The sequence below is a fragment of the Sciurus carolinensis genome, chromosome X (assembly GCF_902686445.1).
Source record: "Sciurus carolinensis chromosome X, mSciCar1.2, whole genome shotgun sequence".
NCBI classification, from domain to species: Eukaryota; Metazoa; Chordata; class Mammalia; order Rodentia; family Sciuridae; genus Sciurus; species Sciurus carolinensis.
This window is the reverse complement of record NC_062232.1, coordinates 12946225-13522940: the sequence shown is the minus strand read 5'-3', so window position 1 is coordinate 13522940 and position 576716 is coordinate 12946225. Positions and strand designations below refer to the sequence as shown.

At 40.2% G+C, this 576716-nt stretch overlaps 4 protein-coding genes, 1 non-coding gene and 2 pseudogenes across 10 annotated transcripts; 3 read left to right on the top strand and 4 right to left on the bottom strand.

Annotated features, from left to right (window-relative positions):
- Positions 1–12578: 12578 nt before the first annotated feature.
- Trnav-uac (transfer RNA valine (anticodon UAC)) lies at positions 12579–12656 on the bottom strand. The gene has a single exon. It is a non-coding gene; the product is annotated as a tRNA-Val (tRNA).
- Positions 12657–32821: 20165 nt separating this feature from the next.
- Rai2 (retinoic acid induced 2) lies at positions 32822–93623 on the top strand. 5 transcript variants are annotated; one of them, XM_047536996.1, is made up of 3 exons: positions 32822–33022; positions 79414–79620; positions 91642–93623. In XM_047536996.1, the coding sequence occupies exon 3, from the start codon at positions 91666–91668 to the stop codon at positions 93253–93255; it is 1590 nt and encodes a 529-aa protein (XP_047392952.1). In that variant the 5' UTR covers positions 32822–33022; positions 79414–79620; positions 91642–91665; the 3' UTR covers positions 93256–93623. The 5 variants fall into 5 exon arrangements, with proteins under 5 accessions (XP_047392952.1, XP_047392949.1, XP_047392948.1 ...); XM_047536992.1 differs by lacking the exon at positions 32822–33022 and adding an exon at positions 33197–33610; XM_047536993.1 differs by lacking the exon at positions 79414–79620.
- Positions 93624–116996: 23373 nt separating this feature from the next.
- Scml1 (Scm polycomb group protein like 1) lies at positions 116997–134295 on the bottom strand. The gene is made up of 8 exons (XM_047535069.1): positions 133933–134295; positions 128476–128625; positions 127140–127232; positions 126612–126689; positions 122852–122956; positions 121507–122044; positions 120054–120196; positions 116997–118702 (listed from the first exon to the last, which is right to left on the bottom strand). The coding sequence occupies exons 2-8, from the start codon at positions 128506–128508 to the stop codon at positions 118568–118570; spliced, it is 1125 nt and encodes a 374-aa protein (XP_047391025.1). The 5' UTR covers positions 128509–128625; positions 133933–134295; the 3' UTR covers positions 116997–118567.
- Positions 134296–137522: 3227 nt separating this feature from the next.
- Positions 137523–469546, bottom strand: Nhs (NHS actin remodeling regulator). Of its 2 annotated transcripts, XM_047535950.1 has the most exons (8): positions 468812–469546; positions 189642–189794; positions 184075–184208; positions 150740–150932; positions 147414–147545; positions 143309–146284; positions 142901–143027; positions 137523–139462 (listed from the first exon to the last, which is right to left on the bottom strand). In XM_047535950.1, exons 1-8 carry the CDS (start codon positions 469365–469367, stop codon positions 138856–138858), a joined length of 4878 nt encoding a protein of 1625 aa, XP_047391906.1. In that variant the 5' UTR covers positions 469368–469546; the 3' UTR covers positions 137523–138855. The 2 variants fall into 2 exon arrangements, with proteins under 2 accessions (XP_047391906.1, XP_047391905.1); XM_047535949.1 differs by lacking the exons at positions 184075–184208; positions 189642–189794; positions 468812–469546 and adding an exon at positions 152148–152260.
- Positions 171275–171856, top strand: LOC124972186 (calcineurin B homologous protein 1-like). The gene has a single exon (XM_047536460.1). It carries the CDS (start codon positions 171275–171277, stop codon positions 171854–171856), a length of 582 nt encoding a protein of 193 aa, XP_047392416.1.
- A 42074-nt stretch (positions 469547–511620) lies between the features above and the next one.
- LOC124972269 (poly(rC)-binding protein 2-like) lies at positions 511621–512442 on the top strand (annotated as a pseudogene).
- Positions 512443–514385: 1943 nt separating this feature from the next.
- On the bottom strand, positions 514386–515064 carry LOC124972344 (glutathione S-transferase Mu 5-like; annotated as a pseudogene).
- Between the last annotated feature and the right edge of the window lie 61652 nt (positions 515065–576716).

The window sequence follows — 576716 nt, the reverse complement described above, 5'->3', positions numbered from 1 at the left end:
TCTCTTTTCTTTTCTTACTCTTTCTTTATCATGAATGTCTAGTTGCTCTAGCACCATTTGTTGAAATGGATATCCTTTTTCTTTTGATTGTTTTTTTTTTGCCTATTGAAAATCAGTTGGGTATATTTATGTGTGGGTCTCATATAGATTCTATATTCTGTTCCCTAGGTCTATGTATCTATCTCTCCAACAAACCATACCATTCTGACTACAGTAGCTACTTAGCAAGCATCAGTATCAGGCAAAGTTAATCTTCCCACTTTAATCTTCTTTTCCCAAATGTTTTAGTGAGTCTGCTTCTTTTTTCTCCCCCTATAGGTTGTAGAATAATCTTGTCTACAGCTGCAAAAAATATCCTGCTGGGATTTTGATAGGAATTGCATTAAACCTGCGAATTGATTTGCTGAGAGTGGACATGTTTTCTATATCAACTCTTTCAATCCATAGGCATGGTATGGCTCTCCATTTAGGCCTATCTCGTTTCTTATTTTATCAGTGTTTTGTATTTTTGAGGATACAAGTAAAATACATGTTTCATTAGATTTACACATGAGCACTTAAGTTTTCTAGTGATCATAAATGGTATTATATTTTTAATTTTGAAGTTCATTGCTATCATGGAGAAATGAGGTTGACTTATTTTTGTTTTGCCTCGTATCCTGTCACCTTGCTGAAATCTCAAAAATACTCTTAGAATGAATAAGTGAGTTCAGCAAGGTGGTAGGATATTCACTTCTTCCTTTCCAGAGTCTATGCTGTTTATTTATTTTTGCAGAACAGGGGATGGAACCTGGGGCTTCACACATGCCAGGCAAGTACTTTTCTACTGAGCTACACCTTCAGCCCTTATGCCTTTTCTTTCTTTTTCTTTTCTTGTTACACTAGCTAGAACATCTGGTACTATTTTGACTAAAAATGGTGAGAACAAACATATTCGCCTTCTTCTAAATTTTAGGGGGAAAGCAGCCAATCTTTCATCACTGACTATGTTACCTGTAGTTTTGTTAGATGTTCTTTATCAGGTTGAAGAAATTTCTCCTATATTACTAGCTTTGAGACTTTTCTTTTTATCATGAATAGGCGAACTGTCAGATATTTTTTCTATATCAAAGACTATGACCCATGATTTTTCTTCTTTAGCCTTTTATATGTTGGATTACATTGTTTGATTTTGAATTTGAACCAGCCTTGCATCTGTGGAATGAGCCCTGCCTGGTCAATGTATATAATTCTTTTTATATAGTGGTTGAGTTCTATGCTCAAATAGTGTTAAGGATTTAAAAATCTTTATTTCTAAGAAAGAATTTTCTTTTGGTGCTTTCTTCACCTGGTTTGCTCTCAGGATAATACTAGCTTAATAAAATTATTTGAGAAGTATTTCTTTCTCTTAGAGATTGTGTGGAATTAGTGTTGATTCTTGAAATATTTGGTAGAACTCTCAATGGAAACCATCTAGGCTCAAAGATTTCTTTTGGAGGAGTTTCAAAATTACAAATTCAATTTCTTCAGTAGTTATAGGGCTATTCAAATTATCTATTTCTTATTGGGATACTCATGGTAGTTTGCAGTTTTTGAAGACTTGTTCCATTTCATCTAAGTAATCACATTTACATGTGTAGCCTTTTCATAGTCTTTCCTTATTATCCTTTTGATACCTGAGGGTCTGTTGTGATAACCCCTGTTTAACTCCTGATATTGGCAATTCATGTCTTCATTCTTTTTTATATATCAGTCTTGAGGTTTGTCAATTTTATTGATTTCTTTTTTCAAAATGCCAGCTTTTGGTTCATTGATTTTCTCTATTGTTTTTCTATTGTCAATTTTCTTGATTTTTGTTCTTATTTGCTACTTTTTGCTTGCTTTGAGTGTATTTTCTCTTCTTTTTCTAAGTTCTTGAAGTGGGGACTTATTCATTTGAGACTCTTCTTCTTTTCTAATGTAAACATTTTGTGTTATAAATTTCACTTTCAGCTTTAGTTGGGGCTCATGTATTTTGATAAGTATTTTTTCATTTTTATTCTATTCAGTGTTTTGTTTTTATTTTCCTTAAAACTTCCTCTTTGACACATTTTGTTAAAAAGTGTGTTGTCAAACTTCCAATTTTTCTGTTATCTTATAGTTATTGATTTCTAGTTTGAAATCATTGGGTTTAGAGAACATGTCATGTATTATTTCAATTACTTTAAATTAGTTGAGGTTTGTTTTATGGCCATAATATGGTGTATCTTGGTATATGATCTGTGTGGACTATATGTATTCTTTTGTTGGGTGGGGGAGTGTTGCATAAATGTTTATTAGGTCCTGTCAATTGGTGGGTTTTGACTCTTTTATATTCTTGCTCATTTTTTGAGTAGATGATCTATCAATCGTTAAGAGAGGGATATTGTAGTTTCTAAATGTGATTGTAGATTTGTCTATTTCTCCTTTTAGTTGTGTTTGTGTGTGTGTGTGTGTGTGTGTGTGTGTGTGTATGGCTCTTTTGCTTCACATATTTTGTGGCTCAGTCATGTGATGCATACACATTTAAGATTGCTAAGTCTATTTGGTGGGTTGACCCTTTTATCATTATGGAAAATTATGTCTCTGGTGATTTTCTTCACACTGAAGTTTACTTTTTAATATTAAGAAAGTTATTTCTGCTTCCTTTTAACTGATGGTTGCCTGATATATTTTTTCTATCTTTTTACTTTCAACCTACATATATCATTATATTTGAAGGTAGTTTCTTATGAACATTATATGTTTCATGTTTTAATACACTAAGCCAACTTCTGCCTTTGATTAGTGCTTTTAGACTAGTTTTATTTTATGTAATGCTTTTAGACTAGTTTTATTTTATGTAGTGATTGATACACTAGGGATTAAGTCTGCCATTTTATAATTTTGTTTTCTATTTGTCCTCTATCATTTCTATTTTTTCTGCCTTCCTGTTACTTGAACATTTTTTTAGGATTCAGTTTTGGTTTATTTACAGTATTTCTGAGGGTCTCTCCTTGTATAGTTTTTTTTCCAGTGATTATTCTCAGTGTTACACACACACACACACACACACACACACACACATATATACATACATAATACATGTATGTATATATTTATTATAGTTCACTAGACATTTTACCAGTTCAAGTTAATATAGAAATTTTACCTCCCTGTCTCCTTACCTTCCTCAGTTTATAATTGTCTTATATATTTTCTATGTATACATTTAGAAACACATCAGACATTGCTATAATTTTTACTTCAAATTTTAAACAATTTAGAAGACTAGAAATACCTGTATCTGTTTTTTACTCTTTTTGTTCGTCTTCCTTCTTGTTTTAAGATTCCTTCTTTCATCATTTCCTTTCTGTTTAAAGAACTTCCTTTATCCATTCTTTTAGGATAAGTCTGCTGGTGACAGATTCTCTTACTTTTCTTCATCAGAGATTGTTTGGATTTCTTCTTCATTGTTCGTGGATATGTTCGCTAGATGTAGAATTCTGGGTTGACTGTTCTTTTTCTTCAGCACTTGAAAATTGTGCTGTTTCCTTCTGACCTATGGTCTGATGGGAAATTCAATGTCATTTTGAATTGTTTTTATTCTATAGCTAATATGTTATTTTACTCTCTCTACCTTCAAGATTTATCTTTGGCTTTAGTTTTCAAAAGTTTGAGTATTATGTGATTTGTTGTGTATTGCATTGGGTTTTTTGTGTTTAAGGTTTGATCAATTTAAGAGAGTAGATGGGAAAAATGATCAAAAAATAGCAAAAATCCTAACATTTGGGTCATAAAAATTTTAGAATGATAAGAGAGAGAGAATGGGACTGGTAAAGTGCTCAAAGAAGTAATGGATGAAAACTTTCCAAATATGGTAAAATATGTTAATGTAGAGATTCCATAAATTTTTTGTTCTTTCTTTAGGTCCACTAGTTATGTCTTCTGTCCTTTCAATTCTGTTATTAAGTCTATCTATTGAGTTTATTACTTTGGTTATTATATTTTCAGCTCTATAATTTCCATTTGTTTCTTCTTTACATCTTTTCTTTCTTTGCTGAGATGTTCTACTTTTTCATTTGTTTCAAATATATTTGTAATTGCTCACTGAGGCATTTTTATCATAGCTGTTTTTAAGTCTTTGCCATATAATCCCTTCTCTACCATCTCAGTGTTGGCATCTATTAATTTTATTTTTCAATCAATTTGAGATTTTCCTGATTTTAAAATTGAAACCTGGACACTTATGCCATGATACTCTGGATCTTATTTAAACCTGCTTTAACTGGCTTCCTCTGTTTCTGCTCTGGTAGGTAAAATAGGAGTGCCACCTGTCCCTTCCATGTAAGCATAGAAGTCCAGGAGCCCCATTAAGACTCTGTTGACATCTGAAGGGAGTTCCAACTTCTCATGTAGTCTCCAGCCTCCTGGATGAGTTGCTTCATTACCACTGGGTCTGGTAAATCTCCTGACTCTCCAGTAGGCCTCCTCTGACACCAGTGAGAGGAGGGCCTTGTTACTGCTCTGCTTAGTGGAAATCTAGAGTCCTCGTTTGACTTTTTCTGGTGTTCCCTGGGTAAGGGAGTGTGAAGTCACAGTTCTTTCTGTGATATTTGGTTGGAGTAGAGGGGTCATTTCTTTTTCTCCCACATTTTTTATTTGTGCATTTATAGTTGTACATGTTGATGGGATTTAGTTTTACATATCCACACATGGACACAATATAACAATATAATTTGGTCAATATCACTTCCCAGTATTCCCTAGAATGGTTATTTCTAATAATTCTTATTAGGAACTTTCTTAGTACTTTGGTTGGAGAAAGCAGGCTTTAGTTTGTTTATTTGTTTGTTTTGTTTACACCTGTTGGTGTTCCCAAATTGCATCTCTTCAGATCCAAGTCGAGATTTATGAGACAAAAAGAAAACCCAAAGAATTCACCAATTTACCACCATGTTCTTACTCAGGTCCTGAGGTTCCTAGCTGGTGTCTTCTTCTCTCTACCTTTCAGAGTATTCTTATGTTATATATATGCACATACACACACACACACACACACACACACACACACACATATATATATATATACATATACATATATATGTATATATTTCAATCTATGGCATTAAGTTGTACTTAGCAGGGTTATAGGAAAAAAATGTGTCTACTCTACTACTCCATCTTCCTGAAAGTTAAAGTTCAGGAGGGTTTTTTTTAATGTGCTAGGGATTAAACCCAGGAGTTCTTTACCACTGAGCTATATCCCTAGTTCTGTTTATTGTTTTATTGTGAGACAGGGTCTTGCTAAGTCACTGAGGATCTCACTAAGTTGCTGAAGATGGACTTGCAATCCTTCTGCCTCAGCCTCCCAAGTTGCTGGGATTATAGGCATGAGTCACCACACCTGGCTATATAAATGTGAAAGAACTAAAGTTTGGAGGAAGGACAGGTGGATGATGATGACAATCTCTATGAAACCCAGTAGAATACATACTATCTGTCCAAGACAACTTTAGAAAGTAGAGCTCCATGGGAGATCCAGATGTGAATGAACACTCCATGATGGGGAAGTGGGAGTACACAAAATTTCTTGCTATGGTAGGGGACACAAGAGTTTCAGGGAACACTGTGAAAAGGTTTTGGGAGCAACAGGAAGAGCCAGAGAGGCAAAGAACAAAAATTGTTGTCTGAGAGTATAGAAGGGGAGAGATGACATGAGGAGTTTATATTTGGGTGGTGACACAGGTGTGACAAGCAGTACTGACTGCCATAGCAGTCACAGACAAATTTGAATATCACATCAGGGCCTGATTACAGGGTATACTCTTGGCTTCCCTAGTGGCTGAGAGATTACTTCAGCTGCAATAGGGTACAGGTAGGTAGTAGAAAGAATGACATCTACAACATTTGGATTTCATTTCCTCAGAGGTATACCCAGCCTTAATACAAATAACCTCAAAGTGTTCTGGGAGAGCAGCGGACAACTCATTCACTCAATCTACACCCCTTATTTTGTCATTCTGATAAGGTTTTCAGGCAAATTGGTATAATTATTTTCAATCTAGGCATTGTGGGGTATACATTTTTGGAATATTTGAATACTGAGGTTGTAAACTTAAGACAAATTGTTGTTACTATAATTATCATCATCATAAGTTTATTGAGTGCTTATTAGATGCCATATACTGTTCTAAGTGCTCAACATGTCTTAAATCATTTAATCCTCACAACGACCTTACAAGGTAGTTACTAATTATTATATTAGCTACATTTTATGCATGAGAAAACTGTGGATGTGGCAAAGGAATTAGAAATATGTTCAAAACCTCCATTGAATTAAAAACTGGCAATAGCCATCTTCTCTGTTACCACATTCATTACAAGAGAATCAGAAAGAATGATGCTTTCCAATTCTTTCCCAAATAATTACTACAATCCAGCTCTTGTATTTATTTCAGTTGCCAGGGTAAAAAGTAATGAGTGCTAATCTCATTCCTTTCATCTTGGGCAATTCACTTGATCCATTATCACTATTTTTCCTGCTTCTAAAATTGGGGCAGTCATACCACACCACCACCCCTGTAGCCACAGAGAACAAAAGCAATAAGACATTATTGCAAAACATTTTGAAAAAAAGTTGAACTTGCACTAAATTATTATTCAATCCATAGGGAGCTGAATGGTAGCCAAAGGAGAAGGAGAAAAGCAGGAAATGGGAAAACCACAGAGGAAAAGAGGGGTTGCCTAGTGAGGCAGAACTGAAGAGAACAAAGGCCCAGGGAGATTTGGACATGCCAGAGGTTTATTTTCAACCTGACCTACCTGCTGGTTGGCTCTAGGCCCCTTCAGGCAGGGCTTCTGGGATTTCCTTGGTGTCTCACAGATGGTTACATCAATGTCAAATAATGACTTGGGTTATCAAAAGAACTTCTTTGGACCATGTCTCAAGATGTCACCCTTGTCTCTCATCTCCTTTTCCCTCTAGTTTTCTAAAGGTTTCCTGCTGATGGTTTCCAGGTTTATCCACATTGATTTTGGTTCATGCAGAAATATGCCCAAAAAGTAGTCTCCTCAGAGAGCCCTAGGCCTCAGCTCAGTGGTGTGGGTGTGTGCGCATGCTCCCACACTTACAGCAGACTGTTTTGCCTGATGTAGAATCAGTGTTATACAGATCGCATTTATCTTCACAGAGGGAAAAAAGAAGAAAATTCAATGAGATCTTATTATAAACCATTTTTAAACATTGAAAATTCCCCCTTAATGATGTACTTCCAGGGTGGGGCAAATTTGGATCCTTTTTGAGTCAAAACTATAAACAGAAAATTCCTCACTCCTGGGCCATCATGGATCAACTTACTGCCTGAAAATCTGCAGATTCTCCCCCATCAAATTGGCACAGACTCTGAGCAGACTTGAGGATTTCCATGCTGTCACTTTTTAGGAAAACTTGAATAATGGCAGTCCAAAGTGCAGACTCCGTTTGTTTGCCTCTGTCTTCTTTCCTGAGAGGAATGCTGGCCCATGTGTCTCACCAAAATATAACCCTTTAAGAGCACTTATTTCCTCACCTCTGTTTGGGAAGAATGACATAAAAATTGACTTTTAAACAACTTAAATTCACAATCTCTTATATGCCCTTTCTGCATTCTTCTCTTTTTCTTTCCTGTACAACACTATGGAACATACTACTGCAGATTAAACAGTCCTAAAATAAAGTATCCATCATGCTCTGTCACCATTCAAATGCAATCAATGACTCCCATTTGCCCACAGGATAAATCCAAATTCTTTACATTCTTATCTCTCACTCTTCTATTATATAATCCCTTCACTTCAGAATCCTCTGAAACATGTCTTCCTCTTTCTTCTGCCTTATTTCTCTTAACATCTTCCTCATCTCAACCTTTTATAGCCTCTTCCCTTCTACATATCTAAAATTATTCAGAGGTATAGTTTTCAAGGTCTGGCCTCCAGATCACCTGGGAACTGGTTAGAAATGAAAATTCTTGGACCCTGCCCTATACCTGCTTACTCAGAATCTCTGGTGGTAGGAACCCACAATCTATTTGAACAGTCCTTCCATATTTGGGGGTTGGGGTACAGGGGCACTTAACCACTGAGCTACATCTCCAGTCCTTTCTTTTTAATCTTGAGACAAGGTCTCACTAAATTGCTGAGGTTGGCCTCAAACTTGGGATCCTCCTTTCTCAGCCTCCTGAGTTGCTGAGAGTACAATATGCACCATTGCACCTGGCCAGTCTGTCAATTTTTGAGAATCCTTTTGATCTTGGAGCTTACTGCTTCCTGGATGCTTTTCTGATCACCAGAGCATTTGCCTAAGCTCCTGACATGGTTCCATGTTTGCCTCCCTCATTTGGGTATCCCCGTATGCAGGCTCATTTGCAGTTAGCTACCTTTTAAGAAGAAAACAAGGATGATTTCTACCCCCTTCTTTCTTTTCTTTTTTCTTTCCCTCTTTTGTATTTACTTCCCTTCCTCCTCCCCATGCTTGCTTGCTCGCTTCCTTCCTTTCTTTCCAATGCAGACTCTGGCACAGACACTCATCTAGAAATTATTGGTTGGTTATGGCAAAGTGGCTGAGCACAGTGCAGATGTCTTGGTACTGTCTTTCTGGTTGTGAGGTCTGCAAGAAAGAAATGGCCTTCCCTAACTTGTCCTTAATTCTGATACCAAGCAAAGGTTTCCTCAGTTCTTGTCTTCCCAAAAGAAAGATTTAAGTCCAGAGACACAGTTAAACATGCATAAGGGGATTATTTAGTGAAATGGAAGTAATGCTCCAAGGTGGGTGGAGCAGGTCACCTCCAAGAAAGGAACCAGCCTCCTGTCTTTTGCATTGTGGACTTTGATGGCCTGCTTAGGATCCTCCCACTCGATGAATTATTTATTTGAACTGCTACAGCTGTTTCCCTCCTAAATTTAGTGTGCCTGTACCAATTTTGCCTTGTTGAAATTTCCCATCAATTCCTAAGCAAAACCCAAGGGGAAGGGGGAGGGGTTTAAACATAAGGTTCTGTCACCTAAGGCAGAGTGGTCTTTTGTCACCGAGATGGAGGGAGCCCTCTTCTCCCTGACCCATCCCCATGCTCACTTTTATCTACCTACTTTAACATTCCCCCTTCAAGGCTCGGAAACCCTTCAGATTTGGGGCATTTGATCACGTCTTTGACTGCTTTTGCTGGATGGGGTGATGAGTTCTCAGATTCTAAGTCGTTAGGCACCGTTAAGGCATTGCAATAGGAAGTTACAGGGTTCCTTCCTTTAGCCTAAGAGGAGGTTTCTGATGGCAGGCGAACTGTTAGAAATACCTGGGTGCCACAAGGAATCAAACAAATGCTCGGAAGTAGCTCAGCAAGGCGAACTTTACTTCTGCAGAAGGTTATGCTGCCAAGGAAAATCTGGCAAGCAAGCGCACTTGGGCAGGCAGACTGCCTGTTTTTGTCCCTAATGCAGTACAGACCCTAGCTCTGATAGGAGGAGCTCAGGGTTACATTCTATGCAAATGGCTAATTTTAAAATTGGAGTGAGCAAAGGGAAGGGCTATAGTTAAAAATGCCTGCGATTGGATCCCAAAAGGGCTACGATTATATCTTATATCCCAATTAAGGCTAAATTCTATATTTTGAAAATGGACACCAAAATTCCTATTTCTCACAGAGGACTGTGGAATCTTTGTCCCACTTGATCTAATAGAGATGATGATGGCAGCAGGGCCTCAGGTAAAATAGGTTGAAACACTCCCAGGACACCCCCAGGAATATCTGGATATTGGTGGCCTGTAGGGGGAAGAGAGAAACTTACTGAGGAGGTTCAGCAAACAGAGTGGGATGAACAGATGTAGGATGGAGGTTAATGATCCTATAAGGAGGAGAGGGCAGGAGAACCATGACCAAGCCTCTTTCTAAGACAACCAGCCATGGACTACATTCTCCCTAAATTCTGATGCCTGGTTGTTTGGTTGATGGATATGATTCAATGGCCTGTTTCAAAAAGGTTTGCTTGAAAACTCAAATTAGCTCAGGACAAACTTATGACTTGGGTAGTCTCTTTTGATAGTCACTATCACACACTTATGCATACGGCCCTATTTTACTTCTCATAGGGCTAACACGAGTGTGCATCTCAAGTTACATTCAAAAGGAACATAGTCTTTCCCTTTTAAATGTCCATGCATGACTGTTCCTTGGCTTTTCTTTGACCCTCACCTTGGTACCTTTGTCTCTGTTCATACCTTCCTGCTGGGTGTTTAAGATCACGTAGGTGACCTGACCCCTATGTTGACCAAAAATTAACCTTTTTTCTTTCTAGTATCCAGGTCAGTTGAGACTCCTGAGAAGTTAATTTTTGGAACTTGTGAGAAGCCCTCTTGGTCTTGCAGACCACATGTAGCTTCCCTCAAAGGCATTGGGGACATTGCCTGCTCCTCTTTGCAGAATGTACACTGGTTGTCTTCCTGTTCTCCAGGGTCATCACGATCCCCCTGATGGAGAGGTCAGGTGACTCATCAGAGTTTCAGGACACTTAGAGGGGTCCCATCATTCCCTGGTCAACCTTGGAAGGCAAGAGCAAAATACTGGCTGTTTTTCCTTAGCCATTTTGTTTTTCTCAGCTTTGTTCTCCAAGTCTCTACTGCTGCACATCCAGAAGGTCAGTTCCACCAGTCTCGAAATGGGAGTAGTGGGTTTCGGTTTTAACTTTTGTGATTTTACAGTTACCCCTTCCATTTAACTGGGCTCAGTATTAGTATTCGGAATCCTATCTACCCTGTAGTTGATGACTTATTATCTGAAATCAACACAGGTTATTCCGTTAGAAGTTGGATTTCTGCAAAACACTAACAGGCAACAGTTACAGTTTTACAAGGAAAATAAAAAATGCAATTCACAAGAGCAGAAATATATTCAATTTGTAATGACCAGAATGGCACAGTTTGGAATGCCAAGCACCGGGACACATGGAACCATCTTTGCTGTCCTAACACAATTAGGAGCACACAAACATGTACCTAGAAAAGGCTGTCCCTATAAGCAATTTCAGCTGGGAGGACACCAGCCTGGTACAGGACTTTCCTGAGATTTGCATTTGGAAGGTTTATACATTTGGTTGGGGAACATAAACATGTTTAATGTGGCTCCATAGGACAAGTATAATCATGTGGATCTGCCTGGAACGGGTTTGCACAGGTTAGTATCACTGACCAAAATCAAAGACCAGCTTTGGACCTCTTCTTAGTTTAGGAAACAGTGCTATTGTTCCCCAGTATACATTTTACCTGCTGTACAAGAGCATCTCATAAATACAGTAACAAAACCCTTTATGCTGTAGAAGGAGAGCACTTACCAGTTACCTTGCATGTATGAATCCTCTGGAGATACCTTTAACTTTACAAGCTCTTGTATAACACTTAGATAAAGCTCACATACACCTCATCCTTAGCCCTCAGATGTATGCACACCTCTAGTCACAGACATGTAGACTGCCAAATCTATCATTGTAGCCTAAAGTAAGAGTTGTTCATTTAGTTAGTATTATAAAGTGATCATTTAATAGACATTAAAAAATAGGTACTCAAAGTCTAATTCTTTAGAGACTTAGATTTTTTAAAGTAATGAAAACGTAGGATACATAAGTAGTTATCTTGATAAAACACAAAATCTTTGTTTTTTAAAACTAGTTCTTTGTAAATGTTTTTAGAGTTGATTAATGTTTTAAAAACACCTTGTTGTTTTAAATTGAGAATTAGGTCCTGGTTCCATACCAGTACATTAAATTTTGAAATTAAAAACTAGTTAAATATCCTTTAGAGTGTAGGCAACTTAGTCACACATACAATTTTTCTAAGATTTATCTTCCACAACCCAATTTACTTCGGCACTCTAGAACTGGTTTATATACTTTGTTTTGTTCTCTTTTTTCCACCTTGGATTTCAGGACCAAAATATCACTTTACCACACGAAGTCTTTTTTCCTCCAAAAGCATTCCTTGTTCCTTTTACCTTTCCTTACTAAAATAAATCCTCACATATGTAACTTCCTTATATCTCTTTCTGCTACTTCCTGATTTCTTTTGACTGTTTTCCTTCCTTTTGTTTATGATTTGAAACAAACATTATGAAATTTCTGAATTTAGACAAATTACTCCTTCTTCGTATTTAGATAAAAATACATTCCCTTTTACAGTATTTTAAAATCAAAACACAACTTAAATTCTTTGTATTTTTTGTGTATAAAATTATACCTGGCCAGGTGTAGTCATGCACACTATAATGTCAGTGATTTGGGAGACTGAAGCAGGAGGATTTGAAGTTCAATGCCAGCCTCAGCAACTTAGCAAGACCAGGTAAATAAAGAAACAAATAGATCTGGAGATGTAGCTCTGTGGTAAAGCACCTCTGAGTTCAGTTCTCAGTACCAGAAAAAATAATCTGCTAATTAGAAGTTTAATTTAGTAACCTTGCTTTTAATGAAGGCCCAGAAAAAAGCAATCTTTTTTTAAAAAAATTATTGGTTCTTTTTAGTTGTATATGATAGCAGAATCCATTTTGATATAATTACACAAACATGGAATATATCTTTTTTTTTGTTGCGGTGCTGGGGATCGAACCCAGGGCCTTGTGCTTGTAAGGCAAGCGCTTTACCAACTGAGCTATCTCCCCAGCCCTGGAATATATCTTATTCTAGTTAAAATCCCATTCTTATGGATGTACATGATGGTGGGATTCACTGTGTTGTTTTCCTTTTTTTTCCCATATACCAACAATTTGTAAACACACACGCGCACACACACACACACACACACACACAGAATTTAAAAGGCCAAAAGTACTTGAATTTATATTTAGCAATTGGTGTTTTAGTATTTTAATTTCAAAGTGACTCATGTTTTCTCTAACCAATACATTTAGAAATGTTTATCCCATTTGTGTCAAACCTAATTTACGTAGTTTAAATAGCTATTTTCAGATTACGCATGAAAACCAAGAAATCGGACAAGCATAGTTAACACTTTAAGCCTTTTTTTCCTGCCAGTGAAAACCCTAAAAGCAAAGTCTATGTACTTTAAACATCTTAATAAGAACAAATACAGTCCCTATTGATTAGTAACCTAGGCAAAATATCTGTTAGTAATTTTAAAGACATTTTTACCTTACCAACAAATTAAAATTAACATATTTCTTAAGAATTTACTTAAGTCACATGAACTAAAAGGCATTTGGGTTTATTTCTTCTTACATTTATAAGCACTTATTCATTTATAGGCCATTTTGGTACCATGTAGACCCAATATACAATGCACACTTGTTCATGAACATACATAAAAATGTAGACAGAAAACATATTTTATTGCTTTCATTTAGATTTGTCTTTTGCCATTTTTAAAAATTAAACTATTGATATGATTATCACATCTCTAAGCAATCCTTAATCTTTGTGTGTGTGTATGTGTGTGTGTGTGTACTGGGGATTGAACTCAGGGGCACTCAACCACTGAACCACATCCCCAGCCCTATTTTGTATTTTATTTAGAGACAGGGTCTCACTGAGTTGCTTAGCACCTGACTTTTTCTGAGGCTGCTTTGAATTCACAATCCTCCTGCCTCAGGCTCCCAAGCTGCTGGGATTACAGGTGTGCACCACCATGCCTGGCTACAATCCTTAATCTTAAATCTGCATTTCCAAATGTATGACTTAGTGGGAACAAAGTAGAAATTTATATCTCAAAGACACAGCACTTAGTCTAAATATCCCTAAGAAGGGCAAAAGTTTAAGGGTAAGGCGTGTTATGCAAACCTAAGTTAATGTCTTTTCCTATTTTAAAAGCTACTCAATAGAGGGAGACACCCATACAAATGAAAAGTTCTTTCATAAAGGGTTGGGATAATCTTATTTTAGGAAACTATCTAGTTGATAAGTCCTTTTAACCTAATTTGTTTTTAATCGGATATATCCCTTCAGTGATAGGGCAAAGGGTGCTTTCTATACTTATCCAACCTGAGAAAGCCATCTTTGAACTTTCCAAAGTTTTGTAAATAAAATTTCTGTGATAATTTGTTTTAAGAATTCTTTGTTAGAGGCACATCTGTTGACAGGAGCAAGAGTCAATGTTAGGGTTTACAGGATATCTTTTCAGAGAGTCACCCATGGGCCAGAAATCTTTAACCAAGAAGCAAAAAAAAAAAAAAAGTGTTTCGTATGACAGAAAAAGGGAAAGAGACAGAGCCTCTTTTTACAATTTATATAGATCAGGTTGGAGACAATGAAGTTACAGGTGCTCACTAAACAGAGCACAGGTCAGATTTAGAATTCCGGAACCCAAACCAGCCTGTCACAGATGTGTATCATGTGACACAGTGAACATACAAACATGGAGAAGATCCGTACACTTGTAGAGGCCTAGGCAGAATCTACCAATCACAGTTATGCTGAAATCAAAGGTTCAGGTAGCCACTCATCACTGTGAGGTAGATCCTTGTCAATCATTACCACTGTTTATCCCCCTCTTTAGGAACCTACGAAAGGGAAGATTCCCTTTTTTGAAAAGACATCAAAGAGGTGAAAAGCCTGATAGTCAGGTCACTTTCTATTTTTCTTCATATTTATAGTACAAGTCTCTATTCTCTAATTTATATTGGGACCAAGCTGTGTTCAATTTTTTTCTTTTCTTTAATTTTTGGCCTTAAAATAATCCCAATTACTTAAGGTGTAGCTGAGGGGCAAATCTCAGGGAAAGGACATCCAGTTATTTATTTGGAGAGAAGATAGAATATGTGAAAGCATGAGATATCCCAGCATCCCTCTCAGCATATGACTTGGTTGAGTCCTCCCCTACCCTGGGGATTTCCCACCTTAAGCATTGTTACTAGGACTCCATCTTCCATTGAGTTTTCTAAACCTGGAGATTCCCATCTTCTGTCAGTTCATCTGAACCCAGAGATTCTCATCTTTCATTGGGTTGTATAGACCTGGGGAATCCTTTTTCTATTGTCTTCCTCACCTCTGGTTATTCTAACTATTGGGCCTCCATACACCTAATTTTCCTGATGAGACTCTCTTAAACACTCAGACACCATTAAGGACAAATTGGATCATGCTACCAAACAATGGCAGCTATGAAAACCCCATCCTGAGAGCACCCAATTTTCTCCCACCATTTAAAATTTTGGAATCCAGTACAAATACTCAGAGGAATGAATAAATTTTCAGTTGACTAATAGGGTCCTGGGGCAGCTAGAAGAAGAGACGAAGGAAAAGACAAAATAAGCTTTGAGTAAAGAGGGGTAAATCTCACTCAAGTTTGATGTACCTGTACTAATTTTCCCATCCCTGTGGCACACAAGTAACACCCCTCTGGCCCTAGAAATGTTTGGGTAATGGATTCAATGAAAGTTAGAAATCTGAAGTCAGCTTTGGGAAGGGTTTTAAAATTCAGAGAAAGAAATGCCCCCATCCCATAATCTAGGGAAGTTGGAGAGAGAGGGAGGAGAGAGAGAAAGAGAGAGAGCGAGAGAGCCAGAGATTTTAGGGGTCCTAGGGCTATAATGTGAATAAGGCAGGCAATCTAGGTGAGGGTGAGAGCCATCCATGAGGCCTATAGAGAAGTAAGGTATAGGAGAAAATAACTAAAGAAGGATTTGGAGCCTGGGGCCTCTCCATGGATAGAGAGAACAGTGGGAAAAACAGGGGAAAGGGCAAAGATCCTGATGACAAGGGGGACAAAAATAGGACAAGCCTATTGGAGAACACAAAAGGGGTCTATATGACAGTGCAGTTTCACAAACACAACATCCACCAAGGTGGAAGACACAGCAAAGGAAAGCAGGCTGGGTTAGCAGTAAGAGTTTTTGAGGGGAGGCAGCTGAGGACAGAAGTTGAGCAGCTTTGAGTCTGGCTAAGCCTATCCAAGCTGCCTGGCTTATACTTCGTGTTCCTGCAGCAATCTGAGCCAGATTCGAGTCACATCACCAGTATGTTACAGGGTGGAGGTTTCCTTAGTTCTTGTCTTCCCAAAAGAAAGATTTCCATCAAGAGACACAGTTCAAAAAAGTTTAAAGGGTTTATTTAATGAAATGAAAGTAATGCTCCTAGGTACATGGAGCAGGCTGCCTCCAACAGAGGAAATGATCCCATGTCTTTTGCTTTGTGGGCTTTTATAGCCTGCTTGAGATCTTCCCACCCCATGAATTATTTATTTGGGCATTCTAACTGTTTCCCACTCAAGTTTAATGTACCTGTACCAATTTTGCCTTGTTGGAAAATTTCCCATTAGTCCTGAGTAGGGAGAGGGGATTCATGGGTGGGGTTCTCTGTCACCCATGGTGGGATGGTATTTTGTCACTTGAGATGGAGTGAGCCCATTCTCCCTCCACCCATTTCCCTGCTCATGTCTACATAGCTATCTACTCTAACAGTTCCCGTGGCAGAAACCGAATACCTGGGCTGATGGCTCATGGCCCTGAGTCTTCTAGCACTTGCTGAAGTTCAATGTTCTGGAGACATATAAGTGATTGATACACATTAATTACCAATAACTAAAACAGATCCCATAAAGATCTTGATTTAGTAAACTTTGTTGGCTAAGTTAGGCTATTTAAGACAAACAGCCCCTAAATGGCACATAAGAAAGATGAATCTGATCAACCAGTAAGTCTCTGTTGCTCCCCACCTGCTCCACTCCTCAAGGACTTGACCCTTTTCAACATGTAGAGCCTCACAGCCAAACATGAGTGAGCAAAATGAGGCCCACAAATGGGCCTCACCATTTCAATATCATCTTCTTTTATTATTTTCTCCCCTCTCTGCTTACCATGAGCCCCATATTTTGACATTTTCATCTACAAGACAACCTGCTCTTAAATGTCGTGACAGCTAAAAAGAACAGAAGCTGAAGTCTTTTGCAAGCAGAGAGAGAGGGTCCTTTGTATGACACCTCTGCAGAAAAAGAAAGTGGCTTATCGCTTTTATTCTATAACTCTACTCTGGTCTGGGGTGTTTTATAGGATTTGTTAGTAGTGCTCCTAAATCATTCTGATATTCTAACCCCATTTAGAAGAGTGAACACCAAAATTTTGTTGATTCAGACATCCATTTAAGAAAAATAGTTTGAATATAAACCATTAATTCAGATACATTTTTTTATAAATTACATTTGTGTCCTGTTGCTCTAATGTATTTACGTAATGAGGTACAGACACAAAAATACATGTTGAAAGTATGGGAAAAGGATAAAATTAATAATATTTTTAAAGGGCTTTCCAATTGTGATGTTTTCCTACTATCATTCCTGATAGTTCAAGAGATAATACACAGTCACAGAAAGGGTCATTGCACTGGCAGGCACTGACAGAGTATAGCCTATATCCCTTTGGCCCACACTAGCAGTCATTTGCAGGTTTCTGTACAAGTAACCACATCTATGCCTCCCTGTCTGGAAACATTCTGTGACTATTAAAATGTGATCAGTAGGCACCGGAAAGGCCTGAAATGCTGGGGACTGAACATCCCAGGAATGACTGCCAACCAATAAGGAATGGGATGGAAGTCAGTGGATAAATACCCTCACTTTCTTAAACCTCAAGGGGACAATTTGGTTCCACACAGTCTCTCAGAAGGTCCTCAGCAGGAGAGAGTCCTGGATGCACAAGATGATAACCCATTCATCAACATATTCTTCATTGACTTTCTGGCCTCTTTGTATGATACCTCCCTACTCTTACAAGGTACTTCCTGGATTCACCTCCCAAATAAGATACTTGCATATAAATCTTCATTTTAGGGCCTGTTTTGGGATACCCAAAACAGATAATTGTTCATAGCATTAAATGGTCTCATAATTTCTATTTTTTAGTAATCTGATTAGAATGTCATTATTTTATGCAACATGGCTGATGCTGAGCTACTACTAGGGTAGGAGATTTGACAGACTGTCATTTTTTTCTAATTTGGTATGCTTGCATGAATGACAGTATCTTGATTTATGGTTCCTTTGCAGGGATATTTTAAGTTACCTATTTTTAGAGGGTTATTAGTTACAACTGGATAACATGATTTGTAACACAACCTAGCCAGGAACATGTAAACTGTAGTACTTTGCAATATGCTGAAGGAACAATTGTATGAGGGCTCCACTGTCAACTCTTCCTAGTGTGAAATACTCCCTCTTTCCCCAGGATACCTCAAAAACCATATGGGACATATGGCCCTGTCATACAGACAGAGGAAGGGCCCTGGTGGCAATTTATACATTAAATAGTAGTAAAACTGAATCTGTCTAGCTATCTTTTCATTCTAACATTTGCTCCACATACCATAATGTATTTTCTGATTCACTCCTGAGATTTGATCATTCCATTTTGGAGACCACTGCTCTGGAGAATCTAAGGCTTTGTCTAAACAGCCAAAGCCAAGTGGAGAACTGAAGCCAATAAAGAATGTGCTAGTTCACAGGGAATCACTTACTACTGGGGTTACAGGGGGTGTTGTAGGCTGAGCAGTATTTACATGAATTGATGTCCATGAGTTCTTGAGTTCTGTGTCTGAAGGAAGAAAGAAGAGTCAGATACATAAAGTGTGGAGATGGAGAAAGCTGGAGAAATTAGAAATGAGAACAAGAGGGAAGGCAAGATTTTTGTTCTTTCCTGGTTTCAGTGGAGCAAGGTAATTAAATTGAACATGGAATGGGCCATTTTATGAGATATGCTGGTGAGACTGAGTGTAAGTATTTTTGCTTTGGGACTCAGGAGACAAAGAATATCACACAGTGGAGATGAGAGACATTCTCTGGATGGCTTCCCAAAACAGAATGTCTCTCTGCTATTGCATCATGGACTATTTAGAGACCATGGCAAGAGAATGAACCTGGTGGGGAAGCTGGAATTGTCACCATTGGCAGCAGCACAGGGCAGAAGCCTTCACTCTGTTTCTGAGTAGATGACACTAACGAGGGCAAGTCATTGCAGGAGAGGAGGAAATTTTGATCATGGTGGATGTGTAGACCCTGTAGCCGCCATACTGGTTAATAAGTTCCCTGTGAAATCCTGTCAGGGACATCCAGGAATTCTCATTTGGAAGCAGGAGGCCTTTTCCAGAAAGTTAGTGACTCTGAATAAGCAAGTGAAATCATGAGTCAGGAAGTTTAGATTTATTTGACCTCATTCATATCCCCAAGGAGAACATTTGGATTACAGTAATAATTTGGGTTCTTTTACTATCAAATAAGCAAATGATTATTTAATATCAATTCCTGTACTGCAAATCTGGCCACACCACAGAGAAAATAACAATGGTTTTTCTAATCTGTTCACATCAGGGTAGTATTTGGTGCAGGAAAGTATTCTGAAGCATCGCTTGATGGTACAATTTAGAAAAACAAATGAGGGGAACTAATAAGCACAGTGCTTCTTCTAAGCAGATCTGTAAGGACAGACTGCTTCCTGCTGCCCTGTGTTGCAGAATTATAGATGCTAAAGCCTGCCCTGTAAATGAGTGCATTGCTCCTCATGGTAAATCATTTGTACATCACTTGAATGAAATTTGGTGGACCTGACCCTTAGATTCTTCCAAGATGAGTAATAATTTATACTAACACACTAATTCTTACACCTGTAATTTATAAATCTGATCATTCCTATCCAAATCCTTGCCATCTAACCTCCTCATCCAGTCATGATTTAAGAACTCAGTTGCAAAATGAGGTCTCAAATTATCAAAGCATCATAACTTTTACCAGGAATACTAAAAGACAAGCAGGCAAAAACTAAGACCCCTGAAACCTCGGGCAGAAGCATGAGCTAACTATAAGAGAAACACTTTTTGAAAACTTGGTTCACATTTTCAGGACGCTAGGAAGTCATTTATTATACCAAAGGGATTCGGTAGTGGGAGATACACCATCCCAACATATTGAAAGTGTCAATAGGTTTTCCAAAAATACCTTAATCTATCTCCAGTGGGTTGTTTCCTATGGTTCAATATAACAAATAAACATAGCCTAATTGTCAAAATACATAGGCTTTTAGTCTGGAATAGCTAACCAGGTCTAATTTCTTCTGGGATAGTATCTGTAATTTGGCTTCATTTGGGGGTAGTTTCTCTGGAGGGTGCTTTGTTCCTTTTTTGGAGAGGAAAGGAGGAGGAAGTCTGTTGTCTTGAGTTTCTTTAAAAAGAGTCTAAGTCACACACACACACACACACACATTGTTTTTCAGGGTCAAGTTTTAAAGAAATCTAATCAAAGACTCAAACACATTTAATCAGAAAATAGTCAACTTTTATCTGAAATTCTATATGAACTATTGAGAATAAATATTTAGCTTGCATGGACTGTGGACAAATGAAACTTAGAGAAATATGACTTATTCAAAATTGGATAAATTCTAGGAGTCAGAATCTTAAAAGAAGACATAATGACTTCACAAACTTATCCAAATGCCAATAACAATTTAATATTTTCCCTCTAAGAGTAAGCACTCCACTTGGTAATTATCATCTGAAGATGAATTTATGAACATTAATTAAGTGCCCTCCAAGCAGCATGATTAAGAGGCAATTAATAACAGACATTTAATACTAGTCAAATTTAGTAAACATTTGTTTCTATTGAATCTTTTTGGTCATTTGCCAGATAGGCGAAAGGTTTACTTCACTGTTGCAGTATATCTTCTAGCAAATGTTGTGTTTAGAGTTTGAGAGCAGTGCCCTGGGAAACAGCATGCTGTTACCATGGTCTTGGAATGTCATAATCCTGAATTCTGCAACCATCCTGCAGCCAAATGCCCAGGCAATTTTGGGCAGGCAATCTAATGCTTCAGATCCTCTGGTTTCTAATCCCATCATAAAACAAATATAATAATAACCACTCTCAGCTTCTTAACGCTCTTTTTACCCCTGGCTTCAAAGCTGTTCTTCACAATCTTTCTAATTTCTCCTTCATTTTGTGCACTACCAGTGGCAAAGCTAATATATTTGACACCCAAAGTAGATCATTTTAAAAAATATCCTTCTTTTTTCTGCCAAAATTATTTTAGTGTCAATCACATAGTAATCAAAATTTAATCATGATCTTGCATTGTTCTGTAGTTTTAAAATAAGCAACAACAAAATGAGGGGTGGGGAGGGGGCGGGAGAAGGAAAGATAATGAATGAGACAAACATCATTACCCTATGTATATGTATGATCACGCAAATGGTGTGACTCTACTATGTGTACAACCAGAGAAATGAAAAGTTGTACCCTATTTGTGTACAATAAATCAAAAAATGAATAAAATAAAATAAAATAAGCAACTACAATTAAAATGAAGTTCTGATCTGGACGAGTTGTCTTAGACTCATTTCTCCCCACTCCTCCCTGCTAAATACAACTATAAACCTTGGATAAAAAAACTTAAGAGGCAATCAAAGGAGCACATTGAAAGGTGATAGAGGAAGGTGATCTGGTTTGGGATCCTAGAACTGGAGGAACAACACAGAAGCAGGGTCTCTAGTACCCAACCTTCCCAACAGAAGAAGGCAACTCAGGCTTGGTATTTCCAGGCCCCCAACCTGGCAACACAAGTCAGCCCAGTTAGGCTCATTCAGATCAAATGGTAGTAGTCCCTCCGACAATGCCAAGTGAGCCTGCAATGCTGGCAAAAGGGAAGGACCAGGAGCTCTCATTAAAAGTAAAGAGCTAAAGCAAGTTATCCCCTCCCCCACCAGACCTGAGACACCTATCTCCTGCTGAGAGATACTGAGTGGCAAGTTGGCACTGACAAAAGGGATTCTGCCACATACAATAGCATGTCTGGCTTAGAAAGCATTCTTTGTCCCTGTGGGCAAGACTCCCTTTCTCTACCTTCAGATACTAGGTAGCCTTGCCTGGGGAAATCCCCTCGATCTCCTCAGGCAGCATTATCAGGGACTGGGAGAGGGGGAGCGTCAGCATCATCAAATAAACCATACACACCAAGAAGTACTTAAAAGGCTCTGAGACTTAGCTGGTCGTGGTGGTGTACACCTGTAATTCCAGTGGCTCCAGAGGCTGAGGTAGGAGGATCTCAAGTTCAAAGCCAGTCTCAGCAACTTATTGAGGCCCTGTCTTTAAACAAAATATTTTTTAAAGGGCTACAGAAATGACTCAGAGGTTAAGTACCCCTGGTTTCAATCCCTGGTACAAAAAGGGCGGGGGAAGGTCGAAGCTTAAACTATCATTGAAACCACAGTCCCCAAGAGTAGAACAGTACCTGCATGCTAAACCTAAACAAAGTGACTGCCTACTAAAATAAAATACTTAAATAGGGCCTAGAGTCTCCTAACATGATAGCAAAAATGTCTAGGATACAATAAAAAAAAATCACCTAACATATCAAGAGCCAAGGAAATCATGACTTGAATCAAAAAAAGAGAACTACTGATGCCAACAAAGAGATGAATATGATGCTAGAATTATCTGACAAGTAATTTAAAGCAGCCATAATAAAAAAGTTTGAAATAAATTAAAAAATAGAAAAAGCTCAGAACTACAAGTTTTATATAAAAAGATTGAAATGGAAATTTAATAAATGAAAAGTACAATATCAAAAATTTTTAACTGGTTGAATAGACTTTATGGTACAGCAAATATTTCAGTCAATAGAGTCAGTGAACTTGAGGACAAATTAATAAAACAATCTGAAAAATAGAGAAAATAGTTTGGGAAAAAATAAATAGACTCTGTGAGATGTGTGGGACAATAATAAAAGATCTGACATGCATATCATCAGAGTTCCAGAAGAATAGGAGAAAGATCACAGGGTTAATAGAATATTGTGACTAAAAACACACATTTGACCAAAGATAACACACAGATTCAAGAAGTTGAGCAAACTTAGAACAGAATAAATCCAAAGAAATCCATATCGAGACACATTATAGTTAAACTTCTGAAAACTAAGAACAGAGATAAGATCTTGAAAACAAGAAAGAAATGAAGCATTATCTATCAGGGAACACCAATTAGAATTACTATAGATTATTTCACATCTGAAACTAGGGAGGCCAGAAGGAAATGGTACAATATTTTTCAAGTTCATAAAGAAAAGAAAAGAACAGTCAACCTAGAATCTCCTTCAGGAATTAGAAAGAGATCAAGGCATGTGCTGATGAAGGAAAACTAAGAAAATTTGTTGCTATCAGACCTAAACTTAAATATTGGATAAGGAAAATTAATTCTTCAAACAAAAAGGAAATTATAAAAGAAAGAATAATACAGCATCAAGAAGGAGAAAATAACAGCAGAAAGAGAAGACACATGGTATATACAATAGACTATCCTCCTCAAATTTTACAAATTATAGTCAATGATTAAAAATAAAAAGTCACAACACCACCTGATACTCAAGGCAATGATTTTTTTTGTGTGGTGCTGGGGATTGAACCCAGGGCCTTGTGCATGCAAGGCAAACACTCTACCAACTGAGCTATATCCCCAGCCCAAGACAAAGATATTTTAAAGCAACGAGATTAAAGGGACCTAAATGGAAATAAACTTTCTTTCTACACTTTACTCGAAGTGGTCAAATTTTGATACCAGTAGTCTGTGATGAATAAAATAAGCCCAAAGTAAGCAGAAGGAAGAAAACAATAAAAAGCAGAAATCAATAAAAGTAAACCTAATGAAATAATGGTAAAAAATGAATGAAATAAAAATCTGGGTCATAAAAAATAAAATGTACAACATTTTAGTACAACTGATAAAAATTAAAACAGAGAAGAAATAATTCACCAATATCAGGAATGATATGGGGAATATCATTACAGATTTCATAGCCATTGAAAGGATAATAAAGGAATACCACAAATGATTTACACTAATACATTTAACAACCTGGAAGAAATGGACCAATTTCTCCAAAACCACAAATTACCAAAATTCAACCAACATGAAATAGATAATCTGGAAAGTCTATAAGCACTAAAGAAATTGAATGTGTAATTTTTAAGCTCCCTTGAAATATTCAGCCCAGTTTCACTGCAGAATCTACAGATATTTAAAGAAAAATTAACACCAATTATACAAAATTTTTTCCAGAAAATAAGAGGCAAAATTTCCAACTTACATTATGAGGCAAATATTATCTTGAGTCCAAACCTAGACAATAGTACAAAAAAGAAAAACTATATACCTATATTGTTCATGAATTTAGGCACAAAAATTCTCAATAAAATAGCAAATGGAATCCAATAATATATAAAAAGAATACACCATGACCAATTGGGATTTATCTCAGATGTGAAAGGCTGATTCAACATCAAAAAATAAATCAATATATCTATATACATGCATATATATGATGTACATTGTAACAACAAATTAAAGAAGAAAGAATAGATAATGTGTTAACTGATTTGAAAAATGCATTTGACAAAATTCAATACTCATTCATGATTTTAAAAATCTCTCAGCAAGTTAGGAATAGAGGGAAATTATCTCCCATTGACAAAATATCTGTAGTAAACCTATAGATGATATCATGCTTAAATGTGAAAAACTGAATGCTTTCTCCCTAAGCTCAAGAACAAGATAAGGATGTCTATTCTCACCACTTGTACTCTACATAGTACTGAAAATTCTAGTCACTGCAATAAAGCAAGAAAAGGAAATAGTCATCCATGTTGAAAAGAAAGAAATTTATTCCTATTTGCAGATGTCTGCTGCCTATATAGAAAATATCAAGGAATCTCTATTTTTCAAAAAGGACTCTTAGAACTAATAAATATAATAATCAAGTTCAGGAAGGTCACAGAAAACAAGATGAACAAAATATATCAATCTTATTTCTATATACTCTCAACTATTATATGGAAACACACATTTAAAACATAATACCATTTAGCTATTCCAAGGAAAATAAAACACTTAGGGTTAAACTTAGCAACATATGTACAGGCTTTGAGTACTGAAAATTACACAGTGCTGATTAAAGAAATAAAAGAATGCATTAATAAATGGTGATATATTCCATGTTCATGAATTGGAAGACTCAACATAAAAAAGTTACTTCTCCCGAAGTTGATCTACAGAGTTAAAGCAATTCCTATCAAAATATCAGCAAAAATTTCTGTAGATGTAGAGAGGGTTATTCTAAAATTTATATGGAAAGGCAAGGAAAGTAGAATAGCTGAAATTATTTGGAAAAAGAAAAGGAAAGTGGAAGGAATCACTCTGTCATGTTACTGCTTACTATATAGCTTTAGTAATCAAGAAGTGTTTGTGGGAATAGAATAAAGAATCCAGAAATAGACCCACACAAATATGACCAACTGATATTTTACAAAGGTACAAAAGTCACACACAAAAAAAGATAGGTAGCCTTTTCAATACCACTGAAGCATTTGGACTTCCATGGGCAAAAAAATAAATAAATAAAACAAAATACTTGCTCTATGAAAGGCATCGTTAAGAAGACGAAAGGAGCTGGGCATGGTGGCACATGCAGATAATCCCAGCTATTTGGGAGGCTGAGGCAGGAGGATCATAAGTGAGGCCTAAGCAATTTAGTGTGGCCCTGTCTCAAAATAAAAAATAAAAAGGGCTGGGGACTTGGCTCAGTGGTAAAGCACCCCTGGGTTAAATTCCAGTAGGGGAAAGGTGAAAGGACAAGATTCAGACTGAGAGAAAATATTTGCAAACCACATATCTGGCAAAGGATTAATATCTAGAATTTATAAAGAACTCTCAAACAGTAAAAAACAGATAACTATAAAATGGGCAAAAGACATGAACAGATATTTCACTGAAGAGGACATAGATACAAGCATATGAAAAGATGTTCAACATCACTAGCTATTATGGAAATACAAACTAAAATCACAAAAAACTATCCCTATACACCTATTAGAAAGACTAAAATAAAAATGGTTCTAACACCAAATACTGGCCAGCATGTAGAGAAACTAGATCACTCATACATTTCTGGTTTCTTAAAAAATAAGCATACAATTACCTTATGACTCAGCAATTGAGCTTTTGAGCATCTATCCTAGAGAAACAAAAACTATGTTCACATAAAAACCTGTATGTAAATGTTCATAGCAGCTACATCTATAATAATCTCAAACTGAAAACAGTTCATATGTATTCCAACATGACTAATAAAACTATGGCATGTACATCCTCTGGAATATTACTCAGCAATTGCAAGGAATAAATTATTGCTAAACAGTAATGTGGATGAATTCCCAGTATAGTATGCTGAATGAAAAAAGCCAATCTCCAAAAGTTACATAATGTATAAAGATTCCATCTATATAACCCTTTTTTTCCTTTTCTTTTCTGTTTTTTTTTTTTTTTTTTTTTTGTTACCCGAATTGAACTCAGGGGCACTGGACAACTAAGCCACATTACCAGTCCTATTTTTTCTCTAATTAGAGACAGGGTCTCACTGAGTTGCTTAGCACCTCATTTTTGCTGACTTTGAACTCGAGATCCTCCTGCTTCAGCTTCAGCTTCCCAAGCCATTGGGATTACAGGCATGTGCCAGCGTGCCCACCTATAAAAACTTTTTGAAATAACCACATTGTAGAGATGGAGAAGAGAGTGGTAGTTGCCATTTAGGGATAGGGTGGAAGAGAAGTGGGTGTGGTCATAAAAGGATAATAGGAGAGATCCTTGTGGGAATGGAAATGCTAAGTATCTTGATTGATTATTGTATGGATACACAAACCTGTTCCTGGAATAAAAAATTTTAGAACCAAACATGCACACACAGGGTAGGAGTAAAACGAGATATCTGAATAAGATTTGTGAATTCTATCAATGTTAATATTCTGATTGTGATATCACACTATAATTTTGCAAGACATTACTATTGGGGGAAACTGGGCAAAGGGTACAAGGGACCTCTATGTATTATTTCTTACAGCTTCATGTGAATGTAAATATCTCAAAACACTTTATAAAATGCGAGAGACAGGGCCACAAAACATAACTGACAACCCAGAATCCATTAAATATTAGCGAATTATTTGCTAAAATATCAAGCAGAAATCAATGAAGAAGGGAGTTCAAATTAAGTCGTTTCGAGACAACTGGCAACTACTTGGGGGAAATGATACAATTCAACATCTTACCACAAATACCCCAAATTTCTAAATGAATATAAATGGAATTATTTAGGGTACACTATTTTTTACCCAAATAATGGGACACATCACAACACAAGATGGATAGATGAAACTTTACAAAGATTAAAAACTTATCAATATAGTAGCCAAAACTCATGGAATGAAAATAAAATGGGGAATATATTTGTTACCATTGTGGAATACAGTTATTGTGTATTAAATACAGGATGCATGCATACTAATAAGATGCAAACACTATGATTTAACTAAAAACTGAATGAAGGCAATAAACTGATAATTCCCTTTGATATACAAGTAGTGAGCACACAAAGATGGCCCACCTCCCTAGTAATCAGAGAAATACATTTTAAAAATGAGACAAGTAGTACCCATGAGGCATCTACTGTCTCAGATCCCATATTTGGAGTGGTAAGTGGAATATCCTTTTTCAAATCAGTTTGTCAACATGTGAATGTTTCTGTGTCTGCCCCAGAAATATAGCTGTGTATTTATTCTGAGAAGTAATTATTAATGGAGAACATTTATATACACAAAGATACTAATTAGAAGTGTTCTTTCTAACAGCAGAATGTGGAAATATTCTACACTTTCAATAGTAGAGGAAAATTAAGTATATGATAATTCACTTAATAAAATTGTATACAACTATTAAAATATTTATTGTGATTAGGTGATATTATTAGAATGCTGTGGGAAATACTTCTTATTTAAAGATATTAAGAGACAAAAGCAGGACTAAAATTGTATGTGATTTATTTCAGTTGAGTATAGTATCTATAAAGAGAAACATTTGAACAAGATATACAGACCATTGAAGGTGGTTATGATTGAATGTTTACAGTGAAGCCAGAATAGCCTTTTATGCCTATAATTTCTAAATGAGCATTATAATGAACAATTTATTTTAAAAGCATAAATTACATGTATTCTGCAGTACTTGTACATTAATTGAAAATTTTTCTAGAGCAGCAAGGTATTTTTCAAAAGGTCATTTCTATCTCATTGAAAATTTCTCTTCTTCAAAACACAAGAATCCTTGTAATAGAAGGTGTGAGAGAGATAATCCAGGATAGGGATGGTCCACAGTTTATGCTACATTCCTGCCAAGTTTTCGGATATTCCATTTGAGGCAGGATGTCAGTGAATGAGAAACCAACTCTATCCCATGTGCACAGCAATGTGGACATTAGAAAGTAGTGGGGACATTTTAGTGGTTGGTTTGCTTACTGGAGCTACTTGTTCAATGGAAAACTTAAGAACTCCACAATCAGCCCCAGAAGCCCAGTTCAATGGCTGGGCCAATGTGGGAAGAGGTTATAGAGATGATGACTGGAACATTCTGTGGCTTTGTGGTACCCTAAGGAACATGAGAAGTTTAAATGAGAGAAGTCAACCCGATCTCAGACCCAGTACATTGGTGGTCTGACTCAGAAACTGGACAAGGATAATCCTAGGGGTGAAGAGCATTAGAGTTCATCTGAGAGAGGCCAAGGTGAGCAGGGGTAGCTGGAGGCCACCATTAAGCCCTGTTGATTCTATGTCCTGAGTATCATTTGACTCAAGTTCCTACCCTTCATCCCTGCCACTACTACCTTGACTCAAGAGTTCATTACTGCAACAGCCTATTTTATCTGGTCTCTATTCTGCCTATCTCACCTCCCTCTACATGGACCGAGAGAGTTCCTCAATCAATTCTTCCCTTGTCACTCCATTGTTTAACATCCTCCAATGGTTCCCATTAACTAAAAGTAAAACTGTGCTGCTATAAATATTGGAATGCAAATATCACTATAATACATAGATTTCAACGCTATGGGATAATTACCAAGGAGTAGAATAGCAGGGTCATACAGTGGTCCCATTCCTAGTCCTTTTTGATTTGTTTTGTTTTGTTTTAGAGGAGCCTCCATACTCATTTCCATAATGGTGGTACTAATTTGCGGCCTTATCAACAATGTATAAGTGTTCAGTTCTCCCCACATGCTTTGTCATCACTGATTGTTTTTTATATCCTCGATGCTTGCCTTCTAACCTGGGTGAAGTGAAATCTCAGTGTAGTTTTGATTTCCATTTTCCTGATTTCCAAGGATGCTGAACATTTTTTCATGTATTTCTTTTACATTTGCATTTCTTCTTTTAAGAAAAGTTTAGTTCATTTGTTCATTTATTGATTGGGTTATTGGGTTTTTTTGTGTTAAGTTTTGAGTTCTTTATGTATTCTGGATATTAATCCTCTGTGAGAAGAGTAGCTGGCAAAGATTTTCTCCCATTCTGTAGACTCGCTTTTCATGCTCTTCATTGTTTCCTTTGCTGTGCAGAAGCATTTTAGTTTGCTGTCCCATTTACTGATTCTAGGTGACTGTCAACAGATGAATGGATAAAGAAAATGTGGTCTATACACACAGTGGAGTTCTACTCAAAGATTTTCATTTGCTGGTAAATAGATGGAACTGGAGAACATCATGCTAAGTGAAATAAGCCAGACTCAGAAAGTCAAGTGCTGAATGTCTTCTCTCATGTGGAAACTAAAAAGAAAAAAGGAATAAAAAGGAGAATCTCATGAAAATAGCAATATACTCAATAGAGTATAAGAGGGGGGCAGGAATAAAATCGAGCAAATTATATGCATTTATGAATATGTTGCAATGAACCCCACTATTATGTATAATTATAGTGCACCAATTTAAAAATAAATAGAAGGAAGATAAGCAGAGTAGAAGAAGGGTGTTAGTGAGAGGAAGGAGAAGAGGGAAAGGGGAAGTACTGAGAATCAGAAGGAGCAAATTATGTTACATGCATTTATGAATGTGTCCAATGAACCTACTATTATATATAATTATAATGCACTAATAAATATATATATATATATATAAAGAAAAGCTCCTTTCCAGAGCAGACTAGGGATCTCATGTGACCTCCAGCTTCCTTTTTCCTTCTCCCCTGTCTCTACTACAGATTCACACAATATTTGCAACTTCTAGAACACTCTGCCTGCTGTTCCCCTCACTTACAATGGCTTTTCCTTACATAGGAAAACTCCTGTTCATCTCCTAGCACTCAGTAACTGTCACATCTCTGTGAAACCTTTCCTGACTTTTCTGCCCCCATGCCATTCCCCACCCTTCCCACGTAGCAAAAGGCCCACTCATTAGGTATTCACCTAGTTCATTTCAAAATTCATTGTATACAACATAGTATCACAGTGTATTATTAACAGTTTATTTACTCATATGTCAGCAACCATATATTAACCATCTCTAACTGAAGCCTTTTGCTCAGTGACCAGGTAACCAGTAGGTGCTGAGTAGATGTTTTTTGGATAAATGAAAGAATCACCCATCTGATAACCATGCAAAAACTAGATTATGAAGAGATGCTGTGTTAGAGAAGAGGATATAGATAAAAGAATCTAGGGGCTGGGGAGATAGCTTAGTCGGTAGAGTGCTTGCCTTGCAAGCACAAGGCCCTGGGTTCGATCCCCAGCACCCAAAAAAAAAAGAAAAAAAAGAATCAGACCTGAGATGGGAAATTTCCTGGGTCATTATTTAAAATCACCAAATATTAGAATCACAGATCTCAAAAAATCACCCTGAACCACCATGGTACGTTTTGTTGTTGGTCTTTCCTGCTATTTGTACATGTCCTTTCTTCCCTCCATCTCACTAGGTACCCCTTTAACCGTATGAACATAATCCTTCCACATTAATTTTAGTTCCAAAGCAACCTCTGTCCCCCTTCCTGGGTCCACTCTTGCCCTTCATGAACTCCTCTTTATTCCTTCCCTCCACAAGAGCAGCCACTATGGAAATGCAAAAGGGTGCCACTGTGCATTTCTTTGGGAATGGGAGCCACAGTGCCTGTTTATTTTGTATTAATCTGAATCAATATAATCTTTCCTGAGAACCTAAGCACCTCAAAGGGCAGCAAATATGAATCACAACTGCCATCAAGGATCAAACATTAACCCAGGGTTGTGATGAGGCCAACAAAAGAAATAGGCTAGTAATTGCCTTTCAGGATATCAATTCCTACCTTATACACACATACACTCAACACACACAACCTTTATGGATCTTTCATCCATGAACTTGCCCAATTATAATTGCCCAGCTGTGTCTTTAGTTGTAGTCAGGCTAGATCCTGGCAACTGAGACCTCACATACCTGATCCAAGAACTCTGACCAGTTATGATATTTATAGAGAAAGTCTTTGTTACTGAAATGGTTGAAGACACATTCATAGACAAATATTTCCACAGGTACCATTACTTACTCAGGGCTCATTTAAAACCTCCAAAGCCTGAGTGAAACAAGCAGGAACTGGTACATGCTGTTGATAATCATTATTATCAGTTCTCAAACTTGAGATGTGTATCTTTTGGTCCCTGTGTTGATTGGATTCTTAATTTATCTTTTCTTTTTCGTAAGAGGAAATTCAGTAGGAAGGACTAGGACTACCAGGGCTGACTTGCAGGAGATGCAGTAGACAGAATGCCAAGGGGCCCATGGTACTTTAAGAGGTTCATATAAATTTTTAAAATCTTTTAAAATCAGAAGGAAAAAAAAATCTTTTAGATTGAAGAAACTATCTTAACACATAATACTAGTATATTCATCTTTTTGCCAATGCAATTGTAAATGTAACTTTTCATATCTTTTTTTGGAGGAAGGAGTCCCCAAAGGTGAAAGTGCCCACAAAAGTCATAATTTGGCCCTGGTTGCCAACACATTAGGCTTGCCTCACATCGTGGTTAGAATGCAGCGTTTCAAATACAAGTTTAAATTTCCATACTAGTTATAAGCCATGCAGGAGGCTCCCTAGGTATCTCACACTCTTGTGGTCACCCCAAATTCTACAAGAGGGAAGTCATGATGAATAAACAGAACACTGGGAATTGAGGGGATTTAAACATACAAAGAACAGACAGATTCAAAGGTTCTCTGTTCTGATGAAAGGAATTCCTGCTCTACCATTCTCTCTGAAATATCTTCATCCTCCTTTGATTAATAGAAAAAAATCTTTACATCTTTAGGGATTCATTAAATCAACATAGTTGCTTCCTTTGCTTTTGTAAAACATTTTAAAGATTTAGTTTTTTAATGATCAATAATACTATTGATACATATATTTATTTACTGGTCAGCAACCATATATTCACCATCTCTTCAATTCCTAGCCCAGTCTGGCAAACACTAGGTGCTTAATAAATGTTAGACCAATAAGTGAATCATTCCTTGGATAGAAATTAGACTCTGTCCGTGGACTAATTTTGTCTTAACTAATCTCCCACTTTGTGAGAACAATCTTGGACCAGTATCACAATTGGCATTTTAGGGTGATCGCCTGGCCCTTCCCACCTCCCTCGCCTCCATCCACCAGCCACTTCCTCCCTCCTGGGCTCTGTTCCTCTCTCTTCTTCATCCAGGGGTCTGGAACCGTCCCCAGCCCGCGGGAGGCAGCAGGGTCCCCGATCCTCAGATCCTCCCGGGTGCGTCCTCCAGCCCCCAGCCCGGGGCTCCCCTTCCTCCTGCCACCCCGCACCGCCCACAGCCACGCCCTCCCCGTGGGCGAGATCACCTGTCCCTCCTCCGCCGCCGCCTCCTCGGGTACCCTTTCGCCCCCCTCCGGCTCCCCCTCCTCCGCCACCTCCCCCAAGCCCTCCCCTTCCCCGCCTCCTCCCACCCCTTGGTGTATATAGTAAAGGCCGGGCGCCGCACGCAGACACACACTCGCCCGGACACAGGCGCACACACGCTCACGCACAACCGGCAGCAGCGGCGGCGACAGCGGCTGGTGACAGCGGCGGCGGAGGCTCCCACCGCTGTGCACCCACTTCAGGTGGCCGGCGGCGAGACCAGATCGGAGACTTCCCGCACCCGCGACCACCCCGCGGCTTCCTGGAGGCGGCGGCCCGGATTGCGAGGTAGCGGCCGCGGCGCCCCCGTGCGGGCCAGGGTCACCCCCGCCCTCCCCAGGCAGACCTGCCACCGGGACCCAGGGGGCGCGTCGGGCTGGGCGCGTCTGGCGGGGCCCGGCGCCCGGGGAGGGGCCTGCTCCCGGGGGCAGGACGGCGCCCAGAGGCCCGGGCCAGCGGGGAGGGCCGGGCGGGGGCGGGGACGCGGGCCAAGGCCGCCACCCGTAAGGCGCGCCGGGGCCCCGCTCCTGCTCCCGGCGCCGCGCACTGGCCGGCGGGGCCGGGGACGGCCGGGGAGGCGGCGCCGGCCCGCGGGGCGGGGGCCCCGAAGTGGGTTTCGGGCAGCCACCCGCGCTGGCACCGGGCGCAGAGGGCGGCGCGCGGCGGACTCAGTGCCCGGGCACCGCACCGGGCCGCCTCCGGATCTGCCATTCTACCCCGGCCCGGAAAACCCGGCGCCTTCCAGGCCCTTCGAAAGATGGATTCTGTTGACGTATTTGGCGGCCCTGGCGAGCCGGGTGGAAAGTTGGGTTTTGCCAGATCGTGCTGGGCTCCTCTTTGTGACACTCAGCCAGCACCGCATCCCCCTGGAATCGGGTGAGTGTGCGTCGGCGCTCGGGAAGCCTGGTGCCCCCCAATGCCCAGTCCTGGGGTGGCCGCACCAGCTCGGGCTTTCTGCCATGTTAGGCACTGAGCAATGTCCTCGGTGCATTTTTTTTTTTTTTTTTTTTTTTTTTTTGCGTGCGTTTCAGTGGCGCCTTTTGCTGCGGAGGGAGTTATTGCGTCTCTCCCCGTTGGCTTTTTCGGGGTTGGGGTTGTGCTCTGTGTGTTTGCTTGTTTGCCGTTTAAAGCCCGACTATTGTTCAGGATAAGCTCCGCCTGGGTGGGGAAATGGCATCCCACCACAGTTGCTGGCGAGGGGTAGAAATGTTGCCAAACAGCTGCTGCTTTGTGTTTCCCTATCAGAAGTCCCTGGAGTAGGTTTGGGGCACGACGGATGGATGGAGAGAGGGATGGGGTACGAAGGAAGGTGGCTTTGGAGGAGCGGATTGTCACCCACCCCCCTGGCATGCAGTCAGCCTTCCTTTCTGCCTGCCAAACTTTTATGAATATTCCTTTTGTGGCGGGGGGAAGCTTAATTGAATTTAGCCTATTTTCTAAGGAACTGCAACCCGGCTTTAACAATGGTTTGGGAACTTAATCAATGTGAAAGGCATGGGAGGAGGAGGAGACGCTGACACCATATGGGGATGTGGCTGCTTCTTGCAGAGTCAGGTAGAGGAGAGGTGGGCAGGGCAGGGCGTAGCGCCCGGGTGGCCGCGTTCCCGGAACTGTTGGTAGCTCTTACCTGTGCCCACTGGTGCCACCCGCCCTCGTGCCCCCACCTTCTGGGCTGCCCAGAAACTGGCGATCAGGCTTGAGTGGCGGTTTGCGGCAGCGAGCCCCCCTCATCTGGCGTTTTTAAGGATGTGTAAATATTTTGCTGAGGATAAGTGACATCAACAGAATGATATTCCGCAGAGCCCGGGTGTACAGCGATGATAAATAGATACGGCCAAACAAAGTTTTGATAACCGCGTATTCTCATGGCTCGCTCTGTTTCATTTGGGTCTTTGTTTTTGTTGGTTTAGCATTATCTCGCATCCTCTGGTGTGATCCCTTTATTTAGCCGATTCTTGGACGCTTCTCTTTAGAACAGAGAGAAAAGCAGCCAGCAGGGAGAAAACAATTCTTAGCCTTAGCGTACATCAGACAAGGTTTTCTGTGCTTTTCCCAGGGGCTCTTTCCCACCGTTTTCTAGATGTCTCTCTTCCTCCTTTTGAGTCATCAGAATTGTTTGTTGGTAGACCAAGAGACTTCTGCTAACTTTGCAAACGCTGTGCGGCAGTACCTTTTGTTACAGTGGAGGAGTGGTGGTGTGGGACGGTAAGGAGGCTAGTGGGTGGCAGAGCCCCTCCCCAGTGCCACACTGCACGCCCACCCCCAGGTTTTCCATCACCTTTTCTCCTCAGAGGGCAACATGAGGAGCTGTGCCACTTGAAGAAGCCAGGGGTGGGTTGGAAGGCATAGCATGGTGAGTCTGGTGGCATCCATTTCTATGCGGGTTAGAAGCCCAGAGACCCTCCTCCATCCCAGACACCCCACCCGCTCCACATACACACAGTATCCTGCAAATGGATTCTCATCCTGACAAATGCCCACTAGAGGTATGTCCAAGGTGGACTTGGCACTGTGAACCAAGTCAGACTGGAACTTGGGAGACTGTTTTGGCACCAGCGGGTGGACCATTCAGCCACCCAGGGGATGCTTTTATTTGTCAAGTCAGGAACAAGTGAGAACAGTTTTCCAGGTGATGCCAGTTGCCGGCATGAGAATTTGGTTGGTGGGCAGCTGGGGCAAGAATTGTAAAAATAATTGTAAAATCGTGTATCCAGATGACAGAGGTACTGAGATGGGGCCATGTGAGCAGCAAGAAAGAAAAAGCAAAGGCTGGGAGGTCAGATGGCCAGGTGTTACCAGGAAGTCTCCTGCGTCAGTAGCCAGAGAGCTCTGCCTATAATGACCCAGAAACTGAGGATAGGATTGGCCTCTCAAGTCCCTTGACCCAGAATGGTGATATTCCGTGTGTACAGACAGCCATACACAGTGTGCTCCAAATCCACAATAAGAAAATACCAAGTGTCTGTTCTCTGGCTCCTCCTCTAACCTTAGATTTGGGGGGAGGAGGGAGGGAATTGGAGGAAAATAAATTGGGAAGGGAGCTAGCATTTATTGTTGCCCTCTGTCTGCCAGGCACTTCACATGTGGGAAACCTTTGCAGTGACCCTGTGACCCCTAAGCAGCATTATTTTACAGATAATGCTCAGAAATTTCCAGGCATGAGTCTGATTCCCGACTTTGGTGGTTATGATTTAAAGGGGCAATATGTCCTTAAGTCTTTTATTTATTTCTCCCAACAGGCCAGAATCCTCAGTCCATCCCCCTTCATAAAACATACTACCTAATTGGTGGGTTGGATGGGGGAGGAAGCCCACCGTGAGGCAGCCCAGTTACCCATGACACACATTTATGTGTCAGGTGGATAGATCCAAAATGGTGCTTTTCATCCAGGAATCCCCAACACCCTATGGTTGCTAAATAAACGAGAGTTGAGTGACCAAATGATGAAGCTGTTGGAGTGAATGGTGATGAGGAGAGAGCTGTCGATCATTGTCAGGAGAAATCCAGGGGTTTGTATGTTTATTGGGGACTCAGAGTTCCTGGTGTTGTGCTGAAGTCTTTGGTGACTTCATGCTGACAAGCCCCAATTTGATCCTTACAACATCCGTGTGAGATGGGCATTATCAATTGTAACTTTCTAGATGAGGAAACAGGTTCAGACAGGTTAAGTGATTAGCCCAAGGTCTGCTGTGGGACCAAAGGGAGAGATGAGGTATTTTTGATTTGTTACTGTGTCAAGTAAAAAAACACTAAATAAAAATGAGGAGGGGACTTGCTATGCAGATGCGTCATCAACACAAATCCCTCAGCCTCCTTCCAAACAGATGGTATGGTAGCCTTTAACCCCTAGAAATTCTGCAGCTATTGGAGAGCCAGGATTTGAATCCCTATATGAGGGGCTTCTGACTCTGCTGCCTCTCTGATGAGAATATGAGGGGTACTCCAGAAAACAAGGCTCTTCTGGAAGGGGGGAAATGGCTAATTACACTTTTCCCATGCACAAAAGCCTGTGTGGGATTCTGAATTCAGCTTGATTTGGGGATCAGGGTAATATCCTTGCTGTAGAGTTGGCAGCTCTTGTCTTTGGAGAATGCCTCTGATTACCACTTCTCCCTCCCACCTGACCGTCTGCCTGGGTGCCTGTCATCTTGTTGCTTCCGAATTCGAGACCTCTCCTTCATGGCTCACAATTTTTGATGAGCCTCTCGAGTCCACTGCTCCCCAGTGTTCTGATGGCAGCTGGTGAGGAGGGGATTTTGGCAGCCACATTACTACTTCTGGATTTCACACATGACCCTCCTCTCTCTGGCCCAGAACACACACAAACACACATGCATGCTCAGACACAGGCACATATAATTTGATCATGTTCTGTATCTGCTTCAACAAATTAGATTGCAGACCCAGAATTGTTACTGAGAGTTCATGACTTTGGTGATATGTCCTAGCCCCTGTCCTGAACAAACCATAAGAGCTAAGATGGAGGTGACACATCCAGCAGATTCAATGTTCATACCTTTGTTGGCCTTCTCACAGCTGTGGGACAACTCCCCCACAATGTAGGTATAGTCTGTCATAGCCTATTTGGGCTGCTGTAACAAAAGAGCATAAACTAGATGGCATGTGAGCAAAGGAAATTTATTTTTCACAGTTCTAGGAGCTGGGAAATCCAAGATCAAGTTGTTAGCAGAGTTACTGTTTAGAAAAGGGCAGTTTCCTGGTTCATAGATGGTGACTTCTCATTGTGGCCTCAAATGGCAGAAAGGGCAAACAAACTCCCTGGGGTCTCTTTTATAAGAGCATTAATCCCATTGATAAGGGCTCTGCTCTCATGATCTAATCACATCCCATAGTCCCTACTTCTTAATACCATCACCTTGAGGATTAAACTTTCAACATATGAATTCGAGGGGGGACACAAACATTTAGACCATGCATGGTTCCAGGGCCTTTCATAAAGCTCATTTGAATCTCCATTTAGACGTAGAGCTGGGATTCTAGAACATCCCAGTCTTGGTAGTTGCAATTTCTGCTGTCATCATTAGCTCTAACAATTTAATAATTATAGAGAATTTTGGAGCATGCCCTACTTAAACCTGTCACTCCCCTTCCCATGGCCTTTTGGTCTTTCAGCTTAACACTGGCTAATAGAAGTTCATATGTTGATGGAAATGTCTTATAACTGCACTATCCTATCCAGTAGCCTTTAGTTGCATGTAGCTATGGAGCACCTGAAAGGAACCTAATCCAAATTAGGGTGCGCTATAAATGAAACATAAGCAACGGATTTCTAAGGCTTGGTACAAAAAAACTTGCTGATAATTTTTGTCTTGATTACATGGTGAAATGATATTGGAATATATTGCTAAAGAGATATAGTATTAAAATTAATATTGCCTGTTTATGTTAATTTTTAATGTGCCTACTGGAACATTCTGACTTACATAGTTATTTCTATCAGACAGCACTGCTCTGGAGCACACTAGCCACCAACCTTGTGATGTCATAGCTCCTCCAGATGTGCTGGGGGCATAAATGCCCTCTGTCTTGATGGTAGATGGGAGGCCCGGGGCTGACTCGGTAGCCACAACAGCCTGGTATCAGATGATTTTGATTTTCAGCAGCTGGGATGGCATTTTGGGGGTCCCCCATCAGGCCTACCCATGAGCATGTTTGTTTAGTAGTGTTTTGTGAAGAATGTGGGTCCCAGAAACCTAATGGAGAGAGCAAGGCCAGGCTGGCTTGAACAAAATGGCCTCTTGTCTTTCTTTTTCCACCACCCAGCCCACCCCAGGCTGGTTGGCGTTCTTGTCCTTTGGAGAGTTGTGTCCTGCCTGGGCCAGTAATTTCCTTGACACCTGCCCTCTTAGCAGCTTAAAGTAATATCCTTCTCAGGGATTTGTGCTTGGAGAATAATGTCCCAGGGAGACACCCTCATGCTGAGAATGGATTACTTGGGACTGGGGTCAACCTTTATGAAGAGAAAGAAGAAAAGAGAATATACACAGTCATTTCCTGACAGCTTCATGAGAGCAAGAGCAAGGACATAAATACAGTTTCTGTGAGGATGACAGAATGCATGCAGAGAAGCCCAGTGTCACATACCCAAAAGTGTAGCACATGAGGATACCTGACTAAAGGAAGACTTGGGGAGAGGGGAGATGATTTTGGTTGGCAGTGTGGTATCATCTCAGTCATGGCCATGCATTCCTGGCCCTTCCCTGGGTTCTGGGCATGGCATGAATAGACAGAAAGGGATGGAATAATGAACTTGGGACTGTGGTGATTTATAGGTCAGGCGCCTGTGGCTGTGGCTCCTGAGGGGGCTGGCCCCACAGGGAACCCTTGGCTGACCTCCTTGGGCTCCTCAGAAGGAGCTGGTTTTGTTTCCCATGGCAGAAGCAGACTGTTTACTGGAGCACAGGAAGAATCCGACATTCTGGCGAAAAATAATTCATTAACAGCCAGGGTATTACCAGTTCCCTGGAAAAGCTCCTCCAGCTGCACTAGAGCAACTGTTCTTTTTCAGCGGCAGAAGCAAGCCTCGCTGGCAGCCAAGGCTGGGTGTGTTGGGGCATTTTTGTTGTTGTTGTTATTTTTGCCTTTGTATGTACGGCCACTTTTGCCTTGTAATTCAGAGGAAAGAATGGAGGCCTGGAAGGGTCAAAATGGTGTCAGCTATCTTTCCTTCATGATTTAAGCCTGGATGCTCTAGGCTGACTCTAAGAACATAGGTTTTTCCTGACCACAGCTCACCCCCAAGCTGGGGGCATTGCAGTCACACAGAATGTTCCAGAACTAAAGGAATTTTAGGGAATGGCAGCACCTGCTCTTAAGATCCTCTGAAAGCAATTGGCTGGAGGATTCCGCCCCCGCCCCCCACCACACACACCAGGCGGAAAGTCCTATCTTGGCAGTGTGGAATTCTTTTGCTTACTATTAATTGGCACAGTGGGGCCAAAGTATGTGATTCATCATCCCAGTTTTGAGGGCATTTGGAAAGCCAGGCAAGCATAACCAAGAGAATGGGCTGCATGTTTTGCTCACTAAAGAATGATTGAATCTACAGTAAATAAAATGGAAAGATTCAGGAAGCTTTTTATGCTCTGGAAAAATCTGCTTTTAAAAAAGGTTTTTGTCTTCTTGTTTGTTTTTTAATAGCTGGTGCTCAGAAGGGTGGACCCAGCTAGCAAGAAATGGGAAAGAATGACATTTCCTTGTTTTAGTTTTTTTTTAACTCTAATTGCAGATTAAGATACAATGTATTGATTTTGGTTTTGTATGGAACATAACTAGATAATCGCTTTATTTTATGAGATATTAATTTCCATCCATTTAGGCTGATGAAATATGCATTTAAAGTGCCCCACCATCATCATGATATTTCTTTAGTGTTCCTAGATTTTGATTGAGAACCTCTTTGATTTATGTGATGAAGCAGGGATTATGTCCTTGTTCTACACATGTGTAAACCCACCTTAGGTTTTGAGGAAAATGAGGTCTTTTTCCCTTTGGTGACAGCCAAGATGTGCATGTTAAAGGATAAGCATATTTGGTTTTATCTGGAGCACTGTTTCTCTGCCTTGGCCCTGTTGACATTTTCGGCCAGACTGTTCTTTGCTATAGGGGACTGTCCTGTGCACTGCAGGATGTTCAGCAGATGCTCCCTAGATACCACTAGCATCACCCCACCCCAATCCCGGACCCTGCCAAATGTCCCCTCTGGGACAAAATCACCAGTCTAGAACGATTGATCTAGACCAAAATTTAATAAGTAATTTGTGGCTTTCAGAAAATTTTAACTTGAATTAATAAAAGACACAATTTCTCTCTCTGACTTTTATATATACAGTTCATGGGGGTGATTAATTAACAGTTGGAAGTGGGTCATGTGCCTGATTTAATTCTAATGTTGGTGGAAGGGTCCATATGATTGTATAAGCACAGAGTTCTTTTTTTTTTTTAAGACAGGCAATTGAATAAGTCATAGGTAATTGGGGTGCACATTGTAAGAACTAGCAGCTTCTCTGGTTTTTCATAAAGAGAACAGGTTTATTCCTCCCTAATTTCTTTTTCATATGCACCTGATTCCAGGCATGACTTCAAAGCCACCAGGCGTCTTCCTCCACCCCCGCCCCTCCCCACTGTCATTTTTCCTGTAGCATCTTAAGCCAGAGCCAATTAATTTAGCCCTTTAGTGTACTTGGGAGAGCTCTGCTCATAACATTGTAGGGGACTTATTTCAGACTGTGGCAACCCTTTTACCCACCACTAAATTCCATGTTTTCTAGTACTGCTTGAGAAAGTCAGTGGTGGATAGAGGGTGCATTTTGCACAATTATCAGACATTCTGATTCAGGCAGTTCCCCTACCCTTCCAATCTTGTTTCCTCTTCACACATTACTTCTTTGCAGCAGCAGTTCTGCTGGGGAACTCTGCCCAGAAAGACATGGACAGAGCTCCTTCCAACAGCTAGAACCTGGTAATGCCTGTAGGCAGTAGGAGGAGAGGACATGTTGCCACCAGAGCAAGACCTCAGCCATCTTCTTTCTGGTCACTTGAAAGGCTAGAAAGGAGGATCATGCATACACAGGGAAAGTGTCATGAGGGTAAACCGTGCCCTGTCCATGTGTGGAAATGGAATGTGCATGGAAGGGGCAGGAGGAAGACAGCGACATGGATCCCTCATCACACAGGGATATTGTCCCCAGATCACTCCTGTCCTGCCTGTCTCTCAGAGTGGGATGGGTGTCAGGGGATACTGGTAGGAGTAGGGACAGGTCCCAGTGCAAAAATCATCAGAGGCTGCTTCACCTTGCAGCCATTTGAGATAGGCAGGCCTTTCCCAAAATGTGTCTGAGGAGGTCAGAGTGTCACGCGCAGAGGGATTCCCGGGCAGGCTTAGCCAGTGAGGAAAGGTGAGCATTTAGGAGTGCGCCATGCCAGCAGTATACCCTCCTTGGTGAGTTTAAGAGTAGTTTGAGTCCTTGTCATCCTGAAGAAGAGGCAGGGAGCTGGCAGGGATCCACAGTGTGCAGATAAATAATTGATTTGCAGCACGTGACACTTGGTCATTCTAGTTGCCAGCCCCTTGCAGGCCAGGGTTTGGGTGATGGTTACAACACTGAAAGAGGAAACAGGATCATAAATCTGGGCTTTAGAGGCCAGTCTTGTGGTGCAGAGGCCACTGGGGCCACCGCTGTGTGCTGTAGAAGCCAACAGACAGGTCCGAGTGGTATGTTGTTCCTCAAAATAATGGCAATGGAAATGGCTGTGAAAAACATTTAGACCCTTGTCATAAAAATGCAAACAGTCTTCCTGCTATAGGGAAAAGCTAAATAAACTCTATTGCAGCTGTATTAAGTAGAAACAGATTTGAAAATCGGGTGTTTTTTTTTTTTTTTCCTAGACACTTATTTATAGCAGGTTGGGCAAAGGCTGCCACTATCTTTTGCGACTCCGGAAGAGTGTTTTCCAGATGGTCCTTGCTGTTTTTCTCTTTATTAAGCTTAGCTGAACACGGCCTCCCTTGGAAAGGGTCATAGAAACCAGTGTTATTTTTTTCAGATTACAACGGCCATTGATTGGCTAACAAATCAATGGATGGGAATGGATTGAGCATGTGCCGATGAATTTCCTTTTGCATTTTATAAATAAGAAAAATGTCAAGGAAAGCTGAAAATGGGGGTGCTCTTTGCCTATATACAGCAAAGCTTTGAAGACAATACAGGGCTGCATTTCCTACTAATTTACATTTAATTTCGTCTTTTTGCTAAAACTCTGCAACATTACTGTTTCCTTTCCAACATCTAAACAATGTCCAGATATATTTCAGATTGAGCAATTAGCTCTGGCTGCAATTTCCTTTTATGAAAAAAATCACTAGCCCTTTAGACTGAATATGAAATTATTGAATGTGAAAATATCAGTGTGAGACCATTTGTTGTAAGATCCTTTGTGGCTTATTCTACCAGGTTGGATGCACCCACACCAGAAATCTCGAGCTCGTTTGTGCTTGTAGGAGCTGGGCAGCCCGATTTGAGGTCTTTGGGGCTGAAGCATACAGCCTAAACCACCTGGGGAAACATCTTGGAACATCACAGAAACCTGTGGTCCCCACAGGCTGGGCTTGCGGACGACTGCTTTCACGGAATAAGATCTCTGCTCATTCATAGTGAAATGGAAGAAAAGTGAAAATTGATTTTTTTTAAGCTGAGCCTTTTCCATGTTACAGAACTGCCCTTTATTCTAAAATGGTCTTTTCTACTTTTCTTGGTGTATCAGCATCTCTTTTATGACAGATAAAGATAGTGGGTGACATTTGTATTTTAATATCTATATTTGACAAAGTCAAAGTTGTCTAACTTTTGTATCCTGCATTTTTGGAAATAGTACTTATCCATGGCATTAAGAAGTTTGGGACTCACCCAGGGAGTCTTGAGTAGATCAGGAAGGCAAGCCTTTGTTATGATTCCTAAAGTGGGAATCAACAACATGAGCAAGGGTCCTGGGGCTGCTGCCCTAAGTACCTTATCAACTCTTCAGATCCCTGAGCCATAGAGAGCTAGCTCCGTCCAAAGGCCAGATGAAGAATGAACTTGCATCTTTTTTTTTTTTCCGGTGCTGGGGATTGAACCCAGGGCCTTGTGCTTGAGAGGCAGGCACTCTACCAACTGAGCCATATCCCCAGCTCTGAACTTGCATCTTCAGAGGAGTTTGAAGGGCAAAACTGGCCCATTGGATGCTAATATGAAAGCATGCAGCCTCAACCCTTTATCCATGGCTTTCAGTGTCAACACTACTGCCAGTTCTCATGGTTTTGAACCCCCTTTATCCTCTCCTTAGCCCTACCCACTGCTATCATGAATGCAGATCTCAAAAGGCCCTCCTGGTGTGGCCCCAGCCTCTTCCCTCCTCTACTGGTTCCTGCTGTTGTTCCCTTAGCTGCCTGCATCAGCTTCCTCTCACTAAAGCACCTCTCTAATCTTACCACCCTAGCTCAAGAATATTCAATGACTCCCTATTTCCACATTTGAAGTACTCTCTCCATTTTCCTAGCCCATTCTTCCCCTCGTGGAACACAGACAGACTTTTAGTAGTGCATGATGGGAGGGTGTCTCTGGGTTGTACAACTACTCTGGGTTGGGTTATGTTGGTTTTTTTTAAAATATGGTCAGTGGGTAGAAGGGAAACCTAAAAGAAGGTTACACAATCTCTGGGCATCTTTGTAGATGAAGAAAGCTGAAGCCTTAGGTCTAATGAAATAGATGGTCCTAGGATTGTGGCATTAGTGGTTAAAACAAAAAATAAAAGAAGGAAAAAAGAAACCCTCTCACAAAATGAGGCTTTCTGGTTTCAAGAATTATAGCCTTACTGTAAGCCTCTTACTTCTCTGGGTTAGGATGCCACCTTTCTGGCCTGCTAGCAATTAGGTGTTGCTTCAAAATGCACTACTGGCTTGTCCTGTCAAATACAGAGCCGCTTACACAAGCTCTGAAATTTGCAATTGAAACATAGTAGCAGGAGTCCTTCATAGCCAATGCATACCATCCATTTTCTTTGGAAACATCTCTAATAACTACTCATGAAATCCTAAAAGCAACAATATTGCCTATCATTTATCAAGTTCCTGGACAGTTATACCAGGTGATTTATATCTAATCTCATCTCTGGCTCCATAGCAATCTTGAGTAGATGGGTATTTTGAGCTTCCTTTCACAGAAGCTGAATGGGGGCTCAGAGAGGGTTAGTAACTTATACAAGGTCACACAGTTTATGGGTCGTGGAACTCCAATTTTATACATCCCCTCAATAGAACTTTCTTCAATAATGGAAACTTCCTCCCCTGTCCAATATTGTAGTCACTAGCTAAGAGTAGCTATTGAGCACTGGAAATGTGGCTACTATGACTGAGGCCTGAAGTTTTAATTCTGTTAATTTTACATTTAAGTCACCTCATGTAGCAACTGTATCGGACAGTGCAACTCTACGATGTGCTTGTTTCGGGGCTGATTTCTGCCCCTGCTTTCTGTTTTATGTACTTCTGTTCCAGGGTGTCCATGAACTTCACCTCTCTCTTCCTCCCCCATGGTCCAACACAACTTGTCCTTTTCTCAGTGGTTCTCCAGCTGTAGCGTGCATTAGACTTGCCTCCAGCTGGCTCACATCAGCTGGCAAAAGCTTCCTTCCTGCTGCTGTCCCAGGGAGCTGACCTTCTCCCAGCCCCACCTTTATTTGGGTGACAGTCGGGTTTTTCTCTCCCTTGGCGGTTGTTCTTGAAGGCATCAATTTTAACGTGGAACTCCTTGGGAAGTGATGGAGGGGCAGGTATGGGGTGAAGGAGGAAAATGGTCTCTGGGAATTGCCTGGCCACCATGGTGATTTAGGGCAAGGCCTGGCAGAGATGCCTATTTGCTGTCCCATCTGCTGGTCTCTGTGATTTAACAGAGACAGCAAAGTTAACTAGAAAGAAAACAGATGTAGCAAGTGAGAAAAGCAGATAATGAAGCTGGGTCCCCCCTTATTTCTTCACCCCAATTAAAGTCTTTGTCCTTTTTTGGACAGGCAAAAACCAGCTGCCCTGGGGCAAGACTGGAGGCTGGGAAAGTCTGGAAAAGTCTCTGGAAATGGGTCTAAGATGCTGAGGTTTTTCTTGTTTAAGAAAATACAAGTGGAAAGAAGTAGCTGAGGCTACTCATGATATAGCCACTTACACAATATTTAGGAATATTTGTAGAATAAGAGTAACTTAGAATTGTTTTTTTTTCTTTTTTTTTTTAATGTTTTTTAGATATTGATAGACCTTTATTTATTCATTTATTTATATGTGGTGCTGAGAATCGAACCCAGGGCCTCACACATGCTAGGCAAGTGCTCTACCACTGAGCCACAACTCCAGCCCTTGTTTTTTTTTCTAAGTGACAAATCTGTGTTTTCCCCAGAGAACCTATGCTCTCCCTTATTCTCTGTCTCGTCCTCTTATTTTATTTTTTGAGGGAGGAATCAAGTGTCTCTTTTTGTGGCTTGGTCTCAAACTGACATGCATTCTCTTGAGCCAGGCAGCTCTTCCTAAAGCCTACCTTAATTGTAGTCTCTGACAATCCTGCCTCCCTTGGCCCCTGCCAATGTGCTCCCTAGCACTTAGATGTGCATGACCCATTGAATAAAAAGTGCACACAGGTTTTCCCCAATTTGTCTGTTTCCAAAAGCAAGTCTTCAAAGACATGAACTCAAGGCCTCATTTCTGCTATCATAGAGGTTCTGTCCCGTTGGTGGCAAAACTTCAAATTCTTATGCTTCGAGTACTTGCATCTTCCTACCACTCGACTCCGGGCCACCTACCCACTCTATAGCCTATCAAACCTATGAGTCCCCAAGCCTAGCTCTCTCTCATTTTTGTCACCATCACTCACCAGGGAATGTCTCTCTAGTTAACTCCACCTGTTCTCGGCTCCCTGGTGGAGATTTGGAGCAGGGAGCTCTTCACCCCCTATCCATATGGGATACTACTGCATTGCCTTCAGATCTGTCACTTGCCCCTTTCTTTCTGAAGAGGACAACACCCAGTACTCCATTCTTATCCTTCATCTTTTTTCACCACTTCTATGGTTGGGGGCCAAGGACTCCATGTCCTCAGTGTCCAAGATGGAGTTGAATTCATCTGGCCAAGAATTGAATATGGGTGCTTCCACTTGAACCACACAGTACATTTTAGAAACAGCTATTTCCATTTGTAGATGAGGAAACTGAGGTGGCAAAAGGGCCGGTTCTGAGTCATGCACCAAAAAGATGGGCACACCCAGATCCTAAGAGTCTTATGAAGCTTGATAAAGAACTTGGACATCATCCTGAACTGTTTCAAAGAAGCCAGTGAAATCATCTGATGTAGGTGTTTGGTCTTTTTCCCAGTGGAGAGTGAACTGGGGTGGGGGTTGGGGAAGGAGAACAATTAGGCCCCATTGCAGTGACCCAGGGAGGGACAAGAGGTTGAAATGAAGCAGGATAACAACCCTGGATGAGGAGGTGAGCAGCTGGACCTGAAAATATTTAGAAAGCTGACTTTGCGGGACTTGAAAACACTGGTAGGTAGGCCAAATCGTCAGGACACCCTGGTTTCTGTCTTGTAGTCCCCTCCCTTTGCAATCAAGAGTAGTGACAGCTGAAGCCTAGAGGAGTGGCCAGAAAATCTTGGGGTGGCTCAGGTAACCCTCTGAGCTCCCAATTCTGAAGAAAATGTGATTGGAAACAATTGGTGAAAAGAGCTTTTTCAAACCACTGTCAGGAAAAACAAAACCTGACCGAGCCATAGCCAGGAGTACCTTCCTCAGCAGCTTTGAATACACTTGAAAAATCCATACAATAGGGGCTGAGTAGTTCCAGCCTCAGGACCACAAGAAAATAAATAAATAAAATAAAGGTATAAACATACAATAACACTTTTAAAAATCCATACAATAGGTCAGAATCTTGAAGCAGTGTGTGTGGAGTTTGATCCTGCCTACCTGGGAAGAGAGGGTTGGCTGGTGGCCAGCCATCTATCTTGCTTTGCCTTGGATTGAGAGGGTTCCTGGCACATGAGATTTTTCAGTTTTAAAACCCAGTTTGTCTTGGGCAAACCAGGGTAAGTTGGTCACCTCCCTGCCAGGAGAGGCACTGAAACATGGACAGATGATCTGGGCAGGGGCCAAAGCAGTGCAGACAGTTCAGCCCGGGGACTTGGCATAGGGATGCCACCATGAAGCAGAAAGCAGCTTGTGCATAGAAAAAGCAAGAACATATCCCAAACCCTTTCAAAGAGCTCTGGTTCCATATGAAATGCTTCTCTTAAAATAGGAGCCCGAGGGGACTGGGGCTGTAGCTCAGTGGTAGAGCACTTGCCTAGCACTTGGGAGGCACTGGGTTCGATCCTCAACACTCATAAAAATAAATAAATTGTGTCCATCTATAACAATAACAAAATGACTAGCCTGGACAAGTTAGTGAGTCTTTGTTTTAAGATAAAATAAAAAGGTCCAGGATGTAGCTCAGTGGTAAAGTACCCCTGTAAAGTGTCCCCAGTACTCAAAATAAATGAATAAATAAATAAACAAAGTCATCAAAAAAAATTAGGAGCCCAAGAACACCATTCTGCTTCCCTGAGAACTAGACTATGCCATGTCCTCCTTGTTATCCCACCTGCCTCTTGAGGTCTTGTCTGGACATTTCATATGAATTTCAGGTGAATGAACAAATCCTTTGGTCCTGCCAGAATCTGTGACTTGAAGATCCTTAACTGGACATAGAAATATTTCATACTGGGCCCGGGATGAGAAAAACAGTTTATATAATGTGTTTCTACATCCTTGAAATCATGATTAGAAAAGATCTTTTTTTGGAGGAGCGAAATACAGAATCATTGGTAGCGGTGGACCACTCAGATCTTAATTTCCACAGTGACTGTAGCCCTCCATTATTCATAACTCTTTTGAAACCAAATTACAATTTTTTAAGTCATCAAAAGCTTCCCTTCCCCACCCCCATTGCAACCATTTTCTCTTGCAAAATAAACCTCAGTAAATAAACAGACAACATGTTGTAAAGGGTAGGGACAAAGGAGTGCTTGAAATAGGAAGCTAATGAAAGGGATTTTTCCCATCCAGGCCTGGTGCAAGGCTTCATCTACATTACAAAATGCAGCAGGACAAGCTAGAAGAAAGCACTTTGAATATTTTCACCATAGAGAAGATCATTGTTGGAACGGATAGATATGTTTACCCTAGTTTGAATACTACACAATGTATACATGTGTCGAAACGTCTCATGGCACCCCATAAATGTCATTTTTGGGTATCCATTAAAAAGAGAAAATAAATGTGACAAAGGGAGGGGACAAACTCATCTTAGGATACCAGTTCATTCTCTTGGTGGCATCTGAACCTACCGCGGTAGGAATAGGGAGGAGGGCAGGCAATTAAAGAGCAATTCAGTTCCAAGGAATAAAAGAGAAGGAAAAAATAGAAGGTGTGAAAAACCAAGAATGAGATTCATCTGGCCGCCTCGCTTGGATAGTGGAGGAGTGAAAAAGGACCACAATGGCTTGGGTCTTTGGAAAGACCCTACCCTTTAAGGACCCTATCTAATTCTAAAATGAGTCTCTGGGTAAAAATGAGCTCTGTTATTTGTTCATGTTGTTCCTTCTGTTTTCTGGGTTTCTTATTTATTTTTATTTTTGGTATTGGGGATTGGACCCAGTGGTTCTTTACCACTGAGCAGCATCCCCAACTCTTTTTATTTTTGATTTTGAGATAGGGTGTTGCTAGACTGCTGCAGCTGGCCCCAAATTTGTGATCCTCCTTCCTCAGCCCCCAAAGTCACTAGGATGTAATCTGCCACTGTGCCTGACATCCTTCTATACTATATTAGGACGGGATATTCGTCAGAGCAATATTGTCTATGGTATGTTCTTCCCCAAGCATAAAGGGAATGGTAAGTGAAAGTTTAAATGATGGTATCATCCTTTTAAAACAGGTTTTCTATTTCAAATCCACCTTTAAGAGGTCAGAATTTTTAAGCAGTGGGGGCGACATGGCTTACTCTTCTCTGGGTAATATTTGTTTTTTAAAGTCAGCTGTATGAATGGGAGAAACCCATGCTAGATTTTTATTTTCAGATTTTTGTCTAAAATCCTAACATACCTATAGAAAAGTACACATATTATTCAGTGTACAACTGGAAGAATTTCCTCCAACAGCATGCCTAGGTCACCAGCATCCCAGTGGAGACAAAGGCCACCTCGGGAGGTCCCCCTGTGCCCTCTTCATTACCCTCACCACCATCTTCCATGAGCCTGTGTTAGCTGTGTCTCATAGAGATTTTTAAACTATACTTTTGTGTATGAGTGTCAAAGAAAACAATCTTCATAATTTCTTATAAAAGGTGGAGGACAAATGATATCACTAATAAGTGGATGATGACACATAATGGGGGGTGGGAGGGGTTAGTGTTGGGGTTGGAGTTGGGTTTAGGGAGGGGGGCAAGAATGGAGGAAGGAAGGACTGTATAGAGGGAGGGGAGGGGTGGGAGGGGTGGGGGGGAAGGGAAAAAATAACAGAATGAATCAAACAACATTACCCTATGTAAATTTATGATTACACAAATGGTATGCCTTTACGCCATGTACAAACAGAGAAACATCATGTATCCCATTTGTTTACAATAAAAAAAAAAAAGGTGGAGGGGACAGAAATTTTGTAATGGTTTCCTTTCTCTGGCTGCTCTGGGTTAAGCCTATTAAGCTGGAGTTTCCAAGCTGGGTTCTTGCTGATGTAAGGTCTGGGGTTGCTGATCTCTGCTGCCCAGGAAGATGCCCAGACTGTAAGCTAGTCACCTGCTCTCAGCAGCACCTCTGCCAAAGGCAACCATCAAGCTTGCCTTATCAAAGCTTCTGTTAGATCTTGCAAAGACCAGAAGCACTGAGGACAGGACAACAAAATGGCTGGGAGCTCCCTGAATGGATGGGCCAGGCCCAACCACTAAAACAGCGCATCTGACCTGGATGTTTTTCTGCAACTTCCAAATGAGAGTGTGATTGATTAATTTCACTTCCTCATAGGTCTCGGTGTATTTCTCCATGTGCTTTCTGCCCCTTTTTCTTTTTGTAGCAGGAGGCAAATAGTGCGAAGGCGGGAATAAAGCTATGGAACATACATTGTAATGTGTCTGGAGCGGCATCAGAAAAGGACTTATTTGTTCTCCTGGGCTGTGGAGTGCCGAGTGATTGAATGCTCGCCAAGCTGTCAGTTTTATGAAACAAATTCCCTAACCCCCTTGGCCCAGAGCTTTGCTCAGCCTGAGATGGAAAAGAAATAACTTTTAATAGAAAACTCATTGCTAAAATCTAAGATAAGATTTCAGAGTTACTTCTCTCCTAAGAATAAAATGAATTATTGAAGCAAGCACTTCATGGGGTACTCTTAGGGAACCTTATTTCTCAGTTCTTGGTTAACAAACTATGTTAATAAAAATATTTAGACTTTCGTGATGCATAATGCATTTTCATTCCTAGTGAGCTGGCCTGTTTGTATACACAGATGTTTCCTGCACTCCTTCTATCATTGCTTCTATTTTGTCTGAAACAATATTTCCAGCAGGAAGCAGAATCTTATGTTAAGAACATAGGCCCCTCACAGACCCTGTTAGTTTGAGTGGGGATATTTTCATTTCTAGATTTAATACTTGAGTGGGTGGGGTGGAAATCTCCTTTTATTCAAGAATGTGAAAAATAATTTGAATAAAAAGCTAATGCAAGGAATGCACTATACTGAGACATGAGACCATTCTTCCTTGGCTTCTAGATGAGACCTGACCGATTCATCTAGGCACCTTCATTGCTGAAGGACTGCACAGCTCTTCTGTCTCCTTTCTCACTGTCAAAGTAGCTGTGAGTAATGCCTGCCCTTTCATACAAACCCTAGGTGTGTTCTACTGGGTTTCACAGATTTTTCCAGAGCATTGTTCATACAGAGCTGCCGTTTCCTTTCTAGCACCCGGAGCACTGTGGCAACACAGCTCACCAGCTCGGTTTTTCTGCCACTCTTAGGAGCACATGGAAATAAATTAAAAATAAAATCCACAGGCGTGTGTGCTAAGGAAGGAAATGAGGTTTTACACATCAGCACTTTTCAAAAAAAAAAAAAAGATGAACCTGTCTTAATTGAAAAGTGGCACAATGCCCTAATGAAAAATCAAGCTCAGGATTCAGTCCCTGATATCTCAGTGACGAGTGTATATTTCCTCCTGTGGCTACCCCAAGAGTGAATTCTGAAATAATCAGGCAGTGTGTTGAAATAAGATATCATTCAGAATTACTATAGGGATGAAACACAGGGAAGCCGCCTGCTCTGATTCTTTGGGGTTTTATTTTCTTTACCTTCTTAGTCAGTTTTGTTTTTCTATGATCATAAAATTAAGACATACTTATTTTTTGAAAATTATATATATGGAAAGATGACAAGAAGAGAATAAATATCATTTATAATCCTGCTACCTAGAGACTGTGGCTGTCAACATTTTTGGTTCATGTCCTCAGAATTGGCTTTTCCCTCTGGGTTTATCCTTTATCTTCTCCTGGAGTTTGCAAAGTATATTTCACAATTCCAGATTTCTTGTGCTTGAACTGATTTCTTTCTAAACTCTGTTAATGTATTTTTCTCTAATCATCCACATCAGGAATGAAAAGATCTCTATTTTATTACCTCTCATGTGTGACAAAAATTGTTAGCATACGTAATCCCCTTCTTCTACCACCTGCCTCCCCAAGTCTTGTTTACTGCCATAGCCCCCCCAACATCTAGAACCGGGCATGGCACCTTGCAGTTGCTTAATAGACGTTGTTGAATCAATGAATGGATGATGACAGTTTATCCTCCCTTTGCTCCCAGGAGGCAAGCATTGGTCCCTGAGACCAGCCTCTTCCCATCATCCTTTGCTACCTCTCCCCAGAAGTACCCACTGCTACCCATTTGGCCTGCTTTCCCTGATTTTCCATGTTGGTGGTGGGCAGTAAGAGGAGGCAATGGAAAGGGCCCAGTCTGTGAAGTTGAATAGGTCAAATCCTCAGGTCTCTGATTACTACATAATGAGACAAGTGTCTTACATTCTCTGGGACTCAGCAGTGTCTCAGTACAATGGGCAGTGGTGACACCTGCCTGGCAAGATTACTGACAAGTATGCACAGTGCCTGGTATAGAGGAAGGATCCAACATCTGCAGCTTCTAGTGTTTTTCCTACTCTCTTTCCAATGAAAGCATAAATAAAAAGTCCTTGGGGTCATGGAGCAGTCTTTCTCTTCACATGTCCAGCCATTTCATCTACTGAGCATAGGAGGGTTCTGATGAATTACTTTCTGCTTCTGTGCCAGGTAACTCAGAGAAGTAGCGAAGACTTGAGTAGCCTCTCTAATAATCTGTTTCTTGTGCTTCCACTGCCATTGCACACACCTCCTCTCCAACAGAACACCTTCTGCCTTGTAGCCATGCATTCCCATGGCTGATTCTGCCATCAGATGGTAAGTATGTCTTTCATCATGGTCTCCTCAGCCTGGGACCCACAGTGCTAATAATTGAGGACTCATTCATTATATATTGATTGAATGGGCGAATGAATGAATGAGTGAATAGTATCATATTATGCACATCTTGTCCCTATCTCAACCACACATGGACTTTCTACAGTCTCCTGGATGATAAAAGCAAACCCAAGTGTAGAATTAAATTTCCAGCCTTCTGAATCTGTAATGTAAGTCTCTAGCAGACAGACACATAAGTATTGGTTCTGCAAAGTGCCAGCTTAAGGGGAAAAAGTGACGCTTCCTATTAGTTGCCATGATTTAGTCCATGAATTCACTGGCTAGCATTAAAGGTTCTTTAGGGGAGGAGGACAATGTATGTACAGTACAGCTTCTTGTCCGCAGCTTTTAGTTTGAGTTATATGTGTGTTGGCATCTCTTTCACACCAAATCTGATGAGCTGGCATTTATTTTTGACAGCATCTCAAATCTTGTGAAAGTCAGAGCTGGGGACTGGCATTGCTTTTTAGGTGGTGGCAGGACAACCTTGGTAATAAAGAAAGAGAGCCTTAAAAATGTGTCTTCTAGAGTTCTTCCAAAAAACTAAAGTATCAGCAAAAAAAAAAAAAAAAAGCTTCTCAAAGCCAAGGCTTCCTTGAGCATCAGCTTTTTGCACACTGGACATAAACACACAGAAACCCACAGAGTCATTGAGATGTGTTTCCATCTCTAATTTACTGTGGCAGTGATTGCTCCTTAGACCCCAAAACCTATTTTATTCATCTGTGCACCTAGCTAGACTACATTTACCAGCCTCCCTTGCAATTTTATGTATGGCCATGCCCCTGAGTTCTGGCCAATGGGATGGGAGTAGAAATCATGTGTGCACCTCTGGTCCAACCATAAAGCTTTCCATGTTTTTTTCCAAGCTCTATCCTTTCCCAGTGGCTATCTGAGATGGAACAAAGCCCCAGGGTCACCTTGGAAGCCATGGTTAAAAATGGAAAGGCCTCCTCGGCCTAGAGAGTATCATTGCATAGATCAGAACTGCCTGATCTAGAGTGTTTAACCTGGACTGTTACATAAACAAGAAATAATGAGCCATTTCTAGCCATTGTAGTCACTACAAGTTTGGAGCTATCTGTTAGGCAGCTTTATCCTTCCTTAACTAAGTCATGATCCCTGGATTTATTTTAAGTAGCCAACAGTTTCAAAGGCCTTTTATGTATCTGACAGTGTTATCATAGTAAGAATCCTTCCAATAACCCTGCAGAGGTACCTTCATTTTACAGTTATAGGTATAACACCAAGTAGGAAGGGGGTGAGTACTTTGTCTACCATGGTTTCCCCAGAGTTGGCACAGGAGTGGCATTAAAGAGGCCCTCAGTGAGGTTTGTTAATGGTGGAGGACAGAAGACAATAAGACAAAGGGCCTTGTCACATGCCCAAGACTCACAGCTAGAATATGCTGCATCAACTATTTAATCCTTGTCTGCGTGGCTTCAAGGTTCAGCTGCCTCAGTACCAGTAACCCAAGACTTTGAAAAGAATGGGTGGGAGCCAGTGATGGGCACTTAGAAAATATGTTTTAGTCTCTTATCCTGTATTTCTTTTTTTTTTTTTTGCGGTGCTGGGGATCGAACCCAGGGCCTTGTGCTTACAAGGCAAGCACTCTACCAACTGAGCTATCTCCCCAGCCCCTGTATTTCTTATTGAAGAAAGTAACACATTGAAAAATGCAAACATTGTGGACATTTAAAGCAAAGAAACCTTCTATACAACCTTCTATAATCTTATCAGAGAAAACTGGTACATGCTTTGTTTTATTCTTTAAGTCCTTACATACACACTTAGCAAAAATTAATTCACATTATGTGTAAAAATATCTAGGGCTGAGGATGTAGCTCAGTGGTATAGCACCTGCCTAGCACGTGCAAGGCCCTTGGTTCAGTTCTCACCTGCCATGTGACTTTTCACTTATTTTTGCTTTAAATAATTTCCTTGGACATTTTTTCCATGTCAAGACCATACCAGTCTGTCATCCTTTGTTATGACTGGGTAATATTCCGTATAATACTCTGTGATAATTACCTTAACCAGTTCCCTCCTGATTGACAGTTCCAGCCTTTCTAAAACAAAAGGACTGTGATGAACTTGACTGTGCATTTATCTTTGGGGTAGACTCCTTAGAGGGAAATTGTGAGAACACTCATGGACCTTTTTCACTGTCCTCCACATGTTCAGAACCATTTGTGCTGAGTTCTCAAATGGTTAGCAACTACAGAAATGGACTCAATGGATTTAGTTCTTCAAGTTAAGGTAACTAAGAACAGCAGAAGAAAGGGTTTCCAGAGTATCAAAAGTCTGCAGCTATGCTCTGAACCCATGGCAAAGAGTAACAGTGAGGAGATGCTAGCATACTAAAGGGAGAGGGTAGCACCTTCTGGATGCTGGATGATTTCTCTGCAGCCTCCTGGCAATGATGTCAGCATTGTTTGAAAGGTCAGTGTTGATCTGGGCCCAGGAAAATGAAGCAAGAGAGAGAGGATGAGGGTGTCTAGACTAGATGTCACTGCAAGGTTGCTGCTGGAGCTGAAGCTGAAGGTTGCAGGACACTCACTTCTTAGAACCAGGTGTAAACCTGATGTGCCTGGACAGCTTTCAGGGTGAGCAGGTGGCTCCAGGCAGATGTCTTTGTCTGTGGTCACAGCTGTGTGCACTCTGATATGTCCCTGTCCACAAGGGATGTTCCTTGAACGATGATGATGATAATGATGATGACAGTGACCGTGGTTGGCAGTGGCAGGAAGGAGAGATTACCCAGACAGTACTGAGACAGCTAAGAGTTGGCCCTGTGAGGAGAGATGCTTGCCTCTGTGTGTGTGTGCGTGTGTAGCATGATGGGGCTGTGTACGTGTATGTACATGATGTGCACAGGGCTGTGTATGTGAGCCTGTAGGGTGTGCTGCAGTGGTGGTGTTGGGTGTGTGTGTGGTGTTGCAGGTAGTATGGGGCCTGGGGTGGGTGTGGACATGATGTGATGTGTGAATACATGTGCATATTTTTTGGGGGGTGCTAATTCAATCCCCCAAGCTATTCATGTTGCCTACCAGAGGCTCCATGCTCCCTTTTAGGTTTTCCTTCTGTCTTCTGTTTCCTCTGGCAAAAATGCTAACTTTACAAGAAAGTACTCTCAGCCATTTTCTCCCTCAGGAGACAAAGCTCGAGGAATGAGCTTAAGTTTCCACTGGTCACAGTTAGAGAGAGGGAGGCAGTATCCTCTAGAGTGGTCTTATTGTATTTAGATATTATTTTCCACTTATTATTCTAGTTTACCTTCTTATCGAGGTTTATTTCACCAACACAGTAAGGTGTGCAGAATACACAAATCTTGAATGCTGATTGGGTTGTAAGCGCATGTGTGTTCACCCATTTAACCACCCCCAGATCAAAACAGAAAACCGTTCCAGCTCCCCTCCCTACTCAGTATCCCACAAAGGCAAACACTGTTCTGACTTCTGTCTCCATAGATGACTGTAGTTTTGTCTGTTCTTGATTTTCATATAAATGGAATCATGCAGTACATAGCTTTTTGTGTCTGGCTACTTTCACTTAGATTATGCTTATGAGATTCATCCATATTGTTGCTTTTATCAGTAGTTCCTTCCTCTTTATTGCTGCATAGTATCTTATTGTATGGATGTATCACAGTTTGTTTATCCATTCTCCTGCTGACGGACATCTGGGTGGTTTCCAGTTTGGGGCTATTGCAAATAAAGCTGCTATGAATATTCCTGAACATGTCTTTTGGTGGCCATATGTAGAGCTGTCTTAATGTTGCTCGTGATAGCATTTGACAAAGATAGAGCTTGCAAAAAATAAATCCTGGCCAAAAATCAAACAGCAACAACAACAAAACCCCCCAACTTACCCCAGCAGGCTTCCCAGGAAGAATGAAGCAGTTAGTTGCATGAGGCCCATCTTGAATTCAACTACTTCTCTCCCTTGGGGAATAAGGCATTACATTGGGAATGGTGGCAGGCTCTCTGGACACAAAGCTCTGATGTAAAACAGACATCGTCTACGAGGAGTTCACTATTTATGGAGCCAAGAGTCGCAGTGATTAAATTGCTCCTTGGGGGTACATTGGGGTCTTTGGAAGGGCCACTGGCTGCTTCAGGCTCTGTGGGTTGTGATATGGGCTCTGATGCCAAGACTTGCTTATTGGGTGCAGAAGACTTCTAAGACACCCAATTTACTTTGTGGGACCTCGGATCTTGGGAAAATCCAGCTTGTTGCTGGTTCAGGGGCTCCAGGAAGGATTCTAGGGAGTGAAGAAAGAGGAACCAGTAGGACTACACCTGCATAGTGGTGGCTTTCAGGCTGCAGCACCTAACCCCTTGCCCACCCTTCTCTAGGGTAGAAGCTCTTTGGCTGACCCCCATGTCCCTGGGGCTCACCTTTGCCCACCAGTGTGCTTACCATGTACTCCTGAAGCTCCATTCTACAATTTGGGGACTGGCCCTAGGGACATGCTTGGCCCAGGCATGGGGCAAGCAAGAGGCTTGGATGCTTCCCTTAGAAGCAGTCCTCAACTGGTGTCGCAGTGACATTAAAAGACAGAAACTCCAGCTTATTCCCCTCAATAGAGAGTTCCCTGAGTTTAATTCCCAGTGGGCTGGAGCCTCCATTACCCACAGCAGTCAGCTGTTCATTAACTCACCTGGACTGGCTGCCTTTTCTTCCTGGCAGTGTTCCCCACACTTGCTGCCTGGGATCCCTTCTTATATATGCTGCTTGCACTTGGATGTAGGTCTCAGAATCTGCTTTTAGTTGATCCCCAATTCAGCCATTCTCCTCTGCAATGAAAAGTGCTCTCTGTCACGTGCATTCATTTTATTTGGGAATTTTGCAAATTTCATGGCATCCTTTATATCATCTACGCTGGGGTTTAGCCAAACCACCACTAGGTATCTTTTGTATGGAGAAGTTCATGTTTAGGGGCTGGCCCAAGGGAGGACAACAATAAATAGTATTTAATTTCCAAGCTGCAATGAAGGCAGACAGCCTTAGTCCCATTGCTCCCTGTCACTGTCGCTCCCAATACTGTGCACAATGGATATATAACTGTAGAAAGGTGTGGGAAAATGGACTCATTTAAGACCTAGGGGAGGGGAAGGAGGTAGAGGTGTGGGGGCTGGGGTGGGCTTTGCTCTTTAAGAGGATTCTAAGTCACTGTCTAGCCCTGAGGAAAATGGCTTTGAAAACACAGAGTAAAAAGGAAAAGACAAAATTTATATCTCTATTAGGATAGGTTGTTTCCATTTTAAAAAATGAAATAAAATATAGCTTTGATTTTTTGGGGGCGGAAGATTCTTGAATGAAATTCTTTTCCAAAATGCGGTTAAAATGTAGGTGTGAACATTTAAAAAAGAATTCCAAAGTGGATCCTTTTGGGGAGAAAAATTATAATGCACAAAGCAGTTTGTCCAGCTCCTTTTTAATCTTTCCTTGGAGGATTATTTTTCCACCTTATTTAAGAAAGGCGGGGCTCAGGACAGAGGGATATAATTAGCTACAACATTGAGGACTGAACCCAGGGGTACCACTGAGCTACATCCTCAGGTTTTTTTTTTTGTTGTTTATTTTTTTTTATTTTGAGACAGGGTCTCGCTAAGTTGCTGAGGTCTGGTTAAGTTGCTGAGGCTGGCCTCAAACTTGCTATCCTCCTGCCTGGGTCTCTTGAGTCTCTGGGATTACATGTGTGCGCCACCATCCCCAGCCAAGTTGGAGTTTGCGGTTCTGGAAGGATCAACATGTGGACCTATTTCAGTGGGGCTGGTGATCTGGAGGCCTACAGTGTTCAAAGAGGACGAAGATGTCAATCTGCAGATAGAGCTGGGCTCATCTGTTTGGAGGACACAATTGGAACAGGAAGGGCTGTGAGGGGGAAACGGAGGGTACAGATAAACTCGGGCTATAGAAGGGTTGGGAATGGTGGAGAGAGATCACGTTTGGGGTTTTGAAGGACTCCCGTTTGCCTGGCGCCCCTCACCACCAGGGTCAGATTTAGAAGCACACAAGCTGTTTAAGTTACATTCTATTAACCTTTTCCCTGTGGCTATACTTGGCCTGGCCTGATCCGCCACAATGCCACACACATTTTCTAATCGTTTTTGCTGTTTCACTGATTGCGGAATTAGAAACATCCACTGTCTGGTAAAAGTAGGTCACGGGAGTTCCTGACTCTGCTATGTTGCTAATAGATTTCTGAATGGCAGCATATGGGCTCCTGAATGTGACATTTGAGCAGAAGAACAATGGTGATCACTCACTGATGATTTTGCACTTGAATCATTCTTTTTTCCAACAGGAACACGTGTGGGGGAGAGCCCACAGATTACAGGTGCTGGAGAGAAGTCAATGAAGCACGAAGACGTTCATTTGAAAGCAAATAAGTGCTTTTATCAGGGCCTTATTTCTGCAGACCCCTCTGCTACTGGCCTTTCTCATTGCTACTCTCCCTGCTGGACCACCACTGCAGGAACCTTGTCTATAACTCTTGCCAGCCTTATGCACAGCATATTCTTCCAGCAATGCCCCCCCAAGCTTCCCTGGAATCACCATCTCACCTGTTCTCCTGACTCTCCTTTCTCCATTCTTTGGTCCTGTGTTCTATATCCTTTTTCCATGTTATTCCAGCTTTAGAATACTGTTGACCTCAAAGACCCCATAGAAAATGAAACTGCTTTGCCTTATAATAAAATAGTGGGGCTGGGGAGATAGCTCAGCTGGTAGAGTGCTTGCCTTGCAAACATGAGGCCCTGAGTTCGATCCCCAGTACCACAAATAAATAAATAAATAAATAAATAAATAAATAAATAAATAAATAAAATAGTGAAGTCTTTAGGTTTCCTGGGGGGGTGAGGATTTCAAGTCAAATGATAAAGGCCTAGACCTTGTCAGATTAACCATATGGGCATTGCTATTGTCAAATAAATACTTAGTGTATGTTGTGGGTGTCACTCTTAGTTGCTCTCTTCTTTGTAAAAATATGAACAATTTTTGTTTAAACCACTTCTTTCTTCAGCTCCAGACAATGGCAATCATAATCATCATCATTTCCTACCCAAACCTATTGCTTGTGTGTGTTCATGTTTAAGCGTGATTTCTTTGAGGTCTCATGCTCACCCAGAGCTATCCCTTCATTGGTTGCTCTTGAATCCAGAATTTCCTAGAGGAGGTGAGAGAATAAATCAACATAAAATGATGTAATAAAATCCTCTTAAATAACAACCAGGTAGTAAATTAACATATACACGACCTTTGAAATGATCATGTACATGGGAAGTCGAATCCAGCAAACAGCTGGCTGGGTGCCTGCCCTTGACTAATAGGCTGAGAGATACAGCTGCTAGAAAGATATTTGAGAGTGAATCCTAAATGCAGGAATCTGTCTTTTATAAACACACATACACACACACACACACACACATCAGTTCCTTCATTTGACAAACCCTAATTTCATTGGGATTGACAGCATTGCCTTTGTCGAGCATACATTTAACAAATGAGATTGAACAAGCACCCCACTCAGTTTCATCTAATTTAATTTGACAGCCAAAGCAGGTAGGTAGAATAATGTACTTGCAGAGGAGGTAAGAATGCTTTCCCTGGGGTTAAATGACATGGCTTGCTGGATCGGGATGAAAGCAAGTATCTTCTCTCTTGCTTTTGTTTTTGTTTTGTTTTGCCTTTTAAATTGAGGTATAAAGTAAATAAAATGAGATCATCTTAAGTGTCCAAGTTAATAAAGTTTTGCCAGTTTGTCCGTTGCTGTAAGCACCACCAACATTAAGATACATAATATTCCCATCCCTGCAAAAAGCTGACTTCCCAGTCAATATATCTTCCTTCTCACATTCTCAAGGTAACTACAACCCTAACTTCGAACAGAGAAGATTGGTTTTACTTGGTTTTGAACTTCATATAAGTGTACAGTATGTACCTCTATGTCTGCTTTCTTTCATTCAGCATAATGTATTTGAGATTCATTCATGTTATTGTATGTGTCAGTATCCATTCTCTGTTATTGCTATTTAATATTCCATTACATAAATATAGCACAGTTTATTACCAGTGGACATTTGGTTTTTCTTCTAGTTTTTCTCTTAACTTCAATTTTAACTTACATTTTCTAGACAATCTATGGAAGGGCATCCAAGAAATAAGCAAGAATGTTATGCTCATGGGTGAACTTGTTCCAAATTGGTGACAGAATCCACTCCCCACTGCATAAACAAGCACTGTGGATCTGGAGTGGCAGGACTGGCTTGGGTTATCTTTCCTGAGACTCAAGCCAACTCCAAGTTATCATGTCCCCGACAAATGTAGGGTGAGGATGGGCTTCAGCGTCTCGTCTCTTTTAATCTTGACATGGGGGAAGGGCAGGTAGCTTAGGAAACAGATGGGCATATTGGACCTGGAGAGATTTTGCAGGTATCCAGAAAGGGAGCGGAGCAGCTTCTCATCTGGAGTGCACAGGTATCTGGCACCATGCCTGCCTTTGGGCAATCTCAGGGACACAGCTTCAATTTGGGTATCTTTCCTGATTATTCTGACACCTTCTCATTTTCTGAGTCTGGGAAATAAATAAGCCATTATTGCCTCTCATAAAGAAGCTGACCAGGCAGTTTGACTAGGGTAGTCATTTGTCATTGGACAGAAATGGGGTACAAAGGAATGTCACCTTAGAAGGTTGCCCCTCCCTTCAGCTGATGGTTGAGGAGAGCAGCTGTATGTACAGGTGCATCAGGGTTGGAGCTCCTGAGAGCGGGCGGGGGGGGGGGTGCCTCTGTGAGCTGGTTCTGGTAATGTGGCATCAAAGGAGAAGGTAAGTTGTCCTACTTTGCTGGGACTGTCCTGGTTTGAGCATTGAAAGTCCCAGGGAATGGGAAACCTCTCAGTCCCAGGCAAACCGAGACAGTTGGTCACCCTAGAATAGGGAGCCCTTTTTACTCACCCATCTGTACATTCAGTTAACAAATATTACTGAGCTTCTACTACCAATCTTGCACCTTGCAAAGTTTCAGGGATAGAGTGGTAACTGATAAAGCCAGAGTGATCCCTGCCCCAGCTTCCGGAGTACCTCCTCTAGAGAAAACAGTAGGATTTAAAGAAGTGATTACAACACAGCTCAATGCTTGCTTGGATGGGGATAATAAGTCAATGAGGGCTTTAATTGGGAATATGCAGAAGCCTCTGGAAGCAGGTGGGGAAGCGAATCCAGTACCAGTCCTTCATCTCCACAGAGTTCTAGAGTTTCTCAAAAAAGCAATTTGCAGGGAACTCTGATGCACTCACACTGGCTGTGGGACACATAGATGGGGTGATAAGGTAGTAGACAGATTTAAGTCTATGAATGTCACCCCTTTGTGATGCTTAGATCCCCAGTTGCATAGCCACATTTCTTCTTCCACTTGGAAAGCTCCTATTGGGTGGTGCAAAGCGGTCAGCATGTAGTAAACAGGAGTCCTTGGCGTTATCCATGCCCATAAATCCAGACTGAAAAGCATGCCCTGGCAAACCTTCTGCATCTTTTCAGGTCACGTAGATAAAATGGAGTGGGGCAAGGATGATGTACTGGGGTTAATAATTCAGTATGTTTGTAAACAGGGCTCCAGGGTCGAAAAACTAGTGCCAGATTTTCTGCGTGTTGTGTTACAACAGAACAGTGTGTACTTCTAAGTATCTAAAACTAATGGACATGTACTCTTGCCTAAGAGGCCCAGTTATTGTTAGTTTTTTTTTCTTAAAAGAAGCCTTTTTAATGCACTAGAAATATATGGCAGCTGTTGTTAGAGCTGAAAGGCCAGTCCTGCGCAGATTGACAGATACAGATACACACATGTGTACATGTGTACACACACGCATGTGTGCAGCAATTATACAACAAAACAAATCCCCTAAAACTAAAGCCCTTTCCTCCATGGAACAGTCCAAACATTTAGTCCAGTGTTGGAGACACAGCCAAGCCATATGAGTCTTGAATTTTCGAATCTCTTTTGTCTTCCTCAGCCCAGAGGAAGACAAGAATGATGTTCCTGTAAGGTGTGCCCTTTTATTGACATCTGTAGAAAAGATAGGGATGGATGGTTTTCCTAAAGGGGAGTTTTTGTTGTTTCCATCAAGCATTAGAAACAGTGCAGATATATTGGCTCAATTTCTTTTTCTTCTTTCCCTACCTTGGCCATCATGCAATTAAAACAGATATCCTCCCGAACTCTTCGTTTTCTGTCACGTGGGAAGCAATGCCATACTCGCCTGCCCTGAGTACTGACCCTTTGGGGGTTCCCAACTATCATGCAGCTCTCTCCAGTCTAGCTTGTGGCAGGTGGAGGAGGGATGACACCACACTCCCCTGGGTGACCTCTGAGCTTTCCTTTGCAAGGAAGCAATAATGGAGACTTATCCATGAGGAACGAAGTGCCTCTTCCCTTTACAGTTTGATGATGGCTTCCTTTGTAGCTTGTTCAGCACGGCTTGGCCTGATTTATGATTTTTTGCCATCTGGTTTATTTCTCTTGTTGTTTTGTATTGTTTTAATTCTGCTCGAGGCCATCTTTAACTGAGTCTTTTTTAAAAAAATAGTAGAAATTATATAAAGCAAATCATAGGAGTGTCATTTGAAGGTTAGGGATGAAAGAGAAGTTTAAATAGGATTCGGGTCTTCCCTATGAAGTCCAGTAGCTAAAAATAAAGTTCCTTTAACTTTGTAGATTATGTAATAGGATGCGACCTCAGATGAGAACGCCATGGAATGTCGCAGTTGTTCAGAGAATTCTCATTTGAGTTTTCTTAAAGGGAGGCACAGGAGATCCAAATTCATTCAGTTAGCGATTGGGTACCTACTGGGTGCAAGCCATATAGCTGGACACTGTTGTGGACATTTTGCAATGTTGGTGAGTTTTAACCAGAGCCAAGACTTGCTTTTCATTTAGTCTAACCTTTCACTCTAGTAAGCCATGTTACTCTTTCTGAAGGCAAAGTGGTGTGAGGGGCGTGAGGAGGCATCCTTCTGTAAGAGGCAAGGATGGAGTTGGGTGGGAGCAGACTTGGTTTTAAAAAGAGAAGATTGTCTCTGGGTACTGGGTGCTGTTTGTGTTCTGGGAAGCCACGAAATATCAGTGACCTGGATAACTATGTGTAAACCATGTTCTTATTAAAACCAGCAGTCCTGGCTTTCCCAGACAAAGAAATTCTGAAAAACTTTTGGAAATACATTCACAAGAGTGGAATTCATAAATGGAACTGTACAACCATCAGCTGCACTGTTTAGACATAAAGTTGGATGAGCAAAGGGGAATTTTACAAGTATGGTTTCAAAGCTTTTAAATGAACTTGCCTAATTGGTAGTAATGAGGTAGAGCATCTTGCTGAGAGGAACACAAATCTCATATCTAAAAATATTCTCCTAGATGTAAAGGCAAAGGCAGCTTTAAACAATACTTTCAAAACATCTTGGTTGAGATTTTGGAAGAGATTTAAGGATCATGGGTTAGTGCCTGGGACTTGGGTAAACTGCTCCACACAATTTAGAAACCTCCTCAAGAGGTTCCTAAATCTAATTGGGAGTGGTGGTTCACGCCTTTAATCCCAGAGGCTGGGGAGGCTGAGGCAGGAGGATCTCAGCAATGACGAGGAACTAAGCAACTCATTGAGACCCTGTCTCCAAATAAAATACAAAAATGGGCTGGGGATGTGGCTCAGTGGTTGAGTGCCTCTCCCTGGGTTCAATCCCCAGTACCCCCCACCAAAAAAAAAAGGTTCCTAAATCTACCTGCCCTTAGAATCCCCTTCAGGGAGCTTTGAACCTGCATATTCATGGACCCCATCAGATGTATTTGGTCAGGCTTTGTAGGGGTCCCATGGAGAATCTGTGCACTCAGAGAACTCCCCAGGAGATTCCGAGTTTGAAAACTGCTGGCCTGGTCTGTTTCTCTGGACAGGATCCTATCCATACCATCCTAGATAATTCTTTGGTCACACAGATGACCATAATGATCTTGGCACATGCCATTGACTCTGTATTGTACATTTAATCATTAGCTGAAGCCCAATTTTAAATCCCAGTCAACTATATGATTCCTTCGAATGACTGCAAATTAAGTCACATCCAGTGCATCTCAAGGTTTGTGTTCATTATTATTCTATTGAGTGCTCAGGACATCTGACTCCTCCTGGGTTGGTAAGCTAAAGACATAAGTAGCTTTTGGCTCTCTTGAGTTTTGAGATAGTTAAAAGGATAACTAGTGATAAGCAAATAAAAGGATGAATATTGGTGAGTGAGCAAACAAAAATTCAATAAAGCTCTACTGTGATCTACATGCAGGGTGAGACCCTTTTACAGCCTCCCAGTTGACCCTCACAGCATCTTTATGGGGGTGTCTCAAGCCCCATTTCACAGGGGAGTGATGATTCCAGGTCATAGAGTTTGGGGATAGAGCCAGAAGTCAAGTCCAGGTCTTAATTTTTCCTCATTCTCTTTCACCCTGAATCTGATCCTAACTTTTCTTCTTTTTTATCATCCACATAGAACATTCTAAATTTTCTTGGGTTCCGCCATGGGGTCCAGGTTGGAGATGTGGTTTGGCTCTGGCTGGGCTCATCCAGGTCCAGTCTTCTTCAGAGACCTCTGTAATCTGGAGGAACTGCACAGTTCTACTTTGATTTGGTGTGTTTGAGAGGAATCCAAGGTAGGACCATTCATTTCTGAATTATACATAGGTTTCCCTTCATTTCTAGAATGTAATTAAGAAAAAGGGCTCGAGGAATACCAAATTCTAAGCCAAGAGCATTAAGAAGCTGCCAAAGGAAGTGGGTATTAGCAGCCTCCGCTCTGTGCCATGTGGGCCAAGGCTGCTCTCAGCTTCTCAGCGGGAGGGGGTGGCTGTGGTTCCAGGAATCAGAAGAAAGAGGGAGGCAGGCAGGAGTGTCCTTGCCTTTTCTCTGCAGCTTTTCTAGAGGGGTAGCAGGATCCAGGCCAGTATTGATTAGGGTTCACAGATGGGCCTTCCTTTGATGGTCTGACAAACATTTTCTTTAATTTTCTGAAAGGTAGTCTCTGGGCAAAGACCAGGGTGACTCACTCTTAGCACTGTTGACATTAGGAACTCAGTCATTTTTTGCTGTGTATATGTGGGGGAACTGTCATGAGCATTGTAGGATGCTTGGTGGCATCCCTGGCCTCCTATACCCACTACGTGCCTGCAGACCCCTTTGCTCCCAGTTATGACAATAAAAAATGTCCCCTTGGTTGCAAGGACACTGTTGCACCAGGCTGACAACTGCTAGCTTAGAACTACAGTAAAAACAGAAAGGGAGAAAGAGATATGCTGTGGGTGTCAGGCACTAGGCTGGCAATGCTGGCAAGAGCCTCAGGGTTTCAACCTCTTAGCCAGCAGAGATGGCACCAGGAAGTAGTGTACAAAGTGTGTAGGGCTTCACCCACCAGGGTTCCCTTAAAGAGTGTGTACCCAGCTTCCCTATTTTCCCTTTCCTTGCTGTGCTTCCTCCAACCTATCCTGGATACAAGTATCCCTAGATACCCTCAATAGCATAGGCTAGTGGCTAAGAGCATAGATGGTAGATCCAAGGCTACGATAAGACTCAGCTCTGCCACTAGGTAGCAAGCTCCTTATTCTTTTCATGACTCAGTTTCCTCACCTGTAAAGTAGTGAAAATAATGGTATCTCTTTTGTCGAGTTGTTTGTGGAGATTTGACTATAAACATTTAGTAGAGTACCTGGCATATAATAAGCATTTTGTATAAGCGTTTTGTAAATAAAATACAAATAATCTGGATGTAAAACCTTTGTTAAATTCAACCGTTCAACCAGTGTTTTTTGAGTGCTGAATGAGGCCCCCATCCAGGTCTTCCAGGAGCTCAGAGTTTGGCCATGGTCATTCTGTGTCCAACCAGGGGATCACAGGGTTCACTCTCACACTCTCGGCACTAGGGGGTGCTGTGGGAACAGAACACACTGCCCCACAATGTTCTGTAGTCTCAAAGTCATGTCCCCTATGTTCCAATGGACACACCATTTGGCCTTAGGGCCCTATGCAGTGCCTCTTACTCAAGGTGTATGCTACTTTACCCTACATCTGCTCAGCATCCCATGGGATACCTCAGCTCTATTTCAGCTATAGCCATAATCAATTGAACCCATTATTCCATGTTTCATAGCACCTTGAGGGAATTGAGGCATACCAACCTTTGAAAAGTACACTAGTTGGGAACATTGTCATCCCTCTTTCTCTTCCTCCTCCCTTCCTTCCTCTAAATAAATATTCATTGAGCATTATCTATGAACTAGGTGTTATTCTAGGTTAAGGGAATATACCAATGAACATGGTACATGAGGTCTTTACCCCCAAAGAACCCCCATTCTATCTGGGGTAGAGAAGATGGAACATAAACAGTAAACAAAGAAACAACAGATAGTTTATGAATGTGATAAGTGCCAAAGGAAAGACACATAAGATATTGATATGAGAAAGAATCACTGACATGGAGATGGGGGCATAGAATCTTCTCAAACCAGGACTATTTTAATTTGAGACTTAAAGACTGAGAAGACCCAGCTGTTTGAAGGACATTCCAAGCTGAGGATACAGCCAGTGTAAAGGCCCTGAGGCAGGAAAAGAGCTTGGTGTTATTCTGATCAATGAGGAAAGTGATAGATGAGATTTGTAAACTATGAGACGGGAAAGAGTTAAAGTGGGGCCAGATCAAATAGGGCTTTGTAGGACTTGGCTTTTGTTTTCAAGTACAATGAGATGCCATTGGACAGTTTTATGCAAATGAGTAAAACAATCTGATTTATGTTTTAAAAGAAGGAGGGGATGGTCAATTGTGTCGAACACTGCTGAGTAGGATGAAGGCCAAGAGAATCTCTCAGTGGATCTGACCACATACAGGTCAACATGACCTTAGCAAGAGCAGTTTCAATGGAGAAGTGGAGAGCAGCTACACCCCTGCCTTTTGGTTTTAGAACATACAATTTCATCAAGGAATATGCTTTTGCATGTGAAGGAAGGAATCAGTAATTCGATGACATGTCTTCATATTACTTTGGTCAGTCTTCAGGGAATTACTTGATTGTATTCCTTTTTCAGCAAAAGACGTATTCTAATGATCAGAATGCTGGTGGTGATGTCATCCTTGGTATTTAAGACATCACTATTTGCCAACCATCCAACCTTTTGGTGGTTTGATAATGTGGCACAGTACCAGCCCAACCACACACATGCGTGTGCATGCATACATACACACAAATACCCTTGGGACACTGTGTGATCCATGACCCGTATGTTCATTGCAGATTGGCTGACCCTCGCTGGTCTTGTTGTGACTTGGGAAAACTACCAAGACCCCTTAGAAATGGGGGCTATGCTGGGCACAGAAGGGTGACCTCCGCCTCCTTAGTGCCATGTTCTGGTGACTATTGTCTTATGTGGCCTTTCTCTTCCAAAATCCACCCAGCCCCTTAACCTTTCCTGAACTTTAAAGCTCAAGAGTAGTAGGAAATCCCTCACAATAAATCATTAAAGAGGCATTTGACAAAGCATATATAAACTTATACTTGGTGAAAAGTAACAGTAGAAAAAAGTATGTTTAGCACAAGCTTAAATATTACCGTGCTTTCTCTGCGGTCTCCCGCAGCATTTTGGAACCCAGACATTTTTCCTGACTGATCATTCCCTTTGATATTTTTTCCTCCACTGCTTTGATTTTGTAACACAAGAATAATATTTTTTCTGGACTAAACTTCTTATAAGTGGTCTTACCCAGGGAATGTTTTTTGAATTTAAAGATGATTCTATTTTCTCTTAAGGACCAAGAAGTACATAACACATATAAACACATCTAATAGCTTTGGATGGGGTAGTTGGACTTTTTAAAGGCATATTTGGAATTTTTTTCCTTTTGATTCCAGCCCCTAATTCAAATTCCCATCATTCAAATGCTGTTGTACATATAGTGGAGAAGGTCCCTCATCACCTGCATGGTGGATGGAGATCCCAGCCCTGGTTCTTGACAAATGGGTTCACCCCAGTGTATCATGCCTTCAAGATATACTCAAAGGCAAATCCATCCTGTTGTCAACAAGGGAAGGGTTTTAACTCCCCTAAACTAAATACCTATCTTCAATGTATTGGACAAGGCTGCAAAATATTGACGCCTTTGTTTTTACCAGTTGGCAAGACGGGTCACATCATTAACTACACAGGGACACATTTTGCATCAGCTCCTCCTAGCGGGCTGAGAGAGGAATGCTCTACTCAGAATCAGACATCAGGCCCCGCCTGTGTGTGTGCGCGCACGCGCGTGCACATTTATGAGACTTAAGTGACTAACTGGCAGAACCTTCCCATAAGCTTTCTCCTATCCAGAAGAGTCTTGAGCTTAGGGCATTGAACTTTCAGTCTACATTGAGTTCTTGTCTGAAAGTCTGTGCAAAATTCATACCCTAATGAAAGCAAAGCAATTATGATTCTTGACTGAGCACTTCCTTCTCTCCCCTTTCCATGGAAGTAAGACAGCAAGAGCACGGTCACCCTGAACTGACCACTCTTCTCTTCCATAGCCCAGGGATCTCTCTTGAATCAGGACTGTAGGCTTTTTGGAGAAAAGCCATCCTGGGAATGTATTTACTTGGGGTCATTCCAAGAAGATGATTTTCTGGGTCAGTAGGTATGAATGCTTTCAAATTGCCCTCCAGAAAGTTTTTAAACAAATTCCTTCCTTATCAGAAGACATTTTCAGTGGTTCTATATTCGTTCATCCACTTATCTATTCATTCACTTATTGATGCAGTACCAAAACTGTAAACCAGGTACTCTGGACCCATAAATAGATATTAATCACTTCCTTCCCTGGATGGAGCTTGGTGGGTTTTCTCTGTCTCTGTGAAGAGAATTGAGAGTGTGCCTAGTCTCCTGAGGACTGACCAGGATAAACTCACCTTTCTTGTGCTGGGAAAAGAGGGAATAGACTCGAGAAGGGATCCTTACTCCTGGCTGCACATGGGAATCAATCAAGGAGCTCTAACAAATCCTGATGCCTATGTCCAACTCAAGAAGATTCTGATTTCATTGGTCTGGGTGTGGCCTGAGTATGCAGATCTTTCAAAGCTCCCTAGTCAAGTCTCCTGTGTAGCCAGGGTTGACTGTTCTACACTGTCTATCCAAGGGGGTCTGGCTTAATGAAAACCCTCCATTAGCCCCCACAAGTAGACCTCGTACTTGTCACTTTTAAACTTGATGTTATTTACTGCTCCCCCACCCATATCTTGCCTATTATGGACCACAGGAGGCCAGAACCTTACCAGGCTTATGTTCGAGTAGAGTAACCATTGCCACAGAAAAACTGCCAAGAAGAAAAATCACCTTCTTTCATTTTATTTATTGCTTATTTGTAGTTTCAAATATAATTCTTATTTATTTAGCATTCCATGGTGAGGATCTTTGCCTCCCTATCTTTAATTATAACAATAGCTGACCCTTTTGAGTTATGACCTGTGTGCCAGAAATAGTTCTAAGTGTTTTAAGAGATTTTTTAATGCCTTTATTTTATTTATTTATTTATATGTGGTGTTGAGGATCAAACCCAATGCCTCATATTGTGCGTTGGGCTAGGCAAGTGCTCTACCACTGAGCAGCAACCCCAGCCCCTAGTTCTAAGTGTTTTGCATGTGTTAAGTCACTTCCCTTAACAACCCTGCAGCATCTATATACTGTTATTCCCCCAACATTGTACGATGAGGAAACTGAGGCTCACACAGCCAATCAGCGGCTGAGCTGGACATCTCTATTTCATTTCATTAAGTAGGGTCTCTTTTCCACAAATTGGATTTGTCTTGGACTTGTTATGCCTTTGAATTGTATTTTCTTTCTCAAATTAGAACTAAAGGGAATGAGTGAGTATACCCCCATGAGATCTCCCAGTGCCCCTAAGTTTCACCATGGCAGAACACTTAGAGCACAGAGCTTAGGAAGAGAATCATTCAGTGGCTTATTGGCCAACAGTTTAAGTCACTTTAGTTGCATCCACTGGACTGAGTTGTCTTGGTCTTGTGGAGACATAGCTGAGGTAACTAAAAGCAGATGGTTCTTACCTGTGCCAAGGGATGTCAGGCCCCTCTGCCATCAGCACTGTCACATCTGCATACTTTCAGAATTGTCCTCAGAAAAATGAGAGGCAGAGAAAAGCCCCGGTGTGATTGAGAAACAGCCTGAATTCGTCTGCCTTTTAAAATACATAGAACTTCTCATCTGCTTATCCTCCTGGGAGAAATCAGAGGCGCTCGGAAGTCAGTAATTGTGATCTCTTGAGTCATAATTTCTGAAGTTGTATCAGAGCCCAGCGTGGGGACGCAAGATGGAAACAGCACGTGGGTCTGTTGCCATAGACGAGCCAGTGGGGGGGGGGGGGTGGCGCTGAAATCTCCTCCTGGAAGGAAGGGATTAGCCAGCCAAAGAAGAAAACAGATTTGAAAAATCCCTTTACCCTGAAGGTTTAATAGGGAGTACAGGTCAGACTTACTCAAACGTGTTTAGTCACGGGTCTCTCTCCTGTTTTTATCTTGTACCCAGCTCAGAGTTTCAAAAGAAAGGGTGAAGGTGAACTTTTATACCCCTGACCTTAATATTTCCATCCACATGATTAGAAGTAAGAATTCTTGTCATCTATTGAACTGAAGAGATGCTACTAAAATACATGTAAAATCATTCTTCTACTACTTGTATATTTCTTGATTATTTGTAGGTTATTAAGGCAAATTTTTGCGTCTGCTTGTGTAATTATAGCACTCAACTCAAATTTCAAAGACTGTCACTAGCGTATCTTTGATTTTTCTCCTGAGAATAAATATCACCTATACTGAGAAAATAATTTGGAAATATTCACATGGATTTTGACATGGCCCTAAGGAGTTAGTCATTAAAGAATGTCAGAATCCTAATTAGTCTTCAAATAATCTTTTTGTGTGTGTGGTAAAGAACTTCTGCTTGGAAGAACAGCATTTCAATATACTAGTTGTCACCTCATTACCTGAAAACTGCTTGGAGGCATTTTGTGGAATTCAAATCATTTGAGAGCACAGAGGGGCCATGTGGTATCACAGAAGATGAACAGAGCCTTGAATTCTACCCAGAGCCCTGCCCCTGACTAAATATGTGGCCTGGAGCAGATCACTGCTTCTGAGCCTTTGTTTTCTCATCTATAAAATGGGTTATACTTGATAATTTTTGTAAAATGAAAACTAGAAGACTGAATGTGATCTAAACCCTAGCTTTGCAGGAGAAGGGGGAGCACTCTACCACTGAGCTATATCCCCAGCCCTTTTAAATTTTATTTTGAGACAGAGTCTCACTAAGTCACTAAGGCTGGCCACAAACTTACAACCCTCCTGCCTCAGTCTCCCCAGTCACTTGGATTATAGGTGTAGGCCACTGTGCCTGCCTAGCCCCTTGCTTTCTTTACTGTCACTCTGGTATTTTCTTATCTCCTTCTCTCTCTCTCTCAGACACACATGCTCATATTTCTTTCCATCCCTCTTTCATGTCTCTTTGGGGCATTGGAATGCCTTTATGCCACGGTGCCCCTTTTCTTCTTTCAGGTCTTCGCTCAAATGCCACCACCTCAGAGAGGCCTTCCTTGATCACCCTCCCTGAAGTGATCCTTTCCCCATTCCCTGCTCCCTGTCACTCTCAATCCACTTCCCCCATTTCTCCTTAGTTCCTAGCACCATTCATTAGAAAGTATAATAAGATGAAGACAAAGGAACTGATGGAATAGAACAGAAAGTTCCAGAGCTAGACCCACCTTTTGTTGAGTTGGGGGATGACTTCGCTAATGTTCTTTCAATTTTATAATGTTACAAGTAAAACAGTTTTTAAATAAAACAATGAAAAAACGGGACAGTTTCATGAACTGTGGATTATGCAAATTATGTACATGGGAGACTCAAAAGTGAAAACAGAATGCTAATTTGTCCAGAGGGGATTCCTTCTCCTGCTGCAAGGTTGGCATAGACAGTCTGGAAAGATCCTTGGAATGCAGACATGACTTTATGTTGAACATTTACTGGCATTAGGCATTTGCTACTTCACCAGCAGATATCTTTCCCCCTACTTTTCGGACAAGGAAACTTGTCTCAGAAAGGCCAAGTCACTCCACCAAAGCCACACAGTTCTCATGGTGTCAGAGCCAGGGTTTGTGTGCAGGCCTGACCCACAAGCTTTGTTTGTTATTTGAGGGCTGAACACAGTGAATGTATGTGACTGTGCCTAGGCTTATGCTATGGAAATAGAAGATTCCTCTCCACCATGCAAAAGAGAAGACTTTTGTCTATAAGGAACCTCTGCCATTTCACTCCAGTAGGGCTTTACTGGGTTCCATGTCCTAGAGATCCATGGAGGAGGTCCCAGTAGCAGCACTTTGAAGTCCCTCGCACAGGGTCTACTCAGTGGATCAGCAATTGTTGTTCAAAGAGGATGTATTTTGCCTTTGGCTTTCCTTAATCCTCCTCCTCTTCCAAATACGAAACTATTGGCATTTCTTGGAAAGTGATTTTGGCCCGGAGCCTGCTATATATTCCACACTCTCAGGGCAGCTTTCCTTGGGCCCTTTGCTATTTTATTTCATTGAGAATTTGTGTTTGGGGGCCAATGTTGCTGCCTTCTTTGTACTTGAGGTAAAGGGACCTTGGCAGGTGCCTTGGGTGGTATCTTTGCCCCCTTGTTACCAGCAGCCTCTGTTCCATCTTCCCTCCCCACACTGGGCTTGGGAGTGGTCAAAACTCAACTGCAAGCTACAAAACCACTGAGAGCTTTTTTCCTTTCTGCAGTCCTTCCATTGTATTTTAAATGTCTCTTTGCTTAAATCAAGAGATAATTAGCATAAAATAAAGCAATTTGTAAGTGGTCAGATGGATCAATTTTGACAATGCTATGTACCTATGTAACCACCACCTCAGAGAGTCTAGAAAACACTCCCAGCATGCAATAAAGGTATTTCAGGCCTTATTTTAATCTGTTCTCCCTCCTGCCTCCCCAGAGCAACAACACTCTGATTTCTAGCATCATGGTATAAATATTTTTGCCTGTTTTTCCACTTCATATTAGTGAAATCCTATAGTATGTACACTTTGTACCTGGCTTCTCTCACTAAGCATGATGTCTTTGGGCTGCATCTATGCCATTGTGTTTGTGGCTGTTGTTTGTTGCTTTTTTATTTCTGCATAGTATTCCATTGTGTGGATGTGGTGCAACCTAGTTATCCATTCACCTGTTGACAAACATTTGGGTTTGTTTCTGGTTTGTGGCTTTTATGAATAGAACTTCTATGAACATCTGTGAACAAATATTTTTGTGAATATGTATTTCCATCTGGGGGGATGGGGAGATACCCAGGAGTAGAATTGCCAAGCATAGGGTAGGCAATCATTGAACTTTGTTAGAAACTACCAGACAGTTCTCCAAAGTAGTGGTACCATTTTACCAGCGGTGTACACGTGATTCCATTTCTCCATATCCTCACCAACATTTTGTTTATAATATCCTTCAATTGTAGTCATTCTGATGAATGATGTATGGTCATTTGGGGTTTTCTTTTTTTTTTTTTTCCTAGAACATTTTGAAGAATTTTCAAGCATGTCAGTCAGTGCTGACTCAGACACTGAAAATGTCCTGTGGGAGGGACACTGGTGTTAAAAGTTTTATGGACAAGAGGTTTCCACTCATCATCGCGATCCCTAAAGCAGCCTTTCCCGCCCTGAGGGCTGTCTGTGGGCTGCCGCAGGGCAAGCTCAAGGCCAAAACCCTGAGCTGGGAACTAGGAAAAGAGAAGGAGGCAGGCTAGAGAGTCAGAGTAGAGAAGAGACTCCCCTGCGTGAGGAGCTCAGAATCATGTGAGCCACAGGACAAGTCTCAGGGCAAATGGTGCCCCCCCACAGACACTGATAATATAACAAGTTAGTGGCCAGCGGGCACAGACCAGTTCATAAGGCTGTTCAGGGAGTCCCCGCAGGCTGTCGTCTCAGCTGCTGTGAGCACTCAAGACAGATATGATAACATTTCCAAGGTAGAATTTTGTCACCTTCTAGTTGGCATAGGCAAATGGAAATCCTCTAAAACTGGTTGCCAGGCATGGAACCAGTTATGTTGCCAGCATCAGAACCTTCCCTACGGGGGCTGGCTCCCAACTTTCCTGGATTCAACAACCCTGTCTGTAACAAAATTGGGGACTGCCTCTAAAATATTTCAGCCAATCCACATCCTATGTCTTGAATATCCCTAGTTTTACCCTTTCCCTTCAATCACCATCATGCTAATTAGCAAGCCCCAGTTTCCCCAGTAAGGAAAATAGTTGGAACATTCCAGGTGCTCTTTAGCTAGGCCTCAAGTATTGGTAGAGATGAAGAGGTGACTTGGATTTCAGTAGCAGCCATGGGGTGGGGGCTTCCTGACTAGAACTTGAGCTGCTGTGCCCTGGGTGTGTCCTCTTGGCACTCGATCAGAGTAGTGGCTGTCCACTGACCAGGTTAGGGCTTCACCTGAGTCACAGACTGAGGCCAATCTCCCTGGAGGCGCTGGTGCCTTTTAAGGTAAATTCCAGATATCACAGCTGTCAAATAGCTTTGGAGATGGGGAGCTTAGGCCTAGGGAGTATTTTATCAGTCTTGGTTTGGAGGGCAGAGAGTGCTATTTCAAGTCTTCTCTGATATTTATTGCAGGGTTTGAGGTGAGTCTGAGATCTCCCATCTATAAAATGGGGATGATCCCTGTTTGTTTTTTGAGGTGATAGTGAAGATATTTGGTTGGGTCCTTTGTACCTGAGAGCCCGAATTATATGGAAAATGTTTTGATCAGTTCCGTCTAATATGGTGAGGATGCAGTGTCTCTGAAAGAGGTGGTATTTTTGGAGAAGAACCCCAAAAGAGCAATGATGTTGAAAATAAGGCAGAAGCTCACTAGTGGTGGCACTTCAGTGGTCAGTGGAGAGAGAGGACATTTTTCAATGGGCAGCCTTTGCCCAGAAAATCAACTATGCAGAGCAATAAGGAAAAGAATCTGGTGTGGGGAAAGGGCAGAGATCCCAGGCCTCCCTGCTCTACAAACCAGCAAACTAGCAAAGGCTCCAAGGAGGAAGTGGGTGTTGTGGTCCCAGTAGTTTCCTCTGGCAAGAAGCCAAGCATGACTGCTACCCAGGTCTGTGTGCCTCTTGTGTGCCAGGGTCCTGCTGCTTCGCCCACTGACATGGATTAGGCCACCCGAGGAGCTGTAGGATTGTGGGGAACAGGGCTGCTGACAGCCCTGCCTCTCCTTGCTCCTTGGAGGCAGCTCCCTCACCCGCATCAGCTCTGTGAAAAAATCTGACTCTTCCAGTGGATATGTATGCAGTTACCAAGCAAATAGTCCTGAACCCACATTAATAAATTGATTCCAATCAGGAAGAACAGGCAAGATGCTCAGTGCCATAGCAGCAGGAAAGTTAGCATGTGAAAGCTTGGAATTGGGTGGTGGGCACTTAGACTGCTTCTGCAGTTCTGGTTTTCAGCCAGTGAGTTTGGAGGGCTCCAAACACAGAGGAAGCAATAGAGGACAGAGTCGGTTGCTGTCCCAAGCACAGTGCACAGGGTGAGTCCCAGGAAGCCCTCTGCTAGGTAAGGTGGCTTCTGTTCCTAACAAATTAAAAGTATACTGAGACTGAAACACAATAGAAGTTGATTCCTCACTCCCGTAAAGCTCCACATGGATGTTCCTGGTGGCAGATGGCCTGCTTTCAGGCCGTGTCAAGTGTGCATACCCTCCCATCTTGTTACTCCACTGCCTTCATCAGGTGGCTTCCAATAGGTCCTTGTGCATCAAGCTAAAGCAAAGAAAGAAATTGGACATCACATATGCAGGGAAGGATTGTAGGGGCCAGACTCAGAAGTGGTGACTGTCACTTCCACTCACACTCTGTCGGCAGTGGTCAGGCACATGATCACACTAATTGCAAGGGAGATTGGAAACTATAGTCCATCTAGGAAGAAGAGGAAATGAATTTTTGCTAGACAGCCACTCAGCCACAGATTAAATATTCCTGGGGAAGATGAGAATGAGCTCCTATCTGGGTCCAGAGACCTAGTGTGTTAATCAGCTTTTCATTGCCATTACAGATATTTGAGATAAGTATTATCTTGAGACAAGGATTATTCAGCTCTCAGTTTTGGAGGTTTCAGTCCATGGTCTGTTGGTCCTGTTGCATTGGGGACTGTGGTAAGGTAGCACATTAGGGCACAGAGAGCATGGAGGAGGAAAACCATTCACCTCATGGCCAGGGAATGCAAAAGAGAAGACAAGAGGCTACAATACCATTATCCTCTTCAAGGGCACACCCCCAGGGACTGATGGCCTCCTGCTAAGGCCTCATCTCCTAAAGGTTTCACCACTTCCAACAGCAGCAAGGTGGAGACTAAGCCTTAAACACGTGGGCCTTTGGAGGACAGTGAGAACTGAGCTCAGAAAAGAAAGGGGAGCACCTGACCCAGGATGTGTGTTTCAGAGCCCAGTCGTCACTAGTAGTAATGGAATGGTAGAGGAAGGAACTTAGGCAAGGCTAGGTCAGAAAAGGAAAGCAAAGCAGGCCTGTCTGAGCCACAGGAGAAGGTAAAAAAATTGTATCTGAGATAGGAAACACTTCCCACTTTCTGTCCTTTCTTACCCCACACCTACCTTTCCTACATTAAATGTTGTTCATGTTCTAGAAAACTCTGTCCCTCCCTTCCATGAAAACAACGATTTCCTGGGGGATTCACAGCTCAGATCCTGGGGGCAGGAGGAAGAGGGAAGCAACGGTCCAACAAATCAACTCACACTAAGGTGGTACCACTCTGCTGGGGTTGCTGAGAAAATGAGATGAGAAAATGACTGTAAAATACCTAGCAGGGTGCCTGGCACATGATAAATCAGTACTTAGTAAATGGTTTATTATTATCATCTCGTGAGTGTGTGAGAGAGAAGCTAGCAGAACCCTGAAAACTAAATTACTTCTTCCTTTCTCCTCAACCTAATGATCTTGCTATTGAATTGAGGCCTCCTGCTCATTGGGGCCTGTAAAGACATCAAAGTTGTATTGGTTGAGTTGGCAGTCCTTTAGGACACAGGGTTAATTGCTAAGGGGCAACTCTGAACACCCTTGGAAGAGCTGGCACCCTTCTAAGGTTTCTTGCCTCTAAGCCCTCACCAGCCCTGGGCTCCAGCTGCCCACCCAGGCAGCCTGTTCTGGACACGTCTGCCCTCTTATGCCCTTCCTCAAGTCCTACCCTTCTGGAAAATTCTTCTCCATTCCCCCATCTTCTCCTCAGAAATCCTACAAATGTGGCAAGGTCTAGTTCACATATCACCTGTAGTCATAAAAGCTTGGTAACTGGAATTCAGAGGGAAGATACCAGAGGTGGAGCAGCTGAGGAAGAGGAGGAATGGACAGGAATCCTGGTTTGGGGGTCCCCTTGGACTGTTACAGAGAAACAGGTGGCTTTGTTCCCACTTGACCACCGTGTGTGTGTGTGTGTGTGTGTGTGTGTGTGTGTGTGTGTGTATAAACACATGCATTCCCAAGGAAGTCTTCCCCTAAAGAAAATAGGAAATAACACCTTTAACCTTCATTGCCAAGTAGCCAGATGTTAGGCAGCCAATCTGTTTCCTTTCCCCACTTCGACTTTGTATTGTTTATGCTGTATTAACTCTAACCATGATACTTGCTTTAAGATAAATATAGTGATTTCTTAAGGACTTCAAAAGATTCACCAGCCCCAAGATTCTGCAGAGCATGTTGTTCTGCTCTTAAGAGAGCTTGCCTCCAGGCAGAGGGGTGTTTTTGACCAAACCGAATTCCAGAAAGTCTTCCTGTTTAAAAGATGAGCATTCCCCACCCCCTTCTTCCTGCATTGTCTGCGTACTTCTTGGGTCAGGGTTGTTATTATTATTATTATTATTAGGCAGTATGCAGCTGATGAAGTGAAGTAGTGTTTGTTTATTTATTGTTTTTTGGTCCCTGAGTTGGAACACAGGATCACTAGAAAAGAAACTCCCTCTGTGACTCATCCCAGGAACATCTTGCATTCCAGCCAGCACAAATATGATTAAAAGAACTTTCTGGAGGGCCCCAGTTAAATTTTAGCAAAGAAGCACATCAGCCAAGCTGACCATCTCTTGAACATTTTGCTTTTGGAAAGATAGTCATCTCTGGCTTCCTTGTATGTCTTATTCTTTATGAAATCTTAAGGCACACTCCTCGTGAGCTGATTCCTCTGTGGTGTGGACATTATTAAAATAACAGAGTGTCATCCTCACAGGGTCATAGAAGGTGCCACCCACGGGGAAAACACCTGGTCATGGTGGCCTAAATGAACAACATATAAGTATTCACATAATATGCACTGGAACTTTCCAGGGCCTGGTTTATATAGCAGATACTATTGGTGCCCTGCCATGTCTCCTCAGACTCGCCTTTATACATCAAAAGTTGCTTATTGCACATACCTGTGACTCTCCCTGAAGGTTTGTTTTTTGGTTTTTGTCTCAGGCGCACACTAGGCCTGCATGCTCGGCTATCTGGAAGTGCCAAGGAATGAACGTATCCTCCAGAAGCAACCCCTGACCAGTGATGGATGGAAGTTGGTGACTAAACACCCTGACTTCCTGGTCTCTCAGTTGACATAACCCTGAGGAATGTATTCTACACAGTCTCCCAGAATTCCCCAGTGGAACTGAGCTCCAGTTGCCTGCAGTGGTAACTTGCTTGATAAATTAGTGTCCTTCCTTTCCTGTCTTGCTGCTTTACTCCTCTTCTGGTGTTTTCTGGGATCTTCTCCCAAATAAACTATTTTCAGTCAAATCTTTGCTTTAGGATCTTTCCATGAGTGAACCCAAGCTAACATAACTAGCCAGTTGGGTTCACCAAAAACCAACAGCATTCTGTCTTCACCTTCCTCACCAAGTTCATTGTCATTGATAATGGTCACTGAGTTTTCATGTGACCGTAGCCCTGCAGTAGCATGTTGTCCTCTGAGAACCTCTAGTTTCTGCATGGAAACCTGGTAAGGCAGAAAGCAGAGTTTCGGGAGGTAGCCAGTTCAGTAAAAAGAGGTAAAGACAACTCTAGATACTGCTGAAATCTCTGCACCTGGGAGGCACATACTCAGGAAGCTTCTTTTAGGTGAGCACTAAGTGTTTGCTGATTAAGTCTATAAAGGAATAAATAACTGACTCACATTCCCATCCTTTCATTGCTCTAAGTGCATGATGGCTAGGGCCATGTCCCACTCAGATACCTTTTAAAAGAGCCAGTGAACTTGGTCCTAGTTGTAGGCCCTTGAATCTGTGGAAAGAAGTCAAGAAAGTTAAGAAACTTCTTTCCCATGATTAGCATCTGAAATTCCTCAATTAGACTTCCTCTTCTTTGTCCATAGCTCCATCGCTGACTAGATGCTATTTATTATACCAATAAAGGAAACATAATACTTGAGCCTTATCAGTTGTGTACCTAACTGAGAATGAGTTCATCATGTTTTTTCTGCAAATTCCATTTTTGAGGGGGAGAACCCAATTCTGATTGCCCAAGGAAGACCAGAGGTTGGGGGTAGGCAAAATGAAAATCAGACACCAAAAGAAGATAAGCTTATATAGTTTTTCCCTAGGACTGACAGCACAGCCAAGTACCAAGTTAATATGCTTGGTGATTTTAAATGCATGTGAGTTCTGCCAGAGTTTGGACCAGCTTCCTTATACACCAGGAGTACTTGTACTTGTGAACAATGTGCTGTTTTTCAACATGTCCTCACGTGCTGAGAAACTCTACCTCTCCCTCCATCACATGGCACAGCGACCAAGCTGTTGCAGCTTGATGGTGCTCCTTGTGGCCAGTTGGAGATCTCATTCTGTTTTCTCACAGCTTCCCTGTGGATGATCAATCTTGTGACTGAGCAATCTCTTTCTTCCGTATTTGGACCTCTACATACTTTTTAATTTTCTCCCCTTCCACTTCTACCTGGTTAGCTCAGAACATCTCTTTGCTTTCTCTCTCCCTGTTATCCTTGCCCTCTTCCTCTCCTGCTCCACTCCTTTTTTCATGAGAAAATGATTCTAATCACTACTGATAAGTAGGAGAGGAGAGATACTTAGGCCCCGTGCAAAGGAGAAGAAAATCTGAAGGATCTGAAGTGAAATTACACTTAGCCAAAGGGCAGTAACTTCAGAACCCTTGAAAATGCTCAGGAGTTCATATGCAAGATATGTAAGAATCTGGCTCTCCCTATTTCTCCCCCAACCTGAATGAGGAATAGATTTTTGTATTTCTTTCGTTGTTTTCCTGCCATCTTTAGTTTCTGGTGTTGTAATAGCATTGTCTTCTTTTTTGACCACAAATGTTCAGTATCTTAACTCTGTTGGGGGTGAAGTGTTTTTGGGGTGCTGACCTGGAAACCTCCCTATCAGGTATAACACTGATTCTATGGAAAGTGCCTTCCCAGTTCCTAGCAGCTGATTTTCAAGTGAACCCTTAAACACACAGGGTTATGGATGTGTGAACCCATTCAGATGCCAAGGGAGTATTTGTGATGCTACTCAAGATGTGCAGAGAAAACATAGCCAGAGGGTCTAATGAGGAAGGAGATGAAGCCAATGTGACAACAGGATGATGAAGATGAAGACAGTGTTAATGGTGTGATGACAATCATGATGATAACAGTGACAGTGAAACCAATGATGATGGCAAGGATAATGACGTTGGCCTTGATTTACTGAGCACTTTCCATGTGCCAGGCGCTGTGCCAAGTATTTTTACTTACATTATGTCCCTTAATCATTATGACCACTCTGTGTGATGGGGATTTTTTAAAATCCTCATTTTATACAGAGGGAAATTGAGGTTTAGAACTAACTTGTCCAAGGTCACAAGCAAAGTTTGTGACCTTGCTGATATTTGAACCTAGGTCTGAGTTCAAAGCTTTCCAATCTAACCAGTCTCACAGGGGGCCCAGTACCCAGGATACGCTGGCACTGTCCCCATGCTAACGGTTGGTAAGGGGCTCACTGGCATCAGGAAAAGGGGAAAATCTGAACTCCAGTCCTTAGTACTTTAGATTTCTGCACCCCTTCCTTCAAGTGACCCCTCAGAGGGTCTATTTCTGTCACACTGGTCTCTGGAAAATGTCCTGCTAATGACACAGGATTATAAACAGTCTTTTTCCCAGAACAAAAATTTAACCTTTGTATCTCAATCTAATTAGAAGTATTTTCTCTTTCAGAGGCAGGTTTTCGCCCCCCTCTTTGTTCCAAATTGAAGAGGTTTCTTTGTTGCCAGAAAAATCACCCCAAACCATAGTTGTTCAAGAGGCTAGACCCTGGCCTGAGACCTTAAACATGACTTATGCTCCTGCATACTATGGCCCCTGTAGCTCCAGTACCTGATAGTGTCTGAGGCCTGGTATGTGGTGGAAAGCTGTAGGGCCTTGGCCAAATGCAAAGACAGCCACTTGCTGACCTGCACATTCCACTCTCCATTTTGTATATAATGCTTCTTATCCATCCCTTTATTTTCTCATTTGATGGTCCTACATTGCTGTTTAAAGGTTGTGTTGAGGAGTCTGATATACGTAGAAATATATAATATGTGATTTAACCATGGGACAAGCTGGCGTTGGTGACCAGAATTCAAAGGTGACCATTACCTGGCATCTCAGAGGCCCCCAAGAATGCCCAGGCCTCAGAGCACACAAATGAATGGATTTGTGTCAGAGAGGTTTCAGCCACATGCACTCACCAGCCAACACTCAGGCCCTCTACCACGGAACTCCTGATCCAAATTGCTTCCTGGAAGCCAGCTTATGGGCACACCCTTCCCCCCAACTTCCTCTCTAATTCCATCAACCGTCCCAGCTACATAAGTGATGGTGATGCTCACCAAAAGCAGTTCTTCCTGAGAGCCTCCTGTAATGCTGTGGTGGCCTCTCACCTTCCACTGAGGTTCACCAAGAATACTTCTTTCCTCTTAGTATCAGAGGCTGCCCTCTCTGGGAAAATAAACATTTACCATTCTCTACCTTAGAGAGGTCCTTGTACTGACATCGCCTTCTACATCTGTCTAGGGACTGACAAGTTTTTCTTTAGAGGCTTATTTCTTTACCTCTGCAAGAACTATGGGCCTTGAAGGAACCCCGATCAAACTAGATAACCATAGAATATGAATTTGGTTAGTGTCCTGAGAAATGAGCCAAGAGAAAGGCTACATGCCTTTGGAGAAAGTGGTACCAGGTTGGAGGAATAGAAAATGTATGCCAGCACACAGTAGGTTCCCAGGTCATTTTTTAAAGGATGAATAAATGAATTGGCATGAATCAAGTCCAGCCCCACATGCAGGCCTGCATGTCCCCAAGGGTCACCACAGATCCTTTAAGCAGGCTACAGATATTCAGGAGTAGGAAGTGAAATCATAAGCACAGATATCTGACATCATCTACAGAGAAAGAAGGGAGGCAGAGTGCTCTCCCCACCAAATAGTCCAGATTTCTCTTGAGGCCTGGTTCAAACCCAGCAAAGACTTGGAAAATCAGGACTTTGAGCTATTTGTTTCCTCCCTCCAGTTCTGCTTGACAGCTCACACCTGCTCACCCTTTGGGGCCCACAGCAGTTCCTCCTCCAGCCACTCTGGGAAGCCTAGGCTTGACTCCTTCCCAGCAAGCACCACTCACTCCTGGGAGGTCCGAGTAGGTTGGCAGTGCCAATACTGCAGAAGATGAACCTGAGTCCCTGGGGAGTAAAATGACTTTCCTACAGTTATGAAAAGCATTGAACCTCTGATTTCTATTTCAATGACTTGTCTATTAGGTATCTCTGGCTCAAGCGGGTATTTCTTCTTAATCAAGCTCCTTGTTCACCAGACTCCTTTTCACATTTTGATGGTTGACTGAAACTATCCCACATACTTTGGTGTCAGGTGCTGGTTACAATAGAGATGTTCTAATCCAGGCTGGCTGACTCTGGCCAGTGTGTTAGACTCAAGTGCCCCTCAATGCCCTTGGGAATTTGAAACAAAGGCAATGGGTCGGGTAATGTGCCTCTGAGGAAGCAGCACAGGTCTGGGAGTTAGCGTATTCTATGCTGTGTGGACTTGAGCAAGTCACTTGACCTCTGAGCCTCAGCTTCCTGCTCTGCAAAACAGGAGCAGTGGACTGGCCAGTGAATGAAAGACTTGTTCACTTGGAGGTAGACCTTGGAAGTCTCACTGGGCACTGAGAGCTTCATTCCTCCTGCTTAATGGCAATGTTTTCATTCTTTCTCTTCACTGGAAAAATCTTGAACACCCCCACAACACACACACACATTCATACACACACGTATACATACCATTATATGTCTTTTTGTATTTACTTATTACATACATCATAAAATAGAAAAGTGAGAATAAAAAGGATGAGATAATTAAATGAACATGAATAACTTTTATGGCACCTCAGAGCATGACCTCACTTCCTTTTCCTGGGAAGATCTTTTTTTTTTTGGTACTGGGGATTGAACTCAGGGGCACTTAACCACTGAGCCACATTCCCAGCCCTTTTTATGTTTTATTTAGAGACAGGGTCTCACTGAGTTGCTTAGGGCCTCACTAAGTTGCTGAGGCTGGCTTTGAACTCATAATCCTCCTGTCTCAGCCTCCAGAGCTGCTGGGATTACAGGCGTGCACCACCACGCCCGGCTCCTGGGAAGATCTTAAAGTTCTCATGTTGATGGCCGGTCAGTGATGCTGGACCCCACCTCTGTCATTTTTCATCAATATCATATCAAACCTAATATTTGCACTGTGTTCTGACAGGACTTCCCCATAGCCAATGCCCATCCTCATGTAGATTTGTCTCAGTTGAAATCTGTGTGGTCACCACTGTTTTAATAAATTAAGTAGCATGTTGGGGGACTTAGATCCAAAGCTAATTTGGGTACTCATATTCCTTTTGGAGAGCTGTGTAGATCTCTGGATGCAGAAGGCAATCAACCATAAGGCGAGTGACTATGTTGTATATTCTTCGTATTTTAACCAATTTGGGAATACATTCATGTGGTAATTATGTTCACAGCTTTGGTAAAAAGGCCCTGTGCTGATGTTTAAAGCTCAGAAAATTTAATCACTGGGGCACGTAATTGACAATTATTACACCCTATGGGGAGAGAAAATCATTTTTACCCAGTTGGAATTACTTCTTAGATATTTAGTGCAGCCTAGGTCCTGAATGGTAAAACCATATGTGCATTGTATTAAAAGACAAAATTTATGCTTTTCTCATTTGGCTCATAGTGAGTGACGGGTGGTTTTTATACAGAATTAGGTCAGTCATTGAGGGTGTGGTTTAAGAACTGGACCAAAGTAGAAAATAGACTCTACACAGAGTGTGTGTGGAGCAGGGCAGGATTCTGGCAGAGGTGTCTAGGAAGTCAGCCTTGTAAGAGGGAGGGATAGCTCATCTCTTCCTGATGCGGGGGGCATGTGGAAGACACTTTGAGGACTGGGGGGAAGTTGAGGGAGTTTGAAGGTTGGTACTTTGAATCTTTTTTGTGAAGTAAACAGGAAGATCAGCCACTGAGAAGAAAGTTGGATCACAAACTGCCTTGTGCCCTGACCATTAGATTAAGGGTTCCTAGGACTTGGGATGTGGCTCATTGGTGCAAAGCCCTGGGTTAGATCCTCAGTACCACACAAAAAAAGTAGACTAAGGGTTTCCAGCTTCACTGTATATTATAACCTCCTGGAAAAACTCCAGTGCCCAAGCTGCATTTCAAAACAATTAAATTGCAAGCACAAGGCCCTGGGTTCAATCCCCAGCATTGCAAAAAAAAACCCAGAAAACAAAAACACAAAAACAATTAAATTGGTCTTGGGAGTGGGATCAACATGTTGATATTTTTTAAAGCTCCCAGACAATCTCAATATACGGCCAACTTTGAGAACCAGTAGAAGACCAGTGCTTCTCAGACCTTAATGTGCACACAAATCACCCAGGAATCTTATTGAAATGAAGATTCTGATTCAGTGGATCTGGGTTGTGGCCTGAGATTCTGAATTTCTAACAATTTCCTGGGTGATGCTGCTGCTACTGCTCCAAGGACCCCACTTTCAGCAAGAAAGACATAGATAATCCGTTGTTGATCTAGAATAATTGATAGCTGCCTACATATGCCATGAAAACAGAAGCTGTCAATATTTTACAGATGGAAAAGTCATATCTTGAGAAAGCTGAATTTCATAATATGCAATCCTGTGTCACACAGTGATGCACCAGTCAAAAAATGATGGACCACATATTCAATGGCGGTCCCATAAGATTATATCACCAAGTAATGTCATAACCATCTTAGTTTGCATAAGCATGCTGAATGGTGTTCACAAAATGACGAAATCAGCCATCACTGTGGTTCTTAAAATATGCCCTATTATTAAGCAACACGTGGCAATCATTAAAGAATGATTGTTTTAGTGGAAGAAGCTTGTCTTATAGAAAAATCCAGATGAGATTAGTCTCAGTGGAAGAGGAGAGCAGGTCACATCTACATCCTGAAGCTAAGTGTGCCTTCTGAGTGACCTCACTCAGGTAATCCCTGGGGTCTCACAAGGTCTTCAAGAAAAATGGCCCCTGACGTGAGTTGCTATGAGATAAACCCCTCTCTGATGCCCACCACACTGAGGTAGTCACTCCTAAGGCATTTGCATAATGGTTTTTGGCACTTTAGACCAGGGGCCTGATAGTCATATTTATAGTCATTTCTATGTTGAAAATGTTTACAGTTCACAAAATGTGATCTGGGCATTTAAGAGGGGCTCCCAGCATGCTTAGGGCATTAGGAGTGAGGATTGTATGTGTGGTGTGTGTGTGTGAGAGAGATTTACATCGTGTTAAATGCCCACAACCAGATAATAGATGAGCTTTAGGACCTGGAGAATAGTCTAAATTATATGAATGGTCAAGTATTTTTGCTTTTTAAAGTAATCCATAAATAAGACCACATTATGAAAACACCAATGTGTTCAGAAGCCCATAGGACAAATAAGGTCCTTGTATAAAACTCTGGAAGAAAAAGCCTAAGAGGCAGGCATGGCTGCGTGGGCACCCCATGGGTGCAGCTGTGGGACACGTTACTGACTGACCGCTGGGGAGTTAGGCCTGAGGTCAGCTTCTTCGTGAATGTCGCTCCTTAGAAGGAAAGCAGTTACTTTGATTTTGTTTTCTGGGTGCAGCAGAGAAACACAGAATGAATTCATTCACACGTCAGCCCCCTCAGGCTCTTCCCTGGCCACAAAGTGCTTTCACATCAAATGTCTCATCTACAAGTCCCTCATTGGCTGATGAGGTGGGTGGCCACCTCAGTGTGCCTCCATGGCACCTGTGGGCCTGACTCTCTGCTCTTCCCACTGCAGGTCCAAGCCAGTCCCTTGGAGTGAATAGGCAATTCCAGTATGGGTGGTAGGGTCAGGACTAGGGAAGGTTAAATTTGGGTTCTGTGGGAGTTCAATGAGGTGGGGCAAATCTCAGAGGAGGTGGGGCTCAACCCCAAAGTCTGAGATGAGCAGGAGTTGACTGTTGACGGTGAAGGTAGAGGCTAGTGAGGACTCCAGACTGAGGGACTGGAGGACCAAGGAAGACCCAGCCTCTGTAATAATTAGTTAGATCTTCGCAGTAATTAGGCTAAGGGGTTTCAGATGACAGTTCTGTGGCCCCTCAAGTCTCCAAGCTCAGCTACTTATCCCAGACTTTTCTCCCCACCCCATCTGCCCTAGGATCTGAGGTTTTTCCTCAGCCTATGTGGGGGGCACATGGGCTGCACTGGGTGAGGTCCTAGCAACTGGCTAAAGGCCAAGAGAATGACAATCTCCAGTGACCTGCAGATCCAGATTGCCCACTTTCCACTGGTTTAAATGAGGTCACCGATCCATTCTGCCTGTGCCCATTATTATCCCTTAGTATGTGTGCATTGCCATCATTTACTGAGCCCTCCCCCCACATACCCAGTGATAATGGGCACAGGCGGAATGGATGGGTGACCTCATTTAAACCTGTTTGAAAATGATGTTTTGCAAAACCCAAACAAAACGTTCCTTGTCACTTCTAAGAAATTCACGCCCACTCTGCTTGAGCATTAGTCAGTGGTTTCTGCAATGCTGCTGGATTTGAAGAGGTCCCCAGCCCACCCTCTGCCCACGCTAATCAGTAGCTTGGCTGAGCAGGGAGGATGGGCTTCTGCCTTTCTCTCCAGTCATTAACTGGCTTCTCTGCTCCTCCTTAGGACAGAGACTTGCCCTTTGAACCCTCAATTCATGAGCTGGCTTTTATTCTTAAAGCAGAGTCGGAGCATTCAGCACCAGCTCTTGAAGCAGCAATGCCTATGCCATCTACTCTGGGTACACCTAGACTCTCTGGAAGGACACGTGATGGAAACAGCTCATATTTCCTTTTCCTAGGTATCTCTGGGAATAGCATACCAGGTGGGGACTGAGTGGAAGAACATAAGCCTGTCTCAGTGGGCTGGAGGTGCTCATGGGTCACCTTTGGCTGAGGGCTGTTACGGTCAGAGGAAGGGAAAGGGAAGTTTTGGCCAGGGGCTTCCTTTCCCTTTGCCCTGAGATACTGCGTACTGCCCACCTCCACCTGAACCCTGGCCTGGCCTATAATCCATCAGGCCTCAGCCTTTTCCCCAGAGATGTGGAGTTCCCAGCAGGGGATCTGAAGGCCTCCCCATTACTCATGTGACTTCTGTCTCTGGAAAGCAGGCTGGGGACAGCTTGCTGGGTAACTGGAAGTAGGTTGAGAGGATACTCACTTCCCAGCACTCCAGGAACACAACCATAGTCACTTCAGGCTACACTCCTCAAAGACAGGGATGCCAGTGATGAGGGGGACAGGGGAGGTCGCTGGTAGAGAAAATGAAGAGTTCCACGAATTTACTGGAAAGGACCTGGCCTCTACTTTGAAGTAATCTTATGTTCAAACATTCTTTCTTGCAAGCCCCCACAGGCACATGCCCTCCTTGTTGAAGAGGAGGCTGTGGGAATGACACAGGAGAGGTACAGCACTCACAGTTCCCATAGGAGAAAGGGAGCCTGGGATTGGCCCTGAATCCCAGCCTCAGTGTACTCCTAAACTCGTTATTGAACTTCCCTATGGAATCGGTTTCCTCATCAACAAAATGGGCATAATTCTAGGACCCTTCTGGCAGGATCAGTCTGAGGATTGAATGAGGTAATTCCTGAGAAGTTCTCAGCAGAGGGCCTGGCACATAGCAAACCCTCAACGCATTTCAGTTCTTGCCATCCATGAGAGGAGCAGGGGCGTATGGGAGGCACCCCATCCTGGCAAGATCCCCTCCTCATACTCTGAGCAGGAGGGTCTGGAAGAGTTAGCAGGCCAAGAAGGGAGGGGAAGGAGGTTTCCCAGGAAACCATGGGACTTGGCACCTGAGTTGAGGGTGTGTGCAAGGAGGCAGGTGGAGGAGGCATCCAGAAGTTTGCCCTCTCTCTCGGGAGGGTGTTGAAAGAAGCAGACAGGTAGCAAGGGAGGTTGCCATTTCTTGAAGGGCACACAGATGCAACCATTGTGAGAAAGCAGCCTCACAGCTGGATAATCCTAACCCCACAGGAAGCCCAACTTGACTCCTGCAGAGTTGCCTCTTACCATCAAAATTCACCTAAGGTGGGTGGCCACAGGTGAATTATCTGACATTTCTGTCCTTGTTCTCATCTGTCGCACTCCAGCTTCCTTCCAGCTTTTCTTCCCCACTCCCTGAGGGTTCTGGCCACTGTGAGGGACAGGTCCAACCCTTCTGGAAGAAACCTTAGGTTCTCGGTGCCTTTACAGGACTATGTGTAAGTGCAACAAATATTTCTCCTGCTGCCATTGCTGCCAATCCTGGCATATCTTTGAAGCCATTTCATGCTAGCAAATCTCTGATCAAAGACATGTGCCTTCAACATGCTATAATCTTTATGAAATCACGGAACTTGTCTCTCCTGCTCATGACTTCAACTCTAGCCCTCAGCAGTGGGCATCTAGCAAATGAATTGGTTGGATGAGTGAATGCACGCATGCGTACATGTGGGGATGATTGGTGAACGGAGGCACGACATTGTCTGGGCTGAATCATGGACTCATCTCATGTAGAACCAGGCCCTTCAGCTGGGGCAAGCCCCCTCAGCCTCTCTGGGGGCAGGCTGCCTCCTAACTCTGCCCTATGGGGATTACTGGTCACCATGCCAAGTCACTTTGTGGTGTCCAGAGGATATATTGCCCATAGGGAGTTGGCTCTGGAGTCCTCCCTCCAAGGCACTGCAGTGTGCCTTGCCAGAGGCAGGGCCCACCAGCCCCTCTCCACAAAGTTGTTTACACAGCATCCCTCCCTTGCCCTCCTCTCCCCCAGCCTCACAGAAACTCCTTGTTGTGTGCATTTCATGTGTTTTGATTGCCTGGCAATATTGTGGATTTGTTCATTTGTTATAGCTGCCTTCCTGTAGTGAGACATTGTTTGTTTATTTCTAATCCCATGGTGTGCTGGGTCACCTCTCCTCCTTGTTTGTGAGGTTGTGTTGGCAATTTGGGGTAGAAGAGAGGAGGACAAGATGACCAAGAACTAAAGTCTACACAGCTGAGCCAGGTGAGGTCAAGAATCTGAGTTGCCCCAGGCCTGCCCAGTGAAACTGAGGATTATTGAATTATTATTGAGCCCAACCAGACTCCAGGGCTGCACAGATCCCTGAGCTAGACATGGTGCCTGCCTTCTCCATGGCAACCAGGCTAAATATGGACGCGTTTCCATGGAGAGCCATATCACAGCTGCAGCGCTGCTTCCTCCAGGAAGCACACGCACTGGGCTTCTTGGGCCTCTCAGGAGGTGGCCAGGGTCTTTGGGAGGTGCGTTGGACATTGAGAAAACATTTCTCACCTTGGGAGACTTTTGTTGCCAACAAGGGCTCCATTTCCCCAACTCTAGACTCATCAATATCCCCTCCTCTTGGCAGCTAGATGTTAGGAGAGACCACAGGTTATACAGATGAGCCAGTTGGGAAGGTGACACTGGACCTGATGACCATTCATGCAAGCCATCCCATCTTTGCCTTGCTCCAGGGAGTGGATTTTCCTGTTATCAGGAAGAAAGATAATGTCATTGGTTGGAGTGCAGCAGTGAGAAAACTGTAACGACCCTCATGTAAAGGCGCTGCTCTTCCATTCCTGAGACCTCTTCAGGAAGAATTATTCCTACAAAGGGTTTTTGAAATGCTTTCTGAAAATGTCCACAATTTTCAAATAATTCCATCATTATTTTTACAAAGAGTTTTAAAATGCCTCCTTCCATATTCATAGAATATTCAAATGTGACAAGGTTTTATTTTCCCTTAAGGGCAAGAAAGTCTTTGCTGCTTGTTTGAGTCTGAACAAGTCAAAATCTCTGAACGTCCTAACTGTCTGACATAGCAATGTGGAATGAAACTTTGTTTTTGGTGAAGGCTAAACGTATAAGCTGAGTATTAGGCTTAAGACTACCCTGTTTAACATCACTTGGCTATTTAGTGATTACATCATCTTTGTTTATAGTTTGTCTGTTAAATTTGGGCCTTCCAAGCCCAGCTGATCATTTGGGTATGTTCCCGTATATTAGGAAACTGGGCTTTTCTTCCCAGTTAACTAAGATAGGGAAACTGAAAGTTGTGGAGAGAGCTCTTAAGGCAAATATAAATAGTCTCAAAGAAGAGTCACATCATGTGTTCTGTGTGTTGCAGGCCAAGTGGCATCAGAGCCCAGTGATGGACGACCTGCAGTCCCAGAACCTCTCCATGGACATGACCGACTCCCCTCCCACCTTGGCCAATAACAGACTGGAGAACGGCATGGCCCAGCTGATCACCACCGAGGCCTGGAACATCAACTCTACTGACCTGGTCAAGAAGGCCCTTGTGACTGTGCCGGCCCCATCCATTCTGAACCCACCTGCTGAGTCCCAGAGTGGCATGGCTCTGAAGGTGGCAGCCACTGTGTTGCAGCCTCTGTGCCTTGGGGAGAGCCCAGTGGTGATGCCCATTCACATGCAGGTGGAGGGAAGCTCTGCACCCGAGCTCAACCCCAATGGCAATGCCACCTACGTCATGACCACACAGGGCCCTGTGCAGCTGCCCGTAGTGCTGGAGCAGCACGTCTTCCAGCACCTCAACTCCCCTCTGGTCCTGCCACAGGAGGCCCCATGCTCCTCCAATGCCATCCACAATAACCTCTTCCAGGGGGCTGAGGACCCCGAGGCCCAGCCCCAGCTCCTGGACCTGAGGATCCCCAGCCAACCACAGGAGCCCACATTGCCATTTGAAGCTGTGCTTCAGAATTTGTTCCCCTCCCAGGGTTCTCTCGGGCCCCCACCCTGTCAGCCTCCTCCAGGCTATGCTCCAGTGCCCCCACAGCCCTTTAACTCCCCCTTGTCCCCCCTGGTCCCACCGGCCACCCTTTTGGTTCCCTACCCTGTGATTGTTCCCTTGCCTGTGCCAGTCCCCATTCCCATCCCCATCCCAGTGCCTCAGAGTTCTGAATCCAAGTTCAGCCCCAGTTTCCCCAAGCCACCATCTTCTTTCAGCCTGCACTCCTTTAAAGGCACTCAGACCCCTCTGGAAAAGGATGAACTGAAGCCCTTAGACATCCTCCAGCCGAAGGAGTACTTCCAGCTTAGCCGCCACACAGTCATCAAGATGGGAAGTGAGAATGAGGCCCTGGATCTCTCCATGAAGTCAGTGCCCTGGCTCAAGCCTGGCGAAGTCAGTCCCCCAGTCTTCCAGGAGGACGCAGCCCTCGACCTGTCACTGGCAGCCCACCGGAAGTCTGAGCCTGCCCCTGAGACCCCATATGACAGCAGTGGGTCAGTGGACAGCCCAGGCCATACTGTGATGGAGAAACTTCCCAGTGGCATGGACATGCCCTTTGCTCCTGCCACATCCCACGAGGCCTCAGCCATGATGGATAGCCACATTGGCAGCAGCAATGCCACTGAGATGGTCAGCCAGCCTAGCCACCCTAGTGGTGAGGTCAAGGCTGAAAATAACATTGATATTGTAAGCGAGTCCCAGGCAGCCAAGGTCATCGTCTCGGTTGAAGACGCTGTGCCTACCATCTTCTGTGGCAAGATCAAAGGCCTCTCAGGGGTGTCCACCAAAAACTTCTCCTTCAAAAGAGAAGACTCTGTGCTTCAGGGCTATGACATCAACAGCCCAGGAGAAGAATCCCTGGGAAATGCGGAGCCCCTTAGGAAACCGGTCAAAAACCGGAGCATAAAGTTAAAGAAAATGAACTCCCAGGAAATACACATGCTCCCAATCAAAAAACAACGGCTGGCCACCTTTTTTCCAAGAAAGTGAATAATTGCTTTTTAAAATTTTTATGATTATAACATGGGGAAAGGTGCATTGGTTTTTTAAAAAGGCATTTAAAACAAATTATCTTTGTTAATTATTTTGGGGAGTAGATGGGATGTGGAAAGGTGAATTGGCTCTAGAGGCCCTGTAAGCTAGTATCATTTTCTTTTTTAATTTTTGACTTTTCACAAATGAGTAAATAAGAGCAACCTATTTTTCAAGCAGATTGCACATTTTTTGCAGCTTTAATGGAATATTGGGTGAATCAGAGGGGTAAAAAAGCTATTTTCATTGCCACAAAGTGCTTTGATGATGTAATACCTAATAAAGGGTAGGATGACTATTTCACAATAAATGTTTGTTTGCACTAATTGGTTGCAGTATTCTGTCATTTATAAAATTCACATTCCTTAACTGGCATGATTGGGCCAGAACTCTTGCTTGTAAAGAGCTGTAAGTTATCTGTGTTTAGAGACCTAAGCTCTTCAGGCATACTGGGAAATATTGCCCTGTGCCCCCATAAAAGGAGGATTAGGAATTTGTATGGCCTTGAGTGAGTCATTTCCCCCTCTAGGCCTTGGTGGGGTTTTTTCCCTGTAAAAATGTGGCAAAGAAAGGGGGCAGGGAGGTGAATTGCCAGTACTCCAGGCCCCTTCCAGTTCATGTAGTTCTACGCCTGGACTTGCAACAGACTAAAACAAGTGTCTCTAAAAGAAAAATGACTTGTTTCCTTCCCCCACCCGAGATTAGCTGGAAAGGGCCTTCTTTCCAAGGGAAATGAGAGCATTGTTTTCAATGATTGAAAGTCTTGCAAGTCTAAAAGGATTACTGCAGGCCATTCAGAATGAGAGTCACTTGCTGGTAGATTTAGATATCTCCCAAATTTTCTCAGCCTTGGATAGGCATCTTTGGAATGGGGGAAGGAAGAGAAAGTCATTCTTTGTCAGTTTTAGTCCAGCGTTTCTCAAACGAGGGTGATTGGGCCCCCCAGAGGACATCTGGCAATGCCTGGAGACACTTTGGGTTGTCATATCTGGGGGAGGCAATTCTACTGGCATCTAGTGGATAGAGACCAAGGATGCTGCTAAAGCACATGACAGACCCCAAAACAAAGAATTAATCTGACCTGAAATGTCAATAGTGCTGAGGCTGAGAAGCCCTGCTTGAGCCATTTCTTGATGGGTGGAAGCAATGCACTTGGAAGGAGAGAATAGTATGTTGCTCTTCTGACAATATACAGCCACCCACACAAATGAGGAACTGTGAGCGTGCATTTAAAATAGACCTGCTAGGTGGCACATCGCACTTGTGTCTGAAACTGTGCTGGCGAGAGACTGATTAGTGCATGCCTGCTTTTAAACTTCCAGCTCTTTCTTTCACTTCTTGCAATTAGTATGTATCCAGCTGTTACTGTGAACATGAATAGGAGGAAAAGCAGTCGCAAGACTGTTCTTTTATTACCCTTTGTGTATAGGGTTACAGTTTTAGCTGGTCCAGTATCAGACAGTCAGAGTGGATTTTGTCTTTCCTGCTCTTTTCTCTGTGTTGTTAAAATTTCTTCCTCAAAGTGTGACCATTTTCTTTTTCAAAGTATAACCAAATAGCTTTTCCACATCGGGCTAACTAGTCTCATTCTACAGCATCAGCTGGACTCCAGCCTTTCAGATTCTACATGGTTCAGTCATTTTTTTCTTCATTTTTATTCTCCATGTGGGTTTCTGGCCATGTTTCCTGAGCGTGGCACATGCATTCTAGTTTCAAATCAAATACAAATGTGCTAGTGACTAGCATCCCCCATTCATCTGCTATCTCTTCTCCCCATGCTTGCAGTAGTTTCTGTTGCCACGCAGCGCTGGACAGCTTTTCTGTCCCAGCCAATGGGACCCATGTCTTCACAATGTGTCAGGACTGCTTATCTGGATTTAGGGGGAAAAACTTGCAATTTACCCTTTAGAAGTGAGTGCTTAAAGCTGAGTGACATACAAGTGGAAAGGCAGACAATTGTAGCCTATAATTACCTTATAAACCTCAAACCACAAATTTTTCTTTGTTGTATTGGGGATGCCCTTCTGCCTTCAGATGGCAGCTCTGGTGGGGTGAGAAAGGTTGGCCCCACAGTCAACCTTAGGTGTTGAGGCAGTGCGGGCCAAACCCTAGGCCCCCAATGGATTCCTGAGCAGGACTCCCCACCAATCCCAGCCATGCCTATTGTGGTCCTTGCCATTCATCAGTGGGAGCTTTGGGGAAAAAGGCTATAGTGAGTGTGACTGTAGCTCAGAAGACTTGCCCTTGAATCTGTGAAGTCTGCACACTATTGTGTTGGGGCCAGGGTTGTGCTACTAAAGTGGCCACACCCTCTGCCTGCCCTCTTTCCTGGCCTTCGATGGAAACTGGAATCCAATCTGCTTAGCTATATGCAGGCCAAGGAATCAGGAGAAGAGAAAGGGCCATCTCTATGGCCAGAGTAAGGCTGGGGTTCACGATGGCTTAATTCCACATCCCTTCCCCAGTCAGAAGTTTGCAGCCTTTCACATCAGTCTTTAGAGCTAGCATCCTGGAACTGTGGTTCTTAGCCTGAGGAATATGATCCCCATGGGGCTCACCAAGTAGCAAACTCTGAAGCCTCATCATTTTTCTTCTTGATTTGGCCAGCTGTTATCTCCCCACCCCTCACAACTGTCGCCAGAGAACCTACTTTTAGGTTTTGGCCATGCAGAATTTCCTTCAGGCTTTTATTCGTGACTTAATTTCCCCTATCTTCTATAGATATTTTGGGTCAAGCAGCCTAAAGGTCAACCTTTCAGGTTTTTTTTTTTTTTTTAAGAAACATGATTAGTCCCCAGGAATGTGGATATTTGCTTAGACTTGTCAAGATGGCTTCAACTGGCTTCAGTACAGATATGATAAAAAAATTGGAGCAAGTCAGGAAGATCCACATTTGTGGGTAGTGATCCTCTGGTAGAGTAAAAACTAATTAATCTAGAGGGGAAAAAAAGATTTAAAGAGGATACACTTAACCATCCTAACTAAGGGAGTCCTAAAGAGCAGAAAATTGCACATTTGTTTAGATTCAAAGGTAGAGCTGTCATATTGTTAAGCATGAAAAAAATGCCTGTAATGGTAAAAACTCCAAACAAAAAGAGAAAAGGAAGGAAGAAGGAAGGAAAGGGAGGGAAGGAGAGAGAGAGCATTCTAGGTGACAAGTCAATAGACTCATTATCTTCATAAAGGGTATAATTAATAAGACAGCAGGAAAGGACTTAGATTCCATTTTATAGGGAGGAAATCAAGGCTCGGAAGAGTTTTCTGCTTTCAGTTGTTAAGCGTCAACAACTCAAAAAATATGTACTTTGCAATATTTGTAAATACGGGGTCTGAAACCCAATGAACCCACAGGAATTTGGATCCTTTGGGGAAAAAAACAGTATGAATTAGTGAAGAGTCTGAATTTCAGATTTTTTTCAATTATTTTAAAGACCATTCCAGTTAACTGGAACGCCCAGAGCACTTGGCACAATGGGAGAGAGGAGATTTCAAGCTGAAGGGTGGAGATGCCAAGCCTCTAAAAGCCACACTTAAAAGCTGCTAAGCTGAAAACTTTAACAGCAGGGAAAAAAGTGTTAGAGGTCATTCTGGCAGACTTTACTCCTCATTAAATAAAAAAGCAGTTTTCCACAACAGCTCACTTCCACCAGGTCAAATAACTGACCTCCCACATCAGCGAGACAAAACAGGATGTATTCAAGGCTCTTAGGGTGCTGTTTGAATAAATCGATCATTTATTTTAATTAAGTTTGGTTGATTTGATACTAAGTGGTACATGTAAGTGCTTGGAAGAATTTGTTCCAAATATTGCAAATAATCCACCTGCAACTGTTATTAGACCAGGGTGTTTCTAAGCCAAGTGAGATTTTAGCTATGCTCTGGTGAAGTTCTGAACAACTCCAAGCTAACGGAGATGGACTGCTGAGGTTTACTATGTTAATTCGACTTGTAGGTTATTTTTCCATCCACTGTCTCCCATATATGCACTCAGATAAAACTGTAGGCTCACTCTGTTGATAAAAATTACAGTGGTCACCTGGAAGCAGTCCCTACTCTGCTAAATGACGTTTTAAATCTAAGATTTGACAAACCAGGCAATTAATAAGAATGTAATGAGTCCTTATTACATCCGTAGTACCATGCTGTCATTCCTGAGTTGATAGTGGGTCTGTGGTTTTATTCGTGATCATTTCAAATAAAGAACTTGATTTTCTTCAATGCAGCCATTTTTACTCAAACATATTTCAAATGACATTAAGAAATACCACACTGAACAGACAAGTCTTTGAGAGCAAGGACTGAGTCTTATTTCTCTCAAGGTCTCTCAACCTTAGCATTGTTGACATCTGGGGCTGGATGATTCTGATTCTCTGTCATGGAGGGGTATCTCATGCACTGCAGGATGTTCAGAAGCATCCTTGGCCTCTTTCTATGAGATGATAAAAATTTCTCCAGACATTGCCAAGTGTCCCTCAAGGGGTGGGGGCAAAATCATTCCAGATCCAGAACCACTGCTTTATCTCTGGAGCCTGTCTGACACCTAGCCCAGAGCAGAGGCTCAAAAGTTCCTTGATAAATGAACATAATCAACCAATCAGGAAGAGGAATCTAGAGCTGTGGTCTCTGACATCCCACTCATATTTTCTGCTTTATTTCTATATGGCTGATCTGGCCAGGAAACTATTATTTGGTACCCCTGTTCACCTATCCAAAGGGTTGTTATTTATCTATCATGTCATGTGCCCTCTAGAACCTTCCCTCTAGTTAAAGAGCTTCAGCAGGACTACCCCACCTCAAAGAAAGAGCAGGCACTCTGCCAGTCCTGACAGGATGCCTCATTATTTTACTAGCACCATGAAACTGGAAGGATCCGTTATTCAAAACTCACCCTGTGATGACTGTTCATTGGTCTTATTTCCAAGGGCAGCATAACCCAGGAATTCACAAGCATTGCCAGAAAGTTGGGGTTTTTTTCCCCTCATGTTTTACCTAAATCCTTTTTGCTGTAATTGAGCCCAGAGTTTTGTCTTTAATGGAAACAAAAGCCAAAGCTCCTCTTGTAGTCATTGTGTATGTAAGCACCAGATCTTTTTGCAGCCTCCTTCCCTTGGACTCAAGAGTCCCATCTCCTCTCACTTTCTTGGAGTTCCTACTTTATAATCCTGTCGTCATCTTGGTTGCTCTTTCCCCAATTTCTCCATCTACTTTGTAGAGTCAAGAACTCCAGGTAGGTGATGAAAATGTTCTAAAGTTGATTGTGGTGATGGTTGTACAACTCTGTGAATATACTTCTAAAAACTTTGAATTGTACGCTTTTAAATGGGTGAATTGTATGGTATGTGAATTATATCTCAATAAAGTTGTTATCTTTTAAAAAATAATAAAAGAACCCCAGATAGAAATTGGGAACTGATTATGGGTTCCAGCAAAGCCTCCTAGAACTGAATAGTTACTTTCTATCTTTGATCAGTTACATCCATGTTAACTCGTTTCCTCGTTCCATGGGGCCCTGCCATCTTCGATTGGTTATATGCCTGTTAACACTGCCTCACTTCTCACTAAGCCCCACCTATCTGGCTTTCCCAGATTTTCCTTTACTGTCAGAACTTCACTTGGAACATCATCCCCCATGTCTCATTTCTTAGAATCCGGAATCCCCAAGCTCAGTTGGTTTGTCCTGAACAAGTCTTTCCCAGACCTTCAACTTGGTCCTCACCATTTCTCCATTAGGATTCAAATTATTTGACCACAAGCTTTTCTCTATATTTTTATTGATGCATTATAATTATACATAACGGTGGGATTTATTCATACATGCACACAATATGTCACAGGCTTCTTAAATAAACACACATTCAGAAGACTACTGTATTAAAAAAAATCAAAACACAGCAGCCACTCTGGTCTGGAATATTACTTGTCCCTTTGCCTTGTTGGGTCTGTACACATGGTTGAATAAAGCTAGTATGCAGTGGTGGCACTGTGTAACCGGTGGCCCCAGCACTGAAGTTTCAGACCATACCCTCAGTACCACCTCTGTCAGAGGTCTGGGCACCAAAGCAAAGTGTATTCTACTAACTAGTTCATCTCATATTCTATGCAAGGATAGAGGAAACATTTAGAGTATGTGTGGTCTAATGACCTGTGGGCTGAGAATTAGGAGACCAGGTTCCCAACCATCAGGGCTGCACCCCAGAATAACAGTCAGGATCCAAACACTGTCAACACAAAACCAAGACTCAGCCCCCCCATTACAGGATGTCAACAGGTGTCAGTCTGGAAAGTGGTCACAATAGCAATGGCCATTGAAGTGACTTAAAATGTACTCAGGCACTTGGTGTTGGGGTAGGGATTGGGGATAGGGCCAGCATAAAGAGCTAACAGCAGAGTTTTGTTAGCAAGTGATGTTTTTTCAATGCGGCTTTAGGATTTCAAGTACTGTTGGAAACCAGCTAACAAGGTCTTGCCTGGCAGAAGTCCTTGGGGGAATCATGTTAACACATGGATAACATTATTTGGAAAGAGGGTATCAACTATTTGTGAGTGAATGGGTGCTCCTGAGGTACTTGAGGATGGATGAGAACAGTCTCTTTTCTTTGTGTGGCTGGGGAATGCTCGGCAGGCAGTGGGAGAGCCAGATAATGGAGGGCTAATTCTTTAAGCTCTGAAACCTTTTATTGCAACTGTTTTCAATGGGAATCCTTTCAAAACGCATTAAGCATCTTGGCATAGGAAGCCTTTCCTTGACTCAGTCATTGTTATGAGCATTGGCGACTGGCCTGGGCTGGGATGACATGGCGCCCTCCAGGCCATCCAGGGAAGGGGGTGCTGTTTGTCTCCAGCCACTATTGGCTCTCCTGACCCCAGTGCCCACTCCCCACTCCTGCCTCTCTCTTTTTTTCTAATGTTTGGGTTTGTGTGTGTGTGTTTTGTTTTTGTTTTAAAAATGTCTTGCCCTTCTGTCCCTTCTGTGCTTCCATGACAGCAGAGCATGCCTTGAAAGCCATCACTAGCTCTCATCCATAAACTGACCCAGAGCATGAACTGGTCCTCGTTTCCCTGGCAAGTGCCTCCTCACTCTGCAAGGTCCAGCCCTAGGGCTGCCTCTGGAGAGGTCTTCCAGCTCCTCTCTTCCCCATGCTTTCCTGAGGCCCATCGCAGGGGAGGGACATAGCAAAGGAAGGCAAGCGAGTCTCTGTCCCTTGGGTAGTAAGCTCCCTGAGGGTAGGTCTATGTGATAGGGCTGAGCATGGTGTCCTCAGTGCACAGTAGCTGGTAAAATCTCAAACATGCTCATGGAATCGAAACATGTAGTGCCTTCTCTGCTTTCATATGTGTCACTTGGCTCTATTGGCCCCTGTCCCCCACCCCTGGGCTCTGGTACTATCAGACCATTCTAATTCTGGCCTATTCTGGATCCTGGTCAAAGGTGACTTGTGCAAGCACCAGATGAACATGACACTGTTAGACATTTCACTCAGAGCCCACCTGTTCTGTGTATGTACCTTTAGGCCCTTCCCTTATTGAGACCACAAAGGCTGAAATCCAGTAGAGCCCATTTGAGCAATCATAAATTTCCAAATTATTGAAGTTTCAGTTAATGTTTCACTAAAGCTTCTCTCTCTCTCCCTCCTTTTCTCCCTCTCTTTACTTCCTTTCATCTCTCTTCCTTTTTTTCTTTTTAAATTCCCAGAAGTGCACAGGGAGCTATGACTTTTTCCTCAAGCCTCATCTTCCTCTGCCTGACCTCTCAGAAGGATGAAGCATTTGAATCCCTCTCTTCTTCCTTAGTTTCCCTGCCCCTCCCATCTCTTCCTTAGCCTTCTTCAGACAATGATGCGGATGGTCTACCTTTCCCTGTTCTTTCTCCTCTCTCTCCCTCATAGGATGCAGCCCAGGCCCACAGTCCTCAAGCCACATGCTCTCCTATAGTGACTTTATACATTCTCTTAGTTGTTTCTGACATTTTTATTGTGTTTATTCCCCTTGATCTCCAGCCCTGACTTTTCTGCCACCCTTTCTCCAAGGGTGGAGATTCATGCTCATCATCTCTAAAACTAAATTTAGTCTCTCCCTTCCTCATCCCACTCCCAGATCCCATGTACATTTTCTGCTGCTTCCATATTCCTGTTTCCCCAAGCGAAAAAGGTGGAGCTGTCCTCCATGACTTCTCCTTTGCCTTGACCTCTCAGGTCCCTATCTTCCTGACTCTGCCTCTCAGTCCTCCTCAAATTCATCATTCATTTCCTCCATACTTACTATTCTTGATTCAGCCCACATCATCCTTAAAGTGGCCTTAGTACTGGGTAGGGGCAATATCTCCATTCTAAGCTCCCCAAATCTTTCCTCTATGCTGCCACATGAGTCATTTTGGCAATAGGGATGTCTTACCATGTGGTTGTCTCCCGATATCCTGTGGCCTCACATGTCAGCAAGCCTTCTGAGGTCAGACCCCAGCACAACTTTTTGATTGGAACCCTTCCCTCCCACCATGTATAAGATCAAGGAATACAGAAGGGTTAGTTGTTCCCAGCACATGCTTCTGTGCTTCCCTCTTGAGCACCCCTTCCTCCAGACACCCCCTTCCCAATTCCTTAGTCTGATTAATCCTTCAAGATTCAACTCAAAACAACTTCTCCAGAAAGCTCTCCAGAACTACTCCAGCATAAGCTGAACCCCCCTGACCTCCCCAAACTCCTCCAGGGTCAAGGTCATAGTACTGTATCTTACATGCCCAGCACAGTGTTTGGCATCTAGGGGACCCTCAGTAAATCTGTGTGGACTGAGCTGAACCCACAGGGGAAGTGTAAGTATGCTCCTCACAGCCAAACCAATACAGCACACAGAAACCCAGACATACAGAACAGAAATGTCTGGAATCTATAATTCACTTTGCAAAAAAAGATGCACTGCTCAATTCTTTTAAATCATATGGTTCACTGTGCTTTCAAAACAAGGCAGATTCTTCAAAAGTGGCTTCTATACTTTCGTAGAAATATACTCAGAACATAAAATAAGCAATAGTCAAAATCTCATCACTGGCACACAAAGAAAATGTCTGAGCATTTGCCTCCCCAGAGTTTGCAGATTTATTCATAAATTACATGCATGGACTACTGAACAAATATGTACATTATAAAATATGTGCAAAACTTGAAATTTTGAAGGAATGAAACCAGTATAAATAGGTTCAATATTTTCTTTCTACACCCCAATTCATCATCTTATGTATCCCGCTGGGTTGTAATGAAATGAGAATATTCTAAATCTCTCGACTGGCTGAATGAACCCTTAAATCCTCCTATAGATCCAAGTATCCCTCTGTTTTGAAATATGGAAAATACTCAAGCATAAGATGTTTCTGTATCAGAAATAGGAACCATTTGTGTTACTACACCTAACCAAGGGGGTGGCTGGGGGCCCTGAGTAGAAGTTAGGAGTGCTGTCTTTACAGCCACAGAATCTGGATTCAGTTACCACTTCTGTTCCTTTCTAGTTGTGAGACATTGGGAAAGTCACTTAATGTCTCTGCCCCCATTTCCTCATCTGTAAAATGGAAGTAAGAAAATATCTTTGAGTATGTGATTTAGTGTATTGGAGGCACCAAGGACCGAGTGTTCGATAAATGAGCACCCAAGGAGTGCTCAATAAATTTGTTCACATTATACCTTGTTTACAGATCATAATAAAAGGCAAGGCCAGAAATAACTAAAAAGAACCAATAAATAAAAAATAAAATAGCAGAAAAAAGAACCCCTCACCACACACACACACAGGCCACTGAAATTCCTGAATCTAAAAAAGCCTTGTTAGATTCCACTTCGCTCCACAAAGGTGGCTTTCAAGTCAGGCACTTTCGTGCCTTCCTTCAGATTACTGACTAATAGTTGAGCTAAGGTAAATGTCATTTTCCCCCCTTCCTTTTGGCCTGAGAGAGGGATTGATCACTTGGCTGTGAGAAAAAAAAAAAAACCTGGACTAGTTGGAAAAGAAGGAAGAGACACCGGCTGGGAGAAAGAAACCCAGAGCCAAGATTGGCCTTGGAATCAAAGTGGCACATGTTCTTAGATTGCCCTCTGCTTTAGGTTCCTCGATGTAAAACTATGACTCAGCAGCCCTTCCCATGGGGACTAATGAGCTAACACCCAGGCCCTGAACCTCCAGGAGAAGGCCTCACAGGGGCTGCCTTCCCTTCCTTTCTTGCAGTAAATAGGCCCCAGGCAGGAATGGTGTTTTGGGACCACCCTGAGAGGATCCTGTCCAAGAGGTGGCTGACCAATCCTAGGGCCCATTTCAATGCCTTCTAGGGGAGCTCAGTAGTGGTTCCATGAGGTTGTGCAGACTCAGAAGCCTGTAGCCTGAGGCCTGGGGGCTTCCTCAGAAGCAAACTAGCACTGAACCCATTTTACCAAACCCTCCTTGGAAGAATCCAAGATCATGGAATGGGTAAATCATTATTTGAATTAGAAATCTAGAGTTTGCTTTATAAGAGACAACAGCAGTTTCTTTTTAAAATGAGGATGATTTCTTGAGTGCATTTTAAACACACTCTAACATATGGGCAACGTTGCAGGAACACATCTGCTACGTAAATTGGGGACAGTCCTATCTGAAATAACCACAGCAAAGGGTTTGTGAGCTAAGTGTAGAAAAGGAATCCCTTGCTTATAGTATTTAAGAGCCGCTGACCTCTTTGTCACAGGAAAAGTATCCTTTGCAGCAAAGGAATTTTCAAAAAGTCGGAACAGCCATTGCTTCTCTGCCCACCTGCTGGGAAGAAACCATCCTCTGTCCACTTATTCTATACTGTGAGACATCACCCTCTGCTGGCAGAATCCAGCAACAACCAGAGAAACTTCTGACCTGTTGATCCTAATGCAGCCACCTATCTAGCAACCCCGGTCCCCTAAAGGAAGCTAGTCTTAGGACAACCATGGGTAGGGCCCCAATTAAAAATCCCAGAGAGTCCAAGTTTTCAGAAAGAAGCCCCCTCACCCTTCATCAACAGGAACCATGGTGCCAAAAAGCCTGGAGAGAGACTCCCTGGCCTATGACTCAGCAGTGTCCCTTCCTGGCTGAAACAAGAGCCAGAGGACAGCATGCACTGCAGTGTGTGGAGCTGCAGAGATAGCCCCAACATTTCTTGGGGACAAGGGGTACTAAGCTGGGAAAGGTTGTTGGAGAACTTGGAATCAGCAGAGGGAAGGAAGGGGCATGTGACCCCCAGGAGGACAAAAGGAGGCCACTGCAGCACAAGCCCAGTCTGGCACCACTGCCCTGGAGTGGGGAGTGGGCAAGGGGTCGCCTATGTTGCAGCTGGAATTTGTCACTGTGCCAGATGCTTGCTTCTGCATCCTGGCTGTACCCAGGATCACCAAGGGAACTATTGAGACTCCTGATGCCCAGGCCATGGCCCACATACTCTCCCATACCTAGCCAGAGAGGCACTGAGGCTCAAAATCACAGGTAAATCACTGTCACAGGCAGCCAGGCCAGGACACACTGCTCTCTGCTCTGCAGGGTATCTGTCCAGGATCATGACATCCAATCTGCACACCAGCACACCTGTTGCATTGGGCAGGTTTAGATCATCAGCAGTTGGTGCTCCATCAGCAGTTGGTGCCCCTTGTGCTGGCAAGAAGAGGGAATGAAGTGATGTTTAACTGTAACTTACAGCATCCCAACCCACTGTGCTCACAGGGCATACAACTGATACCACATATTCTTTTTTGGCGGGGTGGGGTGCGGGAGATTGAATGAACCCAGGGTTGCTTAACCACTGAGCCGTATCCCAGCCCTTTAATTTTTTTTTTAATTTTAAGACAGAATCCTGTTAAGTTGCTTAGGGCCTTGCTAAATTGCTGAGGCTGGCTTTGAACTTGTGATCCTCATGCCTCAACTTCCCAAGCTATTGGAATTTACAGTCATGCAGCAGATGATATGATATGGCTTTTCACAAAGCGATGTTCTCCCTATGGCATGCTCTGTACTTCAATCATTCCCATTATGCTTTGTTAAAAATACTGCAACCTGGGGATCGGTTGTACAATGCACAAAGGAGTGCCATCTAAGGCGTGCAGCCCTGAACACAGCTTGAGGTGGCCACGACGGTGTGAAACACATGGTTGGACTGAGCCCCAGTGTCCTTGCTGCTTTGCATCCTCCTCTGTGTCCAAATGAGGCTCCAAGGGCCTTAGGAAGACCTCTCAGAGTGGGATGGGAAAGGATGGTGGTGGGTCAGAAGGAGTGAGCACATAAGGCAAAATGGTTTTCTTTGTAAAGACAGAAAAGTCCAGAAGAGCTACAGCACACCATGAGGCTACATTCCTGTGGTTGCGAAATTGGATCCCACGGGTTCATTATGAGGGGTGCTGGGAGTGGGAGAGAACCTGAGAGCAGGACAGAGGGACAGGCTATCACCTCCCCATTTTTGTTTTACCTACAAAAAGGCTACCTCAGGAGTACAGTCTGACTGAGAACTGCAGTCTGCCTCCCAAGCTGGGTCGAGGATTGACCCTGGGGTGGGGTGGGGGTGCAGGAGGCAGTGACTGGAGGAGGCCTTGTGGTGAGGGGTGACCTCAGCTACTGCCTCCTCCTCCCACACTGGCAGGACATGCTGATTGCTGCCTGGTGCCAACTCCAGGACCTGCTCCTCACTTGCCTTGTTGCTGGAGGTGAAGAAGACCCCACCTGGGTGCCTGACCTCTGCCATGTCTGCCTCTGTTTGGGTCCTTATCATTCCTCCTTTCATGTATCCAAGAGGGTGGGCCTCAGAGCACTCAACCCTCCCACCCAGCCCAGAACTTTCTGCCCCTGAGGCCAGTTCAACACAAAGTCTGCAGTCCAGAATCCAGATGGCAAAGCAGTCTAGGCTTCTGGCTGCCTTTCTGGATTCTTAACCTTGATATTTCAATTCTGAGAAAGCAAATGGGAAAGCACTCATTAAAAAGCTCTACTCAAAGGTTCCACTAAGGTCATTGCAAAAGATAAGCTTGTCAGACCTCAGGCAATCATATTTCTTCTCACATTTTGAAGAGAAAGGCCATGTTCAATGTTCACTCACCAGAATCAGGCCAGCAACCTAGGTTACCTTCAGAGGGACTCCTACTCTTCTGAGAGTAGCCCAGAAAAGGGAGACAGGATAAAATCACTGGAGGTGACCCCAAGGAAATACACGGATGTGATGTACATCCAAGGTATTGCACCCAGAGGAAGATCAACTCCTATCTGCTGAGAGTTCCCATCGTCACCCCCAACAGCTTCCAGAATGATCTGCCTAGCATGCAGCTCTGACTGTGACCTTCCCTATTTGTAATCCTTTGCTTCCCACAGTGCATCCAATGTGGAGCCAAGACTGCTCTGTTCCAGGTGTTGTTAATCAAGTTCATCAATGACTCCTCGATACCCATCCTATGATCCAGTCACTCTCAACAGCTTGCAGTTTCCCAAATGTTTCTAAATTGCACAGCCTGGCAATGATCTGCAATGAAGAGAATCTGTGTTGAACTTCAAGTGTGGCCCCAAGTGCTCCAGTGGTGAGCTGGGAATTGGATAATGTGAGAATTAAAGACTTGAACCTGAACCAAGATGGATTGGGGGAATGTTCACAGGCAGAGCCAAGATTCTTCTGAGAAATTTGTGATTTATTTTATCTCACAGATAAATAAAAGGCCATTCAAGACCCCAAGTTCCTATACCAAAGAGCTAAGAGCTTACATAGGAGCACTTAAGTCAAATTAGTCTTACAATCACATTTCGTTTGGCCTGTATTATCATATATGTAAGTCTGCATTTTAAAATTGAGGCTTTCACATTAAAATCTGCATTTTTACTTCTTTTATAAAAATTGGAAGACATGTAACATAAAACTAAAAATCTTGCATGGCAAAAAGTGAAAGGATTACTACCCTCTTTAGGAGCAACAGGTGGTCTCCAGCCAGACACAGCCCTCTCACATCACCTGTGCCCACCTATATATAACACCTAGCCAACTTCACTCAAGTTGCCAACCTGGTCCAGCTCAAAAGTGTGTCTGCAATCATTTTAGCCTGAAAAGAGTTTCAAGATGTGTCAGAAATAATGCATGTCTATCACCAAATCTTTCATTTTCCTCTTCTTCTTAGGAAGACCACTCTTCCATCTCTCCTTCACTTAAGCAGGATCATGTGAGTAGTTCTACCAGTGGGCTCTGAATAGGAGTCTTATATGTCATCTCTGGGCCGAGGCAACAAAATGATCCTAAGTTATTTTCCAACTTCTCTCTTCCCTTGATGTGATGATCTTGGAGGCCTATGTTGTGGAGCCACAGAAAAGAAGTTGCCTTTATAGAGAACTAGATTTTACCTGAGAGAATGAGCAAAGCCATTGAGATTTCATAGTTTGTTACTGCAGCATAGCATAGCTTATCCTGACCAAATCAACACATATGGACCAAAATCATATCTTAATCAGTCTACTTATTATCACATAATAATAAGGCTTAAAGTTATTAACGTGTTGATTTATCAGGTAATACAAATATTTGGCAATATTTGGAGTGGAACTCAATGGTTGCCACCGTTCTCCACCTTGGTCAATGATGGTGGGATGCTCATATGTCACTGACTGCCTCAAGTATCTCAGGAAAGGGTAATAGTAGGGTATTCTTTTCTGGCCACAGTCATTTGTGTATCTGAACTTTTTCTAACAGAAGCATTGCTATTGATTTTTTAAGCAACTAAGCAAGAGGCAATGCTAAATACCAGTAATCATCAATGAATATTTCTAACTAATACTCATATGCTGATTATACCTTGTGGCTAGATTTCCCACACAGAAATGAGATACATAGTCATTGGTACAAAAAGCAAACAGTAACAAAATATTTTTAAAAGAATAAAAGGGAGAAAAGCAAAAGGAAAAAATAAATCTACATGTACACATACAACTGTCCCCTAAAGCATATGCGGCAACTCTTTATTCTTCCTTGGAATTGGCCTCATTCAGTCATATACAAACATTGAAAGACAAGTGAAAACAAGACCCAGGCATTCCACAACAGAGAAGATCTAAAAATAACTGCCAGAGCAGGTTGCACATATCAAATGTTTCATGCACCATAAAGAAACTGTACATATTTTTCTTTTCAAGGAAGTGCATTCACTCCTTCAAAATCTCACTGAGACTTTAGGCAAAGATTTCCAAAGTTCAGATTTGAGAAATCAGGACTTTAAACTGAATCTAGTCATTAAGGATTTCCTATCCCCCTTAGGCAACAGACAGCTTTCCTCCAGATTCTGTGGTTGTTATCAGTGAAGAGAGGGAAACAGGGAGAATGAGTTGGCAGTGACGTTTGGAGCAAATAGAATAATAAACACAATTTTTGCTTTTATGAACAAGGCAGAAAACCCGGAAGCCATTGTTTTAGTTATGTATTATGGGGTAACAATAAAGAGTCATTATCTCAGCTTCTGCAAGTCAGGAATCTAACTCAAACTTAACTGGGTGAATCTGGCTCAAGATCTCTCATGGCATTGCAGTCAAGCAGGTTGTGATCTCATCTGAAGGCTCAGTGGATGGTGGAGTAGGAATGTACTTCCAATCTCATTCCCAAAACTGTAGGCTGACTAAGGACCTGGAATATGCAACTCTTTAAGGGCTGCCTTATGATACGACTGCTGACTTTTCACAGAGCAATGGGAGAGACTACCTAAAACAGCCTTTGAGCCTCTGAAATCTAATTCCAAAATTGACTCATCAATTCTGCCATTTAGAGGAGTAAGTTCAGCTCACACTCAACGGGAGGCAATTACAAAAGGGTACAGATACAAGGGAGCAGAAATTTAAATCAGGGACATATTTACTAGTCAGGAGAAAAGACCTGCCATAAATATTTTGAAGGCTTTGAGGTGAGAGGAAGGTCTGAATTTAGGAAATGGCAACAGTGTAAAGATAAGTTGGAGGGCTGGGATTGTAGCTCAGTGGTTAGAGTGCTTTCCTCGCATGAGTAAGGCACTGGATTTGATCCTCAGCACCACATAAAAACAAATAAATAAAATAAAGGTTAAATTCTTTAAAAAAAAAAAAAGGTAAGTTGGATAAGAGTGTATAGGGCCAGGACATAGCAGGAAATGATATTAGCCAGGTAGAGGAGAGTTGTCTTAGAATTCTGAGCCCACTACTGTGAATATGTATTCACGCAACATAAAAGTTGTTTTCAATTCATGGTACATAATATCCTGGAGGAGTCGTCCATTGTAGACAACAAACACAGATAGCTAATGTCTATAAAATGAGGCAGCAGAAGAGGCCAAAAGGAATAGACAGAATCAACTATGTCCCAGAGAAGGAAGCAATGGAACCTGACAACTGACTCTGTGTGGGGTGTGTGGGGTGGGGGAGGGAGAGGGAGAGGGAGAGAGAGAAGTGGGGAGGGAATGGGGAGGGGAGAAAGAGAAGTGGAGAAGACATATATCAACAGTTGGATGCATAGACCTGGAACTCAAGGAGAAAGTTCAGGAAAGTGTGACCACAAAAGGTAGTAATGGTGATTGTTGATCTGTTGTTAGAGCTTCAAAACAGTCTCATTAACTTCCAATTTTATGTTCCAGACTGTAGCTTATACTGTGATTTTTATAGTTCAGAGTGTCCTTTATAATGTAGCAGGTACTCGATTTTGTTTGTGGCAGGTCTACAGATTCCTGAAAAGAGTCTATTCTTGAATCTGATGTCTATTAGTAATGCTTTTTCAATTATATCAATATCTGTTATTTACTTTTACTTCTTTCAGAGACTGAAAGATACTTTCTTTCATTTCCATTGCATTTCTATTAAATTATCCATATGGTATGTCTGGTTTTGCTTTCTATTTTTTGATTGTATATAATCCATCACCCACAAGTTCATGATCTGTATTTGTACCTCTTACCATGTAATGAGTTATGATGCACTGACTGTTTTCTACCTATAATTCTACCTTGCCTGAATCAGTATTATTACTGTGGCCTACTTTGTTTGCTTGCTGATCAATTTTTGTTGAGCCCTTTCTTTTTAATGTTTAAGGTAAATGACAGAGTACATAAAAGCATATGATTGTTTTTAAAAATCAACCCTTGCATTTTTTTAATGTAAACTTAATCCATTTATAAATAATATCATTAAACTAGAGTTCTGACATATGTCACGCTTTTTTCCTTATGCTTTTGCTGCCTGCTAAATGGCCATGTTTTATTTTCTTTTTATCTTCCACAGTGATTTGGACATGATATGGCCTGTGTTCTTATAATGAAACAATTATTGTAACAGCAATTCACTGTAGAGAAATCAGAAATGAAAGATACGCAAAATCAAGTGAAATGTACCCAGAATTCCACCTACCCCAAGACACCCACTATAAATAGGTTTTTGCATATCTTCCCAATTGTCTTCTAGGTGTGTAACTATATCTGTGTATAAACACATGATGGAATTTTCCAGAGAAATAACAGTACACACCAGAATCTGTGGCCTGCTTTGATCATTATATCATATGAATATCTTTCTACATGAATAAATAACTTCCCCCTATATAATTTATTTAATGCCTGGAATGTACCCCATTGAATGTATATAAAATAATATAAACAATTCCCCTGTTGTACACTCTCTTATTCACTATTTGTTATTACTAACAATATTGTGATGAATAGGTCTGTTATGACCTTAATCTTAGACCAGATGGTTACTTCCTCAGGATAAATTCGAAATAGCAAAATTACTAAGTCAGTAGTCAATTTTTTAGGCTTTTCGTATGTAACACCAAACTGCCTTCTGGATGTGTTACATCAAATTTATATCCCATTAATATTGTTTTTGACATTTGCTAAGCTTTTAAAAGGTGAAGAATCATAAACATTGGGTTCTACTTTGAATTTCTTTAATTACTGGTTAAGTTCAACATTTTTCATGTGTGATATCAGCCTCCAAATTAATTCCCAATTCTGCCTCCTGGTATTCACACTCTGTGTGATCTTCTCCTACTGTGTATTATGGCTAATCTGCCTGACCAATAGAATATAGCAGAAATGATCATCCATCACTACTTACTCCAGGCTAGAGAAAACTTCTTTTGTGTAAGTCACATTTTCTTTGTTCTTTATAGCTCAACATGCTTGTTTTATGAAAAATCCATTGGATCTCTTTTGATACTCTTCGGCCTCCATTTTGGATTGCTTGTGCCAGAGGAAATTAGTTGCCACACTGTGAGCAGTCCTATGCAAAGAACTGAGGCTTCCTGCCACAAGTAGTGGAATGCTCAGTCAACATGCATGTGAGTAGCGTGATCAACCTCCTGGGACCTTCCATGCTAAAACCAGTGGAATTCCAGGCAAACCAGGATGAGTGGGCCATTTCACATGTGAGTATGCCATCTTGAAAGCACATCATCTAGTCCTAGCCAAGTCTTCAAATGATTGCAGTTAAGGGTCAACATCTTAACATGTGACCTCCTGTAAAGACCTTGAACTAGAACCACCATCTAAGCCTCTTCCAGATTTCTGACCATCAGAAACTATAGGATCATAAATATTTGTGGTTTTAAGTTTCTAAGTTCAGGAATTATTTTGTTCCACTTAAATAATAAGTACATTTTGTTATAAAACATCTTACAAGGGTTTAACATATGATAAAGGTATTCATTTTACCATTTGGGAAGATGATTATTCGATAAATGGTGTTGTAAAAATTGGTTAGCCTTTTGGAGAAAAAGATAAAAGCTGTATAATTGTAAAATGATTACTGGGTATATTTATGACATTTTAAAAAAGAAACCTACACTCCTTCTAGAGGAGATACAGGTGTGTATTGATAGTCCCTGCCCCCTTGCTCAGTGGCCTTGGCATGCCAGGCACACTTCCTTTCATCCCTGCCCCTACCATCCTTCAGGTCTTGGTGGAAATGCTTCCTCAGACAAGCCATTCATGATCATCTCCACCTGGTGCATCTTCATGGCTGTTTCCCTGTTGCCACATTTTATACACTTATAAATTACCTAGGTATTTATATTTTTAATGCTGTCTTCCCAGGCAGATTGTAAGCTTCCTGAGGTGTTACCTAACTTGTCTACACTATTTAGTACACTTATGGGCGCATTTGCTCCTACCCCACTTCCTAGTTTTTTTATCGTTTTTTTTCCTTCACATTTTTTATTGCTAAATTATAGTTGTACATAATCGTGGGATTTGTTGTTACACACATGCACACAATGTAACAATATAACTTGGTCAATATCATTTCCCAGTATTTCCCCTTTCCCTTCCCCTCCTTTTCCTCCTTGGTCCCTTTCCTCTACTCTACTGATCTCCCTTTGGTTTTCATAAGATTCCTCCTTCACCTTTCTTTTCCTTTTTCCTCTCCAGCTTCCGCATACAAGAGAAAACATGCTACCTTTGGCCTTCTGAGTGGCTTATTTTGCCTAACACAATAGTCTCTAATTCCATCCATTTTCCTAGGCAATGATCATACATTCTTGTCGACTGTTTTGACCACTGTCAGGGATGAAACAGTCTTTTTAAAAATAGGAAGTGCCGCCTTTTCTCCTGCCAGGGCTCTTCTTGCTTCAGCTTTTACATACAATGTGTTGCCTCTGAAGACTAGATGCACCACCCCATGCTCCACCTCCAAAAATCGCATCAGTCTCCTCTGCCTACTTGGCTAGGGTTTGCTGGCCCTTTTGGATTCCATGTAACCTGAAGGAAAAAGCACAAAATGAAGCACAGCCAAGTCACTGTAATGACCATACGTTATGGAATCTGAAGATGCTGCAGATTATAAAACAGAAATCAAATGTGTACATTTGTGAAGGGAGAGGGGGACATCTTAGAATTGAGGGAGTATGTATTTTTTTCAATCCAGCATCAACAACCTGGGAGTAGTAGAAATATGTCCCAGATTAGCTAAAGCTTGCTTGCCCATATTTTCAGGGCTATCATGCTTTTTCACCATTTTTGTTTTCTTATAGATATTTAGTTAGAAGGCAAGAGTTACAGGGTTAGGTGATATGGAGAAAATAAAGCAGGGAAAAAGGATGGGGGGTCAGGTTTAGGAGTGCAGTGCATGTAGATAGATGCGACAGGGACATTGATAGGCTTTTTAAATGAGGTGTTTATGGGTTATGTTTTGCTATTAAGATCATTGATGTGGGCTGGGGAGATAGCTCAGTAGATAGAGTGCTTACGTTGCAAGCACAAGGCCCTGGGTTCAATCCCCAACACCGCAAAAAAAAAAATCAAAATCATTGATGTATGCAGCCCACCTGTAATTCCAGTGGCTCAGGAGGCTGAGGCAGGAGGATCCCGAGTTCAAAGCCAGCCTCAGCAAAAGTGACATGCTAAGCAACTCAGTGAGACCCTGTCTCTAAATAAAATACAAAATATGGCTGGGGATGTGATTCAGTGGTCAAGTGCCCCTGAGTTAATACCTGGTACCAAAACCAAAAAGTCAGTATGTATGGTTGAGACTCCTAGCTATTTACCACAGACCCATTTCTTCATCTTCATGGGCACCCACTTTCCCAGTCACTGCTACAGTGAGGAATGGTCATGTGACTGAATTCCAGGCAATGTCATGGGAACAGAAGAGTTGCGTGTGATGCCGCATCAAAGAACCCCAAGCCCTAGGCGGTGGTGGAGCCACAAGCTGGAAGGAGCCAGGGTTCCCAACTGCCACAGGGGAAACAGATAGCTGTTTAGGATTGTGAATAAGAAATAAGCTGATAGTGTACTTTGGACATACTGCACTTTGAGTCTATCACTAATGGAAGCCTAGAGTGTTTTAATATATCATGTTCCCTCCAAAAATAGCCTCACCTGGCAGATTCTTTATTTGCAGAACTTTAACAAAAGGAAAACTTGGGATGGCTTGGAGGGATATGCTCAGGATTTCCAATTCCCAAACTGTCCAGCTTCTCATATAACAGTGACACAACTGCTAAAAATGGGTCTAGGGCTGATGAGGACAGTTAGGTCTAAGGCCATGCTCTTACAAAGTGGGTGAAGTGCCACAGTGAAGATCATGATTTTATGATATGTAGAAACTTACCTGGTAGCAACATCATTTACAGTGATGTTGATTTTACTGGATTCTTCCAGGAGAAAGAGACGTGTGGACACAGCAACAGGGTATATTGGCAAATAAGAAATATCAGGGGCATTTTGAGGTCTGAGTAAGATGACTATATATGGGGGAAATAAGAATGAAAAAGGGAAATAAATCCCCTTGTCTGAAAAGCAAACATAAATAGGGAGTTAACAACTAGAAAAGCCAAATGGAGCGTGGTGATAACTTTGAAACAACCAGGCCTTGGACTTACAGGAATTTACTGGGAGATGTGAGAGGTGAAGCGGCACCTTTGGAGTGAGTAGAGTGTGGATGGGTGGTGCTGAAGATAAGGGTCTTTCCCTTCTGACAATTTCTCCTTCCAGAAAGACACCCTCAGATTCCACCATAAGATGATGTGGTTTTGTAAACATCTGTATTTTCATTCAACAGTGTTATGGTTTGGATGTGGTGTCCCCCAGACCCTGTGTATGAGACAATGCAGGAAGGTTCAGAGGAGAAATGATTGGGTTGTGAGAGCCTTAACCCAATCAGTGAATTAATCCCCGAATAGGGATTAAATGAGTGGTAACTGGAGGCACATGGGGTGTGGCTGGAGGGGGTGGGTCACTGGGGTGTGGCTTTGTATCTGGAGAGTGGAGTCTCTCTCTCCTTTCTGATCATCATGTGAGCTGCTTCCCTCTGCCACACTCTTCTGCATGTTAAGCCTTAACCTCAAGGAATGGAGCCTGCTGTCTGTGGATTAAAACCTCTGAAACTGTGAGCCCCCAAATAAACTTTTCCTCCTCTACAATTGTTCTGGTCAAGTCTTTTAGTTGCAGCATTGAAAAAACTGACTAGGGGCTGGGGATGTAGCTCAGTTGGCAGAGTGCTTGCCTTGCAAGCATGAGGTCCTGGGTTCGATCCCCCAATCCCCAGCACTACAAAAAGGTAAATAAATAAATAAACCTAAAACAAATAGGATGGCAACTTACCCTAGTATTTGTTTCTCTAACTCTTTGTGATGCTTTGTATATGATTCCTGATAGTATTTGCTTACAAGGGAATGTATTTACACTTACACCATATGGTTTGACACCTATTACTTCAACCTTACTTCCTTTTTTAACCACATAATGAAGAACAGGTATTTCTCAGCACTAAACAGCATAACTGTTAGGAAATCTCTAGGAAGGTATCTGAATGTTTATCATTACTGGGTACTGGAATTCTGAATAACAGGAAAGTAGAGGAAAGAAAACTGTGTACCATGCATTCTCAAGGCAGACCCTTGTCTGCACATCCTGTGTGCCCTACAGCTACCCTCATTGCTTTGACCAATCTCAGAGGACTTCATGAGCACATCCTAGAATGAGACCATAGTAAGAGCCCCACACAGTTCAAACTACTTCATTTAACCAGTCAAGTGCAAGTAGAATCCAATCCATAGACTGGAAACATGTTTTACCTCCAATTTACATTGCTTATAGTGATTTTTAAATTTCAAATATTACAGAAGGGCATGACATTTTTATGCCTGCTGCAGAAGACCTGAGTTTAAATGTTTGTGAAATCACACTCTAGAACATTCCACTTCTAGAACATTCCTAGAAGACATTCCAGTGATGGGAAGTCACACAGATAAAGACCAAAACCAATGCAGGATGTGCTTAAAAAGCCTGAGAGCTCAGGTCGCAGAATTCTGTGGGCTACAGAGGGTCAAAAGGTAGACTGAGGGGCTGCGGTTGTGGATCAGTGGTAGAGCACTTGCCTAGCACATGTAAGGCACTGGGTTCGATTCTCAGCACTGCATACAAATAAATAAAATAAAGGTACTGTGTCCATCTACAACTAAAAATATTTTTTAAAAAGGTGGACTGAGAGGAAAAACTAGAGGAAAGATCCTTTTTAAAACCTGAAAATAAGTCACAAGATAGATAATATGCAAGATAGCCTCTGCATTAAAATTTTCCACACAGGATAGGGAAGGAAAGGTGTGCTGAATCACTCCAATCTCAGGTCACTGGTCAACCCCATTCCAACCTGTAGAGCACCATCCCTGCAGCCTTGGTCAGGGCCCCTCTGTTTCCAAAGACACACTGCCACAGGCCACACTGCTAGGAAGCAGCAGCAGTGAGTCCTTCTTGGGTCCTCAATGGGGTGAGCACAGGGGCCGATTAATTAAGGCTACTTGGTTGTCACTTATATTCTCCAAGGGGGACTTGCCATGGAAGCTGGGCCATCTGAAGGTAGAGGGAACACAACAGAGAGGCAGCTTCTGTCCCTAAAGGTTAAAGAGCAGCCAGAGTTGCCAGATAGACATACAAACTCAGACTGGAAGAGGCATTGGAAGGCACTTTCCAGCATGCTCCCATAACCCATTACAATCATCAGCAACAAGGATTTTGAGTACAAATAAAACTCACTAAGTTAATTTTCTTCTGGGTCCCCTGGGGTCTCCTTTAAAGGTTATTGCCCTTTGCTGCTAGGTATCTATTTAACAAGAGAACCAGGGCATATTTTAAAACTCAAGTAATTGGACATGTAAAACCACAAAACTTACCAGAATGGCCCTTTTTCACCTTTAACAAATGCATGCATTAATGTGATATGATGAAAGCAAGAGAAATCAAATCTGAGGCTTTGGCATTAATTGTTGCCGTTATTTAACTTTATTATAGTTTAAGATCTGAAAACAGCAAAACATAGTATTTTTCAAACACCTGAGGAATGTTCAACTGGGCACAGCATCTTCATACAAACAATTTGACCAAAGACCAAGTTTAAGTTAGAATCTTGCTTCACACCACATACAGAATAACACAGATAAAGTCATCCTTTAAATTGCATGTGCCCAATGAATAGTTGCATTTGTACATACAGTTGGTTTTCTAAGAACAAAGTGTGCATTCTTGCCCCTGGTGAATGTTTACTTTTTTATTTATTACCATTTATAACAAGTGGCTAATAACAATTATTAGCACCAATTCTCATAGCTTAAAGATGTACCAAAGTTAAACAATTTAACAAGAGAATAATAATGATGAACATGTTTCTCTTAAAAGTTTTAAATTATAAAATAAAGCCAAATCAGTAAGTCAGAACTAATGTTATCATTCAAAGTTCAGCAGGATAAATGGCTCAAAGCCAGGCAAAAGAATGAGAAACAGTACACAAGACAGAGAACTTCCCTGAATGGAAACCAACCTATGGGTTGTTTGTGACTCCCTAGAGAGTAAACTGAGAGATACTGGTGATGGGAAGTATGGCATATTGTAACAGAATAAATAAAAACATCTCATTAAAATAAAGCTTGTCATTCCCTCTGCAGCAGTGCAAAGTGCCATTTTAAATTTAAAAAGATTGACTTGTGTATATACTTCAGGTATAGATTAAAATAGAATTATGAAATAGCACCCACATGAGGAATAAGTACATATGACAAAATAGGATTCCTTTGAAAACTTGGATATAGGTATCTTCATAGAGAAATGTAGACAATTAATTCCTATTTCTATGTCTAACTATAGCTGAAACATGTAAGCTTTAAAATAACAGGTCTTTTTGCCAAACAAAATATAGTAACTCCATCTACACCACTCTTGCAGTAAAATATCTTTTGCTTAAAATGATCATTCTATCTTATAACTTATTCGAAAACTGGTAAGAATATTTCAAGAAAGTCTATAAACTTGTTTTTTTCCTCTTAATCTGAACAAGTATAATATGTAAAAACAAAAACAGAGAGTAAAATACTTTATATAGCTATTTCTTTTCTAGAAACTGGTAAAACATATCAGATAAAATAATTGAAAAAGAGATGATGGCTACAGATTCACCTTAAAATTCTCTTTTGAGGAAAAATTCTCCATTATGGGTTTCACTATAGAGGTTGAGGTTGTATTTCCTCTTAAGCTGTTGTGGTTCTATATATAAAGATGCACATAAATTGAAGGGTTGTTTTCTATTTCTTACATGAAGTATATTTGTAAAGTATATGATGAAAAATAACAAAAAGGCATAAAGAATGAACTTTCAATTTGAATATACTAATACTAACATGTTAAATGGTTTTTAAATTAAGTAGATTTGACTATGCTATAGTTCTACAATTCTAACATATTTTTTGAGGAACCTTCTAGAAAACAAACTACTAAGGACAGAATAATGACTACACTAAGAAGAAATTGGTAAATCCAATCTCAACTTCTGCAGGCATTCAATTGTTGAGGCCTTTTTCTTCTTTAAGCTTTTCAATGTAGTGGCACAGCTTCAAGACGGTTCCAAGCTTCAACCCCATATACTTGATCATGGTGTCACTAGTGAGTAGCAGCAGGGCCTTCCCATCAATTTCCTACAAAGGGAAGGGAATTCCAATAATTAATAAGCTTTCATATTTGATCAAATTGTTTCTTTATATATAAGAATATGTGCAACAAACCAGAAAGCAGATCTTTCCAGTCCCTGAATATGTATCTACTCTATAAAGACTATTAAAAAAGTAATTTGGGCTGGGGAGATAGCTCAGTCAGTAGAGTGCTTGCCTTGCAAGCACAGGACCCTGGGTTTGATCCACAGTGCTGCAAAAAAAAAAAAAAAAAAAGTAATTTGCACAGTGAAGAATCATTTGGTAAAAATTTAGCCTAATATTTAAAAAAAATAAACTATGTCAAAATACCTAATTAACTACTGTATGTTGAATTAAATACCACTTATCTATGACAAACTGAGTAAAACTATGAGTGGCAGAAATAAATTTCAGATGTTCATCAGCTTCCTGACAAGGGCTGGAAACATGAGCATGCCAAACATGAGCATGCAAACTGTAAACATGCTATACAGTGTTGTCTTTTTGATAAAAATAAATCAGTTAGTTGTTAGAAGCTAATCAGATGTGAAACTATTGGTTTTCTTACCACATTAGATACGTGGCCACTAATTGTATTCATTAGGACACAGTAAAAATATTATTTGATAGTTGCAAGGCACTCTCCTAAAATTCCTTATTATCTTAACTGACCAACTTACATTGCTAAGGCATATTATTTAGTTTTTACACATTCCAATTTAAAGATAAAATTTTACCTAATCAGGTATCACTGTCTGAAAAGACCTGAAATCTCTTATAGTACTACCTTTGCCAGGCATCTTCTATACACTTTTTACTAAGTGAAACTAGAAATGGAAGAAATGAGAACTTATAAAAATTTAGCCCATGGTGTTGCTTTGTAAAGGGTCTGGTATGGCCTGAGGGCAACAGCATCACAAGACATCACAAACCATATAAGGTTAGCAGAACTGAGTCAATTGGAATCAGTTGCTGGATTTATCGGGTATCATAATAAGAAGGCCGCCCTGTTACAGATTGTAGTCTATAATCTAACCCCTCCTACTCATGGTCCTAGGGCTGAGCAGGGAACAGGTTGGGGGGTGGGGAGGATCCTTGCATCTGTCATTACAATAAGGGACATGCACCTCAAAGTGGCAATGCTGAATCATCCTCTCTTGAGAACATGAGGCTGTTTAGAATATTAGGTACTTGGATACCCATTTAAAGAAAGACCATTAACCTACCATTAAGGATCTAATGCTGGGCAAAATAACCTTTCTCTTAAATGGCAAAAATAGTTGATAGGGTTCCCCCACCATCCACACAACTCAGCATCCAACTGAAAGGCCTGCACAGAGGTCAAAAAATACATTACATGTTGTTCAATGAGGCTGGAGAGAGGGCCTGACATCTGAGGGTCTGTCTGGTTCAGAAACAGGATCACTTCATCCACGGACCAGGTTGAAGGATCTTCAGGGCAGCCTTGGTCCAGTTCAGCTTGAATTGGTGAACTTGTAACTTCACATGGGGGAAAAAAAACACAAATCACACTTGACCTGATCATTATACTGAAAGAAGAGATGTTAGGTAGGGAGTAATGGTCTCATTCCTGGAACCTTCACTTTCGTACCCAAGCAAGGACTCAAGACTCCAAGTGTAAAATCTAGTAAAAGCCTACACAAAGATGATCTCAAGACAGCTGCACAAGAGCATCCCATCTGACCTCCCCCAAACAGAAGTAGCTTCAGAAAAGCTTCAAAAATCATAAAACAGACCAAGCAATCCAAGGCCTCTTTGGCCACAGGCCAATACAGCAAAAGATCTGTTACGTGGGTTAAATTAGGTTAATCTAACCTAACCCATCACGTTCTTAAGTGTTTCAATAAATTTCTCCCAATCTCTCAATCTATCTAAATCAGGTTTATTTTACAGTAAATAAAATTGTATTTTAAATACAATGCAAACTCCCCAAATTTACCATATTATAATTGCTTAAACTTGTTTACTTTAATCAAGGTATTTTCAGCAACCCCATTATCTTGGAGGACCAAATTAGTTCTTTTGCCAAATCTCTCCCATAGTTTCACTATGGATATTTTTAGCATCACTTTAACTCCTTATAGATTCCTGTCTCTTGTGGCTTAAATGTTAATCTGAATTTTAACAGGATTATTTTCTGCTGAGCTAAGTCAGAAGTAACTTTAACATTTTATTTGATTCCTCTTTCATGTTTAACTGCACAGCAATAGATGTTTTGGTTGAAGGTTTACTTGTTCAATGAAGAAATCACAGACACGAAACAATTTAGGTACTTGCATCTCAGCATGTTTTAGCTGTGCTGTTCATTAAATTGTGTTGACATTCCTTTGTGTCCTGACAAGTATTCATTCACTCAAGGAAAGCACTTGACTCCCTAAAGATAGTGCGTGATGATAAGTGAAGAGGGTTTTGAAATTTGTAAGAACCAAGGGTGCTCAAAACAAATTTGATCTTTTGGGGTGTGGAGTAGCCAATGGCATACCCTTTCTTTCCTATCATCTGGTCTTTGGCCATTTTAGGAGTATTTTGAGATATTCATCCAGGGAGAGGGGTAAGAAAAACAACATTAAAAACTTAAGGCTATCAGTGGAGAAGAGCAGAGTGATTAGTTGATGAACACAGTGCCTTGCACATAATACAAATTCAACAAACATTAGTCACCATTAATACTACCACCTACAACCAGCTCTCAAAATAGGAAACAGCTTCCACTCTAGTGCTCACATGGAGGGTGTTGAAGAATACAGGTTAAATAATGATACTTGTACCATGTATCATTCCAAACTTACCAAAACCAGATGGCATCTGGTGAGATGACAGAGTATGCATATTATCCAGCAAGGCTGGATAATTCATAATATCAGGGTTGGACTCTCCTCGGGCCAGCGTTGCTGTAGATACTGGCATGGAAGCTCCATTTGCAGATGCTGTTTCGAAAACCCCAGCAGAAGAGATGCTGCTGGTGCTGCGAGCCCTAGGGCTGGCAAAGCAGGACACAATTGAAGGACCATGTGTGTTGTCATCAGATCTGAGGTATGTCTGGAACGAGCGCCCAGGGAAGAGTGGTGGGACAGGTGGACTATCTCTGAGGGATAACTCCTGATCCCTGATCAGAGACTCCTGCTCCATATCCTGGGATTCCTCCGAATGAAAAGATGAGATCACAAGATTGCTGTCATCATTTTCTTGTCTGCGAACTGGTAGAGTTGGGCTGTAGCTTTCAGGGTAAGAGAATGAATTGAGACGTTCCTTCTTTTTTGCTTTTTGGACCTTAACTCTTTTAGAAAGCAGAGAATTATGATTCTTGTGTGCAAATCCAAGTGGCTTCTGAAATGACACAAGCCCAACATAAATCAAGAATAAATCAAAAAGAGAAATAAGGTCGGCATGGTGGCACGTGCCTGTAATCACAGTGACTGGGGAGACTGAGGCAGGAAGATCACACGTTAGAGGCTAGCCTCAGTGACTTAGTGAGGCCCTAAAGAACTTAGCTGGACACTGTCTCAAAGTAAAATATGAAAAGGACTGGCAATGTAGCTCTGTTGTAAAGTCCCCTTGGGTTCGATCCCCAGTGCAAAAAAGAAATAAATAAAAAATGAGAAGTCAAAATATTAATATTTATTGTCCACACAACACTATTTTTACATTACTAAAATAAATGCTCTCTCTTCTTTTTTTTCTTTTTGCGGTGCTGGGGATTGAACCCAGGGCCTTGTGCTTGCAAGGCAAGCACTCTACCAACTGAGCTATCTTCCCAGCCCAATAAATGCTCTCTTGATTGCATGATTGATTTGTATTCCTCTTCTCGCCTACCATTTAATTGTGTCTCATAGACTTTCTTCCTGTGCTGGGGATAGAACCCAGGGCCTCACACACACAAGGCAAGCACTCTACCATTGAGCCACACCCTCAGTCCTTTAACCATGTTTATATATTATGGGTACAAACATGCAAATACTCACTACCATACATTTTCTGAACTTGTTGCCATGACACCTGCATTCTTCCTACAGAGTGTCAATGTCCCCACCTGCTTTTACAGTGAGTACAGACCAGCCTTGCCACAGCTACTGGTTCTCTAGCCCTCCTAGCTGACGGGCAGCTTTAGATTTATCATAGTTACAGAACACTTACACGATAGTTCCAAAAGGATCTTGCACGCACACGTTGGATTTTTGACAATTTTCCATCAATGACATCAAATTTCTTATCCAGGTTTTGGATAGCATCATATATAACCTATTAAAAGAAAATGTATTAGTAGTTCCTATTTGAAAAGCCAAATGAAATGTGTGCAAATGCCATGAAGCCAAGTTTTAACTGCTATGCACAAATGCCATGAAGCCAAGTTTTAACTGCTAGGCACAATGAAACAGACATGTCTGTTCTGACTTGAGGCCTGTTGGTGACACAGAGCCCGCTTGGCTCAGTCAAGAAGCCTCGACTGCTCTTACACTACTTGAAGCCGCATGAACTTTGGAAGGATGCAGCCATTTCACATCAAGGAAGTTGCTGTTTTAGGAAAGAAGTGTTCAAATCTGCTAAAAGGCCAAAGAGTCACCTACCATATAAGAACTAAAAGACAGCAAGCATTCCACACTCTATACAGAGCCAAATCTTACAGATGTGGCTTTTGGTTTCAAGGTATTTTAAAATCACGCAGTCAACAATTAACTTTATGAAACCACTGAGTCATGTCACCTATGTGCCCATCAGTATGTGAATGATACAAATCTGGGATTGTTGAAATACACAGAAATGTTAGGCAAAACCACACTTAAATAAAAGGCCAGAAACATTTCTTCAATCAAATAAACATTTACTAAAGCCAGGAACGTGGCACATGCCTGTGGCACAGCAACTCAGGAGGCTGAGGCAGGAGGACTGCAAGTTCAAAGTCAGCCTCAGCAACTTAGCAAGGTCCTAAGCAACTTAGTAAGACTATCTCAAAATGAAAATAAAAGAGTTGGGGATGTAGCCCAGTGATAAAACACCCTGGGTTCAATCCCTGGTACCAAAATTTTTTTTTTTTTTTTTTTACTAAGGGTCTCCCACCAATTGGAACCACTTCACTAGATGCTAGAACATTAAAAACACAAACAAAACCAAAAAAATCTCCTGTCTTGGGGGAACTCCCATCTCAGCTATGGAGAGAAGTAAAGAGACAATTTTAATAGAGCCTAGGGCTGAAGAGATAGCTCAGTCAGTAGAGTAATTGCCTTGCAAGCACAAGGCCCTGGGTTCGATCCCCAGCACCGCAAAAAAACAACAACAAAAACAAAACAACAACAAAAAAATAGAGCCTATAACACAGTTCTCAAAAAATGTGTTCCCTGGACCAGCAGCATCAACATCACCTGCAAGCTTGTGGGAAATGCAAAATCTCAAACCTGAGTAGAGGTGCCAGGCTTTTTCAACAAGCCCCCCAGATGACCCTGACACAACTCAAGTAGGAAAACCACTGGCCTACAGCATTGGGACAAACAATGCAGGCTCTAGGGAATATGGTTGGCTTTAATAGTAGAGAAGTTCTAACACTTATTAGCTGTGTGACCTTCAGTAAGTTACTTGACCTCTCTGTGCTTCAATTTCCTTATGTACAGAATTTGGGATGAAAATATCTCTTAGGCATTCTACTGAGGGACAAGAACTTTGCTATAGCATTGGGTTGACACTAATGATAACACTACTATACAATGACTGGTCCAACATCCCTTAGCATCTATTAGCATTCTTATTGTTTTTATTATCACCAGCAGCATGGCATAGGCTAAGCATGCCCAGAAGATCAGCACTGAACCTGGGCTGGCAGTCAGGGAGGATTTTCGGAGGAGGTGACGTCTGAGCTGAGAAGTGAAAGGTAAGAAGGCAGCAGCCAGGTGAAGGTACATGGAAGGGCATCAAGGGCAGAAGAAACAGCATATTCAAAAAGTCCCAAAAGAGAGAGAACAGGAAGTCAGACATTTAGCTAGCAAGTATAAAGGACATTCAAGGGGCTGGGTTGTCAAGGAGGGTGAGAGTGAGGGCAGAAGCCAGGAGGGGTGTTTTAGAGCTGGGGGAGAATACGTGGAGGGAAGGAGTGACAGAGACAGGGCTGGAGACACTGGGAGGGAGGGTTCTCCCCGCAGGGAGGTCTCTGAGCACAGGGAGGCGGGCCCGCTAGAAACCAGGAAGGTACCAGCCTGGGCAGTGAAGGACACTGTTCTTACCCCATGGTCTTGGGAGGGGTCAGAATAAGAATGGCTCAGCTCCAGCAGGTGTGCTGGCTGTGGGGACAGGAATCAGGGCCTGGAGGGATGGCTGCTGGGGCCCTCTAGTCTCCTGAAGAAGAGGCCATAACAAGTATGTGGTGCTGGCTCTCCCAGTGGACAGTTGACTGGGGCTAGGGAAAGGAGGTGCCAGGCAAGGCCAGGGGAGCTGGGGGAGGGAACTGGGAGGAAGGAAACAGAAGGGTAAAGGGCTGCACCAGGTCTTGGAGAATGGTAAGGACAAAGGCGGAGGACGGAGGCAGAAGACAGCAAGAGCCGGTGCAGTCAAACGAATGCCCCGGGCAGAGCTGGGCACCTGTGCACTTCTGACCCAAGATGCCATATCCTATCCCAGCTTGCACAACTGCTCAGGGACCCCTTGGCTGAGCAGTGTGGAGGCCTAGGAGGCTGCTCAGGCAAGGGACGCAGCAGGTTCAAGAGCCTGGCCCCCAATCCCAGCTCCTCATCTCACCAACCCCTCTGCACAGCCCTGCCTACCCTGGGCCCAGTCCTGTGGGCACCAGTAAGAACCATAAAGGCACACAGGGTCATTTACTTTTCAAAAGATGCTAGTCATGCTATTCAAGAAACTTTATAGGTGAACATTTTTTTCTTTATAAACTTTCATCGCCTCTGGGGCACACAGATTACAAAATCCTTGATAATTACATACTTCTCTCAATCTCTACCAACAAGCTAACTTGAAAAAAAAAAAACACCTCAAAACTATGTAAGATGAGCCAGGTGTGGTGGCACACGCCTGTATTCCAGCGACTCAGGAAGCTGAGGCAGGAAGACCGTGAGTTCAAAGCCAGTCTCAGCAACTTAGCGAGGCCCTAATAAAATACAAAGTAGGGCTGGGGATGTGTCTCAGGTTAAGCATCCCTGGGTTCAATCCCTGGTACCAAAAAAAAAAAAAAAAAAAAGAAAAAGAAAACCAATATAAGATGTACTCTTAAAAACACTTAGAGGCTGTCATTTTGTTTCAATGGAGATAAATTAATATGCAGTGAGGCACATACTAAATTCCACTCAAAGTTCTCTAAAGATATTTTTAGGGAAATTAATTTAACATTGAGCAATCTAGATGAAAGAGACACAACTACATTTGGTTAGTAATGTTTTATTTTAAAGCTCCTAAGATCCAAATATTTTGCTTCAAAAATTTTACCTGCAAATCTTATTCAAACTAGACACTGTTTAAAATCATCACAATGGGGTGGTAATCAAAAATACTTTGATAAGGTTGATAAGGCAAAATTTTAATGAATTGTACACTTTCTCTTTATATGAGATAAAGAGAACTTTCACTGATATTTCAGAAACCACAGAATGAATCTGACATAAACTCCTATGTTCATGTATAAATACACAACCAGTGTGACTCTACATCATGTAGAACCTCAAGAATAGGAACCTATGGGCTGGGGATGTAGCTCAGTTGGTAGAATGCTTGACTTGCACGCACAAGGCCCTGGGTTCAATCCCCAGCACCGCAAAAAAAAAAAAAAAAGAAAAAAAAAGAAAGAAAGAATAGGAAGTTATGCTCCATGTATATATAATATGTCAAAATATGTATATCTAAGAAGAACAAATAAAAATGAAAAAAAATTAGAAAACCATACAGAAGAGACAGAACTTCATACCTGACAATGGGTCAGAATATCCAAAACTGTTTTCTGCTCCTCATCATTGTAGGATGTGTCAGATAGGACATTTTCCTGCTATAATATTGTAAAAGTAAGCAATTAATGCTTTGTTTCAGTAAGAATCCTGTTGAATGCTAGGCGAGAAAAAGGACTTGATATTTATTTCTTTAAAATTGTTTTTATTTTCCATCAACCCTGCAAAAGACAATCTAAAGCAGAGATAAAAATTCACATTAATCCAATGGAAATGATAATGGCCCATTAAGAAAGGGGCCAGGGAAAGAATTTATCAGAAGATCCGGGTTGGGATTCCCAGTACAGACTGCTCTGAATCTCCTAGGACAAGGGGGAAGCAAAATGGTTAAGAGCTCATCGTCTAATGAAAGAAAGCAGGCAAATTCAGCACAGAAATAGTTTCTTGAGTGTGAGTTTAGAGAACCTCCAATGTATATAAAGAATTGAAATCTTTTTACTTCAAATGGTGCATTTTAACATACTTGGCAACTGGCAATTAATATCACTTACGTTGTTGAAAAATGTAGTGCTTGGCTCATATGCATAAAGAACAGTGTTATCATCATCATCTTCCTCTTCATAAGTTGGTATCCGTGTTTTAATCTGAGGAAGATTATTTAATAACTTAAAAGGAAAGATGAAATGTAAAACTAAAAGAGAGGTTGGGAACTTTAACTTCACTTTGAAGAAGCTTCAAAAGCCTATTGCTGATATCAAAGGACCTTTGCTTACTGTAAACACTGACTACACAAAGATGTGCCTGCAGAACTGTGTTCTCATTAACTCGACTACACTACTGCACCACCTCCAGAGAGCTGAACCCCTTCTGTATTTCAGGCTGGGAAGACTAGTCTTCCACACTAAAACTACTTTAAAGGCAAACATTTTAACCATGAACAAAAGATTAAATGTTCCATGGCTTCTGATGACTTGATTTTTAAACAGTCCAACAGTGCCCCTCTGTGGACAAGACAGAACACATTTAGGCACTTATTTTTCTTGGTAAATGAATCTCTAAAATTACCTTAAGACATTCTTGGAATAAGACAAGGTAAAAATAAGTAAAGGGACTGTAAATAATGACTACATTTTGGTATAAGTGTTTACTCCAAGAATAACTCTGGAAAGAATTTTAAAATAAACACACATGGTAGCTAGGTATGTCTCTGTTTCAAAATATATCATACAAATTATCTGAATTTGTCTTGCACTGATTAGGTAACCAAAATAATATGGAACTGGGCTATATAGATTATGGCATATAAAATATACTATGTCTTGTGCAGTGCCTTATGCTTTTCAAAGTGCTTTCATATAATTATTTTTAAAATGACTCTTAGTGGGTATCTAATATTATTTCCAAAGCTGAAAAACATTAGGGCTGATGCAAGTTAAGAGTCACACAGACTCTTTACGTGGCATTAATAGTGATGTCCTTATGTGACTAAATAAATGTGTTTTCTGTTAGGCCTAATTATGTATGCCTTAATATATTTTGGTTACACTTATGAGGATTAAGAAACACAGCAGAATGTACTAGAACTGCAAAATTAGCACAATCACTTTGAAAAACCGTTTGGCAGACTCTCATAAAGTTAAATTTGCATCAACTCTATGACCTTGTAATTCCACTTCTGAGTATTTACCCAGAAGAAATGTGAGTGGAAGCTCATAAGGAAACTTGTACACCAATGTTCATAACAAGTATTACACCTTACAGTCAAAACTCATGCCAAAAAAATTCACTTAGGATCTATACATTACACAATATGAAATTAAACTCAATTAAGAAAATAATGATAGCACAAGAAAAAGAATAAAGACATTTTCAATTTGAAATACAAACCACATCCATCTCACTGGAACCATTAGACATCATTTTTGTGTAACAGCAGATGGTCCACTTCTAGTGAGTTGAGCCTAATTAATTTTAAACTTGCTGGAGGGTTTATTTGTGAAACTGCTTAGTCATATAAGACTGGCAAACCTTCTACTCCTGAAAAGCAATGCATAAAAAAGTTACTTTAATATTTACTACCTAAATAACCTTAATGAGGATATGTTCTGAAAGTGAAGTTCTGATTGAATTTTAGAGAGTGACAAATAAGAATTCTTCTGTAAGCAATTTAGAATAGGTCTTTAAAAACTAAAGTGCTACACTGCCCAGGATTAGGAATAAAAATCAAAGTTAAACCAGGCGCAGTGGTAATCCCCAGCTTGGGAGGCTGAGGCAGGAGGATGAAGAGTTCAAAGCCAGCCTCAGCAAAAAGTGAGGCACTAAGCAACTCAGTGAGACCCTGTCTCTACATAAAGTATAAAATAGGGCTGGGGTTGTGGCTCAGTGGTTGAGTGCCCTTGAGTTCTATCCCTGGTATAACCACCGCCCCCCGCAAAAAAAAAAAATCAAAGTACAATTCCAAATTGCTTAACAACTTAAAGCCCCCAGAGTGAGTGCTGGGAACAAGTGAACAACAGAGCACCACCGCTAACTGCTTTTGTAAAGGAGTTCAAAAGGGCTCTTTACTTGGGGAGGCAGCACGTCTCTAAAGGGAGCTCCAGAGTCAGCTCTGGATTGGGCCCCACCACTGCCACCGTGTGGAGTGGAGAGACCCCTACAGACACTGCCTCCTCACCTGCAGGTGCAAATCTGTTCAGAGTAGCTCTAAGGTACACTTCAGCTCTAAAATTATGATTGCCTTATTAGACTGTACATTAAACCTAAGTAAATGGACGTGAAATACAAGCCAAAAAGTCTAGAATTCCAGCCCAAACAAAACACTGACCATGACAACATTGATCTTGTACTAGAAATTCTATTTGAGCACCTATGTCACAGCTCCTGGGAGGAACACATTCATAAAAAAGCTAATTCACTTTAAACCATCCTGAGCCAGAGCAGCAATGAGAGGACAATTCAGAGTTCAGGTTTCATCTCCTTCCTGCTTCCTCTTCCTTTTACTGTGGTGACACTAATGACCAAAGACCCAAAGGAGAGAAACTGAATGGAGATGAAGAAGATGGGAAAGTTAATCCCGGGTTAGAAAAATGCAGACTAATGTGTAATGATTCCAAGTTATAAACACCAGTTTGAGCTGTAACTGCCACCGACTTTTATTTTTTAATAAACTTTTTTTCTAACTAGAAGGTTAATTTGAGCTCTGAATAATTAAAGTTATGAAACTGTGCTGTATTCACAGCAATGACAATAAACCAACTACTGCTGCTCCCAGCAATGATGAACTTTGCAACCATAGCCTTGAGTAGAAGGTAGAAGACGATGCAAGAGAACACAGTACATGCTTCAATTAATAGAAAGCTCAAAACCCAGCAAAAGTAATCTGATGGGAGAAGTCATTCCAAACCAGTCCTTTAAGATGCACCACAGTCACTTTAATGACATTTTAGCATGCTATCTTATAAATATACCATGATTTATTTAACTAATCCCCAGTTATGGATATTCAAGTTACTTCTAAAGATTTACTCTTACATGGAATACTGCACCACAGTCTTGCACTGTTGCAAGTAGTTCTATGTAACAAATCCCTAGAAGTAAAACCAGTGTGTCAAAGTAGCCACATTTGAAAATTTAAACCACATACTGAAAATTTAAGCCACATATCCACATCTGAAAATTTAAACCAGAACAAATAATATTACCAAGGAACTTTTTGACACCAGATGATTAAATGACTTTTTTCCTTTGATCTACTAATGCAGCATATTAAATACATTTCCTAATATGCTTAGGGTGAGGGATGCAGCTGAACATGGAAAACAGCATTCAATTTGTTGGTATTTTATTTAGAAACTGCATGTCTAAGATCTTACATTAGTAAGAAGTACATTTCTCACAATTAATGAACCAATATTGGTACATTATTATTAACTGTTGGTATCAAAAAATGCTCTGCAAAATTAATTGCGAAGCCTTCCATCTCTTTCTACATGCTAAAAACGTTTACATCACACCAGAAAGGTGTGCCTTAAAGGCTTGAAAGAGTTTAAAGAAACTTCTGTGCCCAGATTTTATAACATTTTCTATGTTCTTCCATGATAACTGATCCACTTAAATTATTCTACCTTTTCTTTGACACATTACTTTATCCAGAGGATGATAATTGGATCATAATTTCAGAATTGTTGACAAAAATCACAATTTAAAATCACTGATTATTTCTAATTTAATTTGGATTTTCTTTTTTTCTTGGTTAGGTAGTCTATCTTGTTACTTTACTGACAATCCTATGGGGTAGATTCTACTGTTATCCCCATTTTCCTTATGAGAAAACTGAGGCAAAGAACAACAAAGTCTCACAGTTAGTAAGGGCTGCAGCCTGCTTCCACACTCAAGGTCCTTTTCTTCTCTATTAGTAAAACCACCTGCAATCCTATCCATAACAATGCACAATAAAATCCAAACTCCTACTAGCACCTCCCTACAAAGTCCTTACATAACCTGGACCCTGACCACCTGTCAGGTCACCTCTTACCACTTGCCCCCTTACTCTAAGCTTAAAATATTTAAAACCTGGCCTTCTACAGCCAAAGCATGCCTACTACTATTATAAGCTCTTATATTCAGACAATTCCCTACTTGCATTAATTACAATGCTGCCAAAACCTGGCCACAGATAGGACACAGGAGCAGTGTGCACTGAGCCTGTCACTGCCATTTTGACATTTTTACTTCTGTGGCACATTTACAAATCAACACTGATCTTGCATTCTTTGAACCTCTCACTCCTTTCATACCCTCTGCCCACAATACCCTGCTCTCTCCACCTAGAGAACCTATTCAACTTCAAGGCTTAATTGAAGTTCCAAAAAGCAAAGATGCTATGTCAACAATCACCCCATCTGGAGGGGACACTTTTCCTGACTACAAGAACACTTATACTTTAACCCATTTTGTCCCATTGTTCCAGATGTGGAACATCTATAAAATTTTAAATACAGTATATAATATAAAGTAAGAATACAATTGTAATATTAATGTAGTAATATATACACTTTATGGTTTCCAATCTATTTTAATACACCTGTGTTAATTACATTGAAATATTCACACAACTGTAAACTTGGGACGTAATGGGTTAAGGCAACTATAGTACACGTCTGGTTACATGAGAGGAAGCATCAAATAGCATTAAGACTTTAGGCTTGTGACCAGAATACCTGGGTTTGGATCCCACCTCCCCCACTTCCTAGCTGTGTGACTTTAGAAAACCTACTTAAATTCTCTGTTTCCATTTTTTTAAGTCTGTAAAATGGACACAATAACAGTACAAATCTCATATTTATGAGGATTGAGCAAATTGACACACAGCATATGCTTAGAACAATGCCTGGTTGGCTTTTATTTGATTATTTGAATATTTGTCACATCTACCCAACATAGCTGTAAGTCATGAAGCACAGAGATAAAGAACGTTCAGGGTCATAACATGCAATTTACATTCACAATGTACCTATCCATTGTAGATATAACAACTCTTTTTTTGTAAAAGAATTGTTACATCTTTTAAGTGCCAGGCATGATGCAAAGAACTAGGCTTTGTCAGAAACACTTAAATTCAAATTCAAATTGCTCTTTCTTGTAAAAGAACTGTTACATTTTTATTTACAGTTCCCAGAGTATGATGCAAACAACTGGGCTTTAGACAACAACACTTGAATCCAAATTCAAATTGCAAAATTTGCAATTTCACTTTAAACTGATATTTAACTTTTCTGTGCCCCCATTTTCTAAGGTGTAAAATTGGAATAATATCCACTTCACTGGGCTGTATAAGTTTAAAGCACTCAGCATCATGCCTGTCTCACCATAGGTACATCATAAATTTTAATTCCTTTTGACTTGTTCCCAAAAGGTACACGATCACAGCTTCTACAACATTTTCTTAGAGCTCCACCACTACTACATCAAGCACAATTGATTTCATTGTTTAAACTCAAAATCCTGCAAAAATGGGTTTACTTAAAATGAAACTCATTTATATTTCATGATAAAAATCCAAACTCCGGACAACATAAGAACAAGAAGCCATCTGGTTTTTTTTTAAAGACATTAAAAACTATTTTAGACGTTAAAAACATGTTAAAGACATTTTTAAAAGTCATGTGAAGGTTCACTCGCCGCACAAGGTATTCATTTGCCATCAACTTATCCCATAAAAGCACAGTTCACAATGATGAAGCTGAAATGACGTTTCACCCCAGGACCATTTCAACAAATACAGGCAAGATTAAAACAGCCAGATCGCTCCAATATATTTTTTATTACAACAAAACCTTATGATAACACACCAACCAATCACTTGCTAAATCATCCGGTAACACTCAAAAGTAGCCCTTCCATTGTCCATATCCAACTTTAAACACCACAAAGTCCGCCAAATGGGGATAAGGCAGGCAAAATACATCGTGTCGCCCAGCACTTGCTGCCGGCCAGACAAGTGATGCTCGAAATCGTGCCTAGCCCACGTCTCGCTTTTTAAAACACCCCGCGGAAAAGCTGCTATTTGTAAACATTAAACCGTTTTTACCACTTCATGTTGTAAAACCCGAGAGCATTCCAAACTTGGAGGCGGTAGAGGAAGGAGGGAAGCGATCCCCAACAGATTAAGACCCCTGTCTCTCAAAGGACCGCACAGCAGCCACCAAAATTTCTCCCGCTTTCCCGGGATCCCCACATTTTTCGTGACTCCAGCACCCGACCTCTTAAAGCAACGAAAAGGATCAATACGCGTCTCTCCGACACCCGTGCATCTCTATTTTCTTGTTCATTTATGTATTTACAATAAAACAGCGAGGCGGAACGGTCTTTGACCGAAAGTAGTTACCGCCAAAGCTTCAAAATCTACACCGCAATCTCAAAATATGTTATCCGAATCAACTCGCGAGTTTGTCAACTCTTTAAAGCTAAAAGTTGAGAGTCTGGGTCTTTCCTCATTCCCCATCCGATTCCACCAAGAAACAGACAGGTTGCAAAGAGCATCAGCTCGTCCCAGAAAGTCGGCACCAGCACTTAAGTTGTCAAATCTCAAAAGCTCACTCGTACCGGGGGCCCGGAGGCGGCTCTGGAAGCCACCCAAACCAATCCCCCACGCACTGTTGAAATTTGGGGCAGCAAAGTGCAGACTTTCTGTACCCGAAAAGCCAATCCCGGCCCCCCCACACACACCCGCCAAGAGTCCCAGCCACTAAGTCAAGTCGCTTAACGACTTGAGCTCCGCAGCTGGCACTCTCAAGCACACCCGAGAAAGAGAAAGTTCAAGAGAAGGACAAAATATAGACAGACCTGCTCGGGTCCCGAATCCGCCAGGCCAGCCTCCCGACGGAGCGGAAAAACCGCCCGTGGTGGCCCTCCCTCCACCTCTCCGGTGGACAACGGTTATGACCACTTTAGAATTTGGAACGGTCCTTGGGCCGGAAACCAGGCTCGATCCCCCGCCTCCCCCCGGCCCACACTTGTCGCGAACCCCTTGTTGCGTTTGACACCCGAATGGACCAGCCAGCGCCCACCGCGCTGGCATTCCCACGTGCGCGGCTGGGGGCGGGACCAGTACTGATGACCAATCGGTGGTCGCCCACGGACACGCCCTGGCCTTTGACCTGCCAATCCCACCTGGCGCCTGAACTGCCGTAGAGGAGGGCAGTGTTGCTAGGGAGATTGTGGAGGGGCTGGGCCTTGCTGCCTACTGAGACAGTGGGGCGCTAGCCTCCTAATGCTGGTAGTTGGGTACCGGATCCCAGATTGCCTTTCGCTGAGGCGACCCAAGATTGGAAAGGAACTGTGGGGAGAGGTTTCTGCGGCTGCGCGGGAGGTCCGACGCGCACGCGCAACTTTTCCCGCGGTACAGCGATTCTAGGGGGAGGCTTGTAAAGTTGACGGTCATTAGATGATTGGGTTCCCCACTTTTCATTGTTTGGTTATTTGAAGCCTGTTGTTGTTTACACGTAATCCCACCTCTTGCCTCTCCCCAGCGACGTCCACGTTCACTGAGTTCCAAGGGTACATATCAGTGCTTCAATTTGAATGAGTAGAGAGAGGGGCCCTTTGCTAAAGTGCTAACTCTGGTAGGAACTTGGGGAAAGTCAATTCCAGTCTCCCACAAACACTGGTTGGAGTGGAGAACTAACACACATCCTGAAGTGATTGATATTTGCTGAGTTTGAACCCCAGCATCAACACTTAGTTGCTCTGTGGTTTGGGAAGCCAAGTAACCACCCTGTGCTCAGTTTCCCTCTGTGAAATAGACACAAGATGGAGAATAGGAATTAGTATATGCGAAGCACTCAGAACAGTACTTGGCATAGAACCATGCTATGTAATAAAGGCTACGTCAAATTACTTAGTGGCATATTGTCTTACGTGCATCAAGAATGCTCATCTTGGGAAGGAGGCACAGTCTGAGTAATTTATCAGAAGCAAAGCATGCACTTGTTTCAAAGTAAAGTCACAGCTCTTTTCCTGGCCCAGAAATGAACTACAAGGAAAATAGCTTGAACGTTGAAAATGTATTTTCCCCCTCAAATATGAAACTAGTGCCCACTATCGATGCTGTATTTTTTTGCTCCAACTTTGGCCATGATAAATCCCTCTTTTATGTCTACTTTTTGTTTGTGAAACCCCAAGAATATAATTTTATGACAGGAAGAGAAACCAGTTGTTTAATTGCAGTCACGTTTATTTGCAGTTTCTATACACACTTTCTAGGTAATCAAACTTTTCTGATACATTTTTTTGAGAGGGGTTCACAATGAAACTGTCACCGTTTTTACTAAAAATAAATACAAGACTTAAAATGTTGCACAGCTCTAAAATATACAAAGGCTTGGATTGAATGTAAACGTTGAAAACATCTTACAAAAGAAACCATCTTTGCAACAATTTAAAAAGTTTATATTTACAAATATTACAAAAATACAAAATGGATGCAAGTCCATAAACCATTGTCTTTTTGGCCAGCATGAACTGGTTCTAGTACCAAAATAGTTACACTGTAACCTTCTTCATAATTTTAAATCTTTGTCAGGATCTAGTTCTTAAGTGCCACCACTGCAGCAAATGTACCCACTCACTGACCTTTGGCAAGAGCAAACAGCATGTTTTGTTTGCTATACAACTAGTCCATGTCCTACTTAGCCAAAAACAAAACAAAACAACAACAATAAAAAAAAAATCAAAGCAGAATCAAAAGGGGAGAAAAAAAGAAAAAAAATTCCCCTACACAACATAGACTTGTTGTATAAACATAAAAGACAAAAATCAGCATCAGTGCAAACAACAGAAGAAAAGTTCAGGTTGATGTTCTTTACAATACCTAATGTGTGTAACCTGCTTCAAGCCGGCAGTGATGTTAAAGACAGCCCTAAATCTTGGTTTTGTTTGTTGTATAACAAATCCATGTAGAATATTCCAGATTATTAAGGAATTTCTTGCTTTTTTACTCAGTTACTCAATACTCTTTTTCCACAGTGAATTTAAAATCCATATTTATTTGGGTTTTTCTTAAATCTATGAAATATAAAATAGAGAAACTCTGCTATAGATTTTTAGAGTAAACAAAATAAGTAAAACTATATTTATAAGGGTTAGTTCTGTGATCATTACATATAGAAGGTATCTTATTGCCTTACAATTCAAGTCAATATGTATTTTAAAATATATATGGTACCATTACTTAAATTAATGTCAATAATAAAAAGGTGACGTTTTTGTTAAAGCCAATCCATGTTTTCTATTCAAGATTTAGAATCACTTTTAAAGCCCACATACCTCTTTCTTCACTCTTAAAAACCCCTAACTATGCAAAAGCCATACTGCAAACGAACTGCTTTTATGAGAATTACAAAAGATCACCATTGCGACTGGAAATGATGGTTTCTTATCACATTTGTCTAAAAACTTTATTTTTAAAATTTCGCCAAGTGTACTTTTCGAAGCATGAGACAGATTTGTTCGTGTTCCCATGTGGTGTCAAACCATGCTGGTTGTCTTAATTAATGTGTTCCAATGAGAAATGATGGTCTGTTTTTTCCAAACCCCAAAACATTTTTCTTTTAATAAAAAGTATAACACTTTGTAAATGTTCAAACCCTTTACCAGGTAGCTTATCTATCCCCAGTACACACGTGCACACACTCATACACGCACACTCTCACTCGCTCTCTCTCACTCTCTCTCTACCCCTCTCTCAATCTCCTCCTCTACCCCTCCACCCCCAGCACCCATTTTTTACATACAAGAATGACAAGAAATTAAGTAACACAATTTGGTAGTACGAACAAATAGTGGAAGCCAAACATTTTTTTTTCTTTCCAAACAAACAAAACACCGACAGCAATCAGATTCTCTAATTCTTAATCTGTAACATCTTAAAACGTATTTCTATTGAAAGACAATATCTTCTTAGACCAGGCTTTCTCCTTCATTTTGCATTGAGTTAATCCCAAACCACAAACCCCCTTCCACACATCCTACTTTCCAAAATACCACTTTCATGGGCTTAAAGCCAGCTGCATATCAATTTCTTGGTAACCCTGGTGTATTCTATCATTCTACTCACATTCTAGTCTTTTATAGGCCATATCCCTTCTTAGTTCTCTCTACTTTCTACCTCTCCCATTCAAAACCTATTCTAAGTACATAGCTGCTTATATTTCTGACACAATTCCAAATATTAGCATCAGTTCATGTGAAAATCAGAGGTGTAAAAACCACTTGCAGATTTCAACTTGTAACTACATTTTTTTTCAGTTTTAAGACAAGAAAATTCAAGTAATTTCAAGTAATTCAGCTTGTTTCCCTGCCTTCATTTTATCAGAGCACTTGCCCTGACAGTTCCTTTCCCACCCTCCACCCTCCCCTTTTGCCATCAAGCAGATATAGTAAAACCAGACAAAAACTCAGTTGTATGTAGCGTTGTGAACCAGAGCTGTTCCCCATTCCCAGTTTAACAGTGAATATAAATAATGCATATACACATACCTATTTCCCAACTACATTTTTCACAGTGTCATTTCTGTTAATTTTTAGGTAGCATGAATCTCATCAGCACAGAGAGAAAGCTTCACTGAAAACTCATTGCAGGTACTTACTGATAAATCAATAGCTCTGTGGCATGCTTACGTTTTATTTTTGTTAGTTTAAGAACCTGGAGCTAATTGCTAAACCGTTGAAGGATTTTAAAGATTATAGTCATTGGATTATGACCATTTATGTCCCCAGTAGTCTAATATAAAACATAACCTAAAATTAACTACTGGTTTCCCTACTCATTCTCTTTAAAGCAATCCATTAAAAAAATTAAAGTCTAAAGGACACTGTCAAATGCTGTTTTTCAGGGCTTTGTGTTGAGAATGATGACTTCTCTCATTGACTACAAAAAAAAGTCAAAAGCATGCTTTTCATTCTGTCCAAATTACCACATGGCAAATCACAGCTACAGGTTGCTATTAGCTTGTTTATGCTGTAATTTGTCACAAAAATGATTAGGTCTGAATTCATTATCCTAGATTAATCACATTTCAGTCTATGACCTCAAGGTTTCCTTTATTTCACCAGTTTTAAATTCATATTTGAGGTTTTCATCACTCAGAAATCATTGGTGGACATTTAAATATGGTATTGATATGAAAATGGTATTCACAGAATACAGTTATTACACTTTATTTTTGTGTGTTCTACAAACAGTTGGTGTGCGGTAGATAATTGGCCACATGTCCACTCATCATTGATAAATCTATTTACACATTTTTATCAAAAATATGGTATTTACATATGTGTACTTCTTTCTTCTAAATTTTGCTTTAGTTCATTTTAATGTAAAAAAATACCAAACCTCCAGAGTAATTTCATCTTCTTAAAGAATCATGACAGTGAGGGCTTTATGTTTTTGAATAGGCAGCTCTGGGAAAACCTGGTGTAGGTTTCATGAAAATTAGATATTTTTATATGCTCTATTATCACGGGGAATGAGATTGGGTAAATCAAACTAAGCTAAAGAAAAACCGTGAGAAGACAGTGCAGCTACTCAAAACATGGAAACAATCAAGAATGACTAAAACCACTTTCTGTTTCTCCAGCATGTATTTAGAAATTCGTTGCTAGGCAGTGATGCTACCCAGTCCTGGTACTTGTCCAGAGTCCTCTGCAGCATCCCCACCTCCCCTCGGAACTAAGGGTTTGGGCGTTTGGAGGCAGCCTGACATAGGCAGCCTATGTGGAGCTCTGGGAGGAGCGGTCGTCGTGCGGACTCCCGTCGGAGTTTTCCGTCTCTCCCTCGGAGATGGCCTGCATGGGTGTGTTGTACAGCCGGCAGCGGACACTGTAGCGGCTGCTGCTGGCTACAGGGGGCGCCCGCGAACGTCCAACCCTGGCTGATGCTGAGGTGGCAAAGTTCTTAGACGAAAATCCTTCTGCGTTGACTCGCGGGGAGCACGGGGAGAGTGGGGACAATGCCTCGGCCCCAGGGGATCCCTGATGGGCATCATCGGTGCTTTGGGGGGACTCTGCTGTGAGCTCCCCAGGAGGTTTGGGCAGGATGGGACTCTTCAGGATCTCCGTGGCAGACATGCGGTAACTGGAATCGGAGCGACTGCCTTTCTTGAGGAGTAACAGCTTAAACTCTTCGTTGGATGTGTTGGACTTTTTGGCATTTCGGTAGATGAGACCAGGAGACCTCTGGCTGTTTGCAGTTGTCACATTGCTGCTGGGTGAAGTGACAGAACTGGCCCCGCTGCTACTGCTGCCAAGGGGAGCTCTCGATTTGCTTCGAACAGACATATCCCCAGAATCTTTTCTTCCAAGTACTTTCCTCTTGGATCTTTTAAGAAAAGGAAAAATGGAGCAAAAAAATCTCAGTTCACATACATCTTTCTGAAGCAAAGTGTTCAGTCCCATTCCCACATCTATTTGAAGAGTATTTTGAGTGTCTCCTATATGATAGGATACTAAGTATTAGGGCTACAAAGATGAAGAGTAAGACATATTCCTTGCCATGTGACACTCACAGTCTGAGGGAAACTCTCCCATGACCCTGGGCATCAATTAAGTTCTGGAGACACCCTTTTCAGATAACAGTCAATGTGGAGGCTAGAGATTGTAGAGGAGGACTTATTGGAATGTTTTTTGAGGGTTAAAGAAAATACTGCTATTTGACTTTTTATTACAATGAGGTGAAGGACTGTGGATTTTTCTTATTGAATCTGTCTCTGCAATGTAGATGAAATGCTCTGGTGTCCAGTATTGACTTCCAAACAATATCAGACAGAGCAAATGGATATAGGTGTGGATGGGACAGGACTGGCCCTGGTTTGATAGTTAATGGGCTTGGGTGATGGATATTTGGGGATGCATTAGACAACTTTTTACTCTTCACATAAAAAAATTAAATGACATTTTAAGTAAATCAACCCATCTTTGGATGCAAATATCATTTCCCATCACCGCCCAAGAACATCAACAGCTATTAAGTGGTAAGCCAAACTCTGTGAGGAATTGAACATCTAGACCATCCCTGGAGCACTTAAAGCTCTTTAGACTGCAAGCTTGCAAGGAATCAAAATAACTCTTGTCTCTGTGGTGTAAATACATAAATAAACCCTATACAAATGCAAATCTAAGATTATCAAACTTGATAAGTCTACTGAACCTCAACACCCATCATCATATTATTGATTTTCTTTTGATATGTAAGCAATTATAAATTCAATGAATCTTTAGCATAACTCAGTTCATTGAAAAGTATTGGCAGCATGCTCTCTCGACAACCTAAAGATCTGTAAAGAAAATCTGAGCTTTCTAATTGGAGACCAGTCTGATTTTGGTTCACTTAAACCTCTGCGGTTGATATCTTGCACACAGTGTCTGGCACTCTGATAAGGTAGAGTTCTCAAACTAACTTTGCTTTTCATCTACCATATTTTAGACACAAAAATATCACCTTAACATCAAAATCAAATATGTGACCTGTAGGTATCACCATTTACACTAACAGAATAGGTTCATAGGTTTTAACTTACTCAAGGCTGCATAGAAAGTGGCAGAATTGTGATTAAAATCTAGGTCTTTCTGATTCCACTCTTTTCATCCTGTCTACCATTCAGACACAGCATATGGTTCTTTAGGGATAATACTTGGCTCTTTAACTTACGTAGCAGATTAGTAATTTGTCCTGCAATTAAAAATAAAGTACGTGGAGGGTAAAGAAAAATAAATTGGTCTTCACCTTCCAAGTGAAGTTTGGCTGCTAAGGTACATGAGGAGGGGCTTCTGATTGGAACCTAAAATTAAAAAAGAAAAAGAAAACAAAACAAACCAGGTGTGGTAGTGCACGCTTGTAATCCCAGCATCTCAGGAAGCTGAGGCAGGAGGATCGTGAGTTCAAAGCCAGCCTCAGCAAAAGCGAGGTGCTAAGCAACTCAGTGAGACCCTGTCTGTAAATAAAATACAAAAAGGGCTGGGGATGTGACTCAGTGGTTGAGTGCCCCTGAGTTCAATCCCTGGTACCAAAAAAAAAATTATTTTTTGAAAAGCAGTGCTCCTTCAAGGGATAATTGCATCAACAGAAGTTTCTTTAAAACATAGAATCCCAGGGGGGAAAAAAGATTGTAAACTGCTTGCAAAAAAAAAAAAAAGCCCAAAAAACAAAAACAATAAAAAATGTTAAGTTTATGAGGTGGTAGAAAAAATAATCCCCAAGTTCTGTCCCTTAGGAGTTCCACCTAGGTCTCCAAGGCCTGCTGTAAGAAGGCAGCCACGGTTGTGAAAGTAGGTACATTACAACTGGCTAGCTCAGTTGGAAATGAGTGTGGTTTTTTTTTGTTTGTTTTGTGGTGCTGAGGATTGAATCCAGGGCCTTGTGCATGTAAGGCAAGCACTCTGCCAACTGAGCCATATCCTCAGCCCCATGAGTGTGTTTTCTAAAAGCTAGTTACTGCTCTACTCTTTGTTCACCAGCTGTAATGAATCTGTAACTCTTGCAAATATGGGTCACTGACCACAAGGGCACAAGGGCCCAAATGAGAAAGTGTGTATGAGCAGCATGGGCACAACCTTGTCCTGCGAAAGCTACTCAGAGGACATCCCCTATTCATGGGATATGGACATTAATTTTGGAGATGGAGGCCAGTACTATTGAAGAAATTTAAGTTTTAAGAAGAGCGAAAAAAGGGAGCGATTATTGGTGTTCCAAGCTATGAAATGGGCAGGTATATACACTATCTCAAACTTGGGCCCCTGATTGTTTTGGTGAATCAACATAGTTAGCTTTGCTGTGTGTGATTACAGCTTTGAACATGTTTCTTGAGGTTCAAGAAATTACTTAAAAGTTAGTGGGGTAGGGGTGTAGCTCTGTGGTAGAGCACTTACCTAGTATGTGTGAGGCCCTAGGTTCCATCCCCAGCATCACAGAAAAAATACACCCAGATACACAGACACACACACACACACACACACACACACACACACATACACAGAGTTATGGTTTGGATATGAGGTGTCCCCAAAAGCTCCTGTGTTAATGCAGAAATGTCCAGAGGTAAAGTGATTGGATTGTGAGAGATGTAACCTTATCAATCCATCCTAGATTGAATGAACTGACTGGGTAGTGACTATGGACAGGTGAGGCTGGAAAAGGTGGGTGACTGGGGGTATACCCTAGAAGAGTTGTTCTTTCCTGCGTCCCTCCTTCCTGGCTGCCATGAATGGAGCAGTGATCCTCTACCATGCCCTTCTGACATGATGTTCTGCCTCACTGTGGGCCCAAAGCAATGAAGTCAGGCATCTGTGGATTGAGAACTCTGAAACTGTGAACTCCAAATAAACTTTTCCTCTAAGTTGTTCTTGTTGGGTATTTTGGTCACAGCAATGCAAAGCTAACACCACACACACACACACACACACACAATGATTATACTAGAGTTTGAACTTTCATTCTATGTTACTTAACTACAAATTGTTTTCACATACTTATTGCAAAATGTCTTTTCTGGGGGAAAAACCAACATCTTCCTCATCAATTATTATGACAGTGTCTCAATTGAGGTCTACCTAACTATATATAAAAATTCACATTTCCCAACTTTCTTGAAAGTCTACCAATTCGATTTGGAAAAATAATTCTTCCTTGCTGGCTTTTATTTTTGTCGAATGCATTATAAGTACAAAAGGCATTTCTATATTTGCATTTGATGAGAAGCACTTTAAGAAGTGTTTTTGCGTGTCCTTTGTTTCTGGGGTTTTGGTAACATTGCCTCCTCACCTGTGAATGACGGCAAATAAATCCTCAGTTGTTCGAGGTTTGTTTGGAGACACAAACACACCCTCCGCTTCAGCTTGAGAATCTTCACTAAGTGGTGAAATGACGGAGTCATCACTCGGTGATGATTCTTAAAACAAGAAGAGAAGTATCTTTAAGAGGAAGCTACTCAGCACACTACTCTGCTAATGACTTAGGGATCAAACAGGAATTACCACCATTTTTAAAATGAGAAATATATCTTCAAAGCTTAGTCCCTCAATAACAAAAGCTTTTATCTCTGTTGTCTTAATAAGAAATAGTGGAGGGAAACCAACACCCAGGGCTGTACTATATTATGGAGAAGAAAGAAATGCCACAGGAAATGCCGTAAAACACATATCTATCATGATATGGGTAACAATGACTGACCTTTCAATGAAGTCTCATCCACACTTCCTTGGATCTCCTCTGCTCTGCTGTTATCAGAGGCACTTTTGGGTGAAATACCTGAAGCAATATTTTCCTGCTCGAAACATTTTTCAGGAAATGAATTTACAGTTGATATCTCTGATTCATAGCGGATATTCCCAGGCACTTTGTCGTGGTGGTGGCTCATAACAAGTTGATGCTTAAGTTGGTTGCTTATGTCCATTGTTCTAGTTGGTGAGTTGGACTGAGAGGCGATTACACCCACAGATTCAGGTTGTGCACCTTCCTCCTGATCTTCAGAGGATGGCTTCTGTACCTGTTCTAGCACTCCATCTGGACCAGCTCCATACTGTATTATTTTGCTGTCCAAACCATTTGGGCGGGTAGCAGAGACCCTTTGAAATCCTTCTGTGGAAACCCCACAGTTTTTACTTGGTGCGTTTTCTGGAATAGGCTCACTCTCCATCTGTATTTGCTCTTTCATGACATTTGAATCGAGAAGATTGCTACCAGCTGAGGTCACAGTTTCTGGATTGCAGTGATTCTTCACATCAAAAGGAGGGTTCTTGTCCAAATGAAGTTGATCTGGTCCCATCTCAACTGCAGAAGAGTCTAAAAAGGATAGTATGGTATCTTCAGCGGAGTACTGCCGTGATATTGATTTCTTTGCTGTATGTGGCCTGATCTTACCTGGAGATAAGACAGCCATTGTGAGAGCACTTTCCTCTAGGTAGGGCAGATCTGTATTGTTGCCTTCTTTTTGCTTAACTTCTTCAGACTTACTGATGGACCTAAGGTTAACAGATTTCAGGACTGTCGGTGTAATTGCAAGGGACGGTGGAGGATTTGACCTCAGTGTTTCTCCTACTGTGTTTTGCTTATTATGAGTAAAAACATGCAATGGATGACGGTGGTGGAATGGTTTATTCAAGACATTATGAAGAGCACTTAGGTCAAGATGAGTAGGAGGTATAATTGGAAGTTCAAGGTCTTTACTCAGTGATAAGGTTCCATCTTTTAAAGAGGGTTGCTGGAGTGAGGATTTCCTTTCTGGAACTTTAGGTTTTCTTTTGCTACCTCCAGGAGACAATGGACCTGAAAAGAAAGCTGTAGGGAAAGAGGATGTTGGAGTTTCAGACTGGCTTGAGTAGCCACTTGATGGAGAAGCCAAGCCGGCCAGCTTTTCTGGTGAAGCCAGTTTAAATTCATTATCAACAGAAGGAAGAGATGGGGTGGTGGCTCTTGATTCTGATTGCGATGTTTGGGATTCTGAGCTCTCTGGAGATTTGATGCACTCGATAACTGTGGTACCCGTAGCAGTGCTTGAATTAGATAAGGATCTATAAGGATCATTTGTTTTCAAGTCATTTAGAAGCCAGAGGTCTGCATAGTGAGTTGATTCAGCACCTTCATCTTTGAATGGTGGAATATCTGAGGTGTCTAACTGAGGTTCCTTCATTCCATGTTCGCTCTGGTTCACCCAAGAAGGTTCCTGCTTGGTGGGAAGATTGACATTTTCCATTCGAGAAGGCGTGTTGGAGAAATCAAGAGGCAACTTCATTTCCCTGGAACTGTGAGGCAGGTGCTGACCACTGCTAATCTTTGGTTCTTTCTTCTCAGGAACATCTGTATTTCCATCGGACTTCCTCAATGATGAGCTACGCTTAGGTGGGGTAGGCTTTGCCTTTGGTTTCCTGAAAGAGATGCTTGGTCTCCCCTGCCTCCTGTGGTCTAAGTAGTCCTGCCAGGTACAGTCTGGAAGACCAGGGCCAACACCCTGGCTGTTTTCTGGACCCACGGCTGCATAGTGACAGACATAGCTCTTATTACTTTTGAGACCACAGTCAAAGTGCATGGAGGTATAGTATCCTTCTGTGTCTACTGAAAAGTGAGAGCTAGTATCTGCTTTGTCCGATGGAGACTTTTCCAGAAAGCTGTCATAAGTGGCCATGCTTGTGAAGCTTGGGCAGCCCAGGCTATCTGCTTTGGGACGCTCCGGACTAAAATCTTGGCGGCAGGAGGCATCGTGATGGTGGTGTAGGTAATTCCACTCGCTGTCACTTGTGTTGCTGTTGCTGGGGTCATCCAGCAGATCAGCAACAGTGGAGGTAAAGGAGTTTGCCCGGTGGCTTCTCACTTTATCCAAATGGTCACTGTACTGCTCTGTCACAAAGACACTGGTGTCCTCATTAGCATGAGGGGCTGTGTTTAATGACAATTCTGAGTCACAGTGTGAAGAGCCAGTGAGGGGAGGAGAAGCTGCAGGAGGGATTGTTTCTGAGGTCTGTGAGGGGCACGTGGAGCTGCTCCCACTCCAGTTCCCACTGGATGACTGGTGGTCATCCTTCTGGTCCATGTGGCTGCTGAGGAGGACGCCAGCCGTGGAGATGCAGTGGATAGGGCTCCCAAAGGTGTCTGAGTTGGAGGAGATGTCACAGCTGCCGGAGTCAGCAGCCATTCGGGACAGACGTGACCTCCCTCTCTCGCTTAACTTGTGCTGGGGGCTGTGAAGATGCTGAGAACAGGCCAGGCCCAAGGCAGGCTGGTGTTCCTGTGTACTTGGGCTGCCTGGAGCTTCGCTGCAGTCATTAGGGGTTCTTTCATGGTCACCCACGAAAGGCTCTTCCTCTTCATATGTTGAGGGTTTAGCACCAACTTTAGGTTCAGCATCTCCACCTCTATTACCCTCCCGAGGAAGGCTCCGAGACCTTGTACGGCTGCTCACTGTAGGAGTAAACATGGTGTCACCTTTGTCTGCCAGCGCAGAAATGTTGCCAGCAGAATGAGAAAGGGAAGCTGCAATGCTTTGACCCCTTTGAGCTCTGATTCTCCTTCTGGACGGGGCAGCAATTAGAATATCCTCAGTTTGGCACTCAGAGTCCCTGGTTCCGGACCTCCTGTTGACAGTGTTGGAGGGGTCTGGGTTTGTGTGCACAATCACATTCCTTTCCCTGGCCACTGGTGATTCATCAGAATCTAGGGCACATGGAAAGCACAGTGAGATATTTAATACATCAACACACTAATTGAGAGATATCCACAGATCTGTGTGCTGCCATGTAAGTTTCTCTTACAGAAAAAAAAATCAATAAAAAATAAAATCAGTAAAAAATCAATATGAGGAGAAATCAAATTAGGAGAAAGTTAAAATGCTGTCTTTCTCTCTCTGTTTCTGTCCTTCTTTCTCTCTTGATCTCTATATAAATAAATATATACACAATTATATATGTGTGTATACTAAGAGAAGATATACTTTCATATCTTATGAATGATCTCTCTTCAGTACCACCTTGGTTCGCACCAAAAAGTGACTCTATTTTTTAACTAAAGTACATTTTATCTTGTTAGATATTACTTTTCATTTGTATTTTGTAATATAAACAGAATAAAATAAAAACCATAGACTTTGTTAGAAGAAATAAAAATCTTATTTACAAGAGATGCTACCAAAATAATGATTTTTAAAACCTAGGTAAAGATATTCTAAACACATTGAACAGAATAGAAAAGTGTCACCAAGGGTAGCATATTTTCAGGGCTGGGGATATAGCTCAGTTGGTAGAGTGCTTGCCTTGCAAGCACAAGGCCCTGGGTTCAATCCCCAGCACTACAAAAAAAAAAGAAAAGAAAAAAAGAGAGAGAGAAAAAAAAGGGCAGCATATTTTTAGTATTCAATATTTGAGTATGTTTGTTACTTTTTAGAATAATGCTGTAACCAAGTATCTCCCTTTACATGAAGTTACAATTTTCCAAAAAATCTTATATTGAATTGTGTTACTTTTTATTCATATTTCTACTTTAGAAATTAAAATTTTTTAAATTTTTTCTTTCTTAAAACTTAAATATTAGCTAGATATTACATTTCAGTCATAAAACTTGAGTGTATGTACCCACATCCATAAGGTTAAACCTTTACAGTCAAGAACAGAGAGTTAAAAAGTAACACCACCCGGCTTGCTGAATACAAAACAAATACACACCGTTTCCAAACCTCTACCAGTTAAAACATTTAGTATTTTTAAGGAAGCCTGTCGAAGGCTGGTTTCCACTTCATCTCCTCATAATCTGCGCTAGACAGAAACCATTAGCATTTTGTATACCACACCTATTTCTTGTTGAACTCTTCTGGGGATCCCCGAGATGGTTTTCCTCCTCCTCAATTTTCGTCTCCGCTGTAGTACAGATTGTGAATGAACAAGAGAGCAGCGTATACTAGCCTCTCTGTCAAAACCAACTCCTGCAACCCACAAAATAGGTCTCATTAGCCTTTAGAAATGGCAAACAAATTTTCATTTGCTTGAAACACAGTGATATTTATTGATTGGAAGTGAGGGAAGAGTTTGGATTAAGCCTGTGAACAAATATAAGAGAGCCCTTATTCAGCTCTTATTTAAATTATGCTGCAGTACATTAAGCTTTACTTCTAAATGCTGCTCTCCACAACAGCTTGCTCTGCCAAAAGTAACAAGCAAAGGAGAGAAATCAAAAGAAAGAAAAGAGAAAAAGACATCAAAAAAAAATCACTCTCACACACAAATGGCTTCTTAAGGATTTATAACCTTTGGTTACTATTATTTACTGGTCTATTTCTGGGCTCTCTGAAACTGATACCTTTGCATAGTAGATTTGTAGCCAAGATGTTAACCTGAATTAGTTCAGCTAACATATCCTGACCCATTTCTTCATTAAAAGCGTCTTTGTGAGTCTTTTTCCCCTCCACCGCCCGTGGCCCAAACCTTCCTCTCTAGTTGTACAGGAGCGCCGTGTGGGCGCACACACGCACACGTGCGCACACACACACATACACACACACACACAGAGCAGCTTATGGATTTGTTTTTTTAAATCATGGTGTAACTCTATTTTTTTCTACTGACTAAACTGGATGCTTTTTGTTTTAGCACAGCTGTCCTATCAATATGAAATAAACATATAGGGCAGTTCCCAGTTCTGCACTTTAATGGACCCAACTGAAGCCAGAATTGGGGACAGGCAGTTAGTGTAGAAATAGGGGATCGGGTCAAATCGAGGAAATGAAGGCCATGAAAGCCACCTGCCTCTGGAAGTTGGAGACTGTCCCTGGGAGAATAGAATGTCAAGGATCTCCGGAGCCCATAGATTACCAAATTTACTTGCCCTTATCAAGGACTGCAGGCAAGGAGCTTCTAATGAATGCCCCCTGGGCCCTTGCCAGACTGAATCACTTTGGCCCTCCCCCTGCCCATTCACTTTTCACTTTATGCATCTCACCTGCAAAACCAGGCCTATCCACATAGGCAGGAAGGAGAGATAAGACGGGAGAGAACTGGAGGACAAAAGAGACCTTAACCTATAAAGGATATAGGGCTTGCTCACTTCTTGGGATTCTAGAACATCAGCCATGGCCCCCTTCTCCCTCCCGGCAGAAGTCTGTATTATTACTAATTTTAAATAAAACCTGCTTAATATGCTTGCCTTGGCGTGCTTCTCTAGTGTTCAAACTTCAATATTAAAGGGAGCAGAACTCATCACCAGTAAATGGTGGTATCACAACTTATGTTCCAACTGTAAAGTTTGAATTCCCAATCTTTATACCAATTGTCTTTATAAGTACAGAGGATCAATCATGATGCTCATTAGTTTTCTCTCTCTTTAATCACAATATCAACACTATATGCAGTCCTATCAAAACTAGAATGATAAGGTGGGAGGTGAGGAACTCAAACTCTTCCTAGCACAGGCATGCATGTTGAATTTTTCAGAGTGAGCTTCACCTCAAACAGCCAAAATGTCATGCTTTGGAATTTGGTCATCTCATTCTTTATCCTGATTGTTAAGCATAATAAGGATGGTATATTAAATCTTGGTTCAGTTGTATAATGAAGTAGTAGAGTTCTGCTTATATCATAGGGCCAACAGTTTCTAGAATTCACTTTGAAAAATCTGTGTCACATGATGAATAATTATAATACCATCAGATAATGTATACTAATGAAATTTTCCTTTCTTAGTTCCAACCCAAAATTAAAATGCTTCATTTTGCTCTTAATGAGTACAGAATACACAGTATACAGGCACAGACATTGTATGTCATGTGGACAGCAATAACAACATCCTCATTAAAGCTCTTGAAATCAATATCTAATCTAGGCTTTAGTCTGGGAGTTCCTAAAATAAAGCAGAAGGAGAAATCTTTCCTTTTTCTTAATCACAAGACGATGGTCCATAATCATAGGACTAAATTTGAAAACAAAATTTTACTTACAGTGCCAGGAAGGGAGCAGGTGCTGCTAATCATCAGATGTTCCCAGAACTGAAAATTAGTTTAAGAGGGTGCCAAAGCCCTAATACATCTCATTTAGATTACAGAGATCAGATAAGTGTACATCTTTAGAATAATTTTTCCTACAAGTTGAATAGGTCATCAGGAAAATTAACTCCCACAATCCTTTGTTTTTTTTTTTTTCTGGAGGAAAATAATATCTGTCCCAGATACCTGGTCTGTTTGCTTCCCACTCTATGTGAGAGAAATTTGAGTGGGGTTAATAATACCTGTGTCCAAAATGCATCTCAGGGGACATTCAACCTTTTGTCGCATGGCACCAAAATGAAAATCAGTCACAACATGACTGTTTTGAAATTTTCAATAAACAAATAAGTTAAAATGTCATTACCAGAGATGTTAAAGAAAACCATTTAATTTCTATCTTTGAAAGTTAGAATATTTATATCATTATTTGACTTACAATTTAAGATTATGAGATCCAGTTCTGGAATTCACAATTGTTGCCAAAAAAACTTGGAAGAAAATTCCAGCTAGGCTTTCGTTCTACCTAGACTAATATTCAAACTCTCATACACAGGAGAGGAGGAAAGCAGAGAGTGAAAGGAAGACAGGCTTGCTGGTTATAAATTAGAATTTTATGTATCTATATATTTAGGTAAAAAATCCCAGAAATCTAAATGGTCTTTTTTTTTTTTTCCAAGCCTAACATCATCAAAGGAAGCATGAAAACAGATTTTTCTAGTTGGTCAACAGGATCTTACTTGCTGTTTTAGAAACCTGGGGTATGCTGTTTTCTTTCTTGGGTGCCACACATCATTATCATATGATTAATCACTGCTGCTTTCTGCATTATTTCAGTGGGCTGGGGCCAAAGAGCTATTTGGTGATTTTTTTTTTCTAAAAGAAACTGTCCATCATTTACATAACAAGTAGCCCAGCAGAACATATGCAAATGGATGTTCCAAACCTGACAAAAGCCTATTGAGCCTATCTCCTGGGTTGCATTTTGATGAAAAAAGAAAGGTGTTACTTATTTACAAAATGGTATTCTTAAAGCCTAGCTCTACAGCACAGATTTAATACACAAAATATTCTGAACCTAACTGCCCCTAAGAGGGCAAACAAAACAAAACAAACAAACAAACAACAACAAAAAGAAACGATACCAGTGACATTGATGGGAATAATGCAAGAAGAAATCACTTGGGCATCTTGTTTCATCTTCTCCTCTGGCGTTGGGAGAGGTAGTGCTTTGCTCCAGTTGGTCTGCTTGTCCAGTGTAGAGGGGATATTGTGTATTGGGTTTTTCGGCCTCTGCCCTAACATGACATCTGTATCTTCGTCCTCTGGGGGGTGGGACTGCAAACGAAATACATTCAGATTCAACCATCACAGCTTATGCATAAGCACACACATAAGGAATTTCATAGTTTAGATAAGAAAAAAGAAAAAAGCGAGGTCAGAAATATGCTTTTAGGACAAAGGAAGAATTCCCAGAAATAGTTAGTAAGCACAACTACTTGAAAGTACTATTTCAATAGTGAAGTGACACAAAAGGAAAACAAGGGTCAAATGAACATGCTCTTCAGTTAAATGGAATTAAGAAGAGAGACAAGGTAGTCAGAAAGCCCCAAATTTCAAACTGAAGGAAACTGTCTCTAATCCAGGAAAAAATAGATCTACTTTCTGGCTCTTTATCTTGCCACAAATTTCTATCAAAAATCTTGAGACCTCTGGATGATTAGGATCAAAGCAAGATGTGCCAAAGACTCAGAAAATGTGCCAGAAAACCTGGAGTCAGGAGACATTCCAGAACACATCACCTGAAGGACAAGTTGATTTCACTGCAGGAGGACAGCTTTTGTGAATAATATTTTAAAAACTCAGTTTCATTGACACTGTACATGTACATGGAAAAGCAAAAATGAAGAGACCCCCCTTCCCCCAACTCTAATGGAAAATACAATTGCTATTACTGGGGGAAAAGATTCAAGTGGGTTTCTTTTTCAAATTTGGAATAGTAAAACAGTCCTAGTTTATTTTCTTTCAGCTTTGCTGTGCAAAACTCGTCTTCCAGCTGTGTAGTTAGAAGTTTTAATTTCTATATGACATTTGAAAATTCTCTATTCAAACCTTTGATAAATATTAATATCGCCTAACTTCTGTTTTCAGGGTTGGGCTCTTGGCCCAGGTTATTAAAAAGGCTCCATTCCACTTTGATTTTCAGTGTTCTAAACCAGATTATTAGAAGACCCAGTTTTCACTGCTGAACCTAGGTTTATTTCTTTATACAATTTGGAAGAAGGTGATATTTGTATAAAAGAAATACTTTCTCCTCTTATTCCAGTGAGGTTTTAACAGCACTCTGTTCTAAATTCTAATATTCTGTTCTAGTATATAATAATATTCTGTTCTAAAATCAGGATCATTTAAAAAAATTGTCCTCATATTTGGAAACATCTTGCCCTGCTGACTCAGAGGATTTCATGTATTGTCAAATGAACTATTCTCAAGTCCCCTTAAAGAACGGATTCTAGAATCACTTGTTTAAACTAACCCCCACTATTTACTTACCTTATCCGAGGTTTCTGCAAAGCCCCCCAACACACCCAACAGGATATGATTTCCCCCCTTGGGAAAAATGTGTTCGCCATGAACGTTTTAATAAAATATTGCAACCTTCTTTCTCTCTTCAGCTTTTGTGCAGATTCCCAGCGAAGCGAATAGCTCAAATAAAGTTGGAGCACAAAAGACTTTGTTTCCTAGGTAACTTCCAAAAAAGAAAAAAAAAAGTTTGGTGCATGCAAAAGGGAGGGGGGGAGTTAGAGCTGAAGCACGCAAGAGCAGAGCTCGAGAGACACCCCCACCACCAGAGGCCTCATTTGGTAGGCAATTCCTTCCTTGAATAACAATGGACCTGGAAAAGACTAAAGGATAGTGACCTGACTACTGGCTCTGACCGGCAGCCAAAAGCACTTTTATTTAATGGTGACAGGGACAATTGACTGCCAGAGAATCCTTTTGTCCTGTTCTCTGTTTTTGATTTGAAAGGCTGAAACTTTACAGTTCTGATAAATATAGGGCAAGTTGGAATTTCTTTCCTTGGAAGTGCAGCAGCAGCCAGTAGGCGTTGCCCATACTGAACAGAGCCACAAATTGCAAGTCAGAGGGGACAGTGAATGAGGGAAAACTCCAATGTTATGGCTGTCTCCATTATATTTTGTTTAATTCAAGTTAGGAAAATACCACTCTTTAAATTGATTTAAGAGAATAACAGTTAGAAAGAAGAGAGTTTGCAATAAAGTTAAAGGAGAGAGGAAAGGGAGAGCTTCTGAAGAGAGCAGGATAGGGCTGTGAAGGAATGTTCTCAGAACCAATACCTTTCTACTCCATGGGGCCATGTGGCAACACTCAGTGGGGGAGGGCGAACGGGTGCTGTTAAACTATGAACATGAAATAATGCAAAAAAAGAAAAGAAAAAATTAAAAATATACACACAGTATATCTTGGTTAGGCCAAATCTATGATATGAATGAAGAATATACTAGGCTATCTCCCTTCCATTCGCCTGTCCTTCCTTTCATCCTTCCTTCCTTCCAAGGAGCATAAATAGCAGCTAAGAACACAGACTCAAGTCAGACTTTCTAGTTCGAATTCTGCCTACATGGCTCATTTTCTGTGTGACCAGGTGCGGTTATTCAGCTTCTCTAAGGTCAGTTTCCTCATCTGTAGTAAGATAGGAAAATAACAGCATTTACCCTTCAGGGCTATATTGAAGATTAAGTTAGTAAATATATATAATATATGTAGAAGAATCCTGACACTTAATAAACTCTATATGTTAGTATAAGCTACTAGTACAACTATTATTATTATTACCCTTACTTCACAGCTGTGAAAATGCTTTTGCAGATCATAACTTTCCCATCTTTTAGATTTCAACCCCATATGCTAATTTGGGAAAGACCGAATTATTTTTTTCCTTAGAGTAATTTTACTTTACTGTGAACTACTTGGAAGAAAATTTCCTGTGTATAATTTCCTCTAGACTGCTCAGATTTGCCTCTCCCTTACAGACTATATTTAGACCAGCCAGTTTTCATGAACAAGTGTCCTATGCATGCAGTCCCACAGGGCCCATAGTCAGAAGGCCCCCACACTTGGTTTAATGTCATGCTTTCACTGTCTTGAAATTCTTAATTTGTGAGTAAGAGGCCCTGCATTTTCATTTTGTACTGAGTCCTAAAAATTATGTCCCAGTCTTGTTTGGAGAATAATCTGGTAACTGGTATTCCCTTTTCAGGGAATACTACTAAGAAGGGCATTGAAACTCTTTTAAACACTAAGCCATACCTGCTTTGGATTTGTTTAGGCACCTTTTATAGTACTTACCCTATAGCATGCCTTTAATGTAACATGAATTATTCCTGGGTGTGCCTTTTTCATCTAGTAGATTGTGAATTCCTAGAGAACCCATATTGAATTTTCCCTTTCAGTCTTCTATAATGTCAGCAAAGTGCCTCCCACATTTTAAGAGTTCACCAAAATATTTGTGCTCTTAAGATGATACCATCTCTGTGGGTTTTAACAGTGATGAGAAACTCAAAGTAAGAAGCATCTCAAGGTCTCACGAGGAAGCTGATACCAAATCATGTAAAGGATAGGTGAAAAGAAAGACAAAGAAACCACAAAAAACCTTTGATTCCATCAGAGGCTCAGTATGAATGGCTGAGCCAAGTTATTCTTAAGTCTATATCAAACATGCATTTTGGGTTGGGGGCACTCAAGGTCTAATTCTTAAGTTTCTAAGTTTTAACTGACGGGGTTACTCAATTTTTTTTTTAAGCAGAACAAATGTCATCTCCTCAGGTCGAATTAACTCTGGCATCAATCTTATTTAGGAACTAATGATTCTGTAGGGTCTATGGCTCCCTCACCGAAAGTGACCTTTTCGGCATATGTGCTAGATCAGACCTGAATTCAGACACTAACCTAGTTTTCTCCTGAAAATCACTCACAGGTAATGATGTAGAGGTCTCAAATAAGACACTACTGGGGTATGTAAACTAGAGAGAAAACTCATAGAAATAGGGAACCTAAGAGTAAAGCATATATAGAAAAGGAATCTGCTTCAAAGAAACCAAAGACTTTGCTGTCTCATGAAAGAATTTTCAAAGACTTACACGGCAGGGAACTACTACTGGTCAGAAAACATGAATGATATTAATATTGATATATAAAATTTGGTAATTCATTATAAATCTCCTAAGTCAGCTCTCCTATCGAGCATTTTTCCAGTAGTGAGGGGTGAGGAGTGGATTTTATTTTTTATTCATTTAAGAAACCCACCTGGGCTGGGGAGATAGCTCAGTTGGTAGAGTGCTTGTCTTGTCTTGCAAGCACAAGACCCTGGGTTCAATCCCCAGCACTACAAAAAACAAACAAACAAACAAACAAACAAACAAACAAAAAAAAACCCCACAGAATTGAACTAGTATGAAGTAACATCTGGAAATGAATGAGATGGTCATGACTAAGCCCAGAAGCTTAGTGCAGACCTTTTGGTCACTACGATTGAGTCGTGGTCTCCTTGGGTTCCATTTCATAGCAGATTCCTCACCAGCTAATCAGCTTCTCTAGTATTTTGATAATTGCTCCAACTTCTAGCTTGTGAGGGCTTAGGTATAGAAGGACTGTGTTCTTCAGTTCCTCCACCTAGATACAAACATTTTAGACCCTGTCCAGATGGTCTGCAGATTTCCATTTATAATAATGAAATGTGTTATGATTTTATTTCTGCCATGAATTAGTAGCAGCCTTAGCATAGTATTTTAAAGTGTCCTCTTTCCTGGGCATTTGGTCAAAGGAAATAAAATTGCTTTGATTATTTCCAATTAGATTTTTCTATGATGAATACAATAATTGTTCATAGTCAATTTTTTTTTCTAAATTATCTGAGAAATAAGACTGCAAGAGAGTGATAAGTGATACCTAAGGGCATCTCTGCTCAGTCCAGCATGTCACTCTTTAACAGGTGCTGATGGATAAGGTTAGGAAAAGCTGGATGCTGATCAAACTTGTGTGAACTAAATTATTTTTAATGGTTTCTATTTAAATGGTTCCTATTGCTCATTCAGAGAAAGACTATTTTTTGTTTATAACTGTATTTCCACCATCTCAAAGATGTTCCATAAATATTTGTTGCACCACTAGCATTCCCCTGTGCCTGGAATAAGTAAACAAAAATCCCTCCTAAAGAAAAAACATCAAATTATTTCCACCCACATATAATTTTTCAGTACAACTTCTAGTACAAAGTCAAAGATAAAAGAGCACAGGAAATAGATAAGACAGCATGAATAAGAAGCATCCAAAACAACAGATAATAGAAGCAGACCACAGGGACTCTTGATTTTGGAATTATCACTCTGTGCAGGAGAGTCAGTGAACAACTTTGGCTTCCCCAAAATAAGTGTGTGGGAAGAATGTTAGGGGACCACTCATTCATTCATTCATGAGCATTTCTTTGATGAGTGTCAAAATCAGTCCCAGTGGAAACAAACTGTCAGATTCAAAATAAAAAGAAGTTTTCCCTCATAGGTATATGTGGATTTAATATACAATTCTTTAAACTTTTCTTCGCTATTGAGATTTTTCACAACAAAATTTTGTTGAAAAATGAAAAAAAAAAAAGGAAAAGGAATACTTTCTCCCTCCTTTTTTAGGCTCCCATTCTGGTCTTCCTACACTAATTTTGGAGAGGCTGAACTCCAAATTGCAACATTATAGAATCAGATAGTCCCTGACAAAAGATGCTTTTTTGATGCCTTCACTCCATTTCTGTCCCTGCTGATCCCAGCGGGCCCTCAAATCCTTTCCCTAGCTTCTCCCAAGATTGCTTCAAAAAAAGGCAGCACTAGACTTATGATCAGTGTTCAGAACAAAAAAAGGACAAAAATTATGCTCAAAAGTAGTCAAAGAAGTGGCTGGGTTGTGGTTCCACGGTAGAGTGCTTGATTAGCATGTGCGAAGCACTGGGTTCAATTTTCAGTATCACATAAAAATAAATAAAGGTAGTGTGTCCATCTACAATTAAGAATATATTTTTTTTAAAAGTAGTCAAAAATTTCTTCGATGTATACTGAAAGAACATTTTCAAATCTCAATCTTTCTTGTGATACGTGTGTGAGAGAAGTTCATTTCTTTACTTCTGTGGCTATGAACAAGTATTTCTCCAAAGATTTCAAGATTTCCCCCAATCTTTCTCTTACAGCCAGAAGAAAACAAAATCTCTCCACTCTATATTTTACTTTCTTTAGGGTTTTATTTTATATGCTGATGGGGGCTTATTTTGCTTAGAAACTTTCCAAAAGACATCTGTTAAAATGTTGTGTGTATTCCAGCAGGAAATGTTTTGAAAATTGGCTTTGGTTTGTGATCTAACTGATACCACATGGCATTTATAGCAGTCAACTTTCAGAGCTGATTTATTACTATCATGCTGTCTTAAATATGAGAAATGTTTACTAGAGACTAGGTGTTGCGCTACATTTGGATACAGGAGTAAAACCTTAGAGCGAATATGTTCATTGAAAGCCACACTGGGTTTCTAGTGAGGCCATATGGGCTCTTATTGTCACTTTACCAAAGAGTTTATTTGTCCTTAGACCAAGTCCCTGCATTTATGCACATACTATGGCCCATCTGTGAGATGGAGGAGCCCCCATCTGCCTCAGAATCTTCTGCACAGGAGTGTGTGTGGATGTGTTATACATCAATATGAACTGCTTTGATCTTTCTCAAAGGCTTAAAGAAATCTGGCAATGCCTTCTTCACATGTCACTCTTGTTACTAGGATGACATAGCACTTTTATTCCTTTGAGAATGTCTCAACGTCTCCCACTGGCTGGCACTGTGCTCTTAGTTCCAAATATATTTAGTAGCATTTTAAATTCATCATGTGCTTCCTTCTTCCCTCTTTTCAACTCCAACATTCACCAAGGTGAACAACCATGGGAGGAAAATGAGATACACAGAAGCTTGGGGACATCCTATGCTTTTGCTATCCTAAGACTTTCTTCCCTTTCCTGCTTTGTCCTTTGTCACCACTCCCTCCCAGGCAGTCAGGGCCTGAATGCAGCATTCTCTTCTGACATGCCACACCTTACTCAAGTCCCCAAACCCTTCACACCACACTCCCAGTCAGCAGTGAGGCTGGAAAGAAGCCCACAGATGCGCCCCTATGAAGGTGCTGAGAACCCTTCATGGAAAACCTAAGAGAATATATCACTAAAGCAGAATTCTGGAGATGGTCATGGGTTAGAAAGGGAGACATTTGTGAACAGAGTTCTTTTTAACTATTTCATATGTTCACATCTATTTAAAACATCAAAAGGCCTAAGTATTCAGGTCTAGGAAATATCCCCTTATCACTGAAAAGTCTGCTTTTCTAAATCATATTTCTCAATTCTCCTAAGAGGCACTTTGCAGAATGAACATATATATATATATATATATATACATATTTATATATGTATGTATTTATTTATACACACACACACACACACACACACGCACACACACAAGTCCAATAGGCATACACAAAGGTGCTCAACATTCTTACCCATTAGGAAGTTCAAATGAAAACTACAATAATATATAAGAGTATACTAGAGGGGATAAACTGAAAAAGATTAATAAAACCTAGTATTGGCAAAGATGTAGAGCAATTGGAACTTTCATCAGTTGCTAAGGGGAATGTAAAGTGGCATAGCTGCTTTGGAGACTGATGGGCAGTATTTAATAACCTTAAACATATGTCTACCCTTTAATTCCCTCTAATGTGGAAGTAAGAAAAATGAGTTTGTCCACAATAAAGTGCATAAAAATATTATAGAAGCTTTATTGGTAAAATCCAAACAAACAAAACCCCATAACACAAAAAAGCCCAAATATCTGCTTATAGCAGATTGCAGAACACTGAATTCATATAGGGGGCTACTATTCAGTAATAAAAGGGAACACTATCAATGCATGCAACATCAGTTTCGAAAAAGGATATGGAGAAAAGAAGCCAGATAAGAAAGAGCAACAGATGAATGCATAAAGAAAATGTGATATATATATACACAATGGAGATTTACTCGGCCATAAAGAAGAATGAAATTATGGCATTTCCTGGTAAATGGATGGAACTGGAGACTATCATGCTAAGTGAAATAAGTCAGCCCCCAAAACCCAAAGGCCGAATGTTCTCTCTGATATGCAGGATGCTAACACACAATAAGTGGGTAGGGGAGAATAGAAGTTCATTGGATTAGACAAAGGGGAATGAAGGGAAGGGAGAGGGGATGGGAATAGGAAAGACAGTAGAATGAATCCAACATTACTTTCCTTATGTTCATATATGATTACACCGCCAGTGAAAATCCACATTATGTACAACCACAAGAATGGGATCCTAATTAGAATAAGTTATATTCCATGTATGCATAATATCTCAAAGTGTACTATACCGTCATGTATATCTAAAAAGAACAAATAAAAAAATAAATAAAAAGAAAGAGCATGGCTTGCTGAGTTTGGAATCTCCTTCTGCTGGTAGACATTTTGCACATGAAATCTGCCCCCTAGTAAACAAAACTTGAATGAAAATGGCAATGGTGCAGTTTTCACCCAAAGAGAGGCTTTCCAAAAGAGTGTATAACTGTAAAAGCATCTCTCTCTCCTTTGGATCTCAGCTGGAATGGACCAAAAATTCTTAGGGTAATGAAACGCAAAATAATTTTCTGTGTTTTAAATTTCAGGAACATTTTGTTTAATCACATCCTATTAATAAAGCATTTTAACATGCAGAGCATAACAAAATTATATTCAGAGGCATTTGTGGAAAGAAACTCCCATGTGAATGGAAAAGAGGGCTACAGGGAGGCAAGGACAGAGCACACTTCATGCCAACTGGTCAGCTCAGTCACTTATTCACATCAATTGCTCAGTACTGTCAGGAAACACACAAAACAGGGCCCACTGGACCATGATCACTGTGAGGTTGATGCCAATGAGAATCTTATTCATTCCCTGTGTCCAGCTTTGCCAATTAGTAGAGCCACTGCCAAGGGCCACTAAGCTCCATCAACCCTCAAAGGTTGCTAACCCCAAATAAAAGACATGAGTGAGAAAAAGGCAGGCCAGGCTTTGAAGTGCGGGGAAGAAAAAGAGTCTTTGAACTGACAAACAGCACAAATACCCTCACCCAAATTTGAGGAGCTGGCAGTGTGAGTCAACAGAAGAGCCCAGAGGTGGGCAGATTGTGCCCATTTGTTTCCACTCCCAGTCAAGCTTTGCACTGGTTACTCAGGCCAGATGTGGCAAAAGTTCAGAAGGGTCATACTTGACCTCACCACAGCCAACTTTTTAAAAATACAAAAGATAAGACCTTCTCACATATACTCCATGCACATTCTACCTTTCCTGTTTAACTTTTTTTCTGAGTACAACTCTATGAATGTTATCATCTGTATAGGACTGTGTTACCACTGCCACAATCAGGATACACAACTGTTATATTGCCCTCCAAAATTCTCACATGCTATCCCTTTATAGTCACAGTTTCCCCCCCACTCCTAACCCCTGGCAGCCACTACTCTGTTCTCTGTCACTATGGTTTTCTTTTTGGAAATGTTATATGAATGGAATCATACAGTATGTAACCTTTTGAGACTGGCTTCTTTCACCCAGAATAATGTCTTTGACATCTATCCAAGTTATTGTATCAATAATTCATTCCTCTTTATTGTGAGTAGTGTTCCATTGTCTGCCTATATTCTGAACAGAGAAAAAGTCTTGGGCATGCAAGAGAATGTCAACTTGAGAATATTCTGTAGTGATGCATACAGACAAGTAATTTCATGGATTATTCCTCAGCCAGGCTAATATTTAAAAGAGAAAGAAAGAATCCCCAAACTAAATTCTGCAACAGGGAATTTTCTTTATTTCTCACAATGTTTAATATGAACCAGATTCATTGGCTACTGCTTTTATTAGCTATGGTGCTAGTTATGAATCTATTGTCTATCATCTGTCTCCAAACCTATTTTGTACTCTGCTCTATGATGGTGGCACTCTGTAAACAACATTCCTTCCTTGCCAGCAGCTCCCCATTAGGTTCTTCCAGTAGGTATGTGAGAGGGAAACCAGAAAGCTGAAAGAGGAGGAAGGGACTTAGATCTTCTTGGTGTTCAGTCATGGTCCTTCAACCCAGTCATGGCAGTTGGTTTCAGCTCTCATCTGTTTCCACACTCTGACAACCAGACTCATCAGACCCTCTAGAGATACCAGTCAGACCCAGTCATCCAGTGTCCCTTTCTCAGAGGCCTACCAGCTCCATGTGATCCTTCTTTGGAGCTCCTGATGCATCAGAACCTATCAGGCAGTATCCCCTACTCAGTGGTCTAGGTCCCAGTTTCTCAAGGTCTCTGAGTTTCAAAGCTCCTGAGGCACCAGCACCAGCTGGCTGGAGTCCCTCTTCAGAGGTCTGGGTTCTAGTATTGTATGGCTGCTCCAATAACCCTTTTCTTTCATTTTCCCCATGCCTAGGAGCATTAGCTCTTTGCTACCATTTCTATCTTGGTGTCACCTCAGTTTCCCATTTGCCTTGTCAGTCTTAAAATAATGTCCCTATATCAAATTCTCTTTGCTAAAATAGCTGGTGTGGTTTGTTTTACTGATTAGATCCTGCCTGATAAATACATGAAACCAGGCTGTAATGGTTAATTTGAATTGACAACTTGATTGGATTAAGAGTTGCCGATGATTAAGAGGCTTCTGGGTGTGTCAATGTGGTTCTTCCAGCTCTCCAGCTGCAGACGGCCATTGTGGACTATCCAGTTTCTGGTTGTATAAGTCAATCTAATAAATCCCCTTTTATAATCATACTTCCTGTTGATTCTCTTCCTCTAGAGAACCCTGACTAATACACAGGCATTTCCCTCTGGCTGACCTGTGTCTAAGGCATCTAAAGACTATATTATTTCCAGTTTCTGGCTCCATTCAGGAAAATATGAATCCGTATGATGCCAAGATGATAATGTTATGGCAGAGAGAAAATCTAAAATGGTCTCAAAAGCAAATTGTTTTTGGTGATCCTTGAAAACGGGGATAGAGGGGGAATAATGTACTATGGTCACTATCTGTATCATTCTACTTGCCAGGAGCTGTGCTGATTTCTTCCAAGAAGTCCACATCAGAACAGCAGGTATAGTAAAAGTCACTTGCTATTTTACAACCAGTCTCCAAGATCCATCTACCTTCTGCAGAGACCAAACTGGTGAGTTAAATGGAAGGTATAATAGGTATTATTACTTTTGCAATCTTTTATACTTGAAACTAACATCAAACTCTTCTTTCCCTATTCCACCAAAAAGGAATCTCTAAAGACTGAGGAAATTAATCCTATACATATACACCTTATTTTCATAAAGCATGACCTCTTTTGATCATTGTTACTTCTGTGATCAAAACGGTTCAATAATTTGATAGACTTGTGGAATAAATTCAAACATTTTAGTTTGATACTTAAAACCCTTTGATCTGACCTATCAAAGCATTATAGCCAGTACCGTCCATTCTTGCACCCCATGCACCAGCCAAAACAAAGAATTGGAGCTCATGGGCACACACCCCATAAAGGTGGTTTCCCCAGCCTGAAATCTTTTTCCTCACAGTGTTCCTATCAAAATTCTACCTACTTCTCAAAGTCTTTCTTAAAAGCTACCTTTTCCACAAAGTTTAACCCTATTACACCACCCACTCCAATGCCACACACCAGTTATATATTAACACCTTATAGTCAGTTCAGTATAACTGACTCTAGTATCCATGTACTCTGGATGACAAAAATTATGTCTGACTCATTTTGGTATCCTTCTAGTACTTATGAATAGGAGATATTTAGTTATTTTTTTAAATGAAGGAATGAATGAGAGGCCATAAGGGGAGAGAGGACATTCCAAGTGGAGATACTATTTTGAAAGTACAAGATATTTTTTTTAGAGAAGCAAGCATAATTTAGTTTGGCTGTGGTCTATGTCTGTGCAAAACATTTGTGGGCAATTCATCTGGAAAGTTACATTAGGACCTGATTGTAGAGAATCTGCAGTTAGGCTAAGGAAGTGAACTTATTTTGTTAGGCAGCAATGGAAGGCTTGGGATTAGGTAAGAATCTGCATGTTAAAGATCCTCATATCGTGGGTAGGGTTTTCTTAACTGGTTTAAAGGAGCAAATTAACTACGATAAAGGGAAACACCTAAGCTGAAGCAACAGAGATCTAATTTGGATGGACAGGACCATTCATAAACAGAAGTTCATAAAACAAAGGTTGCAAAACTAGGAAGGTATTTTATAAAAGTAAGATTTGTCTACTGTGGATTTGCGTAATTCTTTTATAGCAAAGGATAGACTTGACTAGCATCTCTCAATCCCAACCCTACTGTGAACTAATAGGATAATGAAAATCTCTAATATGAACCCATGGAGAAAGGGAAAGATGGGAAAGGATAAATAAATGAAAATAGAGCTGTGGATGGAAAAGAGAATGAGGCAGTGAGAATGTTTATTCCAGAGCTGGACAGATACTATTGAAATGTGTCTCCTGCCAACTTTGGTCTTTGATCTTTGTTCCTGGCTCAGAATTCCATTTTCAGTCTTTTAATTCCTTGGGTTTTTCGTAGGAGCTGCTTTCTCATTAGATTCATTTTTTTCTTGATAGAAAATGGAAGAGTCATTGCTTCTAGCTTTGGACTATAAGGAGATCTGGGTCCTAGTTTGAGAGATTTCCTCTATTTACTTCCCAATCAGGCATTGGAATGTCCCCTGTCCTTCAAATGTACCTACTTGGAAAGAAAAAGAAAGTGTGATTTGACATCAGTCTTCTATTTTAAAATCCCTGGTTTCCACAGTATGACAAGTTGAAAAATATTCTCAGGCTTTGAAATGACAAAGAACTCCTGATATTCTTTCCTGGCTAATTTTATCAAATCTGGCAAAGAATACAACTATAAAGACAATACATTGGAAAAAGATTGCTATTAATCCTGATGACAAGGATTTAGGCCTCAGTGTTCCTCAGGAAACTAATCAACTTTTGCCATAGGGGATCCATCTCATGCCAAGCACCTTTATCTATTACCCTAGAGACCATTAGACACTTTGTCCTTGGATGACTCTGATGAGGCTTGGAGAGATTCCATTCAGAAGGGGATAAAGGTGCTATGACAAACTGATTCCACACTCTGAAATGGGAATCTATGCCATGACAATGTGCTTGGAGGCAAAGTATCCAATACTGTAAAAACTTCTAATCACCTTAAATCAGATTCTCTATGGTCTCCTAGATTTTGCTATTTAAAATTTTAAAAAAAGTTCTGAACTAAGTATTTTCTCATTGAACCTAATTTCTTCTGAAGACATATACTCACAATAGATACTGGTGATATAAATTTCAATCTAAAAACTGAAATATCCATGGCAGTGTGTGTGTGTGTGTGTGTGTGTGTGTGTGTGTGTGTATTTTACTTTCTATTTTGAAATAATTTTAGACTTAGGGAAAAGTTATAAATTTGGTAGAGAGTTTCCCATATACCTTTCCTAAAGTTAATGACTTGTATGGACAAAATATATTTATTGAAACCAGGAAATTAACATTGATAAATACTATCCACTAATCTGAATACTATCAACTAATATGAACTATCTTTGAATTTTGCCATTTTCCCCACACTGATGTCCTTTCTGTCATCCAGGATCCAATCCAGGACTGCACATTGCATTTAGTGGTCAAGTTAGTCTCCTTCAATTTTTCAAAGTTTCTCAGTCATCTTTGTCTTTTATGACCTTGATGTTTTTGAAGAGTACTGGTCAATTATTTTAGAGAATATCATTCTATTTGGGTTTGTCAGACATTTTCTCATGATTAAAGTGACCTTTTTTTGGCAAGAGTCATACAAAAGTGTCTCTCAATGCATCATATCAGGGGGTTTATACATAAGTGTGTCCTATTAACGATGACATTAACTTTGACCATTTGGTGAAGATAGTGTCTGTCAGGTTTCTGCAGCTAAAGTTACTATTTTCTCTTTGTAACCAACAATTATATTATGGAGAAAAACATTGTCACTATACAAATACCCCATTTCTCAGCATACTTTCAACTCACCTAACTAGCATTCATTGATGACTATTGTCTGTAAAAATTATTACTGTGGTATTTGGCTAATGGTGATCTTTTCCCCATCATTACTTCTACATTTATTAATAAGTATTCTGAAATGAAGAGCTAGACCTCTCCCATTTATTTATTTATCTCTCTGATTTATTTATATCAGTATGGGTTGATGAATATTTATCTTGTCTGTGTTATGATCCATTACCATTATTTATTTTATAGCTCAAAGTGTACCAGATTTGGTCATTGGAAGCTCTTTCAAGTTCTCTCCATGCACTTTTGACATGCCCCCTATTATTTTTGAGTACTTTCTTACTTTCTGGTATCACAAGATAGTCTAGACTTATCTTGTACTTCCCCTGACCCAGCCCCAGAATAAATTTTTCTCCAAAGGGTCCCCTTATTAGAGAATGGTATTTGGAAACAAGATTTAGACACTAGATGTCCTCAGTGTTATCAGAGTGCCATAGATCCCAAGGCCTTCTCAGATGACAGAGCTAAACAATGTATGTCTGCATACTGAGAGAAACAAAGTCTGCTAGTCTATTTTCAGAATAGTATCCAGCCTTAATTGGATTCAATTGCAGCCCTTCACTTGTGCCCGCCCTAATTCTAAAATTTGCCAATAGCATAGACTGTAACCCTGAACTCCTCCAATCAGAGTGAAGGGTAGCACTGCCTTAAATATAAGCAGGTGGCCTGCTCTCTCAGGCGTACTTGTTAGCCAGGTTCCAGTAGCGTGCAGAAATAAAGCTTTGTCTTGCCCACCCACTTTCGAGCACTTATTTGATTTCATGCTGCACCTTAGTATTTCTAATAATTTTGGCACCCATCATGGGGCTGCACACATTGCCTAGGGGTCCTAGGGACCCCCACTCCCCTGAGGAGACTCATCAGGCAGTGGCCTTGGAGCAGGGGGGAGGAAACTGCCATCCCTGAGGCCAACAAAGGACCCAAAATCCGAAGACGTTAAGTGGATCAGCAATGCGGGAAGGGGCCCAGGCAAGTACCTCAGCGACCAAGCAATTCTGTGCATAAACCAAGGTAGGAAAATCTGTTCTCAAGCCTGAGGGAGAAGTACTCCTTGGTAGTCAGGGTTGGGTGTGACTCAGAAACACAAGATCACACCCAGAAAAACGGGATGGGGGGTATGTCAGAAAACCCTATTAAGCGGGATTGAGCATACAGGGACACAAAATATGCAAGAAATTCACAATAAGGGGGATTGAGCACATGGTGGGGTCCCAGGGTGTGTAAGAAATCACGAATAAGAGCTAGGTGCGGTGGCGAATGCTTATAATCCCAGTGGCTCAGGAGGCTGAGGCAGGAGGATGGCAAGTTCAAAGCCAGCCTCAGCAACTTAGCAAGGCCCTAAGCAACTCAGCGAGTCTCTCTCTCACTCTCTCTGTTTCTATTTCTCATAATGTGGCTCAGTGGTTAAGTGCCCCTGGGTTTGTACCCAATACTGGAAAAAAAAAATCCCCAATAAGGGGGCTGAGCACATGGGGGTAGCTGGAGAGATGAAAAATTAAATGCAGAAGGGGAAATTCAAGTACAGGAACCTACAAAAATGGGGAATAAAAATTCTAGGGCTAGGAATGGGAAGAACAATGGAAAGAGCTCATATGTACCAATCTTCTTTTCCTTTAAAGAGTTCTGAGCAAGAAAAGAAACTGGTGATGGTGGAAGTAAATCTGCCCCTTGGAGGATTGATGAACCTCTGATTTCGGTGTCCACCATGGCTGGCAGACTCTATTTCTAATGTTCCCTAGGCCCTTTTCATGCCTAGATCATCCTGTAAAACTCTGTGATAGGCTCTATTTTAAGTTCTAAAGGGTTAAATCTAATATCTTTAATAAATAATCTGTAGCTACTGTGTCCCACCTGTGGAAATCTATTACCTGCTAAAAAGCTACAGGATATACATGTTGTATGTCATGTTTCTGTTTATGTGCTTGTGTGTGTATCATGTACATTGTATCAGGATTGGCTTATAGATAAATGTGTACTCATAAACTTAATGAATGAATTTAAATGTCTTTCTGTTCACATGACTTAAAAAAAACTTTAACAAAAAATGTCAATCTAATTGGTAAGAGTAAAGATGCCTTTAAAATTACTAACCCACACATTTTTTTCTAGATGGTTGAATTAGGGGAAGTTTGGTTTTTTGCCTTCCAGGCATTGACTGGGATACAATTTTAAGAAAGGAAAGAAGGAAGGTTTTTTGGTTTGGGGGATGGGGTGGTTGCACTGAAGATTCAGTCCCAGAGGTTATAATTCTATGTTAAGAAAGAACAAAAGGTTTTTTTTTGGTGGGGAGGTACCAGGGATTGAACCCAGGGGCACTCGACCACTGGGTCACTCTCCCAGACCTATTTTGTATTTTATTTAGAAACAGAGTCTCGCTGAGTTGCTTAGCGTGTGGCTTTTGCTCTGAGGCTGACTTTGAACTCCTGCCTCAGCCTCTCGAGCCACTGGGATTACAGGCATGCCACCGCTCTGGCCACAGGCAGAACAAAAGATTTTTAAAGAAGTTATTCAAGGGCTGTATCCAGGTGTTTCCCTGGGAGGAATTGGGATTCACTTTTAAATTTGGGAGAAAACTATTTCTTTGAGTATGTGCTTGACTTGTGATGGGAAAGGCGAGGTTTTGTTCCCTGCCCCCAGGTTGGGGAGGAGAAGGGAGAAAAGGAAAAACAAAACGTGTCAGTTTTAAAATAAGCCTTGAATTGTTTCTACAAAATAATTAAAATGTGATGTCCATTACTTCTAGGATTTTTCTTCAGCAGGAAAAAGATGGCTTATAGTGTTAACCAAATTTGTCTGATACCTTGGTAATAAGATGTAATGTGTATTGTGTTATTTGTCAAAGATCCACTTTACCTGAGATAAGTCTCTGCCTCCACCCTACTCCATGTTAGGATGACTCCAAAGTAGGCTAGATTTAAGCTTATTTAAAGTTGTGTTCAAAGGATAGATTTTTGTTGTAAAGATTACTGTGATCTCCTTTTGTTAGTCTCTTAAAGAGAATTCAGCTTTATTATTATCAATATACGATCATATTTCTGCATTTGTCTTGGAAATAACGGACAAAGGAAAAGACAATTCATGAGTAAAGACTTTGCAAAAATTAGTGTTTAATTTTGGAAACTTCCTGTCTGTTCAGTTGACACCAGCTACTGATAGTTTTATGTCCTAGGGAGTCTTTAAACTAGGAGATGCTAAAATCTCAGATTACAGATTTCTAAATCTTAGGAAGGAAAGATTGGAGAGCTTCTGAATTTAGAGATGCTCCAGTTAGAGATGTCTTCTTTGTAGACATATCGGAATATTACAAATTCCAAACAGATTTAATCCTCAAATGTTTTACTTGTCCTAAAATAATCTGTCCACAAGTATAAAACTAAAAATAATAAATTATTTCCCACTGTGGGAATTGGTAATAAGAAAGTGTATTCCATGAAAAGAAAAAAAAATTTTAAATAAAATGTTATATAATAAAAATGTATTCTACTCTTTAAAACAAAACAACAACAACAAAAAAACCAAACAAGATTATTGTGATCTCAAAATAACCAAGGGATATAATACAAAACTAAGTAAAGTGTTAGGGAAATTATAAAAGATATGTAAGATTATAAGAAAGTTTTAAAGTAAAATTTGTAAAGGGTCTCATGTAATTGAGTTGATAAATTTATATGTCTTCGTGGAGGCAAAGTAGATACCAAAGATATTACTGTTGTTATAGAAATTATGTTTCTTGGTTCAAGGTTATTATACAAATTGAATATGTTTTTGGTCTAGTTAATTTCATTTTGAATTTTCCTCATAGAACTATAACTTTTGCCTGTTAATGTTTTAAAGAAGTATTCCTTCTAACAGGACAACCTAAGTTAATTTTAAAAGAAGCCATCACCTATATGACAAACAAAATGTAAGACTGAGTTCAATACTAATACTGACCCCAATTAAATGGAAGAGGTAAATAACTGTAAAGTTAAAGCCCAGTACTCCCACTGAAGCCAGATTTGAGGACAGGCAGTTAGTGTAGAATAGGGAATCTGGTCAAATCAGGGAGTGGAGGCCATTAGAGTCTGGGAAGTTAGAGACTAACCTCCCCCCTCCCCTGGGGAGATTGGAATGTCAGTGTCTCCAGAGTAACCTCCCCCCCTTTTTTTTTTGGTGGTGCTGGGGATTGGACCCAGGGTCTTATGCATGCTAGGCAAGCACTCTACCAACTGAGCTATATCCCCAGCCCCTCCAGGGCCCTTTTGATCACCAAGGTTACCTGCCTAACTACCCCTCCCAGAATGCTGCAGGCAGGGAATTGCTATCCCCTGGGCCCCTACCTGAATCTCCATTTGGCCCTTTCCCCTGCCATCTGCTGCTCACCTTTTTTGCTATGTCACTGTCAACTCCTGGACCTAGTCATGTAGGCAGGAAGGAGAGATAAGAGGGGAGAGAACAAAAGAGATCCTAATCTATAAAAGATGTAGGGTGCACTCACTTCTTGTGATTCTAGAACATCAGTCATGGCCCCGTTCTCCCTCCCAGGAGAAGTCTGTGTTACTACTTTTAAATAAAATCTGTTTAATATATGCTTGTCTTGGGATGCTTCTCTGGTTGTTATACTTCAGTACCTGAGGAAGCAGAACTCGTCACTGGTGAATGGCAGTATAGCACACTTTAATTCTGGTGAAACTGGTGGGCTGGGTGTAAAGGAATTTAAGGGCTAAGGAAAAATTGCCAATATTTGGCTCTCACCCTCTGAGGTCAACAGGACCCAGGGAACAACCAGACTTCTCTGAGGGCTTTGTAGCTCTGGGTTACATGACTTCCTAATCAGGGGAATCAAAGGGACTCTGGAGAACAAGAAGTGCACATTCTGCAGTCATTAGAGAGGGAAATGTCCCTGATTCTTCCAAGGGAAGCCACATGTGGTCAGCAAGACCTGACCCATCCTGGCAGATGGCGCTAGAAAAACTAAGAGGCTTCTCCCAAGTGCCTGAGAGTGATCCCCTGAGGAATCTCATCTAACTCTTAATAATAGAAACAAACAAGGTCAATTTTGACCAACTTGATCTTAAATACCTGGCAGGACAGTATAACCAAAAGCACAGTCCTACATAGGCATTTAAGAGAAAAGTTTTTAATGTAACTAGAGATGTATATTTGTGTTAGTCCTCCCAAAATTAAGTAAAACTTGGAAGTTATAAAAAAAGGGGGTTTTATACAGGAATGCCTGGTTCATGAGTTTGTTCTGAGTCAATTTAAGACCTACAAGTCTTCCTAACCTCCTACAGTTTTTTTTCTTTTCTTTTTTTTTTTTTTTTGCGGTGCTGGGGATTGAACCCAGGGCCTTGTACTTACAAGGCAAGCACTCTACCGACTGAGCTATCTCCCTGGCCCCCTAAACTCCTACATAGGCAGACTTGTTCTGTGTTTTTGGGTATCTGGTTTTTTTGTTTTTTTGTTTTTTTGGCTTGTTTTTTTGCTGGCATGATTATTATAAACTGCTGCTCAGATTCTCCTCCTGGAATTTTCAATTCATTACTTCCAATGTGATAACTTGGTTTTAATCAAGAGCTGGAAAGAAGACAATCTTCCACTAAGCTGGAAAGGACCTTAGCAAGTGCTCCTGATGGAATGATTATCTTAACTGCTAAAAAGGGAGAGAATTCATTACCAGGGATGATTTCCACCTCAAAAAGTTTATATCTAGGATAGATGATGATACCAAAGGGTGCAATGAAAATGAAACCAAAAGGTATAAAAAGAAAAAGGGGATTTAGGAGAAATAGAAAGTCTGGTGGTCCATTTTCAGAATAGTATTTAGTCTTAATTGGATTCAATTGTAGCCCTTCCCTTTTGCCCGCCCTATTTCTAATATTAGCCAATTGCATAGACTGTAACCCCGAACTCCTCCAATCGGAGTGAAGGGCAGCACTGCCTGAAATATAAGCAGGTGAACTGCCTGTCCAGGTATAGCAGGTTCCAGTAGTGTGCTGCCCTTCTGCCAGAAATAAAGGTTTGCCTTGCCCACCCACTTCCCAGCACGTGTTTGATTTCTTGTGGCACTTTGTTGTTTCTAACAATACTCATACACACACACACACGTACATTTACTTTACATCTATCCATCTATCTATATCTATATGTATACATGTGAATATATGTATGAATTTATACTGGCATTTTAGATTTCAATCCAACACCAAAGGGTTCTTTTTTGACTCAACTCTTACTTGTATCTCCTTTCTCCAACAGTGAGATATATGGATGTCCTAATTCGCAATATATTTATTAATTTGCTCAATCTTAGTATACATATAAAGTAGTCTCAGAACTGCTAGTTCATTTCCTTGTGAAAAATAAAGTTACTAATTAGAGTACAATATTTTTACACAGTTCTTTCTTCTTTTAGTTTTACCCTGTGGCTTCTGGCAGGGTCGCTCCCGGAGGAGTTCCTGGGTCAGGATGGGATCTCAGGCCTCTATGTTACTGAGGAATGAAGAGTTGGAGGCAATTAAAAAGGAGACTGGCTTTTCCCATAGTCAGATTGCCCGCCTCTATAAACGGTTCACTACCTTGGACAAAGAAGAGAACGGAACTCTCAGCCGGGAAGATTTCCAGAGGATTCCAGAACTTGCCATTAACCCACTGGGAGATCGGATCATCAGTGCCTTCATTCCAGATGGGGAAGACCAGGTGAACTTCCGTGGATTCATAAGAATCTTGGCTCATTTCCGACCCATTGATGCAAAGAGCAAAGATGGGAATGGATCTGAACCACTCAATAGCCGAATCAACAAACTACGCTTTGCTTTTCAACTATATGATCTGGATAAAGATGACAAGATTTCCCGCAGTGAGCTGTTACAGGTGTTACACATGATGGTCGGAGTGAATATCCCAGATGAGCAACTGGGCGTCATTGCAGATAGGACCATCCAGGAAGCTGATCAGGATGGGGATGGAGCCATATCTTTCACGGAATTTGTTAAGGTTTTAGAGAAGGTGCAAATAGAGCAGAAAATGAGCATCCAATTTCTTGATTAAAGCACTGAGGTCGTATTGTTCCCTGCTCTCTAGTACTTAAGAACTAGAACTTGAGAGCGCTTTTGTCTACCAGCCCCACCTCTATCCTATCATTGCCCTTCCCCCAAATACTGCTGCGGCTATATGACAACCCCAGATAGTCTCTATCAACACAAAACTGCCTTGGTGTGAAGAGGGCATTATGGGATGTCTCTTCAGTATCCATTCATTGATTCTCCATTTCCAAACAGCATCGCCCTGTCCTATTGCTGAACGTCAGATGTCCATTTGGTCTGAGAAAGTGAGAGGAGTAATCGTGTTGGGAAACAACCAGCCAAGCTCTTTCATGGGATGTAGACGTGCTGCCTTCTCCAGTCAGGCTTCGGCATTGTCGCCAACTTTTCCCATGTGTTCTTTGCCTCCTGGTTCTGTCACCTAACCTACCCTTCACTTCGCCTTTCAGTGTCCTTGATTTTTATTAGCCCTCCAATCCCCACTAATTGATGGGGTACCCCAAGTTATGCCTATTAAATATTTCTAACTTGGAAAAATAGTTCTATGGTCTGCAAGTTTTTATTTACTTTGGCTCATAAATCAGTCTCTGGGATGTTTCCTCCCCAAGGGCTTTTTAGGAATCAACACTTATTTCAGAAGAATGTTACCTTCTCTTCCCTGCACTCTCTTCTGTCATCAAAGGACTGTTTGACAGAGATGGTCTTCTTTGAAAGTGAGGTGTAGAACCACATTTTCTAGGGTGGCTCACTCAGTTTGCTCTACCTCCAGCCTCTGAGCCTTTATATGCACACCTGTGTGGCAAATCTTGTTACTGCACTATAGATCCTTCAGAAAGCAGCCATGTGTTTGCTGGTTTGTTTGGAGCACCATCACCACCAGAATGGTGGCTCTAACCATGTTCCTGGGAACTTTCTCATGGGTTTTTGTAGAAGGAGGCTGGACACCCTAAAAAGCATCCCGCATTGACCCCTCTGTGGGCATTGCTCCTACTTAAGTGTTGTGAGAACTGGAATTCTTTTCATTTCATGTCCCAAATAGAGAGATTATTGCTAAGCAAGTGCTCAATTTCTCCCATCTGAGATTTAAAGATTGTCCTCCATATCTTATTAAGACTTTTCACTGGGCAAATGACTATGCTGGAAGCTGATGAGCTCCTAAAAGAAGTCCAAAGCATCAAATATATTGTAGGATAGTTGCCTGGTTATAATGGCTTCCTAGCTCCTCATGTAGATCATTGCTAATCCCTTAGAAACATGAAATCTGGCATTAGTGGTACAACCTGAGGTGGAACAGGCCTTTGAGCAAGCCAGAATACCTTCTTTGCCAAAGTCAGCTAAATTGTTTCAGGCTGTTGACATCCTAAAGTCTGTCTATTTAAGTCTCTTCATTCATATACCTACCCTTGGTCATCTTTCTCTGATCCATTACGTACTTGCTTGGTTGGGAAGGAAAATGTATACACAATTCTTCAGGAAGGGAATGGCTAAAGAATACCACAGCAAAGCGATGGACAATGGGTGGGGACCAGGGAAAGGATGGCCAGGCAGGATGACTTGAGTATATAATGAATGAGGAATTCTTTTTGAAGTGTCATTCTGACTTTGTGATCAAGTAATATAATACAGAGATTACATGAAAGGGAAGAATTGTCTAACAATCCTCTGTTAGTTACCTCATAGATTCTTTAACTTGTATATGTAAAGTACCTGAGTTCATAGCTTTTACCATTTTGGCTATATAGCAAACTATTTTAATTCATGGTTGTGCCTCATTGTTTCATTTAAAATGGTATCCATGGGTCCATCAACAAAACAAAAATGCTGTTTTCCATAGTTACTAAGGTTAGCTATTTCTTTGCCATCTTCTCTAGGGTAGTTTTGCTATTTATGTGTAATTGGGCTTATTTGTTACTATTTACTTTCAACTTGGGGTTCTCCTCACATTCTGACTGATGTTATTTATTTATGGGGGAGATATTATAACATTACCTGGGCTCTAATGAGTCACACAAAAAATATACTTAGAGAAATGTCACTCCCCCTTGACACTACTACTAACCCATTACCATTCCATCCTTTTTTTTTTTTTTGGTACTAGTGATTGAACCCTGGGAGGCTTAACTACTGAGCCACATCTCCAGCCCTATTTTGTATTTTATTTAGAGACAGGATCTTACTGAGTTGCTCAGCACCTCGCTGTTGCTGAGGCTGGCTTTGAACTCATGGTCCTCCTGACTCAGCCTCCCAAGCTGCTGGGATTACAGGCATGAGTCACCACACTCAGCTATTCCCTTATTCTTATTAACCCATCCCCATCTACCTCCTGTAGGTAAATCAGTGTCATTAATTTCTAGTTTATCCTTCCTGCAGCAATTTTGCTAAGTTTGTTTTGAAAATTTGAGTTTGTTCCAATGCGTGATTGATATGTTAAGAGAATGGTTTGAGCATAATGTGAATTTCACATTTGCTTATGCATGATTTCATACATGAGCAACTAGGTGAATGCAGGAACTGCACCCAGCTGAACTGACCTGTGTAAGAATACAACACTCGTGCACACACACAACACACACCCCACTACACACCTCAAATATCCATCAGTACCCCCAGTTTACCCTGTGTGTTAGGAGCCCATTTCCAGACTGGTGTTAACAACCTTCCCTTCAATTTCAAATAACCCTCCTTCCACTGCTTCTCATTAACTCACAACTGCAGCCTTTCTGATGCTCATTCCACAAGCAAACTTCAGGGTTTTTTCTAGGTGAAGTGCCAATTTATGATTGTATTTATGATTTATGCATTTCTTCCTTTTTTTTTTTTGTACTGGGGATTTAACCCAGGGTGCTTTGTCTTGACCACTAGCTACATACTCAGTCCTTTTTATTTTTTTAATTTTGAGATAGGATCTCACTAAGTTGTTTAGGGTCTTGCTAAGTTCCTGAGGTTGGCCTTGAATTTGAATCCTTCTGCCTCAGCCTCCCAAGTTGCTGGAATCACAGACGTGTGCCACCACATCTAGTTTACTTATGCATTTTTAACCATTTACCATGGTTCCTATCTGTGTGTGTGTGTGTGTGTGTGTGTGTGTGTGAGAGAGAGAGAGAGAGAGAGAGAGAGAGATAGAGAGAGAAGAAGTCTTTTACTGTTGTGACCCTAACTCTGCTTTCCCCATAAGCCTTTGGTTTTCATTGTGCAGTTTTGCATAGTAGGAGATTTTTACGGATGCATATGTTGCATTAATGCAGAAGTGACTATCCTTTTATGCAAATAAGTGGACACCTGTGTGTTTTCATCCTTTCTAACATGAAGGGTAGCACAGGATTGACACTCTTTTGGGTTTTGCCTTTTTCACTTAACAGTATGTTTCAAAAACCACTCCATATTAGTTCATAAAGATCTTCCTCATTCCTTTACAGCTACATTGTACTCCTTTATGTGGATGTCCTATTGTTTACTCCATCACTCTGCTATGTATATACATTTTGCTTGTTTCTAATATCTTGTAATTGTAAACAGTGGTGCAACGAATAAACTTTTTCCATTATTGGAAGTGTATCTTTAGTGGGATTGCTGGGGCAAAAAGTAAGTGCATATTTAGTTTTGTTAGATATTGCCAAATTGTCTTCCATATAGCTTGAACTGGAAATGGTGGACCAGCAATGTATGAGAGTACCTGGTCCCTAGGGTGCACCAACAGAATATGTTGTCATATTATTTAATTTTTGCCTATCTAATAGGTGTTAAATGGTATGTCAGTATTATTTACATTTCTAATTGTGAGTTTGAACAATTTTTATTAAGTTTAAGAAATATTCTTAGTTGGGCGTGATGGCATATGACCATAATCCCAGCAACTGGGGAGACTGAGGCAGGAGGATTGCAAGTGCAAAAGCCAGTCTCAGAAACTTAGCAAAGTACTTAGCAACTCAGTGAGACATTGCCTCTAAATAAAAATTAAAAAAGGGCTAGGGATGTGGCTCAGTGGTTAAGCATCCCTGGGTTCAATCCCCGGTACCCAAAAAAAAAAAAAATTGTTTTAAAAAATATCTTTCCTGAATTGTCTGTTTACATCTTTCCCCCATTTTTTCTTCTAGATTTTTGCTCTTTATCCCTCAACTTTTAAGAGGTATTTATCCATTAGAGATATTAGCCTTTTTTCCGTTGCACGTATTTCTCCCAGTTTTTCAGTTGTATTTGTATTTTGTTTATGGTGTTTGGGAAGCAAAAATATTCATTATTCAAATTTATCAATCTTTTCCTTTATTGCCTCTATACTTTGAGTGACTTAGAAAGGCTTTTCCTAGGCTGAGGTCAAAGAGTAATTAACCATATTGTTTTCTAGTATGTATATGGTTTCATTTTTTATACTTAGGCCCCTGGACCATTTGGAGTTTATTTTTGTTTATGGTGGGAGGTATGAATCTAATTAAACAGTTCTTAAAAGGTGTGATCTTAGCCCCACAGAGAACATTTGGTGTCTGGAGACACTTTGGGTTGTCACAAGTCATGAAAGAAGCGCTACTGGCCTCTAGTGGGTAGAGGCCTGGGATGCTGCTCAGCATGGCACAATGTACAAGGCCGCAACAACAGTGAAGAATTACCTGCCCCCAAATGTCAATAGTGCTGAGGTTGAAGAACTCTGATCAGATCTTCTGTTTTACCAAATGGCTAGTTGTTTTGTTCTGATAGCCTTTAAAACCTCCATTCTTTGCCTCAGTGATTTATGGTGTCACCTTTATCTTATGTTTTTATAAGTACTCTGGTCTATTAACTTAATACTTTATTCTACTGGTATATTTGTGTAATCATGTGCCAGGACCACACTGTTGTAATTATAGAGACTTTAAATATTTCTGAATGTCTTGTAGGGCTAGCCACCCTTGTAGGTTACCTTTTATGGTGTTTTCCTAGCTATTCTTGTATGTTTGTTTTTCCATAAACACTTGAGTATTATGGGGTCTCATTCCACAAAATAAAGCATATTGCTACTTTTATTGAAATTCTGTTAAACTTAAATTAACTTAGACCTGATTTATTTATAATTTTGAATTATTCTATCCAAGAATAGGGGATGTCTTTTTATTTGAGAAAGTCTAGTTTTGTGTCTTTAGGAAGTAAGGTTTTACACTAATCCCCAAGTATTTAATCTTCTTTGTTATTGCTGTAAATGGGATTTTCTCAAACATGAAGTCTTCTAATTGGCTATCATTTGTGTAATTGAAGGATATTGACTTGTGTGTATTGATACCCTGCTGCCTTATGGAATTCTTTTATTGCTTGAGTTAGTTTTATCATTGATTCTTTAGGATTTTGGGGTATACTATATATTTTTGGTGTAGTATCTTCAGATAGCTATGTTTACTTATTCTTCTCTAATTCTTTGGTTTGTTTGTTTGGTTTTTTTTTTTGGTGGTACTGGGGATCGAACTCAGGGCCTTGTGCTTGCAAGGCAAGCACTCTACCAGCTGAGCTATCTCCCCAGCCCTCTTCTCTAATTCTTATGCCTCTAACTGATTTATCTTGTCTAACTGTATTGATTAATACCTCAAGTACAATGCTAAACAGTAGGAAAGTTAGTGAGCATTCTTGCCTTCTTCCTGATTTTGATTTTAGCAGAAAGTTCTCTATTGGTTCCCCATTAAGTAAGGTACTGACTTTCTGACTAATAGATATACCTTAAAACTATGTATATAATATATATTTATATTCATATATTATATATACATATACATATTTATATATATGTATAATTTTATATATAAATATAAAGTGTCTTTCCAGTTCCTTGACCCATTTATTGTTTGAGTTCTTTGTATTTTTGGTGTAAAGACATACAGGCAATTAATAAATACATGAAAAAGTATTCAACATCTCTAGTAATTACAGAAATACAAATTGAAACAACTCTAAGATTTCATCTTACTCCAATTAGAATGGCTATTATCAAGAATACAAACAATAATAGATGCTGGCACGGATGTGGGGAAAAAGGCAGACTTTTACATTGCTGATAGAGTTGCAAATTGGTGCAGTCACTCTGGAAAGCAGTGTGGAGAATTCTCAGAAAACTTCAAATGAATTCACCTTTTGATCCAGTTATCCCACTCCTTGGTTTATACCCAAAATACTTAAAATTAACGTACTATAGTAATGCAGCCACATCAATGTTTATAGCAGCTCAATTCACAATAGCTAGATGTGGAACCAACCTAGAGGCCCTTCAACAGATGAATGGATAAAGAAACTGTGGTATATATACACAATGGAATATTATTCAGCCATAAAAAATAATAATATTATGGTATTTGCAGATAAATGAATGGAACTGGAGAATATCATGCTAAGTGAAATAAGCCAATCTCAAAAAACCAAAGGCCAAATGTTTTCCCTGATAAGTGGATGATGATATATAATGGCGGTGGGGGGGTGGGGGTGAGAGAAGAATGGAGGAACTTTAGATTATGTAGAGGGAAGTGAGAGGGAGGGGGATATGAAAAATGGTGGACTGAGATAGACAGACATTACCCTATGTACATGTATGAATACACGAATGGTATGAATCTACATTGTGCACAACCACAGAAATGAAATGATGTACCCCATTTGTGTACAATTAATCAAAATGCAGTCTATAAAAAATAAAAAAATAATATATAATATATATAATTTTAATTAAGTATCATTCAATTCCTATTTTCTTTCTTTTTTTTTTTGCGGTGCTGGGGATTTGAACCCAGGGCCTTGTGCTTAGCAAGGCAAACACGCTACCAACTGAGCTATATCCCCAACCCCCTATTTTCTTGAGTCTTTTTTTATTAAAAATAGATACTGAATTTTGTTTAAGGTTTTTCCAGCATCCATAGAGAAAATCATATGTGGTTTCCCTTCTTGGATCTAATAATATGGTATAAGATACTAATATATGTCCTAATATTGAACCAACCTTCCTTTCCTGGAATAAGTTCTATTTAGTTATGGTATATTAATTTCTTAATGTGGTGGTGTATTCTGTTTGCTAACTAACTTAGTGTTTTTGAATCAATCATGAGTGATATCAGTCTGTAGTTATCTTTATTTTTTATGGGCTGCCTTTTTCGGTTTAAGTATCAATGTAATATTTGCTTCTTAAAAGAAACAGGGAAGTTTTACTTCATTTTTCATGCTCTGAAACAATTTATACAGCATTGGAGTATACGGACTTTGGAGGTTTAATAGAACTCCTCTGGGAAACCACCTGTGCACGAGTCCTTAACAACTTCTATTTCTTCTATGGAAACTGATTTATTTAAGTTTATTAGTTTAATGACACCATCTTTTATCAGTACATCACAGTCCAGATGTCTTAGTTTACTTGTTGGCAGGGCAGTAATGCATCTTTCAATTTTTTCTTTCGTTTTTTTCTCCTTCATTCCTAGTTGCCAAAGGGCCTATTTTCTTTCCTTTTGCCTTTTGTTCTCGCCCAGAAGCTTTGCATATGGGAGGCTACTTTTGTAAATTATACATACTTTTAAATCTTCTTCCTGTATCTATTTAGATTTTCTTTTTTTTTTCTTTTTGGGTGCTGGGATCTATTTAGATTTTCCTAAAAGTATTCTCAGACTTAGGATAGATTTAATTTTTTCTGGTGGTTTTAGATCAATCTTAAGACCCACTGCTAGTTCCCCACTTCTGTATACCTTTGCTGAATCTGCCCTCCCTTACCTTATAACAAGAGGAAACATACTGATACTTGCATTTTCTTTTTACTTATCAGTTAATTTGGTGTTTGGGCATTCTTTGTCCTCAAATAATGCTGATGGGGTATTTTTGTGCAGTTTTATTTCCCCCATCTTGTCCTACAGTTGTTTTGAAGGAAACACTGGGCAATGGGAGGCTAGTATAGTACCATTATCTTCAGCAACCTGGAAGTCTCCGTGTGTATTTTGATTAAGAAAAATCTATTCAACTGCCTCTAACAAGCAGATTTCTGGCTATCAGCACGGTAAATCTAAAGACTATTGAGCACATAAAAGTACTGCTTCTTATCAACAAACACTGCATGGGCCACCCCTAATGGCTGGTATTAAGAGTGAAAATCCATGGTTGGATTTGCAGAGAGCAGGCTAACTGTTCTTGCTCTGGCAAAAGCTCCTTGTTTTGATACCCAATTGTCATTCTCATTTTCACCACAACCTAGACAAGGAAAATTCTCCAGGAATTCTACCTGGAGGCAAAAGAGTTAAAGTAAATGGGTTTTTGCTTAGTATGTGAACACATCCCACTGGGACACCCTTTTCTCTCCTTACCTCCCTCTACCCCCCCACCATAATCAGTATCCTGCCACTTACAAATTCATTGAAGCCAAAAGTTCAATCATGTGGACAGAAGTTGATCCCAGGCAATTTCTCTTTCATGTTGCCCTTGGGATAACATTTTTACAATAAACTTTTTACATTTGGCTCCCAGCCTTGCCAAACAACTCTTTAGACCCTTTACCACTCTAAAGCTGTTTTCTGTGATGAATTAAAGAAAAGGTTAAAATATTATGTGAAAATATGAATTTGGAAGCATTTGTTTGAATCTCTTCCCTGTAGCCCAGGTCCATAGTAGCTGCATGTTCCAAAGGAATGATTGGAAATTAATTTCCTAAAGGTTAAATATCTAGCAGGGCTGGTCTCTCTAATAGGAAACAAATATAGTCTGGCTATAAAATTTCAGAATGTAATAGTAGGATGAAAGAGATATTATCTTTTTAGGGATCCTTTCTCTGAAATCACCTCTTTTACCACTTTTACCAAGGGAGGACTCCCAGATGGGCTTTAATTAGATACACCCCTTGATTTTTCAGCTTGCAGGGTTTTAAGCTAAATTGGTTACTCCAGTTTCTTGTGAGCTCCCCTTGGAAAACTTCTGATATAGATTAACCAACAAGATACTAAGCATCCCTTCTTCCTACTTGTAGGACCTGTGGGGTTTAACTTTGGAGCCATTGCCAGATGTCACCAGACAGATGTCTCCCTTGGAAATTTAAAATATCCCATGGTCCTCTTAGGAGTTCACTGAAGTACCCTAGGGAATCTCAGCACATAGTTTGGGAACCACAGATATATAGTTTTATAGCCTTTGTTCCTCCCTCCCTCTCTCTGTCTGTGTCCACTATACACTCAGATATTTTTGTGATCATACTATAAACAATTTCATAAACTGTTTAAAACTCCCTGATCATGAAATATAAATTTTTCCATGTCATTATTCTATCACAATTTTTTATATTTCATTCATATATATTCATATGTATGTCAGGAATTCATTAAATTTAAGCTCCTATTGCTAGATACCTATGGTATCTATAATTCTCTTTTGCTATTAAAAACAGTGCCTTGATGAACATATTAGTGAATAAATCTTTACATATACTGATTATTGCCTTGCAATAAATTCCTATATATAGAATTGCTGAATCAAAAGGGTACAAATGTTTAGAAATTAGAGTTTTACCCTCTGAAAAGGATGTTATAATTTATATTTTCTCCAGTCTTAATTGCTAGTAAACATTACAGGTTTTTAATCTGCTGGGAAGAGTTTTAATATAAGTGATTATAGATTAGGATATCTAGGTATTTTAGGCACTGTGGTGGAAACTTTCACACATATATGATATAATCTTATTTATATAACATTATATTAAGTGTTAACAACCTTGTAAAGTTGAAATTATCATCCCTATTTTATGATGAAGAAATTTGGGATTCAGAAAGATACAATAATTTTTTCCAAATTATACAACCAAAATGTGTAGCTGGGATTTGAACCCAGTTAGACCTATGATCTTATCACTATGTCACAGATACCTCAACCACTTGAATGGCAAATGATGATGATGATCATCATCCTAAGGTCTGAAATTTCTGGAGTACTTATTATACATCAAGCACTGGTCACATTTTAACATGTCCAATTCTTAGTGACAAACCTATGAGGTACTATCTACTCTTATCCCTGTGATACTGAGATGATGAATTTCTCCAGGATCATACAGCTCATATGTGGTACAGAGCTGCTATTCAAATGCAGGCAGTTGGGCTTCAGGGATTATGCCAGTAAAGACCAAAGTACAATATAATAGCTGGTAGAGTTGTGGAAGACTACATCAGAATCTTATCATGAATGCTCTTTTTAAAGGAAGAAAAATGACTTAAGTCTCATAGATGAATGAATGAGAGTTACTATCTAAGAAAATGTCTATCCAGCAATTTTCTAAAAAAATACAAATCCAGGAATTTGGTTGCAAATGTCCTGTCCTTATATACCTGAAACTTTTATTCATTCTGCAATATCCAGCTTTGTAAATGGAATACATAGAACCATACTCTATCCAGGTCTGAGGTACATGACTTGAATGGAAATTCTTCTAATGAACTTGGTGACCCAAACTCCATTAGAAAACTGAAACAAAATTTCCCCAAGTTATTTAGAAATGCTAAGTATTATCAATTGAGATGGGCAAACTTTACAAAGTTGACATAAGTGTCTTATTGATGACCCTGTTTTATTGATGTTTGTTGGGTAAATGAAACACCCTCAGTGCTATTCATTATTTTAAGGCTTTCCTATAGTCTTACTTTGGTATTTAGATGTTATTAAAATTATGCAGATTATGAGAAAGGGTTATATTTTTATGTCGTTTCTGTAAACACTCAAAATTCTTCTCTCTTACCTCCCTGCACAAGAAACCCAACTTAATGAGCCACAAAACATGTTATAATGAATGGGAAAAATATTTTTAGTATTTTTATGCCAAAAATGCCTCATTAAAAACAAATGCTTCGGCAAGCAGATTTGAGCTTAATAAGAACTTCTGCTGAGCAGGGCCCTTTATGACAAATCACTAGCATGTATAACTGCTCTATCTGAAGAACTAGAAAACCATAAGAGGCTCTTACCTCCCTTTCTTATCCTTGGGCCGCATCACAGCAACGTAATGAGTGCAACATGACACTTAGTGTGCACCTAATGAGCACTGAAGGACATAGAGCCTACTGTCCAACTGCAAATAGGAAAAATGTCTATATATGTCCAATATCACTCAAAGTCTTAATGGATATGTTATATCATGAAAATCCATTTAGGTGAAATCTGTTTTCATCTGGATGTTTGCTTATCTTGGTACACAAATATTCTGCACTATTTTGCATATTGTATAAGCCATAAGGGTGCAGGGTTTAGAGTCATACAAATTTAATTTCAAATAGAAGCCTCAATTCGTTCTGACACTGTTTTAACTTCTTTAGACTTTGGGCCTCAAGTCAGAATAAGAAAGTAGAGTGCAGACATGTAGGCAGACAGTCTGGGCTGATCTGGTCACAGAAACCATTGTTCCTCACTTCAGTGACACTCATCTCAGAGGCATGAAGTACTCACTTGTCCCCACTGAGGCCCCAGAAAGCACTTCTGGTGTGACGCGTTTGCAGCAGCCGCTTGTAGTATTTGCAGGTGTTTTGAGTTGGGATCAGCTTCATCATCTGTGACCTATGCTTGGGGGCTCAGGCTGAGTTACAGCCGTATCCACCCCACCTGGGTAAGGGTGAAATCACCAATGGTGATGATGTCACCGGGGTAGCAAGTTACTCTGGAGAATTAGCTTCCTTTGTAGAATGGGAAAGCATGAAATGGTGACACAATTTCTCTTCAGGTGGTGATTTTCCACATCACTTAAGTTCTCCAGCTTTTCCCACTGAGTCGGCCATGTTATCACTTGACTAATAGCAACACTAGTTGTGGTTGACATTAATGGAGGTCTTACTTGGTGTCAGTCACTGTGCTAAGCTCTGTCACATGCCTTATCTCATTTCATCATCAAGCCCTGTAAACTCAATACTACTAATACCTATATTACAGATGAGGGAACTGAGGGCAAGGAAGGTAAAGAACTTACCCTACATTCTTTACCTTATAAGCAGAACTGGGATTTGAAGTAAATTTTTTTTCTGGTTTTAGATTTCTTAACTAGTATTCATTGCATTGTGCAGTCAGTCAATTACAAAATATGTTTGTATCCCCACTCTATTTCCCCAGAGAGGCGTGTCCTTTCAGAAATGAATAGGGGAAAATGTATTTATTCCCAAGAGCCATGATTTGCTCTCCCAGTTATCTCAGGCTCCCTCACTGGGAGGGAGGAAACTGACTCCCAAAATACTCATGTCTCCTGACCAGCAAGCGCAGGGCTGCAGTGACCATCAAGCTTACCGTTAGGAAGTGGCGGTCCTTTACCTCGCGCCTCCTCTGGCTGTGAGCTGGAGGGTAGGCTGGCAGTGGTGGAGCAGCTATGGAAAGAGGGACAGCAGCTCTCTGCTCTCGGCGATCACTTCGGCTCCGGTGTTCTGACAGGACAGAAAATACAGTAATACTCATAATCACTTAGCATTTTCAATTTCTCTTTCCCACTTGGGAGTATTAGCAAAAGGCAGTGAAAAAAAAAGTGATCTTTCATGAATCTAGATTGTTTATATACCAAATCAGATTTTCAGAATGGTTCCCAACTGAACTTTCACTTATGATCAGTTACTTAGATACGTCCATTGCAGTGGGTCCATCTCATAATCTTCATACAAAATGGCTTACTTCTGAGTTCAGTGTGCCTCATTTCAAAACAATATGAGTTTTAAAAATGTTGAGGATAATGGTGAAAGATCTGCTGCCATTCATGCTGGAGTGAAAGTAGAAACAAACATTAGAGTTCCCCAGGCTGGGCACTGGAGACAGCTCACACTGGCGCAGGGGAACTAATTGCTCTGGATTCAGGAATTTGTGTGAGTCAGTTTTTCAACTGTTGGTACCTGGAAATAGACCGTGGTGGGAGTATTTATATCACAGAAATTGGTAAGTGCCACACAATAGGTTTTTATTTATCTTATATTTTTTTCCAGAAAACTGGGTGACCAGCACACAATTGTAGCCATCTAAGCTCTGTCACCTATGCATGAAATTTAGAGTACTTTGAAATCCTGAACTCCCAGAGGAAGTAAGGCAATCCCAATGACAATATTTGTCTGATTTTGGAATAAAGCTATCATTTGAAAAAGCTAAGAAGTATCTATGTGTGGGATTAAGGGGTCCTGACTATATGCACTGAGATAAGTCCCTGTGTTTGATCCCAGCACCACACACACACATACACACTCACACACAGACTCACCCACATATACCAAGAACACAGTTTAGTTGTTTGGTATCTTATGTGCACCATCTCAACAACCCCACCAAGTGGGCACTAATGCTTTTCCTCTTTTGTAGATGACCAAACAGACTCAGGGAAGGTAAGTCACTATGGAGCTATGAGTGGTATAGCTTTAGCTCAGTGTCTTGCTCTTGACCCCTACTTGACCTGCAGGTACTGTAAGGTCCCACTATACCTCACTCATTGCAGCAAGATTTCTTGGGTTTGACACTCTTTAATTATAATTACATTTTACCACATTACAATTCTTTGAACACTGATACCTTAAAATAGAGTATTTGGCAATATGTAAGATAATACCAAGTTTTCTTTCTTTTCCTTAGCTAGGAAACAGAGCTAAGCTGAGCCTTCAGGTAATGTCTTTGCTCTTTCTCCAAAAGCCCTATTATACCCCTTGCTATGCCTGTGTTGATAAAATACCATCTCTCCATCTTTCAGCCTCTTCCACTAGAACTTGGTCCCTAGAGGAGAGAGACAATGTTTTATTCAACTTTTGATCACAGGGTCTACAGTGCCTGTGATACAATAGATTTTCAATAAGTGTTTGTTGAGTGGCTAAATTAACAAATGAAAGCTTTTATTAAAGCCTAGTTTTTTTTAAAATTGGAATGTATTCCATAGTCTATATTTATTCTATAATTATAATGGGCTTTGTTGGTGGTACCCTCAGTGGTAGGTGCCTCTCTGGGTCCCATTGCCTGTTTTGATCCACTTCCCTAATGTTGGCCTGATTCTTCTGATTCTCCCTTGCTTTATTCAGCATGCTGCCCCTCTAAACTAGGAACTAAGCACTCCGGAGCTTTCTGATTTCCATCCATGTCTCATGTTGTTGTCTGTGGGCCTCACTGCCTAAACTGCTGACTTGGTATCTGTGTTAGGAAAATGTGATAGTATCCTTCATCTCCAGTTGCTTGGGATTCTTTCCAAAAATGTTGGCTCCCATTTGCAATCAGAGGGAAGTCCTCCAAACCACGTAGGTGGTCTTTGCTAAATTGCCTCCAGAGTCAATGTTTATCAGGAAGACATTTTAAGATAAATGTCTTCCTTGTTAAAGTGCCCACCTCCAATGCCACCCTCATTTTTCTCTGCAAGCAGAGAAAGCTTTTCTAAATGGGCAGCACCAGAAAACCTTTTATATTTTAAAACTCATCAAGAAGAGTAGAATACAGGTATTATTGGTTAGGAAGACACAAAGGAGGGGAGGAGTCAGGAGAGAGATATCAACTCAATTTCCCATTCAATTGCTCCTCTCCCACACTGTCTTAAATATAACTTTTTCTTTGCCCTAGGCCGGGTGTAGGCAGGCTAGATTAATGACTCTTTAGTAACATTTTTTGCTAGTGGTGTGGTAGGGAGACTATATGTCTACTAGAGCCTGAAATTGCAGTATCCATACAGTAGAACCTTGGTCCTTATTCCCTTAGACCAATGGAACTTTGATCCCCGTCAGAAACTTGAAAGGAAAGGAAACATAAAATATAATTATCTCTTTATAGCCACTTATTAATCTCTCTCCCTGTTTTATGAACATAAAACATGGCATCACTTGAAGCTATTACTGGCTCTGAGCATTAAAAAAAAATGCTGAGAAAAAGGGGAAAAATAATTGGATTCTAAATAACTCGAAATCAATAGAGATGCTGCTTCCTTTGGGGAGACTTCCTTGAAACTCCATGGCATGATTAGGTAGGTGCCTTTCCTCTCAGCTACCATATCACAGGTAAGTATTGAACTTACCTGGGTACATGTCTGTCTCCCTCAGCAGACCAGGAATTCCTTGTGGGCAGAGACAACACTTTATTGCTTTTTGAATACTGAGCTCCAGCACAATGCCTGGCCTTTGATACAGTTTGTTGAGGGGTTTGCTATTACACAGATCTCGAAGGCAGCCAATTTCTAGGTTTTAATCTTGGTCCCCCAGCTCCCTCATTATAGCCTCATTTCCAGAAGGAACACAGAGCTGCAGCCACCGCAGCCTCCCTTGTCTGTGCTTCATCATCCACTCCCTCCGGGTGGAAGCCAGCCTATTCCAGCTGTCCAAATAAAGAACCTACAGGAAAGCTCACTGCGGCATTTGCTGAGCCAGGCCATGTGTGAGAGGTCAGTATTATTCATGACCACCAGATGGCAGAAGTGGATTATGCTGATAAAAACACTGCTAAGCTACTGTGTTTCTTGGACAAGGTTAAAAAAAAAAGTCACTTTCTAATTTTAATTCTACACTGCATGTTTTTAATTCTATGATGTCTATAATTCCTGTTTATGGCTCTCTGCAGTGCTATTAAAACTACTACACCCAAGATTTGCTATTGAGTCAACCACAAAATAAGCCAGTCTGTGGAGGGCAAGATGCAGCTCCATAGTCTTCCATCCAAACCCCAGGAGGCCCCATATCCCTCTCTCACTACCCCCAGGAGGAAGTTCAGAGAAAATTGATATTGGCACTTGCTATTCTTCAGTTCTGCCATTAAGTCCAAACCTGACAAAGCAGTGAAATGTGATAGCTTAAGAGCAGCTCAGTGTTATCTGGTTGAATCCATAAAAATCTAATCAGGGAGGACTGATTAATAATAATAAAGGAATAAAAAGAATTATGTCTAAAGGGCTAATGTTACTCAAGCTCTCTAGTGATCAGATCTGAGAAAGTATTTAGTGAGAATGATCAGATTTCTCTGTAGTCATTTTGTGCCCTCAATGCTCAATCAGTTTTCTGTAGAATTTGATTCATTTCCATAAACATTCATTGAGGACTATATGTTGGGTTCATGCCAAGTACTGTGAAAAAAATTAATTGGTAAGGTATTATCCTTTCCCTTGAGTTGCTCATGGATTCATGGTGGAAGACAGGCCTACAATGGTTAGGTATGACCAAAGGTTACAAGTGGCACCATGAAAGGATACGCAGGAATGGCAGGGGTAGAAATTAATATTTCCAGGTGGTTTGCACTAAAAATTTGTTGAAGAATTTTTTAGCCAACTATTAGTGGAAGTGAATGGTAAGTATGCCAGAGATACTTCAGAGGACACTGAATCTCAACTTTCATTGTAAGTGTCACAGTATCTGCCATTAACAAAGGGATTGTTTGAAATAATTGTTTTAGGGCTATTAGTGAGGTAGCTCTTTCATTAAAAGGAAAATGACAATAGGGGAAAAGGCAGAAGCCACACAAATGTGGAAGAAAATAATCTAACAATATTTATCATCATTTTATTTCTCCATCTTGATAATAATATTAACATATTTTATATGCATGATGTACTTTCAAAAAATACTATTCCCTACAAGAGTGTAGGGAATTTGGAACAAAGACAATAAATGTGTAGACACCATCTGTCTCCATAGCAAGAATCCAAAGACCAAAAGAGCTAGCATGCCAACTTCTGATGTCCCTTTTAGGGGTTTTTGAAAGGATGATGCTCAATTTTAGTTCCCTTACCCCAATTAAAATTGTTTTAAGGAAATTGAAAGTAACTAGTGTAAGAAAAAGCTATATTTCTACCTTGACTGTTATGTACCTATCTCTAGCACTGTCAGGACTGTGAGATAAATGTAAATATAAATATATATTTCCATGAAACAAGGTGTATGGCAAAGAGGAAAAAGAGCTCTGACTGGGAGTCCAGAGGCTCAGGTTTGGATTCAGACACTACCTAACCTGCTTTGTGTGACCCTGAGCAAATTTTCCCATCTCTCTAGGACACCATGTGCCCCACGCCCCCTGTAGGATGAGGATATTGGATCAGCTTGCTGGTTCTTAACAGAAACCGAAGAGTCCTTGAAAGGCTTGTTCTGGTTGTTAGAATGATTGGGCAGGGGTCTCAAGCATGGCAGCCATCCTGTGATGTACACAATGGTCAATGAAAAAGAGTCCCAGGTCCCACACTATATTCAAATGTCCCATCCAAATAGCTTATAGGGAAAACAACTAGAACTTATTTTTGAGTCAAACTTAACTCTCTAATAAATTATAATCCAAAGTATTTTTTCTCTCATATCTAATATGTGCTGAATGTGCTGGTTTTTATGGTTGTGTCCTCTTGTCCCCCAGGAGTCTTTCATTTTCCTATGCTTTTTGTTTGGAATGGTTTCTGACTGTCTTTATTTAATCAAAACTTATTTTTGATAGGTGAAAACATCTAACTGCTTTCACTTTGTCTTTTAATGTAGTTATAACTAGGCATTTACATATATATTATACTTTTCTTTTTAATATCTCTATTATATTTAGACACTAATGTTAATTTTATTTATTGAAATTGTTTTATTTTTTATATTTTTATTGGCACATTATAATTGTACATAATGGTAGATTTGTTGTTACATATTCGTACATGCACTCAAAATAACAATATAATTTGGCCAATGTCATTCCCCAGTATTTCCCCCTAATAATGTTAATTTTAATGTGTATAGGTAGGTTAAATTTCCCATAGATTTCATTCAGGATAGAAAAGGGAGGATTTCCAGGTACTTGGTATAACAAAGGGAGATGTTGGGACCAATGGGACAGAGAGCCCCTGGATGGGACAACCTCTGCGTTCTCTCCCAGAAAAGCCCCATGCCTGGATCAGTTACCTCTACGCAGGGCTTGCAGGCTCTGCCGGGCATGGCGGTGCAGCTCCTCCACACATGGAGGCCGGGTGGCCGGGAGGAAGATGTTTCGCTGCTGGTGCCAGGGTGCACGGTAGTACACACTCAGCTTACTCTCGATGTCCAGGTTGGATACAGCTGCAAGACAAAGAGGTGAACAGGTATTAAACATCAGTGGCTTTAAGTTATGCATTTCCCGGACTCTGGGCTGTAGAGGTGGACAGGGAATAGAGTCTGGGTGGAGTGGAAGCCTGCACTGCTGTGTTCACATGAAGAACTAACTCGAAGCAGGACAAAAGTTCCAAGTTTAAAATACAGATAGGGACAAACTTTGCCCCTAAGCCAAGGGATAGGAGACCCCAGGACACCAATTACCTGCCTAGGATCAGTTAAATTCCTCTCCATTCCTTGACTCCTTGCCCTCTGGTACAGTGCTTCATCAACCTTGACAAGCCTATGGCCAATCCACTTAGGGTTGCAGGTGTGGGTGGGAATTCTGCCATCCAAGAACGTACAGAAAAGCCTCAGAGATGAATACAAAGTCTGCCTTAGCCCCAGCCTTCTGACCACAGGGCAGTTGTACTTCTGTGTGCTGTTCCTGCTGTCCACCTGAACTTTGGCCCATACCCTGCCCTGCTCTCTGTCACCTGAGATTCCCTGGCCCTGAGGTTTCCTTATCCTTCCCTCCATTTCCCATTTTCATTGCTTGCTCCCTTTCAAGGTATTGCCCACTTTTCTTGGTTTCACCCAGGGTGAGCACAGCTTTAATGAAACCAGTTCAAGGGCAATGGGTCTTAAGGGAGGAAACTGCAGACAATATGGTACTTGCAGCTCATCTAAGAGATCAAGGAAGGAAAAACAGAAAAAGAACATTTAACTCACTACTGCCTTTATATATACATGGTACCTAGGATGGAACCACCAACAGTTGAAGATGAAACCTTATGGAAGCAGGTGTTAGGACCCAGCAGGATTCTGTTTAGGAAGTGGCTTCCCAGAGGATCTCAGGAGCACTGGGCAGTCTGTCAGCCTCAGGAATGGTGAGAACAGGTCTAGTTGGCTTCACCCTCCAAACCCACTGTCCAGACCCAGATGGTTGGGCTGGGCTTACCCAACTCCTCCCAGTCTCATCCCTTCTTTCTGCTTCTCTTCCTCTTTACCCAGTGTGTGATTTGGGGGTGCTCTCCCTAACTGTTTATCCCTGTACCTCAAACAGAATTTTGATTCCTCTCTGAATCTTTTCGTTTTGAAGTCTGGCCTACCATTTCACTTTGAGAAACCTTACATGGAGCAAGACACTCTATAGAAAAAGCAGAAAGGAAAATGGAAAAGAAGGGAGGATACTTTCCTAGAAGGGGAATAGAAGAAAGAAAATGGAAAAATGCAACCTTTTGATGATCCATTTCCTCCTCCCCCACCAAGTACCAAAGTTATTTGTGGTTTTCTCTCTTTTTTTTTGGGGGGGGGGTGCTGGGGATCAAACCCAGGGCCTTGTGCTTGCAAGGCAAGCACTCTACGAACAGAGCTACCTCCCCAGCCCTTGGTTTTCTCTTCTAATGTAGTACTCAACAGTGTTTTTTCTTCTAGAATAAGTCAAGGGGAAAACACTGTGCCTCTAAAAATGTCCAATAGAACTTTCTGTAATGATAAAATTCTCTACAGCTGTGCTGTACAATAGTGGCTGCTAGCCACTCTGGCTGTTAACCACTTGAAATGGGGATAGTGAGTGAAGAACTGAAATTTTAACTTCATTTGATTTTAATTCATTGACACTTACATAGCCATATATGGCTATTGTATTGGGCAATGTGGCTCAAGAATAATCATAAATAGTCCATTATATTTTCTCACCTTCGGCCACAGAGCAGATCATACATTTTGACCTAGGTTTATTCTTCCTTGGTGTTGGATAGCCAATGATTCAAGCTCAAGGTATGTAAGATTGCAGGATTAACTCTCTGGGTAGGGAGAGAGTCTTTTTAGGGGCATTCTATGGAGCTAAGAAAAAATGGCAGCAACTTTTCTTTCTCAAGTTACTCTATAACCTCAACTTCTTCCTTGGAAACTGTAAGTGCTTGGTGAATCAGTCAGGGTTCACAGAGTTCTAGAGATAAGAAAGCCTAAGAGGGATCGCTAAGGGAGAAAGTGGTCTTTTCAGATCTCAGATGAGGAATGGGGGGCCTTGGTGTAGAAGGGGAGGGCCAGATCTGGATCAGAGCTTTCTCTCTCTCCTGTGTAAAGTAGGGGGTGTCCTGAAGACAGAAGCTTTACTTAGCTACCCTTGGAGGAAGGCTCTGTCCAGCTCACTGCCTAAGATTGACTAGAAAATCAGCAGCAGTCAACTCTGGTCCAACAGGGCAGAAGTCAATACCAAACTAAACAGAAGCAACTATGAATTCATATGCTGGTAACAGCTTGGAGAAGGAATAGAACAAACATTAAGTTTGCCTTTGGAAAAAAGGGACAAGAAATTCAGTGGGCAGTCCCAAAAGTAGAAGGGCTTCTGGGTACCCCCAACCCTAGGCCTGTCTTTTACAGAAAGGTGAGAGCCAGGAGGCAGGGCTGAGCCCAGGTGACTGTAGGTAAACCATAAGACTCGTATAGTCCCTCATTCCCTCAGTGCCACAGGTCAGAAGCTCAGGGTATTGGGTTTGGCAACTCCTCAAAAACCAGGTCAAACGTTCATGGCTCCTCAAATCTTTGTGTAGGGAAGAGCTGAACTCCTGCTATTTATCTCAGTGTTGGTCTGAAGAAAAGACTTATCAGAAATGTTCTTCAAAAATGCAGAATTTTGACTCCCTGAACCAGAATTTCCAAGAGAGTCCTGATAATCCGTATGTTTGAAAAGTGCCCTGAGGTTACTTCTATTATCAGGCAAGTTTGAGGAACACAAAATGTGTTTTGAAGATGCCTTGGGATCTTTTGGGAGTGAAAGGAATTGGGTAATGTGGGAGAAGGAAAGAGATTGCTGACAATGGAAATATCCATCCACTCATGGAACATTTCCCAACCAGCTATTATTGCTAGGTTCCTTGATGCTGGGATTCAGCACAGAACAAACACAGAGGAATCCCTGCCCTCTTGGGCATATGTCCTCCGACTTTGTATGAAAACAGTTTAGATGTCCTTATGTCTAGAAGCAATAGGTTAGAAGAAATGCCTTCTGGCATACTCTTTCTGTTCCCTAGGGTTGGTTTATGACCTCTAAACTCTAGAGACTCTAAACACCAAAAAAGATTATAGTTCTCACACTTTGTTCTGTAGTAGGTGATCCCAAATTTCAGAATAAATTAGCATAATATAAAATAAGGGCAAAGAAATTCAGCAAACTTTTTCCTCTTTACTAAATATTTAATATCAAAAAAAGTATTAATTTTAGAGTTTTTTGGCTGCTAAACTGCCTGCTGCTCAGGACTGGGGATTTGCAGATGCAAAGACTAGCACATGAATTCCAGTATGGATGGCCAAGTCACAGCTCCTGGGAAGAACCAGTCCTCACAAGAACGTTTTACAGGGCCAGGGGGTCCCCATCTTTCCCTGTCCCAAATCTTTTTCTTTGTCCATTGAGAGACTATAATGGATTTCTGCCATGCATCAGCAGATGCACAGTTCACTCATTAATTGCCACAGTGGTGACTCTCTCTTAGAGAAGGAAAGAGCATGACTTCGCTCTCAGTTATGTCCTTTTGTCACAGAGCATTATGTGTCCATGGGAAGCAGACGGACAGGTACTAATGGAATTCTTTCAGGGAAAACTATACCATTTTTTTTCTTTTTTTTTTTTAAATCAATTCCTTCTGGGCGTGGTGGTGCATGCCTGTAATCCCAGCAGCTTGGGAACCTGAGGCAGGAGGATTGCAAGTTCAAAGTCAGCCTCAGAAACTTAGCGAGGCCCTAAGCAACTTAGGAGGACCCTGACTCTAAATAAAATACAAAAAAGGGTGGCTCATTGGTTAAGTGCCCCTGGGTTCAACCCCTGGTACCAAAAAAAAAAAAAATTAATTCCTTTTCCTGATTACCATTTCAACCACAGTTGAAGCCATTCACTCATAAGTTTGCTCCACCACTGCCATGGCATGGCCATCCCACATCTTCAGGCTCACTTTGTCTTCCATTTTTAAATGTCATCATTTTGCTGAACTATGCAAAAGAGCAAGCTTAGTACTCTTAACCTCATAAAAATGGAACAAAGAGAAGCAAGGTTTTTCCTATGTTTATTTAGATACATTTGGGGTTCCCTCTGTGGGAGGCAGAATTCTAGGATGACCCCTAAAATTCCTGCCCTCTCGAGTATATAACCTGCATAATCCCTACTTCCTGAGTGTGGGAATAACCTGTGACTTCTGTTACACCATATGGCAAAAGGGATTTGAAGGTTCCTACTCAATAGACTTTGATTTAATCAAGAGGCGAAGTATCATCTTGAATGGGTCTGCCTAAGCTAAAGGTGATGGGGTGGGGGAGGGGCAGTGAGCTCTCTGCCACATAAAAAGGATATAGTAAAGGATTCTGCCATTCTCAGTATCATTCGTAGCATTAGGTGTAACCAAGAATTGAGTGAATCTTTCAGGCAGTGCCTAGAAGGGGCCTGGGAAGATTTGTTACATTCCAGAAAGACAAACAGCACTGCAAACAGACACCACAAAACCAAACGACTGAAAGAAAATGCCATCATAGAAAATGCCCATAGGGCAGTGGGAAGTCTTTATAAACTGATCTCACTTCATTCCCTTGCACATGCTGGAGATAATGGAGTTGTCTAGATCTTGATTCAGAGTGACATGGGTGAAAGTGTGGATGTGATCATTGGGTTCCTTGGAAACCAGCTGACTTAGACATTGAGAAAACTAATGGCCACCACTCCTTTAGAAAAACCAGGCCCGTTTCCAAGAGCAAGAGGAGACTTGGTTTTAGGAACTATTGGGAAGGGGGAGAAATCAGGAGCAAATATAATCTCCAGCCCCCAGGATCCCCCTGCCCTGCTAGAGTTGGTACCTAGCTGATTGTGCCTGCCCTGGCCTTATGAGTTTCTTGCTGCCTTAAGGTTCATCACCCCTGAGACGAATGCAAAATGCTTATTATTGACCTCCCTTCCTAGGGAGCCTCCTTATCTCAAGTCTCTACCCCTGCCACTGTTTTCCTCCATCTCTTGCTTTGTTCTCCCAGGCTCTTCAGAATTTAAAAGGGGGGGGGGAGATGACAGCTAAAATCAAAGTCTGAGTACTGTGTATGGTGAAAATATCATAAAAATATGCCAAGTAAATCAGAAATGGAATTTTTACCCCTCTGAAGGAGAGAGGCATTTTTTATTTGTTCTTTTTAGTCACACATGACAGTAGAATGTATTTTGATATATCATACATACATGGAGTATAACTTCCCTTTCTTGTAGTTGTACATGATGTGGAGTTTAATTGGTCCTATATTCATATATGAAGTTATATCTGATTCATTCTACTGTCTTTCCCATTCCCACCCCCTTCCCTTCCCTTCCCTCCATTCTCCTTTTTCTACTTCAATGTACTTCTATTCTTTCCTCCCCCATGCTTATTGTGTGTTAGCATCCATATATCAGAGAGAACATTCAGTCTTTGGTTTTTTGGGATTGACTTATTTCACTTTGCATGATTGTCTCCAGTTCCATCCATTTACTGGCAAATGCCATAATTTCCTTCTGAGAGAAAGCATTTTTAAAAAATGTTCTTAGAGGGTCTACAGCATACACTTAGCCACACACAGCTTTGCTAACCTTCCTTCCTGCCCTTCTACCCATTATTTTCACACACATCACAGTTTTTTGGCCAGGATCATATCCCTCCACAAACTATCCATTCTGATGCCCCCATAATAGAACAATGAGGAATATTATACATTAATACATTGGTAAGTGTCTGAAATAGTGTCACAGATATCTAGTCAGTTTTCTTCTTGGTTCCCTGCTATGCTGAAGTCATTCTCAGCAGCCATCAGCTTGGTGAGCAAAATGGAAATCTGCTCAGTCTGTTGCTGCTGCCTGAGTTTCCAGATCTGCTGGGAGATTGGAGAAGGGATTTCACCAAGTGAGACCATTCATTCCAACCTGTTCTTCCTTGGCAACCAGCCCCTTGCCCACTCTGCTTAGTAGCTCAGAGGAGAGAGCAGGGTAGAGTACAGGGACAGTAAGAACCGCCAAGGCTCCTGCCACCTGCAGAGCAGTCCAAAACTAAAGCCAGGTTTTCTGACACTGCCCCTGTTGAGTTTCCTTTTCTGTAGAACCATAATAATTGAGACTTGTTCTCCACTAGGGGCAAAGCATCTAGTATAGACCCCCTGTGCATCAGAAAGATCTAGGTTTCCTAACACTTTCCAGCACCTAAAAACATTCCAACACCTACAGAATAGAAGAATATGTCTGTGTGTTTATACACTAAAAGAATCTAGAATGATTTTGCCCATAGAAATATTTTTCCCAGCTTCTAAAATAAAATGATGCTTCATACCAGGAGGGTTGCTAATTGTTACTGTTGTTTTAATGTCAGACATCTATGGAAAGACAATTAGGAGCCTGTATTCTAGTTGCAGTTCTGTTACCATGTGACCTTGTCCAAGTCATTGAACATGTCTAGAGTTCCAGTTCCCCATCTTTATAAAGGAGGGGTTGGCATCTCTTATTCCTGTCCTGCTCTCTTTGACTGCCTCTGCTTTCCACTAGTCACTAAAATTTACCCAAAAAGACTGCTAAAGCAATGGCAGATTGGGCTGGTGGGTAGAAAAATAGGGACTGATCATAGGAGCAATGGAATCCAGAGCAAGTTACTGAACTCTTTAAGGGGGCCTCTGTCCCCTACTCTGTGAAATGGGAATCACAGAGCCTTCATAGAATAGTACTAAGGTTCCAATTCAATGATAAAAGTCCTTGGTATGTCACTGCTTAATCAATATTAGTTCCCTTTCCTGTACTGGGAACAAAAGACCAAGAGGCCAGGAGCAGGGTGAAGTTCAAATGAGGAAAAGTCTGGAGCTCTCCAAGATTATATATTCTTTTGTTCATTTTTAACTTCTCCTGTCTTCTTAGTGGGTGAAATATAAACAAAGATGAGGCTGCTAGAGATCACTCTTTGGGCATTGTACATTCTGGAAACTGAAAAGAAAGCTGCCCATAAGTGGGGAGACTATGACCTCTCTGACAGGTTAGTATCCCCAGTTTCTGCTATCTGTTGACTAGGGCAGCATTTAGTGTAATGACTTGGAGGTCTTAACTCTCAATATTGTACATTCTCCTTAGAAGCAGTTTATAATTTACTTGTTTATCTTTAGGTCATCTGCTAACATGTTCTACACCATGAGCTTCCTCCAGAATGTAAGCATGGAATCATGTCACAAGTCTGCTACTGTTTTAAGAAAATTGCTTTAGGAATATAGCAAAGTCGTGGGATTCTACTGCTGGAAGGGATCTCAGAAATTATGGAGTTCTGTGTTTTTTTCAAACTGCAGGGCATGGCCCATTAGTAGACTGTGAAATCCATTCAGCAGGTCAAGATTAGCATTTTTAAAAACAATGAAATAGAATAGAGTACAACAGAAAATATTCCAGTGCATTGTATTGTTTTGTAAAGCTATTGTTTATTATTTCTGGTGTGTGTGTGTGTGTGTGTGTGTGTGTGTGGGTGGGTGTGTGGTGTATACTTGGTTGTGATATAAAACTGCATTTCTTACTCTGGGTAGCAGTCAACACACTGTAAAAGCCACTGTTTAGGCAGCCCCTCTTATATTTTTATGAGGAAACCTATGTCCAAACATTTGACCTAAAATCTGAGTTTTGGAAGAGGCAGAACTCAAAGCCCAGGTCTCCTGGGTCCATGTACTTCCCAGGGCTGGCTTCTGTGCCCTAAAGGCTCTTAGTCATAATTTGCTGCCTATCACTTTTCACAGGTTATCCTTTGACAAAACAAACAAACCAACAAAACAAAAAAATTCTTCACCCAGACTCTATGAAACCAGCCATTTTATTTCAGGATTCCAGAAGCTCTTCAGTTCAGGGAGCAAACTTTGGGATGAACCAGCAACAGAAACCAATGTTTGCCCTGTGTTCTCTTATAGAGCCTGGGTGCCCCAAAGGTCACCCCTGCCAAGAGCTACTCTGATGCTACCAGAAACAACTAATAGCTACATTGAGGCTGACACTGTTACATTTTATCATGAGAAGATGATACTGATGAAAACCTTTGTTACAGTAATGGAAAAACATGAACTCCCTTTTTTTCCCTTTCCAGTTAAAGACACAAGGCTGGGTAACATGTAGCTACTCCATATATGAAATATCTGAATTCCTTTCCTTTCCTATATTCTGTCCCTCTGCATTCTGTGCTTTCCAGAACAAACAACCCAGGAGGGGATTGACTCAGGGAAGAAGGGTGTGATTTGGTTACTTTGGTTGCCTTGTGTACATAGAATACTCCTAACGCTTGCCATGTAGCCATCCTCTAAGACCCTCTTCCGCCACAACATTCTCATCTCCACCCCACCTCCAAGCTTCCCTCCGAGTTGCTGGGACAGTTTTCCACCTCTTCTTTGCACTCCTCTCAGACTTCCTTAGATGGTTACGTACACATACCTTAGCTCTGCAACCATGTCCATACAGTCCTGTCAAGAGAAGTCACATCTTGGGGGGCTGGGGAGATAGCTCAGTCGATAGAGTGCTTGCCTTGTAAGCACAAGGCCCTGGGTTCAATCCCAAGCACTCCCCCAAAATAAATAAATAAATAAATAAATAAATAAATAAATAAATAAATAAATAGAAGTCACATCTTATACTTCTTTACAATCCTGGCAATACCAGGCACTGTCCCATGTAAATGCTTAAAGGAATTGTGTTTGATTGCTTGTGTTGCTTATTAATGACTCCCTGTAGAGTTTGGCAGGGAAATGAAATTGGCACAAATAGCTCAAGTGAGGTTTTGCACCACTATGGGTTTTATTTATCTACAGAATAACAATAGATGAAATTTAGATCCGATATAAAGAAGAAGTTCTCAACCACAGGAGTCTAGAGAGGGGGCAGACTAGTATCAAAAGAGGTTAGGGCAAAGGTCAATGCTCTCTCTGATATGCGGATGCTGACTCACAATAGGCGGGGGGGGGGGGGGGGGGGGGTGACAATGGGTTCACGAGATTGGACAGGGGGAATAAAGGGAAGGGAGGGGAATGGGAACAGGAAAGACAGTGGAATGAATGGACGTAACTTTCCTTTGTGCATATATGATTACACAAGCAGTGAAACTCCACATCATATACGACCACAAGAATGGGAAGTTATACTCCATGTAGGTATGGTATGTCAAAATACATTCTACTGTCATATATTACTAAAAAGAACAAATAAAACATTTTTTTAAAAAAAGAGGTTAGGGAGGAGAGGCAGAGAGGGAAGTGTGGCAGCAGAAAGAAAGCAAAAACAGAAGGACTGGGAAAGCAGGTGAGGAGGGCAGAGTCTTGCATGGAGAGTACGCATTGTATGGCCCAAAGATGTTTTAGAAGACCCTCTAAGCTATAGGTAACACTGACTTAGGGAAGTACTAACTTTGTTTATTTGGCACAGGGAATTGAACACAGGGCTCTTAATCATTGAGCCACATCACCAGGACTCCCCTGCTTTTGTTTTGAGACAGGATCTCACTAAGTTGCTTAGGGCCTCGCTAAGTGCTAAGTCCCTGAGGCTGGCCTTGGACTTGTCATCCTCCCGCCTCAGCCTCCCAAGTCACTGGGACTGCAGACATGTGCCACCTTGCCTGGCTTTAACTTGGTTTTTAAGTAAGAAAACTTATTGGATAAAGTTGACATGTCTAGCAGTCCAAGAAATCTGGACATTCATTTATGTTCACACACTTGGATTCAGCAGCTACTTTCTCAAAGCTTTGGGCTAGGAATCAAGGGACACACAGATGTCCAAGGCAGGGTCCCTGTCATCTAAGTGCTTATGGTATAGTATTTATTCATTCACTCAATCTTTTTTTCTCTTTCCTTTCTTTCAAACATTTATTACATGTCTAGTATATATTAAGTAAAAGGGTTACAAAGATTAAAATGCTCTATTACACACACACAAACATACAATCTCTTAATAAAATATAATTTTCGAAGACTTCTCCTATTCCCAATAAAAGAGTAGAATTCTGTGGAAAGTTCAAAAAAATCTAAAATAGGAGAAAAACCATATATAATCCTGTCACCTAAGGCCCTATGAGCACACTAGCATGTCTCCAAGCAGTTAATTTTCTCATGCATTTTTATATAGTTAACATTTGACATACATGCCTTCTTGAATACTTTTTAAAAGTAAAAGAATTTTCCCTTGTGGATAAAATTCTTCATATACTTTCTCAGAAACAATATTTATTAACAGTTACATAATATTCTACCACACAGATATATTGTAGTTTAGTCATTCTCCTAGCATTGGACATCAGATTAGTTCCAATTTATAAAACACACTGCAATGAACATCTCTTTTACAAAATCTTTACCTAGTTCATAGTTTCCTTTGATTGTGACTGTCCCATGAGCTGAACTGGAAATTTTGCTGTCCTTAGACTGAAGAGGCCTCTCCTTTCACTGCCAGTTTGCAATAGAGGCTATCAGGGCACTGTTTACCCCAGGGCCCATCTCCCTAATCAAAGGGATGGGAAGCAGACTGGAGATATATATCCTTATATATCCAAGTTGTATCCTTTTAAAAACACCCAACACAAAAGTGGCAATTGTCAGGCAAATAGATAGAAATCATATAGTTTAAATTATCATATCCATAGAACATACATAAGAGGTAAAGGATTCATATTTGTTTCTGTCTAAATGTACCATTCCTGGCTCAACAGTGCTGGTGGAAATATTTGTTCTGAATAAGGAACCATCATTGTATGAGAGGCTGTACCAATACAAACCATGTTGTCGGGAAACTTAGAAGGCTACTCCCAAAGACAGACCTAAATATTAACATAATGGTTTAAAGTATTGCTTCTCAAACTTCAACATGCCAAAGAATTGCCTAGAGATCTTGGTTAAAAAAAAGAAAAGATATTGATGTATGAGATCTGGGATGGAGTCCAGGAATTTGCATTTGTAATGAGGCCCCAGGGAATGCTGATGTTGTCAGTTGGTGGACCACTGAGACAAGGCAACGAGGTAGGTATTAGATTGAACCATATTAAATTGGTGATATTTGACCATTATGGCCTACAAAAGTGATCTCAATAGTTCAATACAATAGTTAGATCAACCCAAAGGTTACCTTTAGTAGAGGGGCCACTGTTTCTTAGATGGAAGTTGCTAAAACCAGCAACCGGGACTGAAAATAACCATCTCACCAACAAATCATGAACTCTTTGTTCCAATTTTCCAGGATTCCATGCCTGAGCCTCCTGAGGTTGAATCAGGAGGAGAAATGTAGGCTTGGTCCAGTCCATGCCTCATTAGCTCACATTCCCTGAAGAGACTCTGGTAGTGCTACCAGTTTGCAAACAGGTTAGAGCATAGAAAAGATATTCCTGATCAGAAATAAGGAATTTGATCTTTCAGGAGAGACAAATGAATAGTGAAGAGCAACTTTCAAAATTCCAAGAATTCTTTAAAAGTAAAACCCTTTTGAGAATGTCACAAATCTGTTTCCATTATTTGCAAAGAACTATATGAAATTGATTGTAGGGAAGCCCATGAGTATCAGCCTTTGGCACTCTTGGCCCCTCAAGAGCAGGCTCTCCTTGTGGGAATACAAAAAGGAAAGAAGTCACAGTACTAACAAAGATTAGTATATTTTAAAGTCCCTTCACTCCTGCTCAAACAAAGATGTAATGTCATAACATGACATATGACATTCCAGGGAAGAAAGTACAGCTGGCATGGGAGAGGCAGGTCAGAAAAAGCATGAGAAGATCCTCCTTTCTATTTAGGAAACTGTGCATGCAACAGCTGGATAACAAGGAAGAGGGTCCTATTTCCCAATAGGGTCCATGGAGCCTCTTTGGTCCTCAAGGACAGATGCACTTGGCTTGGTTAGACTGTGAAGCAGTGAGGTAATTAGCATGTGACATCGAATTACATATGCTAATAAGTCTCCCAGGTAGAGGTTAGTCTCTTAAAATTTACTAAGAGATCATCAGCAATGATGGGGGAATTTTAAATACTTATAATGGGCCCCACACACCACTGCTACTAAACTTCCTTAGAACTATTACTTGCTAATTAGTATCTTCATAGGCAGAAAATAAATAATGCCCTTTGTTGGGCCAACAAAGAAGCTATAATACATGAGTCTGCAAGTCAAAAGGCATTCTTCTCCAAGGAACTTTCCACCCCAAAGCCTAAATATTTGTAATGAGTTCTGTGCTCACCATAAAGACATGGCTAGATGAGTGGGGATTACTTAACCCAGGATGTATTCAATCTGGTGTCAGAAATGATGGGTTCCCTTGTGACTCAATTAACCTGGGTCTAGCTAACTTTGCAGAGATACCGAGGGAGGTGTCCCAGATTTGTCTTGCACAATTGCTGCCCCAGTCTTGGAATCAGCCCTTTCTTCAAGAAACCCTGGCTGCTCTTAGATGGAGCAGCCTTTAGATACCACACTCTGCATACCAGGGGGATTCACATTGCTAGGTTGTCATTAATTCTAGGCTTCTTCAGTAGACACTACTAGAAGACAGGTAAGCTTCAGAAGGTAGGAAAAAATCATGAGTTTAAACTGCTACTTCCAATTCAAATCTAAGATTACAGGTTTTAATTTAACTTCCTTAATTTCATAATTGATCTCTTTTCTCTTACACTGAAAAATCTTGAATCCTAATGACAGTGACACAATTACTTATTTGAATAGTTGCAAAATGACTGCAATATGACAAATGAATTCAGTTTTAGATTTTTTTCCTTTGTCTTCAGGGTATCTTCTACTAAAAAATGCACAGTAAAGGGGACTTTGTTTGAAAGTCACATGAAATGATTGAAGGTGCTGAATGTGATGATGTTAAGGTCCCACATATTCTTTTGAGTACATAAAACAAGAAAATTAGAATAGACTCCCAGTCACCATTCAGGTGGAGCTAGTTCACGAATAGCTAAAATCCATTGAAAGTTATTGCATTTTAAATTTACAATTCATCTGAGAAAAATCTCCAAACCTTCTTGTCCTTCATGCTCATGTGCCCCACGTGCCATCATATTTAGAGAACTAAGAGCTCCTCCCCTTCCTTCCACATCTCCATCTCTGGTGAACTCTGCCACTGGCCCTCAGAGGAGCTGGGCTGGCTCTTTTGAGTAACAGCATAGAGAAGCCCACGCAGTGATGAGGACAGCCTTTGATCTCCAGAAAACTTGAAAACTCAAGCCTGGAGGTCTTGGCATTTATCCCAGAGATCAAACACTTATGTTGGCACCTGCAGGGAAAAGGGAAATGAGCTAGCCTTTTTTGAATCCAGAGCCTATGATGGAAACTCCACGAGCAAAGGCAGAATCTGCCAAAGGCCACAGACCCATCAGAAGCTGCGAGGAGCCTCCATGAGGATTTCTCCACCAAGGATTTGGTGAGTGGACCACACACAGGGATCAGACAGCTTCACCCATGAGTGACTGTGAATGAGCCCAAATACCAAGGAACTTGGTTGAATCAAATGAAACTGACATTTTTTTAGGTAAAAATAGTTGGATATCAGCAATTTCCTATCGTTTGACTTTATAGCTTTTAATAAGCAATTGAGGATCCAAAAATTCAATAATCTTTCAACATAGATAAATAACACCCTACTTCCCCTCCCAAGTTGAAGGCATTTCTGTTGCATTTCTCTTCTCAGGTTGATTTGTTAAGGAGGGAGGCTGCGGTGGGAAGAGAAGAGAGCAGTTGTAGCAGGCAACTGATTCTAGAGGGTCATGACAGAGAACACAGGTCTTGGGCCCCAGTATTGGCTAGCAAGGTGCAGAGGTTCACAAGAAGACTTTGAGCCCAGTCCTTCTGTGTTAGTCAGCTTTTTATTGCTGTGACCAAAATTCCTGACAAGAACAAGTTAGAGGAAGAAAGGTTTATTTTGGCTCACAGTTTCAGAGGTTTAGTCCATGGTCAGCTGAATTCATTGCTTTGGGCCAAAATGAGGAAGAATATCATGGTAGAAGGACACAGCAGAGGAGTGCTGCTCACTTCATGGTGCCCAGGAAGCGGACAGAGAAAGGGGAAGGGGACCACAAAGAAGATGAACCCTTCCAGGGCATGTCCCCAGTGACCCACCTCCTCTAGCCTTGCCCCTCTAGTTTACCACGCAGTCCTTTCAAGGTAGGATGGACTGATTTGGTTACAGCTGTCACAATTTATTTTACCTCCAAACATTCCTGCATTAGCACAGGAGTATTTGGGGAACACTTCATTTCCAAACTATAATACCTTCCAAGTGGACTGGAGGCCCTATCTAAACGCACTTGGGTCTAGTAAAGCAAATGTGTCATCTATTATTATATTCCAAGGACCGTGCAGAGGTACTTTCAGGAGAAAGGGACACCATCAGTGCCCTCGAGGAGTTTATAACCTGGTAGCCAGATTAGACAAATTAGATGATTATACAAGATAGGATGAAGTGTGCACCCTGAGGGAAGCCCCGAGTTCCACTCTGGTTCAAGAGTAATGCTCTCTGATTCTGGAAAAGGTACAGGGAAGAGGTAACACTGAATTTGGGGGACATTAGTGGACAATAGGATTGACAGGGAGGGAGGCCAATGCTGGGAGATATCAGCACATGCTGAAGCATGAGGGTGAATGATATGAAATTTCCCTTCTGAAATTAAAAAAGATTTGAATATTGGCAATTTCCTAGGATCCAACCTAATATGAAGGCCACAGCCTACCAGTGAGGGTTCAAGGAGTAAGTTCATCATGGCTGGACCAGGAGTTGTGTGAAACAGAGAGGAGTAGATTAGGGAGCTGCCTAGGGGGAAGACAAACACCACTCAGGCATGTGGATGAAGCACACGCTGGGTTAGGATCCCAGTATAAGTCATCTTATTTGGTTCCCACAATAAAACCTGGATGCATATTTTATTATTTCCAGCTTCCTGATTAGGTACTGAGAAATTCAGAAACTTGCCCAGAAGACCCCAAAATTATAAATGCTAGAGCCAGGACTTGAAGTAAGTATATGTGATTCCAAAGCCCAAGATCTTTCTGCCCCACACCACTGGCCCATGAAGGAGCCAATGTTTGTATGGGGTAACTGTGTTGAATCCCAGAAAGGAATACTAAAGTCATTCAATGGATGGGCTTTGTGGCCAGGATGAGGAGCTCAAGCCTAACATGCCACATGAAGGGGAATGCCCATCCAAAGTGGAGCTTCAGACAAGCTATTGAGGCTAGAAATGGACTTTCTTGTGACTCTTTTGCATCCTGCCATTGAGCAATGGTCTAGAGCACTGGCCTATGTGTCAACATGTGCAAATGGATGTGACTCTGTGCCATAAATGATTCACTCTACATCTTGTGGCTTTCTTACTTTTAATTGACATTTTTCCTCTTCCTGATCTCCCCTCAGCTCAGATGGCAACGGTGTAATCAGAAGCTTGTCCCTTTTAGGCCAATGCTTTGAGAAGCTTACCTGCTCATTACAGTGGACTTCTGCTTTCACTGCTCTATTGTTTCAATGGATGGTCTTCTGTCCCTTTAAGTCATTTATACTTGTCATCTTTTAATTCGCTTAGCATATATGTTTTCTAGATTACTACAAATGTAAGCCCATCAGAACTACTCCCTAATTATGACTATTTCTGAACTGGGGGAGCCTGGGTTGCCATGGCAGCACCCCCAAACCCTGTTGTAGTTGCTTCTTTCCCTATCAGACCACATGCTTTTCTGAGACAAGGAGTATTTCTTCTATATCTCAGTGCTTAAGCACAGCATCAGGCACATAGTAGGTCCTCAACAATGCTTGCCAAATGAATGAACAAGGTTACTTAATGTTGGTAAATACAGCTGTATGCTGTAAAAATAATCTGCCAAAGTTTTCATTCTTTAGAAAACACCCTTAAAACCACCCCCTCAATTTACAGTTGGCATTAACAAAAGCTTTTCCTGGAAAACCAGATGCACAGAAGTCAGGCTGACTTTCTGGTTGCTTCAGGGCATTCGCGGAAATGAGGGCTGTGCAGGAGGGTGCACTAAATAGGGTTCTGTTTTTCTGCTGCAGCTCTGCTAAGCACTATCTTTTGCCCCTCTTTGCTCTTTCTCCCCAAACTCTACCTCTAAATTATCTCTAGGACTCTGCAGGCAAAGGAACTCTTTGTCCTAGCACATACTTGCCCAAATCAGCCCTGTAAAGTAGCCAATGCTGCAAGCACCCAGTGAGCCAAAATGCTGAGCTCAGCAGTGTCTGGGGACTTTGGGGTGCCTGCAGCCTGGCCCAGGCTGAGATGCCTGCCCGGGTCCTTGCAGCAAGTCAACCAACCCACCCTGGCTCTTGCCTTCACAGGGCCATCCAGCTTTGCACATTGACTTTCCTTGCAGAGCTTCACTGGCTCCCAGACATCAAGGCCAGATCAACTTAGCCAAGGAGCAAGATCAGAAAAGAGTAAGAAGGTATTTTTGTCAGTGTTTTTCTTTATAGCCTCAGACTCATGCAGCAATGGGAAGAGAGGTTAAAACACAGATGCCACCAACCAGCAAACCCAGTGGAATGAATCAACAACATTAACCCAGAGGTCTGTTTTAAGCCCAATCAGTGTTCCAAGTCATCCACCTGTAGGGTCACACGGCTGTTTTAACAACAGATTAACCCCAGCAATAGGTATGTTTGATAGAATTTCACATTGCAAAAACAGCTGGCTAATCTGGTCATTCCAGTAACAAATGAGAACCATTAATTATTTCATTATACTCACACAACCCATAAGCCACCCCTCTAACTGGCTGTTTCCCAAAGTTGCTAGTGAATGAAATTAAAGATGTCAACTTAGTCCTGTGTAGACAGACAGATCCCTTTTTGTGGGCTGTCATGGAACCTCTTCTGTCAGTTCTGCAGGGAACTAAATATCAGGACAAGGATGTTTATGTGAAGCAGCAAAAATACCGAAGAGAAGTAACTGCCACCTAAACATGGTTTGGGAATCTCGTTTTATTTAAGAATAACTTTAGACCAAAGTTCTGACTTTTTCTTCCACTTTCTTTTAAAAACTGTCAAGCCACTGGGTTTGATGAGTACAATGTTCATTTGCCTCTTATCCACTCAGGGAAAGGTTTGTTCTTTTCAGAATAAAACCCAGCTGCAATGAGTGGCATATAGAGCTGCCCAAATTTCCACCCCTCTCACCATTGTGCCCCCTGTGGTCTTTATTACATAGTGGCTATGGGCTGAAGTCCATTCCAGAAATGCCAGTGTCCTTTGTGGTAGAGTTTTCTGCAAACTCATAGAGGACAGGATCCACCGGGGTAGTCCAAATAAGCTGCCTTTTGGGGGACAATGAACTTCAGATGTTTCCTCCTCCTGGGGGGAATTCAAGTCAGCAGCCTGGTGTAGACAGCTCAAGGTCTGAATTAACAGGGTCTTTTTAGTATCAAGTAAGGATTTGGGGCTTGGGGTGAGTGGTGTTTACTGAGATAGGCCCAAAAAACTCAACTCAAAAATGAATAACATTTCAGTTGAATATTTGACTTTTAGTGAGAACTTAAAAAAATGAAGAAATTGTTAGGTCCTTTTCTTGTCTCCAGCTTCCCTGGACTGCAGTTTCTCCATCACTTTCACTACTTTCATTCTCTGTCCCTTCCACATTTCTTTCCTGTCATCCTTGACATGGGTCCTCTACTGGCCTAAGACTAGACTTTCCCTTTTGTAGACATTACATTTCCCAATCTGCAAAGACTCTCCTGTCATTGTTGTTGTTTCCATTTGGTACATGGGGCAAAAGTAATAGTGATTATGGCCATGTCAAGAATGAAATTCTTCACCTCAGGTCCCAAAGTCTATGGACTGAGACCTCTGAAACCATGAGCCCCAAATAAGCTTTTATGCCTTAAAAAATGAATGAAATCATTGAGTCCCTGGAAAATCAGACCAAGAAACTGGAATGACTTATTGTTGTCTAGTCCTCACTCTTTAACGACTCATGTGGGAATATCAGTCCTAGACCACCATTGTGTGATGCTTGTCTTTGTTCCTACAACTTATTTTTGTGCTCTTCTTCCACACTTTCGCATGTGAAGGATAATAAGTGCCAAGGATAACATTGATGTCAATGACAAGTCCCCATCTTTCTCTGAATATTCATTCATTCTACAAATAATTACTGAGCATCTACTATCCTGTTCTGAGGCACTGAAGGACCTATGAGGTCTCTGTCCTCCTGGGGCTTGCTGTCTAACAAGAGAGGTATATGACAAACAAACAGATATTATGTCAAGTGGCTGAAGTTCTGTGAGGAAGTAAGAAAGTGGTGTAAGGAGATCAAGAATGATATCATTGCTGTTTTGGAGACAGTGGTGTAGCAGATGCTTAGCCTTGACAACATCCCCACAGCATTCATGTCAACACTCCAAAAGTTGCTTCTTGGAACTTTTGGAGACACTCTGCCTGAAGGTGACTTTTTTCTCCAGTGATGGGAGAATGCTTGTCCCACAAGCAGGGTAAGCCAAGAGTGTTAGATCTCTGTTCCCCTGAGAGCAGCCCTTGAGTAGATGCTGATGCTCTCCTCTGAGGTTAAGATAACTCTGAAGGATGCTCTACCCCCTTCCTCCAGAGTTTCCCAGCATGCTTGAGCTCCAGCTGCCCACATGGTAACTTCTATCAGATTCTTTCTCCCTCCATCTTGCTTCCCAACTCCCCTACTTGGGTTCTCTGCACCCATCACTCAAAGAAACTACTTGTACTCAAATCCTTGCCTCAGCATCTATTTCTGGGGGCCCCGACCTAAGAGAGATGGTGAGAGAAGGCTTCTCTGTGAAGGTGACATTTAAGTAGATACCTGATCCAGTGAAGAGATGAGCTGTGTGAAAATGTGGGATAAAAGAATCCCAAGATGAGAGAACCACAAGTGCAGAGAGCCCCTAAGTAGGATCGTGTGTGAGTGTTTGAGAAGCAGCAAAGCCAGGCTGCAGGAAGAGAGTGAGGGAGGGAACAAGCGTTAGAGAAAGTCTTACTTTCCTCATTTCATGGCTGTAATAACATCTTTAATCCTTTCTTTCACTACTTCCTCCAATTGCTTTACTTCTTATTTCTCACGTGGCTCATTTTTCTGAGAATGCTGACATTTGACTTATAGTCTTGATTTCACTCTAACTATACCTTTAAAAAGAAAAGAAGAAGGTAGGAAACCCCAAAAGGATCCACTGATTGGTGCAGTGGGGCTGAGAGACTGTCCAGGGCCCTGCTTAGGGAGGCAGCCTCCAGAAGAAAACATTTTTAAAAAAGAGATTGGGAGACTTATCATTTTGTCCTGGTCCATGGCTATCTATCTTCATCTCTTTAACACCTTCTGAGACCCCACTATATTCCCAGCTTCATCCCATTTGCTTAGCCTTCATCATTTCTGATCCTCACACCACTCTGAAAACCAAACACTAACTATAGCCCAGCTGAGATGCTTCCCTTCCCACCTCTGCCTACACATGAGACACCCCAGCCACATTTTTCTGAGCCCTTGCTGCACATTCAGGGCCCTGCCGAGGCAGCTACTTTGATCCTGAACAGGAGACTCCAGATCACAAAGGATGTGGAGTTCTCTTTAGGCAGCTGGTGTGAGCTTAGCACAGTTGCCTCCCAGAGCTGGACTGCTTTGCTGACTCCTGGGAGGTTCATCATCAAAACTCCCTGCCCTGACCCACATTGTGCCTCACTCCACTTGTGCTTCTGGTTGGAGCTACTGGGTAACCGATGGTGGAGTCTATTAGTGCTTCATTTTGCTCACAGTTTCTTTTGGAGGAATTGGCTTCTAAAAATTAGCAATGAGTGAGCCCCATTGTGATAAATATTGAGGCCTGAAAGGCAGGCCAGAGAAATCAAGAGCTCTATTGGCAGAAGAGGTCTGAAATTTGTGTGGGTAGTCCCCTAATGTCTCCAGGGCTTAGGTTTCTCCCAGACTAAGAGCAAAAAGAAATCGTTTTGAGGGTTACCTCTTACTCCTTTCTAATTGTCCTCCCTAGTGTTTACCAAATGTTCCAGCTCCTTCTGAAGTTCAATTGGGTCAAATGACTGTGTGTTGGTTAACGGGGATGTGGGCAGAAGTGATGGGCACCACTACTAGGCTTGGTCCATACAAAACCTCCCTAGAGCCTTGGTTCTCTTTCCCCCTATGCATGGGGCCTACATGTTCTAGATTTACACAGGTTTTGTGTGGGAAAGGAATAGGACTTTTATTGTGTTAAAGCTTTGAGCTTTGTTTATGTGTCACCACAACCTATCCTATCCCATCCCATCCTATCCTAAAAGACTTTTTAAAAAAATCTGCTTGTTCATTCACTCATTTGCTTATTCACACTTTCACCTTTCATTCATTCACTATCAACTAAGTGTCTACTACATACTGGGCACTGATACTTTAGCAAAAATAAATCTTGGGCTCATCCCATGGAGGAACTTGATATCTAGGTGAGGAGATGGATATGGGAGCAGAAAAAATAACAGCAGGTAAGTGGTAAGTGTGTACCAGGCGCATAACATCATGTTGTGTGCAAAGAAATAAATACTTAGAGGTCTTTTCCTTTAGAAGATGTCAAGTTCTATACACTCTGTCCTAGCTCCCTTCTTTATCAAACTCCTTTCTTTTTAAAAAATATTATTTTATTTTTAATATCTTTATTTTATTTATTTATTTATTTTTATGTGGTGCTGAGCATCAAACCCAGTGCCTCACACATGCTAGGCAAGTGCTCTGCCACTGAGCCACAACCCCAGCCCCTCAAACTCTCTTCTTTAGATGGTGCTGACCACTGCATACTGCACCAGCTATAGAAGAATTCCATCACCTCACTCCCCTTTCCATCAGCCCATCATGCCAAGCCATTTCATTCAGCATGATCTGTGCAGTTCATGCTACTGCTTAAAAATCATGTAGGGGTTTATCATTTCCTACATAAGATCTGAACTCCTCAATGTGGCATTGACTTGACTCCAAGTCCTCTTTCTATCATCATTTTCCACTTCTCCTTCACCCAAAGCTTCCCCCTCAATAAGACTGGCATAATCCATGTCCAGCAACCCATACCACTGGAGAGCCCACTCCCATGTCTTTTCTCACACTACTCTTTCACCAGGATTCCCCTCTTGTCTATTCAAGTCTCTTCTCTTCAAAATCCTACCACAAGTGATATCTTTGATTTTTCTGCCTACTCCAAGCTACAGTGCATTCAACAACTTAAATGAAATGGAGAAGTCTTTAAAAAAAAAAACTTAGCAGGGGACATAGGGGAAATAGAATACACACACACACACACACACACACACACACATGCACACACCACACATCCTACAGAAATTGATTTTTTTTTGTACTGGGGATTGAACTCAGGGGCACTCAACCACTGAGCCACATCCCCAGCCCTATTTTGTATTTTATTTAGAGACAGGGTCTCACTGAGTTACTTAGTGCCTTGCTGTTGCTGAGGCTGGCTTTGAACTTGAGATCCTCCTGCCTCAGCCTGGGATTTCAGGAGTGCACTACCACGCCCAACTCCAGAAATTGAATTCTTAATCAAAACTCTTCTCACAAAGAAAATTCCAGGTCCAGATGGCTTCATCACTGGTGAGCCCTATCAAGTATTTAAGGAAGAAATAACACCAATTTATAGGAATTTTTTTTAGAAAATAGAGGAGGAAGAAATACTTCTCAACTCATCATATGAAGCCTGTCAAAACCTGATGAAGGGTATCTCTGAAAAGTCCATAGCTAATATCATACTTAATGGTGAAACACTGAATGCTTTCTACTAAGAATGGGAAGGATTCAAAACATCTACTCTCACCAGTGTAAGAAGGCATGAAGGTAGGAAAGAAAGAAAACTGTCATTATTTAGAAAACATGATTATGGAAGTTAAAAACCCTACAGAATCTATAAAACACTGCTAGAATTAATAAGTGAATTTAGGATATAAGGTCAATATATAAAAATATGTAATGAAAAATTAGAGAATGAGATGAAAATGAATACAATTTATAATAGCATCAAAATATTAAAGACCTAGGGATAAATCTAATAGAAGATATGTTCATTGTCTATATTTAAGCTGCAAAAAAATTGCTAAAAGAAATTAAGGAAGACCTACACGATTGAAAACTGTATCATATTCAGGGATTAGAAGGCATAACATTTTTAAAGATATCCGTTTCCCCCCATATCATCTATAGATTCAAAACAATGCCAATCAAAATCCCAGCATGTTTTTTTTTAAGAAATTGAGATGTTAACTCCAAAATGTATATGAAAATGCATAGGCTCTTGAATAGTAGAAACCATCTTAAAAGAAAGAACAAATTTGGAGGATTTATACTACCTGATTTCAAGACTTACTACAAAGCTACAAAAGTCAAGACACTGTGGTTTTGGCAAGAGTAGACATATGGATTAACAGAGTACCATGGAGAGTCCAAAAATAGACCTACATGTACACAGTTGAATTAAATTTTTGAAAAATGCAATAAGTCAATTCAGTGGGGGGAAAGTTATTTTTAAATAAGTGATTCTGGAACAACTGATTATACATATGGGGAAAATGAATTTCAACCCTCCTTCATGCCATACTCAAGAATTAGAGGAGGACCATAGACCTAAACATAAGTTAGAACCATGAAACTTCTAGAAGAAAATGCATGAGACAAATCTCATGAACTTGAAGAAAACAGATTATTCTGACAGGGCTCAAAAGGGACTAACCATAAAAGAAATAGTGACCAATTAGATTTTATCAAAATTAAAATTTTCTGATCACCAAGAGAATATCATTAAAAATATGTCAGGCATGGAATGTGAATAAATACTTGTAATTCACATATCTAACAAAGAACTTCTATTCTCATATATAAAGAGCTACTACAACTCAACAATATTAAAACAAAGACACAAATAATCCAATTAAAATGAAGAAAGGCTTAATTAGATGCTTCACAAAATAAGATATATGAATGTTTAGTAAGCACATGAAATGTAATGCTTCAATATTATTTGTCATCAAAGACATGAAAATTAAAACCACAAAGAAATATCATTTCATATCTACTAGAATGGCTCCATACATACCAAGTGTTGGTGAAGATGCAGAGCAACTAGAACTCTGATACATTGCTGGTGGGAGTATAAAATGGTACAACTATGTTTTAAAAATCTCTGCCAATTTCTTATAAAACTAAACAAACACTTAACCTATGACTAGGCAATTTCACTCCTAGATATTTATGCAAGAAAAATAAAAATGTAAATCTACAAAAATACTTACATAAGTGTATTCTTAGCAATTTTATTCATAACAGCCCTAAACAAGAAACAGTTCAACTAAGTGGATAAAAAACTGCAGTATATTCTTACAATGGATTACTGCTCAACGATAAAAAGGAATGAACAACCAAGACATATGAGATAGATAAATTTCAAAAATATTACTCTAAATGAAAGAGTTTTTTCTAAATGAAAGAACTTTTTTTTAGTGTCAAAGTTATTGTTCGATTTATATGAAGCTCTTAAAAGGGGAAATCTAATCTAAGTGATAGAAATCAGAATAATGGTTCCCAAACAGGATGGGAGAATGACTGGAAGAGGTACTGAAGAAATTTCAAGGTGGTGGAAATGTAGCATATCTTGTTTGGGGAGGTGGTTACATAGATGTATATGTCAAAGTTTACTGAACTCAACAAATAACACTTGATAAGGTATCTCAAATGTATGTAAGTTATATCTTAATAAAAAATATAGTAACTAACTCCTTCCTCCTCCCCCAAAATGTTATATTGGGTGCTACTACATTTACTATTTTCATACATGGTTATCCATTTAAAACTTTCTTAGGTCCCTCAAGCAGAACCTGCACAATACTAAGGACTCCTTATTTGTTGAATGGATGAGTAATAATCAGTCATAATAAAATGGAAAGGAAAAGCAAAGAAAAATCATTATGTAACACTAAAAATTCCTATGGTTGCTATTCTCCTGAGAGTCAACACCACTGCGGACACAGGTCTCTATTCCTAGTGAAAAACAGTAACCCAATATTTAAGACATCTTGCTTTTATTTACAATAAAAGAGGAAGCAATAAAATAAGAGAAAGCTTTTGTCTCCTGGATTTTGAAGTAACACCACATAATTATTACTGTATTTCTTAACTCCAGTGAGATAGACTAAAAGAGATCTGATGAATCACCTTTTCATTCATAAAACCCTGCTTATATCTTTCATCATTTTTATCCTCCTAGAATAATAGCAGAGAAACAGTGCTTGATGGGCCTGGAAAGGTCTAGATAAGAGTGCTGAACCACCTATTAGTATTCTGCATGCAAACCCTTCTCTATAACCCAGAGTCATCCGTATCCTGGCAACCCTCAAAATTTCATTCTCATTGAATTGCTAGATCTTTATCAAAATATAATTATAGCCTTAATTTGAAAGATAAATTTTGATTGCCAGTGCCATGCCCAAAGGAAGAAATAATCAGGTGGGAGAGCGCTTAGGCACAATTGTTAACCATATAATCAATGTCACGAATCATACATCCCCTAAACACACACACACACACACACACACACACACACACACACACATACAACTTTGGGGGAAGTTTTGAGGGGAAGAGTGAGGAGGGGAAAATCCTTGAGGTATCAGACTTAAACTTTGTAATTTTGTTTGCTTATCTTTTCACACTGTCACTCCAAGTGCCTATCTGTCATCTCTTCCTAACTGGAAGAGTTTAGGGAAGCCCCAGGCTACATGTCCTGCTTTTTTGGGTGCCCACAGTGGCTCCTCCTGGAGCAGGAGGTAGCCCAGTTTATAGGCTCCCTAGCACAGGTCAAATTTCTTGATAACAGACTTTGAGATGGCCATTAGTGTGTGGCAAGCATGTTAGGAAATGCTCTGTGGGTCAGCGGTTATGGAGGAAATGAATTAAGCAGGACTAGGCAGAGAAAGGAGTTGGACTGAGATACAGTCACAGCAAAGGCTTAACTGGTCCCATGGAGGACTTTAAAACTTGGATGACCTGCAGACCTGTTCTGAATTGAGGCAAGGTGGCTAGGCCCTTTATAGCCTTGTACTGACCAGTCAGAGATACGTGCTGCCCTGGAAAGGGATGTGACTTTCTGGGTGGGGTGACTTTCTTCAGTGAGGGACAATTCCCAAAGAAGAACTTGATTGTGAGCTGTCAGCCACCAGCACCCAGCTCTGGTGCATGAGGACTTGAGGAATAAGTGCTTGATTCCTAATGAAGAGGGGCAGCTGGACAGTGTGTCAAAGTAGTCACTGCAATCCCATTGACTAGAAGAAAAAAATGAACTTGGGAACAACGATCGAAACTAGACCCCTGATGAATTGATCCCACTAGCCCATTTTTGCAAGAGGGTGGCTTCTGAGGTGCCCAGGGTCTCCTCCTATGCATGCTAAATCCCCTCAGAATGCATGACACTGTGGGAAAGAGCAGATGGAGATCAGAAATAGTTGTGTCTCTTCATTCAATTGGTGTGCTCCTGACTTCTAGAAACCATCCTTAATTTATGTCTGAGGGTGAGTACTATTATTTTTTAAATGGATACTTTTGAGACACAGTAGGGGAAGGTCAAGGGAGCAGAAGTCACACATTTCAATTCCCTTTCCTTTGGGCAGTCACATGTATAGATGCGGTGCTCCTTAGGGCATAACTGGTTTGCAATTTGGAGATGGAGAAATAACCAAGCATATGTAACAGTCTTTCTCCATTGCAGTAAAAGGAATGAATTTCATTTAACCTACATTTTAATATACAGTCAACTTCTCCTGAGACCTTTGGGAATTGTCAAATTTGTAAATCCTGAGGCTTCAGACTGCACCTCTATGGTAGTATGTTTGCATGCCTTCTGGTGTTCATAATCTTCATTAATTTCCTCTCCTGTAATCTGGCTGGGCCTATGACTTGCCTCATTCTGTTGGTTAAAAAGTCACAGGCTCAGCCTAAGAAAATCTGGAAGCTTCTGCCTCTAGTCTTGGGGATCCTGAGCTTCCAGGTAAGAAGTTGGAGAAACCACATACAGAGGGAGAATCAGCCTATACAGAAAGGGACAGTACAGCTAACCCTGCATCCCAGCTAAGCATTGCTTCTAGGTGACATCCCATCTGATCATCCACCAGCAAGACCAACTAAAAATGTGGTTAAACTCATCCCAGATTGCAAAATTCAGAGCCCATAGATTGGCTATTGTTTCCTAAGCCAGTAAGATTTGAGGTGGTTTCTCATGCAATCAAAGAACAGTCCCAAGTAGGAATTACCTCAAGGTCAAGTGACGGTACTCATCTTGCCCACTCACACCAAGTCAACTCCCTTTTAATTTTGCACCAAAGAGTCTTTCCTTATTAAATGGTCGCTTTTCACAAAGAAACAAACTTTGCATTCGTTTACAATAGATATTGCCTACACAAAATATATTGTCACATTGTGTGCAAATATGTAACAACTCATCATTACATGCAATTATAATGCACCAATAAAAATGCGGAGAAAAAAGAGTTCCTGCCTATACAATGGTGAGTAGATCAAAAATCTGGAAAAAAAAAAATAAAAAGCCTTACTAGACTGTTGGAGCTGCAGGTTGGGGTTAGGGCTTCTTAAGCTAAGTAGCTCAATCCTGTGTATCGATTTCATATGCTTGGGACTCAAAGTCATGCCTCCACAAATTTACAAATGAGTCCCTTTTGTCATGGGCCTTCAAGGTCACTCACTAAAGAAAAAACTAAGAATGTTTAATTCTGAGTATCAAGGTCTATGTCGACTAGATACTCCAGAGAGGGCCGGATAAAGAGTCCACCAGATCAGAGAGGTAACAGTAAATATAAAATAATCCAGGACTGGATTCTGAAGCCATTGAGCTCAGGATCAAATCCCAGATCTGCCATAAAACCTTGGACAAGTTGCTCAGTCTTTCTGTGCCTCAGTTTCCTCATTTGTAAAATGGGATAATAGTAGTTCTTACATCCCAGGGTTACTGTGAGGATTAAATGAACTAATGTATGTATAGGGCATAGATTGAGTACTGTTATTGTGTTCTCAAGTATAAGTGATTATATGGTAAGAATTGGAAAAAATTGCACATGGACTTTAAATCACATGAATAACTATTTTTAGCAACTACATACCAGGAGAGGATGCCAGCTTTCAGAAACTATATCCTATATATCTTATTTGTTTTTCTAAGAGGGCAGGTCATCATAGAAGAAGCACTGGGCCAGGAAAAGGGGATCTAGGTTTTTATTCCAGCCCTATTGTAATCTAGCTGTGTGATGTGGGGCAAGTTATCTATAGAATGGGAATAATGTCAGCAACTCTGCCTAAAGGGGCAGGACCAGATGGTCCCTCTGGGAGACTTTTATGTTCCTACCCTTTCCAAATCTCTTTGAGATGGGAAGGAGGAGGCAGAATTGCCACCATTTTAAAGATGGAGATTTGTACTGTATTTTGGCTAGGTGACTTGTCCAGACCAAACTCAAATCCCAAAGTAGAATTAAAAAGGGCTCCTCTATGCCAGAGGGTATATTGGCACAAACTGCACACAGACTATGTCTCCCAGTCCCCTTTCTGTTAGACATGGTCATGCAATTGAGCAGGTAGCAGGTGAGGAATGCTGCTTCCAGGACAATCTTCCATATTCTCACCCTCCCTTTTGCTGGCTGAATGCAGAGGACCCCACAGGTACTCCAAGGCCCTAGGGAATAGTAGAGCTCCAAGAGGGGAAGAGACCAGGCTCCTTATCATTTCAAGCCAAAAAGCTGATTTGACTTTAGGTAAGAAACAAACTGTTACTGTGTAATACCTCTGAGATTTGTGGTTATTTTTGCCTTCCCTGACCAATGTGCTCAATTTAGGTCTCTAGTTAATTGCCAATTCAAGTTTCCAACTGTCAAGAGGAAGCAGCTCCTTTCTAAAAACAAGAGTTCACTGACATCTTATTTGCTATAGGTTGAACCAAGTCAATGATGCTTTCATGGAATCTGAATTCCAACTCATGATCTCTGCATCTACTCTTCTAAGCTGGCCAATGTTGGCTACTTTTGCATTGGACCATTGGACTATATTTAATTGCATCTTCCCTGGGTAACAAACATGGGGGGCATTTTAAATAAAAGCAGTTACCTATTTGCAAGCCCCCACTAGAAGACTGAAGGAATCCTGAACTTCTTGAGGCGTTCTGTTTCCTGAGCTCTTCCTTCCCTAAAATCAAGATCTCTATCTTAAAATTTGCCCACCGACTTTAGTTATGACCTACAGAAAAAAAGGTAAAATTTTAAAATCAAAATTCACTTTGTAAAAGGGGGAAATCACCTGGTAGGTTCTATCTTGACTAGAGAATTGGTGGTGGGCATTCACACCCTGGCTCTTATTTCTTTCACTGTAGAAGAATAGATATTTATATTTTTTCAGCAATGCATTCTTGCAAAAAATAGTTTCCCACTATTCTACCAAACCAGGATGGGGTGGGGGGTGGGGTATTTTTCTTCAACCTGGACTTTGCTGTCCATCACTGACACCAAATAAAAAGTGAATGAGGGAGAAATAGAGTCTTCTTTTTTTAAAACATATTTTAATTATAGGTGGACACAATACCTTAATTTTATTTGTTTATTTTTATGCGGTGCTGAGGATTGAACCCAGTGCCTCACATGTGCTAGGCAAGTGCTCTACCACTGAGCTACAACCCCAGCCCAAAATAGAGTCTTTTGAAAATAAATAATGGGAAAGGTCTAGCAGGGTCGCAGGACCTAGGATCCACAGAGGACCTGGGCTTCCTGCCATCTGCAGCAATCACTGAAAAGTCCTCAGTCCCTTCCTGGATCCATTCCATGGGGCACCTGCCTCATCAGCTGAGTGTGGCTCCCTTCAGACAGGTCGAATACCTCTGGATTATCAGGAAGAAGCTCCTCACTCAGCTGTCCAAGGGTTTCCTTCTGCAAGGAACAGCACACCAGGAAGATGGTATGTTTTAAATGCCACTTGGACCCCTTGATCCCTCCGTATTCTAAGCCCAACTCCTTTGGGGGAGGGGTGGCCTGCTAGAAATACACAGGAAAAAGCCCCCTACATATTTCTAGGCACAACCAGAGGGGATGTAAAGCTCCAGATGTCCCTGATTGGGGGAGGGGAGGAAGCCCCATCCAGGCTCCCATCCTCCAATCTTGCAGCCCAGTTGCCTTGGGTCTCACACAGTAATGGATGAGGAGTCTTGGGGCTGCTGCCTCCTCACACATACCAGCACTCCAGCATCCCTACCTTGCTGAGACTGGAGGCTGAACTGCTCTGAAGGCTGTGTGGACCTGTTTTCAGGCTATGTAGGGGCTCACCCCCAGACAGCAGAGGCAGGAGACCCCAGTCCTGGAATTGTGGGGTCAAGCCAAGCTGCATCTCCAGCCGCAGGCCTATTTTTAGATGCTGTTATCTTTGCCTTGCTCACAAGCAGCTGTGAAAAACAAACTGGTGACCAAGAGGCACGAAACTGCAAAATAAGAACCTCATAAAACAAGAGCTTCAAAACTCAAGAGCATACCACACTGTGGCAAAACACTGTGCACCATCATGGCCGGGCCTGCTCAGCCTTCCCTTGAGGGGCCCAGGTGAGGCTTTGCTCTTTTACTGCAAACACATTCCTGGCCTGGCATGCCCTGAGTAAGTCCAGCAGAGGCCCACTGCCCCAGCATGGCCAGTCAGGCAGGCAGCCATACTCATGCCCACAGATGTTGACACCAGGGCCAGGTGTGCTAAGGGAGCAGGGTCGATGGGGTTAACACTGCCACAAACCGAAAAGCTCCAGCTCTCTGCCTTCTCTCTTCCAGCTCATCCTAACAGTCCCTTTGCCTTACAGCATCACAGCTCCATGATGGTGAAACCCCTGCACAGGCAAAATGTCACCCAACACTAACTGGCAGGGCAGGAAAACAGGAGGGGGCACCAAGCAGGTCCCCCCACTTCTCCCCAGCTCTTACAGCCCCCTCAAAGGCCAAGCCTTAGGGCGTCCTTCCACTCGCAGCGCCCTCGAGTCCCCATGTCCCCTGCAGGAAGCCCAACGCCAGACGCTGCAGCCCCTGCAGACCCCTCCACCCAGCTGGTAAGGGCCTGGGCAGCAGCGTGGAAAAGTGCCGCCCCGCCCCAGAACCCGGGATGGGGGGTGTGGGGAGGAGGCGGCAAACTTCAAAGCTGCAGCTGCAATATGTTTTTTGAAAAATAAAATAAAATAAAAGGCCCCTGAAAGCCGGCACTGTTCCCCTCGCCCCTCTGAGCTATGCGCGGTCCACCTGGACCTCCAGCTCACCCTCGCTCAGCTCTGCTAAGGGGACCCAGCTCTCAGACCTCAGCCGAGGGGATTTCCTCTCAGGCTAGCGCGCAGCTGGGCTGCAGCTTGTGCCTCCCCCACCCCCAAGTTCACCTACCACCCAGAGATGCAAGAAATTAGTTTTAAATGATGTCACTTGCCCATACCCCCTATCCCCAAGCGGTCCCATCTCTCACACACCCGTGTGGCCTGGGCTGCGAGTCGCGGAGCATCCCGGGGGGTTGCGGTGGGGCGCCGCACCGAGGCTTGCCTCCCCGGGCGCCCGCTCGGGATCGGGCTCAGCCCTGGGCAGCCCGCCGGTGCATCGTTCGCTCGGTGCAGAAATCCTACCGCCCGTGCGCCCTGGGCGCGCCGCCGGGCCCCGCGCCGGCTCCCCGGGAATGCGGCCGTCAGGTGAGGTAGGCATGCGTGCCGGCTCCGCAGCGAAGCAGCAGCTGGCTGGGGCGCTGGGCTTGGGGTCTGCCTCTTCTTCCTCTCCCCGCAAAGGAGAGGCCTCTCAGGAGCTTGCCAGCGCCTTGTTGCGTTAGGTCCGCATTCCCCCTTCCTTTTTTCTTTTATCTTAGTTTCTCCTTCAGCTGCAAAAAGAGAGATCGCAGGAATCCATGCCCAGCTCCAGCCTAACTCAGTCCACAGGCAGAGAGAGAATTATGAATGGATGCTGCCTTCTGATGAGGAAGTCGACTGGGGAGGTCTCTGCGCACGGCGCGCTCCATCAAAGCAGGGGCATTGGCCCCTCCGCTGCTTCAATGCTGCAGGCTGAGCCACCTAATTGACCACTGGGAAATCAGGTGCCAGGAGACCTGGGCGGGACGTAGCCCCGGGGCCACGCTGGCATCGAGCGCCTTGCCGGCGTAGACAGCTTCGATTTACAGCCCAGTGAATGGAGAGGACTGCGGCAGCCAAACCTCCCGGGCAGCAGGCACGGTTGCACCAACGCTCCGCAGACAGCCGCCAGGCTCCACGAACATCTCCTGGCTCCACGGGGCTAACAGGAACCTAGCTGAAAAGAATCTGTCCCCTGCCGCCAGCCGCAGTGAGCTGCAGGACTCAGCCCCCAGCCCCAAACTCAGCAGCGCGCGGGAGCCGGTCACAAAGCCCGGCCTGTGCGCTTAGACGAGCTGGGGGTTGCGGAGGATCCCGGATCCGGATTTCTGGTACCTGTGCGTTTCCTTCTCCGGTAGCGCGACCGTTGGGGCTGCGCGTAACCCATGCCCAGAGTGGCGGCAGGCTTGGTACATCACCAACAGGCTGGACCGACCGCAGCTGCTCAGCACCGCACCCCCGTGGCTCCCCTCTCACCTCCCTTGTCCCCAGTCTCTGGCTAACAGCAGAGGAATCAGAGAAGCCGACCATGCCAATCCCTCCATCGGGGGCAAGAGGGTGGACTAGGACCAGCGTGGAGCATGTGCCTGCATGTAACAGGAACAGAGCTGCCCGAAAAATGTGACATTGCGTCCCCTTCCCCCATTCATCTCCGGACGCTGAAGCCTCACATCCTAGACACAACTCACTCTGCCCAGGCTTAAAAACACTGCAAGGACAATGCCTTTGCAGCCATGTATTAATCTCCAGGGAAGGGTGATTTACTAAACTAGCTCTGAGGTTGAACCAGGATTAAAAACCATGGCAGTGTGTGCCCATGCCTTAGGCTGGCAGGTTCTATATATAACAACCTAATGCAGAAGGCAGAGTCATTTAGGGCCACTTAAAACACAGCACTTATGGGATATAGCCTAATATATAACAAGGGGAAACCCAGTGAATGAAATTATCCAAAGATGCCTTGTGCAATGCCATCTTGGTCATCTGTCTGGAGGCCTTTGAAACACATTCAGGGAAAGCTTGACTATTTTTCTGACCCGGCTGCCTCTTTCCAGATAGGGAGGTTTATGCCCTGGGCAGATTTGCGTGTGTGGGCAGTATTGTGTCCCCAAGGCCCGTAACTCCTCCATAATTCACAATTGTGGTGAAACACTGAAACACTTATCTTGCCAAGGTCACAAGAAATCACAGGGTTTGTATGAGCACTGGTAAAAAAGATTTCCTAATTGGTATTACTATGAATTAATGATTGAAGTCACATGAAGTACCACATCCAACCCAAGTTAGTCTGGGTTGGCTATTCTCCTCCAACCCCATTCAATGCCAACCTCCTTGGAGGGCTGCCAGCTGCCAGCAAGGACAGAGAATCTGGCCGGAGTTCCCCTGGAAAGTAGTGTGTCTAGGACAGGAAGGTGAGAGGAGGGAAGAGGTGAAGGCACAGCCACTTTCCCAGTAAGGGTGGGAAGAGAGCCACAAGCCCCAAAGTTCAAAGGGTGGATGGGCAAAGGAGGAGGCCACCAGAGAGGGAGAGAGAGATGAGTCAAAGAAGCAGGAGATCAGGAGGGTAGGGAATGTCCCCCCCCCCAGAAACCAGGGGATGAAAGAATTTCCAGAAGAAAGTGGGATCAAGGATGCCAAATGTTATCATGGAGAGATCAGTGGGAGGAGTTCTGCCTGCCGAGGGCTGACCTGGGCCCAGACTTTGGGAAGGATGGATGGATGGGAGGTGTGGGCTTGGTGGGAAGTCCAGTTGAAGTTTCTAAAAAGAAAAGGCAAGTGTTTTTCTTAGCCTTGCTCCTCGAAGGACCAGCAACAGCAGCAGTAGTACCTGGGGGTTTGTAAGAGATGTACATTCTCAGGCCCCACCTAGACCCACCACATCACCCCAAGGGTGTGAGGGTTGGCACCATCTGTGTGGTAATAAGCTTCAAAGATCGAGTTCACTTTGGGAATGGGAAGCCCCACCATGTATAGGCTCCAACCTCTCAGGCCTTGAAATGGGAATTTACGTTAGGGTGAGTGAAATGGCTGCCCTCTGCAGCAATCCCTGGCAAGATCATGAGTGGCTGGTGGCCAAGTCACTAATCGCACATCCCAAGGAGATGAATTACCTTGCTCTGGGTTTTCAGGGCTGCTCTATCAAGGGAGAGCCTGGGTGATGAGGTCTGGAGAATTCCAAAAACCAATGAAACTGGCCAAGTCTTTCCCCCTTTGTATCACTATTTACAATAATGAGGTGGTTGTTAACAAAGAAGATGGGAATAAGGCTATAACCAGATTGTTTAAATTTGAATAAGGTTTTAACAAATCCCATGGCATAAAAGAAAAAAAAAATGGGCTTTGAACCCAGGGAGACTTATGTTTGAATCCTAGCTTGTCTAGCCCTTAGCAATGTAGCCTCGAAAAAATTATTCCACTTCCTGAATCTTGGTTTCCTCATTTGTAAAATGAAAACAAGAATACCTCATTTATGGGGATGCCAAGAAGAATAAGTAAAATAATAGACATAAAGCACAATGATGGTACCTGGCACATACCAAAAACTCAGTGACGGCAGGTCCTTCCTGCCTTTTTGAGGTCTTCACACATAATGTTCATATTATGTTTATTTCTGGGGTTCTCATCCCTTGTACAGCAGTTAGGGTTCCTGATGCTTCCTATGGCTCAAGGGTTCAAACAGGGGCACTTACTGAGCATCTCTGAGATGTCAATTATTGTGCTGGGTACTTGTAGGGACAAAGCAGAGCCTGGGCCCCATTAGAACTGACATTCTAAGGGCTGAGTTTACTCCCTAGTCCATGTGGGTGGTACCACTTGTTTTTTTTTTTAAGCCAAAGGTAACAGGTCTTAGGAAAAAAATAATTGCAAATGTGTCCTCCCTTAGGGAGTGCTGATTATAATAATCTTTTTCTTCTATAAAGGGTCAGACAGAAAGTATTTTAGGTTTTGTGGGCCAAATGCAGGCCATGCCATTCTGCTGCAGTAGCTCAAAAGTAGCATACATAATGCATTAATGAATTGATGTGGCTGTGTTCCAGTGAATCTTTATTCATAAAAAACAGGGAGTGTGTGGGATTTGTCCCGTGGATTATAGTTTGCCAATCTCTGATCTACAGTGTGGCTCAGGACGTAACTATTCCTTTTAACTGGTATTGCTAGGAAATGTAGAATTAATAGAATTAAAATTTATCAAAACAAGAACAATTTTCCAAAGGCCCTCATTGTTCTAAAGCATATTTTATACTTTCTGTGGAAGAAACTGGCCAGTTGCTTGTTCACCAAACTGTCTCCCTCTTTCTCCAAAAGCTACACTACATTTCCCAGCCTCCCTTGAAGCTAGGTGCAACCCTGTAACTATGCCCTGGCCAGTGGTATGTGGGCAAAAGTGATATGTGTCTCTGGGCCTGGTCCATAAAACTCCTACTCACTCTGACACACACTCTTTTCTCTCCTGAACATAGAGGCTCTTGGGGGTGGCAGAGCCCCAAGATGGAAGGAGTCTGGGTACCCAATTAACTATATGCTGACCTGCATAAGATGGCATGTAAAATGAAAAGTAAGCCACGGAAATGTTGGGGGTTTTATTGCCAGAATTAGCCTACCTTGAGTAATTCACTTTCCTATCTCTTTAATCAGATGATATAAAACACAATCGAATGCTTTGCTGATTACTTAGGGTCTTTATTAAGAAGGCTTATTATTGGTCTCTATGGTAACACATTCCTAAGACTTTTTTCAGATTTCCAAGCTCTTTCTTTGAGATTTCGTTTTCTGCTGTCATTCCTCTCTCACCCTCCTTCTAGATTCCTTGCTGTAGTTTGAAATCACAGTGGGCTGAGGAAAGCAGACACCATGGCTGGGTAACATCTGTCCACTAAAAATGAGTTAGAAAAACGGTCTGAGCAAAAGCCTAAAGGATACAATGCATAGGCTTGCTCACAACTATTGGCAGCCTTGGAAGACTTACTTCCAAGTAAGCTTACACGTACTTCCAGGCTTAGGGTTGTGTTCTTGACAGCTGAAGTCGTTGGAAGCTCAGCAGCTCTGAAAACAGTGAGCTATTTCTGTATTGTCAGCCTACAAATTTCCAAGGCTTTCATTTTTTTACTAGTCATTTTGGGGAAGTCCATACTACAGGTTCTAGTTCTTTCCCTTGACATCCATGGGCTATTCGACTTCTGAAATACTGTCACTTTCTAATTTTCTACACATAAATTATACCTGTTACAGGCTCCAAGTCTCCACTCTAAATCACCTTTTCTGTTTAATTAAGATTTGTTGTTGATGCCATCAGATCTTCATTGACTCCTATTTTGTAGGAGCTGGAAGAATCAACTCTAAAAGGCCAAAAAATTTTTATCTCGTTCCACAGGTGTTACAGTATCTTTATATCTGGGAGCAATTTACTACAAAATTCTAGCTATACCTTAAACCTGGTCTTTGGATAATTCTGATAGGTGGGGATTATGGTCCTTCCCCAGAATGATGTGGGGGACAGACAATGAACTGGTGAGGCCAGATCAAGGAGAGGGAGAATGGAGGAGGCCAAGGGAGTCTAAATACTTTAAGTTTGATTATATTCTTATTGAAAGAATTAATATGATTTTATTGATTTATTTATTCATTTATTTTTGGTGCTAGAATTGAACCCAGGGGTGCTTTACCACTGAGCTATATCCCTGACCCTTTTTTATTTTGAGACAGGGTCTTACTAAGTTGCCTAAGCTGGCCTTGAAGTTGCTGAGGTTGGCCTGGGATTCACTATCTTCCTGCCTCAACCTTCTGCGTCACTGGGATTACAAGGCCACCAAACCCGGCTAATATGATCATATTTAAATGATTTAAATGATCCTCTTGGTCTGCTTTTTTTTTTTTCATCTCTAAAATGAGGGTGAAGATAATATGTAAGGTTTCTCTACATCTCTCTACTGTCTCTTATTCTATGAGACCTGGAACAAAAATACCTTCCAAATACCTTCCAGTATTTCTTTCTTTTTCCCATTTCCACTGGGCATCCAGAATTGACCATCCTACCCATAAATGTCAGCATCTGCAAGGGCAGCAATGTGCTCTGTGATCTGCCAGGGTCTAGGTAACTTTTTGGTCCCAAACTGACCTTGTTAAAGACTTCAGGGATTCTAATTCCAGCTCCACTGTCTTTCTACCATACACACCCCCTCCTTATATTTTCCTAGGACTACTTCCCTGCTTTATTCTTTTTGTCTTAAGTATGTGCTAAGACCTAATGACAGAAAGCCAGTTTTGCCATTGAGACTTACTTGCCTGGAGCAAGTTGGATATCCCTTCTGTAGGTACAGATGTGGCTGAGCTTTCCTTCTCATCTGTCATAGTAGCAGCACATTATTACTGCTGCTGTCCCACCACTGCTCACAAGGGACCCCCACAACTTCCAGAAGAAATCAGTGCTATAAAATGGATCAGTCGTTCATAAGGAACTATGTGTTTATTCATATATCTTTTATATCATAACAAATGTAAATTAATTTCAGAGCACGACTACCCCAGCTAGTATCTATATGGCTGCCTGTATAAATTTTCTCTCTCCAAATTCTCCAAACCATCTGGCATAAACTACTGTATTGTGACCTGTTAAAATAAGTAACAGCTGTGATAATCCCTCTCGATTTATAGCAAGCTATAAAACTTTGCATATACTAGCAATGCATATAAAATAATAAATAAAACCATTATCATTCTGTGCTGTCTTGGTGGAAATTATGATGATTTAGCCAAAATGGAACCCTACGGAATGCATCAGAGAAGTATCAAGCAGAGGCTTTGCTCAACCTGGCCTTCTTTAGCCCTGCAAAACCAACCTCACTACTTAGAACTCCTGTTTATGTTTGAAAACTTTACCCAATGCAAATGTACCATTTCTGAAAGAAAACGGTTCCCAATAGATTTCTTCCCAACTTATATTATTTCAAAGCCTTCTTTTATGATGGTGGATTCCCCAAATTCCACAGTATATCCAGACCATAAAGAAAAAACAAGCTATGCACAAGTCAAAATGTGAAATAATTTACAGCATGAAATCCAGGATTGTCTTGGAATTGTTAGCTGTGAGTTATGTTTGCAAATACTGCCAAGATCCTGGGTTAAAAATACTGTATCAAAATCATCTCTCAAAGATATGCAATACATGGAAAAGACAAGCTGGTATCTGGCAGGGAAAGGGACGAGTCAACTTTGATTCAAGCTTTGTAACAAGACAGTTACTCTGCCCATGACACAAGGATTTCAGAAACCTAAAGGGAGAGGGAAAGAAACTACCATGAAATGACAAGAGTAACATGAAATGACTCTTTACTACATATTGGGCATTATGCCCATAATCTTATTTAATCTTTATAACAGTCCTATGTCTTAGATATTATTATTACTGTTTTATGGTTGAGGAAATTGATGCTCAGAGACATTAAGTAACTTGCCCCAGGGTATCCAGAAAACAAGTCGCAAATGTGGAGTTTGAACTCAGATCTGTCTGATTCCAAGGTTCATGCTGTTTCCACCTTACTACACTATTTTTGGACAGTGGTCTGCAACCTCTTCCCATCATGACCCATGGTATGTACATGAACTACTCATTGTCATGGCCATAGGTGATTCCCACCTCTTTCTCTCCACTTAGTAAAGTCTATTTGAATGAAAGTTGGAGATAATGATTGCAAGAACTTCAAATCCATTTTAATTTATATTTAAATTTTTGCAAATAAGGTACTTGGTTATTATGGTAGATTTCAAAAATAGCCACAGTACTTTTTAGTTCTTCCCATCAAGAGGTAGAATCTATTCTCCACCTTGAATCTAACAGACCTGTTATTTAATTTGACCAATAGAATGTAGTGGAAATCACATTGTACATATACTGAACTTGGGCCTCAAGAGGTCTTGAAACTTCTGCTTCTGCTGGTCTTGGTACCTACCCTGCTTGTGGCCATTCCACAAAGAAGGATGGGCTGGTCTGCTGGATGATGAGATACATGTGGCCCAGTTGCCCCCCTCGTTTTGGTTCATAGCCTTTTAGCACCAGACATGCAAATGAGGCTATATTAGGTTATTCAGTCCCAGACAACTGACTACGGATGCAGAGGCAAGCTCCATGAAGCTTAACTGAACCAGTTCAGACCAGAAAAACTACCCACTAAATTTTAAACCACTAAGTATTAGAGTGGTTTGTCATTCAGAAAAGGCTAACTGATGCAGTTCTTTAAAATAAGTTTTGGGCCATATGTCAAAATAGATACTAGTGGTTGAGAATTATGGGTTTGAGCACAGCAATTATAAACTAAAGCTTCTTTAAAACAAAAGGTAAGTCTTTCTTTTAAAAAAAATAGTTTTTAGTTGTAGATGGATATAATATCTTTATCTATTTATTTTTATGTGGTGCTGAAGATCAAACCCAGTGCCTCACATGTGCTAGGCAAGCCTCTACCACTGAGCTATAACCCAGCCCCCAAGGTAAGTCCTTTTCGATGGTTACAATTATTATGGCAACTGAAAGTCTTTACATCACCTCAATAAGACCCATGAAAGCACCAGTTCAGAGAGGCTTTCTATGAATAGAGTTCCAGAAGCCCACCTTCCCTCCCCTGATTCTATGCTTAGCAGGTTGATGTTGGGTGACGTAGTTTGAGGGAAGGAGTCACCAAGGTGAATAGCCCAGAGCCACCCTCAAAAAACAATCAGAAGATAGAAAGAAGAGAAGAAGAGAGAATGTGTTTAAAGATTACAAATGCTAGTACAATAACCCCAGAAATCCCTCAGGGAACTAGAGGCGTAATGCTGTGAACAAGAAGAACTCCATTTTTTTTTTTAGAATGTGGTTTCAGCTTTGTGTTCAACAACAGTCATGGCTATCTTCTTTAGAAGATAGGGAATTCAAAGAGAAGAGGGAAAGAGATGTCCACCCTCCCCTTTCCACACACTTTGGAAATTTTTAGACGAACACTCTCAAAAGGAAGGAAGGAATAATTATCAACTAAGTAAGAGCCAAATTGAACTATCCAAGAAAAGAAGAAATAATGGTTATGACTAAATACTTAGAGCAGTGGTTCTCAACCTTAGCTGTATGTTGGAATTCCAACACTGTGAAAGCAACTCCAAAGCCTGCACTATTAATCACTACATTCATTACTAACTTTAAGAGAAAAAAATGTTCAGCATTTGGAATTCCCATCAGTTCCTATGAAAGCCATTTCTTTTTAAGAGAATGCTGGTGAATAACATATTGGTTGATTGGCTATCCTAATGTGTGGATGCTTAGGATTCTTATTTTCTTAGTAAATCTGGGAGCCTTAGAACTTTGAATTTTTTAAAATTTTATCTTAGTGTCTTCTAGTTGTGCAAACATAAAACATAATTACACAGGCAATATTTACATCTATGTGTCTGTGGTTTTATCATTTGGTATTTACAATACTGAGGGAATGAATTAATTTAGCTCATTTTGCTTCTTGGGGAAAAGGAATATATAATGAGAGGGGGTCGCTTTTAGTTGACTCTGGTAAGGCTTTATAAAGAACAGATCAAGGAGAGAGAATGAAACTTTCTTTGTCATCCTGAGAAAACATGTTGTTCTGTTCCCAAAACAATTTTCCTACATTTGCAGTTAAACATGTACTAATTATGTTCCCCAAATGGGGATATTTTACTTGAGCAACTTTATATGAATTTTCAAAAACCTCTATCAGTGTTTGCAGTCTCTCCTAGTTCAGGCTCTGAACCTGCTTCCCAACAGACTAGCAGTTAGCTAGATGAAATAGGTCATAAAAAGCTATGTATACGGACTGGGAGGTGTCTGAGAGAGCACACCATGATTAGAAATGCAAGCAATATTGCACGGTTGTAACATCTAGCTCGTGCAGGAACATCAGAGACACATGCATTATTAAAAAACGCAAGAAAAACAGTGGAGGAAAAAAAAGATGTTGAGTCCAAAAGTTCTTTGTTGCAGCCGATAGGTGGCGCTGTTGACCCAGGGCAGCTTTGTGACTATTAGAGGAAGCCTTGGGAAATTTAGGAAAGCAGATGGCCATATGAAGATGGCTGGCTGTAGAAGGGAGCTATTTAAAAATAGGTTTTTGTAGCTGCAGAACAACTATAATCATATCTGCTACTTATTTTGTTCAGAGACCTTAAATGAGATAAAGCATAATCCCTCCGAGCATCTTCACTAGGGCATTGAAGGTAAGAAATTATATGACAAACTATCTTCTTTCTCATCACTGAAAATACCATCTCTTTGTGCTAATTTGCCAACATGCCCAAGCCCCAGTGTGGGAAATTCTGCATTGTAACTTCTTGACCTGCCACCACCTCCAGCACTTGTTAATCCATCACCTTTTATGATCACAAAAGACATTTACAACTCTCTCCTAGGAAATGAATATTTGAACAATATGTCATTGGTAAACAATGCTGGGTAATAAATATATCAGTTACAGGCAGTGGAATTAATTAGCAAAAAGTTCTGCAGTCATTAAATGAATTGAAATAGAAAGTAACAGGCCCTACCATCTCCCTCCCTTTTCTCAGGCTGGACACCACTGGTTGTGTCCCTTGCCTAAGTGACACCTCTTCCAAGATCACAGTCTCCTTTTGGTGGAGGCCATCTTTGCTGATCGGTTTTTGCTCCTTCAAATCAGAACTAAATTCCCCTTTCCTTTGGATGACCTACACAGGGATTATAGTGCAGGATATAACACATCTTTTAACTCTTCATTACGTTAAGTGTTTCTCCTTTCCCCAAGGCACTGTATTATAATCTAAAAACACCACCCACATTTAGGTTGGGGTCATTATTTTTAAATCCCTGTAGGAAGTATAACTTAGTGGTAAAAAGCATAGGTTTCAGAGTCAAACAGACCTAAGTCCAACTTCTGGCTCTGCAACATCTGAACTGTAATCTTGGGCGAGTTAAATAAATACTGTAAGCCTCATTTTCCTCATCTATGGAATGAGAATCATAATTGTACCTGCATTAGAGGGTTGTGATAAGGATCAACCATGGCAGAGCAATTAGAATAATCCTGCTGAGCACATAATAAGGAGTCATTAAATGACTTTTAATATTAACATCCTAGTTTTCCCCAACCACTGAACCCCCAAATCTCTCAGCCAAATGGATAAGCCCCTCTCAAACACATTATATCAATCATTCATGATGCAAAAGTACTTAGCCTTTCATCTTAACTACCACACTTTTTAAAAGAAGTTTCAAAGCTTCTTTCCAGAAACACTATGAAGTCATTGGAGGATAAACAGATTAGAAGTAAAAAAATAACTTGAGTGAATATTTTTGAAGTTGCTAAAATTAGTTGTTGAAAACAAAGACCCCAGGAGAAACAACAGCATAAGGTATTGGTTTTATATTTACACCTTCACTCCAATATCCATCCACAACTAAAACTGTAAACCAGTGTATAAGATGTTATATTGGGAAATAGAGTGGGAGTTAAAAAAAAAAACAAAACCCTTTTGAGACTTGGTTGGTTTTGCTTTCATTTTGCCAGAGGTGAACTGATTGATATTAACTGAAGTATGCCAAGATCTGAAAAATGAGAGTCAACCTCAGAAAGGACAGGGTAAGATTAGAGGGGAAAAGGTCAGGGAAAAGAGCTTTAATTACCTGTGATAGTACAGTCACAGGTCCTGTGAAGGACCTTGAATGGTTTGCTCAGACCTGTTGATACCACCTCCTAATAACAATAATAATAGTAACAACATAACTTGGGAGGGTGAGACAGGAGGGTTGCAAGTTTGAGGCTAGCCTCAATAACACAGGAGGCCCTAAGCAACTTAGTGAGATCCCATCTCAAAATAAAAAAAATAAAAGAGCTGGGGATGTGGCTCAGTGATAAAGTGCTCCTGGGTTCAATTCCCAGTACGCTCCCCAAAATAGTAACAACAACTACAACCACAACCATTTATTCAGTCCTTATCATAGGCCAAGGATGCTGCTATGTGCTATATTTCCTGTATATCACTCAGTCCTCACAACAACTCTATAACATTTTGCAGAAGTCAAAGCTTAGAAAGGAATAACCACAGGTTTATTTCTTGACTAACAAATTCCTACTAACCCATCAAAGGGTAGTTCAAATCTTTCCTCTTTCAAGAAGTTTCTTTTGCTTTTCCTTTTTACCACCCCTATTCCACATTTGCTTTTTCTTTCCCCATTTTGGAGTTTGGTGCCTTTTTCATCGTTGTTGTTTATTATTTTTCCAATACATATACTTGGAGACCTAGTCATACATTGAATTGGTTCTACAATTCTTTGAGTGCTGTACAGGTGGGTGTCTAGATGTGGCTGTGACACTTTAAAGGTAGGGGGAGTACTCAGCTTTGCCCCAAATATAGGGGCAACATGTAGGACAGGTTCTATGCCTACAGAATATTATCTACAGAATAGGCTTAGATGTCTATTAAATTGCAATGAATTGGATTTTTGCCCTTTACCAAGTTTCAGATTTCATAGCTATTTTCTGCTTGATATGTTGGACCAAGGGCAGAGAAATGTCATTGTCCTACAGAGAACTCCAGCCACAAGAATGTTGTGAAACAGGAAAGGAAGTCATTTTTTATCATTGAATTCAAAAGTTTCCCTTCTAATATGAATCACGAGTGTATCTTATCTCCCAGATATTTCTTCTGAGTCCATCAGTGGCTGGGCCTGCCACCCTCCTAGAAAAGGAGAGTAGACAAAGAGAGGCGGAATGCAATTTGGTGGCAAAGAACATTTTTCCCTGGCAGAAAATGGAGTGACTTTTAGCTTATCTGCTGTCACCTTGTTAATGTGATCATTGTTCTTCAAAATAAAATCTCCTCTTCTAACCCATGATGTCTTTTGTGTAAAAAAATTAAAAAAAGAAGCAAGTAAAAACCCAGAAGAAAGGGGCAGAAGGGAAAAAATAAAAGCCTAATCAAGAGAAGCTACAAATCAACTTCTTTCCAAGCAAAAACACTCAATACACAATTATCTTAATTCTCCCTGGTGGCCATTTTGCTTGCTTTCTAAGATAGCTGTGGAAAGCACTAGAAGCCTATGGCCCCTGTCATCGCCCCTGGTTTTCAGAGCAAGAGCCACAGGCCTGTATTGGACGGGATGTGGAATTTATTGTCCATTTAAACCACGGGCTCTGTGGTTGTGGTGTGTGCCCCTGGCCTGTTTTCAAGCACATCCTTATTTGAAAATTAATCATCCCTCTCTAACTTGTTGGTGAAGGTTTCCAGGGATAAAAACTTAGGTGGAAAGGGATTCTAGTTATTAATGGCCAAATGCCATTCGTGGCAAACATAACACAAAGACAAGGTGGTGAGAGAAGAGTGATTTACTCTATCTTGAAGAATAAATCAAAACTTCCTCCTTGCTCAATTGTAGGGTAAAGTCAAGAAAGGAGCAAAGATAACATTCCTGGGAGGCCTCAGTTCTTCCAAACTGAGGAAACATTTGCATTTTTCCCCTTCTTGGAGTCTGACATTTGACCTCTGCATGCCGGAGAACCAGACCTGTGCTTCAGTTGTGAGAGAATGTGGCTGCCATTTTGGGAGCCAGGGGTTTAGTCACACTCAAGGTCAATGAATTATGGCCACACGCGAGGTCAAGAAAAGTAGTATCCCTCAGGAGAGTAGAGTTTCTCAGTATTCTTACTGAGCCAAAAAGAGACACCCAGGAAGGAGGGGTGCTACCTAACACAGTATTCAAAAGCACTGGCTAGGCTGCAAAGATTAGAAGATTCTGCTTTGAACATAGACGAGTAACTTCCACCACTGTTTATCTATATCTGCAGTGAGGTTGTGCAGGATGGGGAGAATGTGGGCAGCAGATCACAGTTGCTTAGAGCTTTCTGCAGACTTATCCCCTCCTAAATCCTACCATCTCCTCCATTCCCCACACCTCCCAGACTCAGAAAAGGCAAACATCAACCAAAAGCAAACAGGCAAAAACTAAAACAATAACAAAATCAAATTTGACTCAATATACATTAAAATCCACCCAAAACTTGCTACACCTCAACCTATTTATCCTAAGAGAGTCAGTTCAAAAGTTCCCTCCTCCACCAGCTTCTCTTGGCTTCACCTGCCACCGCAAAAGGGAGAGCTGGTCCCTCTACCCAGTGCATGGGCCACAGGCACTGTGTCTTTCTCATTGATCAGTATCCTCCTGACTTGGAAGTCCTCAAGTACAGAAGTATATCTTAGTCATGCTTGAAACTGAGCCAAATTCAGTGTCCAGCATAGAGATGATGCTCCATAAAGTCTTCTCCCTAAATGCTTGCCAACATCAAGGTCCTGGCCATGATGAACAATCAAAACCCTACAGAATAGAAAGCAACCCAGTTTTGTAGCCAGGAAAGAGACCAAGTCTGGGACAGAACTCCTCAAATATTCTATTGAGTTTCATTCCATAAGAGAGAGACCAAGAAACTTCCAGGAATTTCTGAATGGTGAATTTTCATGCTGTCTTTTTCCTGGCTTGCCTGGGCATGCTTGATCCAGTATAACATTTGGCTGCATGCCCTCCCCTAGGCACGCTGTTGGTATTTTCATGTCCCATCTGCCAGTGCCTCTGGAGGACATTAGGATAAGTGGGTTAATCCAGAAAGGACACCCGCTGTCTTGGCTCTCTGCCTAAGGCATATGAATGGAGAGCAGCTTCCCAGACACAAAGCTTTTGCTTATGCCAGTGGTGTAGTATTTTTAAGATTATTATTATCCACAGCTGTCATGGATTGAGCATCTACTAGGTACATCATTCTAAGTCCTTGGTCTGCATTTTTTCATCTCACCCTCATTTAAGGATACGTAAGGCAGATATTATTATGCTCATTTTAGAAATAAAGAAGCTGTGATCCCATAACTTGTTCAAAGCATACAACTGATAAATAGCAGAACAAGGACTCAAGCTCAGATTTGACAAACACCAATGAATTTTTTGCCCATTATGCTGCCTCTTCAAAACCAAACTGTCTGGAAGGGGAAACCAATAGCAAAAGCCCACAAAGTGAAAACAATGGATGTTACCAAAGCTGTACTCTGAGGTAAATTTATAGTTTTCAATTCTCACTTATTTTTTAAAAATTTAATTTAAGAAATATTTCAAAAGTTTAAAATCTCAAGTAAAAAATATAAATTCCGATAAAAATAATTTAAAAATTGGAAACACCAATAAAACTCACAATTTTTTACCATAGATTGTAGCAATGTATCTCTGAGTGCAGGCTTACCCAAAGGACCTGAGCTGACACTGGTACTGATATGAAAATTTTGCTGCTGGAAAGGATAAATGCCAGGAGATCCTGGCCACCCTGGCCACTGATTATGGGTTAATATGAGGGTCTGAGTCCCCAAGAGTTTGCCTGATAAGCCTAAGTGGTTCTCACACACCTGTCCAAGCCATCAGGATACCCTCCTAGGCTAGATGTCACAGATGCCTGAAGTTTGAGGCACAAGCTCCACTTTCTCTGAAGACTGTACTGTCTATCTCTTTTAAGCCTTGTCCAAATATCGTCTATCAGTTAATAAGATGTGGCATGTTGGCATGTGTTATGCCTTTCTCCAGATTGCAGAAATGCAGTGGAGTTTGAGGAGGAAAGAAAGCAGAGAGTTTTGTTTAGCTCTGAATTATTCCTATGCTTATAATGTAATCATATGAAACAATTGTACCATGGCTTTAAATCTAGTAAATAAAATTCCCTTTGAGACTCCAGTTTGAGAGATGTTGAAGATCATAGTAACTAGATTGTTTGAGTAATAAACACACACCCCAAACCTCTAACATTTTTATAATGAAAACCTGGCATAATAAAATTTGTGTAGAGGCAAAAAGCAGTCATTTTCCCCTCAGTTTTCATTGTGCCAAATGCAATGTTTGCCAAGTCCTTCTTGAAGACATCCTTGATTTAAGGCCTGGTCTCCTCACATGAGAGTTGTCCATTGTCATCTGGGGTGACATGACCTTGTTGAGACTAATGCCCAAAGAGAATCAAACTCATAACTTACCAGAAACTGTGAAAAAGTTGAGTTCTCTGCCAAGTAGCCCTATGGCCCATCCCTGCCCCTCCTGGCTTGTCAGCCACCTCCATGCCATGGATCTTCAATTCTTGAAGGTAAGCTGGCTCAAGCTATTCAAAAGGTCTTCTTGCCATCTTAGGGCTGGGGAGATAGCTCAGTTGGTAGAGTGCTTGCCTTGCAAGCACAAGGCCCTGGGTTCAATCCCCAGCACCACAAAAATAAATAAATAAATAAATAAAAATGTCTTCTTGCCATCTTTCTCTTCAAGCTTAAACTGGAAATTTTTGGTACTTCCTCCCATTACTTAATCCTTCAGGCCTTTTAAATAAATGCTACCTGACTGTTGGATACTCTCCTCTGAACCCACCGATCGATACACATGAAAATGTGTGAACTTAGGTCCTTAATTGTCTCACTTAGTTCCTTGAGGAAAATTTGGGGTCAGAGTGAGAATGGAGTTCTTACTTTTTACCTAAGCCAGTGATTCTTAACCCTGGCTGCACAGTGGAACCTGCCTGGGGAGTTATAACAAAAATACACTGATACCTGGGCTTACTCCCAGAGATTCTGATTGACCTGAGGTGTAGCCTGTACATCAAATAATATGATTTTAGGGATTTGGAATTTGAGCAACTTCTCCATTGCAAAGTTTGGAAACCACAGTGTCTCAAACACACCAATACAAGTTCAGTGGCATCCATCAGAAGCTGCCTGCTCTGTAGGCATGCTTCCTTCCCCTCCTTAGATAACAAAGCTACACAAACCCATTGCTACACCTGGAAAAGCAACTCAGAGGAAGTGTTCTCAGTTGGCAGGGTGGAGCAACACTTCCGCTGAGAAGGGCTGCATACAACATTATTGGTGGTGGCTAGACAAATAGGAGACCCTTGCAGCATGGCCTTGTATCAGTCTCCACAGAGACAGTGGTTTAACTGAGGCAAGGAGAGTGGCTGGCTTTAACTCTCATACTCTCCACCTCCTGAGGAAAACCTGACTGGGGGCCATGGAGTCTAGAGAAGAAATGTAAGTAGGAGCCACCTGATATCAAGGCTCCTGAGTTAAAATTGAAGGGTTAACCCCAATGCAGGAAGAACACTATAAATAGTTCGATGCTTTCCAAATAGGGTTCGATTGTGTGGCAGATCTTAGGAAATTAAGAAATATAGTGAAGGAGGGTTTTAAGAACTAAAGAATGCAAGACAGGCCTCAAAAACTTGTTTAAGGCCATTGAAGATGAAACAAAGAAGGAGTTGGGGAACTTGGGTCTGGGGACTCCCAGTTTCAGGGCTGTTAGGGGGTCACAGGGAGACAAATCTCTCTCTGTAATCTCAGAACAAGGGCAAGATATTGAGGAATTCTTCAAAGACAGGAGGTGGCCAAGTGCCAGAGGAGAAGAAAGGGGCAAACAGCCCAGTGTGATCCCAGCATCCTTGAGCCAGAGCCCCCAAATCCTAGCCTGGAATCCTCACTTGAATCACTGTCTGTACCCTGATGTTCAAACACCAGAGCAGCACAGGAGGGAGAAAGGATTGTCCTTTCCTTGCATCAGAGCACAAAGTAGAAAACTTTGGTCATCCAGTTTGAACAACCCAAGAGTCCCCAAAGCTTAGGACCTGCTGACCCTAAATTTCAAGGTCAGCTCTGAGTGAGGGTCAGGCTTGGCTTCCCTTTTGCACATCTGTTCCTGTGAAATGGCTCACTGTCCTCAGGGAATATATTTCTCCTTCCCCCAGAAAAGGAAGCACTATAGTGCAAAGCACTCTCCATTAAACCCTGTCTCCCCCAGGTCCCCTCTCTTTTTGTCTTGCCAGGAAATGCTGCAAACCCCAAATACCTGCATTCTTGGGCATACAGCAGGTGAGAGCCATGCTTGGATTCCCGCTCTGCTTCTCAAGGAAGGGCCTTTTCTTCTAGCAAAGCCCTCTCTGAATGCCAGAGAGCTGAAAGCTGATCTGCTTAAGTCAGCACATAGGGCAGGGGGGTTGGGAGGGTGAGAGAGGGCAACCTTCTGCAAGGAGGATGGCAGATTTTCACACAACCTCTGCATTGCCTCTGGGACTCCCCCCTGGAGGGGGAGATGGTCTCACCCAAGTGTGGGGCCAGCTGCTAATCTCTCAGGGGTTCACTTGAATGGCAAATCAGGACTCCAGGGCAGTCTCAGACACACCCTGTCTCCAGAGGAGGGGCTTAGCCTTTTTCCTTTCCCAGCCCTGCAAGAATTTAGAACACAGTGGTATTTCTTCACAGCCTTGGGACTCCAAGTGCAGTTGGCCAGGGGATCATTAGCATGAACATCACCTGGGAGCTTGTCAGAAATACAGAATCTCAGGCCCTTCCAGTTTGAGAAGCTCTGCCAAGTGCTATGTGCCTATGGAAACCACGAACACATTGCTAGAGACAGGAAGCTGAACAATTACTAAAATTTAGGGAGCCGCAGAGGCCCAGCTCCTATGGCAACTGTCCAATCACAAAGGGACAAATTCCATCCCATGGCTCCACGGCTGCCCCATGTTGCCATCCACTCTTATCATGGGGATGGGGCTAGCTGGGTTGGCTGTGAATTTTTAGGTTGGTGTGAGAGTGAGCTATTCATCAGGTCTGCAAATATTTGCATGCGCACTGAAAAGACAAGGATGGTGGCAGGGTGGATACAGAGTTTGCTCTGTGTAGGTTGCAAATCAATTTCGGATCCCCTCCCACCCTCAACATACACACCACCTGAATCAACCTGTGTGGCACAGATAACAATAGCCACAGTACAAGGCAAGACACCTTAAGCTGCTTCTTGAAAATCCACCATCCTGGATGCCATCAGATCTTCCTCTTGGCAAGAAAGGAAGAGTTTAGGGACTTCCACAGCCTTGCTCTGATAGCCTTATGTGGTCATGGCACGTGCTTTACCTCCCATGTGAGCCCAGCAAGTGAATCCCTGTGCAGCTGGAAGGGAGGAGATGAGAAAAAAAGAGAAAATACTGGAAAGTCAGAGATGAGCTTCTGCTTCACAGTCCAGAGAGAACAGCAGAACTACTAGTGAGGCAGATGGACTTGCTTTCCTCTCAGACAGCTGCCAGGTCTCTGCAGATGGCTGTGGCTCTCTGCATGGTAGGCTCCTGCTCCTTAATCAGGTGCAAGAAACAGAATGAGTGACTTCATCTCTGAAGAGAAACTGGATGGTGCTGGAGTTCTGGGATGCGTTAAGACAGCCTACATCCACAGCAAGTCTGGCTGGAACCTTGAAGAAGTGACCCAGACAGACTCTTTGGCCTTCTCAGCATTGACCAGTGGCACCTGTGATGGCATGTCACGGCCTAAAACAGCTAATTGTACTCTTCTCCTCCCATCAGCAGAGTGTCTGGGCCAAGCACAGGGGTGGGGTAGGGGGAGAAAGCCAAAGGCAGAGTTGATGATGAGGCAAAGATGAAGATAGAGGAGAGAAAGCAGAGGAGGTGGCCTTGGGCATTACTGGGATTGTGCTGGTTCTTGAAAGCAGCCAGGGTGGGCTTTGGCATGGAAAATCAAGCTAAAATAGTATTTAAAACTCTTCTTCAGAGCCCTACTCTTGCCTTGAACAACACTCATGAAAAGACTCTCACGAATGAAAGGAAATGCTGCCATTGTTTTATTTTCTCTGGGAAGTCATAATAGGTTTTAAAAGGTTAATCTCCCTCTCAGCCCTGTTTTTTCCCTTCCACTGACCCTAAGCTGAAAAGGAAAAATATTTGCACTTGGTGTTTAAAAACCACAGTGAATTAGCTTTTGTTGTTCATGGCAAAGACACTATTTAGCTGCCCAGAATCAAACCAGATGTCGGGGGGAGAAAGAAAGCCCCGCATCCTGTGAACTTGCCTTTCACCTTTGCAGAAGGGCAGTGGGGAAAGCTGCACCGATGTGCAGTTTGGCTGCAAGTGCTGGTCAGTTCTTGGTGGGGTGCTGCCTGGGTTACTAGAAGGCAACAGCTCAGGGACCCCAGAGGCACAATGGAAGTTTCCTCCTGTGGACACCAGGCCAGCAACACTATTCCCATAGGTAACAGAGAATAGGGAGGGCAATACATGGGACAGAGGAGAAAATTTGGAGACAGAAGAACACACAAAGAAAGCCCAGCTAGACTTGTTGGGACACCAAATCTAGCAGGGAAGGCGAAAAGAAGAAATTCTGAAAGGAAAAGCATATATTTTCCTTCTGTGGCTTTCTGGGATAATATGAAAACTAGATTACTATTCAGGTTTATTTTCCTTTATGACACCACTCACCTAAATGTACAGCTTAAATTAGTAAAAAAAAAAAAAAAAAAAAAAAAAAAACAACTTCCTATGGGGCTTAGTCTGTTTCTCACTGATTCCTAAATCTTGCAGTGTAAGCAAGAAATCCTTGTAAGCAAGAGACCCTTTTTATCTACTCAACAGATATCTACTACGCTTTCACTTTGGTCAGGTATTTGGGTGATACCAGAAGGCTTTGGATACTATTCCTGCCCAGAATAAGCTTGAGCCATTAGGGGGCTATGACAATACAACAATGACAGCAACGATAACAATAATAGCGAAAGGCACCATGTTTCAAAGTTTAATGATGTGCCAGTGACTATACTTTATACATGGTATCTTACTTAATCCTTATAATAATCCTGTACAGTAAGGTTTATTATTCTCATTCTACAATAAAGAACAGATGCTCAGAAAGCTTAAGGAACTTCACCAAGGTCACACAGTTACTACTCTAGTGGGAGTCTTTTTTAAATCACTGATCAAGTCCAAGTGCCTACAACCATGCCTGTCACATAATAGGCGATCAATAAACATTTACTGAATAAAGAAAGCAGCTGAGGTGCAAGAAAGGGTTTTCTAGAGCATTGGAGATGAGCTTTGAAGAATGGTTAGGATTCATGTAAAGCAGGGGGTAAAAGGCACACAGGAAGAAAACAGGAGATGAACAAATGCTTCTCTAAGGAAATAAAACCTTGTAGAAGTTCAGTGGATTAGACAAAGGGGAGTGAAGGGAAGGGAGAGGGATGGGAACAGGAAAGACAGTAGAATGAATGGGACATAACTTTCCTATGTTCATATATGAATACACCACCAGTGAATCACCACACCATGCTCAACCACAGGAATGGGATCACAATTGCAATGGGTTGCACCACATGTATGTATAATATGTCAAAATACACCTTCCTGACATATATATCAGAAAACAACAAATTAAACAATGAATAGGAAGGAACAGTGACTAGGAGAGGGACACTCAAGTGTGGGGGACTTGGGTTCTACTGTGTCTCTGCCACCTGCAAGCTAAAGCAAGAATGGGGCTGTAGCTGGAGATGTGCTCCAGCCTGATCCTACAAGGAGCTCTGGAGTGCAAATTGCATCACAGGGCTGATCTCACCTGGAGTCAAGAGGGTTGGCAGGACTTGCATTTGACCACATACAATTCTCCAGAGAAGGGACAGCTATAGCCTTTGGCAGCCAATGCTCACAGCAGCTGGAGGAGGGGTACAGCCACTGGTAGAGAAGATGTAGGCAGGGCACTAGCTGCATTCACTTCCATCTCCAATCTGCTGGGCTGTTGTGGGGCCAGCCTCAGTATTTTGTGGCTGCTCTCTACTGGGGGCTCTAATTCAACACAAGATTCCCCTTTATAGAAGGATTGGAGAGGAGCTTAACCTGCAGCAATGTTTTCAGAATCTGATATGGTCCTTTGAGCAACCAGGTCCACCAAGCTGGCACACCAGATTACCAATGCACCTGCCGGGGTTATCATTTGCATGCTAAATCGTGTCAGGAGTTGGACCAAAGTCAACACCCCAGAGCTCTTCTCATGAGTTCCAGCCATAGCCACTCATACGATCCATAACCAGTGACTCAGGGAATCCAGCTGTCTGGCAATCTGTCCCCTCTCCCTCCTCCCTTGATAAATCAAAACGCAGGCCACTGAACTTCCTTTTCCTTATTCTCAACGACTCCTAAATAGGTCAAATCACTTTGGAGAGTGGCCAAAAGCTAATTTTGTATTCACCACTGACCTCTTTCATTCCTCTGGCATTTCAGGAAAAAGTTGGGTGAATGCCTTTTCTTCCTGTTTGCCTGAGTCCTCATTCCCTAGAGCTAAATTTGTAGCCCAGGCCATTGTGATTTATTCAGAGCTACTGCTATTTGTCAGTGGATTTCTGCCCAAGCTTGCTTGTTGCCCATCTGCTGGATTCCTGTACATATGTGAACATGTGTACAAAATTAAAGACCCAGTCAGCCACAGCCTGGAGCTGCCTTGCCCCGCATCAGCTCCAGCCTCCAAGACAAGGATTGAAATTCCAGCTACCACAGGAAATGCCTGCCCCTTGTTTTGCTGAATGTTGTAGGAGGAACATTCATGTGCAGATGCAGTTATGTGGGTATGTGTACCCAGGCCTGATGTGAGGATTCATTGAAGCAGTGCTCACTACATGGTCAAGACATGGGAAGCATCAATGATAAAGCATACCCCAGTTCCAAGTCCATCAATTGCTTTTCATAGAGCCTCACAACTATAGTATTCAGCCTCTGCTCTCACTAAGGAAGTATGGCCATTTTGTTTCCTTAGAGCAGATTCAGAACAGGAAGCAAAGAAAGGAACGAAGAATGTGGAGTGTTGAAGAAAAGGGAACAATAGACTTTGCTTTTGAGGTTCATCCAAATCCAGGAGGAAGCTCAATACTCCCAACCAGCCAATGTCTGGAGATAAAAACATGAAAAACTCAAGTCTGGCTTGACTATCTCTTTAGAAACCTATCTGTAACAATTCTTTTATTTAATGGCAAGATGTTAATCCCCCTTTCTGAGAAAGATCTGCAGATGAGCCAGCAGGGTGATCTGGCCCTACCATAAGAACAGAAGTTTAGATTCTTAACCCTTCTCCTTACTTTTCCCATTAAATCTAAAGCCACAATGCAATGGAAGTTTCCTCATGGTAATAATGTAATATTGATAAGATTACTATTTTATTCATATAGGAAATATTTACTGAGCACCTATTAGGTGTCAGGCATTGTTTTAAATGCTTTGTATGTGCTATTTCAGTTTCTCAAAGCAACTGTCTTAGATACTAAGATCACATCCATTTTACAGATCAGGGAAGTGAGGTATAGAGAGGCTAAATAACTTGTCCAAGACTTTGGAGATGGTAAATGGCAGAGGCTGGGCTCCTTACCACTGTGCTTGGTTATTCCAAAGACAAAGGCTAGGGGATGCATTATCCTGACTTGGAGAGTGCAGATTAACCATCTCCTATCATTCACACCTCAGTCCTAAACCAATAGATGATAATGAACAAGACAAGGATTGAAATTCCAGCTACCACAGGAAATGCTTGCCCCTTGTTTTGCTGAATGTTGTAGAAGGAACATTCATGTGCAGATGGAGTTATGTCGGTGTGTGTACGAGTCCATGGGAATATGCATGCATGTGCATGTACGGGTAGCTACATGTACCTCCTTATGCAATGCTCTTCCTTGAGTCTACGAAAGGGGTTCCCATTCATAACAAACTTGAAAATAAGATCCTAACCTTCTCAACTTGCATGACTCTCCGCTGCTGCTTCCACAAACTCTTCTAGAAAGGTTGAGAGCTCTCACCCTGCACCTGAATCACCCCTCAGTATTGGAACCATCCTCTTGGCAGGGCTCTAGTTTGGCAAGAACAATTGCCAAGCAGTTAGATCATTACAGGAGCTGAAAGAAAAATTCATACAAATGGAAGCAATTGGGTAGAAGGAGCAAGAGAGTCTGTTGAGCCATTAAGTGGGTCCCTATGTTCCCATAGCTTTTGTCCTCTAGGCTGTCACTCTCCCTTCTTCTCGTCAACCTCTGACCTTACTGATATAAAACTTTCATTCCACCACACCTTACTTTGCCTCTTCCTTCAAACTGAAGTGAAAAATGTCTGACAATTGTTTAAGCATTTCTTAGGGTGTTTTCATTTTAATGTAATTATCCTAATCTGAAAGGACCAACATGGAATGGTGCAACTAGAAGCATCTGAAAGCAGGTGGAAGAGGATTTAGGCATGGAGAGGAAAAAACTGTAGGGCTTTCTATAGTTCTAGAATCAGCTAACACTTCACTTAAGATTTTATGATGATCCCAGTAAAAGCAAAACCACATTTTACCCAGAAAGGAGAAAGAACATTGAAATGATCCTAAAAGCAAGAACATTCAGGGAGAAAGAGACAGCAGTAGATGAACTTCAAGGTTCCAAATAGTTCTAACACACTGATTTAACTCTTTCTTAAAAAAAATCTTTACCTCTGAAGACCAAATTATTTATTTAACAAATCTGATTTAACTTTAATTCATCATTTGATGACCCTGGCACATCCAGCTTGAGTGTTGAAGAGAAGGCTTGAATAAATGTATTCAATATTGTGCATAATCGTTGTAGTCTTAGTTATGTAATTTCTGACTGTAAAAGTTGAGTATATTAATTAAAAGTCACTTTGTGCCTAGCCAGTAGTATCATGCAGTCATGTCTCCTCTGACTTTATGTCATAGAGACAGAAAAATTTGGTATCTGATTCAAGAAGGAGCTCAAGAGAACTTCAGTTTCAACAGTCATTTTGCATGAAATAATTCCACCCAGAATGGTGCTAGCTTCACTGAGCTCCTGATGGATGTGAATTATGTTTATTTAGTTTGGCTTCCTCAGATAAGGAAATTCTAGAAACTTTCTAGTTCCTTTTAGATTTATTTGCAATGACATCATGTACTCAGATGCAGGATTCTCACTTGAGTCCAACATTAGGAGAATGGATATGATGGAATGATAAGACTGACTGAAAGCTTAAGCGGTCAATTTGGGAAAAGGAGAATATTAGGAGACAAAACTCATTTTTCTCATTTACTTATTCAATGACAAACAACTGACCAGCCACAAAACTTGCAGCTACAGTATCAAATGGTTAGACTTGGAATTTTAGTCTTTCTCATTTGCAGAATATAAGTAAGGGATTCCCTAAAGTGTAAAATAGGTAACTTTTCATTCTCCTGTATTGAAAACGATTTGGAGATGAGCAATTCACAAAGAAGACAAAAATCTTTCATGCTTCTTGTTAAATTACTTTTGCTGCCTCCAAGTTATGAGATGTTAAACTCAGTACTGCTTCTTTGCCCCAAGTTTTTTTTGGCTTGGAATTTCATTCTATTCCTTCCCTTTACCTTTTGGGTACATACTATTGAGTGGAAACAAGGAGACAAAGGGCAAGAAAATTTATCTTTCTGACAACTGAGGTGGAGTTCATCAATAAGAACTTAGTAAACTTCCCAGTGATTAGTCCAAATAAGCCAAGCAGCCTAAGTTCTTCCTGGTGTCATCCCATGACACTCCAGCCATGTCCAATCAGAGAGACATCCATTCCAGTGCTGGTTGGGGGCAGCAGCATATTTCACAGCTATATCAAAAGCTGTGTTAGATTATTTAAGATATGTGAAAACATCTAATGAAAAAGTCCTAGAAGCCAATCTGAAAGGAAACCTGCTATTTTAAACTGTGGCTCCAGAATGATTCTCCCACTCACAACTCTCTGTCAAGCACCCTAACTTGCCTATGAAGAAATTCACTATGGTATCAGTTTCCCAGGAAAACAATGGGAATGAATACATTTTTCTAATCAGACGTCTAAGCAGCCAAGAACCAAAGGGATAGGATAGATCAGAAAAGCAGAGAATTAAAAATTTAGTTCTGCAGGGAATGGTGGGTACACAAGGGGTCCAGCAGAATCATAAGTTTGAGGCCAGCCAACCTGGGCAATTTAGTGAGACTCTGCCTCAAAATAAAAATTTAAAAAGGGCTGTGGATATAAATTCAGTGGTAGAGCACTTACCTAGTATGCACAAGGCCCTGAGTTCAATTCCCAGTATAATACATAAAAATATTTAGATCTGTTCTGTTCAATATGGTAGCCACCAGACATGTGTGGCCATTGAGCCCTTGAAGTGTGTTTAGTGTGAATGAGTAAGTGATTTTTTTCATTTAATTTATATTAATTTGAATATCAACACTCCAGTTATTAAAAATACTTCTTAGTATATTTGGAAGAACCTGGATAAGTTAATCTACTTTATCAAATTTTATGGAATTGTTTGAATCTTAATACAGATCAAGTCTTTCTGATGAAAATTTATCATATGAATTGACACATGCTATAAATGGAAAAACACACTGGATTTTGAAGACTTAGTGTGAATAAAAGAATGTAAAATATCTCACTAGTATTTGATACTGTTTTTATGTGATTATATTCTGTATTATATTCTGTATACCCTAAAATGATAATATTTTGAGAATATTGGCCTAAATGTGTTAATAAAATTAATTTCACCTACTTCGTTTTTATTTTTAAGTGGCTACTAAAAGTTTGAAATTATATAAAAGAGTTGCTTTATATTTCTAATAGACATCTCTGGCTTAGAATGAACAAAATCAAAACATTTCAAATTAAAGGATTATAAGGTATTAAGAGAAAATACAGATTTTTAAAACATTGTTAGAGCTTTAGAGTTATATGTGGTAGTTCAGTTCATCTTGACAAACTCATACGTGCATGGAAATTGATTTTAGTTCATGATCCTTCCCTATAACCTCCCATCCTCCTTCCCTTCCCCCCAATCACCTTCCACTACTCATCTAGACTTTCTTTTGTTCATCTATTAATTTTTATTAGTTGGTTCTTTAATTAAGAAGTGAATTAACTCACAGTAGTTTGGTAACCCTCTCTGAGTGGTAACTTAGGGGTGCCTGTTCATTGGAGGTTTGCATTCTAAAGCTGATTGGCACTTGGCCATGGTGTTCTAGAACAGCAATTCTCAAATTTTTTTCGTGGAACCTCTGGGGGGTCCCTGAAATCCTTTTAGTGAGTCTACACAGTCAAAACTATTTTCATAATGATGCTAATACACTACTTGCCTTTTCACTCCCCATTCTCTCCTGAGTGACACATGATACTGTACCAGATGGAATGCAGAAGCAAATCTGAGAATCCAGCAGTCTTCTACGAAGCCAGACTGCTAGTCAAGAGATTTGCACGAAAAGGAAATTAGTGACATTCTTCCCGCTTACATTTTTTGTTTGAGAAAGAGACATTTTCTTCAAAATACCTTATTTATAAATTTATATATAATACTGTATATATTCTTATTGTCAATTTTGAAATAAATTCCCAAGAACATCTTTTTTATTTCTCAGTTTTCATTTCTATTATGATAAATATTGATATAATTCACACAAAACAAAAGCTCTTTGGGGCCTGTGGTGATTTTTAAGACTATAAATGAGTCCTGAACCAAAATTCAGAGAATTGCTCTTCTAGAGGGACTTGGCTGCAGATGCTATTGATGTTTCTTCCCATATCCCCTTGGTCTACCTTGGAGTCCACCTGTAGTTACAGGGACAGGAACATGCATGCTGACCATTTCCCACCTTTAACGCCTAGGTCTTTCTTTTGTTCTGCCTGAAGGTTTTTTCTTCATGCTGAGACTAGTATAGTCCAAAGTTAGAAGCAGTCACATACTAATTAACAGTAGCATAGATAGATAAATTCTGGTATTTGCACAACATGGAATACTATCCAGTAACAAGAATGAACAATCACACAAAAATATGTGTGAATCTCCCAGATACAATGTTGAGTAAAAGAAGTCAGGCACAAGGACAGCGTGTTAGATGCTTCCATTTTTATAAAGTTACCAATCAGGTAAATTTGATCTATGGTGTTAGAAATCAAGACAGTAATTTCCTTTAGTGAACAAGAAGATCCCATGTGGGGCTCTTGGAACTAATGATGTTTTGGGTCTTAACTTAGGAGGACAGTACAGAGGTGTATTTTTTGTTTTGGTAATAATTCACTGAACTGTAGGATTTGGATACTTTTCTGGTATGTATGTTAGATATCACTCAAAAGGTAAAAATCAAATACTAGTTATTATTTTATACCATGCTGTGCTAGGCATAGGAGAGAATAAAATCGAATTTTCAGACATGGCTTGTGGGTTTTGCCCTTTTATTAGTCTTCTTGAGAAATAAAAAATGGTAGACAATTTCACTTGGAGATGGACAGTCTGGGTAGGTTGTTTGGACAGCATAATGACTTATTTTTAGATGGACTTCGACTGTTTTTATTTACTTAGAATTAACATGGTTTCCCCAACATTATTATGTTACACCAGCTCTGTCCCCCATTTAAGCTACCTGCCTGACCCTGGTGGACAAAGATGCAGCTAGAGAGGGGCAGGAAGGGGTGTGGACATGAAGAAGAGTGATGTGGAAGACCAGGATGAGCTGCATTTTGTTGTGTGCTCCTGAGAGGCCCTCTGAGGGAGTGTCATGAGTCCTCTTTCTATTGCTATAACAGAACACCGGAGATTGGAAAATTTATAAAGAAAAACGTTTTTATTTTGGTTCACAGTTCTGCAAACTGGGAAGTCCAAGAATATGGTACCAGCATCTGCTTGGTCTTTTCTGGTGAAGACCTTGTGCTGCTTCAACTCATAGCAGGCAGCAGAAAGGCAAGCAGGTGTGTATGTGGAAGAGATAAAAAGGGGACAAACTCCTGGTGTAGCTAATCCACTTCTAAGATAAAAGCATTAATTCATTCATGAGGGCTCTGTCACATAGCTCAAACATCTCCCTCTAGGCCCCAGCTCTCAACACTGCTGCATTAAGGAACTAAGCTTCTGACACATGAACTTTTGGGGGACACATTCAAACTATAGCAGGGACACAGGAGACAGACTAAGAGGCCAGAATTTGAGAGAAGTGCATCAATGTCTAGGGGATATGAATGTGACTTAACCAACAGGCTCCTGAGGACATTTCTCTGCTCAAGAAGTCACTTTTTGCCATCTCTATTGCTTCCAATACCCAAGTTTCCTATCAGTTGGGACTCAGGCCTGCATCCAGTCATTCATGTGATTGTCTAGAGGAGATTATGAATACCTCTTAGAAGGCCCAGCACTCTGGCCCTAACCTGAACCAATTCCATGTCCTCCCCCCACCTCAGACACATGCACAAGAAGAGAGAAGAGTGAGCCTGGGTTTCACCCTTAAGCATGACTCCACCACGACAAGGAAGGTTGGGGAATGTAGACAGGCTTTGTGTCCAAGAAGAGAACATGGGCATTGGCAAGCAGTGGCTGCCTCTGCCTCTTATTGAGTCCCTTCTTCCTGCCTGGAGAGCCAACAATGCTACTGAGAAACCCTCTCTTCCCTGGCATTGGAACTCACATAGAACTTTTGTTTCTAGCCCTGACGTTCTTACCGGAGCTCAGACCATCATTGTGAAGAGTCTAAAATGTTTGTTCAGGTGGCCTACCCATTATCTGCTTCTGTCCAGAATCCTTGTTCTGGGCCTTGCTCGCCAGGCCATCACAACCCATCTCTTGTTACAGCTGGTCACTAGGTGTACCCAACAGTCTGAAGAGTACTGACTCATTCCTGCTTTGAGCAGTGATGGATACTGCCTCAGGGCCTGAGAACCTATGTACATTCCCTACACTGAAGTAAGATGACAACTTCCTAAGGATTCAGAATGAACATGATTTTGTTTGGAGGTTTGGACTCCTGTCTTTTCTGGACCACCACAGAAAGTTGGTAGACTGTTTTCATAACTGGCAGACTCATTTTCTCTCTTAAGCTACTCAGAAATGTTTGCCCAAATACCAGGGCTCACGAGTACATGCTGACATTTAGGGAGTTCTGACTGGGGATGGATAATTGTGCACTGGAACCTAATTACCAATGGTTTTTAGAGCCAAGGTATGTTCTCTTGTCATATCTCCAAGACTTTGAAATCTTTCCTACCCTCAATAAACGAAATGTGGGAAGCAAATGCCATAGTGCCTCCTCACACCTACACTGGAGCCTTAGGAATTCAGATGTGCTCATTCAGATGGTCAAGGTTTGAAACTGAAACAAAGCAGGAGGTTCGTGTGTGTTTTTAATTGAAGCTGAACAGCTGCAGCCCACCCAACCTCCATAGGACCTCGCATAAAAGAAAAAAATGCTATTCTCTTAGCTTCTTCTGAAAGAGGTCACTTCTTTCCTTCTGAGGGCTCAGACAACTTAGAATCAGAAAATGTTAAAGCTCAAAGCACTCTCCAGTACAATCCCCTCGTTTTATGGATAAAGGAAAGGAGGCCTGGACAACAGAGCTAGAGACTCCAGCAGCACCCTCCTCATTGGTAATGTTCAGGGAATGAGTCACTATTTGGGGGGCTCATCTCTTAGAGCCATGGGGAAAGAATGGAGAAAGAATGAAAGAATTGGCAAGACCATGTGACAAGAAGGGGAAGCTGTCTGAGGATAATAGGCAGAAGCAGGGAGCAAACCAGAAGCAGCCAAGATTTTTTGCAGAACAGGTTGGAGAAGAAGTGACTAGTAGACATCTTGAACTGGACATGACAAGGACACAAAACAAACAAACAAAACAGAAAGAAAAGAAAAGAAAAGATGTCACATAAAATCAAGAGGTTCGGAATCTGACCTCATCCTGCCTTTCCTCATGTCCTTTCTCTGGGTTAACACCTGATTGCTTGCATAGAATCCCCACCTCTTTTCTCTGAGCCTAGTCACATATGTAACTGCCTCCGGCACATTCCCTGTTGCCAATGTCACAGGTACCTCAGATTAGCCAAGTCCAGAACCAACTCCTCAGCCTTAGCCTACGCACCCACTCTTTTTCAGGGTTTCCTGATTTGGAGGAGGACACCCCACCTCTACTTCCAGTGCACAAGTCAGAAACTTGAGCATTGCCCTGGACTATACTCTCTGCCTGCCTCAATCCCTATGTATAGTCTGCTTCCAAGGGCCTTAAGTTCTATCTTCCAAGGAGTCCAGAACTGGCTGCTTCTTTTGACTCCTCTTGACCCTCCCTCTAATCAGGCTTCCATCTGGCACTGGTTTGGGGCAATTTCTCCATAGAACAAGTCAGAATGACCTTCCTAAAACACACATTGATTCATTTCTCTCCTTTTCTCTCTTAAAACATTTCTCATAGCTCTCCACTACTCTTAGACTTAAATGCAGACTCTGGAAACAGAGTAGACAAGACTTTTCAAAAATGACCTTCTGCCTCATCTCTTGCTACTATTTCTCCTTTCAATTCCTTATTCCTCCTCTCCCTACCCACTCAGGACATCTTCTCATTCTTTGACAGACCATTTTTTTTCTCATCTCAGAACCAGAAAAAGCCTTAGCATGTTCCTTTGCTTAGAATGTTCTCCCTAATTTTTATATGGATGGTCACTTCTTATCATTCAGGCTTCAGCTCCCTTTCCTCAGAGACCTTTCTGATCATGGAAGCTTCCTGACCCAGACACTTTTCATCACTCTGAACTGTTCGATTTTTTTCACACAGTCTCATCTCCATCTGACATTTTCTCACTAGTTTATGATTGGTCTGTCATCACTTGACTGCAACATGCTTGAGAGCTTGGTCATTTTGTCTTGTGCACCATTGTGTCTCAGCACCTACAATCAGGCTCCACCTAGAAGAGGCTCAATAAATTTTGGGCAAGTGAATGTACAAGAGAGTAAACCATCAAGATATGTCCTGGGCCATAAACTGGGTGATTGGGCTTTAACTTCGACTTGTGTTTTTGCTCTCAAATATTCTCACTAAAAGACTTGGGCCACCAATTAGTTGAGCTCCAACTCTTAAAGACTCAAAGCAGCTAATAAAAACAAAATTGAAACTGGATCCTGCCTTTGTTTCTGTTTTGTGTTTTAACTGTTGATAAAGCTAAAGTTAGTTTACCTCCTCAAGTTTCCCATTTTTAAGGTCAAAATAAAAAAAAAACCAACCTGCTTCATTTAAATAGACTGAGGACCAAATCATGAATGATGCCAAGTCCATTGCTCATGTTTGACAACCAAAATCCCATTGTCATTTATTCCATGAACCATTCAGTCAATGACATGTATGTGCCAGGCAGGCACTGGGCAAAATGTTGGGGATAAAACAATGAGCCAAGTTGAAATGGTCCCTGACTTCTGAGACATATAGTATACAAGGAAAGAGCCAAAATCAAAAGTTAGACATTACCAGCTAGTGAGGTAGGCACATGGACAATGGCAAGGACTCAGGAATGGGAGGCATACAACCCAGAAACGGGTGGGGTTTAGGAAATGCTTCTCAGAGTAATCAAATGGAAGCTAAAGCCTGAAGTCCTTGGTAATTCACAGAGATTTCTGCACCTTCCCCTCCCTCCTCTGGGGAAGCCACTTACTGAAATGATCAGTTTTTACTACATGAAACTGTCCATGGTTGCATCTGCCCCAGATAAAAGGCTGACTCAAACCAGAAAATCACATAACCATGTGTCTTAATTGGACATGGTGATCAAAGAACAACATGGTTCATTGGTTACGCATTTTCGCAACCTACTGTTGAACACCAGCAATGTGCTCTGCACACCCCCTTGAAACTTGTAGAATGTGTATGAAGATCATACTGATTCTTTACCATGTGTAAAAGAATATTAGTTAGGGTGGGCTAACTGGCAGAACAAACAACTCCCAAATCTCACTGGCTTTAGAGAACAGAGGTCCATTTCTTGCTAGTTCATACCCAGGGCAGTTCAATTGAGATGCTCTACTCCTTGCAATCCTTCAGGAAACCAGGCTCCTTCCATCTGGTGGTCCTGCTATCTCCCAGAGGCCTAGCATCCTCCACAAAATTTTCTGCTGGGAAAGGTAGTCTATGTATCCAGAATGAAAAGGAAATGAAGTCAGGTGAACATCTAGCATTTTCTCTGCTACAAGGACACTAAACAATGTGATAAAGTCCAGAATCGGCCAATTTAGTGAAAATAGATTGCTGGTACTGTGTAAACCAAACAACCAATCACCAGACCATCTGATCATAATTAAACTTAAGCTAAGTCTTAAGTAACTGTGTTTTTCACTTGGGGAGTTAATCCTGCCTACTTAGTCAAAGCATTTCCTCCTCCAGGTGACAATCAGAAGCAGTCATTAATTAATACAAACAAATTCTCCATCTAATGTGCCAGACGTAACTCTGAAAATGTTGAAGTATATAAAATTAGTAGAAGAAACTAATGCTTGGCTGCATTCTCAAGAGCCTTTATAACTCTGTATCTAATCACTTACTCAAGAAATATTTATTAAATATGTCAAGCAAAATTTAAGTCTGCATATTCTATGTCTATATTCCAAAATGAACACACAGAAAGCCATACTTATTTTTTACCCACTGAAAAAACCCAGCACAAATAAACATGCTTAAATATGCATGGCTCTCTGAAGATATTTATTTGTACTTAGAGAAATAAAAGTTTGCAGAGGGCCTTGCAATTTTCCGATGAAAGTTGCTCTATAAGCACAAAGCATTTTTTCATTTGTCTGAAGAAAATAATGGAGCAAGGTGAAAGACTGGAGATTCTGGGAAGAAGCCAAGAATTAATGATGTGGATTTGGCTGTAACTGTGCCCAAGAATGTTTCATAATGGTGGTACTGTGCTCACTTCAAAAGTAATAATGATTAAATATCCTGAGTCCTTATATATCATCAACTCCTAAACAAAGCCAAAAAACAGAGAGTTCCAAGGGCAAGAAATATGTCAGCACCACACTGTCACAGATCACAAATCCAGACCACCCTCAGGATGGTTATTTGGATATGTAATGAAATAATTGACAAAAGCCATTCTGAGGGCCACGACCTAAATGTGTCAGCAGATCTGAATGTCTAAAGTTCATGTAGCCTGGTAGCACAGAGGCCTGCACACATTTTTCACATTAGGGAACAGATGGAAGCTGTAATTCCCGCCATAGCTGAGGGACGCCTTGCACCCAACAGCAGCAGATAATAAGCTCATTTGGGGAGAAATTTGCCATTTTCATCCAAGAGCTCAGTGAACTGCTGCTGAAGCACTCATCCAACTGTGGACAGCACGCTTCCCAGAGGGGAAGAGGAGAGACTGCACCTGTTTCAAAATCCTTAAGGCTCTAGAGTCATTTAGTTTCCCCTTAGGTCTCAAATCTCACATCAGAGCTGGCCGTGGGGCCACGCCTTGCCCTCACAGAATTCTGGGGAAATTGATTACTAACCCTAGTTTCCTATTATAAATAAATAAGGCCAAGTGCTTTCATGGTCTTGCACAAGACAGGCTAGATACTGGCTTAGGTGATACACTTCGTTTTCATTTGTTTCAGAACATTTTGGGCCTAAACTTTCAAAGCTTTAAATTGGTCTCTGGGGTGCCATTCAATGGGAAACTTGAAGGAAGGGAAAAATTATATTCAACTATTTTGAATTTGGAAAATATGCCATTTCGCTGAGAAAGACGTTTTCCACATATTTGATCACTCAAAAGCAGTTAAGCACTGAAACTTCAAATATGGTCTAATCTGATCAAAGCCATGAGCATCTAAAAACGAGGCATCCCAGTGCTGCGGACCATAAAACGTGCAATTGACTTATTTGCTGTGAGACAGCAGTGTAGACTTTGGCTACAGAAGGAAGCACAGATCAGTGTGGTTGTGTGGCGGCAGCTGCAGTGTAGACACAGACCCCAGCCCACAGGCTAGCCTGGCCAACAAGCCTGGGAATTACATGGGCTGTTTCATCCCTGGATTTTCAAATGCTTTGTCAACAGAATCCTATTACCTTTCACAGCAGCCCCAGGAAGCCAGCAGCACGCCAGTTTCATGAAGAAGTTGGTGGCAAGGCTGAGGGAAAAAGGCAGCTGGCTAATTGAATCCTCTAATAATTCTCCCCATCACATTTTTTATTTTATAATGAAGTTGTGGGGGCAGAGCAATGAACTAGAGAATATTTAGAAATCTTCATGCCTTAGAGCTGTGTGCTCCAATAGAATAGCCACTAGTCACATGTAGTTAATGGGCATTTGAAACGAGACTAGTGTGTCTGAAGAATGAAATTCTAAAATTTTATTTCATTTTAGTTAATTCAAAAATTTAACTGGGCATGGTGGCGCACACCATGCGAGAGGCAGGAGGATCCAAGTTCAGAGTCAGCCTCAGCAACTTAGTGAGGCCCTAAACAACTCAGTGAGACCCTGTCTCAAGATTAGAAATAAAAAAAGGGCCGGGGATATGGGTCAGTGGTAAAGTGCTTCTGGGTTCAAACCCTGGTACCAAAATAAATAAATAAATAAATAAATAAAAAAGCTGATTTTGAATTCAGTGATTGAGAACGTTTTAAACACATTTGGAAGAACTTGGTTATGTGAAACTAAATTTTATGAAATCGAACTACAGATCAAGTATTTCTGATGAAAATTTAGCACTTGACTTAAAATATGCTATAAGTCTATAATTCACACTGGACTTATAAGACTTAAAAAGAATAAGAAACATCTCAGTTTTTAAATATTGGTTGCATTCTGAAATGGCAATAATTTAGATATAAAGAGCTAAATAAATATATTAACAAAATTAATATTGCCTTTTTACTTTTGTAACTTGAATACTAAAAAATGTAAAATGACACATGTAGCTCACATTATGTTCCTATGGGGCAGCTCGACTCAAGAATAAAAAGAGGCTCACACAGATACCATCTATCTACCTGTGAGCCCAAGCTCTCACCACAGATGTACAGACAGCCTTGCTCAACTTATAAAATAACAAATCACTACCAGACATCTAGTGCTAGGATATCTGAAGAGAGGTGATATCCCGTAGCTAACAGAGGACTGTGACAGAAGTAACAGTGTCCCCAACTCACCTTGCCTTTTGAAGGACCTTGGACAAAAGAATCTCTGTATCTGTCCTTACAGCAGCAAATGCTAACTTTTCTTTGCTTCCAACACAGGGATAGCCTTCATTCACTTGTTTCATTTATTAGACTGGCTGTCAGGGCTGGGTGCTTGCTAGGTGCTGTAGTTGGGCACAGAGACATATGAGATATCATTCCTGGGCTCAATGGGCTTGTTGTCTAGTTGTTTCAAGGGCACAGCTACACACACACACACACACATGCACACACACACACACTTCGTATCAAGGCAAACTGAAACAAGTGCTGAAATGGAGTTCACAATAATATACTCCAAGAGCACAGGGAAAAAGTGATGAATTCTGCCCATGGAAATGAGGGTGGGCTTCCCATACTGTAGCACTTAGGATAAAGCATGACATACCAGCAGGCTATTCTAAATGGGGAAAAGGGGGTGGATATTTCAGATGACAGAAATAGTCTGAGTCAAGGAATGCATGTGGGCAAGTGGACAGTGCATTCAGAGAGTGATGAGGGAGTCAGGACCATGTACACCAAGTGATTTAGTTGGGACCAGTCTGGTTTGGGAGGAGGGGAGTAACAGGCTCATGGAGGCCATGGCAATATTCCAAGCAAGAATGGTAAGAAGCTGGGGCTGGGGAGATAGCTCAATCGGTAGAGTGCTTGCCTTGCAAACACAAGGTCCTAGGTTCGATCCCCAGCACCCAAAAAAAAAAAAAAAAAAAAAAAAAAAAAAAAAAAAAAAGAATGGTAAGAAGCTGCCCTGAGACAGGGAAAGATAAAATTGCTGGGAAGGGGAAAAATGCAAAAGACACAGGGAACAAATATGAGGCTATCAGGGCAATAAGAGAAGAGGGGATGGAGCTGCTGGTCATGTTATTAAGCAAGGATAGGGCCATGCGCAGTGGCACATGACTGTAATCCCAGAGATTTGCCAGGCTGAGGCAGGAGAACTGCAAATTTGAGGCCAGCCTCAGCAACTTAGTGAGGCCCTAAGCAACTTAGTGAGACTCTGTCTCAAAAAAACAAAATATAAAAAGGACTGGGGATGTAGCTCAGTGGTAAAGTACCCCTAGGTTAAATCCCCAGTACCAAAAGAAAAAAAGCAAGATTAGAGAACACAGGAGGAAGAGGCAGAGAGAAAGAACAGATTTGACATGATGTGATGTTTGAAGAAAAGCATTGAGAACTCTTTGGAAGAAAGCCCAGATTAACACAAGACACTGATAACAGACCCTTAGCCCTACAGACCCACTGAATGCCTGGGGCTGTACTTGGTTGTTACTGAAAGCCTTTATCACACATGAAGATGGGAAATTTCCAAGGGGGAAAATCTTCACTTTGGGATTTCCTGAGTTAATTTTCAAACATGAGGTAGCATGAGTGTAGACTGTTGACACTTAACATATGACATATTGGAAATAAAACAAGCACATATTAAGCATGCGCTAACAGTACACCTATAAGTTGAAAGTCAAAGCTATGCGCTTGGAAAATGTAGCCCACTGTGATGAAAGGATTATGTAATTTTTTTCGGGGTCAAAATTATCAGAGGGTTTGCTTGTACAAGTGGAACAGATACCAACATCCCCACCTCCCACCACCAGAGCAACACAGCTCAGGTTTCAAAAGCAAGCTTTCTGCCTAGCCCTAGCCCTGGGGCTGAGGTTCTGTGGTTTCAGATTGGTTTTGGCTTCAAGCAAAGGCAAGTCCTTCTCTCTGCTCTCTGAACAAATTCCAGCATTTATGGCTGAGCCTTGTGGCCCTTGTCTGCTGACCATGTGGGGAGCTTCAAAGTCTTTTAGATGTGATTATTTGTTCTGTCAACAGCTCCGTGCCTCTGGAAAGCCAGGGCCACTGCTTATAGCTATCACTCATCCTCTCTCTCTCCAGTATCACCTCTCAACAATGCAGACCTTCTTCCACAGGATGCTCTGGCACTTCGGCACTTTAACACTACCTCCCAACCCAATCAATACTAAGTGATACCAGGTGTCTCTTCTAATCTCACAAGACCAAACCAAATGCCAAGCTCTTGTTCCTACCCGCTAAAGAAAGCACATATTGACCAAATAGTTTTATGAGCAGATTAACCACAAGCCATTAATGAATTCCATTCCCCAGGAAGCAAATAGATCTGTAGCTTCTTTATATTTTGTCTATCATTTTTAGTGTCTGCAATAGAACCATTGGCCAGAATGATCTAGTCAGTCATTACCTGAAGTGCAAGTCCCTTGTGCTTAACTGCACTCTGGTTTATATCTCATTGTTACAGTAAATTTAAGATATTTTAAATTGGTTCATTTGGTATTGGCAATTGAACCCAGGGGCACTTGGCTGCTGAGTCACATCCCCAGTCCACTTTATTTTTCGTTTTGAGACAGGGACTCACTAAGTTGCGGAGGCTGCCTTTGAACTTGCAATCCTCTTGCCTCGGTATCCCAGCTTGCCGGGATTATAGGCGTGCATCCCAGGCCCAACTTACAGTCCATCTTAACTGGGATTTAAATAAATAAATGCACTGTGAAGGTGAAGAAGAGGTTTTCTTTAGGGAAATTTTGAAAATAGAAGTGAGGTGTGTGCTCTAAACAGAGACCTGGGTTGAAAGCAGGTGCCACTGATGTATTTTCCTCCACTGATGCCATTAGATGTACTTTTGGAAACTCAGTTTTTCAACCTCTAAAAAGAGGGCTAGAAAATGCTGCTTTCATCACAGGCAGTCAGAAGAAAACAACTCTTGTTCAAAAGATTACAACAATCAGGACAAGTAGAAGGTCTAAAGGAAATGAAACCATGTCACCCCACCCCCTGCAAATAAACTGAATCTGGGGGAGTTATTGCTTTTAGTACAAATGGACACTGGGATCTTGACCCTTAAACATATAATACTGGAACGCTACTGTAAAGACGGATGGAGAGACAGCTCTCACCTCCCCCTTAGCACCATTACTTTTTGTTCACTATCATTACTGTGTCATTACTAGGAGATGTGTTAGTGATGAAAACAGCAGCTACTTTTGAAAAATAACCAATCAATACATCTATAGAGCACACCTATTATACACAGGCAGCTAACGGTATGCAATCTAGTTTGGAAGAAAAGGCATGCACATGGATGGAGAATGCCTTGCCAGGCTGTGTTTGAGAATAACCAAGGGAGTGGCACAGGGAGAGGGAGGTGTGATTTAAGGAGAGATCACTTCCTGCTGTGGAAGTCTGGGCTGGGCCTGGAGAAATAAGCAGAATTTAGGTGGTTAGAGAGAAAAAGAAGGCACAGAAATCATGGCCCAGAAATTGGAAGATCCAGGGCATTTCCAGAGTACAGTGGCATACAGAGAAGCCATGAGGGCAAAAAGTATTGTGGGTTTATTTTCCCATCTGTAAAATGGGGATAATTACTTTTCCCATGGGACTGCCATGAAGATCAAATGTGATAATGTGTAGAAAGTGATCTGCATGGAATGTGGCACAGGAAAAAAGACTCAACCAAATCTGGGGGACAGTAGGGCTGCAGTTACCTGAAAGAAGCAGGGAAGGATAGGAGGGACATTTCCAAAGAAGACCCCTCAGGACCCAGCTGGACTTGAAAAAGCAAGACAAGGAGCAACAAAGGCGTCTCTGAGATTTGGAGTCTGGGTAGCAGGAGCAGGGGTGATGACTGACAGAACTGGGGGAAGGAGGTAGCAAGAAGAAATGAACCATTGCAAACCTGTGGTGCTCAAGGGTCCAGATGGCAATATTTGCCTATTTCAATGAGATGGATGGTCATGTTTTCATAGTATAAAATGCACCTAAGAGTCGTGGGGAAATACAGAGTACATATGGTGTCTAAGTCCACCTGATTCCAGTTCCTGCTACTCATTCCAGTTATTGGAAAGTTTTCATAATAAAATTCTGGAGAAAAGAAAACAAACCTAGAAGAAACTGTTGTACTGAAGTGGGGGAATGAACTGTACTACCAAATCTCATTGACCAACCCTGCTTCACCAAAAGGTAAATTTGAGTTCATTTCAAATGCATGAGATCTGAACAGTGCCTGAGACTAATATCCTCTGCATCCCTGACAGTTCTCTGACAAGTTGCATCTAGACTCCCTGAGAATATGCAAATCTCACAAGATACCCTGCTTGATGGTATGGATTTGAGCACCCTTGACTTTCACTCCCCAGGAGACAGCTTTCATACTCGGAAACAGAGAGGAGCACTCTTGCTGATAAGAGTTGAAAAAGACTCATCTCTATGTACCTGGGCATGGTTAATTTGGCTCTTGCTTGTTGACTGCAAATATGAAGTTTTAGGATTTTGCCCTTTAGCATTCCTAAAATTCCCAGTAGGTGACAATTTAAATGGAACTAGTACTGATACTTTGTTATTAGAAAAAAGAGAATCCAAATGTTTCTATCCCTTTGATAATTCTTCTTCTTATTACTACTACTAATAGTAATAGTAGTAGTAGTACTGGGTATTGAATCCAGAGGTGTTTCACCAGCCAACAACATCCCCAGCCCTTTTTTGTATTTTATTTAGAGACAGGGTATCACTAAGTTGCTCAGGGCCTCCCTAAGTTGCTGAGGCTGGCTTTGAACTTGCAATCCTCCTGCCTCAGCCTCCTGAGCCCTGGGATTACAGATGTGCACCACTGTGCCCAGCTTCCCTGACTTTGTTCTTTTTAAACCAAGGAGTCACATATTATGTTTCAGTAGTGGGAGGGCTGAAGAGCCTTCATCTATGTAGGAGCACATTTTGTCCACTGATCTAGGTCAGTAGGTGCAGGCCCTAGGCTTGAATGAAGGCAAGGTGTCTCAAGAACAAAGAAAAGGAAAATGAAGGGTGGCGTGATTGCAAGGAGGCATGTGGACTTTCCCCTCCCCTCCGATTGTGTTTACTGGCTTCCCTCATATAAATGGAAGTCTGGAATTAGTCCTTCAATCTGACAGTGCGCCTAATGACAGGATATGGATTGAGATCAAATAACCAACCAAAACAAGGGGTCTGTTTCACCTCACCAATTCAGCATTTTGCTTTTATCTGCCTATTTGTTTCATGATAACTTTCAAAGGAGTTGACTGATTCTGATCAAATGTGCAGCATGGCTAAGGGGTTTCAAGATACATCTTAAGCTCAATTTGTGGTCCTGCCAGCCATCCTGAAACAAAACAGTAGCCAGGAAAAGTTTCTAAATGAGCATATCTGCTGTAATCTTTAGCAGGCTTCACCAAAGTTCATACATGAGTAGTGGTTACAGATCTATGTGATTACACGGAATGAAGATTGCAGATCACAGACCCAAGAAGGTATCTAAATTCACTGCATACAATGACTTCTCACAGCCTTTGGAGAGGCAAGCGTTATCTGCCCAGACAAGGGGGAATAAAAGCCTTAATAAAAGGGGACAAAGTTACATTACTTTGGTTATATCCTGTGAATAATTTGTGAAACAGTTCAATAGATGCAGAACCCAATCCAATAGAAACAAGCAAACCTCCAGTAGCTGTAGCTCTGTATTTGAAAGAGAATCTTCAAGCAGCAATGTGGTCACAAGGTCAGAGAAATTGTTCAGTCTGATATATTGGAATAATGCTTTTATAATTGTGGCACCAAAGGATTGTTTGGAGGATTGCTCTGGATCTCTGTCAGACTACCATTAAAAGCAACCCCAAATGAAAATAATTATTCTGCCTCTATAACACATAAGCCACTTAAAGATCCTTTTTAATGACAAGAAAGTAGGCAGTTCCACATTTTCATTCATCATATTTGTTTTGTTTCATATCGAGTTTATTAGTCCTGGGCAACTGATTCTATCATGTGTGGGAGGTAAAGAATTGTGTTTTGGCAATATTTATTTGGTAATGATTTATTTTACATTTGTTCTATCTCTTTGTTGTATTTTTATAGACCCATAATACACAATTCAGTTGAAAGCAACATGCTTCCTATGCAAGAAAAGCCTCCTTCTAGCCAGCTTGTCATCTTTAATTCCTTCTTAGGTAGAGATTCTGCAGTCACCACCAGACCTTGATTACTCAATTGTGTAACAAATAAGGAAAGTCAACTTAATAAAGCAGATCATTATCAACTCAAAGAACAGAGAGTGAAGACTCCCTGTCCAACTATAGAGCCAGAATAACATGCTGATGGATTTCCAACTACCTTCTGGGGCAAGCACCTCAAAAGTCTTCTGTCCAGAGCTGGCATCCCATTTCCACTCAAGGCAGCTTCATCTTAGTGGGAAATGTCCATTTCCAAGGACTGGGAGTGTAGCTCAGTGATAGAGCATGTACTTACCATGTGCAAGGACCTGAGTTGGAATTCTATCCTCAGAACCATCTTTATCTCCTCCTTATCTTCCAAATCCAGTAGCTAGTGGCCATTGATCCTACATCTTAATGGTTCTCAACTCCATCCATTCCTTCCTTCCCATCCTTAACTATTGCCATAAGGCAATGGTCCCCTTAACTCTTGTGTGAACCATTGCTTTCTTGCTAGTTTCCCTGACACTAATCCATTTCTCCCTTCTGGTCTCTCTGTCATGTGGCTGTAATTGTCATCTTCTTCCAGTAAGCCCCACCATCTCTTAACATGTTAAAGCCAACTCTGTTGACTCCCTGTTGTTTACAGAATTAAATCTATTTCTGCCATGGCATTTGAAACACTTCACATTATGACATCAACAGAGATCCCCCACTGTATCTCCTTTCCCCTTCCTGACCATCACCATCCAAACTCTATGCTCCAAATGCATTACAATTGTAGTTTCTCTACAATTGTGTTTCACACCTTGTTTCCTCTGCCCACGGTACCCTGTGTGCCAGTGAGCTCCTACTCATTCTTTAAGACCCAGATCAAATATCACTCTCTCTTTCAAACTTCTCTGACATGCCCAAGTACTCCTCTGGTCTTTTACAACTTTTTAAAAATACTTCTACTTTGGCCTTGGCTCAAGTTTTTCCATAAGGTAATATTTTATTTGCATACCTATCTTCATCAATGTCTTGACTCAATCTGGTTTTACATAAAACCAGGATGGGATAGCTAAATGCCTTCTCACTGAAATAATTTCATATCTTGGAGGTGTGGCACAGCCATGATATCCAGGGGTGATATTCAAAATATTTAACAATTGAACAGCATGGGCACTGACCAATCCAATGGATCCCTGACAGTGTTGGTATGTCCCAACAATAGCTCAACTTCTGGTCTTATCCCAACAGTCAGGATTTTAGAGAAGGGTGTTCTGTATCTGATTCAGTTTTTAAAAACTGCTCAGGTTTCAAACTGATTAGATTAGCTAGGGCCCAAGGTTTTGGTACTCTTTGTTAAATCCTTCAGGATCCAAGAAATTGCCGAGTGTAGGTAGCAGCTTTTTTTTTTTTTAAAGTTACTATCATAATTATTTTTAGAAAGATGAGCCAAGAAGGTGAACAGTAGCTAATTGTGAGATTGCTTTGTAGCGACAAGGGCTTCAACACACACACAAACTTACATAAAAAAATCTTTTCATTGTCTCCGCAGTCACAGTATAGCCACACAAAGCAGGCTTTCATTTATGGCTCCCTCTCTCTGGGAAGCCAGACCTGAGAGTAAAAGATATCTTAATGTTCTCTTTCAAGGCTGCTGAGATTTAGAAACATAGATTGGTAGGATGCTACAATATCAGCCTTTCATTCCCCTTCTGCCCTTTCTCTTACCTCCTACTTGCTTTAAAAAAAAAACAATTTTAAAGCACCTCCTGTTTTACTTACCTACCTGGAAATGTGTTCAAAGTAGGTAGCTGTGGGAAGAAATTAAATTCTGAAGAGGAAGACTGGATTTGGAATTTTGCAGCCCATGTTCATGGATTTAAGGCAGTTTTAATCCAAATATGCACACTTGAAAGCTGCAGATCTGGCCACCTGGTCAAAAATTTTCCCAGTGAAATTCAGGAACATATAATTAGAATAACATGGGCCAGGTTGGGAAGAGGGGGCTTGATGTCATGTTCAGGGCAGGAAAGTTTTAGGGTCATTTGGTCCATATGGAAGGCACTAGTCACATGTGGCTACTTTTATTTAAATTCTAATTCATTAAAATGAAGTAAAATTAAGAATTCATTCTTTAGTCACACTAGATACATTTTAGGAGCTCAATGGCCACATGTGGCTAGTGGATACACTGCTGGGCAGCACAGATATAGAACATTTTTATCATCAGAAGTTTCTGTTGGGCAGTGTCATCATCGATTTGACTTTCTTGGGCTAAAGGGTGGGATAGGGGTGGGGTGGGAAGAGTCATGCTGGGAAACTGAAGACTCCTTACAGTGGGAGAAACAGAAATGCCTGGAACATTTCCCCTTTTCAATCTTTCCTTGCTTTCCCACTTATTTTCCTGTCCCTGGATCTTCCATTCCCCATCTTTGTGGATGGGAGAATCTGACCAGGAGGTACAACACAATGGATCCTCCCCCAAAGATTGGGACTTGGAATTGTTTGGTTCACTGCTGTTTCCTTGGCAGTCATTATGGTCCTTAAGAGTGGGTATTTAAAATAAGTCAAACTCAGAAGGTTAAGGATTGTTGTGTTTTCTCTCATATGTGGAAGTTAGGGAGGAAAAAAGAAAAGAAAAGGGGGGAGTCTCATGAAAATCAAAGAGAGATCAGTAGAAGAAAGGACCAAGGGTTGTGAGGTGGTAAGGGAGGGGGGAAGTGCTGGGGAGCAATACTGGCCAAATTATGTTGTTATATTTTGTATTAGGTGCATGTATGAATATGTAACAACAAATCCCATCAGTATGTACAACTATAATGCACCAATAAAAATATGTGGGAGAATAAAAAGACTTCAATAAAATAAAAAAGAGTAGGTGTTTACAAAGAACTTTTTGGATGAGTAATCCCAATGGCATAGAGTGTTTCCACTTTCCTCTGTGTGGAAAGAAACTAAAACACCCTCTACTTCTTGCTTGGTTAGTGGGAAGCTGCTGTTGAGATCTACCAAGCATACCAGAGACTGCCAAGGATACTCTCAAACATCCTTAACTCCCAGCTCCATGAAGCTGATCAAAATCATGCTTTTATTATGAGACTCAGAGGGGCATCTTGCCTGAGCAGTTGCAACTCAGGTCGTGGACTAGAACTCCTTGAATGTGAACACTATCTCTGTCACTTACAAACTGAGTGGCCTTGGGCAAGTCATTTAACCTGCTCTGTGCCTCAACTGCCTCATGTTTAAAATGAGGATAATAGGTAATCATTCCTATCTCATAGGGTTGTTGTTTACATGTCTGTACACATAAAGCATTTGCTACAGTTCTGAGCTCCTAAGTACTCAATAAATGTTAGCTATTGAACTCTTCTTGCCAAGCTCAGCCTGCTAAATGAGGAGTCTCAGTATGAATTATTGCCAATGAGGCCACAAATAGCAGCAGTGCTGAATATGCTCAATAAAATGAAACAATGAAAATATGCTCCAGCCATCTGAAACATGTATGTTAGGATGCTTCTGGGAGAGTGAGGTATTTGGAAGATTTAAAAGCAGTATGAACCACCCCATAAACAGGAAACATAAAACTTAAGAAAGAAAAACTTGGAATAGAAATGCTTTTCAGCCCCTCCAACTGGTCACTTTTGTTTATGGACAATAAATCAGTGGGGTCATTTTGAATGGAAATGGCTCTGACTATCTTCCAATGACAGAGAAACAACTCACTGCAGATTGTTGTTTGAAGGGCCAGACCAGCATGGGGCAGAAAACTTAATAGGAAGACAAGAAGTCCCATTTGCTCCAGCACGTGGGAAGAGCATTCTAACCCTCTTGTGACTCTAGTGACTACCAGGCCTCCTTCAGTTCAACAAAACACAAGACTGTCACAGGCCACCATTACTGTGAGTCTACTCAGAAAGAAACTGGCCACAAACCACCATGGTCAACAGGGCAGCTTCAGGCATCCCTCCTCTGTGGGGGTCTTTACAGGAGCCCACATGCTGCCTGAAGGCTCATCTGTGTAAGCTTAGGTGCAAACAGACAAGATGCACATCAGACAATACTGGACTCATCCTGATGTAGAAGCCCCATGCCCCACAAGATCTAGTATTTTTTGTAAACAGCTATAATTTCCAGGGATCCCATAAGGGTCATGCCAGTACCAAGTGTTTCACACTCAGGGAAGCCCAAACTATGACTTCCTGCCAAGTATTTAGATTCATTTACAATCCTGCAGCACCAGAAACAATTTAACAATTGAGCCATTTTTACTATAAGCAATATTGTCCAGTAACACAGCTGACATTTCACCTTCACCATGTTTCCAGGGCAACAGAGCCCGAAAGTTAACACAAGGACAGATTTCCACAGGGAAGGGGAAAGGGTTATGTTAACACTTTACTCACAGTGATAAACTCTTCCATTGATGGAGGACTGCCAGTCCCTGCTCATTGGATGCAGGGATGGGATGGGATGCAGAGAAGCTGGACCTCAACTTAGGCCTGAGGGCAGAGGGCAGCCATTAAAAACCCTAAGAGGAATGATGTTTCCTTGGCAAGGAATACTTAGTATTGGGGTTAGGGCTATTCCTGTGAGGGAAACACTATGAGCAAGAGGTCTTTAGGGTTCCCATACTAAAGGGCTGAGACAGCTGACCCACAGGGAGAGAGCATCATGATTCCCACCACCAGGGAAAACATGAGCTCCAAAGAAACAGAAGGAAATCCAATGTAACCAAGCTATTCACTGACCTGCAATTAAAGGTCTTAGGACATACTCTCTACCTAGTTTCTGGTTTGGCATTTGCATGGAAGATGTACTTCCTTGACCTCTGTTATAACACCCTTATCATTTTTTTTTTGTTCCAGTAAGATACATGTATCTGATAGTGCAAACATGTACAATTCCTGGCAAACAAGCTGTTTTCTCTCTCACTTAGGAAAGCCCAACAAACTGGGAATGAAAGTAAAGTAACCTTTAGCTTTAAATGTGCTCTAATTTTTATTTAAAAATAAATCATGCCCCAATGTCTATCATTAATAATAAAGTACTTGAGGCTCCGCTGTCAACTGACACACTGATATGTCAGGACCTGAGTCTGAGAACAGATACCCCTTTATGTCGGTACAGGAAGAGAGGAGGATCTCTCATGTGCTTTGTGATCAAAATTCAGCTCAAAAATGTAACCAGACATGCCTTTATCTTTCTCAAATCAAACTGGAAAGAATCAGGCACCTCCTACCCCATCCCTGCATTGCTCTTGAGTATTTATTGAGGTCAGATTACAGTTCTGGAACACCCAAGGTGAGCCGGCTTTGATATTTCTTTACTTGATTTGATCATTTATCTAATAGGAGGGACCCCAAATCATCAGGAAGCATTTTATATTCTCCTAAGACCCTGGGTCAAAGGATAATCAGAACCAGCTGGTGCTTGGCTTACTCGAGCTTGGAGAACACATTCATTCATTCATTCACTCACCCAACAATCAAGTATCAAATATCTATGCTACATGCTGAGGAGGGTGACCTCAAAGAGTCCCTACGGAGCTCCTGGCCTCAAGACCTTGATTATTCATATAACTGGTCACCCCCTATCATCAACTCCTTCCCCGACTTCCTCCCACTGAACAGTCCCAGAAATTCTTCATTTTTAGAGGCATGACCTACCTGTCCTGTAGAGGATCACCCTTGCAGAAAGTTTCCTTCTAAAATATCATCTCCCAAAATGTGTTTCATGGAACCCAAGTCCCAAATGTGAAAATAGAGCTCTACAGTTTAATGAGTTTTAGGGAACCCCTCATGCTTGATCCTCTTTTGGAGTTTCAATGTACTTCAGGAAATTAAAAGTTATCATAGGTTCTGCAATAAAGAATCCTATTTTAACTCATCCAGTTTTCTCAAACATTCTTGACCACAGAAATGTATGTGTCTCTGTGTGTGTGTATGCCTGTGTGATCTATTAATATCCCAAGGAATGCATATAGTTTGAGAAACATTTTATGAAAGCAGTGCACTCTTAACTGATCCCTCACTTGATATAAATAACCCATATCTGGATCTGGATTTATTAACATATATTTGTCCTACACAATCTACTTGACATTTGTACACTGTGGTTAACTTAACTGATATTCTTAAAAATAATACTAACAAAAACTTATTATGAGGAGACATATACTAAGTGACATTCTTAAGGTCTTAAAGTAGGATAATGTGGGCTGAGATAAGAGGTAATTAAAGAGGTACATTTGTAGTTCCTATAGGGTATGCAGTCTTCCCTTCAAAAATACTCTGATGGCTTGCAAGGCTGAGGCAAGAAACTTGCAAGTTCAAAACCAGCTTCAGGAACTTAGCAAGGCCCTAAGCAACTTGGCAAGACCATTTCTCAAAAAAAAAAAAAAAAAAAAGACTGAGAGGTCGTTGAAATCTGGTCAACTTCTTTTGGGCTATATATTCCAGAGACTATAGGCAAAGAAAGTTTCAGTGGTTTATTCAATATGTGTCCCTCTCTTACTGTCACTCTAGTTTTGGGTGCCAATCAGAGTTAAGGCTTAATGACGTGACCATTGAAACAGTAACATTAGGATGGTGTTGGGCCATGGTGTGAAGTCACAGAAACATCTTTAGCACTTATATTTTATCATGCTCTTTGTTTGAGTCATTAATAATGGTAATGCAAACGAATGAATAAATGTCTAACTACACAGAAGATTTGGCAGGCATTGGTGAGAAACTGTAAACTCTAGAAAGAGAAATAAATGCAAATTCCTTTTGTTCTATTTTCTGAGCCCTGAGATATCTTGGAGAAAAGTTGGAAATGGTTACAAGTATCAATTCAGTGTATCCAAATGAAGCCAGTATTTTTTTTTTTTTTTTGTCTGGGACTGTTCTGGCTCTTGGACTATGTATTTCTCCAATCTTACTCTTCAGAAAGAGGAAAAGGAGTTTATCTTGATTTAAACCTCCAAGTCTGAAATCATTATTGCTAAATCCCAAAGAAAAGAAATGCAAATGTGTGTGCAAACATATATAAAATGAAAATTAAAATTTTATCATATTAATGGTAGATGTATTGTTGCCAACTAGCCTCAAGTTCCAACACTGCTCCCCCACCCCAAAGAAATCCCATTTCAAGAATTGTAAAGAATTTTCTTCTGTCCTTGGACTTTTTTCTTTCCCTAAACACTGTTCTCAGAGAAAGAAAGGTCAAAGTTGACTTGCTTAGCAAAGCAGCAGGGAGCTTTTAGCATCCATGCTAGACTACTCCATACTGTTTGCTATGCAAGGTAATTTATATCTCACCAGGATATTTCCTTTGCAATCTGCAGTAAATATACCACCTTTCTCTAGTAATGTCTCACCGGGCACCTTCTAGAGCCTGCTTTCTTAAGATTATAGCAGACCATCTCCAATTGAGCACTCTCTCCTTTTCTTTCTCAGAAACTTGCCTGATCCAGTTTTGAAGCATGTAAGAAGCATGTTCAGTGACTACTATAGACCAGAGGCCCATGTGGAAGGAAAGCATGACCCTCTACCCTTCTCTGCCACCAATTCTAAGCATTCAGGATACTTTCTTGAGAAGACTCTAAAATGGTTGTTCAGATTATGGTACAGTACACCAAAGAATGCCTTGAGAGTCACATAGGTTTGACTCTCTGCATGTGTGTGCATGTGTGTGTGTGTGTGTGTGTGTGTGTGTGTGTGTGTGAGAGAGAGAGAGAGAGAGAGAGAGAGAGAGAGAGAGAGAGAGAGAGTTCCTACCCCTAATCTTGCCAATGCTATTCTTTAGGAATCCTAGCTTGCATTATTTAGAAGGAATTGTGTTTGCTCTTCTAGCCAACACTTACTATCTAAGCCCTGCAGGAGGACTTTGGTTCTGATCCTCTTTTCTTCCTGGCATGCACTGACACATCACATTTATATGTTAAAGTCCAGTTTATAAGAGAACCTGATGGAAAGCGACTCCCAAAGTTAAATAACAGTAGTTGGGAACTTGATCTGGGTTTTTTAAATAAGCTTTGTGACTTTAGACAGTGACTTAACACCTCTGAGTTTAAATCTCCTTTTATGTAAAAGAAGCTGATCTCTCTCACGGTGCTTCCCAGAATACTGAGGGTGAGATCAAACGAAGCACTAGCTAACAGCAAACCCTTAAAAAATAAGTACTAGTTGTGTTCCTCCCAGACTGAAATGTTTCTATAAATTATCGTTTTGGGACTGTGCTCCTTAAGCCACTTAAAAATCTACTGAGACTGCTAGTATCCAAGCCAATCTGAATGAATTTTCAAGCAAGATTTCTTAAGACACCATAGAAACAGCTTTTAAAGCTCTAGACTTAATGTTCTCCTTTCTCATCCAATAATTATGTAACTTTTTAGGACAACTGCTCCCTTGCGTCATAAAAGTCATTTATCTTGATATAAACTACCCATCATAAACAATTCTCCCATGCCCAGAATCGTTTAGGATTTTCCTCCATGTTTACACCTTTACTTTGATAATGCATTAATGTTCGTTTTCTGGTCTTTACTTGGAAAAATAGTGCCTTACCCCCTATGAATGACAAATGTTCTGCACAGTCCTCTCTCCACTTGACAACCTTCCTGTTTCTCCATGATTTTTCAAACACAATTGGCAGGAGACAAGTGTCTGTTCCTCTACCTCATCCAACTATTCATCCATAGATCTGCCGAGTCTATAAGTTTGGGTTTTCCAAGCTTTAAAGAAATGAATTCCGTACTCATCCTTTCCTCCATGACCTTCCACCACCATCACCTCCAATGCCACCCTCCTCTATGGCTTCAGCACTTCTTAATTAGTTATAACACTCGGAACCATAATGGCTTCCCAGCAGTTTCCACAAGAATTTGTCAGTGACCTACTTTCTCCCTACTTTCTTTACGCTTCCCTGTACCCCAAAACCAGTTTGACGAATTGCTTGTTTTAGAGTCCCTTTATATTTGTTCCCAGAGGTTTGATCTTGGCATTTATTATTATATGACTGGCACCTTGCCTTGGGGGCCATCATGCCAGATAATAGTACCAGAGTGAAAAAGCTTGTAAGTTCCCACTTGTATTCTCATTCTTTCCCTTCCCTCTCCCTCTCCCCTCCCCTCCCCTCCTCTCTCTCCTTTTCTTCCTTCCCTCCCTGCTCCCCTCACCATCCACTGAATTAACTCTCTCTAAATTCCACCTCTCCATGAATAGAGTCTGACAATACCAGACAGCTGAGATCTACTGGAAAATACTAAAAATAATTGCCTTTTGTTATTAAAGGCAGAATGGGGGCTGTTGTTCCCTCCTAGGAATTTGTAGTTTCCTGCAGGGAATCAGAGATCTGCACCCCAGTGCTGTTTTTAGAATGCAAAAGGCTATTTCAATAAACATGCCACTAAATTGAGGACATTGTCTTAAATTAATGTGTATTGTCTCTTGTCCCATTTAGCTTTGGCTGCTGTTTTTCTGGAATTTGCCATTGGAATATTTTACACACTGATTTCTTCCTGCTGTCCTCCACACCCTGTCTGACTTTAAAGTTCCTTTTCAGATTCTAAAGGGCCAAAATCCCCAACTTTCTTTCTCTGCCTCAGCATCCTTGCTCCCTGGGGACCAGCTGCCTATAAGTTTTCCAATGTAACATCTTTATTCAAGGTCTTGGGAAACCTAATTTGAGAGTCATCCTCCTTAGGACTCTGGTATGGACAGGCTTCCTTTTTGTCCATGTACTTTTTTATTATTAAAGTAAGAAGTGAATGAGTGCCCACACAATGCTATAACCCCTGGATTCAAAATATCATAGGTACTATTTACTGAGTTTGCTTTTCTATGTCTAGAATATATATTATCAGGTATTAGAACTAACTGAAGTTTCTTTTACAAAAGTACATTCTTGGTCTGTATCTCCAGATGTTTTGATTTTTATTGTGGGATGGGGCTCGAACATTGCCATTTTAACAGGAGTCCCATATTCTTTTTGGGTCCACATTTGAAGAATCTCTGATCCAAAATGATCATCTATACACCAGGTAATAACTTCCCTCTATCATCTGGTGGGTTTGCCATTATCGAGCAAATGACTGCACTAGAAACATCGACCCACCCTGGTCCATTTGAAAAATCTAATTGTGAAACTGCTACCTAACAGCCCTCCTTTTGACAAGTATAGAAGACATTAACACCGTTGTTCATTTCTCCAGTGTATTTACAGTTTAAAAAGAGTTACAGGAATGATAATGTATTAATTTGGTTCATGAATTGTAAAAATTGTACCACACTAATGTAAGACATTAACAATAGGGGAAATTGAGTGTGGGGTATATGAAAACTCTCTGTACTGCCTTCTCAATTTTACTGTAAATCTAAAATGATTTCAAAAAATAAGGACTGTTTTTTTTATAGGGCAATACATGCCACCTACCAGAATGGCTAAAAATAAAGAGAAGAAATTCTGTTAGCAAGAATATGGAGCAAGTGGAATTCCTGGACACTGTAGGGTTGTCAATTGTTACCCCCACTTTGGGAAACTGTTTACCAGTGTTGACTAAAGCTGGATATTTGTATATCCTATAGCTTTGCACTTCTAGGTATATTCTCAATAGAAATATGTCTGCGTGTTCACCAAGACAAGTGTACACAACAGTAATGTTTGTACAGCCTCAAACTGGATTTTTAAATAGAATGTTCAACAATAATAGAATTGATAAACCAATTGTGATATGTTCAAAAGATGAAATACTATCCTGTAGTGAACACAAGTAAATTTGAAGTATACCCTACAATAAGGGTGGGGCAGAGGGAAAGAAATCAGACACAAAAGAAAGTATACTGTGTGATTCCATTTATATGAAAATCTTTAAAAAATCAAACAAATCCATGTTGAAAAAGTCAGGAGAGAGTTATCTTTGGGGTGGAGACAGAGATGAAGGGGCTCTTACAGGCCTGGGGATATTCTGAGTTTGGGGGAGTATAATGTTCAAACTTGGATGTGTTCAGTTTTTGAAAATTTCAATGAATTGTACCCTTAGGATTTGCACATTTTTCTGTATGCATGTTATACCGTTTTATTAGAGCAGCAACTCCTGTTTTCTTTGGGGAAGGAACATAGAAAAAGTCAGCAGAATAAACACAGACTCTGAAATGAGATTGCCTTGGTTCAAAGCCCTGGTTTATCACCTGTAAGCTGCATGGCCTCGGATAAGCCATTAAACCTTTCTCACCTCTATGCCCTTATCTGTAAAGTGGGGATGATAATAATGGTACCTACGGCACGGGGTTGTTGTGAGGATCAGATGAGATAATATTTGTATAATACAGAATAGTGCAAGGCACAGAGTAACTATTGTATAAATGTAAAATAAATAAAACAGTTTTTTGGAGGGGAAGAGGGTATACTTTAAAACTGTCTTTTAGTGGTTACTACTCTAAAGGAGACTAAAGAATAGATAAGAAAATAAGAAAGTAGTTAAACTTATTTCCTAGGCAGAATTCTTGCTTAGGAAGGAAAATATTATCTTGGCAGCTGGCCAGTTAATTCTGTTCTTCTTGACTTGGAGTCTGGACTTCCAACAGGCTCCTGGGCACCCATCCAGAGGCTTGACAATGAGCCACATTTGGGATTGCCAGAAATTGCCACAAAAGAGTCCACCCCAGAGGGCCTGTTGGAATTGCTAGGGAGGGAGAGAGTGATCCAGCAGGAGCCATGCCAGGCTGGAGGCCCCTGATACTACCTGCTGGGTGGAGCAGACCCTAAGCCCTTGCTGTCCCCCCAGTTCCCTGCCAGAACCTTTCTTTCCATCACAGGTCTCCTCCAAAAAGAGCTAAGACAGTGCTGTGTTCACAGACAGGGTGAAAAAAAAAAAAAAAGAGAAAAAAGTGTCCTCCCCTCCCAGAAAGGAGTCTGTGAGTATTCTGGCACCCTCTCTCAGTAAGTTCCTTCTTCCCAGAACATTCCTAGTGAATGAAGAGCCTGAAGAGTCGCTCTGTTCACAGCCAACCTCCAGAGGCCACCACAATCAGGTACCTGCGGTGGGGCTCGACCCACTCTTCCTCTCCCTGTTACTTTCTGACACAGCTGGCTCCTCAATCAAAGTATAGTTCCCTCTTATCTCATCCTTTGCTTTAGCAAGTTTAACTTGCCCTTAAAGCCTGTGCCTGAAAAAAAAAATAAGCCCAAATGAGAACAATTTTTATCTCTCATTATGACTGGAAGTGAATCTCCTCAAAACTGGCAACTCTCCAGGAATATCCCACTAACTTTTGAGCTGTTTCTTGCCTGCCCTCTTTCTTTGCTTTCTCTGCCTCTCTTCCAAAAGAGAAGAGAGACTTGCTGAGGAAGACCGTCCATCTCCCCCCTGCCCCTGCTGCCTATTTTTTGCTTAGAAGAATAATCTAGAGTTTTTGAAACCATGTGTGCCAGAGACTGGCTAGTTTCGCACTCAATTCTTTCCCTTCACATCTCAAGCATGCACACTGTGTTTCCCAGCCTCCTTTGCATGTTAGTGAGGCCATCTGGACAGAATACAGGTGGGTCCATAAAACCTCCCACTCTATCCTCCATGCTTTCTCTTTTCCCTTATCTGCTGTCTAGATGCAGTAACCCAGGTGAAAGACTGTAAGGCCCTAGGGAACATAGAAGCCATAAAATGGAATGAGTTCAGGCCATTCCCCTTGTAATGTGACATGAACAAGAAATAAACCTTAATTTGTGTGAGGCCCCTGAAACTTGGAGGGAGTTAGTACAGCAGCTAGCCTACCCTGACTAAATATACCAAGTTTTAGACTCTTAAACTTCTTTCTACAACATGAGACACCCCAGTGTCTCTCAATGGTTTTATGCAGGCATCCTTGACTCGGCATGGGAGGCTACACCTGGAATATTAGCATCAAAGTTTCACATCCTGACCCTCTTAACCTCTGACCTTAGATCATATTTCAACTTTTAAATTTGTTTCCTGCCTGTTGATTAAAATATACTTCTTAGAAGTGAATTGAAAGTCTCAGAAATGGTGCCCATTATTCCCCTAACTGACTTTCCAGGCCATATACTCTGTGCACCCAGGTGGCTATGTTTATGATATTTGATTCAGTCCCATTGGCTGCAGAGTAGGCAAAGGAGCAAAGAGATTAGAAGCTGCCAACTGCCTCCACACTAGACAAGCTCTCCCAAACCATTTCCCATTCTAAGGAAGAACAATTACAAGCACATTACAAAGAACAGGCCACTCAACATCTTCGCTTTGCTTCTGCCCTGACTTGTATCCATAATGACAAGAATGAGAAACTGAGTAGATTTATTATATTTGACTTTGTGACATTTGGGACTACCAGATGTCAATGAATAGAGGTGAGTACAACAAATCTTCGTTTTTTATTTTTTTGAAGGAAGGAGTAGGTGAGTAAATTTTCTGTAATTTAAGCCCAGCTTGGAGCTCTGAATAACCTTCAGTCAGTTCTTATTCAGTGGGAAAGTGGAACTCTTTGAGGTATATAAATTCACTTTTCTATTATTAAAGAACCAACACAAGTAACTGTTTGACTCAAGTTAACATGCACTCCTTGGAATGGATGATGAGTAAATATTTACCCACTGGCATAGCTGTTGAGTAATTGCCCATTAAAGAAGTTAAATGTTAATCACTTTTTTCTGGATTGAATAATTTGCACATGATCCTGTGACTAATCTTTAAGGTCTAAAGGCAAGAAAAAAGCCTACATCCGTTGGTTTCTTTCAGTCTTGACCATACAGGAAAGGCACACTCTTAGGAATGTCTCAGATTAGACACACAACCAGTTTGCACTCCCTTAGCACTCAAAAGCAGCTAGATAATTGCCTTTCCATTGTTCTTCATCCAAAGAAACCTTGACCCCAGGTTAGGAATTAATAGGATTTGACAGAGAAGGGTTGGACGGGAGTTTAGAGGAAATATGGGAAATGTATGAACTAAGAGGAGAAATAAAACCTTGGGATAGAAGACAAGACATACCCTAGATGTCAAGATCTTGGCCATCCTCATCAGAGAGAATAATACATTAAAGGGAATCATGCCATTAAAGTCAAAACCCTATGTTAGGTTATACCAAGAATGTTAAGTTTCAACTGAAACAGAGGGGTACCCCAGTGGCAGATGGCTAGTAAGGAGGGAAAGTTTCTAGAACAGTAGGCTCATGGGAAGGATGCCTGCTTGGTACCTCTTCTCCTCCAGGATGAAAAAATGAACTTCTAGGTGCACTATCTCCACCAATCAAGGAAGTCTGCATTTAAATGGGAAGGAACCAAAATACCTGCCAAAGGTAGTTCTCAGCTGATCCTTCTCTAGAGAACTGACCTTGGTCAATGGGAGTCACCTAGCTCAAAGGGTATGCCTCCTGTAGGGGCAGTCCATGGCTAATAATGGCTGATAAGGTGGTACAAAAGACCAGTTTCCTTATGTCAAGGTGGAATCAACTCTAGTCCAATTTCTGCTCCAGTGAGATTAGGCTGATGCTAGTCTCTGGCTTACAAACTTGCTTAGATCTTTGCCCCTACCCCCAGCCTACTTCTATTACTGTCCTCCTGAGAGGACTCCATTGATGAAGCACATACACAAGCATCAACATCTCAGGTTCTGCTCTTGTTGTGTTTCTTTTTCTGAATCTGAACAAATACAGTTGGACAAGCAAGACCTTTGATCTCCTCCACCTGCCTCCATGTTGCCTGAGAATTTGCTGATGGAGACTGCCCTTGTGGGTAGGTGGAGCAGCCTGATGCCAGGGGTCCTCCACACAGAATGAGGATAGAGTAACTCACCTTACTCCTTCTGCCAGTGACTGAATTCTGCTTAGAAGAGAAGCCTAGGGGTTTAAGATTGCCTGGCACCTTTTTCCTTCCTTCATTGTTCCATCTCTGTACCACTCACTATCCAATGTATAATCAAGCAAATGCTCCCTTTATTCCATTCGATGTTTTTCTGTCTAGTGACCCCCTGCATCTTAGAAACCTTTGAGTTAGCAACCAACTTCTTCACTTCTACACTAGCATGGATGACTTTTGCTATCCACAGTGGTCAGGAAGAAGCATAGATTTACATAATCTCTGAACACAGATAAGCTCTTCAGCCTTTCTGAGCATGGATTTCTTCATCTGTAAAATGATACTGATAAGACCTACCTCAAAGAGTTGTTGTGAAGAACAAATGATATGAAAACTAGATGTTCATTGTTACCCTACCAGGTAGGCAATAGGTGCTAAGTGGTAGACTATGTACTGAACAGTAAGTTCTTCTCCCTAGTGGAAATTTCTAAAAAAGACAAACAGGTATAAAAAAGAAACTGAAAAAGAAAACCCCAATCTTAGCACACAGAGATGCACATTCATCCTGTCTCAGATCAGTTTTCTCTGTCCCATTCATGCATCGATGCAACCATCCATCATCCATCCATCCATCCATCCACCCATCCATCCATCCATCCATGCATGTGTCAAAATCCCTTTAATATCCTTTTTGCACCACATAGTAAACACACAAATGTAAATTAGACAAAAACCCCATGTAAGAAGCTCACAGCTTATTACTGATGGAAGCCATGTGCCTCTTCCCATGGGAACCCAGGGGCAACCTGGAAAAAAGAAAGCAGAATAGATCAGGGGCTCAGTTCTATACTAGAAAGTTATTTATTTATTTAGGTACCAGGGATTGAACCCAGGGACCCTTAACCATGGAGTTACATCCCCAGCCCTTTTCTTTTCTTTTTGTTTTGAGACAGGGTCTCACTAAGTTGCTTAGGGCCTTGCTGAGTTACTGAGGCTGGCCTTGAACTTGCAATCCTCCTGCCTCAGCCTCCAGGGCCACTGGGATTACAGGTTTATGCCACCATGCCTAGCTAAGTTATTTATTTTTGAGGAGTTCCTTTCTGTGTGAAAGATTTTGCACTCCTGCCCAATGAATCAACCAGGTATTCCTTGGGATCTGAGGGAGAATATTCCCTATCAAGTTGTTGTTACAAGGTATATGATCCCCAACCATCAAGTCCAAGAAATTGGAACTGCTAGACTCTTCATTGTCATGTGGCCTAAGGCTCATTTTCCTGACGACCAAAGGAATGGCTGCTCCCCAATATGTTCTCTCCCAGTGGGCCCACTAGAGCTCATTGGGATTCTTAATCTAATTTGCATATTAACAATGGAAGTGGGAGCCACTTTAAGATAATGTTTACCAAGGCCAAATAGAATTCTAGGTAGTTGATGTATATTAATTTCATACTCCCAGCAACTCTGGGAGGTGGGTGTTGTAACCTCATTTTATAGATGAAGCGATCAGAGGTCAGAGAGGTTAAATAACTTACCCAGGTTTACAAATAGATAAGAGACATGATTTGAACTCAAGTCCAAATGTGAGTTCATTATAACTTTAGTGCTATGGTGTTTCAGTAAGCATGGTCTTGTACCAAGTACCTTGCTTTTCTCTGCCACTTATTTGTTCAATGACCTTGGACAAATTTATTTCCTTCTTTTAATAAAAATTCTTTTTGGGGAAAAAAGTTTAGGTTCTTATTATGGCAAGTGACAAATTTCTAACATGCCTCAAAGTAGACAGAACCTTACAATGAAATTTCTACACATCACACATATGAAACAAGCACACAGGGCCCATTTGCCCCATCAGCACCCCCATTTACTTCCTCCCTATGGCTTAGCAATGTCAAAAGCCAAACCTCATTTGTGTGCCTCCAAAGTCCCTCACCAAGATGGTGCCGGCTTTTTACCAGCACTGGGTTTTGTTCCAGCACTTCCTAAAGTCCACTTTGAATTGTTATTTTTTGTATTTGCTTCTCTCTTTTAAAAACTCAGTGTCAAAATAAATAAATTTGATGGAATGTTCAAATTGACCTCAGAGAACATTTCAGTGTCTATCCTCACATTTCTGTTTTCCAGACAAACCTGTAAGGTGTCATCACTAAACTACCTTGGAGGTTCTTGAGATGACATTAGAATGGAGTAAAATTTAAAGCACTTCTGCCCCAGCAAAAATAAATATATAACCAAGTCACTGACTTGCCAATTGGGGAGTACAATTTGTTCCTTTTCCTCCCCTGAATTACCTCTCAATAGAACATTCTGGAATACCCAGGGGGTAAGTTTCCACTAATCTTCAAGTCTCTTTAAAAGCCAGTGCTGACACAAAAGTTAAAAATAGAACAATTTTCTACAAACAAAGCCCTAAGTCTGAGGACCCAAATGATTCAGATATTATTTTCACTCATGGCTTACAAAGAAAGCAACCTGAATTGTGTCAATGGTCCCAAAACCTCTAGATAGTATTACATTGGGCTGCAAAAGACATAGAAGATCATTTTCAAAGAGTTCATAATATTGTCGAGTATATATGCTATGCCTAAATGAAAATACATACACAGTCATAGTTACACACATAGGCTTATGACTGCACACTGTTACACATACAAGTGCAACCAGAAGTGTGCATGTTTACACACATGTACATACTCATAGCCTCATATTGGCTGACCATCCCATCCCAGATGCACAGAGCCACAGTGCAATGCAAATACAGAGAAATACAAGACTACCAGCCAGAAGCCTTAGTTTGGGTTTCAAGTTGGCCATGTAAGACAAAGGTAGCCCAAGAGAAATAGGGGAGCCTGAAGGACAAAATTCTTAGGACTAAAATATATTCCATTCCTAGTTTAGCAAATAATGAGTCATTTCTTCAAGAAAATCACTTTGCTTCACTAGAGCTCAGTCTCTTTGTTCCCAAGGTTGCTTCCATTCTGTGACGCTGTGAAGATCCACTTGAAAAATAACCAGTGAAGGCAGTTTTACACAGTATGGATTTGTGGGACAGGCAGTGTGATCAGAAGTCACATGTTAGTCAGTATACCTCAGGCAATTATTACACAGTTAATCACAAAACCAAGCAGGGTCAGTTGGCTTTGACGTGGCATAAAGGCAGAGAGAGATTAATTAATTGTTCTATCTGTAATTTTCTTTCTTGATACTGGGGAATTGAACCCAGGGACACTTAACCACTAAACTACATCCCCAGCCCTTTTTATTTTTTATTTTTGAGACAGGGTCTTGCTAAGTTTCTATCCATAATTTTAAAGGTTGGGGGGATTCCATCTTCATACCAAAACTATGGGAATACTGGAGACAGATGTTTTCCTACCAGTCATGAAAGTTTGGGATTTAATCTACAAGTATGCAGTGGCTTCTGAACATTCTGGTTTGGCTAACAGATCTTGGATTTGGTTTTGGAAGTGCAAAAATTGATGCATTGACACCTCTTGGCCACCAGAGAGCTCCATGCATCCAACCACAGGAGCTTATTGGATCAGCAAGCACAAATTTACAAAAGGCAGGCTGCTCTCCCTGCAACTGAGAGTACAGGTTCATTCTGCAATTTTTTATACCAGTGAAATTCACTCATTTGCTTCATCAATAGTCACCCTTGCCTTGTCCCTCTGTCTTTCACAATGTGGGATCTGGTGTATTCAGGAGAAAGAGGATAAACGTGTGTACTAGATTTCACCCAGGTCAAATGACTCCCTAGCTGTGGGACAGGAGAAGCCTAGGCTCTCCAACATATGATTTTTTTGGTGGTTACCAGAGCTAGACTACATGTACAACTGTCCTCAAGAAAATTTCTTTCTATAGGTTTTATTTGGTGGTAATTTTTTGCTTATAAAATAATACATAACAATCAGAAAAATTGAAAAAAACAAGCTAGTGTAAAGAAGAACATGACAAAAATCCTTCATCCTACCATCTAGAGAAAATTACTGAAAAAATTTGGAAGGGCAGGGGATGTAGTATTTGCCTGGCAGGCATGAGACCCTGGGTTTGATCCCCAGCTCTGAAAAAAAGAAAGATTTGGAAATAGTTCCTTTCATTCTTCTTTTTCCTTTGGAGTGTGTGTGTGTAGTCTTATACAGTTGAATTCAATTTGTATTGTGATGTTTTGGGTAAATTTTCTGACCTGATATTTTCTCTTAATTTTATAAGCATTTTTTCCCTGTCATTATATGTGCAATGCAAGACAATTTGGGGAATTCAGAGCAGCAGAGAAGAAAATAAAAATTCCTTATTTTTTCCGTACCCAGAGATAATCATTTTCACATTTTGGTGTTACTTTCCAGTCACTTTTCTATGTAGGATATTTGTTTGTTTTTACTAAATTGGGTCCAGTTTTAGACAGTTCTTTATAGATTGCCTTTTTTACATAATGTTATATCACAACCATTTCCTCCACGTCATTAAATACCTTCTAAAATATGATTTTAATATTAAAATACCAAGAACTTAATTCATTTAATAAATTGTTCATTATTGTCAATTTGTGTTGATTCCAATACATTTTTATTCCACATAGCACCAAAATAAACAACTTCATAGTAGTTACACACTGTCCATGTCATTGATTATCCATCTAGCATAAGTCCTAGATTTTGAATTAAAAAGTTAAACTTTTTAAAAAGACAGATTCTAATTGTCACATCATCTACCAGAAATGTTCACATCAGCTCATATTCCCATTTGCAGTCTATGAGAGTTCCTGTGTAGTTACACCTTTACCCACACTGCAGATCACCAATTTAAAAAAGTATTTGCCCATTTGATATACGCATGTGCATGCAAGCATGCACACATCACACACACACACACACACACACACACACACACACACAGAGTTATTTCTCATTGCACATTTAAAATTTCAAGTATTGGCCATTTGTATTGCTTCTTTTGTGAATTATTGAGAGTCTAATAAGTACCTAGCACTGTGCTATGTGTTTAATAACAATCCCAAGTCTTCTAAAAGCCCTGTAAGATAGATAACATAGTCTCAATTTTATAGGAGAGGGAAATGAGGCATAGAGATGTTGTGTCTTCTTGAAGTTAAATGGCGAGGAAATGACAAAGTTGGCTTCAAATTCAGATCTGTGATCCCCAATCTCGTACTCTATGTCCCACAAAAAATTATTGAAATGTATTTTTATAAAGGAGATAAGATTAAAGAACTCCTTTGTTATTCATACAACAAATGTTGAAACTATTAGTGTCTAATACACCTCTGAAGGTAGAAAAAGAATGAGATAGCAAACCATGGAGACCTTTTTATTACCCAGTCCAAATGCCTCATTTCTATAGATCACAATTCTGAAACCCTGAGGAGTTAAACGACTTGCTAGATATGGAGGTTTGGCCAAAAGATGGGGGGAAAGGGCAAGAATATACAAAGAGCACAAAAATTTGACAAGCTCCTTCATGTCTTTGCACATCAGGTTTCCTGTTTGGATTTCTCTCCCCTATTCACCTGGTGACTCAGCTAAACTGTCATATCCTCTCCAAAACCTCCAATCATTTTTCAAGGCAGAATTCATGGTTTCTGTCTTTTGTATGCACCTGGATCAGGGCACTATTGTACTACGTGGCAGAGATGTCTAATTGCCCAACACATTTTTAAAATTTCTTCCATAGTCTTGAGTTGATGATGGAAAATGGCTGCTTGGCCAGGCCGGATGTGCATGTACACACACACATCCTTGCATCTAGGTGTGGCAATGTGACTTGTTTCAGTGAATGGTATGTGAGAGGATGGGATCTCCCATTATACTGCCCACTTCCCAGCCCCTAACTTGCTTACTGCTTCTGTCATTTGAGAATGTGATGCTCGGAGTAAGGCAACGATATTACAATCATGAGGCAACATCCTATGCATGAAAAAGTCAACATAGCGAAGATAACAAAGCAAAGGAATAGGCGGAGCCAATCTTAGAACCATCTACCTTCAGGCATGATATTCTGCAAGACAATTAAATATCTTTATCATTTAAGCTACCATTTCTAGGGTAGTCTGTCCTTGGAGTCAAAAGCACCCCACTGTTGTCTTTGATTTCTCATCTTCATCTTTCATTAGATTATTAACTTTCAAGGACATCCATTGTATCTAATTCATCTCTGTCTCCCTGTTTCTCAGGTCTATCATAGGGCCTTACAAGGCTTCAACAAATATTTGCTGAATTGAATCCACCAATATGGTTCAATTTTGGTAAAAGATCGTGCTCTGACCAAATAATTTTTGATTTTCACTGGCCAGTTCCTAAATGCACCTATTTACTTGAAACCAAACTCTCCAACTGTGGCACCAGGAAGCACTCTGCCAGTCACACAACCTGGTACAGAATTTGGTAGGCAAGGATTCATTTACAGCTTGTTAATTAGTCAAGTGCTGAGTGCACCACAGGACTCATTTTTACATTATTCGCACAATTGTGCAATTAGCATTTTAAAAGGTTTTCTAGGAGGCTGGCTCAAGTAAGTTTATCTTGAAAAATGTCACAAAAGGAAAAGAATAATTAACAAATCAGTTCCCAAGAAGATTTAGTGGACCATTGGCTTCAGCCTGAAAGGCAACGCATGGAGGATTCTTTTCTAATACATGACCAAAGAACTGACCTGATCTTTGCTGGATTGAGACCTTGGGAGTCCTTGCCCCTACTTCCAGAGCAGTGGCCCTGGCAAGAAAGAGAAGAAACACACTGTCTTAGGTGGTGTGATGTGTTGTTGAGACTGCTCGGTTTTGACAATTAACTGAGAGCACCTGTTCAATTTACTCCAAATCCAACTAATTAGATGCTTACCAGTTTGGTAGTTTGGTTTTGAAATTTCATCTCCACTAAGTGAAAAAAATGTATATTCTTAAACATCTTTGTGTGTGTGTGGTGTAGCTCTACCACTGAGCTACAATCCCAGTCCCCAAATGCATATTCTTTAATGTAGATTGCAGTTGTCTCACAACTTAGTGAATAAATTAATATATCAATGTACTTGTATTTCCTCCTAGAAACTCCAAGTTATTAAATCAGCACTGTCTGGGATGTTGGACAAGCCAGTGTTTATGTTCCTTCTCTCCCATACCCACTGTCAATTCACGGACAAACTAGGTATCTGTAGGCAAATTACTTAAGAAATTAAGAGGAAATCGTGACATCTATTCCTCATTCTGTGAACTTCAGTGGGTTCAGAAAGGAAACACAGTAAGTTCTTGTAAATCCCATACCATTGCTGAGAGTTTTTCAGAACTGTTTTGCCACCTTGGTCATAGATCAGGAGCATGATGCTTCTCACTGGTGTTTCAGCAAGCAATCCTTGGTTTAAGTCATTACAACTCAGTTTCCCAAGGCCTGGTGGACATCAGGGTTCATTAGAGACCTGGGCTCAGGAAGTCATGGCTTCTAGTCCTTTCAGGGGTCAGGAAACACTGGCAGCACTGTCAAACCTCAAATAAATGGCTGTGTTTGCTCATTCACAGAGGTGGCCAGGGGGCATGTGGCTAAAATGGATAACCTGATCTCTTTACTGAAAAAGCAACTGACAAGGTCCCCTGTCACCCTGTCAATTCTGTGTTGGTTCCCAGCTACATTTTCCTCTCAGGCATCTTATTATTATGGAATGCTGTCACAGTGACTATAATTTTATCTTTTCCTTAGTAAGTGTTCAAGCAGCTTTTACATATGTGCTTTGGGTTCTCTTTGGTTCTGTGTCCCTTGAGGGTGGTGACTTGTCCTGATGCTCTTGTAGTCACTCTCAGTTGGCACACCCCAAGAAGAGAGCCTGTGGTATAGAACAGACAGATATGCCTACATTCACTCAACCCCAGAACCCCTTTGTCAAAGTTCTCATTCCCCTAAAATGTGTCTGGATGGCAGGGATCTCTTGCACCTTTTTCTTAAATAGATGAAACACCTAAGACACAGAGATGTTAAGTAACTTGTTTCAGGACACATAGCTGGTTGGTGGGAGAACCAAGAGAAGGAGACAGGTGGTCTGACTCCCTCCTAGACTTCTAAAATTAGCTTATATGATAATAAATACAATTGGTTTTGAAAAGAGGCCAAAAAAGCATCCCCAGTCTGGTCTTCCCTTTTGCCAGATGGCTTGGAGTTTCTTCTCATTTCTTTCGCTTTCTGTGTACAAACAACCACAGGAAAAAATATGTAGAAAAAGTACATGCAACTGATAATGAGAGCTAGTATTGGTTTAGTTCAGAATATATTTTAGATATTGCACTAAATCTTCATAACCCTATGAAGTAAATGTTAATCATCTCCTTTTTACAGATGAGGAAACAGACACAGAGAATTTTGGTTACCAGCCCAAGGACACAAAGCTAGGATAAACAATGATTAACTCTGGGGAATAGTTTGAAGAAGAGCTACTTTCAGCTTTTTAAAAATTGCACACATTATTTTTTCCTTTATCATTTTTTGCCACAAGCAAATAACTATATTGTTTTTCTAATTAAAAAGGATACACTCAAGTTATCAAGTGAGCCTCATTCAGAATAAATGAAAAAAGGGTAAGTTCCTATACTAGTGACAAGTATACAAGGTAAAATATTATTTTAAAATGTATAGCTTCCTATCTTTGAGTGTTGAAGTCAGGTAAACCAAGTACCACCCAGGAAGGTTCCCTGGGGCAACAATTTTTTTCTTGTGTGTGTGTGTGAAGTATTTAAAAATAGGAGCCTTTGAGGGACTGGGGATGCTTTGTCTTATGAAGCAGTTTAAGCCTTTTCCCAGCATTCCCAGGGTCACTCTTTTTCTGGTTCTTGGTGAACCAACATCCCAAATTCCAATGGCCTCCGGTCTAAAAATTTTTGTTCATACTACAAGGACAGAGCAGCTACATAAAATTCATGAATTACTGCCAAACCCAATGTTTGCCTCTGATGCCACCTCCTTTTGCAAAACAGAACTTTGTGCAACAGTTGCCTCATAGACACTGATGGTGAACAAAGACCAATGAGAGACATGCAAAGATGTCTGGCAAGAGGAAAAGGAGAAACAGGATACCTAGCTTCTCTGCCCAGGAACCAGGAGCAGCAGCCACATGGAGCAGCCTGTAGGCTGGGGTGGGTGCCTCACACTGCACACTTACTTCCTCCATCCCCAGGAGAGGAATGGCCTCTCCTTTGTCCTCCCTCCTCAGAGCCTCTGAGGGGTGAAAGTCGAAACCCAGAGGAAGTTTAACAGTATCAGGATGCAATTACTCAGGAAGGATAGACTTCCTTTGAGTCACTCATTTTCAAATCAGAGAATCTAGAAAACTCAGCCACTCCATCCCTCCTCACTACCCATCATCCCTCCAAAAGGAAAGCTTCTTGTCTTCTTAACAGAGACACAGTATTGCCTATCTCACTGACCAACTTATCCCTTTTGATCAGGGCTTCCTCTGTGCAAACCTCCAACCCTCTCAGAAAAAAGAGAGGGAAAGACAGACAGAGACAGAGGATGAGACAGAGACGAGGCAAGGACATATGCTGGTTACTACATCCATCTGCATAATTGAATCCATAAACTCCATTCTGGAAATGGCCTAAATATATTTATTTACAAATGTTTTTCTAAAAACTCTTTAAAATTCAATTTAAAACCCACCAAATAGCAAGCAGAAAATCATCACTAGAGATGTATTAATCCCAGTCAAATACAACAAAGAAAAGTATACAGGGAAACCCCACAATAATTTGTGGATCTCTCTGGCCTGAACATGAAGTGAGGCAGGGTGGAATAGTAAAGACCAACTTTCCCTCATTTATTTAGGAATCCCTAAATAAATTCCTCTCCCAACTGCCATTTCAGCTCTAGGTCCACAATATTCTCCTATGTTAATCCTTTGCTGGAAATAATTTGGGTGGCCATGCCTGGTGGACATTGCAGTGTTAAATGAGTTTTGCTCAAAATTAACTGCCCCATATCATTCCATCGAACAAAAGATGCCTTGTTTAGGCAGGAAGGAGAAAGGATTGATTTGCATAAATACCTGGAGGTCAGGAAGCTCTTTATATCCTCAGAACCTCCATTAGTAACTGCTAAATAAATGAAAGAATGGATTTGGGGGCATTACTTGTGGAGAAATGGATTTGTGACATCTCTTCTATAGCACTTACCATCAGCTGACATACTTCATTGTCTCTCTTTCTTCCCTATAATATAAGCTCTGTGAGGTCAGGGACTTTACCTTATTTGCAACCTACCGTATCTCTGGCATCTAGAACAATGTAGTAGATGTCCAACAAATATCTGTTGAATATTAATCATGACTAACTTAGCTATGAGGTATCACTGGAAGGTGGCACTTCAAATGATACGTAGAAAGAGCCTGGTGGAATGGTCTACTCCAAAGGACATAAAACATGTTCAGATTCTTCCCAGAACAATGAAGCCCTGATCCATGATAAGACCAACGACTCATTGGTTGATATGTGGTCCCAATGGGAGCCAAGGTATGGTCTTACTGCCTATAGGATCCTGACTAAGTTAGCTCAGACTTACAGGAGGCTACAGGCTCTTCTAACCTGGTAGCCATCGTGTGTATGTACATGTACAGGAGCACACACTTTTATGACTAGGATTTTATTATATTTATTTTACCCAAGAGGGAACTGAGGTGGGGGCACACAGAGACTAAGTGTCTTGAGCTAGGTCATGCCGTAGGAAGTTTCAAAGGCACGACTTGCCCTTGGGCACTTAGTCACTGCCACAGCCATCTGTACAGTGGCAAAATACACAGTACACTTAGGAGGCCTCTCTGTGCAGAGTCAGGTTGTGTCCTGGAAGGCCCAGGAATTGCACTGTCCTCCATGTTTGAACAACCCTAATATATCCAGGAAATGATCAAAGGTCTCTCTCTTCTTCCCAAGGTCACTAGAAGATCTTATCATGCCTTCCCCCACCTCCCAACCGGACATCCCATCTCACTTCTAGGCTTGTTTGGAGTCAAGAGGAAATGTGGCTACCCAACTATGGAGTTTCAGTCTTTTTTGGGAAAAAAAACTATCAGTTCTTAGTTATCTCTCCTAAGTGACAGGGAACAGGACAAGGATAGAATTTTCTGAAATCTCCTTTCAGTCTTCATTTCAACTTCCTTTTGTACCAAATATTTCTCCTGGAAACACCCCAAGTGGCAAACTAAATGTTTGATTTGAGTTTTATTTCTTTACCCCATTTCCCCCATGGTGGGTTTAAAAAGTAGAGAATACCTTAAAAGCAGGTAATGAAAGAGACAAAAGGAAGCAAGGGAGGGGAATGAATGAAAGCAAGGCTTAAATACCAGCTCCTCTCTGAGGGGACATAATGAGAAGTGGAGCATCTGAAAACCAGAAAGTGGGCCCTTACCAGAAACCAGATCTGCCAGCATCTTGATTTTGGAATCCCCAACCTCTGAAACTATGAGAAGTGAATGTTCGTTGTCTAAGTAAAAGAAATACTTGTTGTTGAAAACCCAAGTAAATTATGAACCTTAATATGTGCTGGCCTATGTGGAGAAGTTCAGTAGCCCCATCGAGAAAGAGAGCCAGGAGGCTGGACTCTTGGCAACTTTTAACAAACAACTTCCTCACTTTGCAATTCTGGAAACTTTTCTTTTATTTTTTGGAAGGGAGATTAACATCACTAAATAATAGAAGGCCTACATCCTTGAAAGTTTAATGACTGCCCTACATCAAGCAGCTGTCAAATGTATTTGCTAGTTTTCCAGATAGAATGTTTCATTCCAAACGTTTGCAGGGGATCCTGCCTTCATCAGTCTCAAGTCACTACAAGATGGAAGGTGTGAGGCAGCCCCAGAAAGCAGGAAATCCCAACTTCCTAATTAATCCATTCATTCTTAAAAATCCGCCTGCCTTTCCCCTAAACAATTGCACAGAAAGCACAGAGCAGAGGATGAGCCATCTACAGGTGGCCTCACTATACTTCGTTGGAGTTATTCTCCAATTCCAACAAGATTCTCATGTGTTTATTTGATTTGTGTACCTTCCTTCAGTTCACCTCACGGTTGCTTGTTTCAATGTGCAGAATACCTCAGAGGTGACTCCCTATGTTCTCAGCTGTATTTTTAAGTTCCTCTCTCTCACCCCTAATCTCTCTTCCCTTTGACATCAGTTCCTTTCCCAGTACCAGCTCTCTACCTTTTCCCTAAATGGTTCACTTGGCCAGTTCTATTTCCACATTTTCACTCCTCTCCAGGAACAATACCATGGACAGGTATTGTCAGAAGTAACCTGAATTCTGTCTTTAAACCCTGATAGTGCTGTGTGGGGAGGGATATTAAAATTGTTCCCTGCTCCCATTTCCCTGGTAACCCCAACCATAGTTGCACCCTTAAGACCAACCATTTGTTCCAGGATCATGTCTGCATGGTCCCAGGAAGCAAGAGAAGATGAAATTTAAATTTCTCCCCTGTACTTGAGAGCCACCCATGCCCTTGAAACTAATGATTAAGCTTCATTTTTAATTATAGGGGAATTTGAACTAGGCACACTCTCCAATTTCCTCACCACCCTTCCTGCCCCAATGGTCCAGGCTAGAGCAAGGTTGCCCATTAAAGTTCAACTGATCTTCAAACAGAGAAGTGGTTCCTGACAAGCATGCTTCATTCATTGAACATTTACCTCTTGGTGTCTCTTGTGAGCCAAGCTTCAGTTATGAGTAAAAAAGTCAACGTGAGCAAAGAATTCCATCTGGAGAGAAGACAGACATTTGTTTCCTGCCCTTAATGACTATTAATAGCATTAACTTCTCCTTGGGGACTTATTTGAGAAATGAGGAGGGGGAGAGGTCTAGCTGGCAGGAGCAGTACATCAGAGAATCAAGCCTCCACGCTCTACCCTCTGCAAGAGTCAGAAAAGCTACTGACAACTCTACTTAAAATTTCAGCCAGATCCCCACACCTTCCACTGCTGAACTCTCCTGCTCAACTTGATTTCTTTAGTCCATAGCAGTTATCAATTTTTGACATGCTATATACCATATATACTCATTACATTTATTGCTTATTATATGCCTCCTCTCACTAGACTGCCATCACCACGAGGTCAGGGATATTGTCTGCTTTGTTCACTGATACAGTTCCAGCACTCAGAGTAGTCTATGGTACATAGTAGGTACTCAATAAATATTTGTCAAAGGATTTAATGAAAGCTAGCAGCTGAAGAGACCCTAGCTTCAAGAACCTATAATGGATTGTACATCTTACATTAGCATCTGGCATAAAACGCATTCAAATGAAGGGTTTTATTATAGCCATACAGACCGTCTTTTTCCTGGCATTCTGAGAGAGTGTGGAAAGGAGGGGATAAGGACTAAAATTGGGTAAATATTTTGAGGTTCTTATCTTATTTTGGGTTCCTCTGAAGAACAGACCCTGAAAGGACCATTTGGATGTGAGAGGTGATTTTTCAGAAAGGCCAGCAAGAGAAGGGGAATGTGAGACAAAGGAGGGGAGAAAGTCAATACTAGTTACTGGGGGCACTGGAGCTCAAACTTTCTGGGGACACTCTGAGAGATAGTATGGAAGGTATCTCACCAAAGGGATTAGAATCTAGGGTATTTTCCCATCAAATCTCTTAACTTCTTGGCTGAGGGTTACTCTGGGGTGGTGGTGTGGAGCATTGAGCAGGCTCCTGCAGCCCAGAGAAAGCTCTCAGGCAGAGATTGCAGTACTTGAAGTAAGAAGCTATAGGTGTGTAGCAGATTGTTCACGGGACTCCAGGTAACTTCTAAGAGGGTCAAGGGGACAGGGCTGGGACACAACATGATCAGTTGCAGTTCTCCACTGTTTCCCTCTAGATTTGCCATACCTGCATAAAGAGGGGTAATTGGTTTTGCTTTTGTCAGTTGTCATGTCAGCCTATCCCTCATTAGCCCAGTTGCCTGATGTTTAGATTTTTTCCTCTCTTCATCAATAAAAGCAATGGAAGTGCTTCCTCTGTGGGGAGAGAGCAAGAGAATGCATGCCAGCTAAACAACTGAATCCTATGGTGCTTGAAAAAAGACAGAAGCACGACTGCTTTCAAATCAAAACAGCGTCAAGAAAAAAATGGGAAAAATGCCTACAGAAAGTTTCACTTTTTCTCATTCATTGTTAACACTCTAAAATAAAGTGTTCTATAAATATGAAGCACTGGGATGTTTGGGGAACATCAACCTACTCAAGTTTAAAACATGACACACATTTCTGAGGAGCTAACTGTAAATTGTGTCATATACTGAGAATTATTTTTTTCACTCTTTACTGGCTTTTAAAATGCAAGACTTCCCGGCCAAAACAATCTGATTAGGGGAAATGTTTCTTGCCTAGACATGGCAATAAATGTTTATAAAGAGAATTTGAGTTTCACCTGGCTTACAGGTCTGCATTTGATTTCTTACAACTGAACTTTTGGCTGAGCTAATTTACTGAGTGAGTTATTTGATTTTCCTCTAGAATGCACCTTCTTTTCCACTGGCACACATGCACATGCGCATGCATGTGTGCATGCATGTGCGCTTGTGTGTGTGTGCATGTGTGTGTGCACACGTGAGCACATTCCCCCCACAGGCATGGCAGCATTATCTTTGGGTACTAACAAAGTTCTTAAAAGATCCCTTCTAAAATTGCAGGAAATGGAGGCAAAGCAGTGAGATAAGGACTAACATTTAGCATTTACTATATGCCAGGCATGGTTGTAAGCAAGTTCTTGTTCCTTGGTGAAAATATAATCTACTCATAAAGATCTTGAACAGCTAGGTCTAAGACCTGTGTATATTACCAATTTTGATTATTTCAGAGCTCATTTTATGACATATGTGAGAAAACATCCAAGTCTTACTTTCAGTTGCTAACAGCTGTTATTATACATGACACTGTACTGTTTACATGCTGAGCACTTAATCCATACACTCTATGCAACTGGTTACTCTTCCAGTTCCATTTTACAGGGGAGGACTACTCAAGTAACTGACTTGCTCAAGGTCACTTAACCTGCATGTGACAGAGATTGACTTTGAACCCAGACACTTGGGTCCTGGTCCTCTCTTAACTATTAACAAAACCCACACATGCAGGAGGTCTTCCAGGTATTATCCCTACACACATGAAAACATAATGAAGTATATACATCTCTGGGCTTCAGTGTCCTCAACTAAAAACTCAGAGAAGCAACTTAGCAAGGTCCTAAGTAATTTAGTGAGACCCTCTTTCAAAATTAAAAAAGAAAGTCCTAGGGATGTAGCTCAGTGGTAAAGTGCCTCTGGGTTAAATTTCCAGAACCCTATCCCCCGCAAAAATCCCAGAGAACTCTTCATAGTTATTGAGTTCACACACTTCTCTGATCATTTTCAACAAAGTGAAAATGCAAGAAACCTCATACAAGACATGAATGCTGGCGTAATTAAAGAACATCATTAACTACAGGATTGCTCAGAAGAGTCATTGTAACCTCTATTTTGTACATCCTTTGACAGCATTTATGAAGTGCCTACTGCATATTTAGCAGACATATTTTATGCCACTTCTAGAACAAGAAAGGTTATATCTTTCATGGATAGCACAAGAGCACTTACTGGCACTCAAAAGGGTTTGTTGAATGAACGAATAAATTAATGGATGCCCGTAAGTTTTATCAGGGCAAATATATTCCCTTTAATTGCGGAACTGTAGAACTGGGAGAGTCCCTAGAACTATTCTAATTTAACCCCTTATGCCTATTTTGTTTTAGAGATGAGAAAATGGAAAGAATATAATAAGTACAGGGAGTGGAGGAAGGGAAAGACAGAATGAGTAGAATGTAGACAGGTTTCTAGTTCTACTTGAGTCAGTTCCCATACTCTGCATTATTAAAATTTCAGCCATGTGAGTTAATAAACCAGGAACACTTTCCAAAGTTGAACATGAATGATTTCTGAGGTGTTGACCACATTCTATTAGTATGAAAAATTGAGGTTGGAACAGTATCTAATTCAGTTTAGACCAAATTTTGAAATTAGGGTGACAGGGCATATCGATGTTTGAATCTTACCCTGTTTTAAGATAGTCATCATATTTCATTCTCTGATTTAGCCACATAATGTAAGAGGCATTTGACTGGGGCTGGTGGTATAGCTCCACGGTAGAGCACTTGCCTAGCATGTGTGAAGCACTGGGTTCAATCCTCAGCACCACATGAAAATAAATAAATAAATAAATAAATAAATAAATGTATTGTGTCTATCTACAACTAAAAGGAGTATTTTTTAAAAAGAGGCATTTGACCTAATCAAAATGGAGAGAATTCAACTTAAAATTTAAGTAACCATAGGAACATGAAGCATGGAGGTTCCAGATGGCTGACATCTCCAGAAGGTCATCTTTATTTTCTTATATATGAGACCCTTTTATCAATTTCAATGGATTCATATAATTCCTTAGACGCCTAGTTATCACCCATGAGTTCTGATTATAGTTCATAAACACTTATAAAGTTACTCGTTGAGACACTAGGAAAGTTGATGTACCCTAGAAGTTTTGGGTACAGAGTTAGGGGAAGAAAGACTGGCTACACTTAACAGTTGTGAAGGATACTCATATCAGTTCGATTTGCTCTTTCCACTGGCAGGGGAATTAGGAGGAGGAAAACCAGAGAAAGATAGACTCAAAGACCCAATCTTGGGTAACTGAGATCCACCAGATAACCTTTAAAGCATTTTCTTTCTTTGATTGTTTGTTCTCCTGTCTGTGGGCTGGGAGGAGAATAAATATACTATTTGTTTTCTTTGAAGAGTTGCTTCTGATGAGAGTTTTGGGAATGCATCAAGGCTGGCTAAGTGCCCATCCCTCAACCTTAAGACAATGTAAATTGAACAGACCTGGATAGGGTCCATCAAGTTGCCTCTCCCCATCACTGCTTCTTGTGAAAGGGAAAACAATCATGTGTTTATCCTCTTTGCTGACAGTGTGCAGATGTGTTTTCTTAATGGCACTTGCGACACGTTTATTTATTCTCTTTGGTGCTTGGAGTCTGAGCTTTTCACATCGTTCCCAGCTGTATAGGGCAAGGCTGTTGGTAACCTCTTGTTTTTTTGAACTAATTCTCTTACTTTGGATTGTTTGTTTTGTTTTTAAAGTAATTTAAACCACACAAGTAGCCCTTGGGAGAAGGGTTATTTAATCAAGGGAAAGTTGTTTAGAATGCCACCCATGAGATCTTCCCATAGTTCATCCATTGGCCAAGACAAAGGGGAGGGTGAAAAAGAAAAAATGAAATTGGCCTTACATCAATTCTTCTGAGAAAAATTCAGGGAATGTCAGGACCAAAATCTGTCTACCTCTACCTTTATCAAAAAACTTTTCTAATCACATACAGACAAAATTAACTTCTAATGGTGCAAAGTAAAATCCTTAAATGCACAATTCATTAGCTTATTGGTTCACATTCTGTAATATTAAATTATTTGAGGGTGAATGTATACATGATTGACTGTGCTATGAGTCTCAAATCCAACTATTTCAGATGGCTGAGAATAGCAAGGGAATAACATATTAGGTACTTTATAAATGCCATTGAGGTAGTAGCACTTCCTTGATACTCTGGACAATGAGAGAACTATTGAACACCTAGCAATCTTCTACCTTTCTGCATTCTGCACAAGGTACAAAAAAAATGTAATGAATGTCATCTTTTTCTGTTGTGCGATCTATCCATGGTCACTTTGTGTTAAAACTCAATGAGAGTACAACTCTCTGGAATGACACAGGTTCTTACTCATGTCTGGAGCACAAGATGGCAGGCAAGGGTATATAAATAAGGCTCTGGGCAGCCAGGGAAGTGAGATGTGCTGGTCCCCAGCCATAACCTGCCATGCCTCCAAATATACATTCCAGACACTCCATATACACTAGCCATGTGTATCAACAAATATTTATTGCACCAGGAGCTACCATGAGATGGGCACTGTGCCAAGCGCTAGGAATACAATGGTAAACAATATAGATGTAGTTACTGTTCTTATCGAGCACATAGTTTATTGGGGAAGTAAAGAGAAAGCAAGAACCTAATTAAAGAAATAAGAATACATCTCAATTGTGAGATGACTGATGAAGGTTACAAAGAACGTGTTGAGATACAGAAACATGAGAAGGGAAATTAAAGTATGGAGAGATGATATCAAGTAGAATGTGGAAAAATGAAATGAGAAAAGAAGAAAGGAGATAGCATATGTGAATACTGTGAAGAAAGAAAGAGTTGCATGTATTTAGGAAACTTATGATGGGCCAGCATGATAGGAGAGTGCTGGGCCAAGGTGAACCTGGCACAGTACGATACTGGAGAGTTGGAAAAAGTTTACCTGGTTATTCAGAGCTTTACAGGTCATGATAAAGAGACTGGATTTCATCCTAAAAACAATGGGAAGGAAATGAGGAGTTTGAAGAGGGGGGACACCATTGTTGGGCCAATGAGTTAAAGAATCACTTTCACGATTATGTGAGAAAGAACTACAGTCAATAATAGTGGACACAGGGAGACCAGAGAGGAGGGAATTGTTTATGATCTATTGCAAGGAGAGGTGGTGGCTTGGTCTTGGGCAGTGGTGCTGGAGATAGAGAGAAGGTGGTAGATGTTAGTGAATTTTCTTCTCCCTTCCTTGTCACCATATCTTCTCCTGAAGAATGGATACTATGTTTAAACAGACCTTTATGTGTAGGTCCTATGAACCAGGGCCATTCTGCAACTCAGTTCTCCCATCAGTGAAAAGGGGAAGATAACAGTAACTATCTCATAATGTTGTTTTAAGATTTACTTATAATACAGCCCAGCACATAGTGCTAAAGTAAAAACTTACTGGCTATTATTGTATGTATATAATAAACACATAAAATACATAGTAAATATTTCCTGATCATTTACTATGTGCCATATGCTTGATACAGATTATCTTAGTTTTAACCCAAAATAGCAATAATACATATGGTGAACCATATGGGTTCTCCATTGCATGCTAGTATAAACATTCCATCCAGCTCACGTGGAGGGTGCAGGTCCTCTTTGGGGCTGCTTTCTAAATGAGATAGCTCACCTAGATGACACTATGCAGTTGGAAGAACTGAGACATGGACGTTTCTCTCTGATGTGCCCAGAGCAACAAGTCAGTGGTTTTCAAGTGATCTGACCAAGATGCCAAGGAAGGTGAAAACTGGTCCCCTTGATATTTGCAGCCAGATTGCAGTGCAGCAGTGCGGCAGATTCCATGAAATGCTTAACTAATTTACTGCCTGTGAAGATCAATTACCTGAGGTCTGTGCTATAGCATCTTCAATAGATTTTAGAGTTAGGTATGAGGGTTGGGGAAGGGGGGTACTTACAACTATATCTGGAAGGAGAAAGAAGGGAAATTAGGGAGGGAAAAGATACCCTTATACACACTTTGAAATTACTCCTCTGCCTTCTTTTAAGCAGTCTTTCACTTTTCCTCTTTATTCTGTCTTCTCCTGCCTCTCCTCTCTTTCTCCCAGCCTTTTTTCTTCCTCTTTCTCTTCTCTCTGTCCCTCTTCTTCCCTCTCTCTCCTCCTCTTTCTCCTCTCTCTATCTCTGTCTCTGTCTCTGTCTCTCTCTCTCTATCTCTGTCTCTCTCACACACACACACACCACTAAAAAGAGACTCTTTTCTTCACTGGCTGTTCTTTCCCCAGGGCTCAGGCACATAGGCAACTTGTGGAGAGGAGGTGGAAGCCAGGGAAGCCATCCATTTCCTCATAGACAAAGGGCAGGGGTTGACTTTGCTTGTTTATTTATTTTTTCCTTCGAAGCTATAGATCATTCTCAAGTGGATGAGACAGCGCATAACCCCAGTGCAGTCTGCCAGGGATACAGCCTGTTTGTCTGCATGGGGGACTGATCTGAGGGGGAAGGAAACCAACTGTCTTTCTCATTTAGGTCATCACAGAAAATGAAGTGAGCGGGTGGCAGGGGGATGGGCATAGCTCCTCCTAGCCAGAGTGACTGCAGAGTAATTCCATTCTAGCTTCACCTACTGCCCAAGGCTTCAAACACAGTTATCACATTCTCCTTCCAAGCACCCAGCACATAACTGGTTTCTGAGAAACACAGAACCAGACCACTTTTGGCCCCATTTGGGATATATCTTTTATAGTTTCTGTAATTATTTTTTAAATAAATGAATTAACTAAGAGCTTCACCCTAGAGGCCAAATCTTCAGTTGAGTGTTAAGTAGAATCAAGATGAGAACTATTATTAGCTTCATATGGGAAAAGGTCATTTTGCTTTCACATTCTGGAGCACAAAAAAGAGCTCAGTTTGACAGGCAAATAAATGGTAATAATAATGTACCTCTGAGAGGTACATCTGGTGTCCACTCAGTGCCCGGGTGGCCTTGGCAGTCACTCAATGAGTTGCAGGGTCAAGCGGGGTAGGTACAAGTCTTCCCTCAATGGCATGAGACCAGACAATGTTAGGGATGTTTGTGGTATGTCCCACTGAGCCCAAGAAGAAATCCTTGATGTTTTCTCTCCCATAACCACAAGCTGTGACAGATCAGATAATCAAGTGTGTCAAATGGCTTTTCAAAGGAAAAAAATCCCTGAATAAAAAAAAAAATAAATGCTAATCCCCTCCAAATCCCAGTGTCCTCACTCATCAGGCAGAGCAGGAGACAGAAGACAATGAATTCTAAGGTCTCTCTCAGTTCTCAGCTTCCACAGTTCATTCATTTGCTCATTCATTCATTCATCGACATATTTATTGAAGACCAACCAGGAACCAAACCCTGTGCTATGTGCCAGGAATACCATGGGCAAAGAGACAGAATTTCTCTTATCATGTAGGCAAAGTCCAGTAAGGGTTGGTGTGTGAAACATTAAAGAACCAAACATTAAAGAACTCACAAAGAATCATGAGTTCTACCTCTAGCAAGAGTGTTAACTAAAGTTTTCCTTACACAATAAAAATGGGCTTCCTAAGGCATCTGCTATAGATCAAAAGAGATGTTCAGTAAAAGCATTAAGATAAAAAGTCAATTAATGCCCACCATTTGTGAGGATATTCTTGGTTTGAAATAGCCCTTTTCAAACCATGACCACAGGAAATGTAGGCTTAAGATATATTCAATTATACAACTATACTTTGGAGTTGTGCTATGGTTAAACTGAGTATGCAATGGATTTATATGTGTGACATTTGCATAATGTTCTACATAAGGAGAACAGGTGAGGCATCTACTACATGTGGATGCTATATAGGTAATCATTGTGTAGAGTAGTCAACTTGGTCTTTGTAGCTTTTACTCAAAATTTTTAGCTTTTTCAATGGTCTCCAAATGCATAAATCAGCAGTTTTCCTGATGACTGTGATTGCACAGTGCCCAAGGCAAGTCTGATATGAAGGCAAAAGTGAGGATGCTAGTGAGGATGCTAGCCCACCATCCAGCAGTCCAGCAGGAAACATGGCTTCACTATTCTCTATTTGAAGTCACACTCCATTAAACTTAAAAACCATAAAATTGCCATCAGGTATGTATGTATCAGTTATCTACTGCTGTGTAACAAATCATCCCAAAATCCAGTGACTTTAAAACACAACATTCTTTCTCAGATTTGGATTTGCTGGGTGGTTCCATTGCTGGTTTGCCCATATGACTACATTTAGCTGAAGAGTTATGAGACTAGAGGCCCAAGATGGCCCTACTTATGTGTCTGACTGGTGGTGCTGGCTGTTAGTGTTAGTTTTAGCTCTCCTCCACATGACCATTCATCCTTCAGTAAGCTATACCAGCTTCCTTATAGTAGGGAAGTCTCAGGATAGTGGCCAAGACAGCTACAGAAGATTCTGCAAGGCCTCTTAAATATCTAGGCCCTGGAACTTGAATAACACGACTTCTGCCACATTCTGTTGCTCAAAGCAAGTCACAAGGTCAGCCCAGATTCAATAAGATGGGGAAATAAACTCCACCTCTTAATGGGAGTTTCTGCAAAGAATTTGTGGTCACATTTAATTTACCACAGGATGAGAAGGAAATCTTAAGGTGAATTTTGCAATGTGATTAGCTTGTGGTATAAAGCTCTGCCTGGAAAACATTGGACTCACCTTAGAAATGTGACTGAGAAGATTCTTGAGACTAAATAAACATTCCCGCATTCAAGAATTTGGGGAGTGTTGGAAGGTGCTCAGGACAGACCTCTTAGAGTCTATATGTTTAGGTTAAACCTATGAGTTTGCTGACAGTTGACCATTTGGGCCATGAAAAAGGTAATTTCACACACTGTACCCTAATACATGCTGAAAAAGAAACCTCTGATTTGGAGCTGTTAGAAAAAGAAGTGTTCTGGGAAGAGAAGCATCCTGGTAGGTTGTTTTAACATTACTGATTCTACTGTACACATCACACATATTTAAATATTTGTATGTGATTCTGAAGACATAAAGAATCATAGTTTGAAACCCTCAAATTGCATAGGTTGGTATAGAAAGTGCTGGATTCTAGGACCCACCAGTCTTCTCTCTTGGCCAGTGCATCTTAATCAGAAGTGATTGTACCTCTAAGAGATACTTGGCAATGTCTGGGAACATTTCTGGTTGTCACAACTAAGGGATGGTGTGACTGGCATCTAGTGGGTAGAGTTTAGACACTGCTAGATATCCTACAATGCACAGGACAGTCCTTATAATAAAGAATTATCTGGCCCTAAATATCATGAGCACCTGGTCATGGGAAATCTGGTCAAGGTGGGTAAGAGGTCAGACTATGTAAAAGCCTCCATTGTCTCAACTTTAGCAGGAAACTGCACTTTTACATTTTAGGTCTCTGTCTACTTTTAAAATTCTACTTATTTATAAATCTGTGGTATCATTGTACTTCTCTGAATTTTCTTATTATTTAAATTTTTCATGAAGAAGATGCATGGGTGTGGGTGTGTATCTAAATGGCCGGATGGTATTGGGTAATATTCCTAGGTTAGTTTAGGTTTAGCAACACAGTAAGAAGTCCCTGAGTCTGGAAGAACAAAACCTGTTGGAAAACCACGCATCAATGCCAAACTTTGTAAATAAGCATACTACTCTGAAAATGTGACTCACACCTACACATCACCATCTTCCCCTTGTGTACTTTCCTCTCCCTTTCCATTTCCCCTCCCCATCAAACACACTTTCCACCCATAGAATCCAAACACAGTCCTTCCTTCTTGACTTCCCATTCAAACTCTCATCACACACCAATTCCAGAGAATGACAAAACTCTTCTTGTGTGACTGATAGACCCTGTGAGTCTTTTGTGGTTATGATAAGAAGTTCCTGAAAAAACCTTCCCAAATCTAAACAGGATTGCAATGACATCAAAGCTTTTCCTTTTTGATGAATTTTATCTTTTTTAGCCTCTGGCATTCTCTCCATCAGCATCAAGTCAATTAATTGATAGTCATTAAAAAGCCCTTCTGCTGTGAAGGCCCACCTCATTCACTTCAGATCTGATTTCTTCAAGATTGAACAGAAGGGACCAATGTTCTCCACTTTGTGCTTCTTCTACCTCCACCTTTCTGTTCTCAGATGAGACATCAGTGAGCTGGGAGCAGTCTGCTTAGTCCACTGTACATTTATCAAATGTCCACCATATGCCAGGCATTAGGGTTCATTCTGACTGAATGCCAATCCTAACATATCATCTTGTCCTCATTTCCCTATTCAGCCATGGCAGGTGGACTTGACTAGGTTGACCAAAGAGATTAAGTTCCTAAGATCAAACTCTTTCTCTGTCAGTTTCTTTTGCATTGCAGATTTTTGTCCTATCCCTAACCATTTCCCTTACAAAATGCAGGACACAGTCACAAAAAGAACCTAGCAAGGGCAGTATGAACACAAACCATGGCATAGAAGCACTAAAGGAACCTGCTTTCTTGTTGGGAAGTCACTATCCAAACCATACTGTAATGACTTGCCAATGCCTCATGTCAACATTTTCTGGCCAAAGTTCTAGAGACAAAGTTTCAATTGTTGGTCCACAGCCCAGGCATAATTTTAGGAGTCTAGCCAAGTACATCCCAAATATGCAGGAATTTAGGATTTTACTGAAAAGTACTAAAATCTGGAATTTCAGACCTGCTTCTTTAAGAATGTAGGTAATTTGCATTCAGTAAAATGTACAGAATTTAGATGGTTAGCAAGATTAATTTTGACAAATTCATATACCATGGATGCTGCACCATTATCCTCTTGGTTTTGTACAGCCCTCTTCCTTTATCATTCCAAATATTCCATTATATTTTATTAAAGTGCTGAAATATTTAGAGAGGGCTAACTGTGAGAAAGTCTCCATCTCCAACAGTCTACATACACTCTACTGTGTGTTCATAGCAGCCTCCATTGGCACCCTTGCAATAACCCTTATACCTCTCACTTCGGTTCACAGCACCTGACTTCCAAAGTCCGCTAACTGCATCTTTGTGCCTGGCTTTCCCCCATAATTGAGGAAGACCACTCTGCCTAAACAGAGGTTTAGTCACAAATGCTTGGGAATTAGCAACCCCCAGGAGCATCTCTTAACAAACAACTCTTGGGAGTTGGATTATAAATGCACCTGCTCCCTTACCTCACAAGTGATACCACTCTGAGTGCTTTACACACTGTCTCTCAGAGTTTTCCCTGGGATTCAGCTCCAGTTGCTCACAGTGGTAATTCACCTAAAAATGATTCTGTCTTGGCTCTCTTGCCTTTTATATCTTTCTTCCCCACTCTCTACCAATGTTTCCTTCACTTCTCAAACCACCCAAGCCCTTATTTCAGGGTTTGCTTCTGAGGAAACAAAATTAAAATGACTGTTCACAATTCTTTTCTATAATCTACCATTTCAGGGCAGCAGCATATGTGTTTTCTATACTGTGCACACATATATATGCACTAAAGAAAAGGCAGAGAACAAATATCAGGGAGGATGAAAACCAGAAACCTCAAACCCTGGTTCATCAGGACTAGGAGTCTGTTTGACCAAGATACACATATTAGATCCTTCATATCATCTTCCAAGATTAGATAAATGTGCCCCAATTCCCTAATCTTCCCTCATACAACCCTTTAAGATCTTTCAATGTTTTATTGCCCTATTTTTGGAGATTAACATCATGTTTTCTGTTCCCAGGGAAAGGATATCTTCCCGGGCTGCTTCAGTGACTCTTATTTCTCATTAAAGCTTTGCCTAAGAGGCTGGGTCATTTTTTTAAACTTTCTAAAAGTGGGTACCAAGCAGTGGGCAGCTCTCCAAGTTCAAATCCAGCAGACCTGCCAAACCAAGCTAGTGCCTTGGGAAGGCACAGAATGTGTGTGTGTGTGTGTGTGTGTGTGTGTGTGTGTGTGTATGTATGTACATGTGCAGACCTCAAAGTGACATTATCCACTGACTTAAGGAGTGAAGAACTGGGAATGCAGGAAAGAGGAATCCTCATTGTTTTTCTCTCTCCAAAGCTCTATGAGAAATGCTTGTGTGAATCCTCTTTCCCTTCTCAGACAAGACAGAAGACAGCCCCAGAGTAAAGATTTGGTTTTTACTCTATGTGTGGGCTTCTTACTCCAACCTCCCCTCTTTGTCTTCCATAGGCCCTGGTCCTTCAGGTTTTGGTTAAAATCCCAAGAGAAAAATATTCTCTTGCTTCAGAGAAAACATTTTTTTAAAAAAAATTTAAAAATTTGTTCTTTTTAGTTATACATGACAGCAGAGTGTATTTTGACATATACATACATGGAGTATAACTTCCCATTCTCATGGTTGTGCATGATGCGGAGTTACACTGCTTGTGTATTCATATATGAACACAGGAAAGTTATGTCCAATTCATTCTACTGTCTTTCCCATTCCCATCTCCCCTCCCTTCCCTGCATTTCCCTCTGTCCTACCTGGTGAACTTCCACTACCTGTCCCCCATTGTGAATCAGTATCCACGTATCAGGGAAAATATTCAGCCTTTGGTTTTTGGGGATTGGCTTATTTCACTTAGCATGATAGGGTCCAGTTTCACCCATTCACCAGCAAATGCCATAACTGCATTGTTCTTTATGGTTGAGTAATATTCCAGTGTGTATATGTATCACATTTTCTTTATCCATTCATCTGTTGAAGGGCACCTACGTTGGTTCCACAGCTTAGCTATTGTGAATTGAGCTGCTATGAACATTGATGTGGCCTTGTCACTATAGTATGTTGATTTTAAGTCCTTTGTGTATACGCTGAGGAGTGGAATAACTGGGTCAAATGGTGGTTCTATTCCAAGTTTCCTCAGATAAAACTTGCTACAGAGCATACAGAAAAAGCTCAAAATCCTAGGAACAACCTTTCCTGCAATCCAGATGTTTTTGCCACTCTCAGTCTGAACCTAGGAAGTATTTCTAAAGAAAGAAAAAAATTGAAAATAAAATTCAGACTTGATTCTGCCCTATAGTCTAACTCAAACCCCCTTTAAATGCAGTCTGGTATTGAAGGCCAGGTTCAACAGAAGTGTATTTTATCCAAACCCGTCTGCTCTTCTCTCTTGCCAGCAATACATTCTTAAAAATCTAATCTTTGTTTTCTTTACATGAATCTAGACCAAATGTGATTTCTCCCCTGCATGTGAAAATAAATTATTTCAAATGTAATTTTCTCCTCTGGTTTGTTCCTGCTCCTCTGGAGACCTTTGAAGGGTGTATGTCCAGATACAAACTGCCTGCTACTGCAGTGCCAGCAGGAACTCCCAGTCCCCCAAGTCCCATGGGGATGGGTGGAGAGGGGAGTATGAGGATAGCCAGGCTACTCCCTTAGCACCTAGAATTCCAGCTTCACACTGTAAGATAAAATCTTCATCCCCATAAATCAGGATTAGGGAGTGGAAATTAAGAGCTAGGCTCAAAATGAAAGATAGAGATCACACTGTTCCTCTTATTCTGACAAACATATTCGACCTGGGCTAGTGAGGATAATAACACTTGGTATCTCTTTTGGGCCACTGTTACTCAAAGTGTGGTCTCTGGGCTACTGCCACTCAAAGTGTGGTCTCCACACCAGCAGCATCAGTATCATTTGTGAGCTTGTCATAAATGCCAGTTCTTGGGCCCCACTACAGATCTACTAAATTTCAATCTCTGAAGATTGAGTACAGCAATCTGGGTATTGCCAAGTTTTCCAGGTAATTCTATGCATGCTCCAATATGAGAAGTCCTGTTTCAGGGGGCCAAGAAGGGAAACCCATGGTCATGGAGCTCAAATCATCACTGCAGTCTAGTGAGGGAACAGATGAACTACTGAATGTGAAACATATCCAAACCAATGTTTACAAAATACATAATTTACTGTTAAACTCCTCCCACTTCCTGAACAGCTCTCCTACACTCTCTGCTTAGCATCAACATGATGAGCTCTCTGAGAGGAAGAGTCTTCTGACTAGAAGATTAACAGTCACTGCAGTTGTAAACATGGCCACTGTTCCTCAGAAAAGAGCCATTCCTTACAGTTCCACAAATGTAAACATGGATCTTTTAGTTGGGTTTCAAACTTTTGGATATAAATACAATGAAGAATCATTTGGTTCAGACCACAGGCAGATGCGCATCTCAACATACACAGATCAGTGAGCAATGGCTCCTACTAGGATAGCTGTGTTGGCCAAATTATACTATAGTTCCTTATTCTGCACAATGTGTTTTTCTTTAAAGTCACAGACCTGCAGCTGTTGAAAGAGTTGCCTTAAATATGGCTGGCACAGTTCAGGGCTGAGATTGGGCAGGTGCCACCATTTTTTGCTTGTTGTAGGCAAATGGAGCTCAAGATATTATCTTCCTTTCACCTTGTCATACCTGTCTACCCATCCTTATGCACTATAGACTATGCATGGGAATATGGAATACCTAACAGGTCTCTGTGTAGTATTCTGAGGAAAGGCACTGAATAAACAAAAGCTTGAGATGAGGAAATTATACCCTGATGTCTCACAGCTTTCCTTATGGATGGCAGAGGGATCTGAAGTAGCCCAGAAAAGTCTATAGCAAGGATTCTGGATGTACTATTTCCCTGAATCCAAAACATTTCTCACATAATAGTGCAGTGGTCAAAGAGACCAATATGGACACACTGAGCTGCAGACAGTTGACTTAGTGCCCTGAAGGGAGGTACTATCTCTCCTTTGCTGTGTGACAGAGTTCCCTCAAACTCTCCTGAGCTATGAGACTCACAATCAAAATGGTCAAACTAAAGGACCAAATCAAAGTTCTTGAGGAATTTGCCACATCTGCTCTTGAATTTCTTGCTCCTGGAATCTCCTAGTGTGTTGTACCATGTTACTTGCCAATTGACTCCCAGTCACTCAGGCTTAGCAGTCAGACTCTGTCTTCTCTTTTCCATTCCAGTGGGCCCACAGCAAATATTTGTTACTGGAGTATGAGGCCTATGAAATTAGTTACCCCCCAGCCTCTCCAAACAGGGTTTCCTGGGCAGCCACAAGGGGTGCCCAGGGCATCAAGAAGAATAAAAGAAGACTGGGAGGCAGTAGGGGGAGGCCTGAGAGGAAGTTTGAGGTAAAAAAAAGGCTTCTTCTTGTTGTTGTTTTCGCTAATAAATCAGGTCACTCCAGCTCATTCCTGTTGCTTTTGGCTGACAGGACTCTGAGTCATCAATGCTACTCATGACAAGTGCTTCCTGTGTGGGATTTGGGCATTTATCTTCTATTTTCTTGGCAGAAGGAATGAAGCAACATTAAGGGATGGAAAAAAGAAGTGAGGAAAGAGTTAATCTGCTCTGTTACCAGGTTCTTAATCCAAATCCCATTCATGTTGGCTGTGAATGTATTATTAAGTCCATTAATGATACCTCAGAACCACCTGGACGAAAAGCCCACATAGCTCTTAACCATCTCCTTGCTAACTTTCCATGCCTCCCACAAGGAGGATGGGCCTTCCATATTCTTATTCTGTTGAGTCCTGGTTCAGGCCTTGTTCAATCCCATACCCCAAAGGGAAGACCTTCTACCTATTTATATTACCTCGCACCATAAAGGAAGTTTAAGGGTTTCTTGCCTTTTGGTTACAGACTCTCCCTCTGCCTCTAGGGGTTGGGGTAGGACCCCACATATATGAGCTACTTGTGTGGTCTACTCAGGACTGAAAGGAGGGTTCCCAAGACATGGGACTGTCATTGATAACTCTGGATCCTGGGCAAATCAGGAGTTGGTCACCTAAAAGTTGAGAGTGGGAGAATTTTGGTGGAAGTCATGGAGGAAGTCCTGTACTCTAAATTTATGTTCTAGAAGTAGTGTTTCTCAAACACTAATGTGCACCCAGATCACCTGGGGATTGGGTGATGATACAGATTCTAATCCAGTAGGTCTGGGCTGGGGCCTGAGATTCTGTATTTTTAACAGGTCCCAGATGGTGCAGATGCTTTGAGAATAAGGGATCTAGAATCACTCTATTTCAGGAAGATCACAAACTGTATCAGAACATTGATCTGCCTTTGGATTCCCCTTCTATGCTTCAGTTCAAGAGGACAAACAGTTCTAATAACTTGACAAGGCTGAGAGACAGAGAGAGGGAGAGGGAGGGAGGGAGGGAGAGAGAGAGAGAAAGATTGTTAAAAATGTTCCTAGCAAAAAAAAAAAAAGAAAAAAAATGTTCCTAGCTAGGACATCACCAACGTTGTTATGATAGGCACTGAGGCACTGTTGACTCAGAGTTCCCTCTCCCACCTTCTCTCCCTGGTTGCCTTCCATTTTGAAGCCTTGAAACTTAAAATTTAAAAGGACTCAGCTGGGCACGGTGGTATATGCCTATAATCCCAGAGCTCGGGAGGCTGAGACAGGAGGATTGTGAGTTCAAAGCCAGCCTCAGCAAAAGCAAGTTGTTAAGAAACTCAGTGAGACCTCGTCTCTAAATGAAATACAAAATAGGACTGGGGATGTGGCTCAGTGGTTGAGTGCCCCTGAGGTCAATCCCCACTACCAAAAAAATAAATAAATAAATAAAAGGTCTCAGGTGGAATCTGGGAAAGTTTAGCTTTCTTGGTAAAAAGGGAACAGATGTGACTGATGCCACCCTTTCCACCTTCTTTCTCCCTAGAACACAGACATGATACTTTGAGCTGTAGCAGCAGCCACCTTGCAACCATTATGAAAGCCCAAGAGAGTTTCTGACACACTAAACCCAGCTACTGAGCTGCAGAACCAATCCCTGTAGTCACCTACTTCCAGACATTTCACTCTATGAGAAAACTAAAACCACATTTCGTTGTATCCCCCCCCAACCCTGAGAATTCAGGTTTTCTATTTCTTGCAGTGGAATTCATTCCTAACTGTCACAACTGGTCTCCCTAAAGCAAATACTGTTCCCACCAGATAGTACATAAAGCACCATTCACAATGCCTTTGGACTTGCACAGTGAAAAACATGTATTCCATAGAAGTGGTACAGTTCATGGTCTTTGGGGCTAGAACTTGGTAATACCCGATTCCATTACTGACTTTGGTGCTGGGCCAGCTATGTAACTTCTCTGAGCCTCAGTTTCCTCTCTTTAAAGAGAAATAATAATTCTTCCCTGGCAGGATCCTTGTAAAGATTAGAGATATATGTAAAACACCTGGAACATAGCAGATACTCTATAAATAGTATCTAAATACTATAACAAAAACGTCATATGATCTGTGCTGGCAGCTGCTTGGAGTACCCTGCGTTGAACGACTGCAGTGATTATAAGGGTCTCCTCCTCCCACAGCTGCAGTGTGTCAGGTCCTGCCTACTGCAGGGAACATCTGTGGAGGGGTGTAGGCAGGGCAGAGGATGGAGGATACAGGAAGGGCTCAAAAGGGGCATATCAGGGAGGCACACTGAGAGGTCAACCTACCATGTTTGATGACTTGCACTTGTGCATCTGCTGTGTGCTACCATTTATGGGACAGGCAGCTTCGTCCATGGAGCCTTCTTCATTCCATCATGGTGAAGCTGCAAATTCAGGCATCACTGGACCAAGGAGTTATAACAGAAATGATAGAAACAGGCCTTTCTCTTTGTTCCAAGTGGTGTGTCCATGGAAGAAAGAGCTGACAGGGTGACTTTGGCCATACCTGCGTGCAACAGTAGACATCCAGATTTCTGGGGAATGGGGAGGTATCCAGAGACCATCCACCCAGCTCCCACTAGTCATAAAGGCTGAGAAAGAATTCGACTACTATGGCTCATTTGAAGCATGAGGATTTGTGTGACATTCGAGTGTCATCCAGAAAATGGTCTGGGTCCATTGTTCTTTCTAGGAATATTTATTGAGTTCCTATTATGCACCAAGCACTCACTGGTCTAGGCCCTAAAGTACAGTGTTGAGTTACACAAACTAAAATCTTTGTCTTTGCAGAACCTACATTCTCATGGGGGAGGCAGATAATCAATAAAATACTATAGAATAGTTTATATAGAAAAATTTTAAAATACAGTTTGGTAGATGGTGATAAATGCCATGCAGCAAAATTTAATCAGGAAAGCAGGGCTCAGAAAACTTAGATGGTGGAAATTTTAAACAGGGTGGTTAGGAAAGATTTTGCTGTAAAGTGAATCTTGAAGGAGATGAGGTAGGGAGCCATGTGTATAGCTGGTAAGAGTGTTCCAGGCAAAGGAAGGGCAGGAGCAAAAAGCCAGACAGCTGCGCTTGCTGTGTTCTAGGGGTAGCCAAGAGGCCAGTGTAGCTGGAATAGAAAAAGTGAGGTGGAGAGTGGTAAGATATATTCTGGGGCCAGGCCATGCAGGGCCTTGTGCACTGCTCCAAATCAGGACTTTAGCCTGAGTAAGAGAAGTGACCTTCAAATGGTTTGGGGCAGAGGAAAGACATGGTTTGACCTCCTTGAAAAGCAGTAGTATGCACAATGGACTAGAAGTGGGCAAAGACAGAATCAGGGAGACTGTGAGTAGGCTGCTATAGTACTCCAGGCAACAGATGATGGTGGCTTGGGTGATCTGTCCTTGATAAGCTCCAGATAGTCAGGTGGTTGGGTGGGGCTGGAGCAGAGAATAGCCCAGTAGGCATCCAACCAGACCAACCCTGTGCCTTCAGGCCAGTCCAGTGTGGCTCAACCCCAGGCCAGCATGGTGTCCAAAGGCCGCTCCACAGCTAAGTGACAGCAAAATCCATTTGCCCTGGACCACATGCTGCTTTTGATTGCACATTGCTGCCACACCATGGTGCCATCAGAGGCAAGGCAGATCTCTGCCAGCCTTATCTTTAACTGGGGATGGAACCCAGGGGTGCTTAACCAATAAGTCACATCCCCAGCTCTTTTTATTTCTTAGAGACAGGGTCTCCCTGAATTGTTTAGGGCTTCGCTAAGTTGCTGAGGCTAGTTTTGAACTTGTGATCCTCCTGCTTCAGCATCTGAGTTGCTGGGATTATAGGTGTGCACCACCATGCCCAGCTCATAACCCCCTGCAATCTTGACCAGTGCCTAAACAAGAAAACATTTAGGTCCCCAGGATGTGTCTCTGAAAGTCAAGGCCAAGTTCAGGGAAGGTTTAAAATACTTAAAAAGGAAGGGTTAAGTGTGTGGTCAGGAACAAGCTTAGACTGTTCTGTGAAATTAATTCCTTTCTGCCTAGCAAAACCAGCCAGTTTTGCAAAGCCACAGGGGTGTGTGTGTGTGTGTGTGTGTATGTGTGCGCACATGCACACGCACATGTGTGCACACAATGTGCATGCACATGCAAGATGGTGTGAGAGCTAGAGAAAATAGTTGTCTTTGGGTGCTTGGGGGTATCAAGAAATCAATGTCTTATCTGTTTTTTTTTTAACATTTATTTTTACCCTCTCAGGAAAAATCATAGCTAGCCCTATAGTTAGCAGTCCAAATGCCCTGCATTTGAACTTGAGTTCCCCATTTGTAATAATGAATTCAATCTTTCTTCCCAATCCTTCATGGTCTCTAAAAGACACTCCTTTTTGACCCAAGGAGCCTGTTCCAGTCCCCTCCTCTCTGCTAAAAATGTGGCCTGATTCAAACATGATTGTTCCTTCACAGAGGATAAGGGCTTGGTAAATTCGTTCTCTCCTGATCCTTCTTACCACTCCCTGGTCCCCCACCCCCCAGCTGTTTTCGCCTGTACTGATTTCAGCTGTGCTGTCCTTCTACCTCTGAGAAAAACCATCCAAAGCTTCTTCCTGGAGAATAAACAGTGCCCGTTTCTGTAAGGGACTGTGGCAGCAGCTGCCACCCTGCCCCCTCCTGCTTCTGCCAAACATAAACCAAGCTTTTCTGTTGTTCAAATTCTCACACTCACCACTGTGAAAAGCCGCCCATAATGCCACTGAGTGAGCTGGGATGGAAGCTAACACTCATGTCAGCTGAAAACCTCTAAACATAAACAGGAGGAAAGCCCTAAGCTGACGGGGAGGGGTGACCAACAGCTTGTCTTCTTTTCTCATCCAGTGGAGGAGGCCCACATTTTTGCTGATGCTGAGACCTGGAAACAATGGGTGGCCAGAACCAAGGTAGCACTTAAAGGAAAATCTCAGCCGCTCAGGCAGCAAGGCAAGGACAGTGCTTGTTGGCTTCCACATTTTCCAAAAGATCCTGTTATTCACAGTCACTAAAGGAACTGGCCTTGTAAAGTGACTGGCCCTGGCCATCACTGGAGTGGCTTGCTTTTCTGATGCTAATGCACAGCCTGGCCTTTTTTTTCTTTTTTAATGAGGAGTCTACACATCTTGAAACCTTTTTAAATAGCTCTCCCCTCCCTTTCTCCAGCCTCTGCACTCACCACTGTCTTCCCAGTTTTTAGTAGGAAAACTTATTTCCCCCAAACGCATCAGTAGAGATGAGCGAATTAATTTAAGCAGACATGTGTCAACCCTGTTTTTGAAAAAAATGGGACAAGTATGATGTACAAAATTGTACTTCAGGAATCATTATGTAGAGCAGAGCATGGTGGTATACTGATTCAATGTTCACCTTAAAAGTGGGGAGAGGAAATGTTTCCCCAAGGGCTTGTTGTCAGCCTTCTTTCCTTTCCTCTCTCTGCTATCTGGTTTTTATTCTGTAATTCACAGAACTCCCAGGATGGGCTTCTCTGAGTCCTCTGAGGTGGTTTGCACATGTGTGGTACATACAAGTATATACAGTGTGAATATAAGTGTATATGTGTGAGCATGAACATAAGGGAACATGGATGCATACACAGGTACATATATGCATCGATGTATATGGATACATGTACATGTGGCACGTGGCGCATGTTATGGTTTGGATGTGAGGTGTTCCCCAAACACTCATGTGTGAGACAATGCACGAAGGTTTAGAGGAGAGATGATCAGGTTGTGAGAACCTTAACCCAATCAGTGAATTAATCCCCTGATGGGATTAACTGACTGGTAATTGAAGGTGGGTAGAGTGTGGCTGGAGGAGGTGAGCATTGGGGGTGCATGGCTTTGGGGCATATATTTTGTATCTGGCAAGTGGAGCCTCTCTCTCTGCTTTCTGATCATCATGTGAGCTGCTTCCCTCTGCCACGCTCTTCCACCATGAAGTTCTGCCTCATGTTGAGCCCCGAGGAATGCAACTGACCATGTATGAACTGAGAACTCTGAAACTGTGAGCCCTCAAATAAACTTTTCCTTCTCTATAATTATTCTGGTCAGATCTTTTGGTCGCAGCAGTGAAAAAGTTGACAGTGCATATGCATACATATGTTTGTCTGTTTCTCTTTTCACCAGAATTTCAAATGTCTCCTTTAGCAAGCTCGTCTTTTCTCCCATCATCTCCATATCAAGAACACTTGCATTCCTATTATGTTGCTACTCCACACTCCAGCCTCTGTACCCAGGAACCTATACACCTGGCAAATAGATGAAGCTCAGAAAAAAATTATTGAAACACTTCAAGTCATCTGTTAGATGACACTAGGGTGAGACTTATCAGCATGCCAACCTACATAGGAACAAAATCCCATTCATCAAATCTGTTCTTCCTTCAGTTTCCTTGTTTTTAATGGCCTCACCAGTTCTTTCACCAAGCTCCACCTCCTTGACGCCCTTACAATTGGCTTCCTTCTAGCTTGACCCCATGTGTAAACAAGCTTCTGAAATGACTTCTGGCAACTATCGCCTCCTGTGAAAACTGTGCAAAATGATCCTTGGGTCATCCCCACCTACGCTGACTCTGGCTTGGTCTTGCAACTTGCTTTGGTCTATTGGAGCTCAGAAAATGATACTCCAAAGTGAAGGCCTCAGAAGCAAAGTTTCTCTCTGACCTTCTCCAGCTCTCCTGTCTCCTGCTGTCCTTTCCTATCCCAAGGCAAGCCACAGGAACCAGAATTTCTTTTCCCCAAGGCAGGTCACAGAAACCAGAATTCCTTTCCACAAAGCAAACTATCCAACAAATATTACTCTAATCTTTCCCTTTCTGCCTTGCAGCTGGCCATAAAGAAATTATCTGACCTTCCTTGTGTGATAGTAGATCACAAAAGTCCTCTCCCCCCATTTCAGATAGGATTCTTCTCCATTCTCAGGGGGAAATAATACTGCACTGAGAGGCCAGAAGAATCTGAACAGACAGGACAAGCCATACCTTTTAGATCATACCCTTTCGGTCTAAACATATTTCTATATGGCTGTCCACACTTCATTGAGTCTAAATATAAAAATGGATATCTACTGTCATGTATAACTAAAGAGAACAAATAAAAAAATTGGATAGTTCAGCCTGGGTCTCTGTGTTTTCATTCTGAAGGCTTCATGCGTATAAAACTTGGATTAATAAGTGGATGATGACACATAATGGGGGGTGGGAAGGGTTAGTGTTGGGGTTGGAGTTGGGTTTAGGGAGGGGGGCAGGAATGGAGGAAGGAAGGACTGTATAGATGGAGGGGAGGGGTGTGAGGGGAGGGGGGGAAGGGAAAAAATGGCAGAATGAATCAAACAACATTACCCTATGTAAATTTATGATTACACAAATGGTATGCCTTTACGCCATGTACAAACAGAGAAACAACATGTATCCCATTTGTTTACAATAAAAAAAAACTTGGATTAAATAAATTTGTTATTTTTCCTTTGTTAACCTGTCTTGTTTTAGAGGTGTCAGTTATGACCCTTTATGTTGGTCAGGAAAGGGATCACCCCCTTTTTCGTCCTTTCAGGTACATGAGACAATAGCATGTCTGACTCAAACACAGAAATAAAAGGCATCTGTGCTTCTGGATTTGTTCTCTCACACTGCTAGGTACCCTTGCACAACATGCAAACAAGTCCAGGCTAGTATCCCAGAGGATGAGGGCCACATGGAGAGAGGGACAAGTCAACACAGCTACCCAAGTTGAGACCCCAGCCATGGGAGTGAGGCCATCCTAGACCTTCCAGCCTTGGTTGAGTTGGCACAGATCAAATCATCTTGCCCACTGACCAACAGCATCATAACAAAGAATGAATAAGTATGTGTAGCTATAAACCACCAAGTTACAGCAATATAACAGATACACCTTCATCACATCCCCACAGCCACCATCTTTAATGCTTGGCTTCATTTTTTTTCCTGACTCACATAAAAAGTCTAAAGAAAACTGAAAACATTAAATCACATCTGGGCCAGGCATAGTGGTATATGCCCATAATCTCAGCTACTCAAGAGGCTGAGGTAGGAGAACTACAAATTCTAGACCAAATTTCTAGACTACAAATTCTGGGCAACTTAATGAGACCCTTTCTCAAAAGAAAACATAAAAAAGAGCTGGGGATGTAACTCAGTGGTATTATGCCACTAGATTCAATTCCTAGTGTTTCAAAAAAAGAGTCACATTTGGTTATATATTTATATCTTGCCTTTATTGAGACAAATCAAATTACAGACAGTCCTCAATTCATGATGACTCAACAAATTTTCAACTTTATGATGGTGGGAAATTGATATGCTTTCAGTAGAAACTGTACCTTGAATTGTGAATTTGGATCTTTTGCCAAGCTAGTATTACAGGTATGATCCTCTCTTGCAATGCTGGGCAGTTCCCAGTTAGCCATGAGATCACAAAGGGAAATAGCCAATAACTCCATAGTACACTGTTTTGTGAAGCTAGGATATTGGGTAGGTTAGATGCACTAAATGCATGTTAGACTTACAACATTTTAAATTTACCATGGGTTTATTGGAATGCAACCCCATCATAAGTCAAGAAGCATTTGCATATAAAATCAGGACTGTCTCATAAATGCTAAGTTAGATAGGTCACCATAATGTCAAGCTTAAAAGCAAGCAGAACTTGGCACAAAGTGAACCTTCAATAAATACTGGCTGGATTCCTGAGCTAATCTAATCTGACTCCCCATTTTACAGATGAGAAAACAGACGCCCACAGAGCTTAAGTAGCTTCACTCAGTCATGTAACTAATGGCAGGACTCCTCTGCAACATGATGCTCACTCATTATGTGAAAAAGAGGGTTTCAGGATGATTCATAGCTTTCCTGCATCAGAGGGGTAGAGTGTTCCCCAGCAGTGCACACTGCCCACTGCCCACTGACAGATCCACAAGGTTTGTTTTGTTATTTGTGGCTGGCACACAGTAGGTGTTCAATTAATGTCAAATGAGGACATATATGTGAAAAATTGTCATGCTAAAGGAAAAAAATGCAGCTCATACCTGCAGGGCCCTTTCTCTCCATTCACACAGACATAGAAAATATACCACCTTTCTAATGTTAGAAAAAGTTTAGTCCTAAGCACTTTGTAGCAAATGCCTAAAGTGTACAAATAAAAGAAGCCATCTCCTTCTTACACCCCAAGGAGAAAATCAGGCCTCCAAGAAGCCAACATGTATTAGCTGCCTTCATTTGTTTCATACTTTTCTCATTCTGTTCAGTCAAGGTCAACCTCCACTTGATTTGCCCCCAGTCAAGAAGGCTGCTTGCTGGCAGAGCAAATCCCAGCAGAAGAACAATCAATGATCTACATGCCAGGCCAAGGACGTGCTAAAATGCCACTTTCTTCTCCTCTCATTTTATCCAACAAGAAGAGCTACCAATTTCCACACAGGAGGCAGCCAAGAAGAAAAAAAGTTCTCTACCCTTAACTGTGGATGTCTTTTAGTGCTTCTCTGTTCCTTTTCTAATTTATATCATGTTTGTGAGCATGTTCATGCATACGTTTATGTGCACAAGTGTGCTGTGTATGCACATGTATGCTGTCAGTTTCTTGTGGGCAAGAACTACCTTATTAATAGCTCTATCCCCAATACCAAGCACATGCCTGCATTCAATAATGTGCTCTTTGAACCAATGGATGAATGAATAGATTGTACTCAAGAGATTTCTGAGCAATCCCTTACCTTGAGATTCTACTGTGGTCATCCTACATAAGCAAAACATCAATTGTGTGAACTTGAAACAAAAGCCCTTGCACCAATTAAGTTACTGTCTATCAGTTTCAAACCCACCCTTTCTATACTCTGTTCTGTGATGCTGGGGTCTGTACTCTGTACATACCTTATTTCTGCTTCACCAGTTGCATCCTTTTCAATACTGTCAGTAGAGGGAACTAGAGGGAGACCAGCAAGATGCAGGAAGAAGGGGTCTGTCTCCTTCCCATTCCCCTGAGCATCCTCTTAGTAACAGCCCTTCATTCAAGCAATGGTGGTTAGTCCCAGAATCTAGCCTCTTATTTTTTGGCAATCTCAGAACTAGTCTCAGTGCACCCTTTATGAGACACCAGCATAATCAGGCAGCACTTTCTCCTCAGGGGTCTAGGTCTCAGCTCTGCAGGAAATCACATCCAAACTTCTACATTTTTATAACCCTAACCTCCTCCCTTTGTTCCCCTAGTCTTAAGGGTGGTCATTGATTTCTGCAGTTCCCATCTCTTTTTCACTTTCTGCCTTTTTAGTCTTCTAATATCTGTTAAATTCTCTGTTAAAGTAGTTGGCATATTGCTCTTCTCATGGTTGAATTCTGACTTATACATGAACTATGATGTTTGAAGGAGCAACACTGCCTTGTTCCCTCTTCCCAAAAGATTAGAAGTCAAGCACAGCAACCTCTACTTAATCTTGGGTAGGACCTTTCCAAATCTGGCTCTGACCTAGAACAAAATCAAAATGCCTCCTACCTACAGCACACAGGACAGAAACAGTACCTACAGACATGGAACACAGCAGGTACTACAAAAATATTTATTGAAGAAATGAATGTGCCTGTAGCAGAGACTGCTATGTGTTTCCCAGATAGGACCTGTTTACTTTTACTCCTCAAAGCACAATTGGACTACATTTCCCAGTTTCCCTTGCAGTTAGGGGTCACCATGTGACCAAGTTCTGGCCAATTAAATGTGCCAATATTACGTGTGCTACTTCTAAGCCTAATCCACAGACATCTTCCTTGAGTGAGACTCCTCTATGGACCAGGTAGAATTAGAAGAAAAACTGGAATACTCTGAGGTGGAGCTGCAAGATAGAGGAGCTTATCCCTGAATGACCAAGTAGAAGACTTCCTGCAAATGTTAAAACAGAAAATGTTGAAGTGGAACTGTTCTCAAAGCAGACAATAAATGTCTATTGTATAAACTGCTAAGATTTGGGACTTACTTGCTCTAGCAATTATCCTCCCCTGATCAAGAGGACAAGGGCATGAGTTTGATCTGTAGTTCTGGCCATCAAACTCTCCAAGGTAGGCTTTAGAGCATGAAGGTGGCTAAGCAGGAATTTAGATGATCAGCACAAGCTCCTTTCAACTCTGAGAAACAGCTCAAAGGGCACAGCCTCCTGACATTAGCTCCCTGCCCAGCAAGAAGAGTGCATGATTCAAGAAGTACTTTCATCCAGATAATGGAATCAGTCATTTTGGGGGCCTCTTATAGGTAAATCTACAGAATGATTAACCAAATTGACTAGCTCCTGCAGAGTTTGTGTCCCTGGGAAATATTACAGAATAACAAAATATCATGTTCCCAGGATGACTTTAGACATTGAAATGGAAGGAAAGAACCTAAGTAAATGTTTTTTTCAATTAATAAATTATTTTTATTATAAAAGTACTATCTAGTTATTGGTAAAATAATTAGAAAATCAGAAAAGAAGAATAAAATATCCATCTTTGTATCATTGCACCATCTAGATAAACCATTGTCAAAATGTTGACCGTATTTCCTTCCAAAATTTTGCCTGGCTTATATTTTTTTTTTACATGGTTGTGAAGACAGTTAAAAAATGAGTCCAAAGAATCCTCTTGGTGTTGTTTCTTAGCTCTTCAAACTTGAACATGTTACTTTACCTTTTAGAATCTACATTTCTTCTTCTATAAAATGGGGACAACAATTCTAATCTCATTAAATTCATGATGTTATACATGCAAGCACTTAGCACAGTGTCTTCTTGGCTGACACAAGGCCCTCATGAAGTGTCAGTTATTGTTAGAGAGTATGTACAGACTTATTGATCTTTTTTGTTGTTATTTTTAGTTATACATGACAGTAGAGTATAATTTGACATATTTACATGAACATGGAGTGTATCTTATTCTAATTAGGATCCCGGTCTTGTAGTTGTACATGATATAGAGATTCGCTGTGGTGTATTCACATATGTACATAGGAAAGTTATGAGAATTATCAATCTTGATCAAAAGAAAATAGTACTTAGATATTCTGATTATAAAAGTGACATGTCCTAATTGCAGACACTTAGGAAAATGTGGGAAGAGCTGTGAAAAAGAAATCATGACTTCTAGATGTCCTGAAGCTCCATCTCTCTATTGCACTTTGGCTTCAGAGAGACCCAAACCCAGGAACTCTCAGAATTCAGGCACTTTTGAGTGAAGGAGTCTCTGGAGTCAAAAGAAAAAAGAGCAGGGTATATAAGGAAGCAAAATTCTGAACTCTGAGGAAAGGCATTGATACCTGAAGATGGAAGGGAAAATTGACAGAACACAGAGAGCAATCTAGCCCCTTATTTTGATAGTAATGGTATTTGATTTTATGTCTTATAACTACAAAAAAAATCAAGAACTGCCTAGAGAGTATTTCTGAAGCATCCTTATTTTCTTCTCTGCATGAGCTCTGTTCTATGCAAGAGAAGCAGACAATGAGTACATTTGTCCTCTATCAGCTCTGGTTGCATCCTGGGAAAGGGGAACCCACAATAATCTATGTCTAGAATATGCCCCGACTTCTAAGTGTGCAGGTTCACCAGTGTGATTGACCTTCAAGCCCTAAGAATTTCTTAGTTATGTTAGTTTTTCTAGGTACTAACTTCTGATTTCCTGTCTTAACAATGCTTAATGCAATGTTAAGCATTAATTCTGAAGCTGGATGGAACAGAAGTTGTAGGCAGGTAAAAGTCATGTTGGAGCTTGTAGCATGAGCTAAGATGAAATGCATTGTATGTATTCCTCAAACACATCAGAAGAGTTGCTATAGATAAGAACAATGCTGTTGTATGGTTTATATGAATGCTACTCAAAGTGTGGTCTGTGGACCAGCATCACTAGTATCAGTAGGGTGCTTGTTAGAAATGCAGACCTGCTGAATCAGAACCTGAGAGTGGGATTCAGAAATCTGCATTTTATCAACTCTCCTGATGATTTTTAGATACATAAAAGTTTGAGAAAGGTACTGGTATATATCACCTTCCTGGGGGTCAAGCACACACAAGGATACTATTAATAAATTATGAGTAATAACAGTTAACATTAGTTGAATATGTACTATGTGCTAGAAATTGTGTTATTACTAATATTTCCTTTACTCATCAAAACAATCCTATGAGGTGGATATGATTATTACAACCATTTCACATATAAGGAAGCTGAGGCTTAGAATTATCATGTAACTTGCCCAAGGTCACCCATACTGGAAACGATGGAACTTAAGCCTAAACCCAAGTAAGACTGGGTTTAAAATACTACATCTCTTTCCCCGCCCCCAACTTCAATGAGCAAAGTTTCCTTTGTATTTATTACCATGTAATAGTTCTACCCTTTCTGAATTCAGCTGGATTTAGGCATGTGGATAATGAATGCATCTGAAGCTGACCCAGCAAGCCACAATTACTTGGAGAAAGGAAACTGTAAGAAAATGGCCATCCCCCTTCAGTGTCCTCAGCATTAGTTGTAATGACACACAGGCAGGTTCAAACATCCTCAGGCCACTGCCACAGTGGAACTAGTTGGCACAACCACAGTGGCATGCTTGGCACCATCCCTGTTCCTGCTGACATGGGCCATTGCCAGGAAGGAGTGAGCACCAGAGCCAGGCAGTGATGCCAAGCTGCCCCAGTGGGCTGCTTTGCCGCAGCAGGTCAGGCAAGTGGCAGAAATGTAAACTGCTTCTTGCAACTGGGGAACAGGCAGTCAAGTATACAGAACCCTGTGGGCTCTCTTCAGGCTACTTCAAAAGGTTCTGGCTGCCTTGCACAGCAGTATTGGTAAGGGTCAGGTCATAGACGACTTGCAGCAGGCCCAGCTCCATAATGAATGTCTGGCATCTAGTGAGCAATGACAGGCCAAGCCAAGAAGATCAAGTTCTCCCTGTTACACTTCTTTCAAAGTTTTAAACACCCCATTCAGGTTTGCTTTTCAATGTGTTCTCTTTTCATCCTTTCCCAGTAAAATTGCGATTAGTCCTAGTGAAGAGAGAGATTTATGAAGGAGAATCTCCAGGAGAGAGAAAAGGAAGAGCAAGGCAATGCTGGGGTCTTGGTCGAAGTTCACCTGAGGTCGCATGGGGAACTCTGAAATATGAGTTACATCCCAGAGTTGTCTCAGTTTAAGGGAAATGTATGAACATTTTTGGCTAAGGAGTGTGTGTGTGTGTGTGTGTATACACACATGCATGTAAACTCAGCTATTTAGGGCTCTTTCAGTCCACAGGCAAAGCAGGTCCAATAGGCCAAAGACAACTATGGGAAGATGGGCTTCAGGCTGTGGCTGCTGAAAGTCTTTCAAAGCTGGAGTAGGGTAGAGATCCTAAAAGAATGACAGGGGATCTTGACAGTATCTTTTCGGTATCTTCTATATTGAAAGCCTACAAGCCAAAACTAGAAACTACATTATTTACTATATATCCCCTACTTCATGTTTTATTACCACATGACAAATGTTACCTGTGAATTAAAAGTCATCATTATCAGTATCAACATTCAATTGGGATCTTGGAGCATGCATGCTGTTCTGTGTAATGGACAGTTACAGCTACTCTTATTCCCACCAAATTACTAAGCTGTTCATTTTCCCCATGACTCTGTGAGGAAGAAGGGAGGCAAATACCAATGAGTCCTCCTGCACAAGGAGAAATGGAGCAATGTGTCCATTAAAACATTTTTGCACTTCTCATAGAAGAGCTTTAAACAGGAACTGGCTATCTGCAAACCTGGCTCTAAAGTCAGACAGTTTGGGTTTGAATTCCAACTCTGCCATTTAACTCCAGGCAACCCTGTGCCTCAATTTCCAGATCTATGAACTGAGGAAAATAGCAGTGACACTTCATAATATTGTGAAGAAAGTTGCATGAGTTGACTCAAGTGACCAACAGAAGCCAAGGGGCACACAGTAAACATTCAATCACTGTGAGCACATGAAATTGTGATGATGCTCATTATTTATAGTGTCTATGGTAATGCCTTGTGTTTTGCTCTAACCAGGATTTGGAGAAATGAAAGTAATTTTCCTGAGTTCTGCTGAGGGTTGATTGTTTATCAGAGCTAGAATCTAGATTTCCTCATTTCCGCTCTCTTCTGCCCATCCTCTCACCACCACTGAAATCAGATGCCTCGTAGCCTTGTTCTGCTCAGTTTTCCTCAGTCTGACATTCCACCTTTTTAAATACCAAAGTCACCTGCTGTGTAAACAGAGAGCTCAGATCTAATTGTCCTAGGCCAGACTTTTTTTTTTTTTAGCTTTTATCCTTTTATCACTCACAATCACTTCTGCCTTTTCCTGTGGCAAATCTCTCTAAAGAACCCAGGTCAAAGCACAAATTTGCCAAGAAACCTATGGATAACCCCATGCCATAGAATTTTCTTCCTTATCTGACTCCAAAAGCAACACTGTATGTCTACCTGGCTGAGGTATTATATCTATAGGAGAGGCTAAGTCCTTGGCAACTCCTCCTTAAGATCACTGTGGAAGTCATAAGTTAAAGTACGAGTGTGCAGAAGCATCCATCCTATGGTACAAAGACTGTTAATGAATGAAAAAATGGAGGTTCAGAGTGCAGTGATTTAACTATAGTATCACCACTAGTATTTAACTATATTAGTTAGAATAGGACAAGTTATGCTGCAGTAACAAATAATACTCAAATTAAAAGTTTGCTTTCCAATCATGTCATATGTCCAAAGCAGGACAGTGGGGGGTAAGGGACTCCATACCACATGATTAGTTGGAGCCTAGGCTCTCAGAGGCCACACCATCTCCACACATAGCTTTAAGGTTTTCTGAGATAAATGACAAGAACACATTGAAAACTCATCCCTGTTCTTCTATACTGAAAGCCTATTAAGCCAAAACTAGTCATGTGGTCTTACCCCTTTGAAGAGGTAAAGAGAATAATCTTCCTTGTATGCAGAAAGAGAGGAGAGCTGGATATTGGTGAGCTAAGAATGTTTAGTATTTAGGGGAAGCACAGCTTTGAATCTAGGGAGTTCTAACCAAGGTCTCCTGGGCTCCAAAGTCTTTGTTCTATCTATTGAGGAGAAATCTCCCTAACGGATATTTAAACTTCACAGCAGAAAGGTCTCATTAGCCTTCTAGGCACTGTGCTAGGAATTAGAGAAGGGAGAAAAAGAAAACATTACCTAATTGCCAATGATCTCCATAGTGCCATGCATCCATTTAACAGTTTTGCTTAGCATCTAGTATATGGCAGGTAGTTATAGGCACTGGGAATACAGCAGTAACAGACAGACACAGGTTGCTGCCCTCATAAGCTTATAATCTAGAGGTCAAGCAGACAAGCAGATACATAGCATAAAATTAAACAAACCACTCATATGGTGTGCCACAGACCACTAAGGACTATGGAGAACCATCAAGAAGGGAAAGAAGACAGAGAAGGCAAAGGGTTGTGATGTTTTAAATGGGATGTTTGAGAGGGGCCTCATTGGTAAATAAGGCAAGGCGTAAGTAGAAACCTAAAGAGAGTCATAACCCTGCGAATATGTGCAAAAAAGAATTATAGGCGGAGGGTAGATCAAGGGCAAAGGTATTGAAACATGAGTTGTGTAGTATGTTCAAGGAACAAGAAGGAGGCAGTGCAGTTGGAATGGGATACAATGAAAAAGAGTTTGGAAATCAGCAAAATTGACTATTTTTTTCTGGCCTTTACTTAGAATAAAATGGAAAGCTGAAAATCTCAACTGAAAGACAGTAGAGGAGTAAGCAAGGAAGAAGGAGAGTCACTGTGCATACAAACTAGACATCTAATGCACTCCCTCTACCCTAGAGCCAAGAAAAGTGGTTTGGGATCTATTGTTGTGATGTAAAGCAGCCAGAGAAACACTTGTCTTGCCTTGGAATGGTCAGCCTCTCCACTAGCTAAGGGAGTTGTCAAGAGCATGACCCAAAATTCCTCTGGTAAAATCTCTTTCCATTCTGCACATGAGCATGGTTTCCTGCTCCATGCACCGGTGAGCCTATGCCTGAGGCTTTCTCTGGCCACTGGAGCACAGAAGTGCTGGGGACTTAACATCCCCAGGAGCAACCTTCAACCAACAAGAGGCAGGTTGTGAATAAATAGCCAACCTCCTCACCCCCTGGGTGGGAAACTCTGAAGTGTATTCTTCCCAGCCTCCCAGAGATCCCTAGTGGGGCTGAGCCCCAATGGCCCATGCAGACAGCCTGCTCATTAATATATTATGTTTGCTTCCTTCTGGTCTCTATGTCACCTTTCCAGTCCCCAACCACTGCTTCCCAGGGCTACTTCCTAAACAATGGTGGGTACTCTATTCCTAATCTCAGGTCTGCTTTTAGAAGAATCCAACCTAAGACAGAGTCCAGGTAGGGCATTTCACTTTTATAGGTCTCAGTTTTAGCACCTTAAAAAGAGGTGTCAGATTAGATGAGTCTAGGAACCTCACCAGCCTGCAAATGAGGAAATGGCACAAACCTTCTGAAATCAGAGTTCGAGAAATTCATGGTCCTGATCCTTCTCCACCTCTGCCTTTCTCTCCTTTCTATGAAATGGGAAATGCCCCATAAACCCTAGGGATGATTCATCTTCTACAAGATGGGGACACCAGAGGCCTCCCCAGTGAGATTGAGCAGGAAGCTCTCCTGCCTGCAGCTGGCTCTGCAATTCTCCCTTCCTGTGGATGTGCTGGGAACAGCTTCCCTTTTGTTTTCCCCTCTGATCCCCATCTGCTCAGCAACTGCCCAAATTCAATTCAGGCGTCGCGTGCCCCCAGCCTCCAGTCGGGCATTGTCTCTTAGGAATCACTCCAATCCTCTCAAACAAAGGCTCTCAAATCTGAATAAACCATCTGACATCAGCCTGGCGGGTCAGGAAGCTGAGCAGGACAGTCCCCACAACCATCTCTTTTAAACCCTTTGGCTTTGCTGACCTTTGTCTAACCCCCCATTGCCACACACTCCCCTGTCACCACCAGGCCAGACACCACATTTCCTAGTTGATTTAGCCACTATGCTGAGCCAACAGACCACCTCCATTTTGGGGGACCTGAAGTCTTTCATTTTTGAAATTCATCTGCGCCCTTTCATAGAAATTGACCTTCAAAAGGCCTGATTTTTGAGAAGTTAATCTTATCATTAGGGTAGCACCAGATAGAATTCTGTCCTTATCTCTGCCTGGGCCACTCTAGGAAGCATATTACTGGAAATTCTTCAGCTACATGATTTATTTCTAATCCCCTTTACTTTCTCCTTCTTATGCAAAGAGATTCTGTCTTGTTCCAGGTGTATATTTGCCCCAGTTTAAACTTGTAATCACAAGTATTTCATTGTTCATTATACTTGGAACCAAATTTAAAGATAAAGCTCCCATCCCCCTGTGGTGCTTTCAATAGATTTAAACTAGTCAGTTTTGCTGATTTCCAAACCCAACAGAAGAAACAAACTGTGTACCAGAAACTCCACTTCAACGTTGATGTTATATGCATGTCTGAAAGGTGACAGAAAATTGTCTCACTTTTTCTTGTTTTAGATTGGTCTTTGTCTTGCTTGAACATGACAGGAGTCTGCTTTGCTTTCTATCTGGCAAGTCTTTGCTGGTATTTCAATAAGTTTATGACTCATATTTCAATTTACCTCCAAAGTTTGATCACTTTATGCAAAACCAAGATCAGAATTTACCTAAACTTTCCTTCCTGAAAAAATAAGCTTACTACACATCAAAGAAGCATGGTATTACAGTCTTCAAATGCCTTTTTGGAATGGAAAAACCTTTTGCAAAGAAACATTCTCGAAGTTTTCATTCAGTGAATTCACTGATTAGTCAATGCAATATACATTTATGGAAAGTTTCCTCTTTGACAGACAGTGGTTAGGTGTGTGGCATAAATGAGACCAATCTTTCTCACACAGGAACATACTTTTAGATTTTCCTCAAGAAAAAGAAACAATTTATTGCCTCCTCTCACCTTTCTGAAAGAAACAAAAAGGAAAATGGTAGTGATCCCAAATTACCCACTAGCAGAATAATGAAGGGCTCGGGAATGAATCACAACTCTGACTTTGCCTAAGACCCAGCAAACCTTCCAGAATTTTTTCCTTCTCTCTATATACTATGTGCATTAATGTCTGACAAGGTAAAGATAACCAGAAAACATTATTGCCCAGGGATGAGTCTCCTTTAAGAAATATCCAATGCTTTCAAAGCACATATATGTCTGAATACAGCTTTTAGAGTTCATCACCAACTGCAAATGCAGAGAAGCTCTGTTAAAAGAATGCAGGGGGAACTCGGACAGGGAGCTTAGGGAGTCTTAAATATTTTCTTCTTCAATATTTTAGGAAAGAGTCAGGTCAGTGGCAATTTCTGATACCACAGAATCCATTCAAGAGCCACCATTCAGCAGGGGGTATCGCAATACCCTATCTTCAACTCTACTACAAAGCAATAGTAACAAAAACAGCATGGTATTGGTACTAAAATAGAAAGGTGGATCAATGGTACAGAATAGAGGACACGGACATAAACCCAAATAAATACAATTTTCTCATACTAGACAAAGGGGCCAAAAATATGCAATGGAGAAAAGATAGCATCTTCAACAAATGGTGCTGGGAGAATTGGAAATCCATATGCAACAGAATGAAACTAAACCCATATCTCTCACCATGCACGAAACTAAACTCAAAATGGATTAAGGACCTCGGAATCAGACCAGAGACAGTGCATCTTATAGAAGAAAAAGTAGGTCCAGAGCTTCAACATGTCGGCTTAGGACCAGACTTCCTCAACAGGACTCCCATAGCACAAGAAATAAAAGCAAGAATCAATAACTGGGATAGATTCAAACTAAAAAGCTTTCTCTCAGCAGAGGAAACTATCAGCAATGCGAAGAAAGAGCCTACAGAGTGGGAGAAAATCTTCGCCAATCATACTTCAGATAGAGCACTAATCTCCAGAATCTATAAAGAAGTCAAAAAACTCTACACCAAGAATGCAAATAATCCAATCGACAAATGGGCTAAGGAAATGAATAGACACTTCACAGAAGAAGATCTACAAGCAATCAACAAACATATGGAAAAATGTTCAACATCTCTAGTAATAAGAGAAATGCAAATCAAAACCACCCTAAGATTCCATCTCACCCCAATTAGAATGGCGATTATCAAGAATACAAGCAACAACAGGTGTTGGCGAGGATGTGGGGAGAAAGGTACACTCATACATTGCTGGTGGGGCTGCAAATTAGTGCAGCCACTCTGGAAAGCAGTATGGAGATTCCTCGGAAATCTTGGAATGAAACCACCATTTGACCCAGCTATCCCACTCCTTGGCCTATACCCAAAGGACTTAAAATCAGCATATTACAGAGATACAGCCACATCAATGTTCATAGCTGCTCAGTTCACAATAGCCAGATTGTGGAACCAACCTAGATGTCCTTCAATTGATGAATGGATAAAGAAAATGTGGTATATATATACAATGAAATATTACTCAGCCATAAAAAACGATAAAATTATGGCATTTGCAGGCAAATGGATGAAACTGGAGAATATCATGCTAAGTGAGATAAGCCAATCTCAAAAAAACAAAGGACGAATGATATCGCTAATAAGTGGATGATGACACATAATGGAGGGTGGGAGGGGTTAGTGTTAGGGTTAGAGTTAGGGTTAGGGAGGGGGGCAAGAATGGAGGAAGGAAGGACTGTATAGAGGGAAAAGAGGGGTGGGAGGGGTGGGGGGGAAGGGAAAAAATAACTAAATGAATCAAACAGCATTACTCTATGTAAATTTATGATTACACAAATGGTATGCCTTTACACCATGTACAAACAGAGAAACAACATGTATCCCATTTGTTTACAATAAAATTAAAAAAAAGAGCCACCATTCAACAGTGACCTCAAAACTGAAATATACTACAATGTGTGCTGCTCAATTCACATCTGAGGTTCTTGATTGATAAGCTAATCTTGGAATGTCAAATCTAGAAATGATTTCAGAAATGATCTACTAGCAGTTCTTGACAGGGATAGTATCACTTCCCACAGGTATTTAGCAGTGTGAAGGGATATTCTTGGTTGTCACCATTATGGGGGTAGAGTCTCTCTAACTGGTTTTAGTAGGCACAACCAGAGATGCCAGATGACCTGGAAATGTTCAGTTCATCCACTCAAAAAATCATTGTCCCACCCAAACCACCCATCACATCCCAGCTGAAGAAGCCCATGAGCCTCATTTTACAGAAGAGAGAAGAACTCACAAAATGAAGTGGATTGTCCAAGGTTGGAGACAATGGTGGGGTTAATAACCTGGATTTTATATTGTACTTCAGTGAATGAATTTCATCATTTTTTTAGCAACACTGAAATATTTGGATTTCCCCAAAAGTTAATCCTGAGGCAAAGATTTAAATGCAAGTAATATGTTTGGAAGATGACTCCAGGAAGTATGGTTGCAGAGTGGAAAAGTGAGACACAGAAGGGAGGCAAGTCATAAAGTGTAGATAATTAAACAGGTTTCCATCATGGGCAACTGAGGTTCAATCTTGTGGGGGAGGCTTTAGGAGATAGTGTAGAACACAGCTTAGAGTTGTTCCACCTGAGGGCAACATTGACAGAAGCCTGCTCCCAGGAGCTTTAATTTCCAGGCACTTCCAGTTTGCCCTACTTGAAGGCTGAGAGAAAGCCCTCGAGCAGAGAACTGTGGCTACTGGGAAAAGGGCACTGTCCAGGTGTGCTTTGGGAAAGAGAATGCCAAGTGGATGTAGGTGGGCATCAATAGCATCTCTTCAAGATGCAGAGACCAAAAGCGAACATGAGTCTAGTCACAGCAGTTCATGAATCATATAACCTGGGCTTGTGGATGTTTTTGGAAATAATTTTCTAAATGCTTGCCTTATGTTTGGAATATTTTACACAATTAAATTTGGGGCCCCTACCCAATCAACAAATGGGCTAAGGAAATGAACAGACACTTCACAGAAGAAGATGTACAAGTAATCAACAGATACATGAAAAAATGTTCAACATCCCTAGTAATAAGGGAAATGCAAATCAAAACTACACTAAGATTTCATCTCACCCCAATTAGAATGGCGATTATCAAGAATACAAGCAACAACAGGTGTTGGCGAGGATGTGGGGAGAAAGGTACACTCATACATTGCTAGTGGGGCTGCAAATTAATGCAGCCACTCTGGAAGGCAGTGTGGAGATTCCTCAGAAAGCTTGGAATGGAACCACCATTTGACCCAGCTATCCCACTCCTTGGCCTATACCCAAAGGACTTAAAATCAGCATATTACAGAGATACAGCCACATCAATGTTCATTGCTGCTCAATTCACAATAGCTAGATTGTGGAACCAACCTAGATGCCCTTCAATGGATGAATGGATAAAGAAACTGTGGTGTATATATACAATGGAATATTACTCAGCCATAAAGAACGATAAAATTATGGCATTTGCAGGCAAATGGATGAAACTGGAGAATATCATGCTAAGTGAGATAAGCCAATCTCAAAAAACCAAAGGAAGAATGATATCACTAATAAGCGGATGATGACACATAATGGGGGGGTGGGAGGAGGGCAAGAATGGAGGAAGGAGGGACTGTATAGAGGGATAAGAGGGGTGGGAGGGGTGGGGGGGAAGGGGAAAAAATAACAGAATGAATCAAAAACTATTACCCTAGGTAAATGTATGATTACAAAAACGGTATGCCTCTACTTCATGTCAAACAGAGAAACAAGATGTATCCCATTTGTTTACAATAAAAATGAATGAAAAAAGAGAACTCAGTTACTAAAAAGAAAAAGAAAATTTGCAGACCCTGAAGCAGATTCGGCCAAGGGTCTCTCATGACCACAGACCCTGAGAAGTTGTCAGCCATAGGGCTGCCAGAGCCATAACTGTACTTTTATTTCTCCTTTTGAAGTGACTGCTGCTTTCCCAGATCCAGTCCCTAACTTGCAAAATAGGAGAGCTACAGTAATCCCAAATCCACTAAGCTTTCTAACCATGATGCTTTTTAAGGACATGTGCAGGGTAAGCAATGATAACCATGGGCCTGGAAGAAATAAAACATGGTATCGCTTTTCTGGAAGACAATGTCCCAGGTACTACTAGTTATACTTGACCTTCTTATTCCAGAGGCATTGTTTAAAGTTCTGTCATCAGAATATATAATTTTCTACTCAGGAAATCGAGTCATGGCCCCAATTCTATGAATTTCTTACAAAACTGCATTAGCTGCCAAGGCATCATGCGTGCTCCCTGGGGAAAGTGTTGCTAATGTGAGGGCACACACACATACACACCTTCAGACTACAGAGTCTGAAGAAGCCTTTCTGTCCCTCAGTAGGTAAAAGAACTTATCATCAAGGGGAGAAAAAAGTAAAACATCACACTGATAGACTCCCTTAATTTGGTTTTATAATTAATTCTGTCAAGTACTGACAAGACTTCACTCAGGAAAAGTGCATACTAATGGAAAGAGAGGGGAAATCAACAATTTATTGGACATACTGTCAGACACTTTTGTATTTATGTCATTTAATCTTCAAAACAGCCCTCAGAATAAGCATTGCTATTAACCCCATAGTATAGGCCACAAAACCAAGACTTACAAAGCCACGGGGCCTGCCCAAGTTCACAGCATCCAAGCTACTGTGTCAGGATGCAAGCCCAGCTCTCTAAGACCCAAGGCCGTGCCTGTGACCATGAGGCCTGTCTATCTCCCTAGCAGTAGTGAGCACTATGTACTCAGTACTTGAAAGTGATAACTCCCTGGCTGCTTTAGATGTGTGTTTTAAACCTGTAATTTAAAATAACACAAGCTGCCTCACAAAAAATGGTTGCTGAGAATTATGTAAAGGATTTAGAGTCATAAACAGTCTAACCACATGGATTCATGCACTTGAGAAGAATCCATATAAAGCCACTGTCAATGACCTTACCTTTACAAAGGCCTTTGACCCTTCCCCATGTGTTTGATGACCTTGTACTCTACTCCTGTGCAGTGGGCAGGGCAGACATTTGACAGCAACTTCATAGGTTTTATTGGGGATGGTTGCTGTTCATTATAGAAAATTCTACACAAGTCTTTAGTAGGCACTGTTCTTCCGGCTTAATACTCATCATAACAATAGATTCAGCATTTCTACATGAAAGGCACTGTGCTAAGTACTCTCTATCATTTTGTTTATTCCTCTTCATGGTAATATAGGTAGATGTTATTATGCCCATTTCATGGATGAGGAAACTGAGCCTAAGAGAAGTTAAGAAAAGGGCCCAACTTGCCCACCAATGAATGGAAGAGTCATAATTTGACCCAGATTAGTAATTAGTATACCCCAACCCCAGACCTTCCTTGATGTGGGCTCTTTCACAACAATGCTGATATTTTCACTAACAGACCAAGATCTCACCTTCTCCTAGAAGATATTCTGTAGATATCTCATGGTTATGTCTCAAGCTGTCTGAATTGTTCTTGTCCTTGTAAAGGAGAAAGTCTTCAAAATGCAGCATGAGAGGAATGTTAAGGTGGATGTGAAACTCAATGCACACTTTTGGTGACACTGTCCATAATGATACCAAATTCTTCACTGCTATTAAACTCCAGGTGCCTGCCATCTGCCTCCCCTTCCCTCCCCTCCAGGGCAGAGATTATATCATTCATCTCTGTTTCCGTGGGCTCTGGTCTGGTGCCCCACATATAATCAGGGTTGAAGAAGTGTGCATAGATGGATTGATTCATTTACATAGAAATGGCTTCCTTCCGCTTTGTCCTAATTAAAGCCAGAGCAAAGAAGCCTTCCTGACCTTGAGGGCCAGTTCACACTACCAATTATTAAGAAATTCTGAGCTGAATTCTTATATATTTAAGACAAAATTTTAAAGGCAATTGTTAAAGATCTAGGAGGGAGTGTGGTTTTCTAGCATCACATTTTAGAAGATGTGCATTCTCCCATACCTCCTACAAAGGGTGGACAGTCTGCTTGGGTGTGGATGTTGTGCACACCACTGCACAGAATTGCAGTGTCATCCTCAATGATATGTGCTGAGTAAATCATAGATCCTGGAGATACAGGGATCAACACAAACACAAGCATTAGGTGGCTGCTCCATGGAACTTACATTCTAAGAGGAGAAATACGCACTAATCCGGTTGTCACCCTTTGAATGTATAATTGCAAAGAGGAAAAAGCTGTATAAAAATAAGAAAATGAGAGAGACCATAATGGGGCTACTTTGAGGACACCTGCAGAAGATGGAGGTTTAGATGGAGGGAAGAAAAAGGATTACGTGAGAGGTGAAATGGATGATCCTGGTGATAGATTAGATATGAGGGACAAGGAAGAGAGAGGTGCATGGGGGTGGGACTTGCAATCTACCTGGGAAGGCTATGGGCAATAGAAAATGGGGAAGCTGATGAAGTGAGCTTGGAGACTTTGGAGAGGCAAGAACAGGTGAGTGTGGGCTTGGATTCATAGTGAGGAAGTGGGCTAGGTTTTAAAGGAGAAGGAACTGGCCTCCCTAAAGTGAAGAGGGGAAAGGAATCAGGAGCATGGGGGAAGGTGAAGAGAGCTTGACTAGTGTGGACAGTTTATATGGACCAGAGATCTAAAGCAACTGTACTTGATGTATGTTTCTTGACCTACAGCACCAGCATCACCAAGGAATCTGTTAGAAATACATTCTTGGACCCTATCCCAAACTTCATGGGCCCTAAATTTGAGGAGTAGGGTCCAGCAATCTTCGTTTTAACAAGATTGTTAAAACAGGTCAATTCTGATGCACACTCAAGTTTGAGAACCACTGCTGTTCTTGACCAGGGTTTCAGAAAGACTAATATATTCATGAATAATTCAGGGATTATGTCAAACAGCGAATTCTCATTCAGATGGTCAGTGGTGGAGCCCTGATTCTGCATTCCTCCTTCCAAGGGAGAAAATACTGCTAGTCTAAGGACCACACTTTGAGGAACATGAATATGAATCATCCATCCCCCGCATTCTGAAAGGTTAAGGGACTATCCATCTGTGCTCAGCGGTGACAAATGAGGTTGATAGGACTCAACATCAATATCATCTCTCCTGAAACCTAAGAGATGTTATGCTCCTTAACCAAATTTACTCCATGTTAAAGCCCAGCACAGTCATTTTGCTCAGCAGGAATAGAAAACCTAGTAAGCAGATAAAAATAAACCACCCCAATCCAAAGACCTGACTGGAGAAGGAAAGGAGGGGATTTGAATCCAGACATTGCTAGCCATGTTTGCTGAAATTTACTTTCCAGTTATACTCAAGCTGTTTTAAAATAATCACTTCCCTTCAGAGGAGAGCTTTATTTGCTTGATCTTGGAGTCATTGCAGGGGAAGCATCTTTGTTCTTTCCTTTCTGTGACCCATAAATAGAGGGGAGGGGAAAGGAAGCCCTCTTGACTGCCACAAAAAAGCCACAAAGCAACATGCACATCCAGACAATCTCAAAGTGAAAGGCACACATCAATGGGGAACACCAAAGGGGAAAACAAACAAAGAAAACAGGATGCAGTTGGATTTTAGCCAACATCCCTTCTTAGGAACACCACACTGTCATAACCCAAACATGAAGTCCCCTCCTAAGAGCAAAATTTAAAATCCCTCTCTTGGGATGAATTGAATCCTGAATGCCTCTTCATGTTTTTTAAGAGCTACCATGAACTGATTATTATTGTTGTTGTTTAGGGAAAATGTGCAAAGTGGCAAAAATTGAATAAATAATTCAAAGACTTTGAGTTGGAATTTGTGTGGACTCTGGGTGGTTCGGTCTCATTTCTGATTTATGCTGTTGTCTGCACTGGGAAAGTGGAGGGAGAGCACTTTTTCCCCTAGAAAAACAAAGTGTCAGCTCTCTTTGCCAGCTTCAGTGACACTAAAGGCATTGCAGTGTTAGCCAAACTGGAGCCAACTAAAGCTTACACACTCCTGAGCAAGAACCAAATCAACCATTGCATCTGACACCTCCTTGTTCTCCAACCCCTCCGCATTTCTCTTTTGATCACTGTTCATATACATGCATGTATTTTTCTGTGTTTCATATACATGCATACACATTGACATCTTACTAGCAATTTTTAGCTCTTTGACACATAATAAAGGCATCCATTCCCAGCTAAATCAGGCCTTCTGTTCAAAGTATTTTCCCTAGAAAATATGGTGGCTTCTAATTAAATAACTCAACAAGCATTGGGAAGGGATAATGTGAAAATTGGAGCAGCATTTTAGCTTACATAGCACCCTTCTTGAGAAGCAGCCCACAGAAGTTGATGGATTTCAGAAAATCAAGCTGTTCTACCCTTACCACTGATGTGCCTTAGAAAGTAAGAAAGGAAGGGAGGGAGGGAGGAATAAAGGAAAGAAGGAAGGAATAAAGGGAGGGGGAAGGAAGGAAGGAAGGAAGGAAGGAAAGAAGGAAGGAAGGAAGGAAGGAAGGAAGGAAAACCTAACAGTCAAAGTGTGATTTCAAAAAGAATAGTTGATCAGGGATGAGGCAAAGTCACATGCTAGATAGCAAAGTCCTCATTATGGAAGTGGAGATGAGAGAAGCAGTGAAGTTCAAAGAAAAGAAAGAGTAAAGAAGCAGAGAGAGGAAGCTATGGAGGGAGACATAACCTTTGAGTGACCCCATTCAGCCCTGGTTCTTCCCTTGGAGGATGCAGTCAGAGCCAAGGCTCTTGTTCTCCCAGCTCTAGAATATGGATCCTTTTTAGCATCTTAGGGTGGCTCCCAAGATTTTTCACTCAACCCCAGGAAGACATTTTGTGGATGGAAAGCATTGAAGACCACTGTGCAGATGGCAAAGTAATACTCTATCTTCCTCAATTCCTTTCCCTGAAGAGAACCAATACGAAAGAACATTGGGCATAGAAGCAGACTGGAAGGTTGAGAGGGTGGGCAGGTCCAAGTCACAGCAACTCTTTCTTGGGTTTTAGGAATGGCCTCCCAAATGTCTCCCTGCATCAGTCCTTGCTTCCTAAAGTCTAGTTTCCAAATGATGCCAAAGTGCTCAGGTTAGGATGCTGGGCAGACATGTCTGTCCTTTGCCTGACCCACCATTGCCCCCCACACACTCAAGAGTTAATACTCAGGCTCCTGACTCTGGCCTCTGAGACACCCTAATGTGATTTGTCACCACAGCCTTTCATCTCTACTCCATTGTCTCTTGTAGCTGGTCCCTCATTTACTCACCTCCAGCCACACTGTCCTCCCTGCTGCTCCTGAAACCCATCAAGTACATTCTGTCCCCAGGCCTTTTCCCTTGCTCTTTAGTCTTCCTGGAAAGTTCTTTCCTGAACAGCTACACAGAACTGGCTTCTCTGCCTCATTTGGTCTCTACGCAAATGTCACCTCCTCTAAGAGATCTCCTTTACTCCCTCCTCACCACAGTTTGTCCCTTACCCAGTGTCATTTATCTTCAGAATATCTGTCCCTTCCTGGCATTTTACCTTCCATCATTCTGTCTATTTTAAATTGTCTGGTTCTCCCACTGGAATGTCAGCTTCAGGAGGCAGAGGCTTTGTTCACTGTTCTTACCACTACCTCGCTAAAACCTCAAACATTACCTGGCACACAGTAAGTACTCAACAGATGCTCCTTGCCTTGAATGAAATGATCTTAAGAGAGAGGAAAAAGAGGAAAGACCTGGAAGGAGATGCCCCAAGAGTGGCCATTTTGCAGATGTCATTCCTCTAGGGCTGTGGTCAGGAGAGGTGTGCTTGTGAAAGCGGTATGGCCAGCTCAAGGCGTCAGGTCTGACACCTTCCAGGTATACACAAGGCAACCAATTACCATTTCCTGGGTATCACTCAGCTGTCAGTCTGGTATTTATGACAGTGTACTGTGCTTATGAAAAACGATGATGACCCAGAGCTGTCTAGCTTTCCCAAATGATAGACCTGAGACATTCTGAGACCATATATTTATAAATATTTGAAAAATGAAGTATTCCCTGTGTAACATATATTCATAGGGGTTGCCTTAAAGTGTGGGTATTTTAATTTCTTTTTTCTTTTAAGCCAGCAATCGTACCCTGAAGCCACATAATCAAAGTCTTTGAAGAAGGGATGAGTTAGTCAGAACTCCCAAGAGAGAATTGGATCCTTAGAGAAGAGTCAAAGATAAACTGCCATGAAATCCCCCATGGGTAAACCCAGCACAGCTGCCACCCAAAGTGACCCAGAACTGGAGTTCTGTGACTATTTCTTAGTGCTGACATGATATTTTCCACATGTACCCAAGGATTTGAGGGTCAATAGTGTTCTTAATGAAGAATTCCTTTGTGACCTTAGTTACTTAAAGGTAAGGATGCTGTAACCAATACTAGGCACAAAAACAATCCTCTCGAGGGGGGAGGGAGGAGCCATATGAGAAGTAGAAGCACCCCACCAGAAGGCATCCTGCTAGAAAAGAGGCTCTCCACTGTGGCCCTGGTTGGTGACATTTGGAGCTAGAACATACTTTGCTATGGCAGGCTGACCTGGGCATTATGGGATGTTTAGCAGAATCCCTGGCCTCTATCCACTACATGTCCACTGCTACCAGTTGTAGCAGCCAAAAATGTCTCTAGACAATGACATGTCCCCTGGGGGTAGAGGCAGAATCACCACCCCACAACTCTAGACAAAAGTCACAGAAAACAAGAGGAAACAGGAGTACAAGTCACCAGGCACCAATTATTGTGGGGATGGGATTGGGAGTAGAAAGAGAAGAAAGGAAGAAATATAGACATAAGAGCAGAGGCTCAGAGAGGAGGAACATCTCACAGGCTTCTACCAGGAAGATCAAACTCAACTTGCAGATAAGACCAGTGGGTGGAGTTGTCCATGCCAAGAACTCCCTATGATTATAGGCCTCTTTGAAGGAAGCAGGGCATTTATAAGCAGGCCAAAGGGGCAGTGAAGCCTATTAAAAAGGGAATGTCTTAGAGCTTAGCAGATATCTTATCAAACTTACTTTAAGAAGTCAAAGCAGTAAAAAAAATCCAAATGCCACCCCTGGTTGCTCCTTTCCTTAAACTTGAAGACTAACAAAACTTCCTGTCAACACAAAGGAGCTTGAAGTGATTAAAGCAAAAGGGAGTACTCCCTGTATTGTGTCTGCTTTTAATCCTCAGAGAATTTTTCTTCTAGACACACATACAAACAACTTGGGATTTGTTGATTCTAACTGCAGAAGGGTTTGCACAAATTGGGAAGAGAGATGTGCTCAGACCATGAAGTAAAGTGAAAGGAGAAGTAGAAGCACAGATGGAAAGTTTCGAGTCAGGAGGGTTGGCACAATTCTTAAGGGTTTTTGGCGTCAGTCACTTGCCTGTTCCCCCAAGGAGACTTGAAGGGGCAGACCTAGGAAAGCTGGCAGGGACCTCCCTCCCTTTATCACTCAGGAGCCCAAACAGCCAAAGAAAAGTTAAGTGCTGCTTTTATCAAACAACAAAGGACATGGTAGTGCACCTCCAAAAATCCATTGCACTTAAATAAAGGCTAACTAAACAAACAAATAAGGCTTGAGAAAATAAAAATCTTCACATCTTGGTACCCTCTTTATTACAGACCAGTTTAGCAATACCCCACCAAGCTCTATTTAATCTCAGAAACAAGCTCAACAGGGTAAACTGGTCAGAGAAGACAAAATTAGACGCATCTTCCTACCTTTGGTCCCTGAGAGAAAAATGTGTGGTCTCTGCTCCAGATGGGTTCTTAAGGAGGTTTTATTTAAGAGATGTCACTGGATTATCTGTTTTGTGAAAGCTTTGTTCATTTTTCTCGTCAAGTTAATTCTCAGCTTCATTTCTAAGTAAGGTTGAGGACTTCAAGTGACATACCCATTCATGATCATAACATTAGAATCAACAGTTATAGAGCATGTGCTACATGCAAGTTCAAAGCATTTTACATAGATTAACTCAATAAATTCAAACTGATGTTTTATTTGTACCTCCTACAATTATAAATTATCTGTGAATATGCCTCTAAAAATTCTCTCAAGCCCAAAAATGTGGGTGAAAATAATAGTCATAAGCTAGATTATAAAATTGGCCCAAATCATTCCCCACTCTATATGTTCATCCCTCTGTAATGACATTTCATAGGCCCTCCCATAAAGAAATGGAGTCTATTTCCCATAACCTTGAATTTGGATTTGGTTCTGTGATTTGGTTGGCAATTACAATGCAGCAAAAGTGAAGTTGCTTGAGTTCTAACCATGGGTCTCAAAAGGCCTTGCAAACTTTGGCTCGCATCCTCGGAATTCTGTGATCACCATATGAAACAGTTAAGGCTGGCCTGCTGGAAAACAAGGGGCCACCTTCAGAAGAAACACCCCAGATGAGGCTAATCTAGAGCACCCAGTCCCTGGATGACCTACCCAGTGACTATGGACACATGAACAAGCCCAGTCAAGATTGGCCTAGCCTGGCCCACACCGTAACAACCATCCAGCTCAATCACAGACTATATATATGTTTTCTGTTTTTAGACACTAAACTTTGGGGTAGTTTGTTTCCCAGCAAAGGTATAACATTCAGAGTATTAATTATGCTCTTTTACCTTGTGATTCTCCAAGTTAGGATTTGCAGTGTTTCTGAATCTTATTCAACCACAAACTTACTCTCTTTTTCCCTTTTCTCTCTTCTGTGGGTGTACACACGTGCACATTTCAAGGAAATTGGGGAAAGATTGCTCTAGATCACTCGTTATAGGAGTGACTAGCATTTGTTCTTTTGTAGGTTGTATGAAAAACAGATGTTTTTCTTTCAAGTCCACTTACAGTTTTTGTTGCTGTTCTAAGAACAGTTACCTTAATGGGATCTGTAACAACCAGTATTCCAACAACATACAAGAGCTGAGAAACCTCCCAAACATTTCCCATTACTCCTTTGTTCCTACTATGGGCTATAAAGAACAATTTGAAAAGACAAAAGTCAAAACCAAGAACTCAATATTCCAGCCCAAGTAAAACATTAACTAGAGGTTCCCCCATAGAAAACCCTTCCAGTAGAAACAAATGACAGTAAATGGCTGCAAGAACTAGGTAAAAGTGAACTGGCTAGAAACTGATTAAGGATTCATTTTGAATCAAAATCAATTTTTAAAAAGAACTAAAATTCCAAGCAAATCCACTCACCATTCAACTTTCCAAAAAGAACACCCACACAAGCATTTTGAAACCTTCCTGGAAATTCATGTTTTACTTAATTCATCTGCTTCCAATAGCTAGTTTTCCTTTTTAGTCCAATCATCCTTCTCAGGGTTCATGCAGTTTCTCTAATTTCCCCTGTTTCCTTGGAGCAGGGTTCTGATGGTGGGAAGGTATTATTATTACTTCATTATGATCAAGTTTCTGCAGTTCAAAACTGTGTAAAAGATCCAGGTGCAATTTTCCAGCAGATGCCACAAAAGTAAATTATAACATATGTCTCCTAAATTCAACATTTTTGTAAAGCATTTAAAAGGTTACTCAAAAGTCATCTAATAAACAATAAATATTTTGAAAATGAGTTACTATGTATGTCAAAACATACACCCAATAGACCAGGATTGCTTCAAAAGAGCTCAGTTGGGGTCCAAGGAGGAAATCAAGGCCCTTCCTCCCTTTGAGCTCAGTTACCAAGCATGGCAGGGTGGGAGCACCTTCCTACCCAATCAAAGACTATTTTGGTCTAACAAATAGAGAGGGGATGAAGATTAAGCCATTATAGTAAATCATCATTCAGACAAGAATCATCAATGAATGCTAAAGTTAAAGAGTTTGACAAGGAATGGGATATTTACATAATGTCAAAGTATCTTTAACAAATTGCTCATTACAAAAGGAAAAAGTGACTACACAGATACCACCTTAATCATGATCAACCCTGACCTCATCAAGAGGGGACAAATACATATCCATGCCTCCTAATATAGTCCTCAGACAAATTACTTAACCATCTTATACAGTATTCTGAACAAAAATATATAAGCCTGAATATAAACATGAAATATCAGAAAAACCAAAATTAAGGGACATTTTGTAAAATAATTGGACAACATTCTTAAAAAATGTCCAAGTCATAAAAATAAATAAAGATTTATTAACTGTTCTAGATTAAAGAAGATGAAAAAGATAGGACAACTAAATGTAACATGGGATCTAGGACTAGATTGTAAATCATGTGAGAATTGCTATAAAGAGCATTATTGGGACACAACTGGAATATGTACTATGGATTAAATAAAAGTATCAAATCAATATTATAGTTCCTAAAGTTGATATTGGTATGTAGTTATGTAAAGGGTAAAGGGAGTTTGATGACAGTAGCCTACTATCAAATGGTTTAGAAAAATATACATACATATATATATATATATATATATTACATATGAATGTGTGTCTGTACACATGTATTGTGGGAGAGAGAAAAGAAAAGAGATAAGACAAATGTGGCCAAATATTAACCATCAGTGAATGTAGGTAAAGGTATACAGGTGTTCTTTGTGCTATTCTTGCACTGTTCCTGTAAATTTACACTGAACAAAAGTACACTGAACAAAAAGTACTCAATGACATCACCAAACATGGAGGTTTGTGAATGGTGATCAAGGGTAAGGCAAAGCTGGGCCCACAGAGGAGTTCATAACCAGCAGGGAGAAGTCTCCCTTCCCAGCTACCTTCTATAGCACTGTCTGGAACATTCCCCAGAAAGGACACCTCTTACCTTCTTTTGAGATGAAGCTTTTGTGACCACGGGCTGCTAGAACATTGGGACATGGTGTGTCTTTAAAGTAAGGAATCTGAAACCACTCTGGGCCACAGTTCAACTCTTTTTGAACATTTTCTTCCTGTGGGTTTTCCATTGTGGTGGTTGGAAGCCACAGTTCTTTTGCTGGCATTGTTGGGATAGAAAGACACGACTGTGCTTTCATTGAAGTGCGAGGGAACTGAGGAACCAGGAGACAAACAGGGAATTACAGGTTTCAGGATAAGCCCTTGAGGTATGAGACACAACCTTATCTCAACTGTTTTCTACCTTTGTGTAGATATCAATGGAGGTTAGCTCATCTGGAGAACTGTCCCTGCTATAGGCTGTGCCTCAGGGATCAGGGGCCTTGGGACGGGTCTCATAATTACCCTGACCCTTGGTTTCCTCATCTGTTCAGTGGAGATGAGCAATCCTGCCATCTCTGGGCAGCTGCAGACATTAAGCCTCCAGGGTTGGGACCTGGAAGGATAACCCTGGAAGGAGACCAGATTTCTGTCTCTCAAAAAGGACCTACTGCTAAGTCTTCCACTTGCTGCTATGTGCCCAGTTATGTAACTGGGTTGCCACCTGAGTTTCCTTCTCATCACTCCCGTGTCCTGCCGGAGCTAGAATCCTACCAGGTCCTAGGATTCAGTCTCATGGCGCTAGTTCTTACTTGGCTTCTGACAAAGTCACCAGGCAAATTGTGCCCCTCTGCTGCTACCTCTACTCTCTAGATTCCAACTCCACAAGTAACTTATTTGGCTCATAATACTTAGTAGCAGAACTGTCTTGCTGACCATGAAGGACAATGCCCTAAGGAATAGTCACCAACGTAAGTTTATTTTTTCTGCAAAAAGAACTTTATTCATTCTTTCCTAACAAGTCATAGACAGAATAACTCCCGAGAGGGTCTCTAACCTCTGGCCAGTACAAATTTGACTTCTTCATATGACAAGGGCAGGTAACAGGAAAAAGATCTATCATAACTGCATAAAGGAACCATACTTCCCCAATTACAGTTACCAGGGTTGAAGTTGTTAAGTTCTCACATAACTTTGAAAGGAATTCTTTTAAGACAGGACAGAAATCTTTGGGAACAGTATCACAGGGAGGCTCCTCATAGACAGTCACCAAATTCAGAAGCTAATATTCTTGGCCTCTGAATAAACACCTCACAAAGAAAAGCTTCCTGCTACAGGCAGGCCTACATTTGCCATAAAACAGGTTTGGATGGAAGTCCAGTCCAGGTTTTCCATATGGCAGCACTGGGAACTTTAGAAGACCTACCACACCCAGGCAGCAGAAGCTGCAGAAACCTGGACCACAGAGGGTTCTGGACTACTTCTCAGAGGCTTCCTGCTACTATTTGAGCAAATGTGTCTAAGCTACCACAGGGGGAAATTGTGATTGACACAGAGCCCCCCACCTAAAACAGGTTCCTTCCACAGGCTATGGAACCCACCAGGCCAAACCACCCTGAAACAACCAAGGTCAGAATATTCCCAAGTTAGCTCTCCCCACTTCCCACCTATCCAACAGAATATTTGGATAACTCTGAAAAGGAATTTCTCTGAGATCAGAATTCACATACTAATGTGAGAGCTTACTCTAGGTGACTCAGAGGCAACAAAAAGCACAGAATCAAAAAGAATGACCTTAAAATGCCACTGAAAACAGTGGACTCTACCTCTTGAATGGCCTGGGAGCTAGACATGTGGTGGCCCTGGGTCTATCTGTGTCTGTCCTCTAATCCTGGGCCTCAATCCACTGGCCCCAGGGGAGCAGAGGCTGAGGTGTTCTGACTTTGATAAAACCCAGTTATGGGCTGAGTATGCAGGCTGCTTCCTCTGCCAAACCAAAGGCAGCAATGAGGGAATTATCTGGAGAACCAGAGCCAAACCCGGAGTTGCCAAGGTCATTAGGCAAAATGGAGACCATTTCTTAATTTCCTACCCTGTTTCAGCTATAGTGACTTGGCCTTAACCCACTTAATAATTAAAACAAAACACTAGCAAATAAAAATGCATTTGGCTTTGCAAAATAAATGAACAAATGAAGAAAAGAAGAGAATTGAGCCAATAAAAATACCATCTCTCCCAAAGAAGCACTTGTGGAAATACATACTGTACTGCATCTAAGGTAATAGATATTTGTAGGACAAGAAGGAGGGCATAGTGGGCAGCAGACCAAGGTAGAACTTACTAGAGAATTTCTCTGTGGAAAAAATAGAGAAATGGGGAACCCAGTTTAATTCTGAAAGAGTTCATGTGTTAAACATGACAAGGACAGGCATCTCAAATGGATCCCGTACCCTTGCTTCTGCCATCCCTCCAATAAGGCTTTGGTAGCAGAGCATTTGTTTCTACCATAGATAGGAGACATAGCCTGCCCCTGGCTTTGTGTTCCCTGGGGAGGGCCAAAATGGGCCCCTGCATGTTTAAAGAGTCAACTCCACAAGGGAAATGGCCTTGGCTCCTAAAAATTCTCAAGAGCAACACTTCCTAGACTACTGTGCATGTGAACCAGCCACCCTGGGCTCTGGTTGAAATGCAGATTCTGATTTGGTCTGTCTGGGATTGGGCCAAGAGTCTCCATTTCTAATGAGCTCCCTGATGATTCCAAGGCTGCTGGTTCCATGGATTCCGCATGGAGAAACCAGGCTCTAAAATAATACCTGCAAATGAAGGGGGAAGGGCAGATTCTGCATCCCAGTTCAATAAACGAAACAACCCACTACTTCCAGTTTCTTCTTCATCTCATCTTGACATCACACTTTCAATTAAGAAAGAGGGGTCATGCTTCCAGAACTCACCATCCATGATGACAATATTTAAGATAGATGGAAATGGGTTTCTACTTTCCATTAATTCTTAGGAAAATTCCATTTAGAAATTGCTAATTTCCTTCCACCCACCCCCTTCCTTCCCTACCATTCCTCTTAACCTGACAATAAGCATGATGCCCGGTAGACAGCAAACCAGCCCAGCTGGAGGGTTACAACTCTAGAAGCAATTCCTAAAAGGGGTAAAATGTTTCAGATTCAGCAATTCTCTTTCTGTTCAAATAGAATCTGAGCAATCCATGCTATCCTCAGAGCCAGCCCCAAATCCCTACAGAGCTTGCTTTCTTGGCAGTAGGCAAGACTATCACTGTCTGTGCTTTCATTATCCACTCTTAGATCTTAATCATTCAGAGACATTCCTATTTTCCATGTTTGTGGGGAAAAGAAAACAAAAATGAAGGGGAAAAATCTTTCTCATCAAAATCCCACAGAAATCAGAATTTACAAAAATGGCATTTTATTGGTCTTCTGGCCTAATCCTTCAGGGACCCTTGCAAAATTGTTCCCTAGGGTGGGTTCAATAGGTGCAGCCAAGTTTTAAATGTCGACAAAGATGAAGTTTCCCATAAATTCACAAATGTCAAATGGAACTAACTCTGTTGTGTATGTCATATGCAAAGAATTAGGAATGATCAGGAAATAGTTCCTGGAAACAGAAATGTAAGTCTTGACATTTGCTCAGTAAATCATTAAAAACTCTATAACGAAAAATGGGGTGGGGGTGGAGGAAGCCTTATCTCAGAAACTGAGAGACTAAGAGGCAAAGAACTTGCCAAATAAGTATTAAAGGGCTGATCGACCCTACATGCTTATTTGAAATGAAATGAGGCTGATGGAAGGTACCCCAGTGATCATCTCCCTGCTACCCGGAGAGATATACATGTGGGATGGTGGTCCCCTGTGGGTTAGCATTAACTACAAAGAAACATGACTACTAGCTAGAAGCAAATGGTTAGAGCTCTTTTAAGCTAGTAGCCACTCCACCTGTTCCTGGAATATCCTGTGTTTTGTGTTTCATTTTAAATTGAAACCCAAACACAGGAACATCCAGGGGGATGGTGTGCATGTGTGAGTGCTCCTCCATCTCAGGCCAGCTGGCCCAAGTATCCTTGTGTAAGGCCCTGGAAAAATGATGAAACCCTGCCCTCCTTGCTTCTAAACAGCCTGCTCATTCATGTTGAAAACTAAAATGGGCAGCAACCAATGAAAAGACACATTTTGAAACCATTGCTTTACTTTCTTAGTTTTGTTGTTGTTGTTTTACTATAAAAGCTTCCCCTAAATAAACCCTCTATGCTGGGCACAGGAGAATGAGCAGCGGGGGCTCACGGAGGTCTGGAGGTGATTTCCAGTTGTGAGGCCCTGAGAAGTCAGGGAAACCAACAGCTGCCTTCATTCTCATAACTGAGACCATCATTAAATGCAATCATGTTTAATAGCACAATGTGGCTTTTACAATCATTTCTTCACTGTCCAACCTATTAGGACAGTTCATTTTTCCAGGAGGCACTGAGACAGTGCAGAAAGCTGCAGCATGAAAACAACAATACCAAAAATCATTACACTTTTGAGTATTTACTAGCACCTCTGTACAATGCTTAGTGCTTTATCTGCCTCTCATTTAATCACAACAACAAAAACCTACAAGGTAGAGACAGATGAGAAAACCAAGCACCAGAGAAATAAGAGAACTTGGGCAAAAGCAAAACACCTGAGAAATGGAGAAGTCAAGTTCTGAATCCAGGTCTCTGCTGGCTCAGAAGCTGGTGCTTTTAACCAGAGGTTCTAAGAGTTTGCATTTGAATCATCCAAGCCCAGGATGCACCCAAGATCAACTAAATCAGAATCTCAGGGATGGGTGTAGGACCTAGACATGAGTATCATTTCAAGCTCCCCAGGTGACTCTTGTGTGCAGCCCAATTTGAGAATCAATGTTTCAAACCACTATTCTTCATTGCCCCTTCAGAAAATTTTTTAAAAAAGCATACAGGTGGGTCCCTCCTAGCTCTTTGTTCCAGTCATCAGTAAATGCATATGGGGAGCAAACCAGCATCTTTCAGCAGATGGAAGGATTTTAGCAAGGCCAAATGTCAGCAGAGGTCAGCCTGGCAGGAATTACTGCCACAATATGCCTCAAGGGTTCCTTCTTGGTGTGTTTATAGTGAAAGTGGACTCCAGCACACAATTGGGATGAGAAGGGGCAGGACAGGCCATGATAGTCCTGAGCTAACCTTGGGTTATGGCCACATTGTTGGACAGGTGAGAGTTTGTTACTTTACCTCAGCATCTTTTGCTGCTACAATAGACTGTATTTTTAAATAAGTTTTAAAATTTTGGGATTATATTATTACTCTCTTATCCCCGCAGAAGGTTGACATGTCCCCATCCCTGCTGTGCTGGAATCAAGAGTTAGCTGAGCCTCATGACTTGCTTTGGCCAATTAACTGTAAGCAGATGTGTTGTGTGTCACTTTTTTTTTAAAGCTCAAGTACATGATTTATCATTTTCTCTTCTTCTACCACATGGACCAGTAGTGTTATAAGCAGAGATTGATTCCACCAGCTTCAATCCTGGAGTGAAGATAACAAATAGCAGAGCTGTGAGTGACCCATGACAGACATTTTTCGTGAGTAAGAAATAAATGTTTGTTGCTATAAGCCACTGAGACTTGGTGATCATGTCTTACCAGGCCTATCCTGACTGACACAGTTGCCCACCATTAAAATTCCCTCATTTCACTTATACTATAGGGAACATGAATGAGATATGCCAGAACATTCCCTTCTCTATGAAATTCTTCTCAGGAAGATGAGATGGAAACACCTAATATTAGTTCCCTACCCCTGATACTTTAAATAATTTCTGAGACAACAAAGGGTCTAACTGAAATTAAATTAAAATAAATAAATTTTCTTCTCTCTTACAAATGTGTTACTAGCAAAGAGCATTTGAAATTAGATGCCTATATGCTCCATTTCTCTCTCCCTGGTCCTCTAATTTTCCACCAAATAAGGGAGGGTTTAATTATAACACAAGCGACCTTCTGGCATTCACCCTAAATACTAGTAGATCAGTATAGATGAAGATTTTGAAGCAAGTAGCAGCTCAATTTGACTTCCCACCCTGAAACAAGGATCATTACCAATGCAGAAGGAGTAGAACAAACACAACAGAAATAACATTTTCCTTCCAAAGGTTTGGAAGCAGAAAACATGCCTTATTATTTGTAAGAATGATACCAGGTTAACCATCATACCAATGAAGACTTTGAAATCACAGATTATTTAATTAAGTGGTTCTCAAGATGGCCCCAACCCTAGAGATTCTGATTTATTGTTCTAAAATTGGGTTTAGACACCAGAATCTAAAAAACAAAAACAAAATGCTCCCCAGTGACTCTACTATGAGTCCTGTGTTGAAATCTAATCCTTTCTTACCCCAAAGGCTCCTAGTGATGGAGGTCACATAGCTAGTTAATGGCAGAGATCAGGAATAAAATCTTCCATCCATGATCTTCTCACTATAGTATGTTGCTTCTCAATGATTACAAGTGTTTTTTGAGAAGAGTCACTTTCTCCCATTAACTTAATTAACAGGAAGATAGCAACACCAGGGACTGAGTGTTTAAGGGATGCCTTTGTACATTTTATTTAGAAGTCAGGGATTGATGTCTTCCACTAGACAGATACACAAAAGGCACTTACTCTAAGGTTTTAAAATAGTCCTGTACCTTTCTGCATTGAGCAGATGTCTTTCATGAAACTTGGTGCCATTATTAGATGAGTGTGGGAATTTTTCTGGAGTTCAGAGCTATTCATGCAACAAGCTTGTTTGCTCAGGGCTACCAATACATACACTCCCCCTGCTGAATCAAACTCTGTGTGTGTTTGTGTTTGTGTGTGTGTGTGTGTGTGTGTGTGTGTGCATGTATTTCATTTAAATCACACTGGTGCCAAGACAGCTGTTATTTGAATGTTGAAAGGTCAGCCAGATGTAGGAAGGCATCACATGGGCACATAAACTCCTCTCCCTTCCTGTACAATCATTTTGAATAATCAGTCCAGTGAAATGAGGACATTGACAACAAAGATGATCCCTTTGTGTGTGTGTGTGTGTGTGTGTGTGTGTGTAAGTCAAAAACCTCTTTCAGGAATATTTGTTGGAAGTTACCAGAGAGGTTCATGCATGCAAATGAGGGTTTAAATTATTCTCGGGTCCATTCTCAGAAGCCTACCCTTGGACAGAAGTAGCTATGGAACTCTATTGAAAAATGAAGAGGCATTTGGGGACTATCTCTAACTTGAGCTAAGCAGGATTGGAAAACCATCTTCTGGCTGTTCAAAATCATTCAGACTCAGTTCTCAAAGTCTTACCATTCTCACCAAGTATCAGCTAAAGCTGCATTTTTCAACATGGTGGCTACTTGCCATATATGGCCCTTGAAACCTGACTAGTCTAAATAGTGATGTGCTGTATGTGTAAAATATAAGCTGGATTTCAAAGACCTATTACAAAAGGAAAATGTAAAATGGTTCATTAATAAAGTTTTATACTGATTACATGTAGAAATTATATTTCAGATATGGTACTTTGGATTAATGTAATATTCTATGAAAATTAATTTATCTGTTTATTTTACATCTTAAAATTTTGACCTCTAGAAGATTTAAAATTACATATGTGATTTGCATTATATTTCTACTGGATGAGATTAAGCAAATTATCTTAATATTTATTTCACCTGATTCAAGTTAGAGGTGAAAATTGTTGACTACACTTGAAGAAGTCAAGGCAGAATAATGCTCTTGTTGAGAACCCAGATTGCCTGAGTTCCAATTGTATTTTGTGCATCTACTATCTGTGTGACCTTAATATTTCACTTCATCTATAAAAGTGTAATAATTATACTTCTATCCCATGGGATTGCTGTGAGGATTAAATGAGCAAAATAAGTGTACAATGCTCTGAACAGCATTAGGCAGGTGTGAGTGCTCAACCAATGTTTAGTACTGTGAGTATCTAAACTGCATTGATGTTTCAATAATTTTTTTTTTTGCAGTGCTGGGGATGGAACCCAGGGACTTGTGCTTGCAACGCAAGCACTTTACCAACTGAGCTATCTCCCCAGCCTGATGTTTCAATAATTTTTAAAGGTTCTAAAGGGTTTTCCAAACTTCAGCAGACTACAGATGAAGGAGGTTCCACATTCAAGTTATAGCATATACAAAAACATTTTAGCTGGGCATGGTGGTGCACACCTGTAATCCCAGCAACTTGGGAGGCTGAGGCAGGAGGATCATGAGTTCAAAGCCAGTCTCAGCAGATTAGTGAGGCACTTAGCAACTCAGCAAGACCCTGTCTCTAAATAAAATATAAAAAAGGGCTGGGGACATAGGTCAGTGGTTCAGCATCCCTGGGTTCAATTCCCAGTACCACAAAATTTTTTTAGTAATATACATGAATTTGTAAAATATCACTAGTTAGCACTCAAAACATCCTTCTTTGTACATTATTTGGCTAAAGCTTATCAATGAACACTAGATGTATAAAGCTGACATATATTCCTTAGGATATAATATAGACTCATAAAGTTTCAGAACTGGAAGTTGAATCACTGTTCATACTATAAATGAATTACCAGTTTTCAAAGATTCATGGCACAGTGGAACACTTCCAAGGTTGAAATGATACTAAACACTCTAACTCCTCTTTGATGACTTAGAAGATACTTTCAGATTTTTCAGTAAGCCACGGTCAATAACAAATGAAGCATGGAAGTACCAGCCCAGGCACTGTCCTAGGTGATGAATGGAGCTAGCTTTCACTGTATCATGTATGTGTCAGTTAGGTAATAAAAATTGAGGATGTTTGACAAAGAATCTACACACAGTGACAAAAGAGCTCATTTCTGCATCATTTTCAAATCTGTGTTATTTGCTCTCACTCTGCAAGGGCCCTTAATCTCTAGGATGACTTGAGCTGACCCGATTTATAATTTGACTCATGGATGCAGGAGAAAGCATCTTCCAGAGAGTCAGCTATCACCCACACCCACCCTGATTCCACCCATGCAAAGCTGCTAGTCTGTCCCACGTGTCTTTCTGTTCTTTCTAAATCACTCAGATGTAGAGGAACCAAGGAAAAGAATGACAAAGGAAACAGTTCTGTAAGTGCAGCAGAATCCTAGAGAAATCCCTTAGGGTTTAAACCCAGGGTTTTTCTAACTCAGCATGAACAACATTTGGGGCAGGACTTTGTTGTGGGAGCTGTCCTGTGCAACATAGGATGTTTAGCAGCATCCCTGGCCTCTATCTGCTAGATGCTAGGAGCACCTTCCTCAAGTTGTGACAACTAAAAATGTCTCCACAAGTTGCCAAATGTCCTGGGGAAGGCAATTGGCCCCAGTTGAGACCCATTGTTCTGAACCAATGAGGGTCTATTTTGAATGTACATAATCATCACCCAGTAGCTTACAGGAAAGGTAGATCCCCGAGCCCCATTCCCATGAAATTTTGATTCAGAAGGTTGGGGCGCAGCCCAAGAAGCTGTGGTTATAACAAGCTCCCTGGGAGGATTCTGATGTGGGTGGTCTGAAGTTCACATTCTGAAAAACATTGATCTTGCAGCCTGCATGCACACCCAGGTCAAAACCAAGGCTACAGAAAGTATGAACTAGAAAGCAAAACAGAAGCCTTTAAACAAATGGGCCATGTGGTATATAAGTGGCTTGATTGTGTAGAGTTACATGTGGGAGGAATCAGGTACTGAGATTAAATAAGTTGTAGAATAGAAAAGAACCCATTTGTAACCTACCATGGGAAATTAAGAATCAGCTGAGCTCATGCTGTAATTTTACCTCCTGGGAAGCACTGAATACAGGTGAATAATGTATCTACCAAGGTTCCATGTTAAATCTTTTTCCCCTAATGAAGGATCTAAGACTTTTCAGAATTTTGCTTCAGTTCATAATAATCTGACGTTTGATTTTTAGGTTTAAACCCATTCCAAGAAACTGCAAAAGGGGAACCAAGATTCTCAGAACTTGTCAAACAGGGTCACAGTACCCAGAGGAGTTACAAGACAATGGGTGAGGCCAAAGTTGGGTGGCTTTGGGTGTAGAGCCTTCAGCAGGGACAGTTTGACTTGAGATGGCACTTCCTATATTCACCCAGGTCTCTATGAAACACATTCCGGTGTGAAGGGGCTTGTGTTTTGCATGTCAGCCTTGTTCACCAAAAGTCCAATTAAATAAAAAAGAATGCCATCAAGCTGCCATTAGTAGGTATCTCAATTTATACTTAGAGGCAAGCCTTGCAAAAGGAGGCTAGTGCAAATACAAACAGTTCTGCCATAACACTTGTTTTGAAAAAGCAAATTTGTTCCAAGGTGATTGACATATTAGGGAACGATTTGTGCATCACACAAATTTCATGTTTGCTTATGTGCAATTTTGTCTGCAAGAAACAGGTGAATGAAGAAAAGCGCACCCAGCTGAACTGAGCCACATTTACAAAATGCACACACATACACACCCTCATACATATGCCAGTTATCTCGGTTCATCTTAGGAGCCACAATCATCCATATGTTGTATTCCATGTAGTGTCTGGTTTCTGATGACCCTCCTTCTATCCCTGCAATGGTAAATCAAAAGCCTCTACACTTCCAATACTCACTTCTACAAGTTACCTTCAGGCTTTTTGTAGAAAAAGTGCCATATTTATTGTTGCATTTATGCATTTTAGCCATATAACACATGCAAATCTGTACTGCCATTTTTATTAAGTTCCCAACTTATTTTCATGTGTTACTAAGATTTTTAGTATTGTGCCCCTAATCCCACTTATCCTATAAGCCCTGTGATTTTTATTGCATACTTTAGAATAGTGGCATGATTTTCTAGGAATTTATTTGACATGGTATAAGCGGAAGTGTCTGGGGTTTATGGAGAGGTAGAAAATGCTGGTAAGGAAGTACAGAAGTAAGGAAGTGAGACAGGGGAGAAAAAGCTAGTAAAGAGTGCAATATCAAGCACATTCTCACTGTGGGTGACTGGAGTTTATCCTCTCCAGGAAGTTCTGGGAAATGGTGCTATACATGGCTCAGATGTACAGAGAAGCAATGAACATTCTTCCTGAGAAGCAATTGAGCTATGTCCTGGTTGAGGGCTGCTCCTTGGGGTGTTAATTCCAGAGCACTAAGTCATCAGGAGAGCTAAGAGATGTAATTATTGATAGATGGAAATCCCACTGGAGTACACTGCAGTGGTAAGACAAGTCATCTCCCTATAAGTATCTGCCATGAAGGCAAAAAGGAAAACACTGTAGAAGATAAGTATGTGTTATCAGAAGAGACATTGCAAAGTCTCTCATGATATATCAGGGTTTCCCAAGCTTGTCTGGTACTAGAAATCAACCAAGGTTTGTTACAATACACATTCTTGGCATCCACCCCACATCTACTGAATCAAATTCTCCAGGGAAAGAGCCTGAGAAGCATCTTTGTGGCAAACAAACCTCCCTCGCTCTGCTGATCTCCTCCAAAGGTGACTGTCTCACCCTGAATGCCTGAGAAATATTGCCAAACTAATAATTTGCTGGTTCTACCAAATTCCAACTGGTTTTGGAAGAAGTTCCCAAACTGGTCTCCAGAGGCAGAAAAGTGGCTAAAAATCACCACAGCAGAGGTATAAGGCAGAGCTCAGGCCCTCCACCCTGAAATAAACCCACTCTCAGAAAAGCAAGAGGTGGCAGGCTGGCTGTGGTTATTTGTTTCTTTCCTTAATCTTCAACGGCAGTAAGTGGCTTATGGAGAGCTAGAGGGGCCAGGCATGCGGGCCTCTCATTCAAGGTCACATCCTGCCCACCCACAAATAAGGTCACTTAAGGCCCCAGAACAGCTTCTCTCCTCCTAGAGATAACTTGGTTTCAGGAAATTGCTGTACATTTAATCTCCTAGAGTTTAAGGCCAAGGCAATCCCACCTCACCACCCACGACTGAGCACAGAACTGGAATTCTGTAGACAGCAGGCCCATCTATAGTCAGGGTCACTCTCCCGTGTGTCAGCCCCAATTCCTTAGTTTCCCTTAACCCAAACTGTGGCTCACTAGCCTGGTCAACCGAATAAACCCCTCATCTACAAAACCGAGTAAAATAGCTTGGTGGAGAACATTGCTCTAGAGTTAATGAGTAAGTAAACTTATATCTTCAGTTAAACTCTCCATTAAAGCCTTAGAACTGCATTCAAAAAGTCCAGAAATAAAATGTCAGAGTAATGAAGCTGGAGTTTATTTTTACATGCAACAATGTATGAATCAGAAGGACGGATTCATCTTTCATGACTAAGGGGAAATGAAGAGGTCAGCCACTCAGGCTCCTTTGGGAAAATTTAAACAGCTTTGCCACTCAATTTATAATCTCATTGCTTAAGTACCACCTCAGCTGCTGCTATAGAAACAGTGCTAACCTTGGACAGGGTTTTGTATTAGCCATCTGGGAAAGCAATGCTTTCTCCATTGTTCATTAGTGATAGTTCATGCTCAAATCATCATGTGACATCTTCTGAACAAATATTCCAAACAAGAAAGGAGGCAGGTATCTGTAGCCCAATAAACTTATGATGAAGAATGAGAGTTAGACTGGGAGGCTGTCCAATACTCAGGGAGAAGTATGGTGGGATCAGCTCTATAAGGAAAGGAAAGGCAGAATGGCAAGTTCCAGAAAAGTATCCAGAATTTTGAGTCTGCTCTTAATGACTACTTAATGTCTCTCATTTCCAGGCTCCTCATCTAAAAAAAGAAAGATGGTTTCTATGACCCAAGATAATGGGAGGGTAGGGGGAAATAAGTAAAAAGGAAAAAAAATAGTTCCTAAATTAGTCAAGGGAAATGTCTCCAATGGTAAACAACAGCTGGAGACAAACTTTAGGCAGACTATGGGGTCTGGGAGTACATCTTTCAGGATTGAGAGCTTATTCCAGGTACTAAAGTATGCTGATAAATAGATGTTAGTAGCATATTGCCATATGCTGGATTCTACTTGCTGATTGAAAACTATGTAGTGATGTTAGAATTGTCTACCACTAATGTTGCTGCCATTATTGTCATTCCATGGTTGCTTTAAAATGACATTCCTTTATTACAGTTGGCTTTTGCTTTTATGGAGTGTTTACTCTGTGCCAGGCATAGTTCTAAGTGTTTTACACATACTAACTCATTTAATCTTCATAGAAAGCCAAAGATTGGTACTCATATTATTATTGTTTTGGAATTGAATATTTTTAAATTCACATAAAATTAACCATTCTTAGAGTGAACAATTTAGTATGTGCACAATAGTGTTCAAAATCACCTCTGTCATTCTTACCCACATCTTTCAAAGAAAGAGGGTGAAACACCAAAGTCACACTGTGAGAGTAAACTAGGTTAAGACTGAAGGTCTTTCTTGACCCTTGATAAAAGGGCTAATTTAACTTGTGCTCTAAAGACACAGGAACACACTCTTTTCCCTCACCTAAAGCAAGCAGTTTTGTCTATGTCTTAGACAAAGTGCCAATAAGTAACTAGACAACCCACATAAACCATGTTAGGAGCAGGCCAGTTCTTTACTAAAAATGCCCATCTACAACTTAAAAAACAGCAAGTGTGTTTTACATTGTAAAAGGGAAAATCCTTTCTGGCAAGAAGCATGGAGAATCCCCAGAGGCAAAATTTTCTGGGGATTTAAAAGCACACCTGGGACATCTGCCGTTCTTCTTTATTTCACTTTGATCTTCACAGTGTGGTGAGGTGTGGTTTTAGGTATTTGTATTTTTCTACCTCAAAGCAAAAATGCAGCACAAGTGAAGGCCAGGAAAAGTGTGACAGACAAGTTCACAGGATCACACAAGTCACAATAGAAAAATCTCATCACATAAATAACCTAGATGTCAAAATAGCAATAACATCATCTCTTTGCTCCTTTCATGATTGTTAATGATCCATGAACTAAATACCCATTTATGAAGCCCATGAAAAATGGCACCAATGGAAAGGGTAGAGATTTTTGTCCTGTTTTTGTTAGTTGGCTATTTCGAGATTATAAAACCCATATACAAGCTGGGGGGAAAAACAAACCATGAAAGGCAGTAAAGAATCTTAAAAGTAGATACTTCACATTATACTCTATCACAATAAGCTTATTCTTCTAATCTGACTGTTGTTTTCTTCCAGTCTTAAGTGTGGCCAGGGGAAGGTATGTCACAGATTTATGCCCTAGAAATCAATGAACCTGAACATTCCCTCCACCAGATTGAAGAAGGCACAGCTGCATCTGCTTGACAAAAATCTAGTTTTCCACTAGGACTAGCTGCAAGGGAGTCTGAGAAATGTAGTTTTCCCAGTTTTCCAGCCTCTCCAGTACAGTACAGAAAGATTATGTACCGAAAAAAGTGAGAATAGATGCTAGATGCCAATTCACTGCCTTGTGAAGAATTAGAAAGACAAAATCGCTATAGTTCCCCTCACTCTCAAGGAAATAGTCACAGAGAAAAGTATATACTCAAAAACCCTGAAGTGTCTCCAGTGCTACCAGCCCAAGTGCACCTGACTTTAAGTGGTGTAATATTTCTACCTTTTTGGCTAACATGTTTATGAGAATAAGAGATGGAATTGGCAGCCTGTGGGTGCTGTTTGTAGGACTGAGTGTTTGGAGAAGCAGGTGACAAGTTCTTACTTGGTTTTAACTTAAATTTCACACCTGGCTTTTTGTTTCCACATTCTCCAGTTCTATTTCAGTGGAATCCACAAAGCAATGGTTTGGCTGAGAGTCAGATGAGGAATAATAATACTGTGTGTGAGGATTAAATTAGAAAATGTAGAGGAAAGCACCTGAGTCTCAAATATAATTTTTCCAGGGTATTAAAGGAGACTGGTTGGAAGAAGATGGGAAAGACCCTACATTCAGTCACCATCCTTCCTCAGGTCCCAGGTCCACATATCTCACATGCACACACATGCTCACACACAAATTTTACCCTCAACCCTGAGATTGAGTGAAGTTAAATTTTGAGTTAGGAAACCTGGTTTTGATTCTCTATTCTCTCACTGGTTGGCTCAGGCAAGTTACTTTCCCTCTCTTAGCATCAACTTCCTCATGGAAAAGAACACTGATCCCAATATCACTATTGATTATGCAAATTAAATGAGAGAATATAATCTATGTTCTATAAAGTAAATCACAATGAAAATGGTAGATCAGTAAATATATCCTCTATGATTTATTTCAAATGAGCAAAAGTTAAAAGCTTGGTATTAGCTAAAGATACTTCAGGATGAAAGAAAGAAGACTGTCAGACAAACAAAAGCATAAATGGTACAACATAATTGGAGGGCAATCTGACTGTTTCTTTCCAGTTAGAAAATGTACTGCCCTTTGAACTGGCAATTCAACTGTATGGAATTTACCCCTAGATATGCTTGCAAAAGTAAGTTATTTGTAAAAGAATACACAATGCAGCATTGTTGATAGCAAAGATGGAAAAATATATATCTATTACTGGGCACTGGTTCAATAAATTACACAGTTTTAGATACTATTCATTATATGCAAAGAATGAATAGATCATCTGGAACTGGAAAGATTCTAGGTTTGTTATTAAAGCAACCAAAAGCACAATAAAATGAACAAACATTATGTGTAATATGGGAGTGGGGTGAGAGAGATCTATGCAAACACACAACATAGGTAAGTGAACAAAACCTTTCTGGACTGATACATATGAACTTGCTACCCATGCTTGTCTTTGCACAGACGACTAGAAATCAGGAGAAAGGAGACTTTCACATTTCATTTTATTTTATTCCTTTCTTTAGAGTTGGAGGTTTTATTTATTTTATTATTCTTTTGCAGTATTGGGAATTAAACCCAAGACCTTGTGTATGGTAGGCAAGTGTTCTACCACTGAACTACACCACCAGCCCTTTTCCTTTATTTTGAGACAGGGTTTCTCTAAGTTGCCAAGGCTAACCTCAAACTTGTAATCCTCTTGCTTCAGCTTCCCAAGTAGCTGGGGTTATAGCTGTGAACCACCACACCCAACTGGAGGTTTTATTTTTAACCATGTGCATGTACTTTTCAAAAATTTGAACTACACTATGAAAGAAAACTAGCAAATAACGTAAAATCTTTGTGAAAGTGAGTATTGTAATAATAGGGAGCTCAGCAAATGGAAACACCATGATACCGCATGAGGTGGCCTAGTTCAGTATTTGGGAAACCTTGTTCTATTGGTTGCCAGTCCCCTTTCCTTGGACATCCCTGTCTTTTAGAATCATGAATGGCAGAGGTAGCAGAGGAAAATAGGAATGGGTAGCCAAAGGAAATAGATATGAAAAAAATCCCAAGAATAAATGGGAAGAATACATGATACAAGAAGAGGGTGAGGAGTCAACACATAATCACTTTCCCAAGCTGCCATGAGGCTGTAAAAGAAGACTTACCTCCAGGGTCAATTTTTTATTTTCACATGTAGAGTTTGTATTTAAGTGAATGTTTTCACAATAAGGAGGATGTGAGAGAATCATACATATCCTATTAGCTGAGGATTCTAAAAGATCCTAGATATGTAATCTTTACACAGAAGATTCCTGTTGTTCCTAATATGTATATAGCTATATATACACAGATGGGTGCCAGCACAAAAGAGCAAAACTTTTATATCTATGCAGACTCAAACTGTAGACACCACTTACAAAAACATGTGAGCCAGCATGTCTCTGGTGTCTTTCAGAACCTGGCTCTAGGGGATGATAATAATATGCTATCCAAAGAGTAGATCCCATGGTAACACAAGGATAGTAAACACTTGAATAACCAAAGTTGAGTAGGTTTCCCAACTGTGGAACATCTAGGTTCCTCTAACATATTCAGTGTGCTTTGAATTCCAAGAGGGTGTAGCATAGTATGCAACACCTCCTAGATTTCTGGTGTGGGGAACCCTTTCTTTTAAGCATGGTACTGAACTGGTGGGTTTTAGAATGTACTTTGGGAAGTCAATTTATTCAAGGTTTCTTCTCTATGTTGAGACAAGAGTATGGGTATGGGAATTAGAAGCTATGCCATGTAATTTTATACTCCAATGAATCATTTCAGGATATGGATTAAGGCAAAAATTATAAAAGTCAGGTGTTATAGCTAAAAGAAAAAACCCCAAATTATCACTGTCCCTTATTATATGTGTACTGGAATTTAGAAATTATACATTTCAACTCTGTCTTTGTATAAATAAGGAAATGGAGCCCCAGATATTCTAAACAAGGAGGGAACAGCTCTACCAGTTCAGAGCTGGGACTCGGGAGCCAGAATGCCTGGGTTCAAATTTCAACATTCTGCAAGACCTTGGGTGAGTTGCTTGACCTCTCTGGGCCTCCATTTCCTCAGTTGTAAAACGAAGCTAATGGTAGTCTCTACTGTGATACAGATTAATTGAATTTGTATTTGTATAGCACACAGAGTAGTACCTGGCATAAAGTAAGTACTAGATAAGTGTTCCTTTAAGCAAAATAAAGTCACCAGGACATCAAGATCCTAAAACTAGAGGATCCTCACTCCAACATTACCACTCTCACATAATATTTCCACACTAGTAAAAGTCATTTTTAAGAAGTGAAACCAAAAAGATAATGGTTTGGCCATCAATAAAAAAGCCAATATTAGTAGGAGGTTAATAAGTCCACCATTGCCAAAGCAAATCCCAAGAATTTAAAGGACTTTCCCCTCCAGAAACAGAGTGTCCTGTCATTGAAGAAAATACATACGGGCCAAAGAGGCAAGGGATACATTGATTTTTTTCTTTCCAGCCTTAAGGTTCTAGAAAGATTTGATCATTTTTAAAAGAAGTTGTTCAAAGTCTGCATTGGGGGCTAGAGAGGTGGGGACTGTAGACTGAATCCTGGAGGTACAGAAAGGAAAGAGTCAAAAGTGGAAGTCAAAAGTGCAGCTCAAATGAAAATGGGGTGTGTTTCTGGCAGGTAGGTAGATATAGTTTGCCTATAAAGTTGGGCTGAGGCCCCCTACTCCTTTTTAAATTTAAACAGGTTAGAAAGCTCTGACATTCTTAAATGCAGGCTGTTCTTAAGTCAAAGGGCTTTAGTTGCCTACTGCTGGCACTTGAGTTTCAGCCTGAATGCTGAAATGCACATTTGCTAACTGGAGCATGGAGAAGGTTCCAGACAGAAAGGGGGCAGGGAAGGCAGGAAAGGAAGGGAGAGGGTGAAGAGAATGCCTGCCGGTCCACTACCCTCCCTTCTCTCTCCCCAATTCCAAAGGGTAAAGCTGGGCAGGGTCAATGAACTGTCTATGAGATGGTGTTCACCTGACCTTCTGGGGAAATCTGCCCCTCCCAAGCTTCAGAAGGAAACTTCCAAATATTTGGTGAGGAGAATGAGTCATTACAGGTGTAGGAAGAAAAAGATGGAGGGGGCCTCAGGTGATGAATGGGCTCTTGATTTTTGAGTTGACACAGGCATCATTTTAGGGAAGTGTTTAAAAGGTTGGTCTGTGATATTGAACATTGAGGCTAAAAAATAAAATAATTAACTGAGTTCAATAAACTCTCCACCAAACAATTGAAAGTAGAGTCATAAACACCAGAAGCAACTCCACGTGGAAACTACTTTCTTTGAAGGTGTGCCAAAGATTCCTAATATTCCCAGACAGAGCTTCATTTACTCACAAGGACAGTGATCATATTTTATGAATCCCAAATATGTATATTTGGTTGCTCGCTGAGATGGAATATCTGAAATTATAACTGTCCTGGAACATTCACAGCCTGTGGTTATCCCGTTCACATGTTTACCTTCCTTTCCCCCACTGTGGAAACAAATTAGGGAAACAAATTCTTCCAAGTATCCCAATCTCTTTTTTGATTTTCCCAAGAAGGGCTCTATTCTATTTCTATATCTCCATAAACCAGGAATGCAGTAGAAGTTCCTTAGAAAGCCATAATAAGACAGGTAACTTCTATAACACTATTCTCATTTAATTCTCCAAATAACTTTTAAATCAGGCATTTTAAACTCCATTTTGGGTTGAAACCATAGAGCCTGTGAGCAGTCAAGGGCCTCCACTAAAGATGCTCCCACAGATGATAAGTGGTAGAATCAAGATTCAAACCCCAGCCTACCTAATGTAAAACCTCCCACACTTGCCCCCATGCTGTGCTGCCTCAAACTCTTGTTATTCTCTGTTGAAGGAGAAAGTGACAAAATCTGCAGACACATAAAGTCCCTGTTGTGGCATCATGTAAAGCTCACGGATTCCTTTCCATAGCCTCACATAGGAAGGGAGCTGTGGTCCTAGCTGTTTATTGCTGATGCTGCTTCTTCAGAGTAGAAGTTCTAACTAGACACCTCAGGAGGAAACATGGCAAGATATCACAACAAGCAACAATAGGGTCATAGTTGAGGCATTTCTATGAATCCTTTCCTCCCCCTCTACATGCTCCAGATGACAAATACACAATAAGATGCAATCAGAATCAAGGAAGGCAAAAGAAAACCTGACCTCAGTCTAGCAAACATTCACTTCAGTCATCTGGGTTCCCCAGGTTTATGGCTTAAGGAAACAATTGCATCCAATGCAGCAGTATATGTTGTTTGCTTTCCATGCTTGGAAGCCCCAGTTTGTGAATCATCTCTAAAAGTTCAGAGTGGGAAAGGTACTGGCCTTCTTTTCCCATCTACTAGGGGATTAATTTCATCATGCCACTTATCCTGGTTATCAGTTCACACATGTGCCTCAGAATGCTTCTCAACAGAAAATCAAAGTGGCTTCCAGGCACAGTGAAAGTCACAGACTCAATTCCAAGATTACAATTAAAACAGAAAAATACACTCCTACTTGTAGCCAGAGAAAACCTGCATTATTAAACATAGTCCTTTCCTAGCATTCTAATCGTGCATAGTATTTGCCCATCCACGTGAGGCCCATCTCCTTTCTGAGCCCTGGATGGCAATGTGTGAAAACTGATGGTGTTATTATCTATTTCTAGTCCACTGGGTGTCATGGAAAATAGTAGAGACAAGATACCTTGCCCGGATCCTTTTTACCAGACTTGTGCATAGATTCCTCCAGTTGCTGTGAGTGGTGGCTGCTAGTGACTCATAACTTCCCCCTTCTTAGGAGAGTTACCCCTGGATGATGAGAGCCACCTTGCCTGGAAGACAAGTTGCTTCTTTCCTATGGGCAGCTCCCAGTCATTGACAGATGGATGCAGCTACAAAAGCCCTCTCCCTAAGGATCAGAGCAAAGCTAGGTTCTATCTGAGATCATATTCCAGCTCAGCCAACTTGTTATCCACTCAGCTTCCTTCAAACCCCTGAGAGCTCTCCGCCAATAAATTACATGCACTAGAATCCCTATCTCAGATGCTGTCTCTAGGGAACCTGACCCAAGATACAAAGTTAGAAACAAAGAAGTAGTAGAATAAAATCCTGCAATAAAGCGCCCCATGATAGCAAGATTCTGCATGCAATGCAGTTGGTAATGGGTTGTGCTTTCGAACAGAGGCAAAGTAACATCCTTATTTGCAAGCAGGGGATAGAAGGGATATGGAGGGAATAGTGAGGTGGGTAAGACTGAGAAATGGCAAGCAAGCCATGCATGAAGGAGGAGAATGGGTCCCTGAGTCCCCAGTATTCTCCTAGCCCAACTTCCCCAGATAAGTCAATGAAAGAGTACCAGCTCACCAGGACATACTTGAAATATCCTAGCCATCCACAGGACCCATAATTTTCTCCATCAATATTTAAGCCAAAGAGAACCACTGCCACCAGAGACTACAGTCAGGGCTACAACAGATTTGGGTCACACAGCTGGATTCCTGGAACTCCTGGCCAAGTAGATATGTAGACTTTGCCAAGTTTTTCATTAACCTTATTGGCATGGCATTTTTTTTGCACATTATAACTTCACCAATTATTACCCACAGCATTTTCTAAATCTATACTTAAACACAGGGAGAAGAAGCTAAATACAAGTTTTCAGTGTGTGAAAAGGTTAGAAAACCTCACTTAACTGTCCAAAGATAGAGGACATCAGGTCTAAAAGATATTTCAGCACTGCTATGGTTTGCATAAGTCAAAGCTAGGATCCCTTTGACATTTCTCCACAATTACTTTGATTTAACCATCACCAAAGTCTTAACTTGGTTGAATACCTTGTTTTTCCAGCTGTTCAAAGGACTATCACATTGGTCCTGTGGCTGAGTGGAAAGCAGAGCATCATCATAGCAATATGACTTGTGCTACTTGGTACCCCCAAACCTAGACATCACAGAAAAACACCAAATCATGCCATTAAAAGGCTATTAGATTATAGTAAGCACATAGCAAGAACCTCTTGACTGCAAGGCCCTGAATTGCAAAAGAACGTGCTATTCTATGCCCCAAGCTTTGAGTTATCCTTTGTGAGAGTAGTCCCTATTACTCTGTGACCTTAGGGAAAGGCAATATTTTATCACAGGATGAATCAGATGGAGGTAGGTATGGGAGGTCATCAATAACTATCTCTCTGCAATCCCTATGGGGACAAGATCAACCAACTTCAATGAGGTAGAGTTTCCACTGCAAATATCTATCACATTGGAGAATAATTTGGCAATACCTAAAAAGCTGAAGAGGAACAAACATTTTGATCCAGAAACTTCATTTCTAATTTTATACCCTAAACAACAGTTATCAATGCTGGCTGCACATTGGAATTATCTGTACATTGGGGAGCTTAAAAAACACACAGGTGCCTGGGTCCCAACTCCAGTAATTCTGATTTAATTGGGCTGGATGCTACCTGGCAATGGAACTTTTCAAAGGTCCTAGGCAATTCTGATGTGTAGAAAATATTAAGGTCCACTGCCCTAAAGACCTTTCTTCCCCATGTGCCAACAGGACTTTTGACATAATTGTGGCAACATTGTCTGCAGGAGCAAGAAATTGAAGGTAAAATAAACACCCATCAATAAGAGAATGCATAATAATTATACTGTATTCATGTAATAACATTCCTCAGGGCAGTTAAAGATAAATACAGTAGAACCTTGAGTATCAATATATTTCAGAAATAGAGTTACAGAATAACACATACAGTGTTATATGATTTATGCAAAGTTTTAAACAGGTCAGTACTATTTTAAAATATATACATATATAGCGATCATAGCAAAACATAGCCCCATCCATCAGTAAATACCAAAATTAGAATAACAGTTAACTCTGGGGAGACAGGGTATAATCAGATTAGGCAGGAAAAATTGGGGCTTTAGATTCTAACCATAACATTTCATTTCTTTAAACAAATATGAAGCAAGCATGGGAGAAATGTTATCTTTGGTAGAAGTGAATGATGGATACATTATGTTATTTTCTATTTGAAAGTTTGCACAATAAATATTTAAAGTTACAGAACATAAAAGTGATCAAGCAGATAAAATGACTCAACCTATGCATAAGTCCCAAATTAATCATAAACAGAGAGCAGAGATAGCAACTCCTTAAAAGAAACCGAAATAAACCTTGAAGAACTTTCACTACGTATCCTTTATTAAGTCCCCAGGAAAAACTCCAAAGCATTAGCTGCATACTATCAAATGCTGCCCAGAGTATTTAAAACGAAAAAGCACCTGTCAAAAGAAATGAACAGGCTACTGTACACTTCGCATGTTCCCATCCATTCAGTGAGCAGTTCTTTTTTGGAAACCTATTGTACACCCAGCACTGAATGAGGTGTAGGATTTCTCTTTTATCTCTTCCCAATCATGAACCCAAATGACCACGAGTTTTCTTTTTCATCGGTACCAGTTTGCAAAACTGTGCCCACAGAAATGATTTTTCTTATGCCAGGGTTTTCCCATTTTTGGTTTAAGGGCATCAGGTGTCTCCAATTATCTCCATGGAGGGTTGTGGAATGAATGAAACAAACAAACAAAAAGTCCTGCAAACAAACTTACCATATATATATTATATATATATATATATTATATATATATAATATATATATAATATATCTAATATATGGAATATAAATGGAATCCTTGGAATGGAGGAGGGCAGTGAACAGAGGGAGAAAACAATCCTGCAAAATTCATCATCAGGAGAGGGTTTCGCAAAGTTACAAAGATTGAACTTACTATTTTAATCAGCTCTGATTAAGGATAGTATCCAGAAGAAGAATGGATGGTGTATGCCAGTCCTTTGGGTCTATCAGCTTGTTGCCAAACCAGTTCTCCTGACAGGGTCTTTGGCAGCACTCTTTTTGACATCTGCTTGCCAAGATATTCATTGACACAGTCCTTTGTTAAGTCACTGGAGCTCTGGTCTCTGTGTCCCAAAAGCAACAGAAGTTTCTATCTGGGACTCAAATGCATAACTGGACAAATCTAAACCACTTTCTCTCACCTTTGCAAGCTTCCAAACACCTCTTTCTTTGGTCCTAAAAAGTGATCAAAAATGGATTACTGGGTTGGGGATGTGGCTCAGTGGTAGAGTGTTTGCCTAGCATGTTCAAGGTCCTGAGTTTGAACTCCAGTACCAAAAATATTAAAAATTCAAATTAAAAAAGAATTTTAAAAATGGATTGCTGCCAAACATATTTGAGGGATGGAGGCATTTAAGAGGAGCAAGACAGCAAAGAACCAAGTGGAACCAGGGGTCTTTGGAGGAGCAAAACATGAGGGTACAAACCTATTTCTGGGAGTGTACTCACACCTAGATATAAAAGCTGCTCTGCTGGCTCAGGGCCTGCTGCACCCAGGTGCATTCCTCACTTCCCTCTGATCTGCTCATCCTGGCAGACTGTATCTTCTGGGTCCACTGACTTCCAATTAGGATGAGCCAAAGGGAAGCACTGAGAGGAGACTGGAGGGCAGGTGGAGGTGACAAATTAGGATATTTCCTCCCTTCACTCATGGTCTATGACCATGTCTCCTCTGGGGTTCCAACTCCCACCAGGATGGCTCACCATTGTTCCAGCCTTTGTAGGGTTCCTCTGTCCTCAGGTCTGGTAGCAATGCTCCTTCCTTCTTTCCCTCCAACTTAAGTGTAGTAGTAGCATTCTGCCATGACTAAACCCTGGGTTACTTTATCATTCTTGATTTGGCTTCCTATCTCTTTTACTCTTACTATAATCAATTCTTTGTATTAAATTCTGTCTGTGAGAAATATACAATGGTTCCATTTTACTGGTTAGATGCTGAATGGTACAGACACTCTGAAGTAGCTATGTCTCAATGGGTTTACAACTGGTTTATATGTTATTTTTTACTAATAGATGCCACCAGACACTTGGTTTTTAGTCAGAAGACATAAGCCTATATCCTTGCTCTGATACTGTATAGGATTGTAAATTTATATAACTTCCCTAAGCCTAAATTTTCTCAGTTTTAACTAATGATGTCTTCTTTACTGGATTGCTAAGAAGTTTAAATGAACTTTAAATGTTTAGTATTTAGTAGAATACTAAACAAACCTAAGCAAGTATAAGTATACTAACAGTAATATTGTCATTACTAAGTTTTGATCTATGGGTAACATTTTTATAAAATGGTTCATTTGATAAATATAAAATGTTTACTTTTTCCTATCCACTCATCTCTAAAGGGCACTTTTATGAGATATTTTAAAGTGAATATTTCCCTTCCTTTTATAGAATGTTTACCATGTAAATACACAGCTAGGCCAAGATAGGATTGCTAAGTTCTGTTGGAACAAGCCCCAGGTAAACACAGGGTATCATGTAATGGATGTGTGAGGCAAGAATGGGAAGTGTTTGGAAGTGGGGTAAGGAACATTTGCCTGGGCTATCAATATTCCCTGCAGGTATTTCTAAAACTTGTGTTGCACTGCCCTGGTTCAATCAATTATTTAGAACCTTTCCAGATTAGAATAAGTAAAAAACAGTTTAGAAATAAAATATGTTCTAAACTGCCCAACTTCCCTTGAGCTGAACTGACTTGAGCTGTGGTCCATGGCACCAATAAATAGAAGTGCTCAAGACCATCAGAACTCAATACCTAGGGCCAAAGCAGACACTTATCCATGGGATTCAGTTTTAGCAAGGAAGTTCCTTCCTCAATGGCATGCCCATGCAAAAAGTTTTTTTAACTTTCCCTACCAGCCTTCTGAAATGACATCAGGGGGAAAAGTCTTTTATTCCACAATTGAGGACCAAAAATTCTTGGGGAATTGACTGCTATGCATTGCTGATCTTGGCTATCTACTTAGGGGAAGGATCTTAGGTGAGAGAATGAATGAGGTCCAGTGAGAAGAAGGGTGTCCCAAAAATGGGGCAAGGATAACAGAAGCAAGGAGTTGGTGTCACCAAAGCTGAGCTCATGCTTCACAATGTTGCTAAGAATTCTCCATGATTATGATTAAATAAGAGGGAGAAACTTTCTAGAACAAGTTTGGGATCAGAAGGTAAACTTATCAGAGCTTCAGAAAGATGAACAATGTCATTTCTTATGTTGGGAATTAACCCAAGAGTCACCTAGAAACTGTTTCGTACTTCATACCAGAGCCATAGTCTTATTTAATCTTTCTATGATGCTTGGCATATCTCATACACCTCACTTTTCAGCTGAAGAAACAGACCCTACAAAAACAATAAGCAAGCAAACCACGCTTCAAACCTAAGATGCCCAACTCACCAGTGAGTGCATTCCCCTGTCATGTCCTGTCCTCCTGGTTGGTGAGGTCTTTTAAGTCAGCGGGAAGCTTTTCCTGTTTAGCATTCTCTCCCCTCCAGGTTAAGGTGGGAAAACAGTGCTCCTGAAATAGTGATGTGCCTACAGAATTGCCTGGAAATCTCATTATAATGCAGATTCTGATGCAGTATGTCTGGGGTACAGCCTGACATTCTTCATTTCTGACAAACTTCCAGAAGATGCCAATGCTGTGGTTCAGAGACCTCACTTTGAGTGGCAATAGCATACATCCCCATAGCCTGCCTTTCTTCATTAATTCAGCCATTCACTCATTAGAAATGTACTGAATTTACTAAACACCAATTATATGCCAGGCACTGTGCTGGCATGCTAGGAATGCAGCCGTAGACAAGCAGACAAAACCCTATCACTAATGACATTTACATTGTGCTGGAAAGACACAGAAAGGAAATGTAAAAATGAGTAAATAATGCAACACCAAAATCATGCTGGGGAGGATATGATAGACAGTGACTGGAGATGAAGAAGGGGGTTCTCTGACCCAGATCCATACATACCCCTGGGACACAGACCCATGAGGAATGGAACAAAGTTCCTTTAAAGGCAGCCATCAACAATCCATAAAGATCAAATCAAGCCATGAGCAACCCATAAAGATTAAATGGCCCACTCGCTCTAAACAAATCCAAGTATGGGATGAAAGGCTAGAGGGCTGAGGGTTTGCTTCAAAAATAATATGGAGGGAAAGCTGGTGAGTGTATAGATGAAACAATATTGGCTGCCAGTCAGTAATAGTTGAAACTGGCTCATGGGTGCCTAGGGAAGGTTCATTGTATTGTTCTGCCTACCCTGTTGTATGTTTGACATTTTCCAGAATTAAAAAAGAAAAGTGATTCAAGTTTACAAGTGGTTGCAATATAATTCCTACCCTCAAAGAACTTGCAAGCCAATGTGTAGTCTGATGCTGGACCAGGGATACTTAACCTAGAATTCAGGGGGTCTGGAAACTTGGAGGGGAAGTTTACATTTTATCTTTGCTCATCTCTAACCAAAATGTAGCATTTCTTTCAGTTATGAACATAGGCAACAAACCACAGTATTATTGGCAGAACCTGTTACCCCACCATTGATGGAAATTACAGATCTTTTCCTATCACCGAAAGAGTTGTTATAGATATTGACAATATCACAAGTTCAACCCTTCAATTAGATCTTAATTGGTGGGTTAATAAGGAGCACATACTTTACTACATCACAAATTCATATTTTCATTACTGTAGGTCCTTTGTAATTTTACATGTTTGTGTACATTTTCAAACCTGAATCAGAAGAATTATTTCACCAACCTGTGAAGATCTGCAGCACTGCCACACCCCTGTGCAGCCTACAAGGACCCTCCTTGCCTGTAGTGGCAGGAAATCTGCCATCATCTCCCCTCCCTAAAAAAATGTGGATCCTTCAACCCTTAGGCACAATTTTCATCTAGACTAGAGCCTTCAGATTGGGAGAAAAGGAGCTGGGAAGCATTTGGAAGTTTCCAGTGTCTTGGAGATAAGCCCTGACTCTAGTATGAAAGAGAATTCATGCAATGAGTTAAGAAATGTTGGGCAGTGGGCCAAATAAAATGTAACATTCTTCTCTGCTTGTCCTTTCTGGATCATTTGTGCCTTATCTATAGGAATCTCTGCCTGTAGCGGAAACTCCTGAATGACAGTTGTGTAGCCATCAGATTTTGACAGGAGAGAGGGTTGGAAGGTGGGAGGGAAGGGCAGGCAGCTGGGATGTTGGCAGAACACAGGTGAGGAGAAACATATTAATTGGATTTTTGCTAGCTTGGAGACTTCTTCAAACCACTTACAATGATGGTAGCATATATTGGCTCAACATCCCCGCCGTGCAGGTAGCAAGCACAAGGTTATGGTTGGAGCTGTTGATAGGCACTTCATTTGGAGCTTGAAAATTTCACACTCCCTGGAGCTCTCCAAACTGGTGACTTCGGGTCTTCTTGTGGCTTTGGGGTGGAAATGTTGCTTATACTCAGACACTATTAAAATTTTGACTTCTACCTAAAGGCTCTAGTGTCTGCACACAATCCAAAGGTTTTCAAGGCAATGCTTTCTCCCAGGTTTCAAGAAACAGACTTGTGGCTTGGGTACACCTGTTAACAAGGCCTAAAGTGCCCCTTTCACTTCCCCTTGCCTTTCATCAAGGACTAAAATTACAGCTACTGAGCTGGCCTCACCCTTCTGAGCCTGTAACTAGACACCATGGGACAGCTAAGGCTGTCCCAGTATTCAGCAGAGAAAGAAAGCAAGGGCGGGTGCATCGGGGAGGGAAAGGGACACTAGGGGACATGCCATGTCATGAGAAACTAGGGACTCAGAGACCGTGAGAACTACAGTGCAGCTCTCTGGCCATGGCATCAATCCCATACCAAGGAACCAGGGCGCAAACTCCCTAGCCAGAAGATAAATAAGGTAAAAGGCTGCACCCGAGGGTGGGAGCCCTAAATTAGAAGCCTCCCATAGCCTGGAGGCAGAATTATAAAAAAAATCAAAACAAACAAACAAAAAAACCCCCATGATAACTGCTGAATTGTTCCTTTTTACAGCATTGAAATTCCTGCTGGGAGAAAGGCCTAGAACTCCATGTTGGTTCAGTCAGTTCCCAGCTGTGTGACTTGAGCAAATCCCTTAACAACTCTTGGAGCCTCAGTGTTCTCATGCAAAATAGAGCAAGTTATACCCTACCTGGGCTGCCACAAAAATTAAATGAGACAAGATCTGGGCTAGCATTTTGCAAACATCAATGTGCTCCAAAGCTGTTCAGCATATTTATTGCTACACCAGAGAGGGAGAGCACAATGGTTGAGAGACTGGATGTTGGGATTGGACCAACTGGGTGCGAATCTGGTTCTGCTGCCTCATGAACATGTGTCCTCCTGCAAATTCATCACTGTATTTCAGTTTTAAAATGCAGCTTAAACACAGCAGCACCTACCTCACAGGGTGGTAAGTATGGTTCAGTGAAATTATCCATGCAAAAATACTTATGGCAGTGCAAGCCTACTTATTCTGTTTATTATTGTTGTTGTTATTTACTGTTCAGTGATCACTAATTTCCCTTCTGATCCCACTAAGGGTCACCACCCACTGCTTTGGACTTGGCCATTTAACTGGCTTTCTAATGGGATGTTGGCCAATGTGATGTGAGCCGAAGCTTAAAATGTGCTTGTGCTCTGGGGTTTGCCCTCATGTGCTTCTGTCACTGCCACAAGAGGAACATGCCCTGAGGAGCCCACTGTCCTAGAAGAATGAAAGCCATATGGAGCAGACTGGAACCAAACCCAAAGACTAGAGCCAAGCCAAGCTTAGATTCGCCAATGTGAAGAGCTGCTGCTGGAAGCAGATTCACCGTGGTTGAACTGCAAAACTGAAAGCATAATAGACATTTCCTACTGAATTTTGGAGTTATTTGTTATGCAGCCATGGTCAATTGATAGTTATTGTTATTTTTACCATCTAGCTACAACTTGTACATTTCAGGGTTTTAATGTCAAATTTTCAAATGCTCTTCATTTCATTTTTGGACAATTCTCATCACAAAAAGAAACAAGAAGAGGAATTGCTGTCTTTTCACTGTAGGCTATATAAAATAAGCATTTGTTCATTTGCCGAACCACTATTTACTGAGCACCTACTACATGGAGACAACTCACTAGGTACTGGGGCAACACATGCTTCAGAACAGCATCTCTGTTTAGTTCCTGCAACTAAATCATCTTCCGAGGCTTAACATGCCAATTCTTAGAAAGTTGAGTCCTGCTCTGTGATGCACTAGTCCCAGTCAGGGGAGGAAAGCTTGCATGCCGTAATCACCACTGGAATCCACTGAGGTCTTTAGCCAGCCATATGTTTGCTCAGCAGGAAGTTTGTCAGTGTCCAGGATCCTCTCAGCCCCATAGAAATTTCTATAGCCTCCAAAATTGTCACTGATGTTCAGAATCCAAAGCACTGCCATCTTTTTCCTGGGTAAAACCCAGCACACACCTAGCATGGAAAAGGCAGTAAGTTTCATCTCTCCCTCTGGCTAAAGCAATCCTGGTCTCTAACAGCCCAACTGCTTTTCTGGAGCTTGGGGAAACTGAAAAGCAGTTCATCTGGAAACCCCTTTGATAGGTGATGCTGTTTAGAACCTGGCAGCAGTAGGGACCAAGGGCTGGGCTGATATTTTATCATTCCTTCAATGTAGATGTAGGTCATCCAAGAGTCTATTATCTAACCTGGGTCAACCGGCAAAACTCCAGGGCAGCACACTTCAGAGTGGAGAGCATCTCAGAAGCCATTTCACCTGCACTGCCCTCGCTGACCTTAGCTTTGACTCTGGGGTAAAGAAAGGAATTAGTCTGCAGATTATTGTTTGGACCCCACGGCAAGCCATAAAACAATAGATCTCATGTGCAGAACGTTTACAGCTTTCTAGAGAACCTTTCTTTTATTATATGCAACACTGATCATGGTAGTATAAAAATACCAATGGTTATTTTTTCTCTTAAGCACTCACCTGGTTTCTGGAAAGGTAAAAGGTGTGTTCCCTAAAGTTTGAATTAATGCAAATAAGATTGGGACTGGTACTATGTAGGTAACCTGGGGTCCTCTGTGGATCTACAATAGCATAGTTAACTCAAGCTTTAAACTGGCCATGACTCTCCACTTTTATCATGCTTCTTGTAAGGATGGCTGAGGTTGCCACTATGTGCAATGGAGCTAAAAGCATCAGGGGGGCATCTTACTCCTCTTATAAGGAAATCACTCCAATTCAATGCAGCTGCTATCTACTCTTAACAGCAGTATTGACTTCTATCTTAATCATGTCTTTTGATTCTGTATTTTTGCTGCACTGACATCTTACAGCCTTGCTTACTGTAGAGTGATGGCTTCCTCCCAGGGTTACCTAATTCCTGGAGATAATAAACAACTTGCCAGGGAGAGTTCCTTTCATATGCAAAATAACCAATCCAGAGGCCACACCCCCAACCACCTCCTTTATGGAGCTTTTGCATTCCAGGCCGCTTAATCACTCTACCCTAATCACCCAGGGCTAGATAACAGACAAGTACTATGGCCCCTATGCCCCAGAGCAGCTGAAATTATTCAAACCAACCAATCCTGAGCCTGCTTGCCCTCCTTTGTCTACTCCTTCATGTGGAAACCACAATTAAGGCCCTTGCCTAAAACTCCCCCTTTCCTTCTGCCATCTCACTGACCCTGGTGCATCCCAGTGTGACCCTGTATGGTGTACTGTGCCCCCTCCTACTGGGAGCTATAAGTAATAAACTATCTTCTCATTGACAACTGTCTCCTGATCTTTTGGCCTCATCACACCTGAATAATAATAAAACCTATGTTTCCAAACAGCTTCAGTGCCCAGGAAGTGGGAGACCATAAGCAAGAAAGCCAAGACTCTGTGTTACCAAGGCAAGCTGGTTCCTCCAATTGTGAGGTGGTTGTTCAAGTCTTTTCCTAAGGAGGGGTGAGGATTGGTAACATGAAGGACAAAGGAGCATGTTCAAGAGGGTTAATGTTTAACAACTGGCTATTAAAATTAAAATGGTGATTACTACTGTTTAAGGATTCCATGATACAAATAGTCCTACCATGGCTGATTTCAAAGTACTAATATAAGAAAAGATGCACACAATTGGTTCTGAAAAACCTTTATATGTTAGCTCTGGCACACCAATGGCACAGGAGTTCCCACCACTTACTGGGGATAGGGGCTCAAGGGAATTCCCAAAATGTGTCCCTGGATATTCAAGAGTTAAAAAGGTGCTTGATACTCCCCTAAGACAGGTTTTCAGAAGATATGAGCCTCCTTTCTTCTTGGAGAATTATGTAAAGTCCAGGAATGAGTATCCTTGCCAAAGACCTTTAAAAGTCCCTGGCCATCACTCATGACAGCTCAGGAACATAAAAGATGTGAGAAAGAGAAACTAAGCTCTGGTTTCACAAAGCCCTGACTTGGACTGAGAGCTGTGCTGCTATGTGACCTTGAGTGAGTTAGTCTGACTCCAAACCTTAATATCCTCATTCATATAATGAAAATAACAATTTCACTATTTCTGGGTGTGGTAAAGATTAGAAATAAATGCTCAGGGCTTACCACAATGCTTGACATAAAAGTTCCTAACCTGGTCAAAGGAGCCATGGGTAGATTTTTTATCATTAATTTGTAACTGAAATTTACTATTTCCTTCAATTGTAGGTGTAGGTAATAAGCAATAATGGTAGCAGTACTTGTGAGTTTGTTGCCAGTAAAAATTGCAGATATTTTCATGTCATATTACAGTTGATAACTTGAAATATTATTTATATTGCCACTACTTCAAACTATGATCATTGTTGGATTCACCACTAACTCTTGTTATTTAATGTAGCAATAAAGATCTATTATCTATTACAATATCACAATTTAAAAAATATTTTGATAAGTATATTTCAATATATTTGGTTTCCTCTGTAATCCTATGTATTATATTTTATGCATCAGCAAACATTATTGTTTTTTTTTTTTTCTTCATACCAGGGATTGAAGCCAGGGGCACTTAAACACTGAGCTACATCCCTAACCCTTTTTATTTTTCAATTTGAGATAGGGCCGCATTAAGTTGCTTAGGGCTTCACTGGGTTGCTGAGGCTGACTTTGAACTTGTGATCCTCTTGCCTCAAACTACCAAGTCACTGGGATTACAGATATGCGCCACCATACCCTGCCAGAAACATTATTCTGAGAAGGGATCCAAAAGTTTCAACAGATTTCCAAAGGGGTCCATATTTCAAATAAACATCAATAGTCCCTGGTTTGATATTTAAAATGGTGAATAGTTTATTATTATTATGATTCTCACTGCCTCCAGTAAAACATTTCAATTCTATGTGGTGTGAGCTGTCAGAATATCAAGAAAGCCATTGGCCCATATCTTCTCTTTTTCAGTCTACCTCCCCAACCCCAGCTTCTGATAACTATCATTCCACTCTCTATTTCTATGACTTATATATGCAGATATTATTTGTCCATTAAAACTAAAATAAATCTTTAAAATGAAAAACAAATTCTTTAAAAGGAAGTCATTGAAGATGAGGGCCATATTTGTTGTCTGATATTGTTTGTTACTTCTTAGAAATCACAGCTGTGGTTCACTGGGCCCTGGACAAGGCTCTGCAATCCACAATGGCACCAGATGGGATTCCCAGCTCTGTGGTCACTGACTGGGTGTTTCCTAAATTATTTTCATGCTCTAACTCCTACAGAAACCTGCCTGAAATCCTGGAAACACGGCTACTGGATGTCCTCAACAAGCACCAAATGATAATATTCTTCCAAGATCCATGTTTCCAAAAACCTGGACATGGCACTTTCAGCCCTAGAAGATTTCATGACAGGCTGACCAAACACCCTCAAGGTCAGAGTGTCTGCATCTGTGAACCATTTGGGAGGCTGGAAAAATATTTAGTAAGTAAACAATTTTGTTGGTTAAGCTCAAGCACTGTGAAGGAAATGAAGCCTAATTTGTAGAGGAGGACTGTGGATACATTGATACTTGGGCAGTTAAGACTTTGACATGTAACTGAGATAGTTCAGGAGCTCCCTATAAAATCTCTGCATTGTCTCTTGTCCTTCCCACTGGGAACAAGTGGGTTCCCAAAAGCTGGCAGCATAAATCCCACTGCAGGAGCCCCCCACCTGACCTACTCTAGGCATTTCAAAATCCATAATGAAGCAGCTCTTTCATTCCACTCCACAAAGCTTTGAGTTAAACATTATTATTATCCACATTTTAGAGATGAGAAAAGTAATACAAAGCTGTTTGCCCAAGGTCCTACAAGTAGTAAGTAGGTGGTAGAAGCAGCATGTGAGCCAAGTTCAGTGAAGTTTCAAAGCCTATATTCTTAGCCACTATTCTAAATAGATGCATCATAAACAAAATAAGCCAATCCCAAAAAACCAAAACCAAATGTTTTCTCTGATATGCGAATGCTAATTCACAATAGGGGGTACCTAGGGAAGAACAGAGTTATTTTAGATTAGGTAGAGGGGAGTGAAAAGAGGGGAGGGGTTCAGGGTAGGAAAGATAGTAGAATGAATCAGACATTATTACCTCATGTACATATATAACTACATGACCAGTGGTATTATACATCATGTATAACCAAAAGAATGAGAAGTTATACTCCATTTTATATAATGTATCAGAGTGCATTCTACTGTTACGTATTACTAACAAAAATAAATAAAAAATAGGTGTATCCCCAAAGAACTACAAAGAAGGAGGAAATTGCAGAATGATTAGGTACACCTAAAGCAGAATTTGAAGGTAGTGGCGACTTTTGACTCTGAACAACTCTTTACATACAGCCATGGATATTGCATCTGAAGAGATAAGAGTGCTAGTTGATTTAATAATTGGGAGTCAAAGGATGCTTTGTCAGCTGAGATACCGTAAGGGCATCAGTTGCACAAACAGCCCATCCTAGTCCTTTGTCATCCTCTCTGTCTCTTAGAGGATGTGTCAGGAAGAATCATTTCATCCGAACTCTAAGCTCTCCTGCAGTAAATGCTCCAGAGACCTGTTTTGAGATGTGAAATCAGGTTTTCTGTTTCTGACTTCATCAGAAACTCCAACCTCCTCTCTTCCCATATGATTTCTAAATCCCCCAAGAATATTCATCACCATGTTCAACCTCTGAGTTCCTTAGTCTGAAATTCCAAGAGATTCACTGAGGTTCTACAATTTCATACAGACTTTTGAGTCCACAGATTACCTTGTGATTATTCCCATAGCTTTTCTGTATAGTGGCATCTATTTTACTTGACATGATCATGCACTCAGTACCAGCAGTATGCTAGTGAATGTTTAACAGCGACATTTCATAGGGGGAAAAGCCCTGATTTGTCATGTTTGCTAATTTCTGTGGTGTAAATATTCCCAGCACGACTGACTTCACATCAACTCCTAACTTGATATTACTGAATATGAGAGATGCGCACAATTGACCCTTGTGAACAAGTTGCTCAGTACACCATAGCCCACAGTCTAGCACCCAAATGTGTTATGAAAAAGCCCATCTTTTAATAGTCCTCAAAATGCCAAAAACTTACTAGGAGTGTGAAATGAATAAGAGTATATGAGACCCAGTGGAGCAGCAAGATCTTGGGAGTTGAGAGTATTGTGCCTCTGCTGTTTAAAGCCAGCCTCTAGACAGCAAATGCAGGAATCAGACAATTAAACTCAAACGTCCACCATAGTTACTAACGCTGCATAACAAAGACACAAAGCTCATTTCAGTACATTGCTGGAGATCACTTTATATTCAAATAAGCATGACTACATGGTTCCTTTTTTTTTTGACCATATGGTTCTTAAGCTTTAGTCCTCAAGATGACAGTGAAGTTTGTCACATTCCTCCAGCTTCCCCAATGTCTCTGAGATGAACCTCAGTTTGGGATGCCCATTTTGGGACTTCATTTTATTTTTCTTTGATCATATTTATTATTTATTTACTTTCAGTCTATATTACCTGTTTTCTCTGTCCACTCCTTCCAAACTGTTCAAGGACATGGATAAAGCAACCCATATAAATCAAATAAGTGAATGAATTAAATTCAAACAATTTGTAAACTGCTTAACAGTTGTAATGACTGATAACAGCACCCCTCCCACATCCCTGGTCTCAGAGTCAACCTCAGTGGTATTCACCTCCAATGGAACTCTAAAGAGGGCCCTAGATAAGCAATGAGAGCCAAGATTCTTCATCATCCTGATTGCTTACTATGGGACAGGCATTTGACATATGCAAAAAATATTAATGATATAAGAAAAATCATAGCCTCTTTACCTCAGAGAAGGAAAGAATTAATGGAAAGAAGTGAGAAGAGGTGTGAAACATAAGCATCATATAGATAGGATATTAGAGAGTGGGAGAGCTTGTGAGAATTGAAAAGAACTGAGAACAAGGAAAGAAGGAACTTTCTGAGATGCTCAGGTGTGTTCAAGAGATGAAAAGAAGTCAGTTTTGTTTTGTTTTTGAGAAATGTTGCTATAGGTTATGATTGGATCCCCTTTAACACTTTGAGAATCAAGGATTATATTCAGTCCCTCTGATTACTATCTATAATACATATTATGATGCTATACCAAGACTGGACCATGTGAAGCTCCAGTTACATTGGGTTAACAATACATTCTTTTTACTGAAAACAATTCTTCAAGGTAGACATTTTTATTCCCATTTTATGAATAATGAAATGTACTCAGAGAGAATAAACAACTATTCCAAGACCACACAAACTGATAAGTCATAGATTCAGGATGCACAGTCTTAGTAGGATGCGGGCAATGTTCTGATCTTCATTTGTGAGGTAATAATGAGATGAAGGCATGGTTAGAGTTGTATTTATGTATGTATCTGTGTAAAGAATTTTTTAAAATCTGACTTTTAAAATCCTTTTTCTTCCATGTGTTTTTCTTTAAAACATGATGGAACAAATTCCATGTTGAGGAGCAGCCCATGTATACACACACACATGTGCATACAACAGGCACACACATGCACACCCATATGTGCAAAAGGCAGAACAAGACAAAGTTCAAATACTGTGGAAAACATACTCAGTACACACACTTGCAACATCAGACACAGAAAGGAGAGATTGATTTGTGGCTATATGTTGGGGAAAAGAAACATATTACTTCCAAAACACAGAGAATGCAGCATCTCTCAAAGTTTCCATGGATGCAAGGACAAAGTCAAGAGAAGAAGGGAAAAAGTCATGTCAGAAGCAGCAAAGTTTGTCTTTCCCTCCTCAAATGTCAGTGCCCACTGATCACTAAATCACTCCCACAGCTTATTGAAGTAAATGTCACAGAAAGTTACAGACATCATCTAATTCATTAAATGCACTTGAAGAGCTTTCTGGGGGAGAATTTTCTTTTAAATCAAATAGGAGGTTTGCAATGCAGTGAGAGGTTATAACCCATACTGATCAGGAGGTCATTCCTATCACTGAGTAGGTATTTGATGAGATGTTTTTAATCTCAGGCTGCACTAAAATTAGAATAATGTAAAGTTTAAATTTTTAGGCACTTTACTCATCATGATGTCCTCCGTCTGCAACTATCCCTCATGACCTCATAGGGTATATGGCAGCCATATGGTCAGGAGGTCATGGGCATATATTTCTGGATCATTAACTTAGCTCCATGGTAGAATATATATATTATAAACAGAAATGCAAAATTAGTATGCATTTTAAGCTAAGACTTCCAAATTATTTTGTACTTGAAAAATTGCTCAAGTTATGGAAGTATGCATTTTCTTTTCTCTGCCACCAGAAGCATTTCAGTGGGGAAATTTGAGAACTAGCTAAAGCTTCACAGTCTAATATGGCATTTAAATTTAAATTTAGTAAAAATTTAAATACAATTCAACTAAAATAGAAAAAACTAAAAATTCATTTCTTTAATTACATAACCACATTGAAAAAGGCCAATAGCTATAAGTGACTACTGGCTATCATACTGGACATAATAGATGGAGAATATTCCCATCATCACAGGAAGTTCTATTGGGCAGTGCTGGTAAAGATATTAAAAACATATAGTTAATCTACAGAGATGCTTTGAGATCCTTCTATCCTAGCTTGAAAAGAGGGACATGTCTAAGGTATTGGATAGACTATTGTAGAAACTGACATTTAATTCCAGGTTCACATTATATGAGAGTCCACCAGGTGCATGAGGTGTTGGGAGGGAAATCAATGGAATTCACAAATCTCAACTTTAAGAAGCATACTCATAAACTACTCTAATACAATAATATGGAACCAGATCTGTCAACACTGCATTCATAATGCCACTCTCTACCCAACCCACAGAACCTAAAATAGCATCAGTGCTAAAATTAAGGCCATTCATTTGTAAAGTAACTGGCAATGGATTCTATTAATAACTGGCACAGACTTCATCTTGAGCAAGTTTGAGATGGGAGCCTGATTTTGGTTGAAATAAACATTGAAACTCAGAGCAAGGTTACTGAAGATCTGGCAAAATCCTCTTCATGACACACAGGGTGGGTGTTTGTTTTCAAACAAGAAGGAAATGGAGAGCTAGAAGAGGCAGGGATGAAAAGGGAAAGGAAAACCTGATCAAAGGATATGGTACACTGGGATCAAAAGAAGCAATTTGTTCCTCATCTCTACCTGGCACATGCATACCCACCGGCACATGTGGGTGGCTATGATGTAAAGTGGACATGGCACGTTTTCTTGAGTGTTCCATAACACACAACAGGGTGCCCCAAAGATATCTTAAGAACAGGGATATTGGAAGTTCAACTTGAGGTCATTTGCCCTGGGAGATTCTTCATCAAAAATGGCTATAACAATTTTCCTTTCTGTATAGACAACCCTTTGCAAAGTGACTTTGCACCTTCTCTCATCCCAATGCCTTCATCTCCTTCCCTTGAATCTAGGTTTGCTTTATGACATGTTTCAGCCAACAGAACACAACAGAACCTGCATCATGAGAGTGCCATGTGTAGACCCCAAGAAACCTGTTTTCATTCTCATTTTTTATTTTTAAAACATTTTTATTAGTGCATTGTAGTTATACACAATATTGGAGTTCATTTTGACCTAATCACACATGCATGGAAATATGATTTGCTCCACTTCAATCCCCAGCACTTCCTTTTTCCCTCTCATGTCCCTCCCCCACTCCCTCTCCTCTACACTACTGGTCTTCCTTCTATTTATTAATTGTTTTTTAATTGGTGCTTCACAGATATACATAAAGATGGAATTCACTATTATGGAGTAAAATGGAAGTCCTAAAAGATGTGCATTGTGACAGGGCTCCCTGTTTCCCTCCATGTCTGTTCTGCCTCAGTGTGTTCTTGATATAGTCACATAAGCCAGAACATGTCCTTTTTTTTGCTAAAAATCTACCCAGCAGCTTCCCATCTTAGTCAGAATAAAAAGGTAAGGCCTTATAATCAACCACAAGGTGCTGCATAACCTATACTTTTGGCACCACCTGAGAACTTCTCTGAGCTGATATCTCTGAGTTTATCTCCTGTGGTTTATGCCTCACCCACTCTGCTCCATCCACACCAGTCTCCTTGCCCTTCCTTTGCCATGCCAGACATACACTTCTATCTCAAGACCTTTGCATTTAGTATTTCCACTACTTTGAACTCTTTTCCCCAGTCATCCATGTGTTCCCTCCAGGTTTTTACTCATGTATCTGCTTCTCAACAAGTCTTTCCTTTATTTCCCAATTCAATATGGTACCTTCAGAAAACCTTATCCTCTGTTTTTATTTTTTATGGCATTATCACCACCCAACAAGCTGTATAATAAGTTCATTTATTTATGTTGGTTTCCTCCACTAGATTGCAAGTTCTCTGAGAGTAGAGATTTATATGTGTTTTGTTTATTGCTGTATCCTCAACACTCAGGACAGTGCCAGGAACAAAGGAGCAGCTGAATAAATATCTAATGGAATTAATAAATGAATGCATGAAACTTTGCTACGTAAGACCCTGTTGGTATTCCGCACATATCTGTCAGACCAATATGGTAAGCTCCAAAAGATTTCTAAAGGCTGATATCTGTGTCTCTGAGCCTAAGGGCTAATTTTCTGAACCAAAACTGTGGAGGCTTCTTTGTCCATACACAAGGTGGACCAGAAATGCAAGGGAACTACCACCTCCATGAGCAAGCCCCAACCAATAACTTTTGGGAAGTGGGTATATAAACTCTCTAGGTTCCTCGCCCCTTGGGTGAGATAATCCTTCTGCAGGGTTAAGCTAGATAAATGTCCCTTTATTGGATGACCCTCTTCCCTGTATCATATCCTCAATATCTACTGGTGATTTTTTTAGTTTCCCTCCAAATAAACTATCTGCAGTTGGATCATTATGTCAGGTCTGTTTCTGGGGGAACCAAACTCAAGACAGCTGGAAGACCTGGCTGATTTCTGGGTTGTGCATTGAGCAAACTTCTTCTGTGCCCCCACGTATACCAGACCCACATGCTTAGTGCAGTACAAGATATCTAATCCCTGCCCTCAGGCTAACAAATAGGACAAAGGTAGATTTAGGAAGTCTTTTAAATTATAAACTACATCATTTTCCACTTTCAAGGAGAAAAGAGGGAGGGAGACCTAAAAAAAGTTCATTACAGCCTACCTCAATAGCCATCTCCAAGACCCAATGGCATGTTCTCAGCTTCTTCTTTAGGCTTCTGATAAAATGCGCTACATTCATTATGTGTCCTGACACAACCAATCCAAGCATCCTGAGGCTGTCACAGCTCTACAGCCTGCAACCCTTCCCTGCCAATTCTTTCCCTTTTCATTCCATTTCTTAGTCCCTGCTCTCCCCTTTCCCATCCCCCTAGAGTCATTCCTTCTGGTGGATAAATCAGAGTTCTGAATTCTCCTGTGACACTTTAACAAGCTGGGAATGGGCATGACATGTAGTTGGGGAGGGCACAGGAGCCCCTCAATCAGAAATAATGAGATTTCTCTCTCGGAAGTAGCATGAAATGAGAGGCAAAGAGTAGGAGGCTGGAGATAGGAAAGGGATGAAGGGAGAGGGCAGAAAGTGAAATGAGTTAGCTGGGGGCAGCTATAACCCAGTTTGCACGAGTGTGGTTTCAGAGATATGCAAGTTAAAGAGTGTGTGCATCTCCATGTGAGTACATACACCTGTAACATGTACAGATGTTAAATTACAGACAAATAACAGGAGAAGCAGAAAAGACTTATGGGAAAATGCTCCTGTCCAATGATCACAGGCTGTTGAGCATCTCTGATTAATCAGTGTTTGCAAACAGGCAGGGGAGATTCTTGAGAAGAAATAGTACTAAATATAAACTTGGACTAAATGGGAAACTGGAAACAGAACAATCAGATGGATAATCAAACAGACACACAGAGAAGAATCAGGATCAAGCTCTCAGGTAGAATGACTACCAAGCTCTTATTTCCTCTGCAGCAGCTACAGGTCACTCAGAAGGAACTGGGGACTGAGACCTGCTCTCTTTATGGGCTTGTTATCTCAGTGACATTTTTCTCCATGTGGCTGGAAGCCAGTGGAATACTACTCTAAGGTGAGTGTATTGACTTCCTTCTAAGTTGATCTGGGCAGGGTGTCTACTCTGGGATAAGAGTAGACATCATCCATCCTTCCCTACATTTCTGAGTGACTCCAGGCTGTGGCTACAGCCTGATTCAGAAGTCAGGGGAAAATAAAATGGCTCTCTGGGTATCTATGACACTGGGGGATTTAAGAGTGATTGAGTCATATTAATTCATCCTTTCCATTCTCTCTATCCATTTTCTCCCCCTACTTCCAATCTCTTACTCTTTCTGTATTTTAGAAACTATGGCTCTTTCCAGGGTAGGAAGTAGAGGAACACAAAAAGACACATACCCTTCATTCTTGGTTACATGGAGATGTTTTTTACAGTTCTCTAAATTTAGAATGGTGCCATTTGAAAGGTTTTGCATGTCTGGCTCTGGATGGGGCTGATGATTAAGAGCAAGATGCTATAGTGGATGTTATAGTGGATGCTGTGGTACACCACCAAGACACCCCGTTATGAACTAATAACACCCCCAGCTGCTAAGAATGCTGGAAGCTGAGGGCTCACAGTTGTTTCTGGCTATAAAAGAAGCTGCTTCAACCAAATTTCTGCCCCCTACCTAAGGGCAACCTACATCCAAAGACTGATCAGTTGGAGGATGCAAAGGCCAAGCCCTCTTGTCTCAATTTGGGAAAATTCAAAATGAGTCAACTCACTTTCAGAGCTGAAGTCTCTTTGTGTTGCATTGCTGTTCAGCTCTTCCCCATGCCCAGTCCTGCTTCTTCCCTCATTCTCTGAGGTGTGGGTTCCACAGTAAAATTCCTACATACAGATCTCCATCTCAGAGACTATACAAAGAACTCAACCCAAGGCAGACATGTAAAGAGGAATATGTTTTCCCCAAACCACTTACCAACTAGATTCTTCATTGACCTTAAGGCTTTAATAGCACACAACAAAGTTCAGTAATATCTACCTTTTTCAGGACACAGATACTTACGTTTAAAAAAAATTGCCTAGTGGTTGGGTTCAGGGAATAGACTGGAAGAGCAGGGGAAACTTTTAGTGCATATGAGACTAGAGGAGTCACCATTTTTCTTACATCACAGTTCATTTCAGTCTTCACTAGAAAAGTAACCTTAAGTACCAAATGTAGTGCCTAAAGCACTGTTCGATTTTGAAATATAATACAAGCCATATATGTAATTTTAGTTTTTCCAGTAGTCACATTTTGAGAAGAAAACAGAATAAGGTAAAATTAAGTTCAATAATATATTTACTTAATCTGTCTAAAATAATATTTTCAACATGTGATCAGTACACAAAAAAATTTTTAAATTTTTTTATTTTTACAGACTGCATTTTGATTCAATGTACACAAATGGGGTCCAATATGGTTGTGCACAATGTAGATTCATACCATTCATGTAATCACACATGTACATAGGGTGATGATGTCTGTCTCGTTCCACCATCTTTCATATCCCTGCCTCCTCCACCCTCTCATTTACCTCTACATAATCTAAAGTTTGATATTTGGCATTATGTTCTGTATTAAGTGTTTGAAATCTTGTGTTTTTTTAGTTACAGTACATCTCAATTCGGGTGGTAAATTTTCATCAGGAATACTTGACTTTATGAAACAGTTGAAAACATAAGTTCACATATCAAAGTTGTTCCAAAGATACTAAAACTGTTCTAATAATTGAATCGAGTATCAGTTTTTACATTTAAATTCATTAAAACTAAATGAGATTTAAAATTCAGCTCCTCAATCACACTAGCCATATTTCAAATGCTCATCACATTTTGGCTAAAGACTGCCATATTGGACAGCATAGCCTTAGAGTTCTTTACAATTGAATATTCTGGGTAGATAATAAACTGGTTATTTAGATGAAAAACAATCCAATTACTCTTTCTATTGGAAAAAGCATCCTCCATCTCAGTGATCTGGCTAGTTCATATATGCCAAAGAAAAAGCTTCAATTATAAATGGGCCACTGTTCAAGAACACTATACTCACTTATTTCTATATGGGCTCTTTGAAAAGAATTCCATAATACCACCAATTATTCTTTCCCACCACTTAGTAAGTTGGGTTCTCATTTTTCTTCTGGTATCTGTCAAGATTTTACTGGCACACCCATGCTTCTTGGCTTGGCTTAATGGTCTTGATATTCTGTGGTAAATAAATCATGTCTGTTTATGTTCGAACTTTTCACTTTCTGCATATCATTGGAAAATTCGAATCTTCCTTATTCAATCTTGTACGTAATGTACCTAACTCAAACTTGTACTTAATGCATAGTCTCTCTTCCTCTGACACCTTTGAAAAAGTAGAACATAAACTTTTCCTCCTGTTACAGCTGCTGCCTGAAATTTGAATTTCATGTGCTGAAAGAAACCATGCCTTTGGTATCAAACATTGAGAGACTCACCAGTGAAAATTGATCTGCATGTGGTGACTACATCACTCCACTAGATCAGTGACCTTTGGGTCCAAACAATCCAGACTGATTCCCACTAGACTCTAGAAAGTGCCCTATCCTGGGTCTATGATGGTCTGGATGATGCACCCAAATGTCTCTGGACACTGGGTTTGCAGGAAACATTTCCTATGCTCACAGTTGGATAGCAGTACTTAGGGATAACCACTGATCTTTTACCTTTCAAGGTATGTTGGAAGCTGCTCTGCATTGCAGAGGATGTCCTTCCCTGTATTTAGAATCAAAGAGAATTCAATGTGGAAGGAATATTAAGAATGAGCTCATCTCTCAATGTGAACTTCAATGGTGAGAGCCAAAAAATGGGATGGAATAATATTTTCATATTTACTAGGGCACTACAGATCAGGTTTTTTATAATCCTAAATAGCTCAGATATGTCTGCCTCTTTCTTTATCTCACTCCATCTCTTCATCTCTCTCTCCCTTTCACTTTCTCTTTACTTTCTGCCTCTGATTTCCCTTAAGGTCAGGGAATGATCCAACAACATGCCAAATCCTTGGTGCTTACCCTGATCACATTTCGCATACCAACAAAATGTCTTGATCTTAACACAAGTGGACATGGCATCGGGAGACTGCTTAGGAAAATCAAGCCTATCATATTGCAAACCAAAGCCAGAATGAGACACAAAAATACCCAAACAAATTTATGACCACTTGTCTGCCACTTTATACAGCAGGGTTCATCAGATGACATTTTGCTGTGAAACCACTCAGTGTTCTCTAGATTAAGATTTCACCCCAGAGGTTAAGTGCTTTAACTAGATGTTGAGCTCCCATCAATGCCCTCCCTGCCCCCAAGCATACATATCCATCCCTGAAGGTCCATACACAGGGATTCTCCTTGTTCACATAAGGCTTTCTTTCCCACTGTCTTAGACATGCACCATGAGAAGAAACCCTTAGCAACACACATTCTCACAGCTTGATTCTGACTCCAGTAATTTCTGAATTATGAAGACTGATTATCTATCTTGTTACTTATTTATGCTGGAGATAGAACCCAGGGCCCCATGCATGCTAGGCAAGCCCTCTACCATTAAGCCGAACCCCCAGACCCATTGTCTTGATCATTTTAGCATAGATTTCATTTAGATCAGAGAAAAGAATCCTGAGACATGGTTTGCACTTTTTCATTCCAGTGCAACCTTTATCTCTCCATGGTTCTAATCAGAGTAAAAAAATAAAATAAGTAACACTGGAAACAATATAAGACGTTTGTTAAGAGGCAATGAACAAATACTATAATAGCAATCATATTCACAGGATAGAAATCAACTTTGATCAATCGAAATGTTGTTTTAAAATAGCCTGGTTTAAATAATAATTGGATAATTTGTTCTTTTTAGAAAATCTAAGTGTTTCTCTTTTCCACCACATTGGTTCATACAAAAGTGGGAAGGCTTGATGAAGGAGAGTTCCAAACCACAGACCTCCACACCCCAGACGTAGTAGTTCAAAGGTCTAACCTAGTCAGCAGGCCTCATCATGGCTGTGGTTGGCTATGGTCTATGCACTCAAACAATCTCTAATGTGCAGAGATAAAACAGATATACATAAATAAATGTAAATAAATATAGAGCTGAGCAAGAAGAAAGGCTGGGAATAAAAGGCTCAACTAAACCAAAAGCTGGTTCTTTGAAAAGTCTAATGAAAAGATAAACCTCAAGCAAAAATAATCAAGAAAACAAGAGAGAAGACAAAAATAAATAATATTAGAAAAGTAAAGAGACCCAGTACCTAAAAGTTCATTCCATTAAATATGGGTTTCAGCTACACACCTTGGGTTTCAGTTTTTTATTTTTAAGACTGTTTTTACTCACTCACTCATTTGTTAAACATTTACTGATGTGTCAGGGATATACAATGATCAAAACCCCAGCCCACCTGAAGCCTACCTTGCCTGTCAACTGATACGAAATGAGCAAAGCAAATATGTGTATCACATAACCAGGTAGCAGAATTGCCTTGAAGAAAAGCAAAGCACATCAGGAAGTAGAATGTAATGGAGACAGTATTTTAGATAGAGAGGTCAGAAAAGGTCTCTTTTAATTATCTGACTTTGAGCAGAGCCCTGATAGAACTGATAAGCAAGCCATAAGAACATCTGAGAGAAGAGAATTCCAGTTAGAGGGAACATCCAAATGATGTTAGATAGCAAAGGTAGGCCATAGAGGAAAGACCAGACCAGCAAGTGCAAAGGTCCTGTGACATACTAAGGAGGCCAGAGGTAGCTGCAGCACAGGGTTGGGGTGTGGGATCTGAGCAGGAAGAATGGCAAAATAAGGGTTACTAACACACTTATCTCACAGGTTTCTAGTAGCAGTCATATAATTGCAAGTGGAAGGGCAACTAAAAAGGGTTAAATTGGGCTATGAAATTGATATAAGAGGGAAGAAAGAGGAAAAGAGGATCACTCTTATTTGAGACTGTCACTATATTAGCTTACTGTTTCTACACCTTAGCTTCTCAGGGAATAGATTTATCAGAGAAACAAAAACTTGGACCCAAAGTGTAAAACCACTGTCACCATAATGGTTCACACAGGTCCTTGACAGTCTGTGAGAGATTGTGCAATGGGCAGTGTGTGGGAGCAGAGTATTATGGTTTGGATAATTAAGGGGGAAAAGGGGACGGGAAGCCCTGAAGGCAGACTGGTTGGATTCAGTTCTACTGCTTTTAGATGTGTGTCCTTAGGAATGTCACTTAACTGCTTTACCTTTCGGTTTCCTCAGCTGTAAAACAGGGATGAGAACATGGTTGCCTTATAGGGTTGATGTGAGGATTGAGTAAAACAACAACCATAAAATGCCAGCATCAACCATACTCATCAGCCCTCCTGAGGTCTGCTTTCCTCTTTCTCAAGTGAGGACAACAAACGAAAATCATCTGGTTTTCACCTCCTTTAAAAAAACACAGAACTCATTCTTAAAACAAAATTGTGTGTGCAATTCCAACACTGTCTATAAACCAGATGAAAGAGATGTTTCTCTGGTTGAAGGCAGAGCCCCAGAGCCCCACCCTAGTACCTCCCTCCCCTCACTGAAGATGCCAGAACTCTTAGAACACAGTAAGATGGAATCAGAAAACATGGGTCAGATGTAAGTTCTGTGAAGCCTCCTCCATTCCTAAAATCCTATAAGTACCTTCACTTACAGAAGATGGAGGGGAAAAAATGAAATAAGATTGCTGGTTAAATAGCCCCTCTTGAGAGATCCAGAAATTCCATATAAAATCTCCAAGAGAAATGCAAATCTATGTTCTTCAAAAGTCACTTACACAAGATTCACAGAAGCACAATTAGCAACATCCTTAAACTAGAAAATACTCAAAGACCCAAGGACAGTAGACTGGATGAATATATTGTGGTCTAGTCACACAATGAAATGCAATGCAGCAATGTGGGAGAATGAACCAATACTACACACCACAACGTGGTTGGATCTTACATAACTAACTCTGAACAAGGCAGTCCATATAGAAAAGGGCACATACTCTCTGATTCCATTTATATAAAGTTTGTAAACAAAAAATAAATCCATGGGGTTGCAGGTAAAAGAATGGCTATCCTTCAGGTACAATGATACATGCCTATAATCCCAGCAACGCAGGAGGCTGAGGCAGGAGGATTTCAAGTTCAAGGCCAGCCTCTACAAATTACAGAGGCCTTAAGCCACTTAGCGAGACCCTGTCTCAAAATAAAAAATAAAAAGGGCCAGGGATGTGGCACAGTGGTTAAGTGCCCCTGGGTTCAATCCACAGTATCCCCTCCAATCACAAAAAAAAAAGAATGGTTATCCTATGGGTATGGAAGGTGGATATACAGGAAGGGTTTCTGGGCTGCTGACAATATTCTGTTTCTTGTTTTGTCTTAGACTTATAAAAATTCATCAAACTAGACTGTTCATTTTGCTATACCTCTCTATATGTATGTTAAGCTTCAGTTTTAAAATGTACTGAAAAAGAGTTCTTGGTAAGGTCAGGCTGTGAGACTGTGAGAGTAACTAGATATTTGTACAGTGGTCTAGTTCCAATGATCTGGTGTTCTCTGTAAGCAACAACAAAAAAAAAAAATCAAGAAAGAAAGAAGAAAAAAGTCCCACAATCAGAGCATTCCTCTTTCCCAATTCCTTCAAATGATGAGCTGAGCTGAGAATGAATGGAAACAACAAGGTACACACAGACATCTCATTCTTTCAGGTTACCTTGTATGTAGCTGAACTCACCAAAGTTCATACCTCAAGGTGCAAGAGAAAGGTTTTAAAGTACTTTACAAACTGTAATCAATGATGAGGCATTTTTGAATTTTGGATATCGTGGTGACCTCATTCATTATTTTTTTTTAACATTGGAAAACAGCACTATGGGGGAAACCAGCAGTATGTATGGTAGATGAGAAGAGTATAAGAACTCCATGTTGTGTCTAGAAATCCCACGGCTTTGTTTCCTTTCTTCACTATGATAGATCAATGAGTCCACTTTTTAATGTTCATAATGTAAAGAGAAATAGCTTATTCCCAAGTCCTCTGGGTGACAGTGGGGTATGGTAAGTGATAAAAATCAATATAATGATTTATACTAATGTGTTCAAATCCACAAATTTGTTCTTTCCCATGAAGAGTCTAAGTATATTTCACATGCTTTTAATTGACCTATTTCTAAAAAAAAAAAAAAAAAAGATTGCCAATTAAACAAGTTAAAACTTTGGTTTCTCAGTTAACCAAGTAAAACTTTTGCATCAATCAATTACATAATGTCTTTTCTTTTTCAATATTTTTCTCCAGTTTCATTTGTATACCACAGATCTGATCAACTGGTCCTCTCAGAAAGATTTTTGATTAGGAAAAAAATCCCTGTGTGGTTTTGCTATCTTGTTTATTTGTTTGTTTTGCTTTCTCTGTTAAAATCTACTCTACCTCCTTATTGGGTTAAGGGCCAATTAAATAATTAATGAAATGATAATTGATTTATTTTTTACAACTATACCTAGGGGACTAACTTTAGGTGAGAAAATTCAGGTTCTAAAAACATGTTCAATTATAACTGACAGAATTATAACTTGGAAGAATGGCAAACTAAACTGCAATTAAAAATCCAACTTTAATTACTATGAAAGTTGATGACACCCATCTATGGTTCTCTACCTCCAGTAAAAAGTCCTAAGATAGTAGGAACTCAATAACACTGAAACTGCATTAAGTTCTTTTGTTTAGTTTGAAATGAAACTAAGAGCTTAAAGGAAGAGGCAACTATTGTGGGAAATGAGTTGTATCCCTCTAGTAAGTAAAGGTACAGTTTGTGTCTTTTTACTGAAATTTAAAGGAAAGAAAAGAGAGCTTTGGTAAGACCATCTTCATTAATTAGGAATACTAAGGTGATATTGAGGACAAGATAAATCAGAAAAACAAATGGCAGACCAGACAAGCATTGGGTTAGGAGTTCAGTAGGAGATCTAGGACCATTTCCCTCATCTTGCTGTGCCCCAAGACCAGGAGTTTGAAACCCTGCCAGGGCTTTCTTCTAAGCTCTCACATCATGAGACTAGTTGCTGAGCACAGGAGTAAACACAAAGGGATCCTTCACTCCTTGTGGCACCACTGGCCTAACAGCAGGTTCACGTGGTCATCCAGATTTTAAGCATGACTATTTTCAAATCTGATTTTTTTTCCTAATAAAAGCCTGTGAAAGGAATCTACGAGGAGAACATCCGGTTTCTCACATCATGGGATCAAACACATCAAACAAGCTTCCATCACCTCTAAAGGTATGGTCAATAGCATAAAAGTTGTATATGTACAATGCCCAGAGCAGGAAGGTCTTTGTTTCTGGACTGCATAAAAAAATGCCTCTGGCCACATGCAGTGGTGCATGTCTATAATCTTAGCTACTTGGGGGTCTGAGGCAAGAGGATCAAGTTTAAGGCTTGCTTGGGCAACTTAGCCAGACTCTGTCTCAAAATACAAAAAGAGCTGGGAGGATAGCTCAGTGGTAGAATGCTTGTCTAGTACATGCAAGGCTCTGAGTTCAATGCTCAAAACTTCAAGAAAAAAATTCTCTGAGGAATAATAAAAAAGATGTTAGAGGTCTAACACTAGATAACAGATAACCTGGCAACAGCTGCTGCCCCAGCAATGCAACTGAATTTTGTTGTTTTCAAGATTACCATAAGATTTTCAGACTCTCCTTTCCACCAAGAGGTGCTTTGACTGCCCTAATTGGTCAACTCCTTCCATTCCAACCCTGCCTACTGAATAGATCTAGTCTTTCCATTTATTGATCATCTACTAATTCAAACTTGTTATTCAGAGCTTATTTATTTACCAATTCTACCTGGGAAGTTTCCTTGTACCATCTAATTCTAACTGTGAGCACCAAAATCCTTTCTAACACCCTCATATGGACACATTCCTTAAAACACCTGAGAACAACAAATTGGATTTTTCCAAACTTCCCCATCTGTTTTCCAACCACTTCCATATGGCATCTCTATCTCCCTTTCCCCAGCCTCTCCCTCCTGGCTGCTCCACTGCAGCTCTCTCTCAGTCAATGAGGTAAATATGATGCCCGCCAGGGCAGGAGGAAAAAACTTTATTTAGTTTCAGACCAATCGTATGATTACCCCCACAATAATCACATCTGTGCTCTGTTTGCATTTGTAGGAAGGTACAAGCATGCAGATGCACATCATTTTGCAAGGCACACTCACACACCCAGTGTCACAGCTAATCACCATATGCTAGACATTCAAATTCTATGTAGATAATGAAGACAGGCCTTACAGGAAAGAACAGACCAGCAGAACGTTGCTTCCCTGGGAGCCAGGAGGATGCCACTGGGTAAGCACACAACAAGATATAAAGCCTCTCAGGAAATGTGGACAAAACGGTTTTGGCATGTTGGGTGTTACACATGATAAATTAGAACCACACACAGATGAATCTGATGCTTTAAAAATTATACAAGGCAAACAGCAATTCCGCACACAAAAGGATGAGAAGGTGGAAATCAAAACCCAAAACAGTGTGTTCTCAGAGAAAGAAAATACTCTCCCTATATCCTCTCTTCCATTGTGTAAGAGGTAATTTTTTTTCCAGGAAGAGCAGATTCTTCTGAGGTGCATGCACCCTCTTGTCCCTTTATCTACTACCTCAGCAATCTGAGAAATTAGCCAAAGGGGATTTCATTTTTCTTCTCCTCTACAAATATCATTACAAGTATTAACAAAGAGTAACCTCACCCCCATCTCAGCCTTCCACCAACAAGGGCATAAAGAGCCCTTTCCTTTTATGCTGTCTGCTGCTGTCTTGACCACATATGACACACAGAAAAGAAATTTCAATCAAAGCCTCCAAAGGTCTTCCTTAATTCCTTCCATATTTTTTGCTTGGGGCATTTACCAAGACTTTTATGAGTTAAGAAGCCAATTGCATCACTTATTTGCCCCACAGTATCATCACACTCTCCCCCAAACCATCCAAAAGCTCCTGAGTTCTGCTCACCCAACACACCTATAAGCCATGACTGGAACCACCCAAAGGGCCTTACTTTGAAACATGGTTCTATGCTTTCTGCCCTCAACATCAATGTATTTGTGCATCAGTGACTTGCTAGCTTGAGTAAATGCTCCCAGGATCTGGCTGCAAGCTCCCATCTTTGGTTCTACATCTACCCTCCCTGGAATTTAAGACATTTTGCAGATGTAATACTGGTGTCTACATACTGACAGCTACAGCATCAGAGCTGCCAACCTTGGTTTGGCAGGCTGGCATTTCCATGCTGCTGGCTCTCCTCCAATGCACACACTCTCCTGTTCTTCTATTCCCACAGACTCACTGCTGCCATGACCTGGCTCACTCTGGTCTAAAAGAAACCACTGCTACATATGGGAACTACGGGCATCTTGCTTTGATATTTTTCTGAAATCTTCCATAAAGTGAAGGAGGACAACTGTAGGACAATTTTAGCTGAGCACAGTGGTGGGACATTTTCCAGTACAACACTGCACTGGCATCTTCCAAGTTACTCCTTGTACTCAGCCACTGGCACCAAACCTAGAAATTTAGGAGAATCATCTTCAATTTCCCTCTATTACCTGAACTCAAGAGTGCTTCAGAAACTCGAATACTTTTTTATCACTTAGCTATTAGAGGGAGGCTTTGGAAGTGGGGGCTCATCTCAGGGTACTGGTCATTCTGGTGCAGGCTGCTAGTGGTGACTTCTCATTGCATGCACTGACTCCTCTCCTAAACTACCCTGAAAGTCAGCCATACAATACCAGCCACTCTCTTGAGTCAAAAAGTTGCTTGAGCTGTGCTCTTTCTGTCTTCACTGATCACTGGGCCATCACCTTGCCCCTGAGAGCCCTCACTTTTCTTCATTTGGAATCATACTAACCCTGCATAAAACCAAGAAGCAAAAATCTGAAAAGTCAAGGACTCCAGAGTATCAGTTTCAATAATATCTTATTTATCTGGTCTTTCAAGGTGTGAGGTGCTCTATCCAAAAAATATTGATATTACCATCATCATCATCATCACTATCTATGGTGATCTTTCCAAATTACATTATTAAATTCCCTCCTCAGAGCAATAAAGCCTACAACATAACCTAGCCTTCTTCCTTTCTAAAAAAACAACTATTGTACCAAGAAATAAGACAGTGGATCCCCTCAGGAGCTGTGAATCTTTATATGGGCTGTTCATCCCTACACTAACATCCCCAAACCCTTGTACCTTGAGTTCTTGTGCTTTTTAATAAACTAGTTCTTCTGAGTCTTCCTTCACTGGCCAATGGTATTGACTTTATAAGCTGTTGTCAGGTTTTTTACCTAAGCCTGCCTTATTTGCTCCACCAATCTACACACACGTTAGAGAAACAAATGAGTGAGGAGTGAGCATGGGAGCATTGCATAGCCACCACATTGCAAAATCCAGTGACCATTTGCATAGTAGCCCATGGGATTGGTGTTCCCTAGAGTGGTGGCAGTACACAGTCAGTTCCAAAATATACAGTGGACAAAAACTAATAAACTCCCCTGGCAAATACATAGGCTTTGTGACAACAAATTTAATTGCTCTTCTCTATGCCCCTTTTCTTCCTTCTTCATTATTATCATCAATATTCTAGAGAGTTCCCAGATCCCCTTTCCCCACATCTATAAATTGAGACCATGAAATAAAGTCTGGGTAAATAAAACAATGCTACGGATTACATGAGTGATGACTCTTCAGACCTGGATTTGAATCTTAGCTTGCTCATACACTAGCTGTGCAACTTTAGACATATAACTTACTTCATCTGTAAAATGGAAATAAAAGTAGCCTTTGATGGGTCAGATCGCTGTGAGAATGAAATGCCATATATATGTAAAGTGCTTGGAACAGTGCCAGGCACATCTTAAGTCTTCAATTAATGTTAATACATATTAGTCATTATCCCTGTATTTCAACACATCAACTAAATTTTGCTAAGCTCATAATGGGCAGGATGGCATAGTTAAGAGTCCACAGGCTCTGGAATCAGATTGCCTGGATGAGAATCCTGGGGTCCCCTTTTCCAGTTGCATGATTTTGGGAAGTTTAACTTTTATGAAAAATGGGAAAAATAGTAACACCTAGTTCTTAGTGCTTGTAAAATATAAATATATATTGTGAAATATAAATACATACATTATGTAAGATATAATATATATTAGAATAGTACCTGCACATTGCAAGACTTTATTAGATGTTGACTGACCTCATAACTATTATATGCTCTGACTTGGGGATGATTATTAAATGGTCACAAATTTGTCCTCTCCCTGTATTCACATCTTTGCAATGTGGCACTGCAGATCTTACATCAAGAAGTAGAATCTATTCCTCCAGTTCTTGATTCTGAACTGACCATGTGACTTGATTGGGCCAATTAGCAAACACGATACCCAAAAAGGTGTGGAAAAGTGTTTGAGAACTAGAGCTTGCCCTCTGTTGCTGATCTTGAGAATTGTGTCTACTTTGTGATTCAGCCCAAGCTATTCTGTGGGAGGATAAGAGACCACATGGAAGAGAACTAAGACACCAAAGCCAATAGCCCTACCCTGACTAACAACCTGCCAACAGCCAAGTATACAGCTCAGCCATAAGCCAAACTGCCTGCTGGCAACAGATATATGAGCCCAACTGGTCCAGAACACAACTTCCCTGACAACACACAGAATTTTGAGTCAAATAAATGGTTATTGTTTAAAGTCCTTGAATTTCGGGGTGGTTTATTACACAGCATAAGCTAACTGAAACAGGCCTTGTAGAGTCTGTGCAGTTTCATGTAACATATATGTGGCCATGAATGGATATTGTGAAGCATTTTAAAATAACATACCTCTCTCCCCTGGCCCTTTCTCTCCCCCACCCCCCCACTCCCTTCCCAAGCCCTGCACCTTGGCTAACAAGTTTCTGAAGACAATAATACTCTCCATAATATATTTATATTAAAAACAGCTTCAGAAAAGCTTCTTGGTATTACACACACACACACACACATGGTATCTAAAAGTCAGAGCAAACCAAGAAGAAAACTCTGTGAGTGGAAGGGACATTAACACAGGGCAGGCTCTAAATAATTGTAAGCTTCCACTAATAGACTTTGGAATTGATTAGGTCAAGAAGTTGTAACTGGCTCTAGGTCACCTGCCTGAAGTTTTCCTTCGCTCTTCTCACTGATGTCATCCTCTTGTTGCCTTTCGATACATGGAGTGTCCATTAAGGCTTTGGTTCATTATGATCCTGTGTGGCCCTAGAGTACACACATTATGCATCTGAATCTTGTCTACCACACAAAATACTAAATTCCTTGAAGATAGAAAATTGTCTCAATCCCTCAAAGTACTTGCAAAGTTTTAGGAACAAATTAGGTATGCAAAAAATACTATTATATTGCATAAAACTGAGTCATACATTTTTAGAAATGCAATGGTCATTATATAAAAGAAACTACCCAAGGTAGAATGAATACATATTTAGTACTCAAGAGGAGGCAGCATAACAAGGGGGTCCAAAAGTACTGAGGTCACCCCTAGGTTTGAATCATGAACTCTCAATTTACTAACTGTGCCCAAGTTTTCTCATCTGTAACTGGTGATGATAGAAGCAGCTACCTTATGGGGTTGTTATGAGGATGAATTAAGGTAATAAATGTAAATAAGTACATCTATATAATGGAATGCTATTTGACAATAAAAAGGAACAAACCTCAGAAAAACATTGTGCTCAATGAAAGAAGCCAGTTACAAAAGAATACATATATTATTCCATTTACATGTGTTATCCAGCAAAGGCAAGTTCATAGGGACAGAAAGCAGATTAATGGTTGCCTGTGGCTAGGGTGGGATTAGGGGTTAACTGTAAGTGGGCACAAGAAGTGAAAAAAATGTTTTACAATCAGATTATGATGATGGTAGCACAATTCTAAACTTACTGAAAAATCATTGCATTGTGCATTTAAAACAGTGGTATGTAAATTATGTCTTAATAAAGTTGTTTTAGAAAATGCAAAGGACTTAGGGAACAGTGTCTAGCTCAGGATAAACACTTTGTAAATGTTTATGAAAAATAGATAAGCATTGTACTTGGGCAAACCTGGGTCTAGCAGTGTCCCCTGAATGCTGAACCACTCTTATCTTTCTAACCCCTTGTTCACCCTACTTCCTTCCCACAGAGATTGAAAGCTGGGATCCTCTTCCCATGAGTCCAGGATGCTGCTATGACAGCCATATGTATCTCCTTGGCTGCTACTGTTCCTCCCACTGCCAAAATTCTACGCAGTCTATTAAATGCCTCTTGTTTATGTAGCTCATGATGCCAAGCTGTATTTTATTATATTGAGCCAACTGCTCTTATACAAGTTTTTTTTTTTTTTGAGGAAGGGAATTTTTGGAGGTGGGGATGATCACACTATTGAGGGAGGGAGATTTCTTAAAACCACGACTCCCCAAATAGCTGCTGATTACTCACAGAAGCCCACACATCCCTGCCCTTGACAAATGTCGTGCCATAGGTAAGATTTAACCCTGATCAAAGTCTGGACAATAACACCCTCCCTGGGCAGAAAGAAGGAAAGAGTTGGAAAGGGTTGGAAGAGTTAAAGAAAGAACAATAAAATCATATGGGAAAGAAAAAACAGTTTGAAATAGATTTATAGCAAGGCTCTGCCACATACACAGGAATAGGGAGGGTTTAATTTGCAATAAGTCCCTGGAACAGACAAGAGTCTCAAGCATACAATTCTTGTAAACTTGTGGCTTTAGCATCTTGCCACAAACCATCTGTGAGGAGTTCCCAGATCTTCTGTGAACTCATCACTCCTTCCTGTTTTATCTCTGGGCCTTCATTATGAACTGGCCCATTCATTCAGTTCCCATCAGGTCACGTGCTCAGTTGCTCACCATTTCCTACATTGAAGCTAATGGAGTCTATCTTCTCAGCCATTTAAATGCATCTGTCCAAATTTTTTGAGAGGGAAAGAAATATGACCTACCTCCTCACAGTCTCCTCAGACTTGGCAAAATAGATACCTGGAGTTATGCCCAGACCTAGTAAGAACAACCCACTTCCCCTATTCAGTGTCAATAATTTATGTATGCAATCAGTCAAAGATTATTTATTGAGCACTCACACATGACAGGGCCTGGGTTCCATACCCTAGAAGTGCTTTGCAAACTTGAGCATACCTGGAGATCACCTAGAAAACTACTAAAACACAAATTCCTGGGCCCCACCCCAGCGCTCTCAATTCAGCAGATCTGGATGGGGTCCAGATTCAGCATTTCTAAAAAGCTCCTAGGTAATGCCAATACTGCAGATACATGGAACAAACTTGATGTAGTAGTGCTCTAGGGGCTACAATGGTGAATAAATGGTGCAGCTGGCCTCAAGTAGCTTATAATCAATTACTAGACATGAGGCTTTTATGCACACATGAATGCACACCAAAACAAAACCATAACACCATGTAAAATAGGATAAATCTTACAGACAACAAGTGAGGAAAATTGAGAGGAGAGGTTGGGCTGATGTGGTATTTGTGTAGATGAACATACAAACTGACATCTATATGCATATATTTCCATACATGAGTTCTTCATGGGCACAAAATACATCATACTCATTTTCCAACTTCTAACACTATGAAGTGATAAGTTCACAAAAGGTCTAAGAACTCCTTGCGCAATGCTTGGCACACAGTAGATGCTCAATGGAATATTTATTAAATGAATGAATGAACAAATATAAATGTAAGCACCTGTATATTGAATTGTATGTAATAATGTTTTGCATCTTTTGGTTATGTTTCTCTGCCTCATCGAATCCCAATGAATCAAAAGGCATTGAAAGATGCACAAAGACTGTACCAGAACTGGGATATATTTTGCATTAGATTCCACAATTAACATGACATACATAGTGCCTGTTTTCATAAAGCTGAAAGCCAGTTTTCTCTACATATGATGCTTTCTATACTTTAACCCTGAGCCCGCTGGGCCCTTGTCTGAGATCTCACTCTGTCTTGAATGCCCTAATCCAAAGCTCTGAATCCTGGTTTGCTGAATTGGAGCGAGTTCTTAACTTCTATGTGCTTCTGTTTCTTCACCCCAATAATGGGGATAAAAGTAGGACCCCTATCAAGGGCTAGAGTGAACACTAGTTGAGTTCATTAATGGAATACACCTGATTCTAAGAAAGGGGTTGTAAACAAATATTCATTCTTCTTTTTGTTGTTATTATTGTTATCACTATCTTCATCACCAAAAACTGACTGCTAGGATGAGATACTTAGCTTAGAAAGTATTATGCTAAGAAGTGAGATCAGGAAAATAGGCCTTCTGAGCCTCATAAAGTCCAGCCATGTCTTACAGCTTTCTTTCTCCACCCTATTTGTTTTCTCCTTCCTCCCCCAATCCACTCTCATAACAGCTTCTTGAAACATCCAACCCGTTTACAAATCAAGGCCATTGCTGTGATGGCTTGAGTCCAGGCCCAAGCTGGCAGGATCAAGGAAAGACAGGCCCCTCTCATTCAGACACATACAGCCTACTTGTCACCCTTTTGGAAACCAGTGACTCAGATGTAACTCTCCTGCAAGGCAGCAGCTGGTGGGCTTTGGCAAAGCACACAAAGGGAGCACATTCTCTCTCCCAGCGACCCAGGGCACCAAGGAGAAGGTCTTAATGCAGCTCTCATTCTTGCTTTAGCCTAATTAAAATGGCATTACCAGTTTCAATGGCAGGTTTCTTCTGACAGCTGCAACTGGTTCCCTTCTCTGGAGCTTTTTATTCTTTTCAGTTTATTGATCCCCAACATGGAACCAAGGAGGATTGGAATAAAAGATAACAGCTCATCTCTTTCCTCTCTCCCTCATCGTGTCTGAGGTCTCAGATCTGCAGACAGTTACTTGCCACCTCTGTTTATCTAAACTGTCTCAGAAGCCTCACAATGGGCACAATTTATAAACCAATAGCCCAAACTCTCCTGGGTTAACAAATGACTTTAATTTTATATTCGAGCATAAACCTCTCAGGGGCTAGGAGCCCACATTTTATAAAAACCAAGACATCTTCAGCCTGCTCACCTCAAAAAGACAGTATCTGCTGTTACCTGGCAAGATGAGGTGAAAAATGACAAAATGAACATCACATCCCCTCTGAACGTCTAAACTCTTTCCCCTCAAGAGGTGGCAACTTGCCTATAAATACCTCCAGGAAATTCCATAAGAGCTCATTACAAAGTGAACACTACTTTGCAGTTAATCATTTGAATACCTTTAAGTAGAAACAAGGTAGCATTTTGGAAAGGGTTTCACTGCCACATCAAGTGAAAGCAGTAGTTCTAAGTTGAGAATCACAAAAACACAGCAATAGGGTTGGGGATGTAGCTCATTTGGTAGAGGGCTTGCCTCGCAAGCACAAGGCCCTGGGTTCAATCCCCAGCACCACAAAAAACAAAAACACAGCAACAGGGTTTAATATTATTTGGGATAGGACATGAAAGGACAATGAAAGAATAAATCACCCTGATGAATCCACGCCATGACCTCTTAGTCTTTTTTCACCCTGTGGTATTCATTCTCTCTTTCATTTGCTCGTGTGTTTATCACACATTTATTAAATACTAAAAATCGTATATGGCACACTGCTTGTGGGCATGGCCTTTCAGTTCAAGCAGACCTGCTCAATTTCCATTTCTACCATTTGAGCAGCTGTGTCCTTGGGAAAGTCATTTAGCTTCTCTAAACCTCAGTTGCCTAAGTGTAATTAAGTATGATTGTGGGAGCTAAGTGTGACCATGAACTAAGCTACTTGGCACAGTTCTCCCACACAGGGATGAGCTATGAATATGCAGTGGTAATAATGATGGTGGTGATGATGATGATGAGGAGGAACAGGAGGAGGAGAAAGAGGAGAAGGAGAAAGAAGAGGAGATGTAAGATACTGGCAGGTAGCCAGTGGTAGCAATTTGTCTAGCCATTAGTCCTGTGCAGGATTCTTGGTCTTTTTTGGATAAGAAACTAAATTTGAGCCATCCAAAGCCTTGGGAGGACAGCACACATTTGCTGGAAAAGCCAGTTCTTGACCAGAGTAGTAGATAAAGGAATCAAAAAGGGGATTCCATTTTTCTTTTCACTGTTACCTATACTCCTATCCCCTGCTGGGGACTGCTGGGATAGTTGAATGGGACCCATGAAAAGAAGCAAATCTACCCATATGCTTCAAGCTTGGAGCTCAACCTAGTAAAGGTAGAAACCAATAGGGATCCTGTACTAATTGAACAGATCCTTCTCTTCAATGAATAACCAAAAGAAAGACAATAAGATGAAATTGCCATGAAGCTCTTGTGATGGAGCCCACAAGTACCTTAGTAGATTCTCTTGTCCTTTCACAAAAGTTGTTCTTCTCCAAGTATTTCCATATCATTTGAAGTTCACAGGAATTCTAAATAGGCAACTTACAATTGAGCTCCCATGAGGAAACGGAAGTGGACAGAGGCAGACTGGCTTCCACAAGATCACACAGCTATCACTAGAACAATAAAGGAATCTCATTTGCCTTACTCCAAACATGTGTTCTTTTCACCCAGCAGTCTTTAGCCAACATTCAGATGCTGAATTGAGTTTACAAACTCCCCACCAATGGAACAAGTGTATGAATCTCTTGTGACCAGAACAGGGAAGGGGTCAGTTTTTCAAAGTGCAGGTACCAGGATAGCCTCAGAGCTAGCATACAAGAATGCCCATGTGAAATTGGCAGTAACTGAGGACACTGATCAGGTGGTGTCTATGAGGAATTCTCAATTTACTCCAGTTCATTTCTTCTGTGGCCCTTTCTGCCCTCAGTTTCTTCCTTAATCTCATCTATCCAGCAGCTTTCCTTACTTCAATCTCCAATAGGGAAGGACTGGCTAACTCAGTCTAAATGAGCTCCAATTGTACCAAATAGCCTATAAATCCACAGGGCTCCAGAGACTCAGACTTGGACTCCTACACAAAATGTGCCCACTCTACTTCCTTTTAAGCCAAGAAAGGGAGGCATCAACCTAAGGTCTCATATCATTCTATAATACAAAACATGTGGGGCTGACTAATGTCAGACAAGAAGATATGCACTTTATGGCACACATTCATAAACATACCAAGGGGTACATGCATCAGGGTGGCTTTAATTAAAGGCCTCCTGCCACCATCTTCTTTAAATTACTGTTCTGCTCCTTGCATAGCTTTCTCCTTTGACTATAAATCACCTGAAACACCCTCCCTGGGACCACTGTTGGATTTCAGCTTCACATTTTCCCTTGTCCAGACCAATATGTAGTAGTGGAAGTTCCAATGAATTTGTGCAGCAACCTCCATGATGAGTAGTGTATCAGAGGATTATTTCCTTGGAGGGTTTCTAACATCTGATGAGCTGTGGCCCCTTTAGAAATTGGATGAAGCCTATGAACCCCTTCTTTAAATGTATGAAATAAAATTCATAGGATTATAAAACAAATCAACTGTGTCAAAATACAATCATTCAAATACAGCAAATATGTCATAGATTAATAAATGTCCCCATTTGTCAATACATTAAATAACAAGATCTAATGGTGGGTCTTTTACCATCATGATTTTAAAGTAGTAATGATCAAATTTTGAGATCTCATAGGACCCATAGCATTATACAAAAATGTTTGTGACTTCTATTGCTAACTTTCATAGATATAGCTTACACTATTATGATTTGTGTTTTCATTTATAATGGAAGTAAATGTTAAATTTCAAATCAAGGTCACTGAAAGCAAGATGTAATTTTTTCCTGGATCTCATGAATTCAATTCACAGACCCTCTGGCAGAGACTGGTGGAATACAGCTTAGGATTGACCCTTATCCCCAGAAGAGTTCACACGAATGGATTGCTGAAAAGGAAATGAGTGAGCCATCAATACCAACAAAAGTTTATGCTAACGAAGATCTGTTATTGGGTAGGGAAAAGAGAATTCAAAAATACTGAAATAACACTCTGAGCCCCTGACAATGAAGGAAAGATGAAGATCTAGGGCATGGCACTATAAGCATGATGAAATAAAGCAAAAAATGTAAGAGATTGAGGGATCTACCCTGGGACAATTAAAGAGACAGGCTTGTGGATTTTCCCACTTGTTCACTTGCTGTCCATTATATTGGTTTTCTAGACATTAAAATAACTTTCTAGGTCAGTGATATGGTCTGCCATAACACATCCCTGGATACACTATCCAACCTACCATAGCCCAGGAAAGATGTGTTTATAAGAGGGTGATTTTGCCAGCCATTTTTTGTATCATATGTTCCTGTCTTTTTTCATGCCACAGTTGATTGTATCAAGGGTTAGCACCAGATTCAAAAGCAACCTAAGGAATGGCTTCTAGGCAGCCAATAGTGTGACTTGATGACGGCAGTAATAATAATAATAATGATAGTAATGACAATAATATAAACTTCCTGGCATGCCTCAACTTCTTACCTTTAAATTCTCTTTCTGTTACATCTCTACTTCCTGACCTCACAAAGCTTCTACTTCCTGTGAAGCCTTCAATCCCTGTCTTAAAAAAACTCCTATTTCCTATTCCCACAATCCCTTAACTCTTGTCCCCATGAACATTCTGCTTCCTTTCAAACACCCACTTCCTGTCTCCATAATGTCTCCACTTCCTGTCCTTCCTATCAAGACTATTTCCTATCCCTACAAAACTTCCCTTTCCTATCAAGCCCCCATTTCTTGTTCCCATAAAGATTTCACTTCTTGCAATGTCTCCACTTCCTGTCCCCACAAAGCCTGCATTCTAAGCAAGCCATCATTTCCTGTTCCCTTAAAACACCCACTTCCTATCAAGCCTATATTTCCTGTCCCCATAAAGCCTCCACTTCCTGTCAAATTTCCACTTCCTGTCTCTGTAAAGCCTCCATCATCCTGCTATGTCTCTACTTCCTGTCCTCATGAAGCTTCTGCTTCCTGTCAAGACCTCACTTCCTACGTCCACAAAGTCTTCACTTCCAGGCAAGACACTACTTCCTGACCATGAAACCCCACCTCCTACTGAGTCTCCACTAAGCGTTTACTTCCTGTCTCTGTAAAGCCTCTACTTCCTGCTATATCTCTACTTCCTGTCCTCACAAAGTCTCTGCTCCCTACCAAGTCCCCACTTCCTGTCAATCCATTTCCTGTTTCCTGAAAGCCTTACTTCCTGTCTCTGTAAAGCCTCTGCTTCCTGTCAAGTCCTCACTTCCTGTCTCCACTAAGCCTTCACTTCTAGGCAAGCTACTACTTCTTGACCCATAAAGCCCTAACTTCCTGTCAAGCCTCCACTTTCTTTGAAGTCTCCACTTCCTGTCTCCACAAGCCTCTGCTTCCTGTCAAATTTCCACTTCCTGTCTTATAAAGTCTCCATTTCCTGCCCCCACAAACACTTCATTTCTTGTTAAGTCTCCACTTTTTGTCCCAATAAAACTTCTACCTCCTGAAGCTGGGTGGGGTGACATCCCTGGGACTTGGATGACTGGGGCAGGAGGATTAATCTGCAACAAAAGTTTGCATTCCCTTCTACTCCCCTAATAAGCCTTCATATATCCTTTGAGACTGAGTGAAGTGCCCCAACAACATGCCTCCAAGAGCTGTCACCTACTTCTATCAACACAGGAACCATATTTATTGTACTCACAAATTTACATTGGTCTACAGACCTCAAGTTAGACCATAAGTTTCTGGAGAAGGAATTGTAGGGAACCAGTTGGTCTCCCTAGGATTCCCTGGGCTTGTCACAGTAAATGTCCCATAGTATATGCTTCATAAATATTTGTTGAATCAATCAAGGAATGAAATTTCTACAGGAAGCCAGGAGGACATAAAATAGCAATTTAATGATGTGAGTTTAATGATCTAGTCATAGCTGTTAAGAGGAAAATAATGGAACAGGTAACAAACCTCAAAGGAGAACATTAGAATTAAAGCCTTCCATACAACAAGTTTTATAAGTTCTTCAGTTCACTGAACATTTACTGTGACCTACTGTGGGTCCCATTACCTTCTCATAAGAATTTAACTACTATATGAGGGTAAATCAGGCAGAACTATTTCAAACACAAAAAAGAATGAGATGCATACTATGTGAGAGATCATTTAGGGAAATTACTATTAAACTGGAGTCAGATGACCTATAACCAAATCCTGTTCCTACCATTTATTAGTAATAGAAAACTTGACAAGTTGCTAAACTAAGTCTCAATTTTCCTATCTGTAAAACGGGGTTGATGTTACTAACCTCATAGAAGAGTTACATGTATTATATGCAATTATATGAAAGGACTTGGTGCCGTAATTGGTAATGTAATAAGCATTCATTAAAGGTTTGAATTTTCCCCTCACATATAAAAGTGCTTTAATTGTACATGGTCAGCTAGGTGGTAGTATAGAGGATAGGAATTTGGTATGTGGAATTTCAGGGGATCATATCACAGGGAAATCAAGTTTATTAAGATAATAAATAAGAGCTCAGATTCTGGAACCACACTGGGTTCAAAGGCTAGCTTTTCTACTTACTAGTTTTGTGACCTTGGTCAACTAACTTCATCTCTCTGTGACACATAATTTCTTTATTCATACAGGACAATAGCAGTATTAGCTTCCAGAGTTTGGTGATGATTAAATGGACTAATGCATACAAAATGCTTAAGAATGGCATCAAGCATGTGGTAAGCTGTCAAGAAATGTTAGCTGATATGATTTAGCTTGGTAGGGATAGTAAGAGAGTAGCAGGGAACTGGGAAGTATAAGACCTGTAAAGGACTAGAGATTTGCTACTCTATTTTCAATGCTATCCAAACTGATTAGGGAATTCTATTGTCCTTCCTTACAGACCAACAAAAGTGAGAATCCTGATGCATAGTGTCACAGCATGAAATGGTCCTTGCATGGTAGCAGACCCTGAAGTTTGTGATCTAAAGGCAGTCCAAGGAGCTATGGTTCCAATTAGGAAAGCAAAGCTGGCCCAAATACCATTCCCTGTAGCTTGGCAGGAAAAGTCATTTGCAACAAACCAGACCATGTCTCCCATTTTCTGTCTTTGTTTCTGTTCAAACATTTGTAAATTGTTCTGAACTTGGGAGAGGTAGCAACAGCAATGACTTTAAAAGGCACAGCCAGGATCAAATAAAGGCAAACCAAACACATAAATGCTAAGGGGAATTAGAAGCCAAAATACAAATCATGAAAATAAAGAAGAAATTAAAAGCAATAAAATTAATATCAGCCAAATGCAAGCAATTATGTCTTCCTGGAAATAACCTCTGATTCTTACAGACTAAAATCTACTATATCTCTCAACTCCTGGCTAGTTTTGCTTTTAAATCTGACATCTATTCAAATCTGATACATCTATTCCTCTCTCTTGGCATCCCTGGGACAGGTTTTACAATATTGGCATGGGTCAATTTAGATGCCTCCATTTTTATGTACTTTTTAAGTGAGATATCATTTATATAAGTAAAGTATGTAAATATTAAGTGTACAGCTCAAAAATCTTTACAAATATCTACATACTGGTTAACACTATTCAGGTCAAAATATGAAACATTTTCAGTGCTCCAGCAGACTCCCTCAGGCCGCTCCCAAGATTACCACTCTACCTTTATCTTCATAGAAGAACTTTGCCTGTTTTTTAACTTCATATAGTTGATATGCTTCCTTTCACTTTCCTGAATCCTCAGGTGCATTTTAAAGCATATTATAGGAGATACACAGGGAAAGAAGGAAGGAATAGAAAATGATGAAGGACAGGAATTTTCCATTTATATAACCTAATACCAAAAACAGACATCAGAAAAGAGTCCCTAGAGAGAATGATAGGTCTCCAAACACACCAACATGCCACACTCAGGTCCTCTGACCCTAAATCATTAACACTACTTACCTAGGTTTCCAAGTATACAAAATCTACTTCTAGTGCTGCTTTATAGAACATCAGGCAATGAGCTGCATCATATCAAGAGTCAACCTTATCTGGAGCAAGATGAGGAGATCTTGCTTCTCATAGGGATATTCCTTTCAGTTGACGGTGAAGCCTAGCTTTGCCACTCCCTAGCTATGTGACCTCAGATAAGTGTCCTAATTTCTTTATGCCTCAGTTTCCCATTTGAAAAATGGGGATAGCAACAGTACCTACTTGGTTAGATGTTATAAAGATTAAATGCTTAGAACACTGTCTGAAACATAGTACTTCATAAGGATTATTATCCAGACAATACTCTTAATACCACCAGAGTCATCTGGAGGGTACAATATAGACCTAACAAACACATGCTCACAGATGCACACAAATGTGCACACATCTGTATATATCACTGAATATGTGTGCATGCCTATATTACATGCACACATACATGAACGTGCACACACATGTACTTTGAGCTCCCCTCTTCTCAGAATATAAATGACAAAATCTCTTGTAACTTTCTTAGAAAGTTCCTGCTAATTAAAAACTAGAGGCAAGAGATCAAAGTAAAGGAAGTGTGAAACAGGGAGACGAGCCTCATTCATAAGGAACATATCTGCCATAAGGAGGTGTGGAGAATGCAATTGTCTCATTCCCTGAGTTTATGCTGGGTTCACTCATTCTGAGATTACACTATGTGAGCCGGAATTCAGAAAATGGCCACAAAATACTAGTAGGAGACTTAACTCATGAGCCCCAAATCAGAGTGGGTATTTATGAAAAAAGAAAGGGAGGTGGGTTATTCTCTTTTTGGGGGGGTATTCTCTTTCTCACGAGAGAAAACAGTAGGTATAAAGTCATGTCATCCAGAAATCATCTTAGAAACTGTCCACCTCTAGAATTCCATGACATCTATGAAATGACCCAGAAACCCAAGGAAGGAGAGAAATAAGAAAGTGGCATCAGGCAGTTTCGAGGTACCCTTGACTTTAAAAGAAATATATGTAACAACTTTAAAGGCTTTTTATTATGGACAGCAATGAAAATTTTCAGAGATGCTTTAATCACAGGTAAGAAATTTTCCTACTTTAACCATTTGTAGCATAATCACAAATATCCTCTAACGTATTTCTCTTCAGCATCTCACCCAGGAGGTTACCATGGGATAGATATATACTGCTTTACTGCACCAGAGGATTAGAAGAAAGCAACTCAAAATCCAGTCTTAAAGATCAGCTCAACAACAGGGGGAGGCTGAAGGATGGAACAGTGATGAACTTAAACCACCTCTGAAAGACCTTTCTAGAGAAAAAATAGTTACACATCTTTAGGGCACTCATAAGCAAGGACCTCAAAGAATTTCAGATCTAGACATTTCTTGTTTTAAGATTAATAAAAGGACCATAAAATTTTTCTCTCCCTCTCTCCCTCCTTGCCCCATTCCCTTTCTTTCTCTCTTTGCATATGACCAAAGTGCAAATTTCATTGTTGACTCAAAATCTTGCTAATACTGTATCTGTTGGTTCTCGAAGTGCTAGCCAACAAATGTTAATATGAGCCAAAATTACTTGGACTTCAGCTATTGCATGTATACAGAGATGACGAAATTTTATTTCCTTTTCCTGATCATTAATGAGCTTATTGGCTCAAAGCATTTTAAAGTTGTCTAATAGCATCACCAATAATAACTACAATGTCCACCTGTCTCTTTGGCCCTTGGTTAGACAGTTGCGTAAGAATTAGGAATCTGATTACCATTTAATTCCTTTTAGTAAAAAGAAAGAAAGAAAGAAAGAAAGAAAGAAAGAAAGAAAGAAAGAAAGAAAGAGAATAAATTAACTAGTGCCCACAGGTACAGATACAGAATTGAATTATTTCATAAAATTAAAAAGATATGCTTTCAGAATTATAATATTGTGAACCTGATGCCTGGCAGGTGCAGTCTGATTTTTTGATTGACAAAAAAAAAAAAAAAAAAAAAAAAAAACTCAATCTGAAGGTGAATCAATATTAAAAAAAATCCCTTAGCTCCTGACTTATTGAAAATAAGCAGAGATCAAGCAGTAGTCAACTAAGACTGAGCTTCATTTCAGAAATGCCTGGAGACCTTCCCAAGTTTACCACTATATCCCCTCAGCTTCTTGCTACCTAGCAGACACAAATGGGCACGTACAAGCTTGAGGCAAATACATGATTAAGACAAAAATGAAAGCTTGGTTGCCTCCCAAACAGTTGGCAATGTTGCTGATTACATCTTTGTGATGATGAAAGATATTTGAGGCAGCTCATAAATCTCATGCAATCTCATGCAACGAAATGAAGTTTAAAATATTAACCCTAATTTTGTTATGCAAAGAAGAAACTATATAATTATTCAAGGGGATAAAGTAGAATAATATTTTGTGACACAGAAATACATTGTTGCTTCTAATCAGTGTAAACACTAATTTACAAAGCAATATATAGACTATAAGTTCATTTTTTATCAAAATGTGTACAGAGAAAAACCTAACAGATATACAACAAAACATTAAGAGTTATTTTCTCTGGATGACAGATTTAGAGATTATTCTTATTATTTTTATTTTGTTGATTTGTTATTGTTATGAAACCAGGGCTTTACTCATGCTAGCTAAGAGCTCTACCACTGAGCTACTTCCCCAAACTCATATTTTGTTGATCTTTATTTGAAATTTTTTTCATTTAACATATCTTATGGTTCTATACTAAGAAAAAAGTTTAAGACATGCTACAAAATTTAGTCTACTCAAGTCCTAACACTGCCAAATTTCAAGATCAATGTTTGTTCAAAATCTGTCTCTATAACAATGTGCAACCACATATAACTCCACAGATGAATCTTGAAAACATAATACTGAGAAAAAGAAGCCAAACACAAGAGAGTAAAAACTGACCAATTCAATCAACCCAAATACAAACATAGTACTGATATTAAAGGTTAGAACTGTAGTTACCCTTGCAGTAAGTAGATACTAATAGCATTATTTTGCTTTTTACATCATTTCCAGGGTTTCTAGTTGTGCTTAGCAGGGAAGAGCTGGGAGAAATGAATCTCCACCACCTCATGTGGGCTGCCTAGTTTAGGTGTTCTGTTTCAAAACACCTTACCTACCCTGTTATAAAAGATAATCTGATGGCCAAATGAAATGTTTGGTGTGCTCTCAGGGCTCTGATCTACCCTGGACCACCCAATAATGCACAGCAGAAATTTCATAGATACAATGTAAGTCTAGGTCCCAGAAAGGACTCATCCAAACCCATTCTTCCTCACACTTTGGCCCCCAGTTGTTGGTAGTACCAAAACAATAGTATAAAATTTGAGATAAAAACATGAATAAATGATGTTCTTGCTATTACCCTATATACATATATGATTACACAACTGCTGTGATTCTACAATATGTACAATCAGAAGAATGAAAAGTTATACTCCATTTCCGTATAATGTGTCAAAATGCATTCTACTGTCATGATAACTAATTAGAACAAAAATAAATAAATTTCATTATTATGGCCATCAAAACACACACACACACACACACACACACACACACACATACAGAAAGCCAACAAGACAACTCCAAATGAAAATAACTTCCTAACACTTCTCAGGACTACTTCCCAATACTCTTATACTTGGGACCAAAGAAACTGTTCAGGAGGTTGGAAAATTGGAAGTCAAGAAGGACAGAAACTATGGGAAGTTCGATAAAGAGGGTTCACCGGGTGGTTCCCAGTGCTTCCTCCCTGAATCCTGCTAATCACCTGTAAAACATGCCTTGTAATTTTCAATATAACTTGGGGAAATTGAGGCACAGACAGAGTAGTGTTTCCCGACCTTGGCTACATATTAGAATTGCCTGGAGAACTTTAAAAATCCTGATGCGATGCATAGACATACTTTATATAAATCTCTTCTGAATTTCTAGGAGTGGGAGGCAGGCAACAACATTTTTTAAAACCTTCCATCTTGGGGCTAGGGATATAACTCAGTGGTAGAGCACGTTCCTAGTATGCACAAGAGCCTGGGTTCAATTCTTGGCACCAAACAAAACAAAAAAATCTCCAGCTATATTCAATGTGCAGCTAAGGTTGAGAACAAATGGTTTAGACCATTTTAAATAGTCTCAATTTTATGTGTATAAATTACACATTAAAAATTAGATTCTGATTTCATAGGGCTAGGGTAGGGCCCAAGAATGTGGTGCTTTTGCTCCTAGTTCTTGACCCATACTTGGACTACAGAGGGGATAGACCACTGCCTGTCTGAGGCTGCAAGGAACTTACCAAATGTGCATTTTGATAAGGGGCATGGACATTCAAAAACAAATTTTTTCCTAGCCCCTTATGCCCACTTACACACAATGGGATTCTTAATCCATTCCCCCTTCATACTAAAGCAGGTGTGCAGGGTCTCTTGTTGCCCTCCTCTGCTTTAGAGAGAGGCCAATGGAAGTACAAGACGTCAGTTTTCTGGAGCATCAAGTCAAAGAAAGTCAGCCAGTTCCCCCACCCCCACCCCATTAGCCATTAGGAAACTGATTTCACTGGGGAAGTAATGGCTCCCTGCAGTTTGGTGGTTTTCAAGGGCCTTCTATATGCTCCCTTATTTGACAAGATATTAGGCACAAGGCATGCCAGAGTGTGTGCATTAATGAGACCCACATGCAACTGCTTAAGAGTAAACATTCACTTAATCCCATGTAGCTGAACAGTCTAACAAACGAATTAGCTGGTGGCATCCACTTAGGATATATGATCCAATTTATATTATGATTTCTTTTTAAGGGCTGAACTGATTTTGACACATATAAAAATGTGGTTTCAATCACCCACAATTGCACCATTTGAATGAGGGAGCAGGAAAGGCTTTTTTAAAGGGGCTCAGACATGAGGAAAGGAAATAAGGTGGAATGAAAGAAATTTGTGCTGGGTTGGAATGAGGAGGAAGGGACCTTAGGGGCATTGCTACTGCCATCATGGAGCCCAGAAGACTTTCTGCTTCTGAGTTTACTCCGTGGTGGGCCACAGTCAAACATGTAGGCATAGCCTTGAGAAAAAATTCAGAGAATCCCTCACCACCTCCTCCCTCAGATTGCCCTCATGCCTGTCAATAGTTCAGGTGCCCCAGAATCACTAATGGACACTTGAGTTGTGGGAAGAAGACAGAGTTCTGGCAAGTCCAGGGTGACCATCCTAAGACAAAACAAAGACTAACAGTTTCATATGCTCAAAGAATCTTCACTCATATTAGACTCACAAATGATGCCAAGGCTGGGGTTGTAGCTCAGTGGTAGAGCACTTACCTAGCACGTGTGGATTTGATTCTCAGCACCACATATAAATAAATCAATAAAAAATAAAGTTCTATCTATCTATCTATATATTTTTTTAAAAAACAAAATAAACTAAATGATGCCAAGAGGAAGAAATGGTGGAAGGTTGTACATGGCTAGACAATTTATGAATCTTTATCAAATACTTCTCAGTATAACCTTTGTCTTTTTTTCATTCCATTATCATATCCATCCTATGACATGGATGATGATTTGCCCCTTTTTATATATGAGGAAATTGAGGCACAAAGGCTAAAGTTATCCAGCTGGGGAATGGTGTTGATTCCAGGCAGGATCATGGCAGAAACAAAGTACTCCATGAATCTTATGGTCTGTGGGTCTATGTATTCCCTTAGACATTGCTGACTTGACCTGAGTATCTATGGTATGTCTGAGTCATAATGGTGCAGCCTTTAGACCAGCCACCCAACTGCTGAGATGGGGATTGTACTCGTGTCCTTTAAAAACTAAATCTCACAGCTAACACATGAAGGTGCTCACTATGTCACAAGAGCTTGACTGTTTCTCTCTACATGAGTGTAGGGAACACAGAAATAACTACTCTCTATTTTTATGTGCTTGGCACTAGGCTAGTGATTCTTATGTGTCTTATGTCATTCCTATAGAAAAAGAAATAGGTACTGTGAAGTTACATAACTTTATAGTCAGTTATCCTGCTTTTGAATGTAGAATGTTTGGGCCTAAGTGATCTTCCTCCCACTCTAACAGCTACCCTATAGTGATGCTAAATAATAACCTGAATTGTCTGCAGCAAATTTCCTAGGAAGAGAATGAAACACTCATTTATTTTCTCAACATGAATGTTCCTCTCCAGTCAAACTATGTTCCATGTGGATTCTCAAACAGGCTGTGGCAATGACTGAAAAAATCATTTTTCTTCACTCTGTTTCCTTTTCCCCCTAGACTTGTTTCCCAGAATCCCTTGCAGTTAAGTATTGCTGTGTAATGAAGTTCTGGCCAATGGGAAGTGAACAGAAATGATAGGTTTCTCCCTTAGACCTGAGCTACAAAAACCTTCAGCACAATCTGCATACTCTCTCCCCTCATCTACTGGCTATATTCAGATGATCCAATGAAGGACTCTGTCATCCTAGGGAGTAGTAGAGCTACAATATAGAAGGAGGCTGGGCTCTGGAATGACTGTATTGAGCAGACATTCCCCTATTAATCCACCATGTACTGTAACAAGAACAAGATCTAAAACTGTGTTATGCCAGAGAGACTTTACATTTGTTTATTGACATTTAACCTATCCTAATATACAGATAACACTCATTTTTATGCCACTTCTAAAAATATTGCCTACTGTTTAAGCTAGTGGTTTTTCAAGTTTTGACCCTAAAACAGCAGCAACAGGAGCTTGTTAGTAATGCAAATTCTCAGACCTCACTCCAGACCTACTGAATCAGAAACTTGAGGGAAGAAGAGGGGAGTCCAGTAATTTGTGTATTTCTGTGTTTTAACAAGTCTTCCAGGTGATTTTTTTAACAGTGCTGGACATTGAACCCAGGACTCTGTGCTAGGCAAGTGCTTTACCATGTCCTGGTGATTCTGATGCATGTTCAGGTTTGACAGCTGATGGTTTCAGTGAGTTGAAATCCATTGATGAACTATATAATCCTTTCTTCAAGCCTTTCTCAGCCCCTTCTTGGACCTCTGTGCCATGTACTTCTTTTTCAGTGCTGGGGATGGAACCAGGACGTCCAACATGCTAGGTAAGTGTTGTACCACTGTGCCCCCTGATCCCCTATCCACTCATTCTGGCACTTACCTACACATGGTCACTGTCACTGTGATCATGCTGCTTCCCCTGTACGGTATATTTGTCTCAAGTCACCCATGGGGCACAGACCATCTCCTGTAACAACTGGTAAATTCTGGAAGAAAGGAAGGAAGGAAACAGGAAAGAAAGGAGCATACTCATGATACAGGATGGGGCAAGACAGCCGTCACTGACTACCTTCATTCAATAGATGGAAAATGTCAAGTGCCAACAAGTCTAGGTAACTACTCAGGTTGGAATTCAGTAAACATTCCTGCCTTCTCAGTGCCTCAGTTTCTTCATTTATAAAGTTAAAATGATAATGGTACCTAAACTCATTAGGATGTAATAAGGATTTAAAGAGATCTTTGTTTAAGATGCTTAGAAGAATCCCTAGCATGTAGAAAGTACTCCACAAAGATTAGGAATTATACCCCATTTGATGACTGACCTGAAGAAGTTGCCATACTCTCTTAGCTCCAGTTTCCTAGTTTATAAAACAAGGTGTGTAAGGATGATTCAAGATGATGATTAGTAAGAACACAGGGACCAGCATAGAGGAGAAGCCAACTTAAGGGCTCATGGTCTCACTTCCCTCTAAGGCCTGCCTTCTTTACAATATCAGGTTTTCCTTGTGCCATACAGAGTGGGAGAAAATATACATTTCCAGGAAAATAGGGTGCAAGTCAGACATCAAACAGTTCACAGCTGGAAAGGGAGTAACTGAGAGCTTAGCCTTTCTGGTGGAGTCTCAGAACCAGAACAGGAACTGACCCAGCTCCACAAAGAGGGGACCTAAGGAGGATAGCTCCTTGAGTTCTCCAAACCCCTGCTTCTTTTCAAAATAAATAACAAATGATAGCCCCATTGACTCTGATCCAGAGAAATCTTTGTCCAACTTTGAAAAATGTCTCATAGCAGCTAGAGAGCAAAGGTTAGACACAGCTCTCCTCAGACTGGTTATTAATGGATTCCAAAAAGGAAAGGGGTTGCTTATTTATTACCTCCTTCCAACTTGCCCCTTACTGAACTAAGGTGAGAGAAACAGGAAGATGAGGAATTTCCTTCCAAATGTGTTTTTTTTTCTTTTTAAGATTAAAAGCAAATTTACAAGGTCAAGAAAACCCACAATGTTTACTTGGGGTTAAGAGGCAGGCAGGAGTAGTGAAGAAGGTAGAAATTTTAAGTTTTACCTTTTCTTACCCAATGTCAGTTTCCATCTGTTCTTGAGTTCTATTTTTTTTCTTGAACTTTCCTATGTAACATCTCATAAAAGTGTGAACTTGAAAGAGTAATTTGGCTATCCCTCACCAAAGTCAAAGATACACATGACCTTCAACAAGGTGATCCCTAGGTACATCTCCCATGTTGGAGCTTTCACGTTTATTCACCATGACACATACAGTAAGAGTAGTAAGCACAGTAAGAGTATTTCTAATAGATTCTTCCTAACTCTGCTCACTAGCTTGCTGAAGCAAAGCCAGTAAGTCTGACACTGCAACTTGCCTGGTCCCGGTGAAAAGCAGACAACAGTCAGTCTCAAGCAGGGCCTGTACTTTGGTCTTTCTCTGCTTAGGAAATCAGAAGAAGAGGCAGGATTTTACAAACCCCATCTTTGCTCTTGTCCTGGCTTTTCTCAAATCACCAAAAGCAGGTGAGGAGATAATTAGGCCCTATGGGAGGAACCTTGTTGCTAGGGAAGCCCTACCAGGCTGACAGCTCTGGAGGGAAATGATTTCTCCCTACACACAGAAGAAATAGCACTTGGGAGGGGATCTCCTCAGCTAAGCACCTTCTCTCTCTGCCCTGCCCTTTCCATTTAACATGGGATCCCCTCAGCAATTGTACTTCTGAAAGGCCTTCAGTCCCTCACACACTCTGGGTGGGTACTTTCCTCTCCTTGGCCTCTTTGAAGGAGCCACTCTAATGACTCTTGACCCTGGCTACACATCAAAATCACTTGGGAAGTGTCTTTTAAAAACAGGACAAAACTTACGTCTGGGTCTACTTGGTTGCTTCTACCCCATCTAAGATTCTAAGTTAACTGGCCAAATTTTCCCCAGGTTGCTCCAAAGTACAGTCAATGCCAAATGCCACTGAGCTAGTCCTGCCTGGCACATACTTTCCCACTGCTCTGCCTTTCTTCAATGGCCAACTCTTCTTAAATCTCCTTTTGGGTCTCAGAATAAATATCACTTCTTTCTAGAAGCTTCTCTGAATGCCCTAGACTGGGCTAGGTTTCTTGTTACAAGCCCCATAGCACCTCTACTTGCCTCCACAAAGTCCTCATAGTGTATACAAGTTGTTAATTTAATTCCTTGTCTTCTGACAGATGCTAGTTCCAAAAGGGCAGGAGCTGTTTCTAGTACTGCTTGTGTAACCTGACTTAGGGTAGATGCTTAATAAAAAACACCTTGAGTGAATGATTGCCCTTGGCATATTCAGTGTTGGGTCCTTCCCCAACACTGGGAAACCACAGTAAAATATCCTGTTCCTCCATTATGGCAACTGAGAAGTTTTCCAGTTTGGCTCTTTGTGGCAGAGATCAACTAGTTTTTCATCAAACCACATTCCACAGCTTCCCTATGGTTAGGTGTAGCTATGAACTGAGATTGGACAGTGAAATGTAATTGGAAGTGATCAATGTCATTCCCAAGCCTGTCCCATGAAAATTGGATTCACATTCCCCTGTACTCAACTTGCTCTCATTCTTGGACTGCTGGCTGGATTCAGAGATGTAATGGAGGACTCTAAGGCTCTGAGGGAGGGTGGAGTCACAAAATGGACAAATGAATGGAGCCTAAGTCCTTGAATGCTCATACATAGCATAGCACCCTTCTCCACTACTACCAACTCACATTGGACTGTGGTACAAGTGAGAAATAAAATTTATGGACTCAAGCCACTAAGATTTGGGGATATTACAGCAGTGAATTTACCATGGAAATGTAGTTTTTTTTAAAAAAAATAATTGAACCAATTTACCAAAACTTCAGCATACATGTAATCCATAAATTTAAAGGTGAGAAAGAAATCACCCTGACTCCATAGTTCTGTTCTGAGCCACATGGTTTCTTCCCCAAAGTATATGTAAATGGTTTAATATACTCACTTCTCTACTTCCCAGCTCAGATAAGTGTTACTTAGAAAGGTGGGGAGATCTCTTCAGGAACTCATTGGCATCCGTTTCCCTCTGACTTATCACCTTTACATTGGGTATCCAGGAAGTAGCCTGACCCACATATGGACTAACCTTGCTCTTATATGTTGGACCACTACACAAGTGACTTGTTCTCTACATGACTGCCAAGATGTAGGATTTAGTTCCCCACTAGACAGTCACGACATTCCCAACCATGAACCAAAGAAGCACAATTAACAGTGAATAGCTTGCAAGTTCAGAACCCTATTCAAATGATCCATTACTGTTCAGGCAAAACCAAAGGGGTTTTGTGTGTTATTTTTTAAAAAAGCAAAAACTACATTTGAAGTAGTTCAAAGCAGAATAAAACCCATATATTTTTTGAAATTGTCAAACTCCAATAAAACTTTAACACAAACCTATTCTTTGAACTGAACTCACATCTTTATTTATTATGAAGCTCTGGCTCTCACTGTCACCAACCTCTTCAACTTTTACCTTTATCATGTCCTTTGGGAAAAAAAAGTAAAGAAAGCAACATGACATTAAATTGTTGGAGGGATATTGTCTTTTTTGCATGAATGTGTCTCTGTGTTTGCATTCAGTTAAAAAAAAACAGTGATTTGATGGTTTAATACCATAGATTCTAAAAGAGATTAATTATTTACCAAATATGTATTGCTCTCCAAGCAAGGCCTCACAGAAAATGCAAAACAATTTGACCCAGGTGCTACTCTCCAAGGACTGACCATCAGGATAACAGATTTATGTTTAAAGCACAATTAGCTCCAATAAAGGTTAAATGTAAGAAACTCCATAAAATAGAGACAAAGTGATATAAAAGCTGAGAGGAACAGTGGATTGCTCCTAAATGAGAAAATACATTCATAATTCAATGAATATTTATTAAGCATCTATTATATGCCAGATACTATGCTTAGTATTGTGCACTCAGTAGTAAGGAAGAGACACTCAGGCATAACTTCACAGAGAAGTAGTATCTGAGCTGGGCCAGTAGCCATGAGTGGATGGAACATAGGATAAAATAACAACAATAGCAAATATAGTTAAGCACCTACTAAGCACCTTTGTAGTGTATTATGTATGTCAAACTATTTAGCCTTCCCAACAGCCACATGAGGTAGGTACTATTCTTATTCTCATCTTACAGAGAAGAAATCTGGGCTCAAAAAGTTTAAGTTACTTGTCTAGGGTTACATGGAGCCAGGATGGGTAATCTAGCTCCATGGACCTCACCCTTAGTCACTATACACTAACTCATGAATGATCTTGAATTCCAGGGAAAGGAATTTCAAACCCAGTCTTTGCCAGAATATGAACCACTGTTGCACACAAGATAAAAATACAAAAATGAAAATTTTTGAGTTGCCAGTGGTGTGAATCAAGGGAGATAGTCTATCCTAAGTTCACATTGATTCAACAAAACAGGAGAAAATTGTTCTATGTGCCCTAGGACACAAGTGATGAGGGTCTAATATGGCACTACTTGTGTCACAGAAATTCATACCAGGGAACCACTTATCAGTGCAATTGCCCTGTAAGACCCTTTGGTCATTTTGTAGTTAAAGATCCTGGTAAGGGATTCTGTATGGAAAGTAAAGGTTTTCTGAGTCTAATCTAATATTCAATTGAGGATTCTAATTAAAGGTAATTTTCCATCAAGGCATCATGACCCCTCCCCACCACTACACACACACACACACACACACACACACACACACACACATACACACATGAGTGCATGCATACACACTCCTCCCATTATTCATGGGACAGATGAATCATTGGATTCTATCAAACATCTTACTAAACTGTTGAATTTAGGAAAAAGCGTGGCTCTCCAATCATAGCCAGACACAGGCAAATAACAGACTCTAAAGGGAAGGACCCAATTAAAGGGGGCTGACAACCACAAGGCTATAACTTGGGCCATTGTTTGGGGAAAAGAACTATGAGAGGCAGTTCCAGATGAGACAGCAGCTAACCAAGCTGAACAGCTGGTTTCTGTTCCCCACAGATACAGTGAGGCACTCTAGGGGGTCATGTTTCACAGGCATCCCTTGAGAGAGGGGGTAAAGATAAAAGAAATCCTAATTCTGGCTAGGGTCAGACCCAGGAGAACCACTGGTCTCTCAGAAATTAGGCCACAAAGGACTGAAGAAGACAAATTTGTTATATTCATTAAAATAATACTGCAAGGCTAAGCACTGCTGAGATCCACTGATATCAACCCCTATAAGACTTTCTGCCTCATGCCTTTCCTACCTTCAGGGCTCACAGAAAAATAACAAGTAAAAAATGCATAATCTATTACTCCAAAGGTCAAATGTGGAATTACCATATGCTCCAGCAATCCCATTCTTAGGGTATATACCAAAAAGAAATGATAATAGCCAGGCACAGTGGTACACACCTGTAATCCCAGCAGCTCAGGAAGCTGAGACAGGAGGATCGTGAGTTCACAGTCAGCCTCAGCAAAAGTGAGGTACTAAGCAACTTAGTGAGACTCTGTCTCTAAATAAAATACAAAATAGGGCTGGGGATGTGGTTGAGTGATCAAGTGCCCTGAGTTCAATCTCTGGTACCAAAAAAAGAAAAGAAAAGAAAAGAAAAGGAATAAAAACAGATTCACACAACTTGTATACAAATGTTCATAGCAGCATTATTCATAATAGCCAAAAAATGAAAAGAGCCCAAATGTCTATCAGGGCATAAATGGATAAATGGATAAATGTGGTCTATCCATATAGTGGAATATTATTCAACCATAAAAAGGGGTAAAGTACTGATACATGCTAAAATATGGATGAACCATGAAAATATGCTAAGAGAAATGAGCCAGACCAAAAAGGTCACATATTTTGTGATTCCATTTATATAAAATGTCTAGAATAGTCAAATCTACAGAGACAAAAAGTAGATCAGTAGTTGCCAGGGACTTCAGGGAGAGGAGGGAATGGGGAGTGATTGCTAATGGATGTGAGGTTTCTTTTGAGTGTGAAAAATTTTCTAAAATCAATCACACTGATGGCTACACAACTCTGAATACACTAAAAACTGCTGAACTATATGCCTTAAATGGGTGATCTGTATCTTAATCAAGCTGTTATTTTGAAATGTTTTAAAAATAAGTTCTTTATGTAATAAATGTTTTGCACACAATAAACAAGATGAAGAGGGGGAGGAAAAGGCAACGTGTATAATCTAAATCTAATAACAGGAACACATCAGGTAATTTCAAAATAAGGAGAATGGCCTTGTAATCTCCAGAAATGTCAATGTCATGGAAAGACTTTTTGTATTTTTCTTGTAACTTTACTGGAAGTTTGAAACAATATCAAGATTTTAAATTACTAAATTAGAAAGAAAAAGAAAAAAAGAAGAAGAAGAAGAAGAAAAAAGAAGAGGAGGAGGAGGAAGAAAAGGAGGACAAGAGGGAAGAGAGAAGAGATATATGTGGTAGTTAGAACAAAGATCACTGGGTATTCAAAGATGGCCAAACCTCCACCTTCTTTTATATCCCTGAGCCTCTTTTACGAGTTCTCTAGCCTTCAGCCAAGATAAGCAAAGAAGGAGGATGATGGGAGAGGAAACAAGTGCTGCAGGTCAGGCTGCAGTAACAGGTATGGAGGGAATGGATTGAATCCAAGAGTCCCCACAAACACTCAAAATGACCCTATATCAACTACAAAAATATAAGGGCCATCATACAAATTATTTAACTAAAAAACAACTGAGCAATAAACCTGACCTCAGGATCAGAATCAATGATGTTACCATGGACCACAGCTCTAGAAGGACAAGAGAATCTCTCTGCATCATTCTTTTCTAATGCAAGAATTCCAGGTTTGTCCCCCAGTGCAGGGATGTCTGCAGATTCTAATGGCTCTGCTTCTCTCCACCATCAAGCATTTGCTTATTTCTCTCCTCTTAAACCTTACATTTGTCAGGAAACAGGATTAATGGGAAATAAAAGACCTTGTGTTTGTGCATTTCAGACAAAAACAAATCAGAATGAAATTATAAGACTGGTCTAAAAAACAATAAGTTCCCCTGCTCTAGTTTTCTGAAGGTCTTACTGGATTCCAATTCTCAGCAAGGGTGCTCAGATGCCTTGAAATTGCCTGCAGAAACATTTGATATTGCTGTGGACCAAATCAAAGGGAATTAAACATTAAAGCACTTGGATAACACTGCAGGTCTGCAATGGTTTGATCTATAAGGTACACACACACACACACACACACACATCAATACATACAAGTAGATGCTACTTTTCTTTAACAGACTTCATTATCCTTTCTTTAGAAACTTCCTCCCAAATGACAAGGTTGATCTCCTAAGATAATATTGGGAGTTCTTGCCATTCCTTCTTTCAGAATCCTATGAAATCTCTGTAGAATTCTACAACTGTGTGCATCTCGGTTAGTAATGGTAGCTATTCTCCTGTGTCTACAATGGTCACCTCTTTATCTCCTATATCTGTTACAATGCCTGATGCACAGTAGGCATTAAATAAATATTTCACAAATTCAATTGAAGTTGGAATTCAAGAGTAGATGAGGGCATAGGCTGAAGCTTTGTGGTTAACTGGGGCTTAATATCTTTTGTTTAAATACATACACATGAATTCAAAGGGTGGGAGGACAGAAAGACTTGAATCCAGAAATTTCCAAAATGATATTAACTCTCCAACTCCACATTCTTAAATTGGACTCATCTATCACTGGGGTTCCCAAAGACTTTCTAGCAATATGTGTGGACATGGATAGCTTTAAATGATTAACTTTCCAGGTCTTCAGCTTCATATTTGCCTCCCAAAGCTGACCTGCAGGCTGTGGGATCTGCTTCTCTCCACTCCCTTTTCACACACACCCCTACGTGTTTAGTAAAAAAATGGATATCATCCACTTATCATTCTTACCAAGGTCCTTTATCCCAATAAGTAAAAATATGGATCCCAAAGAAAGCAATCATTTGAAACAACATCAGTTTTCAGAGAGCTCCTCAAGAAAATATATCAAAGAACACTTCAATAAGAAAGAGCATGTTGTATTTTATTCAGGTAACAAATTCATAGCACAGTTTTGTGTTTTATACATAGATCGGACTAGCCAGCTACCTATCCATCCTAGAATCAGAATTCAGAAGGGAGAAGATTACCCAGGCACATATATTAACATATTCACTCAAATCAACAAAGTCAGTTCTTTATACTGACTAAAAATAAGTCTGGTTTACCTGATGGTTTGACAATTAAAAAATGGCTTCTTCAGTCAGGTCATATAACCTGACCTAATAATTTTTTCATGAATTGAAAGGATTTAGTGAAGATACACTCAAAGCACATTATATACATATATATCAGTGCTTCTCAGTGTTCATAAATCACCAGGGGACCTTATTAAAATACTGATTCTGATTTAGTGGGGATAGGAAGGGATTCTAGAGTCTGCATTTCTAATAAGCTCCCAGAGGATGCTGATGTTGTTGGTTCATGTATCATACTTTGGTTAGTGAGACATACAATGTGCTGGAAAATATACTTTTGCAATGAATTAAACTTATGATGTGAAAATTTCAGATATCAAATGTAAAATGTAAAAGGTACCAGGGGGTGCCTAATTAAAAAATATTTTATGAAGTATTCAACAAGAAAAGTTGATGAACCTCTGATTTGGGCCTCTGCTGACAGATCAGAACAAAGAGGTTTGCATACTGTTTTATTGTCTTTGTAGGGCAGAACGGTACTTTTGTTCTGAATCTGAATCCCAGAGGAATTTGCTTCTTTTCCAGTCCTTCACATAGATTGTGCTCTTCGTGGCAAATTCAATGGCTCAAATCTTCAGCTGTACTCATTTAATGTAGTTGGCTGGTAGGGGTGTGTAACCAATCAAAGCACTCAGGTTCTTGACTTGAAAAAACAAAATTATAATAACAGTTGGCATGCATTGGCACATGTCGATGTGCACATTTGGGCAGTGAGGATCTATGGACATGTATCATCTGCAGCTGCTGAAATATGACACTATGTATCTTGGCAAGACCCTAAGCAAAATTACATATCTGCTCAATTTTGTGGTCAGTTCCATTCCCTATCAGCACCACTTTTTCTTCCATCCATCCCATGAATGTGAATTTTTTTGCCCCTTCTACATTCCACTAAGTCTACCTTCAATCCCCAATACAAATACACACCATTCCTCTTTAAATTTTTTTTTTCATGATACTGGGAATTGAACCCAGGTGCATTTTACCATTGAGCTACATCCCCAACCCTTTTTATTTATTTATTTATTTTAATTTTGAAACAGAGTCTTGCTAAGTTGATGAGTGCAGCCTCAAACTTGTGGTCTTCCTGCCTCAGTCTCCCGAGTGGCTGGGATTATAGACATGTACCATCATGCCCAGGGTCTTCTAAAGAATTTTAAAGAGAAAAGTTTATTTAAACACATATCCACAAATCTTCTGAACTAGTAAGAACTTATTTGAGTTAATTTCCACTTAAGAAAAATGGAAAATATACAAAGCTCTGTCAGCAGGTAAGCTAAGCCAAGCATGCCAAATAATCTAGGGTTATATACAGCAGCTAAATCTCAAAGCTGGAACTTCTTTAAGACCAAGTAGTAGTCTCTTTTCTGATCAAAAGATAAGTTAATAACTCTAGATCTTCAGTCCATCACTGTGATAGATGCCTTGTAAAACATGCACATGCATGCAGTCATCCTTGGAAAGCAAACTTGATGAGTACTGGCTGCTGCCTTTTAAGTGTGTTGATACCTCCAGATGAAAGAAACTAATTACTTATGCTTGTCACTTGAAGGTGCCCCACTCATTCATCCTAGAGCTAAAAGTCCAAAGAGAGACAGAATTACTGGGAGCCCAAGATTCAGAAAGAAAATAAGGGAACTGAGATGGTCACTGTAAATGATGTGCATGTGCACTTTGAAGGATCCCAAGTTTTTGAAACACACGGCATTTCCCTGCAGCCAAGTACTCATCAAATTGCAGAAGTGTCAGAGCAAAAAGGAAACTTAGCAATTACCTAATGATTCAAATTACTTTTATTATAGTGAAGAGGAAGCTGAAGGTTAGAGAGGTAAAATAACTTGTCATACAGCTTAGCAGTGAAAAGAAGAATAACACCCTGGCAATCTTCTGCCACACAGTCCACTTCTCTTTCAAACTGAGTCCAGGAGATGAGAGAACAGGAGGAGTCTGCCTATGCACAACAGGTACACATAACAAAACCATAGGGTCTCTTCCCTTTAAGCTAAACAGCCTCCATAAGTGAGTCTGAGGGAACATTAATGAGGATAATGTCCTGTGTGTGCTGACAGATGTTTATCAACCAGCTCAGGAGGTTTGCAGCATCTGTCAATTTTTGTGGTATAAAATCTTTCATCATGGTAGATTTCAAGTGACCAACTTGATGTCATGGAACAGTAGTTGGAGAGAGAGATATACTATCAGCTCTCATGAACTGGTACAAGTTGGTCCAGCATACCACTGGAATTTTTGAGAAGTCTAAATAAATCACTTGAGTTGAAGGATGATATGATTTTCTACTTCACAAAGAAAAACTATCTAAGTTTGTGAGGAAAATTCTAGTGGCACACACTTTCATTCACTGAATCCTAAAGTCTCCAGTTTCCATGTCCATGGGACCCAGTGAGAATCAAAGTTTGGTTCTATGGTTTGGATGTGAGGTGTCCCCCAAAAGCTCATGTGTGAGACAATGCAAGAAAGTTTAGAGGAGAAATTATTGGGTTATGAGAGACTTAACCCAATCAGTTAATGAATCCCCTGATGGGATTAACTGAGTGGTAATTGAAGGTGGGTAGGGTATGGCTGGAGGAGGTGGGTCATTTGGAGTATGCCTTTGGAGTATGTATTTTATATCTGGCAAGTGGAATTTCTCTCCGCTTTCTGATCATCATGTGAGCTGCATCCCTCTGTCATACTCTCCACCATGATGTTCTGCCTCACTTCATGCCCTGAGGAATGGAGCCTGCTGTCTATGGACTGAGACCTCTGAAACTGTAAGCCCTCAAATAAACTTTTTCTTCTCTACAATTGTTCTAGTCAGGTCTTTTGGCCCCAGCAGTGGAAAAAATGACTAAAACACTTGGAGATGTTACTTGGTCTATGGTTCATCAGGTCTATATCTTGGGGTAACTGATCCCAGGCAGGAGCATTGAGAAGTGGAATCTATTCCCTATCTCAATCCTTTGGGCAACCAAGCATTCCTTTCTCAGCTGCAATGGGATCCAAATTCCTCTTCATTTTTTTCTTTTTTGGCTGAAAAGAGCTACAAAACTGGGGGTAGCAACTCAGCAGGGATGGTTGATTATACTTTCTTTTTGCCAAACATTGATTTGTTAATGGAGGAAAAAACTGGTGTATAAACAAAGGTGGATGATGATATCCGAGGGTCTGGAGCAATTTCTCTACATCATTCTGACAGCTAACAAATGGAACTAGCTCTTAGGGAGTATGTTTAAGGAACAACTGGAATATGTAATGGACATTTTTCTGTGAATCTGACAGGTTGAGCTCCATCACAGTTGAGCTACACTCACTGGACATCCATCAGAATGAACTCTGGCATTCCTCAGAAGGTTGCCAAAGAGGCCTTTGAAGAGAAGGGAATCCAGGGGACTCAGTTTCAGAAATGGAGAAGAATGAATACCAGACAGATCATAAGCTGACCCAATTTGAAGAGAAAGACCTACTAATGCTATTCTCTCAGCTTTCTCCCTGGTTTCCTGACCCAGCTCCACCAAAATGACATAAACACAGCTCTTTCCAAAGGATCACTTGGAGGGAGTTCCTGCCACATCACCTATTGGTATTTAACCTCTCCCTGGACACCACATACTTGATTAAGGCAACAGATGTAAGTTCCTATAAGTTATAGAAAACACAAGATACTTAAATAAGGATTCACTTCAAGCATCGTTGAAATGGAAAACTTCCCTAGGATCCTTAAAGTAACCTGATTTACCCAACTGACTTATCCTCAGCATTTCAGGGGTACAATCATTCTCTAAAGCAAGGAGATTTCAAAGTTGATGACCAGAGAAATATAAAAGAATTAGATTTTTCATATTACAAGCAGACCAACAATTGAGTGAACATGGTACTATTATTATTCTCCCTTTGAACTCAAAGGCATTATTACAAACAATGGCATGCCTAGAAAAGAACCTAAGAAGATTGCAAGATTATCTAAGGAAGCCACCAGGGCAAGAGTGGTAGACATTGTTCTCAACACAGCTCTGCATCTAGCTCCTTTACTGCAAGCTCTATCCTGATACTCAAACCTTAGGGTAGCACAGGATGAATTGACAAGATACAAGCAACATGACAAATAAATTCATCCTCATGTTGTGGGGACACACACAGAATCCCTCTTCTAAGTCTGGGCTGGGAAGCAAAAATTCATCTCACAATCAGAAGGCATATCACTGTCAAGATGCAAGCTACTACTTGGGTCAGTAGAAATTGTTTTCCTCTTTGGAAAAATGGGTAGTGGAGTGCAGAGCACTTGCCTCTCACCTTTCTCTGCCTTCAACTTTCTCACTTTCCATAATTCAAAAATGTCCTCCATTGTGAGAAATCTTTCTCTTTCAGGCTTCCAACTTAAGACCATCTGGTTTGACCGCTCCTAACCCAGCTTCCTCCCTCCACCCCAAAGTAGATTAAGTTCACCTTGGACAACTACCAGAACTTGATTAAAACGCTAGAAGTTAAGAGCTTCAGAAGCCCTGCCAACTGATAAGCCAAATTAGTACCAAGGTATAAAAAATGAGGCGGCACTGTCTTTGTTCTATACTGATCAGTGTCTCATCCTCTCCACCATGCCAGCATTTTGCTCCATGAAACACACATAAAAGTCAAGAGAAACACAACTGCTGACAAGAGAATGAGAAAAATAAAAGCACTTCCAGCAGGCACCCACTGCCTTTCCTTAATACTCCTTAGCACTTCCACAAGCCTTTTCATCTTCAAAGCACTTGAGGAACATTAGCTAATTAATCCTCCCAACAGCCCTGCAAGGTGAGGAAGGATTATCTCCATTTTACAGATGGAGAAATGGAATATTTTGAACACAAGCATAAAACCCAGTGACAGATACAACTGCCAGAAACTGGGCTGGGATCCTTCCTGGTGTCTTTGATGCCCACTCAAGGCTGCCAAGGTATCTCATCCCCAACCTGAGAACTGCCAAAAGCTCCTAACCAGGAGGTAGCCAAGCAGACAGAAGGCCAGAGGCAAGACAGACAAGGCTCTCATGCTAACCCTTCCAAGTCTGTAATTAATTCATGATTTCACTGGACTGTCTGGTTAAGGGAGGTCCTTTTTGAAGCTTAGATTCCTTTTTAAGTCTTCTTTTGAGCAGTCATCTTCTGATTATGGTATTCCTCTCTCTATAGCTCCACTCTGGTCCATACTTTAAACCAGTGCTGAAAGACAGTGTGTACAATGATGAGAATCTACTTTAAATCCTTCCTGGAATTGAGGCACGTTCTAAGCAACTAAATGGAAAGCCATTGGCACTGTGCTTTTATTATTCAAGCTCTCTCATATTATGGGACAGGACCTTCTCTAAGCAAACCCTAGCTGCAACTGCCAGCTGGAGTTCTGATCAAAACCTCATAATTAAATGCAATATAGGAATTTTGTGTGTACCCCAGTCCTATTACTCAAGGCATAGTTCCAAACTGTGGTGGTCTTAGAAGTTCTTGAATTTTCAAGAGACCTAAAACTCACTTGAAGATTCAGACTACTAGCGCATTCTTCAGAATTGTGGCACTTTTCAAGCTATACTTCCCAGGCTGGCCTTGAGGTCCTGGGTTCAAGTGATCCTCCTGCTTCATCCTCCCAAGTAGCTAGTACTGCAGGTGTATACCACTGTACACACTTTAAAGTTTGACCCATTTGCCACTTTAAAGTTTGACCCATTTGTCTTGTTAATAGCTACCATCAAAGCTTACTAATTTCTACCTTTGTGCTTTTTTTATAGTATTATCCGCCCCTAGAAGTGAAATCCGTTTGCTTTGTGTATTCAAGTATGTAAGAAATGGAGAAGTTAGGGTTCCTTTTCCTCATCACTCCAAAGTGTCCTGTAGGTTCTTACTATTAGAAGCCCACAGAAAGTCTCCAAAAAAGTTTGCAGAGGCAGTAGCAGTAGGTTTGGGCAGTGGCTCCAGTGATTCTTCCCTCTCAAACACACGCACCCCAACCAGGCAACATCTGGCAATGTCTAAAAACATATTTGGCTGTCACAACTGGGAAGAGGGTCATAAGTATGTTACTAGTACCTACTGAGTGAAGGCCAGCAATGCTGCTAAATCTCCAGAAGTGCATATGATAGCCCGATACCAAAGAGTGAACCAGCCTCCAATGTCAATAGTGCTAAGAATAAGAAACTGGATTACAAAAGAACCATTTAGATGAGGTACATACTAATCATATAATAAGTAGGGTTTCAATTTAAAAAACTTATAGATTGTTCTTTATGGAAAAACAGTATAGTAAAACAGACAGTATTACCCTATATATATGTATGATTACATGAATGACATGAATATACTTTGCATACAACCATAGAAATGAAAAGTTGTACCCCATTTGTGTACAATGAATCAAAATGTGTCTGGAAAAATAAAAAAACATTTTAATAAAAAAATTTTTTTAAACTTATAGATTAATGGATTGTACCATTCACTGTCTCTTTCACTAGGACCAATCCCTACTGCCAAAACAAGAGGTCAGAAAATCTAAGTAAGCAAATCAGGTAGCCAATTTCACATTCTTAGAATGTAAACAGAGTTTTGATAATTTTGTCACCCAAGACTGAATAAAAGCATAGGGTTTATTTACTTTAAATCAATTGTGAGGTATTTGATGGCAGAAGCTATATCTTAAATTTCTTTTATCCCAGCAATGCTGGGTACATAATAGATGTAAAAATAATGGTAACCAATTGATGAAAATGGACCTCAATTATATCATGGTGAAAAGAGACAAACCACAAACATAAATGGAAAAAAAATAGAACTTTTTAGTAAATCACATTATGATTTAAAATAACATACCAGGGAAGTGGTCAAAAATTAGTTGTCATAGAAAATACAATACTGCAATTTCAAAAGCTCAATAACATACATGTTACATTAGGAATCTAAAATAGTTGATCTCATAGAAGTTGAGAGTAGAATGTTGACTACCAGAGGACAGGGAAATTTGGTGGGAGACTGGAGAAATGTTGATCAATGGATACTACATTACAGTTAGATAGAAACAAGCTCTGTGGTACTATAGCACAGTATGGTGACTATAGATAACAAATATATACTGTATATTTCAAAAAGCTTGAAGATTCTAAAAGCATTCACCACAAAGAAATGATACATGCTTGAAGATATGTTTAACTTCATTTAAACATTATGTAATTTATACATGTATCGAACATTATATGGCACCCCATTAATATGTACTTTTCTCTTTTGTGTACCAGGTAAAGAAATAACATGGATAAGTCTCATAGGCATAATATTGATTAAAAAAGAACTGGACATAAAAGATATATAATGTATATATAATGTATGATTCAATTTATATGAAGTTTGAAAACAGGCAAAATAAATCTATGATGACAGAGGTTGGAATACCAGTTACTACTGTATAAGGCAGGGTATGAGTATTGACTGAAAAGGGAACTTTCTGAAGCACTATGAATGTTCTACATTTAGACCTAATTGGTGGTTGCATGGGTGTATACATGCCCAAAAACTCATCAATCCATACACTTAAGATTTGCTTACAGTGTATGTCAGTTATATTTCTTCAACAAGAAAAATAATAATTAAAAGTACAAAGTACAAAAAAGAAAAGAAGCAGTCATAGTATGAAAGTTTAAAATTATGGTTTTCAATAGGTAGTCTTATGTTAACACTGTTCTTTCCTTTTTTTTTTTTTGTAGAACAAGAAGGGAGAAAATGAAAAGTAGAAGGAAGAAATGCCTTGGATCTCAGAGGTGTGAGAGAGACAGAAAGAGTCAGGGGCACTGCTCTTTCAAATGGTAAATATTCACAGCTTTCATCCAAATTTCATTCCCAACAGTTGTCTTCTCTCTTAATTAAAATGCAAATACAGACTTGATGGCTAGAAAACAATGACTCTCAACCAGAAAAAAAAAAAAACAAAAACACTAACTTATTTCCCATTCAAACAATGAAATTAAATCCAGGTCTGAGAGTCTGAGAGATCAGGTCTGTCTCCACATCCAGGCCAATACACACATGCACATACACACACACACACACACACACACACACACACACACGGCCCCCCCCATAATACACATGCATACACAAATAAATACACACATGGTTGTCTTTGATGTGGCTGCCTCAGGCAGCTCATAATAGGACTAATGATACTTAAAAATGTAAACAATTGCACTTACAGTTTTAAAAAAATACCCTTGCCTTCACCTTCCCAAGGAAGTGAGTAGTTTCTGGCTACTGAAAAAGAAAGGTATCAAGTACTAAAATCAGTAAATTCTCATCTATGGACTTCAATTGAATTCCTACATTCCAGTAGCCCCTTAACTTTTTATAACACTTGCCTTTATATTTCTTTTTTTTTCTTTTTTACTTTATTTGTCATTTTAGCTATACATGACGGTAGGGTGTATTTTGACATATTATACATACATGGAGAATAACTTATCCTAATTAGGATCCCATTCTTGCAGTTATACATAATGTGGAAATACACCTTTGTGTATTCATATATGAACATAGGAAAGTTATGTCTGATTCATTCTACTCTTTCCTGTTCCCATCCCTCTCCCTTCCCTTCATTCCCCTTTGTATCTACATTTCTTATTTCCATTTAAAATCATATAATTATAGATCATTATAAAATTCTATAATTGCAACTAAAGAATGGCAATGCACATTTACCTTGATCATACCATTGTGAAGTTGAAGAATGTTTCTATCAGGAAGTTCAAAGTCTTTAAAAGACTTTATTTACTCTGTCTTGCCCCTTGAATTTTAAGCTTCTAGAGGACAGGAACATTTTTTCCAACTTTATATTTACAATACCATGATAAGTGCAACTTTATATTTACAAGACCATCAGAAGCCTTCAGCATCTGTCTGGTGAATGGGTAGATGGGTGAATGAATGGACGGGTGAATGGGTTGATGAGTGGGGGATGGATGGATGAATGAGTGAGTGAATTGACAAGTGGAAGGATGGATGAGTGGACTGGTGAATAGGTAGATGAGTGAGTGGATGCACAGATGGATAAAAGAATAGGTAAATGCATGGGATATATGGATGGGGCTGGGGGTTGATGAGAGAATGAGTGGATGGGTGGATGGGTGGGTAGGTGGGTGAAAGGATAGGAAGGTGGGTAAATAGATGAATGGGTGAATGGGTACCTGGGTGGGTGGATTAGCTGAAAGAGGGATAAAAAGATAAAGTCAGGTTAATGGGTGAATGGCTGAATGAACTAGCAGATTGATTACATACTTTGGCAAGCTAGTTTTGGTTTCTCAAATTATTTATTCGCATAGTTAATATTTATTATTTAGTTAATACTAACTTTAAAAATTATAGTATAATCTCATTTTGGAAAGGAGAAGAAATCAGTAGATTGCCTGCTGACATAGAATACTATGGCATACACAAGTGAAAGAATTTGTCTACAGTCATCATTCAGCTACCAGATTTGTTGAAGAAAACCAAGGCTAATACAATAGAAATCTATAAATCCATGTACATGAATAAAGTAAACATGAATTTGCTCCCAACATCTAAAATATTAGGAAAAATTTATAGAATTACCTATTCCAAAAGTTTCTACAAGCAGAACACTTTAATAATTCAAAAGGATGACTTTCTAGGAAAAAAACTACCATCTACCTCACCTTTTCAAGTGACATCGGGGAATAATTTTAGAGTTGTTTGGCAGCAGCACTGTGGGTTGGATGGCTCATGGACATGACTAATGGTTTCTCACCTTCTAGATCTTCTAACCTATTATTCTTTGTACTCTAAATCTAGATATATTCTCTCTTTCCATCATGAATGTGCACACATGAACATACATGGTTCTTAAGGGAAAAGATCAAGTTAAAGCAACATTATGTAAATTTAAGCAGCCCACAGCAAATACCACCCAGGGTTTCCACAACATAAAGACAATAGTTATTTTCTTTTCATGTTTTCTACATATGCATTTTGTATCCTTTTCTGTTCTTGCTTCAAGCCAGAAATGAAAATCTTTCAAAAGCTTCCCATTTTATTATTCTGAGAAACACAGCAGATTGTGGAAGTTTCTATCAGAATTTAGAAGGTCCACTTTGAAAAGAAAAAGGTTCAATAGAGAATTTTCATGCAAACCACAGTAATAGTTCAGGATCCAATTTTAAAATATCACTGCTACTGATGGCAGGCCATTGAAGATTTAAAATGAAAGGTTTTCCCTTAAGAAGGACCATGCCTTTTTTTAATTTTCAGGCTCTACATTTTAAAAAAGTGGGAGAGTCTGCTTATAAAAGTCTATAGTAAAGCTTGCTGGTTTTAAATGCAGTTAATCAAAGGAAAGAATACATGTGAAACCATAAAGACACTTAGATAAAACTGAAACAAAAATATTTACAGCAGAAAAATCCCATTTATTGTTGGTCTTATCCACAAAGACATGTACAAGAACTAGGAAAGGTCTCTGCTCTGAGAGCCTTAGCTGTGAAACATGGTTCTCAGTCTCCAGCCTGATATCCATATTCTTCTCTACTTGCTCTTTACTATTAGAGTTCGCTCCTCTCCTCCTCCTCTTCCTCCATCTCTCCCTCTTTTTCTTAGTTTTCTTTAATAATTCTCTTTCCCTCCCTGTCCCTTCCTTAGTCTCTTTCCCTTCCTCATCTTTCCTTAAGTTCAAAATCAGGTGGGCTGAATGAATGCACATCATCAGGAAGGCATGCTTTTAGAAAATGCGCCAGGAAGGACCCTTGGCCCAAGCTTTCATGAAAGTTTAATAGGCTCCAATGCTACATGGAGCATCCCTTTCCCAGCAGCAATGGGATTCCTATTCCTTTTCAATTTTTTTTTTCTGAGAAGAGCGACAAAACTGGGGGCAGCAACTCATCAGGGAAGGTTCTTAGCATGTATGTGTTTTTGTTTTGTTGCCAAACCTTGATTTGCTAATGGAGGAAAAAAACCTGACCTCACAAATCCTCAGAGGATAGAGGTATTTCTTTTCTACAAAGTAATCCTGAACCTGGAAGAAGCAGAAAGAATTACCAGCCTGCTTGGCATTGTATTGAGGGCAGCAACAATTTAGGAGAAAGAAACCAAGGTGTCTTGACAGACTGGATGTGAGACTTATGAGGACAGGTGCCAGGAAGGCCTCCATGAAGAAACCATAGTTATGAAGTTTCTCTCAAGAGTGAAAAAGGGAACCAGAATGATGAAGAGGTCATCTCTATGATTTAAAAATTAGTTTTTTTTTTTTACTTTTCAATGAGCAATAATAAAAAGACTCTAGCATTCTAAGAGTGAATGAATTCTCCTGAATACATCAAGATAATGATGTCTGGTCATTCACACATACATTTGTAATGCAGCTCATTTCTTTGTGCATTGATTTTTTTTTTGAAATCAAAGATAACTTTTATTATTTTATTTTATTTTTGGCGCTGGGTGTTGAGCATGTATTAAAGAACTGCAATGATTTCTTGCTGTTTAGTTTTGTCAGAAAGAGCCCTAGATGGGCAAGAACAGGGTGCAACATTCCAAACATTCTGCAATGAAAATAACAGGCTCAATGCCTAAGAGGAGACTTGAGGGCTGGAATGTTGTTCAGTGGTAGAGTGCTTGCCTAGAAAGCACAAGGCCCTGGGTCCTCTACCTAGGAGAGAGAGAGAGAGAGAGAGAGAGAGAGAGAGAGAGAGAATTTGCAATTTTCAAGTTATTTCATGAATGTGCTCTCAGGTGGCAAATATGATCCTGACCTGAGTTGCTTAAAATGAGGAATTTGTGAATGTGGTTGCAAATGGAGGCCTTTGCTGACAAAATGGAAAATTGCAAAATTAACCAAAGGCGTGACACTGACGCACAACATCCATGGTCTCTTATACCTCATCCAAATGTAAATCACCAGAATGGCTTCACAGAATATTCTTCAGCCCTGTTACAGGATATGCAAATATAATGACCACACTAACGTCTACAAATGTCTTTTTAATGCCCAATTATTAATGGTCTGATCAACACAATGCCAAAAAGGAATAGTAATCCTGGAAATTTTGGTTTAATCCACTTGGTGGATCAAATGAACCACCAAGGCAATAAGATAGTAAAATTATCACTAAATCCTTGAATTTTGTGTTGCATTTTATCTTACTTTTGGCAGCTTGAAAAGTTTCATCATAAGTATTTGTGGTTGACGTGAAACCAAATTGGTTGCAATACAATGACCCAATCTTAGTGCTTTTGATCCTGTTGTACTGCATGACTCATTTGAAATGGTTTATATCCATTTCAAAATGTTGCAGAAAAATAATTTTTAAGATAAAATCATTGTTCAATGTTCTCCATTTAAAAGCACAGACTTCTGAATGTTAATTGAAATGTTTAAATTTATCTTTATGAAAAGGGAAAATGGCTATTTTCTCTCTACAACTGGAGACTTGAGTAGTTGTGATGAAGACTGAATGTTCCTCAAAGCCTAACATATTTATGTTCTGATCCTTTTCAGAAAAATTTTGGTGACCCAAGTATGTAATACCTCAATTTAAAAAATATTACTTGGTGTATTTTGAAATTCAGAATGTGTGTGTGTGTGTGTGTGTGTGTGTGTGTGTGTGTGTGCACTGTTTTCTTCAATTCACAAAGGCCTACAAGTACAGAAGTATTGTGTCATCTATAACACCATAGGGGCATTATCTAGAAGGCTGATATAAAGGATATAAATATCTTGTTATTTCTTGAGGAGATAATTCCTTTTCATATCCCTTTTGAAGAAAATGATGACTCTTGTAACTAGATAATGATTTACACCAATCATAGTAACTCTCTTCCAACTAAAATTCATTCTCTAGTGGTATCTCCCTTTCTCCCTCTCTCTCTCTCTCTCTCTCTCTCTCTCTCTCTCTCTCTCACACACACACACACACACACACACACACACACACACATTATTCCACATTTTTCTGGTTGACCCCATCAATTCATTCAGAAAATATTTACTGTATATGCTAGATACCAGGCACTATGCTGGGCCCTGAGAATGAAAAGCAGAATAGGACACAGCCCCTGCCCTCCTCAGACTTGCAGTGGGCTACAACAAACATTTAATAAATGATTATAGTCCCATACAGTAAGTTCTATTAAGAGGAATATCTGTAATATATGAAAATATTCTGGCAGCCAAGTGAATAAAGTGAGCAGATGAAGAAATTGGGATGAATTCACAGAGGAAGTTACATTTGGCTTGGACTTTGATGTCTGAGTAGGAGTTGTTTGCAATGAAAAATAGAAGAAAGGGAATTTTAAGCATCAGGAACACATGTAATGGCATGAAACGAATAGCAGGTCTGGAGACTTGCACATGCATGTAATGGAGAACAGGGGAAGTAGGTAAGGGTAAAGGGGGTGAGCTGGGAAACTGAGTGGGGCTCAAACCTGTGCCTTGCTAAAGAGTTTGGGTTTTATCTTTTAAAGGTAGGAGTTATGGGCATTTTTAAAGCATAGAAATGATATGTTCAAATTTTTGGCATGATGGGGTAGGGGTAATAAAGAAGAAAAAGAAACTGAAAGCAACAACTTTCTGGATTTATCAAAATATATCTATCCACACCCATGTGCAAGGCCTCCCCAGCACCCTGAGTGAACAAGGCATCCACAAATGGAAGATATCCCAGTGCCTGAGTGAACTAAGGAAAGAGTCACAGTCTGCTGGTCAAAAAATACAGAACAAGAAAAAATATATAGAACAGTCATAGCATGACAGTTTTACTTCCTAAGAGGCAAAATCCCTTCCCCTTTCTATTGTTGCTTGTGTGCCTGAAAATATCCAGTATCCAGAAAGAGCCCATGCAAATGCCAACAAAATTAGACAGAAATGCTACAGTTACCAGTTTTTGTGCTTGTGGTCAAGAAAGAATGAAGACTCTGTTTCCAAGCCCAGAAACATTGATTATTACAATATCCTGATCACAGCCCAGACATCTCCATCTCGTGGAATGTTTGTTCCATACTTTCCCTTCAGAAATGCCTCCTCATTAGAGAATTCTTGCAAAAGTGAAATAATTCCAGCTACTGTTTTTCCCATAAAAGGGACCACTGTGTTTCTGCTACTTTCCCCCAGCATGTTTCTGTAGGTGGTCATTTCAACAATAAAGGAAGTTCAAGGGTTCAAACAGATTTCCACTGTTACAGCCCAAAAATTTGAGGTTTTTTCAAGGAAGTCCCCCCTGCTGAGCAATTATGCTTGAATTCAAGGCTGGCTCTTTCTTACCAAAGCTGTGGGGAGAGGGGGACTGAGGGGAATGGGTAAGGAACTGGGGGAGGGAAGAGAAGATAAGAGACTAAAGAAATCAGGGCACTCAATCAGAAGTAAATGGTTACAACCCGCCATCTGATACCATGGAGACTTAGGAAAGCTGAGGAAAATAGAATCTGAGAAATTGATTCATTCCCCACTATTATTTTTGTTTGGTTTTTACTCTGATGAATTGGTGCATTTATAAAAAAAAATCTTCAGGAGTCATATGTGGACTATACCATGTCTCAGGGAACATGATTAGAAGGTGCTAGAAGGAAACAGGTAGAGTCACAGTGTCCTAAAAGAGAATATTTGCTTGTTTTCAGTGCAGTCTTGTGATCAACATACTGTTTGACCATTCCCAGAGAGGTCTCCACCCCTATGTGATGTCCCACGACCTCCCCAGGGTGGGGAAGGGCAGTCCAGACCCATGATGCTCTCCTTCCAGCATTGCCAAGAGCAACAGAGGCTCGCTACATCACCATTTTTATTCTGCCTTTCAGTTCTCTGTTCCTGATGCTCTAAGGGAGAGTTACTCCAAAGACCCAGGGGTAAAAGCATTGCTGCTGTGTCCCTAATCTCTTTCCTCAGCTTCTCTGTGTGTGTATGTGTGTACGTGTGTGTGTGTGTGTGTGTGTGTGTGTGTGTGTGTGTGTTTCTCTATGTGTTTCTCTTCATTGCTTATCCCAAAGTGGAATTCATTTATCATCCTCACCATTTCCAGAGGGATTGCAGAAAAACATCATGGCTAGAAAAGTTTTTGTTTTTCTTTTTCCTAAAACTATGGAAGCCTCAGTCACTGAATGGCCCATCTGCCAGGCCCCTTGGAGGGGGATCTGTCATAAAATCTACTCAGGTACTATTTCTTTGCTAGTAACTTCATAGAAAAAACTGGCCCACCCTAAGAAAAACAGGCATTTTTTTTTTTTTGCAGTACTAGAGATGGAACCCAAGGCCTTGCACATACTTGGCAAGTGCTCTACCACAGTACAGCCCCACCTCCAGCCCAGAAAAGGCATTCTCTTTATTATTTATTTATTTATTTTGGTACTGGAGATTGAACCCAGGGACGCTTAACCACTGAGCCACGTCCCCAACTCTTTACTTTTTATTTTGAGACAGGGTCTCACTAGGTTGCCTCGCTAAATTGCTAAGACTGATTTCAAACCAGCAATCTTCGTGACTTAGCCTTCAGAGTCACTGGGATTACAGGTATGTGACAACATGTCCAACTAGAAGAGAAATTCTTTAAAACATTTTACCCCAGATGTATTTCCTATGTTCATATATGAATACGCCACCAGTGAAACTCCACATCATGTAAAACCACAATAATAGGATCCTAATTAGAATAAATTATACTTCGTGTATGTATAATATATTAATAAACACTCTATTGGCATGTACATCTAAAAAGAACAAATTTTTTAAAAATATTATCCAATGATTTCACTGAGAAAGAAAAAATATTATGAAATAAAAACCCTGAAAGCCCACAAATTTTTAAAAGTACATTGCACATGAAACTCCATGACTGTCAATGATTCAAATGACCAAAGTATCATGCTAACATTCATGAAGGCATGTGCTGAGGGACTTCATAAATACATAAATGCTTCTGGCATTCCCCCACCAGGTGACTTTTACAGCTTTGCTCTCTGTTGTTCTGTACTATGTATGGATTCACTCATTTCACAAAGCAGACTAAGGTTAAGAAATACACTGGTTTTGTGGTGATGCTACAAGCAATTGCACAGAAGGCAATGAGGAGGAAAATATTCTCATCACTGAGTCAGTACTCCCAATTAATCAAATGCCCAGAAGAAGAGCCTAGGTTATGAACCAGTGTTATTTGTTGTTCCTGTCTATAATTTAGATGCAGGGTGCATTACAAGGAAACCAGTAGATAAATTTCTAAAAAATGCTTCCTCAGGCTTCCCCAGTTCAAGAAGTGTCTAACCGTATATATTTGTTGATAGGATGAAGACATTATTCTGTTTCTATATGTTTTTGAGCATTTTTTGGAGACATAGCTGAGAAAGGTCTATAATTACTTTTTAAAATAAGTTTGGTGTACTTTGTACTACCTTACAAAGCTAAGATGGTATCTACTATACTTGAGGGTGGGGAAATGCAATTTTCCTGCAAATAGAGAAATTCAAGAAGTCTTTGGGAAAACAAAATATCATTGCCTAGAAATAAAATGGAAATGATATCTTTATTTTTTTCATTTTGACTTTATAAACTCATATGACTTGCAATGATTTAGCTAAATGAAAAATCTTCCTTTTAACTTAAATTCTTCCTATTTGGGAAAAATCTTTGAAAAATGGAAGGGAAAGAGATGTTGAACCTGAGAGTTAGAAGGTAAGATTATGGCCTGTTTTACATCTCTGTAAAACAGAGCTTCTCAAATATTAGGCAGGACCCAGTTAGAAGAGCCAAAGCTCTTGTGTGATTGCCATCCTCTTACAAGGAAGTGCTGCAGGATACTGATGGAACATGTATTCCAAGTAGAAGAGTAAACTTTTTTCTCTGCTTATCAGCTTTTATTGGTCCACCGTTTGAAACTGTCTATCATTTCAACTTTTCTAGTGTGAAAGGATTAACAGTAATAGCTCCCCTGAGGACAAACAGGTGAGCAGATAGTACAAGTCAGATTTATCATCTCAATAAATCCACTTTCCAAAGCAAACAGTCTTCTCATTGGGAAAAACATAATTCTCTCCCATTTCTGAGCAAATGACTATAATTTTTTTTCTGGAAAGAAAGAAAGGTATTTTGATAGTCTGGAAAGATTAATCAATCTGATGAATCCTGTGGTTTCATTTCAATTAATGCCTAATTTAAACTTGTCTGATGACATCAAGAGAGAATGACTCATAACAAAAGTGACTTACACAGCCCACATTTTAAAAAGTCCATGTGATTAGCATAATCATCATGAAAGAGTATTAATTAAGCAACCCATATGGTCATGATGCAATGAACTTGAGAGGAGAAAAGACAACAATGACAACACTGCATAAACTTTAGTTGGATAAGGTAGCCACAATTCCAGCAGAATCGGGATACTTATTTACAAAAAGGAGCATATTTATTTACTGTAGGACAAAATTACATATACAGGAATTTTTCCAGACTAATCTAAAAAGGGCATATAAACATTCAATTCTCATTCTTGTGTGTGTATGCATGTGTGTACATGCATATGCTAAATGTATAGCATTTGTATATTAAACTAGGTGCCACATATAAATTATTTTTTAACTAGGCTATAGTTAAAATGCTTCATAGTTAAGATCAGAAGTTGACAAACTTTAGCTCACAAGTCAAATTGCCCCATACATGTTTTTGTAAATAAAATTTTATTGGATCATCACCACACTCACTCACTTACATATTGTCTATGGCTGTTTTCCCACTCAGTGACACAGTTGAATAGAGGTAAAAGAGAATGTATGACCTCAAAAGCTTGAAGTTTTTACTTTTTGGGTCTTTGTAGAAAAAGTCACTAGTTTCTGATTAAGACAATAAATACCTTCTAACTCAATGCATAAATCAGCATGAATGTATTGTTCAAGTTTGGTTCAGCAAACTCTAAACTTTTTTTCCAAACTATTGGAAAAAGTTGTTAAATATCATGACACACCAAGAATTCAGATAAAAGGAACCTTTGAAACTTAGTATAATTGGTACCTTTGTTTTGAATCTTAATTTCTTTGAAAACACTTTTGAGCTATGTGTTTGATGTAATATAATACATATATATTATCTTAATATAAATGTGCATAATAAAGGTATTATTTCCATATATAACTGCCATTAAATGGAGCCACACAAATGTTGCTCATCCATATTTTAAGAGCTTCATATATACTAAGATTTTTCTCACTATTTCATACAAACAAATACATTTAGCACCCTGACTACATTTACCATCATTCACGATCATTTCATTCTGTCAGTGCAAACTTCAGGGAGATATATAACAACCAGGGCAAAAGAATGTTCATTTCAATTCTCCTGTTCCAAAAGTATGAAGTTACCTGTAATTTTTTTATTGTAAACCATTGTGTAATACATCTGTCCTGAGCATAACAACCATTTACTCCTTACAAAATAGATTGTCCTATTAAAAAAAATTACTTGCTGCTATTTCTCATGAAGAAAAAGAAAACTGGGCTTAAAAGTGTATTTGGGTTGGGCACAGTGGTACAAGTCTATATTCCCAGCAACTCGGGAGGCTGAGGCAGGAAGATCACAAGTTCAAAGCCAACCTCAGCAAATTAGTAAGGCCCTAAGCAACTTAAGTGAGACCCTGTCTCAAAATAAAAAATAAAAAGGGTTGGGGATGTGGCTCAGTGGTAAAGCACCTCTGAGTTCAATTATCTAGTACAAAAAATTGTATTCAGGTCAAATACAAACATGGGGTACAGTGCCAGGGAGAGGAAAAAATGTTACAGTATATGGTCACCTGTTTTTCTATGCTATGTGGATATATTTCAAGGAATGTTCCTTTTTTCTAAGTTCAATAATTCTGATTTCAGTTCTCATACAGAGCTCATTAATTATCCCTAGGTGATATGAAATTGCTTTCTTTAAAAAATCTAAATGTAAGGTCTTTTACTGTTTGAGGCTAAAGACTGAGCATAATACATATCATTACTGTCATCTTCTGCCAAACCCATGCCCTGAAGGTGACACAGACAGTGATGAAGTATAGTAAGGTAGCAACGATTGGATTATACTATATGTAGATGCAGGTTGTCATATTCATGATTTGGACCAACGGTACATGACCTCATTCCATGGCTAGTCAATCTAGAGCAAATGTAATTTATTGGAGCCAGGAGGCCTCATTATGACCTGGCATTCAACACAGCTCATTCCTCTTACCAAAGTACATATCTTAACTTTCCTTAAGGGAAAAAGGATAGTTATGTAAGAAATCATATTACTAGTCTTTATTTTATTGACAATATTTCTAAGATAGTAGAAAGAAAATATATTGCCCAGAGTTTGCCAGCCCATTATGGCACTAGATGACAGATTAAAACAATTACAAAAAACGAATAAGGGGAAATCATTCCCTTGAAATCTCATTGGAAACTTTGGCATTGGGATAACTGTTTTATGATGCTTGGACAAAATTACCACCTCCTGGGAAAACCTGAGCTTGTCATTGCTTAATTTAGGATTCTAAAATATTCTTAATGCCTTGAAAGTTACTCATAACTATTATTTATCTTTATAGGTATATGTACTCCCACCCACACCACAGTGCTTTCTAAGCTTCACACCAAGACAATATGGTATGCTGACTCCTTCTAAATGATTCATAATGGAATCGTTAAAAAAACTGAAGATACTGCCTAAAAGGAAGAGGTTTCCTTTCACTAAATGATAGCAATTCTGCTTTTTGATGTGACAGCAAAATTTAGGAGCAAAGAAGAGGTGTGATAGAGTGTGTAAAATGGGGGGAATATGTAAGTTACTAACATCTGTTCATGAACTTACATGAAAGTTTTCAGGAAAGAGCCGTTGTAAATAATCAAAATGAAGGCAGTCATTTCAAAATCAATGGGATTGAAAGCCTATGCATTGAGAATCCAGGGAAGGGAAAAGAAATATGTCAGGAAGAACATGGATTTCCTTACTCACTGGTATTCTTAGATCTGTTTAAAAAATGGAGCATAGAGTTGCTGTCAGAAAGGTCAGTCCGTTCTCCTATCCATGATGTTGCTAAAAGCCTGTGTGACCTTTATCTGGGCAGATAATGAACTAGTTATTATCTCAATGAATGGTCCTGACTCTTTCTACGTGCCCCATCATCAACTCGCCATGCTTAATTCAATCTGTGTTTATGCAGCTCACAAGTAATCCCACCAGATTCAGCCATCCCCTTTCCAGACAGCGATACTGCTGCTAACATGAGTCTGGTATCATTTTCAGGAAGGATGAAGAGAAAGCTTTATCATTACAAGGAGACCACCCTCAGGCATAACCATGTTAAAAAATGTTTTGGCATGTTTTGGGTTTTCATTTCTAGGTGTATCTGAGAAAAGTCATCCAGAGAGCTTTTGTTTCTTTGAGGCTATTGTTATTTATACTATATGGACACTTGAAAGGCAACTCTTGGCATCTCAATGGAAAATGGTTTCATTCTCTGACTCCCATTCTAAGCACAAAACTACTCAGCCAGGGAAGAAATTCTAGATGTTGGAGGTGTTTTGCAAGTAGCATTTTTTGAAAAGGCATTAAGCAAATAAAACTCCTCATTTCTATCACAACTTTTGCTCAAGTCCTATCCTGGTTTATGTAGGCCTAATTATTACTCCATTATAGTAATAATCAGTGCTGTTTGCCAAAGAAAAAATTCAGCTCTCGTTTCCTCCTTTTTAGTAAGATTGCTTCACCTACCTCTCTGAAGTTGGGTATGGTCATGTGACTTATTCTAGCCAATGAAAGATGAGCAGAGGGGCTACATTGTGGCTCAGTGGCAGAACACTTACCTAGCGCTTGTGAGGTACTGGGTTCGATCCTCAGCACCACATAAAAATAGATAAAATAAAATAAAGATATTGGGTCTATCTATGACTAAAAAAACTTTTTAAAGGATGAGCAGAAAGTGCTATGTAGCATTAAAGATATGTTATAGCTGAAAACTCTGAGAGCCAGTGTGAAATTTACTATGTTCCCCTTTGTGATATATGTGTCAAAATAGAGCTACCATCAGTATGGATCCCACAACAATTACAACTAGCAGAACACTCCTGTTGACAATGCTTAGACAGGTAGTGTAAGGATGAAATAAACATTTTTATGTGGATTTGCTGGAATTTGGGGGATATTTACTACTATAGCACAACCCAGCTTATTCTGACTTTCCTATTCCAATTTATTTTACTACTGACCTGTTTTAGTTTACTTGTTTGTTTGTTTCATTTTTAGACAGGGTCTCACTAAGCTGCTGAGGCTGGCCTTGAACTTGTGGATCCTCCTTCCTCAGCCTCCAGTTGCTGGGCTTATAAGGGTGTGCTACCACACCTCACTACTACTGCTGCCCTGTCTCCAAAGCATGAGCACTTTTCTGTAATAGACACACTCAAGAGAATTCCCATGGAATTCCTCCAACTAAACAAAAACAAAAACATTTAATGGAAGGAAAAGACAAGGACATGGAAAACTTGTTTGATCCACCACAGGCTTTTTTTTAAAAAAAGTGCTGCTACCTGACTCCTTTAAGATTTTTCATACATAGAACTATGCTTATTTTTTTTTTGATCAAGAAACTGTACATGTTACAGTGGGCAACAAGTATACTGTGTTCCAAATGGAATATTTATATCCCCCCAAATTCACATGCTGATGCTCTAAACCCCAGTGTGCCTATATTTGCAGATGGAGCTTCTAAGGAACTACTTATGGTTAAATAAGGTCATGAAGGTACAGCCCTGATCCAATTAGATTATAATACTTATAAGAAGAGACACCAGAAAGATCCTCTCAGTCCCCACCAGAAACCCTCTCTCTCTCCTATGTGAGGATGGATCAAAAAGGCAATTGTCTGCAAAACAATCAAAGGACCTAACCAGAAACCAAACTGGCCAAAAACTTGATCTTTGGTTTCCCAGTCTCCAGAACTGTGAGAAATAAATGTCTGTTATTTAAGCACCCAGTCTATGGTATTTTGTATGGTAGCCCTAAACAGGCTAACATACCTTGGGGTGAGTCAAATGGGCATATGATGAGATAGATGAGTTGGTGATTACTTAAAAGAAACTTCTCTCAGAACTAAGACACTAGGATAAACAAAAAGCCCATCCTAAGGAAGGAGGGAGGATAATTTGGAAAGAGGATTTTCACAATCCTTGGCAGCTGCGTAGTTGTCCTGTGGGAGCTCTATGAATATATATTAAGTGCCAGTCACTGGGTGTGAGGCTGTAGACACAAAGTCCAGTGACACATGGGCCCTAACTCCAAAGAACTCATGATCTAATAGAAAATACATTAGGTAAACACATTACTTTGATACCACAGGCATTTTCTGACCTACCAGTACTACTAAGCATCATGCTGGGGGTTGAACCCGACAATGTATTAGTGATCATCTGATCATTCTTCATAGAGATGTCTATACTAATCAATTACAAGAATAATTGATAATTAGGGGGTGAATTAAGGGGAAACAAATCCTTCATGGTCTCTTACTGCATGGCAGCACTATTATCTTCAGATTGTTACCATTTTCTTCCTGAACTAGTCTCAGTTTGGCTGACTTCCCCTGGAAAACTCTGAGAGGAGTCTGAAAAATATGAAACCTTGTAAACAGCAGGTGCTCACTAAAGATGAACCAGTAACAGCAACATGTTTAGCTCCGCCATGTAAATGTTTGGCTCAAATAAAAAGGTACATAATCACATTTCTTAATACACAACTCAAAGCAAGTATTCACTGCATAGCACAATATCTGAATTAGCACACCATTCAGCTGTCATGAATAGCAACAGAAGCAGGTCTGAATTCTTACCTGAACATTGGCAAAATAATCTCCCCAACAAGAAACATCAAAACAAGAGTGATTTTCAGAACCTTTCCTGGAATTTTATAGATGAAGCATAACTTCCTCACATCAACCTCACTCAAGAGAACTTAGATCAGATCACAAAAGACCTACAACTCCTCTGTTGAAGAAAAACTGGGATATCTTCCCTTAAAAAGTAGCACAGATTCCATCCAAATTGTCTAGACTTTTTACAGCTATTAGGAAAAGTGAGAAATTGGAGAAAGGCTTCAGATATGGTTTATTGGAATGAGAATGGAGAAAAAAAAAGGAAAACCAAAAATAGTACTAGAAAAACAACACTGACACGGGAAGAGGAAACACCACAATCTCCCCATAACTCTGGATTTACAGCATTAATCTTTTAATACAGAAAGGGATTTGCTGAGACAGATACCAACATAGATACTATTAGATGTCGGTCATGCTCTGCTTCTGCAAAAACAATGCTGGGAGACAAAGTCAGAAGATGTGGGTTTTTCAGGTATACCTGAACCTGTGAAAGGGACAGAGGGAGGAAGGAAGGCTTAGAAACTCATATTACCCAGTCTTTCCTCCAGAAGAATACCTTTTTAAAAATTCTTTTTACAGTGCTGGGGATAGAACCTAGGGCCTCATACATGCTGGAGAAGTGCTATACCACTGAGCCACACCCCAGCCCCTGCAAGGGTACTTTCTTCATGCCAGTTAGGGTTTTAATGCTCAAAATTCTGTTTTAGGTTCTGTGGAATAAGGAACTCATCCTGACCTCTTTTTCCTCTTGCTACATCCTCCCACATCACAATCAACCTTTAGCTTCTCCTTCTTTTTCTATGATGGCAAAATGCAGAAACCAGACTATGATAGACTGGAGAAACTATAGCCTTTGTCTTTAATTAGGTAGCATGGCAAGGTAACGTCGGCTTTCTGTCTGACTGAGGTTGGGAGAGAGCATTAAGGATTCATGGGAATGCTACACTAGTGCTCAGCAGTAGCAAGCATGCACACAGACATTTGTTAAAATGTCCTAGCCCTGTAGTTGTTTGTTTTGTTTTAATGAAAAGAGTCCCATGGTACAACCCCACCTAGACACTACTGTAATTAACTGGGATGCAGGGCACTGCAACTTGGGAAATGTTTTAGCTGTCTTTGGTTTTCTCCGCCAACACTCTGAGGAGACACTGGGCAGACTTGGATCCATAGCTTTCAGAGAAATAAACACAGGCAAGGATTTTGTGGTAGCTTCTTGCAGACCTGCTTGTTTAGACAGGAAAATAAATGACCAGCATTGAGAGGTAAGGTCAGCCTTGAGACATATTTTCCAGGTTCACTGATTGTAAACTAAGAGGGAATCCTTTGGAAAACAGTCTTCAAATTCAAGCACTGGGGTGGGACAGGCAGGCTGGAGTAGAAATGGCAAGAGACGAGGAGCAGCCACGTGGTCTTGGGAAAGTCATCAGATTTACTTTGAGCCTCGGTTTTCTCATCTGTAAAGCTGACATAATAAGCCTTGGCTTTCTTACCTCACCATGTTGCTATGAGAATGAAATGAGATAAGGTGTGGGAAAGTACTTTTGAAAATCCTAAAGAGCCACCCACAGGTAAGGAGTTATTACAACCCAGTTCATCCAGAAGTTGTGTCTTTGGAGGCAAATTTTCAAATTAAATTGTTCGTTAGTGATAGCTCTCACCATGTGGTTCTCTTGTTTCTACCTATCCACATAGGAAATAAGGGGGATGGGTAGCAGGAGAAGCCTGGGGATATTGTTCAGTTGGAGGGACATGGCCTCAGGGTTGCTCTGATTGTGGAACAGAGAGTGGACACATCACGTGTGCTACACACACCTGCTCCCTCCCAGGCAGGAAAGTGACAGGCAGCCAGGTGCATGCACAGGCATGTCACAAACTACTATCATCAACCTAGAAGCAATGTATGAAAAAAGCTGACACCATCACATTCTACATAATCCAAGTCCTCATTCCCTCCCCTCTGTTACCTCTTCCTCTGGCCCCACCAAGAAAGGGAATTTAAGTATTAATAAAAATCTCTTTCCCTGGAACACTTGGAGGATATCACTTCATTATCTGAGTGCTGGGCTGCTCTTCCCTCTGAAACTGTCTGTGGCCCTTTCAAGGTCTCCAGGGACTTATAATCCACTAAGGTTATGTTTTATGATCTGTCATCACATGTCTGTCCTGATGATTAAATTGAACCACCTCAGAATCAAAATGGAAACTAAAATTGGTAGGGGATATGGCTCAGTAGTCCAGCATTTGCCTAGTATGTGCAAGGTCCTGGGTTCGATCCCAAGTACCATAAAAAAGATGGAGCCTAAATACAAAGTTCACATATTCAACAAATATTTACTCGATTCCTATCCTGAACCAGGCAAGTCCTGGTATGCAGAGACCAACTACTTGCTCTTCAGATGTGCTGACAGCTGGACGACATTTCCTGACATCCTCTGCAATTAGGTGTGGTCATATGACTGACATTTTGGCCAGTGGAATAGAGATGGAAATTAAGTACACAACTTCGAGGCATAGTTTATCAAAAAATGACCTATAAGAATGCCCATTATTTCTTATGCTATCTGCTTGTCAGATGCAAACTTGGAAAGAAAGAACAACTCTAGGGAGTGAGAGAACTATCAAATGAAAGGGGCCTAGATTTGTGGATAACCATGTAGGAGATCATTGACTGAATACCCATACTGAATTGTATGTAGGCAAGAAATAAAACTTCTGTTGTATTCATCTGGGGAGATGTCTGAGGTTCTTTACTACAGAAATTAGCCTATCCTGACCCTACAGTTGGGAGTACAATGGGAGATAAGACATGGTCCCTAATCCCATAAAGTTTTCAATTTAATGGGGAAGCACAAAAATAAACAGGTAATTACAACAGAGTGAAGAGAGACAGAGAATGCTGTGGGCTTAACCAGGGGTTAGTCAGAAGGCCACCAGGAGAAAGGGGCATCAAGTTCATAAGAGGAAGCTGTAGAAGGAGCTAGAGAGCTTAGCACATAAGAGGAACAGGAAGAATCTTAGAACTATGGACATGGCAATGAGTCTAGGGAGGCAGAGGAGAGATGAGGCTGCAGAGAGGCTGCAACCAGGTTCATGTGGTCTTGAAAAACAGTTTGTTTAGATGTTGTCACAAAAGTAATAGGAAGTCATGGAAGAATATGAACCAGGAATTCTGCTTTGTAAGATTCACTCTGCAAGAATATAAAGATGAGAAAAACATGTCTATCCACCAGTCCAATCCCATTCACCTTTACCACACATCTCAGCCATTGTTATTTGGACTGTTGGTCATTCTTTCTGAGGGCCTACTCTTAGCAGAATCACTTCTCCGTGGCCCTGGTGCTTCCCCTTCCTGGTTTATATTGCTCTTCCTGCAAGATTGTCCTCGAGGTCTCAACATGCCTTTCAGTAATTCCATAGGGAATTACAACACAAAGGAGGAGGGCTATACTATTCTGTCTCACATTCTCCATAAATAATGTTCATTAAACATCCAGTATTATACCAAGAGACAAGTACCTCTGAATAAGAACAAGCCAGTGAGGTAATTTTTACTACAACATTAGGAGTCTGACACAAACAGTCTATCACAAAGACAGGCAGTAGTTGTGTAGAAGGACAGGCACAATCACTACAGAAATATCACTAAAATAGTCACACCTGTCAAGGTAGCCCAGGAAACTTGTGAAAAAGTAACTGAGGAGAAGAGAACTCAGTCTGAGGGATCCACCAGGTGGTTTGGTTCCTGAGCAGAACTTACACCTCTCGGCCTCAAAGGAGCAGATGTGGAATAAAGGATACTGGGAGAGAGGGAGCCAAGAAGAAAAAGATCACAAAGAGCCTGGGCAGGTTTCTATTTAGAGTACAACCTTAAAAGGGAACTGATTCTTATTTTCAGCCAATTCATGTCCAAGTGAAAAGAAATAACAGTTTATTTCCCATATTCATCTCTTGTTCCACTTTGAATAACAATTTGGACAGCATGGCTACATTTATCATTCTGAAGGTAAGATGCTAAAGTGTTCAAGGTTGTCCTAGTCTTTATTCCCATCCCCAGGAATTACTAATGGTGACTGGACTTTATTTACCAGCAGGAATATGCCCCATAGTAGTCCTTTCAACTTGGGAATGTTCCAGTATGGACAATGAGGAAAAAAGGTGGCCCTGCTCTCAGCACTAGCCACAAATACATGAAACCTCCAACTGTACTCAAGAGTCTGCAATCCTTCTTTTTGTCCTTGGTTAACCCTTGTAACAGAGAATGACTAGCTGTTCAGCAAACCTTTTTCTCTTCCTCCTAGACACATAAGTCATAAGTCAACTGTATGTGCCAGTCTCCCCTGCAGATAGGTGTGGTAGTGTGACTGAGTTCTGGCCAATAGAATGTGAATAGCAGTAAAGTAAGTCATACCCAAACCCATACAATAACCCTCCCCGCCATGTTCAATCCTCTACCCTGTTTTCCCATTTGGTGGGCCGAATGGAAAAGGATGCTTAAGATCTAAAAAAAGACAAAAGATGGAAAAAAAAAAAAACCTGGGTCTTTGAGTTGCCATTTGGAGGAAAGTCACTAAGGATGATCACTTGACCAGGATCAGACAATTTATGAGAGAAATACACATTTATTTGTTCACCCACTGAAAGCTGGGGGCTATTTGTTATAGCAGCACCTAACATAGTTAATACAACCCTCTCTCCCAATCTTTTGGATGAAGATTCATTCAAAATTTTCAGGATTTTTCTTTTGTCGTCTAATCTCCCCTAGTTGTGGTAGAGGACTTCACCTAATTTTTAACAACTTTATTAAGGTATAATTAACACAATAAAATCCACCCTTTAAGATGTACAATTCAATGTTTTTAGTACATTCAGAATGGTATAACCATAATCACTATCTAATTTTAAAATATTTTCATTACCCATAAAAGAAACTTCATACTCATTAGAAATCACTTCCCATTCTCCCTTTCCCCTAGCACTACGCAACCACTAATTTGTTTTCTATCTCTATAAATTTTTCTGTTCTAGATATTTCTTTTTTTATTTGTTCTAATTAGTTATACAAGACAGTAGAATGCATTTTGACACATCATACATAAATGGGGTATATCTTCTCATTCATATGATTGTACATGATGTAGAATTATACAGGTCATGTAATCATATATGCATATAGGGAATTAATGTACAATTCATTCTACTATCATTCCTACCCTCACATCCCCTCCCCTCCCTTCACTCTCCTCTGTCTAATCCAAAGAACCTCTATTCTTCCCTACCCCCACCCCCACCATTCTAGATATTTCATATTTTTGAGATTATATAGTATGTGTTCTTGAGTGCCTGACTTCTTTTACCTAGCATGTTTCAAAGTTCAACCATGTTGTAGCATGTATCAGTAATTTTCATTATCCTTTTTTCTTTGGGGTACTGGGGACTGAACCCAGGGACACTTTACCACTGAACTACATCTCCAGCCCTTTTATGTTGAGAAAGGGTCTCACTAAGTTGCTAAGGGTGGCCTCAAGCTTGTGATCCTCCTGCCTCAATCTCCCAAGTAGCTGGAATTACAGACATGCACCACCGTACCTGGCTTTCACTGCATTTTATCACCTTTTTATCAGCAAACAATATTCCATTGCACAGACATACCACTTTTTCTTTATCCATTCATCAGTTGATGGACATTTAGGCTATTTTGACATTTGGGCTACTATAAATAATGCTGTTATGACCATCGATGTATAAGTTTTATGGGAACATATGTTTTGAATTCTCTTGAGTGACTGGGCTATATTCTACTTAAAAGCATTTCTACTCAGAAGCAGAATCGCTCAATGTTTAACATCTTGAAGAACTGCCAAATCATCCAAAGGAGATGCACCATTTTACATCCCCACCAGCAATGCAGGAAAGTTCTAATTTCTCTACATCCTCACCAACACTTGTTATTATTTGCCTTTTTTTGCCCTCCTAATGGAAATGAAATGGTATCTCATTGTGGTTTTGTTTTGATTTGCATTGCCCTAATGACTAATGATGTTAAACATCTTTTCATGTGCTCATGTTCATTTTTATATCTTCTTTGGAATAGTGTCTATTCAAATCCTTTTCCATTTAAAAAGTGGGTTTTCTTTTCATTTTTGAGTAGTGAGAATTATTTATATATTCTAGGTATATGCCTATTGTAGGCTGATTGTGTACCCCAAAAAGATATGTTGAATTCCTAATCCCCAGTATCTGTGAATGTAACCTTATTTGGCAATAAAGTCTTTACAGATGTAATCAATTTATTGGATTAGAGTGAGTATTTCATTACCCCCAACTCTGAATCGGTCTTGTGATTTGCTTTGACCATCTCCAAGTTTGGGCCTCAAGAGGTTTTGCATACTTCCCTGTTCTGTTAGATCCTGTTGATGAAGAGAGGCTATTGACTCAGTAACCCAATTACCTCAGCCAATACCCAGTCACACTGCCAGATGTAAGGCCATCTTACATGAGCCAGTGCTCAGGTGACTGGTCAGCTGATCAGCAATTCATCATAGATATAAGTGAGTACAGTTGAGCCCAGCCAAAATGGCCAGCTCACAGAATTATGGACTAAATAAATGGTGATTGTTTTAAGCCATTTAATTTTGGAGTTATTCATTACACAGCAAGAGCTAACCAAGTCAGAGGTAATATTCACATAACTTAGAAGACTAGGTCTTTTTCCTGGATTGTTTGCTAACCAATTTTACAACTTTGGACCAACCACTTTACTTTTTCAGCATTAATTTTTAAATAAGAAAACAAGGGGAAATGGTGGGCTGGTTTAGTACTTTGCAAATATGGTTAAGAAGTCAAGTCCCTTCTTCAATTGATAGTTTTAATGAACTTCAATATACAATATAGATGAAAAGAAACCTCATGTTCCAAAGGAAGCTGAACCCCATCTGCTCAACTTTCCTCTCACTCTTTACCCATTCCTCTACCTCTGCTCTCTGGAATGACACCCCAGGGATTTGCAGATAAAGTCTGGAAAACATCATGCCATTCAATTTTTTGAAGGTCTCTCGGATTAACATTTCATGATTCCAGGACAGAGTGGGGAGAGGTAGTTTTGCATAAACCAAGACAGACTGGACCCTCCTGTAGCACTACTAACACAATGTGGTACATGTAATTACTTGTTTATGTGTCTGTTTCACCAAATGGTGAGCAACTCAATGACACAGACTTCTCTTCCTCCTATGGAGTTCCTTCCTCAACCCAATGATTGCCATACATTCCTTAATATAGAGCATCTACTCAAGAAATTCCATGTAAATGGATTCATAAATAAATGTATGGTGGATGGATGGATAAAAAACACACAAACAGATAATTGTAGGATAATAAATGAACAAGTAAAGAAGAACATGAATAACATTGACATGTTATTCATGATGTTTCAAATGTAGAATGTTTCCCTTTCTCCATGAGCAGAAAGTGGGGCTTCAAATTACATTTTCAGCATTGCCATTTTATTCTCAGCATAAAGTCCAAAACAGCAGTAACTAAATCACTATGTCTTGAAAAGCAATCCCAGTTATTTCCTACCATTAATTCTTTTCAAAGGCAGGAAGCATCTCTCTCTATGCTCCTACCATGAAAATGCCAACCAGCCTCTCCCCAACCCCAATGAAGTGGATCATCCTCCCCTATGCCAAATTGACTCATATGCTCAGAGATTTACTTGGGCTCTACATAATTGGAACTTTCTATGAAAATTTCTGCACTGCTTATTCACCAGTGGTTTTCCCAGGGAAGACTCAGGAGAAGTTCACCCCTTTTTTGTGTGGCCATGCTAAGAGTGGAGATTCTAAGGCTGTTCTGCAGTTTCCCAGCAGTGTGCTACAAGCAGGAAGCCCATAGGGAAGTGCTCAAGCCAGGGATCCTTCTCATCTTGCTTAAAGCTTCTGCTTCCCGTTCTAAGTTCTTAATGACTACCTTCCTTTTAAAATTGCCTTTAGCTTTAAAGGAGGTTAACTTGAACAGTACTGTAAACCAAGATAATCTGGCAAGAAAGAAATCTGTCGAATTTAATAACTATTTTAAAGGTGGGGAATGAGCATTAAAAAATGCAATCTCAAGCAGAAATACAAATAAATTCCAGATAACTGATGTAATATGATTGGTGTAAAGACATAAATAGGGATACTTGGTGATCTTTTGAGATTGAAGATGTAAAGTCATGTTTTAGTTTCTTCTTGTTCCATTTTTTAAGCTATGTGTCTCAGTAGTATTTTCCCTATTGCAATCTTCTTTAAGGTTCCTAGAACATTCTTGATGCACAATAATTATGGAGTACAGTCTGCATTTTTGCTCATAAAAGGTTGCAGGGTATCAATTTGGTTATAAATGGAATTATTGTATCATTTTAATTTTCATTAGTTTTTTCCAAATTTTTTATTAGTGCATTATAGATTAATATAATGGGATTTGTTGTCACATATTTGTATATTAGTTTTTATATCACATAAGTTACACAGAGAAGAAAGAGGACTTGCCCCTCCTCAACTCCTCAAAGAAAGAGTTATCTATAATCCCACTTGCTAGAGATAACCACGATTAACATTTTAGAGCAATGTTTTTCAAACTAAATTGTGTCCCATTCAGAGACCATGAAATTGACTTAGTGGGTCATGATCGGCATTATAAAAAATAAAACAGAAGAAAGGAGAAAAAAAAGAAATATAACTTGGAAGAAGCAGAATTGGGTAGGAAAAAAGGGAATAATATAATAAAGAAAAACAAAAATAAAGACATCAGAATGTGGAACATAAAGAAAATGTAAATATTGTTAATAAACTGTGGTTTAAGCTCCATGTGTCTACTGGCTCACAAATATAAAACATATTTCTCACTGTGAATCATGATCAAAACATGTTTTAAAAATACCAATTTGGTATATAGCCTTCCAGACATTTTTCTTTCCTATATTCTTATATCTTAGTAAACATGAAATAATCTGCATATGATTTGGAGCAAGTCTTTTTTATTCCAAAATGTATCACAAACATTTCTAGATTATTAAACACCCATTTACATTATCATTTTGATGGTGGTAGAGTATTTGATTATGTCAAGGTCTAGTAATATTATTTGTTCAACTAATATTCTATGACTAATACTTCTTATAAGCAATACTGAGGTGCCAAAATTTTCTATTTTACTTTTCCTATTAATTTCCTAGGTTAAATTCAGAAGTGAAGTCTTTGGCACACAGTTTTTATGTATTAATTTCCTAAAGGCTAACTACCTACCAGAAAATAATTATTCCAATTTACACTTCTACCGACAGTGTCTGAAAGTACTCTATGGCCACTCCACACTCATTCCCACCCTAAACCTGATCAATATCATTTTTTTATCTTGGTCTGTCTAAATAAATGAAAAAAAAAACCCAGTCACTTATTATAATTTAGGTTAATTCATTTCTGAAGTGAGGTCACCTACAGTTCATTGACACCAGCCTTTAAATGAAATTATAGAATACAGAAAGGTGACCACTGAACTAGAAATTTGTATATCTATGAGACAAACTTTGGGGGTTTAGATAGTAAAGGCCTTGATATATAAAATAATTCCCACTACAGCAAATGATTTATTTCAGATGGTCAGTAAATGAAACAATTAATTAGTTGCATGCACCACCATCTCACTCCAATTACATGTGTTATACCTAAAACATGGTCATATGTATACCCTGGATCTGCAAAAATACTTCTTGGTTTATAAGCCTTTTCGTTTAGACATCCCAATCTCAGCCCTTCTGAGCCACCAAAGTCAAACATAGACATTGTTCTCATGTTTGCTTGGTTTTTTTTTAACTGTTCCCCCCATTATAAACTGGAAGGCAGAATGCTATCTCAGTGGCCATAAAGTAGATGGATGGCAGGAAGAGTGCACAGTCCAGAGAGCAGCTGGGTGGAGTAGATGGGGTACCCAAACTGAACACAGAGCCACTAGAATCCTGGATCAGGCACTTTTCAACAGTGTTCTTAAAATTGAGGGGCTTATAAAATAACATGCATAGTACTAGCAAAAAGGAGTCACACAATAAATGTTAGGTGTGTGTGTGTGTGTGTGTGTATGTGTGTGTGTGAATTTACTTGATGTCTACCTGAACACATCTGGAACAATCCCCTTGACGGCCTTCAGTCATCTAAAAAATATTCAGTGATCTTCCAAAACCTGGGGCAGGGCCAGTTATAGGAAAAAGTCAGGAGTTTGAATAAGAATAAAGTGTAGGCCATGGACTTAACTGCCCTACAGAAGAGAACGTCAACTTGAGACAAGTGATAGACTTAAACAAGAGTTTCATAGGCCCTGAGAGTAAATCTGGGTTTTTAAAGGCCTCTTATTCTGCATATAGCTCTTTTGTATTTCACACCTGGTGAGGGAAGAAAAGCATCCCTTGTCTAACTTCTGACTTCAGAGGCTGTCTCACTAGGCCTCCATCAGTGTCTAAAAGTCAAAAGAAAATTACATAGTCACCACTGTATTTGAAGAAAATCTGGGTTAATGGTCCAAAGCAGTTCCCTCATGGAAAAATCAGCTCACCTATCCTCTAGTTAGGAAAAGGAATGAGGCACTTACAGTAAGTTTAAAACTACATTCAAATTTATCATAAAAGCCCACTTTCAAAGGCCCAGCTGTGTGTCACTCAGCAGTATAGTCCCCTGGGGGCTTCTCCCAACTGTGTTTCAGACTTAATTGTGAAGACTTCACACACCTCACACCCTAAATGAACCAAACGTTCAGTCAAAACACAAGATAGTCTTGGGTCTGCTTTGGTGTCAAAGATGTTGCAGATATTCCTCATATGCTTGAAGAAGGGAAGGCTCAGACTAAAACATCACACTTCAGTTCTCTAAACATGGTCATTTCAAACTGAACAGTGAGGGAGTCTTGAGGGGCTAGAGGTGGGGGCTGGGAATGTTACACCACCAGGACTTCAAACCTCACCATAGGAGTCTGAGAAGCTCAGCTTATGTTGGGGGTATGAAATAAACTCTTATGGGAATTTTCACAGTTTGCTTGAGGATTTTTAAACCCCACACCCACAAAGTCCCATCGCTGGGTTGATATGTTTTATATCAGATATTCAAAACCTTGAAGGCAGAACCAAAGGAACAAACCCTTTCAATTGATGGATAGAAAGCCCTTCCCCCATCTTCTATGTTTCTTGCCCTTCTGAGAAAATTTCTGCTTTGCTTAGATTTTGCATAAACCTTGATAGTAGGGGCTATTTGGAGAAGGCAACTCCTGATAATTCTAAAACTAATCCAGCCAAGTGATTAGAGAACTCATCACTCTTCCTCCTCCACTCCCTCCCCAAGGAAAGGAAGTAATTTGAAAATCCAAAAGGATTCTCCTTCTCACGGAAGAGCTGAAGCAGTGCCAGTAAAGATTCCAATGTCAAACTCCAATTATGGGGAGTTTGCAAGTGATTCGAAGCACGGCCTTGTGAGGAGCCTCCGTCTGTAATCTACTTAAAAGGTTTTCTCCATTTTAGACACTCAAACTTTGCCATTAAAGATCAGTGATAATCTTTTATATTACTGAAAAATAGATCAAAGCTTTCACTTGGCCTAGATCAGAAAGTCAAGGGACAGCAAGGAATAAGAATAGTCACTGTCACAGCCTTGAAATGTCTTATCAGGGGAGAAAGTTTTGTAAGACTCAAGTTGGGAAGTTTTTATCCAACAAAAATGTGCAGGTACATTACCCAAAAGACAGGAACTAGAAAGTTCATAGTGGCATTATGCAAAATTGGCCAAACTGGAAGTTATCCAAATATCTAACAATAGTAAAATGGACAAATAAATCACGCTATATTCACACAAAGAAATACTACACAATGAAAATAAATGAAACCACAGTTATAGGCAAAAACATAAATGGATCATAAAATATAATTTTGAGCAAAAAATTCCAGATGTGAAAATATCACACAATGATATCGAAACTGGTCAAAGTAATCAATGCTATTCAAGGTTAGAATGATAGTTACCCTTGAACGAAAGGGAACATTAGCAGGATTTCTAGAGGGCTGAAATGTTCTATATTTTGCTCTAGGTGATGGTTTCAAAGGTGCGTTCAGTTTGCAAGAACTCATTGAGCAATAAATTCATGAATTGTGCCATTTCTGCATTTGTGTTTAACATTTATATATGGGAGGAGAATTATCTTGTTCTATTCTCTAGCAACATTTCTCTACAAATAGGAACTCTGCTAACAGATTTTTATTTCCACCTGTTTACTCAAGGAAACCTGCCACACAGCTTCTGGTAACACATAGGATCTCTTTATGTCTCTCAGAAAAAGAAGACCCTACAGTTTAGTTACTTCAGAGTAACTTTGTCATCTATGCATTTTCAAAACAAAAATCCCTTTTGCTCCATGCTTTATGCCTATGTGTTAATCAGGGTCAGCTAACTACTGTGACAAACATCCCCTAAGTCTCACAGTAGAAGTATACTTCCCCTCCATGTAAAATCAAATCAGGTATTGGCAGACAGTCTTTCCTGGGGTGATTCAGAGACCCAGGTTCCTTCCATCTATGTAGTGGTTCAACCATACCTTAGGCCTTGAAGTTCCCTGCTGAGTCCTCTGAAGGCAGTCAGCAAAGTGGGGAAGAAATAAACTATAAATGATTGGTAAGGAGTTTTTATCTAGCCTTCCTAGAGGTGAAGCAATTATTCCTCCCACATCTCATTGGACAGAACTTTGCACATAGTCACACCTAACTGTAAGGTAAGCTGGGAAATGTAGTCTAGCTATGTGTCCAGGAGGAAAAGGGAAAGAGTTGGTGAACACCAAGCCATTCTCTGCTATGTCCTCTCTTCTAGCTATTCCATGCATGATGTCTGAATACAAAGAATAGAAGACAAGTCATTATGGGTGAAGATACAAAAGGCATGGACCTTTACATCCTACATTTCAATGATGGCACACATCCATACCCAGGCTACCCATGCCTATCATCAGAAGTCTGCACTCTCAGAATGGAGGAATAATGGCAGCCAGATGCTAAATTGCTCTTGCAGTGCTCAATGACATAAGTGAGGCTAGCCAAGTCAGAAAATGGGATGGCATTCTTCTGTCCCTATTTTTACCATGCATCGGGTTGATCAGAGTATTTCCTCTGATTGAGGAGTCACAGGAACTGGGTTTTGTCCCTTTTTATTTTTTATTTTTTGGTACCAGGGATTGAACCCAGCGGCACTTAACCACTGAACCACATCCCCAGTTCTTTTAATTTTTTATTTTGAGACAGGGTCTTTCTTGCTAAATTGCTCAGGGCTGACACTGGCTTTGAACTTGTGATTCTCCTGCCTCAGTCTCCTGAGATGCTGAAATTACAGGCCTGCACCATTGTGCCTGGTGGATTTACCAATTTTTATACCTACTTTCCCCTCCCAAGCATCCTGATAATAATAATGATTATTATTACAAAAAGTACCATTGATGACAAACATGTATTAACCCTTACTATGTATACTGTGTATATACCACACACTGCTGGTACTTCCCATGGAATTAATTCACTTAATTTTCACAACAACTCTTTGAGATTAATACTAATAGTGTTCCCATTTCACAGATTCTTAGTCTGTGAGGCATAGGGATGAAGAATTTATCCAAGGTCACACAGCTGGTAAGTGGTTGAACTCCAAAAATCAAAAGCTAACATATGCTCTTTATTATACAAAGGTGATCTGAATTAGGAACACAAGCATATAATCACATCAAAGTCTCAGTCCCTCAGGGAGAAAATCTTGAATCTACACTTCATAAACATAAGACTTGATTTGACTGGGCTGATCAAGCCACAGAATAGCACACAAAGTAAATTGGAAAAAAAATTAAGTCAAAGTCAAGAAGTAAAGGATGGTGTCATTTCTTAGGGATTTTGGTTTTGTTTTTGAATTTTCATTTGCACTCAACATCCACTGAAACCACTGCATTGACAAATCAATTAAGAAAATTCAGAAGGGCTTCAAACTCAAATTTATACACCAATAGTCTAACCTTCCCCATTCATTGTCTTTATTAAATATATTTATTTATAAGTGAATCTCATTATTCATTATCACCTTCCATCCTATAACCAGCCTGAAATCTGCCTGTCTTATACTATGAAACAAAGGGTTAATGTAAAGCCACACAAGAGGAAACCTTACACAATATATTTTTCTTCATGCAATTGGATTAGTTTTAATTAGCAAAGCCTAAAATTTTGCCAGATGAGCACTGGGTGATATCTGATACCTGAGCAGAGTTCCAACATCTCTTCTCTCACACCAAAGGCATTTAACTCAAATGATACTCTTTGAAAACATTCCACGGCACCCTTTCCAATATCTCTTCTTCATTTGCCCACTTCTCCCCACTATTGCCTCAAATATCCAAACCTATGTCTCGCCTGTGTGTAAAACAGAAAATCCCTTCACTTCTCACATGGAAAAGAATTTCTGTGGCATTTATTGCTGCTGTACTTCTTCTCCCTCGACACTGATCTCTGGACTCAAACTCTTGAGAAACAAGTGCCATCTTGCAAACGAGTCACTCTAGGGGTGGGGAGGAGATCCACTGAGGTGGCAGAATTTTGGTGCCAAATTAAAAAGGGAAATACAGTTTTATTTGAATTATTAAAGTATAAATACAGACTCAAAGAACAGAGTCCAGATGCAGGCTGGAGAGAAACATAAATATTGATATTACATTCTAATGAACATTATGTTTCACTGACTGTCATCTGTCCCCATAGCTACTAGCTCTTCTCTCTCTTAGATGTGTAGTATTAAGAAATCAAGAGTAACTGAACTCTATTTCACAAATCTAAATGCACTTAGATAGAACAATAGGAAATCAAATTCTAAACAACTTTCTGTCCTCCACTGAGGTTTTAAGCACCAGAATAAGTTGAAAATACAGTTGCAAACCAGTATTCTCTGGTACTTAGAAAATTGCCTTAGAGTAACAAGGTCCTTTTACATGTCTTTTAAAATGTTATTTTAGTTTTATCTTAGGAAAACTCCCACTTCTAAATTACTCTGAGGCCAGATTCTTATCCTTGTCCAAACCCTGATTCTCCTTAAAATCCAGCACTAAGATGTCATAAATAGCCCATCACCATTGGACCAAAAGTAAGGAAATCCCACTGTTCTAGCTTGCCTTGGAAATCTTATACATAGAAATGTTATTTCTTAGTCTAATTCTACTTGAGAGCCCAGAAGCTTTGTGGAATCATTTTCTTCTGAGGTCATATTCATAGAACAGTCCCAGTTAGGGGCTGGTGCTAAGCCATCTGAGTTCAAATACTGTTTTTTTTTTTTTAATCCAAAAGAGTATTACCTACCTGAAGTGAAGGGAATTTTCTCTATCTCAATAGTGGTGTGGATTACACAGTGGATACAGTTGTGAAAAATCATCAAACTATACACTTAAGATCTGTGCATATTACTGCAGGTAAATTATGCCTTGGATTTTCTTTAAAAAGTATTAAAATACTTTTTAAGTTTTTCCAAGAGAGCAAATAAGAATAATCAACAAGATTCTAGAAGTGCCTACTTCTCCAAGATTAATGGCTTTACCAAACACATTAGATATATGTGTGAGAATTTGCTCTTACTCCCTCTAAAAGGAGCACAAAATGCTATATAACACATGTTTCTTTGGAACAAGTCTGTCAGGTGAACAGGGAAAGAGGGTTTTCCTTTTCTTTTCTTCTCTATTCCCTTCTGTATGGGTTGGGTTACCCAGCCCTACACGTAAAGCAAAACTGTCAAAGCTCTAATGTGGATCCAACCATTTTTTCATATTGCCACAATTTCTTACCTGGATTATAATAGCCCCCTACTTGATCTCCCTGCTTTTACCTCTCCTGCCTCTCACAAGTCTCTGCTTAACACAACAGTCAAAGTGATTCCTTGAAACACTATGTCAGTCATGTTACCCCTAGGCTTAAAAGCCTCCAATGACTGTCAGCTGCACTCGGAGCGAAAGGCAAAGTTCTGGCAATGGTTTGCTGTAAGACCCTAGGTGATCTGTTCCCACTCCTTCATGCTGGACTCCTTTCCTCCTGCTCTCCTCCTTGTTTACTCCACATCCACCACACTGGCATCCTTGCTATCACTAAATCATTCCAGGTATGTACTCACCTCAGGACCTTTGCACTAGCTGTAGTTGTCTTCTGCCAGAAGAATATTTCTCCAGTCTACAATCAACATAATTAACTCCCTTACCTTTTTCCAATTTTGCCTAAATTCTACTTCCTTAATAAGGTCCATCTGGCTACCCCATTGAAAATGGCAACCCCACCTCAACTTTCTGGATCACCCTCACCCTGCTCTACTTTCTTTGTGCCTATAGTACTTGCCACCTCCTAACAGGCTTTACAATTTCCTCAAATGTACTATGTTTGTTGTTTAGAGATTATTACTCTCCACTGGAACATAGATTCTTTGTAACTTTTTGTTTACCAATCAAATGTAAGTGCCTAGAATAGTGTCTGACAGATAATAAATGAATGAATCTAGATGATAAAGCTATTGATCATTTTTCTCTTTCTAAACTTTGTTGCATACCAAAAAGTGCTCACAAAGAAAGAAGATCCTTAACTGATGCCTTTGACTATGCAAAGAGACACAGCACTGCTTGATCAGCTAGACCCTTCCCCTGACCCAGCATTTTACAGATTTAGGCAGAGGTTCTCACCTACTTGGAAAAAAATATTGCATACCTTCTACTCTGTCTGATCCAATTATAGTATCAATACAATAGCTAATAATAGTCAATAATTCTCAGGAGCTTACCATGTACCAAGCAGGATTCTCAGTAGTCACACACCTTGACTCCTTTAGTCCTTTCAACAACCTGATTCAATGGGTACCCTTTTGTCTCCATTACATAATAGATGAAGAAAAATAAATATTCAATAAATTGTTCAAAGTCATACAGCTTTGAAGGGGTGGAGCTGAGATTTGAACCCACACAGTCTAGCTTCAGAGTCCACACCCATAACCACATACTCTCCTGGTTCCCAACACTTAGATACACCATGCCCTTCCCAACCTTACACAAACTGAGCCTAAGGAAGCTCCAAATGTCATGGATTACAAACCTTAAGTAACAAAGAACAAGGACATCAGGTCTTCAACAGGTACCCTAAAAGACAGAAAGGGACAACACCCTGATTGTCTGCCTCCCACAAACTGGACACTCTAGAGCTAGATAAATTAATTCTAGGACCCAGGGAATCCCCTTAGAGTACAACAATGCAGTCATTCTATGGCAAAAATGGCAAAGCAAATCCCCCATATAAACTTTTTATCTATTGTATAAAAGAAAATTTAAATGGTCCCTCTGCTTGTAATAAGTGGATCTGGTTTGAGCCAGATTAACCTCATTTCCCTTTTGAGTAGTACTATTACACCAGGAGATCAAAGGCATGCTACAGACATCTTGATTTCAGCAAACCATTTGACATTTGCTCATGATGATAGATCTTGTGGGCAAGGTGGAGAAATGTGGTTTGAATGGGAAGGCGTGGAGTTACATTTGTAGCTGCTGCAACAGTGGTACCCGAGGAATGTTGATTGATAGATGTCAATTTGGAGGGATGCTGCTAGTACTGCCTGGCAATGGGCTCTGGTCTTGAGTCCATCTAAACAATAATTTTATCAAAGATGTGGATGATGGCATAGAATCATGTTTATGGTGTCTGCAGAGAGCAAAATGCTGTGGGCAGTAGCTGACACATTGAATCAAGATTTTAAACCATCACCACTGATTGGAAATGAAAGACAAAGCAAACAAGATTCAATTTTACAGAGACAATGGGAGACTTGTGAAATTGAAGTTCAAAATAATAACTGTACACCTAGAATCAAGGAAATCTCATGTTAAGAACTACCATTATAAAAGAAGAGGGTTCATCAGGCCATAAGAGCAAAAATACACAGAGTTGTGCAATGGTTAAAACATCGACCACTTTTGTTCTAAGTGGACATTCATATAAAGAAAGGAATAGGACCATCCATGTTTTGTACCTATGGCAGAGAGCAACCAAAGTGGGAAGAAACTGGAAAGTTGTCATTAGGAGACCTGGTGGAAGGAAATGAAGTTGTTTTACCTGGGATGAAGAAAGCTTAAAAAGAACCACAACAGTAACCTACGGACACTTAAAAGATGTCCTGGAAAAGAAATTCCCCAAACATCAGAACTAGGACTAAAATACTATTACTATAGAAAAATAGAGACTTAAGGTAAATAAGGACTATGTGAGAATAAGAACTATCCAGCAACAAAGGTGGGGTGGCATTTACCACTTCCTATACCTGGGAGTCTTCATGGGCATAGAAACAAGATGGGCTGACATTTTGAACACCCTAAAAAAGATTCCAAAGCTGGATGGGAAGTTGCTTTTCATGGGTACTATGGTCTTTTTCAACACTAAGATCCAAAGATTCTATGACTTGTTAAATTAACTTTATTCTTGGTTAATTTCACTTTGAATGACTTAGGTACTTAAGTATTTTTTCAGCATATTCCATATGAGCCCATTTTCTTAGTTTGTTATTTCAATAAATCCAAACCTTCTCAAGTTCATTAATGGATTGAGAGGTGGACCTTATGTCAGAAACAAAAATGACCATACCTGCTTAGTCATTCACAAAGATGAGCCAGGCAGGATCCCTACTGTTCAGTAGGAGTACCCTCCAAAATATTGTTTCAGTACATTTTAATCCTAGAATGAGATCCTTACATTCAGAAACCACTCTTAACTCATTATTTTTGAGTTTAGTATAAAATGTGATCCATGAAGATTTCTTGATGCAAAAAAAAAAGTTTTCAGGAATTTTTGTGTTAGGAGGTTTATTGCAGGAATACTTTTCCTATGATTTTATTTAATACAGTGACAGAAAATCTTATATCCCACAATTTTTAATAGAGTAAAAGGAAATCAAACAGAAACATCAAAACTAAATTCCAACCATGTTTAAAATTATCATTGACCCTAAATTTTAGTGCCATATGAAGTCAGTGAATTCTCAAGACTCATGGGATAATGTAAGACAATAGGAGAATTTCATATGTCATAGTAATTTAAAGGTAATGCCCATTAAAGATAGACTAAAAACTCCAAAACCACTTTTCTGATGGCATCATGCAGAAAATACCATCACAGATAGGAAGAAAGAAATCTTCATTGTTAACATCTTAGCAATATCAGTCCAGCAGAAGCCCAAGGATTTCCTCACTAAAGTAGTTTGGTAGCTTTTATCTAAAAGCCCAATCCAATACAAGAAAAGTCTAGAAACAAATGTGTTGCTATTACTGGTTATGAAATTACAACCATGAATTATTAACCTCTGAAAGATTGCTTTCTTCTCAGTTGTTCTGTGATGGGTTTAAAAGCAGTTTTCAATGGAGCTGTTAGGATCTCATAATGCCTCAGAGAAATTCACTGAGCAGAGTCAGAAAGAAATGAAACTTAACCACAGTTACTGAGTCATTCAAGAAAACACATTAACAGACTGCAAAGGGTTTTTACAACTGGTAGAATGAACAGAATGGAGAGGAAAACAAGATCATCTTCCAAAACCAGAATGAACTGATTAGTGTTGCCACACCAACCCCAAATGTCCACTTCACCCAATGTGTAACTTCCTAGCTCCTTTCTGGATTTAGTAGTTTCAGTATCTGCTCTGACTGAAATTATGCTCCTCCAACAGGGAGTGTACATCTCCTGGTCATCACTGACCCATTCCACAGGGCAATAAATAGCACTCTCAAAAGCAGGCTGATGTAACATCAGGAAACCAGTGTCCTTTATCATCATTAGACTTGATTCCTTCTGTGCTCCTTCTCACTGTGGGCAACTGGAGCTCAGCCCTACTGGGTAACTCTGGAAAATGATGCAAAATATGACTTAGAACTTTGATTTCCAAAATGTAAGGGAGCTGAAGCATTTGTCCAATTCCTTGTCTACCCTTGGTTGAGTGCTGCTTCAGGGACATTAATTTGCTGACACCTCTGGCTTTCATCAAGGCTAAGCCTGATTCATTAGCCAGATGAAAACAAAAACTCAAGGCAAAGTCACAGTATTTTACAGTAAGTAGCCTTCAGCGTTAGAGATGAGGTCTAAAGGAATGTACACAGGACATGGACAGTGTCTGCTGTACAGAATAAGAAAAGTTAAAATAAAGGTGAGCATGGAGTTCAAGAGGTCAGAGAGGTGGTGATCAAGAAATTAGATTCCACTTCACAAAGAAGATGATGTGTCGGCTGAGCACCAAAGAATGAAGAGAAATTAGCTAGTGAAAATGTTCTAGAAGGAAAGAATAGCATATACATGGACATAAAGAATGAAAAAGCCTGGAAGTTGGAGAAAACTAAGTACTTTAGTATGACTGGTGCATAGAGTTGAACTGGGGTGGAAAGTGAAGAAGGCAAGGAGGACAATGAATGGGAGGGTAAGAGATGAAACTTACCAAGTGGACAGAATTATAACATGAAAGGCCTTGACTTTAATATAGTAATTTCCTTGGATTTATGTGGAAACACATGGCAGAAAAGTCTAGTGGATGTAAATATAACATGTAGACTCAGACCTGGATCCTAATTCTGGGCCCCAACACTTTCTAGCTGTTGCTAGGAACAAGTTGCTAACCCTCAGTAAAATGGAAAAATAATAGTACCTCTCTTCTAGAGTTCTTATGAAGATTAAATATGATAATGCATATAAAGCTCTTAGCACTGGAGCTGACAAATAGCAAAGCTCAACAAGTTTTTGCTAAAACTAAAATCAATCCATTTGATGAATGACAAACATGTCACTGCAGTGCAATGGAGAAATTATGGTCTTTTCAATAAGTAGCAATGGGCCAACTGTGCATCCATATGAACAAAAACAATCTTGACCCCTACCTCACACCATTTGCAAATATCAATTCCATATGAATTGTGGGACCTAAATGACAAAAGCAAAACAAAACAAAAAAAAAAAAACCCTTCTAGAACACAAGCGATATCTTCATGGTCTTGTGACTGGTAAAGATTTTAAGAATGAACAGAAGAGAAAACAAAAAACACTAACCATAAAAAAAGGACTGATATAAACTGGACCACAGAAAAACACATAAGAACTGCTCAATACTAAGAGAGTAGAAAGTCAAGCTGCAGAATGAGAAAAGGTATTTGCAGTACCCATAACTGACAAATGACTCATATCCACAGTATATTAAAAAATTCCTACAAAGTAATAAGAAAAAAGTACAAAGAGCCTTATTTTTAAATGAGCAAAGGTGTTGAATGGGTAATTCACAAAAGGGAATATCCAAATTGCTTTAAAAATATGAAAAGATGTTCAATTTTACAAGTCATCAGAAAAATATGTAAATAAAAACCATTATGAGGTTATATTACATACCCACCAGAGTAGTTAATTTAAGAGATGATACCAGAATTGGTAAGGATGTCAAGCAACTAGAACTTTCATATACTTCTGGGATTAAAAATTGCTACAACCAGTTTAGAAAATTTAGGTAGTATCTACATATCTATCCCTTTTCATCTAGCAATTTCACTTTTAGATATATGCCAAACAGTTATGTATACATAAGCTCATCAAAAGGAAGGTAAATCTACTGTCATATACAATAAATTAGAACAAATTAAAAAAATCTTTTAAAAATATTTTTTAAAAGGCAGGTAAAGCCAGGTGTGGTGGCACACACCTGTAATCCCAGCAACTAGGGAGGCTGAGACAGAAGGTTCACAAGTTCAAAGCCAGCCTCAGCTAAAAGTAAGGTGATAAGCAACTCAGTGAGAACCTGCCTCTAAATAAAATGCAAAAAATAGGGCTGGGGATGTGGTTCAGTGGTTGAGTGCCCCTGAGTTCAATCCCTGGTACCAAAAAGAAAAAAAGGTAAAAATAATATTCATGATCTACTATATATGCAAACAACAATGAAGAATCTTACTAATATAATGTTGAGTGAATAATGAGACACTAAAAGTATATGTATATGTATGTGTGTGTGTGTACATATAAAGCTAAAAAGCAAGAAAATCTAATTGATGTCAGTAGAAGTCAGGAAAGTAGTTACCTTTAGGGAATGAGGATAGAGACTAGTATGGGGCTTGAGAGGAAAGTGTTTCAGGCAGAGTAATGTTTGATTTCTTGACATGTGTGGTGTTCTCCTGAGTTATTTGCCTTATGAAAATAAATCAAGCTGAACACTTACAATCTGTGTGATTTTCTGTAGAAATGTTAATATGTATATATATATATATATATATATATATAATTTGTTTTAAAACTCAGTAACTAAATATAATCAAAGATAAAACATTAAAATGTCTAAGGATGGCATTTTAGCTTAACATTGAAGTCCGTGAAGTAATTCCTAACTATCAAGTGTTAGTGACTGAAAAGCTGGACTCCCTTCAAGTTTATGACCATAAATCTCAGAAGGCTCTCAACACAACCAGATAATCCCACTACACTTCCTTATTGCATCCATGTTCCCCCAAGACAACTTATTAACACCTTCCCTTCTTTCCTCACATTGCCAACACCCTCTCATATGATGACCTCACCACATAACTCAGAGAAAATAGATGTAATAGTAGAAGAACACCCCATTCAATCTGTCAGTCTACCAGCACACCTGCCTCTCTGCCTTTATGCTCCATTTTTCTCTCCAGGTCCCATGGATGAAATGGTGCTCTCATCTCACTTCATCTCAGCTTCTCAAGGACTTCCATAATTATCCCATTCCTTTCCCCAGCATTGTCAATTTCCTCCTCTCCATAGAATGTAAACTTGCCTAAAATATCAATACCTTTTAAGAAAATCTCCCTTGGTACTGTATTCTCCTCTAGCCACTGGCCCATTTCTCCACTTCCCTTGGGAGCAAAGCTCCTTACAAGAATTTCTGTCATTGCTATTTCTTCTTCCACCCTCCAGTTCTTTCTCCAACTCCTCTTACTGGGCCTTAACCTCCACCCCTCAACAGGAATGGCACTTATCAAAGCTTCTAATTAATTACAGGTTACCAAACTCTATGATTTCTTCTGTTCTTGGTGCCCATCTTACTCTCACAAGCATTGAATCAAGATGATATCCCTCCATAACCCTCCAATCCTTTTTTTCTTTCCTTTTTTTGTGTGGGGTGTTAGGGATTGAACCCAGGGCTTCACACATGCTAAACACATGCTCTGCCATTGAACTACCCCCATAGCTCCCTCTCCATTCTTGAAGCACTTTCTCCTAGTTTCCATCATACCACACTCTCCTGATTTTTCTTCTAGATTTCTGGTTATTCTTTCTCAGCCTTTCTCCTTTCCTATTAAACTTTCAAAGTTGGACTCTCCTAGGCTACATACTAGACCTCTTTCCTTTACTATCTACACTGTCCCTAGATCAAGGCTTCACCATTCCATCTCTAGTTTTATGTCTTGAATTTGCTCCTCCATCCTGTCCCCTTACCCTGAGCTGTCAACTCACACATCTAATTGTGTGAGACACATCAGGCAACTCAAACTTAACATGGCTTAAATAGAAAACTATTGATTCTGTTCCCCCACATAATAAAATATCCACTCTTCCACTATCCTTTCCCAGTTTTGGAAGTGGCATCACCTTCTGTACATTTTTTCAGTCAAAGAAACTGAGTCATTATTTCTTAATTAATTATTTTTTCTCATACCCTTTACCCAATCCTATCAGTAAGTCCTATCAATTCCATTTCCAAACTGAAATCAAAATCCAACCACTTTTTGCTTTCTTCACAGCTCCTTCCCTAGTTCTAGCCACCAACACCAGCTTCACTATCTAACTGGTCTACCAGCCTCCAGGCTTGCCTCAGGGGTGACTTTTCTAAAGGGTAATTCAGATCAAGTCATCCCTGCAAAAAGCCTTCCAGTGTGTCTGAGGGCAAGAGGAAGCAGCTATCTGAAGATGGAGCAGTCTGTGTGGGGCATGATAATCTGGGTGGGAAGGCTACACAGGGAGTATAGAGGCACTCAGACAACCTCAAATGGGGAGAAAAGGGAACATGACTTACTTTCAGTCTTCCTCTACCTTTTAAACTCCCCCAGGTCTGAGCAATAATGTAGCTGTTGCCACTGGTACTCAGAGCCCCTCTACCTTCCCCAGAGGACCTCTGCACACATTCTTGTGCACACCACAGGTTTTTGGTAGCTCTCTCTACCTGGCCCTAGGAGCATGCTGGGATCATACATGAGGCAGGCCTCAGAAACCAGGGTAGTCACACTACAGACTCTACCTTCTATCTGCAAAGAGCAGAAGTTGTGCACCAATATTCCAGCTTCCTCACCTCTCAGCGGGACACATCTGAGATGTGTTTACCAAGGGTCCTGAACTGAATTCAACAGCAGTTATCTGTAGTGGTAACCAGTTTGCACCAAGTATCAGCTTTTCTCCCTTCCCTGTTTCACCTCCTCACTCCCTCTCTGAGCTTCCTGAGATCCCCTCTCAAACTGCTTGCATGGAAATCCTTGTCTCTGCCTTCTGGGACACCCAAACTAAGACACGTAATATTGTGCTTTTACTCCCAAAGGTAATACCTTTTATGACATCAAATAAGAACAGTGACATCTAAAGTTAGATGAAGGAGAGAAGAGAGATCTGAACACAAAGTGTAGAGAAAACATTTTGGAAAAACAAAAAAGAATAGATTTTAAGTCTTTCCCTGGATATTATATTAGCCTTTTCATTATTCCCGTATAAATATACATGAATAGAGTATATATTCACTGCTGTATGCACACACTAAAGGTCCTCTCTTATTTCCATAACCATTAGTTGATATTCCAAACTGTTAAAAGGACATGAAAAGACTGTAAAAATCCAAATACCTAACTACTGCTGCCTCTAAAGAAAGGGCAGAAAGGAGGACACATTCTGCTCTGGCAGTGAGTTTCATTTGTGTGAAAACTAACTATTTAAGGAGAGGTGTGTCCTCCCCCCACTGCCGCCGCCATACACGCACACAGGGGAAATGTATGCACCACTCAACAGTCTGCAGAACTTCCCTCCAGTTCTTTTGAAGTGAAATCACCGCTCCCCCCACCCCACAACCACACTTCCCAGATATCAGCGCTGTTGAAAGTGAAGGGCTTGTCCCTGCTGTGTGGTTTGGGGTAAAAAGGAGGCAGGATTAAAGTGCTCATTTCCAGTCCCAAAAGTAAAATACGACTTGGCCTACGGCAGTCCTAATTCTTTCCAGAACTCATCCCTGGAATTGCCCTTTTAAACAACCAGTCATTAACCCAACTCAGGGTCTTTTATAGCTGCGAAAACCGATCGCACACATCATTTATTCATTACGCTTATTATTATTGTTATTGCAGAAAAGCAGTGAATTCCCGGGGCGGGGTTCAAAGGTTTTTTTTTTTTTTTTTTCTTTTTTCTTTTTTCTTTTCTTTTCTTTTTTTGGAGGAGGAGGAGAAAAAGAGGGGCAGGCAGGGAGAGCAAGGAGGTTGGGCTGGGTTGTGGGACAGAGGTGCATGGAAATCCCAGGAAAGGATGCCTTGACGGGTGTGCTCCTAGGCCACTGTGCGGGTGCAGCTGCTGCAGCAACAGAGGAAGCTTCTTACGTAAGTCAGAGTCGCTGACATCACCTTCGCCGTGAGCGTTGCAGCGGGACTAGGCGCCAAAGGACCCGCATACCAGCCCAGTACTCCTGTCTATCTCCAGGGTCCTTCCTAAAAGATTCCCCTGCTGCTAGAGCTTTTACCAGGGCACTGGCCTGCGCACCCCTTAGACAGCAGATGACACAGAATGACTACTTATCAGGAGCTCTGAGATGTCGCAAGAGTGAAGTCAACGCGCTGCGAAGATGCTCAGTGGTTTTCCTGACCTCCTTCCTCGCCTTCTCCTCGAAAACTGCCTGGCAGGACTGGTTCATACCTAAGTCGACACATGCCTGTAGATTTGGGTAACAATGCACAGGGGCAGGGGTGGGGGAAGAACAGCCTCAGAATCTTCGTAGGGCAGATGGCAGAACGAGCCATTTAGAAGGAATCCTAGGTTGTTTGGGGCAAAAAATAAAAAAATAAAAAAATAACCAGGGGTCTCCTCAATCTCCCTAGAGCCCAAGCACTAGCTGCTCCCCTTTGCTCCCCGCGGTCCCTCCAGACCCCAAGGGTTTTCAGTAGAGCGCTTTGGAGTTCACTCAAGGAAGAGAGGAGTGCCTCACTACGTCCTTCGCACACCGGCAAGAAGCATAAGTTCGGGAATGGGGCAGCCCCTAAGGTCATGGAAAGAGTGTCAAAACCACCGTGGTACTGCAGAAGCTCTAAAAGGTTATCCACTACTCCCTGAGCCCTCAAGTATGTATGGGTAGGTCATAGGGCTCTAGGCTGCGTTGCTGGAAACCACAAGAGTTGCAACCTTCCCTCCTCCCAAGGACGGGAAAGGCAAATCCACGAGGTGAATGACAGACTCTCTGCTTCTATGCCCCCATATGCACTCCCTTTTTGCACGTTCTTAGCCCACAGATGCCTGCGAGTTCAGAGGCTGCCCTTCAACTTTCTGCCCTCCAGTGTCTGCATCCCTGCCTTCATCGGAGTTAGCCTGGCTTAACTCAGCCCCAGGAGGATTGGGGTGACTCTCAGGGCAGGGGAGGGGTGGGAAGGCGAGAGTAAGGTGCAAGTTGCAGCAGGCGCGGCGCCTCGGGGCTGGGATTGCAGTGACAGGGGAAGGCGCGAGGGTGCGGCGCAGTAGCCGATCACCCTGCGGGTTGACGGCGCGGGTACTCACGCACTGCCTCCTGCTTGGGGTCCAGGGTGCCGAGGACGCGCTGCACGCCGCCGAGCTTGCCCTGCAGTGCCCAGACACGGCGGTGGGTAAGCTGGATGTCGCTCTCGAGCTCCTGGAAGAGGCTGCACGCGTGCCGGGCCACGTCCGAGAGCTGCCGGAGGACGCGGGCCAGCGCAGCGTTGCTGACTGCGCACAGGTCCAGCATGAGCAGCACAGCCGCAGCTGCTGCGGTGGAAGCCTCACCAGCTGCGGACGCCGCCTCCGGGACTCCTGGCGCGCTCTCCTCGCCCGCCGCGGGCGCCTCGCCCTGAGGCTGCTGAGCCTGGTCCGCCGGCGCAAGTAGCGGCGGCGGTGGCGGCGGCAGCCCAAGAGGTGCAGGGGGCGCTCGGGGAGGTTCCTCTGGCCCCGGCAGCTCGGCCTCCTCCCGCCGGCCAGGCGGCTGCAGGGGCGGCGGCGGCTCAGCGCTGCCTCCACTCGCATCCTCGTCTGGGCCGGGCGCCGGGCGCCGCTGCCGGCACAGCCACTGCGGCTCCACGATCCGCTTGGCGAAAGGCATCCCGCGCAGCCGGGCCGCGACTTTCTGTTCTCCTCCGAGCGCCTCTAGTGAGCTAGGGACCCGGCGCGCCCACCTGAGCAAGGAGAGGGCAGGAGTCCGGCAAGGCGCGATCCAGACAGTCCAGATACGCAGGGGGCTCCTCTGCTCACCTGGTCTCCCTTTCCCCGCCCTCTCTCTAGCAAATCAGTCCAACCGGTCCTCCTTCGGGTGCACCGTTCCCTCGGGAGGATGACAAGCGCCAGCACAGAAATCTCGGGGTGCGCCTGGGTTCCTCACTTGCTTCCAACAGGGGTCGGCTGGCTCAGCTCCATCGTTCCTGCACTCGCCGCCGCCGCCCCGGTCACTGCCGCCGCCGCCGCCTATATAAACGGGTGTGTGTGTGTGTGTGTGTGTGTGTACGGGTGGGTGTGAGTGTGTGCGCGCGCCTCAGTTTGAAAGTACCCCGACGCAGGCCTCTCCCCGCGCGCCCCTTGGTCGCTCCGGGGAGCGATTGCGCCCGGGATCTCTCCCCCTCTCTGGGCGGGGAGGAGGTTTCGGAGAGGCGCTCTGAAAACCCGGAGAGAGGAATCCGCCTCCAGCCGTGGCGCAGGAGGCGGCGCGGGGGCGGCAGGGCCGACGCAGGGCGGGGGAGGCCAGGGCGAGAGGGGCGCAGCGCCCTGTGCGGCCGCTGGGAGTCACTGGTGGCCTCGCCGCTCTGGGCGCCTTCTGGCGCAAAGACATTTCCTCACATCCAGCGTGGTGGGGGTGGGGAGTTCTCAAGTTGGGAGTGGGGATGAGGGTAGAGAACGTAGAGGGAGGAAGGTGGGATATTGGGGATGCGGCAGATTTGGCATGTTGGAGCAAGTTGCTTTGTCGAATTCCAGTTTTCTTCAAGTCCTTTGGGTTCTTATAGGAAAAACTGGGTTGCTCCTCGGAGTGCCCGGGGCTCTGTGAGCGCAAAGACAGCTGAGAAGAGAGAGCGCATCTCCTTGCGGCTGAAGCGGCCAGAGTGCTGTTCATACCCTTTCGCAGGCATGGTGTGGCACTATACGCTGGGTGCGGTCTTTGTAGAATATTATGAATGAGACCCAAACTACCAATGAACAAAATCCCTAGAAAAGTACTTGCAAAATTCATTAGGTGAGATGAATCGGATTACTTCCTTGTCACCCTACTGTGTTAATTATACACAGGATTTTTAAAGTTCTCCATTAGAGAGATGATTCACAGAAGAATGGAAAGTTTTCCCCTTCGCTTAACTGAAAGGTATAATTTCTTAAAAGGCATACATTTTTGATTGCAGCAGTTTGCAGGCTGGATGCTGTCAGACTAAAACCTAAAGAATATGGGAAATGTTAATAAAATACATGCTTTCATCCCTCCAAAGCGAATACTGTAAAAATATTTTTTTTTATTTTAAAGCCACAAGCCAGATCTTGGGAATGCAGCCTTCATTTCATGTGTCTAAAGAGAACATGGAAAAAATATGTTTTATGGCAACAATAAAGTCCTCCAGACCTGCGGTGGTTGTCTCCTCTGCTCTTGCTGCCTTTAGCAGGAGACCATGTGCAGGGTCCAACAGTCAGCACCTTGGACTGGCCTGCACTTTGGTTATAAAGGTTTCAACAGACCCTTGACTTATTCTACCTGAAAAAATAATATTTTTGGCTAAAGAATATCCTTGTTCATAAAAGATCCAAGCTGAGGCTTTAGAGGTAAAGGGTCATGATGTCTGCAAGGTACACATAAATGATTCAGTAATAAGAATGATGATAGTAATACAGTGTATGTATAAAGAGAAAGAGAAAAGAAAATACAGCAAACTCTCGAAAATAGTGATCCATGTAAAGGGCATATTGGGGTCCACTAAACATTTCTTGCAACTTTCAGCTTAGTTTTGTTTGTAATTAAAAAAATAAAGAATATTTTTGAATAGAGTGTTTTAGCATTTATTCCTTATCTCACAAACCTAAAATGCTCAGAGCTGGGTGATTTAATTTAGCTTGACTTTTTAATATGTTCAAAATTTTGAACGAGTTCTGCTAGGTAGGCAAGTCAGACACTCCTCCCTAAACACACTGATGCATGAAGAACAATGGAGGAGTGTGAAAGGCCCCAGTTAGCAAGCCTTGTGGCAACAGTCTGCCCAGGCTCCCAGTCCTCCATACCCAGCACTACCCTATTAATAGTATTCATGGGAGTCAGTGGAGTGGCCAGCTGCACCTTGACATGGGCAATGAGCTAGTGGTGTGTGGCTCTCACTCCTAATGGAATTTGGGATTACTGATGAGTTCCTCCCAGGGCCCAAGAGAGGTGATCTTAAGGGGAGGGCAAAGGCCCAGGAGAAAGAAGATTCCAGGGTGGATAATTAAGCCCAAGAACAGACTAGCTACCTGGTATATGTCCCAAAGTGACCAGCACAGACTATGAAATGATTCAAAGCACTGTTCAACTACACAAAAAGGAGAACCCTCTGTTACCTCTTGGACTCCTACTCATATGTTAATAATGCCATTTAGTTAAAAATTAAAAAAACTTAGATATTGTCTTTCAATCTCCTGTTTCTCACTGCTCCCTCTTCTTCCTTTGGTGGTCCCCAGGGACCTCTCCAAGACAGCTTCCTTCGAAGTCACCAAAAAGAAAACTAATGTGAATAATTGTATTCATAAAAAATGGTTGATGTATTCTTATTCCTTTGTAAGGAGTGAATAAAAGTGTTTTTAGAAAACTGCATGATTGTTACACATTAGTAACACCCTCTAAATAAAAACTGTGTGGAAGCTATGAGAGGCAGCTTCAATATAGCCTCCTGGCCCTACCCTTCCCCTTCCCACTTCGAGCCTCTCCTATGTGGTTCACTTCTCCCTCTCCACACAGTTTTGTGTTTAGCTCCTGCTTTACAAAAATGAAACTATTGAAATTAAAAAGGTAGCATTCACATGTAATCCTGATAAAATATATGAACAGTCTTAATGCTGGTGAGTTTTCAACACACTCAAGCTCCTAAGCTCTGTATCTTTCTTATTCAAATCCTGGCTTGTGCCATTTCACCCTGAGTTTCCCACAAAAAATTCTGATGAAGTCAAGTATGCTATCTTAAGCCTGATTGTTTTATATATATATATATATATATATATATATATATATATATATATATATATATTCCTCTCTCTCTCTCCTTTTCTCTCTCTCTCTCTCCCGCCCACCCCCACTATCCATGTACACATATTTATTTTCCATGGCTTATAGCCAAAATAGAAAGGAAAGACAGCATTTAAAAGTGGCCTAATCCCCAGCAGTCATTCATGCAACTCAAAAACCAGCACAATTTCCCCATAAACTCAAATGTGCGGTCAGCATAAACCGTACGCCATTGTAAAACGAATGAAATATCCTGTCTGTGTCACCACACCCCACAGTTACACTCCTGCCTTCTGCAGCCCAGTAGGAAGTAGGGCTTTGCTAAATGATAGGCTTGACATTGAGAGAGCCATAAATCACCTCAGTTTGCAGTCTGGCTATCTACATGCTTCCACAGAACTATAGTCAAGTTTTCTCTAGAACTTCATGAGCAGGAAAGCAGAGATTCCTAAAAGAGTCTTCACCCGAATTTTCTGATTCAATATCCCAGCATCAATGCTGCACCAGCATTGTTTATACTTGAAAAACATTTCTTTTATCTAAGAAATGCCCGGAGATACACGGGCCGTGTTAGCATAATCATTTAATTATAGTGACTGAAGACTCCCTTCCTCCACTCGGTTGTACCTATTCTTTACTTAACAGCTTTAATTCACTCCTAAAAGCCCTGCCACTAAGTAAAAAGCTGTTAAGCAAAAAAATATTTCCATTAATTTTATTGAGAAAAATTGAGCATGCCATCCCAACCTTAGTTACCTAAACCATTTCACAGATAGAAAAGTATATCAACTTATGTAAGTAAAACTCAACAATTTGGATATAAACAAATATGGCTTGCACATAAAATGTAATGTTACAATACCTTGGGATGGAGAAGATTTGACAGTGGGTGGAGAAGGGTAGAGGGGTTAAAGGTGGTAATTCTTGGAACATTGTTGGAGAGTCATGTGGTTTACACTGAAGACAAAAACTGGAGATCTTGGTTAACCTATACTTAAACTACACTCACAAATAAAGTTACAGTTAAAGTACAGAAAGATGCCGTAAGGAAAAAATAAAGTCTAAAGATGAGAGAGGCTTGAAATATATGGAAAAGGTCATGCACATTATGGACAAAAGAGTTGCAGAGGAAGCTGTTCATCTTTCCCCCATACCTCAGGAGGCCACCACCTTCAGGCTCCCCAAGAACTTCTCCCAAGTTATATGTTAGCTACTGGCTCTGAGAATCACCAACTCCTTTTCTCTTTTAGCTTTCTGGGATGATGGGAGGAAGCCCAAAGACCCTGGTTGTATGCCATCTTGTCTGAAAGAACATACCTTCTTCCATAGGTGTGGTATATGGCATAAACATTACATCCAAAGCCATTATAACTTGGTTTTTCAAGTTGAAAAGACCACATTTTTCCTACTTCAAGAATCTCAGATTTGACTTTGTATCCTGGTGTTCCCTTGAAACACAGGGGAAGTACATTCATCAACATATCAGATTATTAAGTCATCATAAACAGAAGTATATCTACAAGTATATTGATAACTGTCATCAGTATAGTTGCAAAGGGAGAAAAAGACTATGTACCACTATTAAAAGTTTTCCTTGCATTTTTAGCTTGCGCTTTTCATCCTCAAAAATTCTCATTTAGTCTATCAAGTATGAAGGATAGGGATTTCTCTCTGCATTTTACTGACAAGGAAACATAAGCAGAAAAAAATAATGACATTAAATGGTTTTCCCAAAATGCCAAAGACTGTGAATCCAAAGACTGTTCCAACCAGCCTTTTTATCTTCCCATGCAGAGAACCGTTGATTACTCACATTGTTTCCAGTGGGAGAAATTCTTCTTTCTTATCTTCAAAAATCCTAGCCTCCCATTTTACAACTGAATATAATTTTAAACATGCCAAATCTGGATCTAGTCAGAACTGTGAATACATAATTCAAAATAACTGACAGAGTTAAAGCAGATGGTGATAGCAAACAACAATGGAGTTTCATTCACTTATTCCCTCTTTTGGTTATGCAACAAACATTTGCCGGATGCTTCCATTTTTACTGATTGCAAACGTTTATTGGGTGCTCAGGCCTCTGTGAGATGCTGAAGATATAAAAGGAAAGAAGATACAAATATCATTCTCAAAAGGTGCCGTCTAGCGGGGTAGACATGTAAATAAATATTTGTAGTGCAACTCCAGGCAAGCTATAGTAGAGATAAAAATTAAGTGCTATTCAGAATCCCAGAGTGATTAGCATTGTCTGGGGGAATACAGACTAGAGCAGGGATTCTGAAAGCAACCTGGGCTTCCGTACTGGTTCTTACACCTTAGACACAGAAAGACGAAAGTTAAAACTAAGCATCACTACATAAAAGCAAAATAGAGTAGCTCAAATTAAGAGACCCTCCAACCAGCTGCAAAAGAAGATGTGCTTCTGACTAGAATCATTAAATGGCATTTCCAAAAAGTCTTTTCAAAACCCTGAAAACAGGGCAGCAGGAGAAAGAATGTGGGAATTATGTTGTTTTTTTTAAAGCTGACTTGTAATTTTTACTCTTTGGCAGGGTTCAGTTTATAAAGAGGAAGTCGAGATTTTTAATATATTTCCTATAAAGAAAGTCTTCAATTGGGTAAGATGAACCACAGTCTCTAGGGCACATGGCACTAATAAAGCTAAACAGTCATTCTCAGGGGATTCATAAGCTTCCCCTGCCCCTCCTTTTTAACTGTTTAGACTTTTCTCTCCAAGCACCCTTCTGTGATGAAAACACCCAGGGTTGGCCTCAACCCAGAAGAAGTGCTTTTGACCGTGGTGGTCCTGAAATAAATCAGTTCTTTTTGAGAGGAACTTGAGGAAGTTAAGTCTACAACTCACATTATCAGTCTGGGATTGAGTCCTTGTGAACAGCAGAGGCAGCAAACTTCAAACTTTATCAAGATTGTGGTGCTCATTAAGGAAGTGAAATTGAGCCAGATTTGAAGGAAAGCACTGTAGTAATTACAGAGTTATGAAGATTTAAAAGCTATGTGCCTGGGCATGCAGAGCACAATGTGTTTCCTTTGGGTTCAGAGACACCGCAATTACAGGGTTTAAGGTAGCAAAGCACCGAATTAGAACTCCCCATTAGTTTGATTAATCACTGATGTAAGTGCAGGCACTGGAAATGACTCTGCCTGATTTGTGCCTCTTCCTGGTCCCCTTGCCCCTTTTTCTCCCTCTATTCCTTTACAACATCAGGGGGCCTGGGAAGAATACAAATCTTGCATTAATGATAAGAAATTGTGTGCAAAAAAGTTAAAACTTCCTGAAGTTTAATGACTTCTCTACATCAGGGTCAGCTTTGCCAAAAGTTATATAATAGTGTGTTCTTTCTTCTTCCCAGGCTGTTAAATGTTATTGGTACAACAATGGCATGTTAGTAAATCTAATAAGAAAACCAGAGTATAAAATATTTTATGTGGGTATATAACAAGTTAACATTGCCATAGGAAGCTCACTGAGATAATAATATGTGATATTGCATTAGATGGGTCCTAACAAGCAAACAAGCAACAACAAAACAATAATTAGCCAGGAATGAGTTTCACTTTTTGGAAGAAAGTGTTATACCCTAGTGATGGATGTGATTCACAAATCTACTTACAGAAATGATGCCTTGTCCTTGAAAATGATGCTGCTGATGTTAAGGAAGTATTTTGGGGTCAGGATCTGGTGTCAATACCAAAAAAGAATACAGTCAATTTGGTGAATGGGCAACACAAAAACACAAAAAAGTCAACACACCAATTCAAACCCAGCATGACCAACCACTCAGAGAAAGAACGCTGTAAATGGAAATCCAGGACTCTTGGCACAAAGGCACTTTCCTGGAAGGGCCAACCTTTAAATTGTGCACTGAGATGACCCTTGATGGGAAAGGTGATATTGTCAGCAGGAGATTTTTAACTAAAAATGTCACCAAAATTTACTTTTGTGGCCTTTTTCATATTTGCACATGAACTACAGGACTCCTGGGATCAAATGTGAGACAACCAACCAGCCATGCCTCTTAAATTATTTTTGGAGGTGTTTTCTTTCTCCACCTGAATTGTAAAGATCCAGGAATAACAAGCCAGTGCACAAGTAGTCATTTTTATTTCTCATCCCGTCTCAATGGTCTCATAATGGGTTCAATAAGAGTCTGGAAATAATGAAAGCTTCTCCATGGAGAAACACAAGACTCACTATAAGGCATGATAGCACCTAGGAGTCCCCTACAGTAACAGAAAAACTGGCAGAAACATGGTGGAAGCCTGAATTTCCTACTTAAGAGAAAAAGAATTTAAAAGGTGACTATCTAATTCACTCATTAGTACACAGATGGAATACCGGGCCACTAGGATGAAAATAAATAGTTGTCTAGAAATTATGTTGTGAGATAAAAGTGGTAAGCAAGTGCCTCAGTTGCAGCTTCATTTTGATCTGTTTCAAAACACATCGAAAGTACTGCCTTCCTCAACCATTATGGAAGTCAGTATGAAGGCTCCTCAAAAGACTAAGCATGGAACTACCATATGACCCAGCTATATCATTCCTTGGTATTTCCTAAGGAAGAACTAAAGTCATCATACTATAGTGATCTATGAATAGCCTTGTTCATAGCAGGACAATTCAGAAAAGTCAAAATATGGTACTGACCTAGGTGTCCACCAATGAATGAATGGATAAAGAAAATGTTATATATACATGTACACATGCATGCATTCAAGCAATAGAGTTTTATTCAGCCATAAAAAGGAATGAAATTATGTCATTTGCAGGAAAATGGATGGAACTAGAGACCATTAGGTTAAGTAAAATAAGTCAAACTCAGAAGGTTAAGGGTCCTATGTTTTCTCTCATATGCAGAAGCTAGAGAGGAAAAAGGAAAAGGAATATGGGGGTGGATCTCATGAAAATCAAAGGGAGATCAGTAGAGGAAAGGGTCCAAGGGTTGGAGATGGGGAAGGAAGTGGGAAGTGGCCAAATTATGTTATTATATTTTATATTATGTGTATGTAGGAATATGTAAAAACAAGTCCCATCAGTATGACACCTATAATGCACCAATAAAAAATATGAGAAAAACAAAGAAAGTACTGCCTTCCTGCCTACTGACTTTGGGAAGAACTTCACTTCTATGTAATCCATGACAAAAGGGTGGAAAAGCAGAAAAAGTGAAAAGAAGAGATTTGAGTTTTTAAACTTGCTTTCCATTTTTATTTTAATTTGACCATTCTTGTTGTTAGGGAAGGAGGTATTTGGTTTTCAAAACTCATAAGCCTCATGTAGTTTTGCTTCAGTGGCAGACATTTGCCAACTATCCTCGTCTTCCTTCATAACAGAATCCCAAATTTGGTCCAGGTGGCAATAACCCCAGCCAATCTGCTCACCATCGCGAACTCTCTTGCATTCAGGGTTGGCCTGATACAGTTCTGGACAAGGACATCTACATGAAAATCTGTTAGAGATTTCTGGACACATTTTTGTTTTCCCAGTACAAGTGCTGCCCCTTCTTGCTTCTTCTGTTTTCTTTGACCTTGGAGAATATACCCCAGATTGAGATAGAGAAGTCTTCATGTTACCATGTCTGCTATGGGTTAGATAATGAGGTGTCCTCCAAAAGTCCACATGTAAGACAATGCAAGAATGGTCAGAGATGAAATGATTATATTTTGAGAGCTATAACCTAATAAGTGTATTAATCCACTGATATGGTTAAGTGGGTAGTATCTTTAGGCAGGTAGGGGTGGCTGAAGGAAGTAGGTCACTAGGGGCATGCCTTTGAGGTTTATATTTTGTCCCTGGTGAGTGAAGTGCTCTCCCTCTCTTTTCTCCTCTGCTCTCTTCCCTCTCCTCCTTTCCCCTCCCCTTTCCTCCTCTCCTCTTTTTCTTCATTCTCTCTCTCTCTCTCTCTCTCTCTCTCTCTCTCTCTCTTTCTCTCTCTCTCTCTCCTTCCTGGCTGCCTTGAACTAAACAGTTTTCCTCTGCCATGCCCTTATGTCAAGATGTTCTGCCTCACCTGGGATTCAGAGTTATAGAGGAGGCCAACTATGGGCTGAACCTCTGAAACCAAACTTCTGAACCAAAATAAACTTTTCTTTCTTTAAGTTGTTTTTGTCAGGTAGTTTGGTCAAGTGTCATACGTGAATATGAAAGTTACAAGTCACATGTAAAGTATGACAAAGCCAAAGGAGAGAAGGTTCCTCGAATATAAATTATAAAGCACAACATTTGCTCCATACCCAGACTCCTCCCACTCCAGATTTCCTATATTGTGAGAAAAACAACACTCTATTTGTGTCAGTCACTGTCTATGCAGTCAGATGCAGGTCTAACTGGTCCAGTTTTTACCGAGCAATGCTACAAAATTCAGGAGACCAGGGTTTTGACTCCCATTTATTTTTTCCATAGAAGTTATTCAACAAATACCTACTGTATGCCAGGGGCTATTCTAGGAAACAAGGAATCATCTGTGGATTAAACCAATCAAAGACCTGCCCTCATGGAGCTTCCCTTCCAATTGGGGAGAGAGAGTTAAGCAATACCAAATGATGATTTGTTCAATAACAGTCTTATATTTTGGTGATAGTTTTAGTGAGTTCCTCTACTTAAAATAATGAAATATGGCAGATTATGATGATTTCCCTTTCAGATTCTCTTCACCTACCTGGTATACCCAAACTTGCTGCTATGGATGTTGCCTGCTCATAACTGCAACTTGCTCTGGGGAATTTCCACAAGAGCCATGTGAAAGGTAACCTCCTCCCAGAAGAGCAGACCATGACCAATGACCCAATGGCATAGTGAAGAACAACCCAGGCTGGTATTCCCACTCAAGGACTCTCTGAGGCATCAGGTTGAATCTAGCCTCCTCCTGAGTCCACACTGTAGCTTTTAACCTCCCCCTTTATCCCTACTTCCTTCAAATTTCACAAGTTCCTCAAAGCATTCCCTTGATAAATCAAGTGCACCAAAAATTCCAAATCTCAGGCTCTACTAATGGAAATGTGTATATAACATAATGTATTTAAATGTATATAACATAATTTTTTACACTTCCTCCTTTGAACAAACTATCAGAAAACTTCTTTGTTTGAATTAAGGTTAGTAGAAATTTGAGAGGCTTGCTTGTAACACATAATTTATCACCATTCAACTAAATACAGCTAGCTGCCATGTTGGTTGTGACCAGAATAATGTACTAATAGTTTAACTATTAGTCATAAATCACTTAATTTGACCCTAAATTGGTCACTAGATAAAAAAAGATGTATCAGGATTCTTAATACTGAGAACATGCAGCATAAAAATAAAAATAATTATTATAATTTCCTCTGGACAGTGTTCAACTGACCAAAATCTCATGGACACATCAGGGTGTTTCTGGTACTTCAACAGCTAATGTTAAATTTAAAAAGTGTCATAATGATTTAATCAGTTTTGCATTTGCATATATTAGGAATAAAGACTATTCACATTGTGATTTATGTTTGCAAACAATAGCACTAAAATTTTTCTCTCATATTATCATTTTCAAAACCCTAAAGTATGTCATGTATGATAAACACAAAATGAATTATTAATTTTCATGTCATGAAAATAGTATTTGTCTATTTTGATGTTGAAACACAGATTTAAATTTCCACAGGATTCAGATGTGCTTTCAGTCCCAGAATCACATACAAAACAATGTCAATCTAAAATTAATTTGTTAACATAGTCTACTTTTTCTTATATAAGCAATTTAAGTTAAAATCTGCCACTTGAAATATAGGAAGATATTGAATTTGACAATACAACGTGAATAGTAGTAAAACTTGCACTAAAATGTATTTCATAGGATGAGTTTTAATTATTTGTTAATCTAAAATTAAGCAATATTTGCTTTAAAATGGGTCTTTGATCATTTACCATTCAAAAAGGATAAAGTGATTTTTTGACATTTAAGGAACCGGAAAGGTGATACATCATTTTCAAAGAGATTCAAGTGACCATAAAGTGGAAATGCTGAGATAACTAAACTTGAGAGTCACATATGATCTGAGTAACTGTGATTCTTCTGTCATAAGTTTAGGTTAAGCTGTAGCATACCTAGGTAACTCCATTTATTTTTCATTATATTAGTAGTCAATTGGATAATAGTCATAAAATATTCAAAAGCAGGACATCATCCCACTCTTCCTCACTAGTTCATTGCAAATCATAAGGTACACCTTTCTGCAAAGACTCCTTTATTGGTATCCCAACTGGTGCCCAATGGGATTTTTCTCTGTCCTAAGACCTGTCTTGTTATATTGCATTTTTTTCCTAAGCAAAAGGAACTGGGTTTAACTAACGAAAAGAAAGTGAGAATATGTTACTATAGTTCGGATATGGTTTGAGTATGTCTCTCAAGTGTTTATGTGTTGTAAACTTGGTCCTCAGAGTGGCAACGTTATGAAGCAGTGGAACCTTTAAGAGGTAGGGCATAGTGAGAGTTTGTTACTGGTCCCTCCTCACTCTCTGTGTTCCTATTTCTTACCATGTGATCTCTCCCCCTCACTTGCACTTCCACAATGATGCCACCCACCATTAGGCCTCACTGGAGGCCAAATTAACGAACCCATTGACTTGGACTTTCTACCTCTAAAATTGTGAGCTAAATGAACGTATTTTCTTTATAAAGTATCCAGTCTCAGATATTTCAATATAGTAACAGAAAAAAAAACTCATACATGTATGAAATAATAATATAGTCTCTTGACTATAGAAACCCTGAACAGAATTTATGAATTATCTGATCCTGAAGATCTTTTACAATGACCTGTTTCCAAACTCAACTTCTTGATATTTAATATTCAAATGCCCAGAGGGAAAAAATTGAACCAAATGACCCTTCTAATTCTAAGATTATATACTTCTAACTACTGGTGTTTATTTATTAATACAAGCTAAATTTTTCATGCTACTTTATTGTTTTTAACATTAAAATACATTAAATGCACGTTATAAATTGTCTGTTCTACAAGTATAAAACAATATATAAAATGAAGGTAACCAGAGAGAACTGGTAGCTTTTCTTACCTGATTCAGGTTTCTATTTGGATCAATTCCATCAACTTTAGAATTACTCTGGATTGTTCCGCCTGTCAAAAAAAATAGGATTCCATCTTAGTAAAGCCTTGAAATAAGCATGATCTTTCTTTCTTCTTAGCTTTGTTCTCCCACACATGCCAATTGAATGGCTAAAATCTAGAACTAATTGACAGGTCAATCCATGCATCTTCATAGCTCTGTAAAATCCCTTCAGACAACTCTTTGCAAGTAGAAGCATTGAGTATATAAAGGTAGTATTTTAGTTAAACATTGTATTGAGCTATAATACTTCTCTTAAGTATTTTACATAGTTATGCCAGTGTTTATTTATTATATATGGCTTCAAATAGACTAAAGCAAATTCAATTCTCTGCTTTTGGATGGTAGTTTACCTTGCTGTTTTGTTATATTTTAAGAAATCCTATAATGTACTTAAGAAGTTATCCTTGTAAGAAGTTCTAATTGTATGAAATTAGTCCTCTGTGGTTAAGAAACTATCCCAAGGGTGGAGCCTAGGACTCCAAGTCAGGAACCCGGAGTACAGCATTCTCTCCCTAAGATTACAGTGACTTAAATTATTCCCAGGACAAGCCACCCATCCTTTCTTTTCTTTCTTCTCTTTCAAGCCATAATCCCCAGTTTCACATATGGCAGTTCTGAAAACAAGCTTGAACTAATGGGCCTTGTGATACTGGGATGAAATGAACCACCAAGTGCTGCTGCTATCCAACATAGTGTTTTTCTGGGAAAAAATGACTCTTAGGGCTTTTTTAATCCATCATTGTCTAAAAGAGTTTCTTTTGTAAATACAGCTGGAGGTTTGCCCATTTTGGATGATGCAAACAAAGAATCCTTCTCAAATCCCTGGAGTCACTCTTCTGTGGTCTAAGAGGATTATTGAGCAATAGCTTCTTAGTAACCAGTCTCAAATACATTCCCACTACTTATTTTCTTCTAGTGCTCGCACCCACCTTACAAAACCATTTCTCTGCCTTCAGGGTTCACTTTTGGAGATTAACACATGCTGGTTCATACCATAGTATGATCCTAACTCAACATGATGACATGTTCCATTTCTCCCACCTACCACTATTTCTGGACATGTAAATTCAATGTTCCATTCACTCAGTAAGGGTTTTTAAATTTTTGTCAAACTTCTATTCTGTTAGATGCAGTATGAGGTTACCTTGATTTAATATGGTTCTCAACTTTGTATATCATAATTACCTGGGAAAATTTAAGAAATATTGATACCTGGCTCCCACTCCTATTTCCACCAAGAAGTGCTAGTTGGTCTACGGTACATCCTGGGCATCAGGACTTTTTAAACACCCTAAGTATTTTTAATGTGCAGCCAAGATTTAGAATCAACTGAAGCAAGAAGACTTGATTTCAGTGCAGCCACTAATTAGCTATATGACCTTGAGCAAAAGAAATATTCATTTATCCAACAGTATCCCATGACAGCTGGCTGTATGCAAAACAGTGCCAGAGGTCTTATTGCCCAGCCTCTAAGATATGTGAATTGGATGCAAGAATTTATTAATTTGTTCAGCAAATAAGTATTGGGTAGCTAACACCATCCAGGTAGTGCACTAGGCACATGGGATACGGCAGTGAACCAAATTAACAAAAGTTTAGCCCTTATGGACCTTACAGTTTAGTGATGGAAGATAAAGGATGGGAACGATGATTGGATGAACTGACAGCCAACATGGAGGCAGTGTTAGAGGTGGTAAAGAAGGGAGGAATGAAAAGATGGGCTCCAGAAATAGCAAGGAGATATGACCAGGACTTGGTGATAGGTATGATATAGAGGTGAGAGAGAGAAAGTGAAAATGTCAATCTCTAGGTTCGAAGAGTGCTGGCCTATCTGCTAAGGCAAAGAATGTAGGAAAAGAATCTCAGCCATCCTGGAAGATTGAAAGTCTAGAGCTAAGGTATATGGAACTGGAGCAATGAAACCAACTCCTCTTCCCAGACAGAGATTGGGAAGAAGAGGGACCCTAGCTAAGCAATGCAATTTCACTTATAAGTGGTTGTTTCTACACCTAACTGGGACTTTGTATAGCTAAAGAGTGGCCATTAAAGTGCCTATTCCCATAGGCCAAAGGCTGAGCAACTCAAAAGAGAAAAATGAACAGAAGAACCAATTGTAAACATGTAATGATGTGAGGTACAAACACACTGTGGAAGAGGGGCCTTGCAAATCCTGGAGGCACTTAGGGAAAGAGCTGTCTTTCTCCTTCTGGGTATAGACTATATTGCCCCCAAGAATTAACATACATATTGGAAGACCTCTGTATGCATGTATGCATGCATGTGTATGTGTGTGTGTGTGTGTGTGTGTGTGTGTGTGTGTGTGCATGACAGAGAGAGAGAGAGAGAAAGAGAGAGAGAGAGAGGACTACTAAAAAATAAAGACATGCATTTGTCTCTCATGTCAGCATACAGGGCTTGAGGGAGAGTGACTATTATACCACCCGGGGGAAACTACAGAGGTGCACTGGTTGACCAACTCACATTGGGGGAAAGGTTTTGCTGGGGAAAGAAGGATGCATCCTGGAATGGGAATTGCCCCCAAGTGCATAAACACTTCTCACAGGGAACAGGTAGAAGTGGAATAAGACTTGGCTTCCACAGAAAAGAGTCAACTTGAAAGAGAAGGGGAACCAGGACAGGAACTAGAGTGTACCTCTAAGTGTCCCCCTGTGGCAGCTAAATTCCTCTAGCATTCCTGTGGTCTTATATTTTTCCCTTCACATGTGGTTTTCTCCTTTGATGTACCTCAAACCTTCAGCACAGACTGACAGACCCACAGATCATTCTGACTATGGTAGGGATGAAAGTGACAGCTGGGACTCCCAATCACTTCCCAAAGCTTCCAGAGTAGATCCTTGCAGAAGAAACAGAAATTCACCAATGGGAAAGCCCTGTGGGAGGTCCAGACCACCACCCACAGGGAAGTTAGTAGTTCTCCCTTGTGGAGTGCGAAGTAACACATGACTCCAAAGTGGAACCATGCAGGGGACAACTTGGGAATGGACTGGGATTTGATATTTCCCTTTCCCAAATACTGTGGAGAGGCAACCTGTAAGAGAGAGATGGAAACTTCCATTTGGTTTACTAAGGCAAAACAGTAGGCACAGTGCCTGGTTCAATATTGGCACTCAGTCATTGATAGCCATTATGATGATTATAATTACGATTATTGAGATTCAGCTGCTCTAGCGATTACTGTGGCCTTAGATGACCTGGGAAAGGTTCACAGAGTAAGAACTCCTATAGGCTTAGGACATGCACAATGTAATGTGGAAGGCTTAGGCCATAGTCAGTAATCCAGCTCTAAATGATCTTTTCCTTTTTTCCTAGCAAGTATGTGTTAGCCACTGAAGCTCATGTATATCACACTTAGAGCATAAGTCTGAAGACTTCTGGGGGTTGTGCTTCTTACTCCAGAAAGTCTCATTGCTATCACTGTAGCCCCTTTCGTGCTGTTTTCCAAAGGATCAGCATGTGCCTCAGAAGGCCCACTGTGATTGAGACCTCAGGAGGCCAAAATATGCATAGGAGGTGAGAAAAAAATCAGAACAAAGTAGGGCCAAGGTGTGGGGAGGGAGTGGAGGAGAGAAAGGTAGGGCCAGTAAGGATATCAATAGGAAACAGATGGCACATTCAAATTAGGATGACTTGAAAAGACTTCTTTTACCAGGAGACTAATTGTACAATGGTAGCAAGTGGAGAGAGAGCAGGACAAGGACAAGCAGCAGCACAGCTGTTATCATCTCTAGTCTGAAAGAAAGAGAGAGGTTTCCAGAAGGATGGAGAGACATGTAGGCAGGCTTCCTTGAAAGAAACAGTGGCCTTAGGTCAAGGGATAAAATCTGCCAAAAGAGGGAACTGAACAGAATAAATACATAGGCTTCACTGTCCTCCCAACTCCCACCCTCCAACTTTGATCTCCTTCAGAGACTGTATTGTTCACACCCAACTGGAAGCCTCTGGACCAGGGAGCCCTGTTGATGCAATCCACATAGATGAAGCTCCTAGGCCACAGAGCAAGGTATAGCAGGGTAGACAAGGGTAAATAGCAGATCCCTGGCACAGTACAGAAGATAGAGCTAAGGATTGGTTTTGGGTGGGATTTTTGTCCAGAACATAAGACCACAGGCTCATCAACAGCCGGATAGGTGAAATACAATTATCTGAGAAATACCAATGGGTGTATGTTCACCATCCCAACTCTCTTTTGGTCCTTGGGAGAAAAGGCAAGTCTCATTTTAGAATCAGCAATGTCTAGTAGCAGTAATAGGAAGAGGAAAACCTAGCAAAGTAGTTCTCCCTGTAGTTGCCAACAGGACCAGAGGGAACTAGAAAAGTTATCATAAAGGGAAACAAATTTGGCAGTAAGAGAACAGCATAAAGTAGAAAGTGACTATGTTTTAGTCAGCCTTTTCTTTTTTGTGACAAAAACACCTGACAAGAACAATTTTAGAGGAGGAAAAGTTTATCTGGAGTCTCATGGTTTCAGAGGTCTCAGTCCATAGACATTTGGCTCCATTCCTCAGGACTGGAGGTGAGACAGGATGTCGTGGCAGAAGAGCATGGTGGAGGAAAACAGCTGGGAACATGGCACCAGGAAGTAGAGAGAGAGCTCTGCTCAGTGAGGACAAAATATAAACCCCAAATGCATGCCCTCAGGGACCCACCTCCTCCAGCCACACCCTACTTGCCTACAGTTACCACACTGATTTGGTTAAGATTCTTATAACTCAATCATTTCACCTCTAAACTTTTTTGCATTGTTTCACATATGAGCTTTTGGGGGGCAGCAATATTTAAACCATAACAGTATACACAATATACTGGGGTCCTTCATAAAAGGTCTCACCCTGAAAAATTAGGAGGAAGGGGTAGACAATGGGGTCCAGCTGAGATATTACATTTTTCATAGTTCAAGGTTCCTACTTTTCTTTTCATCCATCCTCCTTCCATAATCCATAGAGCCTTTCCCTGATACTGCAGCATGTGCGTATCTGTGTGTATGTGTTTTCACTTGTCACTAAATGATGAGTATTCAATGAAACACTTCTATTTTGGGAACATTAACATCTCTAAAACAAGATGCAGAAAAGCAGAGGAAGGCTGCTAGGGGCTGCGTTTAATCTTCTCTAATATCGCACTGTGAAGGAAACTGGGGAATGAAAACATAGTCATTTAGAAAATGGTTGATGAGTCACTGATTGGCACAGAGTGGAGAAAAAGAGAAGTCATTATTCATTCAGAGTGTGCCTGCTCTTTAAAAATAGGCTCATCACTCTACTGAAGGGAGCCTCTGGGCTCTTAGAGACTGAAAGCGGTGGGCAGAGGGCAAGGGCCAGGACAGAAACTGCTCAAGGCAGGCAGGGCCCTCCTTCTCCAGTTATATGCATCTCAGGCCTTGAAAACCCTCCAGATTTAAGAGCCAAAAAGACAGCTTAATGTGTCTTGTTCTTCCAGTACCTTTTTCTTGAGACCTTAGTAATACTTCTTTGGAAACTTCACCTTGGAGGGAACCAGGCCAAGTAAGAAGAGATGGCACTTTTTGTGACCATAATTTTGCCAACAGACCCAACACTCCATTATTCATAGCATCCCTTTTCCAGGTCCTGAGCTACCTAGGTCTCTCTGCTTTTGACATCTTTGTTGTTTATTGGCTGTTCCATAAGTGCATCAGTGTGGTGGGGAGATTTAAAATCTATCAAATTAGAACATGGTAAAACATTTGCCAGAGGAGGAAAATTAAAAGTCCTGGGTAAGCAAAAGTTTGGGATTTTTTTCCTGCATGTTTTATAGGAAAATACAATAAAAACTGTATTAAGGATTTTGCCTTTTTTCCTGATAATTCTTGAGCCTTAACATGCAAATCTGGGAAATGGGTGAAAGGTTGACCAAAAAAAGAGCTCTACTTGTTTGCATTAAGAAGGGTAGAATGTCAATGACATTAAGGAAAAGAATGGATCTAGAAGGTGTGATGAGGCAAAAGTCCAGTCAGACCGGGTTGAAGAGAAAGTCTAGGGACTTTGTGAGAGATGGGGTTGGAATGGAACGGAGCTTTGAGGAGAAAGATAAGAAAATAGAAACAACTAGGTACTACAAATGAAGTTTTTTTCTGTGCACTTTGCAAATACTATAGTAAAAATGTAAACAGTTTTTCAGTTACTTTGGATCATTGGAGTGGTGTTTCTTCTGAATGGACACTGAGCTGAGGTGGACAAGGTGGTCTAGGTTTATGCAGATTACAAACATGGAGCACATCCCTTTCATGCATATTCATGTGCCATCCCCCCACCCACAGACAGATATGCAACTCTCCTATGTTGTGTTTTGGTCTATTAGTTGCTTAGTTGTCCTTGCTCAAACTAATCTAAGTAGAGACAAAAAGAACAATATTATACTGGGCCAATTTTTAGAAAAACAGGACTATCTACAAGGCCAAGTTAATCTCCATCTGGAATTCTATCCTGAAAGGGCAAATACAACTAAGAGCTGTCCAACTTTGGGTCCCTCCATTCTTTGAGAAACTGGTATAGTGTTGGAGGTAAAAGATAGACTCAGTAGCCTATAGAGTGCTAAGGGTTATTTCCAGATTGTTGGAAACCTGCAAATACAGTTATTTCTCATTTATTATTTTAAACATTCTTGTGTGTGCAACATATCATTTCACTAATAGACTCTGACATATTTATTGTTCTTCTGATTAAATAATAGAAACTCTAATTTTATGTACTTTTTTTAGTACCTCAAAATCCTAAACTTGATTTTCAGGCATATACACTCTTCTTTTATTCAACCTAACTTTTGCAGGAAAAAAAAGCAAAACAACAAACTAAAAGAATTATACATCATAATGGAGCAGGATTTATTCCAGGGATGTAAAGTCTCAATAGATGTTTTAAAAGCATTTGCTAAGACATAAATGCCCATTCTGATAATAATTTTTAGTCAACTAGGAATATAAAGGCATTCCTTAACAAGATAAAGAATATCTCTCATAAGCCAACAGCCAACAACATGTTTAATATTAAAAAATATAGCAACAAAAGCTAGAAGCATTAATTTTTTAAAAGGATAAAACAAATAATTCCTGAAGTCACTATTGTTCTATTATAGTTCAACATTGCTCTGTAGGTTCTAGCCACTGTAACATATTAACAGCAATAAGAGGAAAAATTTATCAACATTCCCAATGATTTGCTTGTTTGCCTAGAGAAACCAAAAGAATCTAATGAAAAATCAATGGGTCGAATAATCAAATTCATTAACATGGGCCAGTTACAAATGTACAAAATCCATTTATATAATCTTTTCTATAAATTCATGCTACCCAGTTAGAAAATACACTGGGCAAAGATTGTGTTTGTAACAGTAGCATATATATTTAAAACGTTAGTTCAAATATACACCAAGTGTTCCACTTCATATTCATCTGAAATTTCCAGCAATAGAAATAAGCACTTTATTGAGTACTTAGTGTGTTCCAAGCCCTGGAATGAGGTTAAACTCCCCAAAGCATTGTGTGTGTGTGTGTGTGTGTGTGCATATTGAGTATTTTTATATTAATTTTAATTCATATTATGGAGAAAAAATAGCAAACCTGTCCCGTGATTTTGTAGATGTTATTTCTTAGGATGAGGTTTAAGATATCTCCTTTTAAAAGTAAATTTATTCAGTTAATGAAAGGGAGGTTTAATTTTAAGGTGGAAAATGGGACAATACTAATCAAGGCAGTGTGCTCAATAGGCTCCACTTGCCCCCTCACACTCACTCATCCCCTCCTCCTCCTTGCCCTATAACAGGAGGCTGATCATATGGACCAAATCATAGGTTCCCATGCTTCTGGCTTTTCTCAGTCAATGAGAAGCCCGAGCAGGAGATTGAGAGTGGGAGAAGAGTGAGGCTGTGGTGCTTTTTCAGTCTGCTGCTTCCTCTCCAGTAGTGTCATTGCAGGTTGACTGGACCCTTTATTGATGACCAGAGTCCTGCAGCATTTTCTAAATGACTTTCTCTTGCCCACTTCAGGCCTACCATGATAACAGCTCCTTACAATTGCTAGTCTTGGGTCCTGAACTGTTCATTAGCTGGTTTCCTTGAACTCTGCCCACACTTTTGTAACAGATCCCTTTACTAAACTTCCTTCAGAATTACCCTGATTGATGCAGTGATATGTGAATGACTCAAGTTTGGGAAGCCGCAGTATGCTATTAAGCCATCATAACAATCTTTTAAGAAGAGTATCATTATCCCCAGTTGACACAGGAGGAAAATGCAACTAGAGTCTAGGTGACTTAGTCAATGTCACTGAGCTATTAAACAGCAGGCCCAGTGGTCTGAGGTCTGTCTGAGGCCAAAGCTTATTTAGGCTTAACACTTTACCCACTGCCTCAGTGGCTCTCCAGTAAATGGTAAATCTGAAGCTATGTCCGACCTTGCTGCTAATCCATCACTTCCTTATTGTCCTTCTTCCAAGTAAAATACAGTTAAAACTCTGGCCAACTGTGACCTAACTCCTCAGGTTTCTTTTCTTCAGCCAAAAATTTCAGAAGGTCCTGTTCTAAGGAATGGTTGGTTATGCATCCTTATACTTAAAATCTCCTCAACCACCTAGTGGCTTGGGGGTTCACAGGGAGGAAACCTACCCTATAGGAATCTTCAGGATACCATGGAGTTGACATTGTCATAGTTAGCTATGTCCTACTTGAGGGGATGAAAACGAAGCAAAATAAGCCCACACCCACACAAGAATGGCAAACTCCTGAGGTGATTCCAGTCCTTATTAGCTCACAAGAGCTCTCATAAAATTTAAGCCAACTAATAATAATGACTCACGTTTTTCTCTTTCCTTCCATGGATTTTAAAGATTTAATAAGCCACATCACACTTTACAAAATCATTCTCTTCTGGGAGAGGACTTACACTTTAGTCTTTAAATTATTTACAAGATCAAATAATTTCATGAAGTGTATTTAAGTTTTTACTGATAAAAATCTGAGATCCTAACCTTTTATTTAGTTTTTCCTTTTTGCTTCCTTTCTGGGAGGGCAACTAATCTTATAGATTTGGGTATTTGTTATTCAAATAAAAACTATCTTTTCAGTATTTAACAACAGTGAAATAAATTCAAATCCCCAGATGGTCTCTAGAAGAGAGTGTAGCATTGCAGATAAATGTTTGAACTATGGGATCAAAAGCCCTGAGACTGGACTCCTCAGCTGTGTTATCTTAGGCAATCTTCTTAATCTCTCTGTGTCTCAGGTTCTTCATGTGAAAAATGAGACTAATAATGGTATTTCCTTCTTGGGGTTATTGTAAGAAATAAATGAGCCAATCTATGTAAAACTTTAAACATGGGGCTTAACATACAGTAAACACTCAATAACTGCTAATTACTATTATTATTATATTGAAACTTCTATGACAGGCACTGAGGAGTGTCAAAGATGAAAGAATCTTTGCATGCTAGTGGATTATAATGTTACATAGAAGAAATAAGCACAAAAATAGAACAGAACTAAAGGATGGTCTAACAGAAATACAGGGTGTCACAGCAGTACAGAGGATGGAGAAATTACTTCCAACTTTGTATTGTAGGGAAGGACACAAGGCAGAGATTCCACTGAGTTGATCTTGCAGATGGTTAGATTTAGGGGAAGGGAATTCTAGGCAGGGAAACAAGGGAGACAAAAAGGCCAGAGGAAACAGGATTGATGTTGTGAGCAGGGAAGAGTGAATGTTGACACTGGAGCACAATGCACATTAAGGATGAGGGGGGACCAAGGGACTAGAAGAGTTAATAGGAGGAAGAAATAAAAAACAGAAAATAGGATGGAGGTGGGTGGGCATGTGGGCAGTTAAAATGGAAGCCAAGAATGAAAGGAGAGCTGGAATGAAGTCAGGAACTCTGTGTCCTACTCATGATTTCTATTAATTTGGTTATGGGATCTCTGAATTCAGTTTCTTCACTTAGGAACAGAGGACATTAGACCAGAAAATGGTCAACGTCTTGTCCATAGATATTACTGTGAGTTTCAGAAGCCAAGGTGCTTAGTGAGCCATCTGCAGCCTGAGTCAAAATCCATAATGAGGTGGCAGAGACTCCCACACTAGTGCTAATGATGCCTGAGGTTGAGTGATCATTTTAGTTGTTACTCCTGAACTCTCAAACTGTAGGTCAGGCCACCTTTCCTTCTACACAATTTGAAAGGGGCACAGACCCCTGTGAGACCAGAGGTATACATCTCTCATAGTAGAACTGAAAGATCCCCCAAAATAAAATGAGGGGATGACATATTAAAGAAAGAAGACCTCCCCATCATCTATCTTGGGGCAAAAGCAAAGACTGCATGGTTTGGCCTTAGTGATAATGCAATAGATCAACATAAGAATACTTGGGGACTTCCAATTTTGGTAACAGGAAAATAGTAATTTATATAGTAATAGTAATAGTAATTTAGACCAACACTCCCACAGAAAACAGATTTCTTTGAAAAACTGAATGAAATATGAATCAATCAATGTCTAGTTCAGAGACAAAAATCACTCATTTTAGCAAACATAATTTAATATAAAGAATTGATAACTAGGTATAAAGTGGTTAATTAGGTAACTTAAAGGGCAAAAGAGAACACTTAGGTATGGAGGTAACACCTGCTGGAGGCAGCTGCCAGTCCTGGGGCTAGGGAACAAAGGAAAGAGGTTGAAATTATTAAAACTCAGAAGCTTGAAAGAGGGTCCCATTGGCTCAGCTCCAGACCTTTCAGGAGGTGGCATCCGCCAGTGGTGCAGGTGTTTGGTGGGGGAGAAGATGAGGTTGTAGGGGAGGGTGGAAATGAAGTTGATCCGTAGTGTTAGAAAACTGTAAACTAGATTTAACTTTTATTGGAAAGAATGACCACTGCCAAGAAGCCATGTTTCCAATATGGTGCTCACAGGAAGAGGAAGGAGAAAGTCCTTCCTTCTCCTGCCTTCTAATCTCTTCTAACATCCCTGGTTGGCAGAGCCTAACATGTAAGCAGCTAGAAAAGCAGAAGTGGGTTTGCATAGTCTCAACATCAGCATCACAGAATATAGATGGTTGGTGAATCAGACTTACCATAATGAAATACCACAATAGATAGCTTGAACAACAGAAATTTATTTTTCACAGTCCTGGAGTCTGGAAGTCCAAGTTCAAAGTGTCAGTATGATTGATTTCTTCTGAGGACTTTCTCCCTGGCTTACAAATAAATATCTTCTTACTGAATTCTTGGATGACCTTTTCTTTGTATGTGTACATCTGCTTCTTATAAGGACATCAGTCATATTGTATTAGAGTGCTACTCTTAAGACATCATTTAATCTCAAGTACCTCTTTATAGACCCTATCTCCAAATACAATTTCATTGGGGGTTAGGGACTCAATATATGAATTAGAGAAGGACACAATTAAGTTCATAACAGATGGATTTGGGGCTGAGAGAAAACAAATAACTAATTTTCATAAATTGCATGAAACATATTAATTCTTAAGAAACTATAAGATGGTCACCAAGTATCACATTGAGATCCCTAAGAGGACAGAAACCTTAAAAGTTAAGAAAAACCCTCTAAGCAGCTTTTGTCCTACATGCTCATTCTGATTTGGAAGGAGCTACTGGGATGTTCTTCTAGCACATTCAGGGGATTAGGGGACATCAAATGTGGGAACACAGATAAGGCAGATAAAGCACCACTCTTTTTACTGAGATCTTCAAGATTGAACCCTTTGAGGAAGAACAAGGAGGAAATGAATGAGCCATTAACTGGGTCTGCAACTTCAGGGTCTGGGAGCCCTGAAAATCTCAAGCTTTGTTCTCAGACAAAGGTGGTCCTAGACTATTCTCATCTCCAGCATCCAGGAGAAACCAAAGAAAATCCTCTCTAGAAGAAAGTAACATTATCCAAGGTAACATTATCCAAGGTAACAAATATTCAAATAATTTTCAAACACAATGTCCAGCACACAGTCAAATTTAACTAGGTATATAAGAAAATGAGACAAAACATTTAAACACAGAAACCACAACAATAGAAAGAAGTCACAGATGGGTAGTAGATACAGAAGTGTTAGACACAAACCATAAAAATATTGCTTGTTATATTGAAGGACAAAAAAGCAAAGCATGAAATTTTCATCAAGAAAAGCAATAAATAGATAATGTAAAATAGGACAAAGTGAATATGAAAAAACCCCAAAAATATAGAGGTTAAAAAAATGAAATAATCAAAATTGTAAACTCAATTGACAGCTTTATCAATTGCTGAAGAGATAATCAGTTCATGGGAAGAAAGTTCACAAGAAATTATCCAGAATAAAACCAAAGAGAGGAAACTACAGAAAAGAGAATTATATATAAAGGATAGAATGAGAAGGTCCCTGTTATTTTATTATTTATTATTTTATTTTATTAATTCCAAAGGGGAGAAGACAGAAGTACCAAAAACTATACACATGAATTCCAGCCTAAAGACATCATTGTTAAACTGGAGGAAACCAAAGGAAAAAACAAAATTTTAAAGAAAACCAGGGGAAAAGACAGATACTTTTTAAAGAAATGGCAGTTAGCTGCCTTCTCAAGAGTAATAGTGGGGGCTGGGGAGGTAGCTCAGTTGGCAGAGTGCTTGCCTGATAAGCACAAGGCCCTGGGTTCGATCCCCAGCACCCAAAAAAAAATTTTTAAAAAAAGAGTAATAGTGGAAGGCAGAAAACAGAAGACTAATATATTCAATGCACTGAAAATAAGTGATTGCCAATTTAGAATTCCAAATGTAATATGAATATTCCTTAAAAATGCCTGCAAAGTAAATAGTATCTTGGGCAAAAATTGAGCATTGTACATGAGCAAACCAATGCTGCATGATGCTAAGAGAAAATCATACAAAATCAAATGTTAAAGAGGCAGAAAAGAATAAACAGTTATGAAAATGTATGTGGCTACCTGTAAAATAACCTTGCCTGTATAAAACAATAATGCCTTGTGGATTTAGAAATTATATTTAAGTATATAAATACAGATAGATTGAAATGAGTAGATTTAAAAAGTAAAACCCAAATAAATTCTGTTTACAGGGAACCCTTTGGAAGCAAAATGATACAGTTGAAAGTAAAGTGATAGCAAGATATATACCACCCAAATACAAGTAAGAAATTTATTTGTAGCTACATTTATATAAGACTAAACACTTTAGAGCCCAAATTCTTTGTACTTGTAAAGATCAAATCACCAGGATGATATAATGATTTTCAGTTGATATGTAAATAACATGGCCTAAAAATAGAAAGCAAAATTATCGGCACTAAAAGGAGAAATAATTTCCACAATCATAGTGGGAGATTATAATATCCCTCTCCCAATAATTGCTAGAACTACCAAATTTTAAAAAATCAGTAAAAATAGAACTGAACAAAACAGCTAATAAATTTGAACTAATGGATATACATATATATATAATATAAAAATTATTCCATTCAACGGTTGAAGAGTACACATTTTTTCTACTACACACAGAACATTTACAATAATCGACTATATACTGAGTTACAAAGAAAGTCACAGAAAATTTCAGAAGAACCAAATCTTGCCAGGTACAATGGCACCACCTGCAATCCTAGTGGCTTGGGAGGCTAAGGTAGGAGGATCCCAAGTTCAAAGCCAACCTCAGCGACATAGTGGGTGGTTAGCAACTTAGCAAGATCTTGTTTCAAAATTAAAAAAAAATAAATAAAAAGGACTGGGGAAGTAGCCTGATGGTAGAGCACCCAGCGTTTCTATCTCCAGTTCTAAAAGAAAGAAAAATTTTTGAAAAATATTCTCTAATTTAAAAAAATATTTTTAAAATGAACAGCAAAATGATTATTAGGAATACACTGTTATTAAAAGTTAAAGAATTCTTTCCTAAATAACCCATGGGTTCAAAAGAGAAATCAAAGTAAAGTTTACAAAATAAATTTTCCAACTTCATATTTTGAAAAATTTTAAAACTTTAGAGAACTTGAAGTGATACAAAACCACCTGAATACCCTTTACTTAGATTCATGAATTGCTAACATTTTGCTGTTTGACTATTTCTTTTCCTCTCTGTCTCTCTCTCTCTCTCTCTCTCTCTCTCTCTCTCTCTCTCTCTCTCTCTCTCTCTCTGTGTGTGTGTTCTCAAACCCATTTAAAAATAAATTGTAGACACCATGATACTTCACTACATATCCTATAAGAACAAAGATATTCCTCTGGAGAGCAACAATATCATGATCACCCCAAGAAATTTAACACTGATACAATACTATTTAATAAAGAATATATTCAAATTTCTCTATTTGTTCCAATAATAATCTTTTGCTATTTTTGTTTTTGTATTCAGAATCCAATACAAAATTATGCATTTTTAAGTTGTCGTGTCTCTTAAACTCCTTTAATCCAGAATAACCCCTTTCTTCTTTCTTTCTTTAATCATCTCTTAGGGCAATATCATTTCCAAAGAGTCCAGGCTAGTTTTCTTACAAAATAACCCATGTTTGATTGTTTCCTCATTATCAGGTTTTGGTGAGAAAACCCAGAGTTAATGATGTGTGCTTCCCATTGCTTCACACCAGGAGACATAGAATGTGCTTGTCTCATTGTTGATGATGCTAAGTTTGATCACTAGGTTAAGTGAGACATCAAGGAGACATCGAGAACTTTTTTCACTTTGTAATTAATAAGTAATCTGTATTGTGGTAGTTGGCAATTATGCAATATCTTGTCCTTAATTTTTTACCCATTGTAAAATTATTTTGAATTATATTAAAAATACTACATATCAAAACATGGAGGATACAACAAATGTAGTGCTTGCAGGGGATTTCAGAGCCTTAAATGCATATTTTAGATCCTGAAAAAAACCATAGTATTAATGAGCTAAATATTCATTGCAATATGTTATAAATAGGGAAATAAGATAAAACCAATGAAAGTATCAGAAAAACAATAAAGAAGAAAACTATTGAAATGGAAAACAAATACATATTACAGGAGATTAATAAAGCTATGACTTGGTTTTATTTAAAAGACTAATGAAATTGGTAAACCTCTGGTGATACTAGTCTTGAAAAATGAGAGATAGCACAGATTACCAAATTCACAACTGAAAAAGTCTTGTAGACATTCAAAATGATAATAAGTTGATAGTATAAATATCTTTATATTCCCCCAAAAGAAAATTTAGATGTAACAGACAATCCCTATACAAAGACAATTTATCAAAACAAATATATAATAAAGAATAGAAAAACTTTGTTGATAACTGTAAAATGAGTTTAATCTATAAATGAAAACCTTCCAATAAAGAAAATACCAGTCTCTGATGGTTTCTCTAATGAGTTCAATCAAATAATTAAGGAAGAAGTAGCTTTTTTTTGTGGTACTGGGGACTAAACCCAAGCACAAGGCAAACACTCTACCAACTGAGCTATATCCCCAGTCCAGAAGTAGCTCTTAATCTTAAACTTTTAGAGAAAATAGAAAAGGAGTAAACCGCAATTTGTTATCTGACCCTACTATAACCTAAACAGCAAGACTCCATGAGTACAGAATAGGGTGGCCATACACTTGCAATAATAATCTGAAAATAAAACCGAGACAACAATTTCAAAAAAAAAAAAATCCAGTAATATATAGCAAAGTTGGCATTATCCTAGAAATGCAAATGTGATTTAACATGAGCAAATGAATCAATGCAATTTGCTACAACAGATCAGAGAGGGAAATCATATGCTCATTTCAATAATTGTAGATAAGAACTTTACTTGTATAACTGTTTATGATTTAAGATTTTAGCAAATTAGAAAGAGATGAATTAATGCGACCATGCTGGAAAGAAGTATTGAGGTTCCTCAAAACACTAGGAATGGAACCACCATATGATCCAGCTATACCATTTCTTAGTATATATCCAAAAGATTTAAAATCAGCATACTACAGTGATACAGTCACCTAAATGTTTATAGCAGCAGAATTCACAATAACCAAGCTATGGAGCCAATCTAGCCCCTCGACAGATGAACAGATTAAGAATATGTGGCCTATATACACAATGAAATATTACTCAGTCATTAAGAAGAATGACATTATGGCACTTGCTGGTAAATGTGTGGAACTGAAGAATATCATACTAAGTGAAATAAGCCAGACCCAAAAAGGCAAAGGTCAAATATTTTCTCTGATATGCAAAAGCTAATCCAAAATAAGGAGTGGGGGATTAAAAAAAAAAAGAGAGAAACAGAGAAAGAGAGAGAGAAGAATAAAAGAGGGGAGGGGCAATTCCAACAAAATAGAGGAAAGACCAGTAGAGTTAATGAAGGGGATTGAGGCAGGAAAGAAGGAACAGGAAAAGGGAATGAATTTGACTAAACTTTCATATGTGCATGCATGAATGTGGCATGGTGGGTCCTGGCATCTGGTGTATCCACAGGACACTAATTTTCTTAAAAAAGTAAACTGTAAATGGATTGTAGAGGGATTGGTGGAGTGGAGGGAGGGGAGTGGGGGGGGTTGGGTTCCATGCTTTTGTGATTGTCAAAGTGTAGCCTGGTGTTGTATCATAACTAAAAAGATTTTTTAAAACTACCATATTCCGATAAAGAGTATCTACCAAAAACCTGCAGAAAACATCATCATTTATGGTGAAGTATTGAAAGTCTTACCTTTAAAAGACAGTTTTTTTGTTTTTATGGAACTTTTCAAACATTCATAAAGTGCAGAAATTAGTCTAATGAATACCTGTGTACCCTTCACCTGAAAGCATTCCCTCTGATATCAAGCAAGAAGTGTGTGCTCATTAGAACCTTTTTAGCTCAACATTGTTCTGGAGACTCTGGCTAATGCATAAGTCAAGGGGAAGAAAAAAATTAATGAAAGAGAAGAAAAGAAAGAAAAAAAAACAAAAAAGAAAGAAAAGAAGGAATGAAGGAAATAAATTAATTGCATATTATGTGATTATATGCATAAGAAAACCTAAAATAATCTGTATACAATTAATTAGAGATAAGAGAGTTTAGCAAAGTTGATGGATATAAATTCAATGTTTAAAAATACACCTCATTTCTATATACCAACAACAAACAAAAAATGAAATTTTAAAAAGATACCATTTATATTAGCATCAGAGAATACTAAGTATCCAAGGACAATGTTAACAAAATATGTCCAAGATCTCCACTGGAAATATCCACAAAGTTTTATTGAGAGAAATTTAAAAAGATTTATATGAATGGAGTTTTTTTTTATCAAAATGAATCAGAAGACTCAACATTTTAAAGATGTTGGTGTTCCTTAAGTCTATAGATTCCATGTAATGTCAGTAAAACTCATCATGTTTTTTGTTTGTTTTGTAAAATTTGACAAGCAGATTTTAAAATGTACATGGAACCATACATGGTGGCACATGCCTATAAACCTAGCAACTCAGGAAGCTGAGACAGGAGTACTGCAAATTCAAGGCCAGCCTCAGCAACTTAGTAAGACCCTAAGAAACTTACCAAGATCCTGTCTCAAAATAAAAAATAAAAAGGTGGGGATGTAGCTCAGTGGTAAAGCATCCCTGGGTCCAATTCCCAGGACCAAAAAAAGTAATGATCATAATACATAAAAGTATACATGGAATAGCAAAGGAATGAAGATAGACAAGCCCTTCCTGCAGTTCCCACTGGCAGCTCAGGAGCTGCACTACAAAAGTGATCCCAATCTGGCTGCATTTGAAAAATCATTAGTTCTTTCCTCCTAGCTCCTTTGTATAGTGACAGAAATGACACAGAATGGTATCACAATTAGCCCTGACTTGTCACATTACACCTCCAAAATTTAGTTGTATGTGTAAAAGAGTGATGTAAAGAAACTCCATGGGTCTTTCTAGCTCTAGGCATACTTTCATGCATTCATTCATTGTACTTGTACCATGCATTATTACATAGGAGACATGGTTCTAACCACTTTGCATGGGCTGTCTTCATTCTCAGGACACACTAACTACCATGTACTATGTGCCCAGCACAGCTATAGGCACTGGAGACTAAAAGTGACTGAGACATCTCTCTTATGCTCAAGGAATTTATTATCTAGCCACAGTGAAAGGGTTTCTCTTTCATCTTTCCTTCTCTCTCCTTTTCTTATACTCTAGCTCATCTCTGACTGATTTTCCATATAGCTCAACATATGTCAGTCTGTCAACATATGGCATGTTTTGCAAACAGATACAGTGGCACATATGCAACCATATATTCCTGGCCCACAGATGCCCCAGCTTGGCTTCATCAGCCTCAGCAGCAAGCATTTGGTAATTCTCTCTCCAAAACTCCAGAATGCACGAGCAGCCCATGCATCCCCTGACAAGTGGCTAAAATAAGTTGTTCCATGTCTCCTTTGGTGTCAAAGTAAGAATATTGTCTCCCCACCCTTTGAATTCAGAGGCATTTAATACCAAAGTCTCCAGCCTCATTCTCAACTATTTGAGATGTTCTAACTAGAGGTCAAGTTGCCTTAAAGATTCTTTTGTTTTTTCCATTTGGCAGTGGTTCATTGTCTCTGTGCCAATGGATCAGCCGTACTAGGTCATGGATGGGCTGTACTCTAAGATATTTGGGTCTATTTTTCCTGCTTAAAAGTAAAAATAAATCCTTGTAGCAGACTCTGTAGAGGTCCTGCTTATCTCTGTCCTCACTTGTCATTTCCCTGCATGCTGACCTAATTACACAAACTTGCATTTCTTTGTCCAAGGGCTTTCTCTGCTCATGCACACAGTAGGCCCAAAGTGCTCCTCTAATTCACCCTCCAGTATCCTTTAACCAATGATTTTTGGGAAATGATTGGTAAATGAACCAGTTCTCTCACCTTTGGGTATAACAATTCTGGACACTGGATCACAGAGTTCCCACTTGGAAATGTATTGATAGTGTGTCCTTTATTGACTTTTTTCCTTTTCCTCTCTCTCTTCCCCATCACTCCCTACCAATGAGTGTTTCCTGAGATCACCCATAAATGAACTACTTGCACTTGAATCATTGTACCAGGGTCTTCTAGCAGTATTCAAATTAAAACAATCTGTAATTCAACTTTGGATAAAAGATGATCAATGATATCTCAGGGTCTTCTCAACTTAGAACTTTTACTTATGGCCCAGGAACCAATCTACAGTTTTCAAATGTCCCTTGATGTCAACAAAAGCAGTAGCAGATCCCAGGATTTTGGAAATATCATGCCCAAATTCTACTTGGTTGCTTGGTCTGGTGAGAATTTGTCCCTGCAGCTAACTCCGATAGAAAGTTTTCAAAATGCTCCCTTTTCCTTTGCTCCAAATTTTTCAGTGAAATCCCAGTGGTAAAATTTGACATATTAGAAGCTGAATATAGATAGAAAGGAAACAGAAGTTTGAGATGAAATTGAGTCCCATTACATCTCAACCCTTGATCTATTATTCAACAAGTCAATGGCTAGGGTTGTGGCTCAGTGGTAGAGCGCTTGCCTAGCATGTGTGAGGCACTGGGTTCCATCCTCAGCACCACATATAAATAAATAAATAAATAAATAAATAAATAAATAAATAAATAAATAAATATGTTTAAAAAATATGATAGGCCAGCAGTGTCCAACAGAATTTTCTGCAGTTCTAGAGTTTCATTATACAATACAGTAGCCACTAGCTAAATGTAGCTGTCAAGAACTTGAAATCTGGGTAGTGCATTCATCATATACTATAGCCACTGAAAAAATTCACATATTTCATTATTATGTGTGTTATACAATATAGATTTAAATTATGTTATAATTATGGTTATTCCAATAACCATAATTTGCTCCTCCAACCCCTTCCCCTTCCCTAACTTGAGCTAATTTTTCTGTCTTTGACCCAAGTACCCCTTTTAGGATTGATTTTTCCACTTTTGCTCTCCAGACCTGCTCACTGTTTAATACCTCCTAACCTTTGGGATCTATCAATGGAGTTTCCTCACAAGGGAAGTATCACATATTTACCAATCCTCCAACCAAACTCCTCTGTAACCTCTTTTTTATTGAGTCAACCAAGAGGCAAGGACATTAAAGAAAATATGGCTACCTGCCTCAAGTCTTATATTACTCACATAGCGCCTCTTTTTCCTCATATATGGGCTTGCTCTTCATTTGAGGAGACCTCAACAAGTGATCCCTATGTAGTACTGAGGCAGATACTGTTGAATGTTTGAACATATCCCCTTGGAGCCCTTTGCCATCTTCATCCACATCTGCCCTCCACTACCCCATGCATAGCTGACACCTGCATCTCTTTCTTGGAGGACAGTCTTCAGGCTCCTGAAACCCACTTTACCTATTCAAGAAGAACCAGAAGTGCCTGGAATGTGGGATACAGTAAGTCCTGCTCCATCAATTATTATGGTAGTGAGGAAAATCTATAAATACTACAGCTCCCTTGTCCCCTGATGAGGACATACACTAGTCCCAGAGCAGGACTGAGCTTGAGTTACCCTGTTCAGGACTTTGCTTGATATCTCACCCTTCTGAGTGTTCTTCCCTTTCCACACTCATTCTCTTACTAAAAATTCTTTTCTCAGAGTTCATTACTGAGGGAATCCAACTTAAAATAAATATTTCTTTAAATAAAAAAACTAAATACTACAATCCACTAGGGTTTTTTTTTTATTTTTTGTAGTGTCTTTTTTTAAAGCTTGTTTTTAAAGGAATGAGTGGGTGAAAATGCCTTTCAATGGAACATTGAAAAAATTTTGAGCCTAACAGAACAGACCAGTGGTACTTTAAATTCCTGAAAGTGTTTTTATCTGTCCAGTGGATGTGTTTGTTCATAAAGATGCTCAATCCAAACATTTGAATCAATGGTTCAGTATTAGGCCTTTTAGATTCAGCAAATATTTGTTGTGGGTGTTCCATATTTCAGGCATTTGTGCCAGATGAAGGTAACAGGGTACCCCAAGTTGCTTTCAATTTAACACAGTTTCAGATAAGGAGTCTGCTAATCACTTTACTGCTTTGCCAAGCATACTTGATGACAGGGACTTTTCAAGATGGAATTGGGCTCTTCAGAATCTTTTTAAAAAATTCACCAAAGGGCTATTTCATGACCTAGTTTCTTTATTAAGTAATAATGTATGGAATCGCTTGTTTTTAGTCCTCAGCAGCTGCCAAAACCTAAATGTATCAAATCCAACAGATCACAGCCATTCGGGAGATCTATTAATAGCAAGATAGTTTTCAAGTCCACTGTACCGCGTAGCATTTTGTTTTTTGGTTAGGCACATAATGCATTCCATATCACGTCTGGAAAGTTGTGTTTTGAGGTTGCATTTTTTAAAAATAAATCAGGCTTGTTTTAAATTAGGGCAACAATAAATCCATCATTGGTATTTTGGCTTAGGATATTGTGGTACCACAGCTAATATCTAGGTTTGTGGACACCTAAATTAAAACACATTTGTCTCTTTTATGTTCTCATACTGTTTCTTGGGGTTTGTTTATCAGAAATCACAGGATTAAAAAAAAAAGAATATAGGTCTCTGACAAGGAAATAAATGAGGATGATCCCATTAAGCATATTGTATAATATGGATTCTTCTCTCCCTAAAGGAATTTCAAATGAGAAGGAAAAACTGTATAAGATAAGAAAACACAACATTTTTGTCACTGTTCAAATTATGTACCTGTCCTTTAGTGGGTGCCTTGTTTCATAGATACTCCCATAGGATCAAAAAGATGTTATGAATGTTAATTTGTTATGTAAACTTGTTCATGGACATGATGGTGTCCAGCATGTGATCAAACAACAGTCTGGATATTACCATAAAGATATTTCGGGTTGTGATTAATATTTATATAAGTATACTTTGATAAAGCAGATTAGTCACCATAATGGGGGTGGGTCTCATCTAAACAGTTGAGGGCCTTAAGAGAAAAGAAATTGAGTTTCCCCCAAAGAGGAAGGAATTCTGCCTCCCAACTGCCTTCACACTCAAGACTGCAATAGCAACTCTTGCCAGAATTTCCAGCCTGCCCCAAGGATTTCAGATTTGCCAGCCCCCACCAATGTGTGAGCCAATTCCTTAAAATAAACCTTTCCCTCTCTCTTCCTCTCTCCCTCTCTTCCTTTCTATCTGTCTGTATAGATAGATTGGTTGATATGTCTACACACACACGTATGTATACATATCTCCTATTGTTTCTCTAGAGAATCTTGACTTAAACAAACACTCTTCTATGTGTTCTTCCTCAAAAAGTTAAGATTGGGATTTCACAACTAAGTTTTTAAGTCATCTGGAATTGATTTTGTAGATATATTCTTAATTTACTATTCTTTAGCCAATTTCATATGCCTTGTGGAGTAAAAAGAGGTAAATGTATTTATTTAGAAGTCCTCTTGGACTGAGAGTTTCAGTATCCCTTTAAAAACACATACATGTAATCCTCACTGTTGCAATTCTGATTTAGTAGATTTGGGGCCTTAGCATATGTATTTTATTAATTCAGATAATTCTTAGATTCATTCTTTGAAGAAAATATAGGTGAATCTTTTAACAACTTTATGTGGGGAACATCTTAGAATGATATTGAAGATAAAATCCATTCAGAAAAAAGCTTGAGATATTGCACCATATTAAATGGTTTTGTAAACTTCTCATTGAAATGTAAAAATTCATATAGAAAAAATGTATCCATAAAAAGTTTATCTCCTCTACAGCAAGCAGTACTAAAATAGAAGTTAAAAACAAAATGAGTAGTTAGTGAAAATGAGCCACATGTATGACTAAGGGTGAACAACCATATGTAAAAAGTTCTTATATGTAAATATTATAGAAGCTACAGAATAGAGTAAAATGATAAAGAACCTGAGATAGAGAATCTCACTGTCTCAGTTGGAATCCTGGTACCTGCATTGAGAAACAAGATCCTGGTGAGCCCATTTTTAATTTTTTAATTATTTTTCAATTTATTCTAATTAGTTGTACATGACAGTAGAATGTATTCATATATTTTGATAATTCATACATAAATGGAGTATAATCTCTCATTTTTCTGATTATACATATTGCAGGATCACATTGGTCATGCAGTCATGCACGTACATGACGTAATAATGTCTATTTCACTCTACTATCCTTCCCACCCCCATATTCCTTCCCCTCCCTTCACTCCCCTCTACCTAATCTAAAGTAACTATTCTTTCCTAGATCCCCATCCCTTTTTGTGAATGAGCATCCACATATCAGAGAAAACATTTGGCCTTTGGTTTTGGGGGGTTTGGCTTGTTTCACATACTATGATGTTCTCCAACTCCATCCATTTACCAGCAAATGCCATAATTTCATTCTTCTTTAAAGCTGAGTAATACTCTATTGTGTATATACACCACATTTTCTTTATCCATTCATATGTTGAAGGGCACCTAGGTTGGCTCCATAGTTAAGCTATTGTGAGTTGAGCTGCTATAAACATAGATGTGGCTGTGTCACTGTAGTATGCTGACTTTAAGTCCTTTGGGTATAAACCAAGGAGTGGGATAACTAGGTCCAATGCCCTCTACCTCTGTTTTCTTATCTCTAAAATGGGAATAACTATAACTTTATACACTCATAATAAATGTAAGTAATGCCTACTAATGACTTAAGCATATGGTAAGGTATCAATAAATATTAGCTTTTTAAAGTTTCATATCTCAAAGAAAAATCGGCAAAGGACATAAATAGGCAAGTCATTAAAAGCAACAATAACCAATGTAAGTGGTGATGAAATATGAAAAAGCACCTCATGGGTGAGTAGGAAAATACTAAAAATGGTATTATTTTCACCATTGTCCTTGTTCAGATTGGCAAAGATGAAAAAGCTGGGCAATGTATGTGGTTGGAGAGGGTGATGAGAAACAGATATTCCCATACACTGCTCTGTGGATGATATCGTCAGTATTGTTGTAAGGGTAAATGACATTCTACAACTCTCTACTACTCTAGCCTCCCAACCTTCTACCCTGGGACCTGAACCACCCCACAATCCAGAGCTAAAGGCTTAGAACCTGTAGAACTTTGTTCAGTGGTAAGGTTAGTATCCATTATGTTGTTAAGTATTTTAAAAAATAAAGCATTTTGAATATCACCTCTCTGGATACAATCTTTCCATAGACTATTGTGGCAACATGTCAGGGGTTGAAATATGCACACCTAGTAACTAATGAGGAAATAGATAAAATGTATATATGTAGAGAAATATTGCAGAATTGGCAACAACCTAAAAACATACAAGAGACATTGGTTAAATTCGTCATGGTAAATTCATACAATAGAATGTTGTGCAAAAGGAAGATATTAAACTGCCCAGTGTATAATAGAAAAAGTTACAATGATCATATTTAATATGATTTCTTTTAAGCATATGGTTTTTCATGTTTTTCTATGTATGATACATATAATTTTAATAGTATTCACCTGTGGTGAATTACAAAAAGTAGCCTCAAATGATTCCTATCCTGATATGCCTGTGCCTTTGGAATGTGTCTTTGGCACTCCTTCCATCAAAACATGAAATCTATTTCTTAACCTCTTGAGTCTATGTTTATTCATTTCATTTGCTCAATCAATGGGACATCATAGGTTGAATGTCACTTATCCAAAATTCTTCAGATCACAAGTGTTTAACATTCAGAGTTGTTTTTTGGATTTTTGAATATTTGCATAGACTTCATCAGTTAAGTATCACTAAATCAAAACTCATTCAAAAAGACTCCAAATCTGAAACTTGTTAAGTATTGTTAGTATTAAAGAAGGTTTAGATTTTGAAGCATTTCAGATTTGGGGTGTTCAGAATAAGGATGATAGAAGAGACCTGAAAAGTGCCTGTGCTTTGATGTTTTGCCTCTGTTGCTACACTTGGAACCCTGAGACCACCATGTGACTAACCCCAGAGAGCCAACTAAAGAGGTCACATAGAGGAAAACTGAGGTGCCCTGACCAACATCCTGCCAGCTGTCAGCTGTGAATGAGGCCATCCTCGACCATCGGCCTCTCCCAAATTCCAAAAGACTGAAGAGATAAACAGATCTGCCCACATTTCCAGCCCACAGTACAGTGAGATAATAATTGATTTTTGTTTCAAGCCACTAAGCTCTGGGCAGTTTGGTACATTATTTTAGGTGTTGTGGTCTGAATGTTTCTGTCCTTCCAAAATGCTTGTGTTGAAATCTAGTTCTCAATGTGACGGTATTAAGGGGTAGGGCTTTATGAGGTGATTAGGTCATGAGGACTCCACTCTCATAAATGGAATTGGTGCCTTTTTGCTCTTGTGAGGACTTGGAGACTTGGAAGGTGCCATCTCATCCCTAACAAGATACTGAATCTTCCAGCACCTTGGTCTTGAACTTCCCAACCTCCCAAACTGTGAACAATAAATTTCTGTTGTTTATAAATTACCCTCTCTAAAGTATTTAGTTATGGTCTGAATAGACTAAGACAACAGAATAGTAGAATTTGGATGTTTAATAGTTCAAAAGTCATTTTCATAACTGCATTTTCTAGATTTTTACAAATAACATGCATTGCTTTTAAACTCAGTAAAGCTTTTCTATTTAAAAAAATATTTAGAAAAAATGAAGACTTCTACCTGACATTAGCTGCCCAGCACAACAGTGATAGTAATAGTTAATATTTAGATTGTACTTACTATGTGCTAGGCACTATGCATTTTACATATATTATCTCAATCCCCACAATAATTCAATTGCAGAGAGTACTGTTATCACTTCATTTTTCTTGTTGAGGAAATTGAGACTTAGAAAGGTTAAGTAACTTGTCCAAAATCACACAACAAGTAAATTGGAAGATCTGTGGTTGATCCCAAGCAATCTGTTTCCAGAGTCTGCTCTTTTAACTGGCACAACATAGAGACCAAATGATATGTAAATCTGAAAGGTCATTTCTCTATGATTTGGCATCAGAAGGTTACAGCTGTGAGATATCCAGGATACTCTTTGGTCTCTTGAGTTTCCTAACTTCACACAGTTTGATTAAAAAATAAAATGCTGAAGTAGATGTGCTAGTACTTGAATGGTTCCATTTTGCTGCTTGTTATCAACTCACTTACAGGGATTTGATGAGGAGGGTGGAGGATGTGAAAGCTCTAACTAAAAACAGATTCGTCAGTTGACAAGGTTTTTATAATTTATTTATGCTTTTCCTCTCCACCAAGACCACCAATAAAGAGAGCTATTTATAGGATTGTTTATTCCACATTCTACTATGCAAAATGCATGTTTTAAACCATACTTCTAGCACAATTCTGCACATACCTACAAATAACAAATGCCTAACAAAAATGTAGCTGATGATGATGATGATGATGATGTTCAGACATGTAAAGAAAGCTCTGAACAAGGAGTAGGGTAGCTGAGTCATTACAACCAAAAATTTAGAATATGATTGGACCTGGGTTCAATCCTTGTCTCACCATTTATAAGCCATGAGTTCTTGAGCAAGTTAGTTAATCTCTTGGTGCCTCTGCTGTTTCCTGTATCATACAGAGATAAAAGATTTGCTGCAAAGATTAAATAATGCTATTCTTATAAAAAACTTGGCAAGAGGGACTACTCTGTTTCATCACTGCCACCATTATCATCATCATCATCATCATCATCATCATCATCATCATCATTTCACCCATAAAAGGTAGAAACTATGACTTTATCAAGTTCTAAATTATCTATAGAGCTCAAATTTATCCAAAGGAAAGAAATACAAGATATTTACTATGGAAGATCGGACTGGGAGTATAAAATTCTTGGTGAAAATCCTTTCTTGTGGTTGTGATAGTACAAAAGCAGCAGAAGATGGTGACTTTAGGTGTTCAGTGGAATCAAAATTGGCAATACCAGGTGGAGTCACTTAATGATCCTTGCCTTTCCTGAGAGAAATTACCTCTAAAATACCACTGTGGCTTGGAGATGTGGGTCCTCTTCCAAATTAGCATGGTCACAGCCATAGACTGTCAATGTCTGAAGACAACAGAAAGCAGGCCTGGGCCTGTTCTGCCTTTTCCTGATTGCCTCCCACAGTCATAATTAACCAACATGACAGACTTCTCTTACAACAGACAGAGTTAATATGTCCAGTCTTGGATAATAATTTGAAGTCTGCAACAAGTTAAACTGTAAACAAGACAGAGTCATGTTTAAAAAAAAAGAACAAGAAACAGATTTTGCTAAACAAAAAGAAGTGAAACTAAAGGATAGGTCATAGCTTTTGCATTTCTGTAACAAATGCAGTCTAATGATAATCCATATCTGCCAGAATCCTTCTGTTTTTAGGTTATAATTAAAATTTTCCTTGACTAATCATCTTGCACACTTTCCTTAGGGGAAACCATTTATGTTTCATCGTATCTTTGAAAATGTAATAGAACTCTATTTTAATCAGTCTTTCCTATTCAGATCATTCCTTTAAAAGACCAATGAACATGTTTGGTTTTAAAAATTCAAACTTTACATTGAATTTTGTATCAGAGGCACCATAAGTCAGTTCAGTTTTAGAGATACTTTTGATAATAAATGGTTTTGATGCCAGAAGTACCTTTGGCAGGTTGTAGGAGTAATAGCCCCCAATTTATTCAAGTATCCCTATATCCATGACCTTGAATAGTCTCCTTCTATACTGACTCTGGACTTGGCCATATAATGCAATAACAAATGTGATGCAAGAAAATATTTGAAATACACTTGCTCTTTGAAGCTATCTTTCTCTTGTTGTTCTTGGGACTTTCTTTATAGGCTACCATGTGAACAAGCTCATTCAGGGCTGTCTGATGAATGATGAGAGAGACTCATGACTAGAACGCAAATAGCTGCCTCAGCTAACAGCCAACTAGTATCCTTGCTTACTCAACATCTGCCTGCAAGCACATGAGTGTCACTTAGCTGAGACCAACAGAAGACTCATCCATCTGAGTCCAGCCTGAATTTCCAGACCACAGAATTGTGGTTGTTGATTTAAAGCACTCAGTTTGGGATGCTTTGTTATACAGTAGCTGACATACTGTTCCAGTGAGAATAGTACCAACATCAGGGAAGATGTTGGATACCATCAAAATGATTTTGCTTATAAACAACTGAGACTGGCATGAAAATACAACAACAAAGTGAGCAAATATGGGATCTATCCATCCACAGACAAATAATTATCATGGTCAGTATAAAAATTGAAATAAGCAGAAACAGAGAAATAAGTTTTAGGATATGTGTCAAATTTATTATCCAATGGCATAGTTATGGGCTGATCCCTCACTATTCAAGTGTTTGGGATCAATTGAGTAGACACTTGAAATGATGAGAATTTAAAAAACCTAGAGGGCCTCCAACTCACCATCACCTAAAACTTCATTTGTTTACTGCTTTGCATTTGTATGTTTTACACAAAACTCCTAAAGTCTTTGATCAGACCAGATCAACTAGCTCATGGAGCTAGGACTTGATTTATATTTATCCCACCTACTTTCCTAAGTGTGTTCTCTATAAAATAAACCTTAGAAAAAGGGTCTTGTGATCACACAGTCACTACATACTTTTGACCTTTTGTAATTTCACAATATACCTTGGCATATTAAAGACCTGTTTGTCTTCCTTTACTCCCTTGTTCCCAAAATGAATTTTAATATACATCACTCATAGAAAGGCCCCCATGGAAGAGCCTTTCTGTGAGTGATGTATATTAAAATTACCCTAACCAGTGTTTTTCAGAGTAGACACTGAGTTTTTTAAACATGCTTATAATGAAACATAGTATGCATATGAGAAAGTACATGAAGTAAAAGCTTGCAGCAACCTGAATTACTACAGACTAACCACTCTTGTAACTATCAGCCAGGTCAAGAAACTAAATGTCGCTATCCTCTCCACTACATCCCTGTACTTCTGGCCCATCACAAGGCCCTCCTTTCTCCCTAGAAGTAACTATTCTCCTGACTCTATGGTAATAACTTCTTGCAGTGTTTAATTTTTTACCACATAAGTATATATCCTCAAACTATAGACTGGTTGAATTTCTTTTCAAAAGCTATATAAATGGAATTCTACAATATGTATTGCAGGGGGCATAAGGTAGAATTATCTCCACCTTTAACAGATAATTTCAAATTGCTTTTCTAATTGATGGTACCAATTGACACTTCTACCAGTAGTGTATGACAGTTTGTTCAGTGTTCCACATCCTACATTGTACTTGGTAGTGTCAGATATTTTAATTTTTAAAAAAACTATTCAGAGTGTAGTGGAGATTTTAATTTGATTTTTATAACTACTGATGACTTTGGAAACGTTTTATTATGTTTATCAATATTTGGGTATCCTCTTGGCTCATGTTCAACTCCTTTGCTCATTTTTTCTCTTGGGTTTTGATTTTTTCTTATTTTATAAGAGTTCTTTATGTATTCTATCTAAATGCCCTTTGTTAGGTACAGGAATCGAAAATATCTTCTCTCTATGGCTTACTTTTTCTTTCTTAATGATGCCTTTTGCTAACATAAGTTCTCCATTTAAGTGTAACCAAATGTGTCCATTGTTTTTCTTTTATGCCTCATATTTTAATCACATCTGTCTCCATGTCAAGTGGTGTTCTGGAAAACTTGACTTTGAGTATTTAAGTCTTTGGTCACTGATAGTGGTGCAAGCCAAAACTGTAGACTCATGCCAACTAAGGAGCAAAGGAGAGTAGGTGGAAAGGGGAAGGGTATACCAAAGACAGAAAAATAGAAATCTACAGGAAGGTGTCAAGGACCATGGGGATGGATGAGATATATGTTTGAAGAGGAATTACAAGTCACTTTCACCATTCACCATTTATGCATGGAATTTGGTAGTATCATCAAGAAGGGGACTTAAGAAGATACGTAGAGTAGTGAATATATCAGCATCTCAGAAGGAAATTGTACTGAGAGAATTACTACTTTAACTGAATCCCCTAAACTCCATCTGTAAAACTTGCTATGATCCATCAGTAAAACTTTGCTATGATCATTGACAAACTGAAAGACAAAATCTCAGGAACCAATAGACCCTGATCACCCTGAACATGATGGTCCCTGCTAGTCAATGTGGTTCTCTCACTGGCAATTGTAGTTACAAGATCAAGGAAATATGAGAGTAGAAGTGTTCAGGTGCAAGTGGCAGCGAATGTTCTTCCCACCTCTACTGAACAGGTTGTCACAACTGTTAGTATTTGACAATCCATAATTTAGTGTGTCAAACAGACCTGTATGCTCGAAGTGGAGTTTTCCCAACCCTGAAGTCCACCCAGCTCTTCAGTTACCTTTGAAAGTAGTTAGGACAGGTCAACACAGGCAGCAACAGCATAAGCTTTCCTCACACCTCCCATCCATGTGCTTTAACTCTGACCTGGAGAGATCTCCTATAAAGAGGCCTCTACCATTTCAAGAACAGCACACTATTCCACAGCCTCATTTGATGGAGCTGCCCCAGTTGGCAATTCAAATCTTGTTTTCCTACTTTGCATGGCAATATCCGATTCAGTGGCATTGCATTCATTCCCCAGCAGTGAAAGGTTATTGGGCAGGTTTGGATGCATCTGCTATGACTACTCATGAACTCATTATTCCAACCATATTAATGGGGCTTCAGGGTGCCAAGATCAACAAGGTTCACCAGATGTCTGGGACACATATCAAAACTGCAAACCCAGTGGCAGGATCTATTGATAGGCAGGTTACAATCACTGGATCTGCTACAAACATTTGCCTGGTTCAATATCTAACTGCCATGATGGTGGCATGGGTAACAACTGGAACAATGTAGATTTATCCATAATCCCTTTCAACTGTTCACCACCCTTGATTCATCTGTGTAGTTTCTGAACAGTCAGCAATTCCAGGTTTTAAATAGTCTGTAAATTTAGTTTCTCTACACTTTATCATTCACTCGTGATTTTTAATTATTTTAATTCCTTCCCCCATTCAGCTGTTAGTTCTGAGCTCCATATTTAGTTTTATAAGCCTCTCCCTGCTTTGTTTTATTTTGGGATTTTTTTGCTCACAATTTTTTGTTTGTTATAGAACTACAAGAGTAGTTTAGTTTTGTAATGCTAAAAATTTTTAAACTAATTAAAAGATAGACTGGAAAAATTTTTAGCTAAACAAGATTTTCTTCAGAGTTATTTTTACTACTATTTTTCCCATCACATGAAGCTTGGAATATTGATGTATTCTTAATCTGTTTATTTATCTGCTCTATATTCCATGAAAAATGCTACAAGGACAAGAACATTACATTCCACTGGTAGTGACCAGCAATTGGAGGTCAGGCAACTGAAATTTATTGGGTTACTACTATGTTAAGTGCTGTACTGACCTGTTGACATACATTATGCAGTTATTTCTCTTATCAACTCTGGACAGAGGAATTATCCCTCCTTTGTAAGTGGAAAACTCGATGTTCGTTGAGGCAAAATAACTTGAACAAGGTCACACAGGTCATCAGCCAGTCAATGATAAAGGCAGGATTTGAACTCAAGGTTGAATCTAAACCCCAAATCCATGGTTTTCCTAATGTAACATGGTGCCTTCCTATAGAAGCCAGAGATTTAATAAGTGCTATGGACTGAATGTTTGTATTTTCCAAAACTCATTATGTTGAAATATTGACCCTCAAGTGATAGTATTAGGAGGTGATTGAGGAATTGATTAGGTTATATGCATACAACCATCATGAATTGAATTAGTGTCCTTGTAAAAATGACCCCAGGAAATGGAGAACATAATGCTAAGTGAAATAAACCAGTATCAGGAAATCAAAGGTTGAATATTTTCTCTCCTATGCAGAAGCTAGAGCAAAATAAGGGAAAGAAGGAGGGAAGGATAGGATATCATAAAGATATATGGACAATCAGTGGAGTAGAAGGGGATCAAAAGGGAGGGAGGAAGGATGAGAAAGGGGAGGAAATGAAGAATGAATTTAACAAAATCATTTTATGCGATTTTAATAAAATCATTTTAACAAAATCATGTAAATATACCCCAGGGAATTTCACCTTTATGTATAAGTAGAAAGAAACAATCAAAAATAAATAAGAGCTGGGGATATAACTAAGTTGGTACAGTGCTTGCCTTGCATGCACAAGGTCCTGGGTTCAATCCCCAGCACCACAATAAATAAATACATAAGTGAAAGAAAGATCAATAGAGGAAGGAACAGGGTCCTTTGGCTCGCACCTGTAATCCCAGTGGCTCAGGAGGCTGAGACAGGATTGAGAGTTCAAATCCAACCTTAGCAAGAGCAAGTTTCTAAGCAACTCAGTAAGACCTTATCTCTAAATGAAATACAAAAGAGGGTTGTGGATGTGGCTCAGTGGCCAAGCACCCCTCAGTTCAATCTCTAGTATCCCCCCAAAAAATAGAGGAAGGAGAATAGGCAGAGGGAGAAGGAAACAGAAAAGGGGGGATTGGGGAATGAAATCAAATTTCATGCATGTATGGTTCTGTCAAAATGATCCCAACTACTATGCATAACTACAATGCTCTAACATAAAAGACATCTCAAAGAACTTCTCACTCCTTTCACCATGTGAGGACTCAGGGAGAGAGGCTGATGATGAGTTAGGAGAAAACCCTCACCAGACACTGAACATGCTGCACCGTTTTTATTTTATTATTTTTTTAACCTAAGTGCTATTTATTGGAAAGCGCAGAGAAGAGTACAGTCCCCTGGGTATAGGATGGAACAAAACAAGCAGTTTCTCTTGCTCAGCAAATATATTTGTTGTCCCACTTGGCCATCTTGTTATTGATGGGCATCTTGAAGAAGCAAACAGACTGCAAGTAGGCAGCTATTTTCTCAAAGGCCTCAAAGCGGCACATAAAAGCCTTCAGATTTGGGAACTCATCTGGGCACTTAGGCTCAAACATACAGTTCTGGTCTAAGACATCATAGGTGAGAAAATCCACCAAAATAAGTTTTTCCCCTACAAACCATGAGTACTTCCCCAGGAACAAGGAGAATAGTTTCAGTTGTGCAGGTAGCTGTTCCAAGTACTGAGGCTTCATTTTTTCATGGTCAGAATTGTAGCAGAGGTGAATCAGTTGCATGCAGAAATCCATTATTTGGTTCTCCATGATGTCGACTCAAATCTTTTCTTCTTTGGTTTCACCACACATGTGCTTGCGAGCGATGTATTGCAAAATGGTATTTATTACTCTGGGTGATCTTGTTCTTCCCATCCATGAGGTAAGGAAGATTAGGAAAGTCCAGATCTAGCTTGAACTTCACACCCAGCCATAGGCTTCAATTGTAGTCTGGAGTTTTCCTGAAAATGTACCATATTTCCTCATAGGATGTATCAGTGAACTCCAGGAGCAGGAGGATCGCATGCACCAACCTGTGAATATCCTAATAACCCAGAACCACAGACGACTTGGATGACATGGTGAGGCAACTTGCAGGCTTTCAAAGACAGGCCACCATTTTTATTTTTTGTGCTAAGGATGGAACCCAGAGCCTCACATATGCTAGGCACAAGCTCTATTCCTGAGTTATATCCCCAGCCCTATGCTGGTACCTTGAACTTGGACTTCCAAGACTCCACAATTGAAAAATGAATATTTGTTGTTTAAGCCACCTAGTCTATGGCATTGTTACAGCACCTCAAACTGACTGAGACTGCAAAGTTGTCTCAGTCTATGGAAGGAATGAAAGGAATTATAGATTATCGCTTTTGTTACTTGATAATTGGTAAAAAAAAACAATTTATATTCACTTTCTGTCTTCATGTAGGTTACTCTAGAAGCAGAATCTAAGACAAAGATTTGAATGTAAGTCATTTCTTTGGATGATGATTCCAGGAAACATCAGTAGAGAAAATGAGACAGGAAGGGAAGCCAGTTAATACAAGGAACATTATCAAAATCTGGAGGTAGGTGCTTGGAGAATTGGAAATCCATATGTAACAGAATGAAACTAAACCCATATCTCTCACCATGCACGAAACTAAACTCAAAATGGATTAAGGATCTCGGAATCAGACCAGAGACCTTGCATCTTATAGAAGAAAAAGTAGGTCCAGAGCTTCAACATGTCGGCTTAGGACCAGACTTCCTCAACAGGACTCCCATAGCACAAGAAATAAAAGCAAGAATTAATAACTGGGATAGATTCAAACTAAAAAGCTTTCTCTCAGCAAAGGAAACTATCAGCAATGTGAAGAAAGAGCCTACAGAGTGGGAGAAAATCTTTGCCAATCATACTTCAGATAGAGCACTAATCTCCAGAATCTATAAAGAACTCAAAAAACTCTACACCAAGAATATAAATAATCCAATTGACAAATGGGCTAAGGAAATGAATAGACACTTCACAGAAGAAGATATACAAGCAATCAACAAACATATGGAAAAGTGTTCAACATCTCTAGTAATAAGAGAAATGCAAATCAAAACCACCCTAAGATTCCATCTCACCCCAATTAGAATGGCGATTATCAAGAATACAAGCAACAACAGGTGTTGGCGAGGATGTGGGGAGAAAGGTACACTCTTACATTGCTGGTGGGGCTGCAAATTAGTACAGCCACTCTGGAAAGCAGTATGGAGATTCCTTAGGAAACTTGGAATGGAACCACCATTTGACCCAGCTATCCCACTCCTTGGCCTATACCCAAAGGACTTAAAATCAGCATATTACAGAGATACAGCCACATCAATGTTCATAGCTGCTCAATTCACAATAGCCAGATTGTGGAACCAACCTAGATGTCCTTCAATTGATGAATGGATAAAGAAAATGTGGTATATATATACAATGGAATATTACTCAGCCATAAAGAATGATAAAATTATGGCATTTGCAGGCAAATGGATGAAACTGGAGAATATCATGCTAAGTGAGATAAACCAATCTCAAAAAACCAAAGGAAGAATGATATCGCTAATAAGTGGATGATGACACATAATGGGGGGTGGGAAGGGTTAGTGTTGGGGTTGGAGTTGGGTTTAGGGAGGGGGGCAGGAATGGAGGAAGGAAGGACTGTATAGATGGAGGGGAGGGGTGGGAGGGGTGGGGGGGAAGGGAAAAAATGGCAGAATGAATCAAACAACATTACCCTATGTAAATTTATGATTACACAAATGGTATGCCTTTACGCCATGTACAGACAGAGAAACAACATGTATCCCATTTGTTTACAATAAAAAAAAAAAGAAAGGTAAAAAAAAAAAAATCTGGAGGCAACAGGAGCCCAATACTGCTGGGGAACTCCTAGACCCCATTTTTACCCCATATCCTAGGGCTGTTCCACTCCAGTTACTTCATTTGAGGGATGGAGAAGCTGGGTATTTATTCCCCAAGTCCCACCCATCACTAGATGAGGGCACCTTTTGAACAGATTTGTTCTTCAGCACTTCGGATTTGCCTAGGGACACGAAAAGAGTTGGAAAGTTCCTGTGTCAAAGCATCACAGTTGTTTGCAATAAAAACTTTGTGGCATAGAGGTGTATACTGAGGGGATATGGCAGAAAACTGATACGGTCAGCTACACCTAATGAAAGCCAATGAAAACAGAAATAGACATGAGCTTTGTTAAAGGAGTGAAAGCTATAGAAAAGTTTTAAATTCCTCTAAAGTGCTGTGCAATGTAATATTCCTGAGATGTTCACACTGGCACCTTCAAATGTAATTTGCCACACTAAGGAAGTGACACCCACCACACTACAATGTAATAATTTAGCTATTATTCAAGAGTGATCCTATTAACAGTCTATTCATTTTTCTCCACAGCAGTTCTGTCATTGAAATTAACACACTGTGTCTTGTGACTACTAGTGACACTCTGGGAAGTATTATTTATGAGTATATATAAAAAGAGATTTGACAAGGATTTCCCATGCAATCTGATGCTCAAGACACCATTTCCAAACCTGACTGGGAAATTGGCTGGGATGGGCTTGCTTTCAGACATTCTCTTATCACTGGAGTGTTTTATCTCACTTTTCCATTGAAAAAAATGGAGAGAAAGATGGAAAGCAGGGGTAGTATTTAGAGATTTTAAACACTGACTAAAGGAAATGGTTTTTAATGCTAATTAACCTACTTAATCCCTTTCAGAGAATAGCACTTTCAATTGCTTTAATATAGAAGAAAAATATAATAAATGGGGAAGAGGGAAGAGTCAACTGTTTAAGAAAGAGACAACCAAAGTTAATTTGCACAAAGTTGTGATACTGGAGAGAGGTAAAAAGAACAAAACTATACCAAAAAATTGAAATAATTTTGTTTCTGGATGAATTCCTTGTTTGATGATGTACAACTAATGCTCTATTTTATACAAGTAACTGCCACAATTTAATTCACTTGCATTATAAAAGTAGTTTTGGACCAAAGAATAAAAAGTAAGGTTAAGGTATTTAGTTATCAAGCAGTCACTCCTTTCCTAACCAGCTCCCTGCCACCACATATATATGGGCACATGTGCATGCACGCGCACACACACCCACACACACACACATGCACACATTTCTAACTACAACATTTTCTTTCTTAAAGATGAAATAATTTTTAAAGGGTTGTAATGTTTGGTGTGTATTTTAGCCTCAGGATTTTGTTGTTGTTGTTATGGAAGCCGGATAAACCACTCATGGATCATAGCACTAATGATGGGGCTTGACTTAGCTGGGTTAAAATTCTGGTTCTATAACTTAATGGCCTTAGTTCCTTTATTTGTAAAATGGGACTAATAGTAGTATATTCCTTATCAGTGGTAGGAAGAGAAATTTATACTTCAGTAGAAAATTATGCACTGTCCAGAGCAGGAGGGTAGGGAAACATTTTCTATAAAAGACCAGATAGAAAATATTTTAGGCTCTGTGAGGTAATGGTCAATGCTCAAATTACTCGATGAAAGCAGCCATAGACAATACACAAATGAATGTGTTCCAATAAAACTTTATATACAGAATCAGGTAATGGACTGCATTTGGCACAGTCTGGAGCACATCTTTCTGGATTATGTGATTCTAGTCTTTCATTACCATTGAGCTACTTTACAACTCTGTATTTGCAAAATTATTTTTGTTCATAGGCATGCAAATTCTGCCTAGTAGAGGTTCAACTGACTTCCTTCTCCCACTGTGGAAGAGACAAGTTTTGCCTTCATTTTCATATGTATTTCAATATTCCTGATCTGTAAATGTGTCTGTTCTTTGGAATCTCCCTTCAGTTGGTTGTAGCATCTGACTGGTTCCCTCATTAACGAGTTGAATTTTTAATATTTTTAAGAAAAAAATACTCTGACACTTGTTAAAATGGCAAGGGAGACTTTATTCAGGACTATTATGACAGGTGTCAAGACTATCAGAATAGAGGAGAGAGGTCATTCTCAACTCCAAATACAGCAAAGACAGCTGAGGATTTATAGCCAATGAGTACAGTGAATGGAAAATTACTAAAATGAGGCATCAATGGTTGAGGAATTCTTGCTAAGTTGGCTTAACAGCACTTTTGCTGAAGCCAGGCCAAGATGATCAGATATCAAGGCTAGGGGAATTCACAGTAAACTAACTTAGCAAGATTATTGCTAAAATTGGGCTAGGCAGGATGAAGACAAAGCGTAAGAATGATTCTTAGTTAAAATGAGGGCTAAGAGGAGCCTGTCTAAAGACTGGACTGGAAGATAGTCTTTGTCAGTTCCTCATCTTGTTCAAGGAAAGAAGAAGCATTCTTTTCTTTGAATAAAAAAGTCCATTACTCCTTTGGTGGCCTTTTATTCAGGAAGGATCAGCTGCACCATCTGATAGATTTGTTAGTGGGCTATTTGGTTAAGAAGATTTCTAGATGTTGAACTCAAAGCACCCTGAATGGTCCACAAAGCAGAAGTTCCAGGCATGAAGGTTGCCTGTTGACCTGCTTCAGCTTGCAAGACTTCTTTAGATCCCAGTGATGGGCACAGGGAATGGGGATAAAGTGTCAGGAACAGACAATCTAGAGTCCCAGTAAAGATCTGCCTGGGCAGGTAGGTTTTAGTTCTTGGTGATGCCAGTCAGGATGGTGGGGAAAAAATAAAAAATGTTAATTGGAAAGTTTTAGTAAGATATTGGAGGAATCTTGAAGAATTGAGAATTTGGCAAGGACTGAAAAAAAATGTGAAAGACAATAGTAGCCAATTCAATTTGCAGGTAGATATAAGACCTCAAAGACCTTGAATAGGATTAGAATCTGATACACCACAAGGGTGTGCTATAGTTTTCCAATGAAACAAAATTTCTCTCTATAGTGACACCACTTTTTGATTAAAAATAACCAAATAAGGTTATTCTTGTTTTAAAAATAAGTCTGGTTTCCCTCAGATTTGGCCCTATTATTTATATAAGTATAGCAATAATGATAATTGTCTACATAGACCTTTTAAAGTTTGCTTTACTGGAACTTTTCACTAAGAATCTCAGATTATACTTTCAAAAGCCTCTTGAGGATAGGAAGCTGAGCCAAGAACTCACCCCAGACTTCACCTATCAATACCTATAAATTTGGATGAATTCTTCTCTTCTCAAGGCTTCTGAAATACCCTAATGTTTCTGGGCCTGCCAGGAAGTGGTCTTGTTTAATGTTATGATTCAGATATGATGTTACCCCCTCCAAACTTATGTGTAAGACATTACAATAAAGTTTAGATGTGAAATGATTGAGTTATAACAGCTTGAGCCTAATCAGTGCATTAATCCACTGATATAGATTAACTGGGCTTTAATTGTAGGCAGGTGGCAGGGAGTGGCTGAAGGAGGTGGGTCACTGGGGGCATGCCTTTGGAGTTTATATTTTGTCCCTGGTAAATGGAATTCTCTGCTTCCTTGTTGCCATGTCCTAAGCTGCTTTTCTCCACCATGTCCTTCCACCATGATGTTCTGTTTTACCTGGGGACCAGATACATGGAGTCAGCTCACCATGGACTGAACCTCTGAAACTTTGAGCCAAAATACTTTTCCTCCTCTAATTGTTCTTGTCAGGTCCTTTTGTCACAGTGACAAAACATCTGACTAAGACATTTACTCACCCATAGACTGGGAATCCTGTGATCCAGGCACCAGGCTAGTTTTTCCCGAGGACTTGGTAAGCATAGGCTATATAAAATCAGCCTTGTTTCCTTAAAATTGTATAGTCCTATCTGCTTTTCTGCATCATTCTAAATTTGGCATTCTGGTAAAAATCTTGATAATAAAACTAATCTTAAAAATTATGTCCTGTTACAAGGAAGTTAGTTTCTTGCTGAACTCATGTAGATAATTATATTACCATGGAAATAAGCATACTTAATAAGAATTTCCAAATTCTAGAGGGACTAGGTAGAAAGAAAAGAAAGATTTCACTTCTGTTTACAAAAGTACATTCTAATAAGTTATTATGAGTTATGGATATCTTAAGCAAAAGTGAAAAGAATTTTCAAAAATAGAAAATTAAAGAACCAGCAATATTCTGAACAAAATTCATATAAAATCATAGTCATTATTCATCAGTTCAGTTAGAACCATGTAATAATTCTTGCTCAACTTGATCTTTGGTTAGTTTTATTAACCCAACAGCTTCTCTTCTAGAGTTCTGGAACTCCTTACTTACTCCACCAGATGGTGTCAAAGTTATTTAAACAATGTCACAGGAAGTCTGTGCCCCACGTATCATGGGTCTACAAGACAATCACTTATTGTTGAAGATGAAACACTCTGGCCTGTAGCTGGTTGCAAATGTTTTCAGAAAAGAATAGGAGCAAAACCAAAACTACCTATGGATTACAAAAGAATTAAAATGGCAGTGGTTAAAGATATGGTGAGAGTTTACTTAAAATGAAATTTGGTTCTATGGTATGCACCTTTTTAAATAAAAAAAGAAATCATGATTGAAAACATTATACCAGGGCATATTATGGACAATGAGGATATTGACAAATTTCTAGGAAGTTTATAAAATTTCTGAAACACTTATATGAATATTTACCCATACAAATATAACCTAAGGAAGAGTAAACATCCCTTCTTAATTGATAATGCTTTTCATGCAATTAAACATATCAAAGAAACCTAATTATTTTAAAATATTTTTTCAAAGTGAAAGAGCAAATCCTTTAAGCTTTTTGAAAAAGTCCTCTAGGAATTATCAAACTCAGTTCAAGATCGAGAGTATTTCCTTCAGAATTTGATTTGGGGAAGGAAAAACATCAAGAGTTAAACACTTGATTAAGTAAGATCCTATGTCACTATGAAGCAATATTTAACTATCCCTTTAGGAAATAACATGATTGTAGAATACCTTAACTCTTTCAAAAAGTAAAATGACTCAGTTCTCTTAAATTGAGAATAAGATAAAGGTTAATATAAAACATACATATACAGATTTAATGCAATTCCTATTAAAATTCCAATGACATTCTTCATAGAAATAGAAAAAGCAGTCATGAAATTCATTTGGAAAAATAAGAGATCCAGAATAGTGAAAGCAATCCTCAGTGAGAAAGTGAAGCAGAAGTCATCACAATACCAGATCTTAAATTCTACTACAGAGCTATACTAACAAAATCAATATGGTATTGGCACCAAAACAGACGTGAAGACCAATGGAACAGAAGACACAGAGACTAACCCACATATATACAGTTATCTCATGCTAAACAAAGGCTCCATAAACTTATATTGGAGAAAAGAGAGTCTCTTCAACAAATGGTGCCGGAAAAACTGGAAATCCATATGTAGTAGAATGAAATTGAACCCCTATCTCTCACCCTGCACAAAAATCAACTCTAAGTGGGTCAATGACCTAGGCATTAGACCAGAGACACTGTGCCTACTAGAAGAAAAAGTAAGTCCAACTTTCCACCATGTCAGCTTATGAACTGACTTCCTCAACAAGACTCCTAAAGTGCAATAAGTAAAATTAAGAATTAATAAATGGGATGGTATCAAACTAAAAAGCTTCTTTGCTTAAGCAAAGGAAACAATCAAGGCCATGAAGAGAGAGCCTACAGAATGGGAGAAAATCTTTGCCACCCACACCTCAGATAGAGCATTAATCTCTAGGATATCCAAAGAACTCAAAAAACTTAACACAAAAAAATACAAATAAACCCAGTCAATAAATGGGCCAACGAATTGAACAGGTACTTCACAGAAGAAGAAATATGAATGGTCAAAAATATATGAAAAAATGCTCAACATCTCTAGCAATTAGAGAAATGCAAATTAAAACTACACTGAGATTCCATCTCACTCTAGTCAGAATGGCAATGATCAAGAACACAAGTAACAATAAATGTTGGTGAGGATGTGGGGGAAAAGGTACACTTATACATTGCTGGTGGGACTACAAATTGGTGCAACCACTCTGGAGAGCAGTATGAAGATTCCTCAGAAAACTTAAAATGGAACCACTATTTGACCAGTTATCCCACTCCTTGGTATATGCCCAAAGGAATTAAAATCAACATACTATAGTGACGAAGGCCACATCAATGTTTATAGCAGCTCAATTTACAATAGCAAAGCTATGGAACGAACCTAGATTCCCTTCAACAGATGAATGGATAAAGAAAATGTGGTACATATACACAATGTAATATTACTCAGTCATAAAGAAGAGTGAAATTATGGCATTTGCCAGTAAATGGAACTGCAGACTATCATGCTAAGCAAAATAAGCCAATCCCAAAAACACAAAGGCCCAATGTTCTCTCTGATATGTGAATGCTAACACACAATAAGGAGTGGAGGGAGGTAGAATTTTATTGGATTAGATAAAGGGAAATGAAGGGAAAGGACGGGGATCAGAATAGAAAAGACAGTGGAATGAATTGGACATAACTTTCCTATGTTCATATATGAATACATGACCAGTGAAACTCCACATCATGTACAACCACAAGAATGGAATCCTAATTAGAATAAGTTATATTATATGTATGTATAATAGGTCAAAATATACTCTACTGTCATGCATATCTAAAAAGAGCAAATAAAAAGTTAAAAACCTAAAGCATAGAAACTTTTAAAATGAGTTCCTTTTAGTTATATATGATATTAGGGTTCACTTTGATGTAATTATATAATCATGGAATGTAAGATCTTTTTTTTTTACCTAAAAGAAAAAGAAAATTTAGAAGTGTTACTTAAAAGGTAAAGAAAATCCTCTTACACTCTCTTACTGATAGCATACCAGCAATCCAAGAATAGTTTGTCATTTTTAACAGAGAAAAAATAAAATTCTAATTTTGTATCACTATGCTTTTGACATTAGTTAATTTTTTAAAAAACCTTATAAATAAATCTAGTCAATCTTAGCTAATTTTGACCATGTCAGATAAGATTGTTTCCTTTAAAAATTTTATTACTGCAAAATTCAAAAAATTTTTAAAAACCACTTTATTAAAGTGTGATTGACATACAAGAGGCTGTACATATTTAATATATACAACTTGATGAGTTTGGAGATAAGTAAGCACACATGAAACCATCACCATAATCAATGCCATAAACATATCCATCCATATCTAAGTTTTCTTCCATCATCTTCATTATATTTTGCATAGGATAAAAGCATTTAACCTAAGATGTACTTTCTTGCAAATTTTTAAATGGACAATACTGTATTGGTAACTAGGGGCACTATGCTGTACAATAGATATCTAGGACTTATTCATCATGTATGACTGAAACTTTGGACTTTTTGACCAATATCTCTCTGTTTCCTCCTCCACCCAGTCCCTGGCAACTACCATGTTGTTCTCTGCTCTTATAAGTTTGGGTAGCATGAACATTTTAACAACATTAATTCTACCAATCCATGAACATTGGATGATTTTTCATTTACTTGTATCTTTTTTATTCTTTTATCAATGTCATAGTTTTCATTGTCACTTCTCTGGTTAAGTTTATTCCTAAGTATTTTATTCTTTTTGATGATATTGTAAATAGGATTGTTTTCTCAATTTCCTTTTTGGATAGTTCATTGTTAGTATATAGAAATGCAATTTTCTTTGTAATTTGATTTTTAAATTTTTTAATTTATTCTAGTTAGTTATACATGACAGCAGAATGCAATTTGATTCATTGTACACAAATGGAGCACAACTATTCATTTCTCTGGTTTCACATGATGTAGAATCCATACCATTTGTGTGATCATACAAGTACTTAGGTTAATGATGTCAATCTCATTCCACCATCTTTACCACCCCCTTCCCTCCCCTCTGCCCAATCCACAGTTTCTCCATCCAGCCCCCCCTCCGATTATGGATCAGCATTCACATATCAGAGAAAACGTTTGGTTTTTGTTTCTTTGGGATTGGCTTATTTTGCTTAGCATGGTATTCTCCAATTCCATCCATTTACCTGCAGATGCCATAATTTTATTCTCCTTTAAGACTGACTAATATTCTATTGTGTATATATGCCAATTTCTTGATCCATTCATCTGTTGAAGGGCATCTAGTTTGGTTCCACAGTTTAGCTATTGTGAATTGAGCTGTTATAAACATTGATGTGGCTGTATCATTGTAATATGCAGATTTTAAGTCTTTTGAGTATGCATCAAGGAGAGGGATAGCTGGGTCAAATGGTGGTTCCATTCCAAGTTTTCTAAAGAATCTCCATGCTACTTTCCATAGTGGTTGCAATAATTTGCCCTCCAACCTTCAATGTATAAGTGTACCTTTTCCCCACATCCTTGCCAACATTTACTATTGCTTGTATTCTTGATCATTGCCATTCTGACTGAGATGATATCTTAGAGTAGTTTTGATTTGCATTTCTCTAATTACTAGAGATGTTGAGTATTTTCCCATATATTTGTTGATCATTTATATATCTTCTGTGAAATGTCTGCTCAGTTCCTTAGCCCATTTATTTACTAGGTTATTTGGTTTTTTGGTGTTACATTTTTTTAGTTTTTTATATATCCTGGAGATTAGTGCTTACTTCTTCCTTTCCAACATGGATGTCATTTATTTCTTTTTCCTGCCAGATTGCTCTGGCTGGGACTTCCAGTACTATGTTACATAGAAATGGTTTTAGGGACACCCTTTCTTTCTTCCAGATCTTAGAGGAAAAGTTTTCAATTTTTTGCCATCAAGTGTGATGTTTCACATATGGCTTTTCTTGTGGTATGTTCTTTCTATATCTAATTTGTTGAGGGCTTTTATTATGAAAGGTTATGAAACTTTTCCAAGTGCTCTTTCTGCATCTATTGAGATTATTATATAATTTTAACCTTTATTCTGTTAGGGGTAGTTTACACATTGATTGATTTGCACATGTTGAACCATTCTTGCATCTGAGGGGTAAGTCCCACTTGGTCATGCTGTATGATTATTCTAATGTGATGTTAAATTTGGTTTGTTTTTTTTTTTTTGAGGATTTTCACATGTATGTTCATTGGAAATGGTGACCTGTAGTGATTTATGCTGTCCCTTTCTGACTTTTGTCTCAGGGTGATTCCAACCTCATGAAATGGTTTGGGTTTCCTTCTCTTGTGTTTTTGGAAAAGTTTAAGGATTGGTTTTAATTCTTCTTCAACTGTTTGGTAGGATTCACCTGAAGCCATAAATCTTGTGCTTTCTTTGTTAGGAGTTTATTTTTTAATTTCTGGTTCAATCACTATTTGTTATTGATCTTTTCAGGATTTTTACTTTTCTAGATTTAGTCTTGTCAGGTTGTACATTTCTAGAAATGTATCCATTTCTTCTAGATTGTCCAGTTTGTTGGCACAGAATTATTCATAATAGTCCTTCATGATCTTTTTATTTCTTCAGGTTTATTGACTCTTTCTTTGGCTCATCAAGTGTGCTTTTGATGATCTCTATTGAATTTTAAGTGTAGTAATTTTATTCTTCAATCCCAGAATTTGTTTGTTCTTTTTTATTTTTTCTCTTTATTAAACTTCTTGTTTTGTTCATGTATTGTTTTTCTGACTTCATTTAGTTTTCTATCTGTGTTATTTCATAGCTCACTGAGCTTCTTTAATATTATTCTTTTTAATCATTTGGTAGGCAATTTGTACATTGCCATTTCTTTGTGGTTGGTTACTAAATTTTTATTTGATTCTTTGTTTATGTCATGTTTCCCTGATTCTTCATGTTACTTTTGTGACTTTTTTTGTTGTCTGCACATTTGAAGAAACAGTCACCTCTTAGAATCTTAATGAACTATCTTCAGCAGGGAAATTTCAGTTCTCCCAGTGAGAAATTCTGGGCCTCTTTCAAAACTGTGCACCCACATTCATTCCACTCTTCTTGATCCCTCCTATGGGAAAAGTCTTAGAATTGCAAATATTCTCTCAATTCTAAAGAACCATGGTTCTGAGAGTTGTCCATTCCTTTTACTGAGGACAGTATAACAAAGCATTGGGTACAAGTTCTACTTTTCATTTCTCCCAAAGGAGATGTCTTAGGACTGTATCTTCTCCTATCCCACATAGCTGTGCTGAGAACTGAGAACCATCCACCTCTTTTTTGTGGGGCAGTGCACCAAGATGTTGGAATTATTGGCGTAAGCTCCATTTTTTTCTCTTTCTTTCCTGAAGGAACTGTCTCAAGATTGTGTAACTTCTATCAATTCTGCAAAATTTAGATGACTTATTAGATCCATGCCAGCTGCTGAGGTCTGTGTGCCAACTATAGGAACACAAGGGAAACCACCTGCAGGGGCATGCCAAAGCCATCTGTGAGGCATGAATTAGCCAGCTGCTGGGGTCTGTGTGCTAGCCACTGCAAGGGTCGATGGGTGTGCTGGACTGTGGGATTCACAAGCTTACTGGAAGAGTCTGTAAGCTAACTGTTGAGATCTACATGTCAGTTGCTGTGAGCATCTGTCCCTTTACTTTGTTTTTAGGTACCCACAGGCAATCTAGTCATGCAAATTCCCTTAGTGTTCTGGGTGGGGAAGAGAGAGAAGTGGATCTCTTTGGCAACACCCTCAAGGACTGGGGAGGTTAGATGTTCAGTACATGCTCCTTCCTCCGTGGGAAAAATCATAGCCAAGAGGGTCTTCCTTGACCCTGAGCTATGTCAGTTTGGGGGAGAGGTGATGCAATTAAAGTGAAATTTCTTATTTTCCCTTTCATTGTGGCTGTTCTTTGATTCTGTGTTCCACTAGGGTGCTGGAATATGTCAACTGGACTCTGGACCTTTCATAAAATCAGTTCATTCTGTGGATGATCATTGAATTGATGTTTCTGTGGGGCTATAAAGGCTAGGAACACTTATTCCTTCAACATGCTAACATCACTCTCTTTCTACAACTTTTTATATTCATTCAGTTTCTGTCATATATTTTCTAACTCATGGAAAAAAGTTACTTTTTCCCTTAGCAAAAACATGTCCTATATACTTTGCATATTTTGCATACAATTTCCATTTGTCCTTATTATTAAACTTTTATTCCACTTACATCAACTTAATACATGTAATTTAACAATTATGTTTGGGTTGTTCATTAAAATTTCATAAGACATTAAACAGAACTAGCCATCATCTCAAGTTATTTCCCTGTTAACTATTTTTTTGCACATGTGCATTAGGCAAGTAGCAAAAACAAAAACCTAAAAAAATAGATTTTTTTGTTTCATTGCTGCACTTGACATACACAAAGTAAAGGGATAACAAAAATTCATTTTTACTGCAGTTTTACTTGTACATTTGTTCATACCTTGAATTTTTACTTTTATAATCTTAAATATCTAATAGATATATTACCTTATTTGACTAATAAATTCAAGTATAAAAAATGTATGTTCATATTACACCTAGTACTGATAACTCAGAAGACATACCTTCTTTTAGTAAACCAATAATGTCACACCAGCCTTACTTGCTGTTTTAGTTAACTTTTTCATTGCTGTGACTAATTGACCCAACCATCACAACTGTAGAGGAGGAAAAGTTTATTTAGGGCTCATGGTTTCAGAGGTCTTATTCCAAAGAAGGCCCGCTCCATTCCTTGGGGTTCAAGGTGAGGCTGAGCATCATAGCAGGAGAGTGTAGCAGAGGGAAGCAGCTCACATCATGGTGATCAGGAAGCAGGGAGAGACTCCACTCACAAAATACAAAATATATACCCCATAGACAGGCACCTAGTGCCTACCTCCTCCAGCCACACCCCACCTGCCTCCAGTTACCATTCAGTTAATCCCACCAGGGATTAATTCACTGATTGGGTTAAGACTTTCAAAACCCAATCATTTCTCCTCTGAACCTTCTTGCATTGTCTCACACATGAGGCTTTTTGGGACACCTCCCATCCAAACCATAACACTTGCCAAAGATTTACCTAAATTATTTGAACTCAAAAAAATTTGAGTTAGTTTTTATATTTCTGGGAATTTTCAGAATATTTAATTTACATTACGTGCTTATTTATATGCAGGCCAATTTGAATAGTATTTCTTCCTGAGATTTTAATAATTTGGTAATACCACCTGGAGATGGAAAACTATCATAGATTCATAACATTTATATGCATATATAAACATGCAAACAGAAACAACTAGTAATATTATAGCTTCCATTCCAAAATTTTAACCATGCATCAGGTAAACACAGTAATAGTAAACTCATTGTATTTTATAAAATACTTGTCTCTTGTCTTTGCTCCACTTTATATTTTTATCCAAATTGTGTTTCTGACAGATGGAAAAATTTAAGGTTACCTGTTCAATATGAAGGTTAATTATTTTGACCAATATTTGCAGAGATTTTTTTAGTTTTTTTCCCCTGATATGGAATATTATGAAGGTTGTGAACTAAAATATGGGCAAGGACATTTTGGAACTACCAAATGGATATCTAGGTATTTCTAAACTCCATAAGAGTTGATAAAATACCCAGTCTGCTTCTAATTAGCCCTTTTTTATTTTTAGTTATTATTGGGAGTCTTTGAGTCCTTTGAGAGCCCCCATTGGGGGAAGGAGGTCTAAAGTTCAAGTGCTAATTGGGAGTTGAGGGACTGGAATAGGAAAGGAATATTCTGGCAAGGGATGAACAAAGAAATGGAAGAGATATGGTTTGAAAATTGACATATGAAAAGACTCAAGGGAACTGGAAAGAGGATCAAAGGTAGTATAAGGAGGAAGGAGAAGCATAGGTGATGGGAAGGGAAGGGTCTTAGAGGAGCTAATCTAGGGAAGCCATTAAACTGCCCAATTATCCTTAGTAATATCAGCCCAACAAGAAAGGAAGAAGACAGAGTTAGTACCACAGATGTAGAACACAGAGTTGGCAAGGATTTTGAGAAGAGAAATTTCAGTTGACTGAGAAGTACCTGTGAGAGAAGCAGGACCTAATAAGCAGATCAAAGAGGTCTCACAAAGAACCAGGAAAAATATCTGACCCAGAAGTCATGCAATAAATCCCCACATTAAACAAGAACTGGGAAGAAGAACTTTCAGTCCAAGAATCATGGAATAAATGCCCACGAGAAGTAAGAAGACAGGAAAAACTTCCATCCCGGGATGTACTTTTTTAATAAACAAGACTAAGACTCTAATCTAGCCTCAGAAATTACATGTATAATCTTGAGAATAAAAATCTGTTCTCAAGTTCTCAAGTGCTACAGTGTAGTGTCATTCAGAGCATTGGCTCAGGAGTCAGATCTACCAATGCATCCCTAATCAATCAGTCATGAGTAAAAGAAAAAAAAGGTGTAAGGTGTATACCTAGAGTCCCAGTGAGAAGCCTAGACATCCATTGATGGATCTAATCCTGTCCAAGTCATGGCCAAAATAACTGTAAAATAAAAATTACTCTGACACTAAAATGATAAGGAAGACATGATTCAGGACTACTGGAACAGGTGTCAAAACTATCATGATAGGGAGAGAGGTCAGACTCAATTCCAAATACAGCAAAAACAACTTAGGATTTATAACCAACAAGCACAGTGATTGGAAAGTTAGGGGGAGTCTTGCTTAACCTGTTTGACAGTATTCTTGCTGAAGACAGACTTGGAATGATCAGATAGCAATAGGGGAAGATAAGGAATCTTATTAGATACAGAGGGTAGTCATATATCAAGGGTGAGGGAATTCTCATTAAATTGACAACAGGATTCTTGTTAAAACTTGACTCAGAAAGTTGAAGATAAGGCCCAAGAACTAGACCTAGTTGAAAAGAGGACTCAGAAAAACCTATCTAAAGTTTGGTCAGGGAAAAAGTTTTTGTCAACATGTGTTCATTTTACATCTATATGAAAGTCATAATTGTACCTTCATTGAAACTTCTTTTAATTCAGCCAATGCTTTTGAAGGGATTAGTATAGTACTTGGAACATTGTAAGCACTCACCAAAGTTATCATTGGGTTATTACAGCTGCTGTTGTTATTCTTCTATGAATCAGGGATCCAACAAGAAACAGAACTCAGGCCACATGGTTCAAATTCAATCAGATTTCACGCAAATGAAGGGATTACTTTGTGGACAGGTTAAGGGAACCAACAAGAGATGCTAAGCACCAAGAGACCATGATAAGAAACTGTAACTACTCCTATGCTAGAGGAGAAAAGGGAAGAGTTTCATTGGATCCCAGTGAGTTTGAGCCATGGAAAAAGGGTCACCTATCAATATCTGTGGTTATGGAGGGACCCAGATATCACCAGAAATGGAGTGCTGAAGCAGAGAGGGGTCCTTGAAGAAATACCCTAACCTCTGTCTTTCTTCCTTCTCATTACCTGCTGGTCCTTCCCAGAAGTCAGCTGGTGGGGGAGTCTGGGTGATAAGGTCTATCATTCCTGGCACAGACCAGGGCAGAAGAGGTAGAGAATGCATCTTGGAAGGGTTGTGTGTGAAAAATAAGCAGCACAATTGTTACTACTATATTTTTATAAGACTCAAAGCCCATAGAATGTATAACGCAAACAGTGAGCATTAATATAAACTGTGGACTTTAGATGACAGTGATGAATCAATGTAGATTCATCAATTCCAATAAATTTACCACTCTGATGGAGGATGTTGACAGTCAGGGAGGCTATGTATGCGTGGGAGTATGTGTGGGAAATCTTGGTACTTTCCATTCAATATTGCTTTGAAACTTAAACTGCTCTAAAAACTAAAAGCATTTAAACTTTTAGAGTATTTCTATAGTGTATCATATTTTCTAAAACCTTTGCATAAAACATGTGCAATTATGGTATTCCCATAGTAAAGACAAAGAAAGTACAACTTCAAATACTTCAAGTTCAGCTAACAAGTGGGAGAGCCTTCTAGTTCTAAGCCATGTATATAGAACAGAGGTCAGGGTTTTCTGGGATGAAATCCTAGGGAACTAAGAAAGAAAGTAAAGACAAAATTTCACATTTCATCCTAAAGAGAAATAGTAGTAGATCTTACCTACTTCTTGCCATCAAAACGTGCCCAAGATTGAGGGTATGTGTGCATATGTGCATGTGTGCATGTCTTCAGTAGATATCCTCATATGATCATTCTTTAACTTCTCCCAGAACTCTTGTATGTAGAAGTGGTTGTGTCTTCACAGACCTTCCTTATATTTTAACCACCCCCTTCCACATACTTGTTTTCCTGAGGGCAGAGTAAATCACAAGGATGCTTGAAGAAGGATATGTCCCAAGTCAAAGATAGAGCAAAGGGTATCAGTTGACTAATCTCCCTCTTTAAGGCCTCAATTTAAATATTATTTCCCCTAGAGAGGTCTTCTCTTTCAATATAAATCAGGTTTTCCCATTATTATTTTCCCTATGCCTTGTTTTTCTTCAGAGAGTTTATCGCAATGTGCTATTACTTATATTCGCCAACCTGTTTATTGCTTGAGTTCTTGCCTATAAAGTTCATGAGAATTGCTAAACATCATTTTTCACCAATAACACAGTGCTCATCACAGTTCCTGATGCAGAGGTAATAATCAATAAATGTGTGTTGAATAACTGAATGCATGAATAAACTAATTAAATAAACATAATTAACTGAATGAAACTAGTCATCTGATACAGCAGCCTTCCCTACCTGCAGACACTACAAATATCAAGATACCAGAAGTTTGTAAAGGATTTTGCAATCAGGACGGATCTTATAGATGATTGTAATGACTTGGACTTGTATTCTGAGAGAGATGGAAAGCTACTGGAGGGTTTGAGACAGCTTTTGTTCCATGTTGTACTTCACTCACATTCCCTTCCATCCCTCGTGACTCATAGTAAGCACTCAGTAAATTTGTTCAACAAATGTGTGAGTGAATGAATGATTAAACACATGAATAAAAATATAATTTCTAACTCTAAAGAACTTATGAGTGTTGGAATGATATACAATTCATGTTCATGGAATTATTGGAGAATCCAGGGGTGGGAGGCAGTGCTAGACACATGCCAGACTTCAACCATTTGGTGAAAGAAACTTGATGATCATATTTGTATATTTGAATTGGTTTATTATCTGCCTTGTCTCCACTATTTTAGTTAGAAACAGTTTCAGAACAGAGCTCAAGTCTACAACCAATTCCAATTCCTGGGGGTCTAGCACAGAGTCCAACCTCATGAGAGTATGCCAAAAATACTCTTCTGGTTCTCACACTGTTTCAGCACATTGGATTAATTATTAATGCAGTGTGTTTTATATGCCAGCCCTATAGCTAGATCCTGGGTAAGCCTCCTAAAGAAGCTACTGAATACGAGTTCTCATCACCTTGCACTGCCAAGATATGGGTCTGAAAATGCTCATCTTTTCCTTGGTTGTTCTCTCTAGACTTCCTTGGTGATAGGGGTGGGATTAATAGTTGTTAGTCTGATATGGTACGGGAAAATGATTTCTTCAATGTACAGAATTCATCTTCTAGCTTTCAGAATACTCCTAAATCATGTATTTGCTGAATCTTTGGACTATTTCCACATATTTCACATTTTGCTCCTCCTTTTGTCTCTCTGATTTCTGAAATACTAGATTCATTAGTTTAGTAACTTGAGCTTATTTTAATTTTTTTGGCACTACATTTCTGACATCTGGAACAACTTCCTGTCAGATTCCGGAAGGTTCCCTCCCAGAGTGTCTTCAACAGCAGCAAACAATTTACACCAACCCGGGACCCATCATGCCTAAGATGTCTTGGGGCATCTTATTGCAATTAGGAGAAAATGAAACCAGGAGCTCATTCTGATGAAAACTGAGATTGGAAACTAGTATTAAAATAGAAGTCATTAATGCAAACAAAATGTAGCTGAAAGTGCCAATTCATGTGAGGTAGTGTGTTTGGGAGGGCAAGGAAATAGTGTCAAGTAGTTATGTCTACAGTTCTATGGGATAAGACAAACTCAAAATGCCATTAAGCATCTACTCGTATGTCAATATGCCATAGATCCTGATGGTTGATAAAACAGAAGTCATTCAAAGACTCCTGGGATAGTGCCCTTAAACAACATCAACCTGTAGGGCTAGTAATTCCCTATTTGGAGTAGAGTTCATCTATATGTAGATCCTGAGAAGATGATGGCAGTGCAGTGATTTATTTAGGAGGTGATCCCAGGGAGAAGGAGAAGTAAGACAGGGAAAGGAAAGAAGCCAATAAAGGGAAGAGTACTCTTTTATTGTACAAAGTACCATTGTGAGTGCCTGGGCCTCAATCCTGCTGAGGAGTTTGGAGAATCTGTGTATAATATTCCTTAGACTATGCTACCTGGGGTATTTACCCTCCAGCTTTCATCCATCACTAGTTGAGTGCTATTCCTGGAGGCATCATTGACCTTCCTTTCCAAAGCCTGAGAGAATACCCAAAGAGAAAGAGCTGCAGGTACTTGAGGTAGGATGCCCTCATCATGTACTAGAAAGGTAAGTTCTGAGGGGAAGTCAGTGGAGAACTGACAGAACCTACTACATTAAACCTAACCACAATGCACACGGTTGGGTGGTCAACACAATAGATCAGGTGAAGGGGAAATCATGGCATTTTAAATGAGTGCACCTTACCAAGTTCTAATCTATTCTTCTCATTTTTCAAATAATAAAACCAAGGTATAGAGCAGCTCTGTCAAATGGAAATATGATGCAAACCACATATGCAATTTAAAAATTTTAGTGGCACATATAAAAAGTAAGCTGTAATAAGTGACATTAATTTTAACAGCATACTTAATTTAACTCAATATGTCCAAATTATTATACTTTTAGCATGTATTCAGTATAAAGCTGTTTCTGAGATGGGCATGGTGGCGCATGCCTGTAATGCCAGCAACTTGGGAGGCTGAGGCAAGAGGATTACAAGTTCAAGTTCAAGGACAGCCTCAGCAACTTAGCAAGGCCCTAAGAAACTTAGCAAGACCCTGTCTCAAAATAAAATAAATAAAAGTTATGTATGTGGTAGTGGTTAAGTCTCCTGTCAACTCCAGGTATCAAAAAAAACCTATTTTTGAGACATTCTATATTACATTATTTGAGGGGAGGCATTGCTTTGCAATTCAGTATATATTTTCTACTTGCAGTTCATTCTAATTCTAGCTGGCCACATTTTAAGTGCTCAGTAGCCACTTGTGGCTATTGTCTACCATCATTGCAGTAAGGTTTATTGGACAATGTTAATCTAGTTAGTTTGTGTCTCTTGCCCCAAGATAGAGTTCATTGGTTGCAGAGGTAGTTGACAAGAAGCCAGAAGAGACCCCTAGGATCTCTGCTCAGGATGAAACTTTGTACTTTATCCCAAAAATAGGAGGAGAGGGGTTCTTATGGGCTCTCAAGTTGTTGGTTAACTTGAATAACTTGGTTGGTTGCACATCCTTCCAGATATAAGAGGGTCCAGAGGTCAAGCTCAGATAGACCTCTATAAGGAAAGGATCAGATCTCTCCTGTTCATCACTCTGTTCTCAGCCCAGGAAGCCTTCAAAAAAACTCTGCTGAATATTCATTAGAAGCATCCTTCAGGTGGCTGTCCCAGATTCATCAGTAGTTGAGGGCTGTTGAACAGTTGTGAGGTGGTCGTAAATCTCATCACCATTTTGGAGGTCACCTGAGTGAAGAAGTCATGGGCAAACTGGTATAAGGATAATTGAACCAAAGAACTTAGAAGAGAATGAAATTTTTTCCCACTCACTAATCTTTTCCCATCAGACCACTTAACATGCTATCCTACAAAGAGAGAAAGAAAGGTATAAAGTAAAGAATTTTCCAGAAAGACCGTTGTGTTTGCCTGGAGTGAACTCCTTTGATAATGGGCCCAACACCCACATTTAACAAGAGGCAATTTGCTCAGGGTTTTATACCTATCATAAATCTTATCATTTTCTGCTCTTTTGACTGCCTGTCTTTTCTTCTCTGCATTACACTAACAGCTCCCTTTCCCAGCAGCAGTGGTAATAAATGGTGTGCTCACAATGTAGAAGTTAAGGTTTCAAGGTGAAGCCTGTGGAAGTGATTCTTTTGTAATTTCATTTATGGCCATGCCATATTTCATGGTGCAACTCACTAACTCTGTGGGTGGCTTTGTATGTGTGCCAGAGAAAGGGAGAGTGAGATGCATCTCTGCCCTCCAACTCTCACACACCCTTCCCAGTGGAATTTGGAAGTTAAAGCACCTCCCAGATTTTTAAAGGGAGATTTTAACCTTCCCTCATGTTCGTGCTTGCTATCCAGCTAGCCATGTTGGAGTTGTCACTGCTCTAGGAAGAATCCCCCAATTCCTTCAATCCACCATGAGGCTTTGTCCTTAGAACTCTGACAGTATTTATTGCTTAATCGGGCCTATGTTTTCTATCTAAAATTAAGAAATCATTTCTCTTTATAGTGGCAGCAATAGAGGAATGTTACTTTCCTGTTCCATACACATAGCCCAACCCCACAGGAACGCTAGTCATTGGTTGACTGACTTAATGCATTGTCAACCTCCATATTGGGGGTTCTAAAATCATCCAATAAGGGGACAAACAATGCAACATCTTCCAAGAAGGGCCCAAGAGTCCTACAACCAAAGAGAGAAGAAAGAAAATAAAATGTTGGGGGCCTAGATCAGTTTCAAGTTCTGTCTGAAGTTAAAGCAGAGCCTAACTTTGCACAGATTCTCCCAACACACACACACACACACACACACACACACAATGTGTACTCATGCATGCATGATGATAGATCCTATAGAACTCCTTGAGAGCACAGTCAATATATTATTTGTTGGGTGTATAGTAGATGCTCAATAACTATTTGTAAAATAAAATCAATGGCAATTTTTTTTTTAATCTGGGGAAGTCGTACAATAAAATGGGAAAAGTATTGGGAACAGATCCAAGATCAAATCCTTCCTCTACTTCAAGCTATCCAAATGGACTTAGACAACTGCCTTAACCTCTCACTGTCTCAGGGTTCTTGTCTGTAAAATGGGAATGATAATCCACCTCTTACAGTTGTCTTAATGATTACATGAGATGCTATTAATAAAACTACTTGACATGTAACAGGAACATGAGAAACATCATTGTTTTCCCTGTGTCTAAGACATTTCTGCTCACATAGCTGACTTCCAGGCATTCTCTAAGGCTCCTCTGAATATAACAAATCAAAAAAGGTAATCACTCCTTCTAGCCTGCTGTCCTTGTCCAGGAAGCTATTATTGCACTTCTCGTCCCATACTTAAATTATTTGAGCCATTGCACTCTGTATTTGAGGTTGCAACCAAGCTTCCACTATTATGTATCCTCAATGCTTAGCTTATTGCCTGGCATGTAGCAGGAACTCAATAAAAACTTCCTTTTCTATGTAGGAAAAAAATAAGAGGAAACAAATTTAATCATGATTGTGGGATTTAACCTTGGGATTAATCAAGGCTTAACCTTGATTGTGGGATTATGGGTGGTTTTCTTCTTTTAGGGGGAACTCACTTGTATTTTTAAAAATTGACTCTACTGTCATGTATATGTAAAAAGAACAAATAAAAAACACTTTTCCCTACAATGACCATATTTTACTTGAGTAACAGATTCTGTAAAAATAAGTAGACATAAGTAAAAATAAGTAGACATAAGCTCAATGAGTGGATAAATGAACAGATAGACGGATAAATACACTCAATACATTTAAGCAGCTTCCATTCTTTCCCATTCTCAATATCTGAATCTCAGACTGAGCAGGGTAAGATATTTTCTTTTCCTATGAACCTATTCCATATCTCCTACTAAATGGCTTTGAAAATCTCTATCATCTGATGCTATCCCTTCTATTGAAGTTCATATTCTTTTGAAAGTTCATCTTAATCAGTTAAAAAAATCATCACCCTCACTTCTACTATGGTCTATGGCAGGACTCAGCAAATATATTAAATATTAGTAAATATTTTAGTATTTGGGGGCCATGTAACCTCTGTCACAATTACCCAATTCTACTGTGGTAACAAGAAAGCAGCCATAGATAATACAGAGGTGAATAAACATGACCATGTTCCAATAAAACTTTATTTATAAAAACATGACTGACTGAATTAGGCCCTAGTTTGCCAATCCCTGGTCTATGACTTCACCAATATTATTTCCTCCCTTGGCAGGCCTGTCTACTCATTTTCTACCTTTCAATTATAATATTATTACTTGTTAACTACTGCCTTAGCCTGCTGTTCTTGCACTATAATTACATGTATTTCAGTAGGCACTAGACAAATATCAGATAGTTTGCTGAGAAAATTTCCACTTTTGTTGGGATTTTTTAGGGGATATGTTTTGGATTTATGTTTGGAAAGGATTAGAACAGGATAATATAAATGACAAATATTGATAATAATAGTGTACAGGGTATTAATCTTATAATGATGTGCAGCATAGTGATTCTATGACTCATTGTACCATTCCTTAAGAAGTGTCCTCACTGTTTCTCCAAACCTAAAAGAAAAATAGCAATAGCAACTTTTGTTGGGGATTTTAAGACCCAAGTGCAAAGGAGGTTTTAGTGTCTTTGGACAAGCTGGGGATGATAAATCAAACATACCACTAGAGATGTTGAAGTTTCTCTTCTAAATTAGTCACCATATAGCAGTTTCTGCAGAACTCTGTATTTAGCTTTCATTTTTCATTTTTCTGGTCTCCCAAATGCAGTGCCCGTGTTCTTGGCTCTGTGAGATGGGTTCAGGTTTATGCTTAGAATCACCCAGCAGCTCTCAGCAAATGTGACTGAGCAGTCCATAAATGGTCCTTATTTGGTGGCAAAATGCTTGGCTCCCTCTCCCTTAAGAGGAAATAATACAGAAAATGTGCATTAGCAGTCACCATGCCACCGATAACAGCTTTCAGGATCACTTGCTGACAGAGCAGAACCTTAGAGAGTAAAGATGCAAAGCCTGTTGATTCACACTTGAGGCTTTTCTGAACATTTGACAATCCCAAACTTTTCACCAGCAGCATTTCTCTTTGTGAGCACACATCATCTGGCCCCAGAGCTGCAGGAACTAAATGGAGGAAATACATTTGAATAGAGCATTGACCTGGGGTTTTAAAACATACCTCCTATAGTTCCCCTTGGAATCTTAGACTTAATGACTTCCCCCTTACTGCCCCTGAATCCTTTCCAATCATACTGTACCTTTTAAAACAGAGCTAGCACATTCACTTATTGATTCAATCACTCAGTCATTAAGTAAGTAAAGTATATAGTGAGAACTTCACAAATGCCAATACTTCAGATAGATTAATGTTAGTCAGACAGGGTCCCTAGCTTCCCACTGATTACAGCTGAAGAGAATTAAACATTCACAATTCATTGTGTAGAATGTTATGTTTGAGACAATACAGTGTTCTATGATTAAGAGAAATGTGATTTACCATCCAAACCTGGATGTTGAGAGCAAAAGGAGATACTAGTAATAACAATTCCAGAACAGCAGGTTAAACCAGGATTGTCTTGAGTCACTCAGGACATATGGTTCCTCTAGGTCTGGTCATTCAGTGAGGATCCTAGGTTATTTATAGGTCTGCTTTCCCTCCTCTTTGGTTACTCTGTCCCTACATTTCCCTGTTCTCCTCCTGCTTTTGCTCCTTTATAAGGTAACATAATTAGGTGGCATGAGTGATGGAACCCACTGATGTCAGTGTTAAATCCAATGCTACACAGTACTTTTAGGCATTGATCTGTCATCATTTCCTCCTATCCCAGTTTACCTTGAGAAAAACCTTCACCACCCTGATTTTCTAAATCTTGACTCTTTCCTTTGATTCCAGCTCCCTTCCCATATTTTAAGAATGTAGCTGGACCACTGCCCAGTGCTGGCCTGTCATTTTTTACTCTGCAGCAATATAAGGAGCAGACTAGCTTTGGTGTTCTGGGAACTCCTTCTTCCAGGATGATGGACTTCCAAAAGCCCAAAGTTCAGTCTGGTGCAGCAGTCACCCAGAGTGCCTCCCAAAGGCATAAATACAGTACCATCAACCTATTATTTTGCTCTAACTATAAGTCTGAGCTGTCAAAGATTTTTCTTTTAATTATCTAGAATGGACCTGAAAAGGTATCTCACTAATGGCAGCTTTGGGGCATGTGGCAGATGCTGGTAAGGCTCCACCCCAAAGCTCCAGGCCATTTCTCAGTTTACCTGCAGCCATAGTGGGTAATTCCTTGCAGGTTGGCAGCTTCTCACTTCAAACACCTACAAACTCCTCCACCTGAGGCTCTCTTCAGTCCCTCCTGGAGCTTGCTCAACTCTCAACCAATGAGGGACAGGAGTCAATGGATATGGTATCTAGGCTTCAAGATGACCTCATTATCCATGACTCCTGGTATTCATGCCCTTGTGAGCTAACCTTTGCAACCCATATAACATAGCAGAAATAATGGTATGTAATCTTTTGCTAAATCATAATGGGCATTACTATATCCACCTTGCTCTCTTTTGGATCACTTGTTCTGGGGGAAACCAGATGCCATGTTGTTAGGACACTCAAGTGACCTTACAGAAAAGGCTTTGTAGTAAGAACTGAGGCCTCCTGCAACAACTAGCATTGATATCACCACAGACATTTCTGAAATCCAGAGGATCATTAGGACCTAGTTTTGAAAATATATTCCAATAGATAGAAAAATCTAGAAGATATTGACAAATGTCTAGATACATGAAATGAACCAAATTGGACCAAAAGGATATAGAAAACCCAAACAGACCAATATTAAGCAATGAGGATGAAGCAGTAATAAGTGAACTTCTTATCCCATGCCTTTTAATTTTTTATTTCCACTCACCTGTGTCTCATCCACCCCTCTCACTCATTTCTGCCTTTTGTGATTATCTCCCAAATATATTACTTGCCTCCAAGTGCTTGCATTGACATCTGCTTTGAGGGAACCCAAACCAAGATAAGCCATCTTGTTCATATTCATGGATCAAATTGTCAAAGAAAGAGTAGTTTTTGTAAACATTTTTCTATCTTTAGGAAACCCCTATAACTAAGGATTATTTTTCTCCAAAAAAAAAAAAAACTTCTCCCTATATTGTATGATTCTCTTTGTATGAACTTTCCAGAACCTACAAAGTTTTAGAGACAGAAAATAGATAGTCATTACCTTAGAATAAGGGTATGAATGGACACTGATTGTAAATGGACACAAGGGATCTTTGGATGTGATGAAAATGTCCTAAAACCATATTGTAATGATGACCACACAACTGTATATATTTACCAAATGCCAAATGAATTATACACTTTAAAGAGGTGACTTTTGTAGTATATAAATTATGCCTCAAACTGTTTTAAAGAAAAGACTGATTTTAATAACTAAAACATATATAGAAATGAGAAAAAGAAGTGGGATGGGGGAAAATGAAGAAAAGGATTTCTACTGCCAGGCACTTTAGATTCAAAAAACTAAATGTATTATTGTCTCTTCTAAAAAATAAAATCACCATATTTTACAGAGGTCAAGTAATAGTTATGTCAACTACACCTACCCAAATATGGAAAGCTAATACTAAAGACAAACTTACATAGGCTTTGTCTAACCAAAAACAACCCTCTCCAGAAATGCCACCTCTGTGGTTTTAGGAACCAATAGTCAGCTGATATATAAGGACAATTAGGGAATTTGTTTTAGGAAAGCCATCAGCAACAGCCAATCATTGTGAGGTATGATGTACAGAGAAGAATGTTGTAAGACCCTGATATAAAAACCCTATGATGAACAAAAATTAAATAATTATAGAAAAATAAACCCCATAAGAAAGAAGACCAATGGTTATCATCCATCTCCCTAAGATCAGGAGAACTTAGGGCACACATATATCTTCCTTCATTCCCATTTCCGGGGCTGCCAGGAAAAAGTAGTGTCCCCAGGAAAATGAGTAGCATGATGTATTCTTGGTACTGCCTTCTTTCAGATTTGTCAAATTTCTGCCTGGTCAAGCTCCACGTTCAGGGAACTTGGGGCAGGAGAGGGAGAAGTGAGGGAAGAAGAGACTAATCACTTACTTTTTCCTCTATGTGTTTATTTTTAGAGTTTGGAATTTCTACAGAGAAACTACATAAATACTTTACCCAATCATGTTGGGAGTATTATGGGTGTGTGAGACGATGCAAGAAGCATACATACAAACACACATGTATACATACATGCACAGGCTACTCAGTTGTAACAATTAGTTTGGGTTACATAACAAATCACTCCAAAATGTAGATACTTAAAACAACTACCTATTGATTCTGAGGTTTGTTCAGTGAATCCTTTTGGTGTGGGTTGAGATTTTTCATTTGCCTGCAATCAGCTCATGAGTTACCTAGAGGCTAGGTGATCTAGAAAGGCATCACACATATTTAGCAAGGCAAACTATTGGGTTGGGTAAGGAGGGCAGCTATGTGTTTTGTTTTTGTTTTTGTTTTTTGACATTCATCAGGTTTCAGGGTCCCAAGAGCCACAAGAGAGAAAGTCACAATATGTAAGTACATTTCAAGCCTCTACTTGCTTTATTTTTGTTAATGCCCCTTTGGACAAACCAGTTCTCATGACCCGCCTAGACACAAGGGGTAGAGAAACAGATTCCATCTCTTAATGTGAAGGTCTCCAATGCCACCAGATTGGAGAGTATAATCTAGCATATAGTCTAACACACCTGTTTTTGTTTTTTCAAATTCTCTTTTAAGGTCTGCAGGTTGTCATTCTTCTTCTCACTTGTTAGAAAATTTGTTTTGTTCAACAGCTGTTCTAGCATCTTGAGAATATAATTTATTTTGAGATGAACCATTCTGCCCCAAGATTAACTAAACTCTAGCTCTTTCTCTTGAAGAAAAATTCTGTTGCCCTAATCAGCTGACTATCATGTAATGTCCCAAGAAACTGGTTACAAGCCAAATATAGGATACCATTCCAGAAGACCTGTTAACAGTGTGGACTTGGCTCACAGGTTATGGTCATCCTGAAGTAAAGACAAACAACATGATAGAGGAGATGGAGCGAGGAGAGAAAGTGCTCAGTTAATATAATTGGTGTCGGTGTCATCAGGGAGGAACACCAAAGCACATACCACTCTTCGCCTTAGGAGGAATTTGTAGCCTGGAGACCTTAGCTTTATCTTTTTAAGAGTGATTCAATTGCATATGGCATGAAGTTTAATCACAGTGGAGGCAAAATGCTCTGTGTTCAATTACATACTGTCATAGCCAGTCAGCACTATTGGGATCTGCGAGGGTAGAGAGAAGAAATAAAGATTGTTGAATAATGGAGGTGAATGGGAAAGAACACATCTGGCTTGGGAAGATTTTCCAGGAAAAGTGAAAGTCTTAAAAATTTAGTTTCAGCTTCCCACTGGGAGACAAATATGGTGGAGGGTCAAGGCTCTTCAGCTCACTTCCCTCCTGCTTTATGCTGTTGCTGGAGCACATTTGACTTTAGCCTTACTTGATATCAGGCAAGGGTTCAAGAATTGTAAAGAATTCTACTGCCCAAAGCCCATTAGACCACAGGGAAAATGTAGGATAGGCCAAAATAGAAAAAAAAGTCTCTGTAAGCTCTGAATAATAATGCTCTTCCTCAAAACGTGGATGAAATGATACTCCAAGCAGCCTTTTGGGTGACTTTAGGGGTTCATCATACTACTATTGTATATTACAATCTTCTTTCCCCTTCTTCCTGAGCACACAGCTTAATTATATTTTCCAGTCCCCCTTGAGATTAGGCTTGATCAGATGGTTGAATTCTGGCCAACTAAATGTTAGAAAAAGTGATTATGCCACTTTCAGAACTAGAACTTAAGACAGTAGGCATGTCTCCTCCATGTTATCTTTCTTTTTCCCACCATATGGAACCTACAGCAACCTACCTTCAACTGAACAGATAAACAACAATACCCTAGAGAATGACAGAGCTACACAACAGGACAACCTTGGGTTTCTGACTGACCCTGGAGCAGTGCTGCTTTATGGATCTGGACCATGTATCTCTGAATTGTTACCTGAAAAACAAACTTTCTGGTGCCATAGGCTACTCTGACGTTAGGTGTCTTTGTTAGAGCAACTTGCTTTTTACCTTATCTAATACTTTCATTCATTGAATCTAAATGTTGTAGGACTCCTTTGAGAGCATCTTCTCTGTTCTTGAGTTCACTTTAATTATATATCTAATCCCCAAAATACGATAGAGAATGATGGATGGGATTTTTTTCTGAAATTTTCTTGGTGAGAGAGAAAGGAATTATTGACATTGACTCAGTAAAACTGCTTCAAAGTATCTTTTTCCTCCCCAAAGTTTACTTCCTGTGGCAACTATCATCCTCTGTGTGTTACTCATTCTCTCTCCGTTTTTTTTTTTTTTTTTTTGATACACACACACACACACACACACACACACACACACTCCTTATCTTTTGTTATACTCTACACTCTCCTCCTCCTTCTACCTTCTAGTCTGGTGTCTCTTGACTTCATGCCCTTGTATCGACCATCAGCGTCACAAAAATGAAACATCATCCTTAGTGCACTCACCCTTATTAGGAGGAAGATAAATCAGTAAAATAGTAATTAACTTAATGCTTTTGAAGTCAAGAGAAATACAAATAACAATACTTTTCCATGTCCTACACAGGGAAACATTTTAATTGAGCATCTACTATGAACTCTCAAGATGGGCATAGAACCATCTGGAAGGAATCTTGAAAAGCAATCAAAGGACTAAAACCCCAAAGTTCACAAAATTATTTGCTTCTGATCTGTTTAATGGAAAAATCAAGATTAGACCCTGATCTCCTAATCATACATGCCCAACTTCTATCCTATACTCTTTCCTGATCCTAACCCCATCCCTACTCTGAAACTTTAATACATGAGCTCCCGCCACAGAATGCTTACTGGAATCTCATTATCCAAGACCCAGCAGGAAGGCATACCAGGCAGAGGACTAAGGAAAATAAGTCAACCACAGAGGCAACCAAGTAAAGGCTTCACACCTACCCTATGATCTGACAAATTCATTCCTAAATACTTAAGAGAAATCAAAACATATGCTCATAAGGAGACCTGTATATGAAAGTTCATAGGAGCTTTATTTAGAACACATACATACTAGAAATAAAGCAAATATTCAACATGATGAGAAATGAGAAATTATGCTAGTCATATGATAAAACATGATCCAATCATAAAAAAGGAATGAACTACTGATATACACAACATGTATAATCTCAAAAACATTGAGTGAAACAAGACATGAAAGAGTAAGTACATGCTCAATATCTTGATTTGTAAAATGGTTATATGGGTGTATACATTTGTTAAAGCTCATTTAAAAGTGCACTTAAGATTTTTGTTTTTCATTACATGCAGTTTATATTTTATAAAAAATACACTGCCAAAAATAGTATTGAAAGGGAAAATATGACTGAACATGTTAAACTTGTAGCTTTTGTTTCTTGGTTTATAAGGTACAAAGCACATCTCTCCCTGATCTCATTCTTCTCTTTTGTCTCTCAGCCTCATCTGATCTTTGACCTTAATTCCATCTCTGATAACCATATAAAAATTCCCACCTCACCCATCAAAACTATCATGCCAAATCTGTTGGGTGCAAATGTCTAGCTTCAGTCTGAGACACAGACTAAATGAGAGTCATAGGCTCACTCCTGAGTCATGTGTTTTAGGCCAGTCTGCAGATGAAAGAGGCAGGGAGCTCTTTACCAAGTCCCAGAACACAATCCCATTAGAGAACTGTTGGAGACAGTTTGGAACAAATCATTTTTCAATTTTCTGGGATATTTATAAACCACCTCTCGAGTCATTGATTAAAGTTACTTATAGTAAGCATTAATTCTGCAGAACTTGTGACCTACTGTGAGCATAGGCAGAGTAGATTCTAATGACTAGAGAAATCCCTCAAGCAAAGAAATGCAGAAACTGGTAGCTGGAAGTCAGGTAGTCATGGACAGATATTGTCAGTCCATTAACACAGCAAGGCCTAACCACTTATTGTTCCCTAATTGGGACCAGAGTCTTGATCCAGGTCCCCTGTATTGGTTGGATTTTGCTATATAACAAAACATCCCAAATCATGGTGGTTTAAAGTAATAAATATTTCATTTAGTTCATAATTATTCTGCGAGTTGCTCAGGTGATTCCTTTAATCTGTATCAGCTTACCTGAACTTTGCTTAGCTTTCTCATTTATCTGTAGTCAGCTGGTAGATCAGCTGGAAGCCAGATGATCCAGGATGACTTTACTCACATGTCTGGTGGTTGGGAGGCTTCTAGCTGGGGCATCTTCATGAGGCCTGTAGTCTTATTCTCCATCAGGCTTGTCATATACTGGCTTTAGTATTCCAAGCACAGGAAGAGAACGAACAGATTTGAATACAAATTTTTGCACTCCTTGTATCCATACCTTGGCAATGTGACTTTGGAACTCTTCCCTCAAGAGGTGAAGTCTTTTTCTTCCCCTTTAATCTAGAGTTCCCTTGTGATATGTGTTGGCTAATGGGATACTAACAAATGCAATGTAAGTAGAAACTTGAAAAGTGCTTGCATTTAAGGGCTTGTATTTTTGATGTTCTTGAAATCTATGCTTCCTTGTGAACAAACTTGTGTTAGCCTTCAGAAGGATAAGTGATACACGGCCTGATCACCCCCGTCACCCAAAATGACAGCCAGTCAATCACCAGTCCCCTCAGTTATCTAGGACCAGACAGTCTCCAGTCAACCCAGTAATTGAGTTCAGATCCAGATGTGAACCCAGCCAGGCATAGTAGAATCATGAATTGAATGAATTCCAGTTGTTTTGAGCCACTATATTTTAAGATAGTTTGTTATATGGCAAAAACTAACTGATAAATGGTATAAAGGAGTGAAGCTATATTAGGTGATTAAGCGAAACCCACCAAGAAGGAGCAATTTAAGTGGAGACTGCAAAAATACGCATTCAAGGCGTAGAGAATAGCAACTTCAGGGGTCATGAGATATGAAAGGGCATGGAGATTTGAGAGAACTAAAAGAAGATAAAGAAGACATGCTGCTAGGATTGAGGAAGACAGAAAGAGAGACAAAGCGTTGCAGGCCACTCTGTTCATACTCTGACTCATCAGAGGAATACACTTAGAGAATGTGTTCCTTATTAGTATTTTTCATTAAGTCTTATTTTTTTTCCCCATCCTGCGGTGCTGGGGATTTGAACCCCAGTCCTTCCGCATGCTAGGCAAGCACCCTCCAAGATGGGCTATTTCATCAGCACTCATTAAGTCTTATTCAAGAATAATTCTGACCATTATATATCCACCATTTTATTACATATTTTAATATACAAAATGTTAATAATAGTTATTCATATTCTTTATACAATCCTTTCAGGCTCTTCATTCCCCTTCTCTTCTCCCCAGGCTCAACTGTTAGTAGGAAGGAGCTGGGGAAGAGGCAAACTTAATATTCCTTAAAATGAAGATGAACTGAAAACCCATGAACTGAATGAAAGAATTCACAAAGGCGAGACTATGGTGTAAGCTGGATATTCAGCAAATTGGTCACTTTGCGTACTGGATTCTCGAAAATGGTTTGTTTGAAAAAATTTAGTTTCATCCTCTATGAACCTTAACTACTTCAGAAGATAGATGGGATGAAGTCTAAGTCCATTCTAGCTCTAGTGAACTGAGGTTTCATAAGAACGACAAGTTACACGGGGATGGGGATGTACAGGGTCTGTATATGAGTAAGCAGAAATTAATTAATCTCAGATGCTTGAAAGACATTAAAACAGAAAGGGACCCAAATGAAACTGATGTGTACTTGCTAAGAATACAAAAAAAAAAAAAAACCAGAAACGAATCTTAGAGAATTTGGACGTTGAGGAAGGAAAGAATAAGAGGGGAAAGATTTCACCTGGTCTTGAACTGCACCAGATTTTACTTCAACAATGAACTTGTCCCTAATTTCAAAGTCTAATGCCTGAGAACAAGTGTGTTATAATAGGAAAGTGGACAGGGAAATGGAACAGAATTGAGACCACTGTCTCAATGATTAATTATATTCACCAGACAAATCCCAAAATAAGCTTTAATTTTGTTTTCTTAAATGAAGGAAGGAAAGTGCTCCGTGTGTGGCATGGAAGCAGTTTTCCAGGGGAAAAAAAGGGGGTAAATGTGGAAAGAAAATTGAAAAATATTTCATACCTGGACATAAATGCTAAAATAAGTTAATTGGTTTATTGTTGTGGAAAAGGCACTAATCAATGTACCCATTTGTGTACAGTGAATCAAAATTCAGTCTATAAAAATAAAGAAAAATGAAAAAAGATAAAAAGAGATCAGGAAACTAGACTGCTTCTGCTATTAACTGAGCAACAGGCAGAAAGTCATGTTATCTTTCTGTGTCACAGTTTCCACTTATAAAGATAGGACTGAATCAGAGATGGCAAACATTTAGCATACATGCCACTACTATTCCTGTCCAGACTGATGGGAGAGATCACTCATAGCAATTTTTGCTGTAACATCTAGACATGTCCTCAGAATCTATCTCAACATAGTCTTCTAGTAACCACTACCAAATTAACAAGAGTTGCTCTCAAAATTAAGCCTCTGTACTCTTTCAAACTAGACCACAGATCTCCAACTGTGGACTGCTAACTGCTGACAGACTCTGAGGTTACCAGAAAATGTTAAGTCAGATGCTCAGCAGGCCTTGTTTGTAGGATCAATAAAGCTCTATCTTATCTGAGTCTTCATTCCCAAAAGAGGCTAGACATATCTGGCTACGGGGGTTCAAATTCCTTTTCTACTCTGGTACTTTCTATTCCTAGGTGGCATTTCTCTACCCATTTCCCTTCTATGTCCTTCCTCCTACCCAAAATCTTCTAACATTAACACAGGCTCTTTGATCAAAAAGGAATTTCCCCAGCCCCTGTGAAAAGGGGAAAGAACCAGTTAGCATATAACATCAAATGAGTCACAGAAATCATGATTCCTTTGTCCTTGAGATATTCTGTAACAACTTCAAGGTTGTCTGCCAAAACTGGCTCAAGACTTCATCCTCATATTTCAGTCAGAAAGTCAGGGTCTTTCTTTCTGAATAAATTCTCAGACTTTCCTAAATTCTTTTTTTTTATTGTTTGTTCTATTTAGTTATACCTGACAGCAGACTGTATTTTGATTCATTGTACACAGATCGAGTACAACTTTTCACTTCTCTGGTTATACTAGATGTAGAGTCACACAATTCATGTAATCATACATGTACATAGGGAAATGATGTTTATCTCATTCCACCATCTTTATTTCCCCCTGCTCCCCCTCCCCTCATTTCCCTCTACACAATCCAATGTTCCTCCATTCTTCTTTTACCCCCTCCCCCACTGTTATGTATCAGCATCCACTTATGAGAGAAAACATTTGGCCTTTGGTTTTTTGGGATTAGCTTTTTTCACTTAGCATAAACTCCAACTCCATCCATTTACCTGCAAATGCCATAATTTTATTATTCTTTATGGCTGAATAAAATTCCATTGTGTATATATACCACAGTTTGTTTATCCATTCATCAATTGAAGGGCATCTAGGTTGGTTCCACAATCTGGCTATTGTGAATTGAGCTGCTGTAAACATTGATGTGGCAGTGTCACTATATTATGCTGATTTTGAATCCTTTGGGTATAGGCCAAGGAGTGGGATAGCTGGTTCAAATAGTGGTTCCATTCCAAGCTTTCCGAGGAATCTCCATACTGCTTTCCAGAGTGGCTGCACTAATTTGCAGCCCCACCAGCAATGTATGAGTGTACCTTTTTCCCCACATCCTCTCCAACACCTATTGTTGCTTGTGTTCTTGATAATAGCCATTCTAATTGGGGTGAGATGGAATCTTAGGGTAGTTTTGATTTGCATTTCTCTAATTACTAGAGATGTTGAAAATTTTTCATATATTTGTTGATCGATTATATATCTTCTTCTGTGAAGTGGACTCAGTTCCTTAGCCCATTTATTGATTGGGTTATTTGTATTTTTGGTGTTAAGTTTTTTGAGTTCTATATAAGTTCTGGAGATCAGTGCTCTATCTGAGGTGCATATGGATAAGATTTTCCCCCACTCTGTAGGCTCACTCCTCACATTATTGATTCCTTCACTGAGAAAAAGCTTTTAGTTTGAATCCAACCCATTTATTGATTCTTGATTTTATTTCTTGTGCTTTGGGAGTCTTGTTAAGGAAGTCTGGTCCTGAGCCAACATGATGAAGATTTGGGCCTAAATCTTCTTTTTGGTGCAGAGTCTCTGGTCTAATTCCTAGGTCCTTGATCCATTTTGAGTTGAGTTTTGTGCAGGGTGAGAGATTGGAGTTTAACTTCATTTTGCTGCATATGGATTTCCAGTTTTCCAGCACCATTTGTTGAAGAGATTATCTTTTCTCCATTGTATGTTTTTGGCTCCTTTGTCTAGTATGAGATAACTATTTATGTGGGTTTGTCTCTGTGTCTTCTGTTTTGTACCATTGGTCTACGTGTCTACTTTGGTGCCAATACCATGCCATTTTTGTTACTATTGCTCTGTAGTATAGTTTAAGATCTGGAATTGTGATGCCTCCTACTTCACTCTTCCTGCTCAGGATTGCTTTGGCTATTCTGCGTCTCTTATTCTTCCAGATGAATTTCATGATTGCTTTCTCTATTTCTGTGAGGTATATCATTAGGATTTTAACTGGAATTGCGTTGAATCTGTATAACACTTTTGGCCATTTTTGACAAGATTAATTCTGCCTATCCAAGAACATGGGAGATCTTTCCATCTTCTAAGGTTATCTTTAATTTCTTTCTTTAGTGTACTGAAGTTTTCATTGTAGAGGTCTTTCAATTCTTTTGTTAGATTGATTCCCATATATTTTATTTTTTTGAGGCTATTGTGGAATGGGGCAGTTTTCCTAATTTCTCTTTCAGAGGATTCATCTCTTATGAATAGAAATACATTAGACTTATGAGTGTTGATTTTATATCCTGCTACTTTGCTGAATTCATTTATTAGTTCTAGAAGTTTTCTGGTGGAATTTTTTGGATCCTCTAAATATAGAATCATGTCATTGGAAAGTAGTGATCATTTGAGTTCTTTTTTTTTTTCCTATTTGTATCCTTTCAATTTCTTTGTTCTAATTGCTCTGGATAGGGTTTCAAGGATGATGTTGAATAGAAGTGGTGAAAGAGGGCATCCCTAACTAGTTCCAGTTTTTAGAGGGAATGCTTTCAGTTTTCCTCAATTTAGAATGATGTTGGCCTTGGGCTTAGCATAGATAGCCCTTACAATGTTGAAGTATGTTCCTACTATCCCTATTTTTTCTAGAGTTTTCAGCATGAAGGGGTGCTTTACTTTATCAAGTGCTTTTTCTGCATCTATTGAAATAATCTTTTGATTCTTAACTTTAAGTCTAGTGATGTGAGGAATTACATTTATTGATTTCTGGATGTTGAACCAATGTTGCATCCTTGGGATGCACCCCACTTGATCATGGTGCACTATCTTTTTAATGTTTTTGTATGCAATTTGCCAGAATTTGAGAATTTTTGCATTTATGTTCATCAGGGATATTGGTCTGAAGTTTTCTTTCCTTGATGTGTCCTTTTCTGCTTTTGGTATCAGGGTGATACTAGGTTCATATGAGTTTGAAAGGGTTCACTCCTTTTCTATTTCATGGAATACTTTGAGGAGTATTGGTATTAGTTCTTCTTGAAGGTCCTGTAGAACTTGGCTGAGTATTCATCTGTCCCTGGGCTATTCTTGGTTGGTAGGCTTTTGAAGGCTTCTTCTATTTCATTGTGTGAAATTGATCTGTTTAAATCGTGTATGTCCTTCTGATTCACTTTGGGTGGATCCTATGTCTCTAGAAACCTGTCGATGTCTTCGAGATTTTCTATTTTGTTGGAGTATAGATTTTCAAAATAGCTTCTAATTATTTTGCATTTCAATCGTGTCTATTGTGGTATTTCCTTTTTCATCACAAATTTTAGTAATTTGAGTTTTCTCTCTCCTGTTCATTAGTATGGCTAAGGGTTTATCAATTTTGTTTATTTTTTCAAAGAACCAACTTTTTGTTTTGTCAATTTTTTCAATTGTTTCTTTTATTTCAATTTCACTTATTTCAGTTTTGATTTTAATTATTTCCTGTCTTCTACTACTTTTGGTGTTAATCTGTTCTTTTTCTAGGGCTTTGAGATGTAATGTTAGGTCATTTAGTTGACTTTTTATTCTTTTATTGAATGAGCTCAATGCAATGAATTTTCCTCTTAGTCCTGCTTTCATAGTGTCCTAGAGATTTTGATGTTGTATTGCTGTTCTCGTTTACTGTAAGAATTTATCTTCTCCCTGATGTCTTCTGCTATCCATGCATCATTCAATAGTGTATTATTTAGTCTCCAGGTGTTGGAGTAGTTTCTATTTTTTATTTTATCATTGATTTCCAATTTCATTCCATTATGGTCTGATAGAATACAAGGTAGTATCTCTTTTTTTGTATTTGCTAGGAGTTGCTTTGTGGCATAACATATTGTCTATTTTAGAGAAGGATCCATGTCCTGCTGAGAAAAAAGTGTATTTGCTCATTGATGGATGGAATATTCTATATATGTCTGTTAAGTCTAAATTATTGATTGTATTATTGGATTCTGTGGTTTTTTTGTTCAGTTTTTGTTTGGAAGATCTATCCAATGGTGAGAGAGGTGTGTTAAAGTCACCCAGTATTATTGTGTTGTGGTCTATTTGATTCCTGAAATTGAGAAGGGTTTGTTTGACATACATAGATGCTCCATTGTTTGGGGCATAAATATCTACAATTGTTATGTCTTGTTGATTTATGTTTCCCTTAAGCAGTATGAAATGTCCTCCCTTATCCCTTCTTACTAACTTTGACTTGAAGTCCACTTTATCTGATATGAAGGTGGAAACCCCTGCTTTTTTATGGAGTCCATGTGCATGGTATGTTTTTTCCCATCCTTTCACCTTCAGTTTGTTGATGTCTTTTCTTATGAAACAAGTCTCTTGAAGGCAGCATATTGTTGGTCTTTTTTAAAAATCCAATCTGCCAGTCTGTGTCTTTTGATTAATGAATTTTGTCCACTAACATTCAAGGTTATTATTGAGATATGATTTGTATTCCTGGTCATTTTGTCTTATTTTTGGTTTTTAACTTGACTTGGTTTCTCCTTTGATTGGCTTTTCCTTTAGTGTATTTAATTCCTCCCTTTGCTGAGTTTCATTGTTTTTCATTTCCTCCTCATGGAATATTTTGCTGAAAATGTTTTGTAGTGCAGGTTTTCTACTTGTATTTTTTTTAACTTTTGTTTATCATGGAAGGATTTTATTGCCTCATCAAATTTGAAGGTCAGTTTTTCTGGGTATAAGATTCTTGTTTAGCATCCATGTTCTTTCAGAGCTTGAAATGCATTGTTGCAGGCCCTCCTAGCTTTTAGGGTCTGGACTGAGAAATCTGCTGATATCTGTATTGGTTTCCCCCATATGTAATCCGATTCTTTTCTCTCACAGTCTTTAAAATTCTCTATTTTACATGTTGAGAATTTTCATTAAATTGTTCCTTGGTGTAGATATGTTGTAATTTTGTACATTTGTTGTCCTGTAAGCATCTTGCAATTTATTTTCCATTTCATTCTCAGGTTTGGGAAATTTTTGGACATTATTTCATTGAATAGGTTGTTCATTAATTTGGTTTGCTTCTCTGTGCCTTCCTCAATCCCAATAATTCTTAAATTTGATCTTTTCATGTTATCCCATAATTTTTGGAGGTTCTTTTCATGATTTCTTACCGTCATCTCTGTGTGGTCAATGTTATTTTCAAGATTAAATATTTTGTCTTCATTGTCTGAGGTTCTGTCTTCCAAGAGATCTAGTCTGTCGGTGATGCTTTCTATTGAGTTTTTAATTTGGTTTACTTTTTCCTTCATTTCAAGGGTTTCTGTTTGGTTTTCTTTTTTCAGAATCTCTCTTTATTGAAATAATCCTTTGTTTCCTGCATTTTCTCTTTAACTGTTTATTGAAGTGATCATTCATTGCCTGCATTTATTCTCTTATATCATCCTTTACTTCATAGATCATTTTAGTTATATACATTTACATTTTAAACTCCTTTTCTGACATTTATTCTACCATGCTGCCAATGTATTCTATTAATATAGCATCTTGGTTTGTTTGGAGTGCTTTCTTCCCTTTTATTTTTCATGTTGTTCATGTATCTTCCCCTCTAGTATGCTAATTTGAGGTATTACAGTTTCCCCTTATAGGTTTATAGTGTCCCTGCAGGTTTTCAATACCTTACCTTTAAGGGAGAGATCAATATTAACAGCATAAAATACAAACAATATGCAACCTTAAACCAAATGACCGCTATTAAGACGTTAACATTATTGTCATAAACAGAGATAATGAATTCGGTTATTATCTACAGTATAAGCAATAGGTTTTCAATAAGGTCTACAATTTCTAATGGTGGACAAAGAAGATGGGGATGGGTGTAGATTGTAGTGTTAATAAGTTAACAAGTGAGAATATAGAGGTACTAGATCATAGGAAGAATGAAAGCAGAATCAAAAGAAGTTGGTTGTTAACAGGAGAAAAGGGAGAAAGACGCTCTGAGGAAACAGATAAATAAGAGGAAAATAGAGTGAGAAAAATAAAAGATAAAAATCATTTTTAAAAAGTCTACAACAAAACTCTAATATACTATTCGAACTTCCCAGTCTTCAGTAACCTGATGTATGAAGGGTACTTGATTTCAAAGAAGATGGGGATGTGAGAGTAGGAAATAAAGAAAAAAAATGGAGAAAAGAAAAAAAAAGAGAATCTTAAAGGAAATTGAACAATTGTTTCCATTGGAGTTCAATATCTTTTCTGCCTCCCTTCTCTTCTGACAGGTAGGGTTGTCTGCAGTTTGCTAGAAACTCCACCCTCAGGATGATGACAGTTACTTGGGTGGGAGGATTAGACTTGGAGGCAGGACTCCTGGAGGCAGGGTATAGCAATTGCCAGTCCCTCTGGAAGACTGCACCCTGGAACTTTCATTTAGGGTCCACTCATGTGATGCAGGAGCCTGGTCTTAGCCCCTTATCTCACTTGTAGATCACACAATTTCTGGTCTCTAATTTAGTATCTAAATTGTATCTCTCTTACCCCCACCCTTTTGTCTTCCCAATCAGGAAACTCTCTCCCTGGAGGTCCTGAGGGCTGAGCACTTGGACCTGTGTGCCTGCCTCAGAAATTTGTTCTGTATTGGGCAACTCAGGACCAGGCATTGAAAGCTGTGTGCCAGCCACATAGCTACAGACACTGGGCTGGTTAGTGGCCTGGGGATGGTTGGGAGACTGGGGATTGAGGAGCCCAAGGGCCCTGTTGGTTGTCAAACTGGTGGAACCAGGTGGTCAGTGGAGTCATGGACCAGGCTGATGTCAGGTTCCAACAAGTGCTTCCAAATTATCTCTGGGATCCTGGTGGGTGCTGGGCTCATTGGCTGGAGGATCCCGGATCAAGATGCCCTCACACCCTTTCCCCCCCTACAGATCCCTTGGAAGGCTCTCTCCTTCCTCTGCAGCAAGATGGTGGCTATTAGCACACCTAGCAAGGATACCTCAGATGCAACCAAGCCTTCAGAGCCCTTGGTGATGATCCTTCATGACCTGAATGATATCCCTGGATATAAGGAGCCTAATCCCAAGTTGGTGGCAGCAGTAGTGGTTAACCTGTAGGTACCTTGATAATGAACTTCTAGTCTCTGGCAGGTGTCCCAGAGCTTCTAGTTTCTGGAAGCTGTCCCAACTAAAGATGGCAGTGTTGGCATTGGGGATAATCCAAAATGGTGGTAGAGGTGTCCCAATGCTTTGGTAGATGGGGAGCTGCAGTGTGGCAGCATCCACACAGGGCCCTGTGGCATCAAGCACTGGAGATCCACATGGGGTTTGGGCCAATGCTGGAGATCCCTAAATTCTTAATATAATCCTGGATCCAAATTTAGTTTTCCCGCCTTCATTTTTGGCAACCCAAGCTTAGGTTACATCCTAAAACTGAAGGCAATATGGAATAGGCACTTGGCCACCATCACTTACTAGTTGAATGACTTTCAGTAGTTTTCATCTCTTTGCACCTCAGTTCCCTTACTGTAAAGTAGGATAGTTATGATGATAAAGTAAGATAATATGTGTAATAATGACAATAGATATATCTGTTGAGGACTTACTATGCTGTCAAGCCTCTGTTAAGCTGGTTACAGACAACCTGTTTAACCAAACATACTTCCTTTTTATGATTGGTTGCAACAATGGCCACAATTCTTTTCAGCTTCTTTATCTTCATTCATTGATTTTTGGTATTGACCAGTAATGTGACAGAAGCTACCTTGTGTAAGTTCTGAGCCTAGATCTCAACAGGGTTTGCAGACTTCTGTTCTTGCTCTTGGGAGCCTGCCTAGCTGCCATGTAAACAAACCTGATCTGGCCTGCTGAAGGGGAAAAGACAGATGGACTAAAGACATGCTTTCCCAGTTAAGGTTATCCTAGATCAAGCAGTCCCCAGTCAACATAGCAGCTGACTCATTTGCAAGAGTGAGCCCAGCTGTGATCAGGTAAGCCTGACTTTGTTCAGCATAATTGCCTAACTTATCAGATCCCAAATTGCTACCCCACAAAATTGTGACTAAATAAAGGGCAATTGTTTTAAACCACTTGTTTTATGATGGTTTGTAATAAAGCAATAAGTGATATGCATTTTATTCTTGAGTACATAACTATACTACATTTCGTATATTCTCTTGCTTCTAGATTGCCCTCATGAATAGTTCTCCCCAACGAAATATGAGTGTAAAGTGACATGTTGTCTTCATGACAAAGTGGTTCAGGAGTTGATGTGCCTTCTCACGTTCTCTGTCAACTGGATGCAGAGGCTCTAGAAGAGCACTCTATAATATGGAGAAAGCCTGGATTTCCAAGTCACCACACACAAGAGTCACTCACCAAACAAAAATATCCATTTGGACTTTATGTGATTTAGTAATAAACTTCAATTGTGGTAAGCCTCTGAGGTTTGAGGATGTATCTGTTAATGGTAGCTGGCATTACCTTAAGGGGCACATGAGGATATTGTAATTGAATTATCCTCATTTGCAATTGAGGGAAAAAGAAAAGGGAATACATAGACATTGATAGAAGCTAGTTATCTACTTAAATATAAAAGAATATCAAGAACAGATGAGTAATGGTGTATTTGATGATTATTTTGCCAACATCTAATTTTTTAGCTTGTATGAGAATCTTCTAGAGGCCATTTAAAATGTACATGATTGGGCTTCACCTTCAGAGATTTTAATCTGGAAGATCAGTAGTAGAGATTCAGGATTCTGCATTTTTAACAAACTCACTGGGAAATTCTAATGCAGACAGTACTTTGAGAAACTCCAGTCTGTAGTAAGGTGTGGCATTTCCACAGAACTTTGTAGATGTGGTACTAGAACTCATGGATAGATCTAAACCAGGTCTCTGCAGCCAAAGGCTGGAGGCATTGAGCAGCAATGTGACAGTGCATAGAGCATCTAGCAAGGCAGCTCCATACAATGTGGACCCGAGAATAAAGAATCCAGTTAAATCCACTGAGTGTGCATGGAAAGGTAGAAGGAAAGGGTAACTGTCATCATTGAGACAAATACTGTGCTGAATGTGAATACTTTGCTTGAATTAAGGTAGCAGAAAGTTTTCATGGAATGGATTGTAGGAACACACTAAAATAGCATAACAAACACTTTAGGGGAACTTGGATCTTTCTTACTTTAAATCAAATATTCATTGAAAGGAAGATTTCATATCCCAAACAAGCAGCACTGAATTGTCTCAAGAAGAGTCACCAGTTATAGCTATATCCCCTGTCAATGCCCAGCTCAGGGAGTAGATCACTACCCTCTAATAAGAGATTAAGTTACTGAGGACAAAACAAGGACAAGTAGGTAGAAATTACAGAGAGGCTGAACTCTGCCTTTCTGTAAGGAAGAACTTTTGAATAACATAAAAATGGAATAGGCTGCCTTTGAGGCAGCAAACTCTGTTATTTGAAAAATTTGAGCCAAGCCTAGATTCACTGCTGTGTATTTACCAAGCTTTCTTTGTATCTAGAGATTCGAATAACAAGATTAAGACAAGTCCGTAGCCTTGATGGGCTCATATTCTAGTGGGGGAGATAGACAAATAAACTCACAATTATAATATGGTACAATGATAGCAGGACTGTAGCATATTTGGGTACTGAAAGACCCCATAGAGGATGTTCTTTCAAACAGAAAGGTTGAAGAAGGCTCCCTAGGGGAAATGACATGAGATCTGAATGCTAGGTCACTCAGAGAAGGACTGGAATTCCAGGCAGATGCAACAGCACTGTGAGGGCCAGGAGCCATGAAATAGAGTTATGAGGCTAAAAGGCAATAGGATGTAGTGTAGGATCCTGGTGGAAGGATTCAAGACAAAAAGTTACAGAGGTGAGCACAGATTAGATTTTGAGGAACTTCTTGGGCTAAGGTGATGGGTTTTACCTTTATCTTGAAAATTATAAGAAGAACTCTAGATGACCTCTGGAGTTCCTTTCAATAAAACAATTTGTTGAGCCTAGAAAACAATTCACTTCTTCCAGAATTACTGTCAAAATTAGTAAGCTATATGTAAAAATCAATGCAATCTTAGTCACAATCAAACATGTATAGGATCTTGGCATGTAAATGGACATGGTATTATAAATCAGTACAGAACATACTATTAGCAAGCAAGATTGGGACAATTGGTTAGTCATGAGAAAAAGATAAAATTAGATCCATACCTCATACCTTAACAAACATAAGCTCAAATAGATCAGAAACATAAATATAAAGTAATGAAACCATATTTTTTTCTTGAAGAAAATATGAGTGAATTAATCTATACTTGGGTATAGGGAAAAGCTTTCTAACTAAGCCTCACAAGGTTGACAAATTTGATTACACAAAATAATATTTTCACATGGCTAAAAACCCTATAAACAAAGTCAAAAAACAACTGACAAATGGAGAATAGAATTTTCAAATATGTCACAGAAGAAAAGCATTAATATTCCTAATATAGAGGCAATTCAGAAATTGAGAGAGAAGGTGCTGAGGGAAGAACAAAATGAAGAGTTATTGCTTAATAGTTATAGGATTCCTCTTTGGGGTGATGGAAAAGCTTTGGAAACATGGTTGCACAACATTAGGAATGTATTTAATGTCACCTAATTATACAGTTAAAGTGGTTAAAATGGCACATGTTGTATTATATATTTAAATAAGTTTCTTTTAATCTCAACTACAAAATGAAGGACAAGGGGCAAAAAATTCTGATGGAAAAGTTAAAAAAAGACATGACAGAGAATTCGCAAATTCACAAAAATGGTCCTTAAACATAAGAAAAATGTCCAAACTCACTCATAATTAGAGAAAATAAAGCAACACTAAGATACCACTTTTCATGTATCAGATTGGTAAAACTTAAAAAGTATGAGAACAAATTGTGTTGGCAAGGCTGTGGGAAACAGGCACTCTTGTCCGTTCCTGGTAGGCATGCAAACTGCCACAACCCTTCCAAAGGGACTATTGCAATATGTACAGAATTGCAAAGGCAAGTTACCTTTTGACCCAACAAGATCTTTTCTGGGAAATGCCCTCAACAGTACAGAAACACATATGCAAGAAGTTTATTATGGCATCATTTGTAACTGCAAAATATTGGAAATAATGTAAATACTGATACATGAGAAAGTGACTGAATAAATAAGTGGAGGGCCTACTCATGAAGTACTAGGAAGATGTAAAAATAAGAATGATAAATATCTCTAGGAACTGATGAGTGATGTCCAAGACATAATTGTAAGTGAAAAAAGGAAATTGCAAGATTAGCATGCTATACTTTATGTAAGAAAGAAGGGGATATAAGAAAATAGCCAGGTATCTGCTCAATTGTGCAGAAGAAATACAGAAAGGGTATACCAGAAATTGAAGAGATTGGGTAACCAGAGGAGGTGGGTGGGCACAAAGAAGAAAAAATGGGGGAATGGGAATAGGGAAGTAGAGATGAGAGGAAAGTGACACTTGTATAAATATACATTTTTTTTTAGTTCTGGCTTTCAGAACTGTTAATGTTTTGCATATCCTTAAAAATAATTAAATGCAGGATGTGAAAAGAATCTGAAATGCAATACAGTCAGTAACAAATGAGTCTAATTGTGTTACTAGTGAACAATATAATCACGCTGAAGGGAAAAGAACTAATTTAAGTAACTTTGTTAAACAGTTGATTGATTGTATACTGTCAGGTTAAGGACAGCAAGAACTGTATATTGTTCTCTAGTTAGCAAATTGTTTTTCATGGGAATTTGGATTAGCAATTTTGAAACTACTTATGTGTATACTAGGATGGAAGCAAATATATAAATTTATTGTGAATAATGAGAACCAGGTTTCTCGCTGTTGAGGAAAGGAATTGCAAATAAGAAAGACTAGAATGAGGCCTGTAGTTCTGGGTTGAAGGAAATGTCAGTATGAACTCATAGTTTTTCACATGTATACACATGGAGAAGCATCAAAATTAATATATGATTTCTTTTTATTCCTTTCCTAATTTTCACCCATCTCCCATCTCCCTTCCTTTTTTCACATTTCAGTCACCATTCATTTATTCAAAAGGAAGTCTGAGGTTTTTTGTTTTTTTTAATTTTTTATTTAGCTTTTTTTTTTTTTACAGACTGCATTTTGATTCACTGTACACAAATGGGGTACATCATTTCATTTCTATGGTTGTACACAATGCAGATTCATACCATAGTCTGAGTGTTTTTGAGAATAATTTGATTATTTGATATTGTCAAACAATTGCATTGTCACTCAGGTGAGTTTCTTCTTCATAATGAATAGGAAAAGGGGAAATTTCAGGAAATGTTGTTTTTCTAAAGTACAATGTGTTTATTTTGTATATATGATCAGTAGGCTAATGCTGTACAAAAGTTGAGTATTACAAATTAATTAAACTGGCAACACCATCTGTACCCCATTCTACCTGTTCAGTGCCTTGGTAATCATGTTGATCAGTGATAATTTCTAATATACTTGTCTTTCCACAAGACCAGGGTCTCTCAGAGGTAGGAATCCTGTCTTGTTCATCTGTGTATCTCCAATGCCTTGATCCTAGTAAGCACTGAAAATTTGTAATTGATTAAAATTGATATTAAAAAGAGTAAGTTAGTATGTCATCTATCAGTGGCTCCTTTCCTGAGAAAATTGTTTGGTTCTCTTTTCAGTTCAATGTAGAGGATGCTGTGACATGCCATCCTGATCCTCCCTTTGGGACTGAAGTACTCATTGCCCCAAGCTGCCTGGAGTGTTAGCAGCCTAGCATTTTCCCATTGGTGGAAGAAATTTGCCTCTGCAAAAGCAGTGCCCCTTTACTGGGGGCACCCACATCTAATAACTGGTTAATGCTCCAGAGCTCTCCATAGGATCAACAGAGGCCTTTGTTGCCACTGCACTGTGGCTCAAGTTCTCCCCAGCTTAATCCTTTCTTTTCTTTCACAGGTGTTGCTTCTGAGAGCACCCCTATTAAAGTCTCTGCTCTTGAATCTCTGCATCAGACTCTGCTTCCTGGGAAGCATGACAGGCCAACCTCTTTCAGCTGTGCCCTTCTCAGGACAGTCCACAAAATAATCAATACTACTGGAGTCCAGATCCACTTCTGAGCTGTTTTCACCAACAGCCCTGCAGGATAAGGAACTAGGGCCACAGCCTCACTCACAAGACACTCCTATTTCTCTGCCCTTTTCCTTCCCACTCCTCTACAAATGTCTGTGCATCCCTACTTAGAGATCTTGTTACCATCCAAGCAGATGAAAATTCTCTTTGGATCCAAAGAAACTATAAACTGAACACTGTTTAGTTGAAACTGAATCACTTCACAGGAAGTGTCTGCTTTCAATGTCTTTTATCGACTGAGCGCATCCCAAGTTCAAATCCCAGGCTCCCTGCTGAGAGGCTGTCCTGCTTCATACAGCAAAACACTGAGCTCAGCAGAGGTTCCCTTGGCACAGACCAGCGGCTCCCCCAGCTTCATTTGTAGAGTTACAACTCAGGGTTTCCACGACCCGAAACTCCTTTCAGTTAGGGATGGATGTCTTTTGGATTTCTGTGAAGGAGATGGCTCCCACTTACCCTCAGCAGAGAGCAGCCTGGAATTTCCCCAAGTCAGCCCAGCCCCAAACCAACCAGAAATGAGAATAATTTAGGGGAATCAGAGAATGATTGGAAAAATCAGATGCAGATTTGACCTAGTGGGTTTTGAGTCAACAGCCAGGTCTGTGATGTCCCTTGACTTCAGCCCTGGAGATATGCAATGTCTTCTTATGTCCCATGCCCACAACAGACACCAGACCTCAATCACATAACTGTCTGGGTATCATCACACAAACGTCTCTTTATTCTCTTTTTAGCATATAGGCCTTTTCCTCCATTTCTCCTGCTGCCTGTGGAACATTCTCTCATGCCCACAAAAAAAGAAAGGCTTCTCCGGAAGCTCTAACATTCCTCTTTCAACCATCCCCCTCCTCCAGCAATACAGGTTTTTCTTTGTATTTGATGGAATAAAAATCAGATGTGTTGCCATCAGGTATACAGTAAAAACTATACTCTTGGTATTTCATCATAATAGCAAGTTCGGGACCAAAGCCAAACAGTGGCAATTTTTTCCCTTCAAAGAAAAATTGTTTTTAAGAATTAAATAAAATTTGCCCTCTTTCTACCATCCTCAACAGACCCTTGCACAACGTATGGTATATTATTTGAGGAAGATCTTTTTGTAGAATATCCTGAATATTTCCACATTTCAAAGCAATTCACTTGATGCCTTCAGCAAAAATAAATAGACTTATGAAATCATTTCAGAGTTGCAGGCCAGATAAAATTAAGGTAATCTGGCCTTAAAGAGGAAAGATATTTTGAAAGGAGAGCTAGGAGAAAGACTATACTGCCTTGCTGTGTAAGCAGAGAAAACTGATCTGAAGTGGAGATTTAAAGGACTTTATTCTTACCCCTGGTATTTGGGGGCCTTCCAGCACCCACACATTTTTGTCAGTCAGTGTTTACAAAGAACTGAAGAAGCAGCAAGTCAGGAAAAGATTTTGTTTCAGGATGGAAAAGATTAATCAAGAAGTCACATGTTCATTATTATGCAACAAGAGGTAATAGACTTTAAGTGGTGAAAGAAATGACTTAGTAAACAACGTTTTTCCCTCTAAAAGGACAAAGAAAAGAGGAGATGAAGACAATTTCAGCACCACTTAAGAGGTGAAATTGGAGGTTTGACAATCTCTGCAGACCTCCAAAAGAGTAGGTAGCGTTTCTGAAGTTGTAGTAAGTATCAATTGTATAATTGTTTTAGATTTACTCTGGAGCTCTTAAGAAATTTTTCTTGGATTGAGGTTTTTTTTCATTGCAGCTAGCCCACTAGAACAAAATGGTCATTTCTTCTGCTTCCTGTACTGCAGTTAGTTTGTTGAGAGCTACGTGGAGACAGTATCACTGTCAAACATGACTATCTAATGGCAATAATAGAAAGAATGTTAGTAATGGTGGTAATGGTAGTAATGAGGTGAGAATGTTGAGGTTATAGTGTAGGTATGGGATGGTAATGACTGGTGACAATGAGGTGGTAGAGGTGGTGACTATAATGATAGCATTGGTGGCACTGATGGTAGTAGAAGTATACTTGTGATATATTGATGGTGATGCAGTAAAGGTGGTAATGGTAGTTGTTGTGATTGTGGTAGTGCTGGTGGGGATGTGCTAGAGGTAATGATGATAATAGTGACAGTGATGATGACAGTGAGAAAATGGTAGTAGTGGTGACATTAATGGGGATTATGATGGCAATAATAATGATGATAGTGATGGAGATGATAATGATGTCGATGATGGTGGTATTTGAGGTCATGGGTGGTAAATATAATGTAAAATCAGTCTATTCCCCTATTCAGAAGGCTACAAGATCCCAGAATTCATTTCTGAACTTCCTTTAATGAGTCCTCACTGGTAATAGGTGGATTTATTTATTTATTTATTTATTTATTCTGTCATTCAATAAATATTTATTCAGTATCCACTATGTGCCAGGCATTGTTCAAGGTCTCAATTGACACAGAAGTAAACAAAACAAACAAAACTCCCTGCAGTCAGTGAGTCTGCATTATAACCAATGAGATAGATAACAAAATGAGTAAATAAAATATGTCATATGTAAACCCTAAGACAAAACATAGGGGAAAGATATGAAGATGGGTGGGAGATAAGAGTAGGTGTGTGTGTGTGTGTGTGTGTGTGTGTGTGTGTGTGTGTGTGATACTCTGGATGATTGTTAAGTAGGTATTCTTTACCTTCCCTGTCCCAGTGTGGGCAGAATTTAGTTCTCTGCCTCATAAATGTTGAACTTTGGTCATATGATTTACTTTAACCAATAGAATTTCAGTGATGTGATGCAAAAATAAACTTCTTATAGTGTTTAGCTTGGATCTTGAGTTTTTATGATAAAGCACAAGAAAAGCATACCTCTGATAGCTGCTGTCCTTCATTCAAAGCCTCAGTAAAAACATACTGAGCAGACTGAACCCAATCCACAGCCTAAAGCATATGTAAGCCCAAACTGAGCTCCTCTAATATGAATCAAACCTCAGTGGAACTCATGAGTATGGAAATAAATGCTTGTTGCTAATCACCAAGTTTGTGGGTGGTTGATATGTGGCCTAATTCTGGCAATAGCTCACAAGGTGCGATTTTCAATAAGGTGACCAGGGAAGGCCCCATCGGGAAGATGGTATCTACATAAAGATCTTAAGGGGGTGAAACAACAGGTAATATAGGTAACTAGTAAAAGATTATTCCAGGCAGAGGGGAAAACAAGTGCAGAAGCTCTGAGATTGAATAGAAATGAAATGTTTAAGCCAGGAGGCCAGTATGCCTGTAATGAAATAAGGGAGCAGGAGAAATTATTGATGAGGTTAGAGAAGTAATGAGGGTGTGGAGCAGATGGTATAGGGTCTTGAAGGTTATAGTAAGAATATTGGGAAGCTACTAAAGGATTTGAGTTAGAGGAGGAACATATAACTTGACTTGTATTTTAAGAGGATCATTCTGGCTTTGGTGCAGGTAGCCAATAAACTATTGAGAGGTAGGAGTGAAAGCAAGGAGACCAAGTGGAAGGCTACCGCTAAAATCCCAGTGACAGATGATGGTTGATGGCTTGTACCCAAAGTGGAGGGTCATTGCAGTGGTGACTTATTATCTTGGACCATGTCCACAAAATGCCTGGACTTTCATCACAACACCCCAGTAGCCAAGTAAGCTGAGGCCATGAGGGTTAGGTTCAATGGTGGTTATCTGTAACGGACCGGAGATTCCCACTCCCACATCTCCAATCTGTTGCTTAGCACAGGGAGCGTCACCACTCTGTCCCTCTATTGTCTGTGGTCTTAGTGATTCAGGAAAGGAGGACCTTTTCAGAACAGCTCAGGCAGACACAAATCCAGCCTGACAGCCCAGCCACAGTTCCTTGTGTGCGTGGCTCCTTCCTGCTTTGTCTCAGTCGGTCACATGCCTTTTATTCCAAGCCTGAGATGAAGAGCTAGCCTGCATTCTGGGGACCCCAGCTGCTGTTCATGTTTCATGGTGGCACCTAAAGTGCTGGCATTTCTGCATTGTAAACCTCCTTATTTTCAATTATCATAGGCTTAACTTGAAAAGAATTGGCCTGGCTCAGTCATTCAATAACCATCCACCTCCTTATGGTACCATATTGTCCTTAACCAGCTACTTCTCTACTTGGCCTTGGACCTTGCGTAGTGATCAAAAGGAAGACTTAGCCCAACATTTTCCAAACTCTGCAGGGCACATTGCTTTTTTTCTTCACAGTTCATCTGATTCTATGAAAAGGTAGATAAAGGGGGAATGTAGGTGCTGCATGTTTATAGGTGTGCTGGGAAGGGATACTGCTCAGAATATTTATTATTTGAATATTATTAGTTATTTAAGTTTGTGTTTCCTGCTTTTTCCCTTTTGACTCAAGTGGAAAGACTCAGAATATATTTAGAAGAGAAAACAGTATTTTCAAAATCAAAATGTGGCCTAGGATAAATGCATCTATCTGTAAAAGCCTTAGAAAAGGTAACCAAAGTAAAATAAATTGACACTAGTCCTCTATTTTGTCAAGTGACCTGCAAGAAAACAAAAGGGAAATTTTGTTACAAATTATCAGAGGAGCTAAATACTGTTTCCTATTAGCAAATCTCCAGGTTTGGAGAAATGTTCTGTCCTGACCTTGTGTGGCCACCCATGTGAGTCCATTTGGCTGGATTTATGTGACTCTCAGAGCCTTCAGCCACAGGTTACCATGACAACAAGCTCCACCCCAGTGATGTGAGGGAGAGGTGGTTTTCAAGGAGACCAAAACTCCAGGCAGAAGTCTTCTTCCCTGGCGTTTGAGAAGGAAAGGGAAAAGGCAGAAGTATACATGAAGCTGCTGAAGAGAAAGAACAGTGAGAAGACAAAAGTAGCTGGACGGTGAGTCTTCACCTCCTGGGGGCTCATGAAGGAGGCCCAGTTTGTGGTCAATTTGTTGAACCACGTACCCAATGTACCAAAAATCAACCTAGGTAGTTCATTAGCCAAAACAGAAGGCTGAGGAGGTTGAACTAATTCCATTCAGAATCTAAGCTGATGCTCAGGAGTCACAAGATCATTTTCAAGCATCACAGTGGGTTGGGACTGGATAGGAAACCCTGAGATCTTCAGTGAAGCCACCTCACTTGACAGACAAAACTGAGGCTCAGGGCTGGAGGTCATGACGTCTGGTCCCCAGGATATCTCTGGGAAGTGGAATGGAGTTTTTAATGCAGTTCAACCCCAAATATAAACAGCTAAGCAGAGGTGTTGCAGAAGAATTCCTAGATAAGAAATTAAATTGAGTAATGGAAAACCTTGTAGTGGGGTTTCAAAGTTGTCATTGTGTATATGATATGCGAGTGGTGGAAAAAATACTGAGGCAGGGCCACTGCCTCAAGGATGCATCAAAAGTATAAAACCAGCTGAAAAAGAAAAATAGCATTGTGTGCTTTCATCAGCTGGTGCGAGTCTGCGTGCACCAATGAATAGTCCCTCCCTGGCTCCTGGCTCTCACAGCCTGACCTCCAGGCAAAGCTGTGGATTTCCTACCTCCACACTTTCCTACCTTCCCTCCAACTGTATTTCTCTAGCCATGTGACTTTTAATTAGCTGCTGTCATTTGCAAAACAAGTTTCAGGGAGAATTCAATGATCAGTCCAAGGACATGTATCTCTTAAGTAACCAAAGTAAGTCTCTGGGACAATGGGCCCAGTGCTTTTTCTGCCAACTCTGCCCTTCCCCTTTCTGAAACAATGTTACAGATTACTAATTAGATACAGCTCAGTGCTAGAAATGGTTAGCAAGTACAAATGCCACAAAAATGCACAGGTGTGAACAATCTTTAAGTAAGGCAAGAGAGGAAAAGTAGTGCCGAAAGCTAGCAGGAGAGAGACCAAACTGTTGACAAAAGGAAAGAGCAAACTACTTGATTATCTGGACAGACGGTCCATGAAAAGAGGAAATTGAGTAGTGCCAACCTCAATCGCTATTAGATCATGAATCTAAGATAGCAGGTCAAATGCAGAATTTTGAAAGAGAAAATCTTCACGTATTAAACAAAATGAGTTTGAGATGGTCCTCTTTTATGAGAAATAATTAAAACACCATCAAATGATTTCAAGAAAAAAACTTTGATTATCTTAAGCAAAGGAAGAATTAATTATCAGGCTATCAGGAACTAAGAAGTTGGAGGACAAGGCTTGGACAACTGGTAAGACCAAGGGTCCTCCTAAAGCAGCAGAAACCACTGGTAAGACCTGATTGCCACACATATCATACATTTTCCTCAAGTTTTTGTTACCCTGCTAAATATTTCATTCTGAATGCTCTCCTACATCTTTGCACTCCTTTTTAAGATTCAGTATCCCAGAAAATCTTTGCCACCTGCACCTCAGACACAGCATTAATCTCCAGGATATATAAAGAACTCAAAATACTTAACACCCAAAAAAACAAATAAATGAATCAGTAAATTGGCAAAGGAACTGAACAGGTACTTGACAGAAGAAATATGATCAGTGTTTTAGTCAGCTTTTTCGCTGCTACAACCAAAGAATCTGACCAGAACAATTTTAGGGGAGGAAAAGTTTATTAGAAGACTCACAGTTTCAGAGGTCTTAGTCCATAGAAGGCTGACTCCATTCCTCGGGGCTCAAGGTGAGGCAGAACATCATGATGAAAGTGTATGGCAGAGGGAAGCAGCTCACATGATAATCAGGAAGCAGAGAGAGACTCTGCTCCCCAGGTTCAAAATATATACCCCATAGCCACACCCCCAATGAACCACTTCCTCCAGCCACACCCCACCTGCCTCCAGTTACCACTCAGTTGATGCCATCAGGGATCAATGCACTGATTGTTAAGACTATAACCCAATCATTTCTCCTCTGAACTTTCTTGCATTGGCTAGCATGTGAGGTTTTGGGGGTCACCACATATCCAAACCATAACAATTAGTCAACAAATATATGAAAAAATGTTCAATATCACTAGTAATTAGAGAAATACAAATTAAAACTACACTGAGATTTCATCTCACTGCAGTCAGAAGGGCAATTAACAAGGATACAAGCAATAATAAGTATAGGTGAGGATCTAGGGAAAAAAGTACACTCATACATTGCTGGTGGGGCTGCAAATTGGTGCAAACACTCTGGAAAGCAGTGTGGAGATTCCTCAGAAAACTTGGAATGGAGCCACCATTTGACCCACTTATCCCACTCCTTGGTATTTACCCAAAGGACTTAAAATCAGCATACTATAGTGATGAGGCCACATCAATATTTGTAGCAGCTCAATTCACAATAGCAAGGCTATGGAATAAACCTAAGTGCCCTTCAACAAATGAATGGAAAAAGAAAATGTAGTACATATACACAATGGAATATCACTCAGTCATAAAGAAGAGTGAAATTATGACATTTGCCAATAAATGGAACTGGAGACTATCATGCTAAGTGAAATAAGCCAATCCCCCCCCAAAAAAACAAAGGCCCAATGTTCTCTCCTCTGTGTGGATGCCAACTCACAATGGGGGGGGCAAGGAGGGGAGGTTCACCTGATTGGACGGTGGGGAAGAGGGAGTGGGATGGGAATGGGAAAGACAGAATGAATCAGACATAACTTTCCTATGTTCATATATGAAAACATGACTATCTCCACATCATGTAAACCACAAAAATGGGAAGTTATACTCCATGTATATATGATATGTCAAAATACATTCTACTGTCATGTATAACTAAAAGGAACAAATAAAATTTTTTAAAAGATTCAGTATCCCAGGAACAAGTGTCTAATTGGCTATTTATATCTCGGCTATACCAGGGGGCAGAAAGAAGGAGAAACTGGTCCCCTCTGGCTTCTGTAATGAGATATTAGCAGGAGGCTGAGATGGCTATTGCCCTCCTACTAAGACCATTCACAGCGGAGATGTATTAGCACAGTGCTAACTACAACAGCAAACAAGTCCCAAGGTCTAATCGTTTAAAAAATAGAAGTACATTTCTTATGTAACCATCTAACACAGGTATTCTGGGTTGGTGGTCAACCTACCACATGATTATCTACAGTCTAGAATTCCTGAAGAGGCCGGCCAGTGACAGTCAAGATTAATGTGTCCTGACATATGCCCAGCAGGAGAAAGGGAAAACCTTTCCTCCAACCATAAAATACAAGATCTTTCTTTAAGTATGATTGGGCCAACTTAGCCTATGTATCAATCTCTGGACCAGTAACAGCTACTAAGACCATGCTATGTGCTAAAGGGCTTGGGCTACTCAGAATCCCTTGAGCTGAGAATGGGGTCTCCTCTCTCATAATCACATAAGGACAATATGGCCATAAAATTGGGTTTCTGTAGCCAGAGAAAGAGAAAAATGGATGCTGTCTGGTAAATCAACATTATCCAATGAAGATGGAGAAGACTTTAAGAAAAGTCATTCCACTTTGGGAAAGTGCTAATGATTAAAAGGTTCTTTTTTATACTGAGCCCAAATATTGCTCACAGACTTGCTCTCTGGAGCTCTACAGCATAAGATGAAATCTTCTTCCTTGTAACATACTTTCAAGATTTTGAAGATGGAGGTTGCATATTCTTATTCCACCCCAAAGTTTTTCCTTCTTTAAGCTGAGCCCTCTTGCTTACATCCTCCCCATAGGTCATTTCTTACCTCCTCATCATGCTTATCTTTCATTTATATGCATGCTCCAGTTCGACAAAGTTGAAAAGGATAATGTACACAAGGGAATCACAAAATAACACACTTTTTGTTCTTCCTATAATCCCTCTATTAATATAGCCAAATCTACATATCTAATTAATAAAAGTTGCTATAATAGATAAACCCCAGCATCTCACCACCTTTCCTTTACACAACGAAGGTTTATTTCCCACATAAAAACCTGACTGGCATTGGGCATGGTGGAGCACCCCTGTAATTCCAGCAGTTTGGGAGGCTGAGGCAGGAGGTTTGTGAGTTCAAAGCCAGCCGCAGCAAAAGTGAGGTGCTAAGCACTCAGTGAGACCCTGTCTCTAAATAAAATACAAAATGGGCTGAGGATGTGGCTCAGTGGTCAAGTGCCTCTGAGTTCAATCTCTAGTACCAAGAAAACATAAATAAACACAAAAAAAAACTCTGACTGGCAAAGATATCTCCTCTATGCAGTGATTCAGTGACACAGGCTCCTTCCATCTTGTGGCTCTGCTATATTCAACACACAGCTTCTAAAGTCACCCTTTTTACTTGTGTCAAGTCAGAAGGGGAAAGAATATGGAAGATCACTTATGAGCGTACTTGTGGGTCAGACCTGGAAATAGAACTCCTCACTTTTGCTCATGTTTTGCTGGCTAGAACTCAGTCACACAGCCATACCTGACTGCAAGGAAGTCTGGGGAAGTAGTGCAAGCATTTCTACCATGGATATTTAGCTACTGGGCACCTGCATCCCATTGCTGGTTTTCTTGAGCTTGCCCAAATCCTACTAGATTGTATCTTAATAAGCTGCTGCTAGGCTGACCTTCCCTTCCTGTAATTATAGAACAATGAATTATAGAATTCATCTTTTGAACCAGGGGCAGGGCTCCGCTTTGATCCCACTCACTGCGCATTTGGACCTCTCATTGTGCTTGCTTTCCTCCCTTTCAGCAAAGCCTCTTTGGATGTCATATAACTATGACCTACCTGGAGAAGAGCAATTTCAACTGAGTGCAATCCAGTTTATATAAAGTCAAGTAATGGTGCTGACCCGTTTCAAGGACACCAAAGACCTAAGGGAGTTACTAATTAAATACCTCCAGTAAAAATTGTGTTAACATTGTCACTTTCTATATATTTTTCCCACTGTTTTTCTCCTGAATTTGCAAGTCGATTTCCACATACTCAGTTGGCTTACTCTCTTGTGTCCTAAGTGCCACGTGAAAGAAAGAGGAAAAATTGTATGGCTGGCTCTGCATTGAATGCTGAGAATTTTGAAAATGAAATTGAAGTCTGTGTTGCTTTCATTGCGTTTTGGGCCTCTGTGGGCCACAGCATTTGCTCTGTGTATCTATTTCCAACCATAATGCAAGACATGTAATTAGCGGTACCTCCGCCTCTCGCTGGCAAGCTCAATCGGGCAGAGACCATCCAAATGTACTCCACAGACTCCTCTTCCATGGCCAACCAGGGCAGATGTTTCTTACTCCAAAGCACCATTTTCAACCATTTCTTCTGCCAAAGAATTGTCACTGGGATGTCACTAAATGGTATTTTCTCTGAGGCAACAAACATTAACTAATAGTGTTATTAAATACTGGACATGAAGTTGTATGTGGCTAGAATTTTGTTACAATAAAACTTCAAAGGGGTTATACTACTATATAGGCCAGAAAATATCTTGAAAGACCCTTCCCAAAAGAGCCAGTGTCATGATATTTTTAGAACTGTAAGAAATTCATAAGCTTATTTGCACATTAAAGGATTTACTAAGCATCTACTATGTGACAGGCACTACAGTAAATGACAGGCATAGAGGTGAATCCCTGGCTAGAGAATATTCTATATAGTAGGAAAGACAGATAGACATCAGCAATTTGACATAATAATGTAATAGATTTATATAAAATGCAGTAGAAAGATATTAGACATAGATGAGTTCATATAGATCACTGAATACAGATTTTCTCAACCTTTTAGAACCAGTATCTTCCTTTACATAAAAACAAAAATCTTAGGCTGGGGTTGTAGCTCAGTGGTAGAGCACTTGCCTCGCATGTGTGTGGAACTGGGTTTGATTCTCAGCACTGCATATAAATAAATAAAATAAAAATCCATTGACAACTAAAATTTTTTTTAAATAAAAATCAATAAAAGAAAATTTTGAAAAAAGAAAATCCTCTAAGCTACCTCTCTGGCAACTGGAATACCATCCCCACTCCTAGGAAGTATGACCTTTTTAGGAACTAGAGTTGCCTTCTGTGGATCTTGGCCAGCTCAGAAGTTTTGCTTATTCTTACTTTTTTGTGTGGTTTTATTTTTTTTTAACTTCCATGTTTTCTAAATACTGAAATGCCATGTTCAAAAGCCCCTCTCTCCACCACTCCAATCCACCACTCCAATTGGGAGGAGCTCATCTAATCCCAGCTCCCACTCCACTTTTAAAGATGAAGACCAGAGAAAGACCAAATTTCAGGGACCCTGGTGCCCCTAGTGTTGTTTAGGATTAATAATGTAAGATGATGAAGGAACCATAGAACTGGTCTAAAGAATAGTGTAGCCCTTAATTTTCAAAATGTGGCCCATGGGCCAGCAGCATGAACATCTTGGAGTTTGTTAAAAATTCAGAATCTCAGTCATCATTCAAGAGCTACGTGATGAGAATCTGCATTTTAACAAGATTTTCTGGTGATGTGTATATACCCACAAGTCCCCAGAAGCACTGCTATAGCAGTGATTGTGGATGCCCCCACCCCATATCTCATCTACCCATCAGAGTTCATCAATAGGGGTGATAGAAAGTTTTAAACATGCCAAAAAAATCCTGCCTGAAATGCCTGCATCTAACTCCTAGTGTGTATAGTGGAGTTAATACTCTAGGGTGAACTCTCAACCAATTAGGGATGGAAGCCAGTGCATAAATGCCCCGTCCTTCTCATCTTTTAACAATGGAGTTGATGAGTCCTCAGCTGATAGGTTTTGTCCAACGATACAAACATCTTAGCAAAAAGAATACCAAATGATCCTGAAAGACTCTGTCCCAAAGCTGCCTTCTGGATCACAATGACCCTTCTCAAGTTCTACCTTGTTCAGGTGATTGTTGGGTTTTCCCCGGCCCTTTGCCATTCCTCCACCTCCTAGTCATCTCCTATGACTTCGGATTACCCCCAGGCATGGGAAAATGGCACCCAGTAATTTCTTGCAAACAGACTCCACCTGCTTCTCTCATACAGGTTCCCCATGTTGCTTTGGGAATTCATCCAACAATCTCTACCTTTCAAAGCCTTGAATCAGACACCAATCTGACTGAGGCTGGAATTTCAGGGCACCACTTTCTTTATTTGGGTTAGTTTTTAATTGTAGGCTTGCCCTTCTCATGTCACACGACCATAGTCCCTCAGGGTCTCTAATTTACTATTTTACTTACTCTAAGAGACATGCTTTCCACGAATGATGAATGTTAATATTCCGCCACCTAGTGGAGGAACTGGGGCTGCAGGGATGAAGCTTAAAGACAGAAAACAAGGGATCAATATAGTAATAACCATGTTCTTATTGGAATGCTTATTACACACAGACTACTCTACACATAAGAGTTATTTTAATCCCGATGACCCTATGATGACAGAAGTATAGAATTTCAAAGGTTTAAGAAAATTAGGCAACTTGGTGATGGTGACAATGGGATAAGATGAAAACAATAAATAAGCGCATTCATCAGTGTTACAACTCTAGGCAACTGAGACTCAGCTGGGATGGGGATCCTTTGGGAAACCATTTGGAACATGCCTCAGAGTCATTCCACTGGCGAACTGAGAAGTTTCAGCATTTATCTACCAACTTCCATTCCTCATTGATTGAGGGTTCCCCACAGGGTGTTAACTCACACACTTTTGAGTTGTTCTGGCTTGTGACTGAGCAGGCTCCAGTGGTATCAGAGAAGACCCTCAGAAAAGAAAAATATAGATTCAGGCTCCTGAGGAGAAAACCTGCCACTCCCAGAATTAGATTCTGATCCAGGTATGTTTGACTCCAAAATCCATCTCCTAATTCACCCCAATTATACTGTCTCAATAGCTCGGCCATATATGAGGCAGATCACTTGTCAAGTTCTTGCATGGACAGTTCTTCTGTGTGGTCAGAGTTCTAACAATAATCAGTTAGACTTTCAACTCCATATCAGTTCTTGTTCAGACTATAATTTGAACTCAGGGCCCATGTATTAATATGGATCTCCTGATTCACTATGGGTAACTATAGTCTTTGGTCTATTTCATCTCACCACGTTCACAAGCAAAGATGTTGCATCAGTTTTTTTAGCTTTAGCCTGGAAATACCTGATGGATGGAAATCCTAAAGCAACCAGCTGTTGCCTAGGACAGGTTGTGAAAATGTGATACAGCAGCCTCACAGTTCTTGGACTTATTGAGGTTCTCTAGACTTTGCATTAGTACCTTGCTCAATATTAGAGAAAGAGTACATGCTTTCACCAGACAGACCCAGATTTCAATCTGAACTCAGCTATTTACCAGTTGGATGAGCTTGAGAAGATCTCTTGACCTATATATTAGTCTGTTTTTTATTGTTATACAAAATACCTGAAGTGGTTAACTTAAAAAGAAATAGATTTATTTATCTCACAGTATGGGAGGTCAAAAATGTAGAGTGTGTGGCTAGGGTTGTGGTTCAGTGGTAGAGCATTTGCCTAGCACATGTGAGGCACTGGTTTGATTCTCAGCACCACATAAAAATAAATAAATAAAGTCACTGTGTCCATCTACAACAAAAAATATTTTTAAAAATGTAAAGAGTATGACACCAGCTCTAATGAGGGCCCCTATAGCTGTATCATGGCAGATAGCATCACTGGCAGATGGCATCATGGTGGGAGTATGTGTGAGGAGAGATCAAGTGACAAGACAGGAACACAGAGAGTAAGGAGGGGCCAATCTTGCTCTTTTATAACAACCCACTCTCATCCAAAGTGCTTAAGGTACCCTGAGAACAATTGATCCCTGTAGGTAGCACCGCAAGCACCCAATCATTTCTCACTAGGCCCCACCTCTTAAAGGGCCACCACCTCCCAACATTGTCACACCGAGTACCAAACTTCTAACACACAAACCCTTGGGGGACACACTCAAACCATATCCAAACCGTAACAACTTGCCTGAGTCTGTTAACCTTATCTAACAATTGGAGCTTATAATACCTACTGCCCTTAGGGTCATTTTGGTGATTGAATAATGTATTTAAAGTAGGCTGTGAGATCAGGCTTTGGGTACAACTACTTTATTTAGGCCATGCACAGAAGACTGGTAGAGAAGCAGAAGATGACAAGCAGGGAATAGAGGACAGTCAATAAACAGTGCATTGTTAGGCTGGTTATCATAATGAACGACTGGTTTCATCCTGCAAGAAAAACTGGAAAACTGTGTCAAACCTCCAGCTCAAAATTATCCCAAACCAGAGTTCTGGGACTGGGGGTATTTATATACGAAGTCTTCAGAGTCATTACTTGAATACTGCTCCAGGAGGATGTTAATTCTTCCACCTACACACCTTTGTGCAGGTGGGAGGAGTCAGAAATGAACCCTCAGGCAAAAAGATACCAACATTGGTAGTCAAAAGTGGGCCAGAGGATCCTGAAAGGCCATACAAGCAGAAAACCACAGCATGGGATCTAAGTAGCCAGCCTGGGCAAGGCACAGAGGAGTTGGTCAATATGCTGGTGCCAGTCTCTTACCCCTTTTCCATCCCACACCCCTTTGAAGTCTCTCTTCTGCCATTTTGCATGTGAAGCATTTGCCATTCTCCTTCTTCATAATCATATTCTTATTTAATCCTAATGCATCATTCTTACTCTTTTTTATACCACAATCCACCTTTCCCCCAGTCTATATTACTACTCTTTCTGACACTCTTGCTCAGCTCCCTCACCTCTGAGCCATTGTTGTTTGTTTCCCCATTTACATCGACCATCAACTTCTTTCCCAACTGTTCAGGAATCAGCCTTATGTGATATTTCAGAAGTCACTTCTTCCATGACTTGATAGCAAAAGCTTTTCTTTCTCTCTTTCTCCATAAAAGGTCAGGTTACCCATTCAAAGTGAGTATCAAGTTAAAAAGTACTGTGACAGACTCTAGAACCAGTCAATGGACATTCTGTCTGCTTTTTTTTTTTTTTTGCCAACTACACAATGATGTTTTAACCTTCAAGGAGAAGTCATGTCCTTCAGAGGAAACTAAGTCTCTCCCCAGAACCAGAGAGGACATACTCTGTGGTCAAAAATAA

Bases quoted from the DNA above. Each gene is read 5' to 3' on its own strand.
- Rai2 (XM_047536993.1), top strand. From the start codon at position 91,666: ATGGACGACCTGCAGTCCCAGAACCTCTCCATGGACATGACCGACTCC.
- Scml1 (XM_047535069.1), bottom strand. From the start codon at position 128,508: ATGATGTCTAATGGTTCCAGTGAGATGGATGTG. The intron at 122,957-126,611 runs GTATGAAGTTCT...TTCTTTTAATAG, and splicing joins ATATTCTGACCCATTGTCAG to GTTATATATGATGCTATCCA. The intron at 118,703-120,053 runs GTAATGTATTTT...TTCCCTTTGTAG, and splicing joins CCAGCCTCATTGAACAACAT to GAAATTGATGGGAAGGCCCT.
- LOC124972186 (XM_047536460.1), top strand. From the start codon at position 171,275: ATGGGATCTCAGGCCTCTATGTTACTGAGGAATGAAGAGTTGGAGGCA.
- Nhs (XM_047535950.1), bottom strand. From the start codon at position 469,367: ATGCCTTTCGCCAAGCGGATCGTGGAGCCGCAGTGGCTGTGCCGGCAG. The intron at 150,933-184,074 runs GTAAGCTTGATG...TTTCGTTTGCAG, and splicing joins AGGACCGCCACTTCCTAACG to TCCCACCCCCCAGAGGACGA. The intron at 143,028-143,308 runs GTCAGTCATTGT...TCTTGTTTTAAG, and splicing joins GGATGAGACTTCATTGAAAG to AATCATCACCGAGTGATGAC.